General features: G+C 46.0%; 7 protein-coding genes, 1 long non-coding RNA gene and 1 pseudogene across 12 annotated transcripts; 4 read left to right on the plus strand and 5 right to left on the minus strand.

Annotated features, from left to right (window-relative positions):
- Window positions 1-2880: 2880 nt before the first annotated feature.
- Window positions 2881-7872, minus strand: LOC135906040 (F-box/LRR-repeat protein 12-like). The gene is made up of 2 exons (XM_065437186.1): window positions 7519-7872; window positions 2881-7117 (listed from the first exon to the last, which is right to left on the minus strand). The coding sequence occupies exons 1-2, from the start codon at window positions 7692-7694 to the stop codon at window positions 6160-6162; spliced, it is 1134 nt and encodes a 377-aa protein (XP_065293258.1). The 5' UTR covers window positions 7695-7872; the 3' UTR covers window positions 2881-6159.
- A 26123-nt stretch (window positions 7873-33995) lies between these two features.
- On the plus strand, window positions 33996-36017 carry LOC139054639 (uncharacterized). The gene is made up of 2 exons (XM_070531983.1): window positions 33996-34932; window positions 35515-36017. The coding sequence occupies exons 1-2, from the start codon at window positions 33996-33998 to the stop codon at window positions 36015-36017; spliced, it is 1440 nt and encodes a 479-aa protein (XP_070388084.1).
- Window positions 36018-48075: 12058 nt separating this feature from the next.
- Dora (zinc finger SWIM domain-containing dorado) lies at window positions 48076-265256 on the minus strand. 2 transcript variants are annotated; one of them, XM_065437182.2, is made up of 26 exons: window positions 264568-265256; window positions 245703-245862; window positions 244765-244859; window positions 244134-244309; window positions 236296-236403; window positions 236130-236211; window positions 218853-219169; window positions 214804-215004; window positions 210440-210657; window positions 190954-191158; window positions 184962-185326; window positions 171328-171502; window positions 170702-170896; window positions 160637-160786; window positions 159616-159802; window positions 148398-148484; window positions 148159-148283; window positions 144600-145012; window positions 141626-141750; window positions 140370-140565; window positions 119100-119557; window positions 117164-117485; window positions 106021-106546; window positions 97534-97702; window positions 75878-76055; window positions 48076-51045 (listed from the first exon to the last, which is right to left on the minus strand). In XM_065437182.2, exons 1-26 carry the CDS (start codon window positions 264749-264751, stop codon window positions 50826-50828), a joined length of 5637 nt encoding a protein of 1878 aa, XP_065293254.1. In that variant the 5' UTR covers window positions 264752-265256; the 3' UTR covers window positions 48076-50825. The 2 variants fall into 2 exon arrangements, with proteins under 2 accessions (XP_065293254.1, XP_065293255.1); XM_065437183.1 differs by lacking the exon at window positions 264568-265256 and adding an exon at window positions 264261-264406.
- LOC135906056 (uncharacterized) lies at window positions 94018-94647 on the minus strand. The gene has a single exon (XM_065437206.1). The coding sequence runs from the start codon at window positions 94597-94599 to the stop codon at window positions 94018-94020; it is 582 nt and encodes a 193-aa protein (XP_065293278.1). The 5' UTR covers window positions 94600-94647.
- On the minus strand, window positions 179449-180961 carry LOC139054832 (tigger transposable element-derived protein 4-like; annotated as a pseudogene).
- A 175-nt stretch (window positions 265257-265431) lies between the features above and the next one.
- LOC135906039 (ribosome biogenesis protein BMS1 homolog) lies at window positions 265432-428442 on the plus strand. Its single transcript, XM_065437185.2, has 23 exons — window positions 265432-265851; window positions 266879-267069; window positions 278058-278137; window positions 279601-279789; window positions 283547-283811; window positions 299930-300129; window positions 310600-310733; window positions 328212-328353; window positions 328450-328583; window positions 346788-346885; window positions 351838-352016; window positions 357029-357110; window positions 361534-361623; window positions 365318-365496; window positions 372850-373038; window positions 379367-379547; window positions 382255-382313; window positions 387402-387524; window positions 388929-389024; window positions 398921-398972; window positions 408518-408693; window positions 427924-428082; window positions 428178-428442. The coding sequence occupies exons 1-23, from the start codon at window positions 265685-265687 to the stop codon at window positions 428376-428378; spliced, it is 3366 nt and encodes a 1121-aa protein (XP_065293257.1). The 5' UTR covers window positions 265432-265684; the 3' UTR covers window positions 428379-428442.
- A 6163-nt stretch (window positions 428443-434605) lies between these two features.
- On the minus strand, window positions 434606-441599 carry LOC135906036 (uncharacterized). 2 transcript variants are annotated; one of them, XR_010565604.2, is made up of 3 exons: window positions 441112-441263; window positions 437252-441046; window positions 434606-436444 (listed from the first exon to the last, which is right to left on the minus strand). It is a non-coding gene; the product is annotated as an uncharacterized lncRNA (long non-coding RNA). The 2 variants fall into 2 exon arrangements; XR_010565603.2 differs by having other exon boundaries at window positions 434606-441046; window positions 441112-441599.
- A 7853-nt stretch (window positions 441600-449452) lies between these two features.
- On the plus strand, window positions 449453-450498 carry LOC135906070 (uncharacterized). 2 transcript variants are annotated; one of them, XR_011511496.1, is made up of 4 exons: window positions 449453-449659; window positions 449950-450109; window positions 450182-450304; window positions 450402-450498. XR_011511496.1 is itself a non-coding variant. In XM_070532348.1 (4 exons), exons 1-4 carry the CDS (start codon window positions 449513-449515, stop codon window positions 450442-450444), a joined length of 441 nt encoding a protein of 146 aa, XP_070388449.1. In that variant the 5' UTR covers window positions 449453-449512; the 3' UTR covers window positions 450445-450498. The 2 variants fall into 2 exon arrangements, 1 of the variants encoding a protein (XP_070388449.1); XM_070532348.1 differs by having other exon boundaries at window positions 450182-450272.
- A 33957-nt stretch (window positions 450499-484455) lies between these two features.
- On the plus strand, window positions 484456-489689 carry LOC139054761 (keratin, type I cytoskeletal 9-like). Of its 2 annotated transcripts, none has more exons than XM_070532361.1 (2): window positions 484456-484509; window positions 489078-489689. In XM_070532361.1, the coding sequence occupies exon 2, from the start codon at window positions 489199-489201 to the stop codon at window positions 489553-489555; it is 357 nt and encodes a 118-aa protein (XP_070388462.1). In that variant the 5' UTR covers window positions 484456-484509; window positions 489078-489198; the 3' UTR covers window positions 489556-489689. The 2 variants fall into 2 exon arrangements, with proteins under 2 accessions (XP_070388462.1, XP_070388457.1); XM_070532356.1 differs by lacking the exon at window positions 484456-484509 and adding an exon at window positions 485693-485726.
- Window positions 489690-576716: the final 87027 nt, after the last annotated feature.

Raw genomic sequence — 576716 nt, forward strand, 5'->3', positions numbered from 1 at the left:
CGACAACTGAGACAATCGATCAGCCGCCTATCCACAACCAGACGCCCTTTCCACGAACTGTCAAGCACTACAGGGGACGTATTCTGAAACGTTCGCCGCGGCGAACTTTTCGCACTGGCCACGCCTCCGCCGTAGCGGCGCGCGCTGAATGGCTGCTTTGACAAAACCGGAAATTCAGGTGGCGCAAGTGCATTTCCGGTTTTGTCAAAGCAGCCATTCAGCGCGCGCCGCTACGGCGGAGGCGTGGCCAGTGCGAAAAGTTCGCCGCGGCGAACGTTTCAGAATACGTCCCCAGGAGAACTTCTGCGAACCAATGTCGCCTAGAAGAAAGGATAAGCGCCTACGATCCCGGACCTGCTGGTTGCCACCTGCGGTGGCGGGCTCGTGAAATTTCGCCGTGTGAGTGGGTGCCGCCGCCAAACACCGTGGAGCTCAGTGCATATCACGTGACGTTGACGTGAGCAAGATCCCGCCTACGACATTAGTGGGCCAATTTAAAGGGCCCCGCAATGTACTTTATCACTTCATTCTCTTCCTCTCATCTTTCACCAACCATTGAATAAACGGTGCAAGTTCCGCACTAGCCATCGTCTCGTCCTTGCCTGGTCGCCATGGTCTACCGGATGCCTGACGCCCGCCGACAACGCCACGCTACGCAATAGTAACGTCGGTCGAGCTTCGATAAACAGGCGTCGCAACAACTCGGCAGCGGTGGGGTACACTACCCTGGAGAACGCAACAGTATTATCTTATTTGTTTGTTCCTTATTGCTTACAAACCTACTGATCATCTACATTTACACTATTATAACGATGAAATGTCTTAACTTTGCAAATTACGCATTTTTCTGCAGATACAAGGCATTACACTTTTCGTGTGACGGGACTGGATACTCACCAAAGAATGCTTACACATTAAAACAGGAAAGCAGGTGATGTATTGCTGCATGCATTTCCCCCAGGCACTGCACATGACCGCCACCATGCTTGTTCAACTAAGATCCATGGCATAGCATACTGCTTCATGAGCCACCCGAGGGTGAAGCTACCCGCTCGAGAATTAGTGAAAGTCCACCTCAGTCTCTTTAGATTACCAGTTACTTTTTATTTGTTTAGTTATACATTATGAGTGCTGCATTATACTAAAGACTCATGCATTTTGTATACGTTTGTAGGCGAGTAGGTGCGAAACTTTAAAATATATTGTTATAGTGCCCGAGGTTGTCAATGACGCAAGGCAGCTAATGTTCTGCGTATGTTGCAGCTAGACTTACTGCATTTGAGTTCAGATCTTAAACCCTTTACCTCCAGTTAATTATGAAAAAAATTTTTTTTCCAAAATTCTAATTCATTCTTTAAGTGCTTGATTGAATCGCCACACTAAATAAGTGACCAAAATTTTCAGAATAATATAATTATTTGAAGAACACCCACAAAAATTTAATTCTAGAGAAAGTTGTCTCCACTACACTGCTTGAAGTTGACTTTTTCAGCATCAATAAAGTGAACAATAAAGTGATCGTGAATATATATGTATGTGAGTGTGCGCAAGCTATACTGGCCATTATCCTATGATGGCCCTCCCCTCCACTGAAGGGAGACTTTTAAGCCCCGAAGTGCTCTCGGACAAATACATATTTTTGGCAATCACTTACTAAAGAGTATGCACACAAACTGCCTCACAAACAAAAGGAACCAAACAAATGCTATAGAGAGACCCTATAAATTCCCAATATGGCTTATTAATTGTAAAGCACTGCAAAACAGTCGACTCCTCCTCTTCTTTTTAGCTTTGCCGCTTGTGCTTGACCAAGAGAATTTCTATGAAGCTCCGATCATGCTGCAAAAGCAACAGCAGTGACTGAAATTACAGCTGTTACAATGTGACCAGTACTATGTTCTGCCAGAACATGCGCAGCAGGTGCCCTGAGCACAATCATCTTCCCCGACAATGCAGTGTTGGCGACACTGTCTAGTCAGTGCACACCAGCCATGCGTTGAGTACACCCAACATTACGTGTAGTTGAGTAAGCCAATGAGATCACAGTGCATAACCACGAGACTCTGAAGGCGACACTCCGGGCACTGCAACAGGCATCGTCTGCTCTCATAAGGCATGATTGGAGAATTTTATCAGCAGTGTCTCTGGTCTGAACCACAACTTGGACTGAACTTATGTCAAACTGGTTCAGAATGGCTCCAGCAAAAAAATTCTGGTTCAGTTGTAAGAGGGCATAGAAAACATTGGTTCAATTTGACGCCCATTTGAAGTGAAAAATTGTGCAGCTTCAGATAAAATCAGATGGAGTATTATCAGAATTATGGATGCAGATTTGTCAAAGCTGTGAGGAAGGAAATAAAGGATGGAGGTTTAACATGTGACACGACAACACTTGGAAAGTAGAGAGAGAGAGAGAGACAACTTTATTTATCCCATCTTAAAGGGAAAGGAAGTGCGGGAAGAAGGCGAGGGAGGTTATCCTACTCGCGGTAGGCCTCCTTGGAAAGTAGAGGTTCAAGCCCTATGTGAGAAATGGAAGCATAACTCAGCTCTATAAAAGAGCAACAGTATCATCACATAGTCGGACAACAAAATGCTTCATTTTAATCAGGCCATTTGGGTGTAGTGGTGGCGTATGTAACTGCACAGCCATAGTGCAGGTCAACTTCAATGTCTTCTTCACACCGTTATAATGCTGGCGTCAATATAAAAGCCCTGAGTGATAGGCAGTAGTAAATCATTTGTGCTCTTCCTGCTCCATGAGCAGGTTGCAATACTTGTGTGTAACTTTGGACACTTTTTGATGGCGTTAGCAAGTTGCATTGATACCATTTGATGCAAGCTTGCACAAAATTGGACAAAGGCAGGTTTCCACAGCAGTATGTAGCAGGATTTCTTTTATGGCAGAGTTTGATACAAATACAAGTTACACAATTGAAATTTATAAATGATCTTGAAAATTCACCTTTGAAACCCATGGTAAGTCTGTTTAATTCCTATGAGCTGCAGGTACCAAGCTCAGATCATCCAGAGTGTGCAAGCTGATAACAATATTACACACAAAAAAAGTCTTACATGAGAAAGCAATCACGTGGCATCATGAAAAAGTAACAATAATACACAACCTAGCCTAAGATGAATAGTAAAAAGCCCAATACATTCCACTGATGTATTATAACACTCAATATAAGTTGCAACATGTTATACACCCAGCACTCATACTTTCACTCAGAAAAATAACAGGTGCCCTTCTGCTTGTTAATGAGGTGCTACCAGTAACTGAAACGGCATTTAGTTTTGAAGTCGAGGTTTTGACGGAAGCCCGTCTGGTCGGGAGGCATCATGAAGAAGGGTAAAAAGAAGGACACCGACCATGTCATACCATGTCAAAACCTCGACTTCATTAACCTTCGCCGGGTGTACGGCCAGCCAGTCATCACCGAGATTCGCCAGTACATTTCAGTGACAAGCAGAGCTTCTGCATTCAAAAATCATCTTAAAAAAAAAAATGAAGATTGTGAACAAGGCTCCCGTCAGGGGAGCCGAAACGTCATTTCTTGTATTCATTCAGTGGTCGGTGTCCTTTTTACCCTTCTTCATGGCATTTAGTTTTCCATTTTTTTTGTGGCAGTGCTGCCATGCAATCTCGGAACCCTTTCAGTAATGGGCCGTTGTGTCGCAACTTGTACTGAGCGCAATGGTACATACTAAAGAAGGAAGACATAGAGTCAAAATAAATAAATAAATATCTAAACATACAAAACTCGTATATCCTATGATCAAGCTGCTTTCCAACCATGAGGAGACCAAAAAAATTGAGTCGAACTCTTTGTTTATTGCCTCCACAATAAATAAATCAATACCATGTCAACACACAGCCTGGATACAACACATAAAAAAGATGATTGCACGATAAAGGTCACTTCAAAGCAAGATTGCACTCATTACTAGGGGTGTGCGAATAGTAGGATGAACCGAATGGAATACTAATTGAATAGTGCCAGAAACTGAATGAATATGAATCTAATTATGGCAGCAGTGAATTGAATCGAATGTAAAATATTTTTCAATAGTTATCAAGTAATGTACACCTTTCTTACCATTAATATAGAAGAATTTCATATCCCAGTACTCACAAAATTATAAAATTTTGGCAATTACACTGCATGTCATTTGTGCTCTATCTGCTCCATTAGCATATTGATATGCTCGAACTGCAACTTTTGACACTTTTTAATGGCAGTAGTAAGTTGCAGTTCTTTCATTAAATGTGCAAAGGGATTATTAGGAACAATTAACTAAGTAGCTTGTTCATAAAGTCAAGGCTCTTCAGAGCATACGCGGTCCTTGCATTAAAATTTGAAATTAAGAAAAGCAGCCTTGTTAGCGAATGAATATCTGTGTATACCTTCGCGATCAATTAAGAAATTCTAGCAATCTGCACCCTCCCCACAATAGCAGAGCACAAAAAATATTTTTTTTATTCGAATGGCCACAGCAAATGGTGCCACTGTTGTATTAAGTGAAGTATTAGAAAAATTGTTGGATTTACCTATAGTTACTATCCATTTAGAAAACATAATCAAATAGTGACTATCTAATTCGATAGTTAAATTGAATAGGATTTATTTGATTCAATATATGAAAGTTTCAAATATCTGCACACCCCTATTCATTGCACTCTCGCTTACAAACTGCACCAATAAACACTACTAATGGTGTAACAAATAGACTCTGAACAAGGTTTCACCCGCAAAAGTTAAAAGGGAATAATAACATGAGTTTTTAACGGATACTATCGAATAAAACATGCAGTTCTCATTGTCTTAGGGAATTCCTAAATTTAAGGTGTAAAGATTGCCAGGAATGGAGATGAAAAGCTATGATGACGTGAGCAGTCAGTGTAATAGTACATTAATGACAAAGCTGTGCACACTGCACGGTAGCATTAGAATTTATACGACCTTAGCGTGCACTGCTGTAATGAGAGTGAGATCATGAGTTGATCTCTTGCTGCACAAAAACATGCAGTCATAAAATTTGAGAGGAATATTGTATGGCAGCCTTTGTGGTATAGTCAGCTTTAACTCTTCCATCACACATTAACGCAGGAAGGAGTAGGTGAGATGCCTAAAATGCTACTACTGTTTAGATGTTTCTGCAGACACTGATCTTGCGGCATTCATGACAGAGATATCTTATTTGTCAGCATGTGTACAGCAAGGCAGCAATAACATTGAGCATGTCGCAGTAAATTGATGTATTCTGGAAATCTTAAAAGCCAAGAATAACATCAATGCCTGAAGAATACCACAAGCAATCACAACAAGCAGCCCAAAGTTCAATGAAAAAATGAATTGGCATTGCTGCAGAGGCTACTCATGTACACTTAGGCAGTATAAAAATGCAAGTGCATCATTAGCCAAACCAAGATGCATCACATGTAAAAAATGTTGCATGAAAGATCACAGATGCTATGTGCATGCACTTGTGTTTTGATGCATGAAGGATGAAACTGTGGGTCAAGCACAGCAATAAAAATACTGGCAGACAGATGCAGATTGTGACAGGTGAGAAGGGGGTGTCCTTGATGCTACTGTCGCATGAGCCAGCAGCTTCTAGTGAGCTACCCGACCAAATGGTCTTGATCGTCAGACTGTGTGGTTGGGTAGGCCCAATGATAACCAGACCCCCGCCAAGCTTGTAGACATACAGTGAGCAGAACTATTATTTAATTGATAATCACTTCTGAAATAAATATAGCATCAATCAACATTTCATTTTTTTTGTAGAAAAATGTCAAATAGTGGCAATATGGGAGTGACAAAACAATGCACCATGCTTGAAGTTAGAAGTCAAAGAAAAAAAAAACACAGGCGTTTCCCAACTACCGCAACTACTTTAACATGAAAACCTTTGTAGAAGTAACAGGCATCAAATGCTCACTTTCACATTAAGCTCTACATTGCTAAGAACACTTTGAGGGAAATATAGAAAATCCTGCTATGCAAGCAAAGGCAATGAAGGGTGTGCTAAAAATGTTGCACTTTATGCTTTTGCTATCTTGTGATGCTTAATACAGCAGGATGAATTTAAGAAGAGTGACATGTTAGTCTGTCTTTCATGGAGTGAGACGAAAGCTGAGCATAAAGAAGGTGGTCATGTAGGGCTGTCAACATAATGCAGCTCATAATGGCCGCAACCTTCATGCCGAAAAACAGCTGACACAAGGCCGATGCATTCGCCAATCCGGACAGATACGCTAGGCAGCCTGTCACAAAGTTCAGCTATGCCCTGGTCTGACATTCCCTGGTCCATCTCGAGCATTACAACTTTTAGCTCAGGTGCTACTCGTGCCAGGTGCAGCAAACCCACATCTGTCACCTGGGTCTGCACCAAACAGATTGACTGCAATTTGGTCATCCCACCAAAGTTGCCCATGGAGGCTAGTGAACTATCCTTTGTTGCTGTACACCCCACGTAGAGGTGCTCCAACAGAGAGCAGTGGGATGCCACTATTTCCAAAGCATTCTCAGCAATATATGTCCCCTCCACATCAAGTAGTGTAAGCTTAGACAGTTTACGCAGCATGTCCTGAAAATATCCAGTGCTATCCAGGAAAGGGCAGCCTTCAAGGTACAGCTGTGTAAGACTAGGAAGCCAGGGCCAAGGCTTGGCTTCTGCATCAGCCACAAAAAAACAACGACCCAAATCGAGCACCTGCAGCCGCGACAGGTTCTGGCCCTGCCGACTCGCCTTGAAGAACGATGACCTGCCAACAATAGATCCGCGCAGAGACAGGTGCTCCAGAGTATCAGGAAAGTCGGCCAGGCGCACGCATTTGTCGCGTGACGAAGAACGGAAACTGAAATTGTGGATGCGCAAGCGGCGGAGGCGTGGGCAGCGACTTTGAATGCGCCTCAGGGCGCGCGGCGACACGCTACATGCCCAGAGGCAGTGGTGGTCGCCGAACACACGTAGCTCCTCAACAGCAGGAGGCATGGCACGCATCTGAAGCAGCAGCTTGAGTTGCTTGGGGGTCAGCTGCACGTGCGACAGGTCCACACGTCGATGCAGGGTGCGATCCCGCGACAGCGCGTACCACTTGCGGCAGACCCTACGCAAGTAAAATGCATTCAATTGCACGGTAAAGCACAGAATATAAGCTAAGAAAATGTGCAACTTTTAAACGATTTAGATGGTTTAAGTATTGTACTACGGGTTTACGCAGTAGACACTTTGAAACATGCCAGGTGTCAGAGAGCCCAGACAATCGAACAGTGCTGACATTGTACCGACAAGTCCCTTCACTTGCAGTCGCTCGCGATGTCGTGCAAAATAATTATAACTGTCCCACTAGCGGCAGGAAATTGAGAGCTATAAACCGCAGATGCTGCGTACACCTAATCCACAAATGTCGAAGGCAGCAGCTAACGTGACCGGTTACCTAACATAACCGGTTACCCACCTTCTCGTTCAACACAACAAAATCTATTGAAACATTTTTGGCTTACTCACAGGCCGATAACACATAGCTCCAGAAAATCAAGGTAGTTGAAGATGTTGAGGAGAACATAATCCGGAAGATGATCGATTGTCGTTGTGAACCTTCTCTTGGAAAAACGCAGAGTGCTGAAATGGGTCAGTGCAATCTCTTTGAGGGAATCACCGCTGCCGACAAACACGTTTCCCATTTCTTGTCAGGGTGCACGATCGTCCCGCTTAGTGCTTAACATTGTGAAAAAATCGTGGAGGTCCTTACTCGAACACAAACTGTACATTCTCTACACAAGCAATGGGAAGCCGCGCGATTCACAGAGAGTGCGTCGCACTGCTACAGCTGCCATGTTTGTTTTCGATTGATTGAGTGGCGCCAGCAGCAACACACCCAAAAGTGAGCACGTGACTCAAGCTCAGCGGTTTCTGTTTCGGTTCTGTTGTTGTTTTTTTTTTTGTACGTGCAGTGAGAAATAAGATGGAAATCAATGACAAACACAAGTCCATTTAGTAGGCCGGCATTAAAATGTGCACGTATGCCCAGGACCATACAGGAGGCGGCGCCAACTACGATTAACTTATTCACATAAAAGTGAAACGCAGAACTTCTTGTTTAAAGCAAAATACAAATACATGACGCCCCATGCAGAAATTGCTGAACGTTGTAAATTAAATTTGTGAGAAGTTTGCGCACAAATTTCACAATTTCGTGTACCACATAGAGACTCATTGCAAGTTTACCAACAAAGGGGCCGCTGAAGTCTGTAGCGATAGGGTTGGTGAGAGTGCACCGTTATCTGCTACTGTGCGGCGAAGGCGTCTTGTTTGGCGACTTGTTTGGTACCATTTATAATCGGTCATATGGGGAACCACGGTGGGAACCAGCGCTGGAGTTGGATGGATGGATGTTATGAGCGTCCCCTTTGGAACGGGGCGGTGGGTTGCGCCACCAAGCTCTTGCTACTATACTGCCTAATATTCTACCTAGGTTAAACAATGAAAAAAGACAAAAAAAAACACTATGAACTACCACGCCCAAATTTTCTGATCCCCTATTGTGAACTGTGCTTTTGTACATCTCCGTATTTTGTCGTTTCCCTACTTATCTTCCACCAATCCTCCAGTCGCCTCTTACTAATGTTACTACTCTTACCACTGCTCCCTCTGAACCCAAGGGCTTCAAGGAGGCCAGTGGTGCCTAAATCGACCGCTGGGTAGACGTCTTCACATTCTAATAAAACATGCTCCGTAGTTTACCTAGCTTTACCACAGCAAGCACATGCTTCTTCTTCCTTCTTATATATCGCTTTATAGGTGCGTGTTCTAAGGCATCCTGATCTCGCTTCAAAAAGTAATGAGCTTCCCTTTGAGTTATCATAAATGGTTTCTTTCCTGATTTCGTTTTTTCCTCTTAAGTACAGTAAAAGCTCGTTAATTCGAACCGCAAGGGGAAGCCGCTTCAGTTCGAATTAACGAAAGTTCGAACTAACGAAAGTGAAAGAGAACAATAGTACATTGCGATTTGGAAGCAGTAGGGCATGTTTAATGCTTGAAGACATCCGTGATCGCAGTCCACCTTTTTTCCCTGAAGGCGACAGCTAGCACTTTTTGCTCTAACGAGCGAATGTGGTGCAAGGCCTCCTCTTCGCCATCTTCAAAACTGAAGAAGAGACGGGCAGAACTCAATTCAGCCATGACTTGCACAGCGGAGGGCCACACTGGCGCTTCGTCTTCCTCCTCCTCGTCGTCACTGGCAGCTACAGGTTAAGCGCTTCTGACCTGAGAAATTGTGTCCTTATCTTTCAGCGCACCACACACCACTGCACCCTCGTCCACGTCGACAGTCAGCAAAGGAGATTTGCAAAGCCTTCGAGATCCGCGACGGGCAAGAAGTCTCGGAGATCAACGTAGAACGGAGAGAAGGCAGCCGCCGCTGCCTTCTGGCCGACACCGCACCGGTTATATTTTTCCCGATTTTGCCTTCTTTCGCCGTTCTCTCCGTTCCGGAGGCGACGCAGCCTAGTGTGCAGGCAGTATGTGCGTTTCTCTGGCCGTGTGCCAGGCGCCAAGGCGCTGGCACTATGGCGCGTAGTTCGAATTATCCGTGGCGGAACCTTCTCGCGTTCGAATTAACGGGCTTTTTTATGTGGAGCTAGGCCGGACCAAATCGTACAGTTCGAATTATCCATAAATTCGAATTATTGAAGTTCGAATTAACGAGCTTTCACTGTAGTTACTCATGGCAGGTTTCTTTTCCATTGCTGCCACCCATAAGATTAATTCAGCTTCTCTGACTTTCCGCTTGACCTTTGTTGTGTTGTCCACCCTACAGGCCGCATACTTGCTGGTAAGCTTCCTAGTTCTTTTCCTCCACTGTGAATCAATGTTTTTCCTGTACAGATACCTGAACATTCTCCCAGCCCATTTACTTTCTTCCATATTCCTCAGCCGTTCTTCGTACTCAATTTTACTGCGAGCTTCCCTCACTTCAAAACTAGTCCAGCCCATATCACCCTGCACAGCTTCATTTGTAGTCTTCCCGTGAGCGCCCACTGCGAGGTGACCCACTGACCTTTGGTTCCCGTCGAGTCCTGATTGTACCCCTGATTTATAGCAAACAACCGCATTTCCAAAAGTAAGTCCTGGAACCATTACACCTTTCCACATACCTCGGAGGACCTCGTACCTATTGTATCCCCATAGCGCTCTGTGCTTCATTATGGCTGCATTTCTCTTCCCCTTTACTGTTATGGTTTTTTCCTGTGTTTCCATATATCCATTGCCTTCGTTTATCCATATACCAAGGTATTTATATTCTGTTACCCGAGGTATTTCTTGGCCCTGTATCTCCACTGTCTGTTCACTGTTTTCATTGAATACCATAACACCTGATTTTCTAACAGTAAACTTCAAACCGAAATCGTTGCCTTCCTGTCCACAGATATTAGCCAGACGTTGCAAATCACTTTTCTTGTTAGTTAGCAACACATTGTCGTCCGCATAAAATAAACCTGGGAGTTGCTGCTCTATTACTGTACCCGCCTGTTTGTATAAGAGATTAAACCCGATATTACTTCCTTCTAGCGCCCTCTCCATCCTCACCATGTACATCATAAACAACAGCGGTGATAAAGGGCACCGCTGCCTCAGTCCCTTGTTGATATGAACTTTCTCCTCGCTCTTCATCCCTTCCCATTCAACGCAAACGGTATTTTCTACGTAAATCTCTCTCAAAAGCTGTATACAATCGTTACCTAAGCTTTCCCCTTCCAGGATATCCCACAATATGTTGCGGTCCACGTTGTCGTAGGCTCCTGTAATGTCTAAAAAGGCCACACACAACGGTCTGCTTTCTGCTTTTGATATTTCAATACACTGAGTAAGAACAAACAAGTTGTCATCGAAACGCCTACCTATTCTGAAGCCATTCTGAAGCTCTCCCAAAATGCCATTATTCTCTGTCCATGCTTGAAGCTTTAATTTGATTGCCTGCATTGCTAGCCTGTATATTACCGATGTAATGGTCAACGGTCTATACGAGTGAATTCTGTCTTTCTCCCCCTTTCCTTTATAAATCAAATTCATTCTACTTTGTCGCCAACTGTAGCTGGTATTCGTCTATCTTTTAAAGTTCTTTCCACTGCTTTCACCAGAGCTTCCTTACTTTTTGGTCCTAGTTCATTTATCAGCCTAAAGGGAACCTTGTCTAGCCCTGTGGCTGTACGCTTAGGAATTTTCCCTTCCGCTTTCTTCCAGTTTAAATTTGTTAGCACCAGCTGCTTTTCCCCTTGGGTCTCTTTCATGCTCTTTTTTTCAACAAGTATAACTTCGTCATTGCCTTGGAAAGATTCGGCTGTTGCTTTTCGGATGTAATTTATTGCCGCTTCTCCTTCGAGTCTGTTTTCATCTTCGTCTAGGATATGTTGTTGTATTGTTTTATGCGAAGCATATTACGAGGGCTCAACCCAGCTCCTCAGGCGCGGCGGTGACCATGAAATCACGTGACACCGTGACGTCACGACAGAGGAGAAGTGGCTTTGGCTCAACTCTTGCAAGACGGGCTGGGTGGGAATCGAACCAGGGTCTCCGGAGTGTGGGACGGAGACGCTACCACTGAGCCACGAGTACAACGCTTCAAAGCGGTACAAAAGCGCCTCTAGTGAATGCGGTGTTGCCTTAGAAACGCGCTGTTTCTAAGGCGTGCGTCTCTTGCTCAGGCGCACATTTCGTTGCCGCGCCGAACGCTGCTTTGCTCGACGCTCACCGCGTCCAATGCGGGGCGCGTAGTCGCTGCCCTGTAGCCCATTGTCTTACACCCCTTGGCGGGTCGACGGGAACGCTGTCGCGTTCCACTCTTGAAGGCGAAGAAGTAATGCATGAGTTGTTTCTTCGTCTAGCCGAACCAAATATAGCCAAGCAACAGCAGTTCACCAGGCTAAACAGTGGTTCAACAACTAAAATAAAGGCTAGTATGCTTCGCATCCTGGGCTTAACCTTACCTAAGCCACAGCCATTTTTTTGACTTCCTGCCTAATAATTTTCTGTGGTTCCAAAATATTCTAGGTGCGGCCTAGAATATTTTGGCCGCACCTAGAATAGGCCGCACCAAGAGTAGAGTATTTACAAGTAAACAACACGAGCGCCGCCCACTTCTCTACTCTTGTGTCCTGTCTGCACGCCTCCGTTTTGCATAACTAGTGTATCAACCCACATATTAGTAGCGTAGGCGTTTTATTAACTGTGCAATATTTTCAACACTTCCTTGCATGCCATTTCATGTGGAGTATCTTTTCTGGTCACAAATTTGTGCAGCGAATCTATTTGCATGATCGACTCCGGGCCTGTGGGACCGTTCACTTGCACTTGATGCTGAGTCTTTTACATGTATCCATAAATTGCAGGTATGCACATCAGATCCTTGCGAGGATTTTCAAAATTCAATTATTTTAGACAACAGGCACATATGCAATACTGACATAATCCCGAATACCACTAAGCGGGCTGGGACACATTTTTGTTGACCATATTCGCAGGTAAAATAAGTACATCATGTGGACAGCTCCAGCTCATTTTCCATAAATCAGTGTGTACAAGGGGTATGCAAAAATAATTTTTTTCTCGCACACCGATTATTTTGCTGTATAAGCAAGAGAACCCACCACGTTAGTGTAACGTATCTTGTACATCACAATCATGTCTGTATGAGGGAGCTGCTGTGGCTCGGCGTAGGCATTGTGCTTTAATTTACCAAGTGAGATCAGTTACTGTTATGGCTCATTCAGTCATATCACACTGCAAGCTGCATTCATCAATCTTCAATTGGATTTTGCAAATGTTTAATGAAACATGTTTCCCTTTTATGCAGATATGCAATGGCAAGCCCTTCCGTGTGTTCCAAAGGTAAAATTTAAGCTCTAAATTAAAGAAGACATTTCTAGTCAGAAACAAGCAAAAATGGTGAATGCAGAGTATCAGAAGCCCAAGGTACAGAAATTATGAGAAGTGTCGAATGATTTTAAGGAAAGAGTCGTATTTGAAAATGCAAGACTCTTTAGTAGAGGTCAAGCAAGTCAATATAGGTAGAATACTCTACACAATTATGCGAGTGAGGCGATGTCAAACAATGGGTCAGGAAATGCATTGTTTTTCTGCAAAACAAAAGCTGATTGTCATTACATAAGTCACTTTAGCATCATGAGACTGCTGCTTGATAAATTCAGAAATAAACCAAAAAAACAAGACACGCAAAAATAAAAAACAATTTAATGATGCTCTCTCCACACTGGGATAAGTAAAAGCAAACACATCACATCTAATTTGGACATATCAGACGCCTTGTGAAACACTAAAGGAAAAATTCAGTTTCGAGCTATGGCACTTGTCGCATAGATGTGGGGGGCCTTGCACTAATAGTGATAGTTACCACTGCATTTAGAAATTGAAAGAATTCGTGCAGACAAGGATGATTCTTTATATTTTTGGCTACCACTTCAAATGCCTCCATCAAGTGTTACAATGCTGCACGCAGCCACACTAAGGATCTCGCAGCAACACCTGCAGGTAAAAAGCAGAAGCAGTCAAAGTGCTGCTGTGTACTGGACACTATGTTTGAAAACTTTTAGGCAAGAAGAGTGCAAGAAGCAGACATAACAACTGCATTTATTTCCATAATTCCCCATTTGAATGGCCTTTTCTTTTTGCTTAGACAATGCCTACGCCGAGCCGCAGCAGCTCCCTCATACAGACTCCGCAAGCCAAGAGGCCGTGGAGGCAAATGCAGGTAAGAGGCAAGAAGCAATAGTACTGGTATCGACATTCATCTCATTTCTTTATTTTTCTTTCGCTTAGGCAGCCAGCACACCTCGAACAGCCACTTTGACTGCGGGTGTGTCACCCTAGTCGCCAAGGAAACATTTGAGGGAAAGCGACAGGCAATGTGAACAGCCACTTCTACATGTAAACGATACTCTTTCTCTTGGATGACTCCTACGCCTCGCCACACCAGCACACTTGTGCACAAAGATGCCGCGGAGGCACGTGCAGGTCAGAGGCAAGAAGCAGTGGCACTGGTGTCGACATTCACCCAATTTCTTTTTCTTACACTGAGGCAGCCAGCACACCTCGAACAGCCACCTTGACTGCGGGTGTATCAGTAGATTCCTGTTGTACATATGCTCATAACAAACTTCAGTAAACTTGAACTTGATAATAAACTTGAAGGCAAATGGGACATTGATGCATTGTATTATTGAAGATTTATTGTACACATACAATATATGTTATACTTTGCAGTGCTACAGAGCGTATTTTGAAGCTTCCTCCTATATTTTGCACCTTTAATTACGTATGTGTTGTGTGGCCCTCAATGCAGTTCATGTTGTAGCAGCTGCTTTGTCTGTGTATGCACATTGGCTTAAGCTTGTGATATCCACATACTTCTCTCACATATACAAAATAAGGTTCTATGTAGTCCTTAGTGTTACAATAAAAACTGAAAGTAAACAATCCGATTGTGGAATTGTGTTTATTACAGTGATTCCTATCACAGTTACTGACGAGTTGACATACTGAACTGGTCAATCGGTCCATAGCCTCCTCTATTTTTCAAAAATAAAGGAGGCTATGATCCGTCATGGCAAGGAATTGTATGTATACATAAAAAAGGGGGTATGTGTGTGTGTTTGTAGTGGGGGGTATAGAATTAGGGCGGTACGAAAAAATGTACCAACACCGTCCTCTAGACCCATTCCGTTAACGTAGCGTAACAAAGCGTATTACGCATGAAGTTCATACAACCAACTCTGATATTACTACACCGGCCAGGCCATGCCAGGCGACGCGAGCTACGTTTGTCATGACGCATTCGCGACTGCAACGGATGCCCTCCATATTATTCTCGTTAATCGTGCTCACTGCACCGAGGCAAAAGAAAGATCATGGGCGCAGGTGCCTTCAAAACATCTCGACCTTGCGAGGCACTGCTGCGCGTGCCAGGGGAGCTGTCCGTGCGAACACTCCCTGGCACACACCTGCCTCGGCGGCTCCAACCTACGTGCCGTTCTGCTTCGAGCTTTGATCCCCTGTCCCTTGGGTGCCCTGGAGTTCCTGCGCCGCCTGCTTTATTATAATCTCAGGTGCTCTCCTGAGACTTCCGTTTGTCGGTTTCATGTGCCCTACAGCTGGATCAGTACTTATCATAATAAAAAAACCCGATCTATCGTCGCGACGATAGATCGCGAAAGGGGCTTATGCAACATACCGCGCCCGTGCGAAGAGAATTACGGAATGCCACGTCGCATATCGCAAGTGGGCTACCTCGCGGCTACATTCGGATATTGCCGGCGCGCAAAGAGGAAGCGCGGAAACATGCACGCTTGCAGTATCGGAGGGACGCGCATGCGTGCAGGCGTCGGTCTCGACACCAGGGGTTCACCGCTAGAAGGGGAGGAGGGTCGCTTTGCCACGCGCTCGCAGATCCCGCAAACTTTTGCTGTTGACTGTACGTGCATACTATGTATATTTCTATGGGCCCCGCGCATGGGGACTAGGGAGTTCAGGAGCTAGGCGCGTTTTTTACACGACACCAATAGGGACTGTTTGATCCGCACCGATGGCACCGGCTGTTGGAATCTCAGCGCTGCCACCAGCTGTCGGAACCTCAGTGCTGACACCCGTTGTTGCAACCGGACCGTTGGCGCCCGTTGTTGCAAATGGGTCGCAAGCCCCAAGGGTAGCGTTGGCCTGGCGGCCTGGGGCACACTGGAAGCATCCGAAGGTCCCAGCAAAGCATGAGGCGACTGATAACAGAACAACTTGTTTATTCTAGCATCGCAAAGAGCGGGCGGTCAGGTTGACCGAAGTAGAGAGACGGGAGAGCACGTTACTCAACAGAAGAAATCGGAGCCTCTCTCCTGGCGTCCGGGGGCAGCTGCTCTTATACTCTTGGCGTCGCGGGCAAGAAGGAAGGTCACGAGATGACACCACGTAACAGCGAGCTACGGACGGACTGAGAGACATGTAGAGACAAAAAGGTGACGCATCAGCCGGGCCGGCGCCGGTCAGACCTCCTCGCTTCACACTGGGGGAGCTCCTCTCCCCGGCTGCCGCGCTTTGACAAGCGTGGGCACACACACACACACGCACACACAAAGACACGTGGCACTGAACATGCCGGGACGCGCTCGGCGGGGATGCGTCGCGGCCGCTCCGAACGGGCCAAAATGTCCGCCGCTTTGAATGAAGCCCCGGCGTCCGTTGCATCCGCGCAGGCTACACCGCGCGTCATAGGCGAAACGTAACAGACCGCCCCGCCGGGGGAAGGAGATCCCGATGGTCAGGGGACTGCATCCGCTGTCCGGAGGGATGTCGCTCGATGATGCTCATAACCGAAGTCGGTCGTCCCTCGGCGTTTCTTGAGCGCAGCGCACCGAGAAGGCCTCGTTCTCACGTTCAGGTTCACACAGGACACTGCAAAGTGACTTCGGGAGAGTTCTCATTTTTCTCTCGTTCCCAGCAAGCGTTAGAACTACGCCGAAACTCAGCCGCTCAGTCAGCAAGCACGGCACAACCCTCACTAAGCCATGCCAGGCTCTTTCCCCTTTTATACTACTGCCTAGTTCCTTACAGTAGTCTAGCAGCACTCAGAATGCGTCCACAAATCGGAAAATTGCACTAGAAAGCACATCATCACTTTGAAACACTACACAAAAGCAATATGGTAAAAATCCTGCCTCAGGAAGAAAAACATCAATAACAAACAATTTTGAGGCTGATTCCCACGTTAGGGGCTTCGACTTAAGCCATCGGCGTTACCGTTGAGACTCCCCTTTTTGTATAACGCACCTCAAAGGAATATTGTTGCAAAGCGAGGCTCCAGCGCAGGAGGCGGCCATTTTTGGGAGAGATGGTCTGCAGCCATTGGAGAGGGCAGTGATCCGTCTCAATGATAAACCTCGAGCCGGCTAGGTAGCATGACAATTTCTGAACGGCCCACGCGAGACACGCACACTCTTTCTCGGTGGCGCTGTACGCCTGCTCACGACTGGTCAGCTTACAACTAGCATACAGGACGGGGTGTTCTACTTCTCCATTTTCCCGTTGGCACAGTACAACGCCCATGCCTCGCTCACTAGCATCGCACTGAACAACGAACCCTTTTGTGTAGTCGGGCGATCGTAGCACGGGCTGGCTTGTTAGGGCGCTCTTTAGGGCGCTAAAAGCTCTTTCCTTTGTCTCGTCCCAGACGACTGTTGGCGGCTCTGTCTTTCTTAGAGCATCCGTCAGGGGAGCCGCGATATCAGAGTACCTGGGGATGTACCTCTGATAGTAGCCGGCGACACCTAAGAACGACCGAATATCGGTCTTCGTGCGCGGTTGCGGAAAGTCTCGCACAGCGGCCACCTTTATTTCAGAGGGGCGGCGACGACCCCGACCAATCACGTGACCGAGGTAGACAACCTCGGCCTGTGCTAACTGGCACTTGGGAGCCTTGATTGTCAAGCCCGCTTCGCGCAGGCGGGTTAGCACTGCCCGCAAGTGTGCCATATGCTCAGACCAGGATGCGGAGAATATCGCTACGTCGTCTAAATACGGTAAAGCAAATTCTTGCTGTCCCCGCAACACTTTATCCATGAGGCTTGAGAAACAGTATGGCGCGTTCTTCAAACCAAAACTCAACACTTTAGGACGGAATGTTCCCATTGGTGAAATGAACGCCGCATACCTATTAGCCTCTTCTGTAAGTGGAACCTGCCAATAACCCCTGACAAGATCTAGGGTGGAAATAAACTGAGCGCTACTAACTTTCTCAAGGCGCTCCTCGGTGTTAGGGATCGGATAAATTTGATCCTTAGTTATGGAATTTAGCTTGCGGTAGTCGACGCAAGGACGAGGTTCCTTGCCCGGTACCTCAACTAAAATCAAAGGGGAGGTATAATCACTCTCACCCGCCTCAATAACACCGAGCTGTAGCATCTTCTTTACCTCAGCCTCCATAATATCGTGCTGGCGGGGTGACACCCGGTACGCCTTGGATCGTACTGGCTCTGCGGAGGTAAGTTCTATATCATGGGTAAGGACAGAAGTCCTACCAGGCCTCTCAGAGAACTGACCTTGAAACTCTTGTAAGAGCTGGCGCAGTTTGGTTTTCTGCTCAGGCGACAGCGGTGCTTTACTGATTAAGTCACTAATGACTTGATCGGTGTCTTCCCTGTTCGTCACTGAGCCTAGTCCCGGAAGCTCGACCGGAAGCTCTTCGGGAGCGTTTACCATCATACACACTACTGCTTCCCGTTGCTTATAGGGTTTGAGCAGATTACAGTGGTAAACTTGCTGTGCTTTCCGTTTTCCTGGCAGACTGACCACGTAGTTGACGTCCGACAGTTTTTGAACAATCCGTGCTGGGCCCTCCCACTGCACGTCGAGTTTGTTTTTTAGCGATGTGCGCAATATCATGACCTCATCGCCCACCTCAAAACGACGGGCCCTGGCTGTCCGATCATAATAAACCTTGGCCCACTGCTGGGCCTTTGCCATTGCTTCTCCTGACAACTCCTGTGCCCTTCTTAAGCGTTCGAGGAGCTTAAGCACGTACTCCACCACGACTGGGTCGTCGCCCCTGCCTTCCCACGATTCTCGAAGCATGCGAAGCGGAGACCGAAGCGAGCGACCGTACACCAGCTCAGCTGGCGAAAACCCCGTAGCCGCATGCGGCGCGGTCCGTAATGCAAACATCGCCCCAGGCAGACACAGCTCCCAGTCAGTTTGATGTTCAAAACACAATGCTCTCAACACGCGCTTCATGACGGAGTGGAGCTTCTCAACGGAATTCGACTGGGGGTGGTGCACTGAGCTGTGTAGCAGCTTTACCCCGCACCTTTCGAGAAAGGCTGTCGTCAAAGCGCTAGTAAACACTGTGCCCTGATCTGATTGGATTTCCGCAGGAAAACCAACTCGCGCAAATATGGACAGTAGTGCACTGACTATCTCAACTGAGCTGAGTTCTTTAAGAGGCACTGCTTCAGGGAACTTTGTCGCTGGGCAGATCACAGTCAAAATGTGTCTGTACCCCGTGGCTGTTACCGGCAGAGGTCCCACTGTATCAATAACGAGCCGTCTAAAAGGCTCCGTAATGATAGGTACCAACTTCAACGGCGCCCTCGATTTGTCCCCTGGTTTGCCCACCCGCTGACAGGTGTCGCATGTCTTCACAAAGTGGTCTGCGTCCCGAAAACACCCTGGCCAATAGTACTCTTGCAAGAGACGGTCCTTAGTTTTCTTAACTCCTAGGTGTCCGGACCACGAACCCCCATGAGACAAGCGCAACAGATCCTGACGGTAGCACTGAGGCACGATCAGCTGATCGAACTCCACTCCCCTGCGGTCTAGATACTTCCGGTACAGGACCCCACCTCTTTCCACAAAGCGAGCATTTTTCTTGGCGACACCTTCCTTGACAATGCAGCGTATGTTTTCTAGGCTGCCATCCTTCTTTTGCTCGGCTATCAAAGCCGACCGGCTGACTTTTAGCAACCTATTAAGTCCGTCTGACGTAGGCGCGATGAGCAAATCTGCAGATATCTCTTCTAACTTTCCCGCATCGGGCATTTCCGCTCCAGTATCTGGTGCCTTTAACGCTACAGACTCAGTTTTATTCAGCTCGGGCGTGCTCTGAATATCAGCTTGCTGCGCCTCTGACCCTTTCTCATCGTTCGACAACGTCGGCCCCGCCACTACCGCCTTTGCAGCGAGCTCCCGAACCTTCGATCTGGTTAAGGCCTGAACGCTAGCCTCACCAAACAAAAGCCCCTTCTCGCGCAGGAGGTGATCGCACCTGTTCGAAAATAGGTACGGGTACTGAGGGGGCAGCATAGATGACACTGCGGCCTCCGTCTCAAGTGCTCCGAAAGGTCCTTCAATAAGCACTTTTGCTACGGGCAGACACACGCTATGAGCTTCCACGGCTTGCTTGATCCATGCGCACTCGCCCGTGAACATATCGGGTTCTACGTAAGAGGGGTGAACTACATCCATTGTAGCTGCGGAATCGCGAAGCACTCGGCACTCTTTCCCGTTCACGAGGAGGTCTCGCATGTAAGGCTCGAGAAGCTTCATGTTCTCGTCAGTGCTGCATAATGACAAAAACACGACTTTAGTTTTTGTTTCCGGACACTGAGCCGAAAAGTGACCCGGCTTCTGGCACGTATAACACACGCGCGCTTGCCTCGCCTCGAACCGCTTTCTGCGTTCGGCTTCGGCTGCCGCCGTCTCCTTACGTTCGGTCGGACTGCTTTCACTCGCATCCGCACTACGTGTGTCCCCCTTTGCTCTCATGGGCGTGAACTTCGGCCTCTCAAACTTGGAGCCAAATTCACCCTTTTGACCGTCCTTAGCTCCGCGAGCCCGACGCGTCACAAACTCTTCGGCTAGCTCAGCGGCTCTAGCCACCGTACTAACGTCTGGCCTATCCAAGACCCAGTAGCGCACGTTCTCAGGTAACCGACTATAAAACTGTTCTAGCCTGAAACACTGCAGAACTTTCTCGTGGTCACCAAACGCTTTCTCTTCTTTGAGCCACTCCTGCATGTTTGACATTAGCCTGTAGGCAAACTCTGTATATGACTCACTTTTGCCTTTCTCATTTTCTCGAAACTTCCGACGGAACGCCTCCGCGGACAGCCTGTACTTTTTTAGCAGACTCGATTTCACTTTGTCGAAATCCTCTGCCTCCTCTCTCTCCAAGCGAGCGACTACGTCGGCCGCCTCGCCGGGTAACAAAGTGAGCAAGCGCTGTGGCCACGTTTCCCGAGAGAACCCCTGCTTCTCGCACGTTCGCTCAAAGTTAACCAGGAACAAACCAATGTCCTCTCCAAGCTTAAACGGCCGCATCAGGTCAGTCATTTTAAACAATACTCGTTCTCCTGCACCGTGTGCCTGACTTCCATTACGAGCGCGTTCCATCTCCACCTCGAGACGCTTCATTTCCAAAGCGTGTTGACGGTAGCGCTCTTCTTTATCTTTTCGTTCGTTTCGTTCAAGCTCATCTTTCTCTCTCTGTTGCTGTTCTTTAAGTTCGCGTTCCTGTCTTTTTGCCGTCTCCCTCTCCTCAATGGTCTCAAGGCATTCCGACAGCTCGTCATCCTCAGCTCCTAACTCAAGAATAGCCCTTAGCAGTTCTGGTTTTCTGAGTTTGTCTGAGACATCCAGACCCAACTCTCTTGCAAGCTCCAACAATTTCGGTTTGCGCAACGACTTCAAATCCATGGCTGCTCTGAATGCTGCTTTCTCTACTGCCTACTATTGTCTTGCCGCAAACTGACCCGGCAGCAACGACAACCACAATTACCAGCTCTGTTTCTGACACTAACAAAAGCCTGGCAAAACTCAGAAGAAGAAAGTCCCGCACTCACCAAACCTCGCAGCCAAGATTTCAGCGCAGTCGTTCCGCTGCAGGCAACCAGTCATCACACAGGGCTCGTTGCACTGCTCCCGGATGGTCGTTGTGCTGCTCAGCATACAGTCAACCGCATATCTTCGCTGCTGGCCTCCGTTGTCACGATCCCACCGCTGGCAACCAGATGTTTGAACCGCACCGATGGCACCGGCTGTTGGAATCTCAGCGCTGCCACCAGCTGTCGGAACCTCAGTGCTGACACCCGTTGTTGCAACCGGACCGTTGGCGCCCGTTGTTGCAAATGGGTCGCAAGCCCCAAGTGTAGCGTTGGCCTGGCGGCCTGGGGCACACTGGAAGCATCCGAAGGTCCCAGCAAAGCATGAGGCGACTGCTAACAGAACAACTTGTTTATTCTAGCATCGCAAAGAGCGGGCGGTCAGGTTGACCGAAGTAGAGAGACGGGAGAGCACGTTACTCAACAGAAGAAATCGGAGCCTCTCTCCTGGCGTCCGGGGGCAGCTGCTCTTATACTCTTGGCGTCGCGGGCAAGAAGGAAGGTCACGAGATGACACCACGTGACAGCGAGCTACGGACGGACTGAGAGACATGTAGAGACAAGGAGGTGACGCATCAGCCGGGCCGGCGCTACAGTGTACTAGAATACTAGTACACTGTACCGGCGCCGGTCAGACCAATGGGTCAGACCTCCTCGCTTCACACTGGGGGAGCTCCTCTCCCCGGCTGCCGCGCTTTGACAAGCGTGGGCACACACACACACACGCACACACAAAGACACGTGGCACTGAACATGCCGGGACGCGCTCGGCGGGGATGCGTCGCGGCCGCTCCGAACGGGCCAAAATGTCCGCCGCTTTGAATGAAGCCCCGGCGTCCGTTGCATCCGCGCAGGCTACACCGCGCGTCATAGGCGAAACGTAACAGGACCTAGGCTCCCCTAGGGCGAAAAGTTTAGATATATAGTTCCACATACAGGATTGCCCACATGCCCACATACAGGATTTAGAGGCTATACCGACAACAACGGGAAGTCAATGCTAAACCTTAGTGAGCAACATAACCTCGTTATCGTGAACACAGGGCCTAAGTGTGAAGGGCAGATCACGTGGGAAGTGGGAAACCGGTAATCGACCATTGATTGCTGTCTGATGACAGAAGGAATTCATGATAAGTCGAGAGAAATGGTCATTGATGAGGAAGGCATAGCAGCATAGGGAGTGACCATAAACGCATCATTTTGAAAATGGGATATATAGTTGGGAAAGAGAGCAAGTAGTGCTAAATGGCCAGTCCAAATTTGAACGCTGAACAAATAGCAAATATAGTCACTAGAGTCGAGGAAGCACTTGGCAAATGGCTAAGAGTGGGAATATGGTGGGCTTCTAAGTGTAATAACGACAGAAATACGGAAAGAGAAACAACATGTTCGTTGGAAAGGAAGCTGGTAGAACAGGGAGATGCGAGAAGCGATCGCCGAACGACAGAAAGCATCCCGAGAGCACAGGCAGGCAAAGAAGGCGCAGTTACCGCAGGATGAAGTAACCAGTAAATGGGAAATATACCGGGAGCAAAAGTCTATGGTTCAAATGCTGGTGCAAGCAAAATTAAAAGGTGAAAGTGAATGTTGGTTGTCAGAAATACGTGAGAAAAAGGCCGCACCTAGAATATTTTGGAATCACATAAAACTATTAGGCAGGAAATCAACAACAATACAACAACATATATCCCAGAAGAAGATGAAAACAGACTGGAAGGAGAAACGGCTATAAATTACATGCGAAAAATAACAGCCGAATCTTTCCAAGCCAATGGTGAGGTTGTATTTGAAGAAAAAAAGAGCATGAAAGAGACCCAAATGGAAAAGGAGCTGGTGCTGAGAAATTTCAACTGGAAGAAAGCGGAAGAGAAAATTCCTAAGCGTACAGCCACAGGGCTAGACAAGGTTCCCTTTAGGCTGATAAATGAACTAGGACCAAAAAGTAAGGAAGCTCTGGTGAAAGCAGTGGAAAGAACTTTAAAAGATAGACGAATACCAGCTACAGTTGGCGACAAAGTAGAATGAATTTGATTTATAAAGGAAAGGGGGAGAAAGACAGAATTCACTCGTATAGACCGTTGACCATTGCATCGGTAATATACAGGCTAGCAATGCAGGCAATCAAATTGAAGCTTCAAGCATGGGCAGAGAATAATGGCATTTTGGGAGAACTTCAGAATGGCTTCAGAATAGGTAGGCGTTTAGATAACTTATTTGTTCTTACTCAGTAGAAAAGACCGCAACATTTTATGGAATATTCTGGAAGGGGAAGGCTTAGGTGACGATTGTCTACAGCTTTTGAGAGAGATTTACCTAGAAAATACCGTTTGCGTTGAATGGGAAGGGATGAGGAGCGAGGAGAAAGTTCATAACAAGGGACTGAGGCAGGGGTGCCCCTTATCCCCGCTGTTGTTTATGATGTACATGGTGATGATGGAGAGGGCGCTAGAAGGAAGTATTATCGGGTTTAATCTCTCATACAAACAGGCGGGTACAGTATATAGTAGAGCAGCAGCTTCCAGGTTTATCTTATGCGGACGACATTGTGTTGCTAGCTAACAAGCAAAGTGATTTGCAACGTCTGGCTAATATCTGTGGGCAGGAAGGCAACAATTTAGGTTTGAAATTTAGTGTTAGAAAATCAGGCGTTATGGTATATTCAGTGAAAACACTGAACAGAAAGTGGAGATACAGGGCCAGGAAATACCTCGGGTAACAGAATATAAATATCTTGGTATATGAATAAATGAAGGCAATATATATATGGAAACACAGGAAAAAACAATAACAGTGAAGGGGAAGAGAAATGCAGCCATAATGAAGCCCAGAGCACTATGGGGATACAATAGGTACGAGGTCCTCCGAGGTATGTAGAAAGGCGTCATGGTTCCAGAACTTACTTTTGGAAATGCGGTTGTTCGCTTTAAATCAGGGGTACAATCAGGACTCGATGGGAACCAAGGGTCAGTGGGACGCCTAGCATTGGGCGCTCACGGGAAGACAACAAATGAAGCTGTGCAGGGTGATATGGGCTGGACTAGTATTGAAGTGAGGGAAGCTCGCACTAAAATTGATTATGAAGAACGACTGAGGAATATGGAAGAAAATAAATGGGCTGGGGGAGTGTTGAGGTATCTGTACAGGAAAAACATTGATTCACAGTGGAGGAAAAGAACTAGGAAGCTTACCAGCAAGTATGCGTCCTGTAGGGTGGGCAACACAGCAACAAAGAAGGTTAAGCGGAAAGTCAGAGAGGCTGAAATAATCTCATGGGTGGCGTCAATGGAAAAGAAACCTGCCATGAGTAAGGAAAAAACGAAATCAGGAAAAAAACAATTTATGATGACTCAAAGGGAAGCTCATTACTTTTCGAAGCGAGATCGGGATGCCTTAGAACACGCACCTATAAAGCAAAATATAAGACGGAAGAAGCATGTGCTTGCTGCGGTAAAGCTAGGGAGACTATGGAGCATGTTTTGTTAGCATGTGAAGACGCATGTGAAGCAGCGGTGGCGTAGAGGTAGAACACCCGCCTCGCGTGCAAGAGGTCTGTAGTTCGAATCCCGGTGCCGGCAATTTTTCACCGGATTAAAAAAAAAACCGTGTGTTGAGAAAATCGCACAAACAGGCCTGGAGTGCGGCCTGATCCCGGCGACCAGAACCGGTAACGCACTCTCTCACCAGAGCAGGATTGGCCACCCTGGTGCAGTACTTGGCCACAACCTCCCATATGAATACAACAATCAAACCCCGGCCCTCAGTCCCCAGCAGCCGCGAAGCAACTGACCACGGCGGCGGTCAGATCTGTGACGCTGCAGAGGGTGCTAAGAATACCTGGCTCCGGACAGGCCGCCATTGGAATCTGAACCTGGCAACGTTTCACGTTAGAACGTTATCTAGTGAGGCGAGTCTAGCAGTGCTATTGGAGGAATTAGAGGGCAGTAAATGGGATATAATAGGGCTCGGTGAAGTTAGGAGGCCAAAAGAAGCATATACAGTGCTAAAAAGCGGGCACGTCCTGTGCTACCGGGGCTTAGCGGAGAGAAGAGAGCTAGGCGTCGGATTCCTGATTAATAAGAATATAGCTGGTAACATACAGGAATTCTATAGCATTAACGAGAGGGTGGCAGGTCTTGTTGTGAAACTTAATAAGAGGTACAAAATGAAGATTGTACAGGTCTACGCCCCTACATCCAGTCATGATGACCAGGAAGTCGAAAGCTTCTATGAAGACGTGGAATCGGCGATGGGTAGAGTGAAAACTAAATACACCATACTAATGGGCGACTTCAATGCCAAGGTAGGCAAGAAGCAGGCTGGAGACAAGGCAGTGGGGGAATATGCCGTAGGAATATCAGGGGGGAGTTATTAGTAGAATTTGCGGAACAGAATAGTATGAGGATAATGAATACCTTCTTCCGCAAGCGGGATAGCCGAAAGTGGACATGGAGGAGCCCGAACGGCGAGACTAGAAATGAAACATACTCTGCGCTAACCCTGGCATCATACAAGATGTGGACGTGCTCGCCAAGGTGCGCTGCAGTGACTACAGGATGGTAAGAACTCGAATTAGCCTAGACCTGAGAAGGGAACGGAAGAAACTGGTACATAAAAAGCCGATCAATGAGTTAGCGGTAAGAGGGAAAATAGAGGAATTCCAGATCAAGCTACAGAACAGGTATTCGGCTTTAACTCAGGAAGAGGACCTTAGTGCTGAAGCAATGAACGACAATCTTGTGGGCATCATTAAGGAGTGTGCAATGGAAGTTGGTGGTAACTCCGTTAGGCAGGATACCAGTAAACTATCGCAGGAGACGAAAGAACTGATCAAGAAACGCCAATGTATGAAAGCCTCTAACCCTACAGCTAGAATAGAACTGGCAGAACTTTCGAAGTTAATCAACAAGCTGACAGCTGACATAAGGAAGTATAATATGGATAGAATTGAACATGCGCTCAGGAATGGAGGAAACCTAAAAACAGTGAAGAAGAAACTAGGCATTGGCAAGAATCAGACGTATGCGTTAAGAGACAAAGCCGGCAATATCATTACTAATATGGATGAGATAGTTCAAGTGGCTGAGGAGTTCTATATAGATTTATACAGTACCAGTGGCACCCACGACGATAATGGAAGAGAAAATAGTCTAGAGGAATTCGAAATCCCACAGGTAACGCTGGAAGAAGTAAAGAAAGCCTTGGGAGATATGCAAAGGGGGAAGGCAGCTGGGGAGGATCAGGTAACAGCAGATTTGTTGAAGGATGGTGGTAAGATTGTTCTAGAGAAACTGGCAATGCCTCATAACGTCGAGCGTACCGGAATCTTGGAAAAACGCGAACATAATCCTAATCCATAAGAAAGGGGACGCCAAAGACTTGAAAAATTATAGACCGATCAGCTTACTGTCCATTGCCTACAAACTATTTACTAAGGTAATCGCAAATAGAATCAGGAACACCTTAGACTTCTGTCAAGCAAAGGACCAGGCAGGATTCCGTAAAGGCTACTCAACAATAGATCATATTCACACTATCAATCAGGTGATAGAGAAATGTGCGGAATATAATAAACCCTTATATATAGCTTTCATTGATTACGAGAAAGCATTTGATTCTGTCGAAACATCAGCAGTCATGGAGGCATTACGGAATCAGGGAGTAGACGAGCCGTATGTAAAAATACTGAAAGATATCTATAGCGGCTCCACAGCCCCCGTAGTCCTCCACAAAGAAAGCAACAAAATCCCAATAAATAAAGGCGTTAGGCAGGGAGATACAATCTCTCCAATGCTATTCACAGCGTGTTTACAGGAGGTATTCAGAGACGTGGATTGGGAAGAAATGGGGATAAGAGTTAATGGAGAATACCTTAGTAACCTTCGATTCGCTGATGATATTGCCTTGCTTAGTAACTCAGGGGACCAACTGCAATGCATGCTCACTGAACTGGAGAGGCAAAGCAGAAGAGTGGGTCTAAAAATTAATCTGCAGAAAACTAAAGTAATGTTTAACAGTCTCGGAAGAGAACAGCAGTTTACGATAGGTAGTGAGGCACTGGAAGTGGTAAGGGAATACATCTACTTGGGGCAGGTAGTGACTGCGGATCCAGATCATGAGAGTGAAATAATCAGAAGAATAAGAATGGGCTGGGGTGCGTTTGGCAGGCATTCTCAGATCATAAACAGCAGATTGCCATTATCCCTCAAGAGAAAAGTTTAGAACAGCTGTGTCTTACCAGTACTCACGTACGGGGCAGAAACCTGGAGGCTTACGAAAAGGGTTCTACTTAAATTGAGGACGACGCAACGAGCTATGGAAAGAAGAATGATAGGTGTAACGTTAAGGGATAAGAAAAGAGCAGATTGGGTGAGGGAACAAACGCGAGTTAATGACATCTTAGTTGAAATCAAGAAAAAGAAATGGGCATGGGCAGGACGTGTAATGAGGAGGGAAGATAACCGATGGTCATTAAGGGTTACTGACTGGATTCCAAGGGAAGGGAAGCGTAGCAGGGGACGGCAGAAAGTTAGGTGGGCGGATGAGATTAAGATGTTTGCAGGGATGGCATGGCCACAATTAGTACATGACCGGGGTTGTTGGAGAAATATGGGAGAGGCCTTTGCCCTGCAGTGGGCGTAACCAGCCTGATGATGATGATGATGAAGACGTCTACCCAGCGGTCGATTTAGGCACCACTGGCCTCTTTGAGGCCCTTGGGTTCAGCGATAGCAGTGGAAAAGTAAACATGTTCTGTCAGGATTGGGGGCTCAATACCATCGCTCGTGATCCTTTGTCAAGATTGGAGTCCGGCATGAATTCGAAGGTAGCTGGCCCATGCCGTCGTCCAACTTATCCACGCTGAGGACGTTGATGAAGGGAAGAACTGCTTCTCATCGAGAACGAGGAATATGGGTTTATTTACAGTATTTAAATCAGTCTAACATGACTGCTTGAGAAAAAGAGTGTCAGTCCAACATGACTGCACGAGAGAAGTGTATCAGTCTAACATGACTACTCAAGAGAAGTGAGTCGAGCATTCGCACCACAGCAGTTTTTAAACACTCGGTCCGCCGGCGACACAAGGCGGCGAATGTTCGTTTACTCATTGTCAACTTGCCACCGCCCCGCAGAACAGTTTACGCACACATAGGCACACACATTCCGATGTCCGGCGCCGACGTCAGAGGGGTGCCGTTCCGCAGAACAGTTTACGCACACATAGGCACACACATTCCCATGTCCGGGGCCGACGTCAGAGGGGCGCCGTTCCGGGAACTTCGGAGCCATAGTGGGTAGCTCGTTGTCTTGCGTCCCGGTCGCGCGTGGGAAGCAACAAAAAACGGCTTTCCCGCGGCAGCTTGCTCAGGCGTAGCAGATCAGGTCCGCGCTGGAGAGCTCGGGCACAATAGTTCGCCCGCCGAACTCGTTCCGTCACAACGGCGATGGGGCTGGAGGAAGGCGGCGGTTTTCAGCGCAAAGCCCGCTTCATCGAACGCATCCTAGCTGCAGCGACGGAGAGTGGGGGATGTGTGTCTTGCTCCCCGATCGTAACTGGGTGGCAATCTTGCATTGCAGCTCGCCATTCTTAACAGTCCGCAATAGAGATTAGTAAGAGGCGATGGAAGGATTCGTGGAAGAAAAGTAGGCAAACGGCAAAAAACGGAGACGTACAAAAGCACAGTTCGAAATAGGGGATCAGAAAATTTGGGTGGGGTAGTTTATTGTGTTGTTTTTTTTCCTCTTTTTTATTGTTTAACCTAGGTAGGACATTAGGCAGTACAATAGCAAGGGCTTGGTGGCGCACCCCACCGCCCCGTTCCAAAGGGGACGCTCATAACATCCATCCATCCATCCATGCACAGGCTCTGGCAGCCCGCGGGTAGCCCAGAAATGAAAAATCGAAGAAGCCCAATGTAAATGAGCGGCCTGGCCATTTGACTATTTCGTTTCGCCAGATGAGCAGAAGCGCAAATATGAATGGTCTGCACAGTGCAGCCACCTGGTGGCACAGAGCTCAACCACACACAGTAGCAGTAACGAAATGAATTCTTCATTGCTGCTGGTGTAAATGCAGAAATGGTATCATGGTTCTTGCGCAAACTTCGCGCATTGATGTGAAGAATAGAGATATTAGAAGGTGTAAGCAATGGTTTGACTTCGGCTGGTAATAGCAAAGACATGATGAAAAGTATTTGGGGACGAGTGTCCCCAAATATTGCTATTGCTTATTGCTACATTTCCTGCCCGCTGGAAGGAAATGTAGCAATAAGCTACGCCTGCACAAAGATGCGAAAATCAGCCTCCGAGTTTATTCCGAAGACCCTGCTATTGGTTGATTTACGGGCTTTAATCTGACAATTTTCAGTCCATAAAAACTGCCAACTCTTCTCTTTTTTCAGTGCAAGGGCCTTGCTGAATAAACGTTCGTGAGGTGTGCATGTTAATATACGTTTTATGCAGTTAACGCTTTTTTGTGTGTTTTTACGAATGCCGGTGCTGGTTTGGTATATTTTTTTCTTGTTTTTGCATTTACGTCTTAGTTCGTTTAACAGAAATTCACAAGAGTGACACGAACCGCGACGATCCACTTCAGCCGCCGGGTTGCTTCCCCCGGTTTTGAAGGGAAGCAGTACAATTTGATGCCGACATCCCCTTTGCGGTTGTGACAATCCTTAACGCAGTAGTATCTGCGCTTGTTCTTTTTGTTCACAATTCTCACGAAGGAGCTGCCAAGAGGCCGCGGTGAATCCATTGGAAAATTGGAAAAGCAGGCTTTCAGGCAGGCCTGAGCGTACCACGGACAATGATGAAATGACGGTGAGGGCCTACCCGCGGATGCTCACCACCGCTGCTAGATGGCGCGACATGTACAGGCAAACTTCATTGCAGGGTGCCCATAACACAAAGTAATGAACAGTCATAAAGCCATCGACATACGGCTGGCAGCGATTCGGACGCTGCTGCCCGTGGCAAGAAGAACGAAAAAATGAATGAAGGAATGATTGTCTCTTCTCCCTGTCTCTCGCTTTTAAACCCTTCGGTCTTTCGGGGTCACGTCATTTTCGGGCAATCGTCGAACCCGCTCAGGTGTCGTCATTTCCCTCCAATGGTAGGCGCCCATGCAAGTGTCTTCACATTCGGCTCATGGGGTCGCGTCGCTCCAAGGGCTCCACTGTCCGAGGTGTGACTTACCACCGGCGTTGCCTTGGTGTTGTCTCCCCGCTTGAAAGCACTCAGCTGGAGAAGACGGGTTGTTTTCGAACGACCTTTCAGAGCTGCAAAACAGCTTTGCTCGGGACCAAGATCAACTACCTGGAACCGTGTCAGCCTCCCGTTCCACTTTCGGAAAGAGTCAAGCAGGGGTGGAGACAATAGCTCGACGTGCAGCGCATGAGGTGGAGGTCGCCAACTTGCCTGAAATGTCCGGGAACGCGCCCCTGCGCACCATAATTGGAATACGACGGCGATTGGATGTGGTCGGGGAACTCGAGTGATGCCAGGAAAAGGGTGCATATCCAACAATGGGAAAGCGTCACCACTTATGGAGTTTTTCATTGGTTGATTCGGATTCGATTTCTTGCTCCGTGGCAACGAATCCGAATTTCACTTGTCGATCTGGAGCGGGTTCGCCCTTTCCGCTGGTCGTTTCGGATCAACTCGCTCCGCGCCGGATCGCTCTCACTTGCTCCGCCACCGACGCGCGTATTCGGGCGGAAATAGCTCGCGTCACACCATACATTGTGTTGTTTCGCAAAATGGCTGCGTTCGGTGCTGCTGCAGAGCTCGCGGATGGGAGCTCGGACGACAGCAATTACGAGGTGACGCAGGTGCTGCACGAAGCCTTTTATGCACGTTGTCCATGCACAATCCTTGCTGGCGCGACATGGAAATGCGGACTCTGCGACTGCCGCGGTCAAATTTTCGCACGGGGGCATAGCCTCTTATATAGGAGGATATTATGACGGGGGACGGCGACTTTGGTTGCCGTGGAAACGTACAGAGCGGAAGTCGGGCATGGTTTCCGCAACCGGCTTGTGTCACGTGTATGCAGACTTGCTGTGTGATTCCCCGCGGAGCGTTTTTGCTCAACGCTGGCCGATTCGGTTTTGTGAAATTCGAGCGCTCGCGCGAGGATTTCGGCGGCCGCTCCAGATCGACCAGCGAAAAACATCCATTAATCAGAACCGCAGCGCAGGTGGGACTTTAAACTTTCGTTTTTAGCTCGCTTCGGCGCTTCCGAAACAGCCGACGCGGCCGCTGTGTCCCCGTGTTCCCTCATGCCACGTCACGCCGACGGTGGCGCCAGCTTTTCCAATGGTGGAGCTCGCCTATCGCTGTGACGGCAAAAATGCGCCTGGAGTGTCCATATAATTGCTATTGCAATAAAAGTTCTATTTGTTCGGTGGACATCTTTCTTTGTCGAGTAACACTCAAGCACAACGATAGCGGCGAGCAGAGTAGCTGCGATCGTGGAAAATCTGATCTGCGGGTCAAGCGCATCGGCTTTTATACAGGACTCGTCGAAGGTTCCAGAGTAATCGCTGTTGCCCACGTGGCTACCAGAAAGTACTACACAATCAACGTCGCTTATACAATCAGATTACAAAAGGCTCTATTTACAACAACCAATGGATAGAACTATCGATAACATTCGATAAACTTCTGATAAATGCAGGCGCGTCATACGTCGATGGATAACGATTAACATTTGTTAGCCAGTGAAACTCAGTGACCGAAGAAAGATAAAAATTACAGGGTCTCTTAAGATCTCCCGTAAGCGGTGAACGGCGAAAGCCTACTCTTCCTACTCTTATAATTCGTCTCTTTCTCTTTGCCTCTTCCCTTTCTATTCTTTCTTTTAGTCATTACTGCTCACTACTAAGCATATTTAGTCATTTGTACATAGTCGTTAGTAGTCATTACAAGTCATTATTAGTCATTACTAAGCATTTGTAATAAATTGTGGTCATTACAAGCCGTCGTTAGACATATTGGTAATTCCGTGTCATTAGTAGCCATTACAAGTCATTAGTATAGTCATTATTACTCACTACTAGACATGTCTAGTCATTTCTAATCAATTGTGGTGATTACAAGTCGTCATTAGACATAATGGTCATTTCGGAGTCATTGCAAGTCATTAGTAGTCATTATTAACCTTCCCCAATCTCTATTATAACGTCATCAATCACTCACTATCAATCATTTTCCATTCTTAATCTGCCTTCATATGGCGTGATGATGATTCGGCGGACATTCCGGCAGTCAGGTCTGCTTACACAAACTTCACCATGAGCCGAGAAAGGCTTTCGCCTTTAAAAAAAAAAAAAGGAAAAAGAACAGACGACGCGCGGTACTTTGGCGCCATCTCGTAGCGATCGTCGCAGGACACGGCTTGTGCGGCACTACGCTTTTCTTCTCTCGCTTTCGCCATACCCTCCTCCTCGCGCTGTCTTCGCTATCGCCTACTGTTATTCCCCGCTGCGCTCCGCGTTGCTCTTTCATCCTGCGCTTTGTGCTCGTTCGCTCGGTTATGTTGACGTTCGCCGCAAGAACGGAAGTGGAGACCACAAGTACGCTTGAGGACGCGCGCAAGCTCGCGTCCGCGCGCGTAGCGCCTGCCGCGTCTCGCAAGGAATGGCGGTTTGCATCCACAAAGACGCGCGACAGCGCGCGCTCACTGGGCTCACTCACAGACGCCTTGGCAGACGTCAGTTCGTGTTTTGTTATTGACAGTGTTTCAAAATGCTTCGATATCTATAAACGCAGTAATTGTTATATTTTATAGCTGCTAGATCAAAGCAAGAAGGAAAGATGAAGCACTTTCTTGCATGATATAAATCTGCTTCACTGAGAGTTAAACGTTCCGCGCCGTAGCTGCGTAGTCAGGCGCGCCGACGCGAGGCAACCCAAGCGCGCGATAGAGGAGTTGTTCCCCGAGATCACGCTGCGTTTCGACGCGTACGAGCCATGCCGCACTGTCTGCGCATGCGTGGGCGCGTGAACGCGAGCGTGCGCGAGTCTGCAAGCGTACGTGTGGTCTGGGTTTAAGCGCGCGATAACAAAGAGGAGCTAGGACGCTATTCTGGGGTGCTATTCTGGGGCCGAATCTTATAACGGTTCGGAATACGAACTGTTCGCTTCGCCACTTACGTCACTTGATGTGCCACTCCCAAGCCGGCGGTGCAAGAAGGGGAGGACGCGACCAATAGATGAGAGGATGCCACCTCTGAAGTGTACGTCACTATATATGACGAGCTAATCGAGGAATTGCAGAATGTTTCTGCTTACTAAACAAATGTAAAATATAAATTAAATAGGCCACTCTGGTTATCTGGCTGCATATCGTGCTCCGTTTTCACCCGTCCTTGGCCCGGTCCAGGGCCTTGCCCGCCCCTGGGTCTACTCTTCATCTTTTCACGAAGACTTCCGCCACAAGTGGACACCATACGATTCCCGGTCCGACGCCAGGCTGGCCCTCCAGGCCCCTCCAAATCTACGAAGCGGCGCGGCGCCGCGCTAACCCTAACTCGCCGCGCCTGCACCTCTGAAATGCAGCGTCTCACGAAGACCCGCCAGCCGACAGCCACCAATGCCCCGCTGGCCTCCTCTTCTACCGCCGCCGGTGCCACTGAGCCTACTCTGTCAACGCTGAATGTTACCAGCGACGTGCCTAATTCTAAGCCGGCAGCCCTGCCTCAACCGGCTGCGTTCCTGCACTCCGCACACGCCACCGTGCATATTCCGGCCACGCTCAACGCTGTGAGCAACGCTGAGAGCTCTGACTCGACCGCCGCGTCGCAGTCGGCGTTCGTCGCCTCAATGTCTCCTACGACCAAGTTCCACGCTGTCAGCGACGCCAAGAGTCTCGCACCACTAAACGTGTCGCAGCCTGCAGCGTTCACCGCCGCCGCCACGGATGCCGCCGCGTCTATTCCGGCCACATTGGCGCCTGTTGTAAAGTGCTGCAATCAGACATCAGAATCGCAGCTGAACGCGCTTGTTGCAGCCGCTCCCACCGGATCCACCACTTCTGCCGTGCTGGACAGTGCAAACTCTACGCCCGCCAACGTCATTCCCAATGTTTCGAGATGTGTTTCTGTCGCCCCTACCTCCTTTACCACTGTGTATCCGGCTGACGACTCGTCGGCGGAGATGGATTTCACGTCGTCCCCAGACAACGACCATAATACGCCATCATTAGAAAGCGGCTGGAGCACCGTCAGTACCAGCCGCAAACCTGCCTCCGCCGCCCGCCCTCGCACCGAGCTCATCTCAGTTGGGATACAGCTTCCGCCCGGTACCCTCACTCCCAAGCTGCCTCTTTACGACTTGCTTGCCGCCATCGTCTCCGCCGCACATCTCTCCTCCAAAACCAGCGCAGAGATCACCCTTCAGGCCAAGCCAGCTCAGAGCCTAGTATTTCTGAAAACACACTCCCCTCTCACCGCCCAACTCCTACTTTCTCTCACGCATCTTCAGCTCCACGGTAAGCCAATCACCGTCAAAACATATGCCCCCAATCCTCCCATTTCCTGCCTCGGCGTCATTCATAACGTTGGTGGTCACTTTACTCCTGCTCAGCTCATGCATGACCTTGAATCATACACGACTGATATTCTCGCTGCTCGTATGATGGGCAGCACAGAATCAGTGCTCATAACCTTCGCTGGCACCGTCATACCCCACTTCGTATATTTTAAACGCGTCGCTTTCCGATGCCGCCCTCATAAGCCTAAGCCCCCCACATGCACCCGTTGTCTTGCTCTGGGACACCGTGCTCACCAATGCCCTCAGCACGACGTTCCGGCCAAGTGCCGCCGCTGTGCTGCACCCCTACCCGCAGATCCTACCGCTCACGCGTGTGCCCAACCATGGTGCATTCATTGCCAGGTAAACACACATCCCTCTCTCGACCCCACCTGCCCCTTCCTCCTCGCTAAACAACGCGAGTGTGCCAGAGCCGCGTTTCTCCGTCGCACAGCTTTGCGCAGGGCCACGAAGCCCACCCCTTCTTCCGCCTCCTTCGCTAATCATGCATCTCCGTCAAGTCAGGCTCCATCACCTCCAGGCTCCTACGCCGCTATAGTCAAAGGGCCCTCGGTGCAAGCATCCCTTTCTTCCTCTACTATACCCTCGCCATCCCTGACTGACGAGAACCGCTCCTTCGATCTCCGGCTCACAATGCTTGAGCGTCACCAGCGCGAACAACAGCGCATCTCCCAAGATTTACAACAGCAAATCCACGCATTGACACAAACCCTAAAGACAACAACCTCCTCTCTTACATCCCAGCTTACCAAGCTAAATGAGCACCTTGCCACGCTCATCACCCCGTCCCCTAACGCCCAGGTCGCCCCATTGGCTGACCTGGTAGAAACCACCACCACTGCACACCACACTCGCTTGCTTCAGCTCGAAACTTCGATTGTCCAGATCCTCACCACCCTCCAAACCCAATCCAAGCAATTGGAATCATTCGCTTCTATGCTGGGCTCCCTCCAGGAGTCACTGCCCCCGGCCAAAAAGAAGGAACGTGTCCCCGCAAACTCTTCTACCTCTAATCTATCGTAAACATGGCGCCTGGAGAGGACCTCGAGATTGTGCAGTGGAACTGTCGAAACCTTCGCCACAATAAGACCCCCCTCCACCAGTATCTCCTCACCCGCCCTTCCCTGCCCCATTTTCTCCTTATCCAGGAGACTCGGACGGCCCGCACCGTCCCAGGTTACCGCGCCTACCATGCCACGACGGGCACGCCGCTTGCGTCCATTTATGTACGCAGCGACGTCCTCGTCGAGCCACTTGATATCCCCTCCAGCCTCCGTAAATATTTAGTTGGTGTTGTGTATTACGGACCTTCATCGCGCATCTCACTCGCCTTTATGTCTTTCTATAATCCCCCTGCCACATCCTCTTTGTTCACTGCCTTGGGCAAGTTCCTTCATTCTATTCCCGCCACCACCCATCTCCTCCTTGGGGGCGATTTTAACGCCCCTCACACGCTCTGGGGCTACCCCCAGACCCTCAAGCCCGGCCGCCTTCTCCACTGTCTTGCCCAGGAACGCCACCTCACCCTTCTTAATACCCCTGGCTCCCCTACTCGTGCGGGCACTGTCTCACAGCGCTCCACGACACCCGACCTCTCTTTCTCTCGGGGCTCCCTTTCCTTTCACTGGCAGGTCACAGCTGAAACGCTCCTCAGCGACCATTTCCTCATTCATATTACCGCTTCACTTTCCCACATCCCTCGATCGCACTCAACCACTCACACTGACTGGCACGCATTTCGCACTAATCTCCTTTCCGCCTCCTTTGAATCTTACGATGACTGGACGTCGCGCATCTCCGCTGCGCTTTCGACCAGTAGCCGTCGCGTTCGCTCACGGCATCCTATCCCAGACCCGGATCCTCACTTTCTCCGTTTATGGCGTCGGATGAAACGTCTCCAACGTTCTTTGCGCTCCCAACCCCAGAATTCCCAACTTTCCTCTCGGATTGCTGCTCTGCGGGCCGAGATAGTCGCCCATGGCACGTCCCTCGAGCATTCTCGTTGGAGTGCGCTTTGTGACGGCCTCGATTCTGCATTACACTCGCGATCCACGTGGTCCCTTTTTAAATCTTTCTTAGGTACGAAGCCTGCACTTGCTCCCACTCTAGCAAAAGCCCTCACTCAGGAGACTCCCTCCGAGGTCTTTGACAAGCTCACTTCTTTGTATCTCCCACCCCCTCTCACACCTTCCTACCCAGCCTACTCTGGCGATCCTAACCCAGACCTCGACCGCCCTTTCACTCTCCGGGAGCTCGAAGCTGCCCTGGCTGCTAATGCTTCTCGCTCGGCTCCCGGTGAGGATACCATCACATACACTACACTCCGCAACCTCCCCGACCACTCCAAGGAATTCCTCCTTCAGACTTTCAACAATGCCTGGGACAGCGGCTGCTTGCCGAGCGCTTGGACATCCTCCCTTATTTCTATGATTCCGAAGCCGGGCAAACCTCCCTCCCTTTCTAACCTTCGCCCTATCTCCTTGACGTCGTGTGTTGGCAAGACCCTTGAGCGAATGGCTTTGACTCGCCTCTCTGATCTTATTGAAGCGAAAGATTTCTTCCCCCACTCTCTTATCGGCTTTCGACGGCGCGTCTGTGCACAGGACATGTTCCTGATCCTCCAGCACACCTTTCTCTCACCCAATCCCAGCCAGATCCACGCTCTTGTGACTGTTGATGTCCGCAAGGCCTTCGATGGTGTGTGCCACGACCATATCCTGTCTCAGATCTCCTCCCTAGACTGCGGACACCGCATGTACTCTTATCTCCGCTCCTTTCTCTCTAACCGAGTGGCTCGTTTCCGAGTGGACACACATCTGTCCGATCCCCACCCGCTCACCCGTGGCACTCCTCAAGGTGCTGTTCTCTCTCCTATCCTTTTTAATCTTGCTATGACCCCTCTCGCCTCCCAACTAGCCCAGATTCCTGACCTCCACCACATCTTTTATGCCGACGACATCACCCTCTGGTGTTCGTCTGGTTCTCCCGGTCACGTACAGGACACCCTGCAACGTGGCCTCGATCTCATCAACTCCTTTCTCCCCACTGCTGGCTTGTCACCCGCTCCGGAGAAATCCGAGCTTTTCCTTCTTAACTACTCCTCATACCAGCGCTCCCACAACGCCCTAATCTCCCTACATCTTTCCGGCTCTCCCATTCCTGTTGTCCCCCAATGCAAAGTTCTTGGCTTCCCGTTACATGCAGCCAAGAATGTGCAAGCCCTACACCACGCGGTCAGGACTTGTCACTCGGTAACTCACCTGCTGCGGCGCGTGGTCACTCGGCGCTCGGGCCTCCACGAGGCTCATGCGTGCCGAGTTGCCCATGCGCTCGCCCTCAACAAGTTCCTGTACTTTGTGCCTTACGTTTCCTTCACCCACACTCAGCTTAACACCCTCGAGACCGCCCTTGTTGGCCTCTACAAGGCAGCTCTCAACCTCCCTATCACCACCTCCACTGCTAAGCTCTTTGCCACAGGCCTCTTCCATCCTCTTCGTTCTCTTCTCTCTCTCCACCGTGACTCCCAGCTTGCCCGGCTTTCTCTTACCCGTCAGGGTCAATGGTTACTGGCCCAGGCGGGTATCTCTCCCATTCCCGTTTCCTCCTTTACCTCTCCAAAATCCACCCCGGCGCCCAATCTTCGCATTCTCCCCCTCCCGTCTAATATGTCCCCTGTCCTGCATGCCGGCCGTCGTCACGCGGCCGCGCAGCATCATTCCCCCCTCTTTACTACCCAGGGAGTAGCCTACGCGGATGCCTCTTTCATAGCCCCTCGAGGTTCCTGTGGCTACGCTATCTACCATCCCCACCTCCCAGCACCTGAAACTCACACGAGTGGGCCGTACCTACACCCTCCGGATGCACTCTCTCTCGAGGTCCTTGCCATTGTACATGCCCTACAATCATTTCCCTCCCTGCCCTCGCTCCCAGAGTACACGATATACACCGACTCCCAAGCCGCCATTCGCCACATACAGAACCGCACCCTACCCCATTCACTCCAACAAGAGGTCGAACGAGCGGTCTCCGCACTGCAACCTTCCACCGTTTTCCTCCGCTGGGTCCCTGGGCATTCGGGGATTGACGGCAATGAGCTGGCCCATCAGCTCGCCCGTGATGTTTTTAACCGGGCACCGTTGATCCCCTGGTCGGGGCCCTCGCAGGATTCTGGGGGACTCTCCCTGCGCCGCACTATCAAGGAAGTTTACCTCCAGCTCCGTCTCGACAAGCGCCTCTACCCTCCCCCTCATCCATCACTCACTGTGCCGGAGGCTCGCCTTCTGCGGCACATCCAAATGAATGCACTGGTTACCCCTTCCCGCCTCTTTCTCTATCGCTATCGCTCCGACCCCTCCTGTCCCAACTGCCCGTCTACTTATGCAGACCTATCCCATTGCCTATTCTACTGTCCGACTGCTCAGCGATCAAGTTCCTACCCTCCCCCTTCGCTTTCCATCACCACCTGGCTCGACTGGCTTGGCGCTGAAGGTGAAGAAGAACAGCGTCGACTGGCCGCCCAGGCGGTCGATATGCTCGGCCTGTAATTTTTGGCTGAATAAAAGTCTTATACTACTACTACTAAATTAAATATTATACGCCATGTATTGAAGTATAAACTTGTGGTGCCGGGCGTTTACGCAATGCAGAAGTAATTTATTGATGTCATTCTTTTTCATTCTCAGCCCACAGGCGGTATCGTAAGCGTAAATGAGTTGGCCACGGAGTGGGCAGAGCGCAGCGCTATGTCGTCTGCTACCAGGAGCTCGCACGATGCATGCAACAGGAACGCACTACCAGCACTTCTCAAATAGATAGCGCGACAAAACCGTGAACTGTTTCTTAGGGACACCTTTACTAGCCGACTATATCAATTTTCCTTCTTTTTTCGCCCTTCGTCATCGGCTCGGGCATGACTCGCTCGCCGCCGCGCTGCCGCTATCCCTGCGATCTGCCCCACGGCGCGTCGCGTGATCACGGTATATGGGCCCTGCATTTCCTGCGCGAAGTCAAATCGAAGAGTGTGGTGCTGACGGTGCGCGCTGTGCCGTGAAATTGAGAAACAAAGTATGACACTTCCGAAATAGAGAAAAAAGGGCAGCCAAATAAGAGAGCTCTACAATACCTTCCCGTCCTGACTGTATAGTTTTATCAGCCGAACGAAGGAAGCGCTGAACCAGCCTAGGTTGAACCCTTCTGACTGCTGAACGGCGATCTGCGAGCTATTCACACTGGCGATAGCATTGGGAATTCGATCTCACCATGCAAATATCTCCTTGGCATTGACTTTGAAGCTGAGGTCACGGGAAAGCTGACCCAGCCCTTCAACGGGCCAACACAGTAATTGCGAGAGCAACTTTGTGGACAATGTCGGCAGCAGGGATCTAGGCAATTCCGACGAATGCTTCGCGTCCGACTGAGCTCTGGGAGCTGCAAGCCGGTGGCAATGAACCCCAGCGCGCAATATTCCTTCCTCTGCGTGGAATGGCCACTCGTACGCTTGCACCCGAGTCTCCTCCATTTGATAGCGTAGCCTGCAAAAGGTCTACTTAGAAAGCCAGCAAGGGCGGTGCAACTCACTATCCGTCACTTCTTCGAAAGCGTATCGCATTTCCAGCCGTGGTCGACACCGAAAGATCAACGCCAAGCAGACGACGAAGGCAAGTAATCGCCTCCGAAGCAACCAACGCACGCGCGCGCGACGCCCGCGTGTCTCCGCGGACGCGCGACCGGCGCGCGCGGCCAGGGTCACAAGCCAACAGCCAAGTCACAGCAACGGAACCCAAAGCGGACTACCCCTTCGCCGGTTCCTACGACCGGTTCGCTTTGAAGATGATTGACATATGCGTGACGTATTCGAAAATTGCGATACCGCCCCGCTGCCTCTGACGACCTGTGACGTAATCAAAATTTTGGCCAATCAGGTGAGGCCAAAGGAACGGTTCCCCAAGCGAACCGTTATAAGATTCGGCCCCTGGACACGCATGGCGGCTGCACGGCCGCCATTATCCGCCATGTTTACTCTCTGATTGGCTGTCGAGAGGTCACGTGCTTTAATATTTGTGCCGGGAAGCGGAAGTATTGCAAAATGCAATTTTGCGTTTTCATCAAGATGACGAAACGTGACGTGGAGCTGCAAATTTTATGGACTAATACATTTTTTTGGTCCTGGCAGCTATATTGCGATGTTAGCGCTTCAAAAAGAATGTGAGCGGTAGCACGCACAACCAGTGCAATGCATGTGCAATTGCCTGAATATGTGGTGGCGATTCAAGATATGCGCCTTGCCAGCTTGCTGATTGGCTGAAGGAATATCTCGTGATGTGCGTCACAGGAAGGGCTGTTTCGTAAGCGTCATTTTGACGATGCGTGACGTTGCGCTGGGCCGCCATTGCTGAGATTTTCCGCCATAATTTTTGCTGCGACGAGCCGCGCGAATTATGCTAATGGGAAGCCATATGCAATGGCAGCCGAGAGGAATGCGTATCGCCACATTTTCCCCGTCGTTTGGCGCCACGAAAATCTTTTGTTCATAACGCGTGCTCATAGTATTTGCATCACTCTCGGGTGGTGTTGGCATTTGTGTTTGGGGCCATCATTTTTTAAAAGAAAGCGTTTAAACGAAATAATATTGGTTGAACATAGCAAACTTTCGGCAATGTTGTCCACTTTTCACTGCCGCATTTGTATTGTAATCGAGATTAATGCCTTTTCGCACAATCAAAAGTTATGACAACGGCCTCTTTCTAATTTACAAAAAGAAATGTACGCAAGGCGGCGCCTTGAAGTTTCTTCCGTCGGTGCGAGTAACTAGCGAAATGAACAAGAGATGGTAGCGCCGGCGCTTGCGTCGCTCTAGTGGATATCTCTGGCGCGCGCAACGCTATCGGTGATATTCGGCCGTTTCTCAGCCAGCCGAGTCGGGCTGAGTCACTTGCGTTTCACGAAATAGCGATAACGTGGCCTAGAACGTGCGCGCATCACCACTGGTAGGTCGCGTATGTTGTCTCAAGAAAGAAAACAAGCGCGTTGGCGCCAACATGCGGTGACTCATTCCATTTTCCAGGGACACGCATCCTAGCTATTGAAGCAGACGACGGCTTGTACGCAGCAGACGACGGAAGCGAGAAAGCGTTTTCGACGGAATAATCATACGCTTTGAGATAGCTGCTTTATTTTTACTGCGGAGGAAAACTGTTTTGCTTTACCGATAACGCTACATTCAGTGCCTTAATTTCAGTTTCTTAGGCAAAACGTCAAGTTGGCGTCACGTTACGTAAGCAAAACCGGGCCCCCAGCACCATTTTGTTTGCGTCGCGTCTACGTCATGCATCGAAGAAAATGGCGGAATGTCCAGAATAGCGCCCCAGCGAAACGAACAAGAGATGGCCGCGTCGGCGCTTGCGTCACGCTAGGGGATATCCCTGGCGCGCGCAACGCTATCGGTGAAATTCGGCCGTTTCTCAGCCAGCCGAGTCGGGCTGAGTCACTTGCGTTTCACAAGATAGCGATAACGTGGCCTAGAATGTGCGCGCATCTCCACTGGTAGGTCGCGTATACTGTCTCAAGCAAGGAAACAAGCGAGTTGGCGCCAACATGCGATGACTCATTCCATTTTCCGGGGACACGCACCCTAGCTATTGAAGCAGACGACGTCTTGTACGCAGCAGACGACGGAAGCGAGAAGCGTTTTCGACCGAATAATCATATGCTTTGAGATAGCTGCTTTATTTTTACTGCGGAGGAAAACTGTTTTGCTTTACTGATAACGCTACATTCAGTGCCCTAATTTCAGTTTCTTAGGCGAAACGTCAAGTTAGCGTCACGTTACGTAAGCAAAACTGGGCCACCAGCGCCATTTTGTTTGCGTCGCGCCTACGTCACGCACCGAAGAAAATGGCGGAATGTCCAGAATAGCGCCCCTGGGACACTGCGACTCGTTGTGTCTTGCAAGAAGTCTGGTCCTCGATTGTATAGCTTAATGCAATACCAGGTGTGTAGCAGGCTTTCGCTTTCAAGTGTTACGGAGAGTAACATGCTGCTGAACTTTTTGTGTCTGTACGCCCTCAATGAATTTATGCTTGGTGCATTAGTTGATTTTAAAAGAGTAATAATTTTGTTGCACAATTTGTTTCACACTGTTGATGTCTTGTTTTAACTCGTGCAGAATTTTAGAAGGCACTGCAGCTGAGCGCGCCATTCCCTGTGTAAGTAGCTGCATCTTTGCCCGAGGTGGCACGAAGAAGGAAATTCCGAAACACTGATCTCATCGACCAAGTCCCGGTTATTGTCATTAGAAGATTGAAAAAAAGTATTCCAAAGTGCACATCAAGCCTTTCCGATTAGCAGAAATGGTGGGCCTCCTAATCAAAACATGGATCCAGGGCCCACAACACGCTCTTTGTTCAGCCACAGTTCAGTTGTAAATCGAATGTGAGCCACGTGCAATTTCATAAAGACGCAAGACGCCTTGTGAAATGAATGTTTATTTTACTTCATATAAATGCTCATTCCGGGCTTTTCGCACTGCATTCATCCAACCAAGTAAGCACCAAGTAAGCAGCCATAGTTCCCGTACGAAGCTCCACCGGACAACGTCAGTTGAAAAAAAAAATTCAATTACAAGCATGTGTCATTTTGGTATTAATACCTTATAGAGGAACTAGAGGAACCTGTCGTGCAGAATCAAATTCTTTGCCACAGTATGTGACGAATTCAAAACACCTAAACACCTGCGCTCAAAATTCGCATTAGTGAGTATCGTAATAGTTGATGAATTCTTTTCACGTGTGTTACTAATTTTCGCATGTAACTACTCATAATGCCACGCGATAAAGAAAAAAAAGTGCAAACATGGCCTAATGGCTAGAGTGGCCCTAGAGTATCGGGCTACTGTGCTTGAAGACAGGTTCGATCCCACCATCGCGGTCACGCGTCTCTGTTATTGAAGGGGCGAGACAGAAACCAACCTATCACAACATGCCTGGAATGAGGCAAGGAATGCTACGCGTTAGAAACATTACACTTAAAGGTTTATTCAATAATGGTCGACAGGCGCGTAGCCAGGGCTTTTTTTTTTCGGTGGGGGTAAGGTCATAGAATAAAGAACAACTTGTAAGACAGACAGACAGAAAAACTTTATTCATAGCATGTGAGTTCATTATTTTCCGTTAAGAGGAAGCTTTAGCTCAGATGCTCCTATCTGACTACATGCAAAAGGAGAATTCGTTTTTCTCGGCAACCACTGCACCAAATTTGACGAGGTTTGTTGCATTTAAAAGAAAAAACTTAAAATCTAGTGTCTGTTTGTTTCAAATTTTTTATTTAGGTCGTAAATTTTTAATTAAAAATTGGTAAATATAGCAAATTTTCCAAAAGCGAAACTATCAACTCTGCAATAAAAAATGACATCACAATTCTGTGAATTCCATCTAATAGTACATCTAAAGCGGACAAAATTGATGTTACATATGAATCTAAAAAAAATTTAGTAATAAGGAAATAGAGCTTTTGCAGAACCCTTGTACACAATGTAACGAATTTAAATAGCATGGCTAGCCTTGGCTAATCTCATGATTGCAAGTCCAGGTTAGTCCGGTTGTCTAGTTACCTTGCGGCGTTTAGCCAGTCATTCGGCGCGCTGTTCGTCTGTTTCATGGGCGGTTAGTTTCCTCTTCATCTCGTTCCTATGTCGATTCCAGGCCTCCTCCTGCTTATCACAACTGTCGCCGTCCATACTGCCGCTTCAACTGTGGTTGCGGCGCACGCGAGCTCTCCTTTACAATCCACCGACGTGTTATCAGGCATGCGACGCAGCTGGCGAAGCGAGCGGAGGCGAACGCAACGACGAGGAACGCGGTGTGACGTCATGTGCCTCCTCGGAGCACGGCCACGGCGAAATCGCAAGTTCGCAGCGAGTAAAGCGTTCGCTTTAAAACGTTCACCAGGAGCTGACAAGCGCTCACGCTGGAACCCATGAGCACACGACACAACCACCACGTTCACAGAAAGCGCGGAAACTAAGCGTGTGAGCGCGGAGCCACAGAACATTCAGGCCTTCAGGCATTCCGAGCTTACACAGAAGGGCGAAGAGATCCAATAAGATGGCGGCGTTAAGTCATGTGACCGACTAAGCGCAAATCAGCGCAAAACGTACGTGTGCATGCAACAGACAGCGGTGATTCGAATGGGTAAAGGCAGTCACTGCTCTGTACAACGGCAGAGGTTGCAGGCGTTGCAGACACTCTATGGTTGCAGAGGTTGCCGTACTCTTCTTTCTCGATATGTTCGGAGACTGTAGGAATTCGGTTACGCCTTGCGGTAGGTGGTAACGCGCATCTGTTCCGGCATTCTGCCTGTCGCTTTGTGACGTTTCCTCCCGATATATATACTTGTGCAGCTTCGGTCGTTCATTTCAACTTCTCCATTTATCGTCTGCATTGAAAGTTTCATCCTGAGTGCAGCAACTTCACATTGCTGGCTGACATCTCTTTTCGGAAGAGCGTGCGCTGAAGGCAGCTGCGGTAGAGACTTCATATTCCACGATATGATCACGTAGTACGTGTTGGACTGTGTGTGTTGGTCCCACATATGGCCGGTATGGGACATCCCGTTGAAAACATTCTTCGGACATCCATAGGATTCAAGTTTTGAGATTTTGTTTAGATCCCAGAAGTTCAATCGTGTGGATGCCTGAAGGATGTCTTAAATAAGACATCCCGAAATTTATGTCCACATGCTATCCACTGGACGTCCTGACCGGGACTTGGACGTTCGGATCTAATCGGGATGTCGAGGATATTCGTGGTCCAAAGGGACGTAAGATATAAATCGACATACTGAATTTGTCCGCTTTGAATGATCTAATGGATGCCTTTTACAGAACCGCGATATTTGTTCTTGATACAGAACTATTAATTTGTAAACTTCGTGGTTCTATTTTTTCTTTCAATTTTTTGAAAATTTTTAAACAAAATTCAGGCCCGAAATAGAAATTCCGTTGCAAACAGCCACTAGAATTTAATTTTGTCTCTCAAATACAACAAATTTCATTAAAATCGGTCCAGGGGTTCTCTCAGAAAAGCGTTTTTGCATTTTACACGAATTTGAATTGAAGTTGGGCCCGAGCTAAAGCTTCCCATGTGAATTACCCAAAGAAACAACCTACCTGATATATCATCGGCCATTCAAAATAAGGCATTTAATTAAACGGAAACTAAAGGCAAATACCGTTTACGTGGACTGTTTAAATGCCATTCCAGAAACCTCACAACGATTGTTTCGTGCCAAGAAAAAACTTAGTTTACGAGAAAATTGCATCTGAAGCGTCCGAATAGCTTGATCACAATTCAAATCTCCCGCCAACCGACCGGGGGAGTGGTGACGTTGCATACCCCATCACCACCCTTTGCTCATGCTTTGCTGCCGTCGGCGAGTAAAATGGCGCCCGACAGACGGCGGTACCGAGCCAAGACAGGAAAGACAGAGCGGTGGATTCGCCGCTGCAACTTTTGTTTGGCCAAGTGGCGTAGACCGTTCGGGCACCCTGCGGCATCACATGGAAATAGAATTCTTTAATGCTTGCAATTTGTGCGAGTGTCGCGAGCCAGCAAAACCAGCGCAGCACTAACGAAACTACTGCAACGCGAAAGCGTGGGCGGCGCAGAGTCGAGAGAAAACGAAACCATTCGACCGCCCGCGTCGTTCTCAAGGGTAATTTCAATTACTTTTTTCTGAAAATGAAACAGAACTGGAGAAGTAGCATTTTATTTCATCTTATAGTACAATACAAGGATGTTTTCTGCAACGAGTAGTTGAGTATTAGTGACAGAATTTAACTGAGGAGTGCTTTGGTCATCAGGCAAGTGCTTGAATGACCCGGGGGTGTCTAATCACGTTCTGCATTTACCTAAATTTCTCGATTATTACGGCTCTGTTCGCGATAATATCGACGCCTTAGATTCTCGGGCACTAATCTGTCACTTGAGCTTGATTTAGTATTTGCCTTTAGTGTCCCTTTAAAGCATGTAATTCAATATTTGCCAGTCATAAGGGTATAAATAGGTTCAGCAGCAGAAAGTAGTGTGCTTGGTTTTGCTCCAATGGAAGCAAAGTTGCAGTGTAGCAACTTGAAACATCTGTTGATACTCCGGACTCTTTACATATAGTCTTGTTTTTGAACTTTGGAATTACAAGCTTGATGGCATTTCCAACATTGCATTTGAAAGTAAGTCCATAGTTGTTTTAACTCCAAATACATCTTGTTCTTTGCGCACCATATAAGTCAGAATATAGTTCGGCCCATTACCTTGAAGTGGAAAAAAAAAGAAAACAACAAAAAATCACCGCAACGCGTTTATTTTGACAACGGCATTGCTCATCCATCATCAGACCTGCACTCTCATTCATTCGAACTTGCAGAAGTGTCGTCAGAAAACGACCAACCGTTTGTTGCTGGCCGCCTCCCACAGTGCGTCGACCTCGGTGCCACAAGTGAGCACTACATAAGACCACCAATGATGTTTTACGTAGGTTAAATGCTGACAGTTTCCCTCTTTGTGCTAGCCAATACCACACGCTTTTTTCAGAAATGCCAAACTGGCGCTGAGTGGACATGTTGCCGTTCGCTTCAACAACTTTTCTGTTGAACGCAGCTGAAAACTGTCTCCGCATGCCGTTACTCATTCATCACCGGACAAAGGCAAATCACACATGAAGTCGATTGAAAGTGTTCACACAAGTAACAGCGACAAAAAAAAAAAAAAAATCACATTTGGATATGGATACGGCTTTGGCTTTGCCAACCTGCACGCCTTAAGTTGCCAGACAATTCACTCTGCTAAAGGCCGCTATATAATATGAGGCGCGACCTTAGACTGCTTTCTTCAAGAAAATATCTAGATTTATATTCTGGTTTATACACAATGCCAGAAATGGGTTTAACTTAAATAGTACTTTCATGAAAAATGAAAACAATGGAATCATCAAAAAGCACTTCCTAATAGCTACTTAGAGCAGACTGCAACTTGAAATTAGTGATGCACAGGTGATGCATGCAGGTTCAGAGAAAGGCAGGAGACACTCATAACATAGAAAAATTTATTCTAGGATGAAATGCTAGGACAGTGACAATCACGAGATTGTTAAAGTTTACACTAACTTGTTCTGTAATGGTAGCAAAAATGGGTAAGCAGTAGAACTGAACATAAGGTTTATAAATAATATCACAAAATTGCACAAACAGATACAGAATTTGCAACTGTCTGTCGTAATGAATGCTCTAGTGTCATGGTATGCATTTGAATGTCTTCCCTTCTGAACTGTTGCACGCGTGAAATGTGAAGCTTGTGTTGTGGATGACGGGAGGTTTCCTTCATGGACGGGTTAAAACTCTTCTGGCAAACAAAGAAGCGCCAAAATAAATTTGTGAAACAATCACCATTGTCAAATTGATGGTGAATAATGAAAAATTCTTAACATAACTTTGAAACGCTTCCAACATTACTTTTGTGAAGCACACAACACTCTTAAGATTTCTGAAACACCAATACTGTTTTTACAAGAACAAGAAAAAAATTGCATTAACTAATGTGAGACCTTCTGCTTGAGTCATGAGTGATTTAATAGCAGACAAAAGAAAATAAACCTTCTCATACCAAGGCCGGGATAATGTAACAATTCTATTCAAATTTTTTCCTTTTTTTGCGCTTCATCAGTGGTCCGAATAGCGTTCTGCCTACATTGATCCACAAGATTGGCCGATGGTGAATGGTGGATAAGAAAAGCATAGAACAAAGTGAAAGGAAGCATTACATTATACCGGCCCAAGTGTCACAAATGCTAATCATACTAGCCTGTATGAAGCAAAATCTTGTACACACATATACACACAAAAAAGGGGGAAGGGCTTTGCCAGCACATAAATTCAGGCACCCGTGTGAGAGGTTCTAGCCCATTAACTTTGAACCAAGAACTTTGCAGACCACAGCTTGAGAATGCATGCAAAGGAAGGGCATGAACGACTGACACTACTGCTAACCGCTCGGATAAAGAGTGCAAAGCAGGAGCATGTGTCTTTTATGAAGCCCGAGATTTTTTTTTTTCTGATGGCAATACAATGGACCTCCCAGAAACATGATACCTGCAAGCCCTTCTACACAGCTTACATATCAGATGGATGCAAAGCATGGTCATATGTCTACAATGACAATAGACTGATACACTAATGGTGATTAAACAGAGGAAAAAAGGTGATGGTCACTAGGACGCACTGAAACACCACCATCATCACCACAACAGTGAACAACAACAAACGAGAGAACAACAAACATCACCAGACACTGGAAAAAATTGTTTTCACGACTTGAGCACTGATGTACCATGATGAAAAACGCCTGAAAAACTTGCGATCAGCCGCCTGATGCTGCTCATGTTCAGAAACATTCACTGCATCAAAGTTTCATGTTACGGCCAACTTGCTTCAGTAACATGGTGGCCACGACAGTGGTGGCAATGACACTGGTAGGCCACACTTCGGAAAAGGCAACGCCGAGTAAATCGACATGGAGTGCAGCAGCTCTGCTCGAGACAGAGCCGAGCACTGAAGTATTACACGTGCACAGTCTGCGCAGAAGCTCCATGCAGCCACACATGTGCAGCAACCACAACTGGCTGCCACTCCACATTCAAACACGAGAAACACTGGCAATGGCATGCACCCATCTCAGCTCTGCTTTTCGCTTGGCTCCACAGAAGCTGCCACACATTAGGAGCTGCCTCAAGAACACTGTCCTGTGTCGAGTTTTAGCTGACAAATAAAAATAATAATAATAATAAAAAACATTTTGGGAAAGCTAAATTTTAAGTCCTACGAACTAAAGGCTACAGTTGCACACAGACAAAACAAATAATTTTTCTTTGAGCAAAATGGCAAATAACAACATAATTTCACATACATTACCACCTGTTTTCACTATAAAAAGAAGGACAAAGAAACCTAGCCTTCCAGCACATCATACAGTGATTGTGGCATGCATAATACATGTTGCATGCACAAAACAAAAATGGATACAGAGAATACAGAGCACCAGCTAAGGACTGAGCAATGAAAACAGCTACTACATTGGTCAGTACATGTGTACTAGATCAACAGCATGCTTTAGTATTGGCTTTTAGGGTGTGTCTACACCTGCAGCCAGTGCCAACCATGGTTGAGTTCAAGCTAGCACCTCAGCATGTCTTTGCAGCTACATGCAAAAACCAAAGTAGCAGCCATGCAGCTCCCACTGCTTGCTGCAAGTATATCATTCACAAAGACACAAACATGACATGTCCAGAGCAAGAAAAATTCCTTGCAGCCTGCTGGAACTTTTCAGACAAATGCTATTTGGACAGACCTGTTGACAATTCCCTCTCTCTCTCCCTCTCACACACACAAAAACACACACACACACACACACGCACGCACACACACACACACACTCTTTCTCTCTCTCTCTCTTACACCACACACACAGTGGGAGTATGCAATAAATTAACAATGTTACATCTGCTGCAAGTTGCAGAGGCATTCGCACAAACAACAAGGTCCCTCAGGCCAAATATGATCAATTCCCAAATCACTCTCACTGAAACTTTATCGGCACTATCCAAGGCTGGTGTAGGCAGAGACTCGCAAAGAGTTTACCCCTCAGTCGTGCACACTGTTGCTATATGAAATATGCAGAACACCAACGACAGAGACAGAGCCAAAACAAAAAACACAAAGGAACACTGGTAAGAAATGAGTTTCAGTTACAGCCATCAATTTCGCGTGCCTAATAGGCTATGATGGCGTCAGATGGGAGGACTTGATGACGCCATGGTATTGATGCGTTGCCAGAGATCTTTCTTGCAAGACTTGGAGCGCCGCAGGCTGTGCAGCAATTCTGTAAACTGCACCATTCCGCCAGGAGTCAGCATAAAAGCTGCACGGGCGCTACGAAGGGTGTTGATGAATTCATCATATTCAACCGAGGTGATGTGGTACATCTTGGTGTGGGTGCAGGCGATGAACCTGTCATGTAAGGAATGAACAATGGCTCCAGTTAAAAAGAAAAATTAACAAGTTTGAAATGACAGACCAAAACAGAAACTCAAAGGGTAAGCAAACACTAACAACTTATTTTGCAAGTTCTGTGCAACAGTTTCACCACTGAAGTGTGGCTCTGCTTCACGGCAACATGAGATGCATTTGTTTGGAAGTTCTTGCCTTGAAGTGTGGCTTCACGAAAGCAAAGATTCTGCCTTATTATGCAGCTTGATAGCAATGTGGCTTTTCAGGTCTGCCTTCACAGCAGTATGCTAATCTTGCCGTGGAGCCAATTAGACAGGAGCAAAATCTGAACATAGCCCACTCCTTCACTTTGTACTTAAGTTCCCAAATATTTTGATGTGGGCTATATACATAAAATTATGGTAAGTCACCAGCGCACTGCATTTACCTTAACACCACTGTGTGCACCTTTTTCAGTGAAACTGTTGCATAGACATTTAGCATATATGCCCACCAGTATTATTAGTCATTTTTAACAAAGACCCATGAAAAACCTGGTGCCCCTACTAAGCCACAGGACGTCCCTGTGCCCACCCTGATGTAAAGAGAACTAAATATTTCATTAGAAAAAATCAATAGTTGCATTAAAATTTTAGTGATTAAAGTAACAATTTTAAATAGCTGCAAATGTAGAGTGATAACATTCATGCTTGTGGTATTCAGTACATGACAAACTTCAACAATGTAACTGAACAAAATCTGTGATACCAAGTATGATATGTACTTCACCCAAACAATTACTGCGGCCTTTGGGTACATGCAAATAAAGCACTGGCAATGCTCTTTGCGAGAACCTTCTTTGGGAAGTATGTCAAGTAAACATTTCAGAAATAAATAGCGGCAGTTGTAGAACTCGCCACACCTTGAGCAAAAGATGCCAAGGCATCCCTACAGAATGCAAAAGCCACCAAAAGTCTCTGCATATAGGGACATGACATTACAGTTGGTAACACTAGTGCACATCCAGAAGTATCAGTAAGAACGACGAGCTCAATAAATGAAATGCCAACAAAGGAGCCAACCATCACTACTGCTTTTTAGGAAATGCCAACAATACAGTCAATCTGCGATATAATGAATTCGAAGGGGATTACGAAATAGCTTCATATATCGATAATTTGAAATATGAACTATGCCTATCTGAAACTCATCTGAAAGGCACTTCTTGGACAGTCTCCCGAGATGAAGAAAAGCGGTAATTTACGTATTTGTTTCTGCAATGCCATGACAAATGCACAAGAGTTAAGTTGTTTTTTGCAGATGAATATCACAAGTAACTCGCATTGTGGAATGTTCTTTGATAAACTTATTGCAACGCTAACAATAAAAGCCCGTATTGCCTGCCAGTGAGAAAGTGGTGCGCCTTGCATGCGTGGATGTGCTTGTTGCACATTTGTATTCAGAAAAAGGTAGAAATGAATGAAGCACGGAAGCAAACCAGCCCATAAGGATCTTGCCACCATCAGCGCACCTGTACTGCGAATCGCATGTAAATGTGCCAAGCCATGTATCCATTACAATACACCCTTTAAATGGTTAAGCGTCATAGGTTGGGAATGATTCAACCAGGCAGGCGCTTTTATATTCGAAAGTAGCTTTTAGCCTGCAGAACACCAGACTTTGTTCCCACTGGCACGTCCTTGCGAGTACGAATTAAACGTGTTTGGCGTGGACCGTGGGCCTACGAATCGCACAGAGAGTCGTGTGTGCCCCTCCGTAATATTCGTTTTATGAAGCGTATGGTGGTTTTGTTAAATGCAAGTTGTCATGTAAAAATCTGTCCAAGAGGAAGTTGGGATCAGATTCAGTTTGACTGCTCACGATACCCTAAAATGCCATTCACGCAAACAAGTAAAGCCCGGCCGTGCAGACATCTACTGTTTGGCATCCCATGTCTGGAGAGCCCCGCAGTGAAATGATAAGTGCCATCCATGCATTCTTGTGGAACGCACACATCAGTCTGGGAGCCCTTTTGCACTCTTGAAACAGCATGGTGGCGGCAGGTAGTATGCTTCACCGCATTACGCGGCTTTGTTGCGGTGAAGCTTACTTTATAAAGCAAATTTTTCATTATAATGGAAAAAAAGAAGAAAAAGAAAAGAAAGCTTGCAGGCATGAGCATCCACACTGTGACAGACAGACCTTGCTCATTTCTGCTGCTGCCCTTCATATTCAAAATGATAGCATCTGCCACAAGTGTGCCGTTTTGTTGGCCTAAATATTTCTGATGAAGCGAGAAGCGATCGTGGTTCTGTTAGGACAAGCACACTTGCAGGGTTGCAGCATTTTATATATTGAATGTAGCGGTGAACAGGAATTCGATGTACACAGTGGTCCTTTATGAAAGGGAACACGTGAGCGCGTGGCTTGTGCTCTGCAGAGGTAGTTACCATATATGGAGCATATACGGCAACTCTAGAGCACAGATGCTGAAGCTGTTCTGGTGCAGCATGGTGCAGGAATTAGCGTTTGTATCAAGACGGCACAAATGGCACAGGAGTCCCCCCCCTGACTGAGGGTAATCAAGAAGAGTGAAGCTAATTAAAATTATTTTGTGAAATTATTAGACTACAAGGTTAAATCAATGGAGCCTAATCAAGAATATTTAAGAGTACCTTGAGACCAGCTAGATATATTTAAGCAGTCTTAATTATTAATTAATCAACCAAATACCATTACACAAATAATTAAGTCTACATAAAGAATTAATGAAACAATGCGGTTTAGTTACCTAAGGTAAAGTTTGACCTGGTGCACTTGTCTCCTAAACCTCTCTGAATGAGGTGAGGTTTATTCATGCTATGCGGAAAGTGGGGAGCCAGAGCTGCGTACTGCAAAAAAAGCATGCAGAAAGTCTACTGGAGTTGTCTAAATATGCATAAGTCTGCCCCCAAATTTAAGTTGCCCACCCCCAAATTTCAAGTTGGCCTACCCTGAAATTTAAGTTCGCCCACTCCTACTATAGACTTCCCCATGCGTTTTCTATGGACCCTACATATCCCTATGGGTATTCTCTCTAATAATTCTTTTTAAATTGTTCCTCATTGCTTATAAAGCCACCAATCATCTACATTTACACTATTACAATAATCAGGGCGTCTGCCAAGTTGACATTTCCAAATTCCCAGTGTTCTTCAGGTTTTCCCCGAGTGCCTTTGCAAAATTCCCTGAGTGACACAGAGCTTTGTTTTATGAGAAGACAGGCTGTCACCATGTTGCCCGATGCTGTCACTCTCTAGTAAGCATGTTAAAAAAAAAGAAACACCTTAACACAGTTTGGATAGTAAGGAGTAGTAGTGTTTATTTTATTCAAAACAGATGGGAGGGGTGTAGGAGTTGAGGAGGACTTCGGGATGAAAAAAACTTGGGAGGTTTATTTTACATTATTTACAGTGAGATGAGAGTCAAGTAACTGTCGTACAGTCATTACGAGCCGGCAGCAACTCGGACGCTGCGGCCCGGGGCAAGAAGTTCGAGAGAGGTGAATCCGGGAATGCTCTACAAATCCTGGAATGCTCTTCTGCTGCTCCCGGTCTGCGTCTTTTAAACCCTTCGAGGTCTGGAAGACGTGTCATGTTCGGCCAATGGGAGAGTCCGCTAAGATGCCATTTTCAGCCAATGGTAGGCGCCTGTGCGGTGGTGTAACACCTGGCGGCTCCCTGCGGTCTTGCCTTGCTGACTTACGATGCTGACTTACGTGCCGTCACAAAGGCGGACGGGGGGGCGACGCTTGGGCCCCAATTGTCCGAGGGCCCCCTACTCCCGGCGGTATGGCCTCGCTGGCTTGCAAATGCCCTCTTCAAAGGCGGCTGGTGCGACGCTGCCAGGCCTTCCCGGTACATCACAGCCGTCTGGCTTCGGGACTCACGTTACCTGGAACACTGCTGGGCTATCCCCTCAAGCAGTGAATAGCTCCACCGGCTGTGTAAGAAGTGGGGGCCTTCAACTTGTTTGCACGTGCGCTCCTCTGGAATGTGCTTTCCGTGTTTCTGCGCTTCTCAATTAGCTGTGCTGCGATTCGACGTGGTCTGGGGAACTCGAAGGGGGCTCAGAAAAAGGTCCCGTATCTAACAGCTCGTCCTCGCCCCGGAAGTTCTGAATGGCCGGTGAATTCAATTCGCTGGCCATGAGGAACGCTGAAAGAACCTGCAGGGTACTGGGGTCGAGCCTCGTTTGACGAACTTCAGGATCCTGGGCCCTGGAGAACATACGTCAAACAAACAAAACAACACAGCGCTGCACCACGCGTAAGCGCAGGCTCTTCACCCCTGACTCGCCAGGATATTACTGAGTCAAAATGAACCCTTATCTTTTATTTCCCCAATTTTGACAAAGCAGTTCCAACCACCTCTCCAAACCGCTATCCATTTCTCCCCAAATGCCGACAAGACCACAGTACTATTGTTGTTGCAAAACAAAGGGTCGTTGACGTTGCAAACAACAAATGAAAACAGCCGAACATAACTTAAGTGGCCTAACTACACGAACAGCATGTTTCCAATCTATCGCAGTGGCGTACTTATCGCACGTATTGGTGCCACTGAACAATCTGGTCAACCTCACAAGTACGTAATCACAAGCGCACTAGCCTTGTGGTCACTAAACAGAACGCGTACTTGCATTCTAGGCAAACTTTTCATTCACGCTTACTCACGTTTCTTCCCTGAAAGTCCTACAGGACACGCGATTTAAACGAACAATTAAATTTGTGGGACTTACACACTCCGCAGAACCCATAAAATAATGCGTCTTTTAATAACTCGTTCCACGCATACTTATCAGAGAAGTCAGAATACGGCTGCCCTCATCACACACACGAGCAACCCAGTCATAAATCTGCTTCCTTCCGTCCACACAGGACACGCGCTGAAGGAACTAAGGACGCTTCTCAATGCAAATGATGCACTTACTGAAAACCTACGCGGTTAACCTTAGAAAATAAAAAAAAACGCTTATAAAAAAAGAAGGTTAACTAAAACACGCGCGCGTTACGATAGGCCTCTCAACAATAACCTTGACACTCAGGTTACTTACACACACACAAAAAAAGAAAGCCTATCTGCTTATTAATGAACACCTCGCGATACTACGTATACAAAAAAAAAAAAACGCCTCTTTCAAATCCTGAGCTTCCCAAACAAAACATAAACAGAGCTCATACCTTACATATTGAAAGGAACTTACATCGCGAAAATTACCAGGTGCTCAAAAATAAAACAAAACAGAACATTTTACTTCTACGGAAGCTCTTTTTGCCTCCCGTTCCAAACGTTTACGTCTGACTCATACTTTGAGCCGTACCCGAGGTGGTCGCGGTTTGAAAGCTACTCTGGCTGCCGAGGAACAACAAAAGGGCTGACTCATTATCAGCTCCCCCAAGACGTTACGGTCTCCTGCCAATTTGCGTCCTGGCGCCCCGCTTTCCTCACAAACTCGATTGACCGCGTCGCTACACCCCACCTGGTCTTGTCCTGCCACCTTGCGCTTCTTCGTACTGCACGCTGAGCTTTGAAAAGAACTACGGAATGACGAGGAGTTTAACTGCCCCGTGCCCTTTGTCCGCGTCCGTGCAGAACATGCTTCGCGGTCCCCCCCTTTGACCAGTGGCTCGAACGTTTTGAATGCGTCAACATCGTCCGTGATGACCGCACCTTTTTCCTCGTGCCCTGCCCTTTTGGGTTTCTCGCCATCTTTGGCAGCGCTACATTAGTTACCGTCTTTCGGTCTTTACCGCACTTCTTTTTACGGTGCTTTCTCTTTGCACTCGCTTTCATGTCGCCTTCTCGTGCCTCGTGCTGGCCGGTACACATTTCGTCGGCCCGAATCGGTCTCTTACCCGCACAGTCCGAGTGATTTAGATTTAAATCTACTCTCACTTTGCCTCGACTGGTGGACAGCCCAACCGACTCTGGAACAATGCAGCAGGCTTTACTCGAGTTATGCAACTCGCACTCTTGCGAACTGCCCTCTACTGCATTGCCCAGCTCACGCTGTGCATCGGCACACAGCCCGTCGGTATCGATCGCTGTCTCACGCGCACAGTCCGAATGATTAACAACGGAATCATCCCTATCTAGGCTATCTAGACTGGCGGAGAGCCGCACCGATCCCTGAACAATGCAGTTGTTCTCTCGTGAACTACGGAGCTCGCCATCCTGAACACTACTATCAACTGCATCGTGCAGTTCGCACTTCACTTCTGCACGCAGATCTGGCTCTACATGGGTGCTCGCGTCTGTCGGGTCAGCAGTACCCTTTTCTTCGCTAGCAACCTCGCTAACATTACAAGCGATGCACGCGCGCGGTGGTAACTGTGCCAATTTGTTCGCAGCTGGCCTAGCTGTCTCTACAGTCATCTGTTGGCACAGCACCTTGTCGCTCTCCTTGCAGCCTTTAATGGCCTCTGTTGCCACTAAGGCATCGTTAGCAGCTAGCCTTTTCCCTTCACTCATGAATCTGCAGCCAATCTCACAGGCACTACTCTTCTCGGCTTTTGGCGAAAATCCGCTCGATGCTGCCTCATTCTTTCGCTCTGTACTACCTACAGAATTCTCAGACAGCCGTTGTCTCTGTGCGATTAACTGATCCCAATACTGTATCTCTTTAACCAGTGCTGCCTTTTCTCTCTCATACTTTTGCTCACGCTCACGCTTACGTTCCCGATACTCACGTTCGCGTTCATTCTCACGTTCGTGACGCTCACACTTAAGAGTAAGTTCTTGAAGCTCACGCTTCCGTTTATTCTCGCGTTCTTCACGCTTATGCTCACTCTTACGTTCACGACGGTCACGCTCCCGTGGTTCCTGCATCACCTCCCAAGCAAGCTCAATGCTTTTGCCATCATTGCCACTATTGTTAATCGCCTTTATGATAGCTGGAGTTTTCATCCGTTCGTCCGCCTCAACTCCCAAATCGTCGCACACCAACAACAAGTCTAACCTCGTCAACCTTCTAAGATCCATGGCAGCTGCCCCGACAGGTGGTTAGAACTGTTTTCCTTAATTTGTGCAAACACACAATGCAACAAACTCCCGATTCCCAGAACTATCAGAATGAACACACAACATTTGAGTCTGGCGAATCATAAGGAAAAAAACCACGCGCTCACTTACGGTTGCAGCACCCTGCCATCCGGTTCATTCGTCCGCTGTTCCCGGTTCCTCCGGACTCCCTGGGTCGAAGGCTCGCTCCTTCTTCGCTAGTCCCAGTTTCTTCGGACCTCTTTCGACGAAGGCTCTCTCTTCTTCGCTCTTCCCGGTTCCTTAGGATCTCTCTCGACGAAGGTTGATCCGTAGCGCTGCCACCAGCTGTTGCATTCGGAGGCGATCTCACCGCTGCCAACCAGGAGTTGAGGACGAACTTCGGGATGAAAAAAACTTGGGAGGTTTATTTTACATTATTTACAGTGAGAAGAGAGTCAAGTAACCGTCGTACAGTCATTACGGGCTGGCAGCAACTCGTACGCTGTGGCCCGCGGTAAGAAGTTCGAGAGAGGTGAATCCGGGAATGCTCTACGAATCCTGGAACGCTCTTCTGCTGCTCCCGGTCTGCGTCTTTTAAACACTTCGAGGTCTGGAAGACGTGTCATGTTCGGTCAATGGGAGAGTCCGCTCAGATGACGCCATTTTCGGCCAATGGTAGGCACCTGTGCGGTGGTGTCACGCCCGGCGTCTCCCTGCGGTCTTGCCTTGCTGACTTACGATGCTGACTTACGCGCCGTCACAAAGGCGGACGGGGGGGCGATGCTTGGGCCCCAATTGTCCGAGGGCCCCCTACTCCCGGCGGTATGGCCTCGCTGGCTTGCAAATGCCCTCTTCAAAGGCGGCCGGTGCGACGCTGCCAGGCCTTCCCGGTACATCACAGCCGTCTGGCTTCAGGACTCACGTTACCTGGAACAGTGCTGGGCTATCCCCTCGCTTTCTGGAAGAGCCAAGCAGTGAATAGCCCCACCGGCTGTGTACGAAGTGGGGGCCTTCAACTTGTTTGCACGTGCGCTCCTCTGGAATGTGCTTTCCGTGTTTCTGCGCTTCTCAATTAGCTGTGCTGCGATTCGATGTGGTCTGGGGAACTCGAAGGGGGCTCAGAAAAAGGTCCCGTATCTAACAGGGGTTAGTAAAATGCACAGCAAATAAAATATATTAAAAAAAATGGTAAGGACCATTGCAAATCAAGTTAAACATTTTCAAATACGAATAAAGAGAGATGCATGCAGAAGCTTTTTTGAATATGAGCTATTTCTATCAACTGATAGCAAGCTCATTGGTATGAGGCCCGAACTTTGTCACAAGTGAGCTCTCAGCAGCTGGAAAATCAAGCTCAACTGTCCTGACATACTCTCAACCACACACGCCCCAGTGCTGTGTTTCACTGCTCTAAAGAGTTTATTTTGGTTTGAATGAGCGACACGTGCATTTCGGCGTCAGCCAACACTGTTTTTTGGCTCCTTCAAAGAAGCGGCGGCACACTTCCTTTCCCGTTCATTCCTCAATGTGTTGGTCCTTTCTGTTCTTGTCCTCCTGCCACCACGCGTACGCCCTGCAGACCATCTGAAGCATCCTCTTGGTTAGTTGTACTGTCAACGTCATATTTTTCAGACTCCCTAGGGGCTGTGAAAACGTTGGAAAAATCGGGCAGTACGAATTGTGACGAAGAAGATCGGCAGGCTAAAAAGCCCCGTTGCCATTGGCTGCGCCCTAGCTGCCGCTGCCGCGTTGGTCGCTGCTTCTCTAGGACCCGAATAAACCCCCTTTACAATTGGTGGAGCTGCTGGGTACAACAGGAATTCTGGAACTTCCCAACCGGACACTGCAGCATGTCTTCATTATGCCGGAAGGACCACCACAACCACAACCCGCTGCCCGGTGACTACCGTGGTCTGCCCCGGACCATTGTGTCAACGCAACCCACCCACCTTCAGCAGTACCGAAGACCATGACGTAGAAGACTGGCTCGCTGACTACGACCGGGCGAGCATCCACAACCACTGGGACGACACCAAAAAACTGAATTACGTATCCTTTTATATTAGCAGTGTCGCCAGTGTGTGGCACCGCAACTATGAACGTGATCTCACGACGTGGACAGCCTTCAAAACTAACGTGATGGAAGTATTCGGGCGGCCCGCTGTTCTCAAGCTTCGCGCCGAGCAACTTTTGCGCAGTCGTGTGCAACAGTGCGGGGAGACATTTACTAGTTATATAGAAGATGTTGTCGACCTCTGCAACGGCGTCAATGTCACAATGGCTGATGCCGAGAAGATCCACCATATCTTAAAAGGCATTGAAGACGACGCCTCCCAGATGCTGTTGGCGAAAAATCTGGCGACAGTCTCTGAACTCGTCAGTCTCTGCCAAAGCTTCGACAAACTCCGCAAACAATGCATAGCCACCCGCCAATCTCCTCCTCAGGCAACTTCAATGTCGAGCTTGTCTGTTTCCCCAGATAACACGTCGCTGCTGCTGCAGATCAAGGAGTTCGTCCGTGAAGAGGTGGCTCGTCAGCTTTCTCTGATTCCCCTTACACACGGCCAGTCGAATTCTCCAATGGCGCCCGCTCTCCAATCTGTCATCAAGGAGCAGGTAGCCAACCCCATTCCACCTTCTCTCCAGCAGGCTCTGGTTGCCGCTCCCCTGACGTACACCGAAGTTGCTTCGAGGCCTGCACCACAGACCTACGGTCCCCTTCGCCCGCCTTTGCGCCCGCCCGTATCCGCTGCAGTCCGGCCACTGGTGCAGTATGCACGACTACAAGATCATTGGCGCACGGAAGACAATCGCCCAATTTGTTTTTATTGTGGCCGTGCTGGACACGTAGCACGTCACTATCGCCTGCTTACACCGAACGTCTCCAACAATGTGCGTCCATATGCGCCACGTTTCCAACAACGCCGCAACTATTCTGACACCTTTGAATCCCCTGCCGTCGAGACCGCATTCTCCGGTCGCCATTCACCTTCTCCTCTCCACCGCACCCTTTCCCCCATGCACCGTTGGCGGAGCCCTCTGCACCAGGAAAACTAAAAATCACAGTTCAGGAGGTGAGAACTGCGGTGTCTGTGAAATGTATAAGGCCTCACACTTCCCCGAAAAACGTTACTGAAGTCGCAATAGAAGGAACATTGACGCTAGCACTTGTTGACACCGGCGCTGCACTTTCAGCGATAGATGCCCGTATTTGCCGCAAGATAGGAAAAGTGACGACGCCGCTTTCTGGACTGTCTCTTCGCACTGCCAACGCGCAGCACGTCGAGCCATCCGGCGCCTGCACTGCTCGTGTCGTCATTCAGGAGGTCCTCTATATTATAGAATTCATCGTGTTGCCATCTTGTTCACACGACGTCATATTAGGTTGCGACTTTCTCTCCGCACATCATGCGATCATTGACTGCGCCCGCGCCGAAATCGAGCTGTTTCAGTTTTCGGGCGATATTATCACTGACCAGAGGGACCCTTGTCACAAAATCATCGTTTCTGAACACACCGTTATACCTGCCTGGTCTACCGCCCTTGTCAGTATCTCTTGCGACTCTGTAAATGACGGAACAGCACTCTTCGCTCTGTCTGAACTTTTAGTTCACCGCCGTTCACTACTACTGCCGTTCGCCATCCTCGAGTTCAAAACTGGCGCCTCTCTGATGTGCATGTCAAACCCATCGGCTGAACCAATTACTTTACGCTGCCCTGAAAGCCTTGGCAGAGCAGAACCCCTGGCCTCATCTTCAATATTTGACACGACGGACGACTCCACTTATTTTGCCGCTCTCGAGGCATCAAATCCTCAGTCACTGCTGCATTCGTTTACGCCAGCTATTGCCAGTGACCTTACGTTGACGCAGCGCGATGAACTTCTTCACTAGCTCGAAGGCTTCTCTTCTTCCTTTGACTGCCAAGCAACATCCCTCGGCCGCACGACTGTCTTGCACACCATTGACACTGGGAGCCATGCGGCCATTCGGCAGCATCCCTATTGAGTATCGGCGACTGAAAGACGCGTTATCAATGACCAGGTGAACGATATGCTGAAACGCGGTGTCATCCAGCCTTCTAGTAATCCCTGGGCATAACCAGTCGTCCTAGTTAAAAAAGAAGACGGCACCATACGATTTTGCGCGGATTATCGAAGGCTTAACAGGATTACCCAAAAGGATGTATACCCGTTGCCACGTATCGACGACGCCCATGACTGTTTGCAAGGTGCGGAGTTTTTTTCCTCCTTAGATCTCCGCTCTGGCTACTGGCAGGTGCCCATGGCTGACGCTGACTGTTCTAAAACTGCGTTTGTAACACCAGACGGCTTGTATGAATTCACCGTAATGCTGTTCAGTCTGTGCAATGCGCTCGCCACTTTTGAATGCATGATGGACGGCATCCTGCGCGGCCTGAAGTGGCACACTTGTCTCTGCTACCTCGACGACGTTGTAGTCTTTTCCCCTGATTTTCCGACCCATCTTCGCCGTTTACATCAAGTTTTGACCTGTCTCCGGAATGCTGGGCTCCAGCTTAACTTAAAAAAGTGCCTATTTGCAGCTCGAAAACTGACTATATTAGGCCATGTTGTCTCCAAAGAAGGCATCCTTCCTGATCCTGCTAAACTTCGCGCCGCATCCGAATTCCCGAAGCCCACTAACTTAAAATCACTATGCAGCTTCATTGGCCTATGCTCCTATTTTTGTTCGTTCGTAATTTTGCTACTGTGATCGCACCACTAAACGAACTCCTACAAGGTGACAATGTACTTTCTGCTTGGTCGGAGGCCTCCGATGATGCCTTTACGACTCTTCGTCACCTACTCACGTCTCCGCCGATCTTGCGCCATTTTGATCCAAGCGCACCTACAGAATTTCACACTGACGCCAGTAGTGTCGGCCTTGGTGCCGTGCTCGCACAGCGTCAGAACCCTAATGCCGAATACGTGGTCGCTTATGCCAGTCGTACACTCATAAAAACTGAGGCCAATTACTCAGTAACAGAAAAAGAGTGCCTGGCTATCGTATGGGCTCTTAAAAAATTTTGCCCATATCTCTATGGTCGACCCTTTGACGTGGTGACGGATCATCATGCTCTTCGCTGGTTGTCTAACCTCAAAGACCCGTCGGGCCACCTCGCTCGGAGGGCCCTCCGAATTCAGGACTATGACATGCGTGTCGTCTATCGCTCTGGACGCAGACACTTTGACGCCGATGCCCTCTCGCGCTTCCCAGTAACTTCCGACATCAGTACTTCTACCTACAGACCTGATATCTCACTGCTTAACATCCTGGCCATTGCCTCAGAGCAACGTAAAGACCCATGGATTGTCATGATATCCTACTTTTTGTCAAATCCTCCGGCAGCTTCGGCACCTCGAGTGTTACGCCGACAGGCGCAGCATTTCACCATCTGCGACGGACTTTTGTACCACCGCAACTACCACAATGACGGCCACACATGGCTCTTAGTAGTGCCCCGCCACCTGCGACGAGATTTATGCTCCGCTTTTCACTCTGATCCACAGTGTGGTCACGGTGGAGTGTCGAAAACCTACACACGGCTTCGCCTACGATATTATTGGCGAGGGAAGTACAACTTCGTCCACAAATACGTACGCTCCTGCATTGTCTGCCAACGCCGCAAATGTGTCCCGCATTTCTCCACCCGCTTCCCTGCCCAGCTCAGCCATTTGACCGCGTCGGCATTGATTTATACGGGCCTCTTCCATCTACTGGCTCCGGCAACCGATGGATTGTTGTAGCCGTAGATCATTTGACACGATATGACAAAACCACCGCCTTGCCTGCCGGATCAGCAAAAGACGTCGCCTCATTCATTCTGAACAACTTTGTTCTCCGCCATGGCGCACTCCGTGAACTGCTGAGCGATCGGGGTCGCGTATTCCTCTCGAACGTCCTGCAGTCACTCCTATCTGAATGCCAAATTATTCACCGCACTACTACTGCTTATAATCCACAAACCAATGGCTTAACAGAACGATTCAACAGAACTCTTGGTGACATGCTATCAATGTATGTTGCGTCTGACCACTCCAACTGGGATCTTGTACTTCCATTCGTCACATACGCCTATAACACTGCCTCTCAAGCCACTACTGGATTCCCACCATTCTTTCTGCTTTACGGCCGCCATCCCTCCAGCACCATTGATACAGTTCTCCTGTACCGGCCGGACCCTGCTGAGTGCTCACCTGTTTCTACGGTCACTCAGTACGCCGAGAAATGCCGACAACTGGCCTGTTCTTTGACGTCTGCTCAACAGTGCTGCCGAAAAGAGCACCATGACCTAAGCCCACCCCCTCACCCCTTCCCTACAGACTCACTCATGCGGCTTTGGGTACTGCCTGTTGCTGCCCCTGGCCTTTCGTCCAAGCTCCTCCCGAAGTACCACGGGCCCTACCGCGTGGTTGCGCAACCATGACCTGTTAATTACATGGTCCAGCCCGTGTCACCATATCCCGATCTGTGTTGTCGGGGACGAGAGACTGTCCACATTGACCGGCTGAAGCCATATTACGATCCTCTCACCTCTTCCTAGATCGCCAGGATGGCTACTCTTCAATTCCAGGGGTGATTGTGACGAAGAACATTGGCAGGCTAATAGCCCCGTTGCCATCGCGTGGCTCATACCCAGTTCGTTCACTGGCTGTGCCCTAGCTGCTGCTGCCGCGTTGGTCACTGCTTCTCCATGACCCGAATAAACCCCCTTTACAGAATAAATGAATAAATGTCTTTTACTGTCTCAAATCGCCACAGGCACATCTAAAAAAACTCTGAAGGCCTGCCACTACACATATCGGTGCTAGTACTGTGACAAAAGACAGCGGGCGCACGCGTGTATAATTAAGGAATACATGCTGCGTCCTGTGATAATTGCCCCTTTGCCACACTTGTTAAGCTTTGCCACACTACTTCGCATATGCTTCACCGCGTAATATTTCTGTACTGAGATGAAGCTGACTTTCGGGAACCGGCATTATGCAACGCGCCGTGCTCTCAGAGCTTCGAAGTCAATTGTAAGGATTAGAAAGGCGGAGTTGGTGCCATTGCTGACAGCGGTGAATTCTCGCAATGAAAAACAAGGCACCGAACGCCAAGCAGCTTAACAACGAACGTCGAAGCAGCTAGGCATAGCGTTGCTGTGGTGGTGGCTACGCCTCGAACCCGCATGCGAGAGCGCCGGTTCGAGGCGGTGACAGTTTTAGTTTAGTGTAACAGACTATTGATTGTTTTAGTTTAGCATGCACTATACCATTGCATACGCGATAAGAAAGTGGGTCGTCAATGTGCATGCGCAGAACGCTAAACGACCCATAGAATATAGCGTACGCTAAGCAGTGCACATTTATTAGTTTTAGTTGGCCTGCGAGATCTTCTGATCTTAGAGGCTATATGCCATTGTAGTGGTTATCTCCCAACTTCACCTATGAGTGGCACTGACATCTCGAAGGTTGCTTTCGTTAGGCTTTGAGTCGTTCGAAATGGAAGCAATCTCGAAAACTCCGCAAGGTTATCCATAAAACTCTGCTGCCGAAGTGGCTTGAGGCTAAGCGAAAGCCGTTTACACAGTCATTTGCTATGAATGCAGTGAATTTTACAAAAACGACAAATTCAATTCGAAGTGGGCAGCTGGGACTGGTGCCATGTTTTATGCAAACAACGCAAAGATGATAACACTAAATCTCAGAAATAGCGTGCTTACGCTATACGCTATGGGTCATTTAGCGTTCTGCACATGCGCAGTGACGACCCGCCATTTTATAGCGTACTCAATGGTATAGTGTACGCTAAGCTAAAACTATCTATTTAACGTTACCATCTTTGAGTGATTAATGTAGCTTGCGTAAGACGTGGCGGTGGCCCCAGCCACCAGCTTCGAACTGAATTTGGCATTGCTTTTTTTCCAAAATTCACTTAGTTTGTAGCAAATAACTGCATAAACGGGCTTTGCTTAGTCTCAGGCTGCTTTGACAGCAGAGTATTGTGGATAATCTTGAAGAGTTTTCGAGATCAGTTCTTGTTTCCAATGTGTCCAAGCCTAATGACAGAAACTTCTGAGACGCCCCTGCCACCTAACGGTAAAGTTGGTAGATAGGCGTGACGACATCCTATGGCCTCTAAGATAAGGAAATTTCAAAAACTATACTGGAAAGCTTGTACTGCTTGTACTATTTTGCCACAGATCGGTGGTCATAGAAAGTACAAATACAACGCGCTCCTGGCTTTCGTTGCACTGCCTCTTGCACTTTCTGGACGCACACACAGATAGAATCAATTAGGTGCACTATGTATGAGAAATTCAAAGCGTAATCCAATAGTGTCCTGCACGTAAACTACGCTATCACACTATAGTAAAACTAACTTTCTGTAAAATTCGTTTGCAGAATGGTAACGCTATTTCCCTTAACCCCGCTTTTGAGCTAACATTAAACAAAAACTGTCTAATCAAAATGGTGGCGGTAATGGCTTTGACTATTGCCATTTTGGACATGCGGTCACGGCAAAAAGTTAGGAAAATGGGATGGCGGAGGGTTCTTGCGTCTAAAATTTCAGACGTTCTTGTACACTGACTCTACGGGGTATGTGGTGGTGCCGCAAAGACATCTGAAGTATCGGGCATGTCCCAAAAATCGGTCGTTGTCTGTACATTGACAATTCTTCCAGCTGATGACACGGCATCAAAGACGATTCGTTACGATTCCTCTGTTACTCAAGCTAGCATTAGCGCGACTTTTGTTCCCTTTCAATAAAATTGCAGCTAATTTTCCCTGATAGAAGCACAATTTCCCTAAGTTTTCCCTGAGTATTTCCAGACTATTTAATATCCCCGAGAATTCCTGGTTTTTCCATTTGGTAGACACCCTGAATGAATAAATGGCACAACTTCACACATTACGGATTTTTGTGCAGATACAAGGCATTACACTTCTTGCGTGGCAGACAGAACTTGCTGGGGTACTCGCCAGAGAATGCTTATGCATTAAAATATGCAGGAAGTGCCTATTAACTAGCAGGCATATGTTGGCACTTCCATGTTTCAAGTGTGCTACCATACCGAGTGCGGTTTGCTAGCCGCAGACGCTGCGCTGCAAGACCCTGCCCATTGCAAAACCATCTCATGTGGGAGGGACTCCAACAGTCAACTGCCTATCAACCGTGCCTGGTTATTCTGGCTGCCAATAGAAGACGTTACAAGCGGAAGTGCATCCCCTTGCTGCCTGTTGCTGGCACTCTACGCAGCCTCCAAAGAGCAGAGGCCACGTGCTCGTGTGTTCCCTTTCATAAAGGTCAATGCTGTATATACAGCAAAGTATATTTACATATGGTAGGTGAAGGCACCATAGACACCCATATGTCTTGCAATGGCAGCTTGTGGAGGCATGGCAGTGCCACCTACATTTCGCGGGGACAACTACTCAGCGGAAAAGAAAAAACTGTTTGCCCTTGGAGACTTGATGCGCTGAGTCGCCTATTGCGCCTGCTAACACCACATAGCATATACAAACCACAGAACAGTACAAATGAAGCGTAAGTAAGAATATTCGCCGTAACATCGTGTCACAATGTAACCTGGATACATCCATTTGTATGTATAGACCTCATTCTATAACAGCACGCATTACACTGGTGAGCCTTGAAAGTTTTGCATGAATTCATAGAATTCATAGGAATGGGTTCACCCAGATTTTGAACTAAGTACCACACGCATGCGTCCGTAGTACCAACATACATCTGTTATTTTGGTGTTAAGATAAAGTGAACATTACATTGAAATAATTCACAACTACACTTTAATCTTCACTAACACAGCATGCATGCCATCTGTAGTTTTTTTATATCACTGAAGACATATAGAAACTTAATAGTTAGTGAAAAGGCACTTAAAAAATAAAGTTACTGATCAAATCTTATGAAGTTATACCACATATATTGCCATTACCTTCTATGGCTACGCATAAGAGAGTTTTGATGACATTACAATGCTGAATACAGTAATACAATCTCTGCATATTTCAGCACGCATCGCCATGAGCCATGGAGGAAGGAAAAATATAGGAGGGAGCATTACGTCACGCAGCCAACTTTGGAAAGCGAATGCTCCGTTAAGCCACAGTGGTGGCCCAACACGTGACCTCTTGCATAGAGATCACGAAGCAAGAATCGAAATTTGCTGAGATGTTTGGTTTCCAGTAGCTATGCCAGCAGTTTTTATTCAGTGCGCGCTTGGTCAGCTGCCTTGCCGTGACTCTGCCTGCAGAGCGGGAACACTAAAACCAACCGCGTACTTTGACATACAATCCCGCGCTGGGCCACCACTGGCCCAGCAGATTTTGGCTTGGATGGCGTTGCTGTATGCTCCCTCCTCTTTTTTCCTCCCTCTAAGCCATGAGCAAACTTAAGCAAGCCTGCATAGTTTAGTACTCATAATTATTTGTGAATTGAGGAAAACAATCTGTGACTTCACATATTTAAAATTCTATTTACACTGTCTGTACTTCTTCAAATTTTTCCATTTGCGACGTATTGGATGCATAATTTTCATAAACGAGTGTTTTGCCCCGCGAAATGTAGTCGCGCTTCAATTGCACGACTAATTGATGTCGCTGCTCATTGGTTTCAAACTGCATTTCAGCCTTGCCTTTGCGACCATGTGAATTGACCTTGCACAGAGTATGGTGCTATACTTTTATACATGTATAGGATTTCCAAGGGGATGTTAGAACAGTTTGATTTAGGCAGCAGTTCAATAGAGAGTTCTAAAATTGGGGCCCCAAAAGTTTGGGGCCCCAAAGAGCTTTGCAGGTTTTAGTGTTGGGGCATGCAGGAGTGAGAGTTTAGAATAGGGCTCTGCGTTTACGAATAGCGTCTGGCGTTTGCAGTGCCACTACGGCGTGAAAGAAAAGCTACTATAAATAAAAAAATACACCATCCTTATGACAAGAAGAGTAATTTTGACATTCGTGTTTCCATGTTTAATTACAATTTAGAGGTTATTCTATTAGCAGCGAGCAATTAGTTACGCTAAGTTTTGAGTAACCATCTTTACGTGTCTTCACCAGCCAAGTTAAACCATGTTAGGCCTACAAGCTATGAAATCGACCATCGAATTCGGAATCAGTGGCATCTAATGAATCAATCTTCATAACACAAGCTAGTTGAGAGAAAACAATAACTGCAGTCACTTCACCTAGCTCGCGAACTTCCAGCATTACCATGAATCGAACCCAGTTTGGTGCTAGGTTAGAGCTGTCCCTTCGATCGGTGCCGCCATGTTTGTTGATGCAAAGTTTTTGGGGCAGCTTTTGGTGCTGCCGCTAAACCAGTGAAATAGGGTGCCCGACGCAAAACCTAAATGCACATTGGGTCTCGTGCATGCGCAGCGGCTTCGACGCTATTTCTTTGGGGCCCCAAACGTTTGGGGCCTCAAATGTTTGGGGCTCCTATTCTATAACTCTCTAATATGTTGGGGTACGATATATCTGTGATCGACTGTACATGTGTTTGGCTACCTTTCCTTTGTATTGGTGCAACGAAGGTGAAAAGAGCTACTTTTGTGCTAACACAATTTCCAGCTTTTCCTGTGTAAAATGGATGCTGTGTAACACACAGCATCCATTTTAGTTCACTACAATCCTCAGATAAATAAATAACCAAGAAGCTTAAATCATTTGCTAAGGAAAGGGAACGCTATAAAATGTTAATACAATTGAACCTCAATACAGTCGCCGACCGTTTATTCGGACCTCACGGGGACTGCGAAAATGTCCGAATAAACAGGTGTCCGAAAAAGCAGATTGAGAAAAAAAAAATTAAATCCTTTATTTCCACGCACTTATTCGGGCTCGGCAGTGGGCTTGGGAAGAAATCGTGAATGCGCCGTTGCACGCTGCTCCGTTTACGCGCAATCAGATAAGCCGGAATCTCGGAGAGGGTCGTACGGTCACTATTAGCGGCTGGAAGCACAGTCACTGCTTGTACACGCTCCGCGTGCGACGGCAGCGTAGCACATGGTGCGTCATCTTCCGCCTCAGAGTCATCGTCCGGCGGTGCAGCAGAAACCTGACGAATGATCTTGCCGTCGTCGAGTTCTGCGCATGTCAGTACAGCAGTGTCAGCACCTATGAAACTGTCAAATGAGATGGTGTCCGGAATCGCAGTGCAACCACTGCGTAGGTCTCGGCAGAACATTTTCCGCGTCAGTAGGGAGCACATCGGAAGGCGACAAGTCTTGGGCCTCCCGGCACCCGCTTGTTGGCATTCCCCAGCGCAGTCTGCGCGGGCACTGTCGGCGCCATTAGACCCTTGACGCGATGTTTACGTATGCTGCGTTGGATCACCGAAACCTCGACACAGCACGCAAAGCAAACACCACCGTACCGACACCAGTCGCACAAACGAAAAACGCGGCCTGCTCGTAGCGTCTTGCGCAAAGAAAGAAATCAGCTGCTGGATTGTCTTTACATGGCTTACTAAGCTGAAACCGGAACTGCTGTAGAGCCACTCTATTTAACCAGGCAGAAACGATGATGATGAGTGGGGATTTCCAGTAGCACCACTTCGTGGGGCAGCAAGGAAGCTCCATTCAAAACAAAAATGGCGTTCAGCAAGTCGAACCATGCACCGGTCAGAGTCGGTGCATGGTGCTCTCGACCGAGTTGGCTCAAGGAGTGTCCGAAAAATCAGACGAGAGGTTGCATGGTGTCCGAACTTTCGGCAGTTGTTATACATTATGGTCTATGGGGAGAATGGCGGTGCCGTGAGGCTGACCGAATAATCGGGCATGTCCGAATTTTTGGAGTCCGGAAAATCGGTCGGCGACTGTATAACATGATATAAGAACGATCAAAATTCTAAACTTGGTCATACTTTATTTCAATGGAATATTTTCCTGCCAAAAATGTAGGATCTGACATGTTGTTGGCGACTGGAAATATGTATTTTGGTAGCAAAAATGTCAAATTTTTCAGGTGCCTCATTTTTTCTTATACCTGTGAAATTATCCAAACTTCACCATGGTGCTCGCACGTACCCCTAGAACCAATTGTATAATGGCGAGCAAAATTTTGAATGCTACATGATGCACTGATATATTTTTTTCATTATATGCACGTGCAATGCTGCAAACACGGCAGCTGTGAACAAAGTTGCCATCATATCACGACTTGCCACCAAACCCCAGCTTCAGTAGTTGACTTGAAGCTGTGTTGGTTAGACCTTGTGGCCAAGGAAGTACAGCTGTAACAAAAATTTACTGACGGCTGGTGAAGTAGCTTGCGACAAGTCATCGTAGGAAGCTCAGCATCGATAAGTTTGTGCCCATAGACCTCATCAGTGATCAATAGGGAGATGTAAATACAGTCAATGACTAAATTTTCGGACGCCCAAATTTTCGGACATGCCTGATATTTCGGACGTCTTCGTGGCACCACCACGAGCCCCATAGAATCAATGTATAAGGACATCTGAAGTTTCGGACGCTCGAACCCCCCGCCGTCCAATTTTCCAGACTTTTTGATGCGACGGAAGGTCCTTTGGCTCCTCGCACAGCGCCCTTGCGAAGGAAATGGACTTGCAGCCGAAGCATATCACCGCTTTGAACAACAACTAGCCGAATCTAGCCGTCACACACTGATTTGGTCTGGCCACGCTGGCTGTGTTCATCGCCGCAAATGGCCGCACTTCCCCCTCCGGCGGAGTTTCCAGAACGGCGCTATTTCTTTTGTTTGCACAGGCCACGTTTTGGCCTATGTGTTTTGGCTAGCGTGCTGTGTGGTTGTGCTGTTATGTCAAGTGTGCTCTGCGACGCTAGGCCTAGGTGCTTCGACGCTCGTCAGCGAACTCCACTGTTGGCAACTTCGCTTGCCTTCGATGGCCCCCACTTCGTCTTCATCGTCCTCGCCGATGGCATCGAAGCGCGGAAAGCAGTACTGTACCCACAGAAATAACTTTGAAACGATTTGCTGACGCTGACAATGAGCTCAACTTCTGCGCAGAACTGAGTGACGAGGGAATAGTCCGTCAGGTTGTGGGGGATTCAGAAGACTCCGATGTTGAAAATGAGGAGCCAATGCCTGAGCCACCTACAAGCGCCGAGTTGATGCGAGCACTGTTGACTCTTTCATCGGTGTACAGTGATGACATGACCCTTGCTCAGATCGAGGCGAATATGATCGCATGCAACCGGAACACTGTCCAAACAACAATCAAGTTCTTCAAGCCACTGCAGCAATAACACCGGCTGCCAGACGATGCACATGTACATAATAAACCGGCAGTCGGCTGCATACAGAGTTTCTGAACGCCTCTTTTTATAGCACGTTCATTGATGCTTTGGCAGGGTTTTGGAAGCGTGGTACTTCGCCCTTTACCTCTAGAGCCAAGAAAAAAAGAAAAAAAGTTGCGTTTTTTTGCATGGATTCATTTTTTCGGACGCCTGAATTTTCGGACGTTTTTACGTTCCCTAGAGGGTCCGAAAAATCGGTTGTTGACCGTATAAGGTAAATATAGCCGTAGTTGTGGAGTTCCAGACAAAGGTTGCCAACTCCTGTGTCTGAAAAACTGGCCGTCGACAAGCAGTGTGCGAATACTCAAAACTTCAAATAATTGACTGATTCAAATCGGACATTATTCAATTCAATTTGAAACACTTGTACTATTTGAAATATTAGAACCCACAAAAACTGTTGACAGTACTTGAAGTCAGCTTCGCCGCAGTATAGCCTTCTTATGTGGCGAAGCATATTAAAAATAAAGCGAGGCGCAGTCATGGGACCCCTGCTGGTGCTTATGGCTACCCGACGCTATCAGCTTAAGCACCTATACTGTGCTGCCTCTTCACGCACTTAGACAAAACCAGCTGCCAGATGGAAACTTCTCTATTTGTACTACTAATCTTGCTAGCTGCCTAAAAACAGTTTCCAAACTGCAAATAGTACCAAACGGAAAGCTTGGCAATGTTTTTATACCCTCGCTCTTAAGTAGTTGAGTACTACCAGGATGCTTCAATGGCAAACTGTATTACAAACCTGGCTTTAGAAACACGAAAAATTTCAATGTCAAGGAACCTAGATGTTTTAAATCAACAAAAGCTTCTGAAGAGGCTCCTTCCATGTCAGCACTGAGAAAAGATTTGATAAGCTCATCAACAAGCAGCAATTTTCACTTCCGCAAGCATGGGTTAAAAGTAGGGGTGTGCGAACCCAAATAGTAGATTTCGAATTGTATAATAATAATCATAATAATAATAATAACAACAACAATAATAATAATAACAATAATAATAATAATAATATTGAAAAGCCAAATATTGAATCAAATACTGAATATCAGAAAAATTTAACAATATTTCTTGCTTAGAAATTGAGCAAAAATATACGGTGCTCCACATGCTCGGGAGCCTCCTAGCATAGCATAACAAGAATGTTGCAAGCTATCAGTAACTTAGGAACACAGAAATCAAGATATACTGTGTGGTCTACTCTTATCAAAGGGAGCATGAAATTAGTATGCCAGCACTGATCACACCTCAGTTCTAGTCTATCAAGGTCTGGAATATATGTTTTCAATCAATAGAATTTCTATTGATTTTTCGGTTTTTCTCCAAAATACAAAAGGTCTATGCCAACTTTACAGTAGGTAGGTTATTGTAAGGCCAATTTGTGCAACATATGAAAGGACCGGGCATCAGGTGACTTGATCACTGCACCTCAGGCGCCATCCATGTCACTTTATTGTTGGGTTAGGCTTGATTTGCATCTGTCCACCTGTCACCCCCCCCCCCCCCCTTCCCATGCCCCCTTCCTCCCTGTTCATCCGTCACCCATTATCTCTTGCTATTGTTTTGCGAGGCAGTTTGTCAGCTTTCTGAGTGCCTGTCGGCTTTCCATAGCTGCTGTGAATAGATCTGTACTGATCTGACAATAAACCATAAGTTTAGTTGTCAACGACTGATGAAGCACCATCGATTAGGCCTAATGGCCAAGGCAGTGTGGCCGTGACGAAAATTCATTGCTGGCCGATGTAGTAATGGGTTGCAAGATGTCGCAGAATGCTTGCCACTAATATGTTTGTACCTGTGGCTCATCAGTGATCGATGGCTGTTGAAGTGATGTGAAGTTTGTCACCGAGTATCCAACAGGACCTGCATGCCTAACATTTAATTGGCTTGGTCTTCGCACTTTACGAAACATGCATTGCTTTTGCTGTCTTTCCCTCTGTCTGCATAGTGTGATCGTTTCAGATGGCCCTGTTGAGCCGGATGAACCTTTTACTGACTGAGGCGACCCCTGGCCAACATGGTGCCGTTCTGCAAATTGCGGCGTTCGCGCAGTGTGCGCGCAATCCCCACACTGAGCCCACCGTCGGGGAGGCCCATCTGCGGTGCTTTTGGCACTCCTTTTGTGCCAAAAACGTCAAAAAAAGTAAAACGCTCGCATGGGCAAACATAAAGAGTGTCTAAACTAAATATATAGAATGTTAAAAAATTGAATAGAAGATATTTGCAAAGCAAAACGAATTATTTGAATGTTCACTATTCAATTTTATTCAGTAATATTTAAGTATTTCCACACCCCTAGTTAAAGATATATGCATGATCAAATTTTGGGCCAGAAAGAAGATCCATGTGAGTGGTGGTGTAAGCTCAGTGCCAACTGTTGGCTTGGCTAGCGAAGAGGTACCTGCCAATGCCAGACTGCGCCCAGTCAGCAGCTCTTTTCAGTGTCTGAAGGGGGGGAGGGGGAGGGGAAATATCAGCGTGTATATGCTTATAATGAATATCTAATATAATGAAGCTATTTTTATGTCACATATGACATCGTTATAACGAGATTCAAATGCAGAAAGAGTAAGGCAAAGTTCTGGAGAGGGCACAAAAATGAAAGATTTTGGTACATAAGATTAACACAGCAAGTTAACAGCTTTTGTTTATCCTCAACCGTATGTGCATTCAGCAGTCAACTGGTGCTCTGCAAAAAAAACGACCATCTCTGTATAGTCTTTTTTAAAATCCCGGAAGCAGTTTACAAGTGATAAGATCTGCTACCATGCCGTGCAACGAGGATCCTGTAGCATGACTGGCATTCAAAGTCGGGAGAGTGAGGAGCACTGTCCTCCTCAAATTTCTGGGAGCTAGGGCAAATAAAAGTTCTGTGGGGCTAGTAGTATGAAGACACTTTAGTCATCCTATGATCATCCTTGCAGTGGCTTTGAATCTTCTGATAAGAGACTATACATAAGTGCAAGACACAAATTTACAAAAACTGTCCCACAGACCAACACCAGTCAATCTGGTAATTCAGGCACAGCTAACATTTCTTTTGTAACTACTTTCCAGTTAACTGCACCTGTGTCTCAGCACCTTGTATTATTTTTTCCACTTGAGCTGACTGGTATGCATGTGTGACGTATCTGCTAGTCTCAAGGTGGTAAGCTGTGCAGAAGATATCAGACCCTCAAGAAAGAGAGGTGGTCACACATATATACGTGCAAAGATAGATGCCTGCATAAAGCAAAAGCACTTGACTGTGAGATGAGCCCATAGTTTTGTCCTTAATAGTTTTGCCGAAGTGCACATGAAGGAAGAATGACAAAAATTAAAAATAAACAATCAGTTGCAACATGAGATGAGCCAATAGTTCTGCCCCTAATAGTTTCACAAAAGTGCACATTAGGGAAGAAAGGAAAAAGAAAAACAAAGATCAGCTGCGACAAAAGGTACAGAACCGCCACACATACCATGTCACTACTGCATATAAGTGAAAACATTTAGAAAAGCTGCCTGATAAACAAGTGTCAATCACTCACATTTGCTGGCACTTCTGGATGAGTGGTGTGAGAACATGAGATCGGATTGGCATAGACAGTGATGCCGAGCCAGAGCGCGATAAGTGATGGGCCGTGTCCGTGACAATATCATACAAGATGAAGGGGCTGGCTACGCTGTTTACTGTACAGATGCAAAACTCTTGCAAATAGGAGGTACCTGCACAGAAAAACCGCCAAGCACACATACAGCAAAGTTAACAGGCTGGAGTTGACAAGGGCTGAGCACAATCAAATAAAAGCCATAAAACAGTGACCTGTGTCTATCTGACCATAGATCCACATGCACATGATATGAAATTAACTTCATATGGCTTAAAAGACTTTTACTTGGTCACAGCAGTGCAGCACAAAAGTAAGGATCAGAAAGCAACACAAATGGTAATTATTTACCTCAACTTTAAACATAGATTACTTTTTTAACACTTCTAACCACTGTTAATACGCAACCCCGATAACCATCAATCAAGTTGCTCATCAATCAAGAACATGATGGAAAAAACCTCAGTGAACAAGCTGATGATAAAAATCTCAGTAACCTTAACAAATACGCGAAATTTTATTTACAGGAAATGTGCCCATATTAACTTTCAGGTAAAAGTTGCAGGCGGTACCAGCTTATAGGTTTACAGTAGCCTTTAGTTAATTTCCCCATTCCCCAGAATGGGGTAGCCAACCAGAGATACCCTCTGGTTAACCTTCCAGGCTTTCCTTCGCTTTTCTCTCTTCTTAATTTGACTCTAGCTAATATGATTTTTCAGTGAATATGATGCCAACAGAGGATCTCGGCTTGTGCCCATACATTTCTATTGGACAAAACTTTTCGTGTTTGATCCTGAAATTAGTCCTCACCGGATAATAACAAATTGCGACCTCAATGGCTGCAGCAACTATCTCAGTGGCACTAGGCAACAGTGAATGCATTGAAGACACATGTGGGGACGCTCGACTTCCATGCATCCCCCAATGTTTTCTCCGCATGGCTCTTGTGTCTCCTGTAATCTGCCTTCTCTGCATAGCTAAGCGCCGGCAGCAGGTGGTGTGGTTGCAGATCCATCAGTATGAGAGATGGCGTGAGTGTTGCACTATTAACCCTGCCTCATGGCCAGGTTATTGAGGTGCAAAAGGGAATAGCCTGTTCCACTTTGGCTTAGGGTAGGTCAGCTGCGTGGACGTTTCGCGTGCTCGTCAGCCCTTCGTGGGACTGTCTAGCAAAAGGCTTAGGAGCAGGACACTGGAATGGACGAACATGATCATTCAAACCTACTCTTCAGGTGATTGTCCACGCGAAGGATTAGGCGCTGGTGTCCAGCATGAGGGCTCGCTATGCAGTTGCGGTGAGGTGGACTTCTTCGATTTGTCGCGTGCCCATTGGCATGTTCTATTAGTAATAATTCAGCTGGCTAGATTGGTGTATAAAAGGTGCAATAAATGCCCTTGTGATTGTCTGCACTACTGTGTTGTCGTTCCTTTGTCCTGAGAGCACATTGGAGACCCCACACACATTATCTCCCACTAAAACTTAGATGGTTTCATATTTTTTTCCGACTGCCAGAATCGTAGGTCGCGCTATATTTCGATTGTTAAAGAATGGGAGGCACGTTAGATTTCTTCATTTAGGAGTTCTAATGTCATTTCTACATAAGCTTTCTACTGTGAACCCACAAAAACTATGTGCGCATTAAATTCAGGGGCGTGTTATACAGTATCAATCAATCAATCAACCAATCATTTATTATTAGGCATTAATACAATTACAAAGTAAATGTAATACAGAAGGAGTTCCCAAAGTAAAAACTGTCAGGGGGACCTCCGTTAGTACATGCATAAAAAGTTAGAACATATGATTAGCAACTAACGTAAGAACAGCTGGAAAATACAAATCAACATAACAGAAGTACACAAACAAGAAATCACTTCACCTAAGGCTTATGATTAAGGAAAAACACAAATCAACATATTAGAAGTAATTAAGAAAACCTATGGTAGTTGAAGATTACACAGAAATGAGCAAGAATAATTCTATTTTGAAGCACACATGTATGTACAAGAATAAAGTAAATGAATAGGAATATGATGCTTATATAACATTAATAGTATGTAATCCAACACAGCAACAAAAAATTTATAAACAAGTAATAATCTAGAAACATAAACTGAGAAGAACAATGAGATAACTACACAGTAATGTGTATGTATGTATATGTATGTATGCGTGTATTTATGTATGTGTGTATGTATGTGTATATGTGTGTGTGTACGTATGTATCAGGGGCGTAGCCGGGAGGAGGGGCTTATAGGGCTTCAGTCCCGCTCGAAATTTTTTTGTGCTGTCATGCACCGCCAAACAAAACGACCCCCGGCGCCGGAGATCGTTCTGGATTTTGCCTAGAATGTATTTTTCACGCTTGAAAAGACATTTCGGTGCGAAGATTGTGAACTCGGGCTGGATTTCATGGCAACATGCATGCACCTGGAGTCACATTAGCCCCATCCGAGCACAAAGTTTCAAGGGGGGTTTTTATGGTGAGCAGGCTCGTCGCGGCATCTCGCGGAATCTACGGAGCACATGGATTTCAATTCCGAAACTTTGTGGGTATAAAGATCGCATAAACTTTCGATGCGAAAGGTGCATTAACATTTCTAAAGTCGTACATCGGACCATACAACGAGACAATCCAAATCAACACTTTATCAGACAAGTTGAGAAAGCACACAACGAGGTCCGATGAGACGAAGCGTTGTGATGGCTCATTTGTGCCGTCATGTCACAGAAAATAATAACATGTTTTTCACCTGCGCCAAAGCATCGATGTCAAGACACTAAAGCCAGCAAAGGTAACTATGTTCTTATTTATTTTTTTCTACTTTCAGTTTTATTCGCTAGGACACACTGAGCCTCTTCAATTTTCTTGTTCTCACTAACCTCGTGCTGCAAGAGCCAACCAGAGGTCGTGCGTTTTTCACGTGTTGTCCTGACAACAGCGCAGCACACTTCGGTGCGCGTTCATTTTTCTCTGGCTGGGTGGATTTTGGCCTCCCAAAGTTTTGGACGCTTTCTGGCTAGCCGACGAGAAAAAGAAACAATGGTCGCTCGCCACCACCAATGCGGGGACTCGACAGATTGTAACGCGTTCGCTTGAAGGCATCACCTTCATTTGTATGTTATCGCAACCTCTCCGGAAAGTCTTTTTTCTCCCCAGTGTAGGATAACGAGCACATGCATATGGTTCTCCGTGGACCAAGCGTCTCACGTTTACTTCGAGAAAGCAATGGGCCGCAAACTCTTCAGTGCGGGATACTTTTACTATTATTGTGGTAGTAATTATATGGATGCTCAAGGTGCATTCCTGTTATCGCCATCATGTTCCGTATAAAGTCCAAGGGCGATAACATCGTCACTGCGCGCCGCATGCCTTATGTGCAAGTGAAAGTGGGGTGGGGGGTGGGGTGATGGGGTGAGCCGACGATGGTGGGTCAGTCTTGTGTGCTCAACGGAGAAAAGCGGGGAGGAAACGCGTCGCCTTCCGTCGCGCGCTATGCATCGAAATGAGTGGAGCGAGGAGGCGGGCGGGCCTTAGGATCCCGTGATCTGTGATTGCGCAAATGTTTATTTGCCTTGTTTGGCGCACTGTATACAGGGTGTTTCAGCGAAATTTAGCCAGAGTTTAAACATATGCTAATGCACTCTAAGACAACATGACCAAATGCATGTTGCTCACTTTTGTATGCAGTGTCACACAATTTGTTTATTTTGTTTAATTAGATAATTAGTCAAGCTTAATTAACCAACTTCTGAAGCAACGAAGCTAGGGAAAAAAATTCCAATTAGAAAGTTGCAGAGCGATTTGCAAGACGTCCGAATAAGTAGTTTCTGTCTTTTTATCAATTAGGTATCAGTGTTTTTCAGCTTACTGCGGATGCCTGCGAAATACAAAAAACACAATTTGACTTGCCCGCTTGTGCGTCGTGATTGCACTGCTCCCAAGCATTCTGCGCACAGCCATAGGTGCGCAGCCGCTTAAAAAGCAACAAGGCAGCGACGCAAGCGTTGTCTGTTCGATTTAAGCTAGCAACCATTATCGCTTGCACTGCTTAAAGCGACTGACAGATGTGGTCGTGGTGGTAGTTCCAGACGGTGGTAAACAGACAATCATGCATTGGCTGTTAAAGCGAGAGCAATTTCGTGATCACTTTTTTCCAACGAGTAAAAAGCAGACATGATCTTTGTCCTAGGAGCTGCAAGCGGACAGAGAAGGCAGGCTGCAAGAATATTTCGAAGCTGGCACTCGGGTACGCGACCGAGCCTGATGACAATATTCAATACCTACGAGTCGCTGAAGCAAACCAGAAGCTTCAAAAGAAAGAAGCAGAGCTTCAGCCATAAATAATGAGGTTTGCTTCAATGTTTTGTCTTTCATGGTGGCTAATTGACACACTAGCACGCGCAGCGTGGTGCAAAGCTCGGTGTGTCCAACTCAACTACCTGGAGGATTTTGAAAACAACTGGACTGCCCCCCTATCATCTGCAGTTGCATCAATGCCTGGAGTTAAGGGACCTCCAAAAAAGACTCAACTTCGCAAATTGGATTTTGATTCACGAGGAGCAGGATTCTGACTTCCTCACCAAGGTACTCTGGACTGACGTGGCGAACTTTTCCAGAAATTGCGAAGTAAATATCCACAACGCACACTATTGGAGTGAGCAAAATCCCCACTAGCTAGGAAGATCCCGCCACCAATATCAGTGGTATTTTATGTTTGGTGCGGAATACATGACAGCACAGTCATTGGCCCAGTGTTTTTTTAACAACACTCTGACCCGCAAGAGGTATGCGAGTTCCTCAAAGGGCCAGTTAAAGACTTCTGCTGCAAGATGCCACTAGCCAGGCTTGATGCAACGTGGTATCAGCGCGACGGGGCCCCAGCCCACACCTGCAGTCAAGCAGGAACATGGCTTGATGTTACCTTCCCAGGGCAATAGAACGGGCCTGTCCTGTGGCCGGCATGATCCCCCGACCTCAACCTTCTTGACTTATTCTTGTGGGGCTATACTTAACAACACGCATACACCACGGCTCCAGAAGCCTTAAAGGAGAAGATAATTGAAGTCTGCCACAGCGTTTAACCGGCACTACTCAAGGCAGCGACAGCAAGCCTTCTCAGAAGATCCCAGTGTTGTATTGCTGTAGAAGGTGACCTCTTCGAGCACTTGCTGGGAAAGCACATGAAAAATAAACGTAAATTCAGTGAAAGACGGCGGCTGGCCATTTAGGATACTCTTATTCTACCATTTTCAGCCTTCTGAAAACTTAGTTTTTTTTTAAATTTAGGGATGTTCAATTAGCTTACAGCTATCGCGAAATGATGGACCTGTTGCTTCTGGCAGCACAAGCGATAACCGCTGCATCTGCTTATCGCTATAACGAACTGTCGCAAGGGGAGCACATCGCTGGCGCAAATGGCAGTCAGCACCTACGTCGCTGCCCTGTTGCCTTTCAAGCAACAGTGCGCCTATGGCTGTTTGTGTGTGGAACGTTTGGGAGCAATGCAATCACGACGGGCAAACGGGCATGTCACGTGGGGTTTTGTATTTTGCGGGCATCATCAGTAAGCTGAAATACACTAATCCTTAATAGATAGAAAGACAGAAATTGTTTATTCGGACGTATTGCAAACCACTCTGCATCTTTCTAATTGGAAATTTTTTTCGTAGCTTCGTTATTCAGAAGTTGGTCAATTAATCTTGACTAAAAATCTAATTAAGCAAACTACAAATAATAGCATGACGCATTTACATATAAAAGTGAGAAATGTGCATTGTTCGCGTCGTTTTAGAGTGCATTGGCATATTTTTAAACTCTGGCTAAAATTAGCTGAGACAACCTGTATACAGTAACTCTTGCTTAGATACGCAGGTTTGTTGGAGACTTATAGGTATGTTTAAATATCTTGTTACGAGGTTTTGTGGATACAAGCAGTGAACTTTGTTTCCAGTGACATTTCTTTGCCTTTTGTCAAGCTGTATCTTCGCATTTGTGTATTCCATTGTATCTCCGCACTTATGTATATTTTTCAGAACTGCTTTTTATATCTGATGTCTGTTGCGACTATAATTTTGGTGCAATTACAATACACGACTGGTGACAGCTGCTCCTGCGCAATACATTGGAACAAAGGACAGCATGATTGAGATTTTTCCCTGGCCGTTGCATATGTACAAAAATGTAAACAAGTTTCTTGAATGACAATGTTTCACTAAAATATTTGTCCTCAACTCGTTCATTCCACGGCCTTTACATTTATCATATCAGTGGCATGCACTGCTTTGCTGGTTTCGAACTGCTATAGTTCTAAAGTTTGTGCAATATTTTCTTTACTTATTAAATAGATAAAAAACGTGGAGGCATCGATATCAGTTAATGGCACAATTTCTGGGACATACGAACATATTCTTTTATGAAAAAATACATATTTTACTTGTCTTGACAGTGCGTAGCGTCCAAGAATTCGTTTGCAACATCTTTGGCAATGGTAATGCAGTTATTATTCATGTATTTAACCGACAAATTCTGTAAACAGCAGGCCGAGCTCCAACGTGAGCCCCCCCACACACCTGAACGAAATTTCTGGCTACGCCACTGGTATGTATGTATGTGTGTATGTGTGTATGTATGTATGTATGTATGTATGTATGTATGTATGTATGTATGTATGTATGTATGTATGTATGGATGCATGCATGCATAGAGTCGCGTAACATACGTCATTAGTAAAAACTGTTTTAGAAACTGCCGGGCACAATTTAATATTTGATGGCAGAGAATTTCAAAGTAAAATTGCAGAAAAGAATGCTGCCATTTTGCCATAGTTAGTGCTTACTTTTGTAAGCATGAGGCTATTATTAACATATTATATATTTTATGGGGTTTTACGTGCCAAAACCACTTTCTGATTATGAGGCACGCCGTAGTGGAGGACTCCAGAAATTTGGATCACCTGGGGTTCTTTAATGTGCACCTAAATCTAAGTACCATGGGTGTTTTTGCATTTCGCCCCCATCAAAATGCGGCCACCGTGGCTGGGATTTGATCCCGCGACCTCGTGCTCAGCAGCCTAACACCACAGCCACTGAGCAACCACAGCGGCTTATTTACAGAAAACCATGTCTAAAGAATAAATAACCTAATTAAGTTGAAATGTGCAGGTTAATGGTAGAACCTCAAAAGTGCGAGAAATGGTTGCTGCTGATGTGGTGCACGAACTATGGGTAATTATGCGGCCCGGGCGGTCCTGAAAGTGAATGAGGAATGTCAGGTGTATGGGATGCGTGCGCGTTGCCCCACGATGAAACAGTAAGGTGACTGCTAGTGAAAGCATAGTAAAGCGATTTTAGAATATGTTGCTGAAAATAATGCCTTGTTCAAATGAATACACATATGCTAAAAGCAGCCTTCTCAATGACAGAATTTAAGTGAATGTTGTATTTAAGCTGAGGGTTTAATGTAGCACCTTGCAAAGTAATCAAATTAGATGGGGTAATGACGCAGTTATCTATGTATAGTTCAGGGGTTATTGTAGGCATTTTTTGGGACGAGTGAAATAAAAAAGTTTGTTTTAACAGGATTTACTTTTAGCAAGTTATTCTCACAATAAGAAACAACATTCGTGACATAGGCATTTAACCTTGTCAGTAGAATTTTATCACAATTGAATATTATTGTATCATTGGTATAGAGGATGCAGCAAGAATAATTAACCCTTTGAAGGTTTTTGCCGTACATGTACGGCGGCGGTTTTCTGTCCCGCAAGGTCTTTGCCGTACGGGTACGGTTTCGACCCTCCGTTTGAAATTTCGCGCCATAATGACGATGCACGCTTACTGGGAGGTGCTGCCACCTCTTAGGTCTTACCAGAAGCGTTTGAAATTTGTGCTACCTTCTTGGGGAGATAAACAGAACTGACTTCAAGCTTCAGCGCGTCGCGCAGACTGCGGCCACACCCCTTTTGCGGTTTCGGTTTCGCCGCGTGATCGCAACGGAGGCGCGCGAAGCGTCATTTTTCTCTTTGTCGGCACTCTCTTGCAAATGCTGTGGAAGTTGATTTCTATCTTGATTGGCGCTGCTCTTAGCTTGTTTATAACCGCCGCTCGCGAGGTATTCTCGCTCTCAGCGGCAACGAGCTTTCGCGGTTTTGGTTCCGCCGCAACGGAGGCGCGCGAAACGTGATTTTTATCTTTGTCGGCACGCTATCGCAGGGGCGGCGGAAATTGATTTCTATTTTGATTGGCACGGCTCTTAGCTCGTTTATCACCGCCGCTCATGAGGTATTCTCGCTCTCTGCGGCTGCGCGGAGACTCGTGTTTCAAGGAGTACCACACTCTAAAATACTATTGAACATATTGCAGTTCTGAGTGATGCCGACACCAAAATACTGTTCCCTAATATTTTTTACTATTTATTCCCGACTTTATACATCTTGTACATTCAATATCCGCAATAAAATAATTTGACCACCTGGGAAAGTTTTTTTCAAAATAATTCGACCCTCAAAGGGTTAAGTGATGATGGTACGTCATTAATGTAGATAAGGAATAACAAAGGACACAGAATTGATCCTTGTGGGACGCCCTGGTTAGTTGTTATTGGAGAGGGTAAAACACCTCCATACCTAACAACAATGGTTTTGTTAGTAATGTTAGTTTTCCCTTCTATGCTGGATTTATTGGTGAATTATGTGAGAGTAGCCATATTCCTGACATATGTTAAAATTTAAAGCGCGGGAATGAGAGTTGAAAAAATTTCGTAAATTTTACCCCGCGTAATAGGCGCACCCCGAACTTCGAACCGGATTTTCTGAAAAAAAAAAAAGTGCGCCTATTATGCGAGTAAATACGGTATATTTCAAAGGTTCTTGTGCCTCTTAACCCTTCCTTATTTACTCAGGATTTTTGCATGTGATTTGTATGTTCATTCCCTGCATGGGCCTATGAGAGGTCTGCAGTATAAATAAATAAACCAATTAAAATACTTAAATATATGGTGCTGCAAACAAGTCCCAAATGGTCGGTGCCATATATTTACACCATCATTTGTAGGTTAAAAAAAAAGTGCCTATTTTTCAATTGTCTGTAGCCCAGCCATTGCTGCCATCCTGTGTGGATACAATAATTTTTTTCTTTGTACTTGGTTTTAATTGCAGGGCTCCCTTATGCCGCCATGTCGCATATGTCGGTATTGTTTATGGCAGTATTATATGGTGGCATCGTTTTTGTAGACCAGCACCCACCTGTGAACAGATGTAACCACACATCAAATGAATGAGCATCTAGCCACGACCCTTTGAGAGATTAGAAATGAGATAGACATCATTTGTGGGCGCAACAAACGGAAAAGCCCGTGAGATGAAACGTAAACTGCCAAGTAACCGCTGTAGGGGTTGAAGCATGGACTTCGGGATGAAAACCAAACTTGGAAGTATTTATTTTACATTATATACAGAGAGGTGAGCGTCAATTAACAGTCGTACAGTCATTACGGGCCGGCAGCAACTCGGACGCTGCGGCCCGTGGCAAGACGTTCGAGAGAGGTGAATCAGGGAATCAGGGAATGCTCCGGTCTCTCTTGAATGCTTCTTATAAACCCTTCGAGCACTGGAAGTCGCGTCATGTTTGACCAATGGGAGAGTCCGCTCAGATGACGCCACTTTCAGCCAATGGTAGGCGCCCGTGCGATGGTGTCATACCCGGCGAAGAGTCGCCGCTTGGGCCCCCTTGCTTGATCACCTGATCCCCCTGCGCTCTTGCCTCGCAGAATTGCAATCCACTTCTTCTAAGGTGGAGAAAGAGGGGGGGCGCTCATGCTCCATTGTACAAGGGCCCACCTGCTCCCGGTGGCTCGGCTCCGCAGTGGTGGCAAATGCCTTCTTCAAAGGCGAAGGGGGACGATTGGGCTCTATTGTCCGAGGACCCCTTCTAATCCCGGCGGCGTACGACCTTGTTGGCACGTGAACTTGTTGGCTCATGCGCTCCTCTGGAATGTGCTTTCCTGCTTCTGCATTCCTCAATTAGCTGTGCTGCGATTCGATGTGGTCTGGGGAACTCGAAGTAGCCTCAGGAAACGGCGCCATATCTAACACCGCACATTTAATCTTGTTGCATGAATCGTCGCGCTACGAGGCACCAGACGCCGATGCGCAGAATCTTGTACGCTGCAGCAACATCTGGCTTCTCACCGTGTTCGATTTGATTTATGATTTTGAGTTTCCCGGCGAAAGGCAAATTCTGCCGCTCCACACTACCCATCATGGCAACAACGCAGGAGAAGGCCCACAAGGCACAAACACAATGACAAGAAATGCAGCAAGACAACTCGCACTTGCACGACGAGGGCCCAAGAGCCTCTGAATGCTCCGATTAGCTGTCTGAGCAAGTTCTGTAGGCGGAACAGGACTATTTTTTGCAGAGGATTGTCAATAGAGAGTTTTAGTTTAGGGGACGCAAGGTGTTGGGGCCCCTAGCGCTTGGGTGCGTTTGCGTACGCAAGCAGAAACATGTTATAGGTTAGCGGCCCCAAATGCAAGCCGCAGTGAGGTCGCATGCGCTCGCAGCGCCATCAGCGTCTGATCTTTACTGCGTTATCATTTTTAAAACATGAAATCAGGCATATGAAGTAAAGCGCATAAAACTATTCTTATTAAAAGAAGTTAATAGAGAGGTTTAGAGTGTCCGGTATTCGGGTAAACGCAGGCTGGGGCGTTGGGGCAGAGCCATGAACTAGAGCGGCCTGCATGGTGCAGCCACCTGGTGGCGCAAAGCTCAAACAGACAAAAACAGCTAATATTGCAGTAATCAAGTGCATTTTACTTTGCTGCGGGTATAAATTTTTGCCAGCAACACAATTATGCCAGTGCCGAAAATTTACACCAGCAGCGAAGTTGAATAGACTTGGTTACAGCAATATTAGCTGCTTTTGTCAGTACGAGCTTTGCGCCACCAGGTGGATGCACCATGCAGGACGCTCCCGTTTATGGCTCCGCCCCAACGCCCCAACTGCGTTTATCCGAATACCAGACACGCTAAACCATTCTAATATATATAAAAACGACGTCTGTCAACACTTGTCAAAATATTTATTACATTATCTACCCACTAGCTACTTGTAAGTTCTCCTACACCGCGAAAGCCACGTGGCTAACGTGACCACTTAGGGGCAGCGATGTTTTCAGCCGGCCAAACAACCCAAGGACGCAAGCAGACGTAGCGGTCTGCGCATGCGCAGTACCGTCGTCCCTACTTCTTGCGTACGCAAGCCGCTTGCGCCCCTAAACTAAACCTCTCTAATAACTCACACGGCATGGTCACAGTAGGGAGAGCGGGTGTATGGAGCCGTGCCGCCGGGCTAAACCACTTTTGGGACGTGTTGGTGGGTTTTCCTGCCGCTGCAAGGGAAAGCCAACTTCTGTGGGCACTTTCGTGCCGCTTGACATTCGATATATCAGGAGTCGCTGCTATTTTTGTTCGATGTAAGCGTAATTTTTGCTATATATACTCATTGTAACTATACTGTGCTCAGAAATTGTTCGATATACAGGGTAGTTCGATATAGTCGGGTTTGACTGTACCATAAATTGATCATGCCCTTGATTGCCTGTATGGTGCCACTTACTTCTCTATTGACCTTCGATTTAACCATTGGCAGATTGCTGTGGACTCAATAGACTGACAGAAATCCGCTTTTGTAACCCCCAATGGGCTTTACTAGTTCAAGGTCATGCTTTTCGGCATGTGTAATGCCCCAGCCACATTCGAGCGAATGGATTCTCTAGCTTCATGGGTTCAAGTGGTATACATGCTTGTGTTATTTAGACAACGTGATTGTGTTTTTGTTTATGTTTAAAGGACCCCTCACCAGGCCTCATAGCAAATTTTGGCTACAAGCTGGAAGTTGTTACGTGTCCTCTAGGGAGTGAGTGTTCTGCCGCAAAAATTTTTCAAATCGGCTCATTAATAGCCTATATAGAGATATTTCAGCTCCGCAAACCCATGATTTCAGCAGGCGGCCTCCACTGCCAAGCAAGACGCTCTCTCCACTCGCCCCGTCTAGCCTTCACAAGTCAAATTCCTTTCCTGCATTCTCCCATACCGGACCTTGAGGATTGCGTGATGCATACGTCACAGGCCCCGCCTTAATTCTTTTTTCTTGCTTTTTTTTCCCCCGGCACTACGCACTTCTGCTGATGGCGTAGCGCGCGAGCTGTTGTCTCGCTCACACAGCGCACGATTTTGTGCGCTGTGCACAAGGAAACATGACTAGCGGTATAATTCAGTGCTACACGAATACTGAGGCAGAACAAGTGGATCGCAGAGCATGATCATGTGCTGGAACACGGTAGCAAATGGCACATTTCACTACCTGCGCAAGTGACTGCATAACCGTGGGAACAAGCAGATGAAGCAGAAGTACATCTCTCTTGCTTTGGTGAGAAATAGAAAAAAAAAAAAAAAACATGGAGATATTCTGTTTGTTTTATTATTTCTCTAAACTTGAATTACTCAATTCAAGCCACAGATTGCACAGATAACAGATGTTGTCTTGAATAATTTTCGAAGTCGCGTGTCACCACGAGCAATGTCACACTGCAGACACCACTACGTAGGCGCAGGCACATGAGTACGTCATCCTCCGGCTTGGAGCGCGGCGGCCGCGAGGAGAAAGAAAAACGGCGTTCGGTTTGAAATTTCAGATCTTTCCACGGCGTGTAGCGATGTAATACTTTGCAGACACGATCATTATCACGCAAACGTATGCTCTGCGCTTGTCAGCTCAAAATGGCCAGACCTGGTGAAGGGCCCTTTAAGGGAAATAATTGAGCACCTGGAATCCTCTCCCAGCGACTCTGAGCGCATGTTCACTCTGAAGGATGGTACCTTATATGGGTATAATGTGTACCCTGATGGTCTTGATCTTCTCCTAGTTATACCATCACACTTGCGCTCCACAGTTCTCCATGAGCTTCACGATGACCCAACCGCTGACCACCTTGGTATCACTTGCACAGATGACTGTGTGCGCCGTCACTTCTATTTGCCTGCACTAGCCCACTAAGTGTGTCGTTATGTCAACGCCTGCGAGCTCTGTCAACGGCGAAAGAAACTGTCTACACTTCCTGCTGGGCATCTTCAGCCCACTGACGTCCCACCTGACCCCTTCTTCTGTGTCGGTTTGGACCTTCTCGTACCCTTTTCTACGTAATATCGCAATAATATGCTCCAGGAAACAGATCGGTTGCCGTCGCTACTGATTACACGACACGCTATGCAATAATACGAGTGCTGGCGACAAGCTGTGCTACAGACATGGTGGACTTTCCCCTCCGTGACGTAATTTTAGTACCCAGTGCTCTACGTCAACTGCCGACTGACCAAGGCTACACCTTTCTGTCGAAAGTCATTGACGATTTCCGGTACTGCCACTCCAAGAAGCACAAGATCACCACGCCATACCATCCCCAGGCAAACGGGCTCACCGAGCGCTTGAATCGGACCTTAATACCGTATTTACTCGCATAATGATCGCACTCGCGTAATGATCGCACCCCTAAATTTTGTTGTCAAAATTCGATTTTTTTTTATTTCCCGTGTAATGATCGCACCCCGAACTTGCCGCAGCGATATGTGGTGTTCCAAGTCTAGCTAACAATGATCGCGCTTACCATCTGTCGAATGCCACGCAAACGACTCGCCTGCACGCACCGAACATTCTTAAGTGGATGCCTCATTTCATTACTTTCATCACTTTCCGCACTTCCATGACAAAAAGAGGTACAACGAAACTTGCCTTTATTATGGGTAGGCTTTATAATCGTTGTGGTCAACAAAAACAAAAGAGGCGCCTTTCGATTCTTTTCATCTGCACTCGTGAGCCCGCAACAAATCGCGCGCGGCAATGATAGTAGCCACGTTTACACGGATACGTTAAAAGTGTACCCTATTCATACGCCGACGCTTGTAACGCAGCTAAGATATTCGCCCATCCTTAGCGAAAACATGCCGTGTTAGGAGAGTAGTGAAACCGGTGCCGCAGTTTCCGCAGCACACCGGCCATGCGTTTCTGTCACTGGCAGCTAAGTGCGCCCATCGGTTTCCGTCCCCTCAAAGTGGACATGGCTACGTTATTGCCGCAAACTTGCCGATACTAACGATATTATTCATCACTGATACGGAAGAAACTGTTTCAATGCACCTAACGTACTCACGAGAAGATAAAAAAATCGCGTTCGGCGCGTTCGGCTTGCTCCGCCGGCCGCCATTTTTGTTTTGGTGTCCCGCACCCGCATCCCGCAGCAAACGCGGGACGAAAAAAAATTTTTTTTTTTCGTGGGAAATTTAACCCGCGTAATGGCGATATCGCACCCCTGAATTTGCGTCAATTTTTCTGGCGAAAAAAGTGCGATCATTATGCGAGTAAATACGGTATATGCTTTCCAAGTATGTGTTGGCTGAAATCCGTGATTGGGACCTTGCACTGCCATACCTGATGTTCGCATACGATTCCCCCCCGCCACAACACTGCTGGATACTCTTTCTTTTACCTTTCGTTTGGACGTGAACCAACTTTACTGTTGGACACATACCTTCTTTCCCCTGAAACTTCCGACTAGTGAATATGCATGCGATGCCACTGCCCGGGCTTATTACGCGCAGCAGATTGCCTCTAGTAGACTTGCTGCTTCCCAAGACAATCAAAAGCACCTTTGAGACAAGCGATGCTGCTACAAGCATTTTGCTCTAGGTGCCCTTGTGCTACTTCGGACCCCCTCCCGACGTGTGGGCCTTTCTGAAAAGCTTCTTCCTCACTACGCGGGCCCATACCACGCCCTTCGACAAGTGACTGACATCAAGTACGCGATTGAGTCCACCAGTCCACAACATCTTCTGTTCCATTGCCCACCGACGTCTTCCACGTTTCGAGACTCAAGCATTATCACCCTTCCTCTGCTGTGATGCGCCAGGCCGGCGCATCTGCCGCCAGGGGTCATGCTACGTGTTATTCGAAGATGATGATGTGGATATTGGATTTAATGGGACGTACCCATAAGTGGTCGCTGGCTGCTTATAAGGACGACGACGTACCTTGCTTGATGTTGGCTGGTTTCCATGTTGGCCAGTGCTTGCTACCCCATGTAAACACACCCGTGTAAATAGTTATCCTACTGTGCTTCCACGTAACAATATCAACTGAAAGCTACACATGTGTGAATGGTTAAATAGTTCAATCTGCCCATTAAGCTTTGGAAGCTAGTTTAAATTTATTTTTAAGCCCAAATAGCATAGACAGAAGTGCAGGTACTTTAAAAAAAATCTTTGTGTGGAGTTTTTGCTGAGGGATTTCCTAGAGACAGTTATTGCCAACCATCCAGAGACTGACGCAAAAATGATCGATTGAGTAATTTGGTAGGCGTTTGCAAGATTGTAATTAACCTGAGGTTACTTCCACTTGTCAGTCTTGTGAGTGCTGTTGTCAACAGGAGTATATCAAAGGCATATGGCTATGTTGCTGGCCATTGAGTCAGCCAATCAATAGCTTCAGCTTCATGTCAGCATTGGTATCATGGATGCTTTGTGTGTCTGCTCCTTGGACAATCATTGGAACTGCTTCGAAGACTTGGCAACAATTCTCAATTCCAATCATTCTTTATGTATCTTTGACAGCTAACCACAGTCTGGTAACCTACGTATTGCAGATGCACAAGAAGGCCATGGTTTGTAATGCCATAGGCTGCATATCAATATGGTAGTTGCCAAGAAACTTCTAGCTCACCGTCGAAGTCATGAATTTTGGATTCGGAAAATTAGTATCTACATAGGTCGCCCATGTCAAGACCCTCTTGCTTGAGTATGAAATTATAGGAACTAATAGTAATAATGGAACTGCTACTTGCTTATAGTGTTGCTACAAAACTGTTTTATTAGAATTAGTTTCAGCAAAAATTGTTAAATTTGTTCTCCAATTCAATTTTTTTAAATATTTAAAGCATTTAAATGTATTCTGCAGCTGATGACAATATCTGGGCCAGTATAATATAAGGATTCCTTTCACTTGATTCTATTCTTTTATTATCTATCATTCATGGCCAGCTGATCCTGGTGATAACGAGGGTGGAGTGCCGCTCGGACCACAGACGAAACGCATATAGAAAGAGCATTGGAATAGAATCACTACATTGACCTTGCCCTAGTTACAGTGCTGGTGGAGTTGGTGTTGCCAGTTGATATCCAGTCTCGATTATATTCACTTTGTGTTTTGTACCTTCTCTAGAACTGCTAACATGTTTCATGACAATATCTTGCTCTAGGCTGCACAGCTCATATAAAACCAGATTTTTTATAGCCTCATAGTACCAGTGTCAGCTGCGCCCATACTCTCAATAGCAGCTGCTGCCTTCTGGCGAGGACTGTGTGATACAGGAGAAAGTGGCTGCACTTGTGCTGCTTGTTCAGATATTGTGTGTTTAGACGTGCTCTTGCTACACCTCTTGAGGTGTTTGTTTTAGACGTGTTCTTACCACACCTTCTGAGCAGGATGTACAAAGGTTATTGGTCTGAACAACATTGTTTTGTTGTTGCCTGCACCAACAACCAACAAACAAGGAAGCTGGTCTTGCAAAAGCCTTGCAATCAACATTTATGGAGACAAAAATTTGTGTTCATGTGGAGTGCATTCACTGTACCCACAAGGTTCCTGCCATGCCTGAAAAACAACACAACAGGATAGTGATTTTACATAGAAAAGACTTCGTGCCCAGCAAGCTTGCTCTGGTAGGTATTAGTATTTTTGTCACAAACTATGTGATAGTGTGCGTCTTGCCTTCCTGCACTGCGGGCCTGCAATAAAAGCATAATGGTGCCATTTAAGACCTTTTGGCAGTCTTTATTTTGGCCTGGTCACTTCACTTTTCGAACAGAAAGACCCTGGAGGTCAACCCATGCACAAAACTGCATTTTGAATATGAAAGAATGGTAAGAAGAAAGCTTTTGGTTGTGTGTGTACTTCATACCTTGCGCAGCGATTGTTCTGTTATGGGAAATAAACAAGAGTGCATGGAACTTGACAGTTTTTCATGTACAGGCATGAGCCACATTCGAGTACTTGTGACCGCAAGAAGAGAAAGCCGCATGTGACTAGCATGCACAGAAACAGAGCTCCACACGTGTGAATGCCTCACTTCATTTTTTTTTCTTTCATGCAATATGTGGGTGCTTAAACAGCTAGAACTGTACGATGCTAGCACTCAGCTACATAAGAAGCATGTTCAGCTGTTCAACAGAGCTGGCGCCCCTTTCAGTGATGATGTACATAGATATGCAAACTATTGGATGTTCTTTATTCAATGCGAGGGAGAAAATAATAAAGTGTTTGTAACTGGCAGCAAATGTGATATAAAATGTAATGCTTCTATCTCATGCACACTACCCGCCGTGGTTGCTCAGTGGCTATGGTGTTAGGCTGCAGAGCACGAGGTCGCGGGATCGAATCCCAGCCACGGCAGCCGCATTTCGATGGGGGCGAAATGCGAAAACACCCGTGTATTTAGATTTAGGTGCACGTTAAAGAACCCCAGGTGGTCAAAATTTCCGGAGTCCTCCACTACGGCGTGCCTCATAATCAGAAAGTGGTTTTGGCACGTAAAACCCCATAATTTAATCTCATGCACACTGCAATGGCCCACTTGTTCATTATTTTGCTGAGTGCGTCCGTTGTCAGTGTGAAATGCTGCCCATACTTGCTTCACGTTGAAGTCTTACATAAACACGTAGGAGCTAGAGCGTTTCCTGCAACTATGTGCATCTTGCCAATCATAGAAAATAACTATATAGCACTCATATTGATCGTGGTATACTAAAATCACACGACGATCGAGATTACAAAGCAGGGTAAAATGCAGCACAATGTACAGTCGAACCTCGATATATCGAACAGCGCGGTGATCGCAAAATAGTTCGATATAGCCAGAACTCGATATATAAAATCACGTAGAAAACGTGTCAAAAACTAGCACAAATCAATTAATGAACCAATCATGGCGCAATAGATACTCACATGAAGCTTCAAACAAAGTATTTATTTAGTTCGCTGAAAGTACTGAAGCAGCGTAGCCTGCTTCATATTGGCAACCGCGTGTTTGACCACGGCGTCCTCAACATAGTGCAAGCGGTCCACAAGAGACAGTCCAGTCCCTTCTATTGCGCCGCAGTAGCGGCGTACAACGGCCAAAGCAGCTACAGCCTCAGTTGCATTCGGGAGTGGGGCAACATCAGCGCTTGCTGGATCAGCCTCGGCAGTGTCTTTGTTTGGCGGCTCAGCAGTAACTTCTGCAGCGATCTCCACGTCTGTTAACTCCGCCACTGTTCCGGTGCTGTCGTCACCGCCAACGAAGTCCTCAATGCACATGCTGTGTGGCTCAGCACCGACAAAGCGCTCGAACTGGCTCCAGGTTTCTTCAAGCTGGCATTCTTCCTCTGTGCCATCCAACGTCAAATCTTCGGTTGCTTCCTCGGAAGCTTCTTCAATGCGGGTCACGAAACCCGCATGCCGAAAGCATTGAACTTCTCGGCGCCGAGAATGAACGCAAAGTTCTTGGCCTTCTGCTGTAGCATTGGTCCCGATAAAGGAATATTCCGGCCCCTTACGTCGATAAACCATTTGTACAGCGCCTTCTCGACGTCTTCAAAGGCAGCTTTGCGCACCCGCCGCGCGCCTGAGTGCTGGCTCTGTTCCGCCTTGGCCTTTATGTCACTCTTATTTTTCAGCAGAGTGCTCAAAGTACTCCTTGGGATGTTGAAAGCTTCGGCGACGCTCGCTTTCTTTTCTTCATTTTCAACGCACTGTATCACTTCCAATTTTGCAGCAAATGTCAGGGTTGTACGCTTCTTTGCGTTTGCAGCCATCACACTAACCACGACAGGCCTACGCCCCACACACAACAACTGGCGTAGCACAAACGGCAGCACCGAGACGCACGTGTTGTTGATGTCGTCAAACTAGCCAACCTGGCCAAACCACGGCCACGCCAAGCCGCCGCGTGCGTACGCCGCTACGTTCAAATGGCGTCCTCGGCACAACAGATGTGGGCAGCTGTCGTATGCAGCAGTCTGAAACGCCCATCGCTCCGCCGCTATCTTCGAGAGTGTTGCGGGAAAGCTCGCCTCCTGTCAACAGAGCGCAGTTGGTCTGGGGCGGCGGAGTTCGATATATCCATTTTACATCCGGCCCCGTTCGAAATAAAATATAAAAAATGCATGCGATTTTCCACGTGATATAGAAAGTGTTCGATATACGCAATAATTCGATATATCCGTGTTCAATATATCGAGGTTTGACTGTATAGTGGTACTACGTGGCACAAATGTGATATTCGTCTTTAAGAAAGCAAGGTATAGTGTGTACTAGATGTCATCTACTACCTTTCAAACAGTGCCTCAAGCCCTAAATAATGTGCATACTGTAAAAACCCGCGTATAATACTAACCCGCATATAGTACGAGGTGAAATTTTTGGGACATGAAATGTAAAACAAAAAAAAAAGTTTTATCTATGTATAATATGAGTTAGGAAAACTCGAGGAAAACGTTTATTTAAATTGCACTCTGCACTTCAATCGCCGTCTTCCTCAGATGCACTCTCTTCAGATAGTTCCTTGTCGGACATATCTTCCCAGAGGTACTCATTCTCTGTGCCATCGAGCACATCCGAGATGCCGCACTACTTGAATGCGCGCCCACAAGGTCCTCTGATATGCTGGCCCATGTGTCCACAATCCACTTGCATAGCGTGGCTGGCGAAGCCCGCTTCAGCTGCCCGGTCGGCGTCACTGCAGGCTCACCTGAGCCCATACAATCTGCGTAACACTGCTTGACCGCGTCCTTGAACGGCTTGTTCCCGCAAACATCTAAAGGCTGCAGCTGAGACATCATCCCACCCGGGATAACGACGAGTTCAGTGCCGGATTCGCGCAACAGCCTCTTCACCGAGTTGGCCAAATGGCAACGAAATGTGTCCAGTACGAAGATGGACGGGAACGACGACAGTGCGCTGGGCTGCCTACACATGACGGATTTTATCCACTCGAGCACAAGATTCTCGTTCATCCAGCCTTCCTCATGGCATCTCACGACCACATTTTTTTGGCAGCTCCTCACCTTTAGGCACTGTCTTGCGCTTGAAAACGACATAGTGCGGGAGCTTGCATCTGTCTGCCGTGCACAACAACATGACGATAACTCGCGTTTTCTCATTGCCAGTGGACCGGACATAAACTTGTTTAGAGCCCTTTTAGTGCACGGTGAGGGGCGATGGCATGTCCAGATAAACCGGCGTTTGGTCAGCATTGCCAATTTGCCCTGGCTGGAAGTTCCTGGAGTGGCACAGCGAAATAATGCGGTGCTGGAAAGCTGCGAGCAGCTCTTCTAACGATTTGGGAAGCTTTTGCAAAATTGAAGTTCGGCGGTGTAAAGAAAATCTAGCACGGCACATGTAGCGATAAATCCAGTGCTTGCTCGCTTTGAAGGCGGAGCTCGGTAGCCCTTTTTCTCTTGCAAGCTCTTTAGCTTTTGCCTGCATAAGCTCCACGCTCACAGCTAGATGCGTGGCTCGCTGTTGGTATACGAGCTCCGTCTGGGCGAGCTCGATTTACGGGAATGTCCCACTTTTCGGGCCACGAAAGCTTCTCCGCATTCCACTGCACACGAAAAGGGTATCCTTCTGTCGCCGCCATCCGCAAATGCTTGCCTCGTTGACGCCAAACTGCCTCCTGGTCGCACTGTTGCCGATGTCCTGTGCGGCTAAAATAACCTTTCTCTTGAAAGCAGCCGAGTGCTGTTTTCATGGTCCGGACATCTTGGTCCTTCAATGTGGAATAAAAAAGATGCACTTCGCAAAGCATGGTTTGCACTTGTGCTGCCAAGGTGCGCAATCAACAATAAAGAAACGATGCTATAGTGACGCAGCAACAACGAAACCAAGCCGTAGCCACACAGTAATGAGGAAGCCAAGCCACAGCCATGCAGCAATAATGAAACCAAAACTTTAAGCTCAAATTTCTGAGTGAAATTTTGTTCGGATCTACATATAGTACGAAGCGAAAATTTGGGATGCTAATACTAGGGAAGAAAAAAAAAAAACCTCGTATTACACGCAGGCTTTTACGGTAATTAGGCAGATCTTGTAGAAAAAAGCTTGGCCAACTGCACGACATCGCAACTCCAATGAAGCAGATGCTGCTGCAGCTCCGTTGAAGGAGACGATGCCGCAGTGTGCTCGTGCTAAATTATCTCCATGGGATATTTTTGTGATCTGAAATGTGATCACATCGAAGAAGACACACTGGCATTCAGAGACGACAAGACAGCTGCAGCGCTTTTGGAACTAGCCACCACAGGTGACTGATAACTGTAAATGTGCTGTGGCCTGCTGCCACCCACCCCTTTCATGCAGTCCCCCATAATCCCCACCATCATCATCATCAAAACAGAAAACATGGTGGCCGCCTACAGGTGTTGGAAATTTCGGTCTACAGATTTTGATTGCTAGCAAGCATTGCAGTAATCTGTCACTATCTAATACAGAAAGACAGCGTACCTAGTTTTTTGGCCACTCCTAGAAGCCACTTGACATCTTCTCCATAAGGCGGGTTTCGTGCATACTTCGCTTGAGGCCGGTCATCATGCACCCTGCGAGCCAGCGTCTCCATGGCGAGCAGCCCCACACGATATGATGACAGGAGGTAGTTCAACTGTGTCTGATTTAGCTGAAAAATGAATGGAAAGCATTAATACTGTATTTGTGGTCCCACACCGCAAGAGCATTCACAAAATAAGAAAATTAGCAAATTTTCAGTTTGATACCTTTGCAAATGAATCTACAAAACTCTCATCGCACTGCTAAATGCTGAATTCAGACACCATAGAACAATCCTGACAACTGCATCACTGAAGGGAATCACGGTCACTGACCAAGTCTGATGAATAATCTGACGTTTTGGAACCACGTACGGGTTCCTTGTTCACTGAGTTGGACAGGAAATCGTCGTCCCTTATATAGCCAGCACATGGCGTAACGAACGTGCGTAAATGGCAGGCATAGTCCCTGGTGTCCGGTCCATCGTAGCTGGCGTCGATTGAATGACTGAGTAAGCACATGTTTAATTTTTGCTGCTCAGCTAATTACTTTGCATCAAGCTATCCTAGAAGGCGAGCGTTCTTCCCAGTCAAGGCACAGATGTTTTCTAAATACTACATGCCCTCTCAACCATAAATGGTACAGTAGCCTGCCTGTTACTAGACATGGTCTCTCTTTATACTATACTCTGGCAAAATAGCACGAAGAAAATGTTTTAGAGCACAGTTTTCAAGTGTCCATTCCTGCGGTGAGCATCAGCGTCGTCCCTTGGCATCCTTGGAACCGAGCAAACGAGCACAGCAAAGGGTGAAAGAGTGAATGCGGAACACGGATTAGAGACGGCAACAGCAAAGAGAGTGTGAGGAGGAAAGCGGAGGAGGAGGGTACGGTGAAAGTGTGAGAAGAAAAGAGTGGTGCCGTTCAAGATGGGCTTTGCAGCGATAATGGCTACGAAATGGCACCAGAGTGGTGTGAGTAGTCTGTTCACTGATGACGCCATTGATACCATATGGAAACGAAGTGCAGCAGGAGTGGAGGTCTTGTCGGCGGCGGTTGCTACGAATCGTGCCCACGTGTCACCCACGTGCTGCCCCTTACGACCTCCCCATTGGCAAGGCAGTCGCATCTGTGCTTAAATTTCGCATTAGGGAGTATCATAATTGTTGGTGAATTTTTTCTGTTGCAATGTCCTTGCCATAAAGCGAGTATTTCATAAGATCAGCTACATTCATATCCTGATTAGTCCACTGGAATTAGGTATGCACAGAAGGTCAGTGTGATGGGTTTTGGAGTTTTTAAGAAACAGCAAAGTATTCATGCAGACTATATATATATATATATATATATATATATATATATATATATATATATATATATATATATATATATATATATATAAACAAACCTGCAGAGCACGAGGTCAGGAAGGGAGTACCGCAAGGTAGTCTTTTCAGCCCGTTTCTTTTTAATTGTGTGGTGGTTACCTAGCCGACTGGTAACTAGGCTGCACTGTTCTCTTTACACTGATGATGTCTGCCTTTGGGCTTCTGGGTCCAATGTAGGTAACCTTCAAAAGACATGATGATGTGTGGTGTTTTATGCCGCAAGGGCCAGGTATGGCCAAGGAGCGCCATGACAAAGGTAATGTTAACGGTGCATTGTGAATGGTGTAGACAATCAATTAGACAATGAATTTCTCATGGTATATGTGACATGGCTGTAAAAAGGCCTAAAATCGGTCGCTGTGGATGGCGTAAAATATATAGTTGCTAAAATAATGACACTGACTCAGTAGTGCTGTGGGCTATGGTGAAGGGGTTTCGTTAAAAGCATGATGCAACAAAACATAACATTGACACTTTAGCTTCAAGAGAGCCTTTGAGTACAGGGACTGTTATATGTGCGCTAAAAATTCCCTGGCCAAATGATTTCCAGAGTGTTTGTTTCAGCTAAAAACTCTAAGACTAGTTTTGGATTAAAAGCAGTTCATTGCTAAGAAAAAATTTTGTGTGAAGAGGAATATTTTCACGATATGCAGAAATGAAATACCTTTTCCTCTGTGCTTCTATTACAGGGCATTGAATAAGAACATGCAGGACTGTGAGATTTTGGCCGCACTTACTACAAGTCGAAGGATACCCCCCAGTCAAGAGGTAAGAGTGAGTGCCGTAAGTGTGTCCTACTCTTAATCGGCAAAGGAGCACTTCGTTATATCGTGATGTTCTCTCTGATACCCAATATCCTAATATGGGTTTGATCAAGTGCAGTTTGATATCTGAGCTTTCCACTGTTGCTGCCAGTGGATTTTCAGCTTGTGACGCAAGTATGCTTAAAGATCTGTGGCTGGGATGGGTATGTTTATGTCCGTGTCACTAAAAGCTACTGAAGTAGCTTTCTCGTCAGCAGCTTCGTTGCCTTTTATGCCACAGTGGCCAGATACCCAGCATAGCATGATCATTTGTTTAGCACTACTATAAGCTGAACATAGCAATGTATACAGTTCATTAAAGACAGTGTTTTTATGTTTACGTACATTCATTAGGGCTCGCACTACACTCAATGAGTCTGTGAACACAATAGCCCTAGTCAGATTCGTTTGCTTGATGTGCTTTACTGCAGAGAGTATTGCATATGCTTCCGCCGTAAAAATACATGTATGTGGGTTCAATGTACCGGTGTGGGGATGCGCGACTCTCGCGCATCCCCTGATGTTTTTCCTGCACGGCGCATCTCCTGTAATCCGGCTTCGCCGCGAGGCCTGGATGCCGCGATGGTCGGAGTGGTTGAGGTGCAGTATGAGAGAGGGCACGAGTGTTGCGCTGCTAACGTCACCGACAGGCAGGGTTACTTGGGCGCTGAGAGACAAGGCGCTTCCTCTTTCCCAGTGGATCGGTGAACAGCATGGACGTCCCGCACGCGTGCCGACCCATGCTTCTGCGAGACCGCCTCGCGTTGCCTGCCTTTGAACGCACCACCGTTCGCGTGACCGTACGCGCGAACGACCAGGCGTTGGGATCCAGCATGGGGCGAACATATTCGCTCGCTATCCGGTCGCCATGAGTCGGACTTCTAGATTTGTCGCGCGCCTATCGGCATGTTTTGTGGATAGCAACTCGGCTAGCAGGCATTGATCTATGAAAGGTGCAATAAATGCCCTTGTGATTGTTTGCACCCCTGTGTTGTCGTTCCTTTGTCCCAAGAGCATGGGTGAGAGACCCCACACCGGATATTAAAAATGCTTGTCCTAGTGCTGCGTAAGCAACACCAGAAGGAGACTTAGAGGCATCTGTGTAAAATTCAGCCCAAGAATACTTCTCCTGAAGCTCAAGAAAATGTGAACGTATGTGAGCCTGAGGTGCTTGTTTTGATATTTCTGCAAACGAGATGTCACATTCGATAGTCTGCCACTCCCACGGCGATGGGAGCCGCGTAGTTGCTATTATGATATTTTTTAAAATCGACGTGCCCGTTTCTTCGGACAATGCTTCCAAGCGAAAGGACAGAGGAGGTCTAGTGCCTGGGCGGTTATGGAAAAGCCTAACTGTAGACAGGTCGTAAATAACTGAATGGCATGGATGATGGAAATCTGATTTCACCTTGAGGGCGTAAGAGAGACTTAAATATGTTCTTTGAAGATGTAGGGACCATTCGTTAGATTCAGCATACAGGATTTCTACGGGGCTAGTCCTGAACGCATCAGTAGCGAGATGGATACCCAAGTGGTGGACGGAATCGAGCATCTTCAAAGCACTAGGCATGGCAGAGTTATACACAATGGCTCTGTAGTCAAGGCGTGACCGTATAAGACTTTTGTACAAGCTTAAGAGGCATCTTCTGTCACTTCCCCAAGATGTGTGGGACAAGAGCTTCAGTAGGTTCATTATCTTCAAGCATTTCATTTTCAAATATTTTAAGTGTGGGATAAAAGTTAGCTTGGAGTCTAAAATGAGGCCTAGAAATCTATGCTCATGACTCACAGATAGCCGTTCTCCATTAAGATTAATAATGGGCTCCGGTATTACACCTCTCTTATTGGAGAAAAGAATGCATGTACTTTTTTCAGGGTTTAGTTTAAAGTCGTTCTCGTCTGCCCACTTAGACAACTTATTCAGGTCAAGCTGCACTTGTCACTTGCAGATACTAAGATTACATGACTTGTAACCTATTTCGATATCATCCACGTATACCGAATAAAACATTGTATGTGGTATGATAGTACGGAGCGAATTCACTTTTACAAGGAATAAAGTACAGCTCAGCACTCCACCTTGTGGCACACTAGTCTCCTGAGTAAATAGACGAGATAGGATGTTACCAATCCGAACATGAAAGGTGCGGTTGCACAGATAACTTTGAATCCTGTTCAGCAAGTTGCCTCGGAAGCCCAGTCCAGCTACCGTAAAAACCGGAATATAGGTCGAACTTTTTTTCATAATACCATTGCGAAAAGTCGACCCTCGTCTTATATACCGGACATTGGCGGAAAAGCTACGGAAGTCTTGCAACAATGGGCGGACGAAGTAAACAGCCGCCGTCGCCATCAGCAGCTGCGCGGCGTGGCGACATTGTGGCACCGGTATTTTGCGTTTCCATTGTCACAAAGTTATATTGGTTAAAGGCTGCCTTTTCACATTTTGCTTCAAAATGAGCGGAAGCCGACGGCAATTCACTGTTGCCTTTAAGAAAAAGCCGGCTGAGTACGCGGAAGCCCACGGCAACCTGGCGGAACAGCGCGAATTCGGAGTATCCGAAAGGAGCAGTCGGTACTGGCAGAGGCAGAAACAGCGTATTACAACTTGCAGTAACCGAAAGAAAACGCCATTTCGTGGGCGGTCCGAAGCGGACCGCAGAACTGGAAAACAAGGTCGCGGAGTTCGTCCGGGAGCTGCGTGTAAGATCACTGCCTGTGACTGCCAAATGCATTCGTGTAAAAGCGGTAGAGATCGCGCGTGCCTCTGGACTGGGCAGCTCCATTTCAGATGACTCTGATCAAAGGCGTTGCTCTGATTCAGAGTAGCGCTTGCACACTTCGTGCCCTTCTGTGTACTGTACACCCGGCCAATTTTTAACAGTATCGCGCGACTATCGACCCGCGTGTTTGTCAGCACCTTATCATCACGGCACGGAGCAGCGAAACAGCGAAAGTAAGCACATGTGTACAAATGCGCGTATCTCGTTTGTTTCGCCGCTCAGCGCTGTTAATAAGGTGGTGACAAGCACGTGGGTCGATGGTCGCGCAATACTGTTAAAAACTTGGCCAGGTGCACATGCGAGCAGCGTTTAAATAAATACTGTCACCATCGTGCAACTGGCTGATTCGCATTTGTTTCAAGGTAAGGGTGTCTTTCGGTACTTTTGCCATTGAAAAATATTTTTTTTTCATTTTTAGAATTCGTTAGTTGGGGGATCGACCTATATTCCGGTCCGACCTATAGTCGTTTTTTACGGTAGATCACGAACGATTCCGAAACGCCAAGTAGTATCATATGCTTTTTCCATGACTAAAAATACTGATGAAAAAAAACTGTTTGTGCATAAAGGCATCCCGGATATTTGTCTCGATGCGGACAAGCTGATCTGTTGTGGATCTATGTTCTCTGAAGCCGCACTGCAAGGGATCTAGTATCTTGTTACTTTAAAAAAAATGCACCAGGCGCCGGTTAGTAATTTTCTCAAAAAGCTTACATAGGCAGCTTGTTAGAGCTATATGCCTATAGCTGCTGGCCAAAGACGTGTCCTTGCCCTCTTTCATAATAGGGATTATGACTGCTTGCTTCCAGGCTGACGGGATGTAGCTGGCAGAGAATATGGCTTTAAAAAGAGAGAGGAGTGTCTTGTGTGCTTCGGGATGTAGGTGTTCAATCATCTCGTAAACTATTCGATCGGTTCCAGACGCCGATTTATTACAACTATGTAGTGCAGCCTGAAATTCCACCATATTAAAAGGACGGTTGTAGGATTCATTGCTCTTGCCTTTCCGACCCAGAGGCAGTCGCTCAGCTTTTTGCTGGTATCTTTGGTATTTTCGGTTTTTGCGGCTACGGCAACTGCATTTAGATGGATGCATTTAGATGGAGCATTTAGTCGTAATTTCCGGAGTCCCCCACTACGGCGTGCCTCACAATCAGAAAGTGGTTTTTGCACGTAAAACCAGATAATTTTTTAACCGATAATGCGGCATCGGGGCATTGTAGGAAGCAGGTTATTTGATCATGGAACACATACAAAAGTTGACGGTACAACAGCTTCTCATTGTTATTGGGGGCGAGCTCCATCACTGGAAAAGCTGGCGCCACCGTCAGCGTGACGTGGCACGAGGGGTCACGTGGACACATTGGCCGCATCGGCTGCTTCGGAGGCACCGAAGCAAGCGGAAAACAAAGTTTAAAGTCTCACCTGCATTGCGGTTCTGATTAAGTGGCGAGGCTTTCCAGCCTTGGGTGTTTGTCTGACGATATTTGAAAGCACTATAATAGGTAGTGGCTGCTTTTGGAGGCGCGCAGCATGGTAGATTACTGCTCGGTGCCACGGTGCTGGGCGTTTGCAACGGAACCTGATGTCGGCCTTATTCACATGTAACCGCAGGACAAGAAGCTGCGCGAAGCTTGCCTTGGGTGTGCAACTGCATACAACTCCGGTATGCAGCAATCACAGGCGCGAGGAAGGTTTCTGCTACGGCGCTGGGACTGCAATGTTCAGTGAGTAGCAGAAAACGCACACTGAGACGCTCGCTCGTGCCCACCGCCCGGCTAATGTCGTGACGGTTTGGTCTATGAATTTGTTGATGCTAGATACTGGCAAGTTCAGTGGAATGGAAAGGGAGTAGTGAGAAGCACCTTAAAAAAAGGCATGGCATATGGTCATGTTCGTGTTGGGAATAAATACACTGGATTAGGAAAAAGAAGCAGTGAGAAATCACACGCTGAGAAGACCGATAAACATGGAGTGCGACGCAACTTGAGAAATAATATTGAAACGTCCAAGAATTTAGAAGAAAAAGAAAGATTGAATTGTCGCGACGGCACATCACAGTTGCTGTAGGCGTCGAAGTCTATAACAAAATTATTTTTGAACAGCTCTGATAGCGTCCAGGCAAAAATGGTTGCTTGTGTACTGCCAAATGCTCATATTCTGCGGCCTAACGCTCGCGGCACGGTGTGAAAATTCGCACGCAGTGAAAGCGAAACATTGTGCGCAGACATGCATGCAGACGCACAGTCGGTCGCTGCGAACCCGTGCGATCGCTGTATTGAGGCTTCATTATGTTATGCTGCTTCATTTGGTTATACATACAGCCCACTATAAGAACATATTTCACATAGTTTTCTCTCAGCATTTGCCTACCTTTCACGCAAGAAGCCGGTTCGGGAGACTCCATTGCGGCGACCGCACGCAGTGGTGTTCACTGTACGTATTCGGTAAACAGATAGAGTCTGTAAATGATTCTGCGCTTTCAGTTTGCCCAAGATTATTAAATCTACAGCCAAAGCTTCCCTCGTTTTGAGAGTACTTAGAGAAATGTCCAGGAGGGCTGCCGCGTGGTATTTTTATTGAGCGCCGAAGTGAAACCTGTGAGGAGCGCGCCGCGTTATCCCCCATACTACGCAAGGGAGGCGCTTCCGGCAGATGGCGACTCCGTAAGTCCTGGCCCCCAATAATCGATATATTGTTAAAACTGGTATCGTTCTAAGTTGGTTCGACTATATAAAGATGTCAACTGCAGTTGAGACTGGTGAATTTCTTATAACATTAGATTGCATGTTTTCCCAGTTAGCATATTTTCTCTCTCATTTTTTCCCAAAGCGTTTGAACAAGGTTCTACTGTAACTGTAAACAGAACGGTCAATATTACTGCGGATACTAGATATGCGAAGCACAATGTCGAGGAAAATGCCTGTGCGATTTTAGAGAGGAAGAGAGGGAAGAAGTGCAAGACGCTGGAAGATGCAGACTCATTTATGGTTATTAAAGCACAGTGAGATCTTCATGTTGCAATATACTTCAAAGACTTGCAGATACAACATGGAGTAGGTCAGTGTCATGAATGCTGTAGGTTCACAAAGCTCTCGTAAGACAAAAGATATCCAATTCTTCCCCTATTATACATGGCCGTTCCTGTAGCTAAGACAAGTAATTGTGACCTCAAAGAGCTTGGTCGCCATGACGCGCTTGCAACTTTGTTCGTATTCTGGTGTCACGTAGTTGAGTTGGTCCCAAAGCACAGAATCGGCAAAATATTTCGAGCAGATATTACTGCACTGGAGCACAACACTAAGCAATAAGCACATTAGCAAAGTATTAGGTGGCTAGCAGAGTAAAATTTCAGTGAATTACTGTCCTAGTTTCATTTCATTAAAATCTATTTTCCTTGTGGCAGCTTTTAAAGTCTTGGTGACTGTAAGTGCACATTATATACAACACTGAAAGGAACGGAAAAAGGGGACTTACCTGGTGCACCTGTCCCTGTTGAGGAGCAGCTGGGGGTGGCGGAGGTGCTGGAGGTGGAGGGGCCATTGGTAGCACAGCCCGAGCCATTGATGTCACGTGCACACCAATCATTTGATGGGTGTATGGAGGCGGAGCCTGCGGAGGAGCACCATGCCGACTGGCAGCTGCATAAAACTGCGCGTGGCTGGGCAGGGGAGGATAATGGTAGGTCGGTGGAGCCTGGAGGTAGGCTGGGTGCTGGGTGACCAGCAAGTGAGGGTGGTGGAAAGTTGGAAGGCCACTGAGATACGGGTAGTGGGGGGTTCGGTACGGCAGTGTGTACTGAAGTGGTGGAACCATGGGAAGCTGAGGTGTTGGAGCAGGGCCCAGGCTTTCCATGACAAATGGTGTTGCCACATCAGGCAACCCATTTCCTTCCAAAGATGGTGCAGCCAGGCCCGGGGGAGAGTTCCCACGAGGCGCTGCATCCCCTCCAGAGGCAGGAGCATCTCCTGACCCTTGGGTGGTTTCTTCATACAGCTCGAACCTGAGTGCAGGCATGAGAGAAGCTGAATGAATGGAAGTACTCCACTGTAAAAAAAGATTTCTACTTTCATTCAAGTGAATTCAATGCCTAAAAAGTGTAATGTCTTTTGAGGCCTCCATTTGGTCAGATGTATGCAGTGCCACCACCCAGATACATTGTCATGAGCACGTATAATTTAACGCTATGAGTGTCAAGTTTTTTTATTGCAGATATAAATTATCCAAGTGTCATACCTAGAAACAAAATTTTTTTTCAGGCAATGATGGAAGCGACACTTGGTCTTTTTGGAACAGTTTTTGGAACAGAAAAGCACAGTTCAGAGAAGAAATAATGCTTTTAAAGCAGGAAAATTTGCAGTTTGGAGAAAGGAAACAATGCTTTGGAGCAGTAACTTACTGCTCCGGTGCAAAGAGGAAGCGTCACATGCAGTTAACGGAAAAGACGCTGCATAAATTAGTATTTTCTGGAAAATCGCACTCATTATGTATTACACTAAGATGCAACTTTTTTTCTTCAACTTGCTGTTCCATTTCCTTATTAGATAAATAGATGACGATAAGCGCAGATTTCACCTGAATTCACAGTTAATTCTGCATTTCAATAAAGAGTTCATTCCTCCCAAGCTGTCATAGGCTTCATTATCGATCTGCTATATAATTGATTTGTTAAAGCATTTCATCTGCTAAACTCATGCCCATAAGTTGATACAAACCGCCGCCCAATTCAAGGACACTTTTTTGTTGTTGTCCTCGCAGGCAGAGGAATAGCATCTGTGCTGTGTAGCTTGTGTGCTCGTGTCTAGTTCCTTGTTCTATTTTCACATTTTTTTTTTCTATGTCCAGGCCACCAAGTTGTGATAAAATGTGCCATACACAAAAGATAGGTGTGTCCTCACAGTTTTGCATCAGCATAAATATATAAAATAATTACTTCAGAACTATGCACAGCAGATGTCAAACACTAATAAAAGGCATGTAGATACAGTCGACGATTGATAATTCGGACTCCATGGGAAACGTAAATAAGTCAGAACTATCGAATATCCGAAAAACGAATGTATCCAAAAAAGATCATTTTTTACGTTCTAAGGGGGACCCCGTGCCTGAAAACTTCTTTTAAAATTCTTAGTCGATTTTGATGAAACTTGCAGAGTTTATGTATTTCAATGTGCTAGTTTTAAATATACATCCAGTTTTCTTGCAGAGTAAATAACTTTTTAGAAATTGGAGAAATTCAGCTTTATTGCATAATTTGCTTGGAGGTGAGCTATCTACCAAACTATACATGGCATAATAAATATTGACATACGAAAGTGATGTGGAACTAGCAAAGAGTGCAAATAAGCAAGTATGGTGTTCTAACCCAATATTATATCTAATGAGAACATTGCAAACTTGAGTGAGAGAAATCTATCTAACTGCTAAAAAAAGGAACATTTATTAAAAATCTTTTTATTAATACAACAATGTTATCTCACTTATTTGCACTCTACACAGCTTTGCCTTTCTGGAAAAAAAAAAAGAATTACAGTGATAACACAAGTAGAAGTAGAGATAGTGCACCTTTAACCCGGTATCATCATCAAAATTGTGGTTTTGAGAAAACAACAAAAACATTTTCTAACCGATATATTGAAAGAAAGTTTGAAAAAACAGCACCAAAGGCCATCAATAGGCACGAGGTATAATTCATGGCTGTTTGGCCGTTGCCGGTCGGCGACATAGCATGCACTGCGAGTATGTTCACTTCAAAAGGATTACACGTTTTCGGGCCCTCAATTCCCAACAAGCTCTATCCTGACGCTACTTTACCGCAGATCTTGCAAACCGTAAACCATAAAAGCGAGACCATTATCCTGATCGCTCCACAACAGCTACGCAGAACCACCGCAAGTATTGCACGTGAAAACGCAGTGAAGATTGTTCACTGCTGGAAGTCCCACAATAACGTACGGAGTAGCAGGCTTTGCGACTCAGGCTGCTGCACTATCAGGAGTGGGCTCTTCAACAAAGCGCCGAATCGTTCGCTCCGTGACCATCGTAGATGCAATCTTGTTGACCACAGCTTCTCATGCGCTCTTATCGTATCCACTTCTTCTTCAGTTATGACAGCAGTGTTCAATTTTCACGCGAGTGTAACTGGTGTGTGGATATGCACGATCCGGCAAAGCAGTTGAGGTGTCGCCATTCAGCGGCGGTACGACTTCAGCGGCGAGGTGCCAGGTACATGTGCCGACTGGGATGATGGAATCGCTTTTGGAAGTTTATTGCGCCTTGTATGTTTCAACCCGTAACGATTCACGGAACGAAACTTTGTTGGACCTCCAGCATATCCAATGTCGTGGTCGCGAGACTAAGACAAAATGGCGGCTGCTTTCGTCTGAGCGCTCGTGGCCCTCGGAGGCAATCATGACTCGCCATCTTGGTCACATGCTCAAACCGGCCAATAAAAGCGCTACGCCGCTAATTTCTTTTTTGTGTATTTTTTTTGTGACCGCAGTGCCGGCAATGTTGCCGACCGAGGAATAAAGAAAGCCAGAAATGTGAGCTTTCGAATGATACCAAAATGGTGTTGGCAGAGGGCGTAGTTATTGAGTTATGCGCGTCAAAAATCGGTGCGATTTGTCCCCAATTTAAAGGGTAATGCTTGTGGATGCGCATCTTTAGATTACAATAATGTCAGAACTCTACGGCATTTTGTGACCAAATTTCGGAGATAGGCACAGAAACGTGTCAGGAACGTGGAAAATGAAGATTGAAAATTCAAATTTTGGGCCGATTTTCAGTCCCAATGACCCGGGTCTCCCCTTAAGACCCCTGTGCAAGGAAAAAGTGGTTGATTTATTGCTGCACGCACTTCTACTTACGTACAACCAAGTCCACCCATATTTCTGCCAGTTTTCTGTTGTCTTTGTACGCTAATGCAAAGACTGCAAAGGCTCTACTCAGATCTGCATGTGAAGGCTCTGGAGCACATGGCACATAATCACTATCCGAGTTGGAGTCGCAGTTTGACAGTAGGAGAACTTGTTCGATTGTTTCGTCATCGTTCAGTTTGTCACACCACAACACCACGCTGTCGAGATCTGCAAAGTCTTCAAATGTAACGGCGGCAGTAATCGACACACCACAACCTAGCATGCCATCAATGATGTCTGCATTTGAGCTCGTTGTGGTAGGCGGCAGTTCAGGCTCTTCAGTTGTGGAGCTGGGCTCATTGGGATTGCAACTCTAGACTCCTTCGGAGTCAAACTGCGAGGGCACTGTTGGTGCAATTTGATGTGGACTGTCGATAACTTCACGAGAAAGACTTCTTGGAGCCAGCAGAGTGCTTTCTGGAACGCACACTATACAAACAAACAAGCACAGAATACCGGAACGCTGTCTGAAAGGCAAATTCAACAAACAAGAGCAGGCCATGCGCGCCAGTGCCGGAATGGATGTGATGAGTGCAATGTTGATGCGAACTAACAATTCAGGCAAAGCCTCCAAGATCAGCGTTTGCAGTTAAGTTTCTGAGGTGCAGTGCTGCGACCAAGGCAAGGCCTCAGGGATTTTCATCTAGCGTGTAATCTCCGAGGCCATACTTGATTGTCTCACGGAAGTTGCCGGAGAAGATAATGGTGGCAGAGTCTGTGTACGCTACAGCCGTGGACGGAGTCAGGAAAAATGAATGTAGCGCTGGCGGCTGTCTTTACACACTAAGTCTAAGGGGCTATTGGTGATGCCGCAAAGCTGTCTGAATTACCGAGCATGTCCAGATTACCGGTGGCCGATTTATCGGTCGGCGCCTGTACAGTCGACTCCCGATAATTTGAAGCCACTTAATTGGAATTTTCGGTTAATTAGAAATGAAGTGCTGGTCCCGTCAGTTTTGCATGTAATCCTACAGAAGAAATCGCTCGATAATTCGAAGTCCTCATCCAGTAATATTGTTTAATTGGAAGTTAATTTTCAGCCGGGATCCTCGAGGTGACCGTCATTCTTTGGTAGAATGCGCAATTTTTCAAGTGTTGCAACAGTTCCGTGCTCCGCGTTGGTGTCATCGCCACCGCAGCCGCCCGCAACGCGATCCTTCTTGGTGCGGCGCGATTATTAATTGCTACGGCTGCCGTGGCCTCCGCAATCAACTCCGGCGGAAGCCGCTTCGCCTCCCGCCGGAGGCCACGCGCGGCTGCCGCGCGTGGCCCGAGCCGATCGCGGAGGCCACGCGGGTGCCATAGGTGCACGCAGCGCTGCATACTGGCAGTGGTGAGATTGTGTGAGATTAGTCTTGCAGCGTGCGCAGCGTATGTTGAAACCTGTGTTGGTCGAGCGCCTTTGTGCGGGTAGCTCGTAGGCTAGGTTGTTCCACGGGTGATTCGGAATTGACTGTACCTAGTCGCACAGTTTACAGCCATGGCAAACCGTGGCTCTTATCGCACGCTCGACCTGGCAACGAAAGTCGAGGTTTTGAAGGAAGTTGAGAAGGGAGGTGTCGCCAAACAAGACATAGCGCGGAAGTACGGGATCAAGCCGAACACGCTCTCCAACTACATCAAGAACAAGCGCACAATAATGGATGCATTTGAGAACGACAAGTTCAAGACTTCTCGGAAGCGAATGCGCACCGGCGCTTACCCAGAGTTGGAGAAGGCTCTGCTGGTTTGGATTAGGGAGGCCAGGAGCAACAAACTTCCTCTCAGCGGAGACATCGTTGCGATGAAAGCCCGAACGCTTGCAGCAATGTTGGGGATCGATGACTTCGTTTCGTCAGATGGATGGCTGACGCGCTTTAAAGATCGCCATGACCTGGTTTTCAAGAGCGTGTGTGGTGAAAAGGCGTCCGTTAACCAGGAAACATGCGCCACATGGAAGGATGGAAAGCTGCTTGAATATCTCGCCGAATACAGACCGGAAGACATCTTCAATGCAGATGAGACTGCACTCTTCTATCGGCTTCTACCAGAGAAGACCCTGACATTCAAGGACGATGACTGTGCTGGGGGCAAACGCAGCAAGGAGAGAGTGTCGGTGCTGATCGCGGCAAACATGACTGGCACGGAACGATGTCGCTTACTTGTGATCGAGAAAGCCGCGAAGCCGAGATGCATTAAAGGCGTGAAGACGCTGCCTGTGGACTATGAGGCGAACAAAAAAGCGTGGATGACGGCCGAAATCTTCAAGAGCTGGATAAGCAAACTGGACCGCAAGTTTGCTGCTTCGAATCGCAAGGTGTTGTTCCTTGTCGATCACTGCAGTGCTCACGTGAATGTGCCAGCCTTGAGTGCAATACGCCTTGCATTTTTGCCTGCAAACACAACGGCTGTTTTGCAGCCAATGGACCAAGGCATCATCAAGAATGTTAAAGTCCTGAACAGGCGGCACCTCCTCGAGTGCATCGATTTTGTGTATGGATAGCTCCACAAAGTACGAGGTGAGCCTGCTTAGTGCCATCCACATGTTGGCGCGAGCATGGGATCGTGTGAAGCAAGAAACAATCGCAAACTGCTTCAGGGCTTGCGGTTTTGTGGCAGCTTCTTCGGAGGATGCCTCTGAAATTTCAGCGGAGGAAGTGTCAACAAGCGAGCTTGACAGCACTGGTTTTGGTGATGCTCTCGGGGACGTCAATTTTGAAGATTACGTCGCCATAGACAAGGCGGTCGAAACGTGCGGTGCGCTGACAGAGATTATTCGGCCCCAGGAAGCGACCCAGGAAAGCGACGATGACGTTGAAGGCGAGCCGCAACCTAAGGCTGCCGATGTAGCTGCGGGCCTTGCTCTCGCGGAGCGCTTCTTTGCCGCTGAAGGTAACGCGGAAGAAGCGTTCAACCACATCTACAGCCTGCAGAACTTGCTTTCAGAAGCGCGATTCGGCAAGAAGAAGCAAAGCAAGATGACCGACTATTTTTCTTAGAGAAAATACTAGATTTCGCCACAAATAAAGTGCTGTTTTTTGTGTTTTGTGCTTAATTGGAAGTTCGTTTAATTCGAAGGTTTTTGCGGTCCCCGTGAACTTCGTATTAACGGGAGTCGACTGTACCATTAATTATCATGTAGCAACTGCAGATATCTGGCACTTGTTACAGCGAGAAATCATGTACCACGGATGAACACACCATGACAAATATAGAGGCATCAATAAATGAAAAAAGGCGCATTTCAGCTAACTAGATTATGTATTGGTCCTATTGCAATACCGTGAAACCACGTTAAGCCGTAAAAAGCTCGAAAAAAGTACGTACTAAACGGTAGTACTGTTTAACCGAAATAGCAAGAGATTGCCCACTTACCTGTCGCAAACAGAACTCAGAGATAGTGCGATGAAATGGGAAAAAAAATGCAGTATTTAATTACCTTGCACAACAAAAGCGTTATTTTTGTTTGATGCCGCGGTGGCCTAGCATGATGACAGCGGCCTTAAACTTATTGAAGCTGCCTGCCAGCTTCTCAGCCAGCCCCCTCTTCTCGACAAACACTCGCATGGCAGATTCCTCGTTGGCGTTATGTATTCTCGGTGCATGCGCGCAGTAGTGCTGCAGAAGTCCTGGGGCGCCTTTTTCATTGCCGGGTGCCGGATTTTGGAATACTTTTCGTTTGGAATATAGTTACGTTATTGCGCCTCTGTTCTCGTCGCGATGATTGCATTCATGAGGCTTACATAATGCGCAGCTTATACGACTGTTGGGCCTGAATCGCCTGTGCTGTCGCTTTCCATGTCGTCCTAATCACTGTTGCTAGTCGACCCTTCGGCAACAACAGAGGCAACGATGGCGAAAAGTCGAACCACGTAGCCGACATGTCTTCGCTGTCGCAGCAGCGCTGCCGATCAACTTCTTTGCATTCCAAATGCCACACCCCGTAGTCAAGAGCAGATCCCTGTCGCGTGCCAGCGCCGACTTCTTTGTGTCACGTTCGATAGCACGGACTATGTTTAATTTTTCTTCTATGCTGGGCACCCGGCGTCTTTTATATCCGAGCTTCGGCATGACACGAGTCCTAGCTTTCACGACGCCATAACGTTCTCTGGCACGGCGTCAAAATGATGCTGATGTCGATGTGGCTTCACGCGCAAACGCACAGGGCGCTTGGAGGCCGTTGTTTCATCTCTGAGGCTTGTTGTTCTGCCGGAACCCGATGGAGACGACGCACCGTAGTGTTTGTGCGATGAAAAGTTGAAACCCTACGTTTTAACCGATGCGTATGCAATAAGCTGGTATGGTTTATGCGGATACAAAACACATTATGTTCAATGGCCGCTGAGTCGGGGATTTGACTTTACTACTTTTAAACCGAAACTACTGTTTAAGCGGGTACGGTTTAACGAGGTTTTACTGCATATCCGTCACTGATAAATTTTCTAGACCTGCTCCGATTATTTGGACTTCCCCACAGCACTGCCGCGTTCTCCATAGGCAGTGGCGGATGCAGAAAGGGAGAGGGGCCCAGGGCCCTGTCAGAGATATGCTCATTTGCTTCAGCGCCTATAAAGAACATGATCTTTTTTTCTTTTTTTTTGTCTGCTCGAATGTTCAGAGCAGATGCGGGCCGGCGCAAGTGTGGCACAATACACGTAATAAAAGACAATTTGGTGCAGCATTTAGCAGTATTTCTTACGTAGAGAAGTTCGGCGCATTTGGCGTAGCACTTTCATCACAGTTGGCTTAAGGGGGAACGTGGCTTTGAAAATCAACTTCCTTATTTCTTCATGGATGTTGATGAAAATCAAATGTTTAGAATGTCTCCCTGATGCTCCCATAAAAGTTTCAGAAGGATACCTTGAGAACATTATATTGAATTTTATTGAGCAGAATTTTTCTCCCTAAAACTTTCTGGAGGGCCTGCGAGCTTAAAAAACGCAACAGAAGGCTTGTTAAGTATTTACTGCATAGCTAAATGTGTGCTGAAGGCCGTGACAGTATTGCTTTTCTTTTTTTGCAACACAAATTTTTTGGAGCATTATTTTTTATGTTACCTTCACACCAAGCACACTTTCGAGGTAGATGAATAGCCATATCATAAATTTATAAAAAGTCAAGGTAAGACAGCGAGATTTGCCACGACCTGCACTGCAGCCTAAGAAACGTAAAAAAAAAACTCAGTGAAAATATGCTAAACGGTAACAAAGAAATCAGTTCTAGATACTGAGCAGAAAGGCAAAAAAAGATACTGAGCAAAAAGGCTGCCTAGTAGTGATAAAATGAGTCTTACGCATTTGTTGATATACTGTTACAGCAATCGTGAAAATGGGGCATCAAGCTGCTGTGCATTGTGTGTCCCCATAATTACATAAAGTACAGTCTACGCTCATTACAATAGATATGCATATAAGAGGCTTTCGGATATAGCAGAGTACATTTCAGCCTTAGTTTGTTCTACCTATTTTATTAATGCAACGCAGTTCAATTTTAACGGACTGCTTTGCAATGGAATGTCAGCTAGAGCAGATGAAATTGGAGGCTATTTTTTTTCAAAATCGGGCGTATACTAAAAACTTTCATCGTGTTGACACGGGTTGACAACTGACTTGCTAGGGTCAGCGGATGATCATAGCTCAATCACGCGTACGAGGGAGAAAGGCGGGTGGCAATGTGCAGTCTTTTTTTGACCGCGAGGCATGAAGGGGAGGGGGGGTGGGGGGGGGGGGGCAGGAGAGCTCTGGTGGCTGCTGCTTATGACGCGGCTGCCGTATCTAGAAAGTGATCTGCGATGTGGACAAAGTGTGCCCAGTGCTGGTAGCTTCGTACAAGCTCTGCTTTAGACGTTTATTTCGCGTGGAAGTGAGAGACAGCATGAAGGTCAATTCGCTTGGAACTGCTGCTGCACTTATCTTGCTTAATTTAGTATGGCAATCGATGCTTCGTCTTTCGGGCGAAACTGTGACTTTTCTTTTGGTAGGTTTTTTACTTTGAACAATCGTAAATCACGCTTTGCAGTAAAGTTATTAGACATTGCGACAAAAGTTTCGGAAGTGAGGCGTGTAGGATATTACGGAATTCGGATAAAACGCAACGTTTTTTGTCAGATTATCAGGGTCCGTTGTTATGAGAGTTGACTGTAATATTTATTGTGATAGCAACTATATGGACATTCCAGGCAAATTCTCCCATACTCTTTAACATCGAAGTAGCCGTGAGGTTCTGCACAAAGGAAAAAGTGCGATAAGATCGAAGCCGCAGGCAGTAGCGGCATCGAGCACAAGGGGCTCCACAGCACTCGCGACATGTTACACTGCGCGAGTCTCTACACTGAATATATCAAATATTAGAAAAATAAAATGTAGTATATATTGTTCACTATTCAATTTGATTTGGTGATAGAGTATTCGCACACCCCTACTGTACCATATATTTTTAAGAACTCATGGGAGGTAACAGCTGTAGTTGCAAGGGAAAGTGTCGAGAGTGAGTCGAGAAGGATGGTAGCTTGATGCGAGGAGTCTTCTTGCATCGAAGGGCGCGAGGTGAGCGGGGGGAAGTGAATGTGCGTTAGGCAGGGAGTGGGGGGGGCAGGCTAGTGCACATGTGCTCTTCTAGTCTGGCTGTGGAGGCGCATGGCGCAGCTGAGTGCAGCCGCGTGCGCCCTATCTTGGAGATAGTTTGCAGTGAGTGCAAGGTATAGGTGGGTTGACATGGTTTGACAGCTTCGTGTGTGCTTTGTTTACCCATGCCTAGTTCATGTTGAAGTGAGAGGCAGCATGAAGGGGAATTCGCTTGCCGCTGCTGCTCTTCACCCCGCCAGCATTATGGCAGAAAAAAAAAAAAGTTTAGAAACATGGTGGAAGATACAATTATAAAACCTGCAGCTAATAGGATTGATCATTACCCATGCTTTCTCATTTCACAAGATACACGCTCGCTTTGTTGCCGCTCCCTCTGTCTGTGTTGCATTTTTTCTAGTGGTCTTATCGACCCAGACAAAAACTTTTACCGACAGAGGTGCCTTTCTGTGAATTGCGCCATTTCAGTGCTGTGTGTGCTATTCTTGAATTTGGCCAATCCTTGCACTAGACGTCGGGGAGTACTCACAGTGACAAAGTCCACTGTCGCATCAGCTGGGGTAGCCTGCCTGTGGAGCGCTCGGTGCTTCTTTTGTGCCGAAAACAAAGTGAAATGCTCGCTTCGGCGGCACTGAGCACAAGGGGCTTCGTAGCACTCGCGACATGTGCCACTGCGTGGGTCTCTACACCGAATATATCAAATATTCTAAAAATTGAATAATCAATATTGTTCACAATTCAATTTGATTTGGTGATAGAGTATTTGCACACCCCTATGGTAAATATATTTTTAAGAACTCACGGGAGGTAACAGCATCTCTGAGAAGATGTTAGACGGTGTTTTGTGGTTGCCATTGTACATGCGTGACAGTGACCCTCAAAGGTTCAAATACTACTTTATAATAAATAAATAAATAAATAAATAAATAAATAACAATAATAAAATGCCTCAGCCAAGAATGACTTGGCCTAAACATATCCTCTGAGATGTATCTGAAGTGTATAAAAAATTTTGCCCTTCACTAAAAGCCAGAAGACTACAGCATCTGCAACTTGCATATTTCACAATATTCAGCAAAAAGCAGATTCAGGTAAGCCCAAAAACATTGCATACACACTGCAAGCTTATCACTAACATACCATCGACGAGCAACGTCGAAGAGAACCTCCGGGTAAACGCCGCCTCCCTTGGCAGCAGACTCCACCGCCAGGCATGCCTGCTCAAGCACAGCAGCTGACTGCTCCTTGCACTGGAGGAGGGCTCGCTGGATTTCATTGGGGTTGAGAGCGTGTGCATGCGGCAAGCAGGACAGAGCCAGCTGTGCAGCTGCCCGCACCATGGCTGGATCTCGGCCTCGCGATGCTTTGTCTGCCAGAGACGCCACTTCCGGGGGTGTCAGGTGGCCCTCCCACGTGTCCATTAGAAACATGAGTGCACTGCTGCCAATTTCCATGGCTTGCCCTTGGGTCAAATACAACGGCAGTTCATAAAGCAAATTTTTTCCTACTCAAGCCATGACATGTACAGTTAAAGCTTCACACAGAAGTCACCAGATCACTTCAATTGTACATGGCATACCATAAGGCATCAAATTACTTATTTGGTATAATTGCCAGAGACAGGTTTTTTAGGTACTAAATATGCGAGTTTCAGGTTCCTAAAACAGGCAATTAAAGCCTCACTTTAGGCATAATAAGGATCAAAATTAAATTAACAGAAGTCAAACTAAAGAAGATACTGCAAAAACTTATTTTTAAATTTCTTCCTTACAGGCGTTCCTTTCTGGGTGTACAGTCGCCGACCGATTTTCCGGACTCCAAAAATTCGGACATGCCCGATTATTCGGTCAGCTTCGCGGCACCGCCATTCTCCCCATAGACCATAATGTATAACAACTGCCGATCCTTGAGCCAACTCGCTCGAGAGCACCATGCACCGACTCTGACCGGTGCATGGTTCGACTTGCTGAACGCCATTTTTGTATTGAACGGAGCTTCCTTGCTGCCCCACGAAGCAGCGCTACTGGAAATCCCCGCTCATCATCATCGTTTCTGCCTAGTCCGATAGAGTGGCTCTGCAGCAGTTCCGGTTTCAGCTTAGTAAGCCATGTCAAGACAATCCAGCAGCTGATTTGTTCGTGCACGACGCTGCGAGCAGGCCGCGTTTTGTCGTTTGTGTGACTGGTGTCGACATGGTGGTGTTTGCTTTGTGTGCTATGTCGAGGTTTCGGTGATCCAATGCGGCATACGGAAACATCGCGTCAAGTGCCCGCGCACACTGCGCTGCGGAATGCCGGCAAGCAGGTGCCGGGAGGCCTAAGATTTGTCGCCTTCCGATGTGCTCCCTACCGACGTGGAAAATGTTCTGCCGAGACTTGCGCAGTGGTTGCATTGCGATTCCGGACACCGTCTCATTGACAGTTTCACAGGTACTGACACTGCTGTACTGACATGCGCAGAACTCGACGACGGCGCGATCATTCATCAGGTTTCTGCTGCACCGCCGGACGATGACTGAGTCGGAAGATGACGCACCATGTGCTACGCTGCCGTCGCATGCGGAGCGTGTACAAGCAGTGACTGTGCTTTCAGCCGCCTATCATGCGCCTATAGTGACCGTACGACCCTCTCCGAGATTCAGACTTATCTGATTGCGCGTAAACGGAACAGCGTGCAACAGCGCATTCACGATTTCTTCAAGCCTACTGCGGAGCCCGAATAAGTGCGTGGAAATAAAGAATTTCATTTTTTTTTTCTTAATCTGCTTTTTCGGACACCTGTTTATTCGGAGATTTCCGCAGTCCCCGCGAGGTCCGAATAAACGGTCGGCGACTGTACTAAGCTGTCACCATTTTCTCTAACGCAATGTGATATTTCAGGCACTTCTTTCATTTAGTTGCAAGTTTCAAGGTTTCTTTACATTCGCATAAATGGAGCCTACCATTTAACTCCTTTCACGTGGAAAATTCAGCTGTGGATAGGTGCCCATTATGTTTGCTTTCATGTTCTGTTCCATCTCCTGCGTATGCCGATTCCAGTAAGGGTGAGAGAAAGAGGAGTTGAAAGGTTGGCCTACCTGTGATCCAGGAAACGTGTGAGGAGTAGGTACGTGACAGCCAGTTTGGGGAGACTGCATTGTGCAAGCCCAAAGCATAGAGGCCAATCTGGAAGGCGCACATGTGCAGTGCTCGGTGGGGGCCCCGATGGTTCTGGCTGGCCGAGGGCTGGGTGAACAAAACCGCCGTGCTCGAGTTGCCACCGGCCTTGGTCAGCACAGTCTTGGCTAGCTCAAACATGAAGTGGGCCGAGGCCTCGCTCGGCTGGTTGGGCAGGCTCGGGCATGCACCTCGCTTGCCCTTCAGGCGGCTTGGAGGTGGGGGCTTCTGAGGGGCTGCAGCTACAGCAGCCGGAGCCCGAGACCCGGAGCTGGCCCCAGAAAGGGCCCCACCTCCGGATGCCAGGAAGCGTGAAGGTGCTCCCCCTACAGATGCATGCAGGCTGGGTGGCGGGCTGTCCGATGGTAGCACGCACAGGCTGCGCATACAGATCCCAATTAGGGAAGGTCACTTACAATTCAAGCACGACCTGGGCAGATCACTAGCTCATGGGTCCTTTTCAATGGCTATCAAGATGATGGCCTTTTAATATTCACAAACTCTATTGAACTCGTACAAATTTTGTTGCTACACGGCAAACCTAACGGTAGCCAAAATGTTTAAATACTCCCGAAACCTGTGGCACTGCTAACAATTCTGACAAAGAGGAATGGGAGCACCGCAAAGGGGATCAAAAGCGATCTTTCATTGCCAATACAGTGAAACCTCATTAAACGGTACGCGCTTAAATAGTTTCGTTTTAAAAGTAGTAAAGTCAAATCCCCGACACAGCGGCCATTGAACATAATGCATTTTGTATCTGCATAAGCAGTACCAACTTATTGCGTACCTATATATAGTTTAACACGTAGTGTCTGCACTTTTCGTAGCGCAATCACGGCAGTAGCTTGGCCAGGCATAAGAACAAGCATCAGAGATCACAACGGCCTCATAGGGGGGCAAATGCAGAGGGCGCTTGGATTGGTGAAGCCATATTAACATCAACATCCCTTTGGCGCTGAGCCAGAGAGCATTGTGGCTGGCTACTGGTGGCCCATGTTGTGGCTTCATGTAAGCTAGGACTCGCATCATGCCGAAGCTTGGACAAAAGCCAGGTGCTCAGCATAAAAGAAAAATTGGACATCGTTGGTGCTATCAAACATAGCACAAAGTCGGCGCTGCCACGCGAGAAGGATCTACCGTTGACTATGGTGTGCGGCATTAGGAATGCACAGGAGCAGACGCTCGGTAGTGCTGCTGGGACCACGAAAAGATGCGAGCTATGAGGTTCAACTTTTCAAGGTTTGACTTTTCGCCATTATTGACTGTGTTATAGCTGAAGTGCCACCTAACGACAGTGATGAAGTCATGGAAAGCGACAGCACGGGCGATTCAGGCCCAACAGTGGCAGAAGCTGTGCGTTACGTCAGTCTCATGCAGGTGTTTGCCGAGAAGAGGGGGCTGGCGGAAAAGCTGGCTCGCAGCTTAAGGGGGGAGGCTATCCTCTGATACCAACTTTTTTGTTTATTCAGATATCTTAATGAAACTTTCAGGATACACTCATAGCAAAAGCACTAGTAGGACTACAAAATTTCATGCAGTTATGTTCACTGTTTCTAAAGTTACATCAACATGTCAGAATGGTGCAAATGGTTTCCTCATTCCAGGCCTGGAGAATTTTCAAAAGGTGCTGCACCTGCGAAATTCACTATGATGATTCCCAGAGGGATACCTTAAGGCAAGACAGAGCCCTTTGTTTAAGTTTCCTTGCTCACAAATTTTAGCAGACCACCGAAGTTAGTGTTGGTGATTAGAATTTTATCAATGAAATTTTGATTAAATATCACAAATCACAGACATAACATACACTCTAAAAACAGTTGCACCCTTTGGGGTGTATATTTGTCCCACAATGATAATCGTCATCTGTCTTGCCCGCGTTTCCTCTCTTTAACGCTGCGAGCCCAATACTTTCCAGTCACAAACGGCATGCGCATTATCAGTGTGACGCAGCATTCTCGACAGGAAAGTAGCGAGCGTTGAGTTTTCAAGAAAGGAAACGCAAGCAAGGCAGATGACGATTATTGTTGTGGGACAAATATACACCCTAAAGGGTTCAAACAGTTTTTAGAGTGTATAAAAAAAAAAGGGCTTGTCTTGCCTTCAGAAATTTATTCAGATACACAGCAACAACAACAACAACAACAACAACAACAACAACAACAACAACAACAACAACAACAATAATAATAATAAAAAGCTTCTGGAAATCTGATGAGCGGTTACAGAGATATGGCTTGAACAAGCAGCCTCACCAGCCAAAAAAGTCATTTTGAGAAAATTAGCTTTGAAAGTTTTGAGCACATATATTGGTCCTGCAGTGTAATGGAGATATCCTTAGGCACTCTCTTCTTTTTCCGCCTTTTGACCTTCTCTTGTGATCGCTTCGTGGCCTTTTTCAAGTGCAGAGAATCTTTCTCGGTGTTGAGCTGCTGAGCACGAGGTTGCGGGAACGAATCCCGGCCACGGCGGCCACATTTTGATGGGGGCGAAATGCTTAAACACCCGTGTACTTAGATTTAGGTGCACGTTAAAGAACCCCAGGTGGTCGAAATTTCCGGAGTCCTCCACTACGGCATGCCTCATAATCAGAAAGTGGTTTTGGCACGTAAAACCCAAATAATTTAAATCTTTCTCGGCTTCCCGTTGAATGGCCAGGTGGCCAGGTGTTAGCCCCACTGATGAACATAGCTCTTAGGTGGCCCTGTGGCAGCCAGCATATCTTAAAACTGCCTCGTGCAGTGTTGTCTCCACAGCAATCAGCGACGCATACTGCTCTTTGGGCATCAGGGACCACAGCACGGAGCAAAATGACTCTGATGCATTCTGCCTCTTTGCTCGCAGGCAGCGTTGCAGAAGAAAATCCTGTGAGAAGCACTCATAAACAGGTAGCAGTGCTTCTGCAACATAGCCTGGAAGATTGTACGGATGCTTCGGAGGTGGCACACCATCACTCTTGCTGGCGTTATGACGACACCACGAGTCTGCACCCTCAGGGCACAAGTCGTGGTGAGGATCCTCGTCTGTTGATGTCACATGGTGGTACGATGCCATCACTGCACGCTGCATTGCAGCCACATCGTTGGAATTGTTTTGTAGGTCCCAGCCATAATAGTCGGTCAACTTGTCAATGAGGGCCTTTGTCAGCCTGCCCTTCCCTCCTGAAGCCCGGTCACTTTTCTGCACAAGGTTGCGCAGTGCTGTCCCCATCCTCCTCTAGATGTGGTTCAGGCATTCCTCTTTCGAAATGGGGACCAGTCCATAAACATTTGCAATGCACAAGGGCAGAGAAGGTGGCACTATCTCCGTCAGACACGAGTGTTGTGTAACGGAGGTTGTACTTTGGCACCGGACCTGAGAAAAGGATGACAGCTGCCTAAACCTCCATCCTCCCAGACTTAGTGTTCTTCTGGCACGCATGATCCTCCTGCCAGCTTGCATAGCCTGGGTCCAGGCTTTGGTCCTACTTGGCAACCAAGGCACTGGTTCAATAAAAAATTGACCCAAGATGAGGTCCGCCCGTATGATATTCAATTATTGCACTAACTCCAATATGGGACGTGTGGCCACGCTTGTGCCATGTTACATCAAAGTTTACTGTGATATCCCTGCTGAAATATGGATCCATTTCCTTGTAGGTAGTTTTCACAGCAGAAGCAGATTCTACATAAAACTTGTCTACGCACTGTGTCTGCGGTTCCCTGAATTTCTTCAAGTGCTTCTGAAAAGTCTCGATGCAGGCCACGATGGGACACGTTCATCGCTGCCCAAGAGTCATTGAGGGCTGTTTGTCCCTTCCCTATCTGTTTTGTTGCCACAATGGCTCTCATACACACGTCAAAGGCCATTGAGTCATTCTGACGAGCAGAACTCCACGAGCTTGCAACTACTCCACAATGTAAACATAGCAGCTCAACTGTTGTTGCAAGTCCAAGTTCGGTGCCTCCTTGAACCTTCATCGCAGTCGCGAAGCATCGCTGGCACGGGGTCCCGGATAGCAGGTCGCCTAGGACATCCATTTGCACAAGGAGAAATTTTTCGCCTTCAGTTGTAGCTGTGGCAGCTTTAGGATTGTGCTCCATTGCTTTAAATTTTCACTCTGTCGCTGACGTAGCGGCAAGTTTTCGCTGCACAGCAGCGCATTTTTTATTCGCCGCCTCTTTCTCCTCACATGTCAGGAAACATGTTTTCAAGTGCACAGTGGACGACGTGATTGCACTGTCCAAGGCAGATGAAAGAGAGAATTTGGAAGCCGCTGTCGATGAGCACGAGACACCAGGCGCACTCGTCACCACAAATTCTTGCGCCGGTGGAGCAGGAGTCACGTTACTAGAAGCGTCGACGCAACCACGCTCTTGCATAATGAAGCAGAAGCTGCCCCACAGGAACTATCGGCACGATCATCGTCGGCGTGCTGGTGAGTGGCGACCATCGCCATGCGGGTGAGCTTTATAGAACGCTTCCTTGCACCGAATGCGTGCGACGTCGAGTTTTTTTGGGCCCATCGTGGTCGACCGCACAACAATCGGCAGGCTAAACACAACAATGGTCTCATAAAGACAGTAGAAACTTCGAGAATTTGTGAATGGCTGCAAAGATAGATGATAGCAAGCGGAACACACAAAGGGCGCTGGCGATGGAGGAGCCGAAGCAGACGACGGCCGGATGCATTATGCAGGAGACCACTACGTCATTGCACGCAGCAGCCAACGGAAGTTCTGGGCTCCCCCATGTCCTTGAGGAGTGCATGCTTCGCCTAATCTCAGCTTCGCGTCTCAGCCGTGGGAAACTTGAAAGCTCTTGCAAGCCCTCTAATGAGCCATTTACGCCTCTCCCGCGCTGCCGCCGCCGCGGGTGGAGGGGAAATAAAAGCAGAAGAATGCACAAACAAAACAACACTAAAATGGCGGCGCTCGGGGGAGCGGTGGAGAAATGGCGTTCGCACCAAGCAGGGGTATTTTGAGTGCTTGCTTACCGCTCGAGGGCTGCCGTGGCTCGTTATAAACTTTATTTCAAATAGCTTCGCGATGAATTAGACGTTGATATTTAGAGAAATGGTAGTTTATAAGACATACTGCCTGAATATGTGGTTTTCCAAAATTAGACTTTTTAGCAATTTTTCGGTTCTCAAAGGCAGAGTCCCCCCCCCCTCCTAAGGAGGACGTGGCTTTGAAAATCAACTTCCTTATTTCTTAATGGATTTTGACGAAAACTGGCACAAATGTTTAGAATGTCTCCCTGATGCTTCCATAAAAGTTTCAGAGTGATATGTTGAGAACATTTTATTCAAATTTATTGAGCAGAATATTTGTCCCTCTAACTTTCTGGAGAGCCTGGGGTAGATTAAAAACGTGATAGAAGGCTTGTTAAGTATTGACTGCATAGCAAAATGCATGCTAAAGGTCGTGACATTCTTGCATTTTTCTTTTTCGCAACACAAATTTTTTGGAGTACCATATTTTATGTTACCTTCGCATCAGGCACACTTTTGGGGTAGACTAATAGCTATATTGTAAACTTACAAAGGGTCAAGATAAGAAAGCGAGAATGTCACAATCTGCATTGTAGCCCAAGGAACGTGACTGAAGAAGAAAAAAAAATAAATAAATAAACAGAGTCATAATATTTACACGGTAACAAAGAAATCAGCTCCAGAAACTGAGCAGAAAGGCAGAAAAACAGTTTTGAGAAAATGTGGGGCTTCTTGTACATGTGGCCTCTGGTCTGGTGTGCTCGACACCCCCCCCCCCCCCCCCTTTATTATAGGGCATTCTTTGTTGTTGCTGCTCTAAAAAGAGCATGGTGCCCAAGTTTCAAACCAAGTGACGTGCAGAACTCTGTGTGGGCATGAATATAGTTCCGGTGTACATTCAGGCAGCCTGTACCCACAGGCTGCCCGATTGATAGCAATCTCTAGTACAATCAGTGAGGTTTTTTTTCTTTTGGTAGAATTGACCATATTACTGAATGAAGGCTCTGAGAGTCAGTAGCCTCTCAAGTCATCTTTACTTGACAATGGCTGTAGAACTTAGGATCACAGAGCCAGCGATAGATATGCAGCTGCTAGGTGCTTTCCAGAATTGTACTTTTGTATGATGCCTCAAATCACTTCTGCAGCCAGGTGTCTGTGCCAGCCCAAGGGGCCTGTGAAAAGAGCTCATGATGAAGCTCTGTTTATGAAGGAGTGGTATGACAGATATTGTTACGAGCTATCATGACAATAAGATCATAGAGTGACGGCGCAATATGCTTAGTTGTGGGTCCGAGGTGCCAATGTGCGAAATGCCTAGTCGCAGATACAAGGACCTGACGCGCGATGTGCTTAGTCGCGCAGTTCGAGGTGCCGATGCGCGAAGTACTTAGCCGCACAGCCCGAGGTGCCGGTGAGCGAGATGCCTAGTCGCGGACTCGAGGAGTTGACGCTCGATGCACTTAATTGCGCAGTCCGAGGTGCCGACGCGCGAGATTCCTAGCGGCGGGCTCGGGGAGTCGACACTCGATGCGCTTATTCGTGCAGTGCGAAATGCAGGTGCGGGAAATGGCTAGTCGCAGGCTGGAGGAGTCGACACTCGATGCGCTTACTCGCGCAGTCCGACGTGCCGATGCACGTCCGAGGTTGTCGCATGGGTTAAAGAATATCTTACCCTGCGCCGGCAGGTCGTGGTTGTAAACGGGGTTCAGTCGCGCCCGCAAGCAGTTACATCCGGTGTACCCCAGGGCTCCGTCCTGGGGCCTTTACTTTTCTTATTGTATATTAATGATATTGGCGAAGGTCTTACATCGCAGCTAAGGCTGTTAGCAGATGACTGCTAGTTATATAGGGTGACTAACAACATGGATGATGCCAGTCTGATTCAGGAAGACCTCAGTCTAATTAGTGAATGGTGCACTAAGTGGTGCATGCAGATAAACCTAACCAAAACAGTCAACATGACATTTACTCGAAAGAAGAACCCTATAAATTTCTCTTACACCTTGAATAACAATTTAATAGCTAAAGTAACACAGTTTAAATACCTAGGTGTTTGGTACACTCCAGAATTATCATGGCAGAAACAGGTTAACTATGTAACCGCTAAGGCAGGGAAAATGTTAGGTTTTCTTCGTAGGAACTCCAGAGCATTCAGCACGTCTACACGAGAGCTGCTGTACAAGATGTACGTAAGGTCTGTCCTTGAGTACGGCTGTGTAGTGTGGGACCCTCCGACGGCACGTGACATTAATAAATTTGAGAAGGTACAGAATTTAGGTGTGCGGTACGTGTCAGGTCGATACAAAGTTAATTTCAGCGTTACGAGTGCTAAGGAAGAGTTCAAATGGGATACCTTGGAGGTACGACGCAGAAGGCTGCGACTGAAGCTTTTCCATTCCATATTCTACGGTACAATTGGTATAGAAATGGACAAATATATAATGCCACCTCATTACCGATCACAACGCGTGGATCATGCGCTAAAGGTACGAGAAGTTCCATGCAAGACAGAACTGTATAAGAAAACATTTTTTCCAAGAACTATACAAAAATGGAATAGGTTACCTGCCAGTGTCGTCAACGTCGTGACAAATGATGTATTTTTTGCCCTGTTGAAGTGACTCAGCTAGCCCATTTCTTTTACCATTAGATTGAATTTGCCCATGTATAACTTACCGTGTCTTGAAAATTCTGTAAGTTCTGTTGAACTTTTGTTGTTTTTTCTCACGTCAGGTGAAAAAAAAAATATATATATTTTGCGAAAGTTTATACCTGTTCTGTTAAACCTTGCCCCGCACTGTAATGCCTTTTGGTGCCTGTGGGTACTGAATAAATAAATAAATAAAAACATGCTTAGGCGAGGGTCCGAGAAGTCCGCGCGTGATGTGCTTGATCGCCGAATCGGAGACTCCCTAGGCACGAAATGCTTAGCCACGTGTCTGAGAATTGCGTGCGCGATGTGCTCCATCACAAATTCCGAAACACCGAGTGCTGAAAGGCTTAGTCGCATGTCTGAGGATTCTGCGCGTGAATCTTGGTCGCGAAATCCGCATCGCCAATGCTCAGAATGTTTATCCGCGAGTCTGAAACGTCTGAAAACGTCTGAAACGTCTGAAACAATCATAGGGATCGGCCATGCTACTGCGATGTCTGCGTAGTGCCCGTTTTGACACGTCGAGATTACGGCGAGTGGTGACGTACAGACTCTCGACGTGCAAAGAGTGGAGCAGATGAAGCGAGTGCCGGACCAATGGCGAACCGCGCTGGAGTCACGTGGCGGGCGCGGCCAATCGCAGACTCCGGCATGACGTTCAATCATTTGCTTTTTGTGCACTTGTTTCTGTATAGAGGAGATAGCTGAAGCAACAAATTTAAGGACGGAGAAACACATATTCCAACGGGACCAGGATGGTGGCGCTCGGTCGTGTTGTTCCGGAGATATTGTGGCTTGAAAAACGCTGTTCTTTCTTGATTTCCACAAGATTTTTCGCCACCTTGGCTGATAAAACGAATTTTTTAGATCGCCTCCAAGTGGATTACAGTGATGATATTTGGGTATCAAATAGAAAAAAGGGTTATAGAAAACTGAAAACGTGTTTTTCAAAAAATCAATTTTTTGGCAATTTTTCGCGATGCGCAAGCCGCGTCCCCCCTTAAGAGAGTCTGACGCCGCTGTCGTCACTGCTAGGCTGCCGGGCCATGAAACAAAAATAACAGACTTTTGTCACGCGAAGTGAATAAATACTGCATGTTTTCGCCCTTTCATCGCACTCTCTCCGAGTTCCGTTTTTTACAGGCAAGTGGGCAATCTCATGCTATTTTGGTTAAGCAGTACTACTGTTCAGTACATACTTTTTCCGAGCCCCGGCCAGCTAAGGTTTAATGATGTTTCACTGTATTCCACGAAGTGTCCCAACATGTAGCAGTTGCATGTAGCAGTTGCGTGTAGCTGGACCTGGTCAACTCAAGCAGGCTAGGTGACTATTTGTCACTGCCTCGTTTCAAAGGGGATGCAAATAATTGATCAGCAGCAGCATCATATCCGTGTGCATTTTTGGTCGCGAGCTGCTCGCGGCCATAAACACTGTAGCGAGTCTCGGCAGGTTGGAAGTTCATATAGAAGAAGCCCAGTGGATGCCACTCGGAGTCAATTTGCTGCTGGCGAACAGCACCGATGGCCACACTGGAAGCATCGACCATGATGCGACTAGGCACATTAGTTTTTGGGTGGATGAGAAGCACCGAATTGGCAATAGCTTGTTTAGCAGCCGTGAAAGTAGCTTGAGCTTCAGGAGACCAGGAAATTGTGGATGAGTCCTTGGTCGTGCGCAGGTCAGTCAATGGATGCAGAAGCTCAGCACAGTGCAGAATAAAGCACTGGGAGAAATTCACTAGGCCCAGGAACTCACACAGCTAGTGTAGGATAGTGGGTGCTGGGAAGTCTTGCACAGCCTGGACATGGGAGAGCAATGGACGAATTCCTAGCATAGAGATGTGGTGACTCAGGAACTCAAGCTCGGAAGACCCAAAGACTCATTTCTGGGATTGACAATCAGGCGAAATTGTTGAAGGCATTGAATGAGTTCCCAGAGGTGATGCTCGTGATCGTGTGGATTGGGACTCACGACGAGGATGTTGTCGATGTAGGCAAATACAGCCGAGAGTCTGCGCGTTACCTTGACAATGAATCTTTGGAACGTTTGAGCTGTGTTGCGTAGCCCAAAGGACACGCGCACATACTCCAACAGGCTGAATGAAGAGAATGAAGTACAGGCTCAATGGGGATTTGGTGATAGGTGTTGACAAGGTCCACTTTAGTAAAGATTTTGCATCCTTCCAAGTGGCCTGTGAAATCTTGAATGTGTGGAAGGGGATAGCTATCATGGACTGTGTTGAGCGCCTGGTAGTCACCGCACGAATCAATCCCCTGGTTCTTTCTTGGGTACCAGATAAAGTGGGGAGGCCCAACTGCTGGATGGACGGCGAATAATACCCAGCTGGAGCATGTGCTCAAATTCCCGTCTAGCAATGGTCAGACGCTCACCAAAGTAGTGACGCAGACGAGTAGCAACGGGTGGGCCATGTGCGACAATTCAATGGGTTACGCTGTGCTTCGATGGCCGATTTAAATTGCAGGGCCTCGTCACCTCAGCAAATTTTTCGAGGATGCGGGTGTACGGGCATGGCAGAATGCCAGTGACGGCGACAGCCAACAGAACTCTAGGGATGGAGTGTTACGTCTTGCTGTCAATCAGGCGACGGCAGCGCATGCTGATGTTGAAGTTGAAATGGGTCAGGAAGTAGGAGCTGAGGATAGGCTGATTGACATTCACAACAATGAAGACCTACCAGAATATGCGCCGCAGGTCAAAGTCGAGAGTGAGGGACTGTAGACCATATGTGGCGATGGAGGTAGAGTTCGCCGGGCAGAGTGCAGGGCCAGGTGACTAAGAAGCGTGGTCACGCTAGGAGGACAGCAGTACACTGACCTCTGCACCAGTGTCCACAAAAAAGCGGAGGCCAGAAATGCGATCCACGACGAAGAAAAGGCGAGGTCACAGGCCACCGTCAGTGATCTCGCCGTGCATTTCCCGACCACTGGAATGGGGACTTACTGGCGAGCGTGGTGTTGGAAAGTGCTACGGTAGCAGCAAATAGGCGAGCTTCAAGGATTGCGCGAGCGGGGACAGCTCGAGGTAGAGGGACGGCGGGTGGGACGTGAGGAGGAGCCGCGTTGGTCACGAGAGGATGTCCGAAGGGAATCGACGGAGAAGGGCGAGCTGGTCGATCTGAGTCTCTAAGGGCTGATTTACGCTCGAGCCGCCCATCGCCGCAAGCCGCACTGCACGCTTGCGGTCGCGCGAAAAATTGCATGTATCCAGCACTTGTGCACAAATTACCATTTACACTGTGTGCACAGTGTATACCTCACACATCGTAAACCTAAATTTATGCACAAGTGTTTGATACGTGCAATCTTTCGCGCGACCGCACGCGTGCGGTGCGGCTTGCGGCAATGGGCGGCTCGAGTGTAAATCGGCCCTAAGTGGGCCATGATCGAGGACTCTGGTGTTGAAGAGAGAGCGGTGACAGAAGAAGTCGCATCGTGGACTCGATCAGCAAACTGAGTGAGCTGGGAAAGGTGGTCGAGGGTCAAGTCTTCTGTAGCGGCCAAGATAAGGTAGGTGGACGGTGGCAAGCGCTGCAGGAAGCGCTCCTTCAACAGTGCCCTGTTTGCGTCGACGTTGCTTGAGCCCAGGAGCCGTGGCATGCTGTTGAGCAGCTGGGAAGGGCAGCAATCTACAAGCTCCTCAGAGGTGAGCAGGTGCTGGAGGCTCACACTCTCAGACACCATGGTGCAGTCCAAAATACAGTAGAACCTCGTTAATTCGAAGTCCGTCGGACCGCGAAAAATCATAGCATTAACAGGGTTTCGAATTATCAAAAATGGACGAAAAACGAGACATAAACGTACGAAATGTGGCTGTATCGACACTGCACATTTATTTATTTCGCCTGAAAAACGGTCACTTGAAGTACCGTATTTACACTATTGTAAGGCAACTCGACTGTAAGTCCCCCCCCCCATATCGCGTGACAAGAAAAAAAATAAAGAAAAGGGAGCATACTTGAGGGCACATTCGATAACGAAAATTTATTAGTAGCTGACATGGTCACTGGACTACTCATCTTCACTAGCGCTGCCATCCTCATCGTTGCTATGGTCCCACAGCGCGTCGTCGTCCCGCGAAATTTCGCATTTGGCAAACGAGCGCACCACGACATCTTGTGGAACAGCAGCCCACGCCGAATGCACCCAACCACACGCAGCCTTCAGGGTGGCTCTTTTGACAGGTCCGGTTGGCGTAATTTCGCGGTCTTCTGCCGCCAGCCACTCGCACTCACAGCGGAGCAGGTCCTTAAAAGGCGAAGATCCGGGCTTGTTTTATGACCATGTCGCACTTGACTGGCAGGGACCGATCGCGCATTTCAGCGATGTACGCCGCAAGCTTAGCCTACAGCCCCGGAAAGCGTCCAGACTTCGGCACGTGGGAAATTCCCCACTTGCCGTAACAGGTGAAAATTTCGCTTCGCTGCAGTCGCCACTCTCGCACCACCTGTTCAGAAGTATCGAACTTGCGGCCCGCTGTGCAGTGATGTTTCTACGGCGTAAAGGATGGCAGCCCTCTTGAACGCTGCTGTAACGAGTGCCTAATGAATAGTGGCCCTGGAGCACTCATGACGACTGAGGAAGCATAGAAGTAGCACGTAGCCGCCAGTCAAGTGAAACATGTCAAACCAATGCCTTTTGTCAAACTATAAAGAAAGCTAAGTGCAACAGGCGAAGAGAAACCTGCGAGCAGTACTCTTCCACGAACTACCGATACTACCCGCAAGCGCCGCCATTCTGAGGGTGCCGCCACGAATGGAACAGCGGTGCTTCCATCAGCTATCGACACTCCCTCATGAGTGTTGTGTGCACTGTAAAACTCTCAAAAACGTTGAAAAACCCTTCCGAAAAGCGAACAAATATGCGGGATAGCGAAAAGCTACAGGTAGGGCCATAGAGCAAACATAAAATTCTAACTACGTTGTAGCCCCCGTTGGTCTCGCTTTTTGTGCAGTGCCATGTTTTGGTTTCGATTGTAAGTCGACCCCCCCAACTTCAGATTTTCAAATTTAAAAAAAAGTGGTCGACTTACAATTGTGTAAACATGGTAGTCAGTAATGCGCGACTGCTTGGTGCGGTAGTTCGCCGCATCATTGGCTGCGCCCTCCAGTCTGCTTACAGTGCGCAGCAATTCACTGTTACCGCCGTAGATCACGAAGGGACGGAAAAATAACGGAGGCCATGGTTTAAACTGACGTATTATCCGGATATGGGCACGCTGGCTGTTCAAATTATCCGGCAAAATTTGCATGCAAACTGTTGGGACCGCCAGAAACCTTCGAATTACGCAGGATTTCGAATAGTCCGAATTCGAATTAACGAGGTTTTACTGTACTCTGCTTCATTTGCTGGTATGGGACATCACCCAAAGGTGCAGCGATGACGTCCTCCACCTCATGAGCAATCTCAGGAGACAGGTTGGCAAGTAAGTGGCGATACCGAGAAGTTTCTGAAGTGATGTGGTATAGATCGAAGGAGGCTTCGACCTGGGTAATCCAAACTTGTGGGTCTTTGTGCCAGAACGGAGGCAGGTGAAGCTGTAGAGCTGCGATGTCCTGTGGGTGCAAGGTAGCGTCAGGCGGAAGGTTGCCTGAGGGTGTTAGGTTGCTGGGGTCGGTCATCTCGTAGTCCGGAGTCGCCAAATGTTGCGAGCCGAGAGGTTGTAGCAGAGCGCCAGTACAAGAGGACCAGCATAGCATGTTCTTAGAACGGACTAGCGTGTGTCATGCTTGCGCTGCAAGCACGCGCCGCCCAACTTTATTTTCGTCATCTTTTTGCACTGTCGACTGATAGTGCCGACCTTTAGTGTCCGCATGTAGCAGCGTCAGTGGGCCAGTATCACGAGTCAAGGAATGCGACGTGGGCACTGCATAGTCTAGATACCTGTTTTCCCTTCAGCACACGTTACGGCACGTCGCAAGGTATGAACCCTCTAGTGTGTGCCACCGAAAATGGAGCTCCCATGGAAGTGCTTTTCCAGCTTATGGGTGCTGTGTTGTGTACTATGCTGTGTGTGCCGCGCAGGCCTGTGAGCATCTGCATACGTGGATAGCACATTTTTAATGGCACACTTCAAGGAATTTGTACGTGCTTTGCACAATGTGCTCTTCACAGCAAAGTACTAAGAGGATGACCCTGTTTTCTCTGGATGCGTTTGATGGAAATAACTCGCCTGAATTGAGTTGATCAGAAGATAATTTTTGTACTGAGGAGGAATACATTTCGCTAACTCACGAACATCCTTCGATGAGATGACTGAAGAAGAAAGTGACAATGAGGACCCAGAGAAAGTGGTTCCTGTGGTGATAACCCACAATGTGATGCTGGTGGGGGCAGTGCAATATACAAGAGCCTGATGACTAAAAAAAGTTTTCAGAAATAAATGACCCATTATGTGTTCAGACCAGTGCTCTTTCTTTGAGGAGTCTAGAACGTGTGAAATGGTTCCCGACCAGAAAGGCTGCAAAGTGCATAAATGCTCCTGACCACAAAGGGTTAAAGGGGCTCGGAACCACCCCTCAGGCTTGGCAAAAAAACACGGTCATATGATAGCATAGGCTGCAGTGAGCTTTTCAGCCCAATTTTGCAGTTGTGCTGGTACGTGGATCTCGCAAGCGGAGCGTGAGATCTCTCAAACTCTCTCTTCAATAGAAGCCTGCTCCACTCTCTTTTCTGAACGCTTTATCTCATAATATAGTGGATTACCATATGCGGCTGCTATTGGCCAATAGCTGAAATCAATCAAGAAGGGTGTTTCAATCAATATGCTTCTACCTACTGTTACTGCGTATATTTATTCATACAGTTTAATAAACAGGCTGAAGTAAACAAAAATCTGCATTCGAGTTTCAATAATAATTACGCACTTCTGGAAGAAGCCGACTACCGTGTGCTCACACTTGGCCGCAGCTGCCCCACATAGGAATTAAACTTTGACCCACCTGCTTACCAATGTCGTAGTCGTCGGGTGTCACTAATTTCAACTAGTTTTGAACCCTGAACTAGCTTCGAACCATGCGAAACTTAAAGGGGTGGAGACATCAAAATTTTCGTTCATGCATTTGTTGATTCAAACGTTGCGTCATGCTTAAGGGAGCACGATACACACAGCGGGATTAATATATATCCGATAAATAATTTAATAACAGCATTATTATACCGAGCGATTTCGGTTTTGGTTTCTGGGCTCCGGGGGATGTATGACGTCACAGAGGAGGAAACGCAACTGGCTTGGCCACGTGGGCCACAAAAGATAGCGACGTAAAACGATGCTGCGTCGTCTGCTCGCGCGTACGCGTGCTCTCCCAGCAGAGGTAAACAACTGGCGATTCGAAGTGCACGTTGCGATTATTATAGTTATTGCGAAGAGTGACAACAACGGTAAGAAAATATTGCGGCTTGTGAGAGTCGGTGATTCATTCCGAAGAGCCGTAAGCTTTAGCTTTGAATTGAACCGGAAAAGGCCTAGTGATGATATCGGCGGTGAGGCTGCCGTCGGTGCCAGAGTGACCACTTCTTGGTCGCTGATTAGCTGCTTCGCCGTAGGGCTGCCGCACAAATGGGTCCTGGGCCCGTCTTCTGTATGGCAAGGAAATCTCGCCGTTCGTGAGCAAAACCGCCGTCGCAGGGGGCCCGTGAACGGCAAACGGCGCGCGGCGAGTCTCCGTGCCGGTATCGTGGACGGGCGCTCACATTGAGAAAGGCCAAGCAAACGAGAGACCGCTCCAAGCTGCCGAACTATGCGACTATGCGAGGAGAGAAGCGGACAACACGAACGCCGCATATCCATGGTCCCTTTCGGAGTCGGCCGGCTAGTTTTACACGCAGTTTGCCGTTCGCGGGCCGCCGTGTGGCGTTCGTGTTGTCCACCTCTCTCCTCTAGCGTCCGAGTCTGCACGCCTCACCCCTTCTTTGCATTAAGAAAGGATTTCCATATGCCTGTAGCTCGGTCATAGTGGAGGCTATATATGCTCAGTCGCTCGGCTCAACAGGCTCCGTAATCGGCATTTCATCGCTACTCATCGTACGTCACGTATTTGTGCTAGCGTGCTATGAGGTCAATATTTTCGTTCCTCCTCTGTGACGTCATAACTGCCGCGCTAGCGAGGGGTCTCGACCACGAGAAGGAGTTTTTAATGACTTTTTGGAGCTGAATTAAAATTATTTTGAAATGCTTGCAGCGTCCAATACCTCGCTCTGGGTGTCCTTGCATACGGAAGCAGCCTACAACATGCTTTTTATAGCCACAAAATTTGGTGTCCCAACCCCTTTAAGGTCACACCACACACGCGCTTGCCAGTGCACACTACTCACTCCTGGCAGCTCCTGGTTAGATGCCTTGAGAGAGAGAGATAAAACTTTGTTATGTCCTTGATGGGGTTCAGGGGTGGTGGGGGTCGGGAGACTAACCCCCAATCCCCCGCCCCCCCCTCCTCAGACGGCGGCCAGCCCTTGCTTTCTGGCGGCGTCTTCGGCCATCCGGACGGCCCAGAGCTGCTCCTCTGGGTCCAAGCTGAGCAGCCTTGACAGACTTCGCTTCGTAATGAGCTTCAAAATGCACAAGTTGGAAGTGGCTACTATCCATCGGTCAAGCTGGTGCAGGATGAAGATGGTCCGTGCCATGTAGCACAGCCACAGAATAATATGAGCGCGAGTGAGCACAAACTCTGCAGTTGCATGTAGCTATGGATTGCTATGTAGCGTATATACCGCGGCCCCCACAGGATGCGGAGACGAGTGCGCTAGCTGAGCCCACTGCGGCTTGCCGAGGAGAACTGTGTTTGGCACGTTGTAGGTGGCAAAAGTGAAGATAGTGGCGCCTAAGAGAACATCCAAAATCAAATTTGAACTGCACGCCACGGCGACATTCAGTAGGAGGAGTATTGTGGGCACACCCCTCTTCGCCGTAGCCTTCACAGTGCAAATCTTCGAAGGAGTGGAAGCACCATGAACGGTGTGTTTGATTGCCAATAACTACACTTCTGGTTGAATGCATTGAAGCAATTTTTGTGGCAAAGTATTTCTGAAATAGTCTAATTTAACTTCAAATGCATTTCTCAACTTCGATAAACAGTGGTTCAGGGCACCTTTAACCCTTTGAGGGTCGAATTATTTTGAAGAAAACTTTCCCAGGTGGTCAAATTATTTTATTGCGGATCTTGAATGTCCAAGATGTATAAAGTCGGGAATAAATAGTAAAAAAAAATTAGGAACAGTATTTTGGTGTCGGCATCACTCAGAACTGCAAAATGTTCAATAGTATTTCAGAGTGTGGTATCCTTGAAACACGAGTCTCCGCACAGCCGGAGAGAGTGAGAATACCCCATGAGCGGCGGTGATAAACGAGCTAAGAGCAGTACCAATCAAGATAGAAATCAACTTCCGCCGCCCCTGCGATAGCGTGCCGACAAAGATAAAAATCACGTTTCGCGCGCCTCTGTTGCGGCGGAACCGAAACCGCGTTGCCGCTGAGAGCGAGAATACCTCACGAGCGGCGGTTATAAACAAGCTAAGAGCAGCGCCAATCAAGATAGAAATCAACTTTCACCGCATCTGCAAGAGAGTGCCGACAAAGAGAAAAATGACGTTTCGCGCGCCTCCGTTGCGATCACGCGGCAAAACCGAAACCGCAAAAGGGGTGTTGCCGCAGTCTGCGCGACGACGCGCTGAAGCTAGAAGTCAGTTATGTTTATCTCCCCAAGAAGGTAGCACAAATTTCAAACGCTTCTTGTAAGTCCTAAGAGGTGGCAGCACCTCCCAGTGAGCGTGCATCGTCATTATGGCGCGAAATTTCAAACGGAGGGTCGAAACCGTACCCGTACGGCAAAGACCTTGCGGGACAGAAAACCGCCGCCGTACATGTACGGCAAAAACTGTCAAAGGGTTAATGAAAGGCCCTTGTAGTCTGCCAAATCCCTTACCCGTCTCTCCAGCACTACTTAAGGGGGGACGCGGGTCTTGAAATCGCGAAAAATGGTCAAAAATGGCAATTTTCAAAAATTGCGTTTTTGAAGTCTTTAATGTCCCAACTATGCCTCTACAAAATATTATGGCGCAATTCCTACTCAAAGTATAAAATAAACGGTAATTTATAAACGTCGGTGAGCCGAAATTGAACGCCAAGCGCGAAGATTTGCCTCATTTTCAAGCTGCCGTAGCTCCGCGCGACGCGTACCGATCGGCGCCATCTTGGTCTCGTTTGAAAGCTGGTTTCCCGCTCTCCATTCTGGCGCCCCTCGGCACGCTGTTGACCCTCGTGCAGCGGAGGGATTGGCACCCGTTCTCAAGCGGGAAATCGTCGCGAGACAGCCGCTGATTGGGTGAACCGGGCGCCTCCTCGAGGCGCAGCCCTCTGATTGGCCGTGACGTATGCTTCGCCTTCCGCGGCCGCTTGTCCGACTCCTTCACGTCGTCTGCTTTCGCCTGCACGCACGTCATTTTTCGAGCTCCTCTTTGTTTCCTAGTATTTTTCGTTCTGCCTTTTTCTTTATCGTTCTTCTAGATATTTTGGCTATTGGGTCGCTTCTTTTAACCACGAATTTCTTGCTTTTGCGTGCCTGGTGGCTTTGTTCCGCGTGTCACGATGGTGCGAGACGCGCGCTTGAAAGCAAGCACGCGAAAAGCAGTCGGCAAAAAGAGACGCGCATGGAATAAGAACAGCGCTACATCGTCGAGAACTACAGCTTCGGTGATGCCGCAAGCTGCTGTGCCCTTGGTGGATGCGGCAGGACTGAGCTCGCCAACAACAGCTTCGCCGGTGGATGCGGCTGAACAAACCCCGTCGACGCTAGCTTCGCCTGTGGACGCAGCTGGACAGTGCCCATCAGTGTCAACTTCGTTAACGCAAGTCTGTGCAGTGCCGGTGGATGCGCCTGGACTAAGCCCGTCGAAAATGCCAACTTTTGAGACGCTGCAAGTCGCTTCGGATTCCGTGTCGTCGGAAGCGGCTGAGCCGGCTGACCTAAGCCTAACGTTGACTTCGGCGTTTCCGCACGCCGCTTCGGTGCCGACGGACGCGGCTGAACCGAGCTCGCGTGCTCAACGCTTCGACACGGTGTTTTTCACGGAGGCGGAGTGCGCGGGGCGCGAAAATTACGCAGACAACATTAAAACTTCATTGGCGAAGCAGTCCGCGACTTCCCGCAAGTTCGAGCTAATGAACGTCGGCACAGCAAGTGAAGATGACGATCGCGGCACAGAGTACATCATCGTTGATCTCTCAGTGCTAAAGAAGATGTTTGTGTCCACAAGCTGCAGCAAGTGTGGGATGACCACTCTCCAACTCGCAAAGTGCAGTGAGAGAGAATACGGCCTAGCAGTGAAGTTGGAGCTCACATGCTCAAATTGCGATTTCGCCGAGCGGCACTTCTCGTCGCCACGAGTGCCCGGGAAATCCAACATCACGCCCTTTGAAGTCAATTTGCGGGCAATGAAGGGAATTCAAAGTATAGGCAAGGGAGCGACTGCCCTAGCAGATTTTTGTGCCACCATGAACCTCTCTCACCGAGGACTTCACCACAAGACTTTCAGGGGGCATATGGACACCATGGTGAAAGCTTGCCAGGCAGTAGCTACTGCTACAGAAGCAGCAAGCGTCAAAGTGGTGAAGGACATGTACAAGAACTTCCTGAATCCACCAGGAAATGTAGATGTCATATTTGATGGCACATGGAAGACACGTGGTCACAATTCAAATATTGCAGTAGGCTGCATCATAGAGCTATACACTGGCCTAGTACTGGACCATGTTGTGCTCTCGAGGTACTGTCGTGGGTGCCAAGGGGCACCTGATCCCAGTGATGATGGGTACGGTGACTGGGCTGTGAACCACAAGTGCATGAAAAACATCGACTGCAATGCCGGCCGGATGGAGACTGAAGCAGCTATCATTTTGTTCAACAGGTCTCTGGAAAAAAATGGGTTGCGGTACACAACTATACTTTCTGATGGTGATAGCCGCACCTTTCATGCATTGACCTCAGGAGAAGTGTATGGATATATATCCATTGAAAAGAAAGACTGCTTGAACCATGTCCACAAGCGGATGGGGACGGCTCTTCGCAACTTGGTGGAGAAGAAGAAGGCACAAGGAGAATCTCTTGGCGGAAAGGGCAACCTCACCCAAGATAAGATAAAGAAAATTACAAACTACTATGGGTATGCCTTGCGGAGCCACAGCCACGACGTTGCAGGCATGAAAAAGGCAGTGCATGCCACGCTGTTGCACATGACCTCGACAGATGAAGCCCCAGACCACAGTTGCTGTCCTCAAGGGGTTGATTCGTGGTGTGCCTTCAATCGTGCTTTGGCGAACCAAGTGGAGCCGTCACCACACAAAAACCCTCTGCCAGGCCACGTTCGCACTGCTCTTGAGCCAATATTTGCAAGGCTGGGCGACGAGGCCCTCTTGGAGCGCTGCAAAGATGGCATGACACAGAACGCCATTGAGTGCCTACACTCTGTCATTTGGAGCCAAAGCTCCAAGAACACGCATGACTCTTTGCTGGCTGTTGAAAGAGCTGTTGCAGAAGCAGTTTCTCGCTTCAACCAAGGAATGGCAGCAACCAGCAGAGCTGTTGCAGCACAGCTTGGTTACAGTCCTGGGAGCTGCCTCATTCGTAGGAGCCTTGAGAAAGATAAACAGAGGCTGTGCAGGTCTGATAAAAGTCACACCAACGCTGAAAAGGTGAAGAAGAGGATGGCCAAGAAACACAAGCCTGACAGAACCCAGGACTACTGCCCAGGACTTTTGTGAATGTGTGGCAGATTCATAGAAAATAGCAGGTGACTTTTTGAGCTTTTTTTTTTGTCAAAGGCCAACGCAATACAGAAGTTTTCACAATCTTTACATGAACAGATTTCTGTGAGTTTGGTGTTATTGTGTTCAGTAATGACTGGGCTGCATGCTAAAGCATTAAATTTTTCCATGTGATAGGTAAACAAAAGTGGCAGAGTAAGCAAAACTTTGAATGCAATTTTCTCAGCTTTGCTTTTTTGATCAAATGCCTTTGCCTTACGGAACTTTTCATAATGTTTGCATCAACTGATTTTATTGAATTAGGTATCATTTTTTTCAGTGAAACCTCAGCTGCATCCTAAAGCTTTCCATTTTTCATTAAACCAAATAGACTAGCAATTAGGTCAGGTGTAAGCTAATTACTCCTGCATTGTTTTTTTCTTCCTACTTTGATATTCATTCATGACCTATATGATGACTTTTTAAAAATTTCTTTAGCTTTAGGATGTGCAGTAGGTCCTTGGAAATGACAGCTATTCTTTAAAACTAGTTTTTTCAATTAAGAAATTACCATAATGGCCCGTAACAAAAGACCTATGTGGGATCAGTTATTTTGCGATATCTTCATTTCTAAATGAGATATATCAAATCTGAATATATATTTGGAATCAGCATTGAAAGATATATCTGCATGCGAATTTTCAGGAAGATACGTTAAGAAATAAAAAAAAAGTTTTCAAGACCCTCATCCCCCCTTAAACACAAGCGAGGTTCTGCTCCAAAAACACAGTGAGGTTAGCAAACACAGTCACCTGTCTGTGTGCCGAGCCTTGACACCTGTGGCCCGATCCCCAGAGGAGCTGGACACAACTGAGTCACTACTCTCGCCACTGCTGCCACTGTCACTGCCAGGTCCACACGGGCGACCCCAGCCACCACGCCGCACCACTGTGGGTGAGTTGTCGCTTGATGTTGTTTCAGGTGCACTGCTGTCAATGCTGGCCATGCCTGCGAATCACAAAGCGCATATATGTGGGCAAGGTAGATATTGTGGCAATTACAGAGTTTGATGCACTACAACCTCATAAAGATTGTTAGCAAGTGTAAGTTGTAATTCCATAAGTCCTCGCCCCCAATAGTAGTATTTTCTGCAGATTTTTCCTCTCACATCACTCGCCTTGAACAAGTTCTCGAGTGTCTCACTGCCACAGGATAACTTCTAAACTTGAAAAAATGTCATTTTGGCGCCCGTAAACTTATGATCTCAGGCCACAAGTCTCGAAAGCAGGCATCTTACCGGATCCTGCGAAGCTTCGTGCAGTTGTCGATTACCCCAAGCCCTGCACTCTAAAGGAGTTTCTAGCTTCATTGGCTTGTGCTCGTATTTACGGCATTTCATATGCAATTTCGCCTCCATTATTGCCCCCTTGATGCAGCTTCTTACCGTAAGCACTGCCCTCTAGACTTGAATTCCCGAGTGTGATGAGTCATTTTATAACGCTTCGCGGACTCCTCACGTCCCCTACAATACTACGTCACTTTGATCCTAGCCCACCTACTGAGATGCACACAGGTGCTAGTGGTATCGGACTTAGTGCCGTACTCGGTATTACTGGTGCGGCATGTATCGCTATGTTTGCCAGTATGTTCGGTCATGCCCTACGTGTCAGCGCCGCAAAACACCTCCTCACAGCACTGCTGGTCCTCTATAGCCATTGCCTTGCCCTGCCCGCCGTTAGACCGCGTTGGAGTCAATCTTTTCTGTCCCCTTCTGAACACTCCTGACAGCAACCGGTGGGTCATTGTTGCCGTTGACCACCTCGCACAGTATGCTGAAACATCGGCACTGCCAACCACCACCACGACCAACCACTGCTAATCACCACTAATGCTATTTCGGTTTAACAGTACTACCGTCTAGTACATACTTTTTCCAAGCTCCAGCCAACTACGGTTTAACGAGGTTTCACTGTATATAAATTCTGCAAGACCCTTCTAATTATCAGTTCTATGTGTCATTCTGGATAGACAGACCCTACTGTGTGCTGATGTTTTCAGCTTTACTGACCTGCTGAATGCTTCTTTGTTGTTCGGAAGTTTGTACATCGAAATTTGGCTTCCCAAGCCTTGAAGTTCTCCTCCCAGCCAGGACTTGAAGCTCCCTCGCTACGATCACCACTGTCACCAGCACTTCTGCACATCATGCAAGTCACACACAGTTGGGTCAATGAGTGAACCAGCCAAAACCTTAACATGTACTATATACTGCAAAAGTTCCACGCCAGTTGCAACAGTGGGCACAAAGCCATGCGGCAGCACTTTGCTTGCCAGTGCTAGTGTGTTGCAAGCGCATTGTCACGTCTTAGTGAAAGTGAAGATAGAGGAAAAATCGATCGTCAATTGTCGGTTGACAGTAATTGAAATCTGAATTGACGGGTCAACTCTATCTGCTATATTTACATGTGGTATCCATATGTTCCAGAGTGATTGCTGGTGCTCGCTTACATTCGATAATGTAAAACACAATTCACGGCGTATGCAACATAATTTTGTTGCCAGTGGCGTGCAGCTAAAAACTTTTACAGTGCGAGAGAGAGCGATTGTGGAGAGGAAAAGGCACTATTTTCTGCAGCCATTTAGGGAGCATGGCTCAGAACCTACAACGTAGAGAGGCATGTAAAGCTTTTCCCCTCTTCTCTCCCTCTGTAATGGGGGATCGCATGCTAATAGTGGCAATGAACTGGTAGTTTTAGATGCATCTTACTAAACAGAGACCACAACTCAAGTAAAAGCCGCCCGTCCTATCATCACTCAGGCTTGCAGAGCAATTATTATCAAAAAACAAGTAATGTCATGTGCTTCCCATTGTGGGGAGCACAATAATACTAGAATTTCTAGCAAACCCAATTTTAAACCTTTCTACATCAGTCATGCTCAGCACAAGTTATATTCTAACTACAGTAATATCTCGTTATAACAAAGTCAGTGGGACGGCGAAAAAATTCGTTATAAGCTGTAATTCGATATAAGCGACCACTCGAGAAAAGCTAAAGCAGTTGAGCTTTAATTGCGCCACAACTACGAGGAAGTAAAAATACAATATATTCAGTGAAGCAAAACTTTATTCAGGTGCAAAACAGGCAGTGAGCTTTGGCTGCTTAAAGTTCTTACCGGGCGTGTCCGAGATTGAGGTTGTGTTTGTTGTGTCAAAAAAATGATTACCCGCTTATTGTGGGTGTGCAGCGCGACCGTCAAAACTGAACAGTTTTGCAGTAGGGGCTTTGCATGATCTCTGGGCAATTTTTTTCTGAGGTGTGCAGCCATGAGGTTTGCAAAACGACAGTTTTCTGGCGCACCGCTGTCGATGACACTGCGCTAATTCTACAGTTCGAGTGTCAGTGTTTGCGCACCGTCGCGTCCGTTCCACTAACAAATGTCTAGGAACAAAATTCAATGACCCTACCACGCATTTAGACCGTTTTACTAAAGTCGAATGGCGTGAATCAAGCACGACCCGCTCGAGAAAATCACCTGGGAAGCACCAGCTTGTACTGACCTGCCATGTTGACAGCCTGACTAGCCACTGGAGACGCTCGGATTTTTCGTGTTTTCAGCAAGTTATCAGTCGATTTGCACCATCAAAAGTGCAATGAAGCTAGGGGTGGTGTTTTATTGCAATGCAGGCTGATTATGGCAAGTGGCAAGCAAATTTCTAGACCGGCTTCCCCAAACTCGTCTTCCCGATTTGTTAACCCTTTGAGGGTTGAATTATATAGAAATCAACTTCTACCGCACCTGCAAGAGAGTGCCGACAAAGAGAAAGATCACGTTTCGCGCGCCTCCATTGCGATCATGCAGCGAAACCAAAACCGCAAAAGGGGTGTTGCCGCAGTCTGTGTGATGCGCTGAAGCTAGAAATCGGTTCTGTTTATCTAGAAGGTAGCAAAAATTTCAAATGCTTCTTTAAGTCCTAAGAGGTGGCAGCACCTCACAGTGAACACACATCATCATTATGGCGCAAAATTTCAAACGGAGGGTCGAAACCGTACCCGTACAGCAAAGAACTTGCGGAACAGAAAACCGGCGCCATACATATACGGCAAAAACCTTCAAAGGCACTTATAATATGAGGGACACTTCTTTTGTGCTTTTCAGCACGTTTCAGTGCCAGAAGTGCTCTTTAGAGTGGTAAAACTTTGCTCATCGAGCGCACCCCATGGAATGCTAAGGTGCCCGCTGTCTTTTGGCCACTTTTCGGCATCCAAGAGACTGCGGTTTTCTGACATCCCAAAGCATCGGGAAAACTTTATTTTCGTGTGGGTTCTATCACGGGGGACCACCAGCGAAGCGATTGCGACCAAGATTAACGGCTTGGGCATGCTGCACCATGGAATTTGACAGCTTCCGTTCTCTCCGGAATAAACAGCTGGGAGCCCTTGCTTTAGACCTGTTAATAGGCAGTCATCAGTCATGGGTTTGGTACTATTGTGGCCTGTTCTGTGCCTACATGAAACTATTTCGTCAGTGGTATTAATTTGACACTGCATTCACAAAAGGGCCACCACTCATCAGCGCCACCACTCAGCGACGCTGATGCCTCCACTCGCCACTTCGCTCTAAGCAGGTCAAGGTCCTCGTGCGCTTCGAGTAATGCGGCTTAAAATGCATGCGTTTGGGCCGGGACCGGAAGAAATTTCAAATGAAGCAATATTTCGAGTAAGGTGATTTCGTTATAACGAGGGATTACTGTATATTCATAGCTCAAGGCACCTTCAATGTCATCAATGATTTTAAATTTTACAGCACTTCTGTCTTCACGAACCACAGCACACATCAGTTCAATTCACCTACTTATATCAAACATACAGGCAGTGGCTGTCTCTCCAGGGGTGGGGTTAAGACGGCCGCTGCCATCTTGCTGTCCCCCTGGGAGACAGTTGTCTGTTCCATGACAATTCCATGACTTTATCAAGCGCGTAAAAACTCCCCCGACATTCCCCATTTCGCTTAGTCACTCAGCAACCTGCAATAGGTTGCCGTACCTGTTGTGCCGGTGTGATTTGACCCTTGCTCCCCCAGAGTGCTCCTGGCGTACCCCTCCAGAAGCCAGAGGTGGCGGACTTCCTGGCTCAGCTGTTGCTGCTACCGTGGCTGCTGGTGCTGTTGCTGCCACCACTGCAACGCCATCACCAAGGCAGTCGGCTGCACTAACACAGCTGGTGGAGTCACTGCTATGCTCTGCAGCATTGCTTGCAGAAAGTGCAGATGTGGATGGTGCCAGGTCATCTGCCTTGGTCTGTGGCGTGCAAGAGGAGCTGCCCGAAGTGCTCTCGGATGCAGGAAATGCTGCGTTCAATGCAGTTGCCACAGGGGGAGTAGAGGTGCTGTAGTAAGAACTCAGTGGTGGGCTCTTATACATTTGGTGGACCTCTTTGTCCAACAGTCGATCCATAATCTGGAAGACAAAAATTCAATGGTGATTTAGCAGTGAATGCAAGAGAAATGCATTTAGCGTTAAGTCCCTCTGAGGTCTCATATTTATTATTTAAATCCCGAGTTCACCACATTGCAAAGTGTTGTTCAGGTACTCACTTGACACACGTCCTGCCTCTTCGAAGAGTGAAGTGCAATTTATTTATTTATTTAAAGCACCCTCAAGGCTTTACAGCATTGTAGAGGGGAGGGGCACAGACACAACACTTACAAATTTGATAAGAAGCACTTTACAAAGAACAAAATCAGAAAAAGCAGCAAGAAAAAAAAATTATACAAGATAATGGCATGTTGTCATAATGTACATGGAACAACATAGTGACATACAGGTCATCCTGCTATGCACGCATACACGCATTGAACAAAAAAAGAAAAAAGAAAAAGACATCAAAAGGACCTGTCAAGTTCCTCGCGGAATCTTTCTGGGTTAGTAATACTGACGGTTGAGGCTGGCAGGTGGTTCCAGTCACGGCTAGTTTTGGGTAGAAATGAATGGGAATATGTCACCGTGTTTCCTCGACGAATATGAACTTTGCAATGGTGATCAAGGTGTGAAGATATGAAATGAGTAGGCTGTATTCAGCGCGATTTAAGTACGTTATTATGATAATAGATCTTTTGAAAAAGGCAGAGGCGAGATAATTTTATGCGCATGACAAGGGTAGGGAGATTAAGGCTATTTTTCACGGTGGTTCTGGAGCAGAACACCTTAGTTGCACCACACACACGCGCACACCCACGCATGGACGCACGCACACACGCACACACACACACACACTCTCTTCTAAGCTTTCCCATTCTCTCTCCACCTCAACTACACGACCGGCTTCCCACACGTCAGAGACATACACTATTTTACACTCCTAATGCTAACGCGTTAAAAAGAAAGCATACGTAACAAAATGAAAAGGTTCCATAAAAAGGTCAAGACTGCCAGAACATACTTGGATGCTCATTCATATTTAAAGGTGAAGGATGCTGTCTAAAACATGCTACACGAGTGATGAGGCATGGATGTAAATTTTATTGTACAGCAAAACCTCGTTAATTTGACCTTCCTTAATTCTGAAGATCAGATAATTTGGACTCGTCCTCTTGACCTGACAGGTGCATGTATTATTTAGTGGCATCAAACTCTCATTATTCTGGACATATTTGTTGGCACACCAGGAGAGCGTGGAGTGCCACAAATGTGCGATGCCAAAGAGCAAGAGCAGCACTAGCTTCCAACTGAAACTAAACTGGGGAGTCGCATTGCCATAGTTATCAGAAGAAACCATATGGGAAAGACAGGAACACCGGAACGCCTTGTACCTATTTCGACTTTGTACTTTTGTGCCTGTATAGCTTTATTAATTCAGCAGCATTAGTATGGTCATGTGAACAAAAACCACTCTGTCGGCTTATGTATGGTAGACAAGGAGAGACGAATAGAGAGGAGGCCGACAAAAGTGGAAGGGGAGGAGGCACCTGACAAAAGCGTGCTGAAATGCGGCCTCACACAGCTGACACTTGGCCATCAGTGGAAGCACATCGCTCGCAGGCAAAGTGCGGACATGTGTCGCGAGTTCTGATAGTCACGTACATAAGTGGCTACATTTGTGGTCTGTGTGCTGTATAGATTAAAGTAACAATGGATGCTGCACCTTCCATAGAGGAAAACTAATGTTAATGCGTTACTGTCGCAGGAATCCCATTTATCACCCTCATTTTTTTCTTGTGTTTACCACTGCACGTGACACTACGATGGCTGCGCATCCTCAGAACTGCATGGTCGTGATCGCGTCGACAGTGACCGTGGTTTCGTCTGCAGTGGTTGTGGCAAACAGTAGTTTCATTTTGACTCTGTGCGCGTTGGCCACATGCCTTATCAAACACGCAGTCAGCATCTATGATCATGTCAAAATGTGAATAATGCCTGCAGTTTCGTCTGCAGTGGCTGAGGCAAGCAGCAGTTATTTTTAGACTCTATGTGCATTTGCAACGTGCCTTCAGAACGGCGTAGTCACCTTCTGCGATTGCGTTGATAGTGACCAGTTTTATTCGCAGTGGTTGCAGCATGCGCTGGTTTTGTTCTGACTCAGTGCAATGTGCACACAATGTCACGAACATGGCAGAAGTGTCAAGGATGAAGAGCAATTTTACCGCGGCCCACATGCTGGCATCAAACTCTCCAGCTGCACTGCGATGGACGGATGATCTGTTGACCAGCTCATCGTCCTAAAAATAATTGAGATCTGTCTGTGGTAGTGAAAAGCATCTTTCGAAGTAAACGTGGGTCTTGCGCCATGGCCGTACTGTGAAGGAAGGTGTAAGGGCTCCGTTACTGTGAGCCTAAACCATTCACGAGATGAGAATTGCAGCTTCAGTCAGTAAATAAAAGAATGTTGACGTAGTAAGTAATTGTTTATTGTTTTCTTGATACCCTCGATAATTCGACATTTGGTTAATTTTGGCTTTTTCTTTTTTTGGTCCTGTGAAATCTGAATTAACAAGGTTTTACTGTAACAACAAAGGCCTTGCAGCTCTTGCTAAATCTCAAGGTAAGGTACTCAAGAAAATATACCTTGTGTGTCTTGGTTGCCTTGTGCACTAACATTATATTTAAAGCCTAGCAGCTAAGCTCAATTATCCCTAATCTATGCTTCATTGCATGCTCCCTCAGTGCTCTAGACAGAATTACGGCTGCACACAAATACAAGCACAGTAGTCCACTTGCAACCTGCCACCGTGACTGAATCAGGCACACTGAAACTATGTGTAATAGGAACAAAGTGCATGAAATACACAGAACAGCCAACAACCTGTACAATTCAGTGGCCAGTGCTCACAAGCTCAGAAAAAGCAGCTGTTTAAGATTCTAGGACATCGCCAATACCGTTTAGGTGGTTGCCCCATCGTTGCTAGGACGACTGATCACCAATTTTTGAATGGATGTGGCATCATGGGCATTTGCACAGGAGAGCAGAAAATGCACGCTACTCATACCCCCTTTCGGTGCCCCACTTTATGCATTATGACTTCAGGGTTTAAAGGATCTGTGCATATCCAGCATATCTGCTTCAGAGTACCTGGCACACTGCTGACACACTAGTGGAAAATACAAACCTTGGCAAGCTTTTCTTGATCATCTTTATAGAACACGAGCAAAGTAATGCTGAGGTCGCCCCTTTGCCGTCTCGTTCCTTCACACAACAATGGATGCTCAGCTTCTGAGACATTTGCTTTTAATCCTGCAAATAAATAAATGAGAAGAAAAAAAAAATGGAAGATTTGTTATAACACCTGAGCAATGTGGCCAGCTCAAGGCTTAATTAAGCTTTACAATGGTACGTAAAAGTGATTACCTAGAGCAGCAACAGCTGCTTCAAAACCTAAAGCCTCATCTGATGGCAGCTTAGTGCCTGGATTTGGTGCACCTTTAGTGTTGTTTTCTGTAAAGAAGAAGAAGGAAAAAAAGTTACAGTCGAACCTTGATATATCAAACAGCGCGGTGATCGCGAAGTAGTTCGATACAGCCAGAATTTGACATATAAGATCACATAAAAAATGCGTAAGGAACTTGTATAAATCAACCAATGAACCAACTGTGGCGCAGCAAATACTCCACACAAAGTATTTATTTCTTTGGCTGAAAGTACTGCCGCAGTGTAGCCTGCTTCTTATTGGCAGCCATGTGCTTAACCATGGCGTCCTCACATGGTCTAAACAATATACAAGCAAGAGGCCGGTGCCTTCTATTGCGCCGCAGTAGCAGCATAGAAGGGCCAAAGCAGCTACAGCCTCAGTTGAAGATGGGAACGGGGCGAAATCAGCCCTTGAATTGATTAACTTCAGCAGTGTCTTTGTTTGACCACTACTTCCACTGTGATCTCCACGTCCCGAGTGATGAGCCCCCTCTACACCATGCGACATCCTGAAACACCAAAGAGAGGGCGGAGGCAATGAGGACGCCGGCACCGAAATTTACATGCTCAACAGGCGAAGAGTTGGCGCCGACTTCAAACACACGTGTACCCAAATCTACATACACTTAGCTATATTCACCACACAAGATAGATACACTATATATATATAATATAATATATGGGGTTTTTACGTGCCAAAACCACTTTCTGATTATGAGGCACGCCGTAGTGGGGGACTCCGGAAATTTTGACCACCAGGGGTTCTTTAACGTGCACCTAAATCTAAGTACACGGGTGTTTTCGCATTTCGCCCCCAAGATAGATACACTGACGAATGCCAGCAGTGTGTTCAAAGGAGCTGGTTGGTTCATCTTTAGAATAAAAAAAGGAACAACACAACACAGGACGAGCCAGTAAAGAGCACAGGACAGACCGCTCTGTCCTGTGCTCTTCACTCGCTTGTCCTGTGTTGCACTGTTCCTTTTTTTATTCTAATGATGAATGCCCGTGGTGCAGTGACACCCCTACGTCACCGCACATCAAATGGACGTGCTTAAACAGAGCAACACATACACATTCCAAACACAACTAAAAACACAAGATTTTAAAGGCAGTAGGAGGCACGGCTTACAGACGAGGATCAAGATAGCCAACTGGTTCTCCTAGACCAAGCCCAGTGAGCCACTCATGCCAGTGAATCCCTGAACTAGAGGCCCCAACCATGGGATCCCAAATTTTGTTCTTTACTATAAAGTTTCTCTCTCTCCATGTTCGTCAATCGAAGCATTTTGAAACACTGTTAATAACAAAGTACAGTAAAACCTCGTTATAATGAAACAGAATATAACGAACTAATGGATATAACGAAGCAATCGTGATTCCCCTTGAAATTCCAATAGATGCCCACGTATTGAAAACCTCCTTTTAACGAAGCTAAAATTTTCTCGCAATGGGTATAATCAACCTTTCTTTAGAGCACAGCTATTTGGCGTCCATTCCTGCGTTTCGCGGCACCGTTGTGCGTCGTCATAACCAGCTCGGTAGCCGGGGCCAGCGTGCTCCTGGAGCCATCTCTCGCGCACGGCACGAGCCTTGCTCTCTTTGCTCCTCCTCCAATGCAACCTCTGTGTGATGGCAATCAGAGTGCCGGCTCGGTGGCGGCTGATCTTGATGATGTGCTGCTGCCCAAGCCGAAACGCATAGCCGCCGCTGTTCGCCACTGCGTGCACCTCTTCTCCCCCTCCTCTCCTCCGTGGCGGCACCTGCATGAGAGCTCGCAGTGTTCTCAGGTTGCCGAAGTGCCGGCTTGGTATCAATGGATCACGGTGGGTGCTTCCCAAGCCGAAACGCAAAGGCACCTTCAGTTGACTCACTAGCAGTGTCAGCGGCGTCAGTCAGTCGCTGCTATCTCTTCGCCGCGCAATGTTCCAAAGGCACCTTAAGTTGACTCACTAGCAGCGTCAGCGGCGTCAGTCAGTCGCTGCTATCTCTTCGCCGCGCAATGTTCCTATGCGCCTACGAGCTGTTTCCCATAACCTCCCGATCAGCGAGGCAGCTGCGCCAAGCTACGCTCAGTTTGCAGCAGCTGGTGCGAAATGTTCCACACCAGAAAGATTGTCCGAAGCTCACAGCCGGTTTATATTAAAATATAGTCTGTCTGCCTACATAAGTAGTTTATTCTCAGCCAGTTCTTTCTGAGCCATGAGTGAAGCAACCGGTGGAAGTCCTTCGTCTGCCGCTGCTGCTAAACGAACTGCCCGAGCAGAGGTCAGCGCCATTGCCACCAGAATCCAGTGGTGCACTACGCCAAACCAGATATCGGTGCAGCAAGTCTAGCATATATCCATCTATTTCTCCTACCACAAAGCTACCTTCATGACAATCAAGAACTGGAAGTAGAGTGTTTCTTGAAGAAGTGAAGAATAAAAAGTTGCAACTGTACATACATGTCTTGCTTGAATTATCTGCCTCAGTATATAGAGAAGCCGAAACAGCTAAAGCGCTGCGCTCAAATTTCGCATTAGGACTTGTCGGTCTGATGTGGGGATTCTCACACCGTACTCTTGGGACAAAGGAACGACAACACAGCAGTGCAAACAATCACAAGGGCATTTATTGCACCTTTCATACATCAATGCCTGCTAGCCGAGTTGCTATCCACAAAACATGCCGATGGGCGCGCGACAAATCTAGAAGTCCGACTCACCGCGACCGGAAGTGAGCGAATATGTTCGCCCCATGCTGGATCCCAACGCCTGGTCGTTCGCGTGTATAGTCACGCGAAGCGTGGCGCGTTCGAAGGCGGTCACGCGAGGCGGTCTCGCAGATGCATCGGTCGCCGCGCGCGCGGAGTGTCCGCGCTGTTCGGCGACCCGCCGGGGAAGAGGGTTGCTGCACGTGCAACACGACCGTCCCGCTCGCTGTCTCGAAGCCAAGCGAGAGCGCCTTGTCTCTCCCGAACCAAGTAACCGTGCAGCGGCGCGACGCTCGCGCCATCTCTCGGACTGCGCTTCAACCACATCGACCGCGCTGACGTCACGCAGGCCACGCGGCGAAGCGGGACCACAGGAGACGCGCTATGTGGAAGAAAAATCAGGGGAGGCGCGAGGGTCGCGCATCCCCACAGACTGCACGCCAGAGTCAGATGAATGCGCAATATTGCACAGGCTTAAGAATGAAGATAAGCGTCTTATGGTAGAGGCATGGCATACCTATAATGGTGGAAGTGCGTGCCTGAGTCAGCCTTCGATTTTTACATAAGGAAGAGATTAAGTGGCTTAACAGTTATCTCTCACGTAGACCAACACATGCACCCGAAAAGGCTAATGGAGCATAAAAGGTCGTTAACCGGTGGATCGCCTTCTAATCTTTCCCTACATTGCCAAGATTGTAACTGCACGCCAGAGTTAGATGAATGCGCGATACTGTACAGGCATAAGAATGAAGATATACGTCTTATGGGAGAGGCATGGCATATCTATAACAGTGGAAGTGCGTGCGTGAGTCAGCCTTCGATTACCTTAAATAAGGAAGAGATTAAGTGGCTTAATAGTTATCTCTCACGTGGACCGACACATGTACATGACTGACACGTGGTGACACCATTCCTGAGCTTTCGCAGATGAGTTTTGTGTCTTCTTTCTTTTTTCGCCTCAGTGCTCCCTTCAGTCGATAGTCAGAGTTCGTGTTGTCCACTTCTCTACTCTTGTGTCCCGTCTGCACGCCTCATCGCTTTTTTGCATAATGAATCCTTACCAACTAGCTCAGCTTTCTGTCGTTCTAAGGGTCGGTACTTTTGCCATTGAAAAAGATTTTTGTTCATTTTTAGAATTGGTTAGTTGGGGGGTCGATCTATATTCCGGTCCGACCTATAGTCCGGTTTTTACGGTAGTTGGCTTAGCTTGCTCGACAGGAAAAGGCATATTCATGTAAATGGTGATGTATGAGTATATGCAATATGATAAATTAATATGATGTGCTCCTACTGCATCCTTGTAAATGCAGCTAATTGCGCTAAGTGTCCATCTAGCGAGGCCTAGCTCCTTCGTGACGTCCAAGCGCTTGCTCTTTGGGTCTTGTGGGGATGCTCAACTCTGATGCGCCCTCCAATGTCGTTTTCCTCGCATGGCTCTCGCGTCTCCTGTTATCCAGCTTCTCCACGCAGCCAAGTGCTGGTGGCAGTCGCTGTGGTTGCAGCATATTGCGAGAGTTGGCGCAAGTGTTTCCCTGCTAACACCACTTAACGGTGGGGTTACTTAGGTGCAAAAGGGATCTGCGACCTGCCTGTTAGCTGATCAACCTGTTCCTTTTTGACTTGGGGTTGGCAAGCTGCGTGGATGTCTCGCGCGCTTGCCAGCCGTTTGCGGGACCATCCTGCGAAAGGCTTAGGATCAGGAAAGTGGAATGGACGAACGCCACCGTTCACTTGTGCGGTCAAGCGATTGATTAGGCGTTGATGTCCAGCATCCTGTCGTGGTGAATAGAATTTCCTATATTTGTCATGTGCCCATCTACATGTTCTATTGGTATTGATTCGGCTAGCTGGCATTGGTGTAGGAGAAGTACGATAAATGCCCTTGTGATTGTCTGCCCTACTGTATTGTCGTTCCTTTGTCCCAAGGGCACGTTTGAGACGCCCACATCTGGCTGCCCAACGTGGAGCTCTTGGGGCATCGGATGATAGTTTTGACAGTCTTGCTTGGTTTGAAGCAACCTTTGAACTAAAGCATAGGCCTAACAATGATTTTGGTCACTGGCATCGGCAGCATGCTTTCTTGAACAAGGCGATGGTTGCTGTAGCGTGTTTGCACTTTTCAACATGCTAAGCATTTCTGGAAGCGTTTTTGAATTACACTTGTTGGTACGAGCGCTATATGGTCTGCATCTTGGCAGAGTGAGGCCTAGCTTTCATTGCTTTCATGGCCCCAAACGGTGCCTTTCAAAAATTGGAAAAAGGCTGCTGCAGCAGCCTGTCGGCTTGAGAAATCAAGAAATGCTGAGGCGAAATCGTCGCAAGCATCTCACCATGTACTTCTTACTGGCTTGCACGAGAAAACCTTATAAAGTTTGTCGGCCTTCCATGCTTTACGCGAAGCTTGCCGATATCCTTCTCTAGGGCATCTAGGGGGACTATTCTGTAAGAGTCCACCTAGTGGACCGTCCGTTTCAGTCGCTGCTGATTGGATGTAGCTGTACGAGGGAGGAGGAGACGAGCGGCCCTAGCCAATCAGCAGCAGCCAAAATGGACAGTCCATTAGGTGGACTCTTACAGAATACCCCCCAAGTTCTCCACGTAGTGTAGCGGAAGGTTCCTTGTGAAAATGAAGCCCTGGAGGGACTGAATCATCTGCCGGGCCTCCTGTGAGGAAAACATTGAGGCATCCTGCCTTACCGCATCACCGCGTCATCGCTACCGCCACCGCCGTCTGATGTAAGCACGTTCACGACGACCACCTCATCGGCTAGAGGCAGTTAGTTTCCAAATCTAAAGCCGTGCGCTTTCTTTTCACTGGCAACATTGTGCATTGCTGATGATCAGCAAGCGGGTCAGCCGTCTTTCGTTTCGGCAGCGAGTGAAACAAGGATGAGGAACCGTGTGGCCAGGAACGATTTTGACGCTACCACTAAAGACGAAAGCGAGCGATTAAGGGGGGATGTGGCTTTTGCATTGCGAAAAATGGCCCAAAAATAAATTTTTTTGATATCACACTTGCAGTTTCTACAACTCCATTTCTACCTGATTCCAAAATATCATCACCGTAAACCACGTAGAAGTGCTCTAAATAATTTTTTTATCAGCCAGGTTGCGAAAAATTTCGTGGAAATCAAGAAAGAAGAGCATTTTTCAAGCCACAATATCTCTGGAACGGCGCAACCGAGCACCGCCATCTTGGTCTTGTTGGAAAGCCATCTTGGTCTTATCTTCAAATTTGCCGCTTCAGCTACCTCCTCCATACAGAAACAAGCACACAAAAAGCAAATGATTGAAGGTCGTGCCAGAGTATGTGAATAGCCGCGCCCGCCACGTGATTCCAGAACGCGTCACCATTGGTCAGGCGCTCGCGTCGTCTGCTTGGCTCTTTGCAAGTCGCGAGTCGGTACGTCACCACTCGCTGTAATCTCGACGTGTCAAAACGGGCGCTACACGGACATTGCAGTAGCGTAGCCAATCCCCACGTTTGTGGACATCTCAGACCCGCGGCTAAGCATACCGAGCATCGGCGACGCGGACATCGCGACCAAGATTCGCGCGCAGAATCCTCGGACACGCACGCGGCTAAGCCTTTCAGCACTCGCTGTTTCGGAATTCCCGACTAAGCACATCGCACATGCAATCCTCGGACCCACGACTAAGCATTTCGCGCATAGGAGTCTCCAACTCGGCGATCAAGCACATTGCGCGCCGCAATCGTAGACCCTTGCCTAAGCATTTTTGCATCGGCAACTCCGACTGAGCGACTAAGTACATTGAGCATCGACTCGTCGAGCCAGCATCTAGGCATTTCGTACATCGTTACCTCAGACTGCGCAAATAAGCCCATCGAGTGTCGAGTCCTCGAGCCCGTGGCTAGTAATTTAGTGCGTCGGCACCTTGGACTGCGCGACTACACACATCAAGTGTTGACTCCTCGGGCCAGTGACTAGGTGTTTTGCACCTCGGTACCTCAGACTGTGCGGCTAGGTACTTCGCGCTTCGACACTTCGGACGGCGCGACTAAGTACATCAAGTGTCGACTCCTCGGGCCCGCGACTAGGCATTTCGTGCTTCAGCACCTTGGACTGCACGACTAAGCACCTCAAGTGTTGACTCCTCGAGCCTGCGACTAGGCATTTCGCGCATCGGCACCTCAGACTGCGCAGCTAGGCACTTTGCGCGTCAGCACGTCGAACTGTGTGACTAAGTACATCGACCGTTGGCCATCAGTGAGCCAGAAAATAGTCTCGCGTGCACGAAATCAAAGGGCAGAGACCCAAAAAAACCACCTGTAAGTAAAGACAGCAAAAACTACAATCCTGGTGCATTTTGAGATATGTGAACTGCTCCAAACACTATTAGAGACATTTTCTCAGAAGTGTGTTTTGGGCATTCTGCATTGTCTATGGAAAGGGTAGCATGGGAATGCTTGGTGTAATGGACGCGTTCGGTGCAAGGAAACGTTCTATAAAGCTAGCCAGCATGGCAAAGATCGCCGCTCGCCCACGCACCTACAATGATCGCACCGATGATTCCCGTGGGGCAGCTTCTGCTTCATCTAAGCAAGAGTGTGGTTGCGTCGACGCTTCTAGCAATGTGACTCCTGCTCCACCAGCACAAGAATTTGTCGTGACGAGTGCGCTTGGTGTCTCGTACTCATCGACAGTGGCTTCCAGATCCTCTCTTTCATCTGCCTTGGACAGTGCGATCGCGTTGTCCACTGTGTACTTGAAAACAAGTTTCTTGACGTGTGAGGAAAAAGAGGTGGTGAATAAAAAATGCGCTGCTGTGCAACGAGGACTTGGTGCTATGTCAGCGATGGAGCAAAAATTTCAAGCAATGGAGCGTGATCCTGAAGCTGCCACTGCTATAAGTGAAGGTGAAAAATTTCTCCTTGTGCAAATGGATGCCCTAGGCGACCAGCTATCAGACCCCGTGCCAGAGGTGCTTTGCGACTGGCATGAATGTTTAATGGGGGATGTGGCTTTGAAAATCAACTTTCTTATTTCTTCATTGATTTTGAAAAAAAATTGGCACAAATGTTTAGAATGTCTCGCTGATGCTTCCCTACAAGTTTCAGAGTGATATCTTGAGAACATCTTCTTTAATTTATTTGAGCAGAATTTTTCTCCCTTTTACTTTCTGGAGAGCCTGGGGAAATTTAAAAACATGATAGAAGGCTTGTTAAGTATTGACTGCATAGCTAAATGCGTGCTGAAGTTTGTGACATTATTGCATTTTTTTTTCGTAACACAAATTTTTTGCAGAGCCATATTTTATGTTACCTTTGCATCAATACACTTTCGGGGTAGACGAATAGCCATATCGTAAACTTACAAAGAGTCAAGATAAGAAAGCGAGAATGTCACAACCTGAACTGTAGCCCAAAGAACATGAAAAAAAAAAAAAAGAACGGAGTCAAGATATGTTAAACGGTAAAAAAGAAATCAACTCCAGAAACATAGCAGAACGGCAGAAAAACAGTTTTGAGAAAACGGCTCCCAAAGTTTCCCCTTCTCCTCGGTTCACTAAAAGGCACCAAATTTGTAGTCTTTGGGGTATTTGGTGATGTGTGGCTTCTCGTACATGCGGCCTCTGGTCTGGTGCGCTTGGCCCCTCCCCCTTTTCTTTCTATAGGGCATTCTTTGCTGCTACTGTTCTAATAGAGCATGGTGCCTAAGTTTCAAACCAAGGGACGTGCAGAACTCTGTGTGGGCATGAATACAGTTCCAGTGTACATTCAGGCAGCCACTACCCACAGGCTGCCCGATTGATAGCAATCTCTAGTACAATCAGTGGGGTATTTTTTTTTTTCTTTTGGTAGAATTGACCATATTACTGAATGAAGGCTCTGAGAGTCAGTAGCCTCCCAAGTCATCTTTACTTGAAAATGGCTGTAGAACTTAAGATCAGAGAGCCAGTGATAGATATGCAGCTGCTAGGTGCTTTCCAAAACTGCACTTTTGTATGATGCCTCAAATCACTTCTGCAGCCAGGTGTCTGTGCCAGCCCAAGGGGCCTGTGAAAAGAGCTCATGATGAAGCTCTGTTTATGAAGGAGTGGTATGACAGATATTGTTACGAGCTATCATGACAATATGATAATAGAGTGAACGCGCAATATGCTTAGTTGTGGGTCTGAGGTACCGATGTGCGAAATGCCTAGCCGCAGATACAAGGACCTGACGTGTGATGTGCTTAGTCGTGCAGTTCGAGGTGCCGACACGCGAAGTATCTAGCCGCGTAGCCCAAGGTGCCGATGCGCAAAATGCCTAGTCGCAGGTGGAGGAGTCGACCCTCGATGTGCCTAATCGCGCAGTCCGAGGTGCCGACGCGCGATATGCAAGCTTGTGGAGTTCTGCTCATCAGGATGACTCAATGGCCTCTGACGTGAATATAAGAGCCATTGTGGCAACAAAACAGATAGGGAAGGGACAAACAGCCCTTAATTACTTTTGGGCAGCGATGAACATGTCCCATCGTGGCCTGCATCAAGACTTTTCAGAAGCACTTGAAGAAATTCAGGGAACCATAGAGACAGTGCATTGACAAGTTCTACAGAGAATCTGCTTCTGCTGTGAAAACCACTTATAAGGAAATGGATCCTTATTTCAGCAGGGATATCACAGTAAACTTTGATGGAACATGGCACAAGCGTGGCCACATATCCCATATTGGAGTTGGTGCAATAATTTAATATCCTACGGACCTCATCTTGGAGGACATTGTTTGATTGAACCAGTGCTTTGGTTGCCAAGTAGGACCAAAGCCGATAGACCCTGGCTACGCAAGCTGGCAGGAGGATCATGTGTGCCAGAAAAACACCGACTCTGTCCTGAGGCAGCTGTCATCCTTTTTTCAGGTCCGGTGCAAAAGCACAACCTTTGTTACACAACGCTCGTGTCCGACGGAGATAGTGCCACCTTCTCTGCCCTTGTGGATTGAAAATGTTTATGGACTGGTCCCCATTTCGAAAGAGGAATGCCTAAACCACATCTAGAGGAGGATGGGGACAGCACTGCGCAACCTTGTGCAGAAAAGTGACCGGGCGTCAGGAGGGAAGGGCAGGCTGACAAAGGCCCTCATTGACAAGTTGACCGACTATTATGGCTGGGCCCTACAGAACAATTCCAACGATGTGGCTGCAATGCAACGTGCAGTGATGGCATCGTACCACCATGTGACATCAACGGACGAGGATCCTCACCACGACTTGTGCCCTGAGGGTGCAGACTCGTGGTGCGTCATAATGCCAGCAAGAGTGACGGTGTGCCACCTCCGAAGCATCCGTACAATCTTCCAGGCTATGTTGCAGAAGCACTGCTACCTGTTTATGAGCGCCTCTAACAGGATTTTCTTCTGCAACGCTGCCTGGGAGCAAAGAGGCACAATGTATCAGAATCATTTCGCTCCGTGCTGTGGTCCCTGATGCCCAAAGAGCAGTATGCATGCCTGATTGCTGTGGAGACTGCACTGCACGAGGCAGTTTTATGATATGCTGGCTGCCACAGGGCCACCTAAGAGCTATGTTCATCAGTGGGGCTAACACGTGGCCACCTGGCCATTCAACGGGAAGCCGAGAAAGATTCTCTGCGCTTGAAAAAGTCCACGAAGCGATCGCAAGAGAACGTGGAAAGGCGGAAAAAGAAGAGAGCGCCTAAGGATATCACCAATACGCTGTAGGGTCATTTGAAACCAATATATGTGCTAAAACTTTCAAAGCTAATATTCTCAAAATGACTTTTTTGGCTGGTGAGGCTGCTTGTTCAAGCCATATCTCAGTATCCGCTCATCAGATTTCCAGAAGTTTTCTTTACTGTGTATTTGAATAAATTTATGAGGACAAGACAAGCCCATTTTTTTTATATATTGTGCCTGTGATTTGTGATATTTAATCAAAATTTCATTGATAAAATCTTAATCACCAACACTAAATTCGCTGGTCTGATAAAATTTGTCAGCAAGGAAATTTAAAAGAAAGGGCTCTGTCTTGCCAAGGTATCCATCTGGGAATCATCATAGCGAATTTCACAGTTGCAGCACCTTTGAAAATTCTCCAGGCCTGGAATGAGAAAACCATGTGCACCCTTCTGACATATTGCTGTAACTTGGGAACCAGTGAACATAACTGCATGAAATTTTGTTGTTATAATAATGCTTCTGCTACGAGTTTATCCTGAAAATTTCATTAAGACATCTCGACAAACAAGAAAGTTGGTATCCGAGGGTAGCCTCCCCTCTTAAAGTGGGTGTTGTGCCAAAATGCCCTACAAATGGAGGTACTAGAGTAAAGTTCAGGAAAAGTGAAGTGCTGTTCTATTATGATAAATGTAATGATCTTTGAAGACATGTACAGTAATTAAACAAAATGTTTTTATGAAACAATATGCACACAGCTCAATAAAAAGGTCACTTCCAAACATACAATGACCATCATGTCTGAGCACAGGGCAATACAACTTACTGGAAAGTACCAGGGCATCAAAGATGTAGCTTGACAGCATGAGTGGAAGCAGTGCATCACCCCGAGACTGCAGCCTGTGATCACGCAAGGCTTCGGCTTTCTCCCTGATGTCATTCAGCTCTGCATCTCCCAATGGTATCTTCTTCAACAGACTGACGAGATCTTGCTCTTGGTTTGCCAACTTGACCTGTATTATATACACCACATTCCGCAGTAAGTACGCAGAGCCACTACTATTGGGCAAGCAGTCTTATTTATTTATTTAATTGTAAAATACTCTGCAAGGCCCCTAACATAGAGCATTGAGTAAAAAGGGGGCATAGAACAAAGTACACACATAAAAGTGGCAAGCTCGTGACAATATCAACACATATTAGAACAATAAAATCAACTCAATAAGTCAAAAAGTAAAAGAAAGCAAAACAGTGAGTATGATAGTGAGTATGATACAAGAAACATTGATAATTTCTCCGAAAATTAGGCACGTGCGAGTAATCTATTTGAAAAATTCGCTAATCACTGAATATTCCTTTCTGTTTCAATATCAGGGATAACACTTATTGGAGTCATTAGGCAGTACCGATGTAGGCGAGGACTGTCCTGAATGGCTCTGCTGCAGGATCCACGGTTGTTGTGCAGCGGTACCATTTTTGATCAAAGACATGAAGGAGATAACTTCTTTAATTTCTACACATTAAATGAGAATTTAGGAAGAGCTTCGTATCAGGATTCTAACTATAACTTCTGCACTAGTGGAGAGAAAACCCTCTGGGTTTTGAAAAGTAGTAATGCAAGGTGCTGTAAATGAGTGAAAACAAGCAACCAATTTGTTTTTTAGGGCATCTAACACAGTTTGGAATTATATCACATACTGGAGCGAACATTTAATGAGGCTTCGCTGTAGAAACAGAGCTAAATTTTAGCTTTAAAATGTGAAGAGTGCAAACTGCAATCAGTAAATGAAACTTGAAGCTTTCTAGGTAGCAACAAAAGGCTGAAGCAAAGCCCAGCTTGAACTTACTTCAAGTGCTTTTGTAGAAGCTGGTGGTCGAGACATTTCCAACCCGAAGAGCCCAATGCGGAAGGCCAAGTGATGGTGTTCCTGGTTTTCTCCGAGCACTTGGCACAGGAAAGCAGCCTTGGCTAAAGTTGCTGATGCCAAGAGGCTCACCTGGGAGAAGAAGGCAGATGCATGCTATGTCAACCAAATATTTCCTTTTAGTGGTAGAGTTTACAAGCAACCTGTTCTAGGACTAAGTAAACATGTGAGTACTGTCTGCAGGTGTAAGAAATCAGTGCAAGAAAACCCTGTATAGCCTATGAATTCTAGCTAATGCATGCACCTCGAAGAAGTGAAAGTATTTTAAAAGTGAGAGAGAGAGAAAGATGGAAAATGTGGCAGAATTTGTACCCAAGTGTACTATATGGCCTGTATTGAGGCCAGTACAGTCGAACCCCGCAATAACAAAACTGCTGGGAAAGGAAATTTTTTTTCGTTCTCCCGAGAATTTCGCCGTCACTTATTTGTTTCAGTCACTTCATGACTCGGGCCCCGCAGCTTGATAAGCAATCCATAGCTTCATCGTCATCGTTGACACCAAGGAAAGCCTAGGTAACGTCGAAAGCATCAAGCACATCACATGAGCTTGCTTGCCTTTCTTGTGCTTGGTTTTCGTCATCCTCATCATCACTCTCCTTATGTCCTTTGCACAAACTGCCGATAATAGCGATGCCGCTAAACTGCCCGTTCGGCGTCTGCACACAAAAAGTAATCCAGTTCAAGAGCGTCTGGCACCATGGTATCCACACGGCGAATCAGGTCCCATGCTTCAGTTAGTGGCTGTAGATTGTCTTTACTGGCAGAAAGACTCGCTTCCCGCTCTGGCAAGGCTGCCGAGGCATGCTGATGAGCCATGAAAATGGCGTGCCTGAAGCAATTCTGGCTAAGGGCAGTCGCAGTAACAGCTCACCCCCTGGCAAGACTCTCCAGCGACATGAAAAGATCACTTTTAGTTGGGTGGATTCATTTCTATGTTTAACAACATCCGCCGGATGAGTCTCCCCAGGTATGCACAGTTAACAGTCTTAATAACTCCTTGGTCCAGAGGTTGTATTAACAGATGTGCAGTTTGGGGGAAAAAAAATCAAGCGAACACTCGTCAGCGTTTTCGGTGTGACTGGCACTGCTTCTGCATCAAAGGCTTCCAGCCAGCTGGAGAGTATCACGCACATCATCGAAGCTTTCTAATTAGCAGCGTATTCGACCGGCAGCCTCCAGTTGCCTTTAAAGTACTGTGGCTTTTTGCTCCGGCTGATGACGAGGAGGGGACGCTTGTCGGAGGCATCCATGTTTGAGCACAAATGAATGGTCACCCGTCTTTTAAGGCAAAAGCCTTAATTGGGGGACTCGGGTCTTTGGGACCGAAAATCGGCCAAAAATTCAAATTTCCAATTTTTATTTTCCACGTTCCTGGAGTGTTTCCACAACTACCTCTAAAATTTGGTTACAAAATACCGCGTAAAGACGAACCTTGTTAAACCATACCCGTTTAAAGAGTAGTAAAGTCAAATCGTTGACTCAGCGGCCATTGAACATAATGTGTTTTGTATGCACATAAATCATACCAGCTTATTGCATACGTATCGGCAGAGTCCTTCAATGCTTTTCTAGTCACGAAAGTCAACCATAACGCTATGGGAGAGCTTGCTACGTTGCCCCAGCTGCCACGCGGTGGCGCTGAGAGGTTGGTGGGAGCTAGACGAAAGCTGCACGCTGCATCAGTTGGTTCTTTATTCTATGGCTGGGTGCCCAAGTAGTATGGTGGCATCAGCAGTCGGTTTTCCTCATTTCAAGAGATAATTTGTTGATCTGTACCGCATTGTCACTTCGGCTACAGATGTACGAGCGAAAAGGTATCGTTATTTTGTTTGCCTAGTGACGCGTCGATGAGTGGGTGAAGTGGAAACATGCAATACCGCGACAGAAGCTGGTGGCTTTACCTTCGACTCTGAACAAGTCAGAGTGTGCGAAAAAGATTTTGACACCACGGACGTTGTTCGAAGCGATAAGTTCATTGTGAAAGGAGACGCTGTCCTTGCCCGGTGCCGTTCCTTGGCTGTTCGAAGGGCTGCTGGTGTACTAGGCAACACGGCAGAAATTGTACATTTTATTTCTCAGATGCCACCTGCACTTCTTCACAAGGAAAAAGAACAAACTTGCACGGGCAAGTAAGCGCGCAACATGTCCAGCCGGTGGGGGCAAGGAAGTGATGTGCTGAATTGCTTCCTTAATGGTTTCAGCCATGCAAGCACGCAGCATTTTCTTTTTTCAGTGCATTTTCTCAATGCGATAGATACAGTCGCCGACTGTTTATTCGGACCTCACGGGGACTGCGAAAATGTTCGAATAAACAGGTGTCTGAAAAAGCAGATTAAGAAAAAAAAAATGAAATCCTTTATTTCCACGCACTTATTCGGGCTCGGCAGTAGGCTTGGAAGAAATCGTGAATGCGCCGTTGCACGCCGTTCCGTTCACGCGCAATCAGATAAGCCTGAATCTCGGAGAGGGTCGTACGGTCACTATTAGCGCCTGAAAGCACAGTCACTGCTTGTACACGCTCCGCATGCGACGGCAGCATAGCACATGGTGCGTCATCTTCCGACTCAGTCATCGTCCGGCGATGTAGCAGAAACCTGACAAATTATCTTGCCGTCGTCGAGTTCTGACCATGTCAATACAGCAGTGTTAGCACCTATGAAACTGTCAAATGGGACGGTGTCCGGAATCGCAATGAAACCACTGCGCAGGTCTTGGCAGAACATTTTCCGCGTCAGTAGGGAGCACATCTTAAGGCGACAAATCTTAGGCCTCCCGGCATCCGCTTGCCGGCATTCCCCAGCGCAGTCTGCGCAAGCACTGTCGGCGCCATTAGAGACTTGACGTGATGTTTCCGTATGCCGCGTTGGATCATCGAAACCTCGACACAGCACACAAAGCAAACACCACAGTGCCGATACCAGTCACACAAACGAAAAACGTGGCCTGCTTGCAGCGTCGTGCGCAAAGAAAAAACTCAGCTGCTGGATTGTCCTGACATGGCTTACTAAGCTGAAACCGGAACTGCTGTAGCGCCACTCTATCGAACCAGGCAGAAACGATGATGAAGAGCGGGAATTTCTAGTAGCGCCACTTCGTGGGGCAGCAAGGAGGCTCCGTTCATAACAAAAATGGCGTTCAGCAAGTCGAACCATGCACCAGCCAGAGTCGGCGCATGGTTCTTTCGTTCGAGTTGGCTCAAGGAGTGTCCGAAAAATCAGACGAGAGGTTGCAAGGTGTCCGAACTTTCGGCAGTTGTTATACATTATGGTCCATGGGGAGAAAGGCGGTGCCGCGAAGCTGACCGAATAATCGGGCATGTCCGAATTTTTGGAGTCCGGAAAATCAGTCGGCGACTGTACATAGAAGACGTGGACCTTTGCAAACGCATCGATCCATCGATGACTGAGTCTGACAAGATTAGTCACGTAATGAAGGGCATTGAAGATGACGCATTCCAAATGCTCCTCTCGAAAAGCCTGCGGACCGTGGTCGAAGTCGCAGAACTTTGTCAAAGCTACGACGAACTCAGGAGGCAACGTCTACTCACTCGACGTTCTCCGATCCCCGATACTTCCATTGCAAGTTTAGCCGCTGTGACTAATAACGACCATCTGTTCGGCGAAATCAAGGAATTTATGCGCTTCGAAGTCACCCGCCAGCTATTCCTACTGACCGCCGTCCCAGGGCCTACGCCATCCTTGGCTCCTACATTGCGTCAGATGCTCCAGGAACAAGTGTCCGAAGCTATTCAGTCCCCTCGTGCAGCGCCACCATTGCCTGTACCTCTAAGCTATGGCGAAGTTGCAGCACGACCACCTCCATCTACTTTTTCAGCACCACCGTTTGCTGCACTGCCACGTCCAATCCCTCAAGTGTACACCACCAGATCACCATCCAACACGGGAGCCTTGCGTACACCCGACAATCACTCCGTGTGCTTTTTCTGTGGAATCCCTGGTCACGTGGCACGGCGCTGTCGCGTCGCTTATGGCTTCACAGTAATGACCAACCTGTCTGCTCCTACGTTTTGTCAGCTTCATCCTTCTCGCCACCAAATGACTCGCACTTGCCGTCTACGAGCAACGTCATTCCTTCTGCCCGTGATCGTCGCTTGCCATCCCTTCGTCGCCGCTCACTTTCCCCCATGCGGCGGTGTCCAGCCCCATCGGAGCAGGAAAACTAGCTACCGCAGTTCAAGAGGCGAACTGCGTTCCAGTCGAACCACACAAAGCCTCGCTCTCTTCCGACGAACGTAATCGAAGTATCTGTAGAAGGAGTCGTCACACTGCCATTAGTCGACACAGGCGCCGCCGTTTTAGTGGTTATGGAAGAACTTTTCTGCAAGCTTCGAAAAGTAATGGCGCCCTTATCTTCGCTGTCACTCTGGACAGCAAGTTCCCAGTGCATTACCCTTGTTGCCGCATGTACCGCCCGCATCGTCATTCAAGGATACACATATACAGTCGAGTTTGTTGTCCTATCATCCTGTTCATACGACGTCATCTTGGGGTGGGACTTCCCTTCCGATCATCAGGCCATCATTGATTGTTCTCGTGCCGAAGGTGAATTTTCTCCACTTCCCAATACCCATTTACATGACCTTGACGATTTTGGCGACAAACTGGCGGTTACAGAAGACACCACGATCCCTCCGCACTTTTCTGTGATTGCGAATGCCTGCTCTACTTTCGCCACTGACACTACTGCCATGTTTGTTCGCCATTTTTTTTGTTCGCTGATGATGTTTCCTTCCCTGTCCTAACTGTCAGCGGTGGCTGCACACGACTGCTCGTTTCTAACGCTAAGGCCATGCCCTTTGTCTTACGTCGTGGCGAGTGCCTTGCATGTCTTCAGCCTGCCGACTCAGTAACCATCTTTGACGCACCTCTTGACAACACCTGTTCAGACGTGAAGTCATTGACTTATAGCTTGCCTTGTTCCCAGCCTACGCAAGACGTCTTCCATAGCTCAGTAGATGCCCTCCTGAGCCATACGCAGCGTTCGCAGCTTCTCAGCCTTCTACGGAAATACCAATCTACGTTCGACTGTCAACAAGCCCCACAAGGCTGTACATCGACTGTACGTCACGAGATCGACACCGGCACCCACGCAACACTGCGCCAGAGGCCTTATCGTGTATCACTCGCGGAGCGCCGTGTTACTGAAAACCAAGTAAGCGAAATGCTTGAGCGCGGAGTGGTTCAACCCTCTAATAGTCCCTGGGCGTCACCTGTAGTCCTGGTTAAGAAAAAAGATGGCTCAATTTGATTTTGCGTCGACTACCGCCGTCTTAATAAGATAACTCACAAAGACGTCTACCCTATACCGCGCATCGACGATGCTCTGGATTGTTTGCAAGGCGCAGAGTATTTTTTTTCGCTCTATTTACGCTCAGGCAATTGGCAAGTGCCTATGAATCCTGCCGATCGCCCGAAGACAGCCTTCGTGACCCCAGACGGCCTATATGAATTCAACGTTATGCCGTTTGGGCTTTGCAACGCCCCTGCTACATTCGAACGAATGATGGACAATCTCCTTCATGGGCTAAAATGGAAGACATGCCTATGTTACCTTGACAACGTCGTCGTCTTTTCTACAGATTTTCCCACACATCTGTACCGTCTTGAACAAGTCCTGCAGTGCATCACCGAGGCAGGCCTCCAGCTCAACTTGAAGAAATGTTGCTTTGGAGCCAAGCAGCTTGAAATACTCGGACACGTCATATCGAAAGATGGCATACTACCTAATGCTTCCAAACTTCGCGCTGTCATCGAATTCCTGAAACCCACGTCCCTGAAAGAACTTCGGAGCTTTATCGGGCTCTGCTCCTACTTTGGTCGTTTTATCTGGAATTCAGCTTCTACCATTTCTCCCTTGACTCAGCTGCTTCACGGCAACACACGACTTTCTGCTTGGACCACAGCTTGCGCTCATGCTTTTGAAACAATGCGGCGTTTGCTCACTTCACCTCCCATACTGCGCCATTTTTATCCCACGGAAGTCCACACCGACGCCAGCGGCATAGGACTTGGTGCCGTGCTTGCACAGCGAAAAAGTGGGCATGATGAATACGTAGTAGCCTATGCAAGCCGAACACTAACAAAAGCGGAATCTAACTACTCAGTCAACGAAAAGGACTGCCTGGCTATCATCTGGGCCCTTGGAAAATTCCGACCCTACCTGTACGGCCGCCCCTTTGATGTCGTTACAGATCACCATGCTCTATGTTGGCTATCGACTTTAAAAGATCCATCTACGCCTTGCGCGATGGGCTCTACGGTTACAAGGCATCATTTACCGGTCTGGCCATAAACACACTAACGCGGATGCCCTCTCTCGGTCACCCACACCAAGTGAAATGACTTGCATTTCAGTCACCGAATCGTCGCTTTCGTCGCGTGTGCACGTCAACATGGCTGTTGAGCAACGCAAAGATCCCTGGATTGCGGCACTTATGGATTGCATTTATGACACTTCAACAACACGCCCTTACGCGCTATCCGCCGCCAAGCTTCTCATTTTGAGTTACGGGATGGTGTTCTCTATCGTCGAAATTACGCTTCCGATGACTGCAAATGGTTATTAGCCGTCCCCTACCATATGCGCACAGATGTTAGCTCTGCTCTCCATTCAGACCCGCAATGGACCATGCCAGCCTCTTCAAGACTTACACCAGGTTTTGCTCCCGCTTTTATTGGCGTGGCATGTATACTTTTGTGCAAAAATACATTCGTTTGTGCACAGCGTGCCAACGACGCAAGCTTCCTGCCCCTCATTCTTCTGGTCCTTTGCAGCCCTTTCCTTATCCGTCCCGACCATTCGACTGCGTCGGCATCGACCTCTATGGTCCTCTTCCCTGCACATCAGCTGGCAATCGCTGGATTATTGTGGCTGTCGACCACCTCACCCGCTATGCAGAAACTGCGGCACTGCAAACAGCGACAGCCCGCGACATTGCGTCCTTCCTCCTGCATCACTTCATACTGCGTCATGGGGCATCGCGGGAACTTCTGAGTGACAGAGGGTGTGCGTTTCTTTCCGAAGGTCTTCACACCCTTCTGACCGCGTGCCATACCGTCCATCGCACCACTACAGCTTATCATCCGCAAACGAACGGCATAAGAGAATGGTTCAATCGTACTCTGGGCAACATGCTATCCATGTACATTACATCAGGTCATAGCAACTGGGACCTTGTTTTGCGATATGTTACGTACGCCTGTAACACCGCTTCACAGGCCACAACAAGATTTTCGCCATTCTTTCTCGTATATGGCCGTGAACCTACCTGTACGCTCGACACTACTCTCTCTTACCGGCCTGACCCATCGGAGGGCATGCCTCTGTCTGAAGCTTCCAAGTATGCTGAGGAATGCCGTCAGCTCGCCCGTTCGTTAACGGCGAAAGACCAGAGTCTCCAAAAATTCCGTCGCAATGATGACCGACTTCCCTGCACCTACAAGCCGGACTCACTAGTCTGGCTGTGGATACCTTCAAGCACCCCTGGTCTATCCTTTAAACTCCTCGCTCAATACCACGGTCCCTATCGCGTCGTACAACAGATGACGCCAGTCAACTACATCGTGGAGCCGCTAACACCATCTAATGACTTGAGCCGTCGCGTACGCGAGACAGTGCACGTCCAGAGGCTTAAACCCTATTATGACCCCTTTGTCTTCGCTTCTCCTTGAGTCACCAGGGTGGCTCCTTCTACTCCAGGGGGCAGTTGTAGTGAAGAAGACTGGCGCGCCCTATGGACGCACTATCAACATTGGCCCGCTGACGAAGAGGGGCTCTCGCTCTCGGTGTCTGATGCTCAACTGAGACGGTCGCGTTTCTGAGTGCTCAATGAACCGCGTTACAAAATGGAATATTTGTGGCACTTGAATATTTTTATAAGTGGGTTTGACTGTATTCTAAATCTTGCAGTTTTCAGCGTTACGTTGCCAACCTGTACCTTTACGTCTCGATCCAATCCTTAAACAAACCGATCAAGTCTGACCGAAGTCGTAAAATTTTTTTTCCCGAATCGATGCTATTTTCACAGTGCTTGTGATTGGTGTTACGGCTGCAGTGCTGCAGTACCCTGCGGCCTGTCACACTTCGATTCCGTTCATTTGGGTGACATACTAGCACATTCAGTATGATGCCGCTTCGAATGATGAGTAATTTTGATGGCCAAAGAGCCGGGAAACTCCGCCGCGACTCAACGTTGGTGATTTGTGGATGGCGGAACCAGTGGCCAGCCCTCTTAAATGTGAGGCCGGTTGGAAGGGCTCCGTGGACCTCGTAGAGGCCTGTTACTGCCCCTGAATTAAATGGTTGCATGGTCTTTTAAGAAGTACTTAATCTCAAACAAGCATGGAAGAAGACTTGATTCTCGAGCGACCCCTTTCGGAGATAGTTTCGCTTTCACAAGACTTGCCTCGTCCCGGCACCGAACCTCTCGAAGTATGCGGCCGACAGCGCTCTTGGCACAGTGTGAAGATAAGGAGCTTGGCACAGCATCAGAAGCACTTGTCAGGGATTCATTTGTGCCGAGTCGTGAAAATTTATGAAAGTGAAACCTATCTCCTAAAGAGATCACCCGAGATACCGCACAAGGAAAGCTCTGCCACCGCCTTAGATGACGATGATGATGATGAATGAAGAGAACTCATTTCTGAATTGTGATTCCTTGAATAAAGGTACTATTTATTTTTCAGTTCATCTCACGTTACAGTTGCAGTTTTTTATTTTATTTCATGTGACTGAAAAGTCTTCCCTCGCGTTACAATCGCGGTTGCGTTAGATTCGAATAAATACGGTGACATAAAAAATATTCAGCACTGCAGCATGTGGTTTGGCATTGCCGGATAAGCTATAATACTAATATTTTTTTTTTTGCATTTTCAGCATTATCTACAGCTTTCAAACAACTACCCACTGATATAACACTCACGAGAGTGTCCTAAGATCAAATTACAACACTCGCATGCACCAGGTGTCCTCTCAACATTGGAATTTGCGCATGTCCACAAATGTTTACAAAGCGTCACGGTGTACGCATTCCAGATGTTCTATGGGAAGTGTTGTGCAGTGCAGAGCAGGGCAGAACTCGGCTAGCTAGTGAACTGCTCACAGTAGATCTCTGCAGTGTTCGTGGCACTGCCTTCTTCCTCGTTTTATGAAAAGAAATTCAACGATGCAAACAAGCAATGTGTGGACAAGCTCCTGGAGAAAATGCATAGAGAAATGTCTCGCATGTTGACCCAAGTGATGAGGAGAAGGAGATTGAAAGGAAAAATTGTCATCCACTGAGTATAACACGAAGCTACAATTCAGCATGTTGATGGAGTTGATTTTGACAGTTCCACTTGCATTGAAGACGCGGTTGAAGGGTGTGGAGGACATGAAATTTACAGGTATTTGTGGTAACGTGAAACATGATGAAATTTGTTTTTTTATGGAATAAATAGCCTTTAATTTGACACCACTGCGCACACCACAGATGTGGTGTGTAACAACAATTGAAATTTTAGACATCTCACAGTGCGCATTTAGATTTTTTGGGCACCATCCGCATAACAGTTTGTAAACTTTAGACACAATGACGACTAAAGGGGAACATCTTAATCTTTATATGCTGTCAGCGCCTCTACGAAACCGAAAGTAGCTAAAGGGCAAGACTATTTTGGACTAGTCAATCCAGTAGCCACTTGTTATGCCCAAACCATTGCAGAGAAAGCGGTTGACCTCAGCTTGAAGCTGACTGAAAATTTAGCACTTACTGTTCATTTTTGTCTCCATCTAGCAATAGCATGACAATGGCTGAAATAAAGACTGGTCTAGTTGTGTGCACAGCAAAGTCTATGTGTGCACAGCAAAGCATTGCAAGCTTTTCTGGCCACTTGACGAATAAGGGCACTTCAGTATCAAAAGCAGCAGAGCATCTACTAAGGCACTGAAACTGCAAAATGAGTTTTGGGTAAGGAGGGCACCACAAACCTGATGCCAAACAGGGTTGAAGCGACGTCCACGGCGATTGCCGGTTGTCTTCCCAGATTGAGCTGATGCAACCAATCCTTCCACTTCTAGGCTCGGCGGATGAGCAAGCAGCTCATGTGCCAGACGTACTGCCAGTTTGCTGGCCTCTTGAGTGTGACCATGAGCATGCAGTGCTTCTGCACGAGCAAACAGAATCTGCAAGGCCGAGCCGAGAAGTTAGAAATGGTCAAACGAGAACATGCAACTGCTTCTTTTCTTTGCAAGAAGGGGACACCACACCCCTTAATGCCTAGTAAATTAGAAAAAAATTATGCAAGCAAAGCAGAATAATTGGACTTACTTTTTTAAAAAATGAACAGTTTAACATCTAGAAAGTGCACAGTGGGTTAGAGCAACACTGTAGTGGAGGGCTCGGAATTATTTTGACCACTGAAGGTTCTTTAACATGCACAAAAATGCATTTCTGAATTTCACACATATTGAAATACAGCCACCATGGCCGAGAATTGAACCTGCAACCTTGTGCTCAACAGCAGAACGCCATAGCCACTGGGCCACCATGGCAAACAACTTATTTCATGCTGAGTATAACACGAACGGCTTACAACAAAGAAATAACAGCTCACCTCAAATGGATCTTCAATTTTCTTGACTTGCACAGGCACACAGTCTTCAGCTTGAACCCTGAGATCCCTGTTTCTGTCACCACTTGGAGCCTTCCCTTGAGAGCTGAAGTAGTAGATATGGTACTCCTCACCGGCTGTCACTCTATCGTCCCCCCTCACATCCATGTTACAGCTCCTAAAACAGCAAAATAACTTGCTAAGTCCAAAAATCTGGGTTAAAAAAAAACAAACAATTTAGCAGCAACGTAACAAAATTTGAATGTGCCCCTAGCTGGCTACACAAATGATTTAGGCCAAGCAATTACACGAAGGATGTACTATGCAAAAAAATTGGTTGCGAGCACAAAAGTAAATACAGTAAACATCTGTTAATTTGACTCCATTTAATACAATTTTTTGGTTAATGTGATCTTGACTGAAGGTCCCGGCTAGTGCCCTTACATTTCTATGAGACAAACTTTCATCATTCCAACCCTGAAATTAAATTGGCCTCTATCATATTTAAACTTGGCTGGTACGCACGCACACGTCTGACCTAAATATGATGAGCCCAATAGTGGCAGTGTCTCTCTAGGTGGAGCTTAGGGGACAGTGAATGCATAGAATGCATGTTATCTCTTGCCAAAAACGCCTAAACTATATATTTCTTTCTAGCGTAAACAGTAGCTCACAATAAATGATTCAGTATTTAGGTATTTTAAAGTGTGCCTTTTCTCCCCGCCAAAATTTGTTTGAAGACTGCCTGTATGATTGCAATTGGTACAGTGCAAACGCGCCTTCCCTTACACCCTCAGTTTGTTCTCTTCAATCATGCTTCACAGCAGTGCATGCGATTCAGGATTTGTCAGGATTTGTCAAGTCAGGATTTGCGATCACCACAATTGCTGTGGTTGTGGGGCTGCACTATAGTTGTGCACTGTGATCAACCGCAACTGTGAAAGCGGAAGTGAGAGTTAAATAACGAAAGATACATGGCCAGTAGCGCGTGGACACTTGCGCCCTTGTTTCTGAGAAACCGGTGCCAGCACAACCACTGTGACTCTGCCCTAAGCCCCAGACCTCCTTGCCTGCACTCACTCGCCGACCTGGGCGGCTAGATAAAGAATGTTGCTACCTTTACTTTAACGGGATAGCGTTAAGGGCCCTGTGCCGCAGAAAATCCGGCGTTGGCGTCCAGCGTCGACCATCTTCGAGCAAAAAAATTATTCTGAGCCACGCAGGCCCTCCACGTAGTGCAAAGACGTTACTGCATTAACTGAATTTCTGAAAGTAAAAGGCATAAAAAAAAAAAAAACCTGTAACGTACAACTTAGACACAACACCTTCAGACATGATAGCGTCAGATTCTAATTTAAATATACGAGAAAACATAATTTTGCCACGCGGAAACTCGAACATAAACCTCTTTTCCAGCATTTCTACCATACATAGAGCTGCGCGCCGAGCTCGGTTCCTTGCAACAACATTATCAAGATGGCCCACGCAAGAGGCCACGTTTCTACCAGAAAGCTCGCCTTCGTGCATAGCATTTGCCACCAGCGTTTTCTGGTAAATATTACAGTTACATATGCTGCAGTTGCTGGGAAGCGCGACTAGTAGTTGGGAATCTTTGAATTTTATTGCATTCCCCTCTTAAAGGTGAAGCTTGAGCGTCCTCCAAATTTTTATTCAGGGGGCCTAACAGGGTGTAGCTTCCATTATTCTTCCGCTCTCTGCACAATTTGGCACAGCAATTTGCCTGAGTATCAACATGGTGCACTTGGTGCAGGATTTGCACCCCTGCATTAAATGAAATTAAGTGTAAATAAACGTCTGTTATGTGACGGTAAGCTCAGCTAGTGCAATTTTTTACTGCCAGAATCTGAGGCATGCAACATTTTCCTTGATGAAAGAAATTGAGTGCATATTTTGATTTTTACTTCATTTAGGAGCTCTAATGCCATTTATACTTTTGTTTTCTACTTAGGAATCAAAAACTGTACTTGTTTGATGCAGAGGCATGTTAAAATCCAGCAAATATACTATACTTTTTTTAATTCAGCTTTGATTAATTCGATCTTGACCCAAGGTCTCAGCTGGTGTCCATGCATTTTTATGGGCCCAAATATTTGTTATTTTGATCCTAAAATTGGCCTAATTCAAGCACGACCAGTCAGCCAACGTGCACCTATGACCCCTATGGTGACCCCAATAGTTACCCTTTCAGTGGCAGCATCTGTCTCGGCCGAGCTTAAAGGGACACTAAAGGCTAATATTAAGTCAACGTGGACTAATAAAATACCATTCCAGAAACCTCGCAGCACTTGTTTCGTGCCAAGAAAAGAGTTAGTTTAAGAGAAAATCATGTCTAAAGGGTCCGCACATCTTTAGTGCAATTCAAATTGCCCCCAAGCAGGGGAGTGGTGACGTTGCATATGCCATCAATACTCTTTACTGCCATCGCTGTGTTAAACAGCACCCGACAAACAGCGCTATGATCTTTTCGTAAAATGTAAATGCACGGCCACGGAGAAACCAAGCCAAGGATTCTCCACTGCAGCTGCTTTTGGTTAAGTGGCGTGGACTGTTCGGGCATCCCGCGACATCACATGGATGTGGAATTCTCTGCTACTTGCAGTTTGTCCGAGTTTTGGGAGTCAGCAGAACCAGCACAGCGCTACGTCCACGTGATAACAAAACTAGTGAAACGCAGAAGTGTGGGCAGCATAGAGTCGAGTGAAAACAAAGTCTTTCGAATGCCTGCGTCATTGTCAAGGGCAACATTCAGTTCTTTTTTTCTAAACAAAGAATAGAACTGGATTGACTGAAAGTGCTTTATGAATGGGGAGGCTCAGGTCTTATATGGGAATGAACGGGGAGTTGCCAGACTACAGAGTCATTCACATGGTCAGGGTTTCCAGTCGTTCGAGTGATAGTTCTGCCGAGGCTGTGTGCGGTCAGGACCATGGTTTATCAGTCCCCTTAGACCATCCTGATCAGACTGCTCTGACTACATTATGGGAAAATAGCTGCGTGCTAGGATCAGTGAGCAGCGCTTTATGGTAGTTTGTGCATCGTAAAGCCTATATGGCCATTCTCCCTGTATCGAATGCAGAACACTGCATATTTAAATGATGGTCTGCACAGCAGCGCAGCTCGCAGTGGGTGCATGCCACTGTCATAATGTCGGGTTGCCGCCATTTGTTATAGAGTATGGTTAGTACACGGAATTTATAATAACCTGATTGACGAAGACCTCTTGAGAGCATGAAAGGGGAGACTCGCTCGAACAGAGGACAGGCGGTGTAGCCTGCTGAAAACGTTTACTTGAAATACACAGGGACGTAAGCACATCGTGCATGGTGGCTACCGAGGGAGCCATTTGGCTTGGGAGCTCATACGGGTTCACCCTGAGGGATGGGGAGAGAAAATTTGGTCGACCAACCTGTGGAAGCAGCAGCTGCATGTGCCTAACAAAGGATGCGTTGAATAGCAGAAGCTGTAGCATCCTCCGAGGCTGGGCGAAGTATTTCAGAGTAGGCTTTGTGAGTCAGTGAAGAGACAGATCGGTTTCTGCATGGTGTATGAGAGGCTTGCAGTTGCTCTCCAGAAAGCAAGGAGTTCAGCATGCACTGGGGTACCAGACAGTGGCATGGTGTATGAGAGGCTTGCAGTTGCTCTCCAGAAAGCAAGGAGTTCAGCATGCACTGGGGTACCAGACAGTGGGTAGCAGCTACAGGCCCCTGTGTAGGCGGTGGTGTGCGTGCAAACCCATGCCGTATAGGCCTGTTTTATCAGAGAGAGCTGTGTCAGTGTAGATGTCAATTGTGTCTAAACTCGCGGCCTTTAGTTGTTGCATGTCGCGTCGAGAAGCAAGTGGCGTTTCCCATGGGAGTAAGGACAGATTGAGAGGGGGTACGTCATCATGTTGCTCATAATCCCAGGCCGAAAGGTGACGACCTTGCGGCGTGTTTTCCATGTGAATATGATGTCGAGTGTTGGCTTCACGGACGACGTTCTGTAGTAGAGGCAAGCCCGCAGCACGTTGAAGTGCAAGTATCTTAATGAGTTAAGGGAGTCCCTTAATCGTGTGGAGGGTGGCCCTATGAAGGCGTTCCAAATTTGGGATGTCCTTAGGAGAGAAGGTGTATACAGCTGCACCACACAAAATCTTTCTAACGACCACAGCTCACGCAACAGTTCTACAGGCAAGTTGTCGCGCTTCCTTGTATTTGTTGTAAAGTCGACGTATCGCATGTAACATGGCCGGCCATGCCTGCTGCAGTACGCGTACCCACTTTTATGGGCTGTTGCAGCTGGCTGAAGGTCGACCTAGGACTTTGATCTGTCCATTTTTTTCACTGCTTGAGGTGCGATCTAATGTGGAGCGAGATGCATGTGTTGGGGTTGGTGCAATGCTTGCCATCTATGCTGATAAGTTCTGTTTTATGCGGAGCGAGCTGCAGACCTATTTCCTCAAGACTGGCCTCTAAACTGAGCAGGGCTGCCTGCAGGTCGGTCTGCATTACAGTCGCCGACCGATTTTTCGGACTCCAAAAATTCGGACATGCCCGATTATTCAGTCAGCTTTGCGGCACCGCCATTCTCCCCATAGACCATAATGTATAACAACTGCCGAAAGTTCGGACGCCCTGCAACCCCTCGTCTGATTTTTCGGACACTTCTTGAGCCAACTCGATCGAGGGCATCATGCACCGACTCTGACCGCGGCGCATAGTTCGACTTAATGAACACCATTTTTGTTTTGAACGGAGCCTCCTTGCTGCCCCACGAAGTGGCGCTACTGGAAATCCCCGCTCATCATCATCGTTTCTGCCTGGTTCGATAGAGTGGTTGTACAGTAGTTCCGGTTTCAGCTTAGTAAGCCATGTCAAGACAATCCAGCAGCTGATTTCTTTCTTTCGTGCACGACGCTGCGAGCAGCACGTTTTTCGTTTGTGCGACTGGTGTCGGCACGGTGGTGTTTGCGTTGTGTGCTCTGTCGAGGTTTCGGTAATCCAACGCGGCGTGCGGAAATATCGCGTCAAGTGTCTAATGGCGCCAACAGTGCCCGTGCAGACTGCGCTAGGGAATGCCGGCAAGCGGGTGCCGGGAGGCCTAAGATTTGTCGCCTTCCGATGTGCTCCCTACTGACGCGGAAAATATTCTGCCGAGACCTGCGCAGTGGTTGCATTGCGATTCCGGACACCGTCTCATTTGACAGTTTCACAAGTGCTGACACTGCTGTACTGACATGCGCAGAACTCGACAACGGCGAGATCGTCAGGTTTCTGCTGCTCCGCCGGACGATGACTCCGAGTCTGAAGATGACGCACCATGTGCTACGCTGCCGTCACATGCGGAGCGTGCACAAGCAGTGACTGTGCTTTCAGCCGCCTATTAAACCGTACGACCCTCTCCGAGATTCAGGCTTATCTGATTGCGCGTAAATGGAACAGCGTGCAACGGCGCACTCACGATTTCTTCAAACCTACTGCCGAGCCCGAATAAGTGCGTGGAAATAAAGGATTTCATTTTTTTTTTCTTAATCTGCTTTTTCGGGCACCTGTTTATTCGGACATTTCCGCAGTACCCGTGAGGTCCGAATAAACGGTCGGCGACTGTATTTCTTTGTCAGTATAGTCTGCCGCTTCTGTCCATATAGTAAGGTCATCGGCGTAGATGGCAAATCTAGCTGTTGTGTCCCGTTCACGGTTTTTGGCTACCTTGCACATGTCCAGATTAAAAGCATTGTTTCTAAGATGGATCCCTGTGGGACACCTCTGTCCAGGTAACAAGTCCTTGGGCTTCATCCAAGTGACGCGCCATTTAAGGGAACGGGTCGAGCTACAAGAATATTTCTGATCCATGTCAGGGCACGCTGGCTGGGGTATTGGTTAGCTAGCTTTTCAAGAATGATGTCATGGCAAACATTATCAAACGATTTCTGCATGTCAACGGCCAGCGAGGCAGCATTTTCCGTGACGTGTGGTTAATAATGTGCCATAGCAGCCAAAGGCAATCATGGGTGCCTAGGTTAGGCCAAAAACCCACATGGGCTAGGTGATAACCTGGCCAGATTATCTCGAGGTAATGGGACATTCGCGTGTGAAATCATTTGTTCAATGGGTTTACAGAAGGTCAAAGTCAGAGAGATTGGTTGGAGGTTCTTATAGAGGTTAGGCTCTTTTCCGTATTTTGGTATGGGATAAATTGGAGAACGCTCAAGTCCGTCCGGCCCACTTCGTGAAGCCCGGTCATTAATTATCGCAAGGAGGGTGTCCCGAGCTTCTTCAACAAGGCTGCGAAGTTCTTGCCACGTTATTCGGTCATGGCCTAGCGCCAATCGAGGGCAGCCTTGTTTGATTGCTACTAGCATTTCTTCCACACTAAATGGGCGATCAAGATCTGGATCAGGTTCCAGTATGGCGCAGGCGTTAGGAGGTCTGGGCGGAGTGAGCGAAACATGAGGAAAGACATTCGTAATAATTTCCTGGTCTACTGTTGCGAAATCTGTTTTCATGAAGGGCTTCATGAAGGAGAGTTACCCTTTCCTTTCCTGGTGAGGCTGCGAAAAGTGCACCAAGGATACTGGAGGCTCGGGACGTGGCCCAGGCGCTCACAGGTGGATTGCGAGGCTTCGCTTTGAAGACGGAGCCGATATTCGCCGATACGCTTAAATAGGCGCTTGATTTTCATAAGGCAAAAATGTCATTTGCCGCATGAATGGTATCTCTGTACTAAATAGACTGCTCTTCTCCAGAGGTTTCGCCGTATAAACTTGTGAACATTCACTTACTAACTAGATTACAGGCCTGGTACCACGTGTGCACAAGCAAACATGAACACAGCTCACTCGATGACTGTGGAAACTCGCTGTCAAAACACTGGAGTAAGGAAGCATCACAGCAGCAGTGAGCGAATTGACCTCCGTGCTGCCTCTTGCTTCAACGTGAACTAAGCGGCGAAAACGCAGAAACTCGGCGCGCACTCTCTCCCTTCGCACATTGCTTTTAAGAGAGGTCACGCATTGCTGCCTTGTAGGCAGTAGCTGCTGGAGTAGAAAACCCCTTCCTCCTTCCCTTTCCCACGTTGCCTTGTACGGAATGGAAGACTGGTGCTTCCTCCCTGCTTTCCTCCCCTGCACGCTTTCATTCGCACAAAGTATACAGCGTGCGGCAACCATGTTATTGCCCTTGGACTTTATACGGAACACCACAGCAACGGCTGAAATGCGCCTAGAGTGCCCATATAGTTGCAATTGCAATAAAAGTCACCTAGCAATGTATAACAAGAAATAAGCAAACCCAAGCAAACTAACTAAGGTACACAGAAATCAAGATGTACAGTATGGTCTGCTCTTATCAATGCTAAGTATGCCAGCACTCTTTAAAGCTCAGTTCTAGTATATGAAAGTCCGGAATATATTGTGTGTATCAATAGAATGTTTGTTGAATAAGAATTAAGAGTTTTTTTCTTCTCAAACTAATGAGTTCATGAGGTTCTGTTGTAGTGAATGCCAATGAGGCTCTCAGTTTAATAGTAGATCTATGTTTTGGGTCAATCTCTTATTAATTGTACAGAAAGTTTTTCTTTCCAGTTCTCCTAGAAAAAACAAAAGGACTATCCCAATTTCATAACAGGTAGTCCATTGTAAGGCCGATCTGTGCGACAGACGAAAGGATCGTGCATCACATGACTCTATCACCACTTCGTGCATAGCCAGTGCCTACGGTAAAGGGCAGTTACCATCCATCCACGCAATTTCATTGTCAGGCTCGGAGTGATTTGGCACCTGTCAATGATTCCAAATCTGGAAGGTCACGGCAAGTTCATGTTACACTCCCCCCTCCCCCCTTCACCCCTGCCCTCCCTCTTTTATCCGCCGTCTGCACAAATGCATGCCACCTGGTCATGACACTTTCATGTCCGCCGTGTAAATCCAAAGGTAGTCTTGCAACGGGTTGCTCGAAGCTACAAAGAGAGACCGATGTGGGCCTATGAATGGCGTCAGGAACGAGAGGCTGCCGCTGGGTGTACAGTAGCCGACCGATTTTTCTAACCTGGATGGGATCGAAAAATTGTCTGAATAAAAGAACAGTCCGAAAAATCAGTGAGTCACAAAACCGTACTTTATTCTAGCTAAACTGGACTGAAAAAGTCAAGGATGGTCCCTTGTTGTAAATTCCTGCTTTTTGTAATGACGTCTGCTTGCATCTGTGCAAGTGTCATGTTCTTGTCATACACACTAGACAATATTAGAGCATTGACAACGTCTTGCATTGATGGTTACAGGTGGCCAGAGGTGTCGTCGTCAGAGTCCAAGTCGCTTTGCGGCGATGCAGTCACCTGACGCACAATCTCGTCGTCTGTAAGCACCGTGCGTAACTCTATGTTGTTGTCGATTGCGGCAAACTTGTGAAAAGTAACAGCAGCGGAAAGTCCATCCCACTGCTGCGCAAATCGGCAATCTGCTGCTCGCCGGTGTCGATGTCTTCAGCGGTGCCATTTGCCTCTTCGGTCACAGGCTCTTCAAAGTTGCAAAATCCAGCATGCCTAAAACAATTTTCAATCGTGGAAGGCTGAACATCCTTTCAGGCATCCACTAGCATGTCTAGTGCCGAGAACAGATTAACGAAGTACGTCTTCCAGTTTTCAAAGCACATGAGTGTGCGGCCAAGTAAACGGGCCCGGTAGAGCATTTTGAGGTTTTTAATGACCCCTTGGTCCATCAGCTGGAGCACACTCATTGTATTCGGCGGCAACAATTCAAGACGAATAGCTTGCAGGTTGTTTACGGCACCGTGCACCCTGCAGTTGTCTATGACTATTAACACTTGCCTCTTCGGGCGCTCAAACATCCGGTCCATATGGCGGACGTAATCTTTGAACAAGCTTTGTGTAATCCGGGCCTTTGTATTGCTGCTGTACCACACAGGCAGGTTCTTCGCACCCTTAAAGCAATGCGGGTTTTTCGCCTTCCCTATCACTAGAAGCGGCAGCCTCTCGGTGTCAACCGTATTTTCACCGACCATGACAGTTACCCTCTCCTTACTATGCTTCCCACCAGCGCAGGCCTCATTAGTAAAGGAAAGTCCGGCAGCATTTTGAAGAATAGGCCTGTCTCGTCACAATTAAACATGTTTGCAGGAGCATACTCTTGTAGCCGAGCCTTCAACTTACTCGTCCAGTAATCCGCGACAGTAGACTGACCCACGGTACCGCTCTCCCCGCAAACTTTCTTGAAAGAGACTCCGTGCCTTTTCTTAAACCTATGGATCCACCCATCGGTGAACTTGGAAGTCCTGAATGCCCATTTTTAAAGCGAGCATGTTGCCCAAAACGGGGAGGTTCTTTGCTAGGACTCCTTTCAGCCGCAGCTGCACGGCCTCGTCAAGCTTCGGATGTTGTCCTTTTCGGTCATTTTTTTGTAGTTTTGCAGTGCGACTGGTCGACTGCAGACAAAATCTTTTCTTTGTTTTTCACATAATCGGACACGGACTGAATGAAGATATTAAACTCTTTTGCGATGTCAATTTCGGTCCATCCCTTGCTCGGTAAGCCTGATGATGGTGGCCTTCTTGCCCAACGTCATGGTCGAATATTTTCCACGCTTCGACACATTCGGTGGAGGCCGCGGAAGAGCAAGGGCCATGGCGTCAAAAGCACGCCAGTGCTGCGCTGAATAAATGGCCACAACACACTGAAATAGCGTTGACATGTTGTACGGCGGATCACTGCTGGATGAAAACGTGCGTGACACCACCTACGACACTAAGGCAAAACTGATGATGATGGTGGTTATCATGAGAGAGAGAGAGAGAGAGAGACTCTTTACTAGAAAAAGAGATTTTTTTGCCGGCGTGTATACAATCGCTGGCATGCTACTCTGCATAAGGATGGGGAATGGGATTAAAGGATTCCAGAGGAGAGTGGGAAAAAAGATAATAAAAATAAATATGAAATGTGCAAGTGGACCTGATACTAATACTTACAGGTGACATGGTGGGTAAAGCATCACCTGGCATTCATAGGTGGTGTCTAGAACTGGCTGCGCATGACCAATTTCCGGCTCTCAAAATCACTTCCGCCGCAGGCTACAGGCAAAAGCATGACTTTTAACCCTTTGAGGGTCAATGACGTAAATATACGGCGCCCCGAACAAGTCCAAAAATGGATGATGCCGTATATTTACGGCGCCGTCTGTACACGTACACTTAAAAAGCACGCCAATTTCCTAACTTTTTCTTTTCTGTCATGTGCTGCCATTATGTGGGAATACAGGAAATTTTTTTCGTGCGCCTCCCTCTCTTTGTTTTCGTTGCATGGTCGGTTTTAAGAGCTGGTTTGCTCCTGCGCGTCTATATACTACCGCTCGTGCATTGGCATGCGCGCGGACGGGCGGCGGTTTGGTTTTTGTTCCACGGGCGGTTTAGGCTTCTCGCACCTTGCAAAACTGATGGCTATTTTGTTACTAATTCGTCAAAGAGCGACCACTTGTTTCTCGCTCGTTTAGTGCTCACAGAGGTGCACATAGGAAGGATGCCGCCGTGCATGCGTTTCTGTTGCTTTTTTTTTTTTTACACTCGCGAAAACTAATTGCCTCTGCTTGGCGATAAGATAAAGATTGGTGGAAGTTTGTCACATGTTTTGCTTTTTTAACGGGCACACAACCACACAGTTTTCTTGAGTGTACGCACCTACACAGTTCGATTACACTATGGATGTACAGTGCTCACGGAATGAAACGCATCAATTTAGGGCTAAGTTTTTCGCATACTTTCGTTCCCACGACTGCAGTTCGTATCACATAGAGGTAATTCTGGCGCGTACACCTGCATCGGAGTCCTCGTCACTTTTGGTAACCAAATTCCTTGCGACGTGACATGGTGCTTTCGCGTACTTTGCCCACATGCAGGGTTCTACTAAATGCTCCGTGTTGCGTTTCATTCCGTGAGAACTGTACATACTATTAGTGTAAGAGCAGGAACATTTGAGTTTTGCGAAATATTCTCATGTGCGCATTTTCAAAGCCTTGAACTATGTGTATAACAATGCATCAAATTTTTAATTCTTATAAGTTTATTTCCTTTTTTCATTGTTGCTATTCAGGAATGAAGAGTACATACATACAAACAGAAAATATATATTTTTTTTCACTTTACGGTCACCCTAGAGAAATTATGGTAAATTTTTTTAGAAATAAGTCTCTACGAAGAAATGGAATCTGCAATAAAAAGAATCGACCCTAAATGGGTTAGGATCGGCATTTTTTACAACAGATGCCACCACTGCCGCGTGGATTTGGACGCGTCCTATACTTGGTAATCAAATTACTATACCGATCCAAGCCACTTCACGTCGGATCCGAAGCTAGTCAGGCGGCTCAAGATTCAAAATGCCGTCCTTCATGACTCATAGCGCTGGTCTGTCACGGCAAATTTTGTCCGGAAAATCGAACTTCTGGCTTTATGTTCTCAGAAAAATCGGTTGCGAAAATGCATTAGCTCTATGGGAACCCTGATCGTCCATTTATGAAGTTTCTGTCGGCTACTGTATTGCAAAGCTGGCGGCCATGGACACCTTTGCTGCCATCTTGTGCACTTGCTTTCATTGGCGAGATGGTTTGTCAGCTTTCCCGAGTGTCGTGTGTCTGCTGCAAAAAGGTCTGTGTTGATTCGGAAATTGTAACTTTAGTATAGGTCACATTGCCTAGGCCTGGTGGCCTAGGCAGAGTGGCCGTTGGCCAATGTGGTAACAGGCTGCAAGCTGTCGTGGAATGCTTACCGCTAATAATTTCATACTGGTGCCTTATCAGTGATTGGTCATGACATCACATGTGTGGGTTACAATGATCGCTACTGAAGCGGCATGGAGTTCGTCACCACATATCTAGCACAATCTGCTTGCCTATTGGAGGCCTGATCTTCGTACGTGCTCTCGCACTTCCCGAAGCACTGCTTTTGTTGCCGTTCTTTCTGTCCGTGTCGCGTTATCGTTTTGATCGGTCCTCTTTAACCGGATGAATCATGCATGCAGTTTTGCTAACTGCCCTGTTTGGGTGCTGTATGTGATCCCTGCAACGAGCCGACGTTGAGGACTGCTTGCGGTGACTGGCACATCGGCCGGGGCGGCTTGTGCACAGTGCACTTGGCGCTCTTTTTGAGCTCAAAACAAAGTGAAATGCCTGCTTCAGCACCATTGAGCAAGAGGGGCTCCGCAACTCATGCCACATCTGGTACTGTGCGGAATATTAGAATACAGTAAAAGCTTGTTAAACTGTACCTGCTTAAACAGTCATCATCATCGTCAGCCCATTGTATGTCCGCTGCAGGAGGAAGGCCTCTCCCTGCGATCTCCAATTACCCCTGTCCTGCGCCAACCGATTCGAACTAGCGCCCACGAATTTCCTAATTTCATCGCCCCACCTAGTCTTTTGCTGTCCTCGACTGCGCTTCACTTCTCTTGGCACCCATTCTGTAACCATATTCGTCCATCGGTTATCTAACCTGCGCATTACATGACCTGTCCAGCTCCATTTTTTCTCTTAATGTCAATTAGAATATCGGCTATACCCATTTGCTCTCTGATCCAAACCGCTCTCTTTCTGTCTCTTAACGTTATGCCTAGCATTCCTCGTTCCATCGCTCTTTGCACGGTCCTTAACTTGTTCTCAAGCTTCTTTATCAGTCTCCAAGTTCCTGCCCCATATGTGAGCACTGGTAGAATGCACTGATTGTATACCTTCCTTTTCAATGATAATGGTACGCTTTCAGTCAGGAACTGACAATGTCGTCTAACGACAGTGTTGATGATGATACGGAAAGCGACAGCGCGGGCGATTCAGGCCAGACAGTGGCAGAAGCTGTGTGTTACGTTAGCCTCATGAATGCAATCGTTAATAGAATATGCAACACCAACGAGGAATCTGCCATGCGAGTGCTTGCCAAGAAAAGGGCTGGCTGAAAAGCTGGCTCGCAGCTTGAGTAAGTTTGAGGTCGTTGTCGTCGCTGCTAGGTTGCGGTGGCATCAAACAAAAATAACAGACTTTTGTCGCGTGAAGTGAATAAATACTGCATGTTGTTGCCCTTTCATTGCACTCTCTCCAAGTTCAGTTTTTGACAGGTATGTGGGTGAACTTATGTTATTTCGGTTAAGCAGTACTACCATTTAGTACGTACTTTTCCCAAGCTCCGGCCAACTATGGTTTAACTGTAATAGAATTTAGAATATTAGAATTTTGTTCCGAATATATAGAATCATTGAAAAATCGAATAGTAGATATTCCATTCCTGAGTCGAATTATTCTAACATTCCCTATTCAATTTGATTTGGTGATATTAGAGTATTTGCATACCTTAAAAAGATGGTATCAGAACATGAATGTGGCAACTTTCTCTTCATAAAATCATAAAAATGTAAGTCGCAGTGGCTAGCAAAGTTTGCACTGTAACTCTGTTGCAATATACAATTTTGTAAAACCCAAGTATATGACAAATGTTCTAATGGGCTGCCCCTCAATTTTTCTTTTTCAGACTGTATTTAATTATTGACAACTGGCCCAACCTTATAACCATGCATTTACTTACCCTACATAATATTTCAACCAACATATCACTAGCACGTACACAGCACAGCAAACTACACACACTAACCCATCTGGGCCTTGGTGGATGCCTTCCCTAGTGCCCGACCAATCAGAGTCAGCATCCTCCGGTGAAGAAGACTTTTCTCCCAAAGCAGCCACACCCTCTGGATCGCTTACTCCTGAAGTCAGTGGTGTGTTATCCTTGGGCATGCCTGCACTGCTGCTGCAGGCTGCAGCTGATGGGTCTCGAGCACCAGAGAGCATCACACCCGGTGCCACAGAAGAAAGCATAAAGTCACCAGCTGCATCTTCGTTTTCGCAGAAACCTTCCGAGCTGAGAGAGCTCCTGTTGCTGCCACCACCAGCAGCCACACCAGCAGCATTGCCAGCCAAGAGAGACAAATCATGGCCAAGTGACATCAGTGGGGTCAGCTGCCGAAGGGACAAAAATTCTAACATGAAGCTCTCCACATCAACTGCATACAAGTATTGGCAAGCAAAACATCCTGCACAGGACGCACCATCAAGTTAAAATTCCTGCCATTATTGTTCAATTTCTTCAAGGCAACAACTGTTACACAAAGTAGAGAGAGAGAGAGAGAGAGAGAGAGAGAGAGAGAGAGAGAGAGAGAGAGAGAGAGAGAGAGCAAATGATAAATGAAAGGTAGGGAGGTTAACCAGGACTGAGCCCGGTTGGCTACCCTACACTGGGGAAAGGGAAACGGGGACGGAAAGATTAAAGGAAGAAGAGAAAGTCCACCGGGGATATTGTTCAGTCACTCAGTCCGGATTACAGACGCTGACTCAATCCTGTATCTTTCAAATATCGCAGCAGCGCTTTTGTGGCCTTTTGTAGCTGCGATATACGAGGCCATGGTCCCAAGATCTTGTTCAAGGTGAACGGTTTTCTATCTAACTGGTTGAGAGCTGTGCAGAGATCTTGTCTTTCATTTTCAAATGATGGGCAGTAGCACAGTAGATGGTCTATAGTTTCTTCGACACTGCAGGCGTTGCACTCGGCGCTATCAGCCATTCCAATCAAAAGGGATCCTTACACAAAGTAGATTCTGAAAATTTGATTGAATTTGATTGAAATTTGATTGGAATGGCCATCAGCCATTCCAATCAAAAGGGATCCTTACAGAAAGTAGATTCTGAAAATTGATATCAGCTGACTGGCTAATCCTTTCGGGGTCATTCTGATAGCACCGTTGCTGTCACTTGGATCTGATACTGGATCAATAACTTTTGCGCAAAATAAAACCTTGTAAATTCAACCCCCGTTAAATAATTAGGAAAATTGGATAATTTGCACTTGTCCTTTGGTACCCGGCAGGCGTATGCATCATTTAAGGGAGTCAAACTCTCGTTAATTTGGAAGTATTTTGCCGCACATTGGTTATTTGGACAACTCTCGGAGCTCGACAAGCGTGGAGTGCCACAAAAGTGAAACGCGAAAGAGCAAAAATGGCACCAGTGCCCAACTGAAACGAAGCAGTGGAGTCCGCATCGCCATAGCGATAAGCAGAAATTGCACCTGAACAATAGAAACGCTGGAACGCTTCGTGCCTATTTGTGCCTTTACTGTTGCATTTATCGCCGCTCATAACAAAGTGTTGGCTGAATGCCTTTATAACTGAGTGGTTGCCATTCATGATGGCGTCAATAGTGACTGCAGTTCCCTCCGCAGCAGTTGCGGTAAACAGTAGTTTTGTTTTGAACTGGTGCGTGTGCTGACTGCGTGCCATCATAACTGCACGGTTGCCGTCCATGATAGCATTAATAGCGACCATGGTTTCGTCCGCAGCAGTTGCGGCAACCAATAGTTTCATTTTGACTCGGTGCAATGGCTGCATGCGCAATGTGACAAACACGGTACAAGCTGTTCAGGATGAAGAGCGCCGGCTACATTGTGTTGGGTGGATGTTGTTTGGCGACGAGCTGATTAGGAATAAAATAATCAGGATATCCACATGGCAGGGAAATGCGTGTCTCGGATGAAAATGCACACTGTGGCCGTGCTGTGAAAGAACTCGTGAGGCCTTCGCCGCTCTGAGCACTAATCGGTCACAAGATGTCCAGACATGCAGCTTTCGCACTGCTTTTGTGCAATATAGAAACACTATTTGCCGATTTATTAAGTAAACTTGTGTTGACATAGATAATCATTTGTTCATTGTTTTCTTAATACCTTTGATAATTCGACATTCACTTAATTCGGACATCTTTCTTGAGCCCGTGAAAACTGATTTAACAAGGTTTTACTATACCACCTTCAGTGTTCGTTCATTGTGTAAGCTGCTCGACAGTATGCCGATCGCCCCAGTGAGGGAGTGCGCTGGACATCAAAACACTCAAAAGTAAAGGTATCCACAAAAGGGATCAATTAAGAATATGACTCCTCAGCTCCTATGAACTGCTATGCAAGTGATTCTTGCTGCCAGTCAGTGTCATGGTGGTAGAAAACGCAGATAGGTCGTGAAAAAGAAGCCCTGCATACTAATGCTTATATGCTAAAACCAGTAAAGATGTCTGTTGAGGAGGCAGGAAAGATAGTACAGTTAAATCACTGCATGACAAATAGTGGAGCGCTATAACGTAAGGGTATTCCAAACTTTTCTATTCCTATTCCGCAATCAGCCCTTCGCGGCTGGGCAAAAACATTTTTAAACCACCCCCAGTTCACCTGTCTGTCACGCGACGCCACGAAAACCGCAGTAGCTCCCCATTTGATATGACGTATACACACTGATTGTGCATGATTTGACCGAACAAAAGAAAAATAGTTACTTCTCATTCGACGCCTTTTCACCATTAGCCCTCGGCTATTGGTCAAACGTTTTCGGGCTGGACCCACTTCACCTGCCTGTCACGAGATGTCACAAAACCGCGAAAACTCACTGCGTCAAAGTGACGTGAACGTGTTAAAGATGCATTAATATGCCGAACAAAACTTAATTTTTCTCCGAACAGCTGCAGGCTCCCCTTCCAGAAAGAAATAAAAGATGGCTGCCGCTGATCGATCAGGCACTGGCTACTCGCACCTGCCGGAGAGCATGGGTTTATTTGCATACAATGAAGCTTTTACGTGGCTGTGTAACGTTTTCTAGCACTTTTGGCATGCTTACGACCTTGCTCAGCCAACTTTTCTTTGCTGAGGATCCTTTTTAGCGGCATTCTTAACCTTCCGTTGCATGCCACTGCGATTTTCGACCAGCAACCGCAAGCTAAGGGAAAACAGACCAATCGCAGACGCCGGCACCACCCTCCTCATCCAATTATCTACTTTCACTGTCCTGACTCGGCCCCATCGAAACCCTCTCGACTTGAGCGTGCTCCTCACCTATACTGGCAGCCAATTACAAATGAGAACCCACTCAATGTAGGCAATGTTACTCATTTTGAAAGTAAAGAAAAGTGACATCCTATAAACTAAGAGAGCGTTTGATTGGGCTGCTGAGGCAACGCTGCAGGTCACTGCCCAATGCTTGCGTCTGTGGTTATGCAAATTTGACGTCAGGAGATTCTAATAAAAACACATTGGAATAATTTTACATTACAGGGCCCCTGGGTCAATTAAATATTGGGCACAATGAAGTTTTCATTATTCCCTGTTAGTGTCCCATAACAATGAATGTTTTAAAATTACAGCAACAACAAAATCAGCGACAGGGACGTTTTCACTTCAACGAAGTTTTCATGCAGCAAGCCTGGACACCACTCAGTGGCGTAGCAACAGGGGGTGCCGGTGGACTGTGGGCCCCGGGTGCAAGGGGCCAGTGGGGGGGTGTCATTTACGCCTGAATGCACCCCTCTTTCCGCCGGCTTGACTGGGCACAAATTGCTAAGAATGCTCCGGTATCCAGTAGCCTGAGCTCAGGCACCCGATGCGTTGCGCCGCAGAATTGTCGACTGCAGCTCTATCAACACCCCACGAAATAATTGCACGAATGTGCGGGCTAACAAATTTAATTCGCGAAATAGTCGCTAAACTACTCGCCTTAGCGGAACGTTTCATGTGGGGTGCGCTCGTACTGTGCGTTCATGCTGGGAGCAGGAGTCGCGAAACATACAGTGAGGCGTTGTAAGGCGTTCGGGCTCTTGGGTCCCTCTTCCGTTCAGAACGCGCAGCGAAGACTAACAAAGACAGCAGCAAGAGGGCGTTCAACCAGCGCGCCCGGCGCTCGCGTTTACGGCGAAGCATTCGTTGAGAGCAACGTTGCATAAATGGGGCCGTCAAAAGTCGCGAATGGGATTCTCTGGATCGTCTTCAGACTCGGTTCGGCCGAAGAGTTTGGCGGCGTGACTCGACAGGCTGTAGTCGTGGGCCCGCCGTGATGTCCGGTTCGCTTTTACTTCCCCTACTTCCCCAAAGCTACTAAGCAACCCCGGCAGATTGAAGAAGAGTTGTCTCTAAAGGTAAACACTAAAATCAGGCCAAGCTTGTTCTATTAACTGCATTTGTTGAATGTTATTAAAGGTAGGGAGGAAAGTAATGTTACAGCAATCAATTACTTTTTAGTAATTGTTCAATTACATTCATGGCACAGTAATTTACATGTTTTTAATTGCATTTGTGAAAGAAGTGATTGTAACTGGTTACTTTTTTTCTCTGTAAAATGTACAAGTATGACACAGGTACACTAACAGGGAAAACAAGAGACAAACTTGGGCCTTCTGTAGGGTCTGTGTTGTTCTCTTGTTTTCCTGTTAGTGTCCCTGTGGGTCCCACATTTTCAGTGCAAGCCTGCGTCATACTTAAAGATGTTGTGAAAATAGTTGGCATGCTATTACTTTACTGGGTTGCCTAAGTGATTGTCACAGCCGACTCCCACATTATCATCCATTAAAAAATAAGCAACGACTAAATCATCAATCCCGACAGTGTATATGCCCATTCTGGAGGCACTTCGTGTAATGACCCCATTCAGTACAATCCGTTAGAGTGCACGCTGACAATGTTACGATGGTTTACCCGACTAAATACAAAAGCTGCACCCTACTGCTGCTTTCCAGTAAGCGCAAGCAAGCTAAAATGAGACATTTTAGGATTAAAACCCTTTATCTATGCAACTAAAGCATGCTACAAAGTTTCATATCGGGTAAACTCAGTGTCAAGAAACTATTTTACTGAGCACCATTAATATTGTTGTGGAGGGACTTGACCGTAGTTTCTTTCAACCCAAGTCTTAAGTGCGGGGCCACAGCTCTATCTACCACAAAGCAGGCCGATCTAAAATAACTAGTGAAAAAAAGCAAATATGCTTCAAATTCAACTATACTCATGGAGAAATTTCTGTGGCAACGAAGGAAAAGCTAGAGGGATGAAGCTTCTGCACATGTGTTACTGCGCTAAGTCGACCAGCAGAGTTTGACAGCACCTTCGGCTCTTTCTATTTTTTGGAACAGCTACTGAAGCAGCATAGCTTCCATGTGCGGCTGTTTTACATTTTCTCACACGTGGAAGAGAAATGCACAAAAATAGGTTGGATCTAAAGCTCAGTGGTGTATTTTTGTCTAATTTTGTTGTTGTAAATAAGATGTTTTGTTCTTTCTTCCTTATCTTAAAATAATGCACATGAGAATGGGGGACTACTTTTAGGAGCGCTCTTAGTTGTGTGCGCTTAGCCTCTGCAGCTCTCAAGTTCAAGTTCATTTCAAGTTCAAGTTCATTTATTTACCACATACATGGAGTTCCACATAAGTGGTTGGAACGAGGGAAAAAAAGCTGCATTACAAACAGCTTGACTGGCCCCACGTCTCGGGTTCACTAAGGCAGCATGGCAATAAAAGAAAAATACATTTCAACGTCAGCGTCTCATGAGAAAAACATGATATGCACAGAAAACATTTTACAAAAAGTGAGATTTAACTGAACATATTTAACACAGCATGCTTAAAACAGCAGTGTTGGAGAGTGTGCGAACGTTTTCATAACAAATTTTCCTGTTTTCCCGTTATTGCCACAGAAAGTTGTCCGCAAGTACAGCAGAATTCACCAATAGATAGGAAAGGGTCAACTGGCAATCTAACTGGAATATTGAAGAAAGAAGCCATGCCTGGTGGTGGCCAGTAGCACAGAGAACGTGTATGGGCCGGCGGTCACAGTGGTGCGAGGGACCAGCTGCTGAAGAGCCCACGTCAACAGCACGGCCCCTGCGGCACAAACTAGACAGGTGCTCACTGCCACCCAGGCACTCAGGATTTGGGTCACCTCGTGGGTTGTGCTCCAGGAGGCGTGTGTGCATGTATGGCGAGTACCACCTGCACAATAACAGCGAGGAGGAGGAAAAGGAGGAAGAAAAAACAATTATCATCCATTGCTGTCGGGTAGGTAGTTTCTGGTGATAACATAATCGGGGCACCACTCAGGCATCTAGTGAAATGAGAAACAGAAGAGTGATACAATCGGGCTACATTATTCCTGCAGAAATACAAAACACATAGACTTCCCCAAGGTGATGCACTGAGTCAGCAAGAAAGTGGGAGAGGGTGTAGAGGTGCCACTTCATCCACTTGAAAAGGCACAATTAACCTCTAGTACTAGTCATACTGCTCTATGACAAGGCAGAATTTTATGCATGCACATTTTGCGCAACCCATGTTTAGTATGTCGAAATGGAGATGGAAGAATCGGTGGAACCAAGGTTCATTATCAAAGGACTTGCTAAGTTGGGTAAAACAGTGCAGAAATTCATAGAACGCTGCCAAAGGAAAGTAACATGTCTTTGTAAAAAAACAATTGTTTATTTCATAGCAGTACAAAACTGGTGTTTGCCGGTTGACATCATGCAACAGAATGTTCGGGCTCCAGAAAGCGCACGACGGCACAGATCGGCCAGGGGAAAGATGCTCCCTGCTTTGGAGTAATGCGATACATACGCTGTCTGTCGCGGTCAGCAGGGTCCCACTCTTGTGTGACGAGCAGGCACCAACTGGGTAGTGAGTCTTCTTGAACAGCTTAAGGGGGGGACGCGGGGATCAGATCGCGAAAATCGCAAAAAAGATCGATTTTTGGCAACAACGAGTTTCGGTATCTGCAATGCCTAATCTACATTGTATCAAAATGGTTTGACTGAAAACGCACTAAAAGTGCCCGAAAAAAATTAATTTATCAGTGCGTAGGGTGAGAAAACAGCTTTAAATCGCGCAAAATCACCGCAGTTCGCGGAGCCCTAACTCGTCTTTCCCGCCACCGAACGCTGCCATCTTGGTATCGTTCGAAAGCTTGAAGTTTCGCCATTCCGTTTCTGAATTCTTCAGTCGTCGCCATCTTGTAACAAACACACAAACACAAAAGACACGCGAGTTTGCTAGAGGCGGTCACACGGGCCCTGCGATGAAAGCGGGCCTCCGATTGGTTGCCGTACTGAAAGGCGTCTCGCCATTGGTTGCTGCTGCAGCAGCGGGCAAGCTGGCAACCACAGCGGACCGCAGCTGTCTGCTTTGAAAACCACGCCGGCGTATTTCTTTGTTTGACACTCGCAGAATTCGGATTTATGAAAGCTCCCAGGTCAGTGATGGATCGTCGCTCGTTCGAAAAGAACTTTTAAATGAAGCATGCCTTCGGAAAACGGAAGTGCAAGCCTCCTATGGTGAGAAGAAGACGGCGGCCAGCGGGAGAAGCGGAGAACCCGACTGAACACGCGGATAACGTGCCGCGTTATCTTGTACCGTGCGATTCCAGCAGCGAAGCCGACAATCGCCCTGTGACATCGACACTGATAACCAAGCCACCGGAAGACGTGCCAATGGAGGCTCTCGCACCTGTGCGTACGGCCGCGTGAGTCGGCAACCGAGATCGTATTGTTGGAGGTGACGCGGGTCGAAGGTCTCCATCGCCAGCAGAGACGGTGTGCGTTTCCGATGCATCGTGCGACAGGGACACGCAGCCTGTGAGTGAGCCCCAACCGTCGACGAGCTACATACTGTATGGTGACTCGAGGCTCACCAGAAGAATCGCCGCACGATTCAGACGCGCCTCGAGCCGCGTTTTGTGTCAGCGGTGACTGCAGAAGCGCAGGCATGCAGCGTTCGCAACTCCTTTCGCGCAGTGTCCGCGACTGAGCGGAAGCAGCAATGCCAAGCACTAATTTCGGCCCCCTGTGACTGTGAGTTCATTATTATGCCTGTTTCCGTGATGAACTCTTTGATCGCTAAAACTCTGTGCCCAAGATGCCAACAGTGTTCTGCGGGTGTGCACTGGGATACCAGGCTCGGTCTGGCAGTGAAAACGGTGGTCATGCACTACTCCAGACGGCGCAAGAAAAGGATAAAGAACGCCTGAAGAAGGCATCCAAAGCTCACCAAACAATGAGGCAAAGGTGTAAGAAGATGCCCGACAGCAATGATTCAAAAATATTACAGTCCTGGTGCCTTTTAATAAATTTGCAGTGCTTTTAAAACTTTGCAGCCAGTTTTCTCAGTTGCATTTTTTTTGTCAATCACCTCGCTCGTGGAAAGCATAGCACAACAATGGCTGGATCGATTTTGGTCCAGTTTGTTTTGCTGTGATCCACAAGCTGTGCTGTAGGTAAAGACAGTCTTGAAATGTTTCATTACCTTTCCATTATTTAATTATTTCACAATTACTACATGGCTCCATGCAGTGAAGCACAGTCATGTGCATGTTATGTTGAGCAAAAAATTATTAGCGCGCTAAAAAAAAAAAAAAAATCGACACTGTCTTGATGTAGATTAGACATCTGGGCAAATATGCAAAGCATTCCCAGCTCCCTATCATGTTTTGTTACTGTGCCAGGCTTTCCACAAGCAAGGAACGTATAAATTATTATAAAACAAAAACTAATTAAGACATTTTAATGAAATTTTAGATTTGTTTCCTCATTGCAATGTGTAGTGTGTGTGCCAAATTTCAGCCCTTTCTGTCGAGAAAGAAAAAAGTTAATTCTGATCCCCTCCTCCCCCCTTAACGACGTCGGTCGCCGGAAGGTATTGTTTGGTACTGTTTTACCTCTCCATTTTATTTAACAGCATATACATCTCACCTCTCCCATTCTAGGTGAAGACTGGTTGCCCGCAATAGTCCGGTGGCTTGATTTGACGACCACTGCGAGTTGTGTGTGGTTGTGATGCTATGGTGTCACCTGCTGTTCCAGCTGCTTATGCCCGAGGGCTCAGTGCATCTCTTGGTGGCTCTTGTGCCTCCCTCTTCTCTAAGTATGCGGCCCCAGCTGCGTTGTGTGTGCATGTTGCTCACTTTTTGGGCTTGGGAATCTCCACATTGAATCTACTGTTCCTCTATGATTTTGGTCTCCCATGCACCTGTGCTTTCGGATATTATCACGATGACGCCTGTAAGTTGCCCGTCAGTCGTTTTTGCCAGGAACAAATGCACTCTGCTCTGCTGCTTTATCATCGTAGGGAACCGAGCTGAAGTTCCACAGACGCTTTACATGTAGACTCTTTGTCCTGGATCAAGCTGCACGAGATGATGATTTGCGGGTGCCTCCTCATGGCATGTTGCTGATGGGATCATGAGGCTAAGTGGCATTGTCATTTTCCTGCCAAACATGAGTTTGGTCGGCGTTTTGTGTACAGCCACTGATGATTTCACGGGTTCTAGAATTTCCTGTGCCTCAATAGGCCAGTGGAGCTCCCTGTGTGTGGTCATGCGAAGAGCTAGCGGCACTATACGTTTTAGAAATTTTGGCGTAGCCTCAGGTTGCACGTTAACATTCAATGGCTTACCAACATGCCTGTCTCACTATCCGTCAAACATATCATCACATGCCAAAATTCCATCAGTTCTGATAGGGTCAATGCATTGATAGCGATGATTCTGATGTCCAGAGTCTGGAACCAGTCTCATCCGAGGGGGCTAGCTCCTTTGCGCCTTATGACGTGTAGGTACAGCTGAGCGGTTTTGACATTAGTTTGCGATTCCTGTGTTGCTGAGGTGCTATGTACTGTGCCATCTCACCTTTCAGATTGGAGTTGCATCTGTTGTGCCACTGATTCTGCTTAAGAAATAGGGTGTAGGCACGATCAAAAACGATTTCAGATTCACCCAGCAGGCGTTGCTGAAGGTTGCTGTCTTGTATTCTGCATATGAAGTGGTCGTGGAGCATGATGTCTAGAGGCACTATAGAGCACCTCCCACTTGCTGTAGCTGGTGTCGCTGAAGTGATGGCCATGTTGAGGGCTATGGCTGTGCCGACTCGGCGTGCAAGCTGGCAGCGTACATGTAGGTTTTGTTTCGAAGTTGTCGATTCTGTCGGTGCCTGGATTCTTTGATGGAAACGGATGCGACTAAGCAATTCGTTGGGCTTCGGGTCAAAGTGTTTGTTGAGGTGCTGCAGTACAGCCTCATACTCGACGACTGAAGGTCGTTATGGTGCGAGCAGGGCTCGTATGATGTCAAACTTATGACGACACAGACGAATTCTTGGAAAGGGTCGTCACTGGCTACGTAACTTGGATTTACCCATATGACATCGCGCTGAAGTCGTAGAACAAGGAGTGAAAAACGAGATACGAGCCAAGGCAAAAAAAAAGTGCAGAAGCAAAAAGCAAAAATAAGAGTAATGTTGACTGTGTTTTGATTGCCATGGAAGTGTGCTATTTGAAGTTGTACATGAAGGTCAAACTGTCAATGCAGCTGTCTACGTTTCTCTGCTGACCAGATTGAGCCTCCTGCGGCCGTTTTTTGTTCCCCAAGTGCAAACTGGTGCACTGGAGGTGGCATTTTGGGGAATGTGATGATAAAAAAGAAAATGACATTGCTGCTGAAGCATTTAACAGAAGAGGACTTCCAAAGGTGCTTTCACCAATGGAAGAAGAGTTGGAACCAGTGTATTGTGTCTGAGTGTCTATTTTCAAGGTGACCTCATTGATCATCTATGTACCTGAAGAGGTGGATGGAACCAGTGTATTGTGTTTAAGTGTCTATTTTGAAGGTGACTTTATTGGTCTATGTATTTGAATGTTTGCGAAATGAATTTGTTTTAATGTACTGCTCAAAATTTTGGGACAGACCTAACACTAATAGTAAACACTGGAAAATTTGAGGCTTAAACATACTAATGCAACAAGCCAAACTATGTAGAAATTGGCGTTTGGCATGGGAGGGGTGTTCAAATAGCAATATTTCCTCGAAATGTATATGAAGGTTTAAGAAGAACGACCTACAAAAATTGAATTCAATACCGAATATTTTCCCATTTCTAAACAAAATGAAATAATAAGTTACGTGGAGTCAATTTGGTAAAAAGAAAGAAGAATAGGAAGGCTTAAGTTATTTGATACATGTAATGCCATTCCCAATTGAACTTCCGGCTGACTGAGGAGCTAATAAATAAGAAGCTACTGAAACATAATTGTATTTGGCACACCATAAGAACGACGGCAATAAAAGGCAGGAACAGCACATAACCAGATGCTGGAGGAGATAAGCGGATATAGAGGAGATAAGATAATACTGTACTCACAGCACATAGTCCTAACTCTTTTGTTACCGCTGGAAACCTGCTCATCTTCGGTGCTTTTATGCGTTAACATTTTATTTCAAGACAGGGTAGTTACAATGTATACTGCGATATATAAAATTATAGCCTTATTACTGGTGTTTCGAATGGCTGTATAGCAGTGATATATGCTCAGAAAATTTATGAGAATTATGTGAATTTTCAAAGAAGCACAGCAAAGAACATAAATAAAAGTAGTAATTTGATATTTTTAGCATAAGTACCAAGAGTAAAAAAAAATCTGAGATATACAAATATGCACCTGGTTCTTAGTTCCTAATTATTGTAAGTTATGGAAATTTTTTCTTATCAGTACTAGCCATAGTGATGCCCATGCTATGTGGAAAAGCCGTAAAATTTCAATTGTGAAAACAGGTAAGCTCCTATTGTACAGGCAGCATTTATTTTTACTGCATTCTCCAAGCTTGTGAAACCACAGTAGTCATGTCGGGGAGCACGCAAAAGCCTCTTCATACTTGATTCTTGCATTGAAATAGCTTTTCTGTGCAAGCAAGGTGGTCTAGTGTGCATTCAACTTGCGACGGAGCCGCCACATGCTTTGTTTAGTTCCTATATAGTGCTGTGAATAATTGTACACTAATGAATAAAGGTACTTGCACAAGCAGTGCTCAATATGTAAGATTAGACAGCTAGTAAAGCTTCAACTGAAGGTTGGTCTGAAACTGACTTCGTGCTCCTGTGTGAGTGAAAGCCCCACACAACGGGAATGACTGCTCGTAATATTTTGTACATACACCGTAAAAGCGCTCATGGATAAAAGCAACCCATGGTGGGGAAAAAAAATAAAGTTGCACTTAATATTAGTCGAATGCCACTATCAAAAATACAGTCTACGCTCATTACAAAGGATCCGCATAGAACAGATTTTCAGATACAACGAACCGTATTTCAGCCTTAGTTTGTTCTACCTATTTTATTAATGCAACGAAGTTCACTTTTAACAGACCACACGACAAAGGACTATCGGCTCAGTGGACGAAATTAGTGTAAATTTTTGTCAAAATCAGGAGTATAGAACGAACTTTTGCCGTATTGACACAGGCTGGCAACTGACTTGCGAGGGTCAGCCGATGATCGCGGCTCAATATGTTGCGCGCGAGGGAGGGAGGGAAGCAGGGCGGAAGCGTGCCGTCTTTCGCACGCAGGACACAGGAGGGGAGGTGAGGGAAACACAGAGGGGGGGGCGGGGGGGTCTCTACTCCAGTGACTGCGCGGGCGTTGTATCATAAAAGCGATCTGCGATGTGGAAAAAGTATGAACTAGTGCGGGCGCCATATCTTGAATGCAATCTGCAACGAGAACAAACTGCGCGCCCGTGCGGGCCTCATCTTCAAAGTGATCTGCGATGTGGACAAAGTGTGGCTGTGCCGGTAGCTTCGTATGTGCTGTGCTTTCGACGTTTAGTTCGCGCTGAAGTGAGCAACAGCACGAAGGTCAATTCGTTCACCGCTGCTGCCGCTCTTATCTTGCTTATTATGCTATCGCAATCGATGCTTCGCTTTGCAGGCGAAACTGTGACTCCTTCTGTTTGTTTTTTACTTTGGATGTTTGTCACTCGCTCTTTGCAATAAAGTTGTTAGACATCGCAACGAAAGTTTCGGAAGAGAGGCATCTCGGATATTACAGAGTTTGGATGAAACGGATGTTTTTTGTTGGATTATCATTGTCCATTGTAATGAGAGTGAACTGTAACACGCACCGATGAGCATCTACCATTGTTAAAGACATCGTTAGAACACCCAAGACGTCAGATCAGGGAATTCGACAACCAGACAGAAGTTTCTGTGCCTTCACTGCTGCTGTTATTTAAAAATTACATTGCCAAACACAAATTCTGCATCCATTTATTGAAAGAGTGCTAGGAGCACTGAAGGCTAGTTTCGACAATATCTCCAATTGAAGTGATTTTTCCAAACTTCGCAATCTGCCAAAAATGGTCAAATCTGAAATAGGCAAAGTTCAGTACAGTCAACAACTGAATTTTTGGACGCCCAAGTTTTCGGACATGCCTGATATTTCAGACGTCTTCGCGGCACCGCCACGAGCCCCATAGAATCAATGTATAAGGACATGTGAAGTTTCGGACGCTCGAACCCCCCACTGTCCAATTTTCCGGACTTTTTGACGCGACAGAAGGTCCTTTGGCTCCTCGCGCAGCGCCCTTGCGAAGGAAATCGACTTGCAGCTGAAGCATATCACCGCTTTGAACCACAACTAGCCGAATCTAGCCGTCACACACCGATTTGGTTTGGCCATGCTGGCTATGTTCATCGCCGCAAATGGCTGCACTTCCGCCTCTGGCGGAGTTTCCGGAGCGGCGCTATTTCGTTTGTTTGCGCAGGCAGGCGCAGGCCACGTTTTGGCTAGTGTGGTGTGTGGTTGTGCTGTTGTGTCAAGTGTGCTCTGCGACGCTAAGCCTAGGTGCTTCGACGCTCGTCAGCGAACTCCACTGTTCGCAACTTGAGGATTTCGCTTGCATTCGATGGCCCCACTCCGTCTTCGTTGTCCTCGCCGATGGCATCGAAGCGCGGAAAGCAGTACAGTCGCCGACCGATTTTCCGGACTCCGAAAATTCGGACATGCCCGATTATTCGGTCAGCTTCGCGGCACCGCCATTGTCCCCATAGACCATAATGTATAACAACTGCCGAAAATTCGGACACCTTGCAACCTCTCGTCTGATTTTTCGGACACTCCTTGAGCCAACTCGGTCGAGAGCTCCATGCACCGACTCTGACCGGTGCATGGTTCGACTTGCTGAACGCCATTTTTGTTTTGAATGGAGCTTCCTTGCTGCCCCACAAAGTGGCGCTACTGGAAATCCCCGCTCATCATCATCGTTTCTGCCTGGTTAGATAGAGCAGAGTGGCTCTGCGGCAGTTCCGGTTTCAGCTTAGTAAGCCATGTCAAGACAATCCAGCAGCTGATTTGTTTCTTCGAGCAAGACGCTGCGAGCAGGCCGCGTTTATCGTTTGTGCGACTGGTGTCGGCACGGTGGTGTTTGCTTTGTGTGCTGTGTCGAGGTTTCGGTGATCCAACGCGGCATACGTAAACATCGCGTCAAGGGTCTAATGGTGCCGACAGTGCCCGCGCAGACTGCGCTGGGGAATGCTGGCAAGCGGGTGCCGGGAGGCCTAAGATTTGTCGCCTTCCGATGTGCTCCCTACTGACGCGGAAAATGTTCTGCCGAGACCTGCGCAGTGGTTGCATTGCGATTCCGGACACCGTCTCATTTGACAGTTTCATAGGTGCTGACACTGCTGTATTGACATGCGCAGAACTCAACGACGGCAAGATCATTCGTCAGGTTTCTGCTGAACCGCCGGACGATGACCGAGTCGGAAGATGACGCACCATGTGCTACGCTGCCGTCGCATGCGGAGCGTGTACAAGCAGTGACTGTGCTTTCAGCCGCTAATAGTGACCGTACGACCCTCTCCGAGATTCAGGCTTATCTGATTGCGCGTAAACGGAACAGCGTGCAACGGCACATTCACGATTTCTTCCAAGCCTACTGCCGAGCCCGAATAAGTGCGTGGAAATAAAGGATTTCATTTTTTTTTTCTTAATCTGCTTTTTCGGACACCTGTTTATTCGGACATTTTCGCAGTCCCCGTGAGGTCCGAATAAACGGTCGGCGACTGTACCGTGCCCACGGAAATAACTTTTGAACAGTTTGTTGACGTTGACAATGAGCTAAACTTCTGCGCAGAACTGACTGACGAGGGATTAGTCCGTCAGGTTGCGGGGGATTCAGAAGACTCCGATGTTGAAAATGAGGAGCCAATGCCTGTGCCGCCTATAATCGCCGAGTTGACGCGAGCATTGTTGACTCTTTCATCGGTGTACAGTGCTGACATGACCCTTGCTCAGATCGAGGCGAATATGATCGCATGCAACCGGAGCGCCGTCCAAACAACAATCAACAAGCTCTTCAAGCCACTGCAGCAATAACACTGGCTGCCCGACGATGCACATGTACATAATAAACCGGCAGTCAGCTGCATACAGTTTTTGAACGCCTCTTTTTATGGCGCCTTCATTGATGCTTTGGCAGGGTTTCGGAAGCCTGGTATTTCGCCTTTTACCTCTAGATCCGAGAAAAAGAGAAAAAAAGTGCGTTATTTTGCATGCATTCATTTTTTCGGACTGCCGGAATTTTCGGACGTTTTTACTTTCCCTAGAGAGTCCGAAAAATCGGTCGTTGACTGTAGTCATTTCAAATGATGCATAATGTTGCTAGGAGAAAAATTTCGACGGAAATGTTTAACAATGCGTAGAAAAACTGAACAATTTCTATAGGTGCAGTAACAAAAGAGTTAAAGGTGTTTTAGACATGGCGAGATTGTCCAAATAATAAACTGCTTTGCCTAAATCGATACAAATTTGTTGGCTGCACAAAAATGAGGCATCCTTATTAAAAAACTAGAAATCATTGAGCAGAAGTGAACTATTCCACATATTTGCACAGCAACTGAGGCCTCTCCACAGCATCCACAACTCCCAAGCACTAGAATCATATGGAACAGTGACCAGTTGTGTCTGTTTCTTTTTTTCTGCGGATGTCGTAAGTGTTGTTACTCCTTATTATTGAACAGAAATGCATATTTGACAACTTCACTAGGCGAATTGTTAGAATGAATATCAAAGATTATATTTGATTCATACTATAAATTTGGATATTTACATTCTTATATTTACTTGAAATTGCTAAGGAGCCATTTCTATTAACTTCACAAAGCAGCCTGAAATGTGGTCTTGAAGTACAGTAAAATCTCGTTAATTCGAACTCGGTTAATTAGAAATCTCTGATAATTTGAAGGTTTTCTGCAGTCCCGTATTTCCTAACGTAAATTTGACCGGATAATTAGAACCGGCGGCCTAGGCCAACTCGGTTAACTGGCAGGTTTGGGGTGCTATGTGGCAATTCTTGATCCTCATTTCACCGCAAACCCGACGAAATGACGGCCATTCGGAGCCGCGAGGCGACGCCACATAGCAATCGCGATTATTTATAGACGAAGCGCCCGACCCATAGTACTGCAGGCACAAAAATCAGTCCACGGCACGCCCCGCGCACTGCCAAAATGTGCGCCTGCAGAGAAGACGTGCATTACTGCAATGCAGCGGGGATACCGTTTTTTTTTTTTTTCATGTGCTCTCGTTTCCCACTCTCCACATGCTCCTTGCAGTCAAAGCGTCAACGCATGTTCCGTGCCGCTGCCATTGGCTGCCGTTTGCCAATTCTCTCTGCGCCTACGGCGACGTGTGTGCGCGCAACGCCGGTCTGCGCCGTTTCTTTGTGTGATGTGGTTAAGGGTGTTGCAGCTAGCGTGGTGTTTTTTTTTTTTTTTTGCCAACAAAAACGTTTGCAGCGAAGGACACTGCAGTCAAGGGTCGAAAGCAGGGCAAGGAACGAATTACCATTCTGTTTAGCGCGAACATGTGCAGCAAACACAAGCTGCCACTGCTTGTAGTTGGATAGAGTGGGAAGCCTCGCTGCTTTAAGGGGGGAAGTGGGTCCTAAAAATTTTTTTCTTATTTTTGGGTGAATCTTTAATAAACTCCACTGTCTGGGGCAATTTTTCGTGCTGATTTCAGATCTGTAATTAGATTTTTGATAGCTGTAGCAGTTCAAAAAATATTGAGGTGTGAAGTCAAATTAATTTCAAACTCGTTACGGGGCTTTTTGATGATTCCGTCTTGCTAAACCAAAAACTAAATGCATGACACCATTGCTAAAGACCTACTGTAGGGGGTGATGCTATTTTTAATCATTTGGAAGCATTTTGCGGACAATAAAACAATCTTGCATTTATTATGAACATATTTTTCTAATTAGCAGCGAGTACTATACGTGAATGTAATTTTCATGACGGTGCAAGAGTAATAAAAATAGCATCACCCCCCAGATCATTTCAATACGAATAAAATGATACCACCCTTGTCATTTTTGGCCAAAGACAACCCAGAAAAAACACCCGTAAGGCGGAGTACAGTGTGCAAAAACATCGAACTGAAATAAACGCATTTGAAGTTTCAAACAAATGTAGCTTTTGCTGAAGTGAATCTACAGCAATACAAATGGCACCATTTTGAAGCTCTACGTTTTGCAAGAATGGCCATACTAAATGTGTGACTGCACACTTTCAAAATAATAGCACACTGGCCACTGAACTAGTACAAGAAACTTTATTAGGCACCATGCTCCACAAAGAGCATGGTGCCTGGGTTTCATACCGAAGTGTAGAACTCTGTGTGGGCATGAATATAGTTCCAGTGTTGTACATGCAGGCTGTCTGATTGATAGCAGTCTCTATTACAATCAGTGAGGCATATTTTCATTTGGTATAATTGACCATGTTACTGAATGAAGGCTCTGAGTGGAAGTAGCCTTCCAAGTAATCTTCACCTGACAGTGGCTGTGGAACTTAGGATCAGAGAGCCAGTGATAGATATGCAGCTGCTAGGTGCTTTCCAGAATTTTACTTTTGTATGATGCCTCGATCACTTCTGCAGCCAGGTGTGTGCCAGCCCATGGGGCCTAGTGAACAGAGCTCATGATGAGGTTCTCTTTATGAAGGGGTGGTATGATAGATATTGTTACGAGCTATCGTGACAATATGATAATCGAGTGAACGCGCAATGTGCTTGGTTGCGAGTTCAAAGTGCCGATGTGCGAAATGCATAGCCGCAGATACAAGGAGCCGACGCGCGATGTGCTTAGTCGCGCAGTCCGAGGTGCCGACGCGCGAAATGCCTAGTCACAGGGTCGAGGAGTCGACACTCGATGCGCTTATTCGCGCAGTCGGAGGCGCCGATGCACAAAATGATTAGGTGACGGTCCGAGAAGTCCGCGCGCGATGTGCATGATCACCGAGTCGGAGACTCCCTATGCGCGAAATGTTTAGCCACGTTTCCGAGGATTGCGTGCGCGATACGAATTTGTCACGAATTCGAAACACCGAGTGCTGAAAGGCTTAGCCGCATGTCCGAGGATTCCGCGCGTGAATGTTGGTTGCGAAGTCCACGTCGCCGATGCTCGGAATGCTTAGCCGCGAGTCAAACGTCCACAAGCGCAGGGATCGGCCATGCTACTGCGATGTCCATGTAGCGCCCGTTTTGACACGTCGAGATTACGGCGAGTGGAAACATCAAACTCGCGAGGTGCAAAGAGCCGAGCAGACGACGCGAGCGCCGGACCAATGGCGAACCGCGCTGGAGTCACGTGGCAGGCGCGGCCAATCGCAGACTCCGGCACGACCTTCAATCATTTGCTTTTTGTGCGCTTGCTTCTGTATGGAGGAGATCGCTGAAGCGGCAAATTTGAAGACGGAGAAATGCGCTTTCCAACGAGACCAAGATGGTGGCGCTCGGTCGCGCCGTTCTGGAGATATCGTGGCGTGAAAAACGCTGTTCTTTCTTGATTTCCGCGAGATTTTTCGCCACCTTGGCTGATAAAACGAATTTTTTAGAGCACCTCTAAGCGGTTTACAGTGATGATATTTGGGTATCAGATAGAAAAGGGGTTATAGAAACTGAAGATGTGATTTTCAAAAAATCGATTTTTTGGCCATTTTTCGCGATTTAAAACCCGTGTCCCCCCTTAAAAATGCATGGCTGCCGCTAAGGGAAGAGCTTATCTGCTGGCACAACAAGAAAGCCTGGTTTACAGGCACAATATTTGAAGATTACATTCGGCAGCTTGACCGTAAGTTCGTGGCCATAGGCAGGAATGTACCCTTCGTTGTTGATAATGGCCTGGCGCATGGTGACATCTGACACCTGAAAGCTATCAGGATGGTATTTTTTCCTCCGAACAACCACGCCGATCAATGGACCAAGGCGTCATTCACCACACGAGCAAGATTTACCACCACCACCTGCTCAAGCGCATGCTCCTTTGCTACGACAATGGCAAGGAGTACTCCATCGACATCCTCGGGGCCATATGTCTTGTTGTGTATGCATGGAAGCAAGTGGAACCCACTTTGATCATGCGGTGTTTTGAACACGCTGGCTTCTCGAAGGAAGGCACCGTTGATGCTGATGCTAACTATTCAAGTGCACTTGATGAAGAAGGAGCCGAGTATTGAGACCGCATCAATGCACTCTGCACAGATAATAGCGAATCTGGTGCAGTCGGCTTCGTATCTTTGAAAATGATCAACAAGTGTGCTACTCAGACTTGGAGGGTGAAGCTACCGGTGATGCGACCATGTGCGATAACAGCGACGACGACGACGCTAACGAGCGCTCCTGAGCATCTGCTCTCAGGGAAGTTATCGGAGCGCTAACATTATCCGCAGTTTTGTTGAGTGCCACGGTGGAACTTCTATGGTGCACTTAGTTGGCCAACTAGAAAACATGACCCCTGGAGCCTCGAACTTCAGGACGCGGCAAACAAGCATCTGTGATTACTTTAAGTAATCTAAAGATCAGCGAATAAAGGTAGTGCATTCCTGCAGCGAAATTTTTAGTTTGGGTTACATTTTTTTTTGTATTTGGTCAATTCGAAAACCTGCTTAAGTCGCAAATTTTTTGCGGTCCCGATGACTTCGAATTAATGAGGTTTTACTGTATATTAAACCACTATGATCGTCCTTGAACTGTTCGTTCTATTTTGCTGAAGTTCACTTTCTTAAAGACACGCAAGTACCTTTCCTGTTTTACGAACACACTCGTTGGCTAGCATAGAAAACATGAACATTTATTTAGAAAGTTGCTAATAAATTGTGCAATTAAGTGTAAATAAAATGGGAATGAGCTGACTGCTCCAAAGTGAATAAGTGTGCGTCATCAAGCAATCTTCTACTACTGTACTGTAACTACAGTATTTACGGTCAATGGATCCACATACAGCATACTTTCGAATGTAACAGGCCATTCATCTCACTTACAGTCAAACCCCGTTACAACGAACACCACATTAACGAACATTTCAGATTAACGAACTTTTAAGAAATCCCGTGCCGACTGCTTATAGTTTCAATGTAAAAATATTTCACTACTACGAACTTCAGAATAACGAACATTTCAGAATAACGATCGTTATTTAATTTCCGTGTCATCTTAACAACACCTCAGTACTACGAACTCATATCCCGAAATGCGAGGATTCTTAGATTTCAGTGTATCCGTCACGGCAGTCGGAGCTCTAAGCTAGCAGACGACGCAGCGCGAAGAGCGGGCGCCTTGCAACTTGCTTCCCGCAAAAACCTGAGATGGCGCGGAAGGAGAAAGATGCGGGCGGAGACTTTTTCTTTTCCTTCTCCGTTGTGGAGGCAACGACGCACCAGGTTTTGTGAGTGGAGAGGCGGGGAGCATGGGCTCGTAAAACCTGAGACGGTGCGGCAGAAGGAAAAAAAAAAAAGCAACTAGCAGAACTGATAGTTGGGCGAGTTGGTACGAATTCATAGTAAAATATTCTTGCGCGCACAATTGACAAGGACACAGTGAAGCGCTCGTGTGTCCCCTTCACTGTGTCCTTGTCAATTGTGCGCGCAAGAATATTTTACTATGAAAAAAGCAGTAGTTAACGCTGAAGTGGGCCTTTCCTTTTTTTCCTGTTGCGGAGGTGACGACGCATCACGTTTTTCTTGCTTGTTTTCTCAGTTCGCGTGCTGTCACCGGTATCAGGCCTGTCCATCTTGTTTTTCTTCTGGTTATATTATTGTGTTAGAAGTGCGTGCCGGCGTTCGCGTTGCCATGAGCTCAACAACTCTAACCACGGCGAAGAAGCGAAAGCAGTTTTCTTTGAGCGAGAGAGTAGAGATTCTTCGTGAGATAATAGACGGGAAGAAACAATACGTCGTGGCTAAAGAACATGGTGTGGCGCGGTCGATGATAGCCACGATTCTCAAAGATAAGGAGAAAATCTTTAAGCGCCAGCAAGAAGCTGCACGTTATGGCAGCACCCGAAGACCGCGACGAGTCCGTGTCGGCCACAGGTGCGTTGGACTGCTTGCGAAAACTCCGCATATTTATAGCCAAAAGCGGCACAGCGACCAAAGGCGTGCATATGAATGTGGACGGTCTGGAATCGTTCGTGCTGCAGAGTCTGTGCTGCACCCGCCAGAAGACGATCACGGACTATTTCAAATAAATGTGCCTTGTCTGACGATCACGTGTGCATTGTGTGAGAAACGTGTTCAAGGATGTACCGTTTCAAAGGTAGGACGTTTGCGTTACTGAAATGCTATTGTTATGGCTAATTTTTGGGCTTTCACTATAACGACCTTTCAGATTAACGAACATTTTCCCGCGGTCCCCTGAAGTTCGTTGTACCGAGATTTCACTGTACTAGTTTGGTCTGCCTACATTATCAATGCCAGAAATTCCACTTTTAACCCTTTCGCTGTCGGACCTTTCTGGCCGTGACGCACCCCCAGTGTCGGCTTGGTTTCAGGGAACGAGCATAACAGGGAATGAACGTAGCAATTTATTTTTGATTATGATTGGTATACAAATAACATAGTCAATGCAATATGCACATTTCAGTGTTCTGCAGCTGTTGTTAGTAAACATCATCATCATCATCAGCCTGACTATAAAATCCGTTCAACATCCGAATCTGACGATGCGGAACCCTCTTCCTCGCATGCGACTCTGTCCGAGTCCGAATCCGAGCTCGGCTCGTATTCTGAATCGGAATTGAGCCACTGCTCCAATGAGCAGACGAAGGTCCTGCGCGCTGAGCCATCCGAAAATAACCGCGCGCAGGGAGGATGCGCTTTCAGTCACCCGCACAACGGAAAGCAATGGGACCTTGCGTGATCAAGAAGACAGAGGGAGATGGAAAAAGGCTAAACAAAGTTCGAAGGGCTTTAGGTTTACTGCTGCAAGTCGGAAGCGAGGGTGCGGCGAGAGAGCGAACGAGTCACTCTTTTCGGAGATGCAACGGCACGTGCACCTGAACTTGACGCGCCGTAGCAGGCACACCAACAGAAGAAAAATAAAAACCTTCAAACCAGCGCAGATGGCAGAACAACCCTTGAACCCATAAGCACACGCGTGCGACGCATGATACAGCGAACACGGAGCCACCGCGCCACTCAGCAAAGAGAAAGTGGGGAGTGGCAATCGCGCCGTACTCTTCAATACATGGAGTAACACAGGTCGGGCGAATGTACGAACTTGTAGAAAGAGTTAACAGATAGCGTGGCCAATGCAGGAGCGCCAGCTTTGCGCTCTGGCGCGAAATTTTGAACGCACGATAGAGAACGTACTGGTACGTCAGTGACACTGTGGGGGGGAGGCGCAATGATGTACCAGTACGTCCGTGACAGCGAAAGGGTTAATGGAGCCGGCTGTAATGGACCATTGGGTACAAAGAACAATATTTTGGACTAATTTTGTCTAGATGGTATAAATGCAATATGCTTCGTTGTGGTGGTTTCTAGCATTACCACATCATTTCACATTAGCAAATCAATTTGCACAAAAAGGAAGAAAGGCTGCTATTTGCAATGTCTGGAAGCGTGTGATGCAGTCAAGCCGCCTTGCGTGCAGCGCAGCAGCAGCCAAACATGGGCTCCGAGTTGAACTTGCCTTGTACCGCAGCTCTCGTTTGAGCTACTGGTTTTAGAGCAGTTGTTGCTTGTAAGAAAATATTATTTGAATACAGTTTATTCTACTGATCACTGTTTGGTATAAAAAACTGCCACCAATGTTTATGTCAGCGGCAGCGGCGATGCAGTTGGGCCAGGCAGTCAGCACAGGGCACTCCCCAGAATTGTGCCGGTTGTTAACCTTGTCATTTGCTTGATAACCAGCGACCGGAATACAGTCGTCGACCGTTTATTCGGACCTCACGGGGACTGCGAAAATGTCCGAATAAACAGGTGTCCGAAAAAGCAGATTAAGAAAAAAAAATGAAATCCTTTATTTCCACGCACTTATTCGGGTTCGGCAGTAGGCTTGGAAGAAATCGTGAATGCGCCGTTGCACGCTGTTCCGTTTACGCGCTATCAGATAAGCCTGAATCTCGGAGAGGGTCGTACGGTCACTAATAGTGGATGAAAGCACAGTCACTGTTTGTACACGCTCCGCATACCACGGCAGCGCAGCACCTGGTGCGTCATCTTCCGACTCGTCATCGTCCGGCGGTGCAGCAGAAACCTGACGAATGATCTTGCCGTCGTCAAGTTCTGCGCATGTCAATACAGCAGTGTCAGCACCTATGAAACTGTCAAATGAGACGGTGTCCGGAATCGCAATGCAACCACTGCGCAGGTCTCGGCAGAACATTTCCCGCGTCAGTAGGGAGCACATCGGAAGGCGACAAGTCTTAGGCCTCCCGGCACTCGCTTGCCGGCATTCCCCAGCGCAGTCTGCGCCGGCACTGTCGGCGCCATTAGACCCTTGACGCGATGTTTACGTATGCCGCATTGGATCACCGAAACCTCGACACAGCACACAAAGCAAACACCACCGTGCCGACACCAGTCGCACAAACGAAACACGCGGCCTGCTCGCAGCGTCTTGCGCGAAGAAACAAATCAGCTGCTGGATTGTCTTGACATGGCTTACTAAGCTGAAACCGGAACTGCTGCAGAGCCACTCTACCTAACGAGGCAGAAACGATGATGATGAGCGGGGATTTCCAGTAGCGCCACTTCGTGGGGCAGCAAGGAAGCTCCGTTCAAAATAAAAATGGTGTTCAGCAAGTCGAACCATGCACCGGTCAGAGTCGGTGCATGGTGCTCTCGACCGAGTTGGCTCAAGGAGTGTCCGAAAAATCAGACGAGAGGTTGCAAGGTGTCCGAACTTTCGGCAGTTGTTATACATTATGGTCTATGGGGAGAATGGCGGTGCCGCGAAGCTGACCGAATAATCGGGCATGTCCGAATTTTCGGAGTCCGGAAAATCGGTCGGCGACTGTACATAGGAAAGTGCAGTGTCATGCCATGTGGTAATACGATTACCACGTAAACACAGTTTATTTATTTATTTCAAATTTGATGTTTTTACTGTTTTTGTGATGGCAGCGAAGCTCCACCATTTCACAACATACTGTGATCCTAATTTTGGATAGAGTGAACTTCAGATATAACGGACCTTTTTCGCTAAATTATTACGGTCCATTTTAAGAAGTGTCGACTGTAACCGTGTAAAGCCTGCCCTTGCTTGAGGCTTGCGCCCCCTCTTTTGAGTGCAAAAATTTAAAGGTTTGGCAAGTATCGCGTACCCACATGCTGGTTAATTTGTACAAGCTGCTACTTGACGACACCAGTTACTGTCTTGTTGATGACATCTTCGTCATCACTGCAACAACGCAGTAGATACCACATGTTTAAACTGTATCAGTTGTGCTCAGGCATTCTGTTTAGCTGCATCATGATTTTGGGACCATTAGGATGGCATCGCTACAAGTAGTGTGTGTGTCAACTTAGAACACGTGGAGTGTGCTTTCATTCGACACAGTTATCAAGAGCTTTAAAGTGACAGGGATCTCAGAGAGTAAAGGACTGCATGAAGGACTACCAAGCCTGAGCACTCATGAGGTGAGCTCATCCATTGACAAAGGCAGTGGAAGTGACGAGGACGACGGAACAAAAGTGTTCACAGTAGGCTGCCGGTGGTTGCATTATTCTGCACAGTAGTCCGAAGCTTAAAAGAGTAGCTGCTTCGTGTAAGGCCCTCACCATGTTAATGATCCATTTAAAAGAAAGAGAGAGAGAGAGATGATGCAAGCCTTACAGAAGTAAATACCATCTTCATTATAAGCAGTCGGGCAATATTCCTCTGTAAAATAAAGATTCACACTTCTTTGTAGAATTGCCATGAAGTGAATGCTATATTATTCTGTGAACTGCATTAAATGAATCTTGATTGCACAGAGGTTTCACAACACCACCTAGATGATGATGCATGCACAATGCGAAGCACATTTGACTGCAATGGACCAAGTGTAGCCAGACATGTTGGTATCTTACATTGTTGCACAAATACTTCACAAACCTTGCACACAAAGTTTTATGGCTTTAACAAATCTACATGACTCCTGTCAACACATACTAAAGAGTGACAATCTAACCTGCAGGCACCGCCATCAGCATAGGTAATTCCTTCAATTGGATAGTCTGTCCAGTCCAATAAACAGGCCTCCAGGGAAGGCTTGAAGCCAGGGAACACATCCAGGTCGGAGCGACGAGCCCCACTCAGGCCACCATTTCCACCTGTTCCAGCTACATTGCTGCTGCCTGCACGAACTTTGCAGACTCGTTCCAGTGTCTTCACGTGCCACTCTCCCATCTGCATGGGCACAAAGCCCCAGAAAGTACATAATGGCACTCAAAATGATAAAGTCAACAATATGTCCTGATCTTAAATGGATGGGCCTTAACATACAGTAAAACCTCATTAGTTGACCCTTGTTGATTTACCGTATTTACTCGCATAATGATCGTACTTTTTTGTCAGAAAAATTGACGCAAATTCAAGGGTGCGATCATTATGCGGGTTAAATTTCCAACGAAAAGAAAAAAAATTTTCATCCTGCGTTTGCTGCGGGATGCGGGTGTGCGGGACACCAAAACAAAAATGGAGGCCGGCGGAGCAAGCCGAACGCGCCGAATGCGATTTTTTCCTCTTCTCGTGAGTACATAACGTGCATTGAAACGGTTTCTTCCGTATCAGTAATGAATAATATCGTTAATATCGGCAAGTTTGCGGCATTAACGTAGTCATGTCCACTTTGAGGGGACATAAACTGATGTGTGCGCTTAGCTGCCAGTGACATAGAAACACATGGCCGGCATGCTGCGGAAACTGTGGCATCTGTCTTCACTACTATCCTAACACGGCACGTTTCCACTAAGGGTGGGCCAATATCTTAGCTGTGTTACAAGCGTGGGCATACGAACAGGGTACACTTCTAACGTATCAGTGTGAACGTGGCTACTGTCGTTACTGCTCGCAATTTGTTGCATGCCCCCGAGTGCAGATGAGAAAAATTGAAAGGTGCCTTTTTTGTTGTTGTTGACCACAACCATTATAAAGCCTACACATATTAAAGGCAAGTTTGGTTGTACCTCTTTTTTGTGATGGAAATGCGGAAAGTGATGAAAGTAACGAAATGAGGCGTCTACTTTGGTGCATGCAGACCGCTTGGTTTGTCTTGAGTCGTTTGCGTAGCATTCGATAGATGGTAAACACGATCATTATTAGGTAGACTTGGCACACGACATATGGCTGCGGCAAGTTCGGGGTCCAATCATTACACGGGAAATAAAAGAAATCGAATTTTGACGACAAAATTCAGGGGTGCGATCATTATGCGAGTAAATACGGTAGATTTGCAATTACAGTGCAGCCCCCTTATACATTTCAAGAAGAAAAAACAATCATTATAACCAATTATCGTTATATCTGGACTAACGTAAAAAAAGAAAAAAAAAAAGAAAGCTGCCAAACATGCCTTTGCAGCTCTGAAACCAAATTTGCCACTTACGATACAGGATTCACATTTTAGAAATAAAGCTGTGAAAACTGAAACGTTTATTTATACCAGCGTGTCATGCTACGTGTGCTGAAGTAGTCGGAAATCTGCACTTGCTTTCACGGATGTTTCAGGCTCACAACCGTGGTGTGCATCACGTGCAGCGGCTGCGCGTACACTGGCGGCTATAATTTAGCATACATTAAATCATTTAGTGACTCTACCGACGACAGTGCACTTTGCGTGAAGATTGGGGTGTGTTTCAATGTCAATCTTGTCGCCTCCGTCGCACAATACCACCGTCTGCTGAGAGTATGATTGCCCCGTTGGAGAATCTTCGCAGAACGAGGCAGCGCTATCTGAACTCGGAAACTACTCCTCGAAGCACCACCTATTTTATCGCCTGTAGTGACGTGCTCCTAGAGTTTGGCAATGTCAGTGGCTGCCACCGTGTTGGAATGTGTTGGTTTCACACACGGGGATTTCGTCCAAGTGCACAAAAAGTCCGCTGTTTTCGTTCATTGGCATGGCCACTGGTTCAAGCCTTCATGATTGTGGTGCTCACAGTTTTCAGAATCATCAATATCAACTACGCGAGCTCGTACTTTGAGTCTTGTAAATTTTGCAGCTTCGTCTTTAGCGACACAGCTTTGTGCATTGTTGGGGCACCTAATGCGGCTTCTGGGGCGCATTTCCGCACTCGCCGAGGAAAAGAAGGAGATTGTAGGAAGGGAGCGCAAGCGCGGTTCGCTTCTCAGTCTTGCTCTCTCTCTTTTTTTCTTCTTTTCCCTCTGGACGCCCGTTGGCAATGCAGACGCAAAGCAGCTGGCGTCATTTTCTGGTATGCTGTGCCAACTTGCGATGCTCTCTGTGGCTTTCACAATCGGCGCTCTGGCGGGATGTGCTATGTGGTAACGGCGGCAGATATGAACTCGCGTAGGCAAGCTTTTTGCCCAGTCTCGGTTAAGAAGAACTTAGTGAAGGAAATTTCATGATTATTCTCAATGGAAAACGCCGCCCAAAAGGCAGTATTTTGATCATTATATCCGATATGCATTGAATAACATATCGTTAAATGTTTTTTATTTCTCATAGCCCTAATGCATAAGTTGATACTCTGAAGTCGACTCATCGTTACAACTGGTATATCGTTATATGTGGTATCATTATAAGCCGATTGCACTGTAGATCCCACCAAACATTCATTTTATTTAGAATAAGAACAGGAACAGCGCAACACAGGACAAGCGAGTAAAGAGCACAGGACAGAACCCTATCGAACACACTGCTAACATTCATATTATGCAGTGGCATGAAATGCGCTCGCATTCAGAGTTATCTGGCTGTGCATTAATTTGGACAAGCCAAAGAGTGTGACGAGTGCTGAAGTCTAAAAGAAACACCAAAACACAGCAGTAGCGTATGCATCACCACAATTACCATTCAAAATAAAAGGGTAGGAAGACTGTGGGCATGTTCTGTGTCTTGTTCCTTTTTTGCATTTTGACTTGTGCACCTGGTATCATGGTACTGACAGAGAAACCAGGGGTGCGATCGGAGATGGTTGTTCGGCACGTTCGTTCGGTTACCGGTGCGCGTGATTGGCCTACTCCGCGCCGCCGTCGCCAGCCGCGGGGCGCCGCCCCGTTTTTGGTGACGTCAAAATGACGACACGCTCCTGTAAATCATCCGCCCACCGAGCATTTCGTCCAAACGCGACGGGAGTTGAGAAGTTTGGAGCGATCATACGGCTTTGCATGGCGCGTCTGGTGGATTGGATTGGATCTAACAGGTGGCCTTTTCAGCTGCGGAATGGCACGTTTGAATCCAATCCATAGTTTAATTCTAGGAAATGGCGCTTCCGTTGGAAACTTAGGTTGTTGCGCTGGCGTTTCTAGAGGAAGGAGGAGAGCGGGTGGCGGTGCAAAACGCGTTTGAAGAGATTGCATAAAGTGAATTCCGGCGTCGTTTTTGTTTCTCGAAACAAATAATTCGTTGGTTGTACAGAGAAATCGACAACATCATCGGTGCCAGCGAGCCACTGGGACGTTGTCGCTGCCTCTTAAAAAGTGCGCCACTCTTCCCGTCGTTTTTTTTCCTTTTCTTTCTTGCTGTGTGCGACACTACCTAGGGACGACGCAAAGAAACTAATAGTTATAAATTGCAGTAGTCACACGTACTACTATTTGAAAACGTGTTTGGGCTTCAGAAGAAAAAATACATTTTTTTAGATAAAGATTTCATTCAATTGGAAGACGAGAAACATTTGGCTTTGTAGTATACTGTTTGCAAGCAGACGACAAACGACGGAGGTAAACTTCCGGGGAGGTCACCGCTTCCTGATTGGCTGCTCTCTCTGCCCCGCTGTCACAAATTTTGCATACTGCAACTTTGTGACGTTGCAGCAACTGAACAGAACGCGTATTGAACAAAATATCTCCGATCGCGTCCCAGATATGCCCGAGCCAACCAAATGGCTTCTTTAGAAGAAAATACTTTGTGCTCATATGCACAATTTTCATGCGTTTTCCTTGCTCCACGAAGAAGCAAATATACTTAGTATATTAGTAGAAGCCTGCCTCTAGAGGTAATGCTTGCTCAACATGACAATCTCAGAAGAGGTTTTCATACCAGTGTTCTATGCTGAGGTGATGTGTCTAAATTGATAGTGGCAAAACTTCTAATCGTGCAATCCTTCGTAATTAATTTTCCTAGTCTTCCTGGCCTTGCAAATGTTTCATTTATCTGCATGGTAATTCCACCAATTTGCTGCAAGAAAGATGCGTGTCACACAACCTGAACAAAAATCTTGCCTAATGGATAATGAAAAAAATCTACACCCAAGCAGCACGCACTGGAGAGCCAGTGCTCTAGGCTACAAAATATAGCCTTGCAATTAATTTTTTCTTTTTTTGCTAACATGGAGCAGGGCCACTGATTCAGTCACAGTGACTTCTAACCTGAATAAAGAAGGAGCGCCTATCTTGAGGTGACAGGGCTGGGTTGAGAGCAGCCAGCCTCCAAAGAACAACAATCTCATCACAAAGGCTGCTGCAGGCATGCTGCGACGAGTGGGCATTGCCGTGGCCGACTGCGCGACCTCCGTGGCCGTTTGATCCAGTGTGCAGGGAAACCTTGGTGTTGAACCACCAGCACAGGATCTGCACAGTGCAGGGCACGAATACACAATAAATATTAAAAAGAAAGCATAGATTTTACTGGTATTTTGTAGAAAAGCCTGATCACACAAGTAAGACACATCACAACTATTTCTAGTGCCCTGCTTTCTGGAAAGCAGGGCAGTGACTAGCGCAACAGCATGCCCTCCTTGAAAGGACCTTGAACCAATTGTGGAGACTCTGTACAAATGCAATTATTCGGTAAGGGAGGCCCTTGCGAACATTAAGGGCAGACTTCAGATGCTTTATGAGAACCCGGTAATTAACAAATGAACTAAAGATTTCACAACCCCTCAATCAACCAACATCTCTCTGCCCATTCTCCTGTGCATCCCTTAATCTTATGCCCATGACGTTACTCATGTGAGCAATCTCATTGTATCACCATGTGGTGTCATCTGAAAAGGCTTCAATGTATGGCAGTGTGTACTAAACAGATTCCTTCAAAGGAATGGCTCTGAGGAGCAAGAGTGAGTACAGAGCAAACACTTGCTGGAGAAGTATAGAACTGTATTCTTAAGCCATTGTAAGAAAAGCAGTGGCAAAATATGCACTGGAATGAATGGCATACAGTAAGAGACGGGAAATGCAGTTAGAACCTACCAGATGTAGGCAACACACATTGCGCTTAGCCATAGACGTGTGGAATACAGTTTGATTGGGAAAACTGCCATTTGACAGGAAGGGTGTGAGAAAGTCTTGCGAGAAAACTTTGTTTCAGAGATACGGTATCTGCCTAAATTAATGCAGTCTCGATAGGACCAACAGAATTGATTGGATTACCCGTTGTGTTGAATTAAACAAATAGCAGAATAAGAAAGCTGAAACACCACTGCTTCATTTGGCAGTATTAACATGTCCCCCAAGTTAACACACACCCAAATTTAACATGCACCTAATATTTTTTTTTAATATAGCATGCATCCGGTTTCAGGTATTAGAAATAAAATTAAACTTGCACAGTTTACCTTCACAGAATGGAAATTCACTTAATATATGTCCATCGTCACCAATACAAGACAGATCTTTATTTCTGCCTATGTACCATAACATGTCATCCTCCTTGTGGCCCAATACTTTTGATACTTCACATTTCTCGAACCACTCCCCTACAATCCCAAACCGGATGGAGCCTAGACTATTTTGCCAGCTCTTCCAGTAACGCACGCAAGTCTTCAGAACAAAAAAATGTGAGGCGAACCTGTTGCCAGGTGGTTTAGCATATAAAACAACTTGTATTTTGAATGAGCTTTTGCAAATAAAGCCTGAAAATGGCACATCATCATTATCACTTCCATCCTACATGAAAACTTTTCAGCTGCCATCTTTTGATGATGCTGGCTCTGGTGGTAGGTTGTTGTGAATGCCGACAATACAGTTTTGGTTTCATATGTGATTTTAATAAGCATGGCATTTTCGGACCAATTTTCATGAAAAAATGAAAAAAAAAGTGTATGCTATAACCATACTATAATCATCCATTCTGAGCTGCCAATTTTACTTCAAAACCTACTGAAGGCAGTCTGGAAATCTGCATTTTTCGCAGGAGATAACATGTCTTTAACATGTTCACTGTCCCCTAGCATCTCCAAAACAGATGATGTCGACATTGGGGTCACAACATGGGTCACCAATGAGGGTAGGCACGTGTGTGCTGACCAGTGAAGTTCAATTATCCAGTCAAGTTGAATTATCCAGCGGTCAACTTCGCATTTGAAATAGCCTTACTTTTGGCCCATAGAAAATGTATGCAAACTGGCTGGGATTATTGGTCAGGATCGAATTAACCAAAAGATTAAAGTAAGCCAAATTAACAGAAGTGTACTATATTAGATACAACAAAAATTGATTATCTCTCTCTTTAAGCAGAATAATATATTTAGGCACTGAAAAAGTAGGGTTTCTCGGTGACTGTTCAGCTCAAATCGACACTGCAGCTAGTCCAGCTAAACTGATAGAGTCGTATTACAATTTCTAAAACATAACTTTTAATGAGAATGGAGCTTTCATAAGCAATGAAATGTAGATGAGTATAGCTACCATCATGGTGAAAATAGGAAACCACATTTAAATTATCACGTCTGTAAATGTGAAATAACTTCCATTGATTCGACTCTGGTTATTTTGATCTTTAGGCTAATTCGACTGTGACCATATGTCCCTGCTGGCTTCCATGCATTTCTTTTGTTATTTCAATCGTAAAATTTGCCTTCACTGGATAATTCGAACTTGACCAGTCGGCATGCATGCACCTGATTTCTGTGGTGAGCCTAATAGTGATCCTTTTAGTGGCGGTATCTGTTTCGGCCAAGTTTAGGTAACAGTGAACATGTTGAGCTGGCGTGATCTCCCGTCGAAAAAGCCATTTTCAACCTGCCCCAAGAAGATTTTCAAGCAACAGCCGTAGCTCACAATGTCTGATCTTGCATTGAAAATGCCATTTTAGACCTGCCCTAGGAACATTTTCAAGCAATGACCGTTGCTCACAATGTCTGATTACAGTATCTACCCAATATTAATGCGCGCATTTGTTGTCTTTTATTCAAGAAAATTAGGCCAAGAACTCCCTGTGTGATGCAAACGGATATAAAACCAAAACCGCCTTCACGGTGTTTGTATGTTTTAACACATAACATGGGTGTATTGCAGACAAGTGCACTTGTTTTAAACTGGCATCCATCGTGCAATACATTTTTCTTACTAAGAAATGTGGTGCGCATTAGATTTCTAGTTTATTTAGGAGCTTTATTGTAATTTCCACATGTGTCCAAAGTAGTGCTCTACTTTGGACATACAGAAAGTGGGCGCCCGTTTGACTCGGGGGTGTGCTAGATCGGGCAAATATTGGCAAGTAAATCAGTGGGCTGTTCTGTATTTTTTTTTACCCTGCCTTGTATAATTCGACCCACCAGATAATTGATCAATTTCGTTGATCCCATCAGGGTCTAATTAACATAATTCAACTGTATTCAGCCGTCTTGATATGGCATACTTATGTCCGCCCTTTTCATTCTTTTCAAGAGGCTGGCTAGGCCGGCAGGTTATGAACATGTAGTGTTTTCTTTTTGTTTTTTGTTCTTGATTTTTTTCGTTCTGTTTGTTTGACGATCCCCATCACTCACCCACACCCCTGCTTAGGCCACTGAGCCATCCTTTCCATTAAAGTTCATTCTCTCTCTCAGGCACTTTAAACCTCTCACTATGGAACAACAGACATCCACTGATATAGTCAAAATATTAATGGTGCATTAAAATTTTAGAAAAAACAGTGTATGGCAAATCACACTGCATTGCATTTTCCTGCCCGAGAACCTACCGATGCTACCTGTTTGCACAAATTTGTCAATGCTATTTGTGGGAACATGATACCCTCTCATTGGCCCTCTAATTCTAGCAGCCAGCATAGCACGACCACTGGCAACACTGATACCAAGCAAGATTCCTGTGCTGTGATGAGGTTTACATTGATAAGCTTAAAAAAATATTTCTGATGATAAGCAAGTGCAGTAATCAGTTTACAATCACATGCATTGCTTTAGTTTGCCACTGCACTGTCAACTATATTTTGCCTTTTTCTGCAAAACTGTAGCGACTAAACTGGTGTCACTGACTCGGTTGTGGTAGCAGACAATGGAGGATGGCACGAGTTGATGCATCCTCGATAAACATGAGTTGTAACAGAAAACTCTAGCCTTTTCAGCTGCGATTTTCTTCGCATCGCAAATAAACCATCTCCTGCACCTTATACAAAAGAAATGCTCTGCCCTTCCACTTCTACCACCAGCAGGTGTGTACTAAGGTTCCAATCTGAGCTCCATCATGGCACGCACCTGTTCGCAGGCCAAAACTTCTTCCGTCAAGATTTGCAGAAGAGGAATGGCATTGCGGTCCGAGCGGCGAAACATTTCACGTACGATAGACAGTAGGTTCCACATGCCCTCAGGCTCCCTGCCACGAAGTGGGCGGAGCAGGCTGCACCACTCAGTGGCTGCAGGTGGTGCCGTTGAGGACAAATAGTTGACATCACTAAACACCATTGGTGATGGGACGCAAAGCTTAATCAAGATCTTCCGAATGTTTTCGTGCAGGGTTCCCTCATCAAGGCACCATGTCGTCTGTTCATATGCAGATGCTCCAGCAGTTGGATCTGTGGCAGTTGAAAAAATTGGGACAGGTATTTAACACAAGTGTAACTTACTGGTCAAGAAATGCTCTTTAAAGCAATAGCAAGTATTACAGACTGTCAAGGGTTCCGGAATAGTGATTCACAATGAAATAATTCAAGTTCCCAGGGGAAAAAAAAATTATATATATATATATATAATTTCTTTTCTTCTTATTTTCGACTCGTGCTTGCGCATTACACACACACACACACACAAAAAAAAAAAAACAACAACAACAATATTTTCAGTACAAGACAGTGAAACGCTCCTCAAGTGCCCTTTTGGTGGCTCAAGAAAATGCAAATGTGGTCATGCTCAGGCATGTTACATTCCTCGCATGGTGAGTGGCACTGCAACTCGGAAGTGTGGAGAAACTCGTAGACTGCTTACTTGTACTTCATAGTCTAAAGAAACCTCTGAAAACAGAGCCGTGTATCTATGTTGTCACACTGTCCACCCTGCAACGCATTCAGGTTTACCTTTTCTTTATTTGCAACATGCACTTTACTAGCACATTTTGCCCTACTGCTGCTAGATAATATTCTGTATACACAGTCAATGTTTGGACAATGGATGAGCTATACTAAAAACATTTTCAAGATAGCACAATTGGGCTAAGCTCTTCAAACACAGTAGTTAAAGAGCAAAATAATCTATCTCATGAACAATCCTAGCAACATTAACAAAAAAAGATAGTCACGCTCATCTGCTGTGTAAGTTCTAATTTTTCTTAAAATTGATGACAGACATAGATCATGTTGATCTCAGCAGTGAAACTCCATACTCCTGGTCAGTGCACAAATGGACAACAAAAGTATGGCAGATGATTACATAAACACCAGGAAAAATAAAGTTCTAAATTAGGTAATAATTCACCAGAAATATTCGTATAACAGCACATTCCCTTTAATTGAATTTGCTTCTATTTTGAGCACTTTCAGAGGACACTAGTGGGCACCTGTGCTTCTGAGCTTAACAATGATAAAAAAGCAGCCAGGCTGAACGGGTGGCAATTACAGTGAGACACCACTTGTGCAAGGTTAACAGATCTGCTGCCAAAATGCCACTGTAACCTGGTGAACCAGATTTCAGCACAATAAAATTCAGTGCAAAGAACTTCGTTAGTACAATTTTTTTTGTTCCCCCTTAACACTAGCCAGTGTCTCCCTGGTCATTATGGATTCGAAACATTTAGTTTCAGAACTGCTTGTTCTCAATGAACTACAACAAATTTTAGCTTTCATGCTGGCAGCCACATTACCGTTGAAACTGCAGTGGATACTTACCCTGCTTTCTAGCCCCAGACACAATCGCAGTCAAAGTGGAACTGTTTAAATTTGTTCCATAGCCATCATATAAGTCATAACGTGATCACCTGCAGCGAATATTAATTGCTTCTTGGTAAACAATCGTCCCTAAGGATACGTGTACAGAGTACTCCAACTTTCACCCAACGAACTCTTGAACTCAATCCTTGTGTTTTATGTGCCACAACCATGATTCGATGATGAGGCATGCCATAGTGGCATACTTTGAATTAATTTTGACCACCAGGGGATCTTCAATGTGCGCACTCAATGAAGTGTCTATGCATTTCTAAGCAAAGTCAAATTATTTTCTGTACATTTTCCTTAATGCCCTTCTATATATTTTTGTTATAGCAACCTCCCCTATGCACACTTTCCATGAACATACGACTTGCATTAGGTCCCCCAATTACGTCCTAACAAACACACCAAATGCTTGAAAGCAGAGTACAATAAAACTTTATGGAAGCTAAATTCGTTATAAATATGCAGTATGGACTATCAAAGCAGTCTTGGCTAAGCTGCCAGGCTGGTAATTAAAATTTTTTCAAAATAGTCTTTAAATAGCATGCTATGTGGGCACCTGGTGGTTAGGGGAGATAATACATTGGGTGCAAGCAGCAAAACTGGCAGTGCTGGTCCTGCTGTCATTTTTGTATCAAAAGTTCGATAATGTGACACTGCCACGCCTTGGTAGCAGACCCCCCCCGTCTTTCCAGTCATCTTTAAGCAAAGTTTAAAAGGCATGATTTCCATATTTTTTAAACAGATACTTTGCCCTTTGTTGCCGACAATTGCCGACTATCATTTTAGCAGCAAGAAGGTTGCTTTGGGTCCTTCGGAACACTACACTCTATAAAGTATTGAAAGGCTAGTCTGAGCTGCCGGAATATGAAGTCGATCCAGAGATGGACAGTTGTTTTCGTCTTGGTTTCTGTATTTAGTGTAAAAAGGCACTGTACTATGCCAATTATAACTGGCACAAGCTTTTTATTTGCCATTCTGAATGTGTTATGCTTCAGATTGGTAGTCACGGAGTCCTACATTAACTTTTAGTGAAAGATCTGCACTTATAGTACACGGGCGGTGAATGGTGGTGTTTGCCACTGTGTGGGGGAGGGGTAACAATCCAGTTTTTGGCAAGCCTTATTTTATTTATTCAAATAAGAAATGCTTACGATGGAGCGGTACCAACACCGAAGCATTAGCAGAAATATGAGCCATCACAGTTTCTCGGTACTTTATTTCCATTTTTGATGTTCACTGTACCAAAAGCAGAAAATTACAATAAGTCTTCTTCGTGTCAATAGTGCAATTTCCCCAATGCTGTCAGCTGCCTATCCATAAAAAATGAATCACGCACTTAAACAGGAAAATACTATGACATGACTGGACCAACAGTGCAATGCAGGCATACTGGTGTGGTCAGTGAAAAGTGTACCAGCAAAAGGCTCTTGAACAAAGTTGGAAGGATACTCTGTCGTGTTCAAGCCTGCTAGACGCTGAATACTTAATAAGCTGTGACACTATGCGCAGTAGTTGTTTCACATGACAAATGCATAAGAGAGCCCTTCTCATAAGGTAGAAAGTGAGGCTAGTCGTAATGAAGGCATACTTGAAATCAGCATGCAAAAGAACGGCAACACAAAAATAAGAACACCGGACAAGCGCTGCGTTGGTACCATTGCACTCTCCCGTCATTTTCGTGTTGCTGTTGTTTTCCCCACTGATTTCAAGTATGCATGCTCTCCTTTATCCAAGTGCATCGCTGTTCAGGGCAAATCCAGCAATTTTGTGCAGATATATGCTTGCTTTAAAAGTGAGTTGGGTCTTTTTAATGAGCGTTCACATTATAGAGAAGGTAGTGCATCTGTCTTTTTCGCAGAATATACCGCATTTGCACGATTCTACTGCACCACCGATTGTAACGTGGTTATATTACTGGCCAAATATATATATAAAAAAATAAACCTGGCGTGGATTCTACTGCACACATCAAGCAACGAAACCCGAGTCGATGTGTAGCATGTAGAAACAATTTTATGGAACATACAAAGGCACACAGACATGCACACAGCTGAATCTTGACAGCTAATCGCTATCATAGTCTGACGACACCTCCTTTACGCTGTCTACTGACCGCACAAAGTAATCTTCAGTTCCATTTAATGCATTAGAAATGCTGCACTTCTTGAAGGTTCGCACAACCACCGTCTGTGGGAGGGCATTCCACGCACCATGACCTACCTTGCGATGAGTGTCACTTCACTCGGATGACCTGTTTGATGGCAGTGTGGCTAGCTACCTTGCATAGAGCATTTTTTAGCAAGAATTGGTTTCATTTTTCATTTTTACAGAATTAGTTACGATTGTAATGCGCATGCAAATTTGAATGCACCTTTTATTAAAAATAGAGTGCGTTAGAATCATGCAAATAGAGTAGTTGCAATGCAGGCAGTAAACACGGCAAAGTTTGATAAAATGGGCACTTAAAACGCTGGATGTTCTAATACAGCATACAAAACAGTCAAATCAAAACAAAACACTTTTCTTGCGCAAAAATAAACACCATAACCAGCCAAAATTGCGTGCCCATACGATACAAAGGCCATAGTTTAACGATATTAATAGTAACACTTGTATCAGTAGTGCTTCAATGGACTTTTATACATAGGTACCGTATAGTAGTATACAGGAAAGAGGTTTCAGGGTACAATACTTAGGAAGGATTTTTTTATTTATTAAATGCATAAAACATGGGTCTTGAGTTGATCCAACCTTCATTTATATCACCACATTTGTACATAACTCGACTGTGCATAAGTGGCAAAGGATACTGGGATAAAAGCTGGACTATAGCAGCTTGACTAGCCCCAATACCCATTAATAGTATATAAACATTTGCAGTAACAATAGTGTTTACGTGGCCTAATAAATAATAATCAAGCAACATGAAAAAAAAAAGAGGCATAACAACTTATTATGTATTATGTAATGTACGAGAATAAAGGAAATCAGGGGACCCGATTTTATTTTTCATATCACAGTAGCCAACCAACACAGACACCAAGGACACCATGTAGGAAATTACTTGTACTTATTAATTGAATTAAACACAATAAATTAATGGAAATTATAGCAGATGAAATAATAACTGGCTGCAGGTGGGACACGAGAACATGTCTTGGCATTACACATGCCATGCTCTTACCGATTGAGCTAACACTTTCATCACATACCTTAATTCTTTTATGAATGTACTTTTACAATATCTCAAAGGTGCATTATTTTACTACTTACAATCCCAGTGTTCTATGTTTATAACCTTCCAAGTGGAAAATCAAGAGCTTATATCTGTTATAAACATTTTGAAATGCCTTCCATGCAACTCTGACTGGCAACTATCCTTGGTATGCTGTGGCAAGATTACAACCACCTAAAACATGATGTACACTTTTATTACGGAATGCTCATAATCAGAAATATATTTTGAAGAAACAAACTGTTCTACTCTGAAACATACCCAACTTATTAAATTACCAATGACTGACTACAATGTGCAATATGCAGTTTCAACGGTGGAGAAAAGAAAATGTAAAATATCAAACGATAGTTTCCCAAGGAAGTTGCCCAATATAACTTGAGATGACAGTCTGCAGTAAACCACCATTGCCAAGCTACATGTGCCTTAAATGTGCAATTGCACTTCTTTTTCCAACAAAAACAATCCTCTCCGGTATGTCCTGGGTAAATGATAGCCAGTTCCTTGTGGACAAGTGATGCTGTATTCACTTCCACTTTTTCTCACACTAGTTTTTGTGTGGTTCTATGCCTATTATTCTCCAGCTGGCATTTCAGCTCAGAGGAACCTGTGTGCCTTTCCTCCTTCTCCCTAAGGATTATTTATTCCAGTTTTAACTAGTGCACTTTACTGCAAACAACACTAATGAGCTAGGAAATGGGCTGAATGTGCTCATCTGTCTGCAGGGATTACGAGTGGTTTTTATAATCATAAAACATAAAATTGCACAGCAGTTATGGTTCCATTTAAAATAAAGAGGTTAGGCTTCCAGAAGAGGCAATACTACTTGTTCTACGACTATCCAAGCCTCCTGAATTTCCTTGGACATTTTCTTTTGCAAGAGAGATATATGAGGCTGAGCAACAATGTTTTGGAAGACCAGACATATGGAGCTGGGAGATTGAATTTACGTTTGATAGAAACATTAAGATGGTGCAGCTGATCAAAACAAAGTGCGTAAGAAAACAACATGCAGAAGTTGGTGTAATATGTGTCAGTGCTTATGCTTGTAGAACAGTGCAGACCTTCTTCTACATTGTGCTCTTTTAAAGATCAGGAGTGTGCAAGCTTTTTGAGGAGTAAGGGGCTGATACCTGCTGTTTGCAGCAACCAAGTTACGGAAATCAGAGTCGCTGGAGTCCTCTAACCAACAAGTACCCTCCCAGTTTTTCTGAAATGGCATTTGGATGCCAAAGACTGACAAAATAGGGAAAGGAGCCTGCTAAAGCCTTGCATAGAGTTGTGGAAACAAATGCATAATTTGACATGAATTATTTTTATTGCTTAAGAGCTGCATTCGGTTCTAGTTTATCTGCCTTTATAGTATGCTACCACTGCTCTCAACTTACTAACATTTACAGTTTATACACAGCTAACATCTGATGTGTGTTCAGGAGCCCCCCCCAGAGTCTACATACTTACAATTAAATTAACTACCCATAGCTACACAAAAAGTGACGTCTTTAAAGATCACTTCAAGGAATTAATGAGACAGTGCAAAAGGTTACATATGAAGCAAGTGCCCACGCCTGGACTCACTCAAGCCATGACCCACAAGTTGGAGCAGCATATGTATTTGTGGTCTGCACGTGAAGCACCATACTCTATTTCTAAGACATATACAAGCTGCAGTTTACAGTACCTACATCTTAACTAGTAATGGATTTCTATGAGCACATCTGAACTTCATTCAACTTATTTGTGATCAGTTTACAAATCATACCTATCAGACACTCTGAAACACTAACAGTGAATATTTAAGTTTTAGTAGAAACACGATAATATTCTATGTAAAATAAAAAAAAAATTCAAATTTCCTTAATTTTTTTGAACACCAAGTCATTGCAAACAGCACTTGTTATTATATCAGCAGTTCATTTGTTTTCCTCATAATTGTCAGTACTAAGTTGAAGCTCTGGATATGACTCAATAACGCATTCCACGTCGACTCATTTGAAGTAAAGAAACATCCAAAACCACCATGATATTGACATTGAAAAAAGCAGCCGTCATTACTGCAACTCCCTAACTACGTGCCACCACTTCTAAAACCCAGGGTGGCCAGATTTTACGTGTTTTCACCAAGTGCAAACAATATTGTTTCACAAACAATATTTTCTGGGAAACTGGCATTACCTAGTAGTGGAGCATTCACACCAAAATCATAAAACTGCTATTCATCTGTTGCACTCCGTAGACGAATGGAAATCCCTGGATGAGAAACTCATCCCCAACATGGAAAGGGTTAATGCACCAGGGAGGACACAAATATTCAGTACACACATTTCAATAGTTCGAGGTATTAAAAGTCCTATGGTAATATACTTAAATAAAAGATAAGATTCATTTGATTCATGTGTGGTTCACGGTACAATGTGGGCCAGTTCACAGTGTGCTGCAACACAGCCCTAGATCCTCCAGTGCAGAAACACATTGCTGCATTGCGGCCCTCGATTGTGGCATGGTGCAGGAGAGGCACCGCTGTAATGCAGGGAAGCCTCTGTACCTGGGCCTGTATTCTGAAACGTTTGCCTTCCGCGAAACTATCACCTTGGCCCTGCCTCCGTCAACAGCGTGCGCTGATTGGCTGTTTTAGCAAAACCGGAAAATAAACAGCTCTATCTAATAGTTCCAAACTACATCATTTTAACATCATGGTGTCGATGGGTGCTCTCGACATATATTGAATGAACAAACACGTCTTTTGACGTTTGGTTGGTGATGGAGTGTAGTAGAGATAAGAAAGGTGGTAGTTTATAGTGTTCTTTTTGGTGGCGTCTTACACGTGTTGTTTCATGGCGATATTTGTTGATTCATTTAAAATAAAACTTTACAAATTTCCTTTTTCAATGTGTTTTACCTAAAGTGGCCGTAACCAACCGTAGTCAGTGCGGAGAACCTGTACTGCGGCCACTACACTCGAAAACAACACACCGGAGTCGCTGTGACTCGCACGGTGCGCTCTCTCATGCAATGTGCAGCGTTCGAGAGCGTGTGTTGGTAGTGCACGCTGACGTCACGGGTAAGCAGTCACTTGGTTTATTGAACGCGACTATCGTATTGGTGAAACTATCGTGGAAGGTGAATGTTTCAGAATACGGCCCATGCTGGCAAGGTGGCACGGATAAGGTATGGCATCATGCAGACTGTGCCTGCAGGGATGTCTACTGACACAGCGGGCACATCCAGAAGATGTGCCCCGAACATTCCCCCAACCAATTCCAGAACGTTTCAACACAGCTGCAGTAGCCTTCAGCACATTGAAATTTGGTGCGGGCACTACTGTACTGTGCATTTGCCTGCTCCCATTAGACGTGATTATCCACGTTGTCAGACAAAAATAAAAAGACACTTTATGGTGGAGAGCCACGAAATTGCTTCATAAATATAAATACATCGAAGGGCACACGCATCTTGCACTCAATCAAGAAAGTGGCCACATGCCCCAGGCCACTGAGCGATACGGCTAAGATCAAATGCCCAGCCGCTCGGCACTCTTGTTAAAAAATGCGTCATATGCTATACTGGCACCGATGTATGTTCTGCACTACTACCATGAACCACGCATGATTTGAATGTAGCCTTCGAAAGCACCAATTTTTGTGGCAAGTTCTTAACCATTAACTTTTTGAGGGTCAAAGACAAATATATGGTGCCGTGAGCAAGTCCAAAATGGTCAATGCCATATTATTTAAGATGCCATTTGTATGTTGAAAAAACACCAATTTTTCAACTCTCTGTTGCCCAGCAAGTGCTGCCACCTTGTGTGGATGGAAGCAATTTTTAATTTTTCGCTCCGTAGTCTCTTCATTTTCATTCCGTAGCTTGTTTACGCCAGCGCTTCATGACCACTCATGCATCCGAGCGGCAGTTAGTGTTGTTTTTATCTCGCAGGCTATTCCCATTTGTCATGCTTGCAAAAAAGGATGTCTATCTAGTTTGTAAACTTTCAAAGGGTAGTCCGCTGCCATGCCTGCGTTTCTATAGAGTTCCGAAAACTGATTGCCCCTTGTTGGCGATAAGATGAAGGATTACTGGAAATTCCAACTTGATTGGTTTTTCTGATAGGTGCACAATCGTAGCATTTTCTTGCATGTGCTCACATAGACAGTTTGATTACGCTATGGACATGAGTACCAGCTGCTCTTCTGCAAGTGGGTCAAACTGCAATTCCTTCGATGCAGACTACTGTTTAAGTGCCAAATCAGAATATATATCCATTCCAGGGCATCTACTTCTTTATTCTTATTATAAGTATTTATCCAAATTCATCTGTATTCATGAATAATCAATGAATGTTAACATAAAGAAACTATTTAAAAAAAAAATTTTCAGTAATTTTTTTTGGATAGGTCGCTACAACAATTTTAAACAAGCAAAAAAAAGAAAAGATGGATCCGGTGGGACCTCATTTGGCGAAGGAAACTTGACCCTCGAAGGGTTAAAATCAAAGCTGTGCTGCTCCTATCCATCCTGGCTGTAGCTTATATCGTTTGCTTATGGGACGAAAAGTCAACTTTTAAGTTTACTTACACCATGCTGTTGGCTTTCATTACATGCTGTACATTCATCACATGTACAGACAATTATATTTAAAACTTGCACTAACACATCAAACATAAATTTAAATAAATAAAATCAAGACTGCAAAAATATCAAATGGCTACGAGTAAAATGGTTTCTTCTTGCACTATATCTGCACTTAATAAAATTGGGAGCTGATGGGTTAACAGGTTCAGCACATGTATAGCTGGCCTTGTTTCAAAGCAATAGTGAGTACTATATGCATTTCTGAAAGTCCAGATTACCTTTATGCATTATACGAAGTCCAAAGTGCCCATGCAAGACACAAATGGGAACATTACAGATACACAATTTATTGAATTTAGGAATGCATGCTTTGTGTGGCTTGCACAGAGAATTAGCAGGACATGCATTCCTGCTTCGAACCAAATTTGCTGTTGCTACAGCACTCATATTTGTTTAAAAAAAAAGAACAAATGAACTTAGATCTGCTTTTGTATTGTTTTGCCCCAAAGTATTAGTATACGGTTCTCATGTTTTACATATAGTCTCTTATTGAATGCTTTTAAGCCTAGCAATGAAAGCTACAGTTCCCATTAAAGCACTGATACCCATCTAGCAGACAACTCCACAGACTAAGCATTGTTGATGCAAAATGCTCTCAGGGTGTCTACCAAGTTGACATTTCCAAATTCCCCGAGTTGTCCAGGTTTTCCCTGAGTGCCCTTGCGAAATTCCCTGAGTAATGAAGAACTGTTTTATATCAAGACAGACGGAAACCATATCGCTTGATGCTGTCATTCTCTAGTAAGCATATGAAAAAAATTATAAAAAAACAACTTAATCTAATTTGAATACTAAGGAGTAGTGTTTGTGTTATTCAAAAAGAGAATAGAAGGGGGGGAGGGGTTAGTAAAATGCACAGCAAATAAAATGTCTTTGAAAAAAATTGCAAATTGAGTCGGACATTCTCAAATACGAATAAAAAGATGTATACAGAAGCAAATATTTTCGAATAAGAACTATTTCTATCAGCTGATGGCAAGCTCAGAGGTATGAAGCCCAAACTTTGTCACAATTGAGATTCTCTCTCAACAGCTTGTAAGTCAACCTCAACTCACATGCACGACCCCTCAGTGCTGTGTTTCACTGCTTTAAAGAGTTTATTTTGGTTTGGATGAGGGACACCTGCATCTCAGCATCAGCGAACACTTTTTTTTTTTTTTGAGCCAACACATTTTTTGAGCTCACGCTCCTTCAAAACGGTAGTAGCACTTCCTTTCCTGTTCATTCCTCAATGCTTAGGTCCTTTCTGTTCTTATCCTTCTTCCGCCACTTGTTCGCCCCACGGACCATTTGAAGCATCTTTTTGGTCAGTTGCACAGTCCACATCCGATTTTTTAAACTCCCTCGGGGCCGCGAAAATGTTAGAAAAATCGGCCAGTTGGAAAAAATGAATGCATGTTACTACCTGCCCTTAGGGGCTTGAACCGCCACAGGCACATTCGAAAACGCTCTGAAGGCCTGTCGGTACATGTATTAGGCATATCGGTGCTCGTACTGTGACAGGCAATACCGAGTGAACGCGTGTATAATTAAGGAATATATACTGTGTCCCGTGGCAATAGCCCCTTCCCACGCTTGTTATGCTTCACTGCAATACTTTTGCGTATGCTTCACCAAGTAACATTTCTGTAAAGAGGCGAAGCTGACTTTCGGGAACCGGCATTATGCAACGCACCATGCTTTCCAAGCTTCTAAGCCAATCGTGAGGACCACAAAGGCGGAGTCCGTGCCATTGCTGACAGCAGCGAATTCTTTCAATAAAAAACATGGCACCCAACAGCAAGAAGCTTCATAGCAAACATTGAAGCAGCTAGGCCTAGCATTGCCGCAGTGGTTCCTATGGCTGCCAGCGGATCTGCATGCTAGAGCGTTCGAGGAGGCGAGGCAATCAAAATGGCAGCGGTGGTGGCTTTGATTAATGCCGTTTCAGCCCTGCGGTCCTGGCAAAACATCCGGTAAATAGGACGGCGAAGAGTTCTTGCGTGCGAAATTTCAAACGTTCTGATACACCGACTCTATGGGGTACGTGGTGGTGCCGCGAAGCCGTCCAAATTATCGGGAATCCGGAAAGTTGGTCATTGACTATACACTGGCAACTCCTTAAGACAACGACAGGGCATCAAAGACGGTTCATTACGATTCCTGTCTGTTACTTAAGCCAGAATTACCGCGACTTTCGACCCCGAGTTTTTCCGGACTACTCAACATCCCTGAGAATTCGCGGTTTTCCCGCTTGGTAGATACTCTACTCCAAGGAGACGCATTTAGCAGCAGGCAGTAGCCACTTACAAGTGGTGCCAGTTAGTTGCCACACCTAAATCTGCTTGTTCTGCATTTCACCATTCAGCCATTTCATATGCCAACAATTTTCACCCAAACAACCATGCTGTTATCTCTAACAGACATACAGAAGAGACATGCACAGTTCTTAATTAATGCTGAAGTTAGTAACTGTTTAACAAACGCCAATTACTGATAGGCACAGAGATAAATTTGTGGAATTGAGTATTATTCCTTGGAGACCAACTTCGCCCAGCTTTAAAAAAACAAGAAAAAAAAAACGAAAATAAAAACAAAATAACAGAGAAGCTTTACCAATAAGGTTGCAGGCAATGAATGCTCATGTTAAAAAAAATGCTTCATCAATGAGCATTTCATACAAAGCCAGCTATGTGTTAATGTAACTGCGTATTTAAAATAAGGGACAGAATGTGCATGCAGAAGCTATTGAAAAACAGCATTCAAATGATCAAATCACAAGAAAAACATAACGAACAATGAAAAAAAAAAGAAAAAAAGAAAAACGCTGCCTACCTCCTACTGCTGGAGGTATGTTTAAGCATGACACGGATCTTTATTGCACCACCATCCACACAGATTAATTGTGCTCCCGAAATCCATTGCACTACTATCACTGTTTTTTGTCATCATCACTGGCATCTCGTCGCTCTAGCTGTCCCTTGCCTGGCACCAACAAAACACCAAAGGCACCAATCTAAAATTTTTTTCACTGCACAAAGTAAATCCACTCCTACCTTTTCAGGCATTTCTACTACACAGCATAATGTTCAATGTAACTGGCGCTTGCAACTGCCTGAACATAGCAGTTCAGAGTAATTATGCTCTGTAATGTGGCCACATTATCACAGATGCAGTGGGTAACACCATCACATGCTGGCACCTGTCTAGTCCCTGTAAATATTAACTTTAGTGGCACCATATTTTGCCAATCTATGCTTCCCATCCACGCCACTCTTCCTGGTGCTCTTTCTCCATGCGACATATTCTGGTCAGTCACTCACTTAAGCAGGCAGCAATGAGGAGTCTCTGCTCCCAAGCGTTTTGAAGATGTTTTCCTCCGAGGTATAAAGTATATTCGTAAATCACAGAAAATATAAACAATAGAAAACAAAGGTAAATGTGGCCTCGTAATGAAAACAAAGGGACTTTAATAAGGTACAGCAACAGGGGAAGAGCACTCCCACACTGCTATCAGTGGCAGCATAATAGCATTTAGGTGAAACAAAGCTTGTTTGTCGTGTTTGGCAAGAATTTGTTCTCGGGTACCCTGAGCACACTACACAGGGCTGTATTTACTGCCACTAAACTACACTTTGTTGCAATGTTTCGCACCTTCAATTACTGAACATTCTGGCGGGGTATACTGTAAGTGTCTTTGTAGTGGATATGTCCATTTCGTCTACTGCTGAAGTGCTGATTGCTAGGGATTCCTGTCGCTTTCTTGAGCATACCCGAACTCAGCCAATCAGAACTTCAGCAGCAGACGAAATGGACATGTCCACTGTGTGAACACTTACAAAATATCTCCCCCCCCCCCCCCCCCCACACCCCCGATCTACCTATAACCCCAGTATACTCCAAACAAAGCAACAATTTCAGTGACACAAATGTGCTGAAGTAAGCTTACTGTGCACTTGTTTAACAAGCCTGCGCCACATCCCTCACCTAAATTAGCAGCAAATGTCTTGAAGGGACAAGAAGCTCAGTGGTTATCACATTCAGCAACCTTCACATGCACTGAACTACAGAGAAAACTTGCTTAAATCGCAACGGTCAACAAAATTTGATTCCATTGATGCACAGCACAAATGAAAATTTAAAGTTCTGCGGCTTTCTTTATATTTACTGGAAAATAACGTACAGGCCCTGTGCAGGGCATTGAGGAAGGGAGGCATTAAGAAAAAAGATAAGTAAGGTGGGTGAAAACAGAGGGGGAGAGAGAGGGAGAGAACAGGGGGAAAGCGTACTAGAATAACAGTGGAACAAAACGAAATATTGGCAACACTTTAGAACTAAGGGCACAATTAGCAAACAAGGCATTCATATAGAACGCTGGAGTGAAACATGGTTACAAATGTATTAAGACAAGTGTAGCACAAACTAAGATTTATTCAAAGATTATTGACATAGCTAGCAAACAAGGCATTAAATACTTGAACAAAAATATGGTTGCAAAGTCAACAATAGTGAAACAATGAAAGATAGAACCCTGATTGCCGAAAACCACATATTAAAGCAAGCATCATTATGAACCAAACATAATTCACCGTATGGCTGGGTTGTTATCTTAGTGGCTCCCTGTACATTACAGGTTTCCTCCTCCAAACCAACTCCCAAAAGGACCAGAAATAATTTCCTGGTGCTACAATAATCCACAGTAGGACTTTTTATGCAATGTACACATTACGCTGCACAAATTCTTTCGAAGTGTTCATTATTTTTGAGGAAATTTACTCAAGGTTTGAACACATTACTGAAAAAAAATTAAACAAATAGGTGCGGTGGGGGGGGGGGGGGGGGGGCATTACTCATTTAAAAACATCTTTACTATCCCAAGCCCTAAGAGAAGGAACCTTGTCATGATTCCAGATTCCCATGACTCAGCTCTTTCTCAATGCACAACAAACTGATTTATAAGAGATGAAATTATTAGCCGAATGTGAATTTAAATGTCAAGTTTAAAAATACTTGTGTTAAATATTGAGCAATTTTTCTACTATTGATCCCTAATGTCCCGCAATACTGACACGTGATGACAGAAACTTGAGCAGGTACCAAAATAACAGGAATTTTTTGCATTATTAAATTGTTAAAGGACTTCTTTTCACCAGGGCGTCAGACTTCCTTGGTTTAAAGAAGCGTCCCAATACATAGAGAAAACCTTCACTGGTTATTTCATATTACCAGATTTACCATTGTCCATACTCACTCAGTTTGTACATAATCTTTAAAACACACAACGAAAACACTTATTAGGGAACTACTATAAACATACTTCCAAGTGCATCAAACAATTTTTTTTTCTTTGCACATTTGCACAAAGGCACACAAATACTGATGTCAAACTTTTGCTGTGCTTTTTCTTTAATGTAAACAAGTCACTGCCGAGCAAGTACTCATGGTGTGAAGACAATAACTCTAGGAGACAGCAAATTATATCCATTAATGAGGCTAATTGAAGGTATATGATAGTGCTGCTTTGTACATGGCAAATTGCACTCCATGATCACACAGCATCCCAAATCACCGAAGTGCCATTCAGCCCAGGGTAGGATTTTGAGCCTACACCTCTTTTCTACTGCAAAACCTGTCCTATTTCCTCTTACGCAATGCTTCTTTGCACTCTACACGGGATATGAAGAGCTGTGAAGGGAATGAAAGCGAGGAGAAAGATTCAGTGAAAAAACAAAAAATTAAAGTCTGAAGCATTGTGTGTCAAAACCACAATCTGATGATTACGAGGCATGTTGTATAGTGGACTCAAATCTCACTCAAAATGCAGCCACGGTGGCCTTGACTTGATAGATGCACTGAGACACGAGAATGAAAATGCTCTAAACCAGGCTCATCTGATATGGAATGCAAAGAATGGAAGGAATTGCAGGAAAGATTTTGCAGTGCAAATATAGAGGGGAGCTTAGGCTCTCAATGTACTAGGTAGTGCAGTGCTGCTGGCACTAGTGCACCAAACTGACCAATAGATAAGTAGTTTTTGACATGACCACCAGCCGTGACTGCTGCATTTTGAGTTTGTTTTGTTTTTGAGTTTTGAGCAGATATTGTTACGTGTCACATGCTTGAGAAAATAAAGATTTATAGCACAATTACTGGACTTCATATAATTAAAGAACAGAACATATATACTTGCTATTGTTAGGCCATGGCATGGTCTTAACATTCGCAAGTAAATATGCTTTTTTCGTTCAGTGTGCCCCTTCTTTCCAATTGCTTAGGTCAAGATTCTTTCTCCACCTCTGCCGTTAAACCACTCATCTGTTTCAACACTCAGGCCCATGTTGTGCACACTGATGTCATGAGTTCTGTTTGCCTCTTCTTCCTCTTCTCTTTTCCACCCATGGTCAGGCTGTCACTCAACTGTCCTGCCCAAAACTTCCAGCTGGCAGTTTCCATCTAGAATTGAGCCCTTGCCGTTCTGGTTGTGCACAGTAACATCACGAGAGTGATTGCAGAGGAGGACTCTTGTGGCAACCACAATGTGCATACACTTTTCCTCTCGTCCAATCACCCCTTTGAGAATTGCTTATACACTAAGCTGAAGAACGGTACCATGCATAGTGCTAATGGATGGTTCTAGTACACTGGGTCGCACTCACAGGGGGCAAATGCTGTCGGAGATTGCCTTATTATCCTGTGACCCAGCCCTTCCTCCCTTCAGAGTGATGTGGGGGGCCTCTGCATCCCATGTCACTCAGGACTGGGTGTTTGCAGTGGTGAGTGTCACCGAAGATCGGGTGCAAATAAAGCTCTACAGTGGAACCCCGTTGATATGTTCCTCATTATTGCACTTTCGCGGTTGCGACCTAAATCCCATTTAATCCCATGCACTATGTTTCCATTTAATATGTTACCATTCTTTGATGTTTCAGCATCTTATGGTGCATTTGAACATGGTGGTAAGGTATATTTAGGAGTGCAGACTGAAGATGCACAAGCCAGGAACTGCATAAGCATGCCTGGAGCAAGTGTGCATAGAGAATAGTTCGTGCAGCACCAGAAGTGTGCATTAGTTAAAGCCTACCGAGAACCACGCACACTGGGCCAAATCATATCCACCAAGTGCAGGGCTACATTTATTTCTGGGCCACCAAATGTCTCATATAAGTCGTATAATCGCCAATTTGCTTTAGTTAGCTTCGCCGAAATAGAGCCATGTTATGTGGTGAAGCATATCTAGAGTAGCAAGGGGCCACTGTTAAGGAACATAGTATGTGTTCCTTAATTACAGTGGAATCTCGATAAACGAATATCGCTTAAACGGAATGGCCTAGTTATAGGCAATTCCGTTATTCTGGCAAGTTATACTACATTTTCATGTTTTTTCTTTTGCAAATGAATTGTTTTTCGTAAAATTTCAAGCAAGGTACGTAAAATCACAAGACTGCTCGAAATGTGTACATTTTACGGATAACTCGGAAGAGCTGGCAGGTATGCATACTTGTAGTAGGCATGCCATAAAAAAAGTTTACTGTCCATAGCAATACTTGACGTAATTGAAAATAGTAGGTCTACTCGGACATACCTAGGCTACTTACGGTATCCTTGTAATTTGCCAGTAGAGTTCAGCATGACACAAACTAGCAAGACAGCTCTAATTTTCCTAGGATAATACTACAAATGCTGCTCACTAACCAAGCGGTTAGGAGGGGAAAAAAAAAGAAAAAAAAAGAAAAGAAAGAGAAAAAGCATCAACAACAGTATTACCTGGTGCTCCTCGCAATGTGTTGATGGCAGTCTTCTGACTGGAAAGCAGCTCATCCAGTAACCGCTGGGCAGTGGGAAGGATCTACAATCAAACAGTTGGAAGGTGTGTGACAGCCTACCCTGTAATACTTTTTGATGAATGAGTATAGTTCAGATGAGCAGTTACCTGTTGTGGGAGCTCGCTGATAAGATACTGAGCAAATTTTTGAAGCTGATCGCGATGAAGCCTTGATAAAGATTCCGATACCGGTGCTCTCAGGCAAACTTGGTTTGGCTGCAAAGTTTCACACAATCAAAATGAAACTGCCGTCCTAATATAATGAGGTTGACTAATAGCTTTATTGTACATAACTCGCAATTCACATCCATCTTATAAGGTGCATTCTCTACAAAGCAATAATAACTGATTAGACATTTTTTCTAGACAATAAAAGAGCACTGCAACCTGAAACGTACAACTGACAGGTCAGGTTATATACGTCCAGTGGTGGTCCAGCCAGTTTACAATTTGGAGCAGGAAAAATGTCATTCTAGAGCAGTTTAGAAGCAGCCACACCAGCATTATGGAGCAGGTTCGAAGCAGAAAACTTTGTCTTTTTGGAATACTTGGTGTAGTTTAGCAGTAATCTGTAGCCATTTGGCAAAACTTGTTATTACTGTGCAGTCACTAAGTGCTGCTCAACAGTGAAGCAAGACACAAAGCCAAAAGCAACCAATTAAGCTTGCCTTCCCACGGACAGAATACCATGCACAATATGTTGCAAGTATTCTTACTTGGGTAGACACGGAACCTAATTTTGTAAACAATTCAATAACATTTAGTAGGCTAACAAGAACAAAGATATGCGCCTGGGTGCAAAACAAATAAGATTACAAATGAGCTAGAACAATTTGCGCCGTCAGTGATGGCAAATGTCTGATGTGCATTCCAAATGATGTGTGCTTTGATATGCTTTACCGCACAAGACAAAATGAGTACTACGTCCAGTAACAATGCTAGAGGTTTGACAAGAAACTGCATCTATGAATGGTGCCAAGACAAGATGCTTCTGTACAATGTTCGTACTATCCCGTACACTTGTTTTTGTTGTGAGGTGGTTTGTTGGCTTCCCATGTGCCACTCTGCGAATAGATACAAGTTGATTCGGCATAAAACAGTAACTTTTGTCACAGATACCTAATCACAGATACCTAATCTCACCTTACCCACGCACCCCAATTTTGCTTTTCGGTGATTTCAACTTTCTGTCCATAGATTGGAATGATATGTCCCGCACCCTAACAAAATGTCAGGCATCTAGTGAATTCCTAAACACATGCTTAACTATCGGCCTGTCTCAAATTGTCTCTGAGCCCACCCGCACGACTGACCATACATCAAACATTCTTGACCTCATTTTAACCACTCACCCTGACGAGTTCTGTGCTCCTTCGTACATTACGGACCTTAGTGACCACGTTGTACTTCACACTACCTTTTCTACCAGCGTTACCAAAAGTCCTAAATCCAAAAAAGTACTAACGCTGTACGACAAAGGAGACTACACTAGTACGAATCGTGACCTTCTTGTTTTCCATAACCATTTTGCTTCTACCTACCACTTACATTCTGCCGAGTCGAACTGGTCTCTCTTCAAGTCAGAAATGCTGCGTTTGATTCGACTTTACATCCCTACCATCAGCATACCAGAGCGAAAACGTTCTCCGTGGTTTAATGTTAAACTAAAGCGTTTAAATAACAAGAAAAAGCGCCTCTTCCGTTCTGCCAAGTTATCTAACACCAAATGTGCCTGGAGCAAATACCACACCACTGCCAAGCAATATTCCGATCTCGCTACCCAAACTAAGCTCCGTTTTTTTTCTACTACCCTCCCTGAACAACCCAAAGCAACCCTAAGCGCTTCTGGAAAACAATCATCCCTGATGTTGATACTACTATTTCTCTCATTGACAGCACTGGCTCACCAGTAGGCGTATCCGACGTACCCCATGTCTTGAACCATGCATTCTCTTCAGTCTTTACTAAGGAAACAACTCGTGATTTCACTGATCCTGCGCCTTTGCCGCATCCACCAATGGACGGAATTACCTTCCAACGCACATGGTATTGTTAATATTATCGACTCACTAAAATTTTCATCTTCCTGCGGTATCGATAGAATTAATTCGGAAGTCTTAAAGAATACTAAACATGTTTGCAGTCTCATTCTTTCCCTCATTTTTCAACAGTCGCTTGATACAGGCACAGTTCCACATGACTGGCGAATTGGGAAGGTCATTCCGGTTTTCAAGAAAGGTGACAGATCATCCCCACGTAATTACCGACCCATTTCGTCAACCAGTGTATGCTCTAAGATCATGGAACACGTCATTTACTCTAATGTTGCCACATTCCTAACATGGGCCGACTTTTTTCATCCAAACCAACACGAATTCCGGAAAGACCATTCATGCGAAACCCAATTAGCTTTGTTCCTGCATGACATTCATTCCTATCTTGACCGCAATATCCCAATTGATGCGCTATTTCTAGATTTCGAGAAAGCTTTCGATAAAGTACCCCATTCCCGCCTTTTGCTTAAAATGTCCTTGTTAAACATTCATCCTAGTGTCTTGAACTGGATTCGAAGCTTTTTGACTGACCGCATGCAATTTGTCTCTGCTAATGGCTTCTCATCATCCTACTCACACGTTCTTTCAGGAGTACCTCAAGGCACGGTTCTTGGCCCCTTGCTCTTTCTAATATACATTAACGACTTGCCTTCCACAGTAACATCTAGTATCCGCCTTTTCGCGGATGATTGCGTACTCTACCGCCCCATACCTAACGCCGAGGATGCTTACATCCTCCAAAATGACCTGGATAACATACAGCGGTGGTGCACTAAATGGCTAATGTCCCTAAATACTACAAAGACCGCACAAATTTCTTTTCACCGCCACCGAAATTATACTCCGCCTACTTATAAAATTAATGATACTACTATTATTTCCACTAACTCTTTTAAGTATCTGGGCATTAACCTTGCTAGTGACTTAATATGGTCTTGCCACATTAACCACATAATAAATTCATCTAATCGAGCAGTTGGGTATCTCCGACGTAACCTGTGCATGACACCTTCTTCCTTAAAATTACTAGCTTATAAAACATTTGTACGACCTAAACTTGAATACGCTTGTGCAATATTTGACCCCCATCAGTCTAACCTTATCTCAGCCCTTGAATCTGTTCAGAATCGTGCCACTCGCTTTATTCTTTCAAACTACTCTCGATACTCTAGCATATCCGCCTTGAAATTGCAACTAAAACTTCCTTCTCTCACTTCCCGTTGCCGAATTTCACGTCTCTGCCTTTATCACAGGTTTTTCCATTGCTCGCCCCGTGACAGCAACCTTATCCTACCAGCACGTCGAACACGCCGCACAGGCCATCCAAATAGCGTCATCCCGCATCGTTCCCGAACAACTACATTTCAGAAATCATTTTTTGTCCACACAGCTCGCGACTGGAATGACCTTCCCTGTCACTTAGCACAAATCCCTGATCCAGTCCATTTCAAGACTGCCATCGAGGAAGCCATGTCATCGTCACGATTCTCATGTAACAGTCATTGTTAACCGCCGTTCTTGCGCCCACCCCTCATGTAATGTCCCGCCAGGGACCCTTGAGGTTCGAATAAATAAAAATAATAATCAACCTTTCGAAGCACTATCAATTAGGCCTAATGGCCAAGGCAGTGTGCCGTGACAAAAATTGGCTCTTGGCCGATGTGACCGGAGAGCTTTCCACAAGCTGTCGCAGAAAGCTTGCCATTAATAAGCTTGTATGAGTGGCTAACTGCCGATTAGTTTTGAGATCAGGCATATGTGTTTTTGACAACCGTTGAAGCCAGTAACTACTGCAATTGCACATAGAAGTTTGCTGTTTGACAGAAAATTCCGAACTGCAATCTGTGTACATGAACACACGTATGGAATACGACCTGCGTGTCTTCCATTGGCTAATCGGTTTTATATCTTCACACAGAGGCACTGCTTTCATTGCCGTTCCTGTTGTAAGCATTGGGTATAAGAATTGTTTCAACTGTAATTGATGACCTGGATGACCCTTGATCCAAGACAGGCATGCCTCATAATCAGATTGTGCTTTTGCCGCATAAAAACTAAAGAAATAAATTTTCTTTTGTCCCAAAAAGAACTGAGCGCAGCGGTAAGGCTGCATGCACTGCATCGACTTCATCAGAGTATTTCACCAAATATGCGAAAAACAGAGGAACAGATAACTGAGTCCAGGAGAGCACGTTGTTGGGCGAGTCGGTCGTACATACTTAAAGAAGGGAATTGCGCTAAAAAAGACACGGACGAGTAAGGACATGGACGGGCGCAAACTCGCGACTGATTTTATTCAGAAGGAACACAAATATATATACTTGCCTACTCATTGCGCTTAGGCAATGAGTAGGCAATAAGAATCTAGGTATATATATTTGTGTTCCTTCTGAATAAAATCAGTCGCGAGTTTGTGCCCGTCCATGTCCTTACTCGTCCGTGTCTTTTTTAGCGCAATTCCCTTCTTTAAGATAACTGAGTCGCAAACTGCAAAATTATTGGAAATTTCACAAATCAATCCGTATCGATGAGCACAGCCAACGTCTGAAAAAATGAATGCATGCCTTTTACTGCCCCCAAGGATCAAACTGCCGAAATAGCTCTGAAAGCCTGCCAGTACACTTAATACACATAACGGTGCTCGTACTGTATGGTGGGTGCATGTGCTTACAATTAAGGAATACATACTGTGTTCGGTGACAATAGCATCTTCCCACTTTCAGTATGCTTCACCGCATTACTTCAAGTAGGCTTCACCGCCTAACACTTTTGTATTGAGATGAAGCTGACTTTTGTAAACCAGCATTGTGTAATGCGTTGTGCTTGCTGAGCTTCGACGCAAGCTCGGAAAAGCAGAGTAAGTGCCATGGCTAACAACGCCGAATTGTTTTAATGAAAAACACTGCACCGAACAGCAAGAAGCTTGGTAGCGAACGTCGAAATAGCTAGGCCTAGCATTGCCGCGGTGGTGGCTAAGGCTGCCAGCGGATCTGCGTGCGAGAGCGCCTCTTCGAGGCGGCAAGATACTCAAACGTTCCGGCGGTACTGGCTTCGATCAACGCCATCTCAGACCTGCGGTCATGGCAAAAAGTCCAGAAAATCGGACAGCGAAGGGGTCTTGCATCTGAAATTTTAGACATTCCTATACATTGAATATGTGGTATGGTGGCAGTGCTGTGAAGGAGTCCGAATTATCGAGCATGTATGAAAAATTGGGAGTCTGGAAAATTGGTCGTTGTCAATAGTTGCATAACCCTACTTAAGACATTGCATTGCCGTGAAAACTAAAAAATAGTGCACTTTTGCACAAATAGCGCAAATGGCACTTGAGCAGGTGCAGCCAGGAGCAGGCAAGTTGAATTGTAGCAAAATGACTCAAATGCCGCAGCTAGACCACCACTGTAAGCCATATGCAAGAGAAAGACTCGCAGAACTACGTAAAAAATTGAAAATTTTCAATACAACTCTATGAGAGGAAAATTACATTAAATACCAACAGATAGTAATAGTACCAATGGTAAACTACAGCCACAAAAATATTTAAATGCCTCAAGCAAGTCAATTGTGTTTTTATGGAACAAGGCCAGTTCTGGCCAAGGAGCACCATAACCAGTGAAAAAAGTGATGCATGACCACTCTTGATGGACTTGATAGAACTTAACAATGGATAAAGCATTTTTAGTTTGCTTGATACAGCATTATATTACTGTCTGAAGACTTGAGTAAACGAGCACAAACTAAATTTAGCACAAAAAACAATAAGTGAGGAGATGTTACAAAGCTGTTTTAGCCAAGCTTGATAACTCGATATAATTAGCAACGCTTTTACCAAACTGTACATTTACAAGTGCAAAAATGAAATGAACGCCAGGTGTCTACACATAGAATTTTGTCTAAGAATGTAAACTTGAGGCATAGATTTTTCTTCGCAGAGCTCGCAGACTTGTCTCTAAGTGAATAAAAATAAAATCTTAAAAGTTTTGCTATAATCTAAAGTCAAATACCGTATTTATTTGAATCTAGGCCGATAGTCTTTTTCAAATATAATCATATACAAAACTCTAGGGTCGGCTTAGATTCGAGGATTTTAAAAAACGTGCCAGTTTGCAACTGAAAATGATATATATGGTCTATAGCTAGTGCCACCTATAAAAATAAGTATCGCAGCCGCTACTAGCCGGACCAGTAGCAAACTGAAGTACACAAGCGATGCCGTCGCTTTGACTTGTGTTGTATTGGAGCTGGTTCTATGGTATTGGTGTGTGGCGTGGCGTTATTGTAATGGCACACTTTAGTGCCGTTTTCACAAGTTGTGCTAGCCGCAGAGGCATAGTAAGCCAGGCGGCATCGATGAGAAAAACGTCCGTCGTTGTAAGGGGCAACGGGAGATGCTTTTGCGTGTGCTGCAATGAGGAGATGACAGCGATAAGGAAGATAAGCATGCAATAACAGAGAGGAGCTGTTCACTAAGATCGCGCTGCGTTTCGACACGTGTGATGCCGCACTGTCTGCGCATGCATGGGCGTGCGGACGCAAGTGTATCTGTTGTCTGGGCTATAGGGATGAGGGTAACGGTGGTGACGACGTTGAGTGAGCTTGGCATGTTCATATTAAATCAATGCTGCTATCATTTTGTGAACGCTGTCCTCATTTTGTTTGTTCAGCCTACATTCGAGGTGAGTTTTTTTTTTTATTTCCTGGCTTCGGACATTCAGAGGTCGGCTTAGAATTGGAGCCGGCCTAGATTTGAGTAAATACGGTAAAATGAATTAGTGCCGAGATGAGTGTCTACAGGGTTATTTGGGAGAACATTTTTAATGCAAATCCACTTATACCATATGTTCAGAAAGCATTGCACTGCATCAATTTATTGAGCTGATGGTCATCAATGCTAATGTATGCTGTATAGGATTGTTTTAGCCTGCACCTTTTCTGCATTCCCTCCTGGTACATATTAATAAGGCTCTGCTGCATTATGAGAAATACTGTACAAGCACTGCATATACATTTGTGATTATAAAGAATGTGGTGCTTAATCTGAACGACAATTCATATGAAACTTGCACTTAAACTATGTAACACTTATGCAAAACCAGAATCTGGTGTCTATTTTCTGTGGCATCACACATCATTCTGACAATGCCCCATTCACATCATTAACAGTACTACACCAAGTCAGCTGTAAAAGTCTACACACCTCCCATGTCACTACTCTAACCTTTTCTATGTTGAATATTTAAAATTTTCTTGCTCAGCAGTTTAGATTTAATATTGCCTGATAAAATCTGTATTTTTCTTTAAAGGTGATGGAGTCCATTGCAGACAGGAGGAATACCTCTTTACTAGGCAGATAGGAAATGAGAATGCGAAATCCACAGTGTACCACTCCATCCCCATTTCAAGCTTGTAATAAAAATGCAACAATCAACTCGGGTTTATTTCCAATAAGAACTTTCAACTGGAAACACTTCATGCTTCCACTGATGCCTCACAAATAATTCTTCAAAATGTATGCTGGGTCTCCCCTGATGACTCCAGCTTGCACAATTTTGCACAAAACAGCAAGAGCAAGACATTTCCAGAGCATGTAGAGGGTTAGGACAACACATACAGCCTTCGTCACAGTGAACCTAGATCCGCCTTAAGAACCTATTTGCTTTGCCTGATTCTCTACATTTCTGGATGGGGTGCCTTGAATGTGCTAACTGAAGGCATTTTCCTTAGAAAGCATGCAATGACTGCTGCTTACACCCTGCATTTGTTAGAATTAAGCTGCTAGAGATATCGTCTTCATTGTTCAGCCACTATAAGACAATGGCTATACAGTATTAATACTCCCACGAATACACACTGTTGCACGAGGATAAGAAAGAGGCAAAATGCTGCGTTGACCTGGTGAATCCTGTGCAAGCAAACGGCCACCACGTGGGAGCACCAAGAGGCTACACTGTTGCAAGTGCAATTGCATGATGTGATGCGACAACGGTCAAACGTCACAGCCACATTGTACGACCCCTTGGACACAGGCAAGCTCTGAGGAGGATGCACCGTAGCACTCAAGTGGAAACCTGTTGATTGAAAGGGTAGAAATAAAGAAACATATCGAGACAATGACAGCCTGCAGTTTTTCATGCAGCATTTAAGTCACCACAAAATGTTATTTCTCAATTGTTGAATGCTAAACGTAGGCAGCATGCAATATTTATTGCCTAGCATGCTTTAACAAGCATCTAAATCGAGGTACACAAGCACTTTTGCATTCAGCTCCCATTGAAGAGCAGTCCTGCTGGCGAGGGATCGAACTATCAAGTTTGTGTTCAGTATTAGAATGTTACAGTCACTGAGCCCCTGTAGCACAGAGCAATTAGATCAAATCATGATGTTCAGAAACAGCACCAGAATGTTACAGGCAAATGTGTCCTGGCCACTGCAACAATGTTTGTCACATTCTTAGTAATAGATTTTAAAAAGGAAGAACCTCTTCCCGCCCACACACACCACACACACATAAAAATGAACGCACCAATCTGAAGAAGGTCTTTCGTTGCCTTAGCCTTAAAGAGGTGCTCTCCTCTTTGAAACTCTTCTGGACTCCCATTGGCCAGGCAAGAGTAAAGTCTTGAAAAAGAAAAGAAAACCTTTGTCAGTCAAACCAATGCAGGTAACCTGAATCTGACAAATGGTCAATAAAAAACACAGCTTAGCCACCTGCAGAGGAAAACAGTACAAATGATGCAGTTACTTTTAAATATTTCGTGCAATTCACTAAGTTCATTCCAGACAAAAGAAACACGGAAGAATGTTTAGCATTTCTCCCAATATCCACATCTGGACATTTACAAACAAGGATAAAAGGTAGTGCCCATTTGCTCAATAATCAGCTTGCCTGTAAAAGACAGACAACTGATGAGTACATCTCGGCAAATTATGGAAAAAAATTTAAATTTTAGACCACCAGACTAAGCTGCTCAGAACTAGGGGAAATTCTGCATAATTAGTTTAAACCACACCTTTATTTCACATACTTTCAAGCACCCACTAGGCTGTCACATGAGTATAAATCACAGTAGGAGCTGTAGTAAAGGTGAATTTGTTGTCACTAGTAGAAAAATACTTCAGCACAAAAACACTACTAAAAATTAATGTTTTTTTGAACACATTTTCCATTGTTATGAAAGCTTATACTAATACTTGACACTATCATCACATTAATGGGCACACAGCTTTGCGGCAGGTTGTGATACAGAACTTGCTACCATACTTTATTTGAATGTCTTGAGCACTCAGCTACAAGTGGGTAAAGATGTTCTTAAGATATTGTTTCTGGCACAATAGATAAAGAAGTGAGTATTTTCTGCAATGAGTTGCTTCATGTGCTGCAACAAAGCCGGGTGCTGCCAATTTCAGTGCCTTTAAAAATTAACACACATAGTTTTGCAAGCAAGTTTTTATTCCTATTACCTGATGTCTTCTTCGTTCTCAGGGAAACTCCAAAAAGCAATGCGCAGTTGTAGCTGTTCTGGGACTGGTGGGTACACATGTTCAACCACTTCAAAAGGAATGTGTGCAGCAACCTCCCTAGCTGCAAGCTCCACTAAGGGCAACACCAGGCCTCCTTCGGCTGTAAAAGAACAGAGTAGTACACTATTAGGTTTCCAATCAGATTCTGAACAGCAGTGGGAATGCCCAAAGTCATATTGTAGCAGTCTGGAGCATGCAAATTTTAAATCAAAGCATTATTATAATTAAGCACAGTAACAGTCGCAAAACCTCACATTCTGCAGCACTAAGAAAGTGTCGAAGAGCAGCCAGAGGCGTTTTTCATACTATTTTTGTATTAGGTGCTGCCGAAGTGAGTGCATAAGTTTTCTTGTGAAGAAGCTAGGGTTAGTGGACACCATAATGGTTGATTCAAAAGTATTTCTAGGTAATGTGACAGCACCGACTAGCTCAAACCAAGATTTCACAGGTGACTGACTTCACTTTGAAATTCACTAGAAGCACCTAGATATCTGGAGTTCACATTGAGCAATTGGATGTAAGCCCTCTAAATAAGCTTAAGGAAGCGACATTCCTCCTCCTCATAGGCCCTCCATGGCATGCACCTTCGCTCGCTCGTCTTCCTTTATTTTTTTTTCTTTTTGATTGCGGTGATCGTGCTGTGCAGCAGTAATCAGGATCATGGGACTGTGCACTGCAGTCATGAGCAACTGCCATGGCACCAGCACGAGTCAAAACCAAAACGCAAGAAAACAAATGGCGTGACAGGCTGTGTGCAGACGCTCGGGCACTGCCTGTTACGCTCGAGCGGCTAGATAAAAGAATGCCGCTACCTTCACTTTTATTAAGGGGGCTTAATTAGGTGTGGCTGTTCATGCCCACTGGTGGCCAGAATATGAAATTATTTTTACCCCCCCCCCCCGCAAAGAATAACTACACAACACCCTGCACCATGAAGCCACAGATGCCAAAGATGTCCTGGCGCAGCATGATGCGATTTCGGCTATTTTCCCACTTTCGTCGTAATTTAGCAGACCAATTTGCGAGAGTATCGAAACGGCACAACTGACATAGGATTCACAGCCTTGTTTTTTCATTATATGTTATTTCTTCCTTTTTTTCCTTTGGGAGAAAGGGGGGGTGCATACACCAGTGCAAACTTGTAACAAATTACATGTAATTAATTCCTTGTAATCAATTAAGCTTTTTGTAACTCTGTAATTTCAAAATTACTTTCTTTTCTCACTGTAATCCTCCCTGTCTCTTCACTGTAATCCAATTACTTTTTTTCAGTAACCACTTACACGTAATCAGTTACATTTTAAAAAAAATTATGGGGTTTTACATGCCAAAACCACTTTCTGATTATGAGGCACAGTTACATTTTTGATGAAACAAGCTTTGACCGGCAACACAGCTTGCAAGACTTGATCAAGAATAACGTACAGCGCAAAGGACAAGGACAACGATAGACGACACACACAGCGCTGTGTGTCGTCAGACTTAAATTGGCTGGAATTACAGAGCCCAAGGTGATTAATTCATGTACATGGGTTACCTCCTACCCACAATCAGCAACCTTCAGCTACGCCTTGTTCACCTGAACATGGCAGGCATGCAGATAAGCACATTTCTCTTGGAAGTTCAACTTCTGAGCTTCTTCCTTATAAATTTTTCTCCCTCTCTTCTGAAAGCACTTATAGGCGGCCTTCATAGTCAGTAGGAGCTGCTGCTCAATTCTTCTTCACTTAGTGATATATGACTTCTCTAGTATTTAAACTTTTTTGGTTGTTAAACGCGTGTTTCTACCTGTTTGGTATTACGCGACACATATATACCTATTTTTGTGATGGTAATACTTGAGTATTTCTAAGGCTGAATCATATGCAGTTTATATTAAATTACATCACAGATTTAACCACCATTTCAAGGAACGTAAAAGATTGCCGGCATCCATTACAATTTCTCGTTTAAGTCAAAATGGCTAATGAGTGAAGGGAGCTGAGAAGACGTCCAGTGCTTCTATGCTCAACAGCGATGGTCACTTCGGGCCTTGATGCCAGGAAATCATGTAATATGGTTTCTTTAGATTTTTACTGAACATATCGGGAGCACCTTCCCCTACAAGTGTTGTGCTTCCACTAGAACCTAGACCGGAACATTGTGGCATCGAGTAACCACAACCTTTTGAACAAGGTGCTCATGCGTTAGTAGGCAGCCCTTCTCTCCAGCACCCACATAGAGCGAGTTTTCAGTGTCACTGCAGATGCCTTTAAAAAAAAAAAAAAAGGGAAGATTACCAAATGAAATTTTGAAAAACAATTCTTGTGACGATAATGTGTGAAGGGCTGCAGATGACACATTGAAAGAGCCAGGCCACCTCATTCTAATTACTGTGCTTGTGCATTGCTAATAAAAGTAGGGAGGAAAGTAATGTTAAGGTAACCAATCACTTTCTATAATTGCTTAATTATTTTGTTGGACAGCAACTGGTAATCGTAATCAACTGCATCTTTGAAAGAAGTAATTGTAAACGGCTGCTTTTCTTCTACAACGTGTAGAAGACTACACAGGTGTTAGCTTTCACTATTAATCCTAGTCCACAGTCAACACACATATTAAACACAGTTGTCACATCCCAGCTGTCCCACCAAAGATGCTATTTGCCAAAACATTTACATTACTAATAGTTGCCTAACTGCCATGCCGCACGAAACTCTTTCCTGATCCCTGCTGTACACACTGCTAAGTATAAGGCAACGCAGAAATGCTGGTGGGCTTGGCGCTTTAGCTCGGCATAGCGAACGTTGTACTCCATTTCCTACTCTCTATGCTAGTGTTATGCCGTGCTGTTGCGCATATAACTGCAGCAAGAACCCTGAAAATGGCTAGGCAGTTTTTATGACACCACAAGGAAAGCTTAGACAATATGGCCTCCGAGATGGTCTCCACATGCTGCTAAGCTACATTTTTGCCGTAGCTGCGGTGCCAACTCAAAGAAGGCGACGGAAAAAGGAAGTCCAAATGGCAGGCGCCAATCTTGGAGCTCCCTTGCACTCACAACAGCTTTCAATGACTGCTCTATGGTAGTGTATGCGAAGGATTTTGCTTTTGTGGGCAAAGCAGGCATGGGAAAGGGGATGATGTTTCTTTTGCACTATAAGGTAGAGTTTTCAAATTGGTTGCAATATTTGCAACTCAAACTAAATGCTGGCCCCCTAGCGACCACGGCCAGAACCAGCCTTTCTGGGTTTAGCTGCAGGTTCTCACACTACAGTGTGCGCTGTAACGTTGCCTCATAATTTTCAAATCATTGTGATACTGCTGCTGACAAGTGTGAAAAAAAAAATAAAGGATGTCGAAATAATTTTGCCGTGTACCATTATGGGTGTGTCACTGCAGTGTAAATACACCAATTCATTGTCATCATTTCCTGAATATAGCAGACGACGCGCAACGGAGAGCGTCATGGATAAGAAACTTACACATTGGGCAAACAGTGACTGACACTATGGTGGTTTGTTCGAAACAGTTCATTTGGAATGACATTTTTATTCCCAGTGAGTAGACTACTGCTTTTCTTTTATATATTTTAAATGTGTTGGGGCCATTTCATATCATGGAGTGTACTTAGGCAGGCGCTTTTGTAAATAGTGATGTATGCCTAAGCTTCATTTGGTTTGGTTAGTATAGTTTTCTGCCTAGCATCAATATTACTAATGCCTTCAGCAGCATGAATATTTTTACTAATGTACTTTTGTCTGCAGTTACCGGTAGCAGGAACAATAGCTCAGAAAGTCTGAAGTTGATCATGGCATGCGTTATGCTGTGAGGCGACATTTTTATAGGATGCTTTAGCATTGTAAGCAGAATATTCTCATTCAGCATGGTGAGTTGTCAGTTTATTTGCTCACAAGATATATAGAAGCAACTAACACCAGCAACCGTTCGAGATTTGAGCATTCGGCCTGCACACAGCATTGTTAGTTTGCTATTCGACACTGTGAATGCAGTCAAATTCCATTACAATTGATTTGACTCATTTCCAAGTCATGTATTTACACTAACGCGAGTGACAATGTTCAAAGAAAAACCCTTACTAAATTTCGGAAACCTATTGGAAGAAACGACACTTGGCCCGATTGGTTGCAATTCAATTCTCACGTTTCACTGGTGTTTTAGAACTCCTATGGGCGGTGGGTGCTTGCTGTGTTCCCACACCTGGGCCATACCTCAAACACTGTGTACTGCGAGCATGAACAAGTGCCAGTGATCAGATGCAGACTACCTTATCACACAGGTCAGCTACTTATAAAGAGAACGGGTGCCCTAACTCATAAACGGAACTCTTATTTGCTTTTATCCTAAGACACACTGACTCACTAACTGATCAGTTTTTAGCCTCATTCTATCTGTGCACAATATCAATATTTACCTTTTGAAAGCATGACAGACATTATTGCGTATATATTGTAGGATGCAAAACAAGTAAAAGTGCAGAGCTGCGTATGAAGGACTAAAATAATCAAGTACCATACCTGCAGCAGCGGAGTAATGCCGCGAACAAGTGCTTGTGCCTTTCTGAGGCCCGCTAAGCACAAACACTTCCCTTTTTTAACCTCCAGATCATCTGAAAGGCTCTTTGTCTAGAAAATACTGATGTGGCTCGCTAGCCAGGCCGGATGTTTGGAAGCACAGCGTAACATTTCCGCAGTTTCATTGCCTAAATCTTTGAAACCAATCAAACTAGGGTAATCGGCAACAAGGACCCTTTCGGTTTCGATGAAGCACCTTGATTTAACGCCACAAATGAAAAACTTGAACACTGCACAAGCGAAAGAGCCGCCATGAACCTGGATGTCGCAGTCATATTTTGTTTGTTTGGACAGTGTTTCCAGCATAAGTAATGGATTCTGGAGTTGCCAATAGAAATGTTGATTTCTGCCATGGCCAAAGGTGCATACATAAAAAATTTTAGCTGTAATATAAAAGAATATCCATTTATCATACGTACACCTTATTCATATGCAGTTTGTCACTACTACTTGCTAGCGTGACACACACTGATGTAGTAATGACAGTGATGAAGCACTTCTAAACATATGATAGTTCATGGTATCAATACAGAAAAACAGATGCCACTACGCAAGAAAGCATATTCTGAGCAAGAAAGCATATTTTGACGTCTTATAGAAACACACATAGAGTACACAAAGCCACTATGAACTAATTTTACATGTTCAGTAGTTCTTGTGAAAAATGAGTTGTATCTGCAACTTGATTCAAGGAAATCAAGTGTTCCTCAGATGGTATTTTGTTTCAAGGGTTTGCTAGACAAGTGGTAGGAGCAGAATGGTTGGTAAAGAAAAGTGATCCTGTGGTCATAATATTCAAATGGTTTGGTGTGTTCATCAAGATGATAATGAACATATGTGTCAGTGCCTATGACTTAAATGGTAAATGCAGGTTGAAGAAGGAGTTCCTGAGTCACTTTCATGCAACAAGTCTGCTGCATCTGTACAACTTAAGGTTACCTGTAAATGTTATATTGGGGTACCAACTCACTTACTGTAATTGAATGGCAAGGTGTCTTCACCAAAGCCATAGCTACAACTTTAAGGTGTAGCTTAAAGTTAATTTATTAGAATGTCAGAGTGTATTCCAAGGGAAGAAGTCAAATACAGTAATGTGTGACTTCTTTCGTGGCTACAGTATGTTATGAATTGAATTTTCACTTCGAAGCTAACAAACGCTGACAATCTTAAGTGAAGTTTAGATTCTTTCAGAACAGTTATAACCATTTTTTTTTTTTAACTGAGAGAACAGTTAAACATCAGGAGTTAGCCTTACGGCAATGCTTGAACTGCTGTTGACAATGGATAGTATTTCCAACACTTGCAAGGGACAGTAGATACATCTGGTGTATCAGAAGTCAGTTAAGATGCACTGCCTAATGCTACTGAAACACCAGTGGCAACACCTGTAGAAGTGATGGACACTATTGTGCCTTGTTCATCCATAAAACAAAATGCAGTGCCACCTGACACGTTGCAGACTGCAACCTCAACACTGCATGAACCCCACATATACAAGCTACTTGTTCAGAGAATGAATTGGACAAATCTGAAGTGGGATCCTGGACAAAGATCAGGAGTACAAGAAGAAAAGAACAGTTGGAGAGACTGGCATGAGCAATGGAATGGTACGAGCTTGGATACCATGTGTTTATGCTACTCCTGAAAGGTTGCAGAATACTTTGCAAAGAAACTTTAATGCACTATTGCCATGCACCTTGTCAGACAACTATTAAAAAAAAAAAAAAAACTTTACTTATGACATGCGACCCGCTGCACACAGCACACATCCTGATAAGTGACATCATGGAAACCCCTCTATAGCCCATCTCCCAGTGACTGTTTACCAAGTGCCTGGTGAAGGGGCGTCATGTGGAGTAATTTATGGCTATGACAACCACAAAACAGGGTAATCTCTATCCAAAGGTGTGGACACTGAGGGTGCCAATATACTAACTGCGTGACTGATGGGCAGAAAAAGCAAAGTACTAATCCCATTTTCATTGCCTTGACCTCTACAAATCATATGTTCTAGCATCAACTTAAGATGTATTGGGGCATGCAGCTTTCTCCAACAGGCTTTTATTGTCACGGACCTGGCCACAAGAAGGATGTGTGCCCACAAACTCCCATATGTTTGAGTTGTGGAGGCACAAACCACAGACTTGATGGTGAAGAAATTTCTACCTAGTTCGCTGTTGGGCTAGTTGTTACATGGTATTTAGAATTGAAATAGCGTGAAGAATGGGAGTCAGATTCGGCACAACTAAGACATGCACCTATGGCAAAATGGAAGGCCATGTAGCAATAGACTGAGCATGCCCAAGTTGCAAAAATTTTCAACTGCAGGCAAAAAAAGAAGCACTAGGCTGTCGCTCATGTAACTGAACCAGACTATGTGCACACAGAGCAGCCAGAAAAAGTGTTGCACCTCATGAGTTAATGAACCTCCCATCGGTGGACACAACTGCTTAAATCTTTTGAAAGAATGGGCTCCTGTGACTCCCGTGTGGAACCCATAAGTGAGCTTTACATTGAAACCAGCAGCAAGCTATGCAAATGTCATTGCCTCAAAATTGTCATTGCTGCACGAGAGTAGCAGATGAAGGAAAACACCAAAGCACCAGCAGAATACAACAAAGCCTTGGACAAGCTACACAAGGAGGAAAAGGACGAGACCAAATATATGTAGACTGGAATGGACTCTGAAAAGAGGCACACTGATGTTGCAACATAAATCAGGGTCAGTATCAAGCAATGGTTCCTTTCGCAAAATTCCTATCTTATCAACCCTTCATGACTGGCTGGTGCTGGTTATAATGTAGGTAACGCCAACAAAACTTCGCTTACACAGCTGACTACTAAAATGTGTGAAAAGAAAAAGGAATTAGAATAGAATCGTTACATTAACCCAGCCCTGTATTTCTTTTACTATCTCCTCATCACCCACAATGATTAGCACTGAGTTACTGTAGTCAAATTGTGGCTCACAAATACTAACCCTGATACACATAGTACACAAACACTCCCACTGGTTGCAAGTTGGTCTTTCATTCACTTTCATTACTTTCTATACTTAAATTAAAAACAAATAATTTTTCCTGTGCTTTCTTTGGCTTTACTGTCTGTTGGCTTCATACGCTTGTGGCTAACAAAAATCAGACCCTCAGTTCCCCTTCTTCTCATCTATTGTGCAGTAAGGGTCTCGATTTCAGCAGGTTTGATGCCTTGCGATAGTATACGAGCATGTTTTTGCCAGCTGCCTGCTCTAAAAAAGGTTCACGTGCTATGTGATGCCATTGGTCAAAAAAATGTTTCACATTCGCTGCCATAGCCTTGAGTGGTGCTGGCTAACATTTACAGGGTTATATCTGGTACACATATGGATAGCTAGCCATAGCGTTTCTATTCAAATGACTAAAAACTTAATTTTGAAAGCCCTGTATAACAATACACTGATAGAAGTTTATTTTGTGTAATTACACTAAATCTCACCAAAGTAATGATGCAAATACTAAAGCTTAATTCATAGCAAATAAAAGCCTCAGTCCCAATTCAGGCACGTACCCAGGGGGGGGCCCGGGGGGGCCCGGGCCCCCCCCCGAAATCAAGTGGCATACCCCCCCCCCCCCCCCCTCCCCGCCCACGCCACCACTCCTCACACATTCCTAAAGCACCGCCAGATTAATATTGAGAATTGGCAGCTGTTCATCGGTCAGCCTTATGCTGCCTTTTTCACTCCTTTTAGATGGCGGTAGTTATCGGCATTTCTTGTAATGTGAAGGACAGTTTTCTCATAGATTCCGCACCCGCGCGATTAACTCGAGATGCGCTCAGTTGTCACCATCTATTCAACCGTCACGCGCATAGCTGTTGCTTTTGTTACATCAACCTTCTTTGTTTAGGCTGATCCTGGGACCAGGAGAGGGATGCGGCTGTTACTTAGCTGGTATGTACTCTCATGGAACGAGTTGCGGCCGGAGAAAACACCAATTGCGTTTAACTTTTCCCTTTGCTTCATTATTTCCTTGAGTTACGGCTCGCCGCGACTGGCCGATGCCCGGAACCATATACACGTGATATGGGTTAGATAAGGTGGGAAATAAAATGATGTGAAAGAGCGTCCATCATGAAACCCTGCAATAACCCTTAAACCCATAAGCAAGATGACTGTCGCCAGTTACCTCGTCTGTTTTTCCTTAATTGTATCGCACTTTTCGTGCAAAATTGGAAACCGGAAACAAAAATCGCAAGGAGTTGAGAAATTAAGCGATCTACTAAGGGAGAGAGCCAACGCGCAACAACCAAACTGCAAGCAAAAGCGAATAATAAAAATGTTAACCGTTGTTTATGAGAATATTTATGGATCAACATCTTTTTATTTAAAAAGAAAGTAGAGAAAACGCCACCGGAAGTGGAGAATAATTACTTGCTTTGAATGACGCTTCTACAGTTATCGGTAGAACCGCCTCACGCAGCCACTTCTCTGCTGTGCTTATGTGGGTGTTTTTCTAACCTTTCTCGGTGAGCGCAGTACATCTAGAATCGCAGAGTCCTGCGCTCTACGCGTTTGTATGGGATTGGCGGCCGCAGAGCGTTACGCAATTCGCGGAACTGTCAAACTGATCCACAAGGCGAAAATAACTGATATTCGAAACTATAACATGTGAAAGACTGAAGAAGCCGTAAAAAAATGAATGCGGCCTGACATTAGTAAAAAAGAAACCTGGCATAGGACAAACCATGATGTATGCACTAAAAGATAAGAGGGATAATATCATAAGGAATCTCGAAGATACAGTAAAAGCAGCGGAAAAATTCTAAGCTGACCTGTATACAGTACCCAGAGGAGTCCCGATACCTCACTTAGAAACAGTAATGAACAGGATACGGAAACTCTCCTATAACTAGCGATGAAGTCAGAAGGGCCCTGCAAAACATGGAACGATGAAGAGCGGGAGGAGAAGGTGGAATAACAGTCCATTTAATCAAACATGGAGGAGACATATTGCTTAGAAAACTGGCGGCTCTTTATACGAAGTGTATATCGACTGCAAGGGTCCCAGAAAACTGGAAGAATGTAGACATTATACTAATCTACAAAAAAGGAGACGTTAAAGAATTGAAAAATTATAGTACCATTAGCTTGCTCCTAGTATTACATAAGATATTTACCAAAATAATGTCCAATAGAATAAGGGCAACACTGGATTTTGTCAACCAAGGGAACAGGCTGGTTCAGGAAGAGATACCTTACAATGGATCGCATCCATGTCATCAATTAGGTTATAGCGAAATCTGCAGAGTACAATAAGCCTCTCTATGTGGCTTATATAGATTACGAAAATGCATATGATTCAGTAGAGATACCAGCAGTCTAGAGGCACTACGTAATCAAGGACTACACAACGCTTACGTAAAAAGCTTGAAAAATATTGCTACATGCGTTTGGTATTTGTTTGTTTGAACGAGGTGCGTGGGCGCCATCACTCCAGAAAAGAGGAGGAAGAACGAACTGGGCTCGCGCTGTGAATCTGACCGGTCAGCGCTGCAACCGTTGTTGTAAATATAATCTGTAAATAGTTTCTCGTCTTACTGGCTCGTCCTTCGCGTAAGAATATATACAGAGGTTCTACAGCTACCTTAATTCTACACAAGAAAAGCAGGGAGATACCTATAGGGAAATGGGTCAGACAGGGAGACACAATTTCTCCAAAGCTATTCACTGCGTGCTTAGAAGAAGTCAACCTATTAAACTGGGAAGGCTTAGGAGTAAAGATCGACGGCAAATATCTCAGCAACCTTCGGTTTGCCGATGACATTGTTCTATTCAACAACAATGCAGACGAGTTACAACAAATGATTGGAGACCTTAACAGAGAGAGTGTAAGAGTGGGGTTGAATATTAATATGCAGAAGATGACGATAATGATAAATAGCCGGGCAAAGGAACAAGAGATCAGGATCGCCAGTCGGCCACTAGAGACTGTGAAGGAGTACGTTTACCTAGGTCAATTAATCACAGGGAACCCTGATCATGAGCAGGAAATTCACAGAAGAATAAGAATAGGTTGGATCGCATACGGCAGACATTGCCAGCTCCTGACTGGAAGCTTACCATTATTATTGAAAAGTAAGGTGTGCAATCAGTGCATTTTGCCAGTGCTGACATATGGGACAGAGACTTGAGAATGAGTTAAGGACAGCGCAAAGAAAGATCGAACGAAGATTGCTAGGCATGACGTTAAGAGAGAGAAAGAGAGCGGTTTGGATCAGAGAGCGAACGGGTATAGACGATATTCTAATTGACATCAAGAGGAAAAAATGTAGCTGGGCAGGTCATGTAATGCGCCGGTTAGATAACCGCTGGACCATTAGGGTTACAGAATGGGTACCAAGAGAAGGAAAACGCAATCGAGGACGACAAAACACTAAGTGGAGCGATGAAATTAGGAAATTCGCGGGCGCTAGTTGGAATCGGTTGGCGCAGGACAGGGGTAAATGGAGATCGCAGGGCGAGGCCTTCGTCCTGCAGTGGACATAAAACAGGATGATAATGATGATGATGAATGTGATGATGATGATGATGGAGGTGGTGCCCCCCCCCCCCCCGAAAAAAAATCCTGGGTACGTGCCTGTCCCAATTGAATTCTTATGCTTGTGTGGCATAAATCATGAAGTAAACAGATAAAACAGAACAGTGAACAATAATAAAAAGCAAAAACTATAGCGGCACTACTATAAAAATTTACACCTCTGAAGTAATTAGTCAGCAATCTCAAAGCATTTTCTATGACCATGCTACAAATTCTGGTTTCAAGAGAAATTCTGAATTTGGACATTAGCACTAGCTATTGGTTCCAGGTTTGGAAGCTCTGTGTCCCTGCAAACACTGCAATGGATAAATCATTCATACAGTAAATTCTCACCATTAGTGAAACTAAAAATTTTAAGTGCTGATAAGGCATGCCACAGACTGCAGACTAATTTTAACCACCCGGGCTTCTTTAACGTGCTCCCAACACAAGTGTTTTTGCATTTCACCCCCTCAGAATGTGGCCACCGCAGCTGGGATTGAGTCTGTGTGCTTGTGTTTAGCAGTGCAATGCTATAGTCAGTGAGCTACTAACGCAGGTACAATTCGTGAAACAAAAAAGCAGTATAACTAGTTATTGTAAATTTTGGAGCCCCTCTGCTTGCAGTAAAACTACAGGCATTCTAAACATCTTGCGTGGTACTAAATTGCTTATTGCTGTGCTGCCTGACAATGCTACTTTTGAAAGCAGAAATGGTAGTTCTACAGACAAAAATTTATTAACAAAATTTTATAAATATTGTTTAATTAATCAAAGTGTCTTAAGGGAGCTTGCTGTCGTGTGACCTGCTGCGGTGGTTTAGCGGCTATGGTGTTGCGCTCCCAAGCACGAGGTCGCGGGATGCAATCCTGGTTCTGTGGCACCCTCAAATGAGTGTTTCGATGCTACTAGTAACAGGAAGTCTGAATATGACATCAGATCATGGAATCTTAATTTAAACAGTGGAGACCCGCAAATCCAGCCAGGACAGTCTCCAGCTGTTAGGCAGGAAGTTTTGTTTACTGCCTTTTAAAGCTCACTATTTCCTTGTAACAATTGATATGTTGTACAGATGTTTGCAAAGCTATAAATGTAATTATAGCATCTTACAGCATACAGTGAAGATCGACTACCCACATCAGAGCATAATGTGACGTTTGCCTAATACTTGTGGCGCTTACCGGAAAGACGCAGTTCGCACAAGGCAAAAAGCATTTCTTTTGTAGCACCCATCGCTTCAAAGCTAGAACATTGAAACTGTCATTGGTTGTAGAAACTTGAAATGAAAGCACTTTGTATATATTTTTTATTTTATTGATTGTATGTTAGCATAAAATGATAAACATTTTCGCTATACTTCCTTAATGTTTGTTTTTCCCACTTTATATTCCATATTAAATCCTAAAATGTGTTCAAGTTTAGACCTTTGGAAGGTACATTTCATGAGCCTTCTATTGATATACAACATGTTGTTGTAACCCTGACAGTGTAATAAAAAAAAAATCTATATTAGTGCCTTCATAAAAGGGCCATTTTTTTCTATGGGTAGGAATAGGAATAACTGCATTGAAAGGGGTTGGGAAGAAAGGTTATGAGCTTGATGGGTGGGGCCCCAAGTCCAGGGGTCCACTGGCTGCTGCCGCCTGCCTGACGAGATCCAAAAGCACAAGCTGCACCTCCGGGTCAGACCTGGCGAGTTGTGCCTCCCATTGCTCCAAAGTGTTAGATAATTGATATTTACCTAAAAAGGTATTCAAATTTGGTGGTCTATTTTGCCAGCCCCACGAAATGTGAGATAGCGATGGTGAGCCGCCACACCATGGACCGGTGTGCCCATACAGCGTTGGAAAAATTCTGTTTAATCTTTGTAGCTTTGGAAAGACCCCGTTTGAATTCTGCGGAGGTCTATGGCATCCCCCACTTCTAATGATTTGTGGAGGGGGTGCTGTATTTTTGTCGCGTGCCCAATGGTGAGCAAGAACTTCGCCAGGGGCCATTCGGGATAGGTCATTGTCCTCCTCGCTTGACTCCTCCTGGAATGTTTGGGGGGATTGACAGTGCTGTCGAGGCTCTGCTCGGTTCGTGAGCCCTCGAGCGAAAGCGTCCGCACTCTCGTTTCCCTCCAGGCCTGTGTGTCCCGGACACCAGATCAACTTGTATCCATTTGTCAATATCCCGCCTAGGAAATTTTTAATTTTTATCGGAAGGCGGCCGTTCAAAAAGAAATTGCACGCATCCTGCGAGTCAGAGATGATAATCGCGAGAGGTTCCTCCCTCCGTTCTTGCTCTTTGATCGCCAGGGCAACGGCAAAGCATTCCGCCTTGGTGATCGAGGACATGTACAGGGAGGCACTCGTCAACATTCTCCTGTCGCTGCCAATTACTGTTGCTATGGCCCGTCTCCAGTTGTACCTGGAAGTGTCCACATACAAAACATTTGTTTTCTTTTTTAGGTGTTTATGGAGCCACCTTACACTCTCCTCTCTCCGCTTTTTGTTTTGGTTTGGGTCCATATTCTTGGGCAGGGGAGCGACCGAGATCTTGCATCGGACGGGATCCGGGATTGCCGCCAATACCTCGTCCAGTTTCGGGGGGTACGGTGGGAAGCCCACCTTAGCGAGTATCTCTCTACCCACCCTCGCCTGGCTTAGATGACTTCTCTGCACGGTCAGTACTGCCGTTTTTAGCTCGGAGTAGGTATTATATATTACGAGCTCTAATAGTTTTTGGGTTCGTGTGCCTACCGGCAGCCCTAGTGCCACTTTGTAGGCGCTCCTAATGATAGACTCAATGTTTGCTTCTTCATTTTTGTTTAGTATGTGGAAAGGTAGACTGTACATTATCTTACTCACTACAAGGGCCTGTACTAATCTAATTGTGTCCGCCTCCTTCATTCCTTTTTTGTGATACATTATTCTTTGTATCATTCTGGTAACTTGTTTTGTCGCTGATTTTAACATGTTTATTGTGTGGTCTGCTCTTCCATTACTCTGAACCCAGTAACCCAGAATTCTTGCAACGGTTACCTCTTTTGTTTTGACTCCTTTAATTTGATATGTCTATGTCACCATTACTTTTGTATCTTTTGTCATGTACCCTGATAATTTCGGATTTATCTGAGGAACAACTAAGCCCGCTGGCCCTGGCGAAATTTTCAACTGCTGTTGCAGGCTCTTGGAGTGTTTGCTCCTTGCTAGCCAGTATGGGTAAGGAAAGCATTAAGTGGGACACTCAGCTAACTACGATGCCTCGAAATTTTGACTCTGTCATCAAGGATGCTTTTTAATGTGGTGCCCTAATGTGTAAAAAATCCCCCTTTTACAACAATGAAAAAGACATGGACATTCGAATAAAGTATATTATGGTTTTAACTGCATGCCCTGTTATTACTACATAACTTAGTTTTGTTCAGTAAAATTTGTAATGGTGTCAAATTAGAGAGAGATGAGGGAAAATGGAACAGCTGCAGCATAGAAAAGTACAGAACATGGCACATCATAACATACATTATTATGGAATCATTCATTTCATATTGAACTGTAAACGGCCAATTCCTGACAAATTAGCACTACCAATTAACACAAATCTCCTGGAACACTGAATCCCTAAATTTTTTAACAGCTGTGCATAGGTAGGACTGTGTTGTTTATTACACTTCAAAACCCAGGAGAAAAGTACAAATGCTATTTTTCAAGCCTATAAATGAAGAAAAAAGGGGCTTAAAAAAAAAAAAAACCATGCCAGAGTTTTGCTCTGGTAATTATGAATGAAAGTAAAGGGAACACATCTTTTTCTAGGCATCAAAACTCAACTGAACAAGGTAAACTGATAAAATGTTCTGTTTATTTGCATTACATTGTGCATGCATTACCATCTACGTTACCATGAACATGCTAGACCTGTTAAATAATTTGCACATACTTTAATGAGTAGACATTTACATAAACAAAGCTAAAGTATCAAATACACGACACCTGTGGTAGAGCAAAATATAGAATACAGCAATGGGTCACCAGGGCCGCTACCTAGTACACGTCCAAAAAGCTGACGTTTGGTTTTACCTCACTCAATTGTCCAGACCCCATCGATATCACGGCCTACGTCAATCTAGGACAATCGCGTGAGGTGAAACTGAATGTCGACTTTTTTAATGTGTACAAGATGGCGGCCTAGGTGAATATATACACATAATTGGCTATCTTTAACAGCATGCTCTAAAATGGTGCCATGCATTTAGTTTTAAGGACCATTAAGGTTACAAATGTAAAAGAAAACCTTGTTGTGATGGGTCCAAGATAAGTGCACCAGTTTTCCTACTTTCAGATGGTTTTCCTATTTGTCCAATGAGTCCTGGCTCTCTCCCAATTGGTGCATATTTTCTGCATGATTTTCTATGTGCCCTCTCTATATGTAGCAGCACTTTTCAGCAGCCACCTTTAAGTGCAGCTCAGGCACATCACTCCACAAGATTGAAGATGTTTATGCAAATTTGCCAATTAAAAAAAAAATTGGGGAAAAAGGACTCTGTGACAAAATTCACTTAACCGAAACATTACAAAACCAGTTTGGGGTGCAAAAACTGGTTGCTGCCTGAAAATTATGGGCCCTTTCTGTATGGAAAGTTAAGCACCAAGTTCTTGAATGAGGTAAACTGAAAGCTTAGTTAATCTCATGGTCCAAGTTTGTTTGCATTTTCGCACTACACAAATACTTTTGCTGCAGTGAAAACAAGCAGGGACTGTATGCAAAGTTTTTTTAATAGCCACCATAACGACGAAACTTTCTTTAGTGTGTATCGCTTGTTTACCATCACGAACTATTATGCAATAAAAGTGACCCTTCCCCCCAACCCATCTGCCCAACAACAAGACACTTAAGGTTAAACATAAATATTTTCATTGCTCATTTGGGTAGCTTTTTATTCCACATATAAATCCTGTCAAACAATCCTTTTTTTGTGCATCTGAAACCACATATCTAACTCTAGACAGTAGAATAGGGCAGCACCACAAGTATCTATTATTGTTTCCCAAAGAATAGTAGATGCCACCTGTCCAGTTTCATCAGCAAAAAAGAAGGCGAATATTTGTCACACGGACAATTCTTGACAGTGCATTAGTTCATACACATTTCCGCTCGGTATTTACTCATGCAAGACAACACATTAATATTTTCGACAACAGATTCATGGTATAATATAGTCGAGAAGGTGCTTTTCAGTCTATGATTAACAACCAGTGTAAGCTAACTAAAGTAGCAGCAGCAACCAACAGTTCACTCATGGCAGCTTTGTCATAATGTACGTTATTTCACCATTCATTATACTACTAAATCAAACACCGTAGTTTGTAACTAACTTTGTGTGTGCTGAGCTGACACTCAACTTAATTCTTACAGTTTTGTTTGAGTATGTACTATCCAGTGGTATATAGTCTGCCACAATATGTGCTTATCTTAAACTGTAGATATACTGAGTTGTGTACCTGAATGCCACATTACAGCAGTCGTATACTTAAATCCCATTGATATTGAGCACTTTACAACTATGGCCAGCAAATTAGGCAACCAAGTAATATTTTGTAATTGCTCGCAAAGTAAAAATACTTAAAAGAGTACTAGGCTCATTGCATATTATTATCAAAGCACATTTCCTTTGCAATGACAAGTCATTAACACTCATTTCAATTACACAACTGCCACTTATTTCAACATGGTCATACGAGTTAACAGGCTAAAAAATTTGCCTATCACTATGTTGTTGTGACCATGAAACAACCTGTGCACTATGATACTGGGTAGTTTTACATAGCTAAAATAAAATATTGTTTACCTAAATTGCAGGATGATTATTTAGCTTTAACAGTTAAAGTGATGTCACAACTCTTTACCTTGACGTTACACTTAGATTACACAATGCAAAGCATTACCAAACACGGTTAGTCAGGGGCATCGACTAATTAACGTAATTTGTGTACCTCCAATGAAGTGCCGAACAAAGCTACACATGAACAATTTAAGTCTGAATGGTGTAAAATAAATTACAGTCCTGACAATTCAAGAGCTTAGTGCAAAATAGTTTCAATAAATTAAACCTGCCTTTTCACACGTAATGAGAATGCACATTTGAATGCACAAAGCACATTTCCTTTGCAATGACAAGTCATTAACACTCATTTCAATTACACAACTGCCACTTATTTCAACATGGTCATACGAGTTAACAGGCTAAAAAATTTGCCTATCACTACATTGCTGTGACCATGAAACAACCTGTGCACTATGACACTGGCTAGTTTTACATTGCTAAAATAAAATGTTTACCTAAATTGCAGGATGATTATTTAGCTTTAACAGTTAAAGTGATGTCACAACTCTTTACCTTGACGTTACACTTAGATTACACAATGCATAGCATTACCAAACACGGTTGGTCAGGGCTATCGGCTAATTAACGTAATTTGTGTACCTCCAATGAAGTGCCAAACAAGGCTACACATGAACAATTTAAGTCTGAACGGTCTAAAATATATTCCAGTCCTGACAATTTAAGAGCTTAGTGCGAAATAATTTCAATAAATTAAACCTGCCTTTTCACACGTAATGAGAATGCCGACTTATACCCCAGTAATTCGGGTGTCACACGGCGCACTTTTGATCGCGATTATGCCCGATCCAGATCGAATTCTTCGGTCGCGATTGGCTTCTTTGCTAAACCTGCGGAAGGGAGCCAATCACGGTCGACAATTTCGATCCAGATCGGGCTCGATTGCGATCGAGAGTGGCCATGTGATACCGGTATAACACGGGGCATTTTCGATCGCGAGCGAGCCCGATCTGGATTGAAATTCTCGATGACGATTGGCCCCTTGGCGCAAGCTGCGACAGGGAGCAAATTGCGATTCAGAATTCGGATCCCAATTGGGCTCGATCGTGATCGAAAGCACACCGTGTGAAACGCGTATTAAATAAGGCACACAACGTCATTACATCAATTAGCTTGGATAGAATATGACAGATGTCGAACAGCAGTTGGTGATGGGGCAACAAAACGGAGAAGAGAAGGAAGCACAGTAACATGTACGAACCAACATGAGTTCAGCAAACAAACAAAAATGAAGCGCTCCTGAAGTGGACGAGTCAGCCCGATGAGAAATGCCACTCGGAGATGGAAGACATCCGTGATCTATTCAACATGCTATCTCTTGGACACCCCCATGCCATTGGGAGACACTATCAGAACGGCAAACATAATGCATGCACAAAAAAAAAAAGGTTTCTTTCCAGTTCAAGCGACCAAGAACAAAAGACACCAATTAAAGGCCGTTCTGCATTACCCTACTCGTGGAAGTAATTCCTTTTTATCTTCTTACCATACATCCCAAAGGAAGAGTGGTCTAGTACGTGCGTTCGCTCTTCTAGAAACATCGCTGAGAAGTAGCAACCATCAAGATGAGAAGCGAGTGAGCAGCACGAAAAGAAAAAAAAGAGGAAGAGGTTTCCATCGCTCGCGAGTCAGGTGCCACGGCCGAGCTGGACGACCGAATTTTCGGCGCATCCAGCTTAACCATAACCTTGCGTGGTCGGCACTACACTCATTGAGCCAATAATTCAATTTTTCAATTGTAGCAAATGGCAGAAATTAATTAAAATTGAGTTTAAGCCTAAAACGAGGCTTACCTTTTGAGCGACAATGACCGCCGTGGAGCGCAGAAGCGTGAGATGGGTTGCCCGTCGGCCTTTTCCAGCCTCTCCAGTTGTTACAGAGACTTTCGGGCTCGCTGATCCAAGAGCAGAGGGAATCTTCTTCAAAGCGGTCGCTGTCCTCGAAGGAAAAACGGTCTCCTTCGTCCCAGTCAAACATTACCACGCCTGAGCACCGCTGGGCCGATCGGAGCGGCCCACAGAAATTTATACCTCCCAAATTATAACATCCAGCGTTCCTCCCGACGCCGATCTGGGACTCATCTCGATGCGCAGCAGCGAAATTTCGTCGAACGTAGAATGAAATACTGCCGCAACTGCGGCGAAACCCTAGACAGTCCTCTTGAGCCTGCCCACGAAAATGAGCGATATTATTCGGATCCCTTGTTGTCAGCTGTCCCTGGGCTCAGCTGCCCATTTTTTTTTTAATCTTTTCTTTCTCTCACCCTCGACACTCAGTGGGTTAGGATACGGCAAATTTGAGATCGCGAACGTCAACAACGCGGCACGATTTGTAGCATCAGAAAAGCTACTGCCATAACTGCAAGCTTGGAGAAATTAGACAAATTCGTAAGCGTACCTATGAAGCGCCCAAATGTGTGTTTACACTAAATATTCCCTCCAAGCGACAGCGATTCTGCAACTATAAAACAAAGAAATTGTAGTTGCCGAGCATTAGACCACGAAACTCAGCCATGATTGGACAAGAAGAATAACTTAATTATAACAATAAAAATATAAACAGTATAATAGCAAACTAAATAAATTAATTTTATGACAACAGTTTGCTTTTTGTTGATTGTTGTTGTACTAAAATTAACATAATAGCGCGGAGCTGCTGCACATACGGCGCGCCGCAGCGGTGGCCATGTCCAAATTTTGAAACGTGCGATTTGTGTTGTGCCTATGTGCCGGATACATGTCAACCATTCGTTTGCGTGTACCTTTGTAAAAGTAGGCATGATCTGCTGTCTGTGGTGTTTATGCAAATGAAACTTATTGCCCTGGATCACATTATAAATGGTGTGGTGATCCTTTTCTGTTTTTGAGCCCATATCTGCACTGTGTCTCCCACGTGGCTTCGCTATCTACGATGGATGATGACCAGAAAGCCAAATCTCACCGAGCACGCCACAGTGGTCGGAAGGCCGAGAAGAAAGAGAAGAAAAGTGAACATGTTCAGGAGCTGACTGCAAAACAGCGAAATCCAAAGGCTTTCTCTGTCCAATCTGTGCAGAAGGCAGAGAAAAAATTCCGAAGGTTAGTATGCTTTTCGAAAGTCGCATGGCTTGGTGATGTGCATGGTTTCCTAGAATCATTTTCCATGAGTTTCTTTATGTACACGCGACACACTGCAAGTACGTTCCGAGTACTTTTTTTTTTCTCATGCGTTCGCTTCGCTGGTTCTACTTACAATGATTAGCGTCACATATATATGTTAAGGTGCAGCCAACAAAACAAAAGCTTAAAATTAGCGCAGCAGCAGTACTTCGGCTTTTGCTTTGTGCTCTCTAGAGACCGTATCTGCGCTAATAGCGCGATAGCACTTGGCAGCGATTACGCGAGGGATGATTAGGAAGCTTCAGGTTTTGTGCGTACAAAATTAGGGGACACGAACCGGCAAGCGTACAAAATAACGAAAGCAGGGCGTGGGGCTTTGGGTACGCAAGGACGCTCGGTTGCGCTACTTCTGAAACCCTTTGTAGAAAGCAATCCTTGAGCGATGCCGTGCCAATGTGAAAGACGATCTGCGCAATTGATAAAGGACACTTCAGGTTAAAACATGTTGTATTGAGTATACAAAGACACCCAGGCATTAAGAGGAAACTAAAAACATGGCAGGCTGGTTTGATTGACAATTTTTCGCAACTAGGGAATAGCTGCTTACTGAACGTGAAATTTTGGTCTGCCTGGAAATGACACAAAAGGGAAAGACCAGTCTGCCACGTGTGGATTTCCAAAAAAGCTCTTGATCTCGGAAGTTGTGGTGACATAGGGCCAAACTGTTATCATTGACAGGCAATTCCATCCAATTTGAATATAGAGCCTGAAATGTTTTGTTGACCATTTTTTTTATAGAAGTGCACAAAAGACTGAAAATTTGGATCTCACAAAATGTTCGTGGTCTGGCTGTCACAAAAGAAGCCCTGCCTTATGTTGTAGTGCTTTCAATGACCAAGTGCCTTTTGTGTACCATTAATGTTTTAACATTCCTTCCTATTCATTTGTGATCTTTCCTGTTACTATTTACATGGGCAACAACCTGATTCTCGAATTCCTTTTGAAGGGCTAAGGACCTGCAAGAGAAACGGCATCATGTACCCCTTGTTGATCGAACTCCAGTCGAGCCACCGCCTTACATAGTGGCTGTTGTTGGACCTCCCAAAGTTGGCAAAACGACCCTTGTTCAGTGCCTCATAAAGAACTTTACGAGGCAGTTTGTGAGCACCATAACTGGTCCGATCACGATTGTGTCTGGTAAGGAGTGTTATGTCTGCACTGCGTGAAAATCTCAGTAAAACTTCTGTTCTATGCGGCCACTATATTTCTAAAAACTTAAATTTGTAATGCAACTACTTCACTGGAAATTTGGCTGCGATTTTGCAAAGTTGTACGAGTCCACTGATTACATTTTTTTGCTTGCGGAAAAACCTCGAAAATTCAGTGATGTCTAATCACTTACATTTATCAGTGATGGAAACATTGTCACCTAGATACAGAGGTCTATTTAAGTTATACGATTGCTGTTTGTTTTATTCTCTCCTGTGGATATTATGTGTGCAAACTATACCACTTATCAATTGAATGTAATTGGTTTGTTTTGATAATTTGGCTTGTGAGCAACAATTTTAAGGGCATTTTGTAATGTGATACTGAAGTCGTCTAACTGGGAAAATTGTTCAATAGCAATCTCGTGCCTTGCACCACTTCCGAGACATACACCATGAAAATAGGTGGTGTATTGAATTGGTGTTCTATTTAACGCTTATCGTGACTGCATTTTTCTATAGCCCAGTTAAGTGTTTACTAATGCAGGTGCAACATATCTTAAAGGGACCCTGAAACGATTTTGGCGATTTTCTACAAACGTACTGAGTCGTTAGAGTAGGTTCTTCTGATCATTAATTGATGCACCTAAGTGCTCTGCGTAAAGCGTGTAATTTATTATACGGTTTTAAAAATACACATCGCTGCCGATCGCAGCGCACTGCTCGGCGGAATTTTAAGCCGCCCCTACCCATATGATGCAAATAACCCATATTACGTCACATGGGCGAGCTATCTGATTGGCTGACCAGGGCGCGTGGTCGATAATTTTTCCAACTTTATGGTGAACAAATGATGCTCGTAATAGTTGGAATGTTAGTTACTTTGTTTTTGTAAAAAGAAAATAACTTAAAGAGAATACACAAGAATAGTTTTTTAGTACACTTCAGCACTTCCGGCACACAGCAAGTGTCGTCTGCTTGTGTTACAACGTACTCCATTTTGACGAGAGCTCCGCGGTCAGAGTCGGTCTCAGTCTTTTCGCGAGCACTATGATTCGACTTTGTTGCCTTGTGGACTGCAAACCTATCGACCTGCAAACCGCGAGTCCAGTATTAGGGCAAACGCAAGCGCAAGGGGACAGGGTCTGGCCGCTTGACTGTGCCGGGATGAGCCACGAGATGAGCAGAAGGGCAAATGTGAACGGTCTGCACGGTGCAGCCACCTGGTGGCACAGAGCTCAACCATACACAGTAGCAGCAACGAAGTGTATTCTTTGCTGCTGGTGTGTATGTTTCGCAGGAGTGTAATCATCAACACGTTGATTTATAAATGTTTAAAATGCTTTACACTTGGTTAGAGCAATATTAGCGCTTTGTTTGACTGGTTAAGCGCTGCGCCAGCAAGTGTCTGGACCGTGCAGACCGATCAGGCTGCTCACGTACGTCTACGCTCAAGTTCCTTCATCAGCTTGAGTTTATGCCTCCAGTCATTTGCCGAAATGACCAGCTTGCCTGTTTTTAGCGGAGTACCGGACACGTTCGGCGCTACGACAGAATGCTCGCAACGCACGCTGCTTCGATAGCTCTCGGTCGACGGCCAAGCGGCTAGCGGAGAGGTCTCGCGCGGGAGGGGGCGTGCTCCTAAACAACCGGAAGTGAGCGAGGTGACGTCGCATCGTGACGCTGAACCAGTGAAGGCGGAGCTTAGCGCCGCTCGCTCGGCGAGCGAGTTGAGAAGGAAAAGCATAGCTAGGGAGGAGGGTAACTTCTAATCGCTTGCAGCTCCATTAATACGTAACGCTTCACTTAAATTGTGGTGCGAATGTTCTACTTAAGCTGTACCCTACGCGCCTACAAAATTTGTCCGAACCGTTTCAGGGGCCCTTTAAGCTCTGGCTGTGACAAACAAGAAAATAGTTGTTTTGTAAGCACCACCTGGCTCTTCAACCTAGTCTTATTTCATAGCCTATTTGAAACAACTATGTAGTTCAAGATGAAATGTTCCATGAATTTAAATGTTCTGGATAGAAACCGGCACAACAGATTAATCGCTATTAAGGAGTTGTTGAAAGGCTCACAATAAAACACACGCACACATATTTATGTCCATGAAATAGTTTCCTGGATAGCTACTCGGAAGAAGATGCAACATAAAAAAACAAGTGACAATATAGGAATGTTTTCGTACATATATGTCCTCGTATAGACATAAAAAACGAGGGGGGGGGGTTAAGGAGAAGTATCAGAAAGCGTGTTGCCCCCTCCCTCCCCACCTGGTAAAATGAAAAAACTCCGCCTATCATAAGTACAGTCAAATGCCTGTATAACAAGGTGATTGGGACCTCTAAAATTCTTTGTTAGACAGGTCACTTCATTGTAAAGATTGTGCACTGTACCATTGGCTGAAAGTTCTAACTTGTCGGGGAGTGGGGGGGGGGGAGACCAGCTTTCCGACCCTCCCCACATATATATATATATATATATATATATATAAATATATAACAGTTACAGTTGAACAAGCTTCTTCTGACCTCGAAGAATTGTTCACTGAAGTGACGGTCTTATATGAATATACACAAGACCTCGTAGTAGGAGGCAGTTCAGTTTCACCGCCTGAGTCCTCTCATACCACCAAGAATCTGGCGTCTCTCGGTGGTGTAATCTTCCTTTGTGAAATTGTTTTATACTTCACTATCACCAATACTGCTTCGCCTTCCCGGAGAAATTGCAGCATCTCTCTTTTTTTCTTTCTGCGAGTCCGAGTAAAAGTGCTGCTGCGCATGACTGCTGTTGATTCCGATGTTCAGCGAATCCGGCTTGGCCTCACATCAGTGTCCAGGGCCACTATCATGCACCAAGACCTAAAGAAAGATCAAATCCATTACTCGAAGAAAACCTAGTGCATATTGTTTCCAGCACAGTAGAGTACAGCCAGTAATTTTTTGTTACTGATATTTAATTAGGTAATTATAATTAATTACCTAACTCAATAAGTACTGTCGTAATTATCAGTGTCAATGAGGCATTTGTATGCACCCCCAATGACATCTAACTGCGTTGTTTTCAGCAACATACTAATTGCATACTAATTTTTCCGACTGGTAAAGAAACCCTACAAAAAATGAAAGATACCATGTGACTGTGCTCTCATCCGCATCATAAAGCAGCACCCTCAAATAAGCTGATTGAATGTAATTTGAGGTCCCAATACAGTCTTTGACTATGGAACTACCTTCTGTATACTAAATACTTTAATGTCACCTAACTTCTAATAATACATTCCGATTCTGAACTGCTTTCCTGCTGCGGACCCGAAGGGACAGTGCATCACCTCGATAATGGTAGAGAAAGAGCACCAACAGCAGGTTTTTCAGCTTTGCAGCTTTTCCTTCCCCTCATTTCTACATCACTTATTATCAGTCTCTCAAGGCCGATTGATCACACTGATAACAAAAGCCCCCTGAATCATGCGGCTGAAGCTCTGCTCTGAGCATGCATGAAATGCAGAAAGCAGTCGAATGTTCCAAAATCCCTGCTCCACTCGCATTGCATCGAAAGAGTATGCACACAGGTATATATTGTGGAAGAAACTTGCTTCGGACCAAAGCCAAATTAAAATGAAGGTGTTATTTTTTATTAGTGTGTGTACATGCTGTAAAAGCAGATTCATGGCAAAAAATAAAGGCGAAATAAACAGACTGGAAAGCGACTGACGTGTAGAGAAAATGGCAGAACTGATGCAATCAAGAAAGTAAACATACCACTTCTAAATGAGCTGAATTGGCAGTTGGGATGTCTACAAAAAATGAAAACAAATGAACAAAAGAAAAATTGCTGCAGAAATTTCTGTGCGATTTATCTGAAGGATGCGTAACCATTTCGTAGTACTGACTGGGTGCTTTGCGGTAGTCTGCTGGTGTGTTTCATATAGTTGTGATAACTGTTTAGTGAGACCTGCACGAGACGACATAGAAGAGGCGAGTAGAATCAATGTTCGCTGGTGTTATAGATAGCCCACAGCTGATGTGAACGTGGGACGAAGTGACCAGGGAAATGTAGCAAATGAAAAGAATATATGCAACATTTATTAGGTACACTGAACCATTGTGAACTGTTATCAACCGTGCTCCGCAGGCGCCTAAGACTGGGCTGGCCTGTATCTTGAAAGCGATATGTGAAAGTGGCAGAGTGCGGCATGTGTTGAGAGCTCCGTGAGCGCTGTGTTCTCACTGCTTTGTTGGCATTGAAGCAAGAGGCAGCACGCAGGTGAATTTGCTCGCTGCTGCAGGCGTTATGTTGAAAGCGATCGTCTTACGGGATGGATGGAGGGATGGTTTTTCCATTAGGTAAAGATGAAATGCTTACGCATTTAAAACCATAACATTTCAGCGTGCCCTTATTATCTATGAATTCGCAAGCGCCGTTGAACTCCAGCTGCTGGCTAAAGGACGTGTTCGGATAGGTCTCCTTGTGCAGCTATGCAGTACTGAGTCCACTTTATCACATCTTTTGCGACTTTGTTTGATTGACGCTTAAATTCTATGGCCGACATCCGTTCTTTGCCTTCAGCTCATCTGACGTCCGTCTCTGTCAAGTAAACATAATCTTTCACATGACTCCAAGAAGAGTGGAGAGAGGTCAGGTGACCTTGCCGGTCAATTTAGTATGGGCCTTTGCCTTCTAATCTATTGCGCATGAAAAGTCGCATCCAGCCAGTTTCGTACTCGGCTGCTGCAGTGTGCTGGTGCCCCATCTTGCTGATACCAGAGAAGTGAAAGACGTGACAGCGGGACTTAGCCGAGAAACTCATCCACCACTCTTTCAAGGATTTAGCCCACATAACGCTGTCCAGTCAGTGTGTGATCGAAGAAGATGTGACGAATTATAACACCGGCATAAATTCCGAACCACACATTGAACGACCTCTGGTACTGGTGCCGATTCCGCTTTACCCACTGTGGATTGGAGTCACTCCAGTAGTGTGTATTACGTAAATTTACCTGGCTGTTTCTGTAAAAATTGGCTTCATCAGTGCACATAATGTTGCTCATGAAGTCTGGGGACTCAACGGTTTTTTGTGAGGACCCAATTCGAGAAATCTAGACGATTCCGCAGATCCTTATCTTCCAAGCATTGGTGCAGGTTAAGGTGGTACGGGTGAAAGGCCGAGTCATTTAGAATCCTCCAAACTGACAACTTGGAATTCGTTACCTGGATGGCCACATCCCACATGCTAGCATGAGGGTTTGAGGTCATAAATGCTAGAGCATCCGGGCGTAGCCTAGGACTCAAAGATGGAGTCCTCCGCTGCTGTTTTTGGAAGCTGCTGGTTTGCCTCAGCCTTTCATAATTTCTGATGATAGTCGGTGCATTTGGTCTATCGCTACACTTCCATGATTGCTATATATTTGTGGCATTACTCTTGTTGCCATTTGCAGCTCCCAAGGCAAAGATCATGTTTTCCTTTTGCTCACTAGAGAAAGAAACTGGTGACTGGGACGAAACAAAATGCACCTTTAAACCTTTGCACTGACATCGATTCGCTTTTGTGGTGATAGGCTTTGTGGCAAAAAAGAGAAAGATATCATCCTTGCACTTTATCAATGCTAAGACAGCTATCACAGCTTGTTTCCAACTAGCACCAAATGCGACGTGTTACTTCAGCCGGGCGTGGCAGATGAGGAACTAGCTGGATCACTATGTTTTTATTTATTTCCTGTATTTTGTTCTGACTTACTCAAAGAGAGCTTGTTCGAGGATGCGGGTGGGAGCGCAGTCACGTGGTATTTTTCATATTTAGCTGGGTTTATTTATCAATAGGAAAAATTAGTATGCAATTAGTACATAGCTGAGAATACTGCAGTTAGATGTCCCTTGGCTATGCCTTATTGACAGCACTTTGATAATTAGGATATTATGTCTTGAGTTAGCTGATTAATTACAATTACCTAATTAAGTCTCTATTGACAAAAATTACTGGCAGCTACTCCACTGTACAGGAAACAAAGTGCACTAGGTTTCGTTAAAGTAATGCAATTGCTTTTTTTTTAAATCTGGGTGCATGATAGTTAATTGGGACACTCTGTATATGTTTATGACCTCTACGGGCAAGTGACACTGTTTCCATACCCAATAAGTGTTGTAAATTGTTAGAAGAGTATATTTTTTTCATGAGTCGTTAGCATTGCCTACTGAAAGAGAAGCAGTAGTGAGACTCATATCATTCACCTGGATTTCACATGCTGTTGATAAAAGAGTCTGCCGAAGGGGTCACTGAAATCTGCAGGTTTTTTTCGGGTTCCAAAAAGCATGTAACACAATTCAAAACGAGGTGAACATACAGCAGCATATTCATTCTCTAGGCATGCTGTATAACCATACCTTTAGAAATAATTTTTAATTGGCTAGCTCCTCCTCTTTCAGAATAATAAAGTCTGTGAATATAATAAAGTCTGTGCTGTCTGTATATTTAAATATATTGTGTATTGCATAGTGTTTACAGTGGAAGTTTAAAACAATTTTGAAGTCAGAAAATATAGGTGAGCCAGCCACCACTGATGCTTCTAATGTGCTTGCCCTCCTTTTGTCAGGATTTGCAGAAATAAAGCGAAAGTATGAATTAGAATCTGTGCACGTCCGTGCCAAAATGATGCAGTAAGCTATTAGCCACTATAAAATTTTAACTGAAAAGGTCAGGCCAAGTCAAAAGAAACCTCAAGTGATCTGGGTGACGCAACTCTGGTAATGAATGACATTTTAGGTGTGTGTGTGTGTGAGGGTGGGGGGGTTAAGATTTGGTACCGCTGAGGAAGGGGGGCGGGGGGCTTTGCCCCCTTCAAAAAACTCCGGAGGGGGCTCGGGCCCCGGAACTCCCCATTTGTCTCGGTGCCTATGCACTGTACTGTCGCTCGCAATAGTGCAAGTGAAGCACATTCTGAAAAAAAAAAAATTATATATATATATTTATAACATAAGTTCAAGAGATGCTTAGTGAAAGGAGCCGCTTATAATCTTTCGCACACTTCAGCCGATAGTAGGTGCGACTGCAGCCAACTGAGAGGGGTAGGCGTTTAATGAAGTCTATGTCATTTTGTCAACTCCCACTTGGATAGGTCCAAATGCTCCACTGCAGGAGCAGTCTTTGTTGATGTGCTTGCACTTGTTCACAGAGTTCACCGGTGTTGGTTTCAATGGAAAATCTTGCAGCTTGGTACACTTAGCTCCACCACCAAGTGGGAGTACTAAGATTTTTGCAACTGTAGCTAAATTTGCTAAGTGTCGCTAAATGAAACACCACGTCAGAAAAGGTCAAAATAAGTAACAAAACTCTGCACAACATCGCAGGCAATGCTGCCATATATCAGCAAGTGTTGGTAGGAAGGAAAAGTAGCAGCAACGTGAAAACACGAGGAAGGTACTGTAATTCCCAAGCCTAACAAACCAATCGAGATATGAAATCTACAAACAAATGGTTCTGAACCATACCTGGAAGAAAACTGTTATCTATATTATAACATGTTCAGGCTTTGACCACACCTATCGATGCAAGACATATTGCTGAAACTAAAAGAAAAGGTAATCGACTGGCTTCAAACACACAGCAAGAGAGCCATCCTTACCATGTGTGTAAAAGGAGCATTAGACAACGTAAATCACACCATCACAACCACACCACCGAGCCACAACAACTGCGCAGAACACGTTCACAACTACATCACAGACTTCGTTAAAGGTAGCACTGCGACAGTAGGGGTAGGCAACCTATGAGCGGTCAAATTCGAGGTGCCAAATAAAGACTTTGCGCAAGACTTAATCATGTCACCTATGCTAGTTGATCTTGCCATGAGCTCGTTACCTAAGAAACTGAAAAACGTAGAAGGAAGTGGCCAAGCCCTCTTTGGGGATGCTCTGACCATCTGGACAACAGGAGGACTGCCAGGGCAGCAAGAAAAAGCACTGCAGGAAGCCATTGATACAACGAAAGAATACCTTAATTGCTGTGAACTATCGTGCACACCGGAAAAATCAGCTCTTGGCACTAATGCAAGCGTACAAGAGGAAGACTACCGCAAGAAACGCCAGACCCCAAAATAACCAACCTCAAGTATATGAGCTACACATCTTTGGCCTCGTTATACAAAAGGACAGAGGCGGGGGAGCGGAGCTGCAGAAGGTGCAAAAGACCATGATGCAGTTGACCTACCTTATTAGAAGAGTAGCCAAAAAGCGGCACAGCCTCAAAGAAGACTGCATCAGAATTATCCAGGCTCTTCTTATTTGTAGAATTAACATATGGCACACTGTATGTACATATGAAGAATGCTAAAAAGAGCAAGGCTAACAGTGTCATTCGTAAAACTATCAAGCTAGCCATGGGATTATCTCCGGCAGCACCCACGGAGAAGCTACTTAAAATGGGAGTCCACAATGCCTAGGAAGAGCTAGTGAAGGCACATAGCATCAATCGACTGAGAAGACTCATGCTAACCACCACGGGCCATGCCCTACTAGTAAAACTAGGATACTCTGTCGAACTGGACATGCACTATGCCCCTGGAAATAAGGCAGAAGATAATGTCTCATCAAACATTCCCAAGAACTTGCATCCTGAGTATGACAAGGAGTGCCTGTTAGCAAGAGCTAAGGCAGTACAGAAAATGCTGGAGTGAAGTAACAAGAGCGAAAGCATCATATACATAGGTGCAGCAAGGTACAAGGGCCAAGACAACTATGCAATAAGCATAATTGATGAAAAAAAAAAAAGAGGGAGATAAGGGTAGCAACACTGCAAGCTCGATGTTACCGGAGCGGAAAAAACAGCGATAGCCTTGGCAATCACCATGTGTAACAGGGTGTGTGCTATTGGGACATACTCGCAAGAGGCCTGCAGAAGATTCCAGAATAGAAGAATCAGCCACAGAGGCTTGAAGCTACTGCAAAGCAAGCCCATACCAGACATCCACATACTGTGGACGCTGGGGCAAGCAACGCTGCAAGGGAACCCTGTGGCACCTGCTGCAGCCCGAGAACATGTTCAGCGGAAAAGAATGGCTGCTTGGGCTGGTTGGTGAAACATTCCTTGGACAAGGAAAAATCCTTTTTAATGTGCAAATTGTAGAGAGGAAAGGAGAAGGCGATAAGACAAAGCCCTCTGTCCTGTCACCTTCTTTCTTACGCTTTGTGCACTTAAAGAGATTTTTCCTTGTCTAAAGAATGTACACTGGGCATTCCAGCAGGATCACAGTCCCCCCCCCCGAGGACCATGAGCAGACTATCCTAGGCAAATGTATGGATACACTGCAGCACTTTTGAAACGGACAAAAATACTATCCAGGTCCCCATAGAAAGTTTATGAGAGAACAAGTCATCATCTTCCTGTTGTAACAAGTTGCATTGAATCATATTTTGGTTACTTTTTAATAGCAAAGACATTTGCACCTTAAAGGAGCACTGAAACACTTTTTGAACATAATAAGAAAATGCTGCCAATCTGTGGAAGAAGCTCATTGAACATCTGAGCCAAATATTATTGCACTGCATGCAGCAGGGAATTTACGATGTCATGTCAAAAACAGTAAAAAAATTGCTTGCTCTCGCCTTTGCAATGGCATTGTAGCAAGCAACGAAGCTCACCAACACCTATTGGCTGATTTAGTTATCACAAGAACATTCACAATGTTCCTATTATTGCTAATTTTGAGGTAAACAAATAAAAATATAAATGTCTGCAATCTCGAAAAGACATAAAATGCATTTCTTCTTTGCACTGCTGGTTTACACAATTATGCATAGCTGCGTGGCCTCTGAGATAGCAGCGTACTACATAGGGTAGATGTCGGGGCCACCACAGGGTGCCGCGACGAGCCCTTTGGCGAGACACTCAACTTTTGGGTGGAGCCTTGCCCCCTTGCCACGTCCCATGTGTAGCTTCCTACACCCAAGTGGAGACAAAAGGACGGAGAAGACCGCTCATGTGATAACTACGTCTAACTTGGCTTGAAGGATTTCAAATTTTTTTGCTGCAGTAAATTCGTGAGCCAGCGTCCTGTAATAGTGATGCCAGTTTATGATTGGTTAGAAAAGTGTTTCAGGGCTCCTTTGGGTTTTCCATACTCATAGCTGGGGTCTTTATGTGCTTGAGCTTCCCTCTTGCTTGTTCTCCTCTTCAATTTCTTTAAAATTTGTTCTGCAATATTGGTTGGTTGTACTTTATATTTGCTTATGATTTGTTTTACGGGAAATGTTTATACCTGAAGAGACTAGGTGATTTGTGCATTGGTTGGTGAAAGACTGCAACTGTGTAAACAATCGTTTTGCTTGAATCCATAGGGAAGTGTTTCGCATTTTCCTTGTGATCTATCAAGGTGGCTTAATGGCTATGGCATTTCACTGTTAAGCATGAGGCCACGTGATCAAATCTCAGCCATGGCGGCTGCATTTAATTGGGGGTAAAATGCAAAAACACCCATGTATCGTGCGTTAGGTACACGTTAAAGAACCTCGGGTGGTCAAAAATTATCTGGCGTCTCTCGCCATGGCCTGCCTCGTAATGAAATTGTAGTTTTGGAATGTAAAATCTCAGAATTTAATTGAAAAAATTTTTATTTAATCTTCTTATATAACTTGTAATTATGTGAAAATTCTTAGAATGTCAGGAGCACGAAATAGACTTAACAAAATAAATTTGCTTCTAGGGTGCTGGTACACCACAATAAAAAACTTCTAGTAAGAACAGTAAGAAATTCTTTATAATGTCCACATTTTCATCTAAACTGAATGCTTTTTTTCTTCTATCATGGAGGCTACCAATTATTTCCCTGTATATATTTTTGCATTTTATTAGTGAGGGGGCTTGCTGTGAAAAGGGCAAAAAGCAGTTTAAAATGAAATGAGGTGCAAATTTGTGATATACCCAGTGCATTGAACTTGTGACTGGGCCATCGCACAATTTTTAACTTTCGTATTTTCATTTTTTAGGAAAGAAACGTAGGCTGACACTTCTGGAGTGCAACAATGATATTAACTGCATGATAGATGTGGCAAAAGTAGCCGATTTGGTAAGTACTCAATCTCCACATGATGTGATTTTATTTGTACAAATTTGTGTTTTTGCTGAAAATGTAGAATCCTGGCCCTCTGTTACATAAAGTGCACATTCTTAATATTAATCCAACTGGCTACCTGATATCAATGGTGCACTCAGACTTAGCATTGTTATAAGAAATAAGTGCATGTGCAATAGCAAATGCAATTGTTTCAGTTTCAATATGCTGGTTGCCTACTTTCACAGCTTGCACACTACAGCCGTTTATATTGCAAGGACAGTAGCCATTGATGTAGCATTAAAGTACTTCCAAAAAGAAATGAAGGCTTGCAAATTTGTTTTCTTTAGAGAGTGATGTGTAATGCTCAGTTGGCCTGCAGAAGCGACAACCCCAGCACTGACGTCATGTAATGCCTCGAGGTGTCTCCTTAGTTAGCTTCTGGATGCCTTTATATGTGGGCTTTGCTATGATCTAGGAAGCTAAGTCTGCTTGCATTTGCTGTTGCCCTGGATGCGCAATCTTTGACGCTCTCTTCCTAATGGTATGCTGTGTGCATACAAACTGTGCCCAACTTCTCAAACATTCTTTCAATCATTTTTTTCCAACATTTAATTTTATGACTGGCAGGGCTGTGGGCATTTGAAACACCAGAGCTTCCCAAACAGACGTGCCTAGCATCAGTGAAAAACATACTGTATCTATCTGTCGCAGTGGCCTGGAAACCACTTTCGCACAGTGTCACTCACCAAAGACTGTGGTACTCGGCTTTGTGAAACACTGCAGCTTTCAATGGCTGTGGTGACTGCCGAACTTCAGGCCTTTCTACAGATGCACATGTGTTCACTAGAAATGGCAAAGGGATCGTCAAGCACAGTATGAACCGTAAATGACAGTTGAAAACATTTTGAATGCATGAGGCTGCATGACCCGAGAAGTAGGGTGACAACATGAAGCTTCACATGGCGATAAATTGTAGTCCAGTGATACCTTTTGGTGCCAATAGTGCCCTGGGTTTTGCTTCATTTGCAGTTAGTTATTGCCCAAAATTCTTGATTTTCATTCATTAGCCCTTCTATACATCCTATCGCACCCTTGATGCCACTGTTTAAGCTTATAAAAAGAGAAAAAAACTTCACAGTCATGGTAACCCTGTCATGCAAAGCCTTTTGCCCTCCTTGAACCCATCCAAGTATACAAATTCATGTTTTATTACTACACAGATATGGCTGAAATCTTTCTAGTGCCTTGAACCTGAAGCTGCAAGAAGGTCCATAGTCCCTAAGAGTTCGAATTGGTACGAGCTAGCTAAATTGTTAAAGAGACTTAACATACCTACTTTTATTGCGCTTTAGCCGAGATATCACTTGTAATAATGACCTTAGCATAGCTACTTGCTACGAAAGTTTACTGAACTCTCTCAGCCCTTGTGTATTTGCATGGATCATTCGAGGTATGTAGAAAATCTTCTGTTCTAGGTGCTGCTCATGGTGGATGCCAGCTATGGCTTTGAAATGGAGACCTTCGAGTTTTTGAACATTTGTCAAGTTCATGGTTTCCCTAGAATCATGGGTGTACTCTCACACTTGGACATGATCAAGAATGCCAAGACACTGCGTCATACCAAAAAGCAAATGAAGCATCGCTTCTGGACTGAAATATATCAGGCAAGTGTTTGTCCACTTGTAGCGCCATAATTATTAACATTGCCACAGGAAAGAGAAATGCTGCTTACTGTAGAAGTCGACAAGATAGGAATTTAGGAAGGACTCCTCCCAAAAAGTGGGCTGCGACTTCTTTCCGACCCTCTGTTATCACTGAAAAAAGGGTATTACAATTGCACTGCAGTGGATTTTCCATGGAGGGGTTGGGGGACAAGGCAAAGAGACAGGGATTATTTGCCCTAGCATATATTTTGCTATTGTGAAATCCAGGCGTAATTTACTATATAACTTGCACATAGTACTGTTCACTCATGAGTTCCCTTGAAGGTGTGATGCCAACTTCCAGTAAAAAAAAGTTTAGGAGAAGATCATCAATACATATTACTAGGGTGTGTTATAAAGCACACTTTTTAGGCATACGACGACTTCATAATGTGCATAACAATAGTTTAAATGTTTTTTATTAAAAAAATAATAAATGCAGGGGTCGCATTTACACACAGATCAATAATTTGCTTCATCATAACAAAACAGTTTTTGGCAGCAGTATAGGTGAGCCCTTGTGTTGTGCAATGAATCAAAACCTATGATATTCAGTGAATCCTTGGAGCACACTGATTAAATAACCAAATATGCTCTTCCAATTGGCACGCCTTGCTATAAAAGGCAGCCATATCAAGACTTGCTGCACAATTTTACTTGTGGTTTTTTGAACACCCAACAGTCTGAGAAATAGGTGTGCAAAGTTTCACTAAAAAATCTTGACGTAATAGTTCTGTAGAGACCTGCAAAAAAATATTTTATTAGAAAAAAAAAAGGCACGTTTGTTTATCTATGGAAAAATTGCAAAAAAAGATTGGTTTTGAGAAAATCAACAATAAAAAAGATTTCAAAGAACTGGATCGCACACAAAAGACATTCAGGAAAGCTAAAATTCCTCATATTTGTAGCTTGTCTAGTCCTGAGGCTTGTTCTTGTGTTCTTTTGCTCGTGTGGCACCTCATATTATTTTCTTGCTTGTTATGCAGCCTCAGTACTGTGACGCCGGGTCTGCTGCACACTAGGACTTCTGTGTGTTGATTATCAGCAAACATTTGTTTTCCTTGCCTCTCCACTCTGAACTTCCCCATACTGTGGCTACTAGTGTGAAAAACAAGACAACAATGTGTAGGCACCACTAAACAAGCCAACTCGCTGATCTTTTGATGTCTGAAATTAACAAAAGAACTGCTGAATTCGGGGACTTTTATGTTTCACACGAAATATGCACATTCAATTCCTCAGGTGCTGGGTAGGGCTACATTTGTTGCTATATCTTTTGAACTAAACAACATAGGAACCAAATTTTTTCTGCAAAATGCTCGTTGAATTGGACATCTCACTAAAAAATAAAAAAAAAAATAAAGTCATTTTGAAAAAAAAGCTTTTTTTATTTAACTTTGCCTCGTTGTTTAGCAGTGCATCATACTACCTAACTTTTATTAGAGACAGTGGTACATCTGTACATGAAAGCGACCATGTGGAATGACTCCTGCTGGTCTTAAGTCATTGATACAGGCACATGGAGTGAAATTTCGCACACCTAAATGTAACTTTTGTTGCTTAGCAAAGTATATGCACTCTGAAGAAATTCTTATGTGGATGAAATCATATGTAGATGTTTATAAATGAGCACAAACATGGGTAGGATGTTTATATCGCTTGATATTGTTAACTTTTAAAAGTACAAAATGCGTGGTTTAAATCTGATCTGTCAAATTTCAATTATGTAAAATAACTTCTCAATATAACCAGGGTGTTTACTAACGGGGAAAACCGGAGATTGTCGAGGATATTTTATAGTCTGGAAATACTCATGGAATTTTATGCTTCTATCAGGGAACATTAGTTGTAATTTCATCAAAAGGGAACGAAAGTCACGCTAATGCTGGCTCGAATGACAGAGAGGAATTATAATGAATCGTCTTTGATGCTGTGTCATTGGCTGGAAGACTTGCCAGTGTACAGTCAACGACAAATTTTCCGGATGCCCTATTATTGGGGCATGCCTGATGATTCGGATGGCTTCGTGGCACCACTATGTGCCCCACAGAGTCAATGCATAAGAACATATAAAATTTAGAACGCAAGAACCCTTTGCCATCCAATTTTCCCAACTTCTTGCCGGGACCGCAGGTCTGAAACGTCATCAATCAAAGCCACCACCGCCACCATTTTGATTATGTCGCTGCCTCGAACCAGCGCTCTCGCACACAGATCCGTTGGCCACCGTAACCACCACCGTGGCAACACTAGGCCTAGCTACTTCGACGTTCGCTACTGTTAGCAATTTGCCACTGTTAGGCGCTGACTCAGCCTTTGTTATACTCGCTAATGGCTTTGAAGCTTGGAAAGCATGACGCGTTGAATTATGCTGGTTTCCGAAATTAAGCTTCACCATAATACAGCATTATTATGCGTAAAGTATTACGGGGACGCTTAACAAGTGGGGGAAGGAGGCAATTGTCACGGGACTCATTGTGTATTCCTCAATTATACACACATGCTCCCGTCATCTCCTGTCCCTGCAGGAACACGGATTTGCCTAATAAGTGTACTGGCAGGCCTTCATAGCTTGTTGAGATGTGCCTGTGGGGATTTGAGCCTTTAAGGGCAGTAAAAGACATGCATTCATTTTTTCGAACTGTCCGATTTTTCGGACGTTCTCGCGACCCCTAGAGAGTCGGAATAATCGAACTTAAGCTATACAACTGACCAAGAGAATGCTCCAAATGGTCCATGGATCAAATGTGTGGCAGGAGGAGTATGAGAACAGAAAGGACCGACGCATTGAGGAATGAACGGGAAAGGAAGTGTGCCACTGCTCCTTTGAAAGAGCTTGAGCTCAAAAAGCAAAATGTTGGCTAATGCCTAGATGCAGGTGTACCTCATCCAAACGAAAATAAACTATTTAAAGCAGTGAAACGCAACACTGACACGTTGTGCGCAGGCTGATAGTATGTCGGGACAGTTGAGGTTGACTTTCCAGCTGCAGAGAGAGAATCTTACTTGTGACAAAGTTTGGATCTCATACCAAAGAGCTTGCTATCAGTTGATAGAAATAGCTCATATTCGGAAATATTTGCTTCTGTATACTCTGTATGCATCTCTTTTATGCTCTGTATGCATCTCTTTTTATTCTTATTTGAAAATGTTCAGCTCGATTTGCAATGGGCTCTACCATTTTTTTTTTCGTAGATATTTGATTCGCTATGTATTTTAATAACCCCTCCCGTCTGTTTTCTTTTGAGTAAAATAAACACTTCTCCCTACTATTCAGACTGGAATAAGTAATTTAAAAAAAATTTTAACATGCTTACTAGAGAGTGACAGCATCAAGCGACATTGTGTTAGCCCATCTTGACATAAAACAAAGATCTGTGTGACTCAAAAAATTTTACAAAGGCACTCAGGGAAAACCTGGAAAACTCGGGGAATTTGGAAATGTCAGCTTGGTAGACACCCTGATAACACCATAAACTGAACTAGATTATCTTTTTTTAGCTGTTGCAATTATATTTTCATACCTGCATGTGTTTGTGGCTTTAAATAATGGGGCAAAAATAATATACTATAGGTATTTTATACATGTTTTGTTTTTCTCTGGCAACCTGCAGTACATTGCTGTGCCATGTACTGTTAACTGTTACATGTTACTGTATGACTATACAAAAGTGTTACATGAGGTGGCATGGCTAATATCTGCTTTTTGTACATGCAGGGCGCCAAACTCTTCTACTTGTCAGGCCTCATAAGAGGAGAATACTTGAAGAATGAGATTCATAACCTTGGAAGGTTTATCTCAGTTATGAAGTTTAGGCCACTTCAGTGGCGAACATCCCACCCATACCTGCTTGTGGACCGAATGGAAGATGTCACTGATCCAGAGTTAATTCGTGTCACTCCAAAGTGCGATCGAAATATTTGCGTATACGGATATGCAAGAGGAGCAAGCTTAAAGAGCAAGACCAACATCCACATCCCAGGCAAGTTCGTGCTCTTGCCTCGTTGGCCCCATGTCTAATGACTTTGCAATAAGTATTTGTACTTCAGCAGAGTGCAGCCACTGTATGCTCTCATGCATGCATCTTCAGTAGAAGCGCTGCTGTGTTCTAAAGGAATTGTTCTTTTTATGGAATAAGCCGGTTTTGTGAGGGCTTACCGTGCATGCGCACCTTCCCTCCTCCTCTTCCTCTTGCTTTGTCTGCTCAGTGCAGCAGATGGAAAACCAATGTTCTGGCTTGCACATGACTTGATGTGAGCTCAATGCATAGCATTTGGTTGCAACAGTTACTGACATGGTTATGAGAACCACGTCGGTTCTGGTAACGTTGGTTACTACACGTGTGTGTTCAAAACCATGATGCCGCTAGATGCGACGCATAGATGCTGGCCTTGCGATGTGCCACGCCCTATGCTTTGAGCAGGCAGGAAACTAATAAGGATGAGCATTTGTGTGGACCACATTTTGATCCCAGTTAATGAAGCATTGAACACATGTAATTTTTTACGCAACATGTTTCGGGAAAGCACTTCGTCTACACAGAAGCTGTATCCTGATTTTGGCAGTGGTGTCTTTGCCTGCACTAAATAGTAGGCAGTGAACGCTCTCGAACGTGCTGGCTGTAGCGATGGATGCCAGGTGTTCCTTTTTTATGTAGGGAAATATTTCTAAGAAATCGAAGTAGACTTCTAGAAAATGGCACTTACAGTATGTTGCCAACAGAAATCGTGTAGAAAATTAGAATTCAAGAGATTTTATTGCATCATAGATCATGCAGCTTTCCGTTGGCACAGCGGCGTCAACTTGGTACCATTATGAAAAGGAGAGATCGGAGCTTGAGATAGCCACAGCACCATATTTCGCCATGCAAAACTTGTGGGGATGCGCGACCCTCGCGCCTCCCCTGATGTTTTTCCCGCATAGCGCGTCTCCTGTAGTGCGGCTTTGCCGCACACACGGCGGTCCGAGTGGTACAGGCGCAGTCCGAGAGATGGCACTAGTGTTGCGCGGCTGCGGGGTTACCCTCGGCGGGAGATGCAAGGCGCGCTCTCTTGGGTTCGAGGCAGGGAGCGAGACGTGCCGCGCCGCACGTGCAGCGGCCCTCTTTCCCGGCGGGTCGGGCGTGGCGGAGGACGACTCCCGCGTGCATGCCGACCGATGCTTCGGCGAGACCCTCTCGCCTGGCCGCCTTCGAACGCGCCACGATTCGCGTGACTATACACGCGAACGACCAGGCGTTGGGATCCAGCATGGGGCGAACATATTCGCTCGCTTCCGGTCGCGGTAAGTCGGACTTCTAGATTTGTCGCGCGCCCATCGGCATGTTTTGTGGATAGCAACTCGGCTAGCAGGCAGTGATCTATGAAAGGTGCAATAAATGCCCTTGTGACTGTTTGCACTACTGTGTTGTCGTTCCTTTGTCCCAAGAGTACGGTGTGAGAATTCCCACTACAGACCCCACAAACTAAAAACAAGAGAAGCAAGCAAAAAGGGGACAAACTGCCATCACGATTCTTTACTGCTGCCTGTGTTGCCACGTGCACACAAGCACTCCTATTGGCTGATGCAGATTTGAATGGCTGGCATGCATTTCATGCACCTTTTGACAGCGGCAAGCTGTGCATTTCTTTATCCCAGTGACGTTTGGCGATTGCGGTAGGCTGCGTTGCTGGGTTGTATTTGTTTTGTTAACGTGTCTAAAATGCAAAGTTCTTGAATGTACCATTCAAAATGTTGGAATGGTGACATCTAAGGAAGAAAGGAGGAAAAAAAGCATATTTGTGGGTGAACACAGGAGCAAGTGCTGGTGTTCTGAACCCATCTCTTCACAAAGCACTTTGAAAAGGTGACTGGCCTTAGGCCTTACTTTGATGCTGTTCACAACTTTGTCAACATGCTGCATCACGCTCGCTAGCTCTTGGCTCATTTTCTTCGATGCCAAAGCCTCCCTGTGAAGCATACAGTTCAGTTTTGTTCTTTTCTCCTTAAAGTCGATCAAAGTCTCTTCAAGGTGATTATCAGCGTTGATGAAGCAGGAGGCAGGTTGGAGGTAACAAAACTTGAAGATATATTGCAACGAAAATATTTACACAGTCAAATGCAAAGAACACTGATGCAAAACACACAAGTAAACAGCGCTTTACTCTTCTACTTTTTCTTAAGTTAGAGCCTAGGACAACTGTCACTACATACGACCAATGGAGTCTCACTGTTCTATCACTAAGTGGTTATGGCCCAGACTAGCGTTGCATCGTATGGAGTCTTACTGGTCTATCAGGTTTAGTGATTACAGCCTAGACTGAGAACAAGCACCTCGTCTCGATTGTTATAGGTGAGAGAGAGAAAGAAAAAGGACTGTAGGATCGTTAGCCCATCCCACAGAAGCAGTTGCCAACGAGAGTTAAAAGCCTGCTTAAGCCACAACCCAAAGAGATGGCCTTGCTCTCAAAAGTAAATGCATTAGAAAACTACCCTGTTTTCCTTCTTCCCACAAATTCAATTCCCTCTCCTATTTCCACGTGGTCAGTTGTGGCCTCGGCAAACACGCCAGGCACGCACGATTTAGTGAGGCCATTTGAACCTCAGTGGCGTTTCTAGCCAGCAGGGGGCTCGGGCGCTGGTGTCCCAACACCGTGTACCGCAGTCCCCCCTCAAGGTTTTTCTGCATGGAAAAATAATGACCGTTGGTGGCATCTGGACTCGATGTTCTGAAGACGGCGTTCTCTGCATGCGCACCGCGCCTCTATCTACGGTGCGCACTGCAAGTTGTGTAACTCGACACCACGCGGGCTCTTCTCAGCGCTCAAAACAAGATACACGTGGTTGCCGCGCGGATGCGTAGGGGCATGGACCCCCGCTCCGTACGCGCAACACGTGGTCGACATTGCTAGGCCCCTCTAAACCTCGGCGGCGCTTCTAAGCAGCAGGGCGACTCGGGAGCTGGCGCCACAACGTCGCGTACCGCTGTCCCACTCAAGGTTTGTCTGCGTGGACCTATTATGACCATCAGCGGAATGTCAACCCAGTGCACGTAAGACCATGTTCTCCGAATCCATTCTCTGCATCAGCACCGCGATACCCCCCCCCCCCCCCCCCCCCGGGGGGGTGCATGCCTTGGCTCGTCACCAGAGACCATGCGGACCGTCCGACCCCTCAAAAACAGAAACGGTTGCTGCCTGGACTCGCTGGGGAGTGGACACCTCCCTATTCACAAAACACTTGGGCAACTCGCGGCACTGCGAAAGTATGTACGAAACAATCATGCAGCCCTACACCGCCCATTCTGCATGTTCGAGGGATGAGCGGCCTAACACATACATTGTACGAATGTGACAGAATTGTGCGTCACTAGGCCTAGCTAACCTGCTGATCTGCCAACCATTGCACGGGCACTGTTTCGCTTTCTCCGCGCGCACGTTTTCGCACCGTGCCATGAGCTTTAGGCCGCAGAATATGAGCATTTGACAGTATACAAGCAACCATTGTTGCATGGGCACTATCAGAGCTGTTCAAAAATAATTTAATTGTAGAGACTTCAATGCCTACGGGGACTGTGATGTGCCGTCGCGACGATTCAATCTTTTTTTTTCTTCTAAATTCTTTGACCTTTCAATATTATTTCTCGAGTTGTGTCACACTGTATGTTTATCGGTGTGCTCAGCGTGCAATTTCCCGCTGCTCCTTTTTTGTAATCCAGTGCATTAATTCATAACACAAACATGACCATATGCCATGCTTTTTTAAAATGTGCTTCTTACCTCTGCTTTTCCACTCCACTGAACTTGCCAGTATCTATAGCATCGACAAGCTCATAGACCAAACCGTCATGACATTAGTCGGGCAGCGGACTTGGGCGAGCGTCTCAGTGCGCGTTTTCAGAACATCGCAGACCGGGCGCCGTAGCAGAAATCTTCCTCGCATCTGTGCTTGCTGCATACCCGAGTTGTAGCCGATGACTGTTTGCCGGTTTTATGTTCTGTGAGCCAAGCTTCACGCAGGTTCTTGTCCTGCGGCACCGAGCAGTAGCCTACCATGTTGCGTGCCTTCAAAGGCAGCCACTACCTATTGTAGTGCTTTGAAGCGTTGTAAAGGAGACACTCGAAGCGGGAAAATTTCGCCACTAAATGAGGACCGCAGCGTACGATAGAATTTAAACTCGTTTTTGAGCTCGCTTCGGCGCGCCCGAAGCAGCCGACGCGGCCACAATGTCCACGTGATCCCTCCTAGCACGTCACGCCGACGGTGGCGCCAGCTTTTCCAGTGGTGGAGCTCGAGGCCAATGCAGAACAAAAAAAGCTGCTATAATATCATTGAATAGATCTTGATTTTTTGCGGTTGTTTTGAGCTCTTTGCATAAAAGCAACTCCTAGGTGATGACTAAGTTATCCATGAAAAGCACAAACACGATGTACTGTAGGCTGCCAGATGCATTGCAGCTCTCATTCATGGCAAGAGAAAACTTCCCGGTGGATTTCAGTTTTGAATGCGTTACCATTCTTGGGGTACTTAAACAGCCACTTTGAACCCATCTTAAACAGAAAACTTTGATGTGCTGTATAATTGTTAATAATTCTTATACCAAAAAACTATTCCTATCATTGTGAAGGTTATAGTTCCTAGTATCCAAGTATGTGCCTAAAGCAAGATTCTGTTGAGTAGCTTTTGCTCAATTGTTCCCAGAAACAATGCTAATTAACTTTAGAACTAATTGGCATACTTTAAGAACAATTCCATATTTGGAATCTGCAGAAAAAACAGAACAAGACTGTGCAGTTTCAATAAATTTATTAAACCCCCGCAGGGGCGCCTGCGTAAGCAGGCGTTTGGTGTGTTGCGACACCACGTACCCGAGCACACGAGGGTTGGACCCTCCCGCGTGTAGCCGTGCGCGGCTTAGCCGTGTCCGGGGAAAAGAGGATCCTGGGGGTTGAGCCGATGCCGGGTGTTTGGACCTTTAAGGCCCCCCGGCGGAGGCAACACACCCCTTTGGCCTCGGCTTCACGCAGACGGCACCCCCGGACTGACCCACCCGGGGGAAATCGGTAGTTGCCTTTTCCTGTCTCTCTCTCCCTCCAGCCTTCGTCTTTCTCTCACTTTCCACCTTTCCTGTCTTCTCCTAGCTTCCATTTACTTCCAATTTTTCCAGGCAGCAAGGGTTAACCTTGTGTGAATAACCAACCTAGGTTATCTCATATTTGGTTATAGTGATAATGTACAGCTGGCGTTTGCAGGACCTGTTTTTACAGTCCCTGTAACGTCCCCTTGTAGGGCTCCACGGTGGGTGGTTGGCGTTATCGCCGAAAATTACATTTTCTATGGCAAGCTCCTTTCCTCCAATTCCTGATCGCCCTCAAAAAAGAGGGCGCACCGAAGATGTATTCCAGTTCTTTGGCCGTCAAAGACCGAACTTCCCACGGTATCATGTCATCCACTCTGAAAAATCCGATAAACAAGTACGAAATATCTCCCCTTTTCTAGTTTCCAAGTCCTTAACTGATGTCCTTGGTCCAGGCTACAAGGTATCAAGGCTGGCAAGTGGCGATCTCCTGTTAGAACTACATGACCAGAAACAATACGAAAAGTTGCCCAGTCTAGTGTCATTTGGGGATGTTCCATTGACAGTAACTCCTCACCGCACTCTGAACACCACCCGCGGCGTTGTGTCTGATGACGATTTGCTCCAGCTGACAGAAGCTGAGCTCTTGGAGGGCTTCAGTGAGCAGAACGTTGTCAATGTCAGAAGAATTAAGATCAGAAGGGATGGTAAAGAAATTCAAACGAAGCACCTAATACTCACATTCGGTTCAAGTATTCTGCCCGAGTCTGTAGAGGCCGGGTACATCAAGCTCCGTGTCAGACCATATGTACCGAACCCCCTAAGGTGTTTCAAATGCCAGCATTTCGGCCACAGCTCGCAGAGCTGCCGAGGCCGCCAAACATGTGCTAAATGCAGTGCCAAAGAACACACCACTGAAACGTGTGAGAACGCTCTCCGCTGTGTAAACTGCGATGGGGAGCACGCCGCGTACTCGCGGTCGTGCCCATCCTGGAAGAAGGAAAAGGAAATTGTTACAATCAAAGTCAAGGAAAATATCACTTTCAAAGAGGCACGCAGGCGGGTTTCATACCTGCCCAAGAAAAGCTTTGCCGAAGTGGCTGCGTCAGGGGGCAGCGTCACAACGGCCTCCGGCGGCTGGCCGACCCACACGCAGTGAGTCGGCAGTTACGCCATCTGCCCCCGCGGCGGTTGCAGCTCGTGCTGCTCCGTCAACCGAGGAGAGGGGACCATCGACCCCGAAGGTGGGCGCAGCCGAGGCTGCCCCAACCTCCCCGGCCCCTTCCAGCGCTGGCAACAGCCGGCGCAGCCAAATCCCGCAGGGTTCCCCACCGACCTCTGGGCTGGTGGGCGCAGGGTTCTTGCCCTCCAAGGCAGGACCCTCTCTTGTAACCTCTCGCTCGCAAGAGCACGTGTCCGGCGCCTCACAAGAGGCAATGGACACTACACCTGCCCTCAAGGCGCACCAACCGCCTAAGGAGCAGCGAGGCTCCCTCGAACGCTCCAGAAAGGGCAGAACTCCCGTTACAGGGCCTCGAAAGGGCTCTGTAATGTAATCTCTGTAATCTCCATAATCACTACTTGTTTCTTTACACACAGCACTTAATAACTTCCAATATGGATACACAAATAATCCAATGGAACGTCAGAGGTCTTCTCAGAAACCTTGATGATGTGCAAGAACTGATCCACAAACACAATCCAAAAGTGCTGTGTTTACAGGAAACACACTTAAGATCTATACACACAAACTTTCTCCGAAAGTATGTTACGTTTCGCAAAGACCGCGAGGATGCTGTGGCATCATCTGGCGGTGTAGCCATTATTGCTGACAGAACTGTAGCGTGTCAGCATTTAAAGCTCCAAACGGCCCTTGAGGCAGTGGCCGTTCGAGTCGTACTTTCAAATAAACTCATAACCATCTGCTCCTTGTATATATCACCACAATATCACCTTCACAGACGAGACATAGAATCATTAATAGATGAGCTCCCGGAGCCCTATCTGATTCTTGGGGATTTTAATGCACATAGCACTTTGTGGGGCGATTCACGCTGTGATGCGCGAGGCCGCGTCATTGAACAACTGCTTTTTTCTTCTGGAGCATGTCTCTTAAATACAAAGGAGCCTACGTATTTTAACCTTGCTAACAAGTCATATTCTGCCATAGATCTTAGCATTTTATCGCCGACACTTTTACCTTATTTTAAATGGAGTGTGCTTAATAACCCGTATGGCAGTGACCACTTTCCCATAATCTTAAGTACGACGGAGCAAGATCAACTTATCCCGCAGGTCCCCCGGTGGAAGGTTGAATCAGCCGATTGGGAACGGTACCGAGATCTTACTCATATGACGTGGACTGAGATGTCCGGTATAGCCATAGATGATGCTGTCACATATTTTACAGCTTTTATACTAGATGCCGCCTCTAAGTGTATTACCCAAGCGAGCGGCACTGGTTCTAAGCGGCGTGTTCCCTGGTGGAACGATGCATGTAGGCAAGCGCGGAGGAACCAGAACAAAGCATGGGCGCTGCTTCGAGATTCGCCAACAGCAGAAAACCTGGAAAACTTTAAGCATGTTAAATCACAGGCGAGAAGAACGCGCCGACAAGCAAGACGAGAGAGTTGGGCAAGGTTTATCTCAAGTATTAACTCCTACACAGATGAGAGAAAAGTCTGGAATAGAGTGAAGAAAGTTAACGGGCAACAAACGTATTCCTTACCTTTAGTAAACAGCCACGGAGAAAGCCTGGAAGATCAAGCCAACTCTCTTGGTGCACATTTTGAATACATATCGAGCTCCTCGCACTACTCCGAAACCTTCCTAAAGAACAAAACGCGAATAGAACAGGAAAAGTTACATCGGAAATGTGCTAAACGTGTGGCGTACAACGAATCATTCTCCATAGCAGAACTGCAGGCAGCACTGAACTGTTGTAATACATCCGCCCCAGGTTCGGACCGCATAATATATGAGATGTTGCAACAACTACCCCCCGAAACACAAAAAACCCTCCTTTACCTTTACAACATTATATGGTTTTCCGGCGAGATCCCCTCTGCTTGGAAGGAGGCTATTGTAATCCCAATTCTAAAGCAAGGAAAGGATCCTTCCTCTGTATCAAGCTACAGACCCATAGCACTAACAAGTTGCCTCTGCAAAGTTTTCGAAAAAATGATTAATTGTCGCCTACTACACTTCCTCGAATCAAACAATTCGCTCGATCCATACCAGTGCGGGTTTCGGGAGGGTCGATCTACCAGTGACCATCTTATACGCATAGAGGCACGTATCCGTGAAGCTTTTGTCCATAAGCAGTTTTTCTTATCTGTATTCCTTGATATGGAGAAAGCTTATGATACTACGTGGCGGTTCGGGATATTGAGAGACCTCTCACACTTAGGTATACACGGAAATATGTTCAATGTTATCGAAAGTTATCTGTCAAATCGGACATTCCGTGTTCGAGTGGGCAATGTTTTGTCACGGAAATTTGTACAGGAGACTGGAGTGCCGCAGGGCGGGGTGCTCAGCTGCACGCTCTTTATAGTAAAAATGAATTCTCTCCGTCTACACATACCACATAACATCTTTTATTCAACATATGTTGACGATGTGCAGATAGGATTTCAATCAAGTTCTCTCGCAATCTGTGAGCGACAGGTCCAGCTTGGTCTTAACAAGGTCTCCAAATGGGCTGATGAGAACGGGTTCAGACTGAACCCACAAAAAAGCACCTGTGTTGTTTTCTCTAGAAAAAGAGGACTACATCCTGATCCTGAAATTGTGTTGCATGATGAGCGTCTGCCTGTAAACAAGGAACATAAATTTCTAGGGATAATTTTAGACGCGAAATTAACTTTTATACAGCACATAAAGTATCTTAAAAACAAATGTATGAAAACAATGAATATCTTAAAGGTTCTCTCACGCACAACCTGGGGCAGTGATAGAAAATGTCTCATGAACTTATACAAAAGCCTCATACGCACACGACTAGACTATGGAGCCATAGTTTACCAGTCGGCTACTCCAACTGCTCTAAAGATGCTAGACCCTGTCCACCACTTAGGAATTCGCCTGTCCACAGGCGCCTTTAGAACAAGCCCAGTGGAAAGTCTGTACGTTGAATCGGATGAATGGTCACTTGAACTGCAGAGAACATACTCCTCTTTCATGTATTTTCTTAGAGTAAACGGAAACAGTCAGCACCCCGCGTATTACACCATAAACGATCTGTCCAGTTGTCAACTCTTTCGCAACCGGCCCACCGTGGCAAAGCCTTTCTCACTGCGTCTCAGAGACCTAGCTGAAGATACAAGAGTTCCCCTGCTTGAATACCACCTTATGTCCCCTGCTATACGGCCCCCACCGTGGCAGTGGCAACCAATAGAGTGTGATACATCCTTCATAACTGTTACAAAGCACGCTCCTCTCGCGCATATATGAATGTACTTCTTGGAATTACAACACAAATACTCATGTCCTGAATTCTTTACAGACGCATCAAAGTGTAATTCTGGCGTATCTTACGCAGCAGTCGGTCCATCCTTTTCGGATACCGGTGTTCTGCACACGAGCACAAGTATCTTTACAGCAGAGGCCTACGCCATATTGGCTGCCGTTAAACACATTAAAGAAAGTAACATCCCAAAGGCAATTATATACACAGATTCATTGAGCGTTGTAAACGCTTTGAAAACTGTCAAAAAATATAAAAACCCTATCATTGTATCTCTTTACTCAGCATTACTAACCACCTATGCTTCCAAGCAGCAAATCGTGGTATGCTGGGTGCCGGGGCACCGCGAGATTGAAGGAAACGTGTTGGCTGACCAGCTAGCCACATCCATCCACGCGAACGCTGCAGACATTTCCATGACTGTCCCTGTAATGGACCTTAAGCCCTCCATAAGGAAAGCGCTCAGGGCTTTCTGGCAGCGGTTGTGGGATAAAGAAACAGAAAATAAACTCCATGTTATCAAGCCATATCTTGGCAACTGGCCGCCGGTATCAAAGAACCGCCACACGGAAGTAATACTTTGCAGACTTAGAATAGGACATACATACAGTACACACGCATACCTCTTGTCAGGTGGTGATCCACCCATGTGTGATAAGTGTGGTGAGCCACTTACCGTGCTTCACATCCTGATGCAATGCAGAGAATTAGATGCAAATAGGAAAAAGCATTTTCCATTACCTCACCGGCAACAAATTCCACTTCATCCTCAAATGATTGTAGGCATAGAACCTTTCTTCAAACATGAATCCCTGTTTAGATTTTTAAAAGATGTAGATAGTTTCCATATTATAGCCCCAGGAAATCCGTAGCACAGCCTCTAACAGAGGTTTCTGCTGCGGTAGGTGCAATAAAAGAAAGCACCTGCCTCTCAGCCTTTGTACTCAAAGGCCCCCGGAGGCATTAGTGCTATTTACATATTCTCGCATTTTAGCTCCATGATCTCTTATCACGCGTACTATATCCAGAGACCACTACGTGTATCACTATCATAATTTTATGCTATATCCTATTTTACGCTTCCATGTCACTGATTGATTTTAGGCCACTTTACAGCCATGTTACATTCCACCATCGCCACTCACAAATCAGCGCTTAACACAACATTATCAATCATGGCGCTCTTTGGCCATACCTGGCCCTTGCGCCACTAAACAACACTCATCCATCCAATAAATTTATTAAAGGGGGTCTTAATGAAGGTCAGAATACCCACTTCCCCACCTTAACACACTCTCAAGGAGCTCTTTATGTATGTATGTATCTTTCTAAGCTTGTATCTAGTATGTACCTTTGTTTGTATCTAACCGTTTTCCTTCCTACCTGGGTCACTGGTTAGTCCGTGGTCAAATGAGTAGCGCACTGTACTGCTGTACTGAAGTAACAGGGTTTGAAACCAACCATCGCACCAACTTGGGTCACTGAGTATGTGGCATTATGTACATACAGGCTGCTCTTCAACGAACCTCTTTCACACTGACATGGGTCACTGCAAGATGTGGCTCTGGGTAGGTACTGCTGTTCAAAGAAACTCCTCGGCACCGCCTTGGAGCACTGGGCATGTGCCACGTGATTTGTGCTGGTTTTCAATGAATATCTTTGATACCCACTTAGGTCAGTGGGTATGTGTCAGGTGGGGTGTGCAGCTCTTCAGTGAACATTTACGTCAACTTGGGCAACTTGGAATGTACCGCTCTACTATAACGAAAAAGATCCCTGAAATTTTTCCAATGCTGAGCGAAATCGAACCCACGTCACAAGGGTTCCTCAAGGACAGCAACCCGAGGTATTAGCAGGCTGCGCATTTAATATGTGCTGCCTTTTAAAGAATGCCTTTACTCCAACGCTTTAGTGAGCTGTGCCATGAATGCACCAGGTACGGGCCACTCTTCCGATGAACCTCTCACCTACTGAGTGTGCGGCAAGTGAGCAAACAATTCTCAGCGTTCTCAGGCACCAGCACACCACGCTTCTTGTCTTGGCGGCCACAAGTGGTCTTAGCGAGTAAGGAGTTCCTAGGCCCTTTAAACGCAGGGCAGACATTTCAGGCACCACAGGAAAAATAATTAAGTTTTTTGCTTTCTCACACCTGGGCTTTGTTCGTGTGCTGTCAGGTTTCACCATAGCTTCATAAGGAACACTTTATTGTGCCAAGATGGGCCAAGCCAAGTTTGGCATCGCTGGGACAGTGGCATGGCTATGAAAATATCGGTCGCATGTCGTAGCCTGTGTGGCCAATGCTTTGGTGTCTGTCATAGGGGTAGATTTCACTGGTCTCCACATGTGTCCTGGGGCAGGGTTGGCGTGTTCTGCACTCTACGCAGCCGTCTTCGCAACGATATCCAGGCAGTTGCATGCCGGTGTGCACAGTTGGCAAAGGAGGTGTGTGGGACATTTCCTCAGCTGGTCTGCTTTCAGTTCATCTGCAGAGCCGTTCCTATCGCAGCAGCAGGCTCTTCGTTGGTTGAGCTTGATTGAATTGTGCCTCATTCACTTGACCAGACAGTCCCAAGGGTTCAGTCAAACTTGGCAAGGTGCGGGGTTTGTCATGTAGATGTGGGTTTGCCATTTGTGTGGGGACACCACACAAATGGCATGAAAGGTCCAAATCGAACAGTTCATGTTGTTGTTGAGTGGCCAAGGACCCTCTGCAAGATTGGAAGAGTAGTGTGCTCGGTCTGTGCCACTAGATGGCGCAGCGTCTCTAAAAGAAGTGTGAGAGAGAAGTCCGGTTGTTGTATGACACTGTTCTCAGTGATCGTGCATACTGGTGCATCGTGCATTTTGGAAGCCATGCGCAGGCTTTGTGGCGATGCCGCTAGATGGCACCGAGTGTTTTTAGGCAAGTGCGAAACAAGGATCCGGTTGTAGTTGTGGGGATGCGCGACCCTCGCGCCTCCCCTGATGTTTTTCCCGCATAGTGCGTCTCCTGTAGTGCGGCTTCGCCGAATACGCGGCGGTCGGAATGGTACAGGCGCAGTGCGAGAGATGGCGCTAGTGTTGCGCTGCTGCGGGGTTACTTGGGTGCGGGAGAGACAAGGCGCTCTCTCTTTGAGGTTGGAGACAGCTAGCAGCACGGACGTGCCGCGCGTGCAGCGACCCTCTTTCCCGGTGGGTCGGCGCACGGCGGGGACGTCTCCCGCGTGCGCGCCACCCATGCTTCGGCGAGACCGTCTCGCATGGCCGCCTTCGAACGTGCCACGATTCGCGTGACCATACACGCGAACGACCAGGCGTTGGGATCCAGCATGGGGCGAACATATTCGCTCGCTTCCGGTCGCGGTGAGTCGGACTTCTAGATTTGTCGCGCGCCCATCGGCATGTTTTGTGGATAGCAACTCGGCTAGCAGGCATTGATGTATGAAAGGTGCAATAAATGCCCTTGTGATTGTTTGCACTACTGTGTTGTCGTTCCTTTGTCCCAAGAGTACGGTGTGAGAACCCCCCATTACACCCCACATAGTACACACCTCATACACAACTCGTTTCAACTGTGCCAGTACGTTGTGTCGCTGTATTGATTCAATGCTAACGCTTTACCTTCGGCAGTCATCATGAGATATGCCGCAATATTTCAATTACCTGGCTTTGCACACCAGACGGTATTTCTCCCACTCTTTGGGCAACCTTGTAATTCTTGTACGGTACTTAAAAAAAATTTCACGTGGTCGTTCTCGATGATGGTGCCACCAACTTCCTTCGTGCAAGGCATGAGCAACGTCTCACAGTGGTGTGAGGCTTCATCTGTTCGGCTACGTGGTAGCTAATGATGTAGGTTACTCTTACTGCCACTGAAGAGCTCGCTAGCTGAAAATAAGTTTTGTACACTAAAATATATAAAAATGGCAGGTTGAATGTGGCAGCAGTAAATTAAACGGTCTGCAGGCGCATTGACACTGGCATGCTGCACAGGCACCAACGATGCGTAATGCACTAAAGCAGCAAATGATCAACTAACAAAACATAATTTTATAGTTCTGCGCCTTCAAATATGCCAGCTGTCACAATCGCAGCAGGCAGGGGAAACAAGCAGGCGTACTGCTGCGGATTGAGAAATAAAACAAGGTTAATTAGTGGCCTATTATCATCATCATCAGCCTATTTTGTGTCCACTGCAGGACAAAGGCCTCTCCCTTTGATCTTCAATTACCCCTGTCCTGTGCCAACCAATTCCAACTAGTGCCCAGAAATTTCCTAGTTTTATCGCCCCACCTAGTCTTCTGCCATCCTCGAATGTGCATCCCTTCTCTTACCACCCATTCTTTAACCCTAAAGGTCCACTGTTTATCCAACCTACGCTTTACATTACTTGCCCAGCTCCGTTTCTTTTCTCTTAATGTCAATTAGAATATCAGCTATACCCGTTTGCTCTCTGATCCAAACCTCTCTCTTTCTCTTTCTTAACGTGATGCCTAGCATTCTTTGTTCCATCGCTCTTTGTGCGGTACTTAATTTGTTCTCAAGCTTCTTTGTTAGTCTCCAATTCTCTGCCCTATATGCCCTATTGTACACTTCCTTTTCAATGACAGTGGTAAGTTTCCAGTCAGGAGCTAACAATGTCTGCCATATGCGCTCCAGCCCATTTTTATTCTGTGAATTTCGTTTTCATGATCACAGTTCTTTGTGAGTAATTGACCTAAGTAAACATACTCCTTCACAGACTCTAGAGTCTGACTGGCGATCCTGAACTCTTGTTTCCTTGCCTGGCTATTCATGATTATCTTTGTATTCTGCATATTAACCTTCAACCTCACTCTTACACTCTCTCTGTTAAGGTCCTCAATCATTTGTTGTAACTCGTCTGCAGTGTTACTGAATAGAACAATGTCATCTACAAACTGAAGGTTGCTGAGATATTCACCATCAATCCTCACTCCTAAGCCTTTCCAGTTTAATAGCCTGAATACTTCTTCCAAGCACGCAGTGAATAGCATTGGAGAGATTGTGTTTCCTTGTCTCACCCCTTTCTTTACAGGTATCTTCCTACTTGTGGAGAATTAAGGTAGCTGTGGAATCTCTGTAGATGCTTTCCAAGGTATTCACGTAAGCGGCCTGCACTCCTTGATTACGTAATGTCTCTATGACTGCTGGTATCTCTACTGAATCAAATGCCTTTTCGTAATCTATGAAAGCCATATGGAGAGGCTGATTGTACTCTGCAGATTTCTCAATTACCTGATTATTGACAAGGATGTGATCCATTACAGAGTATCCCTTCCTGAAGCCAGCCTGTTCCCTTAGTTGACTAAAGTGCAGTGTTGTCCTTATTATATTGAAAATAACCTTTGTGAATATTTTATATAATAATGAAAGTAAGCTAATGGGCCTATAATTTTTCAATTTTTTAACGACACCCTTTTTGTGGATTAGTATAATGTTTGCATTCTTGCAGTTCAGTTCTCTGGAACCCTTGAAGTCAATAGACACTTCGTATGGAGAGCCACCAGTTTTTCAAGCATTATGTCTCCTCCATCTTTGATTAAGTGGACTGTTATTCCATCTTCTCCTGCCACTTTTCTCTGTTTCATGTCTTGCTAGGCCCTTCTAATCTCATCTCTATTTAAAGTCTCTGCAACCTGTTCATTACTGCTTCGAATGGAGGTATCGTGGCTCCTCTAGGTACTGTACAGGTCAGTATAGAGTTCTTCGTCTGCTTTTACTATGCCTTCGAGATTGCTGATGATATTACCCTGCTTATCTTTCTGTGCATACATCTTGGTTTGTCATATGCCAAGTTTCCTTCTCACTGATTTCATGCTTCGTCCATTTTTTACAGCTTCCTCAGTCTTTCTCATGTTGTAATTTCGAATATCCCTTATTTTCTCCTTGTTGATCAGTTTTGACAGTTCTGCGAATTCTATCTTATCTCTTGGGTTGGACATTCTTTGACATTTCTTCATTAGGTTCTTTGTTACTTCGGAGAGCTTGGCTACTGGTTGTCTTGGTGCCTTACCTCCTTGTCAACACTGCCAAGAGTTCTCGCTATGTTCCAAGTGCCATATGGCCTGTAGGTATGGCATTGTAGTATCAGCAGTAGTAGCGTCCTCTTTCATTAGCATGGTGGTAAGTGTCACCTTGCATATATCATTGTGAAAGGCGTGACGCGCTGCACACTCTATTCTTGAATTTGACTCGCACAATTTATGGGGAGGGCCAGAGCTTCGTGGACCCTAGGAATTCTTTTGCACACACCTATTTGAGAACCACTGTATTATCATATTTGCATTATGACATGCGTGTTTGCAAGTGTAAAGTAAGTTTTTTTTTTTTTTTAAAGGCATTAAACCATGAATAAGAAAACATGAAGTTGTCTGAGGACACAGAAATGCTGATGTGTGCCCCCGATGTTCCAGTACTCTGTTTATGAATAAACATGATGTTATGAATAAACATGATGTCTGTAATTGATGTAAACTCATTTACATGCAAGTTTTTGAAATAATTATAGTCTGTCAGTGAGCAAGTGTGGTTTGTAGTAAAGTTCACCCAATGAGTGTCTTCTGTTGCTCTGACTCAGGTTGTGGTGACTTCGCCATCCATGAGGTTAGCCTGCTTCCTGACCCATGCCCACTGCCTGACAAGGAGAAACGGCGCTCTCTTAATGAGAAGGAGCGCCTCCTTTATGCTCCAATGGCCGGAGTTGGAGGTGTTGTCTTCGACAAGGATGCTGTCTACATAGACTTGAGTGGAAGCCACTCCCACAAGGAAGGACGAGGGGTCAGTGACTCATAACTTGTTAGAACTGCAAAGGTGTCATAGCTTACTTTTTCAGAAATATTGCACCAAAGCAGAATTAACTGAAATTGTGCAACACTGCATCATAACAGCGTGATGTAACTGCATCTTGCGGTCATGCGGCTTACACTAGCAAGAAAAGCTCGTTCTGTGGCTCAAAGAACATTCTTAATCAGAAATCTCTGTCTACATCAGTTTATTATGCGTCCACGCAAAGCTCAGCATTTCACGGTACTGCTTTCTAAGACAGCGGGAAGTCAGGCCCTGGAATGCCATCAGCATCAATTTTTTTAATACGGACACTTAAAGGGACACTAAAGGTTACCAGAAACTCAAGTTAAAGTGGTAGAGCAATGTTCTAGAACGTCTAAGGCGTCAATTTAATCGCGAACAGAGCTTTAGTAACCGAGAAATTGAGGTAAATGCATGACACGATTTGAGACCCCCCAGCGACATTCTGGTACTAGCCCGATGACGAAAGGACTCCTCATAATTTGTGTTACTAATACTCAACTACTCGTATTAAAAATATCATTTCATTCGATTATAAGACGGAAAAAAATGCTACTTGTCTACGTCTATACGATTCTAAGAAAAAATAACATTTTGACGTTACCCTTCAGTAATATGGGTGTTGGAAAGGTTTCGTTTTCGCTCGACTCTGTGCGCTCGACTCTGCGCCGCGCATGCTTTGGAGTTTCAGTACTTTCGTTATCGCGTCGTGCTGTGAGGGTTCTGCTGGCTCGCGAAACTTTCATTTGGAATAAGCAGCGAGAATGACACGTCGATGTGATGTCGTGACAAGCCCTCGTTGCTTTCCCGCTCCGGAGAGCCGGTGTCGAGGCCGCCGTCGTAGTACGCAACGACACCGGCAGTGCGAGCCCTCAGCAGCAGGTCGCACTCGTCAGTGCTCAAATTGCTGAAGTTGAGCCCACCATCGTGAGCCAATCTGTCGGTGTCAGGGTCCATTGCGACGAGCGTCGAAGTTTGCGTCATAGAATGAAGTACCAGCTTATGGGCGTCTTGCGCTGGAATTTGAGGTATAGTAGCGGCGCCTGGTGGCGGTGCGGGAAATGACATTTGGGTCATGCCAGCTTGGGTCGTATTGAGCCCTGGCTGTGGCGAAGCACGTTTCTAGGCCGAGTTTTGCGTCGATTCGCACTTTTTTATGCCCTGTTGCGAGTGCGAAAAGGCTCACAGACCACGGTGCGAGCTCGCCGCAGCCCATAGTTTAACGAAAACGGACTCTCCGTGTGCCGTGGGACGTAATGTGGGACGTAATTCGTTTCTTCTTCCGCTAGCCACCATACTCCCGCTTTCGCTCTGCTGTCAGCTCTGTCTTGGCTCTGTTTCTGGCCGCGCGTTTGCGTTTTGCGCAGAAAAGCCGTAGTGCCGTCTGCGGACGCCGTTCTACTCACCGATGGCCCAACGTCACTATGAGACCATGATGTCAGTACTCCTCGATCGGAGGGCGGGCGATTTGAACTGCGCTAGAGGTACGCGGACGCTTCAGAACGCATTTTCTCTTAAAATAAGTCTCTCCTTGGCACGAAACAAGCGTTTCGAGGTTTCTGTGATGGTATTTCAGCAGTCCACGTTGACTTAATAGTAACCTTTAGTGTCCCTTTAAGGCAAGCATTAAGTGGAAGCTTTTGCTTGAAAGTTCCTATCTAAATTCAGGGGAACTGAGAAAAAGGTTTTCTCAGCAACCACGGCACCGATGTTGTAGAAGTTTATTGCATTGGAAAGAGAAGGCTGAAATCTACTGACTGTAGACAGGAGATATTTCATATAGGCCATCAGAAAAATTTTTAAAATAGCAAAATGAAGAAATCTCAACAATCAACTTTCGAGTTTACAACTCTCTAACACAGAAATGAAAAACAATATGACAGTTCTAAAAACAATACCCATTAACACATCTAAATCAGAGAGAATTGAGGTATTATACACCACTTTGAAATACACCACTAATTTGTTAGTAGGAATTTTGCAATACCCCCATTAACATTTCAAGTGCAACAATTTCACGTAAGCTGTAAATTCGTATACAAATTTGTTCACTTTAGATGCAGTAGTAGATGCAATTTACAGAACTGATATCTGTCTTTGGTACAGAGTTACGCGTTTGTTTACCTTGTGCTGAAATTTTTTTGTAGCTTACCAATTTTTGGGAATTGCAAAAAATTTCGGGTCCTAAGTCTAGATTTTGATTCCTAAAGTCATTCAAATGTAACTTTCTCAAATGCAATAAATTTCATTCAAATCGGTCCGGCCTTTGCCTCGTGAAAGCATTCCTGTGTTTTACATGTATTTGAGCAAGGACATCAAAGTTAGCCCTGCTTTAAAGTTTCCAGAAGCTTCAGCTCAAGGAGCAGGAAGAGGAGGGCATTTAGCACTTATAAGACTGGTGCTGTTCCTTGAAGTCTAAATGTTCAGCGACTCCTATTACAGTCGACTCTCGTTACAACGGACCCTGATAATCCGACAAAAAATGGCCGTTTTGTCCGAAGTCTGTAATATCTGAAATGCCTTACTTGCGAAACTTCGGTCACAATGTGTAAGAACACCATTGCAAAGATTAAAATACAAAAAAAAGTTGCAGTTTCGCCTGAAAGCTGAAGCATCGATTGCAATAGCAAATTAGTGGACAGCCATGCGAAGTAGAAATAGTATTTTTGTCGGACATATAAAATTGTAAACATTCTCTTACTAACTAAATTAACAAGCACCGTGTCACACGCGCGCTGGTAAATTTGAACTTATCTCGCTTGATGACCACGTAAAGTCACTGTCAAAACGTTGGAATGAGGAAGCACGGCAGCAACAGTGGATGAAGCTACCAGCGCTGGGCGCACTTTGTCCACATCGCCGATCGCTTTCAAGATGTGTGGCCGTACCGTTAACAGCAGCTGCCAGAGTAGAACCCCTATCTCTCTCGCCAAACCCCCGTGCCTTGCATGTGAAAGCCAGGGTTCTTCCGCCCCGCTTTCCTCCTCTCTTGTGCGCACGATATTGGGCCGCGATCGTCGGCTGATTCTCGCAAGTCAGTTGCCAGCCCATGTTGACATGGCAAAAGTCTGTTTTATACGCGTGATTTTGACAAAAATTGCCACTAGTTTCGTCCGCTATAGCCGATAGTCCATTGTAGTGGGGTCCATTAAAAGGAAACTCAGGTTTAAATATGCTCCGTTATATCTGAAAGTGTTCTATGCGGGTCCGTTGTAACATCAAATACAAGTACCATATTTATTCGAACCTAGGCCGATAGTTTTTTCCAAATAATCATATACAAAACTCTAGGGTCGGCTTAGATTTGAGGATCTTATAAAACGCGCCAGTTTGTGACTGAAAATGATAAATATGGTCCATAGCTAGCACCATCTAAAAAAGTCAGTATCGTAGTTGCTACTTGCCGGCCAGTAGCCAACTGAAGTACAGGAGCGCTATCATCGCTTTTACTTGTGTTGTATTGGAGGTGGCTCTATGGTATCGGCGTGTGGCATGGCGTTATCGTAATGGCATGCTATTGTGCCACTTTCAAACGAATAGTTATGCTAGCTGCAGAGGCATAGTAAGCTAGACGGGACTTCAGCATCGATGAGAAAAACTTTGGTCGTTGGAACGGAGACACTTTTGTGTGTGCCGCAACGAGGAGATGACACGGATAAGGACGATAAGGCGAGGAGATGACACTGATAAGGTGCATGCATGGGCGCGCGGACGCAAGCATATATGTCGTCTAGGCTATCGACAAGGCTAACAGTGGTGATGACGTAAAGGGAACTCAGCATGCTCATATTAAATAAATAGAGCACCCCTTTTCTACCCATAGCACCCCATAGAGCACCCCTTTTCTGCCGCATGGCTTCACCTATTAAACGCAGAAATAAAGACGTATTAAAAAAAAATCATTTTGTGAACGCTGTCCTCACTTTTTTTTTTTGTTGAACCTACATTCAAGGTAAGTTTTTTTTTTTTTTTTCTGGCTTCGGACATTCGGGGGCTGGCTTAGAATCGGAGCCGGCCTAGATTTGAGTAAATACGGCATTTTACTGGTACTGTTAAAGCTTTCAGTAGTACAATTCATTAACGTTTTCTTTGGATCATGTAATATTTTGTCGTGACGAGCTTAGGGATAGGTAGGAGACCAGTTTGTCTGCTCTAAGCTGGTGCAAATATCTCTTGATACACCATACAGAGCTCGGATAACTTGACCAACAAAGACGAAAACCCAGCCTTCAAAAATGCGTACTGTCGAACCCACTTATAATGATAGTGGTTTTAACAATATATCACTTATAAAAATGATAAGCTGCTGCACCATCAAATTTTGTAGGTTTTCAATTGTGAAATAGCCCGCTTACTTGCCTACTTACTTGCTTACTTACTTGCTTACTTACTTACTTGGAGGGGCAAACTTGCCCGCTCATTTCCGAAGTTGCTCTTGCCATCCTACTTATGAAAACACCCAAATTATTGGTAGAGGAGCCACAAAATGCAAGAGGGAAGTCATTAAAGCTTACCAAATCCAAAAACATGGCCACAATCAGTTCGTGAGCACACCTTCCGTATAGCTATCTTGCAAAGAACTTTCTTTTTTGGAAAAATATTGCCTTTAAAATGTGTCATTCACCGATGTTCTTTAAGGTTATTATGGTTTTTTTTAACGGCTGTCTTGGTCTATATGGCGCATGCGCATGTTGATTTTCTTTTCTTTTTGAACCAAATTTTCATTAAACTCCTATACTAGTCCCAGTGTGCGTGGTCGTCCTTTTCTCTTTTCTTGCTTACGCGTCTTCGAAGGCTCGGTTTTCGTACTTTGTTTGTCAAGCTATGTACCAATAGGCCCAGCAACAGACTCTTCTCGGATAACTTAAAAGGACTCTAAATCAAAATAATTAAGTAGTGTTAGATATAAAGGTTATTCGTCTAAAAATCTATTATTGTTTTCTGAGGGCCAGTATATGGCTTTGTTACGTAGAAAATTGCCATGGAATGTCACGGTACTGCTCACCAATTTGAATTGCCCTCACCAGAACAGATGAATTGACGTAAACCCCATGTGACCTCCCCCTAAGCCCGCTCTCTCTGAATCAGCCAGTGCCATGTGAGAGGTACCATAGTCCAAAACAGATGCTGCCAGTTCCATTTTCGTCATTTTCTCGCTAACAATGACGAAATCGTTATTATAGAAGACTAATCTTTTAATCTACCTCAACATGGTATTTTCCTTTAGTGTCCCTTTAACCGTTTGAGGATCCCATTAAAAAAAAAAAAGTTTTCATCCCAAAAAATGTCTACTCAGGTCACATTTCTTTATTTCAGACTAAAATTCTCCAGAGCGACCTACCTTGAAAAAATAGCAGCAAATTTTTTTGGTGACAATAAAGCAAAAAAAAAAGTCATCGTGTGCAGTTTAATACATGGTTCATTGCTGATTACGTGGATAAACTACCGTAATTAGTTGTTTACAAATGTGATAATATTCACACAACTAAGTTTTACGTTTTAAAGCAGGTTTAACTCAACATGGGCCCATAGTTTGAAACATTTCAATTTATGTTCCATATTTGTCATGTGATGTGCTGAGGGTGCCATCCCAGCAAAGGTAGTGGCATGGCGACCTCCGTTTTAGGTCCAAGTCAATGATGAAGTGTCAGAAAAACGGAAAATGATGTGGATCATTAGAAAATATGGCTCCAGAGGTCGTCATGCATGCAAGCATTTCATGGTAGTCCTTTGAGTGATAAGAAAGGAGATATCAATTTTCCTGACACCTTTTACTGGAAATTGCATGTGTGAGAATGGCAGTATTGAAATGGGCAAGTGCAGGCATGCTCCCGAACTACCGAGGTGGCAGACACCATAGAGCGAGGAAAAAAAAAAATGTTTTGATGGAAACCAAGGCGTGCGGAATAATTTTTTCTAGAAGTCACGGAAAGTTGCATCACCTCCGCAGCACACTTGTGCGCATTTTCTAACATTCGGTCCACATAAGGCCATGACCATTTGGACTTTGTTTCTGCCACCGTACATGTGCAGTGGTGCCTCTCAAAGTGTTAACAGGAACATGCGAACATAGGGCTGTCGATACCTTTAGCAGCATCTTATAACCGCCTGTGTTATCGTAAAGGGTACACGCATGCGCAGTTACAGTCAGCCTGAAGCAATGCTCCGTGGGCACTTCCATATTGTTCGTCAAGATTCACGAGTTGCACTTCTCATGTTTATCACAATAGTGGTGAACGGTACGATCCTGTTAACATAACGTATTTACACGAATCTAAGCTGGCCCCTGAATGCCCGAAGCCAGAAAAAATTAAAAAGCTTACTGTGAATGTAGGCTGAACAAAAGGTGTGGATAGCGTTCACAAAATGAAAACAGCATTTATTTAGTATGCACATGCCGAGCTCACTCTACGTTATCATCGCCGCTATAGCCAGATCCACATACACGCTTGCAGACGCACGCAAGCTCGCGTCGGCGCACCTTTACATGCGGAGACAGTGCGATATGGCTTGCACGCATCGAAACGCGGCGTGATCTAGTGAACAGCTCCTCTCTGTTATCGTGCGCTTATTTTCCTTATCGCTGTCGTCTCCTCGTTGTGGCACACGCAAAAGCATCCCCCATTACCCCTTCAATGATGGGCGTTTTTCTCATTGATGACGAAGTCCCGCCGGCTTGAACGTTTGACGATGCCTGTGCGGCTAGCACAACTTTTTTTTGGAAAGTGGCACTATAGTGGCATTGCCTGTTCGGTGCCATTACGGTAACACCATGCTGTGGGCCACGCTGCACGCCGATACGACACAGGTCAAAATAGCTACGTCGTGCTTCAGTTGGCTACTGGTGCAGCTAATAGCGGCTGTGATACTAACTTTTCTTGATGGTGCTAGCTATGCGCCATATTTATTATTTTTAATTACAAACTGGCCTGTTTTTTTTTTCAAATCCTCAAATCTAAGCCGACCCTAGAGTTTGGTATATGAATATTTGAAAAATACTATCAGCCTAGATTTGAATAAATACAGTATCTGAGTTTTTTATAGCTGCCGTGGAAAAAGATTTGCATGTACTGTCATCAGTGACAGAGCAAAGAAATTGCGGCACGTGGCACTCTTGTTCCCAAGCATGCCGATAACAGGAATACCAGGCACCCCTCCTTTGAAACATGAATTGTGCCTGGCACTCGTAACCAGCGTGCTCAGGTACAAGAGCATCCTGTGTTACAATATTCCTGCTCCAGTCATTAATCCAGCTGTACCTCTGTCTCAGTTGTGGGGTCTGATGTGGGATTCTCACACCGTACTCTTGGGACAAAGGAACGACAACACAGCAGTGCAAACAATCACAAGGGCATTTATTGCACCTTTCATAGATCAATGCCTGCTAGCCGAGTTGCTATCCGCAAAACATGCATAGTGTGAAGCCACAAACGCACGACAAATCTAGAAGTCCGACTCACCACGACCGGAAGCGAGCGAATATGTTCGCCCCATGCTGGATCCCAACGCCTGGTCATTCGCGTGTATGGTCACGTGAATCGTGGCGCGTTCCAAGGCGGCCACGCGAGGTGGTCTCGCAGAAGCATGGGTCGCCGCGCACGCGGGAGACGTCCCCGCCGTGCGCCGACCCGCCGGGAAAGAGGGTCGCTGCACGCGCGGCACGTCCGTGCTGCTAGCTGTCTCCAACCCAAAGAGCAAGCGCCTTCCTTTCGGCACCCAAGTAACCTCGCGGCGTTAGCAGCGCAACACTCGCGCCATCTCTTGCACTGCGCTTCAACCACATCAACCGCGCGGGCGTCACGCAGGCCACGCGGCGAAGCAGGAGTACAGGAGACGCGCTGTGCGGGAAAAACATCAGGGGAGGCGCGAGGGTCGCGCATCCCCACACAGTCTAAGTGATGTAACAAGAATTCCTGTGCACTTGTCGTACGAATATCAGCGATAAACCTATATTTTCCATTGTCTGCTACTGGAGCTTAGGCTCTCTTACAAAAGTATTTTCACAGTGGTTGCAAAAAGCATGCTGGCATGCTCAAGAATTGTTGATATGCTGACTGATAACTGACAGTATTAAGAGCATAGTGCGAAGCCACAAACCACATATCTTAGCATGTGCAGCTTTTTTTCATGGCAGCGGTTACACCATCCATCATGTATCACAAGTTGCCCCTCCTCTGTTTGCATTTTATTCTGCCGTGATAGTACACTACACTCAATTAAGGGGCAGTGTATTTCGTGCACAGAATTCTGGAATTGGTGACAGTAATGGGCGGAGTTAGAGTGGTCACAATCTTATACCAGTGCCACACGGGCACAGAAAATGACATTAACTTGCTAGTGCATTAAAGTTTAATGCCATTCGAGGGGTGCCACAGGGACATGCTTAGTGGCATTAAAGCTTAATGCTGTTCGCGACGTAGTGCGTTCTCATAACTCACTGGACCATCAAATGCATACTCTCGTTCCCAATGTCTCCACATTCCGACGAGACTAAACGAATTCTTAGTGAAAAATAATTAATATATTCTTCAATTTCTTTTAAAAAGAATTTAAAAAGAACTCTTTTTCGTGGCATAGGGCGTTCTTACAATTATTGCAACTCGCCGTCAAATACGTACTCCCGTTTCCAATGTCCCTGTTGTGAGCACATTCTGATGATATTAGCAAACTTTTAGATAAAAACAACTAATATATTCTTCACTTTTTTTAAAAGGAGCTCTATTTTCGTAGAGATCAGGAGGCACGCTTTTGCGGCTATGCACAACTACAGCACTAATCGTGAGCGCATTAGCCAGGAGAAGCTGTTCGATTGCACGGCGGTGATTCCTTGCCTTGTTTGCCTCATACTGAAGCCTTTGACTTTGAATTGCTCGATGATATTTGGCTTGAAGAAGCACATACGCCACAACAAACTAGAGCACATGGTCAAATTCTTTAGGATCGCTGGTTGAAAGGTATTAACCTGTGAGTGCCACTTCTCCAATTTTAATGCTTTGGCTACGCTATGGATTGGCTGTCGAGCTAGCTTCGGCTTCAGTTTATGGCTGAGTGCAACAACAACATTCCTGAAATAAACTACATAAAACACGCCTATTAATGTTTCTCATGCCATTTCTTAAACGTTTGCTTTTTAGATAACTGTTTTTATTGTATTACGATTGGCAAGCAAACTTAAGTTTCACTGCAGCTATCGCCATCGCGACGTTTAATGTCATTAAGTATGCACGTGTGGCAGCGACCGAAATATAATGGCATTAAGAAACTTTAGGTCTTACACTTTTAATGGCATTAACCTCGCCTTTGTCGCACGGGTATTAGCCCTGTAGTCTTTTTCACATGTGCCAGGTGGCCAAACGCACATGGGAGCTTTGAACTGCTGCAGCAGTAGAACTATTAGCAGCAAGTGCAGCAAGATTTTGCCTAATCAATGTTGAAATAATAATACATAATTTTTCTGAACTGAAAGTAGCTTGTTATGTTCACTTCTAGAAATTTTTTTTTTTTCATTAAAGCAAAATTTTAAATGCATGTCTTTCTATAAGAGGTTTAAGTGGAATTACAGTTGTGCTTTGTTAGATCCATTAGTAAGGGTTGCCAAGGTATAACTGTAGCCACATTTGCATGAACACGGTAGAGAGCGTATATTAATGTACCACATTGCATTTACTTATACGCCACTGTTTACATGAATGTACATTTTCTTGTTGAGCCATTTAATGTCATCTGGTGTCATATTTGAAATTTAGCGCTCATTTCCGATGAGCGTGCTTTTGCTGTTGCATTGTGAAATGCACTGAAGGCAACTGGCTGAGTGTCTGGCAGGTTCTGCTTCTTTTGTCCGTGTTGACAAGTTTATGCCATGTTTTTTTGTGTTGAAGGTTACCATATTCTATCAAGGTAATAAAATTTCACAGTGTGCCCATGAGTGTTGCCATATCTACTAGTAGCCTAGCACAGCCGTCACGGCTTCTATCCCCTCAAAGTCAATGTGACTGTGCAAACACCAGAAATCAAGTCTCACCTGTGTGAATTGTGTATGCTTTTCACAAAGAAGGCATTGTTTCAATGCGCAGTTTAGTTGCTTTCATGTACTGACAAGTGAAAAGAAATTGCACGCGGCCTGCTTCATAAGCTGTAATTCCTGGCCAGTTATCATCCAGCAGTGAATGCGTTCATAGAATTCCTGATATGATGCGCTTCTTTTTACATGGGCCACTGAAATGTGCATTATCCATCTCAAACTACCCCTGCTTTGCATTTGACGTGGTACGCCTTCCTAGCGAATTAGCCTGTTTGCATGAGATATAACACGCTTCTGTCGCATTCATGTAAACGTTGCTTGTATATTACTGTTTGTGGTATTTTCATGGACTAATGCTGGAGAAGCTAGCACATGTCAATGGTGTACCAAATCTAATTCCCCATTTGCTTTATTGACAGGAGGATGGGAACAAAGTGGACCAGATGTTGCAATCAATGATGAAGACCAAACAGACTATTGATGCCAAGATGCAAACAAGCAAATTTTCGCTGTTTTCTGATGGTGGTGTTCTTTCTCCTGCTGATGTTGAAAGGTCAGAGAGATTTTTTTTTAAACATGGGTGGGGCATTTATCGTTTTTGTAGCTGAATTTTTTTTCAATTCCTGCTGAATGACAAGTACTAATTAAAATTTTAGCTTGCTGTTTCTACTAAGTATTACCAAGTAGGACTAGTTTTACATTAACTCACAATATAATATGAAAGCTTACCACCAAAATACAGTTGAGCCCACTTATAACTATTCAATTGCCACGAAAATTCTATTTTTATACCCGATAATTGTTACAACCAGTTTGTACGAAAAAAAGGTTAAAAAGGGGTGATGGCATAGCTGTTGTGAGAAAACCATATTGGCGAGGAAGCCAGTGCCCCCTTCCCAACCGTTTTCTTCCATCTGGATTCTGATTGTGTTGACTCTGATTGTGTTAATTATGCTTCCTGCGCTCTCTGATCGCTTGTAACAAGCTGCAGCTGTCGGCAAAGAGGGGTCACGAGCAGCAAGCGGCATGTGAGCTCTGCCAAGGCATCGCTTTGGTGGCCCCAAAAGGGCCATATTAAAAAATGCGGCAAGGTTGCCACAGCAGCCTCTCAGCTTGAGAAATCCAGAAGAAAGCTGGGGTAAGATTTCCATGTACAGCGGAATCTCGATAAATGGAAATCGCTTAAACGGAACTGCCTCTTAAATGGCCAAAACTGGGCCTCTCACCAGGTCTGGCCATTTTGAGCTGCCAAGTGCAGAGCATACAATGCGCGCTGATTGTGTTTGTGAAGAATTACATCGCTACACGCTGCTGAAAGGTCTGAAATTTCAATCGGAACACCGTTTTCCTTTTCCCTTGCGGCGACCGAGCTCCAAGCTGAATGGTGACGTTCTCGTGTCCCTGCGCCTACGTACTCGTGTCCGCAGTATGATGTCGCTCGTGGTGACACGTGACTTTGAGAATTATTCAAGGCAGCATCTGTTATTTGTGTGATCTGTTGCTTGAATTGAAGTTTTAGAGAAATAATCAAACACACAAATGGAATGTGTGGGTGTTTTTTGTTTTACTTCGCACCGAAGCAAAAGAGAGGTACTTCCACTTTGTCTGCTTTTTCCCACGGTGATGCAGTCACGTGTGCAGGTACCGAAACTATGCCATTTTCTACAGTGTTCCAGCACGTGATCATGCTCTGCGATCAGCTTGTTCTGCCTCAGTATTCGTGTAGCACCGAATTATACCGCTAGTCATGTGTCCTTGTGCACAGTGCGCAAAATCGTGTGCTACGCGAAACCAGACAATCAGAACAGCTCGCGTGCGATGCCGTCAGCAGAAGTGTGCAGCGCCGGGGGGGGAAAAAAAGAAAAAAAATGAAGGCAGGGCCTGAACGTATGCGTCACGCGATCCTCGAGGTCCGGTATGGGAGAACGCAGGGGAGGCATTTTGCTTGCGAAGGCTAGACGGGGCAAGTGGAAAGAGTGTCTTGCTTGACAGTGCAGCTCGCCTGCTTAAATCATGAGCCGATTTGCGCGAGTGAAAAATGTTTGCAGCTGAACACTCCCTGGAGGACACGTAACAACTTTCAGCATACAACCAAAATTTGCCATGAGGCCTGGTGAGAGGTCTTAAAACGAAACATCACCCTGATGGCTGTTAGTTTTGTATTCATGGAATCGTAATCACCTTTGGTAGTCAGTAAATGGAACTCCTGATAAACAGAGCCAATTTCCCTGCTCCCTTGAGGTTCCATTTAAACAAAGTCCGTTGTACTTCTCACTGGCTTGCACGAGAAAACCCCATGTCCGTCAGCCTTGCTTGTTTATGCGAAGCTTGCTGACATCCTTCTCCAAGGCATCCGCTCCACGTAGTGCAGCGGAATGTCCCTTGTCATTCAGTCATTCATGTAGCATTTGACAGATGGTAAGTGCCACCATCATTAGCTATGCTTGGCACACGACATGTCGCTGCGGCAAGTTCGAGGTGCGATCATTATACGGGAAAGAAAAAAACGAAACAAATTTTGACGACAAAATTCAGTGGTGCAATCATTACGCAAGTAAATACAGTAGAACCCCATTGCCGACAGTACAAAATCTGCCTCATGTGTCTACCAGCAGCAGCAGTACTTCCGTGGTGTCAATTGCTTTTGTAGATACAATCAGTTTTGCACGATTTTGCGTAACTCGGCACCGGACGTAGAGCAGCAGCACATGCAGCAGGATTTCTCCAGCGCACGCTATCGCCCGTTGGCACCGACACATCTAGTGTTGAGCGCAAAAGTGATCGCATCTCGTGTACCCAAAGGCAAACAATCAAGATTACGGCCCCTTCGCTCAAATCTACGTTCCGCGCTGAATCTGCACCCGATGCCTCTCGGGTGCCACCAAAACCAGCGTTCTTGAAGCAAGGGATGCATATTTCCAGACGATCACTCAATCATGGCCTGATGCATGGCACTCCATACTGCGACGTCCATTTCAGTGCCATAAACAATTCCATGTCGGTGGGACGTGGATGTCCTTGTTTTTGCTGCATTTTTCTCACCAAGGCGAACATTACGCAGTGCACTGTCATGATCAACGATCATTGTTCAAAATGTGCGTTCAGTTTGCGTTCAGTTTCACCTCACGCGATTGGCCTAGGCTGTACCGAGTCGTCAGCTGCAGGCAACACAAACTGAACGTGCGTTTCGAACAATCTGTATCTCTCCTAGTAGGTGTGCACATACCGTTGTCACATGTGGTAGCAACATGCGTGCTGTTTTAAACGGGCGATCAACAAACAATATGGCGGCCATGGTGTGTTTCCAGCGCACAAGATAGCGGCGCCGACACAAATGTAATCTGGTGGTATTTTATGCTATGCAATTTTAGTACAGAACAATCGCATTTTAGCACGTTTTGGAGCCTGCTTGAGAACAAAGAAGAAGCTTGAGAACAAGTTAAGGACCGCACAAAGAGTGATGGAACGAAGATTGCTAGGCATAACCTTAAGAGACAGAAAGAGAGCGGTTTGGATCAGAGAGCAAATGGCTATAGACGATATTCTATTTGACATCAAGAGAAAAAAATGGAGCTGGGCAGGTCATGTAATGCGCCGGTTAGATAACCGTTGGACCATTAGGGTTACAGAATAGGTACCAAGAGAAGCGAAATGCAGTCGAGAACGGCAGAAGACTAGGTGGAGTGATGAAATTAGGAAATTCGTGGGTGCTAGTTGTAATCGGTTGGCGCAGGAAAGGGGTAATTGGAGATCGTTGGGAGAGGCCTTCGTCCCACAGTGGACATAAAACATGATGATGATGATGATGAGCCCTACGTGAGCCCAATTTCGTTGATGCACGATTGTAGTACAGTGATATTTCGTTGCCAAGAAGTATAAAATACATTGAATCCTATCGGCATTCGTCAGGGATATGAAAATATTTCATTGTCGTGAGAATTTCGTTGCGGGATTCCGTTATTGCAGATTTCGACTGTATACTAGAACTGAGGTGTAATCAGTGCTGGCATACTAATTTGATGTTCCCTTTATTAAGAGTAGACCGCACAGTGTATCTTGATTTCTATGTATCTAAGTTACTTATAGCTTGCTACATTCTTGACGTGCAATGCGAGGAGTCTCCGAGCTTGTGCTGTTTTTTTTTTTTTTGCCCAAAATTTGTATGCAATAAATTGTGTGAAAAATTTTCTGATGTTTGATATTTGCTTCAATGTCCAGCTTTTCTTTTTCTTGATTCGATTAGAGGTCTACTATTTGGCACTCGCACACCCTTATTTTAAACCAAAACGCGTTGCTGTACTCTCATGTAGTTTGTGCGTCTGTTGTAGAGCTTATCGTGTCTGCGTGTGCTTTCTCATATGCTTGCCAGTGTGCTGCTGACCAATGAAATTGCAGAAAGCATTTGCTCAAGCCCCCTGTTGCTGTCTGTAGTGTGTGTTCTCAAGGACAGTATTGTAATCGCTTACTGATTTCTGCTTTGCTTGCAGCATTCGCTAGCAGAGAATAAATCATTTGACAATGACATATAGAGGATAGGCTATGGGTTCTCAAATTCGGTTCCGCGGAGCCCAAGGGTTTTGCAGGACCCTCCTCAGGATTTTGCGAGATACTGATAAATTTTTCCTGGTTCTGTGCTTGTCAGGTGGCTAAGATGGCGAACCGTGCATATTTCTGCCATTTGCAGATAGGTGCCGCTAGCGTGCGCACTGTCGTTTACATCAGAGCATTAAAAATTAAATGCACAGGGCAGCATAACCCAGCTTGTTCTAGCACGGTAGCTCGGTGAGTGCAGAGCACCGCAAATGCGCAATGCTAAAGTGCAAAAACCGCGCTACCGTCGAAGCGAAACGAAGCGACTGAGGCTGCATTGCTATAGTCATGAGCAGAAATTGTGCGGTATACGTCGTGACTGACAGCAACGTCTGAATGCTTTGTGCTTATTTGTGCCCTTAAGCTTTTATTTTTGCATTTATCGCCGCACATAAAACAGTATTGATTGCTGGCTGTGTGCCATCATAACTGCATAATCGCTATCCATGACTGCCAATAGCAAGCGCAATTTCGTCTGCATTTGTTGCAGTGAACGATGGTTTAATTTGACTTAGCGCATGTGTGTGCGACCTGCCTTCAGTACCGCAATTTCGCCGCCCATGATCGCGTCAATAGCGGCCACGGTTTCCTCCGCAGCGGTTACGGCAAACTGTAGCTTCGCTTTGACTCGGTGCAAAGCTATTATCGAACACGAAGAGCGCCGGCTACATCGCGATAGACGGACGATTTGTTGGCACTAATTCTAAGATCCCTTGTAAGGAAATGTTATGTGTCCCTGTGCGATAAGCACTGAAAGCTATCATTTTTTTCTCAGCATGCCTTGGTTGTGATGCTGTCTTGTATCATAATGATTGCACCCAGTTTGCACCACGAAGCTTGCCCACACCACCATTGGCCCCAAATGTGTTGCGTGCTATGTCTAGCCTCTCTATTAAAGGTGGTGGGGAGGGTTCCTTGGCGCTTTATGGAGCTTAGCAGGGTTCCTCGGGACCAACATGCTTGAGAACCCTTGGGATAGGGGGCAGTGTTGCCAGTTTTCTTACTCCTAATTAATTCAGTTGAATTAGCAGGACACAACATGTAAGGAATATCTGCTGTGGTTGCTCAGTGGCTATGGTGGCTCAGTGGCTGCTGAGCACAAGGTCTCGGGATCGAATCCCAACCACGGCGGCCACATTTCGATGGCGGCGAAATGCGAAAACACCCGTGTAATTATGTTTTAGGTGCACGTTGAAGAACCCTAGATGGTCGAAATTTCTGGAGTCCTCCACTACGGCGTGCTTCATAATCAGAAAGTGATTTTGGCACGTAAAACCACATAATTTAAATGTAAGTAATATGTAAGTAATGTGTAAGCAATAGGTAAGCAATTTTTTAATGTACAATCAAACCTCGCAATAACGAAATCGACAGGGAACGCGAAAAAATTCGCTTACATGAAAATTTCGTTGTTGCGAAAAGAGAGCACAGAGAGGTAATGCATCGCAGAACAAAAGTTTACTGTGTAAATTTTGTTAGTATACTTTGGCAAGCTTTGCTCAAGGATATAAACCCGCATTACCGACAGTACAAAGTGCGCCGCATGCGTAAATCAGCAGTGGCAGCACTGCCGTGAAGCAGTATTCTCGGTCAATTGCTTTCGGAGATACAATCACTTTTGCGAGATTTAGCGTAACTCGGCACCGGACGCAGAGCAACAGCGCATGCAGCAGCATTGCTTCAGCGCACGCGGTCGCCCGTAGGCGCCGACACTTCTGGTGCCGAGCGCGAAAGTGACCGTACCTCGTATACCCAAAAGCAAATGATCGCGATTACGGCCCCTTCACGCAAATCTACGTCTGCCGCCGAATTCGCGCGCGGTCCCTGTCAGGTGGCACTAAAACCAGGATTCTTGAAGCAAGGGATCCGTATTCCTGTACGATCGCTCAATCACGGCCCAATACGTGGCACTCCATCCTGCGACCACCATCTCAAGCGCCATAAACAATTCCACGTCGGTGGAACGTGGATTTGCTTGTTTTTTTATTATTATTATTATTATTCGCTGCATTTTTCTCATCAAGGCGCGCATTACGCAGTGCGCTGCCGCGATCGGCGATCGTTGTTCGAAGCGAGCGTTCAGTTTGCGTTCAGTTTTGCCTCGCGATCGGCCTAGGTTGCACCGAGTCGTCAGCCGGGGGGAAGGCAAAGTGAATGCGTGTTTCAAACAACGATCTCCAATCTCGCCTACAACCGTTGTCACATCTCGGCAGCAACATGCGTGTCGCTTTAAATGGCCGATCAGCAAACAAGATGGCGGCCATGACATGTTTCCAACGCACGCGATCGCTTCTGGCACTTGGTTGTTTTTGTAAACAAAAATGGCAATGCCCACACAAGTGTAATGTGGGGGTATTTTACGTAATTTTGGTGCAAAGCAATCGCATTTGAACACATTTTGGAGCCTCCTAGCCCTACGCGAGTGGTAATATGCGGGATTACGTGTCAGCAAATTTCGTTGATGCGGGATTGTAGTTCAGTGACATTTCGTTGCCGAGAGGTATGAAATGCATTGAATCCTATGGGCATTCACTGGGGATATGAAAATATTTTGTTGTCGTGAGAATTCCGTTGTTGCGGGATTTCGTTAATGTGAATTTTGACTGTATGCACACTACATCGTGTGCTCTAAAGATCTAGCTTCAGGCTGCAAGAAGAATTGTACCTGTGTCACACAGGCACATTTGCAAGGCCTTCCAGTCGACGGCCTTCGAAACGTCACAACTCTATCGACTCAAAGGAGTTGTCGTGCTGCTACACAGCACTTTTGAAAAGGCCGTTGAGTGGTTCAGGCGTGTCTCGCAAAATTGTGTGGCGCTGCGGATTTTTATTTTTGTTTCCATGTCATGAAAAGTTAAACAACATTAAAACCACTTAAAAGCACTATAATTTCTTTTGTTTTTGCTTATACATTTAAAAAAGGCACATGGAGTAGACGGAGAGTCAACTAGACAACATGGAGCATCTTGGACACAAGCATGTGACTGTTGTCGTGAGTATGTGCAGTTTGCACATATCAAGTGGCAAAAATACTTTATTGAACAAATAACAACACTCATAGCTGGTATTTTTAGAGCATTTTGGTTTGATTTGTTCTTTCTAACCTTGAGTATGAGTGCACTGTGAACGAGAGGGCATGTTCGCGCTGTTTCCGCTTCCGTTGCTCAAAGGCCGTCGAGATTTCAATAGAGTTGTAGGGTGCTCCGTTGACTCAGACTATTGACTCGGCTGCCTTCGAAACTGCCCATGTAGCAGCTCGACCTTGACGTTTGAGTCAATTGACTATCGGTTGGAAGGCCTTCCAAACGCCCGTGTGACACGGGTATTAGTCTTCTAACTGGGATAGGCACTGATGTATCAGAGTAAATGTTTTGCTGGGTGTGCAGTATTTGTGTGGTCGACTCCCATTAATTATACGCTGCATTCCCGACAAAATTGTTTGAATTATCTGGCAGGTCAAATTAAGATGCAGAAGAAATGCAAGAGCACAATGCCTATTCATTTGGTAGTATTTGCCCTATTCTAACACACCCCCGAATTGAACGAGCGCTCACTTCCTGTGTGTCCATATGAGAAAACTAATGTAGAAATGACAGTTAAGCACCCAAATGAAGTAGAAATCTAACGTATACCTTATTTTTTAGCTAGAAAAACTGTTGCACTATGGGAGCCAGTTTCCTGGAGCCAACTTCACCACACAGTTTTTTAAAAAATCAGCTCTGCCGCAATACATATGGGGTATACAGTAAAGCATATCACCGTTGCGAAGGCTGTTTTGGTTTTATGTCTGACTGCACCAGGCTGGAAATTTTCTGTCCCTTTTCTTTTTTTTTTTTAAAGAAAGGCACTTTTGAATTGGGTAAATACCGTGGTGTACAGTTGTTGCTTCAAAACTCCCTAGCGTGGCCTGAAAATATAGGTGTTTTTGACTGGAAATGGCGTACTCAACGCATTCACTGTCTCCTTGAGCTCCACCAAGGCAGATACTGCCACTAAACAGGCTGCTATCAAGGTCAGATGCATGTATACTGACTAGTTAAGTTTAAATTATACAGCGAACGACAGTTTTAGGATCGAAATAATGAAAGTTTGGGGCCCATAGAAATGCATGGGTGCCTGACGGGACCATCGGTTGAGATCGAATTAGTTAACAGAAGTCTACTGTATCTTAAGAAGATGAAAGAAGAAAGAAAACAAATAATCTGCCGTATAGTTTTAAAATTAGTATCGAGTCAAACCTCAAAATATCGAACAGCGCAGTGATTGCGAAATAATTCGATATAGCCAGAATTCGATGTATCAAATCATGCAAAAAACTTCTGCAAATCAATCAATGAACCAATCGAGGACCGTTCTTCAGAACGTGCGTTTGGTTGTGCCACGTGCCGACTTCGTCAACCGGGAACACATCGTCGGTTGCGCCACACACAATTAGCCTAGGCCCCACCGAAGTAGCCGCATGCTTAAACACGTAGTTAACATAGTCTAAACGATCCACAAGCGATAGGCCGGTGTCTTTATTGCGTCGCTGTAGCGGCATGGAAGGGCCAAAGCAGCTACAGCCTCAGTTGAAGTCGGGAGCGGGGCAACATCAGCGCTTGCAGTATGAACCTCGGCAGCATCGTCATTTGGCCCCTATTTCCACTGCGATCCCCACGTCCATCAATCGAAACATTTTGAAAGACTGTCACTAACAAAGTGTTAAGTGGCGTCTGCTAAGGCATCTATGAGTGAGCCCAGTGAGCGTGCGCTGTCGCGCGTCTTTCCACATGCACACTGCCAGTTCTCACTAGGTGCGGCAGGCGTAAAGCACCGCACCGAGGAGTCAGTGCGGCAAATGCAATGCGTCGTTGATGTTGTCGAACTAGCCAAGCTGCCCTCTGTGTACGCCGCTATGTTCAAATGGCGCCCTTGGCGCGATTGATGGGTGCAACGATAGTGCACAGCAGTTGGGAACGCCCATCACGCCACTGCTATCTTCAAGGGTGTTGCGGGAGAGCTCACCACCTGTCAACAGAGCGCACATGGTTTGGGGTGGCGGAGTTTGATATATCCATTTTACGTCCCACGGAATTTGAAATAAAAAATTCAAAATGCATGCGATTTTCCAGATCGTATAGAAAGTGTTCCACACAGTCGAACCTACTTTTAACGATACCGGTTTTAACAATATATCGGTTATAACAATGAGAAGCTGCTGCACCGTCAACTTTTGTATATTTTCCATGATCAAATAACCCACTTACTATTGTGCCCCGATGCCGCATTATTGGCTATAATGATGAAGTGTGGCTGCCGGGTGTCTGAGTCTAAAGGTAGTCAAAGGCAAAATCCTTGAAAATAAAAAAATGAAACAAGACATTCGAGCCGCTGCATGATTGGCCTGTGCTCTTGGGACAAAGGAAGGACAGCACAGTACAAACAATCACAAGGGCATTTATTGCACCTTTCATAGACCAATGCTTGCTACCGGAGTTGCTATCCATAAAACATGCCGATGGGCGCGCGACAAATCGGGGAAGTTGGACTGAATAGCTACCGAATATGTTCGCCCCATCCTGGGCACCAACGCCTGGTCGTTTCCTGGTACGGTCACGCAAACGGTGGCACGTTCGAACGATCGTGTTCATCCATTCCGGGGTAGACCTCGCGAGACGGTTTCGCAGAAGCATGAATCGGCACATGCGCAGAATGTCCGCACCGCTTGCCAATCCTGAGCCAAAGAGGAAGAGCCTTCTCCTTTCTGTGCCCAAGTAACCCCGCCGTTAGGTGGCGTTAGCAGAGCAAAACTCGTGCCATCTCTCATACTACCCTGCAAGCATGGCGACCGCTGCTGTAAAGCCACGCGGCGAAGCCGGATTACAGGAGACAGGAGCTATGCAGGAAAAAAACATAAGGGGATGCGTGAGAGTCGCGCATCCCAGCACCGTGCAGCCTGCTCTCCCGTCGCACTTTCACCCCTTTGAACACAAATGAGCTGCGCTCATAGCTCTAAGCCGCCCCACCCTCTGAAACACAAATGGATTGCCCCAACTGTGCCGCTAGCAGATTGCTCGCATGTTGGTCGCTGGCTCATGATTCAACACAGTTCTGCAAATAGTTTAATTGCTCGTGTTCGTCTTTGTTAGTTGTGTCGAAATCGTTCCTGGCCACGCGGTTTCTCAGCCTCGCTTCACTCGCCGCTGAAACGGAAGTTGGCTGATCTGCCCGCTGATCATCGGCAATGCACAACGTTGCCCGTGAAAAGAAAGCGCCCGGCTATAGATTTGGAAAGTAAGTGCTTCTAACCAATGAGACGATTGTCGCGAACATGCTTGCATCAGATAGTGACAGCAATGAGGGCAGCAATGACGCGGTAGGGCAGGCTGCCTCAACATCATCCTCACAGAAGGCCGGGCAGATGATTCAGTCCCTCCGGGCTTAGTTTTCGCAAGGAACCTTCCACTGCCCTACATGGAACACTTGGATGCCTTGAAGGAGGATGTCGGCAAGCTTCAAGTAAAGCATGCAAGGCTGACAGACGTAGGATTTTTTCATGCAAGCCAATGAGAAGTATGTGGCAAGATGCTTGTGGCGAATTCGCCTCAGCGTTTCTCCTGGATTTCTCATGATGACAGGCTGCCGCGGCAGCTTTTTTCACAATTTTTAAAAGGCCCCTTTCGGGGCCACCAAAGCGATGCCTCATCGGTGCACGCATATCGCTTGTCACTCATGATCGTAACGCAAGCAGTTAAATGATAAGATGCAATCAGCAGCTGCATGGAGGAAGGTGGTGGGGAACAGCACTGGCCTCCCTGCCATTATAGTTTTCTCAATGGCTCTGCCATCCCCCTATTTTCATTTTTTTCATGCAACCCAGTTATAACAATTATCGGTTAAAACTTTAGAATTTTCGTGGCACTTGAATATTTTTATAAGTGGGTTCGACTGTATACGGAATAATTTAATATATCAATGTTCGGTATATCGAGGTTTGACTGTAGTAATAAGACTGAAATATCAACCTATGATGTAAAAGGCTTGGCATGTTAAGAGAATAAAAAATGATTCTTATAATCCACTTTTACAAAGCTAGGTCTTTAATAAATTTTAGGCCGGTGATTCCTGTTCCCGCCTAAAGGCGCCCTGAAGCACTTTTTATCAAAGTCGAGTAATGCATTTGAAGTTAAATTAAGCTATTTCAGAAATACTTTGCCGCAAAAAGTTCTTCAATGCGTTCGGCAGAAGTGCGAAGGCTATGGCAGACCAAGGTGGGTCCACAGTGCTACTCCTCTTGAACGTCACTGTAACACACAGTTTAAATTTGATTTTGGATGTTCACGTTGACGCCACTATTTCCGATTTTGATGCCTACGATTCGACAAATGCAGTTGTCCTCGGGGAGCTGCAGTGCGCTCAGCCATTGGACTCGTTGCGGCACCTCGTAGTGGCCACGATAGCTGCATTACATAGCAGACCGCAACTACATGCAACCATGCGCCGTGCACGACTACAAAACTTGGCTGAGATGTTCACAGCAGCATATGCTATCCACACCCTTTGTTTTTTCATCAAGCCTGAGGGGTGGTTCAGGTCCCCTTAAGCAACTGTTTGTTCATGTTGGATTTATGTATCTTGATTCAGTCTGAAGTGCATCCTCTGACATTTATTTTGCCATCTTTCTTTCTTTTCTGCCTGGTGAACATTCGTTTATTTTTTCTTTATTATGTTGTTTTCTATTGTGAACGATTAGAAAGTACGAAGTTAGCAAGATCTTAAGGCGAAAGCCTTAAGTTGCTCATACCACCAATGGTGTATAAAACATGATGTGCGGTACAGAAAGTCATGTACGCTCACCTCGCACAAACACGCACTTGTGCCACTGCTCGGGTGTTCATCGTCGTCATCTTCCAGAGCTAGCTCTAATGCCACTCATCATGCCAGCATTCCCATACTGCCCTTTGTGCTTGTGGCACTGGTCTCACGTTTGTCATCATCTTCTTCCGCAGCTGGCTCCGATGCCGCTCATGCAAAAAAAAAGGCAATGTTAATTAAGGTAAAGTTAATTCAAGCATTGAACCCATGACCTTTGGTGGGAGTCGCACCTTCGACCTTTAGTGTTAATTAGGGCGAAGTCAATTAAGGCACAGTTATTTAAGGTAGCATCAATTAAAAGGACACTAAAGGTTACTATTAAGTCAACGTGGACTGTTGAAATACCATCCCAGAAACCTCGAAAGGAGGAGGACCTCGCCAAGGAGAGACTTATTTTAAGAGAAAATGCATTCTGAAGCGTCCGCGTACCTCTAACGCAGTTCAAATCGCCCGCCCTCCGATCGAGGAGTACTGACATCATGGTCTCATAGTGACGTTGCGCCATCGGTGAGTAGAAAGGCGTGCGCAGACGGCGCTATGGCTTTTCTGCGCAATACGTTAACGCGCGGCCAGAAACAGAGCCAAGACAGAGCCGACAGCAGAGCGAAAGCGGGAGTATGGTGGCTGCTACAAGCATTACGTCCTACGGCACACGGAGGGTTCGTTTTCGTTAAACAATAGGCTGCGGCGAGCTCGCAGCGTGGTCGGCGTGGTCTGTGAAAAGTGACGAGCCTTTTCGCACTCGTGACAGGGCATAAAAAAGTGCGAATCGACGCAAAACTCGGCCTAGAAATGTGCTTTGCCACAGCCAGGGCTCAATACCACCCAAGCTGGTACGACACAGATGTCGTTTCCCGCACCGCCACCAGGCGCCGCTGCTATACCTCAAACTCCAGCGCAAGACGCCCATAAGCTGGTACTTCATTCTATGATGCAAACTTCTACGCTCGTCGCAATGGACCCTGACACCGACAGATTGGCTCGCGATGGTGGGCTCAACTTCAGCAATTTGAGCACTGACGAGCACGACCTGCTGCTGAGGGCTCGCGCTGCCGGCGTCGTTGCGTACTACGGCGGCGGCCTCGACACCGGCTCTGCGGAGCGGGAAAGCAACGAGGGCTTCCCACGACATCACGTGGACGTGGCATTCTCGCTGCTTGTTCCAAATGAAAGTTTCGCGAGCCAGCAGAACCCTCACAGCACGACGCGATAACCGAACTACTGAAACCCCAAAGTGTGCGCGGCGCAGAGTCGAGCGCGCAGAGTCGAGCGAAAACGAAACCTTTCCAACACCCATATTACTGAAGGGTAACGTCAAAATGTTATTTTTTCTTAGAATCGAATAGACGTAGACAAGTAGCATTTTTTTCTGTCTTATAATCGAATGAAATGATATTTTAGTACGAGTAGTTGAGTATTAGTAACACAAATTATGAGGAGTCCTTTCGTCATCGGGCTAGTACCGGAATGTCGTTGGGGGGTCTCAAATCGTGTCATGCATTTACCTCAATTTCTCGGTTACTAAAGCTCTGTTCGCGATTATATTGACGCCTTAGACGTTCTAGAACATTGCTCTACCACTTTAACTTGAGTTTCTGGTAACCTTTAGCGTCCCTTTAAGGCACTCAAACTCACGACCTTTAGTTGGAGGAAACACTAAGTAACGATGTATTCGAATGACAATGTTAAGTAATGCTTTCGCTTTCACCCTCTTTGGCGTATGCTATAGTTTCTGTCAATTTTTAAACGTTTGATTTTCTGAGTATAGCCTCATTGATAGCGTATGTTTTTGTGTTCTGATGTGGTTATGGGATTAAACAGTACCAACTTTCGGTTCTTTCTCTTGGTACCGTATTTGCACGTATATAATGCAAGGGGGCTTCCAATCTCTCGGGAAAAGTAAAAAACATATTAGTGAAAATTACCATGCAAACAGGAATTTTTACTATAGAAATCGAAAACAACAAAAGAAAGCGGATGGCTGGAAGGCTTTATTCATTGTTACTGCGAAGTGCCATCTCAAAATAATGTGAAAAGGCGAGTACTGATTTATTTATCATGTTAAGAAAGAAAAGCTACATTATATTAGTGGTGTGAACCAGTATACACTGCAAATGGAGTTCTGAGGCTGGGAATTTCGACATAAGTCTTGTATTCAGTCGACTCTCGTTACAACGGACCCTGCTAATCAGATTAAGAACACCCGCTTCATTTGAAACGCCTCACTTCCGAAACTGGTCGCAATGTCTAACATTATTGCAAAGAGTGAGGGACAAACATCCAAAGTAAAAAAAAAAAAAAACGCCACACACAAAAAAAGGTTGCAGTTTCGCCCGAAAAGCAAAGCATCGATTGTGATATCAAATTAGTAGACAGCTATGTGAAGTAGGGATAGTAGCTTTATCTCGCTTGATGGCTGCAGAAAGCCGCTGTCAAAACGTTGAAGTGAGAAAGCGCGGCAGCAGCAGCGAGTGAATTGACCTTCATGCTGTCTCATGCTTCAGTGCGAACTAAACATTGAAAGCAGAGCACATACGAAGCTACCAGCACTGGGCACACTTTGTCGACATCGCAGATCGCTTTGAAGATGAGGACCGAGCAGGTGCAGACTTTGTCCACGTCGCAGATCGCTTTGAAGATTTTTCCAGGAGGCTTCGTTTCTTATCACAGATAGATCCTGCGTGGGTGGTAGCGTCTTTCTTTTAATTTGCCACTCTTTAAACTCATCTGAGCCAGATATTGGCCTCGAGCTTCACCACTGGAAAAGCTGGCGCCACCGTCGGCGTGACGTGCTAGGAGGGATCACGTGGATATAGCGACCGCGTCGGCTGCTTCGGGCGCGCCGAAGCGAGCTGAAAACGATAGTTTAAATTCCCTCATTTAGTGGCGAGATTTTCCCGCTTCTAGTGTCTCCTTTACAACCCTTGAAATGACTACAATAGGTAGTGGCTGCCTTTGAAGGCGCACAACATGGTAAGCTACTGCTCGGTGCCGCAATGCCGGACGCACGCAACGGAGCACGGTGTCAGCCTTATTCACACGTAGCCGCAGGACAAGAAGCTGTGTGAAGCTTGGCTCGCGAAACATAAAACGGGCAAACAGTCATCGGCTACAACTCGGGTATATGCAGCAAGCACAGACGCGAGGAAGATTTCTGCTACGGCGCCCGGTCTACGATGTTCTGAAAACGCGCACTGAGACGCTCGCCCAAGTCCGCTGCCCGACTAATGTCATGACGGTTTGGTCTATGAACTTGTCGATGCTATAGATACTGGCAAGTTGAGTGGAGTGGAAAGGCAGCGGTAAGAAGCACATTTTAAAATAGCATGGCATATATGGTCATGTTTGTGTTATGAATAATTGCATGCACTGGATTACAAAAAAGGAGCAGCGGGAAATTGCACTCAGAGAACACCGATAAACATACAGTGCGACGCAACTCGAGAGATAATATTGAAAGGTCAAAGAATTTAGAAGAAAAAAATAAGATTGAATCGTCGCGACGGCACATCACAGTCCCCGTAGGCGTCGAAGTCTCTACAATGAAGTTATTTTTGAACAGCTCTGATAACACCCACGCAACAATGGTTGCTTGTATACTGTCAAATGCTCATAATCTGCGGCCTAAAGCTCATGGCACGGGGCGAAAACGCGCGCGCGGAGAAAGCGAAACAGTGCGCGGACAAGCATCCAGACGCGCCGGTCGCTGGGAATCTGCGATCGCTGCATTGAGGCTTCATTCTATTACGCTCCATTTAGTTATACAAACACTATAAGAACATATTTCAGATAGTTTGCTCTCAGCGTTTACCTACCTTTCACGCAAGAAGCCGGTTCGGGAGACTCCAACGCGGCGACCGCGCGCAGTGGCGTTCACTGTACGTATTCGGTGAAGAGATAGCGTCTGTAAACGATTGTGTGCTTTCAGTTTGCCCAAGATTATTATTTAGACAGTAAGAAACTTCTCTCGTTTCTAAAGTACTTACAGAAATGTCCGGGAGAGCTCGCGCGTGGTGTTTTCAGTGAGCGCTGACAGCAAAACCTATGAGGAGCGCGCCACGTGATCCCTCATACTACGCCAGCGAGGCGCTTCCGATAGATGGCGACTCCGTAACTCCTCGCCGCCAATAGGTCATGACGATGTGGAATCAGTATGGTGCAAAGTTATGTTGCTAGACAATTCTTCATTCGCAGCTGGAGCTTTCTACCGGCCTCCTAACTTGTCTATCACTGCACTACAGGTTTTATATGAAATCGTTTCTGTGGCTTCGTGTTACACCAATTGAAGTCATAGCGCTGGATTTACACGGACAAGAAAGACAACAGGATGTGCGCTAACTATCAACTGAATTTTATTTCAGAAAAGCATGGTATTTATGCCGGCTCAAACGAGTGGGAATGATCGCACCCGCAACCCAACATTTTCCAGATAGGCTATTTCCTTTCTGCTCAGAGAAATCGACAGAGCGCTGGTGCAGTTTGCACCTTCCTTTACAATCAAGCTTGCTTCTACAATCTCCCTCATATCTTTATCTTAATTTGTAAACACGACTATACAATCATTACACAGTTGTTTACGCCCGCAATCATCACTATGCACGGAAACATGTCCATCTCGATAACAGTTCAATTTTTGCTTGTGTTCCCTTAGCCTGTCATTGAGGCATCTGCCTGTCGGCCCTATGTACACTTTGCCACACAAGAAAGGGACGCGATATACGATACCTTGCGTGCAGTGAAAACGGAGGCCGATGGTCCTTACCACAGCCTCAGGGCATCTTTCTCAACGTATCTCTTTTCTCGATGGATCGTCTTTCACAACGCGCTGGCAGCCATTGTCCGAGTGTAAACAAACTCGACCCCACGCTGCAATGCCGGCATGCCTAGGGACAAACACATACAACACACGCTAAGTGCCTAGCCAGAGTCGTATATTCAAGGAACAAAAGCCCCCACATTTTCTCTATCCCACCCACTCTTACTCACGCATGCGCACAAAAGTCCAGTGCCTCCGGAAGTACCACACCCCGCTTTACTTACTACCAATTGTAAAGTAGTGCCCCAGTGCCTTGCGCAAAAGAAGATGGCACGTTTTCCACCTGCCTTCCTCTTTCACGCACGCGATATTGAACCGCGATCGTCAGCTGAACCTCGCAAGTCAGTTGTCGGCCCGGCCCGTGTCGACACGGCAAAAGTAGGTCTTATAAAGCCGATTCTGAAAAAAATTGCAGCTAATGTTGTCCTCTGTAGCCGATAGACCGTTGTAGTGCAGTCCGTTAAAAGTGAACTTTGTTGCAGCAATAAAATAGGTAGAACAAACTAAGGTTTAAATATGGTCTGTTATATCCGGAAGTTTGTTGTACGCAGGTCTGTTGTAACGACCGTAGACTGTATACATGTAAGTACTGTAATTTTTCAGCAACCCAGTTCTGCTAGAACTTTGTGTACACATGTGTTATTATATACAACTCTTGTTTTTGGTTCTGTGTGTATTTTTCCTTTTTGTTGTGGAATTTAGCTGGCACTTTCTTGTTCTTAATAAATGTAGAATGTCATTTTTGTTTACCTATTTTCTTTTTCGAAACAGTGCTGTGCAAGAATCAAAATCAAGATCTCGAAGGCCAGCATTAGCACCCGTATCGGAAAGTGGAGCCAACAGTGGATCAGAGGACGAGTCTGATGAAGATGTATTGGGTGAAGAAAGTGATATGGAAGAGAGTGACGAGGAGGTAAACAGAGTGTCATAACAGTGAAGATTAAACAATGGTCTGGTATTATTTCATGAGAGTAGTATAATTGCTTGTTTCTTGCTATGATGTATGCAGGGCCAAAACGGACACGAAGCGAGGGATGAGGTTACATCAGATGAGGATGATGATGAATTTGACTTGGGTGATGAAGGTGACAACCTGAAAGGCTCTGGTGATGATGGTAGTGGTGATGACGATGAAGAAGGCAAGTAGCACTGAACTGTTTTTTTCCATATTTTGGCATTAAATTGTAATGTCCAGAACAATGATGAAGCAATTTCTTTTACGATTTAACTCGTCTGTTCAAAAATGTGCCTCGTATTTCCCTATATGGTTGCGTTCTGATGTACAAGAAAACCAAGAAAACACTAACAAGCATTTTAAACATGTGCCTTATGGTACAGTGTTACCCCGATTATACGACTTTGTCGGCATCATGCAAAAACATTGTGTAATCTGGGCGTCGTGCAACCCACTGACAAAAATTATGTCTAATATACACGTTGCACTGTTGCACGGTGTCAGGCGACAGAGTTGCTAGGAGCATTAATTTAAACTGAAGTCTAATACTCTGCAATACTGCCTAAGAAGTAAACACTAATACTACAGTGCAGGTGCCAGTCACTCCTTATAGAGGGATTTAGCATACCATGTACCATGATCCGCACCGGCCAGCATGTTAAAATTTCCTTTTCGCACCTAGATTTTAAAATATCAGTTAGTTTCTTGCAGACTTTCTCTGAGCCACACAGCAAGGGCTTTCTTTCTAGCGCAGCAACATCCATAAGGAGGCCGCCTGCACAGACGTGTCTCCAAATGTTGATGCAACGTAAGCACATCCACAAACATAGGCACAGGTATGGTGGCATCTGTGGCATTTTCCTTGTCTGAGATGGCAGACAGTAGAGTCTGCATGAGGCAATGCTTCCTCACACATCTGTCTCATGTGACGACCAGCACGAAACCGGGAACCTAACAACAGTTGCGTGAGAAGTCTTGTGTGTTTGCACGTAGGCAAAAATCTTCTAACTCCATGTGAGAAGATGCATATCCAATAAAATCTGTGTCTTCCGGTGGCTGTTTTAAATCTTTCACGTCCTTTTGCATTTTCCATACGTGCAGGCACCTTGTTCTTGTGTGATCACTTTCGGAGATACTAGTTTCACTTGTGCGAGACTCCACACTGGAAGCATTGAGTATTCAGCCGACAGCACTCATTGCAGTGTGTGAAGATAGGTACTTTTGCGCAGCGCCAAAAACACTATCGGCCGCATCTGGGGACGGTAGTATACACTACTGAGAGAAAATGTGGAGGAGTGTGGGTAGGCAGATAGTTGACACAAGTAATGCCGAGGAAGAGAAAGCTTAATGATATTGCAAAAGGGATGAAGGCGGATGGCGGTTGTGCGGCATTAGGAGGGGGAAGGGAAACGAACGACGATAGGGCAGCAAATGTGAGCGAAGGAAAAAAGACTAGGAGGGACCCAGGAAACCAATCAAAGCTTTCTGCTTGCGAAGGTGCTCTCTCCCTCCACTGACGGAGGAAATAGCACCGTGAGGGAGCTGGCTGGCAGCTCGTATGGGGTGGGATGGGATACATGGTAGTGATGCGAAGGCGGCCAAATTATCAGGGATGTCTGAAAAATCTGTTGGCTTTATTGTGAAGTCTTGTGAATTAAATTTTGCAATAATGGTAACAACTAACAACCACTTCCTTATGTCTGGCAACAATCTATAGATGCCACACCAGCACCACTACAACTACTCTCTATACAGTCGCTTTTATCCTTTTGTTTCAGTAAGGTGATGCCGTGCTTGGTGCTATGCCTAAAAGCAGTCACGTCTACCATGTAACTCAGCTGGCGTTAGGCATGCGTTTCAATGGGGGGGGGGGGGAGAAAAAAATCACAGTGCAAGATACCATTATAAGACCTACAGTGTTTGGTCGTCAGAAGTCTGTCGATTGAATACCAGAGGTCTTGAAATCTTATCTTGCACACAACTTGTCAGATGTCTAACATTAGCTGGGGCACCCTATGTACAGTCAAACGTTACAGTGAAACCCCAGTTATGCGTCTCCTGATTTTGTGTCGTTTTAGGTTTTATGACAGATTAGTGCAGTACCAGCAAACTCCTAATACGCATATGCAATGCGATATTATGCACATCCCACCACGTATGACAACCTACGTGGAACTCCGAACCCAATGGAAGACGTGTGAGGAACACCGCCAGCCTCCAGCAGCTCCCTCACTGTGCTGTCCCCTCCGTGAGGAGGGGGAAAGCGCACCTTCGCATGCTGGAAGCTCCAACTGCCTTTTTCCTTGCCTCACGTTCACTGCTTACTGATCATTTGCTTCCCTTACCTCTCTTTGCATCACTGAACTGCCGTCTGGGCGGTCTTTCAGAAATAGTTTTGCTTTCACAAGCTTTTGCGTCTCGGCAATGTCAGCACTGGATGTGTCCACATATAAGGGCTACAGCGTTTTTGGCGCTGCATTAGGCTCAGTACCTTCGCACGGTCAACACAGTGCCAAGAGTACTGTCGGCTGTGCACTTCGTATGGTCTCAAATATCCTCTTGGGACAAAGGAACAACAAAGCAGTAGGGCAAACATTCACAAGGGCCTTTATTGCACCTTTCATACCCCAATGTGCGCTGATAAATTGAGGAAGTACAACTCACTGCAACAGGATATCAAAGGAACATTTTCACTCCCATGCTGGTCACCAACACCTAATCGTTTGCATGTATACTCGGACAAACAGTGGTGCGTTCCATTGGATGGGGTCGTCCATCCCAGGGTCTCGCTCTGAAGCATTTTGCAGGGTGTTCCCGCAAAGCTTGCTGTCGGGCACACGAAACATCCGTGCACTCAGCCGACCCCAAGCCAAAGGGGAAGAGCCTGCTCCCTTTTGTGCCTGAGTTACTCTACTGCTGGTGGTGATAGCAGCGCAACACTCGTGCCATCCCTCGCACTATTCTGCAACTACAGTTGAACTCCGCAATAATGAACTCGGCGGGGAACGTGCAGAAATTCGCTGTTGCGAAAATTTCGTTGGTGCGAAATGAGACAGCACAGATATGTAATGCGTTGCAGAATGGAACTTTACCGTCGAAATTCTGTTAGCCTACTTTGGTAAGCTTTTCTCGCGGATATAACCGCATTGCTGACTGCACACAGTGCACCGCATGCGTCAATCTGCAGTGGTAGCACTGCCATGGAGCAGTGTTTTTGATCATTTGATTTCGGAGGTACAATCACTTTTGCGAGATTTCGTGTGAACTCTGCACTGGGCGCAGAGTAACTGCACTCCACGTATGCAACAGCATTTCTCCAGCACATGTTGAAGCCCATGGATGCCGACCCATCCGGTGCAGAGTGCAAAAGTGATCGTATCTCGTATACCCAAAGGCAATCGATCAAGATCATGGCCCCTTCGCGCAAATCTACGTCCAGTGCCGAATCCACACACTATCTATGGCTGTCAGGTGGCACTGAAACCAGCATTCTTGAAGCAAAGGATGCATATTGCTGGATGATTGCTTAATCACGGCCTGATGCTGTGACCGCCATCTCAAGTCCCATAAACAATTCCAAGTCAGTGGAACGTGGATTTTCTTGTTTCTGCTGCATTTTTCTCGCTGAGACGCACATTACACACTGCACTAGGTGTGCAAAAACAGTTGTCACATGCCTGTAGCAACATGCGGGCCGCTTCAAACGGGCGTTCAACAAAAAAAGATGGGGGCTGTGATGTGTTTTCAGCGCACATTATAGCTCTCGGTGCTTGTTTGTTTTTGTGAACAAAAATGGCGGTGTCTACGCAAGTGTAATGTGGGGTTATTTTACGAAATTTTACTGAAAAGCAATTGCATTTGAGCACATTTTGGAACCTGCTGCCCTTGCATGAGTAGGTAGTATGTGGGGTTATGTTCCAGCAAATGTGGTTGCAGGATCGTAGTACAGGAACATTTCGTTGTCAAGAGGTACGAAATGCATTGAACCTTATGGGCGTTTGCCAGGGATACGAAAATATTTCGTTGTCGCGGGGTTTCGTTATTGTGGGTTTTGACTATACACCGACCACTGGCACTATGGTGGACCACGACTATATGCGAATGTAGGTCGACTATACACCGACCACTGGCACTTATCTACACGGCTAATCTAGGATTACAGGAGATGTGAGAGCCATGCTAGGAAAACAATATAAGTGGGTGCACGAGAGTAGAACGTCCCTATGTCTTCGATGTGTCCAGTGCCAAGTCTCGTGAAAATGAAACTAGTACAGTAGAACCTCATTGATATGATCCCGTTACGTACAATTTCCCGGCACCGACATTCGTGATCAAGAGCACAAAAAAATTACCCAATACAGTTACGCTTATCCTTTACCAGTTCATACATTCGCAAAAAACACTAATTTTCCACATCATTGCTCAGTACATCACTAAACTGCGATCGTGTGATACGTTTTCCAGCTGCTTGATCCCAGGTAAACAAGAAAATGCATGAGGTGTGTGCGATCGAGAAAATTAGTCGTCCGCTGCGGTACCTTTACCGCAATGTCTCACATGTAAACGCCGGCGAGCACTCAGTTTCTTATTCTGATGCTAGCAAATCTCCCGGGTTGTCACACACCACATTTACGGCTATTGCCAGCAACCCTATTGCGATAAGCATCTTACCTGTTTTAGAGCGTATGGGGCATAGTGGCAAGCGTACTACGCACATTTAGTTGGCGATAACCCAAATGCACCGCCGTTCCTTGTTGCATCCTCCTGTAGCATCCGGTGTCGTCCACCAGCTTGATTTCGTTTCGGTTTCCCATCGGTGTCTTAAAATACTACACAATAGAACAACAACAAAATGCATCTCAGGCCGCAAGAGCACGTTGGTGTCTTGTGCCTCAGGCTGCAACAATCTGTGCGACACTTCACATTATGTAGATGTTATGTACAGTTGAATCGGTCAAATTTTGTGGTTACTTCGTATTGTGCATTATCCCATTAGTGCGTTCTTTCTGGCGTTTATTCCCAAAGTGTGTGAACACTGGTCTACTGTACTTCCAAAAATGATCACCCAAGAATACTGCCCAGCTCGTATAGTAAGTGTGAAAGCATGTGCGAATATTGAACAGATTAACCCCCGGAAGTCGCACAAATCATATCGGATATGCATGTTCACACACAAACCTTTTGAGGCGTCCATCATTCGGTTCCTGGTTTTATGTTTGGTCATTGTATGAGATGGGACATTCAAGGAGGCATTGCCTCATGCCGACACTTGAACTGCTGGCGGCCACCTTGAACGAAAGACGACCCCACAGATGCTACCAGCCTGTGCCTATATTCATGGATGTGCTACGTTCATCGACAACATTGAGAGATATGCTTGTTCAAGCGATGCCATAAGTGACCTCCTTGCTGACTCTGCTGCGCTCGGAAGAAATCTCTTCCTGCATGGCTCAAAGAAAGTCTACGAACTTGCCATATTTACTTGTATCTAGGCTGGCCCCAATTTTAACTCTTCCCCTGAAAGTCCGAATCCAGAAGAAAAAAACAACTTACCTCGAATGTAGGCCGACCAAAAAAGCAAGGACAGCGTTCACAAAATAAAAACATTTATTAAATATGAACACGCCGAGCTCGTTGTACGTCGCCATCTTCCTTATTGCTGTCATCTTCTCGTTGCGGCCGGCGCATGCAAAAAGCGTCTCCTGTTGCCTCTTCCAACAATGTGCATTTTTCTCAGCGACGCCAAAGTATCGCCCAGCTTGAACGTTTGACGATGCCTCTGCGGCTAGCAAACTTTTTGTTTGAAAGTGGCAGCACAGTGGCATCACCTGTTTGGTGCCATTACCATAATGCCACGCCGCATGCCGATACGACACAGCTCAAAATGGCGACGTCGCTTGTGTACTTCATTTGGCTATTAGTGTGGTTGGTAGCAGCTGCAATACTGACTTTTTGAGGTGGTGCTAGCTTGACTAAGTAGTTCTGCGGAAACCCGCACATTCAGCACATTTTCAATTTTCAATTCAGCACATTTTTCAATTTCAAATAAAAACTGGCACATTTTTTAAAAATACAGTGCAGACCACTTATAACGTAACTGCTTTTAGCATGGGACCGGTTATAGCGTGGGTTTTTTTACCACCGATATGTCTCCCATAGAACTTAAGGGGGGATGAGGGTCTTGAAAACTTTTTTTTTTATTTCGTAACATATCTTCCTGAAAATTGGCATGCAGATATATCTTTGAATGCTGATCCCAAATATATATTCAGATTTTATATATCTCATCTATAAATGAAGATATTGCAAAATAATTCATCTCACATAGGTCTTTTCTTACGGGCCATTATGATAATTTCATAATTAAAAAAACTAGTTTCAAAGAATGGCTGTCATTTCCAAGGGCCCACTGCACATCCTAAAGCTAAAGAAATTTTTAAAAAGTGATCATATAGGTCATGAATGAATAACAAAGTAGGAAGAAAAAAACAATGCGGGAGTAATTAGCTTACATCTGACCTAATTGCTAGTCTAATGGGTTTAATGAAAAATGGAAAGCTTTAGGATGTAGTTGAGGTTTTACTGAAAAAAATGATACCTAATTCAATAAAATCAGTTGATGCAAACATTATGAAAAGTTCTGTAAGGCAAAGGCATTTCATCGAAAAAGCAAAGCTGAGAAAATTGCATTCAAAGTTTTGCTTACTCTGCCACGTTTGTTTACCTATCACATGGAAAAATTTAATGCTTTAGCATGCAGCCCAGTCATTACTGAACACAATAACACCAAACTCAAAGAAATCTGTTCATGTAAAGATTGTGAAAACCTCTGTATTGCATTGGTACTTGGCAAAAAAAAAAAAAAAAAGCTCAGAAAGTCGTCTTTACTTGCTGCGCCGACGTTCATTAGCTCGAACTTGCGGGAAGTCGCGGAATTCTTCGCCAATGAAGTTTTAATGTTGTCTGCGTACTTTTCACGCCCCGCGCACTCCGCGCAAAACACCGCGTCGAAGCGTTGAGCACGCGAGCTCGGTTCAGCCGCGTCCGTCGGCACCGAAGCGGCGTTCGGAAACGCCGAAGTCGACGTTAGGCTTAGGTCAGCCGGCTCGGCCGCTTCCGACGACACGGAATCCGAAGCGACTTGCAGCGTTTTAAAAGTTAGCATTTTCGACGGGCTTAGTCCAGGCGCATCCACCGGCACTGCAGAGACTTGCGGTAACACCGAAGTTGACAGCGATCGGGACTGTCCAGCCGCGTCCACCGGCGAAGCTGTTGTTGGCGAGCTCACTCCAGCCGCATCCACCAAGGCCACAGTCATATCTCTATGCCACAGCAGCTTGCGGCATCACCGAAGCTGTAGTTCTCGACGATGTAGCGCTCTTATTCCATGCGCGCCTCTTTTTGCTGACTGCTTTTCGCGTGCTTGCTGTCAAGCGCGCGTCTCGCTCCATCGTGACACGCGGAACAAAGACACCAGGCACCCAAAAGCAAGAAATTCGTGGTTAAAAGAGGCGACTCAATAGCCAAAATATCTACAAGAACGATAAAGAAAAAGGCAGAACGAAAAAATTGGAGGACGCTTAAGCTTCGCCTTCAAGAGTGGGACGCGACAGCGTTCCCGTCGACCCGCCAAGGGGTATAAGACAATGCGCTACGGCACAGCAATCACTTACGATGCGCCCCGCATCGGACTTAGCGCCCACCTATCACGCGGTGAACGTCGAGCAACGCAGCGTTCGGCGCGACAACGAAACGTGCGCCTGAGCGAACGAAACGAACCAAAGAACTCGGTGTCTCGGAGGGGAAACGATCTACGCCAGCCAAACGTCGTGATCGGCACGGGCAGAGAGATAGATAGTAATCTAAACCGGAAGCACGGCGAAGCGTCGTCAGGGGAGAGGGAGTCCCGCGACGCGCCTGGCAGCGGTCCCAATGCGCGCGCGGTGCGCCTCCTGTCGGGGCAGCGCCGTACATTGAGAGGAGGGGGTCTTCTGTGTTTGCCGCAAGATGGCTCTGCGTGTGCGGAAAGCGCAAAAGAAATGCGGCGGAAACGCACTTCGCAACTCGTGTAATTGTGACTTCTGTACGTTACATGTTCATAATTACCGATATACACCGCAGTATAACTTTCCACGGCTGGTTTCGAAGGCAACACCGCATTCACTAGAGGCGCGTTTGCACCGCTTGGAAGCATCGAACTCGTGGCTGAGTGGTAGCGTCTCTGTCTCACACTCCGGAGACCCGGGTTCGATTCCCACCGGGCCAATCTTGGAAGTTGCTTTTTATTTATGAAGCGCCTGCCGTGATTTATCGCTCACGGTCAACGCCGCCGACGCCGACACCCGACGCCGACGACACCGGCTTTTCTGCGACACGAGCTCCTTAACGCTATCGCGTTAAAATACAAGAGGAATGCGAAAAATGACGTGCGCGCCGGCGAAAGCAGACGACGCGAAGGAGTCGAACAACGCGGCCGCGGGGCCGCGGCAGGCGAAGCATGCGTCACGTCCAATCAGAGGGCTGCGCCTCGGGGAGGCGCCCGCTTCACCCAATCAGCGGCTGTCTCGCGACGATTTCGCTCTTGAGAACGGGTGCTTGGGGTGCCGATCGCTCCGCTGCACGAGGGTCTACAGCGTGCCGAGGGGCGCCAGAATGGAGAGCGGGAAACCAGCTTTCAAACGAGACCAAGATGGCGCCGATCGGTTCGCGTCGCGCGGAGCTACGGCAGCTTGAAAATGAGGCAAATCTTCGCGCTTGGCGTTCAATTTCGGCTCACCGACGTTTCTAAATTGCCGTTTTTTTTATACTTCGAGTAGGAATTGAGCCATAGTATTTTGTAGAGGCATAGTTGGGACATTAAAGACTTCAAAAACGCAATTTTCGAAAATTGCCATTTTTGACCATTTTTCGCGATTTCAAGACCCGCGTCCCCCCTTAATGTATAGGTGGACCATTTATTGCGTAGGCATGTGAAGCAGAATACCGGTTGTAAGCGCGGTTCCTTTAAGCGCGCGACCATGAAATCAGTGCACGGAGCACGGCGTTTTCTCGGAGGCGTTGAACATGGCCCGCACGGCCGCACAGTTGCCGGGCGCGCAAACACAGAGAAGGGGGAGCGTGGGCGTGCACATGGAGACCAGCGGCGAAAAGCGAAAAAGAAAAAATAAAGAGGAGAAGGGTGGGAGACCTTAGAGGAAGGAGGGTGAGTATTTTCATCACTATGGCAGCGTCCAATCAAGCTGTGCACAATAGAAGCGATAGCAGCGACAGCGCACTCCTTTTTTTTTTTTTTCAGTCTCTTTGTTGCATTTGGTGTGTGCACGTCGTGATCTCGTCATGTCTGAGTTGTCCTCTGTGCACGTGTGTCGTTGGGCCTTTGTCACCGTGGCGTCGGCGGTGTCTTCAAGTGGTGTGAGAAAAAGGCATGCCTTATCGCTGGAGACAAAGGAATGTGTTATAAGGGACATAGAAAGTGGGCTGAAGAAGGTGTCGGTGGCGGCCAAATATGGCGTTTCCGACACAACCGTGTCGACCATATACAAGAACAAGTACAAATTGTGGCAGCAACTGCAGCAAGATTCGTCTTCCCTGTCATGGAAGAGAATACGTGCGTCGATGTATGAAGATGTGGACGCAGCGCTCTTCAGATGGTTCTGTGAAGTTAGGGCTCAGAGCATACCAGTGAGTGACCCCATGCTCCAACAAAAAGCCAAGTGCCGTAGTGCTCTTTTAGGCCACGACGACTTCATTAATGGATGGATCCAGCGATTCAAGGATCACCATGGCATCAGCCGCAATGTGGTGTGCGATGAAAGCGGTGATGCCAACGACGGGTCTGTCGAAATCTGGCTTCGCTTAAGTTTGAAAACCGTGCTGTCCATGTATACGGACAGAGACGTATACAATGCCGACGAAGCTGGCGTTTTTTATAACCTTCTACCCAACTGCACTCTTGCGCTGAGAGGCGAAGCCTGCTCTGGCCGCAAAGCCTCAAAAGAGCGCATAACTGTCTTGTTCTGCACTAACATGGATGGAAGCGACAAGCGCCGCCTGTTTGTCATTGGAAAATCAGCGAGGCCACGTTACTTTAAAAACCGAGAGTGCCTGCCAGTGACATACAAATCCAACAAAAAGGCGTGGATGATGCAAGACATGTTCACAAGCTGCCTTTGCAAGTTTGATGAAGACATGGTGGCAGAGAAGCGACAGATCGTGCTCATTCTTGACAATTGCACAGCCCACCACATCAAGCCAAAGTTGACTGCAGTCAAGTTAATGTTTCTGCCTGCCAACACGACGGCAAAATGTCAGTCGCTCGAACAGGGTGTCATCAGACTGTAAAAGCACTTTACATAAAAATGCATCTGTGAAAGAGTTTTGCTGAGCATGCAGCAGCAGCAGCTTCTTAAAGTGAACTTAAAGGGCGCAATTGATATGGTTGCCGCTTCGTGGTGGCAGGTAAAAGCCACTACAATAAGCAAGTACAGTCTAACCCGGCTATATAGAATTAAAAAAAAAAAAAACGCCTATGAGTTCGATATAGAGCATAATTCGATATAAGCCTGCTGAGTGATTGGATGTCATAAAAGCACATACCATTTATAAAATCACTTTATTGGTGAAACTAGCTTAGTTTTGCACGAAGTAGTCCTGCATTTTCTTCTGCTTGGGCAATTTCACTGCCTGCGACGCCCGCACTTTTCCACATTGCCTAAAGCGTCGGAGCAGCTGAGGCCGCAACCTTCCTCATTCACACAGAAGCACAGACTAGTGCGAGCGTGCCAATCACTTCGGAGGATGTGGGCCAAGGACCGTCGTTGCTTTCCTCATTGTGCCCACTTTCACTTGTGCTCGGTACGATGTCGGCAATGTAGTCTTCGTTTTCAGGCTCTCCTGTGGGCGGGACACCATCATTTGTGCTCACGAACTCGTCCACCATTGATTCGTCAACAGTTCCGGAAATTATGACAGCTCGCTCCGAACTTCGGCATCATCGGCAACGGCTTCATCACATTCATCAGAATTTAGTCATAGCCGAGCACGCGAAAGTCGGCACGGCTGAAGCAATTTCGGATGAACCACTCACACACGGCCGTGCGTACGTGTCGGGCGCCACGGGCATTGGGTCGCGAGTTTGGCCGCATTAGCCGTAATCTCCCCCTTCAAGATTGTTCTGAGAGTGCTCCTCGGAATCTTGTACGCTGCGGGGACATCCGACTTCTCACCGCATTCGATCCTATTTATGATTTCGAGCTTCACGACGAAAGGCGAATTGAGCCGCTTCGTCACGGCAACACTGTGGGAGAAAGCCTATGAGGCGCACACACAATGAACCAGAAAAGCAGCGAGACAACTCGCACTTCCGCCATCTTGCACGACGAGGGCACAAGAGCCTTTGATTGGCTGTCTGAGCAAGCGCTGTGGGAGGGCCAGGATCATTTTTCGCAGGAGGGTGTCGACGGCTCGTCCGAGGCAGGGCGGTCACTGTAGGGAGAGCGGTTGGATGGAGCCGTGCCGCCATGTTTTCCTGCCACTGCGAGGGAAAGCCAACTTCCGGGGGCACTTTCTGCCGCTTGACGTTTGATATATCGGGAGTTGCTGCTTTTTTATTCAATGTAAGCGTAATTTTTGCTCTATATACTCATTATAACTATACCGTGTCCAGAAATTGTTCGATATGTAGAATAATTTGATATAAATGGGTTCGATATAGTCGGGTTCGACTGTACTTCAACAAAGCAGGCTTCTTGCGCAATGCAGAGGCTCTTGACGACAATGAACCGAGCAACAATGTTGCCGATGAGATGGTCAACACCGACGACGTGTGGTCCAGCCTCATTGAAAGCAAGTTTGTTTCTGCCACAGATACCTTCCAAGAATATGTTGATGCCGGTGAGTCGGAGCTTCCTGTCTGCGAGGAAGCGAGAACGGATGATGCGAACCTAATGGATACTAATGACAAAATAATATTCAGTTACACCATTTACATCATTTTGCTACAGTTCGTCTTGCCTGCTCCTGGCACTCAAGTGCCATTTGTGCCAACTGCGCAAAAGTGCGGTATTTTCGCGTTTTCACAGCAATGCAATGTTTTCATTGAGGTTATGTAGCTACAGTCAGCTACTGAGTTTCTGGGTGCCCAATTTTTCGGACATGCCTAATTATTCAAACAATCCAAACACCTTCGCGGCACTGCCACAGTACCCTATAGAGTCAGTGTATAAGAATGTCTGAAATTTTGGACGCAAAGATCCTTTGCTGTCTGATTTTCCTGACTTTTTGTCATGAATGCAGGTCTGAAACGGCATTGATCAAAGCCACCACCACCGCCGTTTTGATTATCTCGCCGCCTTGAACAGGCGTTCTCGCATGCAGATCCGCTGGCAGCCATAGCCACCATCACGGCAACAGCCACTTTCACGTTCGCTACCAAGATTCTTGCTGTTTGGTGCTTTTTATTAAAACAACTCGCCGCTGTTAGCAATGGTGCCTACTCTGCCTTTCCAATCCTTGCCAATGGCTTCAAAGCTCGGAAAGCGTGATGTGTTACATAATGCCGGTCTCCGAAAGTCAGCTTTGCCTCAATATGGCAGTGTTACGTGCTGAAGCATTCACAAAGTATTACGGTGAAGCATACTGAATGGGAAGAGGCAATTGTCACGGGACACAGAATGTATTCCTTAATTGTACACGCGTGCACTCGTCGTCTCCTGTCACATTATGAGCAACGATACACCTAATAATCGTACTGGCCAGCCTTCAGAGCTATTTCGGATGTGTCTGTGGTGATTTCAACCCTTGCTTTAAAAGGTCCATCGGGTGTAGGCAACAAAAGTTCGGTTTTACGCCAAATTTGCTCGTATCTGTTTACAAAGGCCACATGACACACAGGAAGCCAACGAACTGCCCAACAATGAAAGCGAGGGGGCAGGATTGTACAAACGTTGTTCTCCATCGCCATCACAGTCTTTGTGACACACCGTACGGAGGCATCTCAGCTTTACCCATAAACGCATAGTCTTTTCGAACTACTAGCATTGTCATTGGGCTCAATACAATTGAACCTGACTATATCAAGCCCATTTACATCGAATTATCCTGTATATCGAACAATTCCTGAACACTGTATAGTTACTATGAGTATATATAGCAAAAATTACGCTTAAATCGAACAAAAATAGCAGCGACTCCCGATATATAGAACGTCAAGTGGCGTGAAAGTGCCTCCAGGTGTTGGCTTTCCCTTGCGGCAGCAGGAAAACATGCTGACACATCCCAAAAGGGGTTGAGCCCGGCGGTGCGACTCCATCCATCCGCCATCCCTATCGTGACCTGCCTTGTCAGCCTTCTCCCGCAGTGTTGCTGTGATGGCTAGCGTCAAGAGTGATGAATTTTGCCTTTCGCCATGAAGCTCGAAATCATAAATCAAGTGAAGCGCGGTAATAAGTCGGATGTCGCCGCAGTGCACAAGGTTCCGAGGTGCACTCTCAGCACGATCTTGAAGAATAAGGGGGAGATTAGGGCTATAGCGGACAAACGACACGGTGCCCGTTGTGCTCGATGCGCATGCACACGGCCATGATGTCGAGGTGGTTGTGTACAAGTGGTCCATCCGAAACTGCTTCAGGCATGCTAGTTTCTGTGTGCCAGGTCATGAATATCAAATGCTTACGAGTGCGACGAAGCCATTGCCGGTGTTGCTGAAGTTTGGAGCAAGCTGGCACGATTATCAGAAGCCGCTGACGGATCAATGGTCAGCGAGTTTGTGAGTGTGGATGATGATGTTGCGACCACAGGAGAGCCTCAAAACAAAGACTACATTGCCGACATTATACCGAACACAAATGAAAGCGGGCACAATGAAGAAAGTAACGACGATCCTTTGCCCACATCCTCTCCCTCCTACCCTCTCTCTGTCTTTTAATCCCATCGCCTTCACCCTGCTGGCGCTGAGCCGTGCTCTCGCATGGGTTGCAGAAAATAGTGCTAGCATTTCCTCCTTTCCCATAAGAATCACTTCTCTCTGATGGTGCACTCGCACTAATCCGGTGCTTCGTTGTGAATGTGGAATGTTGCTGCTTTAGCTGCTTCAACTCTTTAGGCAGTGTGGAGAAGTGCAAACTTGCCCAAGCAGAAGAAGCAGGGTTTCTACCAACCGGAAAAACTGGGAATTCTCAGCGATTTTGAATAGCCTGGAAATACTCGGGGAAGACTCGGGGAATTTGTGCTTCTATCAGGGAAAATGATCTGCTTTTATTGAAAGGGAACGAAAGTCGCGGTAGTGGTGGCTTGAGTAACATAAAGAAATGGTAAAGAATCGTTTTTGATGCCATGTCTTTAGCTGGAGTTGCCAGTGCGCAGTCAACGAACGACTTTCTGGACGCCCGATAATTCGGACTGCTTCGTGGCACCACGACGTACCCCACAGAGTCAGTTTTTAAGAACATTGAAATTTCGGGCGCAAGAACCCTTCGCAGACCGATTTTCTGAGACATTTTGCCTTGACCACAGGTCCGAAACGGCAATCAAAGCCACCACAGCCGCCATTTTGATTACCTCGCCGCCTCGAACCGGCACTCTCGCAGGCAGTCCCACTGGCAGCCGCAGCCGACACTAGGCCTAGCAATGGCACTGACTCCACCTTTGTGGTTCTCGCGATTGGCTTCGAAGCTCGGAAAGCACCACACGTTGCATAATGTTGGTTCCCGAAAGTCGGCTTTGCCTCAATGCAGCAGTGTTACGTGCTGAAGCTTAAGCGTGGGAAGGGGCAATTGTCACAGGACACAGTATGTATTCAATGAGAGCAGCATTCTGGGCAAGTTGGTAATCCACTACTGAAGTATATTTGCGCAACAAAAGACACTGACGTAAGAGAATAACACACACCAAGCGCAAGCTTTCAACTGCGGAGTTGAAAGCTTGTGCTTGGTGTATGTTCTTCTCATTGTTCCACAGTAATACTTCAGTATGTATTCCTTAATTATATGCGCATGCACTCGCCGTCTCCTGTCACAGTACGAGCACCGATATGCCTAATAACTGTACTGGCAGGCCTTCAGAGCTTTTTTGAGATGTGCCTGTGGCAATTTGAGCCCTTAAGGGCAGTAAAAGACATGCATTCATTTTTTTAACTGATCGATTTTTCGGACATTTTTGCGGCCCCTAGGTAGTTAGAAAAATCAGACGTTGACTGTACAACTAAGAGGACGCTTCAAACGGTATGTGAAGCGAACGCGCTGCGGAAGGATGACGGCAACAGAAAGGACCTACGCATTGAGAAATACAGAAAAAAGCAAGCGTGTCGCCGCTTCTTGAAAGGAGCTTGCGCTTAAAAAACAAAATGTTGGCTAACACTGAAATGCAGGTGTCCCTCATACAAACCAAAATAAACTCTTTAAAGCATTCAAACGCAGCACTGAGCCATTATGCGGGGGCTGAGAGTATATCAAGACAGTTGAGGTTGGTAATTACCAGCTGTTGAGAGAGAATCTCACTTGTGACAAAGTTCGGACCTCATACCTATGAGCTTGCTATCAGTTAATAGGAATAGCTCATACTCTAAAAGATTTGCTTCTGTGTGCATCTCCTTTTCATTCGTATTTGAGAATGTTCAAATCGGTTTACAATGGGTTTCGCCATTCTTTTCGAAAATATTTTATTCGCTGTGCGTCTTACTAACCCCTCGCTTCCTTTTCTTTATGAATAAAGAAAAGGAAGGAAAAGGACTACTCCTTACTGTTCAAACTGGATTAAGTCACTATTAGAATATGATTAAGTTGTTTTTTAAAATTTTCTAACGTGCTTACTAGGAAGTGATGGCATCGGGCGACATTGTGTCAGCCCGTCTTGACATAAAACAAAGTTCTGTGTCACTCAAGAAATTTTTCAAAGGCACTCGGGGAAAACTCGGGGAATTTGGAAATGTCAACTTGGTAGGCACCCTCAGAAGATACATGACTAGTTTCATCAATAAAGTGCTTTTATGAATGGTATGTGCTTTTATGACGTCCAACCCATTAGCAGACTTATATCGAACTGATAGGCACATTTTGATGAGTTCAGTATAACCGGGTTTGACTGTACTCATTTTGTCTAGTGCGGTAAAGCACATCTGTCATATGGAATTCACATAAGACATTTACATCACTTTTTGTCTTTTGCCTGACTGCGCATATTGTTCTAGCTCATTTGTAGTTTTATATCTGTGTTGCGCCCAGGCGCATATCTTTGTTCTTGTTAGCCTACAAAATTTTATTTAATTGTTTATAAAATTAAGTTCCTTGCCTACCCAAATATAAATGTTTGCAACATACCGTGCACAGTATACCGTCCATGGGAAGGCAAGCTTAATTGATTGCTGTTGGCTTTGTGTCTTGCTTCACTGTCAACAGCACTTACTGACTGCATGGTAATAATAAGCTTCAGCAAATGGCTACAGATTACTGCTCTACTGCTCCAAGTGTTCTAAAAAGACAAATTTTTCTGCTCCGAAACTTCTCCAAAATGCTGGTGTGGCTGCTCCTAAACTGCTCCAGAACAGTTTTCCTGATCCAAAAATTGCTCCAAATCCTAAACTAGCTAGACCACCACTGACTTATGCGTTTAAAATTTCTTTCAACGAAGCAGTAATTTTCTTCAGATGGAGATAACAAATCCTTTTTGAGTTTGCCTCAAAGATTTACTCATCATTTTTTGCTTATTAGACCAAAATCTGATGGCGGGCAACATTTCTTGCAACTCAGCTGAATCAGGAGTTCAAAGCTGCCATTAGCTGTCAGCTACCACCTGGCAGTGCAGCAAACCAGCCACACTGCTGAGCCGGCGGCTACGCATGCACTCTACCGTTGCCACATCACACCGCACTCTGCCAACGCTTTTTGTTTGTGGACCATGCCAAAAAAAAGAAAATTTAAGAAGATTAGTTTTTGAATGCTGCGTAAAACACAATTACATGCAGTTACTAGTTTGTCACTTGATGATGCACTGTTCAGTTGGCTTTGCAGAAGCCTTCATAAAACAAAGTGGTACTTCCAGCAGAAAACTGTGTTCAAAAAAAATATTAAACGGAGGTTTGTTAGCTTTAACAGCCCAAGAAGCTCTGCAGACTTTTAGAACACTTCAGGCAACTGAAACTTTCCCTGTGGGCTTGTGTGAATAGCATACAATAAGTTAATCATTAAGCATACCAGCCATCATTTGTATGTTATGACAAAGTGCTTCATATAGTACAAGTGCTTACACAAGAAATACGCACTGCTGCTGCACAGACTGTGCCTAGTCCTTGAGTACCTGCCATGGGATGGTCCTACATATGTCATTACTATAGCTGTAACAAAGAGGGATCATTAAAATCTGATCTGCCATAAATAAACGTGTATAAAATTTAAATTTCACTTTCTCTTCTTCAACAGCCTGAAAGCTTCTTAATAGACTCAGTATTGTTCTTCGCTCCTCATTGTGTTTGCCTGACGCATGCTTCCATGCTTTGCGAATCGTCACATTGTGTTGACATGTATAGATTGTGCATTACCCAATTAGTTATTGCCAGCAGTCCGGGTTGGGTTTCTTGAATTCTAATGGAATCTTCTTGGAAGCATGTCAACATTATCCATTCCAACCTCAAGTGCATTAAAGTATATACAATTGGTGAACATGAGGCATACATGAGGCATGCCTCATACATGAGGCCTCATACATGCCTCATACCTCATGCTGCCTCATACATGAGGCATGAGGCAGCAGCAGGCATGAGGCCTGCTGTTGACTGACATGTTTCTTCTGACATCAATTTGAGCATTTGCATGTTACGTCTGCCTCAGTAACAGTTGTCATACTTGGCTTTCGATTCCTACACAACTAAGATTGACTATACCTTCAATTTTTTTAGGACTACCTTATTTTCAACCACTGCTTTTTGCACTGAGCTTTACTGCTGCATGTGACTAGTTGGTGAAGCAAAGGTTATATGTAGAGTAAATCATGATCACTTTATTATTAGGATTAGTAGCAGCCTTTTGATACTGAAAGCTAGATTATAATTTACTTCTTTAGTATTTGTGAGGGGGCATGAAATTATGGGGTTTTAAGTTCCAAAGCCACAATCTTGCTATTATAGAAATTTAGTAGGGGGCACTAGATTAATATTGGCAACTTGAAATTCTTTAGCATACAACCAAAACATAGCACACATGCAGTTTGATCATTCTGTGCCCATTCCATTCTACAGTTGCAGTAGAGCTTATATTTCGTTCTTTCTAATGAACTTCTCAGACTTGTCTATTATCTATATTTGCAAATTATGCAACAACTTTACTAATAAAGAATGCTTAGTATCATTGTCTAATATACTGGCTTTCACTAAAAGCAATTCATTGTGTACACCTTGCAGACAGGTACAAATGGAAGAAAACCATGAAGGAGAAGGCAGCTCAAGCCTTTCATGCTCGATCCCAGAAGCAACGGAACCTACAGTTTATAATCTATGGAAATGGTGAGATTTATTGTACTTTGACATTGCTGTGAATTTGCGATAGGGTTTGTTTGTGTGCTATTGGCAGATTTATAACTGGTTTGTGTGAAACAATTTTTCGCTTCCTTTGTGAATTTGCTTTGTTTGCATCAGCCAAGGGATGTGTAGGGATAGTTCAATATCAACTTTTTTTTTTTTTTTACCCTTTGAGGGTTTTTTCCATACATGTATGCTGCTGATATTATGTTTGATATTTTGTGCGCATTTCCAACTATGTGCAGTCTCCCAAAGTGATTTGAAATTGTTTCCACTTACCGGTGTGCAAAACTAAACTTGTTTAGCTCTGAGCGCTTGATCACGTGATCGCGCGCACGTCGTCTGCTACTTCTACGCATGTGTAAAGAAGATGCTATCGTTTTTTATGGCCACCACCGTCACATTTCCGGTAGCTTGGTGCTGCCAAAGTTCAGGGATACTAATCAGTTTTCTTTTTCATTACCTTCAGTTGCGGTTCGCATATTCCCATACACTGGGATGCGCGCAGTTGTGATTTTGGTATGGCTGCTCATGGTGCTTTTCGTGGTGACTGTTCGGCATTTCTTCTGCTGATTTGTTTTTGAAACAACAGTTCGTAGCCATAAATTTTGATAGATATTTTTCTCAATCTTGCTGTAAGCGCACTTGTCTGTATGTGTTGGTATGAGTAAAGCGTTTTCGAGACAAAATATCACTTGCAATAAATGTTTGCTGTATTCATGAGTTCTCCATCATTTCCTGCTACCAGAAACTGCAATAAGAAGAAATTGAGCATAAGGGCATGAGTTAAAAAAAAAAAAGCGACTCGGAGCGTTAATGCACATCAAATGTGAATGTTTAACTTTGGACACAATTTGAATATGAAATATTGAAATGCAGGTGCATTTTTTTCTTTTAAAGAATACAATTATTTTGTCAATACAAAGGGGATAGTAAAACATTCCAATGAAAGCATGTTGTTTCAACCACCAGTAACTCAGAAAGGAAATAATTTGCACTACCCTGCTAACGAGTGCATTATTCCAGGGCATTGATCATCATGAAACTCTGAGACATTTGACTACGATGGTCATCACATGGTGCGGTTCTTGTGTGGCGCACCCTAGTTGGAGCACAGAAAGCACTGCAATTGTGATGGAGAACTAGTGAGCAAAAGTGCTCCTAGCCTGCAACCAAAATAAAGCAGCAGAAAGCTTATCCCTCATGAAGGCACTATGAAAAACACTCCAGGAAGTTTTAGTATAATTGTTCTTTTTTTCCACTTTGCATTTTGTTTTGTTTGTGTATGTGTGGCGCAGCTGTGGCAAGCATTTCATTTCCATTCGGTCAGTGCAGCCATCCAGTTAGCTTGGTGTCAATGAAATAGTTAACCCTCTGTATAATTAAATTCTTGATATAACTAAGTATTCACTTTTCCTTACCTCTCGTCATAGAACACCATGTATCTAGAACCTCAATATAAGGAGGTGTGTTTGTATGCAATTTCAATATAATGAAATTTCGCTTCTGCCGCAAAGGAATGCCGAGACAATAAATGGAAACTTCTGTGGATGCAGACAGTCAAATTATTGAATTACAAGCTGCTGCTTGCAAGCACACCTCTCAAATCATGCGTGGTGTGACAAGAGCGAATGCCGTAGTGGAGCTGCATCATGTTCCATATAAAGCCCAAGTGTGATAACAACCTATCACGCCCTGCGCACTTTGCGCTTTAGGGGCAAGTGAAAGAAAGCGAGGTTGAGACAAAAAAAGATAGTGGCTTCACGAGTGACACCTTCCCGCGCGAGCAAAGGAAGAGAGGGGGAGGGGAGTGAGCTCGCGGTAACGCGATCAAGCTCGTGTGAGGGGTAACTTGGCGCGTGTCTTAGCCGTGGCTGCGCATGACTGTAAGCACGGCTGAGTGCATATGCAGCCATGCACCCTGCTTTAGAGGTAATCTGCCGCATGTACAAAGAGTGGGCGTGCCGAAACGGCATGGCCACCAGATGTATCTGCAAGAAAGAGACATTTGCATTGGTTCCTACATCACACCTGTGTTGTGCCACATCTTTTTATCTTCCACTGATCACTCTTTACACGATAGTTTTATTCATACTAACAATGCCACTGTCCCTGAAGTTTTTCGTTACATGGATGACTTCTTAAATCTTTTTAACAAGTAGTGCTCCATCTCGTATGAGCATGTGCAAAAGTGTGTTCTTGATGATTTTAAAACTTGCGGCAAACGGCTGTCCTTTGCATATCAGCGTCCAGAAGAAGGAAGGCTGCAGTTTTCGGTTTTTAGACTTGCGCCTGAAGTTCAGTGAATGCCACGCGTGCTTTGCATATTCCCCGCAAGCACAAAAACAGCTCCTCCAATACAAGTCGGCTCACTCTAAGTTAACAAAGAGAGGCATTGCAACATTCTGTTTGGAATCCGTGCTCCGGAAGCTATGTATTCACAATGTGCAAGCTAGTTTTGATCTACAATAGGGAAGGCTTTCTTGAGCTGGCTTCCCTGAGTCGGTTGTCTTGTCAGTAGCGGAAATTCTCCTCACGAAAATGAAGCACCGTGCTTACAAGAATGCCGTAGAAACCCTGGTGGGCACTCAGAGACCAGTAGTGATTCCATACATGCACAAGGTGACACATTGCCTGAAAAAAAGTAGCTACTTCGTTTAACGTGTCAATGATTTTTTTTAGCCCCCAGAAGCTTGCTCAGCTGAGCCGTTGCATCACTTGTGCAGACAAAAATGTGGGCTCTAAAAAGAACCATGAAAAGCATGTTCTCAAGTTTGCCAACAATGTTGTCTATGATATCCCCCTATTCTGCGGAAAATTATACATCGTCCAGACAAGGCGATGCATCAATGACTGACTCAGGGAGCATGCAAGAAATCTAGCCAATAAGTAGAAGACACACTTGCTTGCCATAGAAGTAGCTGTCCCACTTGTGAACCACGTTTTCGTAGCGTGAAAATTCTAGGCAAGAGCAAGCAAAAAACCGTCCGTGATACATTTGAGGCATTTTTTATCAGAAAAGCAGGTCAGGATTGTGTAAATGAAACATTCATTGCACTGTACAATGTAGAAATGAAATTCCTTTCGCGCCTGGTTTAATCACTTCCTGTTTGACAAATTCAATTTTTTCTTGTAATGATGTGTCTGTGCAGCTTGTCGATATATATACCTGTGGGTCTGGCTTCAATAAATTCAGTTGCTAGTTTGTGCCTGTGTTCATCTTCCTTTTTGTTGTGCTGTCTCGTTGTGCGCTATTTCAACATGGTTCTCATGACTAGTCAAGTATGAATTATGCAGGGAGGGTCAATTTCAGGATTATAATAAGAAAAGTTTTGGCCCATAGTAATTAGACGTACTGGCCCAGACCTTCAGTCAGGATTGAACTAACCGAAAAATCAAAATAAACTGAGCAAATACAGTGGAACCCTGAATTATACAACTTTTTCGGGACCGCGAAAAAGCGGCGTAAAATGTGGCCGTCGTAAAATTGGAACATAAATTATGCCTATAAAAATACTACTTATTTCTCGCGACGGATTTACGAGAAACTTCAATGTAAACTACTAACATACTCTGCAGGGCTTGGAAACCCAAATTACCAAAAAAGTAAATGCGATAAGAATTAATGCTGCAGTACAGGTACCAATCATGCTTTATTCAAACGAACCTTTACGGCACTCCACTGCCCACTGCCGCGATTCCCGCCAGCCGCCGCGAGCTTTAAAAAAAGTTGGCGAGTTTCTTTGGACCTTGTTTGATCCGTTAACCTAGAGCTTTCACTCGAGTTGGGAAACATCCAAAAGGAGGTTTTCTGCGGCGTCGCGTCAACAGATGAAGTTCCGGATGCTGTCTATGTGCTGTAGCACCTCGGTAAACGTGGTAGGCACAGGCAAGGCATCTGTGGCGTAGTCGTTGTCCTCGTCCGATGTCACAGCGGTGTCGGCACTAGGCAAAGCCTCCTCCTCCTCCGCATTGTCGTCAACCTCCACATACTCGGCGAAGGTCGTGGTGAGGTTTAAACACTTATCGTGGTCGGCGAAGCCTGCATCAGCATCGAGATTTTTGCGTCCCCAGCAGAGGAAGCAGTCTCTCGCTTAAAGCCACAGTGCTTGAACGAGTTAGCGATTGGGCTTCGCGACACTGCATTCCACGAACTGGCAATAAAATGCATGGCGTCGAGCACAGTGATCTTTTTTTCCAACTCGCTGCGCTCGATAGCCGCCAGCCGACGCTGCACTAACCGCTTGCGGTACCCTTGCTTGACTCACTTATTGATGCTGGCATCCAGCGGCTGCAGCTGGCTTGTGCAGTTGGGCAGAAAACATGTGCGATAAAGCAAGGCCTCTCCGCACTACCTTGTCGGCGGTCTGCTGCTGGGAAGCTGGAAGGAGAGAAACGCTTCCCCAATGCAACGAGAGGCAATGCCACTGAGAGGAAGGGGAGAAAGTGATTGTGGAGAAGAAAAGGCACTATTTCAGCACAGCGGGCGACGCGGGCAGCTGCTGGTGGCGGCGAGAGAAGCACTTCCCCAACGCGATGAGAGGCGACGCTGCCGAGAAGAGAGGGAGAAAGTGATTGTGGAGAAGAAAAGGCACTATTTTAGCACGGCAGAGGGCTGCTGGTGGGGGAGAGAGCAAAGAGACCCGCGGCACTTTCGTCTGCCGTTCCATCCCGCACTTCGCGAGGGTTGTCGTATAAGGTGAAAAAATTTCGTAGGATAACCGGTGTTTTTAATGCATTGCTTCTATTGGAACTTCGATGGGACTGCGCTAATCCATCGTAAAACCCGGGTCGTTGCAAAACCGGGGGACGTATAACCGGGGTTCCACTATACATAAAAGTCTACTGTACTAAGCTTGCCAACAAAACTTGCATGAGGCTTACTATGGGCTCTTGCCACTGTTTTGCAACGTTAAGACGTATGGCTCGTATTTCAGAGGTTGATTACAAGGAGGAAGAGAAAGAGGAAACTGAAGACACGGCAGACTTTCTTGGAGAGCTGTTCCGGAAAGTGAAAAAGCAGGAAAACACACAAGCGGAGAAACGTTCTTGGGATGGTGTGGAGAGCACCCGGTGTATGTTCACGGAGACTGATGCCCTCGTCAAGGATGAAGAGGTAATAGCATGTACCAACCAAGTTGAAAAAGTCTTGCCCTGCATGACACTTTTGTATTTTTTATCAAGTGTTCTTTTAGAAAGTCTTGAACTGCATAAGGAGTGCCAAAGGCAATATGGCTTTGCAGTTGATAGGTGATATGGTTTGCGTACTTGTGTTCAACAGCAGTGGTCCAATCGAAGCTTAAAGGGCCCCTAAACACCACCTGCGACACTTTTACCACATTAAACATGTACAGTGAAATCTTGATATAACGAACTTCAAGGAACCGCGCCAAATTGTTCATTATTCTAAAAGGCCATTATAGTGAAAGCCCCCAAATTAACCATTCTGCCCATCAACGCATCCATTCATCAGTTGTCACTGTACGAGCTATCCACGAAAATGCTGCTGTTGGCTCTCTGTCCACGCTATTGCTATTTTCCATATACAGTCAAACCCCGTAACAACGAACACCACATTAACGAACATTTCAGATTAACGAACTTTTATGAAATCCCGTGCCGACTGCTTATAGTTTCAATGTAAAAATATTTCACTACTACGAACTTCAGAATAACGAACATTTCAGAATAACGATCGTTATTTAATTTCCGTGTCATCTTAACAACACCTCAGTACTACGAACTCATATCCCGAAATGCGAGGATTCTTAGATTTCAGTGTATCCGTCACGGCAGTCGGAGCTCTAAGCTAGCAGACGACGCAGCGCGAAGAGCGGGCCGCCTTGCAACTTGCTTCCCGCAAAAACCTGAGATGGCGCGGAAGGAGAAAGATGCGGGCGGAGACTTTTTTTTTTTCCTTCTCCGTTGTGGAGGCAACGACGCACCAGGTTTTGTGAGTGGAGAGGCGGGGAGCATGGGCTCGTAAAACCTGAGACGGTGCGGCAGAAGAAAAAAAAAGTAGTAATTAACGCTGAAGTGGGCCTTTTTTTTTTTTTTCCTGTTGCGGAGGTGATGACGCATCACGTTTTTCTTGCTTGTTTTCTCAGTTGTTCGCCTGCTGTCACCCGTATCAGGCCTGTCCATCTTGTTTTTCTTCTGGTTATATTGTTGTGTTAGAAGTGCGTGCCGGCGTTCGCGTTGCCATGAGCTCAACAACTCTAACCACGGCGAAGAAGCGAAAGCAGTTTTCTTTGAGCGAGAGAGTAGAGATTCTTCGCGAGATAGAAGACGGGAAGAAACAATCCGTCGTGGCTAAAGAACGTGGAGTGGCGCGGTCGACGATCGCGACGAATCTCAAAGATAAGGAGAAAATCTTTAAGCACCAGCAAGAATCTTACTGCACGTTACGGCAGCACCCGAAGACCGCGACGAGTCCGTGTCGGCCACAGATGCGTTGGACTGCTTGCGAAAACTCCGCATATTTATAGCCAAAAGCGGCACAGCGACCGAAGGCGTGCATAAGAATGCGGACGGTCTGGAATCGTTCGTGCTGCAGAGTCTGTGCTGCACCCGTCAGAAGACGATCACGGACTATTTCAAATAAATGTGCCTTGTCTGACGATCACGTGTGCATTGTGTGAGACACGAGTTCAAGGAGGTACCGTTTCAAAGGTAGGGCGCTTGCGTTACTGAAATGCTATTGTTATGGCTAATTTTTGGGCTTTCACTATAACGACCTTTCAGAATAACGAACATTTTCCCGCGGTCCCCTGAAGTTCGTTGTACCGAGATTTCACTGTATGCCACACACCACCAAAGCATCATACCGTAAGAGTCATCATCATCAGCCTGGTTACGCCCACTGCAGGGCAAAGGTTTTTCCCATACTTCTCCAACTACACCAGTTATGTACTAATTGTGGCCATGTCCCTGCAAGCTTCTTTCTCTCATCCACCCACCTAACTTTCTGCCACCCCCTGCTACACTTCCCTTCCCTTGCAATCCAGTCCGTAACCCTTAATGCCCATCGGTTATCTTCCCTCCTCATTACATGTCCTGCCCATACCCATTTCTTTTTCTTGATTTCAACTAAAATGTCATTAACTCGTGTTTGTTCCACCACCCAATCTGCTCTTTTCTTGTCCCTTAACGTTACACCCATCATTCGTCTTTGCATAGCTCGTTGCGTTCCTCAATTTAAGTAGAACCCTTTTCATAAGCCTCCAGGTTTCTGCCCCGTACGTGAGTACTGGTAAGACACAGCTGTTATACACTTTTCATTTGAGGGATAATGGCAACCTGCTGTTCATCATCTGAGAATGCCTGCCAAATGCACCCCAGCCCATTCTTATTCTTCTGATCACTTCAGTCTCATGATCCGGATCCGCGGTCACTACCTGCCCTAAGTAGATGTATTCACTTACCACTTCCAGTTCCTCGCTACCTATCGTAGACTGCTGTTCACTTCCGAGACTGTTAAACATTACTTTAGTTTTCTGCAGATTAATTTTTAGACCCACTATCCTGCTTTGCCTCTCCAGGTCAGTGAGCATGCATTGCAATTGGTCCCCTGAGTTACTAAGCAAGGCAATATCATCAGCGAATTGCAAGTTACTAAGGTATTCTCCATTAACTCTTATCCCCAATTCTCCCCTATCCAGGTCTCTGAATAGGTCCTGTAAACACACTGTGAATAGCATTGGAGAGATCGTATCTCCCGGCCTGACGCCTTTCTTTATTGGGATTTTGTTGCTTTCATTATGGAGGACTACGGTGGCTGTGGAGCCACTATAGATATCTTTCAGTATTTTTACATACGGCTCGTCTACACCCCGATTCCGTAATGCCTCCATGACTGCTGAGGTTTCAACTGAAGAGTAAGAGTGGTGCACGCAAAAGAGATGTTTATGGCAGGAAGACCACCAACAACGAGGAAGCTTCGTGTCGCATCCACAGCACAATGTTTCGTTTGTTTTTCACATTCCTTGTCATGGACACAGCAGCTGTCTCGCTTGAGGCAGACACCTGAACTACAGACGATCCCGGATATGTCAAACTCAGATATTTCAAATTATTGTCTATATCAAACAGTTGTAAAATCTCTTGTAGATTCCCTACAAAAGTATAGTTATGGACTGCGCATACATCGAACTCCCTTTCACTGTCACATTCAATATATAGTACTATCAGACAGTGTGTTTGCCCCCCCCCCCCCCTCCTTCTGTAAGTGCGCTTCTAATGGAGATGCAATCACTCCTTACATTGCTGCACCAAATTGTTAAAAAGCTGCCTGTGGCAGGTAGCAGAATTCTTACCCTTGATCTAAATTACTTGATGAGGCAGCCATTACTTCTGCGGGAAATCTAAATGCTTGATTGAATTAACACTTAGGCTTATGAACCTTGCGGCACATATTACCTTACGGCACATATTTCAATCTACGAATTGTAGCTAAGGAGTATGCATGCCTTGTAGACTTAGAATGAATTCTGAGTATGGCACAGCTCTGCTCCTAGAGTTGCCCAAATGAGCCAGTATGAGACCAAATACGTCTGAATTAACGAGAGTTTGATGCCATTAAACAATGCATCGAGCTGCTGGGAGCAAAGGATGAGTCCAAATTATCTGATTTTCCAAATTAACAAGAGTTGAATTATAAAGGTTTTACTGTACGGATCTTCCAAACTTTTCAAAACTAATGCCACACGTATCGTGCTGTCCCATCTAAGACATGCCATCATTGGTTGAGGTGCTTAGCACTATGACAGTGCAGTGGAAATTGCCATATCTACAATCTACAACACTGCCTGAGTTTCACGTTTCACTATGTGCATGACAAATGTGTGAGCCACTGGAGTCTAGCGCCTTCTGCGAGAGACGCAGCGAATTCTAAGTTGAGCAGACAACAGTCTGGAGCAGCCAGTTGTCATTTGCACTTGCTGTGATTTGCAGCAACATTAACAAGTTTAGGCATTTTATTTGTAGTCAATGTTTACAATACGAACTCTAGAATTATTTTTGCCATGAAACTGATTTTTGGCTTTCCATGCAAAGGATTCTTCCATTAGTGAAATGAAGCTGCAAACTGCATTGTCAGCACCTTGTATCTACTACTTTGACTTAGTTGAAAGTGCCCTCGAAACTGAAAAGAAACAACGAAAACTAAAGTTGTAGTATCAAACGCAGAACTTGCTGCAGTTTCATACCTCCGGATGATAATGGGATGCTGCATCATTGCTGGTGAAATCGTCCACATTCAGCAGCTGCAGTCGTCAGTGCTCGCGCACAGTGGCGATGATGGCATTGTTTTTGCTGTCTGTTGAGCTACTAGATTCTAGCAGCTAAAGCAGCTGTGTACGAGATGTGTCTTTCATCATAACTGCCAGTTGCAAAATAGCTCCTGAAGTGAGCTCCCCCATTCACTGCACGGCTGGAGCGCACCACACTGTACTATTTCCATGGTGGCACCGTTGCAGGCACTTGTATGGTGCTTACCCCAGCTGAAGGTGTGTCACCACACGTGTGGCACACAGAGGAACGTGTGGCACCGTTCGACTGCTCTGAAAACACTAGTGCCATCAGCCGAAGATGTCAACGGAGTGACGAAGCTGCCAAAGGCCAATAAGCCAAAGGCCAAATGTGATGCAACGGTGCAACCATATTTTGAGGAAAGGACTATGACCGTTCGAAAGTATAGCAGCTATGAACTGCTTTCACTGGTAGGCAGTTTGTGTGGCTGTGAACTATAAAATCACTTTTTGAAGCACTAAACTAATAATAAGGCACCATCGTGTTTAGACAAGTTTTCCGTTCTTGAAGAGCAGCGCATGAGGCTGAACCTTTAGGCTCATTAGGGAGTTAGGATATCTTCTCTTCCACAAGGAATCCCTACCAAAAAGTAGATAATCCTATGTTACACTTCACCCTGCGTGAACACCTTTCTGGTAGATAACCCCTAGTTCGAAGGCCATTGGAGTGCCCATTTGTCAGGGGTCTTAGTTGTTTACTGCAAAAGGGTTTTTCTGTCCCTTGAGGCATTCTTTTGTTTGTGCGCCTTGAAATAAATTCTCTTAAAACAATCATAAGTACTGATACTGAATGTGTTTACTTCGGTGCATTTCATGCTAGATTTTGGACCTGATCAAGGACTGTTTCGTGACTGGAAAATGGGGCGACGAAGAGGATGCCGAGGCATTGTTGGAAAAGGATGGTAAGTTTTTTCCTTTTCTTTTTTCTTTTTTGCTGGATTCTTTCTGCTAAGCACTGCAGAGGCTTAATGCAGGGTCTTCCACACAACTCCTAGTCATGGAAATAAAATAAAATAAAAAAATTAAGTGGCACATTATTACAGTCCAGTGCAGTACAGTGAAACCTCATTTAACCGTAGTTGGCCGGAGCTAAAAAAAAGTACGTACTAAACGGTAGTACTGTTTAACCGAAATAGCATGAGATCAACCGCTTATCTGTCAAAAACAGAACTCAGAGAGAGCGTTGAAAGGGGGAAAAACATGGCAGTATTTATTCACTTTGTGCGACAAAAGTGTTATTTTCTTTTGACACCGCGGCAGCCTACCAGCGATGACAGCGGCCTCAAAATTACTGAAGCTGCAAGGCAGCTTTTCAGCCAGCCCCCTTCTTCTCAGGAAACACTCGCATGGCACATTCCTCGTTGGCGTTACGTATTCTCCGTGCACACGCGGTAGTGCTGCATAAGTCGCGGGGCGCCTTTTTTATTGCGGGTTGCTGTTCTCGTCGCGACGATTGTATTCGTGAGGCTGACGTAACGCGTAGCTTCTGCCACTGTCGGGCCTGAATCGCCCAAGCTGTTGCTTTCTGTGTCGTCCTCATCACTGTTGCTAGCCGACACTTCGGCAACAACAGAGGCAACGACGGCGAAACATCGACCCTCGTAGCCAACATCTCTTCGCGGTCGCAGCAGCGCTGCCGAGCAACTTCTTCGCATTCCAAATGCCACACACTGTTGTCAACAGCAGATCCCTGTCACGTGCCAGTGCCAACTTCTTCGTGTCACGTTCGATAGTACGAACAATGTCTTTTATTCTATGCTGATCACCCGGCGTCTTTTTTATCCGAGCTTCAGCATGACGCAACTCCTCACTTGCGCGACGCCACAACGCTCTGTGGCAATGCCGCCGAAATGATCATGTTTTTGTAGCTTCATACGCGAACGCACAGGGCACTTGGAGGCCGTTCCGATCTGTGAGGCTTGTTGAACTGCCAGGCCTGAGGGAGACGATGCACCACCGTGTTTGCGTGACGAAAAGTGGAAACACTACATGTTAACCGATACGTACGCAGTAAGCTGGTACGGTTCATGCAGATACAAAACACATCACGTTCAATGGCCGCTGAGTCGGGGATTTGCCTTTACTGCTTTTAAAACGAAACTACTGTTTAAGCAGGTACGGTTTAACGCGGTTTTATTACGTAAACTAAGTCTTTTCTTGGCATGAAACAAGCTTTGGAAGGTTTCTGCAATGGTATTTAAACAGTCCGCGTAGACGTAATATTTGCCTTTAGTGTCCCTTTAATATCTCGTACACTGAACCCACGTACGAGTATTTTTACGGCAGAAGCATATGCGATCCTCTCTGCAGTTAAACATTAAACAGACAAATCTCACTAGGGCTGTTGTGCTTACGGACTCATTGAGTGTAGGCCAAGCCCTAATGAGTTTACAAAAACGTAAGAACAATGTTTTTAACGAACTATATGCATTGTTATGGTCTGCTTATATGGGTAAACAAGTCAATATCCTTTGCTGATTGTCTGGTCACATTGGCATAAAAGGCAATGAAGCTGCTGACGATAATGTTACCTCAATAGCTTTTAGTGACGCCCACAGAAACATGCCCATTCCAGCCATGGACCTTAAACCATACTTGCGTCACAAGCTGAAGAAGCACTAGCAGAAACAGTGGGACTCCCAGGTGTCCAATAAACCGCACTTGATCAAACCCAAATTAGGGCACTGGATATTGTAGAAAACTACACGTTACAAGGAAGTGCTCCTTTATCGATTGAAAATAGGTCATACCTTTGGCACCCACTCTTAGCTATTGACTGGAAATGATTCTGCTTAATGTCAAAGGTGTGGCTGTCATCTTACAGTTCTCCATGTCCTCGTCCGGTGCAGGGAAATAGAAATTGAGCGTAAGAAGTGCTTTCATTCTGTGTTACAGTGTATCAGTGTATGCCATTTCACCCAGCATTCTTTTCTTGGTAATGAATTGCTTTTTAATATGGAAACAGTTTTAGCCCCTTTAAATGAAGTTAATATCTTAGAAATCATATGGCTGTCTTGTGTTTGGCACAGCCTCACCTTTGAGGCTGTAGCTGTACTGACATAAGTTTCTACAGCATGTGCCTCTCAGCTGTTTCTTTACTTCAAGAGGCCTGCGGAGGCAGTGGTGCGTGTGTGTATCCTTTTATACCACTTCTTTATACCGAAACATTTATGCCTTTCTTTATCGTGAGTCATTGTCATTATTTTGATGCTTATATATTTTACATAGTTTACTGCGACCTGTTTTTAGGCCTCCTTACAGCCACATCACGGCTAAATTTGCAACTCAATTTAATCATTTTATATATACAGTTGAACCCACTTACAACAATACTAGTTTTAACAAGTTATAATGATGAGAAGCTGCTGCACTGTCAACTTTTGTATGTTTTCCATGGTGAAATAACCCGCTTACTACAATTCCCCCGTTGCCACATTATCGGTTATAACAATGAAGTCTGGCTGTTGGGTGTCCGAGCCGAAAGGTAGTGAAGTGCGAAATCCTTGAAAAGAAAAAAAGAAAATGAGAAATTCGAGCTGCTGCATGATGGCCCACTGTTTGAACAGCCACCGCACGCTCATTTTGCAACCTTCTCTGCGCGCCTCTCTCCCGTTGCCCTTCCACCCCTCCGAACACAAATGGGCTGCGCCCATAGCTCTACGCCATGCTGCCCTCCGAAAGACGAATGGACTGCACGAACTGCAATGCCCCCAGATTGCTGGCATGTTGCTCGCTGGCTCCTCATTCAGCACAGTTCTGCAAACAGCTTAATCGCTCGCATTCATCTTTGTTGGTTGCATCGAAATCGTTCCGGGCCATGTGGTTTCTCAGGCTCATTTGACTTGCCACCAAAACAGAAGATGGCTGATCCACCCACTGATCAACGGCAATGCACAACGTTGCCGGTGAAAAGAAAGCACACAGCTATAGATTTGAAAACGAAGTGCTTCTAACCAATGACACGATCGTTGTGAACGTGCTCGCATCGGATAGGGACAGCTACGATGGCAGTGATGACATGGTAGGGCAGGCTTCCTCAGCGTTGTTCTCACAAGAGGCCCGGCAGATGATTTAGCCCCTCCGGGGCTTCGTTTTTGCGAGGAACCTTCCACTGCACTACATGGAGCACCTGGATGCCTTGTAGAAGGATGTCGGCAAGCTTCGTGTAAAGCACGTAAGGCTGACGGACATAGGGTTTTCTTGTGCAAGCCACTGATAAGTACGTGGCGAGATGCTTGTGGCGATCTCTTCTCAGCATTTCTTCTGGATTTCTCAAGCTGACAAGCTGCTGCGGCAACCTTCGCGCAATTTTTAAAAGGCTCCTTTTGGGGCCACCAAAGTGATGCCTCAGCAGTGCTCGCATATCGCTTGCCACCTGTGGCCTCTTGTTAAAGTTGTTACAGCAGTGCCATTCTTTAACACCGACAGCCGTGGCTTTTTACACATGATCGAAGCACCCAGGAAGTCGTTAAATGAGTGAACACAATCAGTAGGTGGGTGGAGGAAGGTGGTGGGGACGGACACTGGCCTCCCCACCATTATAGTTTTCTCACACCACCTCTGCCATCCACTTATTTTGATGTTTTCATGCAACCCGGTTATAAGAATTATGAGTTATAACAATGGAATTTTCATGGCACTTGAATATTGTTATAAGTGGGCTCGACTGTATTATGTACATAATTCATTACCACGTGTCAAAGCACTCTTTGGCCATAGCTGGCCCTTGCGCCATTAAGCGCCATACATCAATTATCAGTCTAGTTAATTGCCTGTTTGTAAAAGACTACTCTGAATTCTGAAAGAACCATACTCAGCGAGTTCTGAAATTTTTTTTCTGGGCCAGAACAGCCCTATTAGAAGAACATACTTTTCTTCAAAAAAGCAAGTTTGGTCTTTGTTTTCTCAAGTACTAAATAACGGTTTTCCATCAAATGAGAGAAATCATGTTTTGAAACAATACTTTACATCCATAAACTAATTTAGTGTTAGTCTTTAGTGTAAGTGGTCAAAATTATTTTCAGGTGGGAATAGCGTGAAGGGCAAGGGCGAATTGAAGCTGTTTCTGCCTGAAAATGAATACCCAATTAACCAATGCTTCCATGTTTGTCAAAAATAATGTAGAGGCCTCCCACTATGGTCTCTAACACAGCCTTCGAGTTCTTTTGGTACATTAAACCCAATTAATTTGCCATTCAACATTCATTATTATTCTCATATTATTAGACAGTATTTGTCATTTAGGTTAATTTTGGTCGCCTGGATTTAGGAATACTGTGTATTGATATGTCATTGAAAAATTATTCATGGCTTTTACTTCTGCAGAGGAACTTTATGGTGATTTTGAAGATCTTGAAACAAAGGGAAAAGAAGGCCAAGAACAAGATGATAAGACTGCAGCCGTGGAGCCGAGTGGTGAGCTTTAGATATACACATGGTTTGGCTTAAAGTTTGCTCATCTTGTTTTTTCTACCTTTACAGTGCTATAATTAACTCATTTTCTTTGGTCCATCTTGTACACTGATAATATAGCATTTTTCTATAGAATGGGGCTAATATTGTCGTCAGTGGGTGTTGCACATACAGGATACACAAACAGCAACCTGGCAGTTGCTTGCAGATTTTTCTTGTGCGTACAGAGTTGGTGCACCTTTAAGATTTTTTTTTTCTTTTTAATAAACGAACCATGTAATTTCTTTGTAAAATAATTAGTACATCACTGCTTTTGCTCATTACAGGGAACACTTCCATTGTGAATTTTTAAAACATTTTTCATTAATTTTGCTGAATTGTTGTGGGAATTTACCTGCAGTTAGTGTTCTAGAATACGGTTGAGTGGGACGAGCAGCAAGGACGGCGCATGCATTGCAGTGAGGCATGTGACAACAAAAATACTTTAGTGGTGCTGCAATCGAATTGGTTTGGGCCGCATCAAGGTCGAACCGTCTGAAACTGCTGGTGATACTTTCCGGAAAGGTCATTCGTACTTCTTCGCGCGTTGGTACATGCGTTCAGGCCGCTCAAATGGTGTTTATAATTGGATGTGGCATGTATTTATGCCATAGGAATAGATGCCTTTTTTTTTCTCTCTTTATTTCATTTTATTTTTTTAATGCCGCTCGGTCATTGCATGTGCATTGTAGCTGTAGTGTCTGCTCTCATTCTACTATGTACAATTGTACGGTTCTCTTTGTAGAACAAATATTTTTCTTGTTCCTCAAGCAGCATGTATCTCTCGTTTGCATTTTTGCTCATAATTTTCCATCAGTAGGTCTTGAGAAACGCAGACGCACAAACATATGTAACCTTCCTGCTTGCCACTTCAAACAAGTGAAACATACATGCCCCATCCGGCGCCCTGTACTCAGATTTTTGTGAAGTATACTTATAGCAAAGAAAAAAAACTGCAGCGCAGCATTTCATTCATGTTTCCGTCTTCCTCACGTAACAGAATGCGGAGTACTTGCTACGGGTTCTTTTATTGTGGTTGGACCTTGGGCACGAAAAACAGTTTTAGGTAGCCATTACATATGCCAATGTTTGGCCCGTATGCCATGTGAAATTTTTTGCCCAGTCGAATTAGTGCCTAATTAGTGGCTACATAGTGGATATGGCGTTGCGCTGCTAAACTTGAGCTCACAGGTTCAAATCAGGTCACGGAAGTCGGTGGGAATGAAATGAAAAAAACACTCGTGTACATCTGTTTAGGTGCACATTAAAGAATCCCAGGTGGTGAGGACTGAACAGGTTGCCTCTTAATCATATCTCCAGCCGTAGAACGCTAGAATTTGTTTAATTAAAAAAAAAAAGGTAGCTGCTTCCTTCGGCATTTTCTAGGGGTGTAACGAAGCTAAATTATTCTCGAGTCTGATTTCCGAGAAAAACATGTTACGCTTATCTTATATTTCATAACTAAATGTAATGCCGTTCCCAACTTTATGTCCGCTCAACTAAGCAGCTTCTGTATTATAAACGACTTATTTTAGTTACCCGGTACGCTATCATAAGAACAATAATGAAGCACTTAAGGGAACGGCATGCCTCACATACATATAGAGATGTTTGTAGATCTGCTGTGTTCATTGAAGAAGATAAGTGTGGTACTACATTGGGCACCCAATTTTAATTCATTGCAGACATGGTAAGGTTGTAAAAAAAAAAAAAATGTTTTCTTTGTTCGAATTGAGTTAGCAGATTTACAGGCTGCCAAAAAACGGGGCGTTTATATTGAATGACAGCTAGGAGCTTGTTAAGCAGAACCGCTTAGCACCAGTGCATTCATTCTCTCCGGAATCGGTGCACCTCTCCAGCAGCACAATTATTTGGAATCGCTTGCGTCAGCTTCTCACCTTCAAGACTTCAAAAGTGCTGTTATGCGTTACATTCACACGGAGAGGGCTATTCGATAATTTTTAATAGTGAATTCTGAAGTCAAATATGCTCTGAATAGCAAATACCATTTGATTAGACTATGTATTTCTACTTCATTTCGCCTGCTGGCAAGTTGAAGGAGATTGCCAGACAAGCCACGGAGATTACACTGGTAAAGACTTCCCGGTCTCCCCAATTCTAAGGACATAGGCAATATCTTTTCCCTAACGCTGTTGCTCATATTAACGTCCAATAATTGTCTTGGTTCCTCTTCTCCGAAAGTCGACTGCTTCACCTGGGGCTGGTGCTGCTCTTAAACGATGCATGTGATTTCCAAAACATGCTTATTCCGGTCGCGAATTTTCACTGTTTCAATCTGTGCATTCTGCATCTCTTCGCGCCACACAGTTAGTGAACCTGGTTGATTTCACTACGATATTGTTTTCTTTGATCATTGTCCCTGATCAATATTCTACCAGCAAGAAGTGTGCGTAGAATCAGTGGTGTAGCTAGGCCGTCTGGCACCCGGGGCCCATAGTTCTGTCACCCCCCTCCCCGGGTGTAGCCGGCGAAAAGAGGGGTGTCTTCAGACATATACGACACCCCCCCCCCCCTCACTGGCCCCTTGCACCCGGGGCCCACGGCCCCCCGGCCCCCCCTGTTGCTACGCCACTGCGTAGAATGACACCATATCAATAAAATTTTCTTACGTAGCTGCGTGTTGCAGATAAGCGGTTTCTGTGGCAAAAATTGTGTTACCTTTAGAAAACAATGTTAAAAACAGCAGTTCACATGGCTAAAACTACATTTGGTACCGGCCAGCAAGAGCAGTGGGCGTACCAAAGCAAGTAAAACCATAAAAAATTTTACTGTACAGACTTTCTGTGAGAAAAAGTGGGCCGTCCGCCAGCGTCCGCGCAACGAACATGCGCGTGCTAGCAGGCGATGCACTTGACGACAGCAAAACTGAAGGCGCCATGTTGTATAAAACATGCGTCAAATATGTCTACATGGCAAAAAGGCGTGAATGTAAATTTCCAGTTGAAATAATGCACCATTATAAGCGAGTAAGCGCGCAGCCAGTCTCACCACCCACTGCAAAATTACGTTGAATCCGCTGCGAAGCGTGTCTCCGCCCCAATCCGGTTCGCTCACAATGCCATCGCACAATTTTTCCACACGCGGCGCCTCAGCGGGAGAGCGCCGTTTGGTCCACTCAACCATTTTCTAGTGCACACTACTTGCAATTGAATTTCGGTGTTGCTTTGTTTAGCCTATTCAGAATTGGCAATAAGTATCAGTTCATTAAGTGTGGTGGTGACCTGTTTAGCCACCTGTGACCAATAATGAAAGGTTATTCCATGTTTTACTAACATAGAAAAAAAAAAGTGCTAGCGAACAAATGGCTAGAAAATTGGCTAGAGTGCTGCTTTTGCCAGAAAGCTGCACTTCTTTGAGGCTGTTGCAGCTTCTTAGAAAGAAAGATGCGCGAGATATTGGGCAGTAAAAGTGCCATCATAAGCTTTCAATGACTATGGAATGTAGTACACATGTAATAAATTTAACTAAGCTACAGTACTAATGTTGTTTTAAATCTTTACACTTTGTATAGCAGAGTGGACAGAAAGTGAGAAAGGCATAAAGGAGAGATGTCTCAACCTGCAGCAGAGTGGACAATGAAATAAAATTGTTATCTCTATTATATATATATATATATTTTTCATTATGTACTGTGCAGGAGAGGAGTCCAGTGGCAGAAGTAAGAAGCTCAGCCGGGAAGAGCGGGATGCACATTTGGAGGCCAAGCGGCAGGAACGCAAGCGAAAACTGAAAGAAGCTTTTGACAGTGAATATGACCATGAAGATGAAAAGACCCATTTTGATGAGCTCAAGAAAGAACTCAGTGAACAGACACAGGTATGTTAAGTTGAAGGGCTGCCCTAAGTCGTGGCCTTGACTACCAGTTTTGGTTCAGTGGAACTTTTTTGCCCCGTAGTCACCACCTTGTTGTTGTTGCTGTGTAGCACAATTATACACTCTAACCTTGTTATAACGAAGTTGATTTGAAAGCCAAAATTACTTAGATATATCCATTACTTCGTTATATTTATTATTGGCATTTACTACAATATATGTCCAATTGGGTGCACAACTACTGGAACTGCTACATGGCCAGGCATGCAATGAAATTTGAATAAAACAACAAAAGAATCTTCAGCACGTGCAGCACACAGCTTAACAGCTGACATGACAGCCTTTAGATAGCTGCCTCCTTCTCCATTGTGATGGTCTTTCATGTTCGCTTTCTGCTTGGCACATTGCGATTGAACTGCACATGGCACACGCACTGTGCTCCGCTGTGTGATCGAGGAGGCAAGAGAACTTCGCTGCACTGCCTTGGCTCAGCCGGCTCGTGGCCTCCGAGATTGCACCGATGCCAATGCAATCTTGGAGGCCACACCCAACTGCCAGCCTGTGTGGCATGCTGCAGGGAGAGGGCGTAGGGAATGCACGGCCTAGGCATGACCGCCGAGATTTTGCGGGGGATATCTCTGAGACCAGGCCCAGATGCGGCAGCCTGTGTGACATGCCATAAAGAAAGAGAGAAGTGAATGCATTAATTGTTTGTACCACCGCGCTTGACCTCAGAGATTGTGCCGGAGAGATCATGGGAGTCCACGCCCAGCTGCCCCTGCCTGTGTGGCGCACAGAAGTGAACGCACTAATCTTTCGCGCTGCTGTGTGTAGCTGCGCAGCATGGCGCGGCTCACGCAGCCAGGCACATGCAAGAAATAGAGGTCAGTGGAGAAGTGCAATAGTAAGTTGCCGTTTGTGCACTGGTGCACATCTGTGTGTGGCGGTGAAAAACACCAGTGTTGCTCTGCGACATATTCAGTGGAGGAAGGCGGTTTTGAACTGCCACAGTGAACAAGTACCGAACCCCGCAGAAAGCGATGTACAGTGACCTCGATAAACCATAGTTGGCCAGAGCTCGGAAACAGTACGTACGTAATGATATAACTGCTTAATCGAAATAGCATCAGATGGCCCACTTCCCTGTCAAAAACGGAACTCAGAGAGAGTGCGATGAAAGGGGAAAAAACATGCTGTATTTATTCACTTCACGTGACAAAAGTGTTATTTTTGTTTGATGCTGTGGCGGCCTAGCAGCGACGACAGCAGCCTCAAACTTACTGGAGCTGTGAGCCAGCTTTTCAGCCAGTCCCCTCTTCTCGGCAAACACTCGCATGGCAGATTCCTCGTTGGCATTGCATATTCTCCATGCACGCGGGCGGTAGCGCTGCAGAATTCGTGGGGCGCCTTCTTCATTGCGGGATGCTGTTCTCGTCGTGATGATTGCATTCATGAGGCTGACGTAACGCGCAGCTTCTGCCACTGTCGGGCCTGAATCGCCCATGCTGTTGCTTTCCGTGTCGTCCTCATCACTGTCAGTAGTCGACACTTCGGCAACAGCAGAGGCAACGATGCCGAAAAGTCGAACCTTGTAGCTGACATCTCTTCGCGATCACAGCAGCGCAGGTGAGCAACTTCTTCGCATTCCCAATGCCACACACTGTAGTCAACTGTAGATCCCTGTAGCGTGCCAGGGCTGACTTCATTACGTTTGATAGCACGAACGATGTCTAATTTTTCTTCCATGCTGAGCACCCAGCATCTTTTTTTATTCAAGCTACGACATGATGCGAGCCCTTACTTGCACGACGTCGCAACCCCACAACGCTCTCTGGCACGGCGCCGAAATGATGTTGATGTGGCTTCGCACGTAAACGCACCGGGCGCTTGGAGGTTACTGTTCTGATCTCTGAGGCTTGTCGTTCTGCCAGGCCACCCGATGAAGACGACACACCACCGTGTTTTCTCGATGGAAAGTTAAAACGCTACGTGTTAGCCGATGCATACGCAATAAGCTGGTACAGTTTATGCGGTTACAAAGCACATTATGTTCAATGGCTGCTGAGTCGGGGATTTGACTTTACTACTTTTAAAACGAAACTACTGTCTTAAGCGGGTACGGTTTAACGACGTTTTACTGTACTTGGTTTGTGACAGTCAGAAATTTTTTAGTTTCAGAGACTAATGTAGTTTGTTATGTCCATTGGCAGGACAATTTCACTTCGTTATAACGATATTACATGGATCTCTATGGGTATTTCAAGGGGAACTTAATTTATTTCGTTACACCCATTATTTTGTTATATCCCGATTCATTATAACTAGGTTCGAGTGTAGTAGAATCTCAGTGATTCAAATTTCTAAAGGTGAGCTAATATTTGAAATTTTCTAAAAGAGAATCTAATAGTGTCCTATTCTTCAAATCTTCAGGTCCTCGAATCGAATACAGTCGACGACCGGTAATTCGGATTCCAGGGAGAACATAAATAAGTCGAAAAATGAATATATCCAACAAAGATAACATTATTTACATATTAACCCTTTGAGGGTCGACTTTTTTGCCATATGCGACCGCCCAGGGTCTATTTTTTTTATTGTAGGTTCGACTTCTTAGGGACTTATTTCGAAAAAAATTTACTGTAATTTTTCTAGGGTGACCTTAAAGTGAGAAAAAAATATTTTGCGTTGGTATATATGTACTTTTCTTTCATAAATAACAACAATAAAAAAGGAAATAAACTTATAAGAATAATAAATTTGATGCATTGTTATACACATAGTTCAAGGCTTTGAAAATGCGCACACGAAAATATTTCACAACTCTCACCTGTTCCTGCTCTTACACTAATATTTACGTCCATAACGTAATCAAACTGCGTAGGTGCGCACACTCAAGAAAACTGTGTGGTTGTGTGCCCGTCAAAAAGGCAAAAGGTGTGACAAACTTCTCTTAATCCGTCTCATTGCCAACCAGAGGCAATTCGTTTTCATGATTATAAAAAAAATAGCAATGGAAACGCATGCACAGCGGCATCCTTCTATGCGCACCCTTGTGAGTGCTAAACGAGCAAAAAATAAGCGGTAGCCCTTTTAGTGATTAGTAACAAGTTAGCCATCAGTTTTGCAAGTGTGAAAGAAGCCAAAACCGCCCTCAGAACAAAACACAAACCGCCGCTCACGCGTGCAGTAGTATATAGACGCAGGGGATCAAACTAGCTCTAAAAACCAACAAAAACCGAGAGAGGGAGGCGCGCATAAAAAATTCCCGGTATTCCCACATAGTGGCAGCACATGAGAGAAAAAAAAAAGTTAGGAAATTGGTGTGCTTATAAACATACAGACGGCGCCGTAAATATACAGCATCGACCATTTTTGGACTTCATGGTGCCGTATATATTTACGTCATTCACCCTTAAAGGTTTAAGAGCCTTGTGCACGGAACAAGTGGTCGATGCATTGCTGCACATACTTTCACTAATTTAAGGACTGCAAAGGACTGTCAGATGCGCAAGTGGAAGGCTCCGGAGGACACGGCACATCATCATCCGAGTCAGAGTCGCTGTTTGACGGTGGGAGAACTGCTCAATTACTGCGTCATCGTTCAATTCAGCACACGATGAAAGCGTGCTCTCAAGGTCTGCGAAATATTCAAATGTAACAGCGGCAAATCGGCACACCGCTGCCTAGCGACTCATCAATGATGTCTGCATTTGTGCTTGTTGTCACAGGCGGTAGATAACCTGTTCAGCTGCAAAGTCCGGCTCACTTGAACTGCAATGGCATCATCATCATCAGCCTATTTTATGTCCACTGCAGGACGAAGGCCTCTCCCTACGATCTCCAATTACCCCTGTCCTGCGCCAACCGATTCCAACTAGCGCCCATGAATTTCCTAATCTCATCGCCCCACCTCATGCTTTATTGAGTGCTTTGTGCGGTAGCAGCATTGTTTTCTTGATTAACTTATGTCTGTACAAGAAGTCACGTACAGGCGGCTTCAGACGGGCACCTACCCATGGCCGGCCTTCCTGCACAAAATCTTTCCAGACGCGCACCCTCACAATGCGTGTTGCTACTTTAAGGATATAGCTGGCCTTGCTCACATGCTCTGGGGTTGCCCCCTGGCACCGCAGGCCAGGACAACCAAGGAAGTGTGAGACTGAGCTCTACGCAACTTGGACCTTGAAGCACAGCTCTGGGCTGTCCATCGGGCCCGCGACGCGGCAGAGGGGCATGGCTTCTCTGTCCCGACGTGGGAGCGGCCCGCTGCGCACTAATTGCGCTCACCGACAGACCTCAAAAAATTTATTCCCCCATCCATCCATGCATCCATCGCCCCACCTCATCTTGTGCCATCGTTGACTGCACTTCTTTTCTCTTGGTACCCATTCTGTAACCCCAATGGTCCAATGGTTATCTAACCTGCGCATTACACGACCTGCCCAGCTCCATTTTTTTCTCTTAATGTCAATTAGAATATCAGCTATACCTGTTTGCTCTCTCATCCAAACCGCTGTTTTTCTTTCTCTTAGCGTTATGGCTAGCATTCTTTGTTCCATCACTCTTTGTGCGGTCCTTAACTTGTTCTCAGGCTTCGTTGTCAGTCTCCAAGTCTCTGCCCCATTTGTCAGCACTGCTAAAATGCACTGATTGTACACCTTCCTTTTCAGTGATAGTGATAAGCTTCCAGTTAGGAGGTGACAATGTCTGCTGCATGTGATCCAACCCATTTTTATTCTATGAATTTCCATGTCATGATCAGGGTTCCCTGTGGTTAATTGACCTAGGTAAACATACTCCTTCACAGACTCTAGAGGCTGACTGGCGATCCTGAACTCCTGTTCCCTTGCCCAATTATTCATCATTATCTTTGTCTTCTGCATATTAATCTTCAACCCCACTCTTACACTCTCTCTGTTAAGGTCCTCAATAATTTGTTGTAATTCGTCTGCAGTGTTGCTGAATAGAACCGTGTCATTGGCAAATCAAAGGTTGCTGAGATATTCACCGTCGATCCTTACTCTTAAGCCTTCCCAGTTTAATAGCTTGAATACTTCTTCCAAGCTCACAGTGAATAGCACTGGAGAGATTGTGTCTCCCTGTCTTACCCCTTTCTGTATAGGTGTGTTCCTACTTTTCTTGTGGAGAATTAAGGTAGATGTGGAATCTCTATAAACAATATATTTATGTAAGCAATCTGTACTCTTTGATTACGTAATGCATCTGTGACTGCTGGTATCTCTGCTGAATCAAATGCCTTTTCATTGTCTATGAAAGCTATATAGAGAGGCTTATTGTACTCTGGATTTCTCGATAACCTGATTAATGACATGGATGTGATCCACTGTAGAGTATCCCTTCCTGAAGCCAGCCTGTTCCCTTGGTTGGCTAAAGTCCAGTGTTGCCCTTATTCTATTGGAGATTATTTTGGTGACTATTTTATATAATACTGGGAGCAAGCTAACCGGCCTATAATTTTTCAATTCTTTAACGTCTCCCTTTTTGTGGATTAGTATAATGTTTGCATTCTTCCAGTTTCCTGGGACCCTTTCAGTCAATAAACACTTCTTTTAGAGAGCCGACAGTTTTCCAAGCATTATGTCTCCTCCATCTTTGATTAAATTGACTGTTATTCCATCTTCTCCTGCTGCTCTTCCTTGTTTCAAGTCTAGCAAGGCCCTACTTACCTCATCACTAGTTATAGGAGGAGTTTCTGTATCCTGTTCATTACTGTTTTTGAATGGAGGTATCCTGACTCCTCTGGTACTGTACAGGTCAGTATAAAATTCTTCTGCTTTTACTATACCTTCGAGATTGCTGATGACATTACCCTGCTTATCTTTCAGTACGTACATCTTGGTTTGTCCTATACCAAGCTTCCTTCTCACTGATTTGAGGTTGCGTCCATTTTTTATTACTTCTTCAGTCTTTCTCGCGTTACAATTTCGAATATAAGTTATTTTCACCTTGTTGATCAGTTTTGACAGTTCTGCGAATTCTATCTTATCTCTTGAGTTGGACACTCAAGAGATAAGGTAGAATTCTTTGTCGTTTCTTTATTAGGTCCTTTGTTACTTGAGAGAGCTTGCCTACTGGTTGCCTTGGTGCCTTGCCTCCCACTTCAATTGCTGCCTCAGAAGCCAGACTAGTTGTGATTTCATTCATTACTGCTATGTCATTTTCATCTTTATCTTCTTAGGCTGCATGTTTGTTTGCAAGTACCAGCCTGAATTTGTCTGCTTTTAGCCTTACTGCCTCTAGGTCTACCTGTTTCTTCTGGCCCAATTTTACTCTTTCTCTCTTCAAATTGAGGTGAATCCTAGCCCTCACTAACCTATGATCACTGCACTTTACCCTGCCTGTCACTTCATCCTGAAATATGCTGGAATCGGCAGAAGTTATGAAATCAATTTCATTTCTTGTTTCACCATTAGGGCTTTTCAGGTCCACTTTCTGTTGCTACGCTTCTTGAAGAAGGTGTTCATTATTCGAAGCTTATTCCTTTCTGCGAATTCTACCAGCATCATCATCAAATTTCTTCTTATAAAACAAGAAAGAAGGAAGTGCAACAAACTCTGCAGAGATAAATACAAACAGTTCACTACATTGCCAAGTCTAGCACACCTCTGTGCTGTGCGCCGCTTAGTGTAGAGCACTCTGAATGCGTCCATCATGACACTTCGTACACGCTTGTGACCATGCACAAATTCTGACATTGGGAGGGTACCTGGTAAGTGAAGGTGTTGTAATTTGAGCTTGCGACTTTCACATGATTATTATATCAGTGGGCAATTTTTATAAAGCTGTAGACTGGTGAAAATTCAAAAAAGAAAATATGAGAAAGATTGCTTATCTGACGACACTGTACTGCATGCTTCCATGCTTAATACTTTCTACGTTAGTTTTATCCTAATTTGCGATATGGCACAGTAAACTCCACAGTTGCAAAATGAAGTGGAGAGTTCGGCTGGAACCACGAAATTTGCAGTATTTATAACACACTTGAAGGAAAAGGTGTGAGTTCGTAATGCACACGTTGTGTACATAGCATCTGAAATGGTAAAATATGTACTGCAAGATGCACTTGTATATGCTATGTCACACACTCAGTATCGAAACTGCATAGCTTTATTACAGACAGCTAGCTATTGCATAAAGCAAGGTTTATGCTTTTTGCATTATGATTGATGAAACAGTGACGCTGTTCACTACCACAGTTTTCACACTGGCTAGGGGTACCATATTTCAAAGGCACTATTTTAACATTCACATTAGTGTAGTGGCCAAGTTAGAGTGAGCTACCCAAATAACAAGTTTTCTTTGCCAACTAAACATTTCACCTGACTTGCACTGTAGCTGAACCAGAAAGAATTTGAGGATCTTGAAGACGAGCGGCGGGTCCAGTTCGAGGGCTACCGTGCGGGCCTTTACCTCCGTGTGGAGCTGCTGCGGATGCCATGTGAGCTGGTGGAGCACTTCAATGCCTCATACCCAATGATTCTTGGTGGCCTGAGTGTTGGAGAGGGTCGCACAGGCTACTGCCAGGTAAGACCTTCTTCGTTGCTTTGTTGATGTCTTTCCCCTCTGTCGAATGATATCATTGAAGGAAATTTTTAACTGCTTTCTTTATTAGTTATTGTAAGATCAGTCGAGTCGAGCCTTTATATTGTGAACTTGAATATGTACGTACTAGTATTACTGTAGACAGAAGTCTCCAAGATGTTTTTGGGGTGACCAAGAAGTTCTGCTTTGTTATCGGCCAGTTCGCTTTCCTCATTTTGAGGCTGCAGAACAGTGCACACATGGTTCCTCTTCGTGGCAAATGCTGCCAATGGGACCAATCTTGTAAACGCTGGAGCATGATCAATGCCCAAGCACATTAGAGGCTGCAGCACACAGTTGGTGAATGTTAGTGTGCAATATTAATTGTGTGCTCTTAGAAGAACACAGTACAGTCAAACCTCGATATAACAGATTATTGGATTTAATTATGTAAAAGATTTATATAAATTTTTACCTGCCGTGGTGGCCTAGCGGCTGTGGTTTTGCACTGCTACACACAAGGTCATAGGATAAAATCCTGGCTGCAACGACCACATTTCGATGGGGGAAAAATGCAAAAGCACCCATGACCCATGAATTAGGGACACATTAAAGATCCTCTGATGGTCAAAATTAATCCAGAGTCCCCCACTATGGCATGTATCATAATCAAATTGTGGTTTTGGCACATAACACCTTAGAATTCAAAAAAAATTTCTTACCAATATCGACATGTAACGAATTCATCGTTATAATAAAGACCGGGTATTACGAAGGTATTTTCATGCTGTCTGCAACTTTGCTACCGTGAGGTTCGATTGTATGCAGTTTACAGGTGACTGCAAGAACATGAAATGCAGGAGTCCTATAATCTGTTGAATGTGCAATTAGCAATATGTAATGTGTGCAGCACAATCTGAAGTGAGTACAGGGGAATGTAGCTTACACGAATTCCAGGGGACTTTTGAAAAAAGTGTGGTATAAACTGGGAAACTTATGAAATCATTGTATTATGTAGTTATATACACAGTATTGGAATTGCTCTGCTCAGCATTGTGTAATTGTAGTATGTAGAATGAATGAATGAATGAACTTTATTTCCTTTTTAAGGGAGGGGAGGGGCAGGGGGGGGGGGGGGAGATGGAGATCTATGTATTACAATCTCCCAGCAGGCGGCTGTCACCACATTATGTGGCTAGACGTCCGGCTACCAGTCATGGTAGGCCTCCACTCACTCCTCAGCCCACCTCAGGACTCGGTCCTGTAGGGTGGTATCGGAGCTGCGCTGAGAAGTCTCCCACAGCTCCTTGCTACTAATGAGTGGTTTTGAAAGTGTAGAGGGGAGTTTTGATGGGGCATTGCCACATGATATGGGAGGGATCTGCTATCGAGACAGGGCAAAAGTAACACTTTGGTGTCGGGTATGTGACGGGAAAGAATAAGTGCGAAGTGTGAGTTTGTAGTTGGCGCCACAGTATTTCTCTCTGGTGCGTTCTAGTCATAGAAAGAGGTGAATACATTAGGCGTTGATGTCTGTAATGTGTGCGAATTGCATGGAATGTGACGAGTGTGTCTTTATTGTTGTGTTGTTGGGAGTCATTGGGTTCTAGAATTAAGCCAAAATTTGTGGCCACTCGGTCCGTGAATCCTCGAGCAGTGGCATGAGCCATTCCGTTGCCTTGGAGTCCTCGATGTGCTGGAGTCCAGACAAGAGCGATGTCGTTTTCTGGTGGGTGAGCAACAAGTAGAGAGTGCGCGAGGTTGTTAATGTAGCCGCTACTGAAGTTGCGGATAGCAGTCTTAGAGTCACTAATGATGACATCGCACTCAGGTAGTCCTAATATGAGTACAATGCCGGCCTCTTCCACGTCGCCCGCCGAGGTGGTCATGACTCATGCTGAACAGTGTTTCCCTGGTTGTATACGACCGCTAGAGCATAACGATGTTTAGTGGTGTAGGCCACGTAGTACTGACTCCTTCAGCTTGTCCATAGCTGCGTTGTAGCGCCTTGGCTCCAAGTTTATGGCGTTTAACGTGAAATTCGGGATGCATGTTTCTGGATAGGGGCTGAATGTGGTATTGGCCGTGTATCTTCCGAGGAAGTTGATGTCGCTCTCGTTGAATGGTGGAGCATGATGTTGTCGCAGGATCTCACGCCAAGCTTCAGTGGTGGTGAGTCTGTGGTATTGCAATGATAGATGTGCTTCGGTTAATTCTTGAAGGGTATTTAGTGTGGCTGTGGCCATCACCCTTTGTGTGGATGCTCTAATTGGAACACCAAGAGTGACTTTGTGTATCTTGTGGATCAAGCAATTTACAGTATCCTCTTCCTGCCCAGAGAGTGAGAGATATGGTAGTGCAAAGGTGATGTTGCTTAAAACAAAAGCCTTGATGAGCTGAATTAGCTCCTTCTCTTGAAGCCCTCCGTGTTTGTTGGAGATCCTCCCTATCAGGCGGAGCGTATTATCTACCGTTCTTTGTAGTGCTTCCAAGGTATGCTGATTTGCTCGGTTTTGTTGGAGGTGTAATTCTAGGACCCTTATCCTGTCTACGTAGGGTATAGGGTGCCCTTCAACCGTGAGTTGGATATACGGGGGTGAGGTCCTGAAGCATCTCTTGGGGGGCAGAAGGAGAAGCTGTGATTTGGTGGGGGAACACCCGAGATTCCAGTCGTGACCTACTTGTTCGACCTGATCAATTGCTGCTTGGAGGGTGTCTTGGATGTGCCGGTCAAAACCTTCGGTCATCCACAGGATAATATTGTCCGCGAACAGTGTGAATTGGAGGTCAGGAATCTTCGTGAGAGTGAAAGCTAAAGGTCGCATAGCCAAATTGAATAGGAGTGGGGAAAGTACTGCCCCTTCGAGCGTGCCAGTGCTTCCTAAACTTATTTGACCAGATTGTCCGCTGCCTAATTGGAGCATCGCAGTGCACTGAGTGTGGAAGCCGCGTGTATAGAGGTAGATTCGCTCCCCGCAGTTTATACTGCTAAGTTCGCGTAGAATGGCCAAGTGGGACACATTATTGAAGGCGCCCTCGAGGTCGGCGTCGAGCAACGCTTGTGTGTCACGTGCATCGCTCGGTTCGATAATGTCTTCTTTGAGCCTTAGCATGACATCCTGACAAGAAAGGGAGTTGTGAAAGCTAGTCATTTCCGAAGGGAACAAGTGATTATATTCGATGTATTTGGAGAGGCATAGGTGGATTACATGCTCCAAGATCTTCCCTATGCATGAAGTGAGAGAGATTTGACAGAAGTTATCAATGTGAATTGGTTTATTCAGCCTTGGAATGAAGAACACCTTGGCTGCTTTCCATTGTTGGGGTATCTTGCCCTCTTCGAGACAGTGGTTGTAATACTCGGTGAGTTTGCGTATGGATTGCTCATCGGGATTGCGAAGCATTTTATTGGTCACAGAGTGTGGGCCTGGTGCCGTGGTGGTTCGCATTTGGTTGAAGGCATGTCGAACCTCTGCTTCTGTGATCGGACTGCAAAGCTCCTCATTGGGTTCACCGGCATAGTCGGACATAGGTATTTGCATAGGAGGGGGCATATGTTTGTAGGCCAGGTTGCTGAACTTGGTCGGCAGGTCCGCTGCATGTTCATTTTCGTGCTGCATTTCATGCATTTCATGCATTTCATGCATTTTCAGCAGTTTATTTATCTGGTGGTTATTGTGCATCCTAGACATCGTCGGGTCAAGCAGGTGCCGGAGCAATTGCCAGGTCTTTTTAGTGCTAAGATGACCATGCACTTTTCGCAAACCTGACTCCATTGCATTGCCGCCAATTTGATAACGTATTGTTGGATCTGAGAGTCCAATTTGGCGATTGTGGTTCGAAGTTTGTGATTGTAACGTGCTGTTAGCCTCTTCCTAAGTAAAGCTTGCTTCTTTTCCTACATGTGTAGGAGCTTGGAATCAGTTGTGGCCAAGGGTGTGTGTAGCGGGAGAGTGGTGGTATGGGCCTCCACGTCTGCCTGCAAGGCGGTCGCCCATTGCTCAATGTCGGTAATGGTTTCTTCGTTAGTGTTGCAGCGAGATTTTCTGAATTCCATCCACTTGGTAAGCCTTAGTGGTTTCGTGGCTAGTGGTCTGTGCTTAAAATCTACACGGAGTTCGAGGATGTAATGGTCGCTTCCTAAGTTGTTTTGGAGGTTCTGCCACTTCACCTGAGTGATGCGGTGAGTTAGGGTGAGATCGGGGGATGTACCCCTACTGACGGTATTTCCTAGCCGGGTAGGAAGAGTAAAGTCATTGTAGATGTTGAAACCTTGATTTTGTATGTGCTGCCACAGAGCTCTTCCCTTAGGGCTGGACGCGGAGTGGCCCCACATTTGATGAAGGGCATTGAAGTCGCCCATTGCGACTAGCGGCTGTTTATTGGCGCTAGCTTTGGCTTGAGCAAACATGTGCTCAAAACGGTGTTGTCGAGCATTGGGAGGGCTATAAACATTCAACACGCATAGGGTGGGTTGTTTGTGGCTTTGAGGTAGAATTTTGATGTAATCATGGGGCATTTCAGTACTGCTGAATGTGTCCTATTTAACAGAAAGATGTCGTCTTGCAAGTATGGCAGTGTTGGGCTTGTCTGTGTGAGGGTCTTGAAATGTGTTGTAACCAGGTAGCGTGGCTACCTGGATACAACACGATGGATGCAAGGCTATAATAATGTCAGGGAGGTCGTTAAGGCTCTGTACAAATAGCGTTTGACATGCGCACTTGTTGCAGAACCCCCTGCAGTTCCACTGCCAGATGACTAGTGCAGGGTATTCCAAAAGCTCACAGTGTAGTCAGCCATAACCGTGAGGCATCTTCCGGTCTGTGCTGATTTCCTACACTTGCAATAGGACCTCAAGGTCATGAAGGTTTTCGGTAACGTCATGGAAAGGTCACGAACTGAAGGTCACGCAGTTAAGTTAATCGCAATCTAAAACATTTTTTAAATTAAACTTCTGTTCACCAGATAATTAGTACTACACAATTATGTATACCTGTGACGGTAGCTTGACAAGGCTCAAATGCACTTGCTTTCCTATCTTCATAGGAAGATGGCACTTTTCACCACCCAGTGTTTTGGTACTTATACATGGATAAAATTGAATTTTTGTTTGTGTATGTGTGTGCATGTGCACGCATGCACTTTTTTTTTTTTCAAATATTTTTACATGTAGCTAAAGCATAGGTCGGTCACATATGTTGTAAAGAAGATGTAATACAGTGAAATCTTGTTAATTTGAACTTCCCGTTAATTGGCGCTGTAGTGGCGCTGTAGTCCTGTTAAAATTGTGTATTTCAGTGTGTGAAAATGCCCGATAATTCGAACACGTCAGCACTTGTCATAGTCAATTCAAACATACTGCACCACCGACCATGTTCTCGGAAGTGCACCAACTCATGCAGCAACACTTCTAACTTGGCAGTGTGGGTGCATGCCAGCTGCTGCTACCCCCCCTTATATTAAGTACTGTATTTCGGCATGTATAATGTTCGCCAAATTTTTTAAAATTCTGTGGCTTCACAAGCAACTGAAGGTGAAATTACAGGCCTGGCCAGAAAGATGGCCGCTCACACGAGCTGCAGCAAAAAAATGAGGTCTTCGGCAACTGGCGATGGGAATTCAAGACGGCAGTGCTTACGGTAGTTGCTTTTGATGACAGCAGATGCCGCTGCTGGCGTGAAATCCAATGTGGCCGACCCCGTGATTGTAATCCAAATGCACGCACAAAGTCTCTCTTCATCTCTCTCTCCTGTTTGCTCAGCTGCGGCTCCTCTTGACAAACTCTGGTATTTTAGCAGTCGTCAGCTGCCTGCGGTGCTGTGGAGCAGTTTGCAAAGGCGGCTTCACTTTAAAGGTTTATCAGTAAAATCAGGGTGGGTAGTTTTGCCTTGAGGTGCGGTTTCACAACAGGGAAAACTTTGCCTATAAGTGTAACTTCACGGCAGCATGCTCCATGCTGTCGTGAAGCCATACTTCTGGAACTTGTCACTTGTGTTGGCTCAGTGCACATGCGCCGCCTAGCGCAGCGCTGCACGTAAGTCCTCCATTCAGTGGGCGTCCTTTAATTCCAACAAATTTTCAGGCTCCATCAAATTAGAATTATCAAGATTCGACATATATTCAAGACACAGCACAGAAAAAGAACAGGAAGGCATTTTTGCTTTTGTATTGAATTCTACACATATATTTACGAGAATGCTTTACCACTACATAGTTCCCTTCATGTATGATGTTTGTCTTGGCACAGTGTGCACAAGTGAGGAACATTTGGTGTAACTTTGCTGTTTCCATGAAATGCTTTAGCACTCATTAAATGGCAGTAATTTTTCAGGTTCGCATGAAGAAGCACCGTTGGTACAAGCGAATCCTCAAGAGCAGTGACCCGCTCATTCTCTCACTTGGCTGGCGACGCTTTCAGACCATGCCAGTGTTTTCTACACAGGACCACAATGGTCGCAACCGTTTTCTCAAGTATACACCAAAGCATCTTCACTGCAATGCCACCTTTTGGGGTGAGTCTTTTTACCTCGAAAGATACTTGACACTTCCTGGGGCTTTTACACTGACCATTGTGGAAAGCTCATTTCTAAGGTTTGTTTTCATTGTTTCTGACCATGAAAATATTGTGTACATTGCAATGTTGGGTATGTCACAATTGAATAAACACAGGAGGCACTGTAGTCTGAATTTTAGAACAGGTGTGTGAATATCACATTTTTCTAATGCAGTAGACTTTCATTAATTCAACTCTGGCTAATGCGGTTCTATAGTTCATTTGGTGGTGTATCAACAGTTAAGTGGATTCTGCAGTTAATTTCTGAGTGCTCTCAGAAATCCCATTACAGCGTATGCTGGAGCTGCTAGTGTAGCCAAAGCATGAATTAAAGGAAAGGTGCTATTGCACAGGCTGGAGCATTTGGCACCACAATGTGGAAATTTAAATTTGCAGTCAGGCATCGTATTTTCTGCAGTAGGTGTGAGCAGGAAATTTTATTCAAAATAACAATATTGCACCATCATGTGTTTGAATTATGGAGAGTTTTGCTCTGTTGAAATGAGTGTATGTGTGAAGACCCCCAAATCGCTTCAGTCTATATTTGGAATTCCACCGTATTGACACATGTACTTGTTTATCGGGTGCTGCGTTTCACTGTCTAACAAACATTATCGCTCAGCGCAGGACGCGCCTGCATGTATCAGAAGTTTCTGGAATGTTATCGATGGTTCTATCCGCGGTCTGTTGTCACCGAACCTTGCATAATCTGATTGCATGTGTGCGTGACGCAAATTGCAAATTGTGTAGTACTTTCTGGAAGACATGCGGGCACCAGCAATTACTCTGGAACCTTCAATAACTCGTGCATAAAAGCCAACGCGCTTGACCCGCTGATCAGATTTTCGATGATCGCCAACGGTGTTCACCGCTATCATTGTGCTTTGTAACTTGCTTTTGTAGGCACAGGTTCGCGCAATAAATAGTTCTTATGATCGTTCAGTTTTGGGCCTGTTTTATTCATCGCCACTACAATGTGACAGAATCAGCCAGTGCGCAATGTCTGGTTTCAGATGTGAATTGGTTTCTGTCTGCTCAACCAGCAACAACAAAGCCTTCCTGTTTTAGGCCTACAATCTCAGAATCAAGAAGTGGCGCCAAAACAGCTCTTATTTCTCATTTAATTTACGTGGGATGAGAAAACGTGGTATCCTGCATATTCATCATCAATAGTACAACTAAGTATTCAAAAATGTTATCAAATATTGTGTAAGGGGAGAGTGTTTACAATGATGCTTGCGGCCTTGACACAAATCTTTAGGAACGAGTTTGTAAGATCCTGCCATAGTACAGTGAAACCTCGTTAAACCGTAGTCGGCCGGAGCTCGGAAAAAGTACGTACTAAACGGTAGTACTGTTTAAGCGAAATAGCATGAGATCGCTCACTTACCTGTCGAAAACGGAACTCAGAGAGAGTGCGATGAAAGGGGAAAAACATGCAGTATTTATTCACTTCGCGCGACATAAGTTATTTTCGTTTGATGCCGCGGCGGCCTAGCACGACGACAGCAGCCTCAAACTTACTCAAGCTGCGTGCCAGCTTCTCAGCCAGCCCCCCTCCTCTCGGCACACACTCGCACGGCAGATTCCTCGTTGGCGTTGCGTATTCTCCGTGCACGCGCGCACTAGTGCTACGTAAGTCCCGGGGCGCCTTTTTCATTGCCGGTGCCGGAGTTCGGAAAACTTTTCGTTTGGAATAGTTACGTTATCGCGCCCCTGTTCTCGTTGCGACGATTGCATTCACGAGGCTGACGTAACGCGCAGCTTCTTCCACTGTCGGGCGTGAATCGCCCGTGCTGTCGCTTTCCGTGTCGTCCTCATCACTGCCGCTAGTCGACACTTCGGCAACAACAGAGGCAACGATGGCGAAAAGTCGAACCTCGTAGCCGACATCTCTTCGCGGTCGCAGCAGCGCTGCCGAGCAACTTCGCATTCCAAATGCCACACACTGTAGTCAACAGCAGATCCATGTCGCGGGCCTGCGCTGACTACTTCGTGTCACGTTCGATAGCACGGACGATGTCTAATTTTTCTTCTATGCTAAGCACCCGGCGTCTTTTTTATCCGAGCTTCGGCATGACGCGAGTTCTCGCTTGCACGACGCCATAAAACGCTCTCATGCTACTCTCGCTCTCTGGCACGGCGTCGAAATGATGTTGATGTTGATGCGGCTTCACGTGCAAACGCACGGGGCGCTTGGAGGCCGTTGTACCGATCTCTGAGGCTTGTTGTTCTGCCGGACCGCCCGGTGGAGACGACGCACCACCGTGTTTGCGCGACGAAAAGTGGAAACGCTACGTTTTAACCGATGCGTACGCAATAAGCTGGTACGGTTTATGCGGATACAAAATACATTATGTTCAATGGCCGCTGAGACGGGGAATTTACTTTACTACTTTTAAACCGAAACTACTGTTTAAGCGGGTACGGTTTAACGAGGTTTTACTGTATCTGATAAATAGCATACCCGGTACAAGCTTCAAATGTAGTTACATGCCACCAATGTATAACGTGCATGGTGCTATTCCTTCTGGGCCCAAAAGCGCTTGGAGCCTCTATTCAGAAAACTCTGTGTAAGGGGTGGGGCACTGTAGGCGTGTTCTTCTGTATGTTATGCAGAGTTGGTTACATAAGAATAATAAATTATCTATGTATTTATCTTTCAGGTCCTATTACACCACAGGGAACAGGATTCGTGGCAGTGCAGCAAGTTCATGAACAGACGGTATACTAGCCATTCTATTTTGTCATATTTCCGCATAAATTTTCTGATAACACCCTGTGCTATATATAAACAGTATAGTAGGCATGCTAAGTTAACCTCATATGCCAATGTTGAATGGAATGCTCATAATACTTCTATTATATTCATGGTATAAGCATGACACTGCTATATGTTAATTTTTGAAAAAAGAAAAAAATAATGCACAAGTTATGTCTCATGAGAATTCTATAGCATTTCAGCATTATGGGGCTTTATGAAATTATTCATGTTCATATACAGTCGAATCTCGTTAATTTGAACACGCTTAATTCAAACTTCTGGTTTATTCAAACTCGCAATGTTTAAGATGCCCCTTTTGGGGCTACCAAAGCGACGCCTCGACGGTGCTTACATATCACTTGCCCCCTATTTTCAAACTCGCAATGTTTAAGATGCCCCTTTTGGGGCTACCAAAGCGACGCCTCGACGGTGCTTACATATCACTTGCCCCCTGTGACACACCCCTTTGCAGTTGTTATAGCAGTGCCATTCTTTAACGCCGACAGCTGCGGTTTGTTTCACGCGATCGGAGCGCCCAAGAAAGAGTTAAACGAGTGAAGACAATCAGAAGCCGGATGGAGGAAAGTGGTGGGGAAGGGCACTGGCCTCCCCGCCATTGTAGTTTTCTTACATCAGCTGTGCCATCCCCGTATTTAGATTTTTTTCATGCAACCCGGCCATGACAATTATCAGTTATAACAATGGAATTTTCGTGGCACTTGAATATTGTTATAAGTGGGTTCGACGAGCAAACATTCGCTTCAACGCACATGAGCGGCAAGAATGCAACATGCACACAGGTATGAGCCGCCATCGACTCGGCCCCGACGCAGATCACTTTCAAGATAGGGCGCGCCACAGCCGCGCAATGCGCCGTTGCTGCTGGAGTTGCTGCCCTGAAGCATGTGATGACCGGGGAGGAGATTTGCTGGTACCAGAATAAAAAAAAACTGCTTGCATGCCGCCCTCTCTTCTCAACGGTCATATCTTTGTCGCTGTTGAACTGGAGGGGGTGCGTGCTGAGGTGTGCACAGTTCGATCGGAATTCCATCCTTCAGAATTTCGTGTACAGCCTTTATCCTCCTCCTACCGCAACCGGTTTTGAAGTGTTGTAACAGCACAGTGAAAGCTCGTTAAACCGTCGTTGGCTGGAGCTCGGAAAAAGTATGTACTAAACGGTAGTACTGCTTAACCGAAATAGCATGAGATCGCCCACTTACCTGTCAGAAACAGAACTCAGAGAGTGCAATGAAAGGGGAAAAAACATGCAGTATTTATTCTCTTCGCATGACAAAAGTGTTATTTGTTTTGATGCTGTGGCGACCTAGCAGCGATGACAGTGGCCTCAAACTTCCTAAAGCTGCTAGCCAGCTTTTCAGCCAGCCCCCTCTTCTCGGCAAACACTCGCATGGCAGATTCATCGTTAGCGTTGCAAATTCTCTATGCCCGGGCACGGTAGCATTGCAGAAGTCACCGAGCACCTTTTTCATTACGGGGTGCTGTTCCTGACACAACGATTGCATTAATGAGACTGACGTAACGCGCAGCTTCTGCCACTGTCGCTAGGCGACACTTTGGCAACAACAGAGGCAAAAGGTCGAACCTCGTAGCCAACATCTCTTTGAGGTCGCAGCAGTGCTGCTGAGCAATTTCTTTGCATTCCAAACGCCACACACCGTAGTCTACAGTAGATTCCTGTCACGTGCCAACGCCGACTTCTTTGTGTCACATTCGATAGCATGCACGTCTAATGCTTTTTTTTTTTTTTATGCTGAACACCCGACATCTTTATCAGAGCTTTCGCATGACGCGAGTCCTTGCTAGCACAGCGCCACAACGCTCTCTGGCACGGCGCCGGAATGATGTTGATGTTGATGTGGCTTCATGCACAAACGCACAGGGCGTTTGGAGGCCGTTTTTCTGACCTCTGAGACTTGTTGTTCTGCCGGGCTGCCCAATGGAGACAACGCACCGCCGTGTTTGCGTGATGAAAAGTGAAAACACTATGTGTTAACGAACACGTACGCAATAAGCTGATACAGTTTATATGGATAGAAAACACATTATGTTCAAGGGTCGCTGAGTCGGGGATTTCACTTTACTACTTTTAAAACAAAACTACTGTTTAAGCGGGTACGGTTTAATGAGGTCTTACTGTCCAGCTCTTTTGAAAAGACTCATTATATGTGGGCACCATTTCATTAGGCAGGGTCAAAAAATGATAAATTCAGTGAAATATGGTCATTGTAACCGATAAATCATTATATCTGGGATCATTATGAGTGGGTTCAACTGTACTACCTCTACATGCGCACATCCATGTGATACAGTCGAACCCACTTACAACAATATTCAAGTGCCGAGAAAATTCCATTGTTATAACCGGCTTGCATGAAAAAATCAAAACAGGGGGATGGCAGAGGTGATATGAGAAAACTATAATGGCAGGGAGGCCGGTGCCCCTCCCCGCCACCTTCCTCCGCCCGGCTGCTGATTGTGTTCACTCGTTTAACTGCTTCCTGGGCGCTCCGATCACGTGTAACAAGCCGCGGCTGTCGGCGTTAAAGAATGGCACTGCTATAACAACTACAGAGAGGTGTCACGGGTGGCAAGCGATATGCGAGTTGCTTGGATATGAAAGTTTCTTGGTATGTTGAAGCAGTGTTCCCTAAACCATAGTGAACATCTTGCATGAAATCTTACTGAATATTCAAGATATGTTTGGAAAGTGTTGTGTCCCTGACATGCAACAATGCACAATAAATATATTATGCTTTGGATTCGCATATCTGCCACTCAACAATGGCTTTTGGGTGCACATTATTACTGTTATATATAGAGATGTAATTGTCCTTATAACCTATTTAACTTTACACAATCGGCTGCCTGGTTTACATATTTTTCAAGTGCATAGCCTTTGTAAAATGCTGCTTTGGATGTAGTGCAGAAGTTTGCAACTCCGGCGACTTACGTTATAAGCAGTATATCCTTTATTGTAAACTAGGAGAAGTTATGAGACAACTTTTTTTTTTCATTTTTTTTTTTCAGCCAGAGCAGTGTAGTGGTAAAGTAATGGTAGAGTATCCTTATCACAGCTGTGGGGTTCTTGGTTTAAGGTCAACTGCACTGCAGTTGTGGAGCAGTGTTATCACAGTTGGGGTGCCCTTATCACATAGGGGTGTTCTTGGTTCTGGCCCAACTAATAATGATTTTTTTCTTATTTTGCATTGTTTCAGCTTTGAGACCAAATAGCTAGCCAGATCTAGAAAAGGGGGGACAGGGGTTTGAAAGCTATCTTTTTTATTTTTTGACCAATTCTGATAAAAGTTGGCAGGCTTGTTTACTGTTGCAATTATTTTTTCTGTAGGTTTTTGATTTGATGGGATAATTTAACAATGCCTTTTGTGTTTAGAACAATTTGCAGTTAACCACTATACAATAATATACAGATGTTGCATGGATAAATATTAGGAAACAAGCATGCTGGAAACAATCTTATGATCATGTCATTATTTCTTAACATGTAGTGGTCACACAAAAGACAAATTTTAAAAGCTTTAATTAAGACAAATTTTAAAGCTCTGCTCCTGCGTTGTGGGCTCTAAACATCTAGCTTTATGCTGCAAAAAAATTACTCTTCTTACTGCAATAGGTACTTAAATATCACCGTAACAGATATGCTTGGTGTGCAAAATTAGTTTTTTGAGAAAATGAAGAAAACAAATGAATGTCACATGTAATCAAGAGCAGTCAGAAATATATACACAGACACAAAACTTCAGTAGGATCTTTCAATTGAGACTAAGATGGTGGCATGCAAGGCCCAGGAATGCGCAAACCTTGTAATTTAATATGTGCTATTTTAGCATCGACACGGGCATAAAATAACCTGCCCTATATATTTTAAAATTTATATTACTGCTGAAATATTGTCATATGAGATAAGAAACTTGGCAGTTGAAGAAAATAACAGATGTAGATTTCGAAAATGCCAGTTTAGAAAAATCAATCTTTCGATGATTTCTCGGCAAAATGACCCCATCTCCCCTTAAAAGGAAGCATGAGTGGCACGTAACCATTATCAGAATGCTTCCGTTCTGCATTGGGTAATTACAACCACTTAAATGTTATAGTTAAGCACCCGTGAAAAGGCTGAAAAAGAAAAGTGAAACTAAACAAATCACCAGAAAAAGTATAATCCATGGTGTGGACGATGTCTTAAAGTGCCACTGAAGATATGGATTAGTAGGTTTCGTTTTGAAATAGGAATAGGATTGTCGTCTCACCTTGAGGCAAGTCTTGGTGCACAAAAAAAATAATAATAATAAGATTGGTAGCAATGCCACCTTGACTTCCTGCGCCTGCTCCCTGTGATGCATGAAGAAAGGAAAGAATCCAGGAGGAGAGAACACTGTCAGGCAGCCACCCCTCACTTCACCTTTTCTCTCTCCCATTTCTCTAAATGTCTGCTCAACTCGGGACTGTGCGCTCGGTGGACTCAGCCCAGTGTGTGGCGTTCCTGCTAGGTTTTAATCGATGTGCACTTGTTCGGGTGCTTTGCAAACCTCTTTGTGCATACTTCAGTCGCTTCTTGTAACGCATACACTTGACTTCTTCGTTGCAACATGCAACTGCGGCAGTTGCACAGTGCTGTAACATTTGTTGTCTTTTCAGAAGAGTGCATGCTTACATGGTTGACAGTGGCAGTGGGAGATGTTAATACCTACAATGGCATGATCACATGTTGGGTCAACTTTTTCTCGTTTCATTTGTATCATGTCACACTCTCTTCTAGTTTTTTCTTCCTCCATGCTGTAATGCCATACATTTTGGCATAATCTGCAGTGGAGCTAGTTATTAGTGAAAAAAAAATTATTCAGAAATGAACAAAGGGTATAACTTGTAATTTTTACTGTTCTTCGTTTTTAACAGAAAGGAGCCAAGTATTGTAAAATATGTAACATTGCAGTAACATTATTGGTTTTAATGTGGTTGATGCGAGTTTACTTTTTAATTTCTACGTTTTCTCAATCAATTCTCATTGTGCAGGCAAGCTTCAGGATTGCTGCCACAGGAGTGATCCTCGACCTAGATCGCTCGACACAGATTGTCAAGAAGCTGAAGTTGACTGGAAATCCTTACAAGATCTATAAGAAGACTGCTTTTGTCAAGGTTCTACCTTCCATTCTTTCTTTTCTTCTACAGCAATGTTTCAAGCGGAACAAAAAAAATCGAAGCGCAATAAAGGCAGAGGCATAGTGCACAGGACAGAGCCTGTCCTGTGCACTTTTATACATTGCATAAATCAGTAAATCATGTTTCTATGTTGCAAAAAAAGCAGTAGCTGCAATCCCATCTTGTGACTAAGTAGCGCACGCAGCGGCACAGACCCTGCAACTTCCTTCGCGCAAGACCAGCGTCTTTAGCCGAGGCATGTTTTTCACTACCACGCGTACATCCCAATTATTCTTTCACCAGTGAACTGGTCACCAACATCATTGTCCGTTCATCACGATATAGGTGGTGAGTTTGATGCCAGCATGTGGGCTGCAGCAGAATCACTCTTCTTCCTCGACAGCTACAGCTGTCTCTGTGATACATTGCATGTGCATTGCGCTCAGTCAAAACGAAACTACTGCTCATCACAACTGCGGGGAACGAAACAGTGGTCGCTGTCAGCGCAGTCATGGACAGTGACTACGCAGTGTGATGTGCAGTGGTAAAAGTGAGAAAAAAAGGCTATAAATGCACAAATAGACACAAAGCTTTCTGGCATTCCTGTCGTTCCCGCACAGCTTCCGCTGGTGACTATGGCGATGCAAACTCCACAGTTTCATTTCGGTTGTATGCTAGCACAGCTTTTGCTCATTTGCGTCACATTTGCAGTATTTGCTGGGCTTGGGGGGTTGTTTGAATTAACCATTGTGCGGCCAAATTGATCCAAATTAACAAGTTTAATCCTGTTAAATAAATGCATACACCTGCTGGGACCGATGTCTAGTCTGAATTATCGAATTCCCCACCCCCGAATTGATAAGGTTTTACTATCTACGTGTTTATCCTGTTCTTTTCATTCTTTTTATCCCATAACTTGTGGTGGTAGTTGTCTTACACTTTTCTTTTTATTTCTATGTGCACTTAAAGTAAAGCATTGTTGTTGTTGTTGTTAGTTCGGTTATCCTGAAGTTATCAAACGTAAGGCAGATAAGACTGTTTTGCTTGCCATGATTTCGAAGCTTGATCATCTCGATTTACTGTAAACTTTTGTAACAACACGCTATCCGATCAGACCTGCAGTTCTGTCCTGAGAGGCCTTGCTATTACCCTGTGTTGTCCTTAGATGACGTAAAGCAGGGCAAGTCTGTTTACGTATTTGGCTTCATTAATGAAAGCTCAGTTTGGGAAAGGTTTTATGCACCTATATGAAGTGCCGCTTGGGATTGTGAGACTGTTCTACATAATTTTTCTTGGCGTTGCGACTACCACTAAATTGTCAGCAAAGCACAAGAAAATTGGCATTTGTGTGTATTTTTTAGTTTAAAAAAGGCTTGTCTTGTCATGTCTTCTCATTTTCAGAACATGTTCACCTCTGCCCTTGAAGTAACCAAGTTTGAAGGTGCTGCACTACGCACAGTCAGTGGAATTCGGGGACAAATCAAGAAAGCACTTGGGGTGAGTGTTCTCATTATTTGAATTCTTCTCTTTTTAACTCTTTTTTTTACCATGATCAATCTTTTAATTTTTATAATTGCTTGCTATTATTATTGCTTACCTTGCAAACAGCTTGGCAAAAAAAATTGTGTAATGCATCAAAGTTTAGCTTTCCAGTTGGTTTACTTAATAATATGGATGCGCCAGAAACAACCGTTACATTTATGAGATTTTGGTTTCGGTTGTAAAGGATGAAGATTTATTGCTGTGATAAAATGTACTGTTATATAGAAACATGTGCAGTATTTGCAGTGTGTGAGCCATGCTTTAGTTTTGACTAATGTAAGGTCACACTATAAATACAGTTGAGCCTATTTATAACTGTACAACATATTGTTATTGATCACTTCTAATAAGGTTTTAGCTGCAAGCAATCTTCAGATATAAGGGCCACTTTTTAGTAAACATTGCACGAACGTAACAAATGCCTGCCTACTTGCTAAAAACAAAGACCAGTGAAATGATTGTTGATGAAAAAGTATGTATTATTAAAAATTTATTTCACACCATTTTAGGAACTAGCAAAAAAAAAATGTTCATATAAAAAGCATTTTGAACCCAAAAATCCATGTCCGCAAATGTGGATCCAAGTTACAAAAAGATTTTGTGCGCAGGTCATGACCTCTTCTTTTAGCAGAGTTGCATGTCTGTTTTCAGAACGCTCTTCACGCCTCCATTGACAGAATACCATTGCATGTTTTTGAGCAACCATGCGCTGTGTAGAAGCTGACGCTCGGGCTATTTTGTTGTATTTCCTGGGTTTGGGTTTGAGTCCCGGACCAGGACGAATTTTTCTTCAATTGCGAGGCTTTTATTTCGAAGAAACTGTATTGGTTTCCTTTGCAGCAATTGCTACGATTGTGTGGATGTTTCATTTCCCTTAATTAATTACTTCTCTCCACCTTGCGGGTTTCCGTAGAACTATTACGTCAAACTCTTGCCTTTACTTTGAGTTGTTGACAAATTCGACTCCACCCTGCCATCTGCTAGCCACCTGGTTAGCTCAGATGGTAGAGCGGCCGCCCCGGAAAAGCGGTTGTCCCGGGTTCGAGTCCCAGACCAGGATGAATTTTTCTTCAACTGTGAGGCTTTTTTTTTTTTTCGAAAAACCGGTATGGGTTTCTTTTGTAGCAATTGCTACAATTAGGTGAATGTCTCATTTCCCTTAATTAACCTTCTACGTCAATCCAGTGGCCCAAGTTTAGGCATGTGCTCATGGTCGTGCTGTCATGGTGGACATTGCATCGTCTTTATCCTGCTGTCATCCAACTCTCGTCATGCTGTTGTCATCACACCTTCGTAATCATACACTCATCCAACATTTGTTGTCATACCATTGTCATGTTACTGTCATGGTCATTCTGTCACCGTCACTCCAGCTTCGTCGTGCCACTTCGTTGTACAGTCTTCGTGATACAGTAGTTATCACACCATCTTTGTCATACAGTTGTCATGGCATTGTTGTCATACAGTCGTTACCATACAGTCATAATTGGCTAGTCATTATCAGTCGTTGCTATGCACACGTTCTCATACCATCACCATGATGCCTTTGTGATCGTTCCGTTGTCATCATTGTCATTGTTCCACACTCATCATGCCTTTCTTATGCAATCCTTGTCGCACAATGTTCATACTATTATTGTCATGCTGTGGGTGTCAGGCTGTCTTACCATAGCCCTGATTCAGAAACGTCACCCCATTGTCATCATGCAGGCATCATACAGCCTTCATCATTACATCAATGTCATTCCTCTTCCGCCATTCTGTGGTAATCATGCTGACGTCATTCAATCATGGGTCACGAATCTTGCCATGCCATGGTTGTCATTGTGTCATCATCAGAAAGTCACTGTCATGTCTCCGTTCTCATACCATGGTTGCCATGCCATCGTGGCCGCCATTGTCATACCGTGGTCATTCCATCGTCATCTCTTCAGCCTAATTATCAGACTCCCATGCTGTCGTCACCCCAGCATCATCATACAGTCTTTATGATACAGTGATCACCTTGGCATTTTTCTCTTACTATTGTCATGAAATCGTCGTCATTGCATCATCATACCATCATCGTCATACCTTCGTTGTGATGCCTTCCTGATCGTTTCGTTTTCATCATTCTAACTTCGTCATCTCACTCTTTTCATGCTGTCACGTCATCGTTGTCACACAGTCGTCACAATCCCATTGTCTCCTCACGCCCTCTTTGTCACTCTGTTGTCGTTATATAGTCGACTATTGATACAACGGACCCTGATAATCCGACAAAAAACGTCAGTTTTATCCGAAGTCTAATATCCGAAACACCTCACTTCCGAAACTTTCGTCGCAATGTCTGACAACTTTATTGCAAAGAGTGAGTGACGAACTTTCAAAGTAAAAAAACAAAAACTCGAAGTTTCGCTCGAAAGTCTAAGCATCGATTGCGATAAAAAATTAAGCAAGATAAGCGCAGCAGCAGCGAGTGAATTGACTTTCATGCTCTCACTTGCTTCAACGCAAACTAAACGTCGAAAGCACTGCACATATGAAGTTGTCAAGCACTGGGCACACTTTGTCCATATCGCAGATCGCTTTGAAAAGGCCCAAGCGGACACACAATTTGTTCACATCGTAGATTGCTTTTAAGATATGGCACTCGCACGGGCGTGCGCTTTGTCAACATTGCAGATTGCTTTCAAGGTACAGCTCCCGCGCAGACGTGCACTTTGTCCACATTGCAGATTGCTTTCAAGATACGGCAGCCACGCCGTTAACAGCAGCTACCGGAGTAGGACCGCCCCCTCTTTCCCTAGCCCCCCCCCCCCTGTGCCTCACGCCTCGCGTCTGCCCAACTTTCCTCCCTCCCTCTCGCGCGCACAAGATATTGACCTGCGATCGTCGGCTGACCCTCGCAAGGCAGTTGCCATTCCGTGTCCACATGGCAAAAGTCCATTTTATATGCCCGATTTTGACAAAAATTGCTGCTAATTTCGTCTGCTGTAGCCGATAGTTTTTAGTAGCGCGGTCCGTTAAAAGCGAACTTCGTTGCATCAATAAAATAAGTAGAACAAACTAAGGCTGAAATATGGTCCATTATATCCAAAAGTCTGTTGTACGCGGGTTCGTTGTAATGAGCGTAGATTGTGCCATCACCTTCTTATTCTCTCCATGCTATTGTTCTCATACCGCCTTTGTCGTTTCATCATTGCAACTGTGTCATTTTCATGCCGTCATGCTCATAAGCGACCTTGGCAAGTGAATGCCATGCCCAAGTAGGTCGATACCGGAAGTGGTGTACGTTGCATACAGCTTAGACCACTAATAATGTGACCGCTTGTAGTGCTAAACTGGCTGTAACGCATATTTTTCCAACCCCCATTTACCCTCCCATAGAACTCTATATACAGCACAGTCCTCTTTATAACGGCACCACATATAATGATGTATTGGTTATAATGATGAGTCGATCTAAGAGTATGAACTTATACATCAGGGCTATGAGAAAAAAAAAACATATACAGTTAAACCCGGTTGTAACGAACCTCTTTGTAATTAATTCCTGTATTTAATTAATTTTTTTCATTCCCCAACGCCACCCCCATAGAAGCCCAAGTATTTCTGACCTCCAGGTAACGAAGGCATAGTGGCAGTTGACATTGTTGTAACGAATTTTCGAAGCTCATTTATAATCGTGAGCAGTAGCTGTGCCAAAGATTCAGGTAAATAATGCATAACTTTTGTAATTGATAAATAAGGCAAGCGACCGATCGCGAGAGGAACACATGCGATCACAGTGAGCCAGAGCAATCAATCCAGTGAGTGTGCTGCGATGATGATGATTAAAGCTGCCAACTTCCCTGGCACTGCTCTGTGATAAGCAGATCAGCCTCTGCATTTTTCGCTTGCGCATCATGACGCCAGGTGTCACTGCCGTGCCTGCCCGTTTTAGTTTGTTTTTAGGCTTATGCATGTTGGTGTGGCATGGTGGCAGGTGTGTGAATGTGAGTGAACACACGATGCGAGTGTTACCTTCAGCAGTGTATTGCTCGTTTCTCACAGTGTTTGTTTGCTTTGAAAATGAGTTCAGCGAGGAAGAGCAAAGTTTTGTCTTTCGAGGACAAGCTTTCAATTCTGAATGCGATTGCTGAGGACAAGAAGAAGAAAGATGTTGCGGCCCCTTTCATTATTCCAGCCACTACCCTGTCAACTATCTTGAATGCAAATGAAAACATTTGCAGTGCAGTGGAGTCGGGCACAAGTTCAAAGAAAAAAGGATGAGGTTGTCGACTTGCGCTGATGTAGACAAAGCCATGTTTACAGGGTTTTTAGACGTGCTCATAAGTGCTGCGATCTTGCTGAAGAAAGCCAAGGATGTTGCGTGCATCCTGGGCCACAAGGGCTCCAAAGCTATCAACATCTGGTTGCAAGTATTTAAAAGCCGAAACAGAGTCGTCAGGAAAATCATTAGCGGCGAGTCTGCCGCTTCTGCATCGTGGTTTGCCGAAAAGCTGCCTGGCGTTTTCAGCTGCTGCTAGGCGGCTGACTTCTACAACACTGATGAGACTGCTCTGTTTTGCCAGATGTTGCCAGCACACACACATGTTGCCACCCGCACACACTTTTTTTCCCTGAAAAAAATTTTGGAATTGCTGCTTGGTGCTTATACACATATGCTGTTTACATGCTAGAACAAGGCACTGCACTGCTATGAGTCGCCTATTTATCTCTGCTGATATAAAATCAGGATGCCAAACAGCTTTTAAGCAAAGGAAGTATATGCTAAGGTATATGATGGTTTACCTACGATGCCAACGTTTATCCAATTCTGAATAAAGATTTTTCTTTTGAAGCTTAGACTGTCCTTGTTATACAGCTTTCAATCTGAACTTTCTGTAGGTTTCTCTAAATCGATAAAATAACATTATTAACACATTTCTGTTGCATTTCTCTGGCATATCTAGAATACTCAGTTTTCCCTAAGTTATCTTTTCAAACTTTCAGGGATGGCACACAGGATAATCACCTGCAAGTGAGTTCTATGCACATAGTCAAAGTAAAAAAACAGCTCATAAATTATTCCACATCTTATGCGTCTTGCGTACTGAGAACAGCATTTTTCTTTTCCCCTTTTTTTCTTGGCTTTTTATCGAGTTAGCTGTTTTGATGCGCAGTCTTTGTGGTTAGGCGGAAAAGTGGTTTGCAATCGTTCGAAAAGCACCCATTTAATCGATGCTGCACGAGTCATGTTGCCTGCAAAAACGGAGTGAAAGCTTTGGTTGCTTGACAGGCAAGATATAGACCGTTTCATCGGGCGAGGAGGATAGGGCGCGCGGGGAGCCTTTCCTCCTCTCTGGCTTAGGCGATCCGGCGCGGCGGTGCTTGAAAGTATTGCTTTAGCGTGCTGTGGAACGATTTCGAGATGTTTTAGATCTTACTTTGTGAAATTTACGCCATGTCCGTTCATATAAGGTCGTCAGGGAAGCCTTTCGGTGCATCGGTAACTACTGTAGGCAGAAATATGTCTTGAGGGCGCAAAAATGTCACGCGCATAATCAGCCGCGGTGCGTGCATGTGTTGTTTACTATTTTGCTCATATCGATTTTAATTCAACAATCAAAACCGGTGTCTCTGTATTACCAGCATTAAATAGTAAATCAGCTCCCTGTCTGATCGATTGGCGTAGGGAGTACAACATAAAACATAAGAGCGCATGCTCGTGCACGGTCAACCTAAGGCAACCACGAAACATCTAAGCGGCAGGCGCTATCAAATATTTGTGATACACTGGCATCGTTCTCACGCATTTAAAGTCTAGTATGCTTGAAATTACCATATGTCTACGCTAGTCTTGCTGCATGGGGCCCATGGCGCTGCTCAACACAGCGATCGCTGCGGTTGGTGAGCCAGCGCGATATATAAGCATATATAAGGTGTGTGCTAGGGCATTGCTTTTTTGGCCTGTATACAGCCATATATGAGAGGGTTCGCATAAAAACAATGCGATGGCTATTTTTGAGCGCAAAATTTCCGTAATACGTGTGAGTGCGTTGTAGAGAACTGAACGAACACAACCGAAAAAAGAAATTTGGTTATCATCCTCTTTCTCTAAAAAGCAAGAGAAAACGGGTTAACGCCGCACAGCGTTTATAAGTATATAACCGTTGATGCCGTATGCTTGAACCATGCACTATATAGAACAAAGATATCTGTAATCCAGCACCTACCACTGCTTAGGACACTCGCGCAGTTCGTAAACGGTCGCTTTGCTGGTCAAGCTTAATTCAAACTGTAAGGTATGCTGCTATTACTAGCCAAAACTATTTTATTCATGGGAGGAAACCTCATCCATCCAAGCTAGTAGTCACGCAATGTAACCTGCAGCGAAAAGTTTGAACGCTTGTCAAACAGCACAGCTCCTATCGTAGCAGAACGCTACCTACGCTGTTATGATCGTCGCGTATGTTTCACGGCTCCTAAACTGCAGCTTAGGAATAGAGGATAATACTGCAATAATGTCACATTAGTGATTGGAACATTCAGAAATACACAATTGGATCTCCAAGGCTGATTGTATATAGGCTCAAATATGCGCTCACACATCGCGCTGCGTGTTCCATCCACCTCAACGCCAGCAGAAATTCCGGCCATGACGCCTTAAACCACTTCAGCACGTCTCACAGAACCGTTTACCACGTAGAAGACGCACGTCATACTAAACAGACCGCAAGACCGCGAAAACAAACGCCAGAACCTACCGCCAAGCGTATACCTGCCATGCAAAAGACCGCTTTCACCCAAGCCAATATGGCGCTGCTCATAGGCGGCGCCACTGCGTTCACAATATGGCGGCGCCTACGAAAAAACGGTCTATAGGGCCTACCCGCAACTCGGCTACCCTTGGTAGCATATTGTCACATAGTAGTGACGGTAAAGAACACAGTAGCAATACTGTGAATGACAAAACTAACTTTTATTGGGTGAACCTGTGCCCACTAATGCAGGCTACACCTTAATGAGAGCAGCATTCCGGGCAAGTTGGTAATCCATTGCTTAAATGATATTGCGCGACATAAAAACGACACGGACGTGAAAGAAGACGACACACCAAGCGCAAACTTTCAACTAAGTTTATTGTGCCACTGCGTCATTTTATACATGGCAGGCAACGTAGATCGCGCATGCGCTTACAAGGAAATGAAGTGCGAATTCATGTAACATGGTTACGTGTTGTGTGATGCCGCGTCCAAGTAACGTAATTCTTTTTCTGTGAGAGCCAGAGACGGGAAGCTGACACATGCATCACCCAATTTCGCGATCATCTGCGCTTCAGATATCTCATGGATGAGCTGCGTACTGCCACGGGAAACAACCGTACATTGATCCTCAAGAGGCTTGCACCGATGATCGCGACAGTGGATCGCCAAGGAACCCCCAGAGCTGTTCTTAACATTGTTGCTGTGCTCACGGAGCCGATCATTGAGGCAACGCCCAGTTTGTCCTATGTATTTCTTTCCACATGAAAGCGGAAGGTTGTACACCACCCGGTGTACACACTCGACAAACTTTTTTCGGTGATGCTTTCTGCACTTATCGGAAGGGACGGCATTTGGATCCGTCAGCCTGCAAAGCCTGCCGAGCTTGTCGGGAGCAGAAAAAACAACTCTTACATTCGCTCTTTGGGCAATCTTTTTCAAGTTGTGGGATATCCCGTGCATGTAAGGTATGACACTAACTTTAGGGCGTGTGCCAAGAGGGGCATCGGCAACTGACTTCTGTGTACTGGATCGCGCTTCTCTTAAGATGCGTTCCGCGACAGACACTAGCACCACCCTAGGATATCCAGCCAAGGACAACCAATGTACGATTGTTTCCCGTGGCAGTACACAGCTCATCCGTGAGATATCTGAAGCGCAGATGATCGCGAAATTGGGCGATGCGTGTGTCAGCTTCCCGTCTCTGGCTCTCACAGAAAAAGAATTACGTTACCTTGACGCGGCATCACACGACACGTAACCATGTTACATGAATTCGCACTTCATTTCCTTGTAAGCGCATGCGCGATCTACGTTGCCTGCCATGTATAAAATGACGCAGTGGCACAATTAACTTAGTTGAAAGTTTGCTCTTGGTGTGTCGTCTTCTTTCACGTCCGTGTCGTTTTTATGTCGCGCAATATCATTTAAGCAAAGGCTACACCTAAAGCACAACAATAGCGGTGAACACAGTCAGTGACCGTCAAAATCTGATCAGCGGGTCAAGCGCGTTGGCTGTTGTGCATCAGTCATCAAAGGTTCCACAGTAATCACTCGTGCCCGCATGTATTCCAGAAAGTTCTACACCATTTGCATCGCACATACATGAAATCAGATTACAGAAGGTTTGGTTACAGCAAACAGCGGATAGAACCATCAATAACATTCGAGAAACTTCCGATACATGCAGGGGCATTCTGTGCTGTGCGATAACATTTGTTAGGCAGTGAAACATGGTCACCCGATAAAGATAAACAAGTACACGTGGGAATATACAGTAACTCTAGCCACAGCTAACATGTGGCACCCTCCTTTGGAAGCACGGTAAATCATGATGCATCTTTAAAAAAACATGTGATTTGAATGCCTCGAAAGTTTTCTCTGAAGTGTACTTCACAAAAAATGTCCACAACTTTGGACACTGGTAGCGAACAGGAAGAGTTGCGAGAATGCTCGCAGCCATCTTCTTTTCTTTTAAATATTTGTAATGACTGCCTCAGTCAAGATGTGGTGTAGTCGTTTGGAAGCTGAGTGAACCATGGTCCATGCTGACAAAAGTGCACAATTTTAATGCCTTCCAACTTTTTGCTGAGGTGTATTTGGCTTTAGAAAGTGTCCACAAATTTGGACACTAGTACCAAAAAGGTTATCCATGCTGTACAAAGTCATTTATTGTACGCTCACTTTCTAAAATCATATAAAGTGGGTAAAGGGCATAAACTAACTGCAGAATACAAAGTAAAGTCACACTCCCGCACACGCAAGTTTGTGTCAGCTGTTGCACACTTTGCCTTTATGGTCAAGTGTTCTGCATGGGTTTGGTTATTATGTCGCACTGAAGACAGTGAAATGGTGGTGTAGGTGACACACCTGCTGCATTTATGCTGGCTGCACATGTATTTGTTCATTGCTTTCAGGTCTCACCTGTTATTTCATTGTTTGAAAGCGCTTGTAGTGTCTTTCCCATCTTTTGTTTTCTGGCCTCTTATATCACAAAGTGCACACATGTGTCATCATCTCCCTCTACGGTGGGAATGTTTGGATGCGAGTCTGCAAGCAAAGTACTAGTTTCTGTTAGGAAAGAGGGGCAGAAGTAAGCAGGCTCGTCCGGAATGTTATCAAAACTATGAACGACTGACATTAATTGCTTAACAGTGGAATAGGCCTTCCTGGAGCTTTGTTGGAAAGTGGTGAGCAAGCCATTGCATCAAGGAATTTAGTTATGTAACAAGTTATGTGTTCTAAAATATTTAAATTATGGAGTATAGGCAGTTCCCGCGCTATCTAAAGTGCTCAAATTTGATGGAGTTTAATCATGAAGTATTAATTTTTATGCGCGAGCTCAATATTGACCAGCATTAAAGAACTTTGTTTTATATGTCTACAAAAAGTTCTGAATTTATTTGTTTCACACATATGTATTGGATTATTCATTCTTCTTATCAGCTTGCTGTGGCTGAGGTTGTCAAAGTTGGCACATTGACATGTTAAGAGGATAAGACTAGTTGGGTGTACTTTTTGTGTATCATTAATGAAGAATATCTCGGATGACATGATGGCAGCACTGAACTTGCACCTCAGTTTTGTCATCCTGCTTTTTTTTTTTTTTTAAAATGCCAACAGACTCCACCTGGTGCTTATCGGGCAACATTTGAAGACAAAATCCTGCTGAGTGGTAAGACTAAAACAAAGTTTTTAAACTTTGTTTTGCTTGTTTGACCATCAAATTTTGTGCTTGGGATTTTGTATTTACCTCGGTTAACATTTGGAACTTGAGGAAGCTTTAGTTTGGAGGCCCCTATCTAAATACAGTAGAACCCCGCTGTTACGTTCCTCACTGCTGCGTTTTCCCGGCTGCTACGTCATTTTCATCCGGTCCCGGCATAGCTTCCATAGGATCCAATGTATAAGCAACCCCGCTGTTACGTAGTAGCTGCGAAAACGTTCCCGCATGATACGTCGCAACTTAGCACCCCGAACCCGCCTGGGCTAAAGTGGTCAATGCGCTCCAGCCGCCATTTTGGCTTTTGACAAGTTTTGGCCGGGCTTGGCCGGGCTTGGCTATAGAACTGGCTGCAAGAAGCCGCATGCCAGTTCCGAGAGGCCGCCACTTATGGCCATTTGTGAAAAATGCTCTCACTATCATCACTGTGATTACGGTCACCGCATGGTTTTTGGACGGGTCAACTTGCGGAGGAAGGAAACTCGGGAGAGGCTTTGACGTCACTCTTAGTGAAGCTAAAGTGAAGCCGGGAAGTTGGCGTTGCTTATGGCTTTGCTCCGCCTATAGGGCCAGCTCTCCTCTCTTGTTTACCTCGCGAAACCACGCCACGCGCAAGCGGGCTGCTCGGACGCGCGCGCGCTCCACAGCAATACTAAACAATCGTTAACACGTTAGCAAGATTACGTCAAAGAGGGCAAAATTTCCCACGGATATTCCTTAGTCCGTTGCCATTGCCGTGGCGCGGTGACGACGAGGAGCACGAGCCGCGTGATGCCGGGGAGTTGCCAAATCCTAGCTTTGGAGAAGCCGTCGCGGCTCTGGACCTCCTCCTTGGTACGTCGCACCTCACAGCGACGCTGACAGCAATGCAGCCTTCCACGCTATTGAGAAACGTGTGGTGATTTCTGGCGAGCGAAAGAAGCTGCAAGCCACCATTCTAGAAGTCCTAAGCACACTCCGTGGAAATAAATTGTCTACAGTTGAAGCTGCACTTTCTTCATTCATTTTCGGAGCTTTCCTCACTGTTGCGTTTTTCCGGCTGTTACACTTTTTTTCCCCGGTCCGGTGAAAAACGCATGAACGGGGTTCCACTGACATAGAAAAAGGAGAACGTGTTTTTCTCGGCAAGTGCTGCACCATAGTTGATGAGGCTTGTTGCACTTAAAAGAAAAAATTTTAATTAGTGACGGTTGGTAGCGAATTTTTGATTTACCGTATATACCCGCATAATGAACACACTTTTTTCCCCAATACACCGCAGCAAAGTTGGGGGTACATTCATTATGCAGGGTAAATTTCATAGAGACATTTTCAAATCGGCAAAAATTGAAAAGATGGCAATGATTTGAAACGGGCATCAGATAACTTGTAATAGCACTAAAAATACGTGTATACCATTTGCGAACCGTAACTTCACTCCGCATCGGAACCACCAGACCTGCCATTCAGGTCGCTGGCCGCTTCATCCGCATCGTTGTTGCGCCATAGAATAAAGAACCAACGCATCAGCTGTGCGAATTCAACGTGCTCCGAACCTGGGCTGGGCAAAGATACTTTGCAATTGTATCATAATACGATACAAGATACTCAGGCAACAAGTATTTGATATACAGATACAGGATACCACCGTAATTACCGTAAAAGCCTGTGTATAATATGAGGTTTTTTTCTTATTATTAGCGTCTCAAATTTTCGCCTCGTACTGTATGCGGATCCAAACGAAAATTTCAGTCAGAAATTTGGGCTAGAAGTTTTGGTTTCATTATTGCTGCGTGGCTATCGCTTGACTTCATTATTGCTGCATGGTTACGGCTTAACTTCCTTACTGCTGCGTGGCTACGGCTTGGTTTCGTTATTGCTGCGTGACCACAGCATCGTTTCTTTATTATTGAGTGCGTACCTTGACAGCACACGTGCAAACCACGCTTTGCAAAGTGCATCTTTCTTATTTGGCATTGAAGGACCAAAATGTCTGGATCGCGAAAACAGTAATCGGCTGCTTTCAAGAGAAAGGTTATTTTAGCCGCACAGGACATCAGCAACAGTGCGGCCAGGAGGCAGTTTGGCGTCTACGAGAGAAGCATTCACGGGTGACGTCAACAGAAGGAAACCCTTTTCGCGTGCACGGGAACGCGAAGAAGCTTTCGCGGCCCGAGGAGTGGGATATTCCTGGAAATCGAACTCGCCCTGACAGAGTTCGTATGCCAAGAGCAAGCCGCCGCACATCTAGCTGTGAGCATGGAGCTTATGCAGGCAAAAGCTAAGGAGCTTGCAAGAGAAAAAGGGCTACCGAGCCTTGCCTTCCAAGCGAGCAAGCACTGGATTTATAGCTACATGTGCCATGCTGGATTTTTCTTACGCCGCCGAACTTCGATTTTACAAAAGTTGCCAGAATCGTTCGAAGAGCTGCTTGTGGCTTTCCAGCACCACATTATGTCGCTGCGCAAGTCCAAGAACTTCCAGCTAGAGCAAATCGGCAATGCTGGCCAAACGCTGGTTTATCTGGACATGCCATCGCCCCTCACCGTGCATGAAAAGGGCTCTGAATAAGTTTGTCTGCTCCACTGGCAACGAGAAAACGCAAGTTACCGTCAAGTTGTCGTGCACGGCAGACAGACACAAGCTTCCGCCCTATGTCGTCTTTAAGCGCAAGACAGTGCCTGAAGGTGAGGAGCTGCCAAAAAATGTGGTCGTGAGATGCCATGAGAAAGGCTGGATAAACGAAAATATTGTGCTCGACTGGATAAAGTCCGTCTGGTGTAGGCGGCCCGGCGCACTGTTGTTGTTCCCATCCATCCTCGTGCTGGACGCATTTCGTTGCCATTTGGCCGACTCGGTAAAGAGACTGTTGTGCGAATCCGGCACTGAACTCGTCGTTATCCCAGGCGGGATGACGTCTCAGCTGCAGCCTTTAGTTGTTAACGTGAACAAGCTGTTCAAGGACGCGGTCAAGCGGTGTTGCGCATATTGGATGCGCTCAGGTGAGCCTGCAGTGACACCGACCGGGCGGCTGAAGCGAGCTTCGCCAGCCATGCTATGCAAGTGGACTGTGGACGCATAGGCCAGCATACCAGAGGACCTTGTACGTCGTGCATTCAAGAAGTGCGTCATCTCGAACGCGCTAGATGGCACAGAGGATGAGTACCTCTGGGAAGATATGTCCGACAAGGAACTATCTGAAGAGAGCGTAGCTGAGGAAGACAGCGATTGAAGTGCGGAGTGCAATTTAAATAAATTTTTTCCTCGAGTTTTCCTAACTTGTATTATACGCGAATAAAACTATTTTTCCATTTCGCGTCCCAAAAATTCCACCTCCTACTATATGCAGCTTCATATTATATGCGGGTTTTTATGGTATTGTAGCCAATACAATACTCTCCATTTGTATTTTAAAATACTTCGATACATTTGCAAATTTCTTATAGATTTTTAATGTAGCAGCAAATGCGTATGCACAAAAATGTTTGCTTACAAATTTCATAATTCTGGCCAAGCTTGTTTCATTTGAATGAAATGTCTGTTAGTATCTCATAATTTTTGTCTTTCTTTGAACAAGGAAGACAAAAATTTGAGATACTAACAGACATTTCAAAGTATATTTTCGTTCTGACGAAACAATGTGTGAAAGCCACTAGACATAAGGTAACCTCATTCTTGCATTTTTCAGACTTCGTAGCAAAGCACCTCGCAAGAGAAACCTTGATAACGAAACTATAGCGGCATCAGAATTTGCTCAAAAGACATCGCGCGTATTTGCATATGCAGCACAGTACGGTGGCTATGAGCAAGTGTCATGGCACCAACGCAACTAAAAACAAAAATCAAGAAACACAAAAAAAAACAGCGACATTTCACTTTGTGAATGCGGGTGATCCGCAAGCGTATGGGTGCTGTAGCGTACACGACACTATCGGCTCTCGGTGTGCCTAGACGCCTACACTGCTTGCATTGCTGATCCTATTCAAGACAGAGCTCGCACAGCTGCTCCATACATAGCAGCTACTGGAGTAGAAGGCCCTGAGGTAAACATTCGCTTACTATCTCAATTATTTAGCGTGGTGTCAGCGTGCACCGACAAACATGAACACTTCACGCTCGATGATCGCAGGCACTCGCTGTCAAAATGCTGGCGTGTCCTACTCTTTAAACAAATACTTTGAATACAAAGTCTGACACGCACATGCCTGAAATTGTGCTGTTGAAATGTTTGCTAATAATAGATAACGCAAAAATTTATGATGAAGCAACCCTGCTTACTATTCAGCAATATGTTGAGCATATATTGGGAGGTGGTTATTTGCAGCACTATGTTGCACTCTGTAATGGGGGGTGCTCCCCCTTACTATTGTACCTTACCCATACGCAGAAGCCAACTGGTACTTCAACTGCCACTTCCTCAAGCATTGCGTTCGTAACCCCGCTCAGTGCCTGTCACCGCCTCTGATGGCAGTCCTGGGCACAGTGTCACAACGACAGCATCTCAAAGCGCTAGCTGTCACGAGGGAGAAATGCTAGAATGCTCCCCTTACCACCGTGCCACCATGCAGTACTAAACAGTACCACCCTGCCAGCAGAACCACCATACTGTCCCATGGCACGGTTGTGCGCGGGCTTTATCTTGAAAATGATCTGTTTTGGGGGCACTGTCTATGTGGGCCGACAGTTCTTAGCTTTGTGTGCGCTATGTTCTCACCGCCCAGTTTGCGTTGAAGCAGTAGACAGAACAAAGGTCACTTCGCTCGCTGCTGCTGCCACGATTCCTCACACCAGTGGCTTGCCAGCTAGTGTCCGCAGTCATCGAGTTTGAAGTCTTCATGTTTGCCTGTGCATGCTGACACCATGCTAGGTAATTTAGATAATAAGCGAATGTTTAGAACAGGGCATTCTACTCGGGCAGCTGCTGCGTTTGGCACGGCTGCACAAGCACTGTCTTGAATACGATCTGCAATGCGGACAGGGCAGGCCGATAGCATCATGTGCGCTAGCACCCATACGCTTGCACGTCACCCGTGTTCACGAAGTGAAACGTCGCTGTTTCTCTTTATCCTCAAAGTTCTGCATTGTTATTGCCCATAGTGCTAATTAAATGTGCAGACGAAATTTGCAGACAAGCCGGAGCCAGCATAGAGGCCCGGGCGCCTTCGTCTTTCGCTTGCTTCGCGGCTTCAGACAAACACCGCCGATTACACGAACTCACCCAATACATATGCATGTAAAGTAAGGTCCTGCACGCGACTCTCTCTCTCTCGCTCTTTTATTTTTTTTTTTATGGAGACGGTGCAAGTGCCACCACATGACTCTGCTCCACCAATAGAGACTTGCAGACCTCATCGCCTGCCCTCATTGGAGGGCTCTGGCGGAAAGATAAAAGAGTGTCACTGCTTTTAGTTTTATACCGGTTGCTTAGTGGCAGCAGTATCTGCTTGAGAAGCTGAGTTCAGCCGAAGTTTCGCACGGTGATGTTGTGATAGCAGTATCTTGCTTCTTAAGATACACGATACATTCTTTCATGTATCGGAAATACAGATACAGTCTATGCTTGTTACAACGGGCCCGGGTACAACAGACTTTCGGATTTAACAGACCATATTTCAGCCTTAGTTTGTTCTCTCTGTTTTATTAATTTAATGAAGTTCAGTTTTAATGGACCACACTACAACATGCCATCGGCTACAGCGGGCGAAATTAGTGGCAATATTTGTCAAAATCGGGCGTGTAAAACGGACTTTTGCCATGTCGACAATGGCTTGCAACTCACTTGCGAGGGTGAGCCGACGATCGCAGCTCAACATCTTTCGCGCGATGGAGGGAGGAAAGCGGGGCGCAAGCGCACCGTCTTTTGTACGCAAGACGAGGGAATGAGGTGGGGTTCTACTCCGGTGGCTGCTGTGAACGGCGCGGCCACTTGGGCGCCCTATTTTGAAAGTGATCTGCGATGTGGACAAGTGCGCGCCTGCGCGGGCCTCATCTTCAAAGCGGTCTGCGATGTGGACAAAGTGCGCCCAGTGCCGGTAGCTTCGTATGTGCTGTGCTTTCGACGTTTAGCTCGCGTTGAAGCAAGAGACAGCAGGAAGGTCAGTAGGCTCACTGCTGCTGCCGCACTTATCTTGCTTAATTTGCTATCCCAATCAATGGTTCACCTTTCGGGCGAAACTGTGACTCTCTCTCTCTCTCTCTCTCTCTTTTTTTTTACTTTGGAAGTTTGTCGCTCACTCTTTGCAATAAAGTTGTTAGACATCGCGACGAAAGGTATGGAAATGAGGGGTCTCCGGTATTACGGACTTCGGATAAAATGGACGTTCTTTGTCAGATTATCAGGGTCCGTTGTAACGAGAGTAGACTGTACTGAGACACGTCTTGCCAAATGTATTCTGATACAGATACAAGATACCTAAAGAGTATCTAAGATACTATCTAAGGTATATATATCTTTGATACTGCCCAGCACTGCTCCGAACAGTGATCTCCGATTGCACCGCAGCTCGTCTTCGCAGCCATTTCCGGCTGTCTGCCTTTATCGCAAGCATCGCATTGAAGCTTGCACCTGTTTTGACAAGCACGCTGTGTGCGTCTCTTTCCTCGACTGTCCTGCTCATCGGCATGTCAAAGTTTATCTGTGTCTGATCAGCGTTTTCGTTCTGTGAGCAGATAAATTCTGTCCCGCAGCAGGCGTATAACTTTACTTAAAGCCCATTACATGCATCAAAACCCAAGGCAGGCAGAAAAGTGAGCCACAGACACACAAATTCAACACTACCATATTTACACGAATGTAAGTCGACCCCCCCCCCCCCCCATACCGCATGATGGGGAAAAAAAAGAAAGAAAGCATGCTCGAGGGCGCATTCAATAACGAAAATTTATTAGTAGCTGACATGGTCACTGGACTACTCATCTTCACTAGTGCTGCCATCGTCATCATTGCTACGGTCCCACAGCGCGTCGTCGTCCCGTGAAATTTCACATTTGGCAAACAACCGCACCACGACATCTAGTGGAACAGCAGCCCACGCTGAATGCACCCAACCACACCCAGCCGTTAGGGAGGCTCTTTTGACAGGTCCGGTTGGTGTAATTTTGTGGTCTTCTGCCGCCAGTCAGTCGTTGTACTCACGGCGGAGCAGGTCCTTAAAAGGCGAAGATCTGGGCTTGTTTCATGACCAGGGACCAATCGCGCATTTTAGTGACGTACGCCGCAAGCTTAGCCTACAGCTCCGGAAAGCATCCAGACTTCGGCACATGGGAAATTCCTCACTTGCCGTTACAGGTGAAAATTTCGCTTCGCTGCAGCCGCCACTCTCGTACCACCCGTTCAGAAACATCGAACTTGCGGCCTGCTGCGCAGTGATTTGTTTCTTCGGCGTAAAGGATGGCAGCCCTCTTGAATGCTGCTGTGAATGAGTGAATGAGCGCCGAATATTTAATGGGCCTGGAGCACTCATGACGACTGAGGAAGCATGGTAGTAGCATGTAGCTGGCAGTCAAGTCGAACACGTCGAACTAAGAGCTACAGGCAAAGAGAAACCCGCGAGTGGTGTCTGCTCTTCCATGAACTACCGATGCTCCTTACAAGCGCCGCCGTTCTGAGGGTGCTGCCATGAATGGAACAGCGGCGCTTCTATCAACTATCGACACCCCCCCATGAGTGTTGTGTGCACTGTAAAACTCTCAGAGATGTTGAAAAACCCTTCTGAAAAGCAAACAAACACGCGAAAAGCTACGGGTAGGGTCATAGAGTAAACAATTTTATCTAAATAGATATCTAGATAAAATATCTATCTATATAGATAGAGTAAACTACATTGTAGCTCTCGTTGGTCTCGCTTTTTTGGCGATGCCATGTTTTGGTTTCGATTGTAAGTCGACCTCCCACTTCAGATTTTCAAATTTTAAAAAAAGTGGTCGGCTTACAATCGTGTAAATACGGCATGTCCGACTATGATCGCTATGCTGATCAAGTGCCGGCCACCCCGGCCTTCTTCACCTAAACCCTCCTGCACTCCGCGCCAGGCCATGCATCCCATGTGCGCATTCTCCTATTACATCAAGGTAAAGTACGTAAACTGTTATAGCTCTTTAACGCTTTATCCATCTGCGTTGAACCACAATCAGCCGTGATCAACCATACTGTGGCAGCGGCTGTGTACGGCACAAGCCCTATCTTGAAAGTGATTTTCGATGGAAATACCATGCCATGTGTGCTGAGTGCTGATCATTTCACTTGAGCTGTGTTCTCGCGGCCCTACCTTGAAAGCGATCGTCTTACGTGGTGGATGGATGGGTTTCCTTGTTGAGTAGGCAAACTGCTTACTACAATGCTCCCATTCCGTATGAGTCATCTGTTATAACAGTTCACTCTGCCTACTGGGTGTGTGTGCCAAAAGTAAAAGGACACAGAATCCTTCGAGGGAAAAAAATATGACCTGCCGCGTTCACCTGCTTGCCTTACATCTTTGCCATACCTGCCTTTGTGCCATGCACTCCACACATCACACCGGCGTTGCATCGCCCTACACATCACTGGCTTCGTGTGCCCCTCTCCTTATGCTCTTCCGTCTCCCTTCCACCCCTCCGACGTCCATGTCCACTTGTGTATCACAGAGGTGGAAGGGAGACAGGAGAAAGGCCTGCGATGTGTAGGCCGATGCAACGAAGGCATGCTGTGCGTGATGCATGGCAAAAAGGTGGGTATGACGAAGTTGTGGGGCACACAGGCGAAATACCACGGCTTGCATTCTTCACAAAGATTTTTCATTCTTTTACCTCAGCAGGAAACTGGCACCAAAGCAGACGACACTAGAACCACAATTGAAAAGGCACCTGCCATATTTCATCTGTGCAAAATATGGTCGAGTTTTCCCACATATGAAACAGTTATGCTGGGGTGCGCGGTACAAAGCCTAGCATGATGAAGCAGCTTGCACCCTTCTTTTTTTTCTTTTTTTTTTCCACAGGATATCGCGTTCCTTTTCCTTCCAGCACAGACACCATGTTTTATTGGTAGCCAAAAATGCGGCATGAGAAATTTGTAGTAAGAGGTTTATTTAACTATAGAACACACACAAAAGTTGAAGGTGCAGCAGCTGCTCATTGTTGCATCTGAGTATTGTTGAAACCGTTAATGCTATAAGTGGGTTCTTTTTGTCTAGTTAAAATGTTTGAATCTTTGTCCCCTCTGCTTTATTTTTTTTGCAACTCTGTTATAACAATTATCGGCTATAACAATAGGATTTTCTTGGCACTTTAATATTGTTATAAGTGGGTTCAACTAAGCCAAATTTCTCTTTAATTATTATACAGAAGGGCCATCCCAATATAGTATTGGTAAAATTGAGCTGTTGCATGTGTATGAAAAATAGTTCGCCCTTACAAGCCTCAATGTGAAAGAGTTTGCATTTTGACAATATATGTAGTATAATGAAATTTAATAAAGCTTCGACCATTATTTGCATATTCATTTATATTGTCTATTAATCTGACTTTATTTTGACTTTCAGACCTAGTGTTTCTGAGGGCATGGACCGAAGTGCCAGTGCAGCGCTTCTACATGACATTGACTACATTGCTTGCGCCAGATGAAGAGAAAACTAAGTGGCAAGGCATGAAAACAGTTGGACAACTGAGAGCTGAGCGGGGTCTGCATGCACCTGTACTGCAAGACTCTCTCTACAAGGTAAGAATGGCCATTTGCTACAGTAATACATACATTACGATGGATTAGCGGTCTATCCTGAAATTTTTAGGGGTGGACATGTAGAACCAAGGAAGGGTGAGGGGCCGTACAATGGTACATTCAACCAGTTTGCCAGCGACGCAGCCTACCCAATCTCCAAGTGTCGCTGGGATAAAGAAATTCACCGCTCACCGCTGTCAAAATGTGCGCAAAATGCGTGCCAGCAATTCAAATCTGCGTCGGCCAGTAGACTTCTCCCAGTTTGTGTCACGACAAGACGGTCATGTGATCTTCCAGTACATCTGGGGGAATTTTTTGGTGGGCAAAAGGCACTACACGTAGGTTGGCACACACTGACAGCTTCATGTATCTTGGGTGTTCTTTCTCATTTGCTTTCGCTGAGCCAGTTTGTCATGCCGGCGAGTTGATGCATGGTTGGATGCGTAAATCGCATGAAAAAAAGCCAAGAGACAAAGAAGTGGCAACAAACGTGGGGGTTGGGGCTGGCAATGTGACGCGACAAATGGAAGCCGTCAGACGCCAACAGAAACTGTGGAGTTTACCCGGTTTTGAAAACTCGGGACTAAGTGGCTTCTGCCTTGGGAGTGTCCTGCTGCTTACATGCTGGATGATGTTAATTCAGAGCATGAAAAAAGGAGGCAAGCACCGGGACAAATGTAGTTGTTTGCATTTACGGGATGAAAACAGCACGACACGTCAGCAGCTCTCTACTTGACATATTATATTAGGTTAGTGTTAAATGTGTGAACAGCAGTTTGCTACTGTTGCGAACATGCATTTAAGCTTCCTGTCGCATCAATTGACGCTCCATCACACTGGTTATTTCGATCATGGTCAAGCCAGATCTGTACAAAGTGCTGCCACATGGGCACTTCCAATATCCATTTTGCTCGATCCGGATCCATTCAACTGTGACCGACCATTTTGATTGCAATCATGGATGTCGATCATCTGCACTACCTCGTGCTTACCATTGCAACGCCATAGCCACTGAGCCACCACGGTGGGTAGGTTCAAGCGTGTTCACAAGGTAAATGTACAGGTCGCCGAATCGCACGTTCGGCGAACACTTCTGATCATTTTTCCAGCCACTTATCAAGAAACGATCAGGGTACTGTTGTCGGGTAGCTTCTGGCTGCGAACTTATGTACTCGGAGAAATCCATCGCAGCGAATTCCCCTGATAGTCATGGCACTAGCGAAACATTTTGCCCGCCAGCTCTTTACACACGTCTCATGGTTCGCTTTGCACACAGGCCGTAACGTCACACTTTTTACGAAAGGAGGAGGTCCATAGGAGCGGTTTATGCACGTACGTGACAGCAGTAATTAATCATGACGCCATTTTTTACTCTTTCCACTTGCTTTCATTTGATTTTAGTTTTGCAAGGCGAAAAATGGTGCTGCAGCTACTGAAACTCCGATCACTTCTTTATGACGGTACCAAGGTGCACGATGGTATTGCGTAAACTATAAAGCAGCATGACATGAAGTTTGATATCGATGGCGCCTCCCAAAGCTTGATTTTCTACACAATTTTTGTCTACAGCATGCTGAAGTGCCATTTTCTCAACTTCCACTTCAGATTTCTTTACTGTGATTTCCCCCATGTTATAAGGACCTGAGAATCACAAGGAAGAAAAGAAAAATCAGAAACTTCGACTAAGGCAGCCATTATATCTTCCTGAGTTCCCCCAAAAGGGTTGGGAGGTCAACTGACGCAGGGGGTAGTAAACTGGATCACTGGACAGCATTTCCCCACTGCCCATCAGGGGGAGAACCCTGATCCCAACCTTACTAGAACCAGCTCTGTTTCACAGCTGCTTATCCCCTCCAATAGCAGATTATGTCCATAGGGGCAGTCGCTGGAACTAGTGCTGCAGTTGCAACTTGGATTCACCGCTCATTCATTATCTGCTACACCATGAGCAGAAAGCATTGGGCAAGGCAATAAATCACAAACTCCGCTCTTTCCAGAAAATTTATGTCTTTTCGTGAAGGTAATTTTGCTACCCTTAGAACTCTAGGGTGTTGTAGTAGCAAAAGAAATTATGACCTCAACTTGTTGTTGCACAGGGATGGAAGTGCTGCGCCAGTTGCGCCATCTTGCGCCAAACCATCAAGCTGCACCATTCTGCATCAAAACACTAATTTCAAATGAAGCTGCCAAATTTAGCAGGATGTGCGTGTTCAGTGGCAACTACCCAGCCAAAGACACGCACTGCCTAGCACTTAGCTCTGCAATTCAAGCCTAAGCAATCCGTTTCAATGTCGACGTCATTGGAGTGTGGGTATGTTTGGTGGCATAATTGTAACTGGGCCACAAGAAAATGAATACCGTTTTGTGTTATACAGTGCATTATGAATGTTTTCTAAAGGTGTTATGCATTTGCATATATGCTATATGCATAAACAGTTAAACCTCGATATAGTGAACTTCATTAAAGCGAAATTTTCGATGTAATGAGCTATGTAACTTTTCATAACCTCTTGTCTACAGAACACCATGTATTTACAACCTCAATATAATGAATTGTGTTTGTATGTGATTTCAGTACTAACGAAATTTCACTGCCGCCATAAAGGAATGCCAAGAAAATCAATGAAAACTTCTGCAGATGCAGATGGTCAAATGATTGAATTACACACCTCTCAAATCACGCGCAGTGCGACAAGACAAGAGTGACTGCCGAAGTGAAGTCGCGTCATGTTCTGTGTAAAGTACAAGTGCAATAAGATCCTATCACGCCCTGTGTGCTTTTGGTGTGAGTGAAAGTGTGCGAGGGTGATACAAGAAAGATGGTGGCTTCACGAATCCAGCCTTCCCGTGCAAGCAAGGGCAAAGAGGGGGAGGGGAGGGGAGCGAGCTCACGGTAACGCGATCAAGCGCGCCTGAGGGGGCGGAGTAGGGGGTAAGTTGGTGCGCGTCTCGAGCACACACGCAGCCACTCACCCTGCTTTAGAGGTAATCTGCCGCATGTGCAAAGAGTCGGCGTGTCGAGACTATGTAAGCTGTCTTACTGCTCATTTATTATTGGAGGTTGTGTAATCTGTAGTTTTGGTGACCCATTGGAGCGGGAGGCAGGTGAAGCATTCGCTCCCCGCTGCCGGCGCTTTTCCTGACGGAGTCATCCCAGTGCAGGTGATGCTATCAGCCATGAGGGCTGAGTACACGCGAAAGCGTGGCTGACTTTGCTTTATTCATGCCGCCGAGAAGATATCGTCAATGTGGCATGAAACCGTATCATTCGTCACCGACTTCCAAATTTATCAAAATGAATTGTTTTCTCATTCGAATTTGCTTTTTTCTATTGTGCGATAATTCGGAAAATTTTACGGCCCCTTTTCGTGTAAATAAAATCAATTGGTGACTGTCCTTATTTGCATAAAAGGTCAGATTTTAATACAACGAAATTTTGATATAACGAAGCAAATTGCTGATTTTACCGACTTCATTGAGGTTTAACTCTGTGCATATGTGTTCTGTTGCTCAGCACGATGCCGTGGGTTCAGCTTCCAGGCAGTCGAAAAGGAAAGCCGCGCTGTGCAGTCTGCACAGCATGTAGCTCATCAGTTTTTGCCGCCCTGTTGGTACATCTGTAGCGATTAATGGGCAAATGCTATGTGTGTGATGTTCTAAGTCTATTTCGATGTTCTAGTCTATTTCGTCCAGTTACTGGGATGATAAGTGCGGCAGATCGACAAACAACTTGCTTGCTTTCATGAAACTTCTTGGTCACAAATATCTAATCTGCAATAGTTATTGAAATGTGTACTCAGGCTACACAACTTTCTGCCCGGCCACGCCACATAAAATCAGGCTCTTGCTGCTGCAGAACACAAGCCGAGGTTGTAAAGCTTCCTATTCAGTCAACCTTAGCAACCAAGTTGTGGTCATAATAAAAAGGTTGGTGAAACTGCAAATCTCTAAAATTGCGTTTACGACAGCGATGCTCACAACGCGACTTGTGCAGATTGAATGAAAAAATTTAAAAAAACGCCTATCAGTTCGATATTGGGGGCAAGGACTTACAGAGTCGCCATCTGTCGGAAGCGGCTCCCTTGCGTAGTATGAGGGATCATGCCACGCGCTCCTCATAGGTTTCACTTACAGCGCTCAATAAAAATACCACACGACAGCCCTCCCAGACATTTTTTAAGTACTCTTAAAACAAGGAAAATTTTTGACTGTCAATATAGTAATCTTGGGCAAACTGAAAGCACAGAATCATTTACAGACGCTGTCTCTTTACCGAATACGTACAGTGAACACCACTGCGCGTGGTCACCACGATGGAGTCTCCCGAGCCGGCTTCTTGCGTGATAGGTAGGCAAACGGTGGGAGTAAACTATGTCAAATATGTTCTTATAGTGCGCTGTCTATATAACTAAATGGAGCATAACAGAATGAAGCTTCAATGAAGCGATCGTAGGGGTTCACAGCGACCGACTGCGCGTCTGAATGCATGTTCACGCACAATGTTTTGCCTTCGCTGTGAGCGCATTTTCGCACCATGCCATGAGCTTTAGGCCGCAGCATATGAGCATTTGACAGTGCACTAGCAACCATTGTTGCATGGACGCTATCAGAACTGTTCAAAAATAATTTTGTTATAGAGACTTCGACGCCTACAGCGCCTGTTATGTGCCGTTGTGACGATTCAATCTTTTTTTGTCTTCTAAATTATTGGACATTTCAATATTATTTCTCAAGTTGCGTCGGACTGTGTGTTTATTGGTCATCTCAGCGTGCGATTTCCCTCTGCTGCTTTTTCGTAATCCAGTGCATTAGTTCATAACACAAACATGACCATATGCCATGAATTTTTTTAATGTGCGTCTTACCACTTCCGTTCCGTTCCAGCGAACTTGTCAGTATCTAGCATCAACAAGTTCATAGGCCAAACCATCATGACTAGCCAGGCAGCGGGCACGGGCAAGCGTCTCGGTGTGCGTTTTCTACTGCTCACCGAACATCGCAGTCTCGGTGCGGTAGCAGAAATCTTCCTCACGTTTGTGTTTGCTGCATACCAGAGTTGTAGCCATTGGCTGTCTGCTGGTTCTAAGTTTCGCAAGCCAAGCTTCACGCAGCTTCTTGTCCTGTAGCTACGTGTGAATAAGGCTGACACCGGGCTCCGTTGCGTACGTCCGGCACTGCGGCACCGAGCTGCACGCTTCCAGAGGCAGCCACTACCTGTTATAGTACTTTCAAATGTTGTCAAGTGGTAAAGCCTCCCCACGTAATCAGAACCACAGCGTAGGTGGGACTTTAAACTTTCATTTTCAGCTCGCTTCAGCGCTTCCGAAGCAGCCGACGCGGCCGCTGTGTCCATGTGATCCCTCATGCCACGTCACGCCGACGGTGGCGCCAGCTTTTCTAGTGGTGGAGCTCACCCCCAGTAGGGCATAATTCGATATAAGCCTGCTAAAGAATTGGACATCATAAAAGCACATACCATTTATAAAATCACTTTATTGATGAAAGTAGTTTAGTTTCGCATGAAATAGTCCTGTATTTTCTTTTGCTTGGGCGATTTCACTGCCTGCAACGCATGCACTTCTCCACATTGTCTAAAGAATCGGAGCAGCTGAAGCCGCAACCTTCCACATTCGCACAGAAGCACCGGAGTAGTGTTAGTACGCGAATCACCTTGGAGGATGTGGGCAAAGGACAGTTGTTGCTTTCTTCATTGTGCCCACTATCACTTGTGCTCAGTACAATGTCGGCCATGTAGTCTTCGTTTTCGGGCTCTCCCGTAGTCGCGACACCATCATTTGCACTCACAAACTCGGTGACCATTGATTCGTCAACGGCTTCCGGAAATTCTGACAGCTTGCTCCAAACTTTGGCAACACCGGCAACGGCTTCGTCGCACTCATCAGAATTTGCTGGCATGTCTGAAGCAGTTTCAGATGAACCACTTGTACACGGCCGTGTGTACGCGTCAGGTGCCACGGGCACCGAGTCGCGAGCTTGTCCGCTTTAACCCTAATCTCCCCCTTATTCTTCATGATCGTGCTGAGAGTGCTCCTCGGAATCTTGCACGCTGCGGGGCATCCGACTTCTCACCACGTTTGACCTGATTTATGATTTCTAGCTTCATGGCGAAAAATCAATTCCGCCGCTTCGTTGCGGCAACACTGCGGGAGAAGGCCCCCAAGGCACAAACACAATAAACCCAAAAAGCAGCAAGACAACTCGCACTTGCACCTTGCACAACAATGGCGCAAGAGCCACTGATTGGCTGTCTGAGAAAGTGCTGCGTGCGGGCTAGGATCATTTTTTACAGGGGGTGTCGATGGCTCGCTCGATGCAGCACGGTCACGGTAGGGAGAGCGGTTTAACGAAGCCGCGCCGTCGGATTTCCCAGTCGCCGCGACGGAAAGCCTACTTCTGGGGGCCCTTTTCCTCGGCTTGACATTCGATATATCGGGAGTCGCTGCCATTTCTGTTTGATGTAAGCGTAACTTTTGCTATATATACTTGGTGTAACTATACCATGTTCATAAATTGTTCGATATAAAGAATAATTTGATGTAAATAGGTTCAATATAGTTGGGTTCGACTGTACTTGCGTCGTGCCGAAGCTCGGATAAAAAACACCAGGTGCTCAGCATAGAAAAAAAATTTGACACCATTCGTGCTATCGAACGTGGCACGAAGAAGTCGGCTCCGACATGACAGGGATCTACGGTTGACTACAGTGTGTGGCATTTGGAATGCGAAGTAGTTGCTCGGCAGTGCTACTGCGACCGCGAACAGATGTCGACTCCGAGGTTCGACTTTTTGCCATAATTTTCCTCTGTTGCCGAAGTGTAGCCTACAGACAGTGATGAGGATGACACGGAAAGCGACAGCACAGGCGATTCAGGCCCAACAGTGGCAGAAGCTGCACGTTGTGTCAGCCTCATGAATGCAATCGTCGCAACGAGAACAGCAACTCGCAATGAAAAAGGCACCCCGCGACTTCTCCCGCTAGTTGCACTGCCCGCAACTAGCGGCCACAGATTAAAAACAAAAGTTTAATAGGGTACGGCTATTCCTCCTGAACCAACAAACAAAACAAAAAGTACAGTTTTGCCAGAAAGGCGGAGCATTGATGGTAATAGCGAAGAGGTGTCATGCACTCTTAGGCAAACATGAACACATAGTATCTCGCTCGAAGACAACGAACTAGCTGCCAAACGCGACCAAACACTTCACACTATGTCTCAGAAACGAAATTGCGCGACTGCCAACTCTAGATGCACTGGAACCAAAGGCACATCGAGGCACCAACCATCTCATTTCGTGCTTTGCACTTGCCATGGAGAGACTACCTCTAAGATTACCTCCACGAATGGAAGCACGGCTAGGAGGAAAGGACAGATAGGGCATCCGGGACAGGTTCTGTGATTAAGCTGGGAAAGACCTGGTTGTTAACGTTGATTGATTGACTAGTTGCTGCCCCTGCCCGAATAATGAGACAAGCCAAGCTGCTAAATTGTAAAGGTTGCATGTGCAGTTTGTCGTGTGAGCTCCATGCATCCAGTGTGGAGGTGTCTTAAACAACAACGCACATCCTGGTGACTACTTTGATTTCTATTATAAACTTTTGTCACTCAAGAGTCATCAAGCAGTCTCATATCGCACCAACTCCACCCTTGATGTCTACACTGTGTAGGGCAGCAGATATCTGAGAGAAGGGCTGGACGACTGTTGCAAGGAAACCGCACTCATTCATCTATCGGAGTGCAGTTGACCTCTGTACTTTTATATGAAGCATTCTTTGCAAACTCTCATTAAAACAAACTCAGTTAAGCCAAAATCTTGCATATAATGGTGAACAGGGGTACGTTTGTTTGGTTTTCTATGGATTCAAAGGGCAAAAGAAAAATCCATTTAAGTTGAACAGCCTCAGACGTACTTTTCGGTTAAGACGAGCATTAGGAGTGACCGCCACCGCTACCGATCCTGGAGGCTAGGGTGCCTTGATGCACTGCGCCTGGGGGGCGTGCACGCAAAGCTAAGAGCAGTTGGCGCACCTAGACCGTGCCACTTGAGCAGACCGCTTTCAAATAAAGCCCGCGGGACTGTGCGCAGCCAAAGTACAATGCCCTCCTTCCCCTCCCCTGCTGCCACGTGCATGATGGAAGACCGTGCCCTTCCTTCCCTGTTTCCTCCCTTGCGCACGCGAGATTGAGCCGCTATCGTCAGCTCACCATCACACGCTTTCACTCACACACACGGCGTACGGCGTGCAAGGACCGTATTATCACGAAACGAACCTGGTACGTCCATATCGCAAACAAAACCTGTAGCAACTGCTAGAGGAGGTCAACACAGCGTGCCTTCGCCTACCTTCCTCCTCTGCGACATTTTGCCTCGTTTTTGTTCCCTGCTTTGCTCAACGTCACCTGGACTTTCCTCTAGGTGGCGTTTTGCTGCGTGCTCAATGTGCTCCTTCACACTTTCGCTTACTTGGAGCGTGCACCGATGGCCTATGAGGTGGCAGATGCCTGCACGAACTCCCTAGTGAACTTCTAGCAGTACATAGGTACAGAAGGATTTTTAAGGTCATTAGGTGAGATGACGTCATTTGTGGGTGCTTGCCAATTTGCACAGGAGTTATAAATGTCCATCATGGACTGGATGAAACCAAGCAAGAGTAGCACTTGAAGACAGTTTCTAAGTTCAGCTAAATAAATGCATTTTATGTTATTTTTCCGCTGTTGTAAGTCTACTTTATTTACCGTATTGGAGTAAGATATTTGGATGCACCTCGTCATGTTGTCAATTCTTCTTCTGATAAGACAAACCAATTTTCATGGTCTCTTGGAGTTAGTCTTAAAGGGAGTCTACTGTATATAAGAATAGGCATGGGGGACATGACATGAATGCATAGATAACATGAATGTCATGTCTTGACCTCAATGACATCACATACTTGTTATGACATAAATTGTATGCATGACATGATGCCATCATGGTCGTTTTCTTAACTCTAAATACAGTAAAGCTTTGTTAATTGGGATTTCATGGGACATAATATAATGTCCGAATTAAGCAAATGTCAAATTATCATGGGTATCAAGAAAACAACAAGTGCTTACTATGTCAACGTGCTTTTATTTACTGAATGAATGCGCAAATCCTGTTTCAATTTTGCACAAATGTAGTGCAGAAGCTGCAATTCTCATCATTTCGTGACTGATTGGTGATTGGTTCTTGTAGCGGTGAACGCCCAGCGACTCCTTCGCAGTGCAGCCGCAGCGCATGCCTTCATTTGAGACACGCTTTTCACTACCTTGCGCACATCCTGATTATTTCTTTAGCTGGTCACAAACCCATTGTCCATCCATTGAGATGTAACCGGTGCTCTTCATCCTCAGCAGCTTTGCAACAAGTCAACGAACCTACCGTTTGCTGCAACAACTGTGGACTAAACCGTGGCCACTATCGACGCGATCATAGTTGGTGACTACGCAACTTTTGAAGGCACGTGGCTGACGCACGCACCAAGTCAAGACGAAATTGATGGTTGCCTCAACCACTACAGACGAAACCATGGTCGCTATTGACGTGATCATAAATGGCAATCTCGCAATTCTGAAGGCATGCGGCCTACGCACGTACCAAGCCAAAACAAAACTACTGGGGCACAATCGTAGATTGTTGTTCATCGTTATTCAGTTTCGCCTAGCACAATTTGCTAAGGCTGCACAGACGTCGCCAGCCATGGGGCGGGGCCACATTTTTGGTGACGTCAAAACGACAGCACCCTCCTGTCAATCATTTCGAAACCAAGCACATCGTTGGCTAGGAGCAGAACATGACGAGAAGTGTTCCACTCGAGCTCTCACATGCTCACTACGAAACTGGCTTCGCCTGGCACATCTGGAAGATTGGATTGGATCCATTTGGCAGCTGCAGCTACCAAATGGCACGTTCGGGTCGAATCCACAGTCTAATTTGCGAAAATGCATGGCATTTGCAACGGGAGCTTCCGTTCTGGTGTTGCTCGCAGAGGAAGCAGAGTGGTTGGAGGTGCAAAATGGGTTTAAAGAGATGGCAGAAAGCAAATTGCAGCATGGCTTTCATTTCTCGAAACGAACAGTGCGTTGAACAGCTCCCTCTGATGTGCCGAGACGCGGGGGCCCAGTCAGACATTGAGGTGCGACGACATGTTGTTTTTCCCTATTGAAAAGTGCGCCACTGTTCCCATTGTTGTTTTTTTCCCGTAAAGCTCCTCAATAAACTAAAAGTAGTGCCATCTCCTTTCTCCTCCTCCTACGCCGATATTCACTCTCTCTTCTGTTGACTGTGGTTCCCCCTACACGGTGCTGAACTAGCAGATGCTCTCCGAATCAAATGCTGTTGCTACGTATCGCTTGCGCTTTTGAGGACATATGTTGATCCAAATTTTTTTGTGTTATATTGTGACCTGGCTGCTGAAACATCAGGAGAGGACGTCTAAGTGTTGTACTTCGGTGGCTCTACTATTAGCGGTGAGACACTGAGCCACGCCACACGCGATCTCGGCATTGGTTGGTTTACTGCCATTGCCTCCGCGCTTCAGCAGCATCAGTTCCTCGGCAGCTAGCTGCCAATGTGCACAGCGGGCCTTTAACCCTTTCAGGGTAGATTTTTTTCACCATATGCAACCGTCCAGGGTCTATTTTTTTATTGCAGATTTAAATTCTTCAGAGGGACCTATTTTGAAAAAAATTGGCCATAATTTTTCTAGGGTGACCGTAAAGTGAGAAAAAAATATTTTGTGTTGGTATATTTGTACTGTTTATTCATGAATAACAACATTAAAAAAAGGAAATAAACTTTAAGAATTAAAAATTTGATAGCATTGTTATACGCACAGTTCAAGGCTTAGAAAATGCGCACACAAGAATATTTCTCAAGTCTCAAGTGTTCCTGCTCTTACACTAATATTTACATCCATAGCGTAATCGAACTGCGTAGGTGAGCACACTCAGGAAAACTATGTGGCTGTGTGCCCTTCAAAAAATCAATACGTGTGGCAAACTTCTGCTAATCTTTGTCTTATTGCCAACCAGAGGCGATTACTCTTGGCGAGTCTCCAAAAAAAGAAGGTAACGCATGCACAGCAGCATCCTTCGTATTCACACCCTTTGAGCAATAAACGAGCGAGTAACAAGTGGTGGCCCTTTGAGTGGTTAGTAACGAGATAACCATCAGTTTTGCGAGCGCAAAAAGCCGAAACTGCCCACGGAACAAAACCCAAACTAACCGCCACCCGCCCACACGCGTACCCATGCGCGAGCGATAGTATATAGACGCACCGGAGCAAACAAACCATGCAATGAAAACCGAGAGAGGGAGGCGAGAGGAAAAATTTCCCTGTATCCCTCCATAGCGGGAGCACATAATAAGTTAATAAATTGGTGCACTTTTTAAACGTACAGACGGCGCCGTAAATATACGGCATAGACCATTTTAGACTTGTTTTGCGGCGCCTTATATTGACATCATTGACCCTGAAAGGGTTAACATTGTGACAAGGCTGCAAGAGCGAATGATCGACCAGCAGTATATATGTAGCTGTTTTACAGTTTTCACTGCGTAATGATCAATCAGCAGAAGCGGTCCGTCGATAAAGAGGCACCAGTGGCTTCGCTCACTTGCAGGGCACCTTACACAAGTCCACACCAGCGTTTTTTGCGGGTTTGAGAAGCACGGCTGCAGTCATCTCACAGGCGTGTGCAAGGCTGCTACTGCAGATCATATCGCAGCTTGCATGTGTTGTGCACAGGTGTGTGAAATTCTGTACTGCGTTTTTTATCCCTGATCTTGTCAAAATTAATGCAGAGTAAAAACAATCGAGTGAACCTCCGAATTTGTCTTGGCCACAGAGGAATTAGTGTACTGTAGAGTCGAGGGCATTGCAATGTGGGTAGCGTTACCAGCAGTGAACTCCATGGAATGTATGACCGAGTCGACAAAAAGCATGTGTGTCTGAAGACGACTTTATTGAAATCGGGCATGAAAGTTTGAAAAACTAAGCGCGAACATGTGGTTCTTAGGAGAGTGATAAACAAATGAAGCCCCATACAGCAAGTGACCTCGTATAAGATTAGTGACGAGTGAAGAATCGCTTACTTACCTTACAGAGCCGAGACCATTGCGTTGGGTTGAAATCGGCTTCTGATTCTTTGAAGCCAGATTTTCCTCCGCGTTGTGTCTCGCTTCACAGATGGAATCCAGAAAAGTCGCTTGCCATCAGTTTCGCGTGTTCTGCACCCAAGAGCAAAACAATAGAACATTGCAAACGTGGAACTACGCTACAAAAGCACAAAGGAGGCGCGAAACGTACCTGCATGCACCACTCGCAATGTTTGGCTCGGCAATGGCAGCTGAAGTGAAAAAAAAAAAGGAGAAAAAAAAAGCAAGAAACAAGCACGCGAGAGCATGTGACAGCGCTCAGCCAATGGGAGAGCCCAGTGTCAAAGGAAAACGCAGGGAAGCAGGATGGCGGCAATCTTCAAAACATGGTACTACTTTTAGTTTTATTTGGGGCCTTTGTTCTTTCGCTGTACGCAACACTATCTAGCGTCCATGCAGAGAAACTAATAGTAATAAATTTTAGTAGTCATACGTATTACTATTTGATAACGTGCTTAAGCTTGAGTAGAAAAAAAAAATTTTTTTCATATAAGAGTATTATTCATTAGAAGGCAAGAAACATTTCATGTAGTATGTTTTCCCCAAGCAGATGTTAAACGAGGCACATAAATTTCTGGGGAGTTAGCCGTTTGCCGATTGGCTGCTATCTCCCTCCTTTACTCACGAATTTTGCAGACCGTCCACTTTGTGACGTTGCAGCGACCAAACGCATTCTGTTCCAAACCAAAATCTCCGATCCACCCCACCCCCCCACTCCCCTGTTTGCCGCAGCAAGGAGAAAGGTACAAACTCAGTATACTGCACTCATGGGCAACACCAATGCGAAAGTGGGGGGAAAGTAGCCTGTGAAACAGGCCATAGGAAGCTAGGGCATCGAAATTAGGAATGGTAGAGGATGTGTGTTCATAGAATTAGCAAAAATGAATCGACTGCAAATAATATACAATTTTAGAACAGCGTTTGTCGCCTTACCTATGTTAGTGAGGGATGTTAGCTTCAAGACCTTTAGCTTACTATACGGGAATGCAAACATGAGGAAGATGTTAACCCTTTGAGGGTCAATGACGTAAATATACGGCGCCGCAAACAAGTCCAAAAATGGTTGATGCCGTATATTTACGGCGCCATCTGTACATTTCAAAAGTGCGCCAATTTCTTAACTTTTTTTTTTCTGTCATGTGCTGCCACTATGTGGAAATACAGGGAATTTTTTTCGCGCACCTCCCTCTCTTGGTTTTCGTTGCACGGTTTGTTTTAGAGCTAGTTTGCTCCCGCGCATCTATATATTACCGCTCACGCATTGGCACGTGTGCAGGCGGCGGTTTGGGCTTCTTGTGCTTGCAAAACTGGTGGCTATCTCGTTGCTAATCGCTCAAAGGGCGACCGCCTCTTTCTCGCTCGTTTAGTGCTCACGGGGGGTGCGCACAGGAAGGATGCTGCCGTGCATGCATTTCCATTGCTTTTTTTTCTTTCTTTCTTTTTTTTTGACACTAGCGAAAACTAATAGCCTCTGGTTGGCAATATGATGTAGATTAGCGGAAGTTTGTCACACGTTGTGCTTTTTTGACGGGTACACAATCACACAGTTCTTTTGACTGCGCGCACCTAGCAATTCGATTACGCTATGGATGTACATATTAGTGTAAGTGCAGGAACATTTGAGTCTTGTGAAATATTCTCGTGTGCGCATTTTCAAGGCCTTGAACTATGTGTATCAAAATGCATCAAATTTTTCATTCTTATAAGTTTATTTCCTTTTTTGTTGTTGTTATTCATGAATGAAGAGTACATATATACCAACACAAAATATTTTTTTCTCGCTTTACGGTCACCCTAGAAAAATTGCGGTAAGTTTTTTTTCGAAATAAATCCCTAAGAAGAATTGGGATCTGCAATAAAAAAATCGACCCTGGGCGGTCGCATATGGCGAAAAAAATCAAGCAACTGGCCAGAATGTGTTGCAGGGACGTTGATGGAAATGAAATGACCATGATTTATAGTGATGGAATCCAGCATGGGGCTGTTTGCAATTTAAATAGAAATTATAATTTTAAATTGACAAAGAAAGTCTCAGAAACCAGTAAGTGCCTGTCGGTGAAGTCGTGGCACTTCGTATGTAGTATATGAGATTACTGCACGTAAGTCGGCTGTTACTAAGTGTAGCATACTTATTGCAGTTTGTGTATTATTAGACTTTTGCGCTTTATTATATGCATATTACGAAGTAAAAAAAGTGCATGCTAACGTGTGACACTGCCTCCGTAGTAATGAGTTGAGTGGCAGAGCAGGCAGAGTTGTTCAATTCAGCAGTGGCGCACATGAGAGCTGTTGTACAAGTGCAAGTTTGAGAGTTAATACTCTAGTTCTGTGGTCTCTGTGAGATACAAAATGCCATCGACGAATTGTGCCATGAATGGGTGCGAGCACTACAATACTAGCACTACTGACATATCCTACCACTTAGCTTAGCTTGGCTAAAAGAAAGCCTGGTGCATGCAGCCAGCAAAAGCGTGGCCTTTGAAATCAGTTTGTCTTAATTGGAGGGAGCAGTCGCTAGGACATAGATTCGAACACCACCTATTATTGTAAAAATAATTCAGCTCTTCATAACATATGAACTGCAGGAACATTGGCTTGATAAACAAAACATTCCTTACAGCTGAAGCCGCACTTGTAGTCTGCTTCCCACCATTGCCGGTGTATAATTGCTATCACGCTCACCTATCACTGTTTCAGTGGTGGGAATGGCCAAGAGCCTTGGAGCTGATTTCGTAGCAGTCAGCAATACAGTCGAACACGGATATATCGAACTCGAAGGGGATCGCAAATTAATTCGATATATCAAAAATTCAATATAAAAAATACAGGCCCAGAGACTTTACCTGTGGCGGACGATGACCTACCGATCGGCGCATTCAAGAATGACAACTATTTCCGCACACACGACGCAACGTAATGCTTTATTTGCATGAAAAAAAAATCGCTTATGTTGGTCTGCTTCTTCGCCTTGCAAATGAAATTAAAGACGCCAACCTCGATCTTATCGAGGCTGTTCAGGTGCGAAAGCCCGGTTCCTTCCATGTCGCTGCAACAACGGCGAATCAAGCTGAACGCTGCCGCCACACTGAGCCTACCAGTGCACTCAAGAAAGAAAATACTGCGCGTCTGGAGCAGTAAAGCGAGCCGCATAAAGGCACAAAAACTCACTGCAATACAGTCACGTGGTATGCAAAATGCAGTAACCAATTGTGCAATTTTATTTTCGTCCTAAAGTCATTTAGCTTGTAAAATATCCGAGCTACAAGTCCACTGTGTTATGAGCACGTACAGGTAAATGGAACACAGCAAAGCAGCTGATAACAAGCTAGGGAGTAAGCTTCAGTTTGCTGAGTGTACCATGACACAGCTGCCGTGCCGAACGTGCGAAGTGCACGTCATCAGTTGAGAAACGCCTCCCACCAAGGCCATGTCACCAGTATGAAGTACGAATGTGAGACACTCCAACAATATATAATGGACCAAGCACGCACTACTAGGCCCGACAGAACTTCATCCTGAACTACGCACAGCCTGCTATTATAGCACGCACAACTTCCTAACGGCAGACCACATACATGCGCAAGCACACACTGGATTGGATCAGCTCAGTGACCCTTCAGCTCATTTAGCTTTATGAATGGCACATGTCACGGCACTCTTCCCATTAGGTGGTGGTGATGGTGGTGACTGCCACCTGGCATCAATCACAACTCTTCTTCGCCGTGGCCTCAGAGATTGCACAGCACAGCTCATCCTGGAGCAGCTTTAACAGAATGTAGCAGATTTGAGCAATTGTAGCAGGAATCCCACCATTGCTGTTTCCAGCATGTTTCTTGAGCACGACTACATCCACAGTGCAGATTCTAATAAAAATTTGGATAAAAAATGTTTCATGGCATTTTGCACGTTACCACTCTATGATTGGACACTGAGACCAGTAAGCTTTCCGTTGTGCTTAAAAAAAAAAACAGGTACTAAAAATTGGTCATCAGTCCTTTAAAAAAACAGAGCACCGTCTGGTGCCTCATGCCGAATGTATCTAAGCCAAAACAATCCATTAGCAACCATCCTGTTATTGCTATGCAGATGTGTCTTGTTAGGCCTATGGATGCTGGAATTGCCAAACGATCTCAGAAACGCTACGCGCTCATAATTAATATTTCAGGTGAGTTTGGAGGAAGCAAAAGCTCATTTCAATGCTCACTGGTGATCAACAAGAGTGAGTGCGTTGCCATGATGAGAATTCACACTGAAGCAGGAGCCATAGGTGCCACCATGTTCAACAAGGCTACTTAGCGTGCATAAACATAATCAGCTTTAAAGTCACCAACTAATGTACATTATCATAGCACACGTAAACTACAGCAACCCAATAATGTTCGGAGCATGTGTAGTGAGGACAACACTATTTCTTTACATACGTGATGCGTTTACCTTTTGTTGCAAATGCTGTTCTAAAACTGTCTAATGAATGCCTTCTTTTGAAAGCGCAATAACAGGGATAGGACCTTGAAAAGACCTAGGGGGGAAACAAAAAAAATCAAATAGATTTCATACCCTGAGCACACGCATGTACAGCGGGGCTCCTCCTTTGCATTTCCCTCTTCACAAGCTGCACCGTCTAGTGGCGCAGCTGCGAAATCCACACATGTGCTCCGAAATGCCTGGTGTGCTGGTGCATGCAAACACTGAGAATTGTTCCCTCACTGCCCACACGCATTGTGGTTCAGCACGCAAATGCGTCCAGCTGAAGAATCCACAGTTGTTACACATAGACAACATCTCCTGAGCGAATGCACGAGGCTGATGACTTCTGCTTACAGATTACTGGTGTGCTCTTTAGCCAGTATCAAATTTGTCATCTCTGTTTAGGTGAATAAATTTATTATTTCATAGGGGTGTGCGAATACATGAATATCACCGAATCGAATAGTGAACAAACAAATAAGTTGGTTCGCAAATCAAATATCTGCTATTCTATATTTAGAATATTCAATATTTTCGGTGCAGAGACCTGCGCTGTGCCACATTTCGCATGCGCCGCAGAGCCCATTGTGCTTGATGCTGCCCAAACGAGCTTTTCTCCTTTTCGCCGCAAAAAAAGCACCAAGCATGCCGCAGATGGACCGCCCTGTCTGACATGGTAGTGGACTTTCTCCTTGCAAGTGTTCCTAGACATCTGCCCAATGCAGGGATCACGCACGGAGCACCCAAACGCTGTAATACGCAGAACAGCGCTGCATCGGCCAGGACTGCCTCTGTGGGTACAAGGCTCGTCTGAGTCTACAGGTCCAATGGAAATAAAACTGCGACACACTGTACGGCGGCCTCTCATCCTTGAGGCCGTTCATAGATGCACATCAATCTCTTTTTGTAGCTTCTAGCAACCCATCGCAAGACTAGCTTTAGATGTACACAGCGGGCACGAAAGTGTCATGGCCTGGTTGCTTGTGTTTGTGTGGACGGCGGATAAAAGAGAGAGGGGGGGAGAGAATCACACTGCCTGGTTAGCAATGTACCCAGTATTGTGCTGCTGTGATAAAATGGCAAATGCGACAGCCCATGTACGTCGAATGCTGCTGGTAGTTCTGCCTTCATGTTTGGGTTCACAATCTGAGCACAGTACGAGGATGACTTGTGAAAGTTGTGAAGAATAGTATTTGACTGCACGGCATGGCTCCACTTCTTTGCAACAGCAGTGTCGTACTCTCGGAAGGCGGCAACGACTTAACAGCGCTTCTCCTGGTGTACAATGTCAAGCATACCGTCGACATCCATGCAAAAGTTGTCAGAGATGCATGATTCTATTGTCTTCATGCCACATGCAGACACACAGCAAGGTGAAGGTGCACATATGCCAAAGAGAAGACTCAACTTCTAGTTTTTTTTTTATTATTGTGAGCAATTTGTTTGAATTTTCATTAAGAACCTCAGCTTGATGAGCGGGTTGTGCAAGGAATTTATTGCCATAACGAATGCCTTCACGTTCTCACATTTTATTCCGCAAATGTACTAGTCACTGCATGGTCATATCTTTTTCAGATAAATATGTATTGTATTTTTTTTTTGCAAGTGTTTTTCACATTCACACTGTGGGCCTTCACTGCCTAGTTATACATATATGTTTATTTAGGAAAGCACCACTGTAATACACTTTCAGCTATTATTAGTTGGTATTTGTTGCAGTGTCTCAGCAGCTGCTGTATAATGTTTGGCTAGTGAGCAGAAGGTCGCAGGCTTGACTGTATGCTGCAGCAGCTGCAAAAATGCTAATGTAGTGAAATTTGGGTGCCTATTAAAAGAAATGACAATTAGTAGTCAATGCTGGATTTTTTTGGCACAAGAAGAAGATTATGTAATGTAATCAGGCAGTCTTGGAATGTTGATTTCAAAGGGAAAGAAATTTTCATTGCCACTGACAACACCAGTAGCATGTACAAAGTTATTTGTTGGCAAGGGGGCAGACAGCAGTTGCTGACTGATCCCCATGACATAGTACACTACATCTGACAAATGCATATTTGCGTGAAGGATTGAAACCCTGATTCAATCTGTGGACCAAGCATGATGTGCCATATTTGTGCGCCGCATGATCTGGTGTTAAGTAGCTTCATACTTTGTTAATGGACTGAATCATTTGTGTCAATTCACGGTAAATTGATTCATACGACATACCAAATTGCTGATTGATGCCACGCATAGAGCTTGAAGTAGTTGATTAGCACCAAACTATAATGTACCGAAGGGTACCGTGGTACACATCAGTCATTTCTAGCTGGTACTAGTGCCTGTTACTCTAACTGTTGGTAATCATTATAGTGTACCACATGTGGCACAGTTGGCATAGTGAAATATAGTCCATTCCATTGCAGGGTTGAAATTTAGACCTCTGTCCAAAAGCCTTTTCAATCTCTAGCTTTGTTGCATGGAATTTATTATGGTTAGATTTTGTTTTTGCTGTGTTATATCAATTTCTTGATAACTTCTGTGCTTAATTTCATGTGCTTTGTGTGGCATTTTTTTCGATTCCAGCCTCCTGAGCGTAAAACATTCCACTTCAAACCCTTTGTGATCCCAAGGGAGCTGCAGAAGAACCTTCCCTATAAGGACAAGCCAAAGGTGAAGTCAATGACAGAGGGAGGCAATGCCCTTGAGCGTGTGGCTGTTGTCCTGGAGGAAGCAGAAAAGGAGGTAAAGTTACATCTTTGTTGTGTGATGTTCAAGTTTATGTGCTAGCTGCAGCACAGAACTAATGCTAATTTGTTGTTTTGTGTCTGCCATTTCAGAAGCTCAAACTTATGCAAATGATGAAGGTGGTGCACAAGGAGAAGCTGCGGAATATGAAAGATAAGGTAATCCAGAGGGTTAGGCAGCACCGTGCTGAATGTCGGAAGAATGAAATGAAGCAGCTCAAGCGGCAGAAGGAGCTCAAAAAGAGGATCTGCAAGGCTCTGACCAGAGGAAAGAAGCCACAAGCTAAGACATGAAGGGCCACAACACTAGTCCATATTTCATTTGTACATAAGTGTCAATAAAGAAATGTACATATAACATGCTGCAACAGGAAGTTTTCAGCTTGTGTACAGTGGCAAGTGAACAAAATAGGATAATGCACAGACTGGACGATTTTTTAATAAATGGATTTTTTGCATGGCTCTGGATTTGGAGGTGGGCAATAGTAGGCTGCATGGCAAATGGGACAAGTATCAACAGGCAACAAAGTCAAGTATCACTGTACGGTTGACTAAAAGTCGCCAGCACTTTCTGCTTGCCAGAACCCATCCACCTTGGCACATCTGCCATAATGTATTGCTTGGTTTATTCTGTGGACAGACAGCAATCGACATTTGCAAGCATTCGGAAAGGGCTTCATGGTAGTGGTGGTAATAGTCGAGACAGACATGTAGTCTTGCAGCAGCTTTCTGGTGTTTGCTCTGCACGAATGCTAATTGTGTATAGCACTTGCCGATGCTACTGTTGATATATGAAAATACCGCTGCACAAAAACCGAAGCACAAGACGTGCTGCCAATTCCACACTGTTTTGGGGACAGCAAACTATCGGAGTGTGCACATTTTCACAATGGCAACCTCTTCATTTTAAGGCATTGAACCATGTACATCATTCATAGCAGGCTGAGCGTTGCTGAAAAAAAGTCAACTTTACAGTTGGCACACAGCATGATAAAATCCCGGTGCCGTGCAATTTTCCACCGGATTTAAAAGAAAAAAAAATCCGCGTGTTGATAAAATTGCATAAACAGGCCTGGAATGTGGCCTGATCCCGGTGACCAGAACCGGTAACGCACTCCCTCACCAGAGAAGGATTGGCCACCCTGGTGAAGTACTTGGCCACAACCTCCTATATGAACAAAACAATCAAACCCCGGCCCTCAGTCCCCAGGAGCTGCGAAGCAACTGACCACGACGGCGGTCAGACCTGCGACGCAGCAGAGGGTGCTAAGAATCCCTGGCTCTGGACAGGCCGCCATTAAAAAATGAACCTGGCAACGTTTAACGCTAGAATGTTATCTTGTGAGGCGAGTCTAGCAGTGCTATTGGAGGAATTAGAGGGCAGTAAATAGGATATGATAGGGCTCAGTGAACTTAGGAGGCCAAAAGAAGCATATACAGTGCTAAAAAGCGGGCACGTCCTGTGCTACAGGGGCTTAGCGGAGAGACGAGAATTAGGAATCGGACTCCTGATTAATAAGAATATAGCTGGTAACATACAGGAATTCTATAGCATTACCGAGAGGGTGGCAGGTCTTGTTGTGAAACTCAATAAGAGGTACAAAATAAAGGTTCTACAGGTCTACGCCCCTACATCCAGTCATGATGACCAGGAAGTCGAAAGCTTCTATGAAGACGTGGAATCGGCGATGCGTAAAGTGAAAACTAAATACACTATACTAATGGGCGACTTTAATGCCAAGGTAGGCAAGAAGCAGGCTGGAGGCAAGGCAGTGGGCGAATATGGCATAGGCACTAGGAATAGCAGGGGAGAGTTATTAGTAGAGTTTGCGGAACAGAATAATATGAGGATAATGAATACCTTCTTCCGCAAGCGGGATAGCCGAAAGTGGACGTGGAGGAGCCCGAACGGTGAGACTAGAAATGAAATAGACTTCATACTCTGCGCTAACCCTGGCATCATACAAGATGTGGACGTGCTCGGCAAGGTGCGCTGCAGTGACCACAGGATGGTAAGAACTCGAATTAGCCTAGACCTGAGAAGGGAACGGAAGAAACTGGTACATAAGAAGCCGATCATTGAGTTAGCGGTAAGAGGGAAAATAGAGGAATTCCAGATCAAGCTTCAGAACAGGTATTCGGCTTTAACTCAGGAAGAGGACATTAGTGTTGAAGCAATGAACGACAATCTTGTGGGCATCATTAAGGAGTGTGCAATAGAAGTCGGTGGTAACTCCGTTAGACAGGATACCAGTAAGCTATTGCAGGAGACGAAAGATCTGATCAAGAAACGCCAATGTATGAAAGCCTCTAACCCTACAGGTAGAATAGAACTGGCAAAACTTTCGAAGTTAATCAACAAGCGTAAGACAGCTGACATAAGGAAATATAATATGGATAGAATTGAACATGCTCTAAGGAACGGAGGAAGCCTAAAAGCAGTGAAGAAGAAACTAGGAATTCGCAAGAAACAGATGTATGCGTTAAGAGACAAAGCCGGCAATATCATTAGTAATATGGATGAGATAGTTCCAAGTGGCTGAGGAGTTCTATAGAGATTTATACAGTACCAGTGGCACCCACGACGATAATGGAAGAGAGAATAGTCTAGAGGAATTAGAAATCCCACAGGTAACGCCGGAAGAAGTAAAGAAAGCCCTGGGAGCTATGCAAAGGGGGAAGGCAGCTGGGGAGGATCAGGTAACAGCAGATTTGTTGAAGGATGGTGGGCAGATTGTCCTAGAGAAACTGGCCACCCTGTGTACGCAATGCCTCATGACTTTGAGCGTACCGGAATCTTGGAAAAACGCTAACATAATCCTAATCCATAAGAAAGGGGACGCCAAATACTTGAAAAATTATAGACCGATCAGCTTACTGTCCGTTGCCTACAAAGTATTTACTAAGGTAATTGCAAATAGAATCAGGAACACCTTACACTTCCGTCAACCAAAGGACTAGGCAGGATCCCTGAAGGCTACTCAACAATAGACCGTATTCGCACTATCAATCAGGTGATAGAAAAATTTGCGGAATATAACCAACCTTTATATATAGCTTTCATTGATTACGAGAAAGCGTTTGATTCAATCGAAACCTCAGCAGTCATGGTGGCATTGTAGAATCGGGGTGTAGACGAGCCGTATATAAAAATACTGAAACATATATATAGCGGCTCCACAGCCACTGTAGTCCTCCATAAAGAAAGCAACAAAATCCCAATAAAGGAAGGCGTCAGGCAGGGAGACACAATCTCTCCAATGCTCTTCACAGCGTGTTTAGAGGAGGTATTCAGAGACCTGGATTGGGAAGATTTGGGGATAAGAGGTAATGGAGAATACCTTAGTAACTTGCGATTTGCTGATGATATTGCCTTGCTTAGTAACTCAGGGGACCAACTGCAATGCATGCTCACTGACCTGGAGAGGCAAAGCCGAAGGGTGGGTCTAAAAATTAATCTGCAGAAAACTAAAGTAATGTTAACAGTCTCGGAAGAGAACAGCAGTTTACGATAGGTAGTGAGGCACTGGAAGTGGTAAGGGAATACATCTACTTAGGACAGGTAGTGACTGCGGATCCGGATCATGAGACAAATAATCAGAAGAATAAGAATGGGCTGGGGTGCGTTTGGCAGGCATTCTCAGATCATGAACAGCAGATTGACATTATCCCTCAAGAGAAAAGTTTATAACAGCTGTGTCTTACGAGTACTCGCGTACGGGGCAGAAACCTGGAGGCTTACGAAAAGGGTTCTACTTAAATTGAGGACGACGCAACGAGCTATGGAAAGAAGAATGATAGGTGTAATGTTAAGGGACAAGAAAAGAGCAGATTGGGTGATGAAACAAACGTGAGTTAATGATATCTTAGTTGAAATCAAGAAAAAAAAATGGGCATGGGCAGGACACGTAATGAGGAGGGAAGATAACCGATGGTCATTAAGAGTTACGGAATGGATTCCAAGGGAAGGGAAGCGTAGTAGAGGGCGGCAGAAAGTTAGGTGGGCGGATGAGATTAAGAAGTGCAGGGACAAAATGCAGGGACAACTTTGCAGGGACAACATGGCCACAATTAGTATATGACCGGGGTAGTTGCAGAAGTATGGGAGAGGCTTTTGCCCGGCAGTGGGCGTAACCAGGCTGATGATGATGATGATAAAAGCATAATCAATTGAGCCGCACTGGTGTAGAGGCCAGCATAGCGGATAGGCCGTAAAGTAGAGTAGCCTCTAAAGCTTATTGTCTGGTGCGGTTATGAAGAGTTAAGAAAATCTCTGGGGCCAAGGAATTGGAAGTTACCCTACCATTATGAGAAAACCATTTTCCAGTCATCAAAATACTTCTTCTCTTGGGCCAAGCAGTCGGAAGTTTCCCCACCATCAGCTTTATTGTGCGAGGTTATCTAACCGTATGATCATAAACCCTTTGGTGCCACTGCCCGTTTCCCCATGCAAGCCAAGAGAACGAGGATGTCTGCTCATATTTCACGGCGTGTCCCAAGAATGCTGAACAGTTTGAATTTGATTCAGCCCCTGAACGTTTGACGTTGATCAAAGAGCGTGCATATGCTAAACGCTACAGGTTGTTCAGCGTTCTTCGCTTGCACATTTCGATCCCACTAAGCTCGCTGTTACGTTAAACTAAGTCTTCCTGTGCGAGTTTGAGTGAAAATGGGTCCGAGTCGCTGCACATGGCACTCTATCACGCCACGCTTCCATGAGCAGGAGGAGCATCGAACTGCTTAAAGGGTCCCTCACCAGGCCCCATAGCACATTTTGGTTATACGCTGAAAGGTGTTACGTGTCCTCTAGGCAGTGTACTGCCACAAAAATTTTTCAAATTGGCTTCTCATACTCTGCTCAGTAGACTGTGAAATAACAATACACAGGCACAGAACCACATGAAGCGATCACACACAAACTCGTATGGGTACCAGGACACACGGGGGTGGCAGGGAACCAAGAGGTGGAGGATAGCTCGAGAGTACACTTATTACCGAGCGTCCAACGTCGACAGCCTTGAGGAACCCACGCCTATACCCCGAGAGTACTCGGCCATTTTAGACAATTTCAGAGGCAGCAGGAAGTGGTACCCCCCCGCCGCCGCCGAACAAGTCCCTTTGCGGAGAAGCTATCGCATGGAGACAACTACAAATAGGGTCGTACCCTAACCTCAACGTGCTAAGTAAAATGCACCCCACATTATACAAGGACAAATGTCCATGGTGCAATGAGAAACCCATATTATACAATATAACATGTGCATGTCAACAAACTGACGTCCCAGTCATATATCACACCCAACTGCAGAGCTATGGGAGGAACTGCTGTCCACCGACCGCTGCGAAGACCAACTAGGTCTAGTGTGGCGTGCACGACGGACAGCAGAGGCCAGTGAAGCCTTGGACTGAGGGCAGCCGACCAGTGCGATAGAAGACGGACGAAGCAGCGGGTGAAGACCTCCGGGGAATTAAGACTCCTCGCAACAATCCACCCCAGCCGCAGAAAAAAAAAAACAATTACTAGAGCTCAGTAAAGTTTTTCACTCGCTCAAATCGGCTCATTAATAGCCAAGATAGAAATATTTCAGTGTCGCAAACCCATGATTTCGGGAGGTAAGCTCCACTGCATAGCGAGACACACTCCACTCGGCCCGTCTAGCCTCCGCAAGCGAAATTCCTTCCCTGCGTTCTCCCATACCAGGCCTCCACGATCGCGTCACGCATACCGCACAGGCCCCGCCTTAATTTCCTTTCTCCACTTGTTTTTTCGGAGCTGCGCACGCTATTCTGGTTTCCCGAGAAACCAGAATATTCTGATTGGGTTTCGCGCAGCACACGATATTGCGCGCTGTCTGTGCACAAGGACCACGGTGCAAGTATGTATATTCTTACACCGTGACACACATGACTAGCGGTATTAGCGGCGAGAATTTGAAGTGGCGCCCTCTCGCGAGTGACGTCACGGCCAGGACGCCGCTCGCTGCGGCTCGCTCTGCTGCCGCGCGCGCTTCTTCCCTTATCGTGGATGCCTGGGGTATGGGTGGCTCGAGCCGTGCTTACCCAAGTAACCACGGATATCCAGGCGACGTCCGACGGACGTCCTTTCTGGATATTCGGGATGTCCGTGGGACGTCCATGAATATCCGACGTACGTCCGAGGGACGTCCCTGGGGAATCCAAAGGTAACTGCTTTGGCGTCCGTAGTACGTCCGACGCGGACATCCATCATGGATATTCAGGGGACGTTCAGTATATATATATATATATATATATATATATATATATATATATATATATATATATATATATATATATATATATATATGTGTGTGTGTGTGTGTGTGTGTGTGTGTGTGTGTGTGTGTGTGCGTGTGTGCCCGGGGATATTCCAGATATACACATACCTTGAAGCAACAATAGCGGTTGGGACATCCAAGCACCCGACCATTAAATATATTACATTGGTCGAGTGCTTGAATGCATTCTTGTTTTAAAAAAACAAGAAATGAACCTACACCAACTTCCAAATACAATTAATCTTTTATTGTCACCTCATACATCTACATATAAAGGCCAAAAAGCAAATATTTATTTATTTATTCAAAAGAACCTTACAGGCCTTATGGCAGGGCATAAAGTAATTAAGGGGGGCATATTAAACAGTAAAGATATAAAACGTTCAAATTTCCAAGAGGAACACTGCCAGAAAGAGATTACCGTGTTACACAATATTGAAGGCACTAGGAATACAAAGCAATATCTGAAGGCACATGAACACTTGTTACTGTTAACAGACCAAAGGAATACCGTTTCTGAAAATGATATACAACATGGCAAAAATACACGATAACATACACTAGATTTGTCACTCGTGAATGGTATTAAATGGGAAAAGCATGAGTAACTGAGAGCTGAACGTGTCGGGATTAGATATGGAGGCTGTGTTATCAGGGAGGTCATTCCAGAGACGAATGACACGTGGTAGTGCAGATGAATTAAATGCATTTGTTTTAGCATATGTGCGCATGAAACTCAACTGATTATGTAATCTGCGTGAAAAAGAGTGTGGTATTTGTATTTGTAACCGGGTTCGTTTATTAGTGTAAATATATTTGTGGAATAAGCAGAGAAGAGCGATGTTGCGGCGGACATCTAATGGCAGCAACAGTAGGTCTAGTCTAATTTGTGTAATGCTTGAGTTTCTACTGTAGTTATGGGATATGAACCGGGCTGCTCTGTTTTGTATCATTTCCGTCATATTTATTAGGTAATTTTGATGAGGGGACCAAATTGGGGAGGCGAATTCTAACTGTGGCAAAATGAATGTTTGGAAAGCGAGTTTTCGAATGTTTGGCAGGGCATTTCGCAAGTTGTGCCGTAGATAGCCAAGAGAATGTGATGCTTTGGTGTATGTAGAAGTGATGTGTGGGGTCCATGAAAGATTCTCTGCAAGAACAACACCAAGGTACTTATATGATGAAGTGTGGGAAAACATAGTGTTATTAAGATGATATGAATTTTTAGAACTTACACATTTTCGGCTGAAGCACATCACCTCGCACTTTGTACAGTTTAGTGTCATGAGCCATTTGTTACACCAGTTAGCGATAAGGTTAAGATCTGCTTGAAGTTCGTCAGTCGTGTGAATAGGACGGTAGATTATGCAGTCATCGGAAAAAAGGCGCATGCAGGAAGTAATCTGGGCGGGTAAGTCGTTAATGGAGATTGAGAAGAGTAAGGGGCCGAGGACGCTGCCTTGTGGCACACCAGAGCTAACAGAAGTCGGGGAAGAGAAATTGTTAACAACAGTAAACTGCTCTCGAAAAGAAAGTGTAGCGTATTAGCCGGACGCCAGGGTGGAACAGACGTCTATTGATGCCGTGCCCTTTTTATAGGGTGATGAACATGTGATCTGCCGACTGATGCTTGCGTGGCCGATAAGCGATTATCATGAAAATGTAGTATGACACGCGATATCAATATACAATATTCCTTTCCCCTAAGATTCGTTACACAATTGCAAAATGTCTGGTTAGTCATCAATGCCATAACGTGCGATAGGCCGTCTAACGTGTGTTGATCTTCGCGTCTCGACCGGGTCTTGGGTAGCTTGGCCCGGTCTTGCCCCTGCGGCTGCTTCCGTGCTGACCGGCGGCTGTTGTGGTCGTCTGGCTGTAGGAGGCAGCCTGACGTGGTAGTCTGCACTTCAGACTGGATCGGCTTCGAGCCTCGTCCAGGCGCTCCTCAACTGGTTCCGGTGCCTGTGATGGCGTTCGCCGTTGTCCAACTGGACGATGTACGACACCAGGCCTCGCACTGCCACAACCCTGACCGCCTTCCACCTTGGACCTGGACAGAAGCTTTTAGCATAGACCGCGTTACCGACATGGAACCTCTTAATCTCCGGTCGTTGCGGTTCCGGCACGTATTGCCGGTCCGGATGAAGTCTGTCCAAGGCTGTCCTCAGCCTTCGTCCGAACATCAATTCTGCCGGAGATTTCCCCGTGACCGAATGCGGCGTCGTGTGCTGTTTAAACAGGAACCGTGAAATCTTGCACTGCGTTGAACCTTCCTGTTGCTTCTTTAACTTCTCTTACCATTCTCTCCACCCTGCCATTACTGGCGGGATTGTAAGGAGCAGTGAAAATAGCACGCACACCATTGCACTTTAAAAACGTTTGCAACTCCGAGCTAGTGAATGCTGTGCCATTATCCGAAACGATAACGTCTGGCATACCGTGTGTCGCAAACATCTTCCTTAAGCTGGTGACGACAGCTGTAGCTTTTATGGATGACATGATTTCGACCTCAGCCCAGTTGCTGTACGCGTCTACCACGATTAAAAATACTTCTCCATTAACTGGACCAGCGAAATCAATGTGTAGGCGACTCCAAGGTTGATCTGGATTGATCCAAAAATGCACTGGAACCTTGGGATCACTTTGCCGGTTACTATGACATGGCTGACAGTGTCGTACAAACTCTTCAATTTCGTGGTCCATTTTCGGCCACCACATGAGCCCTCTAGCTGACGCTTTCATAGCACTCATCCCAGGGTGATTTGCATGTAGGAGTTGAAGCACACTTTCTCTTGCTGCGTGAGGAATTACAACGCAATTCCCCCACAGTATGCAATCACGATGCAACGACAACTCCGTCTTCCTCACCTCGTAAGGCGCGAACTTGCTGTCCAGTTGTGTTGACGGCCAGCCACTAAGGATCCAGTCCTTTACCATGGACAATACTTTGTCCTTCTTGATCAGCGCAGCGATGTCTGCCGCCTGCAGCGGTGCGCACTCGACTGCTTCCAACAGGAGCACGTCCCCAGGTAGCTGTGGCTCGTCTTCGTCTCCCGGAGCTGGCAGACAACTGAGTGCGTCTGCGTTGAAGTTTTCTTGGCCTCGCCTGTACTGAAGGCTGTAGTTATACGCAGACAAACACAAAATCCAACGGAGCATTCTGGGCTCCAACGGAGCCCAGAATGCTGAAAGAAAGAGAGCAAAAAGACATGAATTAGCATTACTAAACTGCGAAAGCAACAGAAATGACATGAAGGAATTAATCTTGACTACATCACTTGAATAGCACTCATATCCCTGCCACACGGGCACATAAAATGACATTAACTGGGTAATGCCTTAAACTTTAATGTAATTTGCGGGGTGCCACACGGACATGCTTAATGGTATTCAAGCTTAAATGCCATTCGCAATGTAGTGCGTTCTCGTAACTCACTTTGCCGTCGAATGCGTACTCTGGTTCCCAATGTCTCCCCAATCTGACGTGACTAAACGAACTATTAGTGAAGAACAATTAATATATTCTTGACTTTCTTTAAAAAATAGCTCTCTCTTGCGGCGTAGTGAGTTCTTACAATTATTGAAACTCACTTGGCCATCGAATGCGTACTCTCATTTACAATGTTCCCGCCGTGGCTGCAGTGACCATATCCTCACGATATTAAACAAACTTGTAGATCAAAACAACTAATACATTCTTCACTTTTTTAAAAGGAGCTTTTTATTTTCGTAGAGATCAGCAGGCGATCTTGGCGCTACTCACGGCCACAGCTCTAATCGTGAGCGCATTAGCCAGGAGAAGCTGTTCGATTGCACAGCGGCGGCTACTTGCCTTGTTGGCCTCATACTGAAGCCTTCGAATTTCTCAACGATGCTCGACTCGAAGCACGTATGTCAGAACAAACTGGAGCACACGGTCACATTTTTCAGGATCGCTGCTTGGGAGCTTTGAAGCTGTGAGCGCTATTTTTCCAATTTCAATGCTTTGGCTACGCTATGGATTGGCCGTCGAGCTAGCTTTGGCTTCAAACAGTTTACGGCTGGGTGTAACAATGACATTCCAGAAGTAAACTACATACAATATGCCAATTAATTAAACATCTGCTCCCTAGATGACTGTTTTTTATTGTATTACGATTTAATAATAATAGATAATATTTGAGGTTTTACGTGCCAAAACCACTTTCTGATTATGAGGCACGCCGTAGTGGAGGACTCCGAAAATTTTGACCACCTCGGGTTCTTTAACGTGCACCTAAATCTAAGTACACGGGTGTTTTCGCATTTCGCCCTGCAAACAAACTTGACCATTCCACTGCATCTATCGCCATCGTAAAGCTTAATGTCATTAAGTATGCGCATGTAGCAGCGACCGAAATATAATGGCATTAAGAAACTTAGGTCTTAAACATTTAATGCCATTAACCTCGCCCGTGTGGCACAGGTATAACACCTGCGATTAAGACATATGCAGCAATGGAATTATAACAAATTTCCCATGCCAGGGTAACCTGACAAGCTTACGCACATTCCTTAATGGCCAACATTTAACATCAGAAAGCTGTGAAACCACATAAACATCAATGGTACAAGAAGAAAATGGCTTATCATAGAAGTTTTCCTTCACCATGAATTCGCGACCAATGATGCAAGGTGCTTGTGTAGCTCTAAAGTGTGCGAAACTATCTACAATCACGACAGAGCCATCTATTATGCAGCAGTTATCAGGAACATCTACACTGAGGATGAAGCTAGCAAACGTGGCCTGTTTGTACTGGGGTGGTGCACAGGTACCTAGGAGAGGCCCATCTGAATGTTCTTTTGTAAATTTAATCGCGTTCAGTGATGGAAAGGTTGCCGCCCCCTTTCCCTCTCGCTCCTTTAAGCGGTTGTACAGCTGGGCAAGTGGAATCTTGTGGCTTTTTAGAAGCCGCTTGAGGTACTGCATATTATTTTCAAAAGGAAATGCGCTGAACATGTCCAGTGGTCCGTGCTTGCGTACATCATTTGCAACATGTAATGCACAGTGAACATTGTAGGAAACCTGGTCATTTCCATACAATCTTGCAAAAGTTTTAACAAAGTACTTAAGAAGAGACTCGGCATAATCAGTATGCTGCTGGCACAGGCTAGGACTTGCCAGAATGTACACTGCACAGTGCAGCGAAAGAAAGTTCATGTAAAGATCAGGAGGTAGAACAGGCATGAGTACTACAGGCCCAGTGTAGAGAAGTAGTAGTCTGAATTCTGTGGCCTTCCAACGCTCAGCCTCTGCTACACTTCTAGGTTTGCGGGAAAATTCTTTAGGTACATTAGGAGCTAAAGATAGGTTTAAGTCAGACAACCGTCTTCGTTCTGCAGGTCCGAGACGGACCTCTAAACGGCCACCTAACCAAGCACTAAGCAACTTTTTCATAATGCCCAGACATAAAAGGTGCATGTAGTCAAGGGGTGCAGAGGCGACACAGTCTATGGGAAGCGTCATCAAAACTGAGGTGCCTAGGTGATGGTCAGGGTCAGTCTGACGCCTGAATGAATCATCGGTGCGCAAAGTGGAGGACCTCGCTGGAAAGCTGAGTCGGTTGTTGCTGTATGTGCCCTCTACTGTGCACTTTGGGCACCCAGAATATCCAGTGTGTCCTTTAATTTGAAAAACAAATGACCGTGCTGGTGCATCTAAAACAAAACAAGTTGACGAAACCTTAATTACCCGGTGCTCAAAAACCATTCCATGCGAAAGAAGCTGCTGCAGCTCACTGACAAGGGGGCTCAGAAAATCATTCGCTGAAACAGGCTTTGAAGGCCCAGCAAAAATGCCGACTACAAAGGGTGAAACTCTGCCATGCTCACCAATCATGCACTGTATTGGCCACAACTGCATGTTAGAACTCTTAGAAATTGGCAGTCCGTCAATATTAAACAACAAAGAAACATGGCTGCCCTTAAAACATGCTTCCGACAAGGCATTTTCTAGACTGCACTGCAAGCCAAAGTGACAGTATTGCCCAGGAGCCATGTCAGTTAAAGCAGGTGCACGTTGTGTACCCCTGGGCGTGGAGAGCAAAGTGCGAGCGTCACTTGGGAGAGATGAGGGGTCAAAGCTACTCGTCTTGAGCATCTTTAGCAGTGATGTGACCGCTGTATGCGTAACATTTTCCTTAATAGCCCAACTGCGCAGTCGTTCAGCAAAGTCAGAGGGCACCGATGAAGAGTCCGCGGTAGCTAAATCAAATGTAGGCTCCGGGGTCCTGCTAACCAGAGAACCCACACTCACCTCTCCTAAGGGATCCTCTTGTGACGCTCTCACAGGCGAGCCAAGTGAACCATCCGAAGAGTCGCTTAGAGTGGATCCATCAAGGAAGCAAGGTACATTGTCCGTAGTGCGCGCAGTGTCACAACCAGCGGCCTGAACTTCTGATGTCGCCTCGGTGCAGCGGCCAGAGTCGCAAGGCACACATATGTTTGCAGGTACAGCACGACCACACGTGTTAACACATGCGTGAGTAGTACATGCGCCACTGCACATTTCTGCACTTGCGACTTCTCGAGCCGTTGACTGCTGGCTGCCGGTGCGAGATCCAAAGTCCTCGAATAGCATCTTTGTCTCCAGCGACGCTCTCTTTCGCGTATAAGGCTTCTCCTTAAGCCTAAGCATGTTGGCACCTGTGCAGAAAGCACATTTCAATACCCAAACGAATTAAAAAAGAAATAAGATGTAGCTGTCATACCTTATTAGCTGCAGGAGCAGGAGACTTTGGCAGGCACGGAAAGTAACAAACGAATCAACACACGTCCGCTGTTGCGCTGCCCTTGAAACAATCGCACAATGAAAGACGCCGTGACAACGATGGCTTGGCTTGGATTGGATCACTGCAAGGCTTCTGCTTTGCAAAGGGCCTATAACGCATCAACGTGCATCTACGCAAACTTAAATAAATTTTTAAAGTATTTTATTATTACACAGTGAAATATTTACTTATTTTGGAAATATTCGTTGTTCGATTTTCGCGTTTTGTGTTTCTGCTAAGGCTTTTGGCACTTTAAGGGCAGAAAATTATAGCCTCTGAGATTACTGTTACTACATGGCGGCTGTGACGTACTGTAGCTTTCGTATACTCGCTTTCAGCGCACGCGGGCACCAAAAGCATAGCCTTTGAGATTTGTTTTTGTTGCCTGGCGAGGGCCAATGCTCCGTCGCGCACAAGCGATAGTGCCATCGCCAGCACCATGGGTGATATATATATATATATATATATATATATATATATATATATATATATATATATATATATATATATATATATATATATATAAAGAACTTGAGTGGTGCTACAAGGTAAACAGAACAAGTATTTAATTTCGACAGTTTCGATCGGTGGACCGATCTTCATCAGGGTTTACAAAAAAATGGCAGTTCGGCCGTGGTAGGGAAGACACCAGACCGGGTACCCGGTCGTTCTTACATACATCAAACCGAGAGGAACAGTTGTGACAGTGATTGATTTTCGGCGCCTTGGCAGATTTACAGCGGCCTTTGGCAGCTATGCAGGGCAGTTAGAGGAAGGCGGAGTCACATGTATGTAGAGCAAGGAGGTAAGTGAGGAAAAAAAAAGAAAACGGAAAGAAAAAGAAAAAATCACACAGGAGGAGGGAGACGTAAAACGGAGAGGGAGGGGGGCGGGAAGTAGCGGCAGCTAGGTTCCCGTGCGCCCGAGGCAAGGAGGGAGAAAGCGGTCGCTCCGCAGCTCCAGTGCGTGGGCTGCCGTTGTAGCGGGAGCGGGTGGCGGGGGACACAATAGAGAAGGGGCCCAGAAGGAAGACAGAAGAGCGGCAACTTGTAGAAAGAAACACAGTGTCACAGTACAAATATACAAGGCACGGCCCGTTCCGGCAGCTTTGTGGTCCAGCTACGGTGCGACAAAAAGAAAAAAAAATAGTTCCAAAAAATGCATGGGATTCGCAACGCAAGTGCGCCCATGGGCTTAGATTTAGGGCGTCGAGTTAAATAGCCTCCTTGTGGTCCAGTTTTTGAACGTTGTTTAAAAGACAACTGACATCAAGTCAGCACGTGCGTATTTCAGGAAGGGCAATAGGTCACTTAGAATGACACTTCAGTGGCAGGGTCCAGGAAACTGAATTTATTGGTTTTCCGCTCGCCCCCTTGAGGCGTATGCGGAGGGGTGAGTAAGCAGTGAATAGCCAGCGTCTCAATTTTACAGTACATAGCATGTATTCGCGTTTCCCATGCACTTTCACGGCATATCTCGGAGGCACGTCATCCGCCCCGGACTCTCATTAATTCCTTTAGTGTACGTTCCAAATTTATGGATGAAAAAAGATTCTCTCTGCTCGCGTGCACGGGTGTGTTGGAAACCAGATTGCAAGAGCACAACGCTCACGCGTTCAAAGTAGTGATCTGGCAGCCGAACGTGCCTGGAGAAGGGTGCAATTGGGGAGACTTTTCACATGCGCGCGGTGATTGTTAAACCGTAGGCGGAAAGGGATCTCTGTTTGGCCGATATATATTCCTGCTTACACACCTCGCATCGAATTTTGTACACGACGTTACTGGAATCACAGTCAAGATTTTCGGTAATTTTATATACGAAGGGCGAGTTCGATGCTTCAGCCGTGTCTGCTGTTGTCATGTGACGGCATACCTTGCAACGAGGTTTCCCACACGGTCGACAGCCCTCGGGCGTGTTTGACTTCTGTGTCCTCGCCCTGACTAACAAATCCCTTAAATTTTTGTTTCTTCTATACACAACCCGAGGCGGCTGCTTGAAGATAGTAGCGAGTCGGATGCTCTAGCGTTTCATGATATTAAAATGGCGGGTGAGAATCCATGGCATTGACCCGCGGAGCACCGGTGGTGTATGTGAGGACCAAGTTTCGATCTGATTGTGTATTGGTATTGCTAACCTTTTCTCCCATTATCTGTGCTCGATCTAAGCTGCGGGCGCGTTCAATGGCATCGTCTACTATTTTTGGAGGATATTTTTGGCGTATGAGAGCAGATTTCAGTTCCTCCGCGTGTCGCTCAAATTGCGCAGATTGGGAACAGACTCTTCTGTATCTGTGGGCCTGGGAGTAGGGAATGCCTATTTTGCAGTGATGGGGGTGGCTACTATAAAAATGCAGATATTGCCGACGATCTGTTGGCTTTTTGTATAGGGACGGGGAAATGCGACCGCCACTCAGTGACAGAGTGACGTCGAGGAAGTGAATACTATTTTGGGAGAAGTTGTGCGTAAAGCAGATTGACGGGTGCAGAGAATTGAAATTGGAAATGAAGTCTAAGAGACTTTGTTCATTGTCGGCCCACACAAAGAAAATGTCATCCAGGAATAGCTTATAAAATATTGGTTTTACGGCCGAGTTTGCGAGGAAGGGTATTTCTAAAGATGCCATAAAGATATTTGCATAATTTGGCGCCATCTTCGTTCCCATGGCGGTTCCACTGATTTGCAAATAATGCTTGTCCTCGAACTCAAAGTGATTATATTTCAGTACTAGATTTAAAAGAGTCGCAACTGTGTCTTTATCTAATTGTCTAGGTTGGCTGGAGCCAGCGTAAGCTGAAACTACGGAAGCTATGCCCTCGGCGTGAGGTATGAATTGGTGTACAAAGATGCGACATCCAGTGACCAAGTAACCCCCCGCCGGTACCGTCAGGTTTGATACCTCCCGAAGGAAATGATTTGTGTCTTTAATGTACGAGGGAAATGAAGATGGGATGTCCTTAATGAGACTGTCAATAAAGCTGGATATTTTCTCAGTCACTGTTCCATCACTGGAAACGATAGGCCGACCGGGATTGTTTATTTTGTGGATTTTGGGTAGTAGGTAGAAACGGCCGGGGCCAGAGTTTCTTGGTATCAATGCTTTGAGCGTCTTATCGGTTATCTGCCCTGCCTTGCGCAGAGTGGTTAGGGCGTCCTTTATTTCGCTTTCAAATTTCTGGGTAGGATTGCTTGGGAGTTCTCTGTAAAATTTAGAGTTTCCCAGTTGACGGAAACCTTCGGCTATGTAAACACTCCGGTCAAGTACCACCACTGCACCACCCTTGTCCGCTGGCTTAATGACAATTGTCTGATCATCACGTAGAGTTCGCAGTGCCTGCTCTTCCTCTTTTGAGAGGTTGCTGCGGATGGGACGATGCCTCTCGTACTCTTTTATAATGTCTTTTTGAACCGCACAAATATACATGTCCAAGTATTTGTCGCGTGCCTCGCCAGGTGTCCATGATTTTTCGGAGAGTTCAGGTAGCTGGTCAAGACACCCTTCTGTAGTTTTTCGATCATAAAAGTACTCCCGTAGTCGCAAATTTCTCGCGAAGTCATCCAAATCTTGAAACAATTGAAACTCGTTCATCCTTCCTGACGCCGGACAAAAAGTTAGACCTTTCGAAAGGAGATTTAGTTGCGCACTCGACAATGGGCTACTCGACAAGTTTATGACATTTGAGGCGTTGCCCACCGTCTCGTGCTTTTTTCCACTGATTACTTCAGAACAATCGGTCGCCTCGGAGTCAGGGTTTTGGCTTTGAGAATCAGCTCTGATGGCCGTTGGGATATTGTCACGCTCCCGTTTCTTTCTTTGTTGTTCTTGGACATTGAAATTTTTCCTTCCCTCGTACTTTACCAGTTCCAGCACTTGCAATTCAGTGAGCTTTGACTGACACAACAGAAGCTGCTCCTCGTTTTTAAGTTGCGATGCTCTACGCACACTATGTTGTGCCACCAGACGAGTGAGCCCAAGCGAGCTAGGCCTCCCGTAGTATAGCCGTATATCCCGTATATATATATATATATATATATACGGAATCATACCTCATACACAAGTTTAATTGCCTACACCCGACAGGAATTGATTTGGCACGCGGCAACTTAGAATCTTTAAAAGCTGTAACTTAAATCTGAAACTCTCATATCATCAACCAATACACAAAACACATTAGGCCACGAGCCAACTTTAATTCTTAACCTCATCTACTCTTCCATTTCGAAAAAAATTTTTCCTGCCTACTACTCAATTTAATGTACTCTTTCAGGTTTTTACGTCTATACCAACTGTACGATCCCCTTCTTCCATGTACACTTGCCCCCGCCCGCTTCTGCGTGCGTTACCCTCCTGTTTGTTATACCGGTTTCGGCCCCCCTCTCCCTTCCCTCCCCCTTTTTTTATTTTTTTTTAAACCCCCTCGACAACACATTCGGAAGTCAATATGCCTTTTTCGGCGCCTCAACCCAGAGTATCGCCATCTCTGGATGCCGCCGTAACGACACCTACGTTAAGCGCGTGGGGCAGTGCCCCTTGAAAGACCATGCCGCTGCCTGCAGTCACACCATACATTGCACCGCAGACGAAACGACGTCGCCACCTTAACTATTTCAAAATTACTCGGTGTATTACTACTATGCTACTCAAGTCACTTTCAGGAGGAATGAACGTTTATTTTAAGAAACAGCGAGAAAGTGTCCTTTCTTCGCCCTAGGTGGGCGGCTCTCTCAGTCCAGAAAGCCGTTGGCTAATGCTGCAGCCCGGGCCCGGTCCACCAGACTTCGCTGATCGTCCAGGCTCTGTGCCTTTAACATTGCCTACTCATGTTTTTTTTCTTGTGTGTGTGTGTGTGTGGCCGTTCTAATGCCTCAAAAACATGCCGCCAACGACTCCCCCTGAGTACCTCCTAACCTTTCGCATCTCCAACACGCCCCCAAGCCCCCGTATTTCTTAAAGATCTCATTTTTCTCTTTCTTTTTCTTTCACTACCCCCCTTTTTTTGCGCCGCCCATTACCCCACCCCCCTTTCCCCTTTTTTCCCCTTTTTTCTGCTTCTATTTCTTTTCTTTTCTCCCCGCGTGCCCACTCTCACGCTCTCATCCTCTCGTCTTGAGAATGAAGCTCACAGACGTCGGACGACAGCGCTTGTTTCCTCTTGTAATCGCTCTCTTTAAAACCAGCCGCCAGCGACAACTTCCGCATGTGACGTCACTGCACTAACCCTTTAAAACTAACACGCCGACGATGACGAGGCCGCCTTTGACGAAGATAGGTCCTCCTGTAGAAACGTTGGCCAGCCTGTCTGAGGTACGTTATCCCTGTTTACAAACTTTATACCACTATATATATATATATATATATATATATATATATATATATATATATATATATATATATATATATATATATATATATATATATATATATATATATATGTAGCGCTTCTTTTTTTTCTGTGCGCTTGCTACCTTTGTACGCGTATAGATATTTACTTCGTCTGTCCCGGCGCCCAATTCAAACCTGAGCTCGGAGCGTGGTCGGCGCGGTCACTTAATTTGAAGTTTGCCAGAGCATGGTAAGTGCATCTATGCTTAGTGGTCCTTATATTAATATTTATGCAAAGCGCTGCCGTTATTTGTACTATTTATTACCCTTCGTTGATGGGCTAGCCGGCGCACGTGCGTCTATCCTTTGTAGCCTTGCATGTCACCGGGTGGGGGGCTCATGTCTTTGAGCAAATAAATTATTATTATTTAACCTGTCGCGCTGCAGCTAATCCGCCTTGACAACGATTAGCGTGCATGTGGCCCGGCCTGTCTGGGATGGTGTAGAGCGATAGCTGAAATAGTGTACCTTTTTTTTTAAATGTATAGTTGGGTTTTTTGTTTTAATATGCGCGTGGTGGCATCATTTCAGATGTATGCAATTGTGGAGTTTACTGCTACAGAGGAAGTGGAGGTTGTGCCTTGCACGTGGGTAAATGGTGACAAATGTCTGTGGCCAAAAGTGCCATCAGATAGAGCCACAAGAATGGTTCGACGCGCAGCAAAACCAGATGCGGGATTCCTCTCATATGATGCGCTCGTGAAAGGTGTATTCCGTGAGTATTCCCTTGACTATTATGTGTACTGTCACTATAAATTCAAACGCCAGTTACGAAGTTATATTGCATTAATTGCTTTGTTCGGTTTACAAATTTACCTGCATATGTGCATGCCAGTGGGTTATTTCACTCTAAAATTTTTACTTTGAACTGCTCCATGCATGTTTAGAAACAGCCTCCAAAGCCATTGCACGTAGCAGTCGTTGTCATCACTTTACTGTCCGCGCTTCAATTAATTTATGTTGATGGTATACATGTGATCGTGTGCATAGTTTCGGCCTTCTAACTATTGTCAATGCACTATACCTCAGACACATATGAAGATGGCCGTGCAAAGTTGGAAGAGGCCCGGTTCAGGTCCGATTTATCGGAATCTGATGGCGGTGGAAAGCGGAAGAGAATTAGACCTTTGCGCTACAGTTCGGAATCTGATTCCGATGATGACCTTCCGCGCGCCCCCTTGCAGCTTTCCATGCAGCACAAGACACGTAAGACTTTTGTTTTCGTATTTTACCTTGGTCAAGTTGCTACTTTCAGTGGCACTAGTGTGTGGAAAAGTGATTGCCAGGTGGTGCACTACATAAGGATCCAGTAACATGAGTAACTTAGAAAATTTTAAATGGTGGCCCTGAGCTTATAAAATTCGCATATTTTTTGTTGGCAGACCATTTGGTGGTTGTTTTCAATGTGAGGTTTCATTGGTTTTGTTCAGCTTGCAGAGTCCCAAAAAAGCGCAGAATGGAGCCTCTGCAAGGAAATTCAGAGATGACGTCACTGCCAGGTAGCATATCAGCTCATTGCCAGCTAGGTGTCGTTTGATTGCACTGACCCTCTCTTTCTGCAGGTTCTAGTCGGGAGACACCCGCTCTTCCTTTCGAAAATCGGAATGAGGACGAAGTCGGCCTAATTAGGGATTGTGTGGCTGTGGCTGAGGTGGCGCAACAGTCCCAAGGTAAAAAGGTTTTCCCAATTTCATGTCATTTTGTTCTGTCTTGCTTGCACACGTTCAGAACCGAGTTGCATAACAAACACTGCAGCTATTATTGCAGGAGCTGAGAGTCAGCAGCATTTGGATGCCAGCCCCAGTGCCAATTGTAAAACTCACTTTGCCTATTTCTCACAGTTCCAACACACTTTTGGGGTGCTTGCTCATTAATCGCTGTGTTGCACTTTCCAGGTTGTCGACAAACCTCGGGGACAGCCCTGAGCAGTGCTGGTAAGTTTTCGAACAGCAGTACTCTGGCTTACTTTACTTGTTTAATGCTGTTTTCCCTCTTATGGTACGTCCACACTAGCGACAAAAACGCGCGCGACACAACGCGCGCGGCGAGCGGTGCTGTCGCGCGCGGCAAGATTCACGAAAAGCGGCAGCAACGCGCGGCAAACGCGCGAATGGGTGCGAGACCCATTTTTCGCGGCAGACGCGAAACGTCCACCAATCAGAAGCGAGCCGCTTTACGAGCCGCGCTGTTGTGGCGCCACCTGTCGCATAAGCAAAGAATCATAATCTATGGGCTCTGAGACTGAACAGTGACACGCGCGCCGTAAAATCTCAGAGGCCATTTCCAGTCAAGCGGGCTGTTTTTGTTAAGCCTTACCACACCGCCACTGAGGCGTCGACGAAGAATTCGCCTAACAATGGAGGCGTTTTTGGAAACCGTTCGCGGATATGCGTACCTCTATGATAAATCGAGCGTCGGACAAGGAGCTGCGCGCCAACCGCTGGCACATTATGGACAGCAGTTTGGCATGACAGGTGAGTAATTGGTGAAGGTGGGGAAGCAGAGTGCGCGCCTGGCCCTCAGTGTCCCTGTACCGCACTCAAAACTTTCTCGTCCGCTGTCTGGCACGTCGGCGTCGCACAAGTAAAGAACAAACAAGTATTATAGTGTTCACAGTCACCAGTAGCTCCTCGTCCGTATCCGACATGCCTGAGCGTGGCCGGCAGTGGCGCAAAAAAACACAGACACTTCCGATGGAAGACGAAATGGGCAGAACGGAGAGCGCGTTGTCGCGAGAAGTATCGAATGGAACGAGACAACGCGGGACTCCACGGGCCGCTGCCGCGTGCCGCAAAACGCCACTGTGGACTTGCCCGCACGCGTCTGCCGCGCGGTCGCTTGCCGCGTGCGGCGTGTCGCGCGCGTTTTTGTCGCTAGTGTGGGCGTACCATTACAGAGTTTCAGCGGCGGGTTATAAACAGTTTAAATATCGTGAGGCACAATCAGGCTGAAATTATACAGATGCTGACAGTAGCCCTACAAAGAAATAGTCCTCCAGGTGCAGAAACTTCAAACACTCCTGAGCCAGTGCTGCGCTGCCCACTGGACAGTGTGCGAGAAGTCCTTGATTTCAATGAAGAACTGACTGAAGGAAAAAGTGAAGCTCTGGTATGGTTCAGTAAGACATTTCGTTTCAGATGCTAGCGTCTCGGTTTTGCTGAATATTTGCATATGTACAACCTGTTTCAAAAAAGTGTGCCAGTGAATGACCAACTTTGCTCCACTTGTTTCAGTGCATACAATTTTCGTCTTGTTTGCATTCACAGATACATGTGCTCAGTGGCCCTGGCATTTGCATCTGTGTAAACCCATTTCACTGCCACACCGACATCTCAGAAGATATGCTATGTACTTGCATGTTAGCTGAGAGTTACATACATATCCTAAATTTCTTCCAGGTTCTGGACCTTATGGGCTATGGAACAAGAACCCTGAACACAACTATTAAGTCAATGATGGCTTATATAATGAGTGATCAGGCTGCGTCGGAATTTAGTATGGACGGCCGCAAAGGCAAGGTTCGATTTAGGGACCTGAAGCTCGTCAAAGTTCTGTTCTGTAAGTGTACATCTTCACATCTGGTAGAAATTGACTGTTTCTTGAAACTTAAGGCGCGCCCATTTCTTTTAGCGGCTGCTCGGCGGACACGCCACCACAAAGACTGCACGGTAGACGACGTGCTCTACCACATAAAGGAGTGGCTGCGCAGGGCAAAAGAAAGGTGTGCAGCCACTGCTAAGAAAGACTGAAAGTGTATGTGAAATGGTTTTCTTGAGTAAACATTTGGCAGCTAGAGGTTGAAGCTAACGCTTAAAATGGAGTTTAATTATTACTTGTCTGTTTATTTCAGTTGCTGTACAGAAACCAGACGCTACTTCCGTGCAGGACCATGATGGTGCTTAATTAGCTTACAAAAGTGGAAAATAAAGTCTTGTTGAATTGTGGAATGTTTTCCTTGATTTTTACTAAAGCTTTACTAGACCTGTTTGGCTGCACATAGTGATTGAGGATTCAAAATGAAACAAAATAAGAATTCTCCACTTGTAGCATGCAATTGTATAATTATATGCAAATTTGAACACAGGAAACTACTTCCTGTTTTAAGAAAAAAACATGCCAAAAAATGCACGCAGGAATACAAGACTAGAAAGAGGCTGGACAGACAGGAACCAGCCTCATTCCCGTCTTGTGTACGTTTCCTACGTGCGTCTTTCCATTTTTTTTTTTTTTTTGAAGTCGCTTCAAATGGGCGCTTATCTATTCTGCTAGTCATCCACAAGCATTTTTTGAAAGCAAACTTCATTTATATGACCCACTGATAGAAAAGAAACGTATTATAATACTACGATGTTAAAATGGGCAAATTATATATCAAGTTGGAAATATATTTATTTTGCCTTTGCAAAGCGTAGACTGTGTCTGACAGAGAATAAAAACAAGCAAACATAATATGAACAATTTTCCGGCAATATTTTCATGTTAGTTTACATAATTATGTTAGCTAGTGTATATATCCTGGACATGCCTATTTACGGACAACCAGCGGACGTTCAAAACTGGATGTCCCATGGACATCCCATTGGGATGTCCTTCGGACATCCAAACAGGATATGGACTTCTCCTGTACGTCCCACGGACGTCCATGTTGGATATCCGAATGGACGGACGTTGGGACTTATGGCGGACGTCCCACGGATATCCGTGGTTACTTGGGTATTGAAGGATATGTCGGCTTCTTTCTGCTGCCATTCCTGAACCATAGTTATTTCGCCTAAAGCGCGTGAGTCAGGAAAATTTACGGCTTGAATATCGCAATTCTATGTAGCGTTGAAGGGGTCTACTGGTTTTACAATGCATACATGCGCCGTGTCTGTCCATAAATTTTGCGCAAAAAGAATGTGTGCAAATTCAACACGCGAAGTTGCGTATGATGCTTCGCTAAACACTTAACACTATTTTAGTATTTAGCTATGAGAGGCATTGCATTTTACATGGAAGAAAAATCTTGGTTATTGGCGTCAACATGTTATCCATGTTAGAAAGACACTGCCCAGCGAAGCTGTCGTTATGATTCTTATTACTCTGGTGAGTTCTAGTCAAATATGGCCATTTATTAATGCGTAAAAGAAAGAGTTAGGCGCGCATTTCTTATAAAAAAAGTTTGCTGCTATTTTCACCCCTCTCTGAAACAGGCCTCCAAAAAACGAATTGCTCATGGCTGCTAACACTACGGCACGTCATGTAGAGTATTTACATAGTTGATTCACAAATACCATAGTATAGCAATCACCTGAGAGAAAAGTTTCGTGGTTAAGATCGAGAGCCAATCAATTGCAAGCGATAAAATGTTTCATGGTGGCCCTCAGCAGCCTTTATCGACAATATGGCACACCCCTCACGCAACGGTAGGAACCGACTGTCGGTATGCCGAGGCACGCGTTCTTCGCGAACCCCATCAGTTCACTACAACTTCGAATTGAAACCATAAAACATTTTTTACAGCGCCAATTGGAATGCCTAAAGTATTCTCGGGGTACTACAGCGCTGCTTAGGGTGCCTAGAAAAGTAAAATTCAAGCACCTTCTGCCTCACCATGTCTCGATGCAGCGTTGTTTAGTTATACAAACAGAGAACTATCCGCTTCGTCATACATAAAAGAGAACATCGCAAACATTCATAAATAAAACACCACAAGCCTTACATATTTCACTTGATTTTTACCCTCCACCGGGGAATTATCATATCTTCAATATGTCCCATACTAATATAATGATTGACGCTTCGACTTGTTCTGGCTGTAGCCACATGGTCGAAAAGGCATATTTCACTAAAAAATTTGGGCCGAACAGCCTGCGTCAGTTCGCCAAACAAGCACATTCGCCGTCATGTATATTCCGCAAGCAACAAGCACCAGTAAATTCCTCAAGTGAGTTGAACGTGTAGCACGGAAAAGGAAATATATATTGGTACATTCATTTTCATAATCTGCAAATAGCCGTAAGCCTTCATTAGCTTTACTTCAAATTACCGCCACTTAACATAAACACGTGAAGAACCGCCTAATTTTGAGAAGCAGGTAAAAAAGCAAGTGGTGCTTGTAGAACCTAAACTGCAGTGGTAATGAAGTCCTCGTGTTACTGCCGAGCGTTTCTGTGAAGAAATGCACAAATTCGATATTATACCCCGAACCACTCGTCATAAGCAAACCTGTTTTAGCAGATTAAAATCAAGGTAACTGTTGTAAAGGTCATATGTAGCCAGCGTTTGTGACATACTTGTTGCATCGCGGCATGTATGGTATCATAACTGGATTATTATTAAATGTTACGTCTTTGCGATTGTCGATCCGCTCATGAAAAACCTGAAATGGGCTGATCTGCGCTCCTTCGGCTGGCACTGTAGCATTGCCTTTAAAAGCTGCATTGTCGTCCAAGAAATACGCTCTTTGAATAAATTTTCGCGAATGAAGACGTCCTAAAAATATATTTGATATTACCGCCATAAGTATACAAGCAGAGAGAACAAGGGCGAACAAACGAAAACACCGCAGAAAGCGCCCGGACAGTAGCAGACGACAGGCGCGAGTCCGTGCCCTGACGTCACGCGGCGGCGCTCGCAGCGCCACTGTAATTCGTTCTCGGGGTTAATAATTCAGTGCTACTCGAATACTAAGGCAAAACAAGCGGATCGCAGAGCATGATCACGCGCTGGAACACGGTAGAATATGGCGTAGTTTCGGTACCTGAGCACGTGACTGCACGACCGTGCGAACAAGCAGACGAAGCGGAAGTACAGTGCTCACGGAATGGAACGCGTCAATTTAGGGCTAACGAATGCCCATACTTTCGTTTCCACCGGCTGCAGTTCGTGTCACATTGACGTAACTTTGGTGTGTACACTTAGAGCGGAGTCAGAGTCACCTTTAGTGACCGGATTCATAGCGAGATGAGATGGTACTCTCGAGTTCTCTGCACACTGGGTTCTACCAAATACTGGCTGTCGCGTTTCATTCCGTGAGCACTGTACATGTACATCTCTTGCTTCGGTGCGAAGTAAAACAAAAAAATTGGCTGTGGTTTAGCTCAGGTTAAACCTGGTTGAATTGCGCAAGCAATATTTGCATGGCTACGCTTGTAGTTCTGCCTGTGGTGTAACTTGATTTTGGACTTGGTTTAGCTTGGACTTGCTTTGTCACAGTCGTACACATACACATCACACACTTCCACACGGGTTCTCGGTGAAGCGGCGATGGAATTCGCGTGTAGCTGATGCACACTGAGGCACTCGTTCGATGTAGTCACTTATTTGCACAGGTTCTTCAGTAGAAACATACACATTTTTCCTCCTCCACTTTTCAAGACGTTTGGCCCGTTCTGTTTCCTTCTAAAGCGGCTCGCTTAGCTGTTTCGGCTTCTCGTCGTTTTCGCAATCGTTCTTCTCGTTGTTGCTCTGTTTCCTGGGCACGTTGCAACCTCTTTCTGTCATTCTTCCTAGCTTGCTTAGCTTTCGCCTTAGAATTTAGCTGTTCCGAAGCAGTAGAGCAACTAGATTCATATATAGACTCTTCGTCGGTAACTTCCATGGCGAGACTGATCACCCAACGCGTAGCGCACCGCTATATATCCCAGTGAAGCCACCACGGAGCGAGCGCAAAGAGGAGGTCGTCATATCAACGGAGAGACCACCTGTTAGGCGCGGCGTCGGCTCGGGGGCCACGGCACACGCTACGAGCGGCTCCCTTCTAGCTGCGGCGGGGAGCAAGCTGACGTCACACTATCTGCTAAGCGCAACGCCTGCTGGGGGGGGGGGGGGGGGGGGCGGGAGGGGCACGGCATACGCGACGAGCGGTTAGACCTGGCGTAGTATTGCTTTCGCTATAAAAACGCAAATATTCCGTTTGTGTGCTTTATTATTTCTCTAAACTTCAAATTGCCAATTCGAGCTACAGATCACACAAATAACAGATGGTGTCTTGAATAATTCTCGAAGTCACGTGTCACCACGAGCGACGTCACACTGCGGACACGAGTACGTAGGCGCAGGGACGCGAGTACGTCACCGTCCGACTTGGAGCGCAGCGGCCGCGGGAAGGGAAAACGGCGTTCGGATTGAAATTTCACTTTTCCGCTGCGGTAGTGATGTAATTCTTTGCAAACACGATCGTTGGCGCGATTGTATGCTCTGCGCTTGTCAGCTCAAAATGGCCAGACTTGGTGAGGTGCCCTTTCAATCTTTTTTTACTTCACTATCTTCAGGATATTTTAGGTGACATTAAAAGAAAAAACATGGAGCTTGGTAGTCCATGTAATGCGTAAGGCTGATAATCGGTGGACCAGGCACGTACCCAACCCAAGGGCCGCCTCCGTCCATGCCACCACTCAACCATATTCCTAAAGCGCCTCCAAATCAATCTTGAGACTTGAGAGCTATTCGGCCGTCAACACTGAACTGCTGTTACAGTATTAGATAATTTTAGTGCGTCCGGTATTCCGTCAATCGCGGACGGTTTGCCGGATGAGCGGGGGCGTAAACGTGAGCAGCCAGATTGGTGGCGCCAGCTGGTCGTGCAAAGCTGAATCACAGAAACACAGAGCTCATTAATATATTCTGCTTAGCTGCTGGTCTAAATTTTCGACAGCGACGCAATCATGTTCACAGTTACGGCGCTGCCGCAAATTTGCACCAGCAGCGAAGCAGAATACAGTAGGTAACTGGAATTTTATAATTCTGTCTGGTTGAGCTCTACGCCACCAGGTGGCTGATCCGCTCAGGTTTACGCCCCCGCCCATCCGGCAATCCGCCCAAACCACCCCCGTTCGCCGGAATAGCGGACACGCTAAATGTCTAGCGTTTGCATCCAAACGTAAACGCATTACGTACAGTCGCGATCGATTTGAAGGTGATCGTTCGAGCGGCGACCGGAACTAGGAGCAGCACCCCATTACGTCATCGCCGTCAGTCGAGAGGGAAGCATCAGATAGCTCCCCTTTCTCTCTTTTGCTGTTCCCTGAGCAGCTGTCAATCCCGTCACCCTTCACGAGACAACCTGTGAATTCATTTCGATTACCTTAGCAGCTTTTGTACAGAGGCGTCATTGTTAGCCAAGATATGCATGAGACATCGATGCACACACATCATTGACATGAAAAGGAAACAAACAAAAATGTGGCGAGTTAGTCTTGGGGGTGACGGTTGCAGCCTGGAAGAGCATAAAAGGGGAAGAAGGCAGCGAATTTTTATCCTCGCAGTTCCGAAATCGGCCGCTATGCTGCTTGGAAGGCCCGCCGGTCGATGCTCGCGCGATCACCTTCAAATTGATCGCGACTGTACGTACAGAAATAGCATTACTTTAGTTTAGCGATTGCAACCGAACGTAAAAGCATTACGTACGTAAAGAAATAGCGTCGTCCTCACTGCGCATGCTCGGAACGTTATTGAGTTTCTGCGGTTTTTCGCGCGCTATGATAACGTACGTTATTTGGCAAGTTGAACGTCCGTAATGTTTAAGAAATAGCGTTGTCGAACATGGCGGCACCCATGGCCCCGCTTCAGCGTGAATTCTAGTGATGGCTGCGCTCTTACTCGCGTTGATCGCCAGTAAATATTGAAATGAACTTTCACTTTCTCTAAATTCACCTGAAATCTTTGTATGAGCGTATAGCGCGTCCAATTTCTGAAATAGTTCGGAGATTCCGGCGCCCGTGGGCCCAACGAGATGCGTCGGCATAACAACAACAGGATAGTTGCGAATGGATTGTCTTGGCTTGGACATGTTAGGCACGAGGCACTAGACGGCGCCCTTCTTCCTTACGTTTGCGTTCCCGTACGGTAAACTTAACGTCTTGAAAGGACGCGCACCGTAACGTCCCGCAAAGGTGATTACGTTTAATAGGTAAGGCGATAAACGCTGTTCTAAAACTGTCTATTATGGCCGATGCGTCGAAGAGATCGCTGATTGGGTTGAAGGAAAGGCCACTGAAATGAGGTCGTGAAACAGCTTGATATTCTCCCAGCTAAAATATGGCGGAATGTTTTCGCCTTTCTCATTATTTCGATGTTTGTTTCGAAATCTCAAGGCGCTGCCGCTGGAAAGGCCTCACTCATATCTTTTCAACGATCTACGTTTCACAGCCATCCCACCCAAAGTTCATAATTTCAATCAAACCCTGCAATAACCGTGGGACTCATATCAATATGAATGTCACCCGTTACCTCGGCTGGTTTTTTCCCTTAATTGTGAAGCACTTTTCGTGCAACATTGGCAACGGGAGAAAAGAGTCCTAAGAACTTGAAAAATTAAGCGATGTACTAAGGGACAGAACCGAGGCAACAACCAAACAGGAAGGAAAAGCAAAAATTTACATTTTAACCATCTTTTGCGAAAATGTTTACGCACGAAAATCCTTTTATTTAAAAAGGAAGTAGAGAAAATACCGCCGGAAGTGAACCTGTATTTTGAATGATGCTTCTACAGTTATCATTCGAGGCGCGCCTGACGTAGCCATTTCTCTGCTGTGCTTACGTGGATGTTTTTCTCAGCTTCCGCGGGGGACCAGTACGTCTAGAACCGCAGCGTCCTGCGCTATACGCGGTTGTACGGGACTGGCGGCCACGTTTCATTACGCAACTTCCCAAATAACAATACGAGGTTTTGGCACCTAACTTGGCGGAGCAGTAAACGAAGGATACAAAAGTACTGTGATCATTCCGCAAATAGAACTTTCTCAATAATTCTTCCAGAGCTAAGAAAAACACTACCAGAGATCTTTATTTTACGCTTTCGTTTGTTTACTTGTTCTTGGCTCTGTGCTTCCTGCGTTTCCTGCGCGAGCCAATTTGACGTGGTTGCTGGTTTGCCAAGTAAAGCAGAGGTGTCTATCCCAGGCGTACTTGTGATATACAACTTACTTCATTTCTAATTTTTGGGTTTACGCGCCTTTATAGTGAAGAGTGAAAATTATTAACTTTTGTACTAGCAAAAGTACACCCGCACCCCTCATTTGCATAGAAAAATTACCTTGCGGGTTGCCCCCGAAAAAGAAGAAAATCCTGGGTATGTCCTTGCGGTGGACCATTAGAAGCTACAGAATGGATGCCAAATGAAGGGAAACGTGTCGAGGATGGTAGAAAATTAGGTGGGGTGATGAAATTCGGAGATTTGCCGATGCAAGTTGTAATCAGCTAGACGTGCAATTGGGGTCGCAGGGACCCCGCAGGGGCATCTGCGTGAGCAGGCATTTGGTGTGTTGCGACACCACGTACCCGATCACATGAGGGATGGACCATACCGCGTTTAACCGTGCGTGGCTTAGCCGTGTCCAGGGAAAAGGGGATCCTGGGGGCTGAGCTAATGGTGGGTGTTTGGACCTTTAAGGCACCTCGGAGGAGGCAACAAGGTCGATCCAAATAGGTCGCGAAGCTTCGGACGAAAAGCGGTTCAGTACAAATTGTCACCGACATCAGCAAGGGTGGTTATGAAAGCAGCGATTGAAGCGCGACTATGTTTGGAGGGAACAGACATTGGGAAATAAAAATAAAGCGTTTTTTAATTCAAGTGAGACATAGGGAGATTCATTCAACGAAAATAAAATTCCTGGTCAATTTGACATATTCGTGACGAGTTAAGAAAATCCACGTTTATTTAATTTTATTATTATTAATAAATGCATTTCTTTTCAGCGCCCATCGTTACAGGGGGCGTTGACGCCGCTTTGACTCGCAATGAAATGCACCTCTTGAAAAGTGCAGGAAGGCGCGCTCGTAAAGTTCACCTGTTGAAATACGCTCCAAGGTCGATTGAAATAGGTCGCGAAGCTTCAGGTGAAAAGCGGTTCAGTACAGATTGTCACCGACATCAGCATGGGGGGTTATGGGAGCCGCGATTGAAGCGCGACTATGTTTGGAGGGAACCATAGAGTTAGTAGAACAACTCTAGAGGAAAAGCTGGGCCGGAAAAGTGGGAACCTCTAGGGCGCCGCCCTGTTGCTACTGGTCAATGTGGCCAGCGCAATTACTATTGAAAGAGCTGAGAACAAGTACAGGTCACCTTATGCTTTGTCACCTAAAAACGCATACCTGATGGCTTTATGAAGGTGGTACGTTAATATTAAGTTTACAGAAAGCGATCGCTAAGTCCCTGACTTATGTAAATCACGATGTACGCATTCATGCAATAAAGGATGAAGCGAATTTCGGTTTCGAATCTGTTTTTTGGATGCGTAGTAGTTTCGTTTGACATGCGATCGCGCGTCGACATCGGACGCTATGACACACTCGTGCCTTATGTGCCACCGAAGCCCCGAAGTGGTCTGGCATATACCTTCACATGTAAGTAAATGAATTTATCTCCTTGTTGAGAATATCACGCGAGTAGGCAGCTCTTGTGGTACATCACAATCGTTCGAGAAGCGTCACAGTAGAGCATTTTTCTGCATGTGGAGCGGTGTTTTTATTTGCAGGTTTCCCTTCAGTAGGAAATTGCTGGACAGGCGGACCAGCGCACCGGAATTGTACTGGCGAAGCCACAAGCAACTCAAAGAATCTGTTTAATTGTTGCACTTCGAACAATCATGCTTCTACAAAGGCCACAGCAGAAAAACAGCCTGATGACCGAGTATTTCTGTGCCACGAAGTAATCAAGAGGCGAGTGCCTAATGCGGACGAAATAGAGTGCATCGAGACTTAGAACGACAGAAAGCTGAGCTAGTTCGTAAGGATTCATTATGCAAAACAGAGGTGAGGCGTGCAGACAGGACACAAGAGTAGAGAAGTGGGCGGCGCGCATGTTGTTTGCTTGTAAATACTCTACTCTTGTTTCCTGTCTGCACGCCTCACCTCCGTTTTGCATAACGAGTGCATCAAGCCACATATTAATAGCTTAGGCGTTTTATTAACTGTGCAATATTTTCAACACTTCCTTGCATGCCATTTCATGTGGCATATCTTTTCTGGTCACAAATTTGTGCAGCGAATCTATTTGCATGATCGACTCCGGGCCTGTGGGACCGTTCACTTGCACTTGATGCTGAGTCTTTTACATGTACCCATAAATTGCAGATATGCACATCAGATCCCTGCGAGCACTTTCAAAATTCAATTATTTTCGACAACAGGCACATATGCAATACTGACATAATCCGGAATACCACTAAGCAGCTGGGACACATTTTTGTTGACCATACTCGCAGGTAAAATAAGTACATCATGTGGACAGCTCCAGCTCATTTTCCTTAAGTCGGTGTGTACAAGGGTTATGCAAAAATAATTTTTTTCTCGCGCACCGATTATATTGCTTTATAAGCAAGAGAACCCACCACGTTAGTGTAACGTATCTTGTGCATCACACTAATATGTGCTTTCATTTACCAAGTGAGATGAGTTACTTTTATGGCTCATTCATTCGTATCACACTGCAAGCTGCATTCATCAATCTTCAATGGGATTTTGCAAATGTTTAATGAAACATGTTTCCCTTTTATGCAGATATGCAATGGCAAGCCCTTCCCTGTGTTCCAAAGGTAAAATTTAAGCTCTAAATTAAAGAAGACATTTCTAGTCAGAAACAAGCAAAAATAGTGAATGCAGAGTATCAGAAGCCCAAGGTACAGAAATTATGAGAAGTGTCGAATGATTTTAAGGAAAGAGTCGTATTTAAAAATGCAAGACCCTTTAGTGGAGGTCAAGCAAGTCAATATAGGTAGAATACTCTGCAAAATTATGCGAGTGAGGGGATGTCATACAATGGGTCAGGAAATGCATTGTTTTTCTGCAAAACAAAAGCTGATTGCCATTACATAAGTCACTTTAGCATCATGATAAATTCAGAAATAAACCAAAAAACAAGACACGCAAAAATAAACAAAACATTTAATGATATTTCATCAGAACTTTTTGTTGGGCTAGTTGGTGCATATTACTGAAGTACTATAGCGCCAAACAGACGACACAAGAAGAAGAGACACAGACATAAGCGCTCGTCCGTGTCTCTTCTTGTGTCGTCTGTTTGGCGCTATAGTACTTCAGCCATTTAATGATGCTCTCTCCACACTGGGATAAATAAAAACAAACACATCACATCTAATGTGGACATATCAGATGCCTTGTGAAACATAAAGGAACAATTCAGTTTCGAGCTATGGCACTTGCCGCATAGATGTGGGGGGGGGGGGGGGGGGCCTTGCACCAATAGTGATAGTTACCACTGCATTTAGAAATTGAAAGCATTCGTGCAGACAAGGATGATTCTTTATATTTTTGGCTACCACTTCAAATGCCTCCACCAAGTGTTACAATGCTGCATGCAGCCATACTAAGGATCTCGCAACAACACCTGCAGGTAAAAAGCAGAAGCAGTCAAAGTGCTGGTGTGTTCTGGACACTATGTTTGAAAACTTTTATGCAAGAAGAGTGCAAGAAGCAGACATAACTGCATTTATTTCCATAATTCCCCATTTAAATGGCCTTTTCTTTTTGCTTAGACAATGCCTACGCCTAGCCACAGCAGCTCCCTCATACAGACTCCGCAAACCAAGAGGCCGTGGAGGCAAATGCAGGTAAGAGGCAATAAGCAATAGCACTGGTATCGACATTCATCTAATTTCTTTTTATTTCGTTTAGGCAGCCAGCACACCTCAAACAGCCACCTTGACTGCGGGTGTGTCACCCTAGTCGCCAAGGAAACATTTGAGGGAAAGTGACAGGCAATGTGAACAGCCACTTCTCCATGTAAACAATACTCTTTCTCTCGGATGACTCCTACGCCTCACCACGCCAGCACACTTGTGCACAAAGATGCCGCAGAGGCACGTGCAGGTCAGAGGCAAGAGGCAGTGGCACTGGTGTCGACATTTACCCAATTTCTTTCTCTCACACTGAGGCAGCCAGCACACCTCGAACAGCCACCTCGACTGCGGGTGTGTTAGTTGATCCCTGTTGTACATATGCTCATAATAAACTTCAGTAAACTTGAACTTCATAATAAACTTGAAGGCAAATGGTACATTGATGCATTGTATTTTTGAACATTTATTGTACACATACAATATATGTTATACTTTGCAGTGCTACAGAGCGTATTTTGAAGCTTCCCCCTATATTTTGCACCTTTAATTACGTATGTGTTGTGTGGCCCTCAATGCAGTTCATGTTGTAGCAGCTGCTTTGTCTGTGTATCGCACATTGGCTTAAGCTCGTGATATCCACATACTTCTCTCACATATACAAAATAAAGTTCTATGTAGTCCTCAGTGTTACAACAAAAAATGAAAGTAAACAATCCGATCGTGTAATTATGTTTATTACAGTGATTCCTACGACAGTTACTGACAAGTTGACAACTTGAACTGGTCAATCGGTCCATAGCCCCCTCTATTTTTCAAAAATAAAGGAGGCTATGATCCGTCATGGCAAGGAATTGTATGTATACATAAAAAAAGGGGGTATGTGTGTGTTTGTAGTGGGGGTATAGGATTAGGGCGATACGAAAAAATGTACCAACACCGTCCTCTAGACCCATTCCGTTGAGGTACCGTAACAAAACGTATTATGCATAAAATTCATACAACCAACTCTGATATTACTACAGACGCCAGGCGACGCGAGCTACATTTGTCATGATGCATTCGCGACTGCACCGGATGCCCTCCACATTATTCTCGTTAATCGTGCTCACTGCGCCGAGGCAAAAGAAAGACCATGGGCGCAGGTGCCTTTAAAGTATCTCGACCTTGCAAGGCACGGCTGCGCGTGCCAGGGGAGCTGTCCGTGCGAACACTCCCTGGCACACACCTGCCTCGGCGGCCCCAACCTACGTACCGTTCTGCTTCGAGCTTTGATCCCCCCACTGTCCCTCGGGTGCCCTGGAGTTCCTGCGCCGCCTGCTCTACTACCATCTCAGGTGCTCTCCTGAGACTTCCGTTTGTCGGTTACATGTGCCCTACAGCTGGATCATTACTTATAATAATAAAAAACCCGATCTATCGTCACGACGATAGATCGCGAAAGCGGCTTTTGCAACATACCGCGCCCGTGCGAAGATAATTACGGAACGCCAACGAGGAATCTGACCACAGCTTCGAGCTCGTAACGTCGTCGAGTGACACTCCTGCAACAGGCGTGACCGCTGAAAACCGCATACCGCCAGAAGCTTGAACAGGATCATCCCTCGGTTGCATAACTGCCAGCTCTACGGCCAACATGGACCACACCCACACCATCCCGCAACATAGAATAAAGAACCGACTTATGAAGCCCAAACACACGGCTGCACGCACACATCACAACACTTCAAGCGAGACGCCATGCTGCTACGCTGCTACTGTTGCCGGATTAAAACTGACTACTATCACCAAGTCTAGCAAGCGTCTCAGGAGCTGGCAACCTCGGCGCGTAGCAACATGGCGGCGCTCTTGAGGTTCCCGATTTTAATGCATGGGCCCTATGGGTAGCTTGTCCTCTAGAGTCAGTATAGTAACTCTATGGAGGGAACAGACATTGGGAAATAAAAATAAAGCGTTTTTTAATTCAAGTGAGACATAGGGAGATTCATTCAACGAAAATAAAATTCCTGGTCAATTTTACATATTCGTGACGAGTTAAGAAAATCCACGTTTATTTAATTTTATTATTATTAATAAATTTATTTCTTCTCAGCGCACAGGGGGCGTTGACGCCGCTTTGACTCGCAATGAAATGCACCTCTTGAAAAGTGCAGGAAGGCGCGCTCGTAAAGTTCACCTGTTGAAATACGCTCCAAGGTCGATTGAAATAGGTCGCGAAGCTTCAGGCGAAAAGCGGTTCAGTACAGATTGTCACCGACATCAGCATGGGGGGTTATGGGAGCCGCGATTGAAGCGCGACTATGTTTGGAGGGAACAGACATTGGGAAATAAAAATAAAGCGTTTTTTAATTCAAGTTAGACATAGGGAGATTCATTCAACGAAAATAAAATTCCTGGTCAATTTGACATATTCGTGACGAGTTAAGAAAATCCAAGTTTATTTAATTTTATTATTATTAATAAATGCATTTCTTTTCAGCGCCCATCGCTACAGGGGGCGTTGACGCCACTATCACTCGCAATGCAATGCACGTCTTGAAATGGGCAGAAAGGCGCACTCGTAAAGTTCACCTGTTGAAATACGCCCCCCTCACACGTTGTGCTTTTTAGCTTGTCGTAGTTTTAATTTGGTGACGCGGGTGGCTTCATCGCTTCTTAACCTGTTCAGTCAAAAGTAGTGAGTTACGACCGCCAGATAATTGTGTAGTTGTTTTCGTGCGACTGTGCTGGCCGACGGGCTTGGTCCGACGATAGGATGAGCACACTACACCTAAAGCTTTCGTCGGCCTCCAACGAAAGTATGTTCTGTGCAGGGGTGCGATTTCGACAACCATACGGCTGGCCTTTTCCTGCATCGCTTTCTGCGCTGAAAGCTTGAAACGCCCATCAAGTCGAATGGCGGGGCATTTGAATATTGGCGGCGAGGAGTTACGGAGTCGCCATCTATCGGAAGCGCCTCGCTGGCGTAGTATGAGGGATCACGTGGCGCGCTCCTCATAGGTTTTGCTGTCAGCGCTCACTGAAAACACCACGCGCGAGCTCTCCCGGACATTTCTGTAAGTACTTTCGAAACAAGAGAAGTTTCTTACTGTCTAAATAATAATCTTGGGCAAACTGAAAGCACACAATCGTTTACAGATGCTATCTCTTTACCGAATACGTACAGTGAACGCCACTGCGCGCGGCCGCCGCGATGGAATCTCCCGAAACAGCTTCTTGCGTGAAAGGTAGGTAAACGCTGAGAGCAAACTATGTGAAATATGTTCTTATAGCGCTTGTATAACTAAATGGAGCAATAGAAAGAAGCCTCAATGCAGCGATCGCGCAGATTCGCAGCGACCGACTGCGCGTCTGCATGCTTGTCCGCGCACTGTTTCGCTTTCTCCGCACGCGCATTTTCGCACAATGCCATGAGCTTTAGGCCGCAGAATGTGAGCATTTGACAATGTACAAGCAACCATTGTTGCGTGGGCGCTATCAGAGCTGTTCAAAAATAATTTCATTGTAGAGACGTCGACGCACGTGATTTGCAGTCGCGATGATTCAATCTTTCTTTTCTTCGAAATTCTTTGACCTTTCAATACTATTTCTCGAGTTGCGTCGCACTGTATGTTTATCGGTGTCCTCAACGTGTAATTTCCCGCTGCTCATTTTTTGTAATCCAGTGCATTAATTCATAACACAAACATGACCATATGCCATGCTTTTTTTAAATGTGCTTCTTACCGCTGCCTTTCCACTCCACTGAACTTGCCAATATCTATAGCATCGACAAGTTCATAGAACAAACCGTCATGACATTAGTCGGGCAGCGGACTCGGGCGAGCGTCTCAGTACGCGTTTTCAGAACATCGCAGACCGGGCGCCGTAGCAGAAATCTTCCTCGCGTCTGTGCTTGCTGCATACCCGAGTTGTAGCCGATGACTGTTTGCCGGTTTTATGTTTCGCGAGCCAAGCTTCACGCAGCTTCTTGTCCTGCGGCTACGTGTGAATAAGGCTGACACCGGCCTCCGTTATGTGCGTCCGGCCCTGCGGCACCGAGTAGTAGCCTACCATGTTGCGCGCCTTCAAAGGCAGCCACTACCTATTGTAGTGCTTTCAAGCGTTGTAAAGGAGACACTCGAAGCGGGAAAATTTCGCCACTAAATGAGGGCCGCAGCTTACGAGGGAATTTAAACTCGTTTTCAGCTCGCTTCGGCGCGCCAGAAGCAGCCGACGCGGCCGCTATGTCCACGTGATCCCTCCTAGCACGTCACGCCGACGGTGGCGCCAGCTTTTCCAGTGGTGGAGCTCGAGGCCAATATAGCTCTAAAGGCAGGCCAACAAAACAAATTTCGCGCCTTCAAAAACAAAATGACGTCACTTCTGTTTTTAACAGATATGGCGTCACATTATAGTTGTCATAGCTTGTGCAAATCATTTAACGTTGCTGTACTGATAACTACTTATTTTTTTATTTTTTGGTTTCTTCTGTGTTTATACGTTGATGCACTGTAATTAACTTTATACCAGTTTTGTTTTTATATTGTATTTACATTTACGCACTGTTCTTTGCCTCACCGACGAAACCTTTACCCTATGTAATACCCTCCCTAGAGGGCCTTTAGAGTTATTGTGAAATAAATAAAAATAAATAAATTATTTTTTTCTTCCGCCGGATGTGTTCCCTCCACATACAGATGGCGCTAAGCCCCCTGAGCCGCCGATGAACCGCAATGTTTTGAACGTATTGGCTCCTATGGAAGCTAACATTTACCTTGGAGGCAACTCGCCCCTTTGGCCTCGGTTTCACGTAGAAGGCACCCCCGGACTGAATGACCCTAGGGAATCGGTAGTTGCCCTTTCCTGTCTCTCTTTCCCTCCAACCTTTGACTTTTTATCACTTTCCATCTTTCCTGTCTTCTCCTGGCTTCCCCTTTCACTTTTTCCAGGCAGCAAGGGTTAACCTTGTGTGAATAGCCAACCTAGGTTACGTCATATTTGGTTATAGCGGTAACGTACAGCTGGCATTTGCAGGACCTGTTTTTACAGGGCCTGCAGCGTCCCCTTGTAGGGCTCCACGATGGGTGGCTGGCGTTACTGCCGAAAACTAAACATTCGCCTATGGCTAGTTCCTTCCCCCCACTCCCCGATCGCCCTCAGAAAAGAGGGTACGTGCACAGATGAAGACTTCCAGATTTTGGTCGTCAAAAAGAACCTTTCCCCCGTTTCCGTGTCATTCATCCTGAAAAACCAGACAAACCAACGCGAACAATTTCACCATTCCTTGTTTCGAAGTCTCCTACCGAAGTTTTTGGTACAGGTTGTGGGGATGCGCGACCCTCGCGCCTCCCCTGATGTTTTTCCCGCATAGCGCGTCTCCTGTAGTGCGGCTTCGCCGCGCACGCTGCGTTGGAGTGGTACAGGCGTGGTGCGAGAGATGGCGCGAGCATCGCGCCGCTGCGCGGTTACTTGGGTTCGGGAAAGACAAGGCGCTCTCTCTTGGGGTTCCAGACATCCAGCGGGACGGACGTGCCGTGCCGCACGTGCAGCGGCCCTCTTTCCCGGCGGGTCGGCGCACGGCGGGGGACGTCTCCCGCGTGCGCGCCGACCGATGCTTCGGCGAGACCGTCTCGCGTGGCCGCCTTCGAACGCGCCACGATTCGCGTGACTATACACGCGAACGACCAGGCGTTGGGATCCAGCATGGAGCGAACATATTCGCTCGCGAGGACGCGGTGAGTCGGACTTCTAGATTTGTCGCGCGCCCATCGGCATGTTTTGTGGATAGCAACTCGGCTAGCAGGCATTGATGTATGAAAGGTGCAATAAATGCCCTTGTGATTGTTTGCACTACTGTGTTGTCGTTCCTTTGTCCCAAGAGTACGGTGGGAGATATCCCGCTTCAGACCCCACATCTGGCTGCCCAACGTGGGACTCTTGGGGCATCGGACGATAATTTCAAGTATTGCTTCGTTCGAGACCTTTGTTTGAACCGAAGCGTAGGCCTAGCGTGGATTTTGATCGCTAGCGTCAGCGGCGTGCTTTCTTGAGCGAGGCGGCGGTGGCTGTAGTGTGTTTGAACATGTCAACATACTAAGCCTTTTCGCAAGTGTTTTTTTTAATGGCATTCGTTGGTACGAGAGCCACGTGGTCTGCATCCTGGGAGAGCGAGGCTGAGCGCCCGCGGAGCAGTGGAAAGCCTGAAGTGAGTGAGTACGGAAGCCTCGTAGGTGGTCCGAATTTCTTATGTAAATAGCTTCTTCTATCTCTTTGACTCTGATGAAGTCGCGGCTCAGGGAGCCGGGTGGCCGCGGGCCACGGGTGCCACTACGGGCTGACTGGTATTGCGGCCTGGTACCGGGCGCTCCGACACCGTCTGGGACGGTGGGCGCCGTCAACTCGGATGCTGTGTGCACCGAGCGGAGTAGGACCACCTCACAGAGCTGACGTATCGTCGCGGCTGCCTGTTTTGCGCCCATTTTGGGGTGTTTTGTTGGATGCCGGTTGTTGTCAGAGTAGCGACGCTTTAGGCCTAAGGCTTTACGAAGCTGCCTGTCGCACATGGAGGGACACAACCCGGTGGACCATGGCGTTGAGGTGTTGCAAGTTGCTTCCCTCATTCTATTTAACTTCGCACGAGTTAAAATTACTCGTTCGACTCAAGAAAGCGAGCTTCGTTCACGTGAACTTAGCATCTGAGTAGCTGCCCGATCTTTTGCTAGCCGAGTTGAACATCGTACCACGTGGGCGATACGCATGCATAATTCCTCTCCCTTGCACTACTTTAGTGTTTGCCGAGTGTGTTGAGTTTACGCAGCGTGATTGGAGTCACCCCTGGTTTGCCGTCACCTGCACATCGTCTGCGCTGGTGCCCCGGACTACGATCGAGCCACCCCGGGCGATGGTGATGCTGTGGCCGGTTCGGCGCGGCGACTTCGGCGGCCTCCTGTATCCAGCTCACAACCCTCGGCAGCGGACAAAAGAGCCGGCGGTCACCGACAGCTACTGCGGCTCCCGCCAGCAGGGCGAGTCGGTGCGAGCGACGCTTGCTCGTACCGACTACTGCGTCGTCGTCTCCGGAGTCCTGGCCTGGGATCGTGCCGTCGAGGCTGCAAAGCCGCTACTGTGACCGGCGGATGCCAGCGGTGCACCCAAGGACAATGTCGGCTCGCATGTTATGGACAGCGTGTGGACATTTCCTCAGCGCGACCACTGTTGCATGTACCACCCTGTTCGCGAAGCACGGTTTAATGTTAGACCGTGTCACATGTTTCGCCGGTATAAGAAGTGATTTAAGGTTGGGGGGATGTGGGGATGCGCGACCCTCGCGCCTCCCCTGATGTTTTTCCCGCATAGCGCGTCTCCTGTAGTGCGGCTTCGCCGCGCACGCTGCGTCGGAGTGGTACAAGCGTGGTGCGAGAGATGGCGCGAGCATCGCGCCGCTGCGCGGTTACTTGGGTTCGGGAAAGACGAGGCGCTCTCTCTTGGGTTCCAGACAGCCAGCGGGACGGACGTGCCGTGCCGCGTGTGCAGCGGCCCTCTTTCCCGGCGGGTCTGCGCACGGCGGGGGACGTCTCCCGCGTGCGCGCCGACCGATGCTTCGGCGAGACCGTCTCGCGTGGCCGCCTTCGAACGCGCCACGATTCGCGTGACTATACACGCGAACGACCAGGCGTTGGGATCCAGCATGGAGCGAACATATTCGCTCGCGAGGACACGGTGAGTCGGACTTCTAGATTTGTCGCGTGCCCATCGGCATGTTTTGTGGATAGCAACTCGGCTAGCAGGCATTGATGTATGAAAGGTGCAATAAATGCCCTTGTGATTGTTTGCACTACTGTGTTGTCGTTCCTTTGTCCCAAGAGTACGGTGTGAGAATCCCCCCCCCCCCGACATCAGACCCCATAAGGTTATTATAAAGCATCGAGGATGCCAAGCGGAGATCTCCTCTTGGAGCTTTGCAACCAGAAACTATGAAAAACTGCCCAATCTAGTCTCCTTTGGGGAGACCGATGTAGTAGTAACCCCGCACCGTACTATGAATACCACCTGTGGCATTGTCTCAGGTGATGCATTGTCTCTGTTGGAGCTAACTGAAGCTGAACTGGAGGGCTTCAGTGGACAGAACGTAATCGGCGTCAAACGAATAAAGATAAGGCGTGACAGCAAGGAAATCTAGATCAAGCACCTGATACTTACATTCGGTTCAAGTGTTCAGCCCGAGTCTATTGAGGCCGGGTACATAAGCTTCGTGCTAGGCCAGACGTGCCAAAACCCCTCAGATGTTTCAAATGCCAGCGTTTCGGCCACAGTTCACAGAGCTGCCAAGGCCGCCAAACTTGTTCGAAATGCAGTGCCCATGAACACACCTCTGAATCTTGCGAGAACTATCTCCATTTGTGTAAACTGTGATGGGGAGCGCGCGCCGCACACTCGCAGTCGTGCCCATCATGGAAAAAAAGAAGAAAGTAATTAACAAAGTAAAGGAAAACATAACTTTCAAGGAAGCACGCAGGCAAATATCCAACCTGCCCAAGAACACCTTTGCCGATGTGACGCGTCAGGGGCGGCGACACAATGGCTTCCAGCGGCTGTCCGGTCCACACGTAGTGAGCCAGCGGTGACGCCATCCGCCCCCCCACTTCCAGCTACACCTGGCGCTGTTCCGCCACCCATAGGCGGATAGTTTTCATGTTCCTGGGGGAGGGGGGGGGGGGCGAAAGCTTTTCGAACCCAATATATATATTTCTTGCACTTGAAACTGTGTGTGACCTCGAAGAATTGAGCGCTGAAGTGACGGCGTTGTATGAATGTATACAAGATCATTAGGAGACAGTTCAATTTCACAGCCTGAGTACTCTCAGTGGTGCGATCTTCCTTCGTGTAATTGTGGCATGCTTGGCTATCGCTAATACTGCTTCGCCTTTCCGGCGAAACTGCAGCCTCTCTCTCTCTCTTTTCTCTGAGTCCGAGTATAAGCGCTGCTGCGTATGATTGCTGTTGATTCTGATTTCGAGCGAATCCGGCTTGGCCTCATTTGAGTTACTGAGTGAATTATACAGTGTTCCCCAACTATTTATTTATTTATTTATTTAAATATACTTTCAAGGCACGAATACATTATAGAAAAAAGTGGGTGAACATAACAACAACAACAAAAAAAAATAATGTGCAAGATACAAAGACGTATTCAAGGTGGCGTTTCATGAATGGTGGTTTTGAAGGTGTCGGTATCTAGGATGGCTGCAACGGTGGCGGGAAGGTGGTTCCAATCTTTGCTTGTGCTAGGGATGAATGCATTACTACAAAGTTTAGTACGTGAAGACGGCACACCAACTTTGAAACTGTGGTCAGAGCGAGATGATATGTATGACGATTGGGTGATAAGCTCTTCTTTCCAAAAGGGGTTGTGGTGGTAGATTTTATGGAAGAGCGAAATACGGAAGCATCTACAATGGAAAGAAAGTTCTGGCAAGTTAAGTGTTGTTTTCATTGAGGTAACGCTACCATATCGGGAGTAGTTTGATAAGACGAAACGCGCTGCAGGATTTCGAATGGCTTCTATGCTATTTATGAGTGGAATGTTAGCCGATTCCCAAATGGCGCATGCGTATTCTAGTTTGGAGCGAACTAATGTTTTGTAGAGAGTTAGTTTCAGTGACGATGGTGCGGATGAGAAGTTTCGGCGCAAATAGCTTAACATGCGATTGGCATTGCTACATATAACGTCGACACGCATGTGCCAGGAAAGGTTGCTGGTGATATTTAGTCCAAGGTATTTGTACGATGAGACAACTGAGAGAGGGCTATTATTGAGGAAATATGTCTGCAGATTAGTAGTATTGGTATACGCGCATGCATTCACATTTGCTTAAGTTAAGCTTCATAGATCACTTGTTACACCATAACAAAACGTTATTAATGTCGTCTTGAAGTTTACGGGAATCATTGAGGCAAGTAATTTTATGATATAGAACGCAGTCATCAGCAAAAAGCCTAATAGTTGAAAATTTCACACTGGAAGCAAGATCATTAATATATTAATATAGATTAGAAAAAGTAGAGGACCTAGAACCGACCCTTGCGGCACGCCTCACGTTACCGCGAGGGGCGCAGACGATGAATTGTTCGCGATTACGTATTGTGTTCTATCAGCAAGAAAGTTTTTAATCCAGTACAGTACTAGCGGGTCATTGTTAAGAAGACTAAGTTTATAGATTAGTAGGCTATGGGATACGGTATCGAAGGCTTTAGCAAAATCGATAAAGATGCAATCGTTGTCAAATCCTAAGTCGGTGTTATAAAAGAGGTCGTTAGTAAAGCAAGCTAGTTGCGTTTCGCAGGAGAACGATTTCCTAAAACCATGCTGACTGTTGTTAAAGAAAGAGTTCGTCTCAAGAAAATCAATTATGTGGGAATATATTGTATGCTCCAGAATCTTACAGGGAATGCTGGTTAGTGATATGGGACGGTAGTTTTATCATGCACCAAGACTTCAAAAAGAACAGTTGCATTACTCGAACAAAACATATTGTTTCCAGTGCAGTAGAGTAGCCGTCAGTAATTATTTCGTTACTGAGATTTATTTCGGTAATTGCGATTAATTATCTAACTCGAGAAGTATTGTCCTATAGTTTTCAAAGTGTCAATGAGGCATCTGTAGGCACCCCGAAATGACATCTAACTGCGGTGTTTTCAGCGACGTACTAATTGCGTACAATTTTTTCCGACTGGCAAAGAAACCTCACGAAGTATTACAAATACCACGTGAGTGCGCTCCCGTACTCGCATCATAAAGCAGCGCCCTCAAATAAGCTGATTGAACGCAACTGCATTGCCTGTCACGAACCCGAAGAGTCAGAGCATCACCTTGATAATGGTACGGAAGGAGCACCAACAGCAGGTTTCGTGGCTTCGCAGCTATTCCTTCCTCTCATTTCTACGTCACACTTATTATCCGTCTCTCAAGGCCGACTGGTCACACTGATAACCAAAGCCCCTTCATAACGCGGCCGAAGCACCGCTCTGACCGCGCACAAAATGCGAAAAGCAATGTAATCGGCATAGAATGTTTCAAAATCCCGGCTTTACTCGCATCGCATCGACAGAGCGCGCGCGAAGCTATATTTTGGGCCAGAAACTTGCTTCGGACCAAAGCGAAATTAAAGTGGCCGTTTTATTTTTCATGAAAGTGCATACGTGTTGCAAAAACAGGTTCGTGTCAAAAAATGAAAGCGAATTACCGGGAAGCGACCAACCTGTAGAAAAAAGGCAAAACCAATGCATTGAAGAAAGTAAATATACCGCTTCTAAATGAGCCGAATTGGCAATCAGAATGTCTGAAAAAAAAATAGAGGGCGAGAGAGAGACCATCAGAGTGCAGTGTGCCCTTATTATCTATGAGCTGGTCAGCTCCGGTGAACGCCAGCCTAGAGGACGTGTTCGAATAGGTCTCCATTTGCAGCTATGCAGTACTGTGTCCGTTTTATCACATCTTCAGTGGCTTTCTTGATGACCGATGCCGAAATTCTACGGCAGACATCCGTTATCCTTGCCGTGAACTAATCTGACGTCCGTCTCGATCCTGTAAGCACGACGTTTCACATAATCCGAAAGAAAGAAATCGAGTGGAGAGTGGTCTGGTGACCTAGCCGGCCACTTTACACGCCCGTGTCTTCCAATATAGTGTGCATAAAAAGTCGCATCCAGCCAGTTTCATGCTCGGCTGCTGCTGTGTGCAGGTGCCACATCTTGCTGATGCCACAGAAGTAGAAGACGTGACAGCGGGACTTCACTGAGAAAGTCATCCATTACTCCTTCAAGGACTTCGTTCACGTAACGATGTCCAGTCAGTGTGTGAGGATAAAAGATGGGATCGGTTATAGCACCGGCCTAAATTCCGAACCACCGATTGAGCGACCGCTGGTACTGGTGCCGATGGCGATTTACGCAGTGTGGATTGGAGTAACCCTAATAGTGTGGATTATGCAAATTTACCTGCGCGTTTCGGAGAAAATTGGCGTCATCTGTGCACATGATGTTCCACAAAAAGTCCGGTGACTCATCGGCTTTTGTGAGGACCCATTTTGAGAAATCTATACGATTTTTCAGGTCCCTATCTTTAAAGCATTGGTGCTGGTTAAGTTGGTACGGGGGAAAGGCCGCCATTTACAATCCCTCCAAGCTGATGACTTGAAATTGATGCCTGGGAGGCCACCTCCCGGACGCTAGCATGAAAGTTTGAGGTCATAAAGTCTTGAACAGCCATGCGCAGGCTAGGACTCAAAGATGGAGTCCTCCAACGCTGTTTCTTGAAGCTGCCGAATTAATTTCTGATGATAGTTGATGTGTTTGGTCTACAACCACAATTTAATGACATGTATATTTGTGGCCTTCCTCTTGTTGCCATTTGCAGCTCCTCTACACAAAGTAAAGGAATCGCTTTGAAAAGAAAATTTCGTAAACTTCGGTCTGAGTGGGAATCGAACCAGGTCCTCCAGGGTGAGATACGAGCCCGCTTCCCCGACGCCAAGGCGGCTTCTACTTTGGTTGAATAAAGGTGTGCCGTGTGCATGCGTCATTGCGCACTCACGTCACGGCTATCCGGCTGACTAAAGGTGTGACCTAGTTCATTGGCCATGTGACGGCGCGGCCAATGGAAAGGAGGTGGCACCACGTCATGAGTGTAAGAATGAGCGCATCCATGACGTTCCGAGGTCTGCAAACGGTGTAATGTTTTAACATTCCCACCTGTAAGCAGTCCTAAGTGCCTCTGCAGAAATGTTTAATGCTAGTAGTATTTTTTTGGGTGCTTCGAGCACTTTAAGGGGAATATGGGCTGTCGGGCTTGGTCTCGAATCGTTTTCCCGCGAACTTGCATCAGTGTGCATATATAGTTCATCGACAAATAGGCAGAGCATTGTCGTTCTGTGCTGAGGGTATACTGTATTCAAAACCGACCGTCGCACCAGTTTGGGTCTTACAATTTGGGTACTTCCCAGTAACGAACGGCATGCGCGTTATCAGCATGACATAGCATTCCCGACAGGAAAGTAGCGGGCGCGGCGTTTTCAAGAAAGGAAATGGAAGTCGTTGCCTTCCTGTCGTTGCCTTTTGCAGATCGGGTCATGTTTACCTTCTGGTCATTAGAGAAAGACGTGGCGACTGGAACGAAAGAAAACGCACCTTCAAACGTTTACACTGACGTCGTCAATTCGCTTTTATGCCGATAGGTTTTATGTTTGTGACAAAAAAAAAACATTCGTGCACTTTCTTGGCGCAGTAAAGTATTATTATTATTATTATTATTATTATTATTATTATTATTATTATTATTATTATCATCATCATCATCATCATCATTATTATCATCATCATCTGCGCTAAGACATCAGGTATCACAGCTTGTTTCTAACTAATGCGCAACGCGACGTGTTACTTCGGCCTGGGCGCTTAGATAAGGCACTAGCTCGATCATGGTGTTTTTCTTTATTTCCTTTATTTCGTTCTGTATAACTCAGAGGGAGCCTGTTCGAGGGCACTGCTTTATGATCTGGGTGGGAGCGCAGTCACGTGGTATTCTCCATATTTCGCGGGGTTTATTTATCAGTCGGGAAAATTAATACGAAATTTGTACGTCACTGAAAAAAACGCAGTTGGATGTCCCTTGGCTGTGCCAACAAATGCCTCCTTGATACTTTGTTAATTAGGATAATACGTCTTGAGTTCAATATTTAAATACAGTTACCTAATTAAATTTCACTAACGAAACAATTACTGGCAGTTACTCCACTGTACTGTAAACAATATGCACTAGATTTTCTTCGAGTAATGCATTGCGCCTTTTTTTTTAATTTTGGTGCATGATAGTTAATTGGGACATCCTGTACATGTTCTAATAAAGAAAGAAAGAATTTGTGTGATTTTCATGCAACTGACTATGTTTCCATCCCTAACAAATATTGTAAATTATTAGAAATGTTTTTTTTTCATGAGTCGTTAGCATTGCTTACTGGAAAGAGAAGCAATACTGAGACACAAAACATTCACGAGCATTTCACACGCCATTAATAAAAGACTCTGTCGAAGGGGTCACTGAAATCTATAGGTTTTTTTTCTTGGTAAAAAAAGCACGCAAAGCAATTTGAAGCATGGTGAACGTACATCAACATATATTTATTCTCTAGGCATAGGCTATATATCCATACCTTTAGAAATAAGTTTTAATTGGCAATCTCCATCTTTTTCAAAAATATAATAAAATTTGTCCTGTGTGTATATTTAAATATATTGTGTATGTGCATGGTGTGTACAGTGGAAATTTAAAACAATGTTGAAGTGAAAGAAGCCGGCGCTAGCGCTTCTAATGCGCGTGTCCCCCTATTGTCAGGATGTGCAGAAATAAAGCGATATATTATGAATTAAAAATTAAATTATGGGGTTTTACGTGCCAAAACCACTTTCTGATTATGAGGCACGCTGTAGTGGGGGACTCCGGAAATTTCGACCACCTGGGGCTCTTTAACGGGCGCCCAAATCTAAGTACACGGGTGTTTTCGCATTTCGCCCCCATCGAAATGCGGTCGCCGTGGCCGGGATTCGATCCGCCACCTCGTGCTCAGCATCCCAACACCATAGCCACTGAGCATCCACGGCGGGTGATAGTATGAATTAAAAGCCGTGCACGTCCGAGCCAACAATGATGCAGTAAGCTATTAACTCCAGTAAAATTTCAAGTGAAAAGGTCGAGGAAAGTCGGAAGGAATTTCAAATGATATGGGGGACAAAGCTCTGGTAATGGCACTTTAGCTTTAGCTTTAGTAAATGGCTGGATCTTAGCGTTGTCCTTTTTTATTTTTTTCTCTTTCTTAGGGGGCGGGGAGGGGTAGAAGCACGAAAGGAACAGAAAAACTGCAGCGATATATATATATTTTTTAAAGCCTGATTTGTCTTGGGAGGTAGTGGCCTTGTGCTCGCTTGCTTTGTGGCTGTGGTTCCAGCGCCGTTCATGACCGACTGCTTGCCGAAGAAAAATAACGAAATATTGCGAAACCGGCTTGCAAGACCAGCTTCAACGGGCCTTGGATAAAAAAAAAGGAGGCACGCGACTCAAAGGCGCTACAATTCCGGCTGGACAGCTCCACCTCGGCACTACCACGAATCGACCTGCACGGACCAAGGGTCCATTCCAGAAGGCGGAAGATCGAAGCCGAAATTCCGATACAGTAGATGATGGCATGCCACTGCACGTTTGGTTCTTCCTGCCCCGCTGGAGATGCTGTTACGATTCGCTGCGTCAACAAAAATTAGTGTGGTGGGGGCTCACGTATGGTATGTTTGGGCGCGGCGTGGTGCCCACCTGCTGACGTCAACTGCCACACCCTTGCGTGGGTTTCAATTGTGTTTCGGGTCGCCCTGAAGAAAATACTTCTGGCCGTCAACAAGGGGATCAAGGGGATAACAGACAGTTTAGTATGGCGTTCTGAACTTAATAGCGGACTCGAAATGCGCATGTGCAGAATGCTGAACTACCCCTAATGTTTAGTGTACGTACGCCATTTGTGAATTCTACAAAAGCAACGCCAAATTTAGTTCGAATGGGCGGCCGGGAGCGCCGCCATGTTTTAGTTAACTCACGCAAAAACGGTAACGTTAAATCAGAAAAATCGCGGGCGCATGCTACCCTCTATGGGTCGCTTAGCGTTTTGCGCATTTCCATCACACTGTTCCGCTAAGCCCGCTATTATGTTAAACTCCGGCTCTCCGTGGTTTACGTAAATAGTGTGGTAACATGGCGACAGTCTCGTCCGCCTGCTTCGAACTGAATTTAATAAATGTGTGAAACATCTTTCGTTTAAAGGCCGCTTCGACAACAGTGTTATGGATAACTGCGGAGTTTTCGAGATCGCTTGTCATTTCGAAGGCTTTGAGGCCTAACAAGAGATGATGATGATGATGATGATGATGATGATGATGATGATGATGATGATGATGTGTGGCCCTGCCCTTTGTAACGAGTGAACACATGCTGTATCTTGGCCAAGAAAAAAATAATAAGAAATGGAGAGAGAAAAAAAAATAAAAGCAGAGTGCACATGAGCGCAGTTTACCGCTTGCGCTACCTCCACCACTGTTGGTACATAGGCGCATTAACCGGGAGAGAGGGAGGGCACTTGCCCCCCACTGTCAGAAGTGTGGGGGCAAAGTCGCCACCCCCCTTTTGAACACGACCTACTGGAACTCCAGACCTAGATATCCGGCTTCAATGGGAGCCGCTTGCGCCCACTCTCGTTCAACCGTTGGCCGTTGGTGTCGCTTTTATAACCTGCTCGTTAGAAAAGTTGCTGCGGTAAAGGTAGGGAAACAATGGAGCATGTTTTATTAGAATGTGAATATATCTGCCCAGCGGTTGATTAAGGCACCACTGGCCTCCTTGAAGCCCTTGGGTTCAGCGAGAGCATGGGGAAAGTAAACATGTCCGCACTAGAGATTAGTAAGAGGCGATTGGAAGGTTGGTGGAAGTAGGGAAACGACAAAAAACGGAGACGTAGAAAAACAAAGATCACAATAGGGAGTCAGAAAATTTGGTTATGGGAATTCATCGTGGGTTTTTCTTTTTTTCTTCTTTAACCTAGGTAGGACATGAGGCAGTATAATAGCAAGAGCTTGGTGGTGCAACCCACGGCCCCGTTCCAAAGGGGACGGGGCGGATCCATCCATCCATCCATCCATCCATCCATCCATCCATCCATCCATCCATCCATCCATCCATCCATCCATCCATCCATCCATCCATCCATCCATCCATCCATCCATCCGTCCATCCATCCGTCCGTCCATCCATCCGTCCGTCCGTCCGTCCGTCCGTCCGTCCGTGTCCGTCCGTCCGTCCGTCTGTCCGTCCGCCCGCCCGCCCGCTACTCTACGGTTGACTGGCGCGGCGTTGCAATGAGTACGGCGGCTGTTGTGTAGGGACGAACTGCTTGCATAATTGAAGATTTTTGCGAACACAGTGACAGTGATGTCACAAGGCCTTGATCAGTCACTTGGTTCCAAAAGTTGGCTGCCTGAACCTTAAAAATGCTGGTGCATGTAGCCCGCTGCTCTCTAAGACAACGTTAAACAGCCGCTCCTATTTCCTTTTTCACGCAGTAGAAAACCGCACAGATCTTGCACACTAAGTGACATTGTTTATAGAGTTCGTAAAGTTCACAACAGTTTCCTTGTATACATTGTAAAGTTCTCTTCTGCGCTCTTTAAAAACTGGAAACCATTGTAACGTTCGACGACAGAACGATTACCGCTCATTTTACCTCTTAACGGTTGTCCGGGAATGTGTCGTAAGTTCTAAAAGAGAATTACACATATAGCTTCACTGCGTAGGTATCTTTCGCACCGCCGTTACGTTGCCGCCGTACCACGCAGGAAAGCTAGCTTGATTTTGCAGGTTGGAAAGCGTTCCGTGACACAACCTGTAGTGCAGCACGCCATAAAGCACTTGGAGCGCTTTTGCAAGCTTTCGGCTTATCTAGACATAAAACAATATTAAAAAGAAGCTATGCTCTCCTTTCCTTGAAACAGACTCGATCCATTTCTTGCACACATCGGGTGCAGAAATTACTTGTGAATACATTTACCGGATCCTCTGCCTTTCACTACGGCACACAGCAGTAAATCCTAGTGTCATCTCTGACATTAGGCTATCCGTAATCAACTCAAAAGAGCTAGATTATCCTATGAATATTTTAAAACAATTTATTCAATTTCCTACGAAGTCTAGGAAAGGGTTATTTATGCCGTCTAGCATTGCAGCTGCCACCTATGCTCCTATGCTTGTTTACCTTTCCTGCACCGCTCCTTCTCCTCTAATTTTACTATTCAAGCGTAAAACATTCACAAATTTCGTTTTCCTTCTATATTCGTCAGTTTATTATTTTACCACCAATACGAGCGCTTTGTGCCTGCCGAAATGGCAGCACAAGTGTCGGAACGGATCGCGGAAGCAGACGACAGCGAACAGATTATAGCTAGCGTCACTCTGCCCGACGTTCGGTTCCTAGCGGCAAAACAATTGAACTAGACCAGGCGTGCTGGGCAAAGGTCATGTGCGCAGGTCTGGAGTTCAGTAGGTCGTGCTTTTGAAAGCGGGCGCAGTCTGCTGTGCACTGGTAAATCCAACAGCTGAGTTCAAGTTTTCCTGCAGAATAGCACTCACGTAAGTGTAAATGCTTTCTTATTACGTAAACCCTATTTCGGTAGCTTCGATTGTCTTTCCGGCCTCGCCGCCAGGCGTTGTAGCAATTGGCGCTCGATCGGCCGCACTAAGCATTTGAAGGCCAACTGCAACAAAATCTTCGACAGTGTAAAAACCGTCAGTATAATCTACATATAGAGGAGCCTCCGTGCAAAATTTGACGTTTAATTGAAGTACGAGCTGGAACATCACGAAAAACTCGGAAACTAGCCCTTTTTGATACTTAAACTGAAAATAAATTTACAGTGACCTTTAACCTTGTGAACGCAGGTGACGCGCAAGCGTATGGGTGCTATTGGGCGCACGAAGCTATCGGTAGACGCTTATATAGACTGTCTACAACGCAGACCTCGCGTGGCCGCGGAATACGCCGCAGCAGCAGCCGCAGTAGAACTCACGAGCTTTCACTCGCACATACAGCATACGGCGTGATGTTATCACGAGACGAGCCCGGTATACTTCCATGTTGCACACAGAACCCGTAGCAACAGCCAGAGGAGGTCATTGATCAACCCAGCGCGCCTCCACCACCTTCGCCGACCCTCCTCCTCCGCGACGCTTCGCTTCTTTTCTCCTTGCCCGTTTCGCTCAACACCACCTAGACTTTCCTCTAGGTAGCGTTATTGTGCTGCGAGCTCAGCGCGCTCTTTCTTACTTTCCTCGGCGCTCGATTCTCCTCTCCACCTCCAGGCGTCTTCCTCCTCCGGCGCTCGCTTCCTCGGTCGAGTTGTAGAAATGCGTTGTCGGAGCGGCTGAGATCATGCATCCGAATTTGAACAAATTGTTTCCGTTTCTAACGGCTTTCGGAACAATCAATACTTGTCGGCTGCTTGCAGGTAGCTGAAGGGCAGAAGCGTAGTATATGAAAAATTCGGGCCATTGTCACCGCCGTGTTAATAACATGCGAACAAGCGCGTTCCGCAGAATTTAGTTCTACCACAAACGTCGAGGACCTGGAAAATTGAGGGATAGTGTAGGCTGAGTTCCTTTTTGTGGTGTGAAAGCTATGTCATTTGTGTTCCTTTGAATCGTGCTGCATTTTCACCCTTACAATCCGAAGGTAAAAGTACAGTTTAAACTGTCATCATCTAATATGTAAATATAGCAAGGTAAAATCCCTCTACACATTGCTGGTAAGTTCACTGTTCCTCCGTCAACTGCAAGGACATAAAAAAAGAAAAACTTGAAATGTCTAGGTAAAAGATTCACTTTACGTTAGCTTATAAGGGGTGATCATGCATCCTGATCTCGCTTCAAAATGTAATGAGCTTCCCTTTGAGTTATCATAAATTGTTTCTTTCCTGATTTTGTTTTTTTTTCCTCTTAAGTAGTTACTCATGACAGGTTTCTTTTCCATTGCCGCCACCCACAAGAATATCTCAACCTCTATGACTTTCCGCTTGACGTTCTTTGTTGCTATGTTGCTCACCCTACAGGCCGCATACTTGCTGGTAAGCTTCCTAATTCTTTTCCTTCACTCTGGATCAATGTATTTCCTGTGCCAATACCTCAACCCTCTCCCAGCCCATTTGCTTTCTTCCATATTCCTCAGTCGTTCTTCATAATCAATTTTACTGTGAGGTTCACTCACCTCAAAACTTGTCCAGCCCGTATCACCCTGCACAGGTTCATTTGTAGTCTTCCCGTGAGCGCCTAATGCGAGGCGTCCCCCTGACCTTTGGTTCTCATCGAGTCCTGATTGTACCCCTGATTTCAAGCAAACAACCACATATACCAAGGTATTTATATTCTTTCACGCGAGGTATTTCATGGCCCTGTATTGTCACTGTCTGTTCGCTGTTTTCATTGAATACCATAGCACCTGATTTTTTAACTCTAAATTTCAGACCTAACTTATCGCCTTCCTGTCCACAGATATTAGCCAGACGTTGCATACCACTTTGCTTCTTATCTAGCAACACAATGTCGTCCGCATAAAACAAACCTGGAAGCTTCTGCTCTACTACTGTACCCGCCTGTTTGCACGAGAGGTTAAATCCGATATTACTTCTTTCTAACGCCCTTTCCATCCTTGCGACTTCTGGTGTGGCAGCACCACCTATCGGCGAGGTCGTGAGCTAGGCGTGACGGCTGGCTTGTACTGATTTCGCCGCCGATCGGCAGGCACACAACAGATACATCCTGGCTGTCATTGCTCTGCTTCTCGCACTTTTCACATGCCCATGCAAAGCTTGGCGAATAGATAAAATCTTATGTGGAACCACGCATGCAAAATTTAAAGCGTAATTGAATAGCGTTCCCGGGTCGTATACAGCGCTATCACGCCATGCGAAACTATACGAAACTACAAGGAATTCCACTGTATTTCATGGCAAATTTCATGAACTGGTATATCGAAACTGGTGCTGCCTCAGGATTTGTACGGAGTGATCAGATCTGAAGAAAGAACCAACTTTAATCAGGTGACTGTCATTTGTACCATAAGGTAATTGGTAAAACGTTAAATTCAAACATTCGATTCATTAGGTAATTAGACATCTGACTGGTCGCATAAGTAATTCCTCATAGCTCTTAACGTTATCTGGCTGAGCAGATAGAATTTCGTTATGGGTCATCTCTTTCTTTTAAGCAATATCTTCAAGTTTTAAAAATTACAAAACAACAACAACAAATGGCAACCATATCACTCCGTGAAGATAGAATGGCAGCGAAAGCTGACGACAGTCAAAGCTCTCAAACGAAAAGCAAGGTGCTTTCTCTGCCATTCCATCTTCACATAGTGGAATGGTTGCCCGGGCTCGCGATTGTCGTTTTCGTTCAGCATCGCGGGAACATTCTTCGTCGGTGGTCATTTCGCGCCGGCGCCGTTGACATTTTTGTTGCTGTTCCCTCCGGACCCGCCGTGGATGCTCAGTGGCTATGGTGTTGGGCTGCTGAGCGCGAAGTCGCGGGATCGAATCCCGGCCGCGGCGGCCGCATTTAGATGGGGGCGAAAACACCCGTGTACTTAGATTTAGGTGCACGTTAAAGAACCCCAAGTGAGTGCAGCCCGAAAACTTTTGAGCAATAGCCGGGGGCTAATGGAGAAAAGAGGTCGAATCAAAAATAAAAATTCTTCTTTTTTCGGTCAAATCATGCATAATCAATCTGTACACGCCATATCAAATGGGGAGGTATCGCAGTTTTCGTGACGTCGCGTGACAGACAGGTGAAGTGGGGGTGGTCCAAATAAGTTTTTGACCAATCGCGGAGGGCTGATAGCAGAATTGGAATAGAAGATTTTGGAATATTGTACGTGATAGCGCCCTTGTTCTACGGGTGTACGAACTATAGGCGTCCGCACCATCGATAACGCAGCTGTTTTTAGCGCCGATACCTCTCCTGCTTATATACTGCGATAACCTCGACGTCACGGGATTTTTCACGGCGAGCGTTCTAATCTCTTCCGCATTTTTACATCTGCGCCGCCGCACTGCACCCGCACGTGATGACACGCAAAGCAAACAATGAAAACCATTGTGTATGGGTTTGTTAGAAATAGCTCAGTCCGTCTCTGTTGCCGGACGCCGAAGAAACTACGCAAGGCTAGTCATATACAGCTTTCTATGTAAAAGAAAGGCATTTCACTGTTGACACTGGACTGTTCTGACACTTCTTTCTACCTCTTGCTCATTGCTGGCGTGGCATCACGACCTACAGCTGTTTGCTGATGCAACCGTTCTGTTTTCTACACTTATGGAGACCGATGACTTTTCTGGCCTCTTTAGTTTCCTATCGCCTCTTTCGTTTTCTCTCTCCACGTAACAGATTCCCAGGGCGGAGTGCCGCCGACTTTGCTTGACTTCTTTTACATTTGTGCAGACTCTCCTGTGAATGCATGCTGCGCGTCTCAAACCGGTTCAGTGTCACTGAACTCTCGCCGACCTTGTGGCCACGCAGAGTATTCACCGCTTCATTCTCTTGGTTATACCTGCACTTGCACCACAAATGTTTTACGCACGTGCCCTACAATAATGGAAGCATATAAGTGTCCTTGCTCCCACTGTAAGTAACCGGGACGTTTTACGAGTGCTGTTTGATAATCGGATGACAAAAATTATACGACAGCGCAGGTCTCTGCGCGGCTGCGTGTTTTTTTTTTTTTCGCGTGGTGCAAGCCTGCTGTGACCACGCAGCGGTAACAACAGGGTGATTCCAGAAGAGACGCATATGCCAGCGTAACTCGGCTCTGGTCGGAAGGAGACTTAACGCAGAGTGCGTGGTGCAACGCACACCAGAGAATAAATATATAAACGACAAGACAAGCGCTTTTTATGATTGCCTCAGTGTGTAACAACCATTGTTTTTTTTTTTTGCATTCGTCAGGAGTGATATTTGAAGAAAGAAAGAACCTGGGCCTGTGTTAGCAAAGGTTATCGTGATTACTAACGGCCCTTGGCTGGCGGGTGAACGTGAGCTAACTGATCCGTACCGCGGATGAAACACTAGCGAAAGAATCGGCTATCACAGGAGTCACGATCTCCGCTTGCGAGATAAACGCTTTTCTGAACCAAGGCCCATAAATCGTGGGTGGTTGAATCTTTTCCTATTGCAAGCCAGGATACAGACCTGACAACTGCAGAAGCCATTTTGCGTGCCCATATAGACCGCACGCACCGTTATAGTTTTACTAAAATGCGTACCCACCCCACGGAGAGGGTGAACCCATAGGTCACTCTTCCGGTACGACCGAGAAGGGGCTACGGCTAGAGGCACTGTCCGATAGCGCTGTGCCACAGTTGTTTCTGGCCGCGGGGAGCACTGCGCCTTGCAAGAGCTCTCACCGCGTTCTCCCGAAACCGGAGGTCTGACAGGAGCGAACATTACACTCGGAGCCCTTTCCCGATAGGAAACGAAAGTATCCGACCGACGGCAGCTTCTATATATACTATAGCGGCGGATATGGCCACCGTAGTACAGCTTGCGGCCATTCAGTAGTCTCGCCCGTGCTGTGAAATATTTTTTAAACGGTAATGTTGCGCTAGTATACTGCGTTTTACGGCAATAGCGTAGCCTGGCCTCAATATCCGCAAAATTTCGCCCTGCCTTCCATTTCGGGAGGTGTTCGAATAATCGTTACTTGTTCCTCGTTGTTCGCATTCAGATCAAGAAAATACCGGGAGACGTTCTGACACCTAAACCTCTCGTCCAACAGCTTGTTGCAGGTATGTTTGCGTAACTCGCGCCGTTACACTGTTCTCTTCGTGTTACTGCTGTGTCATATGCTGATTAAGTCATAAATACCGTTTGCGTTGCATCGGCGTACCGGTCACTTACGTTAAGAAAAATGGTCATTTTCTCTGCATGATCATGCTTTCCTTCACCCAAATGCCTTTTGTATTCACGGAGGTAGTGCGCAGAACACTTGCAAAGTTCGGTTTCGCTTGGCAGATATATGGTGCCGTGGTACATTCTACGTGCGGCGCGCGCGATACTGTAGCGTTATATAGTAATGGTAAGGTCTATCTCCCTCTCCCATTTATGCAACTCAGACGATCCGCCAATTATATGCCTGGCACTGTGCAGCCAGTAATGGCCATAATTTCCCAACGAAAGTAATTGCGGGTCATTATTTATTTCCCCTGAGAATGGTTTCGTACGTAACGTTAACATTGGCTACTACGGACAGCGCCTCGGCAACGTGCGTCGTCATGAAATTTTGCTGCATTTTTTTTTCGGTGCAGCTAAAATTGCAGTTAAAGTATCAGAGCTCCCAGAGAATAATGACACTCGTTAACTAGCTGTAAGTGGTTTCTGGAAATATATTGCACACTGAATGAAGAATTTTCGCACAAGCCGTAAGGAATAAAAATATAACCTGAGAGACGGAAATAATAAATCAGTAAAGAGCAAAGCAACTAGAGAGACTGAGATAAGGAGTGATGCAAGGTACCTTTTTAATTTAAGAAGGAAGTGCGTAGCGGCATTTCCAGCTCGCATTCAACATGGGCCTTCTCTCTATGGTTTGAGATAATTGAAACAGAGTGCGCGAGATGCTGATTTGGAGATACGAAAAGAGAGCCACTGCACGATTGCGCAACGACATAATTGAAGCTGTTTACATCACGCGCATATTAACGAATAAGGAAGAAAGGAAGGAAAGCAAAGTGGGGAGGGTTGCATACCCGAGACAAGGGCATCAGGTAGGGGAGGAGGTGAACGGCAACTTTCACGTCTTGGCTTGAGCGCCAAAATCCGTGAATGCGCATCCAGACGCTTGGATGGTGGAGAAAACGGTGGCTATACTGCCCAAGGCCTTGGAGCTTTCCAACACAGCAGGTTAAACTTTCGCGCATGTATATAAGGCACCCATCGAGACTGCCGGACACAACAGCCCCTTCAGGTTGACGAGACGAACAGTAGCATGGCTTTCAGCAAAGTGGTGAGTAGAATCTCGAAGCGGAGTTGGTTCATTCAAGCGTGACGGAAGTTGCGCTGCTGGCCTTCATGAATCGGCAGTATTATTCAGGCTCGTCAGCTTATCGCTTCAAGCTAAATTTCCAGTTTAAGAATGCCCATTTAGGCTTTAGCGATGAGCAAGTATATAGCGCCTGTTTAGCAAATTCAACAGCATAAACAGAAATTTAAGACCGTCACATGCAATGGGTAGAATGTGAGAGACTGTGGAAGATTCTTTGGTGGAGTCTGGAGGATGGCCTTTATATTACTGAAGTTATCTTGCTCTTGAGATGTGTGCTCACGCGTATTCATTTACTGCTAAGCGGAGTGAGAACTTATGATATCAAGGAGAACAAATGGACACGGACATCGGATGTTTGATTGACGACAAGATAAACGGAATGAAAGACACGATATCATTGAACGAAAGCGAACAAAGCGTTACTTCTTTAACATAGTCGTGGGGACCACTGCTGTAAATCTGGTTAAATTAAGACGGACCTGCAATGCTTTTTTTAGAATACAGCTGTAGAGACTGAAGTCGTGAACACCAAAGACAGGTATTGCAGCTTGCGTGCAACAGCGCATCTTGCAATAGTTTTCTAAACATTTAATGGTGTTTTCTTGTGGCCAATGAAATTTTGCTACTCGCCTTGTTGCTCCCTCATATAGCGGAACCGCACGATGCCTACTGGCTCTGAAGGTTGTATTCCTTTAGCGGCGAAGACGCGTCACTATACGAGCTCACAAACAGGACGAGTCACCAAAAGCGAGAAAAGTGATGGAGGAAATGAACGCTAACAAACTAGAGGGGAGACCAGCTACAGTGTACCTCATCAGAGCCGCGCCCGATCGCAGGAGTAAGCGCAGACACTCGCACCTGAGCGCGATCGTGCGCTCGTAAAGACTGTTTAGCGTTTTGAAAGCTGCAAGCAACATCGATGTATAAAAACAATTCGTAGGAAACGCCCAATTAAACGCGCTTTGTTTTCCCCTTGACTGTACGTTGTTTTGCAAAAATCCACCTGCCTTAATTCTTCTAGTTTATTCTTTTGCACAACCAGAATGTTGGGCTCGTGAAAGAGTGCGCTGCTCGAAACGGAGCGTGCCGTCATTCTTAGGTTTCTGCATGCAATAAACTAGGGGGAACAAATCGCCCTTCTACCGCTTTGTTCAGTGTGCTGCCTGTTATAACGCAGATAATCATTCTCAGAGAGTCCTATAACTATTGACGTCCAGCATGATCATGAACGGTTCTATTATCGTTCATAATCATTCTGTGGTGTGGCTTAGCTTATACGGGTTGTTGATAGCAGAGCAACCTTCAGTGGTGCTCCTCACCATGACATTTGGGTCGCCTTGGCACTAGTTAGCTGCCATGGCTTTGTATTTTCGTGAAACCAACCGACCACATGGTGAACGGCGCCGAAATGTCTCGCCTTATATTCAACCTATATTTGCGTTAATGACGGAAAACATCGCGCGCCTCGGCCCTTGGAGAAGGCGCCGGAGAGCAGTAAAGATGAGTGGTCCACGTAGGCAGTGGTTAAGTACGGCGAGAATAATATTTCTTACTGACCCAGCTGCACTGAAAATTTATATGACACGCTGAATATTTTCCTAATGTATACCTTTCGCTAGGAGTGTCACGTATCACTTTGCAAAGCAGCTAGTAAGTGCCACCTTCCGTTCGTCGAACCGGGCATTTCTGGTGAGGATATCACCCAGATTACGCCTTGTAAAAAAGCCAAGCAGTCTCTGTGGTGTGCGGCGATGTTTATGTTTTAATGTTTAATTTATGTTTTATTTATGTTTTATTATGTTTTAATGTTTATTTATGTTTTAATTTTAATGTTAATTTATATATTTAATGTTTATATTTAATGTTTATGTGAAGCGCACCGCTATAGTGATGTAAATATAAAATACTGGTCCTAGTGAGGATAGGCTCTAGCGATTTTCCTTCGTGCTGTATACTTGAGCGCTAGCGCGGAAGAGATCGACAGCTTTCTAGCGGAGGGTCATTATAACTGTGACAGTGCCGCGACTGAAAAGGCGAGCTTTTCTAGTCGCTGTAGCGGAAGTAGATGAAGAAGTCTCCTCTGTCAGTAATCGACGTCTCAATAAAACCCACGACGTAGGTTTTGAGTAGGCCCTAACCTGAAGAGGAGCTTCAGGTCTTCTTGAAGAAGTTCCACTGCTTCAGAGCACAGGTTTGCATGTTTTAACTTACACAGCAAGTGCTTTAACTTAGCAAGTCTTTCTTCAGGGTGGAAGTCACCAGCATATCTGAAACAAAGTCTGAAAGATCAAACTGTGAGTTTGCGCCTTTTCATAAAACAGGTGTTAATTCGACGGACCGCTATATATATATATATATATATATATATATATATATATATATATATATATATATATATATATATATATATATATATATATATATATATATATATATATATATATATATATATAGAGAGAGAGAGAGAGAGAGAGAGAGAGAGAGAGAGAGAGAGAGAGAGAGAGACGGAGTGGGAAACGCAGTGAGGTTAACCTGAAAAGATTTTGTGGTTTGCTACTCTGCCCTGGGGGAAGGGTAATGAAAGAGGGAAAGAATAGGGGGAGAGGCGAAGATAAAAGCAATGGCAAAAAAAAGAAATATAGCATACGAATTGGTAGAGAGGTTAACTGCTTATAGGCACAACACAGTTTACCTACAAAGGCCCAGTAAAACCTGTCCACTAATTATTGCACCTGTGTACTTGTAGCCTCCTGCCCAGTCCATGGTGTAGGGTGTGCTAGCTAGGCTCCTTGTACATTAAATCAGAAGCAACTGGCCAGGTACCCAACCGGCTCAATGTATACTCATAGTGGAACTAAAACAGAAATCCTCATTATAACCTTAAGATGAAATGTTTAATAATACGAGTATACGTGTTTGTGACTATGTAACATCGTATCAAGTGCTTTGCGTATTCAAGTAAAGAAGTGCAGGTTTCATGGTTTCGTTTTTGCGAACCCGCATTACGATAGCTAAGACCAAGAACACCGTTACGCGCTCTTGCTTGTGTACGAAGGGGAAATTCCTTTACTTTTGAAATTTGATGCTCCCAACCTATTCTCGAAGGTCATCGTTTAAAACTGCTACGCGTGGAATCGGCTAATTCATGAGACATCATTCATGTTCCTCAAAATGCATTTTTTAAAAGTTCGCAAATGTGAGTGCAAGTTTGTGCCAAGATCAGTATTTGATATTTTACATAGCATAGTACATTTTCTCACGACAGATTTTTCGCTGGCCTCCCACGCCATTCCTTTGATTGATATTGCGCAGGTCTTCTTCTTGGCAGCTCTGCTGGCCGCCTCTATCTGCATGAGTTACGCGCTCGAAGATGTCGAAGAGCGTCAGGGTGGTGGAGGACTAGGAGGTCGCGGTAGCTACGGTGGCGGCAACTATGGCAGCTCCGGCAGTGGTCGTCATGGCAGCTCTGGCAGTAGTCTCCGCGGAGGAAACCACGGAGGAAGCCACGGAGGAAGCCAAGGCGGCCTTGGTGGTAGCAGCGGGGGCCTTGGTGGACGCGATAGCTACGGTGGTGGTCGTGGCTCTGGCGGCAGCGGGGGCGATGGTGGCCTCAGCGGCCATGGCGGAAGTAGTGGAGGTCGCCTCGGTGGCATTGGCGGAGGTAGCCGAGGTGGTAGTCGGGGAGGAGGACGCTACTGAGCAGGATGACGATTCATTTACGCGGGCTCTGGGCACCTGCAAGACTGCACCGTCCCTGGCCAAAGTGACTGGATGGTGCCTCATCTCGTGACCGGCCCTTGCTTATTTGATGTGCCACTCTGCTGTACCAGAGACTGAGACCAACTTCCTTTGGGCATTAATGCTGTGATACTTTTGCCTATTTTTTATGCTTTATTTTCAGGCAATAAAAACACCGTTGTCAAACTTCAGGTCACAAACTTCAGTGGTTCCCTTGTCTCTTTTGTCTCTGTTTCTTTGCACTACAATGGCTTCAGTGCGCTGACAAAATTATTTCTAAAATTAGGCAAAGTTTGATATCTTATCTGCCGGTCCTCATAAACTTCCTCTGATACGTTCTTTAGTAGAGAACGTGAGATAAGATACTAATGCGGGCTGCATTGCAACATCAGTTATGAAGTCACCTCGGGAAAGAACTCGGCCTTTTCGCACATGACTTTATAGTTGTAAATGTGCACCTTGAGGGTCCAAATAGGCAAGCTGTTCAAAATCCTTGCTCGGCGCACTATAGCTTGACTATGAAAGAAACAACGAGTATATTCATTGCTTTCAAGTGTAGACATTATTATTATTATTATTATTATTATTATTATTATTATTTGTTTTGAAAACATATATTCACTATAGACAGGAACGCAAAGAGAAAGCCAGCAACTGCCACCGGAAGGGGCACGACACCTGTCTACTCTTCAGATAGGTGAAGACAGGAACATATAAATGGAAGATAGAAACAAGGGGAGGGACGAGGAAAGAAAAAACAAGATGACAAATCTCAAAGAATTAAGCACAGCGCACACACACACAGTACAAGTCACACACAGTAGGGCCAGTCAATGCAGGCGATGCCACTATAACATGTTGAAAGAGAAGAAATAGTGTTTGAGTTCCCGTCACCCGAAAAGAGAAATAGGCTACAAATGTGAATCTAGGTTAGTTTCTTTTAGAAAAGTAAGAAGAGCGTGATGAGCCTCATCGCGGCAAGATGCACAACTACTGGAGTACGAACATTCGTCGAGTGTCGTACACTGCAGACCAAGGAGCTGATAGTCCCTCACTAGCGACCTGTGCTGCGCACGGAAATCGGGACACTCCAATATCAGGCGCTGAAGTGTATCGCAGCAACCACAAGACGTACGCGATGGACTGGCCACGCGTCCTTGTGGACACAAACGTTCGCGCAAGTTCACAAAGCCAACCCTTAACTTTAGTAGTTGTGCTCTAACGCGAAACGGCAAGCCTCGACCGCGGCACTATAGCAAACACACACAAACTAGCACAGAGAAAATATTCTATGGTTAGCTATACACTGCTAGCAAAAATTAGGCGAGGTTGAGGTTCTCGCTGCTCACGCGCTTTGATAATTCCCTTGTACTAAAAATTTACTCTGGCATACTGGAGTAAAATGGCCTAAATGACATCGTTTTACTACTGTCTCTAAGAAACGCAAGAAAAGGATGTCATATACGACTTTATGACGTACGGAGTTTTAGATCTCGTTGTCAGAATTGGGGGCCCAATCCCATCGCTCATGATCCGTTGTCAAGATTGGAGTCGGGCATGAATTAGAAGGTAGCTGGCCCATGCCGTCGTCCAACGTATCCACGCTGAGGACGTTGATGGACGGAAGGACTGCTTCTCATCGAGAAAGAGGAATATGGGTTTATTTACAGTATGTATATCAGTCTAACATGACTGTTTGAGAAAGTACATCAGTTTAACATGACTGCTTGAGAGAGAGTGACCTGAGCAGCCGCACAACAGCGGTTTTTAAACACTCGGTCCTCTCCCGATACAAGGTGATGCGAACGTTCGTTTCGTCATCGCAAACTAGCCGCCTCCCCGCAGGACGGTCTACACAAACAAATGCACACACGTTCGAATGTCCGGAGCCGACGTCAGAGGGGCCCCGTAGAACTCGGAGCCGTTCCGGGGAGCGCGTTGGGGAGTTTGGGAACAATAGTTGGCCCGCCATTCCGTCACAACGGCGATGAGGCTAGAGGTTGGTGGCGGTTTCAGCACAAAGCCTGCTTCATCGAACGCATCCTAGCTGAAGCGACGGAGAGTGGGGGATGCCCGTATTGTCCCCCGACACAAAGTCGATTTAGACACGCTGTGGCTAGAAGTTGGCGGCGACGCTCCCGGAATGTTGCCGCCATAGTTGTAATTGGGTGGCAAACTTGCACTGCAGCTGGCCGTTCTTAACAGCGCCGGAATGTTGCCGTCATAGTTGTAATTGGGTGGCAAACTTGCACTGCAGCTGGCCGTTCTTAACAACGCCGGAATGTTGACGCCATAGATGTAACTGGGTGGCAAACTTGCACTGCAGCTGGCCGTTCTTAACATCGTGAATAGAAACTATTCATAGGGAGTTTAAAACCACATGACCACGAACCGTGCTCGAGATTACGTGATTAAATACTACCATTATACTCCGCAAACGCTCACAAGCTCTGTGCCTTACATTTAAGCCTATACTCGGTGGCGGGCACGGCCCCGTACGCTATTGGAAAACACGCCCTGGATGCGCATCGGTCAAAATATTGCTGCGTTGACTTTAGCGGCTAAGCCCCGTAAGTGCTTGCTGGGGCGCACAACTGAACAGCTTATAATTGTCAGTTGTCGGAGTAGTGGAAGTTGTGCAAGGAGCATGGACGTATTTGCTCCTTTGCGCGTGCACGCAAGCTGTACGCCTGTTTCACTTCAGTCGAAACTCTATTTGCCGTAGCAAGCCAGCCATCGCAACGTTTTGTCGTTTTTGTTTCCTACGCTACGAGGACATATGGTTCCACCGATTCAAGATGAGGCGACATATTCTAGAAAACACGACACTTGCCGCTACAACCGGTGAGCTCTCAGGAATCACTCTCAGGAGCAGCCACAACAACTTAGTGAAGGCAGTAAAAAAAATGGTCCGACTATCCTCCCACACAACCTTCACGCGGATGAAAGAAATACTCCCGTTTTTACATGCAAAAATACGGTCAGCAAAGGAGTAAATTTGTAACCCGACTGGTACGTAGTATAAAAAACCCAGAAACAGGAATGCGATACGGGACGAGCAGTTTACTCCCATTTCGTTTTATGTTTGTTTACAATGTATGCTTCTGAATATTTTATGCATGTGATAGAATACTTAACGTCGTGGTAAGTTTATCCGATGTCTCGGTACGCGTATGTAATCGCCCAGTTTCCTGACAGCTCAGTCGGTTTAGAGACACTCTCGGAACTGACAGCTTCCAGGGTGTATTGCAGCCAAATACAAAATTTAGAGACCAAATGGCGTGCGCCAAGTGTTTGGCAAAATTATACAGTTATTGAACAGCCGATCGCAGCTTCAGATATTTTATTATTAGCTGCAATTCCCCGCCATAGATGAGGCCTATGCGCTTTTTATTCTCGCTCAACGTGGCATATTCGCCAGTTATCAAACACTTTCGATCAAGCCCCACTACGAACATCATAACAATTTATATGAGCAGCAGGGCTGCGCAATTAAACACCGAACACATTCGCATTCAGAAAACGTCATTTGACAGAATGATATGTCATGGTGTCGCGGCTCGAGCTGGCGTTTGGGACAGGAATCCACCCGCCACATTGATGAGTATACGTCCGGTGGTAGGAAGGAAGGAAAAGGGTTTATTTTACATTACTTACACTGGCTCCAGATATGGAAGCCCATTCTATGCAGGAGCGTATTCAACGGCTGAGTTCACATCAGGACACGTCAGCACCACACCTCTCACTCATCAAAGGTCTCCCCTTTTAATACCGTCGTCTTCCCTAGAAGACTATACTAGGGAATCGTTGAATCGGTCGAAAAATCACTCCCATGATGTTGCACATCATGGGAGTGATTGACATCATGGGAGCTCCGTGCGAAGTGAGGCGCCAGAGGGCGCCATGATTTATAACGTTTTCTTTATGTTTGCTTTTCCGTGAGGTAAACTAAAAGACTTGAAAGGACATGCACCGCAACGCCCCGCAAAGGTGCTTACGTTTAACGTACGTATGGCGACAAACGCTATTCCAAAAGTCTCTATTTTAAGTTAACCCTGATATTACGCTAACGTTAATCCACGGAGTAAGATACACAGGAGTACCGACTCCACCGCCGCAGACGCATGAGGTCGGGACAAATCGGGAAACGTGGACGACAGGCGCCAAATTCACTTCTGTGCTCCCTCCCTCCGCTCCATTTCGTAGCGTTCGCACATGCTTTCTTCTCTCCTTCCGAGCATGGCCAACTACCCTTCTTGCGGAGCGCCGTCTGCTACGACCCGTAGAAATCATTCCTCAGATTCCTTCCAAATGCACATGCGTTATAGTGGCTTGTTTTCACTGCCTTCTGATACAGCTCGACACCACACAGACGGCCGTTATGCCCGCCCCGGTCCCATATTTCTAGTCTCTTTTTTCTTGCGTGGTCTTCGTATTTCATTCTTTATGTGCTTTTTTCCTGTATTTAGCACAATTCCATGTAACATCCTTTAATTAAGGCGCGACATGAAGCCTGCCAGCTATAAATGGAATAAATAAATAAAATGCAATGAATACATGTTTCGTCGGCTAACGCCTTTCCGCGAGCCGCAATACCTATGCACGCCACTGGCTTCAGTGCATGCACAGGGCAAATGGCCGAGCAGACGACGCAACGAATGTGCAAGGAGGTAGAGGAGCACAGCCAAGCACGGCTTAGCACCGTTAATATACCAACGGCCGAGAGACCCGAGCTTGGCGCAGCCGCTCACCCCCTCCATTGGTTGACTGGAGCAGCCCCCCCCCCCCCCCCTTCCTCTCCAGAATTTTCACTCATGCGTAGTGCCGTCTGGCGAACGCGCTGTGGGCCGACAACCGCCGTTTGAGGATCTGTCCCTTCCAGACGAGCGGAGTCGGCGCTCCTGTCTATCTTACTCCGTGCGTTTAACTAAAAGAGTCTAACCCATAGATCGAACACCTTCTAATGTTGTGTAGTGATGGAACGTGGTACCTTCTGACGTCAAGTGCCACACCAGGTGCTTTTCCAGTCGTCCGAAAGAATGCATCTGTCACCTCAAGGCATTAACCCCGTCGCCCACCTAAGAGACGCCTCTCGTGCCCAGAGGGAAAGGGATGGAGCTATGGTCACCCGTGAGGGAACGATCGGCTTGCTCACTTGGAGGGAAAATCATGACTTTGTAAACACAGGCGAAGGAAAGACCGGCTTACTTATTGAAGTATGCTGACGCCTTACCTACTACTGGTGGAGGACAATGACTCAACACAACCAAAGAATGCGCAAAGCTTATGTTCTGTGAAGGCACGGCCGCTCGATCTCGAGTGGCCGTGGTGAATGGCAGTGGGTTCCCCGCCTAGGAAACTATGAGTGTTCTTAGGGCTTTCTTTGCTGCATAAGCGGCCCTGCCCTGTACAGGCGCCCAAATCTTTAACTGGTGTGCGGGAGCGGCGACTTTTCCGGGCGTCAGCGCCGTATGACGCGGCGAGGCTGGAAACAGCCTAGTAGACGATGGGCCCAGCTGAGCGCGCTTTGTCCGCATGCGCTTAGCCTCAGACTGTTTCCAGCCTCGCCCCGTCAAACGGCGCTGACGCACGGAAAAGTCGCCGCTCCCGCACACCAGTTAAAGATTTGGGCGCCTGTACATTCTCTCTTCACTCACATCCTGCATTCATTCAACATGTAAATAAATTGTTAGGCTTTGCAAAAGCTGCATTTCGTTCCTGCCCGACTACCTGGTCTCCTGATGCCCATGGTGAGTTATCCCTCGGTCACCTATGTGGGGTCACCTACGTCGTTAACATAGGATGCCCAGCGCAAGGTTCGAGGACGCGATGTCGTAACACGGGGCAGTCGCCGGCTATTCCAAAATATTACTGGTTTTGTTCGGTATTATGCATGAACAGCGCGCACACCTAATTTTGACGTGTCAGGTTTTGGCGGTTTCGTGACGCCCCGCGAGAAGCGAAATGGGCATCGTCCAAAAAATGTTTGACTAACAGCGGAGGGCTATGAAGGAAGCGGAATAAGATCGGAAACAGATGATGACGACGACGACGACGACGATGATGATGATGATAGATGATTTCTTATGGCATCCCCTCTTAAATGTGGCGGTGACAAATACTTACCTCGCTTGCTTGAGGGAACTATAACGCTGCAGTCGTTGACAAACTAAGGGAATGATGGGAAGCACAAGGATTTGTGTGATCTTCGAGTTTGTGGGCTCAGACGTTCTTGTGGCTTTGTATGTTATGCTTTATATGCCTTATATATGCCTTATATGCCTGCGTAAATTTCGGAGCAATCTCAACCGTTCGAAGTGCAGAAGCCGCTGCGAACACGCACCATTGCTACTAAATGGAACGATTGAGCTTGTCGAGGTTGCCAAATCGAAACGCGCCGGGCGTCTCAGGGCACTGACATGCCCGCAATAAATTCATAAGGGCCTTTCACATCACCTGCCAATGTGTGCGTCCGTGGCTTAATCGTTTCAATGTTTAGATTTCTGCGCTAGAGATCCTGTGTTCGAATAGTGCCGTCGGACAATTTTAATGTTTATATAATTATTTGTTACGCAGTCCATTGTCGAAAATGAAGACATTACAGAATCACAAAGCCGTTTGAAGCCACAATGACGAAATTTAGGCAAATCCATGTACTTCCCGTAATTCCCATGTTGGTACAACCGCCTCCATTGCAGCTCCTGTAGACACTAGCGCCAAAGTTTCCTCTAGTAATTATTATATAAAAGTAAGTTACTGCATATATCACAGTTAAGGACTTTTCTTATTTTTATATTCTTTCTTCTTAGAGTAATATTACCTATGCCTGTCTTGTAATGACAAGGGTTTCATCTATCCTCTGCTTTTTTTTCTTCAAAATCTACCGCTCTGGAGCGCCGCGGTACGGTCATTTCACCAGACGACCTTTCTGCCGCCGCGTTGACGGGTGATCATGAACAGCAAAATGGAAGACACTTCAAACCATCACAGGTGCGCTCTCGATATGCGGGATATAATTAGTCAGCTCAACGAGAAGATCCAGCAGCTGATGCTCGAAAATGAGCAGCTCCGTCGAAGCCAGCAGCGCCGAAGGTCCCCGTCCCCGATCAAAACAGCCGAGTCTCGGAAGAAGACGAAAGAGGTGAAGCTTATCAACCTGAGCCTGTCGGATGAATGCGACGAAACGTCGTCCACGGAAAGCTCGTTTGAGGATTTCGGCCTCATCGATGTTGACTTCATGGCAGACCTAGACGATGAGACCTGGCTGTTCGTGCCAGAGGAGAGAGGAGCTTGCGAAGCGAGCGCCAGCGAACCCGTGACCGCCGAACCCACCTGCACCGAATCCATCGTCTCCAGTAAGGAGGCAACCTTGCCTGAAGCGTGAGCTTGCCCGTATCTTTTCCAAAGCGGCAATTGACAGCTAGCGCTGGTCCCAGCGGTCAGGCTTCTGTGGACATACCGCAAATTTTGCAGTTACGTTCGCAGGTACTGACCGTGTGTGATTACTGGGCTACTGCTTCACATCCTTGACAATGGGACATTGTGGGCGTGTGTGTTTGGTTCTGCGTCTTGAGTTGGAAGCTACAGGGCAACACAGTTCAAACCGTTGCATTTGTAAGCAAAGTAAAGAGACCGGAGCATTTTGATGTGTGGTTACTTTTATAGCGAAGCTGTTAAGGGCTAGTTCCCCCAGGATCGTGTCCGTGTGTCGACACAAAACTCGAGCCCTCTCCTCCGGCGTCCGCGTCAGACGCCACCCGCGTTCGTGTCGTCGAGTACGCGCCGTGATGGACGCGGCCCTACCAGAATAAAACGTCATTACGTGGTCCGATCCCGAAGATAGTCCAATGTTGAGCTGACCCGCGGTGGAGAGAGAGAGAGAGAGAGAGTACACTTTATAGAAAAGAGCACACGAGTGTAGGTATAGCTCTTCCGCTGTGCAGTGGCTGGGTCGCTCAGTCCAGGAATGAAGCCGCCTTAGCTGCGCTACTCGCTTGGTGTACCAGGTTGAGCTTGTCCGTCTAGTGGGCCTCCCGTTGCCGTGTGGTGGGGTGTGTTATGCGTGTGAGCTCTGGTGTGCTAGCGCAAGCCTATGCCATGTGGTAAAGCGTTGCGCATTGATCGCAGTGTGGGCTTTTATAGGAATAGAGCGGATGCTGTATGGCGTGGTAGAGACTAAAATGTGGATATGTGTTTGTTTGGAGTTTTCGCCATATTACGGCTTCCTCTCGCGTCAGAGAATTATGAGGCAGCGGTAGTGTTCTTCGTGAAAGGCGGTAGTGTTGTAGGATGTGCGTGTAGGTTAATGGTATGGGTTCGGGGTGGAACTGGTCGCTGTGACCCTCTCGTGGCTCCCGGTGTACATGCGCTTGGGCGTAGGCGTGTGCCTGCTGATTGCCGCGTAAGGACTCATATACCGGAGTCCACAAGATGTGTACGCGGCGGAGCTGAAGATGCCGTTAAGCATTCCATATACGTGGGCCGATCCCGAAGATAGCGCAATGCCGGGCCGACCCCCGGCGGAGGTGAAGCAGGCGTTAAACGCTCCTCACACCTGGGCCGAGCCCGAACATAGTGCAATACCGGGCCGACCCGCGGCGGAGGTACAGTTCCCCATTACGGGGCCCACATACACAGCTTCGCTGGTCATCCTTCTTCATAGAGTGGAAGGGCACTGAGTTTTTTTTTCGTGGGTTTTAAAGCGGAGATTTCTTTGCTTGCCCTCCCGGTTTTGGCGTGGCTGCTCGTTATCCTAGGTTGCCCAGTATCTGTGCAGATATGTTTGCGCATATGTAGGCCCATATATGAAGATGCTGTCTTGCACGATTTGCCGGTACCGGATATAGTGGAAACAGGCACCGTATATTGTGGAAACCAAGGCGAGCTTTGGTGGCAGTGATATAGGTAAGTGAGGACGGGAGCTCCAACACAAACACGCCGTCGTTGTTTCGTGGTCTTCATTCCATTGTGATCACTCTATCGTTATCATGCCGTCGTCATCGTTCCGCCTTCTTCCCAGTGTCGTCGTCATCACGTCGTCGACATCTTATCGCCATTATTCCGTCGTCGTCATGCAGTCACGCCATTTCGTCACCGTCACACCGCCGTAACCATGCCGTCGTCACAAGGCAGTCGTCACGCCGTTATCGACAGTGCGTCATCATGCATTCATGGTCATTTCCGTCATCGTTAAGTAATCGTGGTCATTTCATGGTCGTCATTCTGGCTTCATCATCCCCTTGCCGTCATGCCGGCGTCGTCACGTCATCGTCATTACAGCGTTGTCATCCCTTTGTCATCCTGTATCGTGGTCATATAGTCACCGTCATCCCATTACCATCATTGCCATTTCATCGTCGAAATTTCAGTGTCGTTCTCTCTCTGTCGTCATGCAGTCGCCATCACGCCATCGTCGTCATTCCATCGCGGTCATTTCTTAGTCGTCATGCTTGGGATCCACAAGTTCAAGCGCAACGAGTTCATGTTGAGCGAGGCGTTTCCCGGTGTAAATGTCTCCATCTTGGTCCTGTGCTAATAGTTGAACAGCGTTCTTCGCAAACAGAAATGGAACAGAGAACCGTCGAAAATGACGAGAGCTTCTTGATAGCGTGTGCCTGACCAAAAAAAAAATCACGTATATTACGATACTCCCTAATGCGAAATTTGAGCGCAGCTCTATACCTATTTTCATTTCGCGATATATTGGCTGGCCCGTACAATCGGCATCGTGCGGCACGTTGCAAACGGAGCGAAGCGTGGGAGCGAAACGAGAGCCAGCGCGTGGGGCTACGCGTCGGTGACGCATCGGCGCGATTCGCAGAAGCCGCCGCAGACAGACCCAGACGTCGCGCGCTACTCTGGCGCCATCTAGTAGCATTGCCGCAAAGCCCGACACAACGCTTTTCATCTCATGCTTTCGCCATACCCTCCTCCGCTTTCCGCCCCATAGTACCGCTGCACCCTCCTCTACAGAACAGCTACAGAACAGGTATTCGGCTTTAACTCAGGAAGAGGACCTTAATGTTGAAGCAATGAACGACAGTCTTGTGGGCATCATTAAGGAATGTGCAAGAGAAGTCCGTGGTAACACCGTTAGACAGGATACAAGTAAGCTATCGCAGGAGACGAAAGATCTGATCAAGAAACGCCAATGTATGAAAGCCTCTAACCCTACAGCTAGAATAGAACTGGCAGAACTTTCGAAGTTAATCAACAAGCTTAAGACAGCTGACATAAGGAAGTATAATATGGATAGAATTGAACATGCTCTCAGGAATGGAGGAAGCCTAAAAGCAGTGAAGAAGAAATTAGGAATTGGCAAGAATCGGATCTATGCGTTAAGAGACAAAGCCGGCAATATCATTACTAATATGGATGAGATAGTTCAAGTGGCTGAGGAGTTCTATAGAGATTTATGCAGTACCAGTGGCACCCACGACGATAATGGAAGAGAGAATAGTCTAGAGGAATTCGAAATCCCACACGTAACGAGGGAAGAAGTAAAGAAAGCCTTGGGAGGTATGCAAAGAGGGAAGGCTGCTGGGGAGGATCAGGTAACAGCAGATTTATTGGAGTATTGTGGGCAGATTGTTCTAGAGAAACTGGCCACACTGTATACGCAATGCCTCATGACCTAGAGAGTACCGGAATCTTGGAAGAACGCTAATATAATCCTAATCCATAAGAAAGGGGACGCCAAAGACTTGAAAAATTATAGACCGTCAGCTTACTCTAAGTTGCCTACAAACTATTTACTAAGGTAATCGCAAATAGAATCAGAAACACCTTAGACTTCTGTCAACCAAAGGACCAGGCAGGATTCCGTAAAGGCTACTCAGCCATAGACCATATTCACACTATCAATCAGGTAATAGAGAAATGTGCGGAATATAACCAACCCCTATATATAGCTTTCACTGATTACGAGAAAGCGTTTGATTCTGTCGAAACCTCAGCAGTCATGGAGGCATTACGGAATCAGGGTGTAGACGAGCGGTATGTCAAAATACTGAACGATATCTATAGCGGCTCCACAGCCACCGTAGTCCTCCATAAAGAGAGCAACAAAATCCCAATAAAGAAAGGGGTCAGGCCGGGAGATACGATCTCTCCAATGCTATTCACAGCATGTTTACAGGAGGTATTCAGAGACCTGGATTGGCGAGAATTGGCGATTAGAGTTAATGGAGAATACCGGAGTAACTTGCTATTCGCTGATGATATGGCCTTGCTTAGTAACTCAGGGGACCTAATTGCAATGCATGCTCACAGATCTGGACAGGCAAAGCAGAAGGGTGGGTCTAAAATTTAATCTGCAGAATACTAAACTAATGTTTAACAGTCTCGGAAGAGAACAGCAATTTACAATAGATAGCGAAGCACTGGAAGTGGTAAGGGAATACATCTACTTAGGGCAGGTAGTGACGGCGGATCCGGATCATGAGACGGAAATAATCAGAAGAATAAGAATGGGCTGGGTTGCGTTTGGCAGGCATTCTCAGATCATGAACAGCAGGTTGCCATGATCCCTCAAGCGAGCAGTGTATAATAGCTGTATCTTAACAGTACTCACCTACGGGGCAGAAACCCGGAGGCTTGCGAAAAGGGTTCTACTTAAATTGAGGACGACGCAACGAGCTATGGAAAGAAGAATGATGGGTGTAACGTCAAGGGATAAGAAAAGAGCAGATTGGGTGTGGGAACAAAGGCGAGTTAATGACATCTTAGTTGAAATCAAGAAAAAGAAATGGGCATGGGCAGCACACGTAATGAGGATGGAAGATAACCGATGGTGATTAAGGGTTACAGAGTGGATTCCAAGGAAAAGGAAGCGTAGCAGGGGGCGGCAGAAAGTTGGGTGGGCGGATGAGATTAAGAAGTTTGCTGGGATGAAATGGCCACAATTAATACATGACCGAGGTAGTTGGAGAAGTATGGGAGAGGCCTTTGCCCTGCAGTGGGCGTAACAAGGCTGATGATGATGATAACCCTCCTCTGCGCTTTCCTCCTTGCGCCCCTTTTCTCTCTAGACGTTTTTTTTCATCCCCGGGTGCGCGCCGCGTTCGTTCTCATCATTCCCTGTGCTCGTTCGCTCGGTTACGCCGGGAACGCCGACGTTCGCCGCAGGAACGGGCGCCTAAGAGCTGCGCTCTAAAAATTCAGTGCCCTTTCATTCTGTGAAGACGGATGACCAGCGAAGCTGTGAATGTACGTCCTTTAATGGCGAACTGCACCTCCGACGCGGGTCGGCCCCATATTTCACTATCTTCGGGATCGGCCCACGTATGGGGAGCACTTAAAGCATGCTTCACCTCTGCCGTGGGTCGACCTGGCATTGCAGTATCTTCGGGATTGGCCCACGTATGGCGAGTGCTTAACGCCAGCTTCACCTCCGTCGTGGGTCGGCCCGGCATTGTACTGTCTTCAGGATCGGTCCACGTATGGGGAGAGCTTAACGCCTGCTTCCGCGGTGCATCATTGCTTTGTTCGAAATAAGCCGCAAAACTTGTAGCCGAGTAGGTGCTTCATCAGGGAGTGCAATCACGACTGCTTGTTGTTTATGATTCGCCTGCGATACTACAAATCGCCGTGTTGCTCGCAAGCTGACATCAACCTAGTATGCCGTGAGTTTATTTTTGCCGCTCCCCGCCCCTCTGCAGCTCTGGAACCGTTGCAACGCGGGTGCCCCTGCCGAGGCCATAGCTGCCTTGGCTTGTTTTCTACACCATGAACCAGGAGCACCAAGCGACCAGCTCTTTCGAGTCCCGTGTTCTAAACGGGCGTGCCTACCGGTGACCTGTGTTCTAAACGGGCTGCCGGTCACCTGTCTGTAGCAAAAAAAATCCTGTACTTAGTTGGGCCTGGAATTGTCTTGGCCTCAAAAGAATAGACACGCTATTAAAAAAAACCATAGTGTCCTGGTCGTTAATCCGGCAGCCCCTCGTCACCTCGGTGCAGGATTCACCATTTCCACAGTCTGCATTCAGGTGTTGGTTTGGCCGATTATACCGCAGGGACGTCCCCCGGGTCAGACATGGAGCGTACGTTCCTGATACCGCCGTTTCTATGGGTGAAGCTCACCCGATTGTTCGGGCGCAGCCACAGCACCATGAAACCTCCCCGAACTCCTAGCGCAGTAGCACTATCACAGTGCCACCACTGGCGATTTCGGACGGCTCAACCTTTGGTTCCAAATTGAGCCACCCTCTACCACTCACGCTGTTGCAAATGGGTCGCAAGCCCCAAGGGTAGCGTTGGCCTGGCGGCCTGGGGCACAGCTGGAAGCATCCGAAGGTCCTGGCAAAGGATGAGTTGACTGCTAACAGAACAACTTGTTTATTCTAGCATCGGTCAGGTCGACCGAAGTGGAGAGACGGGAGCGTACGTTATTCGACGGAAGAAATCGGAGCCTCTCTCTTGAGGTCCGGGGGCAGCTGCTTTTATACTCTCGGAGTCGAGGGCAAGAAGGAACGGCTCCGGATGGGGCGCACGTGACGGCGGCGCACGGACACGTTGAGACGAGTAGTGGCGCATCCGCCGGGCCGGCGCCGGTCAGACCTCCTCGCTTCACAGTTGGGGAGCTCCTCTCCCCGGCTGCCGCACTTTGACAAGCGTGGGCACCAACATGTACACACACACACAAACACACAAACACACACACACGAAGACACGTGGCATTGAAACATGCGTGGACGCGCTTGGCAGGAAGCGTTGCGGCAGCGCTGAACGGGTCGAAATGTCCGCCGCTTTGAACGAAGCCCCGGCGTCCATTGCATGCGCGCCGGCTATACCGCGCGTCGTAGGCGAAACGTAACAGCGCAGAGATGACCAGTTCTGCTACCATGGCACATTCGCTGCACCGGGATCGCAGGAGGGGTAGACGACCCATGTGCATTTGCTGGGCGCCATTGCATTATAGTTTCCGCATTATATTTCCCCCGCCTGCTGCTGCAGCCCTCCGACTCCAGGCTTGCAGCACGAGCTCCCCCTCTTAGCCGTGCGGGCATCCGAAGCCACCCGCACGTTGCCCGTGACGCATCCCGTGGAGGTGGGGAGAGCTCATGTCCAGAGGCCGTGACTCCACCCAAGCTGGATTACACGGACACGCAACGATCCGCATCGTTCAGGCACCTCTGGACCATGAATGATTGTCGGACTCTTTCCCAGACCGACTTACGAGAAATTCCGACTCCCCCGCTGTGGCCTCCAGTAGGCTGGATGACAGGGGCGCGCAACCTACCCCCGGCGCTAACAGCACGGTTTATGAACTCTCTCACAAGGACGCTGTTTCATGCCAAGGCCTCCATGTAGCTGGATTATAAGGGCATGCCAAAGCCCCCGGCCATTTTGACATGGTCCAAGTTCACCTAGGAATTACCCTGTGAACATGGTGGTAAACCTTCCTTGGATGTAAGTCGGTTGTACTAAAATTCATCCGACTTCATTGGTGTATGCGTTGACCAACACCTTGCCACCAGGCAGTGGGTTACAGAAGCTCGCCACAAGCCTCCCACAAGCCTATCACAAACGGCCTTCGGCCAATTCACCACTCTGTTTCGATGGAGCATTTATCTACCGCAACGTCATTTTCCAACGAGCAGGAGATGCAATTGGCGACAGAGAACGCCGCCACGCGTTCCTCGGCAATAAGGAAGACGCCAGAGGGGGATACCGCGGGACTAGCCGCCAATCCCATCGTCGCCAATTTTCCCTCCCAACAACGAGAGGTGGGCACTCCGACCGGGGAAAGGAGGGAAGACGATGATGCCCCAAACATTTACGACGACAAAACTGACGACGACGCAGGTGGCTGTTGGAAGACAGTCATACATAAGCGACGCGTCCGTCAAATGGACGCTAAGACGCAGCCCTCCGAGAACATCTTGGGCAGTCCGGACGCCTATCAGCTTACCGTACCCAAGCGCAGTCGGAGTCAGAACCTGCCTCGACTTCCTTTACACGATGGAAAGATAATTCTGTGGCCTCACGGAGGACTTTGTCTCGATAAGTGGACGCGCCCAGAACTCGCCAGTGCTCTATGGAGTGCAGCCGGCTTGACCACCTAGGATCGTCAGGACATCATATTCCGACTGCGACCTCAGCAGAACTTGGCCATCATCAGCGCACCCAAGTCACACGTGGCCGACGCATTGTACAAGGTGAGGGAGTCGAACCTTGGTCAGCGGGTCTATCCCATCACAACATATTTGCAGCCCCAGACAACTTATGCAAGGGACTCATGCAACGTGCGGGACTGACAACCCCACCCCGTTCCTGGTCTTTTGCCCGGTACACCGCCTTCCAAGCTAGTGAATGAACTTTTTGGCTCCTAGAATTCAAATAGTTCAAGCACAAATGATGGGTCAGACCAACGTTGCGTTTGTAACATTTGAAGGACCCAAAGTGCCTCGCTACGTGCGTTTCTAGGGTGCAGAACTCCGCTGCTACCCCCATCGCCCACGCCAACTCGTTTGCAAAATATGTCACAAGCTCGGCCATTGGGCTGACTACTGTCCTACGCCAGACGTGGTCATTTGCGCGACGTGCGGGACTGACCACCCCACCCCGTCGCATCCGTGCACACCACACTGCAGATCCTGTGACGGTACCCACCCTACAAGGGAAAAGCGCCCTCCTTCCCCATCTTCCCAACAACCCTACAAGAAGGCCCTGCAGGCCAAAGCCCCAGCCGAGGTGACCCTGGCCCCTTCAGGGGTGCAGCGGACCCCGGAGAAGAAAACAGCAACGGAGGCGCCTCGGGAGGTAGGTTGGGCGGATGGTCCCCCACAGCTCGCTCCTCCCCGGAAATCTCTCCCTACCCCTTCCCCTATTACTAATTTGTTACGAACCCCCGATCCTCAAATAGAAATAGCCCGTTTACGTCGTGACATGGAGGCGCGCTGTGAGCGCCTGCAAAAAGAAATGAACGCGCTGGTGGCGGACATGAGCACTAGTATGCAGACGGCCCTGAACAGGATCGAACGCCAAATGGAGGACCTTCGAATAGGGATTAAGGAGCAAGTTAGAATGCAATGAATAGAGTGCACTTTCGCACGCATGCAATTTCCTGAGATTAGTGGTTACACCGAAAGCGGGCTTTCCGACCAAGGCTCTCGGCCGCAACCTTCAAATGTGTGCACCCGGCGCCCGCATCCCTGTGCACGACCTTCTGCTTCCTCTCACGATGATGATGGCACCACGTAGCGTAATTGTAGGGATTCCTTCAAAAACGAGGTTCCCTACAGCAGTATATCGCCAAATCCACGAACCCTCCCGATGTGATCCTCTTACAGGAACTCAATTGCACCCCCCTTCTTTATCTCTTCTGCCTCTCCTCTTGTGGGAGCCTTAGTTTCGAAACATGTTACATGTCGCATGTATACGACTAGCATTGACATCCCTCACCTTCGCCTGTCCCTAGGCAATGAAAGTAAGCCGGAAAGTTAAATTTCATTTATATGTAGATATTTTTACTTTTGCCGGCAAAGATTTAAAAAAAAATTAAGCAATTTCTGGTAACCTCATTTCACATTCTCTTTCTTTTTTCGATGCTCACGGCAGCAAACGGTCTCCGTTAACACTAGCGTGACGTATTTCCTGTTACCAGTTTTTGCCGAGTGTCCCCTCTTGTTAAATTTCTTTCTCTATGGTTTTGCTTTCTTCACCTTCACTACCACGAGACAATATTTATGTTGCCGGATAGAGTGGTGCGCACAGTGTTTTTCCAGACGTGAACTATCCTTTATTTTTTTTATTAATTCATTGTAGCACAGCGTTCTGTTTCGCATACTGTTGTCATGCTATCCGGCAGCCTGTAACTGAAACCAGGATGCCATTTCTGCCTGAACCGCAGCATCATTGGCAAAACGTTTACCTGCTAGAAACGACTTCAGCTCGGGCAATGTTTTGTCAACAATAATGTGTTTCGAATAAAGGGAAATTCAGACATCCACCCGTTCGTAGCAATTACTACAAAGGAAACCCATCCGGGTCCCTCCAAATTCTTCAACTATGGGGCTTTTCTTTCGAGGAACCCGTATGGGTTTCCTTTGTAGCAATTGCTACGAACGGGTGGATGTCTGAATTTCCCTTTATTCATTACTTCTCTCCACCTTGCGGGTTTCCGCAGAACTACTACGTCAAACACTTGCCTTTGCTTCGTGTTGACGACAAATTCGACTTCGCCCTGCCATCTGCTAGCCGCCTGGTTAGCTCAGATGGTAGAGCGGCTGCCCCGGAAAGGCGGTGGTCCCGGGTCCGAGTCCCGGACCAGGACGAATTTTTCTTCAACTATGAGGCTTTTCTTTCGAGGAACCCGTATGGGTTTCCTTTGTAGCAATTGCTGCGAACGGGTGGATGTCTGAATTTCCCTTTATTCATTACTTCTCTCCACCTTGCGGGTTTCCGCAGAACTACTACGTCAATAATGTGTTTCGTGCAGAGGTGGCATCCTTGTTTCAGTCAATGGGGGCACATTGGCATGACATCAGCATACAATACAGATCTTGTTTCAGTTACAAAATAATTGTGACAGGTGGCATTCAATTGATTGTCGTAAGCAACATGCACTAGTCGACCAATCAGGCTGTACTACACTATTCACATGGTTCACATCTGGAGAAGGTACCTGTGCTTCACTCTATTCGACTATACATAAACTTTTTTTGTTATGTATCTGCCTCATTTAAAGTAAATTGTAACTGAGGGCAAACCTCGTGTTGTAACTGCTGCTACAAAAAGTTGAGGGAATATCTAATAGAAGTCTTCATTTGTTCTTGTCAAGGTGTCCGTCAGCCAACATTTAGCGTAATGTTAGCAGTGCTTACTGAAGCACTTATATACGTCCATGGCTACAAAATGTCTTGATCAAGACAGCTGCTAGACTTTAAAATTAGCCGTTCAAGAACTATTTTAGACATCAAATATCTGCTGCCGTGTTTCGTGGGGAATTCGCTCTCGTCTGCAGAAACCCTCCATGTAAGGCTTAGTAGTAAAGCATAGGCATAGGAAAAGAACACAAAGGGTACACTAATACAATGATTCAGAAACTTAAAAAGAAACATAAGCACTCGCTATGAATGACGCGTTTCGGACAGAGGGCCTCCCAGTCACAAGCCGAACGCTTTGACACGGCGCCACGAAAGCCGTACGAAGAGGTACCGTATTCCGGAGTATTTATCCGATGCCGCGTAGCGCAGCTTGGCTAGTGACAAACGGAGCAAAGCGCGGCCTCTTTCATTGTACTGCAGTACCTAGGGAAAGGCAGATTTCGAGGAGCAAAAGTCCCCAGCTGTTCCTTGCGCAAATCACGCATGAGCACAACGGTCGGCTAAACCAAGAAAGGTCTCGTCCGAAAATGTGTCACGAGATTTTCTTGGAATTTATATGACCATTATTTAGAGCGATAGAATCAAACATGGCATTCGTTGATTAAGCACTACATTTTTGAACTTGCACAGAAAATCGCCAGAAAATCCAAAAACGGTATGTTGCGCCGCCCTGCAGTGAAACTTTGGTTTTATACTCTGGATTGCCGACAGGTGACGGCGGATTGCTCTACGGAAGCCGGCTGTTATGAAATGCCACATATGTATTGTTTACAATCCCAATCCTTATATAGGCGTTTGCGCTTTATTCTATGCGTAATATACACGATCTAAGGAATTGTTCACACTTAGAAGCGGCGCTGTTTTCGCGGCAATGAGGGAATGGCAGAACCGTGCATGGCGTCCCCCGTTGCATGGCGGCGCACATATGAGTTCTTTTGTACGCATGCTGTCTTGCAAGTGAGTACCCGCAGTTCTGTGGTCTCGTTGTGGGACACAAAATGTCCGCGACTCAGTGTGCCGTAAATGGGCGCTAGTACTACACGTGAAGGGTGCTATACTATATACCTATCACTTGCTTCCTCTGCCACTTTCGTCCATTGATCCATGACGTTCGGGCGCTATTTCGTATGTATCTGTAAGTGTGGCTCTAACATTAATCACTCCAGCTCTCTCAAGCTTTCGAAAAACTACACGCTTCCGAAAACAATAGCGCGCGTGGGACTACGGCAGCACACAGAACGGCGCATCACGTGTAAAATAATCGTTTCGCTGTCGAAAACTGGGCTCAGCTTGGCTAAAAAGAATTTGGCTTTACTTGTGCTGACGAAAGCAGTGCGACAAGAAATCACGAAAACACGTAGCGATTACTGCAGAAATCATGTAACAGTTCAGGACCAACTACATGAACATCAGCTTGATAAACAAATATTAATTTCTTACAGCAAGGGCCCCAAGAAATCTCGTCTACACGCTTCCCTACAATGCCGGCAGGCAGTCGCTATCGCGCTCATTTATCACTGTTGCCAAAGTGCTTCCGGCAAGGTGGGAGACCGAGGACGGGAAGAGGGGGGGGGGGGGGGGTCTATATATTTATAGTCTGGATAACGTCAAATTCCGCCATATTGTCAAATTTGGTAATGGCTGACATTTGAGCCAGAGACGCCGGAGCAGCCCTGTAGGGGCATCTCTGATTGGCTCAAAATGCCGACATTAAAAATTTGACCATATGGCGAAATTTGACAACGTCCAGAACGGCACAAAGTGCTAGATGGTATTCTATAGCCTTCGTGCATCAAGTTTATTTTCGTTTTGTTTAAATGGTAAGCTGCTACTGCAAAATCAGAGCAATAAGTTTCCAGTAGTTGTATAATTTCTGTATCCATCATTCAGCAGGAAATGTCCTTAAATATAATATTTCCTTACGCCATTATTAAAATTCAATGCTGAGTGTGAGAGAGAGATAAACGGGATGGGAAAGGCAGGGAGGTTAACCCGATAAGGTTCTGGTTTGCCACCCTGCACTGGGGAAAAGGTAAGGTGAAATGAAAGACGGAAAAAGCAGTGAAGAGGAAAAACAAACTTAAGGGGAAAAAATGTAGGGAAGATCGTGCTCGCTTAAGCCGCCGGAGATGAGACTGTTGCTGCATTAAAATATGCCTGCTTTTAAGGCTCCGTAAGTTGTTTTAAAGGCCCCGCGGGGTGATTGATCCCCCCCGAGGCCAAAACTTACACTATGCAACTGATGTCGCGAATGAAAGGACTGTGCCATATATGGCAATCGAGCGATCCCTTATCCCTTATTCCTGTAATTTTCCTGCAGTTAGCCATGTAAATTTGCAGTGCTGCTGAATCGCACACTTGGAGGCTGTGAAACTTTTCAAATAGTGTGTGATAAATTATGTGGTGTTAATTCCCCAATTTTATTCAATGGGCAGGGGTGGCGTTGATGAATCAGGCGTTACTTTCCACCAACCACGAGGTTTCTGGCGCATCCTCTATAAGGGTATGCGCCATGTTTGAGGCTTTTCATTAGACAGTTTTTTTTAGCGTTTGCAACCGAACGTAAAAGCATTACGTGCGTAAAGAAATAGCGTCGTCCTTACTGCGCAAGCTCGGAACGTTATTGGGTTTCTGCGGTTTACGTGCGTTATGATAACGTATGTTATTTGGCAAGTTTAACATCCTTAATGTTTACGGACGCTAAGAAATACCGTTGTCAAACATGGCGGCACCCATAGCTCCCGCTTCAGCGTGAATTCTCGTGATGGGTGCGCTCTCCCTCGTGTCGATCGCCTGTTACTATCGTAATGAGCTTTCGTTTTAACTTACCTGAAAGGTTAGTTATGAGCGCATAGCGCGTCCATTTTCTGAGATCGTTCGGCTATTCTGGCGCCCGTACGCCTAACCAGACGCGTTCAAATAGCAACAGCAGTATCGTTGTTAACGGATCGTCTTGGCTTGGATACGTTTTGCCTGAGGCGCCGGACGGCGCCCTGTTTTATAACGTTTGCTTTACGTTTGTGTTTCCGTGAGGTAAACTAAAGACTTGAAAGGACATGCACCGTAACGTCCCGCAAAGGTGCTTACGTTTAACGTACGTAAGGCGACGAACGCTATTCCAAAATTGTCTATTTTCATTTAACCCTGATATTACGCTAACGTTAATCCACGGAGTAAGATACACAGGAGTACCGACTCCGCCGCCGCAAACGCATTAGGTCGGGACAAATCGGGAAACGTGGACGCCAGGCGCCAAATTCACATCTGTGCTCCCTCCCTCCGCTCCTCTTCTTAGCCTTCGCACATGCTTTCTTCTCTCCTTCCAAGCATGGCCAACTACTCTTCTTGCGGAGCGCCGTCTGCTACGACCCGTAGAAATCATTCCTCAGATTCCTTCCAAATGCGTGCGCATGCGCTATAGTGGCTTGTTTTCACTGCCTTCTAATACAGCTCGACACCACACAGACGGCCGTTATGCCCGCCCCAGTCCCATATTTCTAGTCTCTTTTTTCTTGCGTGGTCTTCGTATTTCATTCTTTAAAATGCTTTTTTCCTGTGCCTAGCACAATTTCATGTAACATCCTTTAATAAAGGCGTGACATGAAGCCTGCCTGCTATAATTGGAGTAAATAATTAAAATGCAATGAATACATGTTTCGTCGGCTAACGCCTTTCCGCGAGCCGCAATACCTATGCACGCCACCGGTTTTAGTGCATCCACAGAGCAAATGGCCGAGCAGACGACACAACGAATGTGCAAGGAGGTACAGGAGCACAGACAAGCACGGCTTAGCACCGTTAATATACCAACGGCCGAGAGACCCGAGCTTGGCGCACCCCCTCCATTGATTGACTGGAGCTGCCCCCCATCCCGCTCCACATTTTTCACTCATGCGTAGCGCCGACTGGAGAACGCGCTGTGAGCCGGCAACAGCCGTTTGAGGATCTGTCCCTTCCAGACGAGTGGAATCGGCGCTCCTGTCTATCTTACTCCATGCGTTTAACTAAAAGCGGCTAACCCATAGATCGAACACCTTCCACTGTTGTGTAGTGATGGAACGTGGTACCTTCTGACGTCAAGTGCCACATCAGGTGCTTTTCCAGTCATCCGAAAGAATGCATCTGTCACTTCAAGGCATTAACCCCGTCGCCCACCTACGAGACGCCTCTCGTGCCCAGAGGGAAAGGGATGTAGCTATGGTCAGCGGCGAGGGAACGATCTCCTTGCCCACATGGAGGGAAAGTCATGATTTTGTAAACACAGGCGAAGGAAAGACCGGCTGACTCAACACAACCAAAGAACACGCAAAGCTAATGTTCTGTGAAGGCACGGCCGCTCGATCTCGAGTGGCCGTGGTGAAGGGCAGTGGGTTTCCCGCCTAGGAAACTATGAGTGTTCTTAGGGCTTTCTTCGCTGCATTAGCGGCCCTGCCGTGTACTCTCCCTTCACTCTCATCCTTCACTCATTCAACATGTAAATAAATTGTTAGGCTTTGCAAAAGCTGCATTTCGTTCCTGCCCGACTGCCTGGTCTCCTGATCATCATCATCATCATCATCATCATCATCATCATCATCATCATCATCATCATCATCATCATCATCATCATCATCATCAGCCTGGTTACGCCCACTGCAGGGCAAAGGCCTCTCCCATGCTTCTCCAACAACCCCGGTCATGTACTAATTGTGGCCATGCCATCCCTGCAAACTTCTTAATCTCATCCGCCCACCTAACTTTCTGCCGCCCCCTGCTACGCTTCCATTCCCTTGGGATCCAGTCCGTAACCCTTAATGACCATCGGTTATCTTCCCTCCTCATTACATGTCCTGCCCATGCCCATTTCTTTTTCTTGATTTCAACTAAAATGTCATTTACTCGCGTTTGTCCCCTCACCCAATCTGCTCTTTTCTTATCCCTTAACCTTACACCTATCATTCTTCTTTCCATAGCTCGTTGCGTCGTCCTCAATTTGAATAGAACTCTTTTCGTAAGACTCCAGGTTTCTGCTTTCAGGTTTCTCCTGTTCCAGGTTTCTCCAGGTCAGTTATCCTTCGGTCACCTATGTGGGGTCACCTACGTCGTGAACATAGGATGCCCAGCGCAAGGTTTGAGGACGCGATGTCGTAACACGGGGCAGTCTCCGGCTATTCCAAAATATTACTGGTTTAGTTCGGTATCATGCATGAACAGTGCGCACACGTAATTTTGACGTGTCAGGTTTTGGCGGTTTCGTGAGGCCGCGTGAGAGGCGAAATGGGCATGGTCCAAAAAATGTTTGACTGACAGCGGAGGGCTATGAAGGAAGCGGAATAAAATCGGAAACAGATGATGACGACGACGACGACGATGATGATGATGATGATGATGATGATGATGATGATGATCATAGATTATTTCTTATGGCATCCCATTTTAAACGCGGCGGTGACAAATACTTACCTTGCCTGCTTGAGGGAACTCTAACGCAGCAGTCGTTGACAAAGTATGGGAATGATGGGAAGTAGTCTGATCTTCGTGTTTGTGGATTCAGACGTTCTTGTGGCTTTGTATGTTACGCTTTATATGCCTTCATTGTCGTAAATTTCAGAGCAATCTCAACCCTTCGAAGTGCAGAAGCCATTGCGAACACGCACAATTGCTACTAAGTGGAACGATCGAGCTTGTCGAGGTTGCCAAATCGAAACGCGCCGGGCGTTTCAGGGCACTAACATGCCCTCAATAAATTCATAAGGGCCTTCCACATCATCTGCCGATGTGTGCGTCCGTGGCTTAATCGTTTCAATGTTTAGATTTCTGTGCTAGAGATCCTGTGTTCGAATGCTGCCGTCAGACAATTTTAATGTTTATATAATTATTTGTTACGCAGTCCATTGTCGATAATGTACACATTCCAAAATCACAATGCCGTTTGAAGCCACAATGACCAAATTTAGGCAAATCCATGTACAGCCTCCCTGATTTTTAATAATATAGCGCGAGCGTCGACTGAACTGCTGGTGAGCGCTTTAAAACGGCGATAAGCGTGCAAAAAGAGCGTGCAACAAGGCGAGTGCAACAAGGCAACAAGGCTCGTGCGCGAACTCTCGCCTTGTTGCACGCTTATCGCCGTTATAAGCAGTTATAAGCAGTTCAGTCGACGCTCGCGCTATATTATTAAAAATCAGGGAGGCTGTACTTCCCATAATTTTATTGTTTGTACAACCACTCCCATTGCAGCTCCCGTAGACACTAGCGCCAAAGTTTCCTCTAGGAATTATTATATAAAAGTAAGTTACTGCATATATCACAGTTAAGGACTTTTCTTATCTTTATATTCTTTCTTCTTAGAGTAATATTACCTATGCCTGTCTTGTAATGACAAGGGCTTCATCTATCCTCTGCTTTTTTTTCTTCAAAATCTACCTCTCTGGAGCGCCGCGGTACGGTCATTTCGCCAGACGACCTTTCTGCCGCCGCGTTGACGGGTGATCATGAACAGCAAAATGGAAGACACTTCAAACCATCACAGGTGCGCTCTCGATATGCGGGATATAATTAGTCAGCTCAACGAGAAGATCCAGCAGCTGATGCTCGAAAATGAGCAGCTCCGTCGAAGCCAGCAGCGCCGAAGGTCCCCGTCCCCGATCAAAACAGCCGAGTCTCGGAAGAAGACGAAAGAGGTGAAGCTTATCAACCTGAGCCTGTCGGATGAATGCGACGAAACGTCGTCCACGGAAAGCTCGTTTGAGGATTTCGGCCTCATCGACGTTGACTTTATGGCAAACCTAGACGATGAGACCTGGCTGTTCGTGCCAGAGGAGAGAGGAGCTTGCGAAGCGAGCGCCAGCGAACCGGTGACCGCCGAACCCACCTGCACGGAATCCATCGTCTCCAGTAAGGAGGCAGCCTTGCCTGAAGCGTGAGCTTGCCCGTGTCTTTTCCAAAGCGGCAATTGACAGCTAGCGCTGGTCCCAGCGGTCAGGCTTCTGTGGACATACCGCAAATTCTGCAGTTACGTTCGCAGGTACTGACCCTGTGTGATTACTGGGCTATACTGCATCACATCCTTGACAATGGGACATTGTGTGCGTGTGTGTTTGGTTCTGCGTCTTGAGTTGGAAGCTACAGGGTAACACAGTTCAAACCGTTGCATTTGTAAGCAAAGTAAAGAGACCGGAGCATTTTGATGTGTGGTTACTTTTATAGGGAAGCTGTTAAGGGCTAGTTCCCCTAGGATCGTGTCCGTGTGTCGACACAAAACTCGAGCCCTCTCCTCCGGCGTCCGTGTCAGACGCCACCCGCGTTCGTGTCGTCGAGTACGCGCCGTGATGGACGCGGCCCTACCAGAATAAAACGTCATTACGTGGTACCATCCCGAAGATAGTCCAATGTTGAGCTGACCCGCGGTGGAGAGAGAGAGAGAGAGAGAGAGAGAGTACACCTCATAGAAAAGAGCACACGAGTGTAGGTAGCTCTTCCGCTGTGCAGTGGGTGGGCCGCTCAGTCCAGGAATGACGCCGCCTTAGCTGCGCTACTCGCTTGGTGTACCAGGTTGAGCTTGTCCGTCTAGTGGGCCTCCCGTTGCCGTGTGGTGGGGTGTGTTATGCGTGTGAGCTCTGGTGTGCTAGCGCAAGCCTATGCCATGTGGTAAAGCGTTGCGCATGGATCGCAGTGTGGGCTTTTATAGGAGTAGAGCGGATGCTGTATGGCGTGGTAGAGACTAAAATGTGGATATGTGTTTGTTTGGAGTTTTCGCCATATTACGGCTTCCTCTCGCGTCAGAGAATTATGAGGCAGCGGTAGTGTTCTTCGTGAAAGGCGGTAGTGTTGTAGGATGTGCGTGTAGGTTAATGGTATGGGTTCGGGGTGGAACTGGTCGCTGTGACCCTCTCGTGGCTCCCGGTGTACATGCGCTTGGGCGTAGGCGTGTGCCTGCTGATTGCCGCGTAAGGACTCATATACCGGAGTCCACAAGATGTGTACGCGGCGGAGCTGAAGATGCCGTTAAGCATTCCATATACGTGGGCCGATCCCGAAGATAGCGCAATGCCGGGCCGACCCCCGGCGGAGGTGAAGCAGGCGTTAAACGCTCCTCACACCTGGGCCGAGCCCGAACATAGTGCAATACCGGGCCGACCCGCGGCGGAGGTACAGTTCCCCATTACGGGGCCCACATACACAGCTTCGCTGGTCATCCTTCTTCATAGAGTGGAAGGGCACTGAGTTTTTTTTTCGTGGGTTTTAAAGCGGAGATTTCTTTGCTTGCCCTTCCGGTTCTGGCGTGGCTGCTCGTTATCCTAGGTTGCCCAGTATCTGTGCGGATATGTTTGCGCATATGTAGGCCTATATATGAAGATGCTGTCTTGCACGATTTGCCGGTACCGGATATAGTGGAAACAGGCACCGGATATTGTGCAAACCAAGGCGAGCTTTGGTGGCAGTGATATAGGTAAGTGAGGACGGGAGCTCTAACGCAAACACGCCGTCGCTATTTCGTGGTCTTCATTCCATTGTGATCACTCTATCGTTATCATGCCGTCGTCATCGTTCCGCCTTCTCCCCAGTGTCGTCGTCATCACGTCGTCGACATTTTATCGCCATTATTCCGTCGTCGTCACGCCGTCGTCATCATGCAGTCGCGCCATTTCGTCACCGTCACACCGCCGTAACCATGCCGTCGTCACAAGGCAGTCGTCACGCCGTTATCGACAGTGCGTCATCATGCATTCATGGTCATTTCCGTCATCGTGAACTAATCGTGGTCATTTCAGGGTCGTCATTCTGGCTTCATCATCCCCTTGCCGTCATGCCGGCGTCGTCACGTCATCGTCATTACAGCGTTGTCATCCCTTTGTCATCCTGTCATCGTGGTCATATAGTCACCGTCATCCCATTACCACCATGGCCATTCCATCGTCGAAATTTCAGTGTCGTCCTCTCTCTGTCTTCATTCAGTCGCCATCACGCCGTGGTCGTCATTCCATCATGGTCATTTCTTAGTCGTCATGCTTGGGATCCACAGGTTCCAGCGCAACGAGTTCATGTTGAGCGAGGCGTTTCGCGGTGTAAATGTGTCCAACTTGGTCCTGTGCTAATAGTTGAACAGCGTTCTTCGCAAACAGAAATGGAACAGAGAACCGTCGAAAATGACGAGAGCTTCTTGATAGCGTGTGCCTGACCAAAAAAAAATTCACGTATATTACGATACTCCCTAATGCGAAATTTGAGCGCAGCTCTATACCTATTTTCATTTCGCGATATATTGGCTGGCCCGTACAATCGGCATCGTGCGGCACGTTGCAAACGGAGCGAAGCGTGGGAGCGAAACGAGAGCCAGCGCGTGGGGCTACGCGTCGGTGGCGCATCGGCGCGATTCGCAGAAGCCGCCGCAGACAGACCCAGACGTCGCGCGCTACTCTGGCGCCATCTAGTAGCATTGCCGCAAAGCCCGACACAACGCTATTCATCTCATGCTTTCGCCATACCCTCCTCCGCTTTCCGCCCCATAGTACCGCTGCACCCTCCTCTACAGAACAGCTACAGAACAGGTATTCGGCTTTAACTCAGGAAGAGGACCTTAATGTTGAAGCAATGAACGACAATCTTGTGGGCATCATTAAGGAATGTGCAAGAGAAGTCCGTGGTAACTCCGTTAGACAGGATACAAGTAAGCTATCGCAGGAGACGAAAGATCTGATCAAGAAACGCCAATGTATGAAAGCCTCTAACCCTACAGCTAGAATAGAACTGGCAGAACTTTCGAAGTTAATCAACAAGCTTAAGACAGCTGACATAAGGAAGTATAATATGCATAGAATTGAACATGCTCTCAGGAACGGAGGAAGCCTAAAAGCAGTGAAGAAGAAATTAGGAATTGGCAAGAATCGGATCTATGCGTTAAGAGAGAAAGCCGGCAATATCATTACTAATATGGATGAGATAGTTCAAGTGGCTGAGGAGTTCTATAGAGATTCATGCAGTACCAGTGGCACCCACGACGATAATGGAAGAGAGAATAGTCTAGAGGAATTCGAAATCCCACACGTAACGAGGGAAGAAGTAAAGAAAGCCTTGGGAGGTATGCAAAGAGGGAAGGCTGCTGGGGAGGATCAGGTAACAGCAGATTTATTGGAGTATTGTGGGCAGATTGTTCTAGAGAAACTGGCCACCCTGTATACGCAATGCCTCATGACCTAGAGAGTACCGGAATCTTGGAAGAACGCTAATATAATCCTAATCCATAAGAAAGGGGATGCCAAAGACTTGAAAAATTATAGACCGTCAGCTTACTCTAAGTTGCCTACAAACTATTTACTAAGGTAATCGCAAATAGAATCAGAAACACCTTAGACTTCTGTCAACCAAAGGACCAGGCAGGATTCCGTAAAGGCTACTCAGCCATAGACCATATTCACACTATCAATCAGGTGATAGAGAAATGTGCGGAATATAACCAACCCCTATATATAGCTTTCACTGATTACGAGAAAGCGTTTGATTCTGTCGAAACCTCAGCAGTCATGGAGGCATTACGGAATCAGGGTGTAGACGAGCGGTATGTCAAAATACTGAACGATATCTATAGCGGCTCCCCAGCCACCGTAGTCCTCCATAAAGAGAGCAACAAAATCCCAATAAAGAAAGGGGTCAGGCCGGGAGATACGATCTCTCCAATGCTATTCACAGCATGTTTACAGGAGGTATTCAGAGACCTGGATTGGCGAGAATTGGCGATTAGAGTTAATGGAGAATACCGGAGTAACTTGCTATTCGCTGATTATATTGCCTTGCTTAGTAACTCCGGGGACCTAACTGCAATGCATGCTCACAGATCTGGACAGGCAAAGCAGAAGGGTGGGTCTAAAATTTAATCTGCAGAAAACTAAACTAATGTTTAACAGTCTCGGAAGAGAACAGCAGTTTACAAGAGATAGCGAAGCACTGGAATTGGTAAGGGAATACATCTACTTAGGGCAGGTAGTGACGGCGGATCCGGATCATGAGACGGAAATAATCAGAAGAATAAGAATGGGCTGGGGTGCGTTTGGCAGGCATTCTCAGATCATGAACAGCAGGTTGCCATGATCCCTCAAGCGAACAGTGTATAATAGCTGTATCTTAACAGTACTCACCTACGGGGCAGAAACCCGGAGGCTTGCGAAAAGGGTTCTACTTAAATTGAGGACGACGCAACGAGCTATGGAAAGAAGAATAATGGGTGTAACGTCAAGGGATAAGAAAAGAGCAGATTGGGTGTGGGAACAAAGGCGAGTTAATGACATCTTAGTTGACATCAAGAAAAAGAAATGGGCATGGGCAGCACACGTAATGAGGATGGAAGATAACCGATGGTGATTAAGGGTTACAGAGTGGATTCCAAGGAAAAGGAAGCGTAGCAGGGGGCGGCATAAAGTTGGGTGGGCGGATGAGATTAAGAAGTTTGCTGGGATGACATGGCCACAATTAATACATGACCGGGGTAGTTGGAGAAGTATGGGAGAGGCCTTTGCCCTGCAGTGGGCGTAACAAGGCTGATGATGATGATGACCCTCCTCTGCGCTTTCCTCCTTGCGCCCCTTTTCTCTCTAGACGTTTTTTTTCATCCCCGGGTGCGCGCCGCGTTCGTTCTCATCATTCCCTGTGCTCGTTCGCTCGGTTACGCCGGGAACGCCGACGTTCGCCGCAGGAACGGGCGCCTAAGAGCTGCGCTCTAAAAATTCAGTGCCCTTTCATTCTGTGAAGACGGATGACCAGCGAAGCTGTGAATGTACGTCCTTTAATGGCGAACTGCACCTCCGACGCGGGTCGGCCCCATATTTCACTATCTTCGGGATCGGCCCACGTATGGGGAGTACTTAAAGCATGCTTCACCTCTGCCGTGGGTCGACCTGGCATTGCAGTATCTTCGGGATTGGCCCACGTATGGCGAGTGCTTAACGCCAGCTTCACCTCCGTCGTGGGTCGGCCCGGCATTGTACTGTCTTCAGGATCGGTCCACGTATGGGGAGAGCTTAACGCCTGCTTCCGCGGTGCATCATTGCTTTGTTCGAAATAAGCTGCAAAACTTGTAGCGGAATAGGTGCTTCATCAGGGAGTGCAATCACGACTGCTTGTTGTTTATGATTCGCCTGCGATACTACAAATCGCCGTGTTGCTCGCAAGCTGACATCAACCTAGTATGCCGTGAGTTTATTTTTGCCGCTCCCCGCCCCTCTGCAGCCCTGGAACCGTTGCAACGCGGGCGCCCCTGCCGAGGCCATAGCTGCCTTGGCTTGTTTTCTACACCATGAACCAGGAGCACCAAGCGACCAGCTCTTTCGAGTCCCGTGTTCTAAACGGGCGTGCCTACCGGTGACCTGTGTTCTAAACGGGCTGCCGGTCACCTGTCTGTAGCAAAAAAAAATCCTGTACTTAGTTGGGCCTGGAATTGTCTTGGCCTCAAAAGAATAGACACGCTATTAAAAAAACCATAGTGTCCTGGTCGTTAATCCGGCAGCCCCTCGTCACCTCGGTGCAGGATTCACCATTTCCACAGTCTGCATTCAGGTGTTGGTTTGGCCGATTATACCGCAGGGACGTCCCCCGGGTCAGACATGGAGCGTACGTTCCTGATACCGCCGTTTGCCATGGGTGAAGATCACCCGATTGTTCGGGCGCAGCCACAGCACCATGAAACCTCCCCGAACTGCTAGCGCAGTAGCACTATCACAGTGCCACCACTGGCGATTTCGGACGGCTCAACCTTTGGTTCCAAATTGAGCCACCCTCTACCACTCACGCTGTTGCAAATGGGTCGCAAGCCCCAAGGGTAGCGTTGGCCTGGCGGCCTGGGGCACAGCTGGAAGCATCCGAAGGTCCTGGCAAAGGATGAGTTGACTGCTAACAGAACAACTTGTTTATTCTAGCATCGGTCAGGTCGACCGAAGTGGAGAGACGGGAGCGCACGTTATTCGACGGAAGAAATCGGAGCCTCTCTCTTGAGGTCCGGGGGCAGCTGCTTTTATACTCTCGGAGTCGAGGGCAAGAAGGAATGGCTCCGGATGGGGCGCACGTGACGGCGGCGCACGGACACGTTGAGACGAGTAGTGGCGCATCCGCCGGGCCGGCGCCGGTCAGACCTCCTCGCTTCACAGTTGGGGAGCTCCTCTCCCCGGCTGCCGCACTTTGACAAGCGTGGGCACCAACATGTACACACACACACACACACACACACACACACACACACACACACACACACACACACACACACACACACACACACACACACACACACACACACACACACACACACACACACACACACACACACACACACACACACACACACACACACACACACACACACACACACACACACACACACACAAACACACAAACACACACACACGAAGACACGTGGCATTGAAACATGCGTGGACGCGCTTGGCAGGATGCGTTGCGGCAGCGCTGAACGGGCCGAAATGTCCGCCGCTTTGAACGAAGCCTCGGCGTCCGTTGCATGCGCGCCGGCTATACCGCGCGTCGTAGGCGAAACGTAACAGCGCAGAGATGACCAGTTCTGCTACCATGGCACATTCGCTGCACCGGGATTGCAGGAGGGGTAGACGACCCACGCGCATTTGCTGGGCGCCATTGCGTTATAGTTTCCGCATTATATTTCCCCCGCCTGCTGCTGCAGCCCTCCGACTCCAGGCTTGCAGCACGAGCTCCCCCTCTTAGCCGTGCGGGCATCCGAAGCCACCCGCACGTTGCCCGTGACGCACCCCGTGGAGGTGGGGAGAGCTCATGTCCAGAGGCCGTGACTCCACCCAAGCTGGATTACACGGACACGCAACGATCCGCATCGTTCAGTCACCTCTGGACCATGAATGATTGTCGGACTCTTTCCCAGACCGACTTACGAGAAATTCCGACTCCCCCGCTGTGGCCTCCAGTAGGCTGGATGACAGGGGCGCGCAACCTACCCCCGGCGCTAACAGCACGGTTTATGAATTCTCTCACAAGGACGCTGTTTCATGCCAAGGCCTCCATGTAGCTGGATTATAAGGGCATGCCAAAGCCCCCGGCCATTTTGACATGGTCCAAGTTCACCTAGGAATTACCCTGTGAACATGGTGGTAAACCTTCCTTGGATGTAAGTCGGTTGTACTAAAATTCATCCGACTTCATTGGTGTATGCGTTCATCAACACCTTGCCACCAGGCAATGGGTTACAGAAGCTCGCCACAAGCCTCCCACAAGCCTATCACAAACGGCCTTCGGCCAATTCACCACTCTGTTTCGATGGAGCATTTATCTACCGCAACGTCATTTTCCAACGAGCAGGAGATGCAATTGGCGACAGAGAACGCCGCCACGCGTTCCTCGGCAATAAGGAAGACGCCAGAGGGGGATACCGCGGGACTAGCCGCCAATCCCATCGTCGCCAATTTTCCCTCCCAACAACGAGAGGTGGGCACTCCGACCGGGGAAAGGAGGGAAGACGATGATGCCCCAAACATTTACGACGACAAAACTGACGACGACGCAGGTGGCTGTTGGAAGACAGTCATACATAAGCGACGCGTCCGTCAAATGGACGCTAAGACGCAGCCCTCCGAGAACATCTTGGGCAGTCCGGACGCCTATCAGCTTACCGTACCCAAGCGCAGTCGGAGTCAGAACCTGCCTCGACTTCCTTTACACGATGGAAAGATAATTCTGTGGCCTCACGGAGGACTTTGTCTCGATAAGTGGACGCGCCCAGAACTCGCCAGTGCTCTATGGAGTGCAGCCGGCTTGACCACCGAGGATCGTCAGGACATCATATTCCGACTGCGACCTCAGCAGAACTTGGCCATCATCAGCGCACCCAAGTCACACGTGGCCGACGCATTGTACAAGGTGAGGGAGTTGAACCTTGGTCAGCGGGTCTATCCCATCACAACATATTTGCAGCCCCAGACAACTTATGCAAGGGACTCATGCAACGTGCGGGACTGACAACCCCACCCCGTTCCTGGTCTTTTGCCCTGTACACCGCCTTCCAAGCTAGTGAATGAACTTTTTGGCTCCTAGAATTCAAATAGTTCAAGCACAAATGATGGGTCAGACCAACGTTGCGTTTGTAACATTTGAAGGACCCAAAGTGCCTCGCTACGTGCGTTTCTAGGGTGAAGAGCTCCGCTGCTACCCCCATCGCCCACGCCAACTGGTTTGCAAAATATGTCACAGGCTCGGTCATTGGGCTGACTACTGTCCTACGCCGGACGTGGTCATTTGCGCGACGTGCGGGACTGACCACCCCACCCCGTCGCATCCGTGCACACCACACTGCAGATCCTGTGACGGGACCCACCCTACCAGGGAAAAGCGCCCTCCTTCCCCATCTTCCCAACAACCCTACAAGAAGGCCCTGCAGGCCAAAGCCCCAACCGAGGTGACCCTGGCCCCTTCAGGGGTGCAGCGGACCCCGGAGAAGAAAACAGCAACGGAGGCGCCTCGGGAGGTAGGTTGGGCGGATGGTCCCCCACAGCTCACTCCTCCCCGAAAATCTCTCCCTACCCCTTCCCCTATTACTAATTTGTTATGAACCCCCGATCCTCAAATAGAAATAGCCCGTTTACGCCGTGACATGGAGGCGCGCTGTGAGCGCCTGCAAAAAGAAATGAACGCGCTGGTGGCGGACATGAGCACTAGTATGCAGACGGCCCTGAACAGGATCGAACGCCAAATGGAGGACCTTCGAATAGGGATTAAGGAGCAAGTTAGAATGCAATGAATAGAGTGCACTTTCGCACGCATGCAATTTCCTGAGATTAGTGGTTACACCGAAAGCGGGCTTTCCGACCAAGGCTCTCGGCCGCAACCTTCAAATGTGTGCACCCGGCGCCCGCATCCCTGTGCACGACCTTCTGCTTCCTCTCACGATGATGATGGCACCACGTAGTGTAATTGTAGGGATTCCTTCAAAAACGAGGTTCCCTACAGCAGTATATCGCCAAATCCACGAACCCTCCCGATGTGATCCTCTTACAGGAACTCAATTCCACCCCCCTTCTTTATCTCTTCTGTCTCTCCTCTTGTGGGAGCCTTAGTTTCGAAACATGTTACATGTCGCATGTATACGACTAGCATTGACATCCCTCACCTTCGCCTGTCCCTAGGCAATGAAAGTAAGCCGGAAAGTTAAATTTCATTTATACGTAGATATTTTTACTTTTGCCGGCAAAGATTTAAAAAAAAATTAAGCAATTTCTGGTAACCTCATTTCACATTCTCTTTCTTTTTTCGATGCTCACGGCAGCAAACGGTCTCCGTTAACACTAGCGTGACGTATTTCCTGTTACCAGTTTTTGCCGAGTGTCCCCTCTTGTTAAATTTCTTTCTCTATGGTTTTGCTTTCTTCACCTTCACTACCACGAGACAATATTTATGTTGCCGGATAGAGTGGTGCGCACAGTGTTTTTCCAGACGTGAACTATCCTTTATTTTTTTTATTAATTCATTGTAGCACAGCGTTCTGTTTCGCATACTGTTGTCATGCTATCCGGCAGCCTGTAACTGAAACCAGGATGCCATTTCTGCCTGAACCGCAGCATTATTGGCAAAACGTTTACCTGCTAGAAACGACTTCAGCTCGGGCAATGTTTTGTCAACAATAATGTGTTTCGAATAAAGGGAAATTCAGACATCCACCTGTTCGTAGCAATCGCTACAAAGGAAACCAATCCGGGTCCCTCCAAATTCTTCAACTATGGGGCTTTTCTTTCGAGGAACCCGTATGGGTTTCCTTTGTAGCAATTGCTACGAACGGGTGGATGTCTGAATTTCCCTTTATTCATTACTTCTCTCCACCTTGCGGGTTTCCGCAGAACTACTACGTCAAACACTTGCCTTTGCTTCGTGTTGACGACAAATTCGACTTCGCCCTGCCATCTGCTAGCCGCCTGGTTAGCTCAGATGGTAGAGCGGCTGCCCCGGAACGGCGGTGGTCCCGGGTCCGAGTCCCGGACCAGGACGAATTTTTCTTCAACTATGAGGCTTTTCTTTCGAGGAACCCGTATGGGTTTCCTTTGTAGCAATTGCTACGAACGGGTGGATGTCTGAATTTCCCTTTATTCATTACTTCTCTCCACCTTGCGGGTTTCCGCAGAACTACTACGTCAATAATGTGTTTCGTGCAGAGGTGGCATCCTTGTTTCAGTCAATGGGGGCACATTGGCATGACATCAGCATACAATACAGATCTTGTTTCAGTTACAAAATAATTGTGACAGGTGGCATTCAATTGATTGTCGTAAGCAACATGCACTAGTCGACCAATCAGGCTGTACTACACTATTCACATGGTTCACATCTGGAGAAGGTACCTGTGCTTCACTCTATTCGACTATACATAAACTTTTTTTGTTATGTATCTGCCTCATTTAAAGTAAATTGTAACTGAGGGCAAACCTCGTGTTGTAACTGCTGCTACAAAAAGTTGAGGGAATATCTAATAGAAGTCTTCATTTGTTCTTGTCAAGGTGTCCGTCAGCCAACATTTAGCGTAATGTTAGCAGTGCTTAGTGAAGCACTTATATACGTCCATGGCTACAAAATGTATTGATCAAGACAGCTGCTAGACTTTAAAATTAGCCGTTCAAGAACTATTTTAGACATCAAATATCTGCTGCCGTGTTTCGTGGGGAATTCGCTCTCGTCTGCAGAAACCCTCCATGTAAGGCTTAGTAGTAAAGCATAGGCATAGGAAAAGAACACAAAGGGTACAATAATACAATGATTCAGAAACATAAAAAAAACATAAGCACTCGCTATGAATGACGCGTTTCGGACAGAGGGCCTCCCAGTCACAAGCCGAACGCTTTGACACGGCGCCACGAAAGCCGTACGAAGAGGTACCGTATTCCGGAGTATTCATCCGATGCCGCGTAGTGCAGCTTGGCTAGTGACAAACGGAGCAAAGCGCGGCTTCTTTCATTGTACTGCAGTTCCTAGGGAAAGGCAGATCTCGAGGAGCAAAAGTCCCCAGATGTCCTTTGCGCAAATCACGCATGAGCACAACGGTCGGCTAAACCAAGAAAGGTCTCGTCCCAAAATGTGCCACGAGATTTTGTTGGAATTTAAATGACCATTATTTAGTGCGATAGAATCAAACATGGCATTCGTGGTTTAAGCACGACATTTTTGAACTTGCACAGAAAATCGTCAGAAAATCGAAAAAAAAAACGGTATGTTGCGCCGCTCTGCAGTGAAACTTTGCTTTTATAATCTGGATTGCCAACAGGTGACGGCGGATTGCTCTACGGAAGCCGGCTGTTATTAAATGCCACATATGTATTGTTTACAATCCCAATCTTTATATTATATAGGCGTTTGCGCTTTATTCTATGAGTAATATACACGACCTAAGGAATTGTTCCCAATTAGAAGCGACACTGTTTTCACGGCAATGAGGGAATGGCAGAACCGTGGCGTCCCTCGTTGCATGGCGGCGCACATATGAGTTCTTTTGTACGCATGCTGTCTTGCGAGTGAGTACCCGCAGTTCTGTGGTCTCGTTGTGAGACACAAAATGTCCGCGACTCGGTGTGCCGTTAATGGGCGCTAGTACTATACCTGAAGGGTGCTACTATATACCTATCACTTGCTTCCTCTGCCGCTTTCGTCCATTGATCCATGACGTTCGGGCGCTATTTCGTATGTATCTGTAAGTGTGGCTCTAACATTAATCACTCCAGCTCTCTCAAGCTTTCGAGAAACTACAGGCTTCCGAAATCAATAGCGCGCGTGGGACTACGGCAGCACACAGAACGGCGCATCACGCGTAAAATAATCGTTTCGCTGTCGAAAACTGGGCTCAGCTTGGCTAAAAAGAATTTGGCTTTACTTGTGCTGACGAAAGCAGTGCGACAAGAAATCACGAAAACACGTAGCCGTTACTGCAGAAATCATGCAACAGTTCAGGACCAACTAGTTAAACATCAGCTTGATAAACAAACATTAATTTCTTACAGCTAGGGCCCCAAGAAATCTCGTCTACACGCTTCCGTACAATGCCGGCGGGCAGTCGCTATCGCGCTCATTTATCACTGTTGCCAAATTGTTTCCGGCAAGGTGGGAGACAGAGGACGGGGAGGGGGGGGGGAGGGTCTATATATCTATAGTCTGGATAATGTCAAATTGCGCCATATTGTCAAATTTGGTAATGGCTGCAATTTGAGCAAGAGACGCCGGAGCAGCCCTGTAGGGGCATCTCTGATTGGATAAAAATGCCGACATTAAAAATTTGACCATATGGAGAAATTTGACAATGTCGAGAATGGCACAAAGTGCTAGATGGTATTCTATAGTCTTCGTGCATCAAGTTTATTTTCGCTTTGTTTATATGGTAAGCTGCTACTGCAAAATCAGAGCAATAAGTTTCGAGTAGTTGTATATTTTCTGTATCCATCATTCAGCAGGAAATGTCCTTAAATATAATATTTCCTTACGCCATTATTAAAATTCAATGCTGAGTGTGAGAGAGAGATAAAGGGGATGGGAAAGGCAGGAAGGTTAACCGGATGAGGTTCTGGTTTGCTACCCTGCACTGGGGGAAAGACAAGGTGAAATGAAAGACGGAAAAAGCAGTGAAGAGAAAAAACAAACTTAAGGGGAAAAAATGTAGGGAAGATCGTGCTCGCTTAAGCCGCCAGAGGTGAGACTGTTTCTGCGTTAAAATATTCCTGCTTTTCAGGCTCCGTAAGTTGTTTTAAAGGCCCCGCCGGGGGATTAATCAGCCTCGAGGCCAAAGCTTACACAATGCAACTGATGTCGCGAATGAAACGACTGTGCCATATATGGCAATCGAGCGATCCCTTATCCCTTATTCCTGTAATTTTCCTGCAGTTAGCCATGTAAATTTGCAGTGCTGCTGAATCGCACACTTGGAGGCTGTGAAACTTTTCAAATAGTGTGTGATAAATTATGTGGTGTTAATTCCCCAATTTTATTGAATGGGCAGTGGTGGCGTAGATGAATCAGGCGTTACTTTCCACTAACCACGTGGTTTTTGGCGCATGCTCTATAAGGGTATGCGCCATGTTTAGGCTTTTCATTAGACAGTTTTTGTTTAGCGTTTGCAACCGAACGTAAAAGCATTACGTGCGTAAAGAAATAGCGTCGTTCTTACTGCGCAAGCTCGGAACGTTATTGGGTTCCTGCGGTTTACGTGCGTTATGATAATGTATGTTATTTGGCAAGTTTAACATCCGTAATGTTTACGGACGCTAAGAAATAATGTTGTCAAACATGGCGGCACCCATGGCTCCCGCTTCAGCGTGAATTCTCGTGATGGCTACGCTCTACCTCGTATCGATCGCCTGTTACTATTGTAATGAGCTTTCCTTTCTCTAAACTCACCTGAGCTCACCTCTAAACTCACCATAGCGCGTCCATTTTCTGAGATCGTTCGGCGATTATGGCGCCCGTACGCCTAACCAGACGCGTTCAAATAGCAACAGCAGTATCGTTGCTAACGGATCGTCTTGGCTTGGATACGTTTGGCATGAGGCGCGTGACGGCGCCATGATTTATAACGTTTTCTTTACGTTTGTGTTTCCGTGAGGTAAACTAAAGACTTGAAAGGACACGCACCGTAAGGTCCCGCAAAGGTGCTTACGTTTAACGTACGTGAGGCGACGAACGCTATTCCAAAATTGTCTATTTTCATTTAACCCTGATATTACGCTAACGTTAATCCACGGAGTAAGATACACACGAGTACCGACTCCGTCGCCGCAAACGCATTAGGTCGGGACAAATCGGGAAACGTGGACGCCAGGCGCCACATTCACTTCTGTGCTCCCTCCCTCCGCTCCACTTCTTAGCGTTCGCACATGCTTTCTTCTCTCCTTCCAAGCATGGCCAACTACTCTTCTTGCGGAGCGCCGTCTGCTACGACCCGTAGAAATCATTCCTCAGATTCCTTCCAAATGCGTGCGCATGCGCTATAGTGGCTTGTTTCCACTGCCTTCTAATACAGCTCGACACCACACAGACGGCCGTTATGCCCGCCCCAGTCCCATATTTCTAGTCTCTTTTTTCTTGCGTGGTCTTCGTATTTCATTCTTTAAAATGCTTTTTTCCTGTGCCTAGCACAATTTCATGTAACATCCTGTAATAAAGGCGCGACATGAAGCCTGCCTGCTATAATTGGAGTAAATAATTAAAATGCAATGAATACATGTTTCGTCGGCTAACGCCTTTCCGCGAGCAGCAATACCTATGCACGCCACTGGTTTTAGTGCATCCACAGAGCAAATGGCCGAGCAGACGACACAACGAATGTGCAAGGAGGTACAGGAGCACAGACAAGCACGGCTTAGCACCGTTAATATACCAACGGCCGAGAGACCCGAGCTTGGCGCACCCCCTCCATTGATTGACTGGAGCTGCCCCCCATCCCGCTCCACATTTTAGAGCGCAGCTCTTTGGCGTCCGTTCCTGGGTTTCGCGTCGTCGTCGGCGTTGTCGTCGGCCTCGTAACCAGCTCCGCCCCTCTTTCATCCCCCCAGCGCTAGCAGCGACCGACTGATACCGCTGGATGCCGCTGACGCCGCTAGAGAGTCAAGATAACGTGACTGCATAGAACACCGTCGCCGCCATGCAGAAAGAGGAGGAAAGGGTCCCCCCCCCTCCCCTGTTCTTGTGTGGCGGATAGGGTGCTCTTCAGTTGCCGACGCGCCGGTTATTTCACGTAGGCCCCGGCACGTCGACGAATACGTGACCACCTTCCCACGGCTAGACCTGGTTCTTAGCGCTGCGGAAGCGAGGGTATCATATTGTTTGTGTCGGCATCGGCGGCGTTGTCCCTGAAACCAACTCCGCAGCTGGGGTTGACTCACTATCGGCGTCAGCGGCATCAGTCAGTCGCTGCTATCTCTTCCCTCCTCCCTTTATCGTGTTGTCCGCTTGCTGCGCGCGCTTCTGCCCCCATCGTTTGCCGCTGGGTGTACACGCCGCCCCCCTCCCCCCTCTTCCTGCGAGTCTCCGGTTGTCAAAGCGCCGGCTCGAACTTAATTCCTTTCTTCGCTCCTCCTCCAATGCAACCCCTGTGCGGTGGCAATCAGAGAGCCAGATCGGTGGCGGCGGATCTGTATATGTGCACCGCCCGAGCCGAAATTGCCGCTGCCGTTCGCCCTGTGCGGTGGCAATCAGAGAGCCAGATCGGTGGCGGCGGATCTGTATATGTGCACCGCCCGAGCCGAAATTGCCGCTGCCGCGCATACATGTGTTGCTCGATTTCTTTGCCTCAATCTATCGAAAAGGTGAAACAGGTTATTTGCTGCGCTCAAATTTCGCATTAGGAAGTAACGTAATCGTCGGTAATTTTTTCACTCATGCGTAGCGCCGACTGGAGAACGCGCTGTGAGCCGGCAACAGCCGTTTGATGATCTGTCCCTTCGAGACGAGTGGAGTCGGCGCTCCTGTCTATCTTACTCCATGCGTTTAACTAAAAGCGTCTAACCCATAGATCGAACACCTTCCACTGTTGTGTAGTGATGGAACGTGGTACCTTCTGACGTCAAGTGCCACACCAGGTGCTTTTCCAGTCGTCCGAAAGAATGCATCTGTCACCTCAAGGCATTAACCCCGTCGCCCACCTACGAGACGCCTCTCGTGCCCAGAGGGAAAGGGATGTAGCTATGGTCAGCGGCGAGGGAACGATCTAATTGCCCACATGGAGGGAAAGTCATGATTTTGTAAACACAGGCGAAGGAAAGACCGGCTTACTTATTGAAGTATGCCGACGCGTTACCTACTACTGGTGGAGGACAATGACTCAACACAACCAAAGAATACGCAAAGCTAATGTTCTGTGAAGGCACGGCCGCTCGATCTCGAGTGGCCGTGGTGAAGGGCAGTGGGTTTCCCGCCTAGGAAACTATGAGTGTTCTTAGAGCTTTCTTCGCTGCATAAGCGGCCCTGCCGTGTACTCTCTCTTCACTCTCATCCTTCACTCATTTAACATGTAAATAAATTGTTAGGCTTTGCAAAAGCTGCATTTCGTTCCTGCCCGACTGCCTGGTCTCCTGATCATCATCATCATCATCATCATCATCATCATCATCATCATTATCATCATCATCATCAGCCTGGTTACGCCCACTGCAGGGCAAAGGCCTCTCCCATGCTTCTCCAACAACCCCGGTCATGTACTAATTTTGGCCATGCCATCCCTGCAAACTTCTTAATCTCATCCGCCCACCTAACTTTCTGCCGCCCCCTGCTACGCTTCCCTTCCCTTGGGATCCAGTCCGTAACCCTTAATGACCATCGGTTATCTTCCCTCCTCATTACATGTCCTGCCCATGCCCATTTCTTTTTCTTGATTTCCCCTAAAATGTAATTTACTCGCGTTTGTCCCCTCACCCAATCTGCTCTTTTCTTATGCCTTAACCTTACACCTATCATTCTTCTTTCCATAGCTCGTTGCGTCGTCCTCAATTTCAGTAGAACTCTTTTCGTAAGCCTCCAGGTTTCTGCTTTCAGGTTTCTCCTGTTCCAGGTTTCTCCAGGTCAGTTATCCTTCGGTCACCTGTGTGGGGTCACCTACGTCGTGAACATAGGATGCCCAGCGCAAGGTTTGAGGACGCGATGTTGTAACACGGGGCAGTCTCCGGCTATTCCAAAATATTACTGGTTTTGTTCGGTATCATGCATGAACAGTGCGCACACGTAATTTTGACGTGTCAGGTTTTGGCGGTTTCGTGAGGCCGCGTGAGAAGCGAAATGGGCATGGTCCAAAAAATGTTTGACCGACAGCGGAGGGCTATGAAGGAAGCGGAATAAAATCGGAAACAGATGATGACGACGACGACGACGACGACGATGATGATGATGATGACGATGATGATGATGTTGATGATGATGATGATGATATATTATTTCTTATGGCATCCCATTTTAAACGCGGCGGTGACAAATAGTTACCTTGCCTGCTTGAGGGAACTCTAACGCTGCAGTCGTTGACAAAGTATGGGAATGTTGGGAAGTAGTCTGATCTTCGTGTTTGTGGATTCAAACGTTCTTGTGGCTTTGTATGTTATGCTTTATATGCCTTCATTGTCGTAAATTTCAGAGCAATCTCAACCCTTCGAAGTGCAGAAGCCATTGCGAACACGCACAATTGCTACTAAGTGGAACGATCGAGCTTGTCGAGGTTGCCAAATCGAAACGCGCCGGGCGTCTCAGGGCACTGACATGCCCGCAATAAATTCATAAGGGCCTTTCACATCACCTGCCAATGTGTGCGTCCGTGGCTTAATCGTTTCAATGTTTAGATTTCTGTGCTAGAGATCCTGTGTTCGAATGCTGCCGTCAGACAATTTTAATGTTTATATAATTATTTGTTACGCAGTCCATTGTCGATAATGTAGACATTCCAAAATCACAATGCCGTTTGAAGCCACAATGACGAAATTTAGGCAAATCCATGTACTTCCCATAATTTTATTGTTGGTACAACCACTCCCTTTGCAGCTCCCGTAGACACTAGCGCCAAAGTTTCCTCTAGGAATTATTATATAAAAGTAAGTTACTGCATATATCACAGTTAAGGACTTTTCTTATCTTTATATTCTTTCTTCTTAGAGTAATATTACCTATGCCTGTCTTGTAATGACAAGGGTTTCATCTATCCTCTGCTTTTTTTTCTTCAAAATCTACCTCTCTGGAGCGCCGCGGTACGGTCATTTCGCCAGACGACCTTTCTGCCGCCGCGTTGACGGGTGATCATGAACAGGAAAATGGAAGACACTTCAAACCATCACAGGTGCGCTCTCGATATGCGGGATATAATTAGTCAGCTCAACGAGAAGATCCAGCAGCTGATGCTCGAAAATGAGCAGCTCCGTCGAAGCCAGCAGCGCCGAAGGTCCCCGTCCCCGATCAAAACAGCCGAGTCTCGGAAGAAGACGAAAGAGGTGAAGCTTATCAACCTGAGCCTGTCGGATGAATGCGACGAAACGTCGTCCACGGAAAGCTCGTTTGAGGATTTCGGCCTCATCGACGTTGACTTTATGGCAGACCTAGACGATGAGACCTGGCTGTTCGTGCCAGAGGAGAGAGGAGCTTGCGAAGCGAGCGCCAGCGAACCGGTGACCGCCGAACCCACCTGCACGGAATCCATCGTCTCCAGTAAGGAGGCAGCCTTGCCTGAAGCGTGAGCTTGCCCTTGTCTTTTCCAAAGCGGCAATTGACAGCTAGCGCTGGTCCCAGCGGTCAGGCTTCTGTGGACATGCCGCAAATTCTGCAGTGACGTTCGCAGGTACTGACCGTGTGTGATTACTGGGCTACTGCTTCACATCCTTGACAATGGGACATTGTGTGCGTGTGTGTTTGGTTCTGCGTCTTGAGTTGGAAGCTACAGGGCAACACAGTTGAAACCATTGCATTTGTAAGCAAAGTAAAGAGACCGGAGCATTTTGATGTGTGGTTACTTTTATAGCGAAGCTGTTAAGGGCTAGTTCCCCCAGGATCGTGTCCGTGTGTCGACACAAAACTCGAGCCCTCTCCTCCGGCGTCCGCGTCAGACGCCACCCGCGTTCGTGTCGTCGAGTACGCGCCGTGACGGACGCGGCCCTACCAGAATAAAACGTCGTTACGTGGTCCGATCCCGAAGATAGTCCAATGTTGAGCTGACCCGCGGTGGAGAGAGAGAGAGAGAGAGAGAGAGAGAGAGAGAGAGAGAGAGTAAACTTTATAGAAAAGAGCACACGAGTGTACGTAGCTCTTCCGCTGTGCAGTGGGTGGGCCGCTCTGTCCAGGAATGAAGCCGCCTTAGCTGCGCTACTCGCTTGGTGTACCAGGTTGAGCTTGTTCGTCTAGTGGGCCTCCCGTTGCCGTGTGGTGGGGTGTGTTATGGGTGTGAGCTCTGGTGTGCTAGCGCAAGCCCATGCCATGTGGTAAAGCGTTGCGCATTGATCGCAGTGTGGGCATTTATAGGAATAGAGCGGAGGCTGTATGGCGTGGTAGAGACTAAGATGTGGATATGTGTTTGTTTGGAGTTTTTGCCATGTTACGGCTTCCTCTCGCGTCAGAGAATTATGAGGCAGCGGTAGTGTTCTTCGTGAAAGGCGGTAGTGTTGTAGGATGTGCGTGTAGGTTAATGGTATGGGCTCGGGGTGGAACGGCTCGGTGTGACCCTCTCGCGGCTCCAGGTGTACATGCGCTCGGGCGTAGGCGTGTGCCTGCTGATTCCCGCGTAAGGACTCATGCCCCGGAGTCCACAAGATATGTATGCGGTGGAGCTGAAGATGCCGTAAAGCACTCCATATACGTGGGCCGATCCCGAAGATAGTGCAATGTTGAGCTGACCCGCGGCGGAGAGAGGAGAGAGAGAGAGTAAACTTTATAGAAAAGAGCCCTCGAGTGTAGGTAGCTCTACCGCTGTGCAGTGGGTAGGCCACTCAGTCCAGGAATGGAGCGGCCTTAGCTGCGCTACTCGCTTGGTGTACCAGGTTGAGCTTGTCCGTCTAGTGGGAGCTGGATAACGCTGTGCCTCCCGTTGCCGTGTGGTGGGGTGTGTTATGGGTGTGAGCTCTGGTGTGCTAGCGCAAGCCCATGCCATGTGGTAAAGCGTTGCGCATTAATCGCAGTGTGGGCATTTATCGGAATAGAGCGGAGGCTGAATGGCGTGGTAGAGACTCAAATGTAGATATGTGTTTGTTTGGAGTTTTCGCCACATTACGGTTTCATCTCGCGTCAGAGCATTATGAGGCGGCGGTAGTGTTATTCGTGAAAGGCGTTATTGTTGTAGGATGTGCGTGTAGGTTAATGGTATGGGCTCGGGGTGGAACTGCTCGGTGTGACCCTCTCGCGGCTTCCGGTGTACATGCGCTCGGGCGCAGGCGTGTGCCTGCCGATTGCCGCGTCAGGACTCATGCCCCGGAGTCCAGAAAATTTGTATGCGGCGGAGCTGAAGATGCCGTTAAGCATTCCATATACGTGGGCCGATCCCGAACATAGTGCAATACCGGGCCGACCCGCGGCGGAGGTACAGTTCGCCATTACGGGGCCCAGATACACAGCTTCGCTGGTCATCCTTCTTCATAGAGTGGAAGGGCACTGAGTTTTTTTTCGTGGGTTTTAAAGCGGAGATTTCTTTGCTTGCCCTCCCGGTTTTGGCGTGGCTGCTCGTTATCCTAGGTTGCCCAGTATCTGTGCAGATATGTTTGCGCATATGTAGGCTTATATATGAAGATGCTGTCTTGCACGATTTGCCGGTACCGGATATAGTGGAAACAGGCACCGGATATTGTGCAAACCAAGGCGAGCTTTGGTGGCAGTGATATAGGTAAGTGAGGACGGGAGCTCCAACGCAAACACGGCGTCGTCATTTCATGGTCTTCATTCCATTGTGATCACTCTATCGTTATCATGCCGTCGTCATCGTTCCGCCTTCTTCCCAGTGTCGTCGTCATCACGTCGTCGACATTTTATCGCCATTATTCCGTCGTCGTCATGTAGTCACGCCATTTCGTCACCGTCACACCGCCGTAATCCTGCCGTCCTCACAAGGCAGTCGTCACGCCGTTATCGACAGTGCGTCATCATGCATTCATGGTCATTTCCGTCATCGTTAAGTAATCGTGGTCATTTCATCGTCGTCATTCTGGCTTCATCATCCCCTTGCCGTCATGCCGGCGTCGTCACGTCATCGTCATTACAGCGTTGTCATCCCTTTGTCATCCTGTCATCGTGGTCATATAGTCACCGTCATCCCATTACCACCATGGCCATTCCATCGTCGAAATTTCAGTGTCGTCCTCTCTCTGTCTTCATTCAGTCGCCATCACGCCGTGGTCGTCATTCCATCATGGTCATTTCTTAGTCGTCTTGCTTGGGATCCGCAGGTTCCAGCGCAACGAGTTGATGTTGAGCGAGGTGTTTCGCGGTGTAAATGTGTCCAACTTGGTCCTGTGCGTTGAACAGCGTTCTTCGCAAACACAAATGGAACCGAGAACCGTCGAAAATGACGAGAGCTTCTTGATAGCGTTTGCCCGACCAAAAAAATCCACGTATTCTAGAGTGAATCGGGCTATTAATAATGAAATGAAATGAAAAATGAAATGAAAATGAAACCCGCTGTGGTCGCTTAGTGGCTATGGTGTTGGGCTGCTAAACACGAGGAACACGAGGATCGAGATTGAATCCCGGCCACGGCGGCCGAATTTCCATGGGGGCGAAAACAATCGTGTACATTGATTTAGGTGCGCGTTAACGGACCCCAGGCGGTACAAACTTCCGGAGTCCCCCAGGGTGGCGTGCCTCATAATCAGGTCGTGGTTTTTGGCACGTAAAACCCCATATATTTTTTAAATAGTGTCGACTAGTTCTTTTAGGAAGCCCCATAACGGCAGTTATGGGGCTTCCTAAAATGGCGCAAGCCCCATACGTGCATGCGCCATTCATTACAGTTGGATATTATTGCATCAAGTGGAACGTCATGCAGCAGCTGCATTGGTAGTGGTTCAAGGTAGATATAGAGACGTCTTCAGGGAGGAAAAGAGGATAATGGAGATGTATAAATATTGATCTAATGAAAAACATGTATGACATACCTGATTAATTCAAACAGTCTAGGTGACTGTTTTTGACCGTCCCGTTTCAAAGGTAATGCCATTAAATCATTATCATCATTACCATCGTATTGTGCCATTTGACACGCGATTAAAGCCCCTTAAACTTCGTAAAGTAGTGCCACGCTTTGAAGAATGCCGCCTCCTCCTCGCACGCTGTGGCCGAGGCCGACACCGCGTCACTATTGACCTAATAGCATCACGTGGGCCCTCGCACCGTGCATCAGCGCCATTTTTGTTCGAGAAGCGTCTTCAGAGTGGCGAGGAGCGCATGTTGGCGCCGTTGCTAAAACCCCTTGATGTTTGAAAGTAGCGACACTCTCCTCCTCGCGGCGCTTTCCTCCTCGCGTCTCCTCGCCCGCCGGCTGCGCACGGCACGCTATTCCTCCTGGGCTCCCTCGGACGGGCCGCAGGATTCTATGGAGGCGTGTTATTTTGGGTCAGTTGCGCGCCCCAGTGGGGTTGAAAATTTTGAGAAATGCTAATAACAGCATCGATAATGCTAGAGGCAACATTTATGACGAGGTTGTTTTTTTCCTAAAGCCGTATGAACGGGGTATACCGATGTAAAGGGAGCTTTTGAGGCGAGTTCTATACTGCAGACAATTTTTCTGCCGCATGATGAGATGCTTTACTTCGTGCGTCTGATGTAGTATTGCTTGTGACACATCCCTTTGTGTGTGGCTGCATGCAAAAAAATGCAGCATTACGGGATGCTTTGCTACGTGCTATAAGAAAGACGCCTCAGCTCGCAAACAACGCTGTTCTTTGTCGGAACAAAGTTCTTTCGGCCAATGTCATGCAGCCACTGCTTCCTGCGCAAGCCGTCACGCTTTCCTTGTGGTATCATAAAAACGGCATAACCATCTTCAGGCTTCTTGCTGCAGTTATATGCGCAACAGCTCGGCATAGCGCTAGCACATAGAGCAGGAAACACGGCGTGCAACGTTCGCTACGCCGAGCTAAAGCGCCGAGCCAGCCGTGCTCAGGAGGAAAATGGCGCGAACGAAAAAGAAAAACACAAGCAAAACTCAAGATCCGCGCGTTTGCAAGGGCAACGGCAGGGAGACCAATCGTCGTGCAGAAAAACGGGGGCAAAACTGGTTACCGCGGGGGAAACGCGCAAGGAGCGAGGAGGAGGCGAGGAGGTCGCGCGGCGGCGGCAGAGTTCAAAGAGTGTCGCTACTTTCAAATCATGAAGGGACTTTAGACGTTGCTACCCTCGAGCAGTGTAGGCGGCGCCACGGTCGAGGAGGGAGCGTGAAAGAGAGGAGAAACGAGGAGGAGTGAAGGCGGAGGAGGAGAGTGTCACTACTTTACGAAGTTTAAGGGGTTTTACACGCGCTTAAAGCCCCTTGATAATTTGAAAGTAGCGACACTCTCCTCCTCACGGCGCTTTCCTCCTCGATTCTCGTCGCCCGCTGGCTGCGCACGGCACGCTTTTCCTCCTGGGATCCCGCGGACGGGCGGCAGGATTCTATTGAGGCGTGTTATTTTGGGCCAGTTGCGCGCCCCAGTGGGGTTGAAAATTTTGAGAAATGCTAATAACAGCATCGATAATTCTGGAGGCAACGTTTATGAGGAGGTTGGTTTTTTCTTGAAACCGTATGAACGGGGCATACCGATGTAAATGGAGCTTTGAGGCGAGTTCTATACTCCAGACAATTTTTCTGCCACATGATCAGATGATTTACTTCGTGCGTCTGATCTAGTATTGCTTGTGACACATCCCTTTGTGTGTGGCTTATTAAGCGAAAGCCTTAGACATCTGTTTCAAGGTCCCGTTGTGAGCTACAGAAAATATCACGTGACCGAAGGAAGGCGGGAAGCTAACCAAAGCATGTGCAGCCGCGTATAAGAGATGATTAATGATTAGCAAAGTAATGATTGATTAGTGATTGGATTAAGATGAATTCGGGGGTATTAAGAAGGAATAAGGTGGATTAAAGTCGATGAAGGTGCATTAGGGTGAATGAAGGTGGATTAGGGTGCATAAAGGAGGACTAGGTTGGATTAAGGTCGATGAAGTCAGATTAGGGTGGATGAAGGTGCGTTGAGGTGCATTAAGGACGATTATAGTGGATTAGGGTGGATTAAGGAGGATTAAGGTGCATTATTCTGTATTATGTGGAAAGAGATAAATAAAGAATATTATTATTATATTAAGGAGGATTATGGTGGGCTAGGGTGAAAAAAAGTGAATGAAGGGGGATAAGGGTGGATTAAGGTGAATTAAGGACGATTATATTGGATTAGGGTGGATTAATATGAATGAGGGAGCATTAGGGTTTATTAAGGAGGATTAAAGTGCATTAAGGAGGGTTAGAGTAGATTAGGGTCGATGAAGGTGGCTTAGGGTGCATTAAGGAGGACTTTCGTGGATTATGGTGGAATAAAGTGAATGACGGATGATTAAGGTCGATGAATGTGGATTCGGTGGATTAATGTGCATTAGGAGGATTATCGTAAACTAATCGGTCTTAATACTCGATGAACCCTAATTCATCTTAGTCCACTCTAATCCACCTTAATGCTCCATCATCCACCTTGATCCAGCCTAATACTCCCAATCCACCTTAATACAATCTAATCAATCTACATCGCCCCTAATGCACCTTAGCCTACCCTATACGGTCGTAATCCTCCTTTATCAACCACAGTCCATCATAATCCGCCTTAATCCTCCTTCATCCACCTTACTCCTTATTCAGGCACCTTAATCCAACTTAATCCTTCTTCATAGTCCCAATCTACCGTAATACACGCTAATCCACCTCTATCAAACCTAATCCAGCTCCATGGTCCCTAATCCACCTTAATCTACCCTAATCCATCCTAATCGGTCTTAATCCTCCTTTAGCAACTCTTATACACCTTAATCCACACTAATCGCCCTTAATCCAACATTATCCACCTTAATCCTACCTAATCTTCGTTCATGCACCCTAATCCACCCTAATCGGTCTTAATACCCTTTCATCAACCCTTCACCTTAATTCACCATAATCCGCCTTAATTCTCCTCCACCCACCTTAATCTTTATTCATGCATCTTAATCCTTCTTAAGGCACTCTAATCCACCTTAATCTTCTTTAATACACTCTATTCAACATTAATCCTCCCTAATCTACCTTATGTCAATCACTAATGATTATTATTTAACTTGGGTAATCATTCTCTTATACAGGGGTGGGCATGATTTGGGTCACCTCTGGAATTTCTTGGGTCACGTGATACTTCCAGTTTACAATGCGACCTTGAAACATAGAGATCTAAAGGCTTTCGCCTTAAAACTTAAAAAAAAATAACTCAATGTTGATTAGCTGATGCTCATCACCTGCAATACCACGAGTGTACTTGCCACTAATTTTTTCAAGGTGCAGAATCTATAATGCAACACTTGCGACTAAATAACAACAGTTAGCGACGTGCGAGGGGAATATTAAGCATACTGAGGACAACCGCAACGAAAACGGTGGTGAGCAGGCCGGAAGAATGAAAAAAAATGCAGCATTACGGGATGCTTTGCTACAAGCTATAAGAAAGACGCCTCAGCTCGCAAATAACGCTGTTCTTTGTCGGAACAAAGTTCTTTCGGCCAATGTCATGCAGCCACTGCTTCCTGCGCAAGCCGGCACGCTTTCCTTGTGGTATCATAAAAACGGCATAACCATCTTCAGGCTTCTTGCTGCAGTTATATACGCAACAGCCCGGCATAGCGCTAGCACATAGAGCAGGAAACACGGCGTACAACGTTCGCTACGCCGAGCTAAAGCGCTGAGCCAGCCGTGCTCAGGAGGAAAATGGCGCGAACGAAAAAGAAAAACACAAGCAAAACTCAAGATCCGCGCGTTTGCAAGGGCAACGGCAGGGAGACCAATCGTCGTGCAGAAAAACGGGGGCAAAACTGGTTACCGCGGGGGGAGGGAAGGAACGCGCAAGAAGCGAGGAGGAGGCGAGGAGGTCGCGCGGCGGCGGCAGAGTTCAAAGAGTGTCGCTATACTTTCAAATTATCAAGGGACATTACACGCGATGGGACATGCGCGCCGCGTAGCGTGAATAAGTACAAACTTTGCATTGCAGTTCCGTTATATTCCACAAGGTGTCCCGACATGTAGAAGTTGCATGTAACAGTTGTATGCTGCATATAGCTGACCTTGGATGTAGCAGGCTAGGTGACTATTTGTCACCATCCCGTTTCGAAGAGGATGCCAGCACTATCATTTCATGTCATTTCATTTCATATCATCACCATAATCAACAGCAGCGTACCGTGCCACGGGTCAAGAGATGTGACATGGGCGCCCGTAGTCTGGATACCTGTGTTTACTTCTCGGTGCACTTGATGGCGCCTCTTCGCAAGGGACGAACCTGAAGAAGCTATTGGTAGGGCTATGCGCGCGTCTGCAACCAGGCAAGATCGGGCTCAGCAGACCGCTGTGCAGAGAGCAGGACAAGCGACAACTCGCTGTCGACGCCGGGCAGACAGTTCAGATCGTTCTCGTGAATACAACGCGAAGATACCTCGCCGCGAATACCTATAGTGCGTGGTGCCGAAAAGGGAGCTCCTATGTAGCCGCTCCTCCAGCTTACGCTGTGATTGTGCTGCGTGTGCCGCGCAGGCCTGTGACGTTTTTACGAAGATACAGTCATCCTGAACAGGTACTAGGGGCCAAACAATGAAACCTTTCTTACCTCAGTAAGGAAGGTTTCATTGTGGTGAGGCCACCTTATGTCACTTTGAAAGCTTCCTTACTGAGGCACCCTTAGCGAAGGCTTCCTGTCCAACGCCTCTCCCTGCGGGCGACTTTACACAGACTAGACTCGAGACCGTTCACCGAGTCAAAGATACTCGGACCGTGGCCACAACCATCACTGGCTCGAAAAGCAATTCGTGCACTAGTGCGGTACCTGAAGTGCACGGGCTTAAGAGACCGCTTATAGTGTCATTGTGTAAGGTGTCCCTCCCACATGTACTCAGTGCTGACTCTCTCCCTTTCTTCCTCTTTCTATTCCCCTTTCCCCCACCCCCAGTGTAGGGTAGCAAACCGGATGCTGTTCTGGTTGACGTCCCTGCCTTCCCTACCCTTGCTTTCTCTTCTCGCTTCTTCTTCTTCCTTAGCGTAAGGTGGCTGCGAAGCTACCTTCATGCGTCCTTACGCAGCTCCTGGCCCTGAACGAGGGCTTCACCTCACTGCTTAGCCAGGTGATGTTTGCTTGCGCATGCGCACTGTCGCCCGCCTGCGGAGAAGCGCGAGCACGGTTCGTCTTGCCAGGCATGTTCATTTCAGTCGCACGTTCGGCATGAGTAGCGTTCGTAGGCGTTGCTAGAGCGTTGATAGGTGTTGCACGACGCCGGCGGTGCCAGCGTTGCTGGAGCCTATCAAGTTCTGCGCTATAATGTGGTACTTTTTTACGTTTATTAAAGAAAAGTAGAAGAAAGCGTGCACGCACGTCTCTACATCAGCACTTCAATTTAAAAATTATGCGACGATACAACATCTTGTTATTGAATAATGGTGTTCGCGTAAAGCTCTTAAGAGATAATCTCGAACCCAGACATGCGGCAACCATTGCTTACGTAAGGACGGGTGAAGGGAGCTTTCAGAGTACGCTTGCTTCCTCCATCGGTCCTTTGCTGTAAGGAGGCCTCACGTAAGGTAAGGAAGCGGTCGAAGGAAAGGAACATTTCATTGTTTGGGCCTAGATATCGCACTGAATAGTCACACAATGAAGCTACATCTTGCTTTCATAATTTGTAATTATTAGCGCTTGTATTGTACGTGTTATACTCTTTTGTATTCTGTGCTCAAACTCACTCTTGACTGGCATATTCTGTGTGTGTAATATTTTAACTCTGTGTAATACCTCATCTGTTTACATGCACATCGCAGTCTACATTGCGGCCGCTTGTGTGACTTGGTTTACAAACTCATTGTGGCGCGACTTGCCATTGCCTTTTTTATGCTTATATGTTCGTGGGTGTATAGGACTGTGTGCTGTGGATTTCTGGCCATGTGGCGTCGTTTCTCTTCATTTTCTTGCTACATACTTTTTATATTGTTATTTCTACTCTGAGAAAAGGAGTAGCCGTCACCATTCTAGGGTGACTGCATCTTCCTTTTATTTTCCTTTCAATGAAAAAAATAACACAAGCTGCGGGCACAAATGCACTGGGTATGTGCCGCTATTCAATGAGCCTCTCCCCAACTTGGGTTACTGAGTATGTGCCATTGAGTGTGCGGCTAAAGAGGGAACAATTCTCAGAATTCGCATGCACCAGCGCGCCAGGCTTCTCGTCTCGGAGGCCAGGCGCGGACATCGCGGCAGTGCTACTAGATGGCGCAGCGTGTCTACAAAGAAGCGCCAGAGAGGAGCCCGGTTGCTACATGACGCGTTTCTCTGGCGCCATGCATTTCGGAGGCCACGCGCATGCTTCGCGCCTCATAGATGCCTCGTTTCGACGGTGGCGATACTTTGTGTCACTATATTGATTCCTTGCTAATGCGCTACCGTCGACAGTCATCGTGAGGTGGGTTCTGCCGCAATATTTTAAAAAGTACGTTGGAGCACGTCCCAGAGAAAGACAATGTTCTAAGTCAAGGAACACGTGTTAAATAGTTTCCTCCTTTCTGCATGAGTACAGTGAACGCCCCATGAAACAAATAACCCTTTTTTTCTTCGCATTTCTTTACTGGCAATGTACCGGCCGATGTCCAACCCCCCCCCCCGGCTATAAAAAAAATAAACACACAAAAACGTGCCGCTGCTGGTACCATCATTGTCTTAACTTGCTTAAAGACATCCCTTTCAGACGGAAAGAAATGTTCGCAGTGCGAAACCCAGCGCCGCCGACGCATTCTATTCTTCGGCACTGGGTTTACGGCTGGAATTTGCTTCCGTACACAACGAAGTACATGGCTACCCGAACAACGTGTTTCAGCGTCAATAATTCTGTGTTTCTGCTGACGTATCGCGGAAACCATTTTCGTCTTCTGTAAAAAAATAATGAAAAAGCACAAATCTAATTGCAGCACACAATGTCCGCTTATTAAAAGCCAGCACCTCAGTTTCCGACGAATACAACGTGCTACGAATGGCCGCAAATGATGCGGTGAGGTCGGACGCGAACCGAGAACTTCGCTGATCAACGTGGGCGAGTGGGAGCTAGGCGGCGGTTGCATTTTTTTTAATGCTTGGCGGCAGGCATCAGAAAAATCTATCACAGGGAATGCATTTTTTGTCGGTGCCGGGGCCCAGCCTCATAGTTGACCAAGGAGGTGCCAGGAGCTCGGTGGGGGCGGGGAGAAACGGGAGAGGGCGGCCACTTGTTCCCTTGTGTCCGGGAACTGATATGTGTGGTCGCCGGGTGTGCCTGCGGAGCTGCAGCCAGGTTACCGGCTACTGACGCGGCGCAACGCCGCCGAAGAAGGAAAATGGGGCTGGCGGAAAGAGGACACTCTGCTGCCGTCGCTGCGGCTGCGTGCGCTGGCAGATTGCGCTGTTCCAGACTGGACTGCTCCGGAAAGGGTGTTCGCTTCTATTCTTCTGCCGCTGCTTTTTTTTCCTACTTGGCAGGACGCAGTGAGGGCAGGGTTGTCACTCAGCTACCGCTCCGTCCCGGAAGTTTCAGCGGCAGCTTTGTATTGTGCCTTTACTGACGGGAATCGAGCCCTCGCTCTTCCGGTCACACAAAGCGCGGTCGGGAGAGCGAGGGCAGAGACTTCATGGCGGCGCAGGGCGCCGTGCATCTTTTCTCGTCTGACGGCCCCTTTGGGAATCGCTCAGACATGAGCTCGTCTACGGTGTCTCTCAGGCGTGCACATACCTTGCGTTGCTTCTCCGCGAACGTTAAGCCGAAGAGCGGTGCCTAGTGCTCGTGCCTGGTCTTACTACGCCGGGTCGCACTCATCAGAGGTGAACGCTGACGAAGACTGCACTACGTTCTCGCGCTCCGGCCCTTGGCTGCTGCCAGAGTACGTAGTATAGCCACAGGAAGCTTTTCTCCAGTAGTGATGCGTTATAGCGGCGCTCATCCTCTGATTTTGTGTATTCGTGCTTGGCTCGAAGAACTTTGCTTCCTGTGCCGCCGGAAGCAGTCGTTTTTACTGTGTAGGGTGCTGCCGGAGGTTGGGCGCAAATACACCTCTCATTCTTTAACTTCAGCCATACTGCGTTTCCGGGACGTCAACTACCACTTGGAGGAAGAGTGCGCGCGCCCACTGCGGCCCGCTAAGCGCGTACCGGTGGGGATCGGCTCTTATGTAAGTGCTGCCGAGCCACCACAGGGTCGGCTTTCGCTTCACGTCCAAGCAAAAAGGCACAGAACCATCCCGCTTAAGGAGCTGCCCATGCGTGCCGGAAGCAGAGTACAGTTACGCCGTAGTTGATATTCCTTGGCATCTTGAACAGCACGACGCGAGAGACCGTCGCAAGAACCGTCTGTGCATCCGTATTCTTGTGTGTTCGTTTTGTTCGCGGTGCTGAAGATGTCGCACATGAAGTTAAAAGGGACTCAGCACGTCAGGGCACCCACATTCGTATTTTGTCACTAGAGGTGAGTGGTTGTTTCAGAGTTGCTCCCGACTTCAGTATGCTCAGCTTAAGAAAGCTGTACAGGTGGAGAAAAAATGCGTCCTTCCCCGGTGATTGAGCTCTGTACCGCCGAATTTGCAGGAAAGTGAACCCTAACTGAGCTTTGGCTCTAGCAGGTGGCAGGGCGAATGCTAATTAATGGGCAACTCTAACAGTTGAAACACTAACTGACCAAATGAGCTGTGCGGAAATCCCCAAGGTGGAGAAAGATTCGTCGTAGGACAAGTTGGCACCTACCTGAAAGTAGGAGGAAACATTCTGCAGAACCGTACGGGTGTTGCAGGTTTAAGGTGAAGGTCAAATTGGTTTTACTAAGTTTGGCTCATGCATTCCCCGCCAAAGCGGGATATTTTATAACAAGCGTTTTAGAGACTACCTCTGACTTATTCGGGTAGAACGGAAAGCAATATAGGTTAGCACAGCGATTTATTTTATTAAAAGCTCGTAACTTTGTCGGAGTGGTCCGAAGACCGGCTTATACAGCTAACAATAGCAAGTTGTATTGTGAAATTATGTCGCACAACTGGCGCTAGCTAGCGGCGTCATTGGCGCGGTGCGCTAGAGAGGTGCAATACTCTATCTAATATTCGATGTTTTATCACTCAAGCGACCAAGATTTATGAAATTCGCCGCAGAATGGTGACGCAGGAACACGATAAATACATCTTTATAAATTGTGCGACCGAATAGTAAATCTCACAGTGAGGTAACTTTTGCGAAATACCCGCGTCGAGTACGGTAAAATTCTCAAACGGATGCACTAGTTGAAATTGGCAAAAAAAGAAGAGAGAGAGAGGAAAGGGAGGTGAAGGAAAAATGTTGCGCTATAGTAGACGGCGGTAACTAAACATAGAGCCATTATCTCACAAGCTGAATTGGGGCATATGCGCACATCTCGCAACAGTTACTTGTGTCCTGCAATAAAGTAAAGAAGGCGTTGTCTCCCGAGAGCACGGGACTTCAACATGACAATGCCCGATCCTATACTTCTCGTTTCGGATTTTCAACCGCCTGCCATTTTGGATATTTTCTCCATACAATGTATTCGCATGCACATCGCGTCTCGCAATTCTCACAACTTTCAAAGTCAAAGGGCACCGTCGGAGAACAGTTGCTCTGTGGTCGTGCCCGAAATTCCGAGACGAAAGTGACGCTCTCCTGACAAATCTGCAACAAAAGGACCTTCCACATACGTGCCTGCGACACCTTGTCTTCCCAAAAAGACCAGTTATAGCCCATAAAGAAACTTCACGTCTCCTTATCAGATTCCTAAGAGAGACTGGTCTGGTGGACATTTGGTGAAACATGTGCACCCGCAGTGTTTTTATAAGAGACGCTCGGGCGGAGCAATTACCGGCCTTGATCGCCAGGCTAAACCTGCCTGTTGCTACGACTCACCATCACCACAGTCGTTTAGGTCTGACGAGGAGGTACGGCAAGTGATGCGGGCATGGTTACGCTCGCGAGTACAAATGAATGACTCTCGACTGCTTTCTATGCATTTACAAAGCACTTGAGCACTTGTGCTAAGTCTGTACACTGCGCTTTTTGCAGATATAAGATTTCTGCAAATGCGCATTTCCGTTTCCTACGCACCGATCGCGACAGCTGCGATTTTCGCATTGGTGAGCAGCTAGTAAAAAACTGAATCACTCTAGGCGTCCGTCCACTTGAGTGAAAACAAAGCTAAACAAGTTAACAACTGTTACCGTGAAACAATTTTTTGGTGTGTTTGAGTTGTTCATTTATCAAAATAAAACAAATTAAGCAGGCAGGTCATGGTGACGTGTCTCACGACCCGCAATGTGATTTAATCCTCGTCCTCGAAGACAAGTTCAGCTCGGCGGTCATCGAAAAACTGCACGCGCGAAGGGGCCGACGGTCCATTTGACGCAACTGCGAATTCGCACCATGCTTTAAAGCATAAGGCAGACTGCACAGAAAAAGTAGATGCGTATACACGTTGTACTTGGTGGGCAAGCTGTTGAAAAAAAAAAGAAACTGCTGCTATGTGCGAGTATGAGGCCTACGGTGTTCAGGCATTTTCCGCCAACAGGGATAATTTTTGTATACTGATTACCTTGTTGCTCAGAGAAGAATAACTAAACAAGCTTTTGTTTTTGGATAAAGGGATCAGCCGTAAACACAATGACTGAGATGCAGATGCACTTCACCCAACACTCCCCACAATTTCTTTATTTTCTTTCTTTGTGTATTCAAGGCAAATTTAGTAGGAGGACCTACCGTAACGACTCAATACGTTTGTACAAAATCGTCAAAATCGTTGCCCCTTTAACGTCTTCGCTGTAAAAAACACATAAAGGCACCTACTTATCCTATAGAAGTCATTAAAAAAAATCAAAATAGAAAAGCGAGTTGATTGTACATACATATAATCGGTGTTCCCCTGAGAGAAGTGGCAATCGTCGTCGTCGTCGTCGTCGTCATCTTTCTTGGAATCCAGTCCGTAACCCTTAACGACCATCGGTTATCTTCCCGCCTCATTACATGTCCTGCCCATGCCCATTTCTTTTTGTTGATTTCAACTAAAATGTCATTAACTCGCGTTTGTTCCCTCACCCAATCTGCTCTTTTCTTATCCCTTAACGTTACACCCTTCATTCTACTTTCCATAGCTCGTTGCGTCGTCCTCAATTTAAGCAGAACCCTTTTCGTAAGCCTCCAGGTTCCTGCCCCGTACGTGAGTACTGGTAAGACACAGCTGTTATACACATTTCTTTTGAGGGGTAATGGCAACCTGCTGTTCATGATCTGAGAGTGCCTGCCAAACGCACCCCAGCCCATTCTTATTCTTCTGATTATTTCAGTCTCATGATGCAGATTCGCGGTCACCACCTGCCCTAATTAGATGTATTCCCTTACCACTTCCAGTTCCTCGCTACCTATCGTAAACTGCTGTTCTCTACCGAGACTGTTAAGCATTACTTTAGTTTTCTGCAGATTAATTTTTAGACCCACCCTTCTGCTTTGCCTGTCCAGATCTGTGAGCATGCATTGCAATTGGTCCCTTGAGTAACTAAGCAAGGCAATATCATCAGCGAATAGCAAGTTACTCCGGTATTCTCCATCAACTCTTATCCCCAATTCTTGCCAATCCAGGTCTCTGAATACCTCCTGTAAACACGCTGTGAATAGCATTGGAGAGATCGTATCTCCCTGCCTGACGCCTTTCCTTATTGGGCTTTTGTTGCTTTCTTTATGGAGGACTACGGTGGCTGTGGAGCCGCTATAGATATCTTTCAGTATTTTTACACACGGCTCGTCTACACCCTGATTCCGTAATGCCTGCATGACTGCTGAGGTTTCGACAGAATCAAATGCTTTCTCGTAATCAATGAAAGCTATATATAAGGGTTGGTTATATTCCGCACATTTCTCTATAACCTGATTGATAGTGTGAATATGGTCTATTGTTGAGTAGCCTTTACGGAATCCTGCCTGGTCCTTTGGTTGACAGAAGTCTAAGGTGTTCCTAATTCTATTTGCGATTACCTTAGTAAATACTTTGTAGGCAACAGACAGCAAGCTTATCGGTCTATAATTTTTAAAGTCTTTGGCGTCCCCTTTCTTATGTATTAGGATTATGTTAGCGTTTTTCCAAGATTCCGGTACGCTCGACGTTATGAGGCATTGCGTATACAGGGTGGCCAGTTTTTATTAAACAATCTGCCCACCACCCTTCAACAAATCTGCTGTTACCTGATACTGCCCAGCTACCTTCCCCATTTGCGTAGCTCCCAAGGCTTTCTTTACTACTTCCGGCGTTACTTGTGGGATTTCCATTTCCTCTAGCCTATTCTCTCTTCCATTATCGTCGTGGGTGCCACTGGTGCTGTATAAATCTCTATAGAACTCTTCAGCCACTTGAACTATCTCATCCATATTAGTAATGATATTGCCGGCTTTGTTTCTTAACGCATACATCTGATTCTTGCCTATTTCTAGTTTCTTCTTCACTGCTTTTAGAATTCCTCCGTTCCTGAGAGCATGTTCAATTCTATTCATATTATACTTCCTTATGTCAGCTGTCTTACTCTTGTTGATTAACTTGGAAAGTTCTGCCAGTTCTATTCTAACTGTAGGGTTAGAGGCTTTCATACATTGGCGTTTCTTGATCAGATCTTTCATCTCCTGCGAGAGTTTACTGGTATCCTGTTTAACGGAGTTACCACCGACTTCTATTGCAGACTCCTTAATGATGCCCATAAGATTGTCGTTCATTGCTTCAACACTAAGGTCCTCTTCCTGAGTTAAAGCCGAATACCTGTTCTTTAGCTTGATCCTCTATTTTCCCTCTTACCATTAACTCATTGATCGGCTTCTTATGTACCAGTTTCTTGCGTTCCCTCCTCAAGTTTAGGCTAATTCGAGTTCTTACCATCCTATGGTCACTGCAGGACACCTTGCCGAGCACGTACACATGTTGTAGGATGCCAGGGTTAGCGCAGGGTATAAGGTCCATTTCATTTCTAGTCTTGCCATTCGGGCTCCTCCACGTCCACGTTCGCCTATCCCGCTTGCGGAAGAAGGTATTCATTATCCGCGTATTATTCTGTTCTGCAAACTCCACTAATATTCTCCTCTGCTGTTCCTAGAGCCTATGACATATTCCCCCACTGACTTGTATCCAGCCTGCTTCTTGCCTACCCTGCCATTGGAGTCGCCCATCAGTATAGTGTATTTTGTTTTGACTTTACCCATGGCCGAATTCACGTCTTCAAAGAAGCTTTTGACTTCCCGGTCATCACCTACGTAAGCTTACTCTTTCACAGACTCTAGAGGCTAACTGGCGATCCTGAACTCTTGTTCCCTTGACCGGCAATTCATCATTACTTATGTCTTCTGCATATAAATCTTCAACCCCACTCCTATACTCTCTCTGTTAAGGCCCTCAATCACTTGGTTTAACTCGTCTCCAGTGTTGCTTAACAGGGCAATGTCATGTGCAAACCTAAGGTTGCTTAGATATGCGCGGTTGACCCTTACTCCTAAGCCTTCCCAGTTTAATAGCTTGAATACTTCTTCCAAGCACGCAGTGAATAGCATTACAGAGATTGTGTCTCCTTTTCTGACTCATTTCTTTATAGGTACCTTCATACTTTTCTTGTGTAGAATTAAGGTAGCTGTGGAATCTCTGTAGATATTTTCCAAGATATTTACGTAAGCGGCCTGTACTCCTTGATTACGTAATGCCTCTATGACTGCTGGTATCTGTACTAAATAAAATGCATTTTCCTAATCTATGAAAACTATATCGAGAGGCTGATTGTAGTCTGTGGATTTCTCGATCACCTGATTGATGGCATGGATGTGATCCATTGTAGAGTTTCCCTTCCTGAAACCTTCCTGTTCCCTTGGTTGACTAAAGATCAATGTTGCCCTTATTCCATTGGAGATTATCTTGCTGTATATTTTATATAATACTGGGAGTAAGCTAATCTGGCTATATTTTTTCAATTCCTTAACATTTCCCTTATTGTGGATTAGTATGATGTTTGCATTCTTCCAGTTTTCTTGGACCCTTGCAGTCGATAGATACTTCGTATAGGGAGCCGCCAGTTTTCGAAGCATTATCGCTCCTCCATCTTTGATTAAATCGACTCTTATTCCCTCTTCTCCTGCCGCGTTTCCCGTTTTCATGTCTTGCAAGGCCCTTCTGACCTCATCGATAGTTATAGGAGGAGTCTCTGCAACCTGTTCATTAATGCTTCGAATGGAGATATCGTGGCTCCTCTGGGTACTGTAAAGGTTAGTATAGAATCCTTCCATTGTTTTTACTATACCTTCGAGATTGCTGATGATATTACCTTACTTATCCTTAGGTGCATACATCTTGGTTTTTCCTATTCCAAGTTTCCTTTTCACTGATTTCATGCTGCGACCATTTTTTACGGCTCCCACAGTCTTTATTACGTTGTAATTTCGAATATCCCTTATTTTTTCCTTGTTGATCAGTTTTGACAGTTCCGCGAATTCTATCTTATCTCTTGAGTTGGACACTGTCATTATTTGTCATTTCCTTATTAGGCCCTTTGTTACTTGGGAGAGCTTGCCTACTGGTTGCCTTGGTGCCTTAGCTCCCGCTTCAATTGAAGTTTGAAGTTTGAAGTTTATTACAATTTTGACAATACAAGATTGTCATGGCGCCGGAGCAAAAGGCGAGACTATACACGCCTGACTAGGCCCCTGGCGCCACGAGCACAGCAGACAACAGTGCAAAAAATATATACATGTATACACATAATACACACATATACATACTTATATATACGAATGATACAATTATACATACAAGAAATCATTGCAACACAATAAGTATAAATAATGAAAATGAAGAAATAAAGTGCGTACAGAAAGATACAGGAAGGCCAAAAAGCCACATGGGAACAAAAAAGTCTTGCAACGCATGAAATTGCATATCAGTCGAAAAAAACAGGAAATAAATTACAAAAAACAGGTGTCATTTGTTGGAAAAATACAGTTTTGATTTCTTTCTGAATATTGAAATGGTTGAGGAATCTTGCATGATATCAAATAAAGCGTGCTCATTATTAAGTAAATTAGGAATCTGCCATTGTAGAAGCTGATTGCCGTAGTTTGTTCTAGTTTTTACTTTAATAAAGTTCCTAGCTCTTAAGGTGTAGTTAGTTGTGTTATTAGTATATATAGAAAAAAAGTTCTCACGATTACTTATGTATTCTAAAAAAGCTTTTTCGGATAACTTTTGTTTATATAGGCTAGCGACACTCAAAATACTGTCCTGGTGAAAGTACTCAGAGGTATGTTCGTACATCGATAGGTTATTAATAATACGAACGCACTTCTTCTGCATTCGGAATAGAGTTTCCAAGTTAGCCTTAGAAGTGACGCCCCAGATAAGTAGACAATAGTGGAGTCTAGAATGGATAGTAGAAAAGTATAACTGACGTTTAAGTTTTAAAGGTAACAGCGTGCGATGCTTATTGAGCATACCAATTAATTGTGCTATGCTACGTTTAATATAACTTACGTGATGCGTCCACCGTAGACTTTCATGGAAGAGTACACCCAAGAACTTGTACTGGGAAACCCTTTCAAGTGGTTGCGATTGAAATATTAAAGAAGATGCGAACTTAACTGGTTTGTTAATAGGAGTAAAAACAATATACTTTGTTTTTTTAACATTTAGGCTCAACTGATTAGCCGATAGCCACACTGAAAGGGAATTTAACCAGTTGTTAATAAGAGGAATTAGAGTAGAGATGTTATCAGAGGAGAAAAAAACGTTTGTATCGTCGGCGTATAATACAATGTCGGGTGTTCCTGGTATTGCCACGATATCATTGATATAAAGAAGGAAAATCGTAGGACCTATAATAGAACCCTGCGGGACGCCGTACCTAATGTCTGCTAAATCTGATTTTATGTTGTTGATTTCCACAAATTGGGAGCGGTGTGATAGATAGCTACGCAGTAAGTCTAAAGCAATGCCTCTAATTCCATAAAAGGGTAATTTAGAAAAAATTATGTCATGTTTAATTGAATCAAATGCTTTATTGAAGTCTAAAAATAAGCCTATTGTGTATTGTTGGTTTTCTATATTGGTAACAATTTTATCACGTATTTCAAGTAACGCAGATTCAGTGGATTTACCCCTTTGAAAGCCATACTGATTCGGGGATATAAGGTTATGCTTTTGCATGTGTCCAGTTATTCTAGAATTTAAGGCTTTTTCAATAATTTTTGAAAAAACTGGAAGTATTGATATCGGCCGGTAATTAGTGATGCAATCAGTTGCGCCACCTTTATGCAAGACGACGATCCTAGCAATTTTCATGTTATCCGGAAATGTGCCTGTAGAAAACACAATATTTGTTATGTCACAAAGAACACTGCATAATAAATCCGCGACTGCTTTAATTGGTGCTATTTTAATACCGTCATAACCACAAGAAGAGCTGTTCTTTAAATTGCTAATAATGTGTGCTATTTCTGTAGGTGTAACAGGACGAAGATACATAGTATTTTGCAAACTGGTGTTAATATAGTCCTTAAAGTTGTTGCTAACTTCTGAGTCAAAGGAGCCAAAGCACAAGAACTGCTGATTGAATACCTCTGCGAGGGATTTACCACTTAGCACTCTATCGCCGTACGTAAGTTCCTGGGGAATGCTATTTTTTGTGTGCCGTAATAGGTCCTTTAGAGTTCGCCAAGTTTTCTTAGGATCATAAAGAATGTCCGTAAATTTGTTAGCGTAGTAATCAACACGTGACTTTTTTATGTCGGCATTTAGCCTGTTCCTGACCTTTTTATATTGCTTAAAAATTTCTGCGTCCTTATATTTCAGGAAGTTGCTGAAGAGCTTATCTCGTGCTTTCATTCTCTTGACTAAGTCGTAGGTAACCAAGGGTTTCCTCGCTTTCTTAAACTTTCGAACAGTTACCAAAGGAAAAGAATGTTCGTAAATGTCAATAATTTTCTCGAGAAAACTGTTGTATAAAAGGTTTGAATCAGATTTATTTTTATCTAAAATTTCATTCCAGTTTACAGATGCAATATTTTGACGGAAGTTATCAATCGCGCGATTGGTTATCATCCGCGTAGTTTTTGTCGAGTTTTCTATGGTAACCTGTAGAAAGGTGCGCTTAGGAATGAAGCAGAACAAAGGTAAATGATCACTGATTGCACTTACAAGCACTCCCGCTTTCACGTCACTTTCATCATGATTAGTCAGACACAAATCAATCAAGGTTTCACTGGATGCAGAGATGCGAGTAGGCAGAGCAATATTGTTTGAAAAGCCATACATTGATAACAGGTCGACAAAATCATTCACTGATGTGTTAGCAGGTTGCAACAAATCAATGTTAAAGTCACCCAAAATTACAACAGGCATTTTCAGTGACGACAGAGAATCAAGCAATGTTTCAAACCGACGGAAAAATTCAACCAGAGACCCAGCAGGAGGCCTATAAACAACCCCAATTATGAAAGTTCTACATCTGACAAAAAGAAGTTCGTAGTTGGACAACATAGCACAGTGTTCAGCCATTACTTCATAATGAATAGCGTTTTTTATGTATAAAGCAACCCCACCCCCTTTTTTACTACACCTGCTCAAGCATTCAGGTTTGTAACCATTGATTTCGATTGCATCTTCAGTGGTATTGTACCAAGTTTCCGTAAAGGCCAAAATATCGAACTCAAAGCCTAAGGACATTAAGAATGTGTTTAATTGGTCCTCTTTGTTCCGTAAACTCTGCGCGTTTAAATGATAAAAGGAAAAGAACTTCGAATGCTTACTCTCCTCAGAAGCAAAATCGCGAAAAGAAACGAAATCGAGATAAGACTTAGAACATGAAACCGCCATGGGAAAGAATAAAGTTTATCAACAATGCCGGGAGCGTTAACATTAAACCATGTTCGCGAGGTCACTTTCTTGGCAAATTCGAATCACACTTTCACCGCTATTCTTTCGTGCAAAAACATGACCATTCTTTTGCCACACGAAGCAGTACTTCATTTCTTTTCCCTTCGTTTGCGCTAGCCACAAAAGCCTTTTGTTCATCGCAGTTAGATTATCAAAAATTCGCAAGTCTGGTGCTTTCTCCCGAAGACGTGAGCGACTTTGCATCCACCGTTCCTTCAACATGACAGATCGGAAGCGAGCTATCACTACAGGTTTTTTACCAGCACGTGGATGCAGCCGATGAAGGGAATCAAGGTCAGAGTCTGATAGCTCGGGAAGCTCGAGCGTACGTGCCAGACAGTTCATCTTATCAAGAAGGTTTTCATTCTCTTCTTTTTGCATACCGTGAATCTCGATGTTTTGTCGGCGACTGTACTGCTCCAATTCATTTAACTGAGCTTTCACTTCGAGGGCATTTGGAGAAGTTTGAGTCTCCAAATGTTCAACACGCTTCCTCAAGGCCGCAATTTCAGTACCCTGACTGTCAGTCTTCTTAAGTATTTCGTCATACTTGTCAGAAAGCATTTGGATAGATGCCTCAATGCCACTGATGCCTTTGACAGCCTCGGACAAGGCGTCCACTTTGGCCACAAGTGGAAGAAGTGATAATACATTTGCATTGAGTAGGTTCAGCTTACATTCAAGTCTTTGGCTTTCAGACATATTGGATGAGGCACCGCCCCTTTTTTCATTTGTTTGACATGTTGCGCACTTCCAAGAATTTTTCAAGGAATCGCCTTTACTGCGAAAAGCAGAGCCAGTAATCCCAGAACATTTACCAACATGGTATGAATATTTACAAACTGTACACACAAGGGGTATTTCATCGGGCCGAATGTCTGCATTACATGCCAAACATTCAGTCATAATAACAGTGGACAATGATTAACTATAGGCACAGCAGCAGCAGGGAACGCCAGGAGGTTAAGAACAAGTTCGAAGCAAAATAACACCAACCTGCAACAGTGGCAAAGCAAATGCGTGAGAAGCGATGCTGCGTGCCGTCCACTGCCACTGCTGTGCCCGAAAAGCGAAGAATCGAGGATCCGCCTGTCCTTTTTACGTCCGTCGTCCTCAGGTCTGTCACGTGGTAGCGGCGATCCGCAATTGGTATCAATTGGTATCAATCCGCAATTGGTACCTCTGAAGCCAGCCTAGTTACGGTTTCATTCATTACCTCTATGTCATCTCCATCTATCTGTTCTAAGGCTACATATTTTTGGTAAGTAGCAGCCTGAATTGGTCTGCTTTTACCCTTACTGCATCTAGACCTAGTTGCGTGAATTTTTTCTATTGTTGTGTTATTTTTTGTTTGACCAGTTCTGTATTTTGTCGAGCTTATGTACACTGTATATTCCCCCCCTGCAATAATGCCTTCGGGCGCTGCAGGTAATTGAAATAAATAAATAAATAAATAAATCTAGATTGGCCTGCTTCTTCCTGGCCAATTTTACTTTCTCTCTTCAAACTGAGGTGAATCCTAGACCTCACCAACCTATGATCACTGCACTTTACCCAACACTTGAACATTCTTCACTACGCTGGGATCGGCAGAAAGTGTGAAATCTATTTCTTGCTTCACCATTACGGGCTCTTCCAGGAGGTCCACTTTCTGTTGCTACGCTTCCTGAAGATGGTGTTCATTATTCGCAGGTTATTCCTTTTCCGCGAATTCTGCCAGCATCTCTCCTCTAGCGTTCCTAGAATCGACGCCGTAGTTGCCAATTGTTTGTGGCAATTGCCAAGTGGCAGTACTAAACATAATTGTGAAAGCACTATTAGCACTATCGCACACCGATGCAAGTAAAAGTTTGGGAGTTTTAGACACTGTGAGAACTCTCGTATTCTACGGCTAGCCGTTCCCTTCGTATTTTAGAGCGCAGCTTTCGTGCGCCCGTTCCTGGGTTGAGCGTCGGCGCAACCACGCGAACTCGCTCGTGCACTGCTGGCGTGTTCGTCGTCGTCGTCTTCCACAGCTGGCTACGATGACGCTTATCATGCCAACGTTCCCATACTGCCCCTCCATCTGTGAAGGCGCCAATGGCACTGGCCCACTGCCAGTCGGTGCGGTGATTTCGGTCTCAAATTCTTTGCTTCAATATATCGCGAAATTAAAGCACGTATACAGCTGCGCTCCAATTTGGCTTTAGGGAGTATCGTAATCGTCGGACATTTTTTATTGCTTGAAATGAAGTTCCAAACTCCAGTAATTATAATATGGCTTGGCATTAATTCAGCACGTCTGGTATTCGAGAAATCTATCGTTGGTCTCCGTATTTGGTGCGTGTTCGAGGCTTTTATAATAAGCTCTTGCGTGGTTCGCACGGGGTTCGTTTCACATAACTCAGATCCTTTCCCACTCATTAACCCGAACGACAAAGGTCCGCCCCCTTTCTTGAAATAAAGGTGTAATTAATTTATTAATTAAATAATTCAATAAATGGCGTAATGTTTAATGAGAAGCTGTAATTGCGTCCTAAATCATCTCGTTCACTCATTTTCAGCGCGTTTTGTCCTGCGTAATTATTTTTTCCCCGCGTTTTGCTCTTAGTGCGCGAAATTCGAAAAGTGCTGCGTGATTATGCGTCCACGCATCGCTGCCCCAGCAGCCCCGAAGGTGATTTGGAGGAGCGTGTCATTGCCCGACTCCTCAACTGGTCTCTGCTTCGGCTGTGTTCGTCGCGCAAGACATGTAGTAGCTCGCGATTGGCAGAAACTACCTCTAGTAACTTGCTATTTCTAGGCGTTTGCCGAGTCGGTCAATGAGCGGGGTTAGTTCTTTCAAATCCCTTTTGGGGTCGCTGCTGTCTCGGAGCTGTAATTCACGATTTCTTCACGAAGAAAACACGAAAAAAAAAACTATTACGCGGAACTTGACGCGCAGATAACCACTGAACAGGATATTTTGGAACGAACTAACACTTTCTTATTGAAAATCACGCCCTTACAAATAAATGGGAACATTAATTAATGTTGTCTATATAGCCTGGTAATTAATACACAAGAATGATCCTGGTGTTGGAAGAGGAGTGACTGCCTAACACCGAAGATCTCATAATGGTACATTGTACCAGCCTCTTCTTCCTCTTCCTCTTCTTTTTTTTAAGCATCTTGGCTGACGTTAGTTGGGCACTATATACTCTTCGCGCCATCAATATATTTCACTATAAAGATATTTAGAATTCTCGCTCGAATTTTCCACAAACACAAGCACGCACCAAGAAGGGAATGCACACATTCCCCGAATTGCTGCAGCGCGTCTAGTTGAGTGAAAAAAGAGTCCATGAAAGTCATAAACCTTAACGTCGCCCATTCAAAAGGACAAAAAATGTATGCCAGATAGCCAAGCCAGAGTGAACAGTGCTAACTGAACCCGCCTCACATACTGACATATAATTTGCTTGCATAATAATGCCTACGAAAACACCTACACGCATGAATATCTAAATGAAAGTTGTGGAATGGACGAACCGAGTTTCCCAGAAAAGGGGTGGTTTCAGTCCGGCAAGCCTGTTTAACCCCATAAAAAAGTTGTGCTGCGAAAAAAAAAGAACACTTTACTCTTTGCAGGTGCCACTTGCCTCCGAACTCACTTCAGCGCCGTGTATATATTTACTAGTTCAATGAAAGCCGAGCACCTATAATCTGACCTGCACTGCTTGTAGCGGGAATGTACTTTTAAAAAATTCTGGATTTCACGTGCCAAAAGTTTCGATAATTACGAGGCACGCCGCGACTGCAGTCGCCCCCGTGGGGTTCTTCAACGTGCACCCAATGCACGGGTGTTCCCTCCCCCATCGAAATTCGGCCACTGCGGCAGGGATTCGATGCCCCACCCTCGAGCTTAGCAGGGCAACGCCAAAACCACTGCGCCACCACAGCGAGTGGCTGGAAGGGATTCTCAGCACTAGAAGCTATGGCAATTAAGCGAACGAGCTTTCATGCTGGGAAGCAAATTGATCGTGAACAACAACCATGGGCCCCGCTTATGTGTGATGCGAATATTTTGCGTTGATTTCTGCCTTTCCTCTTTTATATAAACTAGTTGTTCAAACGATGCCATATTTTTGTGAACATGACGTGTAAAATCAGGAATGACACATCCATAACCGCTTTCCGAAGTAATCTGAACGTTGTATTTACTGTAACCATAAAAACATAGGACCGCGCTCTTGTAATTTAGAGAATGACTTTTGTCTACAAGTGCGGTTACAGTTGGTCTTCTAGGTAAGCGAGTTTAAGGAGGAGGGGGAACGTTGCTAGCAGCAGGCGGATCTAGCCCACAAGAGGTGCCGGCAATCGTTGCACCCGAGGTGCTTCTTATGAAGTGAGGCAGAGGACGATAACCTGTGCCCGAAGATAGCCAAGGTGGATTTCTTAATCATTCACGTGGTATTGGCGGGCGGAGTGGTTGACCATTATTGTTTTAAAGGCAGCATGGACGAACACCTGTTTGTGTGATTTGTTGTTCGTCCATGTCGCGACAAGTGCGCTGCCTTAGGAATTAGAAACCGTGTCGCGCGTAAACACAATTCCGCAACCATTTTTTCATACAGGATTATTTTCATAATGATATAATCAATGAACATTTAAGGTTCATCTTTAACCGCAATCAACGCGTGATATCATACGAAGAGTCATGTAGGGCCAAGTGAATCACAAAAGGAAATGTTAAGTATACAAGCAACTATAGAGGTTTAACGCCCAACACATGAAATGTAAGCTAGCTGGATATGACGTATATCTACTTCCACTATGGCTATGTAATGCCGTTGCGGAAAGCTCCGGAATAAAGCGCGGATATTTCAACGTACGTGGCCAGTTCGGCATCCCGCATGTATCAGAATCGTGCCGTCGCGACAGCGAACCGTGCCACATACCTCGCTCCTAAGCATCAGAGCGCCATTAGCGCTGAACCACCACAGCGAGTGACGAGCTAACGTATTGCTGTGCCTAGGCTATATTTAAACGAACCCACGGCGCTGACCGAAGCAACAGCCCGCCGATGGCAAACGAGCCGTTCGGAAATAAAGCGCGCCACAGGGGCGTGTACTTGTCGGCATCGCCAAGCGCCCGAGAAGGAGGCAGCTGCTGTGTCGACAGCGCAGGCTCGGAGCACCAACGAAAATGACGAGCGCGAACTGGCGGATGGAAACGCGAATGCCGCTGCCGAAACCATTTAGCTCGCGGGTGATGCTTATCGCCCGCGAGCTGCGTTCTCGGAGAAGCGGCCTCCGAGGACCTAATCGCCGCTCATCTGGACAAAGCACCGCTGGCAGAGTGGTCGCAGGTGCGCGCTATCGCCGTCTTTCTGCGCGAGAGCGTGCAAGAACCTGGCGGCTTTTTTTCCCTTTTCGTCTTTGTGTTTGTGTGTGTGTGTGTGTGTGTGTGTGTGTGTGTGTGCGTGTGTGTGTGTGTGTGTGTGTGTGTGTGTGTGTGTGTGTGCGGCTATATAGCAATTAACGAAGTCATTGTCCACTCCGCATTACAGCCGAAACATACCCGCATACTGAGAATGAATCAAACGAGAAAGAAGTTCAGGCGACGCAAATGTCTTAGATAAACAAAATATCACAAGATAAGTTATGCTCTATAACAAATAGCTGTTGCGCACAAATTGAATGACGAAGGACAGGGATTTGACGATCAGAAGCGCAAATTTTCATCTGAATTTTATTTGCGAAATGGGATCTATTATATACATGGGCGATGTATGACGTGCGTGAGGATGGATGAACGACAAAAACGAGATAAGAACAGGATCTTTAAACGGGCGGGATGAAAAGGAAAAAAAGACAGAGTAGAGTAAAAAGGGGAAAAAAGGAAAAGAAGAAACAGAAAGATACTGTAACACGTGTAACAAGAAGCAAAACAGGTCTTTTCCCCACTTACGTGTACAAGTGTTATGCCGTGAAAAATAAGGAGGTAGGGAAAGAGAGAGAAACAATGCGAGTGCAACTCTTGAAAGACACTCGGTGGCCTCCTATGCACGCAGTATTTATGGGCTCACTCTTGGCTCTCTCTATTCTGGATCAACACAAACCTATGCAGTGGGTCGTGTTTCGCTCCAGAGTTGCCTGTACATTATTCACCGCCTGTCACGTCACCGCGACCGGATAGCGAGCGAATATGTTCGCTCTCATGCTGAAAGTGCTTGAAGTCTGTTCCGCTCGGATGCTCGCGTCCACCGCCATATATGGTATGTAGTACGCAGGAACGCATGTGTTTGTGCGCACGAGGGTACGTCCCCTTTGCTTTCTCGTTTCTGCAGCCGCACGTATACCCGCCGCCCGTGTCTGTGGATACTTTCTAACTCTCCATGCGTGGTTCGCGCATGCGCGTCGACACCGCGACAGCATAACGTTGCCGACAGTGCGAATGCGCCTCGAGCGTTCGTATATAATTGCTGTCGCAATTAAAACTAACTGTGTGGTTTAACGTCCCAGGAGTCCACATTGGGCTATGCGGAACGGCACAGTGCAGGCGGGGGGGGGGGGGGATTCCGGATTAATTCTGACCACGTGCCCGGGGTTTTTTAACGTGCCCCCAATGCACGGTACACAGGCGTTGTTCGCATTCAGCGCATTCGTCCTCGATTGGGATGCGGCCGCCGCGGCCAGGAATCGAGCCTACGACCTCGTGCTCAGACGCGCACCGCCATAACCAGTGAACCACCGCGGCGGGTGACGTGGAACTCACTAGATGACTGTGAAGCGATCGCTGTGACCATACTGTGACGGCTTACGAAGAGCTCACGGAAGTGATGGATCGTGCCAGAAAAACTAGTATAAATGTGTCTTGGAGTTGCCACTTGCAGTAGCTGATGCCTTTTGCGAAAGTCTCCGCGGAGATGAAATGCGTGAGCACAGCATACTTTAGGCGGCGTTCGTACGAAACGTGCGCGAAACATTAGAGTCAGCGCCATTTGAAAACCCTGCACATAGGTATAGTGCTTGCAGACTGAAGATTACTTCTTGAGAAATTAGCTGAAGGAATTGCAGCAAGCGCAAATAATTTCTAAAATTGTCATAATTTCCTGCTGAGTGGCCCCGTACAACGTATAAGTGTTTCGATATAACGAGGCGATGACTGCACTCCAAGAAATGAAAGTATCGGGCTGAAACTTTTCGCGCACTTAGTTGAATCTTCGTGTATTCTGACGGAGCGCGTGTTGAAAAACGCCCCGTGCGAATGGGAATAATAAATAGCAGCAATTATAGCGAACTGCGCACGCTGGGGAATCCGTGGGCGAAACAGACCTTCCGCTAAGTTTGCTCAGAGGCAATGCACTGATGTGTATGCATGTAAGGCTACCATCCCATTTTGCCGTCCACACCAACTGTTAACAGGTGAGCCATCAATCGCGATACGTTATTGACCGCAGTCGATAAAGGTATCTCATCAATAACTCACTAAAAAAATAGGCAGAATTCATATTTGAGCATATTTTTTTTGCGACCACATCTTCTATACATCTAGGGAGTTGCAGTGCGATTAAGTTGAGAGAGAGAGAGAGAGAGAGAGACAAAAGAGGAGGAAAGATAGGGAGGGTAACCAGTGTAAGTACCGGCTGGCTACCCTGTGCTGGGGAAAAGGGTAAAGGGAACAAAAGGAGAAGGAAGTGATAAAAAACCGGAGAAAAATTCACGCAGCAACGCGATGCTGCGTGCTACAACATTCAAAAACCGTCGCACAATTCGCCAGTCCTTAACACAGCTGATTAACACATTAACGCACTATGTAGTGGTTAGTAAGCTTTTATATGCGCAAAACCGTCATCAACAAGATAAATACAACTTAGTAACAAAATATTAATTTATACATTCTTCACAGGCCGGCACCAATCGCGCTCTTGTAGCGGAAGCGAGATCTTCCGCCCTCGAATGCTGAGATGTATAGTGACTCCATTTAAATATTTACCGGTGGTACCTTTGGTTAAGAAATAAGCGAGTGCAATGACATTATTTATTGCAGCTCTCAAGGCATCATGGGCTGCATGACGTTGTTTCTGTGGCATGCATCAATTAAGAAACTCAATTCTTTCCGTTCGGAATCAGTAATCCCGCTTTCTTACATCAGGCTAGCACTGCAGATTTTTCAGCGACGGTTTTCAACGCAAGTGTACACGCTGCGTATTCTTTATGCGTATACACGCCGTCAAGACAGCTCCGAGCCTTGGTTTTGCTGTTTACTTTCGCGAGCTCCCACAGCTCGTAGGCGTGATTATAAATGGGGCCGTTTAGACACTCTCGTCACGCCATTAAGTATTGCAGTATATAAAGACCAAATAAGAAACTTCATCGATATTCTCACGGAAGACGTAAAGACATTCGCCCCTTCTGGGCCCTGCTTAACCATTTGTGACAAAAGTTGACTTCACCTGTGAGAAGCAGCCCTTCCGCATCCATCACCTTGCAAACGGCGATGAAGGATAAGCATCAACACGTCACATCTGTGCGTGCTCTGCATACTCTAAAGTTATAGACATTTGAGTGAACCTTACCCGCTCCACCTTCACCCGACACATCATAACCTTAGGTGGTGGCGTAGTGGCTATGGCGTTGCGGCTGCTAAACCCGAGGACGAGTGATCAAATCGCAGTCGCGGCGGCCGCATTTCGATGGGAGCAACGCGCAAAAAAAAAAAACGCCCGTGAGAGCACGTTAAAGAATCCCAATTAGTCAAAATTAATCCGGATTCTCCCGCTACGGCATGCCTCATATCGTGGTTTTGGCATGTAAAACCTTACAATTTAATTTTAAAATATATATAATTCTCACAACGACTCAAGCAGTGACGTCAGTCACTGTGGGCTAAGAATCGGTTGAACTGATCAACGTTGCGGCAGACGCACACACTACGCCGCGCGCCAGAATCGAACTAACGAACGCACAGTCTTCTGGCCATCCTTTGCGCCTTTCGTCCAATATAAACTTTCTTCTTGCTCTATCTATCCCTGCCGTTACTTCATCAGCGTTTTCGATCTCCAATAGTCGAACCTGCTCACTTGAGTCGCTTCCCTCCACGAGCAAACTTGTACCCATAATTTTGTGTTTGATTTTCTGTCTGTATGATAAATAGCACGATTTTTTTAGAGGACTAATAGAGAACCTTTTTTGTCGTTTCGAGACGAGCTGTTGAGGCGAGTTGAAAGTAGAGTCTTTGAACTTTGTAAAACCACTAGGACATTCAAATCGACACAGTAAATTCTCAGAAAATTATTTTTCTCTGTGCAAAAGATACATCAAAATTTGGAGGTCTCCATAGACCGTCGAGCTCTGAAATTCACGGGACATTTCGAGCAGGCTATGAGATTGAGGAAAAAATCAAAGAACCAAAGACAAACCGTACCAATCAGGCGTCATGTGCGGCTATAGGCACGTAAAACATATTTCGTCGCTATATTTTTGTTTCTTTGCCTCTATGTTTATTCTCTCTCTCTCTCTGTTTTTAGTTATTTTCCATAGAAGCCGCACCTGGTTCAGCTCGGAGTTGCTAGGGGCACTGGTTGATAACAGTGGAAACGATGGTGGAGTGGAAAGAGCAAACTACGTAATTGGTGGAATAAGGTAATAAAGCAAGCTATAGAAGAGCGTAAGCAGGGGTCTAGGGATCATAGAGAAGCCAAGAAATTGGGATTACATGAAGAGGTGCTCTTTAAGTGGAACAAGTACCGAGAATAGAAAAGGGTGGCGATTGAGCTCGTGGAAGAGAAAATTAAATACTTACAAGTGTACGTTGGGTGCATAACGTTCGCAAAAGAGACAAAGGCGCACCAAAAGTATTCTGGAACCATGCAAGAGCAGTCGGAGCTCTAACTCTAAATTCACAAACGGCTATAAGGGATGAAGAGGGTACAATCTTCGAAGTAGATGGGGCGCTGCGGCACATGAGATACGTTATTAGGGATAACTTCGGCAAGGAGGAAAGCGTAATTCTTACTCAAACAGACCCAACAACGACAGAAAAGCTGAGAGATGAGAAAGCTGAGAGAGGCAGAAGGACATGTCCCTGTTAACACGGTGGCAGGACGCGATGAAATCCCAATACAGCAATGCACCTTTCAGCAATGCAACCTAGTGGATTCAAAGAGGAAGACATTGCTGATTAACGGCATAGAGCAAATGATCAAAACGAAGAAAATTCCGTTTGGACGGTGTGACAGCAAGATTAACCTCATATACATAAGCAACGGTCGATGAAATATAGCACACGACAATGGAAGCCATAAAGTTAGAGCTGTCGAGGTGGGTGGAGAAAAATGATATACTGGGGGAACGGACCCGGAGGTAACGTACATCTTCCAGAAGCGCTTGGATTTAAAGTGGATGTAAGCATCAACCGGTCAGCAGTCGAGATAAACAAGGGATACTTAGACTATTGGTGATAAGGAAAAGAAAGATTAAGGAGATGTATACAAAATGCTAGAATTAAAAACATGTATAGTATCCATGAGTAACTCAAGCAGGCTAGGAGTAATAACTCCGGCTAGTAACTCACTGCCGCGTTTCAAAGGGGATGTCGAACAACAACAACAACAACAACAACAACAACAACAACAACAACAACAACAACAACAACAACAACAACAACAACAACAACAACGACGACGACGACGACGACAACAACAACAACAACAACAACAACAAAACAACAACAACAACAACAACAACAAAACAACAACAACAACAGCAATAATATTAATAATAATAATAATAATAATAACAATAATAATAATAATAATAATAATAATAATAATAATAATAATAATAATAATAATAATAATAATAATAATAATAATAATAATAATAATAATAATATTTATTGCCACTTTGTAGAGGATACAGGGAGGTTCAGGACCGTCAAAGCGCCAACAGGACGCTTGAAGGACTGGGCCCTGCAGTTTACGGCAGTGGTAACAAGATGGCAACAACAAACAGATTATTGATTGAAAGGAACAATAGGTTCAGCTGAAGAAATAGGAAAACAAAGCAATCACAAAACCAGTACCAAGGACATCAGTGCGAATACCAAGGAAACAAGACTCAAAATATATAATCTCATACTTCTAAACACAACTGTAAAAGAATACAAGAATCAACAGAATGTTCCCAAATGCGTTTTTAAGTTCCGCATAGAGGTTACAGCAAAAAGACATTTTGGTAACTCATTAAAATGTCAGGCACATGAGCACACCGTCTTGCCTTTCCATACCTTGTTAAGCTCCGCGGTACGTAATATCGAATGGTTTTTCGCAACTTCCGGTTAGCATCATATTTAAATAAAAAGTATGAATTTCAAAAGTAACGATGAACAACAGTTTGTACGAAGAGAGAATGGAATGAAGGAAGACGTAAGAACCGGAAAATGTCCGCTCCGGATGGGATATGATAATTATACGCAATGCTCTTTAACATGTTTTTTAAGTTGCTATCAATTCGGCAATGCCAACGGGAAGGATAAGACGCAAATAATGTGATTCCGCATCTAAGAACACTATGCGCAAGTGCATAAATTATAGTTTCCTTCACATACATTGGAGCTAAAGATCTGATACTAAAGAGTAACCATGAAACCTTCCGTAGCCTGGCACAAACTTAAGCCGAGTGGTCATGCCATGATAAACTGCTATGGAAAACCACACCGAGATTTTTGTACGAATTTACATATTCAACGGGTTCGCAACGATAAGAGATAGAATCATGATCATGTAAAAATACTTTTGTGTCCATAACGGCTGTCTTTAACGGATTTGTAAAACATATTGTTTTGGTTTTCTGCGCGTTCACTGAAATTCCGTTCTCAGCGAATCATTTCAATGCATGATTTACGTTTTCCTGCAACACATTAACTGCTGTCTCGTAGTTTATATGTCTTGTGAGATAAAAGATAAACAGTGTCGTCCACATACTGAAATATTAAACACGTGGAAGTTATTAAGCTCTAGTCATTTGTAAATATATTAAAGAGTAGTGGAGATAAAATGGATCACTATAGTACACCAGCCTTCACAGGCAGCTTGCTACTATATTCCGATTGGTTGTTTAAACTAACAATCTGAGAACGACCGCTCATAATAATAATAATAATAATAATAATAATAATAATAATAATAATAATAATAATAATAATAATAATAATAATAATAATAATAATAATAATAATGATAATAATAATAATAATAATAATCGTATTTGCAGTGACTTATGAATATACGTGGCCATGCAGCGACGAAAGGCCAAGTTTAGCACAGAGAAGTCGCGAATTATGATCTTTAATTAAGAGACGAGTAATGATGTGGTGTCAGTTCAACAGGAAGTCATGCACATACGCTGTAAAAATATCACAGTAAATGGCGGGAAATATCTTCGGACCTCTATTTCAGAGTGGGGGAGGGGAAAGGGCGCATTTGAGCATCAAAATTATGGCAGAGCGGGGCTTTGTAACACGCTCATCACGACGTGCTTCACACGGCAGCCAATCGAATCACGTTATTATCACGAGCTATTTCGTTTTTTGTTTTTTCTTTCATGTGGTATTGGTGGGACTATTCTTCCCTCTTTGTTCACGGCCATATAAACGCCTTGTGGGAATGATGCCGATGGCTTGTCAAAGATTATATAGACATGAAGGTTAAAGTGACGGCGGGTTTTTACCTTTTAGTCAAGCAATATAAATACCTGGGTGTATACATAAACGAAGGAAAGGCCCACTCATGCTTCCACCAAGATAATCCAAGAATGAAAGAGAAGCGAAATGCAACCATAATAAAACGTAGAGCATTTTGGGGCTGCAATAAATACGAAGTGGTGCGAGGAATTTGGAAAAAGTGTAAGGATGCCCGCGCTAACGTTCGCAAATTTCATTCTGTACGTAAAATGAGAGATCTTGTATGAGTTGTAGATTCACCAAAGCTTGGTGGGCCGACTGGCCCACGGTAGAACCACCAAAGAGGGAGTGCAAAGCAGAGTGTCGAACCAAAAATTTTTTGTTGCGGATTTCGTTTCGGTTCACCGAAAACGGTTCAATTCCGGTTCAACTATGATGGGGAAAAATGACCGTTCTAACCGTTCAGAACCGGTTCAAGTTGATTTGCATAACCGAAGGATGATTACTGGAAAACAACAGAAATTTATTTTGTAGAAGAAACTCTACGCTGCTGCTAAGCTGCACTGAAAGACTACGCCTGTTTTCTGTTCTTCAGGCCACGCATAGATATAAAATAATCATGCAGATCCAACACCAATGCTGGAACCTATGTGAAGCGAATCTTTACTTAGGGAAAGAGGGAGAAAAAGGAGAATATATTGAGTAAACGTAGAGAGGACCCCAGCGTGCTACTATACTCAAGGGGAAAGGGAAGAGGAGAAATAATAGGGGACTCAGGAGTAATGATGAGGACAGGCAGTAGGATACGATTATACATATTCGTTCATGTTCGTTCACAGCTTTGAATGTAGGCTTGGGTAAATTAAATATTCTAAGAGAGCCTTGATGTCTTCCTTCATTCATATGTCCGGTCGATGGCGCAGTAACACTTTAACAGTAACAGTAACAGTAACACAAAGCATAAAGAGACCTTATCAACAAAGAAGGAAAACAAAAGAAATGACGCTGTAAACAGAGATATATGCCTACAAAACAAAGTTTGGTGGGATCAAAAAGGAAAAAAAATGTCTAAGCAAGAATAAAAATGATGACAATGCTACAATTTCTAGTGTTTATGACAACAGCAGATTAGTTAAAGCAGCTTTGAACTTGGAATTATTAGATATTTCGACGACAGATCGGGGAAGGTGATTCCAACTTGCTGAGGTACTGGGGAGGAATGAATCGAAAAAAATTGTTGGTGTGGCATTAAGAAACACCAATTTTATGAGGATGGTCGATGTGAGCGGAAACGTAACAAGGGAGGGTTATCAATTTATTCTTAAGAATGGGGTTTTCATATATATCTTATAGAACAGGCAAAAGCGGAATATTTTTCTACGTTGTGATAGCAATGATAATGATAAGCTTGCTACATAGTAGTGACGCTGGAGTTACGGTGATAATTAGGAAGAATGAAGCGAGCCGCTCGGTTCTGGACAGATTCAAGTTGGAAAAATGAGCGTCTTTTCACTGGCGTCCCAGACAGATGCAGCATATTGAAGTTTAGAACGAACTAACGATTTATCAAGAAGCAGTTTTACAGAACTAGAAGAAAGATAAAAATTGCGGCGTATGTAGCCTAACATGCGATTAGCGTTGTTGGTGTACATGCATCTTCCAAGAAAGATTAGAAGAAGGATTGGGAGAAATAGTATAGTATAGAAGAAAAATAATAATAATAATATATGGGGTTTTACGTGCCAAAACCACTTTCTGATTATGAGGCACGCCGTAGTGGGGGACTCCGGAAATTTTGACCACCTGGGGTTCTTTAACGTGCACCTAAATCTAAGTACACGGGTGTTTTCGCATTTCGCCCCCATCGAAATGCGGCCGCCGTGGCCGGGATTCGATCCCGCGACCTCGTGCTCAGCAGCCTAACACCATAGCCACTGAGCAACCGCGGCGGGTTATAGAAGAAAAAGTACAGGTGCTCAACTGCCTCATTTACTTTGCGCGCATGACAATCTAGCGACTCCGCTCGTCGGATGCGATGCAAATATTGTCGCGTTAACACAACACCTATAGTCTGCCCCTGACGCAATACTATGAAAACCGTACTAACGGGGCTGCTACATTTAGAATCACATGAACATGGTGTGTATTAATTCGATTCGAAATTTTTTTTGCCTACTTCAGCCATTGTCCACTAGTTTGCGCCCGAACGCATGTGCTCGTGGTCTTGATGCCATCGCGGTTGTTCTGTCGTTGTCATTCCAGCTTCGTGTCATCGTCGTCACGCCTTAAACTCCAACCTAGTGACACAAGTTGCTTAGTAGCTTGTTGTCGTCGTTGAACACTCACCGTCACCCCATTATCCTAATACGGTTGTCATGTCATCGTCATTTACCCGCCGTGGTTGCTCAGTGGCTATGGTGTTGGGCTGCTGAGCACGAGGTCGCGGGATCGAATCCCGGCCACGGCGGCCACATTTCGATGGGGGCGAAATGCGAAAACACCCGTGTACTTAGATTTAGGTGCACTTTATAGAACCCCAGGTGGTCGAAATTTCCGGAGTCCTCCACTAGGGCGTGCCTCATAATCAGAAAGTGGTTTTGGCACGTAAAACCCCATAATTTAAATGCCATGGTCATTGTGTCGTCGTCATGCATTCGTTGTCACACCGCCGCCGTGGTGCTTTCATGCTTGTCCGATCATCGTTACTCCATCTTTGTCACCCGACTCTCGTCATATAGGCTTGGTGATACTCTCGTCGCCACGCCATTGTCATTAAACACTCATCGTCATTCTATTGCTCTAATACCGTTGCAATGCCATCGTCATTGTGTCGTCTTCATACAGTCGTCGTCATGCATTCGCTCTCCTACCGTCGTCATCAAGTCATCGCGGTCGTTCCATCGTAGTCATTCCAACTTCGACATCCGACTGACGTCATGCTATCGTTGTCACGCTCTCTTTTTACCATCGTCATCTCTTCAGTAAGATCAGCCAATTGTCTTCATACCCTCGTCGTTATACCGCCTTCGTCAATACATTGACGCCATTCCGTCTTCGTCATTCTGTCGTAACTATGCAGTCATCATTCAATCATGATTAGGCTGCCGTTGTTATGCTAACGCCGCGATTGCGTCATCGTCAGACCTTTACTGTCATGCATGCGTTCTCATACCGTCGTCGGCATTCTAGCTTCGCCATCCGGTTGTCACCATACCGTCGTCGTCAGGCAATCGTCGTCACACAGTTGTCGTCATCCGATTGTCGTCATGTCGTCTCCTCATGACGCTTTCATCGTTACGCCATCGTGATCACTTAGCAATTGTGATCTCATTGCCGTTATGTCGTCGTTGCCATACTACTTTCGTCATTCCATCGACGTCATTCCTTCGTCAGTGCGTCGGCGCCATGGAGTTCTCGTAATGCCGCGATTCTTATGGGCAACCTTGGAAAGCGAGTGCCATAGAAAAGTGGGGCGATACCGGAGTATCGCCGAAGTATTAAAATCTGCAGTATGACATTACAGATGTTAAATAAACTTGACTTCAGAAATACCGTGTGTCGATATAACGCTCGAATGCTAATCACATTACCATCGGCAGTCATCGTGAGATGAGTTCTCTCGTATCTTTTTACAAGTGAGATAGCATAGTTAGGTCACAAATGCAGGCAATGCATAGAAGAAAAGCTCCGGGAAGGGTGGCCAATTTGAACAAAAATATTTTTTTTGTCTTGCTCCGCAGTGCAATAAATAAATAAATAAATAAATAAATAAATAAATAAATAAAAACAATCGTAACGTTCCGGTTTGGTTCCGGTCTGAGCAAAAACAATGGTTGTTCATGGTGTTCGGTTCAGTTACGGTTCGATTGCCTGGTGCAAGGTGTCATGGGTTGAGCTTCTTTTGAAGTCAGAGAAGCGAAGGGCAAAATTAGATTTGAAGAAAGACTAAGGAACATGGATCAAAAGAAATGGCCGGCTAAAGTTCAAAAAATTTGTTTCTGAAGAAGGTGGTCACGGATTGGCGGAAGAGGTCGAGAAAGTTCGCAACCAAGTACAGGATGATTGAAAGTGTAAATAGACAATCAGGAGTTATCAAAAAGAAAGTGAGTGAAACGGAGATGGTAAAGTGGATGCAAAGAATGGAAACGAAAAGGACTGTGGAGATTTACAAGAATAGAAATAAATAATTCAGGAGGGAAAATCTGCATGATAACGCAAAAAACAGTGCCTTGCTATGAGAGGTCCGAGCTTGTAGCCTTAGGGCGATAACATAACGCCGAAAATATACGCCAAAGGATGAAGCATGTGTGTGGTGAAAAAAAAGAAAGAAAGAATAGCTCGAGAACAACTCAGCACATCGTAACGGAATGCCCACTTTTCAGAAGAGTTGGGATTCAAAGAAGATGAAACGATTAACTGGTCAGCAGTTGAGATAATTAAGAGACCTTTACATTATTGGGGCAAAAAGCAGGGAAGATATTGATAGAGCCGGAGTCATTGCAAGCGTACGTAACGGTATAATATTGACACGTGCACTTATCTTTATCGGGCGACCACGTTTAGCCCCCTAACAAATGATATCGCACAGCGCGGGACGCGCCTGCATGTATCCGAACTTTCTGGAAAGTTATCGATGCTTTTATCCGCTGTCTGTTGTCGCCGAAACTTGTGTTATGTGATTTCATCGCTTGACGCGAATGGTGTAGAACATTGTAGAAGGCATGCGGGTCCCAACGATTAGTCTGGAACATTCGATTACTGCTGTATAAAAGCCGACGCGCTTGACCCGCTCATCAGATTTTCGACGATCGCCGACTGTGTTCGCCGCTATCGTTGTGCTTTAAGTGTAGCCTGTTTTGTGGGCACAGGTTCGCCCAATAAAAGCTAGTTTTGTCTTTCACAGTACTGCTACTGTGTTCTTTCTTCACCGTCACTACCACGTGGCATCTGGTGGAGGTGCTAGTGCGTTCATGTACCGAACGCCCCCGCAAAGCCGCGATCCAAGCCCGAAGCCCGAGGACAGAACCAACATCGCCCTAGACCAACGTGCTAGCCGCAGACTGCAAGGACTGCCCCCAGAGCACGGACTTCTACCTGAGATGACAAAGAAGATCGTGGTCAAGACAACCCCAATGGCTGCCCCAGCGTCCCCTGTTATCCTACAACAACCTCGGGACCCACCAACCTTCCATAGAGCAGCGACTGAAGACCCGGAATCATGGCTGGAGACCTACGAACGAATCGCAACATTCAACAACTGGGACTCCGACGAGAAGCTGCGGCACGTCTACTTCGCCTTAGAAGACACCGCCAGAACTTGGTTTGAGAACAGAGAATCGACCTTGACAACGTGGGACCTGTTCCGTAGCGGCTTCCTACGCACCTTTACAAGCGTCGTGCGCAAGGAAAGGGCCGAAGCTATGCTGGACGCCCGAGTGCAGCTACCAAACGAGAACGTTGCCATTTTTACGGAAAAAATGAGCCGTTTGTTCTGCCACGCCGACCCGGATATGGCCGAGGAGAAGAAAGTCCGCCTACTGATGCGTGGTGTAAAGGAGGAACTTTTCGCCGGGATGGTAAGAAGCCCACCGAAGACCGTCGAAGAGTTTCTTCATGAGGCGACGAACATCGAGAAGACACTCGAAATGCGGAACCGGCAATTCAACCGCCGTATAAGCTCTACCCACTACGCAGGAATTCAATCACTGGCCACGGACGATCTGCGCGAGACCATCAGGGCCATTGTGCGCGAAGAGCTGCGCAAGGTCTTGCCTTCGTCGCAGCCTCAAGTGGCCTCGATCGCCGACATCGTAAAAGAAGAGGTGCACCGATCGCTTGGAGTTCCTGAGGTGCAACCAGAACCGCCGCAGCCTCAGCCGCAAGCGATGAGCTACGCCGCCGTCGCTCGCCGTCAAGGTCCCCTTCCACGACCGCGCCAGGGCCCCGTAACGCCGCAATTCCGTCGACCACCACCGCCGCCGCCAGCACGCCTACCCGTCGCCGAGCGCAGCTACCCGAGGAAGACAGACGTTTGGCGCGCTCCTGACCACCGCCCGCTCTGCTACCACTGCGGAGAAGCAGGTCACGTCTACCGACGATGCCCATACCGAGAGATGGGACTGCGAGGTTTCGCCGTCAACGCGCCGCGCCCACAGCTTGGAGAGCGCCCACGTGACATCGCCGACTACCTCGCCGCTACTCAATGGAGCTCTCGACGACCGTCGCGTTCGCCGTCACCAGGCCGCTACCTATCGCCGCAGCGCCGACCATACACCGGCCCAGCCCGGGGCCGCTCTGCGAGCCCATATCCGGAAAACTAAAAGCAGCAACCGATGGAGGTGCGGTTGCTGTTCGTCGAACTGACGAAGATCCTCCGCCGCCGACGAAGTCGACGAAGAAACCATCTCGACGACCTAATGACGACACGCCGCCGTCCCGACGAAGTCAGCAAGCCAAGACTACGCCGACGAAAGACGACTTGACGACGCGACGTTCCAGCTTCAGTTCAACACGACGCAGCCGTGATCCGACGCCAAGACCTAACTGCAACGCCAGACAAAGAATCACCGACCTCGATGTGCTTCTCGACGGCCGCGCGGTTACCGCCTTAGTGGACACAGGGGCTGATTAATCCGTCATGAGTGGACACATCGCCGCCCAGTTGAAGAAGGTTAAGACTGCATGGGAAGGCCCTCAAATTCGCACCGCTGGAGGACACCTGATTACGCCGACTGGAATCTGCACGGCAAGGATAACCATTCATGACCGGACTTACCCTGCCACCTTCGTTATCCTCCAACAGTGTTCTCGAGACGTCATTCTCGGTATGGACTTCCTGAACCAACACGGCGCAGTCATCGACCTGAAGTCGAAGTCAATAACGCTGTCGGAACATAAAGCGATACCGCCGGAGAGCCCTCGTAGTCACCACGCCTTGAGTGTGCTCGAAGACCAAGTGAGCATCCCGCCCCGCTCCAGCATTGTTATTTCGGTCGGCACCGAAATACCCGCTGACGTAGAAGGTGTCATCGAAGGCGACCAACGTCTCCTGCTAGACAGTGAAATTTGCGTCGCAATAGGGATCGCTCGACTGCATGGAGGGAAAACTGAAGTGTTGCTGACAAACTTCAGCCCGGAGTTCAAGCACATCAACAAGGGCACGACGATCGCGTACATCGAGGAAATTGTGGAAACCAGTAATGCGTTTGTCCTCTCAGATTCCGCCGCATCTACCCCTACGACCATGGTTCCCGAACCAGACTACGACATTAATCCAAGTCTCCCAGTGATTAAGCAACAGCAGCTCAGAAGTCTGCTCCGACGATACAAAGGCTGCTTTTCGACGACATCGAGGATTCGACAAACACCAGTCGCCAAGCATCGCATAATCACCGAGGAGTACGCTCGACCACTCCGCCAAAGCCCTTACCGAGTTTCGCCGCGAGAACGCGAAGCTATAAGAGAACAAGTCGACGACATGCTGCGCGACGACATCATCCAGCAGTCGAAAAGCCCGTGGGCATCCCCTGTTGTCCTGGTGAAGAAAAAGGACGGAACCCTACGTTTCTGCGTCGATTATCGTCGTCTGAACAAGATCACGAAGAAGGACGTATACCCCCTTCCACGGATAGACGACGCATTGGATCGGCTCTGCAACGCTAAGTACTTCTCCTCGATGGACCTCAAGTCTGGCTATTGGCAAATAGAAGTCGACGAAAGAGATCGCGAAAAGACCGCCTTCATCACCCCAGACGGTCTCTACGAGTTCAAGGTTATGCCATTTGGACTGTGCTCGGCGCCTGCGACGTTCCAGCGCGTGATGGACGCGGTTTTAGCGGGATTGAAATGGCAGACCTGTCTCGTTCGTTTACTTGGATGACGTCGTTGTATTCGCCGGAAATTTCGACGATCACCTTAGGCGGCTTGCCACAGTACTAGAGGCCATCAAGTCATCAGGGCTCACTCTGAAGCCAGAAAAATGCCGCTTCGCTTACGACGAGCTTCTGTTCCTAGGCCACGTCATCAGTAAATCCGGAGTACGCCCCTACCCGCAGAAAACAGCTGCCATCGCAAAGTTCCCGCAGCCCACCGACAAGAAGGCAGTGCGTAGATTCCTTGGCATGTGTGCCTACTACAGGCGCTTTGTCAAGGACTTTTCACGCATCGCCGAGCCATTGACACGTCTAACTAAATGTGATGTTGAGTTCAAGTGGGAAACGCCGCAGGCCGACGCATTTGAAGAACTCAAACGACGCATGCAGTCGCCGCCGGTACTTGCGCACTTCGACGAGTACGCCGATACAGAAATCCATACTGACGCCAGTAACCTAGGCCTCGGTGCCGTTCTAGTCCAGAGGAAAAAGGGAGTCGAACAGGTGATATCTTACGCTAGCCGGTCACTGTCAAAAGCGGAAGGCAACTATTCTACGACCGAAAAGGAATGCCTCACCATCGTTTGGGCTACAGCTAAATTTCGCCCTTATCTTTATGGCAAGCCATTCAAAGTCGTCAGTGACCATCACGCGTTGTGTTGGCTAGCGAGTATAAAGGACCCTTCAGGACGACTGGCGCGGTGGAGCCTCAGACTACAAGAATACGACATCACTGTAACCTACAAGTCCGGACGAAAACACTCCGATGCCGATTGCCTATCACGCGCCCCCATTGACCCGCCGCCGCAAGATGACGAAGATGACGACGCCTTCCTTGGCATGATAAGCGCGGAAGACTTCGCTGAACAGCAACGGGCAGACCCGGAGTTAAAAGGCCTGGTGGAATATTTGGAAGGGCACACCGACGTTGTCCCCAGGGCATTTAAGCGCGGACTATCTTCCTTCACGCTTCAAAACAATCTCCTCGTGAAGAAGAACTTTTCACCAGTCCGCGCCAACTACCTTCTTGTTGTCCCGTCAGGACTTCGTCCAGAAGTATTGCACGCCCTACATGACGATCCGACCGCTGGACACCTCGGTTTTTCCCGGACACTCTCGAGGATACAACAAAAGTATTATTGGCCGCGCCTGACCGCCGACGTCACCCATTATGTCAGAACATGCCGAGACTGTCAGCGACGTAAGACACCGCCGACGAGGCCAGCCGGATTACTACAGCCAATCGAGCCTCCTTGCCGACCATTCCAGCAGATCGGGATGGACTTGCTAGGACCCTTTCCGACGTCAACAACCGGAAATAAGTGGATCGTCGTGGCGACAGACTACCTCACCCGCTTCGCTGAAACTAAAGCACTGCCGAAAGGTAGCGCAGCCGAAGTGGCGAAATTTTTTGTCGAAAACATCCTGCTTCGACATGGCGCCCCAGAAGTCCTCATCACCGACAGAGGAACGGCCTTTACAGCGGAGGTCACCCAAGCCATTCTGAAATACAGTCAGACAAGGCACAGGAGGACCACGGCCTACCACCCGCAGACGAATGGTCTTACGGAGCGGCTGAATAAGACCCTCGCCGACATGCTAGCGATGTACGTCGACGTCGAACACAAGACCTGGGATGCCGTCCTGCCGTACGTAACATTCGCTTACAACACGGCGGTGCAAGAAACAACACAGATCACGCCGTTCAAGCTGGTCTACGGCAGGAACCCGACGACGACGCTCGACGCCATGCTGCCGCACGTCACTGACGAGGAGAACCTTGACGTCGCTACATACCTCCAGCGCGCCGAAGAAGCCCGACAACTCGCCCGCCTGCGGATCAAGAACCAGCAGAGGACCGACAGCCGACACTACAACCTCCGACGACGCTTCGTCGAGTACCAGCCCGGCGACCGTGTTTGGGTATGGACCCCGATACGCCGACGAGGACTGAGTGAGAAACTACTGCGACGCTATTTCGGACCCTACAAGGTCATCCGACGTATTGGCGCACTGGCCTATGAGGTCGTGCCAGACGGCATTTCGCATTCACAGCGGCGCCGCGCACGATCTGAAGTGGTCCACGTGGTGCGCCTTAAACCCTTTTACGGACGCTGACGGACTTCCCTATTTTGTTGTTTTCTTTGCTACGAGTGCTTTTCTTTATTACTTTCATTTGTTTGCAGCATTGGGTCGATGCTTTCTAAGAGGGGGGTATTGACACGTGTACTTATCTTTATCGGGCGACCACG

The sequence above is a fragment of the Dermacentor albipictus genome, chromosome 1 (genome assembly GCF_038994185.2).
Source record: "Dermacentor albipictus isolate Rhodes 1998 colony chromosome 1, USDA_Dalb.pri_finalv2, whole genome shotgun sequence".
NCBI classification, from domain to species: domain Eukaryota; kingdom Metazoa; phylum Arthropoda; class Arachnida; order Ixodida; family Ixodidae; genus Dermacentor; species Dermacentor albipictus.

Coding starts and splice junctions, on each gene's coding strand:
- Dora (XM_065437182.2), bottom strand. CDS start 264,751: ATGTTTGACTGGGACGAAGGAGACCGTTTTTCCTTCGAGGACAGCGAC. Junction 210,658..214,803: donor GGCGCTCCTTCTTTATTCAG/GTTAGAAGTCAC, acceptor GTGCCCATGCAG/ATGGGAGAGTGGCACGTGAA. Junction 141,751..144,599: donor AAATCACACCGGCACAACAG/GTACGGCAACCT, acceptor CATGATGTGCAG/AAGTGCTGGTGACAGTGGTG.
- LOC135906070 (XM_070532348.1), top strand. CDS start 449,513: ATGCTGACAGTAGCCCTACAAAGAAATAGTCCTCCAGGTGCAGAAACT. Junction 449,660..449,949: donor AAGGAAAAAGTGAAGCTCTG/GTATGGTTCAGT, acceptor AATTTCTTCCAG/GTTCTGGACCTTATGGGCTA. Junction 450,273..450,401: donor CTGCGCAGGGCAAAAGAAAG/GTGTGCAGCCAC, acceptor TGTTTATTTCAG/TTGCTGTACAGAAACCAGAC.
- LOC135906039 (XM_065437185.2), top strand. CDS start 265,685: ATGGATGATGACCAGAAAGCCAAATCTCACCGAGCACGCCACAGTGGT. Junction 379,548..382,254: donor CTGCAATGCCACCTTTTGGG/GTGAGTCTTTTT, acceptor TTTATCTTTCAG/GTCCTATTACACCACAGGGA. Junction 408,694..427,923: donor TGCAAGACTCTCTCTACAAG/GTAAGAATGGCC, acceptor TTTCGATTCCAG/CCTCCTGAGCGTAAAACATT.
- LOC135906056 (XM_065437206.1), bottom strand. CDS start 94,599: ATGGTTTATCGACGTAAGGGGCCGGAATATTCCTTTATCGGGACCAAT.
- LOC139054639 (XM_070531983.1), top strand. CDS start 33,996: ATGCAGCGTCTCACGAAGACCCGCCAGCCGACAGCCACCAATGCCCCG. Junction 34,933..35,514: donor CACGCATCTTCAGCTCCACG/GTAAGCCAATCA, acceptor CATCACCTCCAG/GCTCCTACGCCGCTATAGTC.
- LOC135906040 (XM_065437186.1), bottom strand. CDS start 7,694: ATGGGAAACGTGTTTGTCGGCAGCGGTGATTCCCTCAAAGAGATTGCA. Junction 7,118..7,518: donor GAGCTATGTGTTATCGGCCT/GTGAGTAAGCCA, acceptor TTACTTGCGTAG/GGTCTGCCGCAAGTGGTACG.